The following is a 576,716-nucleotide window of genomic DNA, read 5'->3' as shown; positions in this document are numbered from 1 at the left end:
TAGACGTCATGTTGGGGAGATCTAAAATCGAAAATACTATGTAAATAATCCATTACCTTTGATTCTCTTCATCAGATGTCACTTCCAGGTATCACAGGTCCATAACGAATGTAGTTTTGTTCAAAAAAGCTCATCATTTATGTCCAAAAATCTCCGTCTCGTTAGCACATGATGTAAGCCAGCCGGACTTCTCGTCATGAACGAGGGGAAAAAATATATTTCCGTTCGTTCAAACATGTCAAACGTTGTATAGCATAAATCATTAGGGCCTTTTTTAACCAGAACATGAATAATATTCAAGGTGGACGAATGCATACTCTTTTATAACGTATTGGAACGAGGGTACCCAACATGAACTAGCGCGCCAGGTGTCTAATGGGACATCACCGTTCCATGGCTCTTGTTCGGTCAGATCTCCCTCCAGAAGACTCAAAACACTTTGTAAAGGCTGGTGACATCTAGTGGAAGCAATAGGAAGTGCCAAAATATTCCTAAACCCCTGTGTTTTTCAATGGGATAGGTTTAAAGTCAATACAACACATCAGGTATCCACTTCCTGTCAGAAAATGTCTCAGGGTTTTGCCTGCCAAATGAGTTCTGTTATACTCACAGACACCATTCAAACAGTTTTGGAAACTTTAGAGTGTTTTCTATCCATATATAATAAGTATATGCATATTCTAGTTACTGGGTAGGATTAGTAACCAGATTAAATCGGGTACATTTTTTTTATCCAGACGTGCAAATGCTGCCCCCTAGACCCAACAGGTTAACGAAGCGTTTGACCTTTTTCTTCGCAACTTTTGTATCAGAGTCTATAGACAAAGCCCGGGGGCTTGTTTCTTGATCAAGCGGGCCCTGGATAGGGTCTTGAATGAGAGCGGTTGAAATTTGAACTTTAACGTCCTTGCTATGGGTGTTAATTTCTGCGGACCTTGTGTCCGGTAATTCCCCGTCTAGTCCTTGTGACTTATCTTTTACCCTTTTCTCAAATTGTTCTCGCTTAAGTTCTTCCCGTAGGGGAACTTCTGGAGAACATTGGTCTACGTTTTGATCGTCCTTCAACCCTTTGTTACCCTTGTGCTCTGACACTTTTTGTGGGTTGGGTGCAGGAACGTAGTGAACAGGTCAATTGTAGCGGTAGTCGTTTTGAAGGTGACGTACTTTACAGTTATTTTGACCACGGCAGTTATTGGAATCATGGTTTCATGGTAGAAACTGTTGTTGTGCGTCATATCTTGACGCTCCAATACCTGATAATGCACCCTCTAACTGGAGTGAGTGCTCCTGGTCAAACTTCAAAACCGAGTGGTCAGGGCTCTTAGCGTTGTGAACTTTTGATGCCTCAAAAGCTGTGCTTGCAAGCTCTCTGAGTTGTAAGATAGGCAAGCCAACGTGGGCGGCAGGGCCCAAGTAGGTAATGAAGGTGGGATACATGTTCGACAGAAACATTTGTTTGAATGGTAACAGCTCTTCCATTCCTGTTTCAGTGAGTAGGCCAAAGTAAGCTGAACGAAGCCTATGATAGTAAGCTTGTGGGTGTTCGTTCCGAGCTTGTTTGACGGTGTTAGCCAGTGAGCTATCGTGTTTGCGAGTCGCAGAACCACTGAATTCTAATTTCAAAGCTGTGGCAAGTTCAGCGTAGTCATTTAGCACGTGTTGCTGTTGTAGCCAAATTAACCTTGTCACGTGTCTATTCGACGTTCGCTTCAACAGGTAAACCCTGTCAGAACCCGTAGCGTTCGGGTAGCCATCCAACGCGTCCTCTATGTCAGCTAGGAACGTCTCAGTATCGTTTGGCTGACCTGGAACGGGGTCAAAGGTGGGGAAATTCTTGACAAGTTTGTCAAGGTATTCCGCGCCAAGCGGGCGGAGAGGTTTGGCTTCATCCTGTGGAGAGATTGGGGCCGAAAGGCCAAGAGGAGAAGCCAAGCCTTGTTGTTGTTGGCCAAGAGGCGCCATATTACTCAGTGCCGAAGGGCCAAGAGGAGAAGACTGAGGGACACATGAGGGAGGCAAGGTCTGAAACCTATTGTCTCTACTACTGTGAGTACAGGGCTCCGGTTGCTTGGATGGGTAGTCGCGCTGTAGAGCGTGACCATTCTGGGTTTCCTCCAGATGGTACCTAAAGGTGGTATTCTGCTGCATTGCAGAGTCCACTTGAGCACTTGGAGTACTGATTTTGGACACGTGAGTGTCACACCTGCTCCTTTCGGTCTCAAACTTATCTGTCATGGTTTTGCATTGTGTTCTTAACTGATCGTCTTTGGTCTGCTGCGCTTTGAGGAGAACCGTGTTATTTTGAGTAACACTCAACAAAACAGCATGCATGTTGTCAAGTTGAGCGCTCCTGTTTGTAGATAACTCTTCAGATTTATCTAGTTTGGCATGGACATCATCGTATTTAGTTTTGGCTAAATCGAGTTGTTCCTGTAGAAAACGATTTTGTTGAAGAGCTTGTGCTTGTTCATCGTCATACGTTTTTGCAATTACATTTAATTGTTCAGTTTTCAAACGCAGTTCCATAGCTAGCAGAATTTTTACCTTTTCTGCATTTGTCATTGGTTTCCCGGTTCTCTCCACCTGTCCCTTTATGTCTACCGTTACCTGCTCGTGCTTCAGCTGTGCACTGTGGTATTGGACAGATGCCAATCTCAGATGGCAAGACATCAGAGCTAGACTGGAGAGAACCTTTATGAGGCCTGCGCCCGATGGTTGATTTTGGAAAGCATTGTTGTCTGCTTTTCCACTAATGGCATAATTAGGGTAGTTATCGCTGCTGAGGTCAGAGATCAATCCATTTACGGGTGGAGGTTCACTAATTAGCGAGCGATAGGGGACCACCCCCTCTGATAGCTTGCACATTATTAGAACATTTGAAAGGAAAAATGTTTTTCCTAATTTTCCAAAATTTGGTTTTGGAATGTTGGGAGCTGCAAAGATTATTTTTTATCTATTTATAGACGTTAATGAACCATCAGTACTGTACAGTACTGTGGAAGTTGGACGTGAATGAATTTGCAAAAACCAAATTGAATTAATCAATGCCAATGATTAGTCCTACCTGGGTAGGCTATCTGGGTATTACTTGAATTACCTGAGAGGTTGCTTCATCCAGGTTAATATTCAAAGTTTTAGTTGTCTCATTTAATTGGAAGAACCTAGAAAGGTATGTTCGACAATTTAAATAAATAAATTGAATGAGACAATGATACCCAATCAATTGAGATTGCTGGGTTATCAGAAGAGTAATGTAGTTTAAATGTTTAGGGTTCATTCACCACTATACTTTCCCCTACGGCCGAAGCCACATGGGATTCACTCCTGTCAGTAATGGGTTTTACTGAATGTGCATTGCTAAAGCAGATTTTACTGATTAATCTATTTATGATAAATCAAACCTGTATAGGCTATCTGGGAATTAACTTTCAATTAACCTGAAAGCTTTGCTTCATCTAAGTTAAGTTTGGAAAAAGTTAATGTCTCATTGTAGAAGCCCAATCTGTTTGGATATTATTTAAAAGATCCACTTGAAAAGGTAAATCTGGCAATTTCACTTGTTAGTTAAATTGATTGAGACGTCAGTATCCAGTCGATTGCGATTGTCTGGATATCTTACCGTGATCCACGTTTGGATTTCCCCAAGAGATGTACTGGCAATTCTTCACCACCAGGGTGCAGAATGCTGAAAGTATGAAGTACAAAGGTCGGGACTTCCATCGCGCTAGATAACCCTGAAGAAGCTGCAAAACTACAATCTCCGCTGTGGAGCATCTGTCAATAGAACCACTTTAATCCGTACACTCCACAGAGCTGGGCTTTACAGAATAGTGGCCAGAAAAAATCCAAAAGGCAAGGAGCTGGAGCAGTTTTGCCTTGAAGAATGGGCAAAAATCCCAGTGACTAGGTGTGCCAAACTTATAGATAGATTCAGGGAGGGAAAAAAGTATTTGATGCCCTGCTGATTTTGTACGTTTGCCCACTGACAAGGAAAGGATCAGTCTATAATTTTAATGGTAGGTTTATTTGAACAGTGAGAGACTGAATAACAACAAAAAAATCCAGAAACATGCATGTCAAAAATGTCATAAATTGATTTGCATTTTAATGAGGGAAATAAGTATTTGACCCCCTCTCAATCAGAAAGATTTCTGGCTCCCAGGTGTCTTTTATTCAGGTAACGAGCTGAGATTAGGAGCACACTCTTAAAGGGAGTGCTCCTAGTCTCAGTTTGTTACCTGTATAAAAGACACCTGTCCACAGAAGCAATCAATCAATCAGATTCCAAACTCTCCACCATGGCCAAGACCAAAGAGCTCTCCAAGGATGTCAGGGACAAGATTGTAGACCTACACAAGGCTGGAATGGGCTACAAGACCATCGCTAAGCAGCTTGGTGAGAAGGTGACAACAGTTGGTGCGATTATTCGCAAATGGAAGAAACACAAAAGAACTGTCAATCTCCCTCGGCCTGGGGCTCCATGCAAGATCACACCTCGTGGAGTTGCAATGATCATGAGAACGGTGAGGAATCAGCCCAGAACTACACAGGGGGATCTTGTCAATGATCTCAAGGCAGCTGGGACCATAGTCACCAAGAAAACAATTGGTAACACACTACGCTGTAAAGGACTGAAATCCTGCAGCGCCCGCAAGGTCCCCCTGCTCAGGAAAGCACATACACATGCCCGTCTGAAGTTTGCCAATAAACATCTGAATGATTCAGAGGACAACTGGTGAAAGTGTTGTGGTCAGATGAGACCAAAATGGAGCTCTTTGGCATCAGCATAACTCGCCGTGTTTGGAGGAGGAGGAATGCTGCCTATGACCCCAAGAACACCATCTCCACCGTCAAACATGGAGTTGGAAACATTATGCTTTGGGGGTGTTTTTCTCCTAAGGGGACAGGACAACTTCACCGCATCAAAGGGACGATGGACGGGGCCATGTACCGTCAAATCTTTGGTGAGAACCTCCTTCCCTCAGCCAGGGCATTGAAAATGGGTCGTGGATGGGTATTGACATGATGACTCCTTGCTGTCCCCAGTCCACCTGGCCATGCTGCTGCTCCATTTTCAACTCTTCTGCCTGCGGCCATGGAACCCTGACCTGTTCACCGGATGTGCTACCTGTCCCAGACCTGCTGTTTTCAACTCTCTAGAGACAGCAAGAGCGGTAGAGATACTCTCAATGATCGGCTATGAAAAGCCAACTGACATTTACTCTTCAGGTGCTGATTTGTTACACCCTCGACAACTGTGAATATTATTATTTGACCATGCTGGTCATTTATGAACATTTGAACATCTTGGCCATGTGCTGTTATAATCTCCACCCGGCACAGCCAGAAGAGGACTGGCCACCCCTCATAGCCTGGTTCCTCTCTAGGTTTCTTCCTAGGTTTTGGCCTTTCTAGGGAGTTTTTCCTAGCAACCGTGCTTCTACACCTGCATTGCTTGCTGTTTGGGGTTTTAGGCTGGGTTTCTGTACAGAACTTTGAAATATCAGCTGATGTAAGAAGGGCTATATAAATAAATTTGATTTTGATTTGATTTTTTCCAGCATGACAATGACCCAAAACACACAGCCAAGGCAACAAAGGAGTGGCTCAAGAAGAAGCACATTAAGGTCCTGGAGTGGCTTAGCCAGTCTCCAGACCTTAATCCCATAGAAAATCTGAGGAGGGAGCTGAAGGTTCAAGTTGCCAAACGTCAGCCTCGAAACCTTAATGACTTGGAGAAGATCTGCAAAGAGGAGTGGAACAAAATCCCTCCTGAGATGTGTGCAAACTTATTTACCTCATTAAAATGCAAATCAATTTATGACATTTTTGAGATGCGTTTTTCTGTATTTTTTGTTGTTATTCTGTCTCTCACTGTTCAAATAAACCTACCATTAAAATGATAGACTGATCATTTCTTTTTCAGTGGGCAAACGTACAAAATCAAAAGGGGATCAAATACTTTTTTCCCTCACTGTACCCCAAGAGACTTGCAGCTGTAATTGCTGTAAAAGGTGGCTCTACAAAATATTGACTTTGGGGGGGTGCATAGTTATGCAAGCTCAAGTTCAGTTTATTTCTTGTTTGTTACACAAAAAACAACTGTTTAGCATCTTCAAAGTGGTAGGCCTGTTGGGTAAATCAAATGATACAACCCCCCCAAAAAATATATTTTAATTCCAGGTTGTAAGGCAACAAAATAGGGAAAATGCCAAGGGGGTGAATACTTTCGCAAACCACTCTATACTCTCATCACTTATTCTGTGGCAGTCCCTCCCCCCTCAACTTGTGATGACACACACACACAGCACAGCTGACGCTAAACAGTCCCTCCACCCACAACTTGCGATGACACACACTTCACAGCCATTGTGAGACATGGCAAACACACTTGGAGTGTCAGTACAGAGGCTCTCTTTGATCCCATACAATGACAAAGAGTAACACACACATGTGATCAGACAGATGGGGAAAGACAGATGGAAAAAATATATTCCACTTACATATAAGTGTGTGTGTGTGTGTGTGTGTGTGTGTGTGTACAGTATATGCCACAGTGTAAGTGTGTGTGTGTCAATGAGTATGTGTTTATACGATAGTGTGCAAAATACGAACTTGACACTAAAAAAGCCCCACTCAGTCACAACCACACAAAAGCTGCACAAACACACACCTTCTACTCAGCCCCTGAGACAAAGGGCCATACAAAAACTCTTATTGGCATTTAATCCACTCCCTCACACTCTCACCCCTAGGGCTGTTACGGTGACTGTATTACCGGCACACCGGCAGTCATGAGTCATGATGACAGTCAAATTCCATGTTCCATTTTAAATTAATTTTCTACTTTTTTTATTTAATCTTTATTTAACCAGGTAGGCCAGTTGAGAACAAGTTCTCATTTACAACTGCGATCTGGCCAAGATAAAGCAAAGCAGTGCGACAAAAAACAACAGAGTTACACATGGGATAAACAAACGTACAGTCAATAACACAATAGAAAAATCTGTATACAGTGTGTACAAATTAAGTAAGGAGTTAAGGCAATAAATAGGCCAGTGGCAAAGTAATTACAATTTAGCAATTAACACTGTAGTGATGGATGTGCAGATGAGGATGTGCAAGTAGAAATACTGGTGTGCAAAAGAGTAGAAAAACAAAACCAAATATGGAATGAGGTAGGTAGTTGGTTGGATGGGCTATTTACAGATGGGCTGTGTACAGCTGCAGCGATCGGTAAGCTGCTCTGACAGCTGATGCTTAAAGTTAGTGAGGGAGATATAAGTCTCCAACTTCAGTGATTTTTTTCAATTCGTTCCAGTCATTGGCAGCAGAGAACTGCAAAGAAAGGCGGCCAAAGCAGGTGTTGGCTTTGGGCATGACCAGTGAAATATACCTGCTGGAGCGCGTGCTACGGGTGGGTGTTGCTATGGTGACCAGTGAGCTGCGATAAGGCAGAGCTTTCCCCAGCAAAGACTAAAAGATGACTTGGAGCCAGTGGGTTTGGCGACATGTATGTAGCGAGGACCAGCCAACAAGAGCATACAGGTTGCAGTGGTGGGTAGTATATGGGGCTTTCATGACAAAACGGATGGCACTGTGATAGACTGCATCCAATTTGCTGAGTGGTGTTGGAGGCTATTTTGTAAATGACTTTGCCAAAGTCAAGGATCGGCAGGATAGGCAGTTTTACGAGGGTATGTTTGGCAGCATGAGTGAAGGAGGCTTTGTTGTCTGGAAGGAGAGTTTACAGTCTAGCCAGACACCTAGGTATTTATAGTTGTCCACATATTCTAAGTCAGAACCGTACAGAGTAGTGATGCTAGTCCGGTGGGCGGGTGCGGGCAGCAATCAGTTGATGAGCATGCATTTCGTTTTACTAGCATTTAAGAGCAGTTGGAGGCCATGGAAGGAGTGTTGTATGGCATTGAAGCTCCTTTGGAGGTTTGTTAACACAGTGTCCAAAGAAGGGGCCAGATGTATACAGAATGGTGTCATCTGCGTGGAGGTGGATCAAAGAATCATCCGCAGCAAGAGCGGCATCATTGATATATACAGAGAAAAGAGTCAGCCCAAGAATTGAACCCTGTGGCACCCCCATAGAGACTGCCAGAGGTCCGGACAACAGGCCCTCCGATTTGACACAGTGAACTCTATCTGAGAAGTAGGTAGTGAACCAAGTGAGGTAGTCATTAGAGAAACCAAGGCTGTTGAGTCTGCCGATAAGAATACGGTGATTGACAGAGTCGAAAGCCTTGGCCAGGTCGATGAAGATGGCTGCACAGTACTGTCTCTTATCGATGGCGGTTATGATATCGTTTAGGACCTTGAGCGTGGCTGAGGTGCACCCGTGACCAGCTCGGAAACTGGATTGCATAGCGGAGAATGTACGGTGGGATTCAAAATGGTCGGTGATCTGTTTGTTTGTTTACTTGGCTTTCGAAGACTTTAGAAAGGCAGGGCAGGATGGATATAGGTCTGTAACAGTTTGGGTCTAGAGTGTCTCCCCCTTTGAGGAGGGGGATGACCGTGGCCGCTTTCCAATCTTTAGGAATCTCAGACGATACGAAAGAGAGGTTAAACAGACTAGTAATAGGGGTTGCAACAATGGCGGTGGAAAATTTTAGGAAGAGAGGGTCCAGATTGTCTAGCCCAACTGATTTGTAGGGATCCAGATTTTGCAGCTCTATCAGAACATCAGCTGTCTAGATTTGGGTGAAGGAGAAGGTGGGGGACTTTGGCCAGTTGCTGCGGGGGGTGAAGAGCTGTTGGCGGAGGTTGGGGTAGCCAGGTGGAAAGCATGGCCAGCCGTAAAGAAATGCTTGATTATCGTGGATTTATCGGTGGTGACAGTGTTTCCTAGCCTCAGTGCAGTGGGCAGCTGGGAGGAGGTGCTCTTATTCTATGGACTTTACAGTGTCCCAAAACGTTTTGTAATTAGTGCTGCAGGATGCAAATTTCTGTTTGAAAAAGCTAGCCTTTGCTTTCCTAACTGACTGTATATTGGTTCCTGACTTCCCTGAAAAGTTGCATATTGCAGGGACTATTCGATGCTAGTGCAGTACACCACAGGACGTTTTGGTGCTGGACAAGGGCAGTCAAGTCTGGAGTGAACCAAGGGCTATATCTGTTCTTAGTTCTACATTTTTTGAGTGGGGCATGCTTATTTAAGATGGTGAGGAAAGCAATTTAAAAAAACAACCAGGCATCTTCTACTGACGGGATGAGGTCAATATCCTTCCAGGAATCCCGGGCCAGGTCGATTAGAAAGGCCTGCTCGCAGAAGTGTTTCAGGGAGCATTTGAAAGTGATGAGGGGTGGTCGTTTGAACGCGGACCCAAAACTGACGCAGGCAATGAGGCAGTGATCGCTGAGATCCTGGTTGAAAACAGCAAAGGTGTATTTAGAGGGCAAGTTGGTCATGATAATATCTAAGAGGGTGCCCATGTTAACGGATTTGGGGTTGTACCTGGTAGGTTCCTTGATAATTTGTTTGAGATTGACGGCATCTAGCTTAGATTGTAGGACGGCCGGGGTGTTAAGCATATCCCAGTTTAGGTCACCTAACAGTACGAACTCTGAAGATAGATGGGGGGCAATCAATTTACATATGGTGTCCAGGGCACAGCTGGGAACTGAGGGGGGTCTATAACAAGCAGCAACAGTGAGGGACTTATTTCTGGCGAGATGATTTTTAAAAGTAGAAGCTCAAACTGTTTGGGCATAGATCTGGATATTATGACAGAACTCCACCCCCTTTAGCAGTTCTATCTTGACGGAAAATGTTGTAATTGGGGATAGAAATGTCAGAATCTTTGGTGGCGGTGTGTGCTAAAGCAGTGAATAAAGCAAACTTACGGAGGAGGCTTCTGATGTTAACATGCATGAACCCAAGGCTTTTACGGTTACAGAAGTAAACAAATGAGAGCGCCTAGGGACACACAGGGCCTGGGTTAACCTCTACATCACCAGAGGAATAGAGGAGGAGTAGGATGAGGGTACGGCTAAAGGCTATAAGAACTGGTCGTCTATTGCGTTGGGAACAGAGAATAAAAGGTGCAGATTTCTGCACGTGGTAGGAAAGATTCAGGGCATAATGTCCAGACAAGGGTATGGTAGGGTGTGTGTACAGTGGAGGTAAACCTAGGCATTGAGTGACGATGAGAGAGATTGCATCTCTGGAGGCGCTAGTTAAGCTAGGTGTGGTCTCCACATGTGTTGGGGGTGGGACAAAGGAGCTATCTGAGGCCTGTTGAGCGGGACTAGGGGCTCCGCAGTAAAATAAAACAATGAGAGCTACCCTATACAACAGTATACAAGGCATATTGACATTAGAGAGAGGCATAAAGCAGTCACAGGTGTTGATTGGGAGAGCTAAGACAACAACAGGTAAGACAACAACGGGTAAACAGCTAAAACAACAACAACAGGTAAATGGTGATAAATAGGCAGAGAGGGTCAGTTAGCTACACACAAGGCCTGAGGCTGGGGCCGATTGATAAACAAAATGAAGTACCGTGTTAACAGTCCAGCAGCCATCAGCTGTGTAGCCGAGTGATCATAGGGTCCAATGAGCAGCAATAGATGAAACAGGGAGCCGTTCGGTAGACATTACTACACTAGGCGAGCGTAAAAAAGCTAGCGGGCTGGGGCTAGCAGATGGGTCTTTACCGACATCCACAACACAGAGGCTGGTTGAGAGCACATCGCCGAATTACGTCAGCAGACCAGTTGTGATGGATCGGCGGGGCTCCGTGTCGACAAAGGGTCCAGGTCAATTGGCAAGAGAGGTATTGTAGTTGGTGTACTGGGGCTAGCTTGAGGCTAACTGGTGCTTGCTTCTGGACAAGGGCGTTAGCCACAATAGCTACTCGGTAGCAGCTAGCTAGTTGCGATGAGCCGGTGTAATGGTCCAGAGCTTGCGGCAGGAATCCGGTGATGTAGAGGGAAAAAAGCAGTCTGAAATGCTCAGGGCTGATATCGCGCTGTGTAGACTGGCAAGTATTATCCGGGCTAAAGCGGCTAGTGTCTGAGCTAAAGGTAAACACCGGTAGCAGTGACTAACAATAACTAAATGGCTAGTAGCTAATTAGCTGGCTAGCTTCTGATGGCTAGCTGCTGATGGAGGTTCCAGTTATAAAGTCAAAAAAAAAATAGCAGATCCGTACCACATTGGGTGAGGCGGGTTGCGGGAAGGTATATTTAATCCGTAAATGGAAAAAAAGAGCTTGAAATACATTGAAATGTATACAAAAAACGATTAAAAAAATAAAGAAAATGGAATATTAACACGGGACAAAAACGTCTTACTGCTACGCCATCTTGGATATCATATGTCACGCTAATTAGGCTTCTCCAAACTCTGATGCTGTTGATGATCATTAGTAGCCTACCAAACTTGCTAACTGCCTGGTACTCCGAACTCTATTGTCGCTCTAATCACTCTGACATCAATCAGAGTGATGACCTCTATTAAAAAGATGAGGATCCCATCAGTTTTTTACAGGCTAGGCCTACTATATTTATTTATCAACCTTCCTTATATTAAGCACATTGCTTCTCTTTAAAACAGGAGTATAACCTACCTGGCTGGCATGAAAATGAACCACGGGAAAAGCGTCCTCCAATGGCTATTTAAGTGCATAGATGACATGTTTTTTTCCCCGCTGCCCCTGTTTCGAGACCGGTGCATGATAACAGTCCATTCTAAATCCAAAATTGTTTACACATACAGTGCATTCGGAACGTATTCAGACCCCTTTACTTTTCCACATTTTGTTGCGTTACAGCCTTATTGTAAAGTCGATTAAAAATAATAATTTCAATCTACACACAATACCCCATAATGACAAAGCCAAAATTGTTGCAAATTTATTACAAATACAATTCTGAAATATCAGATTTACTTAAGTATTCAGACCGTTTGTGACCCGTTTCAGGAAACTAGGCATATGTCGCAAGTCACGACTTCACAGGAGAGCTGTTTGAAAGTAAACTTTTTTTGTTGATGAAAACGTGTTTTTTGGCAGAAATGCCTTCTCGAACATGTGAACTTTCATGTGCCTTAAAAACAAACATTTATGCCATCTGTATATACGAATATTTTTTGTTAAATTACGAGCCTAGTTGGTTTAGCCAAAGAAAAAGTAAGCAACCTTCCCGATAGTCATGATTGGCTGAGATAATGAGTGGCTAGACATGCGGAGAGATGAGTTTCAGATTGGTCTGCGATGTAGCATCTTATGTCTATAACTTAAGCTGCTCGTTATGTGTAGATAATCCTTCCTACTGCAGTTTTTTCAAAAGATGTAACGTTAGCCATGGAGAACTGCAAATATGTTGCTACTGCTCTCAATAACACTGCTGCTCTGAATTTGTCAGGCGCTATCGACAAAGGTCAGTGGGGAAAAGTTGTGATGGACTACTTCCTGGAGGATGATCGAACTAGCTAACATTGAACATATTTGGTTAACTTTAGCTAGCTATGACAATCGGTTTGTTTTGCTAGTAACTTTAGTCTATGGTTTGGGATTATAGTTCATTGTTTAGCTAGCTAGCTAACGTGACATGTCTAAACAAAAGACCCCAGGGTAAAGCTTGCTGTTAGCTAGCTAACGTTAGCTGAGGTTATATGGCTTGCTAGCTAACATTAACTTACGTGTATGAAGTGTGTGTAACGTTAGTGAAGTTCTCAGAATACCATTTCACATTGCTAGTTATAGCGTAAATGTTAGCTAGCTAACTAGCTAACGTTGAACCTATTTGGTTAACTTTAGCTAGCTATGACAATCGGTTTGTATTGCTAGTTAAAGCTTGCTATTAGCTAGCCAGCTAAAGTTCGATGGCTGGCTTGGCAGCTAACATTGAACCTATTTGGTTAACATTAGCTAGATATGACAATCGGTTTGTATTGGTAGTAACGTTACTCTATGGATTGGAATCATAGTTCATTTTTTAGCTAGCTAACGTTAAATGTCTAAACAAAATACCCCAAGTTAAAGCTTGCTGTTAGCTAGCTAACGTTAACTGAGGTTAGATGGCTGGCTTGCTGGCTAACATTATGTGTATGAACTGTGTGTAGTGATATCTCAGAATGCTAAAATATTTGTATCTGTAATTTGTCTTTCAGCATCAGTAGAACATGCCTGACTCTCCTCCACCAGTCATACAAGGAGAATGGTCTAATGCCTCCCATCAAAAAGAGAACTGGCCCAAGCAAGCACAGGTTACACCTGAAGCATGAGGACTTGCAGCGAGTGGTGAACTTCAACAACTACGCAAAGGATAATGCAATAGTATTATCAGGACTCCACCCAGGACACAAACACTTTGGTGGAAAGCTGCTGCCATCAAATGTGACAAAAGCAGCAGTGTGGCCATACTCCACAAGGAATCGATGACAACACTTGGTATGTAAAGCATAAACAACACGTTTTGATTATATAATTGACCTCCAACATGATTGGCACTACTTTTACTGATCTCACATTATTTCTGCCCCCGACTGGTGCTTCGGCCTCATCAAGCAGCGCTTCAGAATGACCAGAGTGAACAATTTGTCTGAGATTGCTGGTGTTGTGAAAAGCTATGGCTGGCAACAACACCTGACTCCATAATTCAGGCCGCTGCCACAGATCAAGCAGTACCAGCACTTCAAGTGAATATAATTTTCATTGCATTGTATAAGGTTATTCTTCTTATCTAAACTTGGGAGGTTAATTTGATGTTGTGCAAGGATGTAATGTCTTCTAAATTGTTTTTGTTATTTTCTGTTTTACAACGTCGATGCTCTGGAGCCTGGTGTTGTTGTTGCCAAGGAGCGTTCAGACTCAGTCAGGACCAGGTTTCAGCTGCCGCGCAACGCTGACATCCTTCCTCCCATAGATGGTCTGCCTTTACAATCACCACCTGGACTGGACACAGCTAGACAAACTTATATTTTTGAGAAGATCAGAGAGTTTTTCGATGAAGAGCCTATGGATATCACATGCCCTGCACCAAAGTCAAGGGCAGGACAGAAACAGGCTCTCCGAATATAGATTATGTGCATATGTAACAGTATATAAAGTATGCTAATGTACACAATTTCAAATATTGCTACTTAAGACCGATTTGAGCCGGCTCAGTCACATTTACTCAGTACTTTGTTGAAGCAAATTTGGCAATGATTACAGCCTCAAGTCTTCTTGGGTATGACGCTACAAGCTTGGCACACCTGTATTTGGGGAGTTTCTCCCATTCTTCTCTGCAGATCCTCTCAAGCTCTGTCAGATTGGCTGGGGAGCGTCGCTGCACAGCTATTTTCAGGTTTCTCAAGAGATGTTCGATCGGGTTCAAGTCCGGGCTCTGGCTGGGCCACTCAAGGACATTCAGAGACTTGTCCCGAAGCCACTCCTGCGTTGTCTTGGCTGTGTGCTTAGTGTCATTGTCCTGTCGGAAGGTGAACCTTCGCCCCAGTCCTATGTCCTGAGCGCTCTGGAGCAGGTTTTCATCAAGGATCTCTCTGTACTTTGCTCCGTTCATCTTTCCCTCTATCCTGACTAGTCTCCCAGTCCCTGCCACTGAAAAACATCCCCACAGCATGATGCTGCCACTACCATGCTTCACCGTAGGGATGGTGCCAAGTTTCCTCCAGGCTTGACGCTTGGCATTCAGCCCAAAGAGTTCAATCTTGGTTTCATCAGACCAGAGAATCTTGTTTTTCATGGTCTGAGAGTCGTTTAGGTGCCTTTTAGCAAACTCCAAGCGGGCTGTCATGTGCCTTTTACTGTGGAGTGGCTTCCATCTGGCCACTCTACCATAAAGGCCTGATTGGTAGAGTGCTGCAGAGATGAACAATTCCTTCAACATCATGTCTTGGTTTTTGCCTTTCCAAATCAATTTAATTTACCACAGGTGGACTCCTCTGAAGTTGTAGAAACCTCTCAAGGATGATCAATGGAAACAGGATGCACCTGAGCTCAATTTCGAGTCTCAAAGCAAAGGGTCTGAATACTTATGTAAATAAGGTATGTTTTTTCTGTTTTATAAATTTGCAAACATTTCTAAAAACCTGTTTTCACTTTGTCATTATGGGGTATTGTGTGCAGATTGATGTAAACATTTTTTTTAAACAATTTTAGAATAAGGCTGTAATGTAACAAAATCTGGGAAAAGTAAATTGGTCTGAATACTTTCTGAATGCACTGTATGTTATTTAGTATATGTGACCAACCGGCTCAAATCGGTCTTACGTTGTAAAATTTGAAAATGTGTTTCTTACATTGGATAAAAGTAGAGACACAGAGCTACAAAATGGTATATCATGCTATGCATTTGAGGAACAATGGGAAAGTAATTCTGCTTTAAAAGTTGATAAACTTGTAAACTCACTTTTGAGAAAATGGCCTTTGAATGTTTTAGTACCTACTGGAGAGCTCTTCTTTCTCTACATCCATTTAGCATTGTTCACACCCTCTTAAGCCAGCCCCACCCATCTCTTTTAGGGTTCACGTGTGAGGTCATGTGCTAAACAGTAAGTAGTGTAGTAAAGATTAAGACTAAAAGTGTTAAAAGTAGTAGCCTTCAATAAGGAAAAATTCCAGGTAAACAGAGATTGTCCAGGATTTTATAAATATTAGATGACGCTTACCCAGACACACTTGTATAAATTGATGGGTCATGTGAAAGAAATGCTATAACCCCCAGCCACATATTGCCAAGTGGATGGGTCTCTACAGAAGGTGTAAACAGTACAGCCAAATGGTTACTTGCATAGTAGCAAGATCAGAAATAGATAGTGTCAATATAAATAAAATAATATACAGTATGTACAAGAACAATATCAGTAACATGCATACAATGAGGGGTAAAGTGGCTGAGCAACAGGATTTAAAAAAAAGATTGTAGTAGGTGCACTATCCTTCTGACCATATGCAGCCAGGTCACATTTCAATAGAGGCACTGTAGATATTGCTGATGACTAGTCCGAACCACACATGAACAAGGGAATCTATATTTGGAGAGCCTGTTTCTGTCCTGCCCTTGACTTTGGTGCAGGGCATGTGATATCCATAGCCTCTTCGTTGCAAAACTCCCTGATCGTCTCAAAAAGAAAGGTTTGTCTAGCTGTGTCCAGTCCAGGTGGTGCTTTTACAGGCAGACCATCTTTGGGAGGAAGGGTGTCAGCATTGCACAGCAGCTGAAACCTGGTCCTGACTGAGTCTGAACGCTCCTTGGAGACAACACCAGGCTCCAGCGCATCGAAGTTGTAAAACAGGCAATTAACAAAAAATCAGAAGACATAACAACCCTGCACAACATCAATTCACCTCCCAAGTTTAGATAAGAAGAATAACCTCATACAATGCAATGAAAATGATATTCACCTGAAGTGCTGGTACTGCTTGATCTGTGGCAGCAGCCTGAAGTAAGGAGTCAGGTGTTGTTGCCAGCCATAGCTTTCCACCAGCACTATACCATCCTCCAGTCCAACCAGCTGTGGGATGTTGACCCCTGTCACAGTGATGTCCTTCACATCAACAGCAATCTCAGACAAAGTGTTCACTCTGGTCTTTCTGAAGCGCTGCTTGATGAGGCCTTAAGCACTAGTCGGGGGAAAACTTGGTATGGCCTGTGATCAGGAAGTGAAGGTCCAGACTGTGGTGGAGCTTGTGCATGGTCAGCCTGGCACAATACCAGAGCACAAACTTGTTCTTGTTTTGGCCACTGCAGTTTTCACAATTCAGGTCCACACATGTTTCCCCAACTCCATAGTGGATGAAGAAATGGTGTATGTAGTTGATGACTGCGCTGCTGCCTTTGCTGGATGACATGCCTTCATCAATCAAGTAGTTGACTTGTTGTGGTATTCCTTTACAACAGACACCAAACAAGCCACACTTGCGAGGAGTTAAAAAGTAGATGGGACCTGGCAGCATCGGGTCAGAAGGATAGTGCACCTGCAAACATCAAAAGAACATTAAGATAAGTTCATGTAAAGTAAAACGTAATATCATTTTTTAATGCATCATTGTCAGGTAAGTTTCACTTACCTACAAATGTTCAGAGCTGTAAGGGCTGTCGTCGTAAGAAAACCAAGATGCAGCGGAGGCTGTGTATTCATTTTAAAGATTTAATCAAATGAACCACTATAAACAAAATACTCGACAGAAACGACAGCAAACAGTCGTGTCTGGTCCTACATGAACAAAACAGAAAACACTAGACAGAAACAATCACCCACAAAAACCCAAAGGAAAAACAGGCTACTTATGTGTGACTCCCAATCAGCAACAACAAACTACAGCTGTGCCTGATTGGAAGCCACACGGTCAAAATCAACGAAACAAACCAACCTAGAAAAAAGAACATAGAACGCCCACCCAATGTAACACCCTGGCCTAACCAAAATAAAGAACAAAAACCCCTCTCTATGGCCGGGGCGTTACAAGAGCAGCAGCACTGCATACAGAAGCGTAATCTTGGAAACGGGAAGTTACAATGATAACACACAGCCAGACTACACGTAACTCTAAAATACAGAAATAATGTGATATTAATAAAAGTAGTGCCAATCATGTTGGAGATCAATTAAATAATCAAAATGTGTTGTTTATGCTTTATATACCAAGTGTTGTCATTGATTCCTTGTAGAGACACCACACTGCTGCTTTTGTCACATTTGATGGCAGCAGCTTTCCACCAAAGTGTTTGTGTCCTGGGTGGCGTCCTGGTAATACTATTGCATTATCCTTTGCGTAGTTGTTGATGAAGTTCACCACTCGCTGCAAGTCCTCATGCTTCAGGTGTAACCTGTGCTTGGGCCAGCTCTATTTCTATTTTTTGATGGAAGACATTAGACCATTCTCCTTATATGACTGGTGGAGGAAAGACAGGCATGTTCTACTGATGCTGAAAGATAAATATTTTGGCATTATACAATAGGTAGCCATAATCACACACACCTGGCTAACTTGATGGGTGATGTAAACATCTGGCGAAGTGGAGTCTTTTGTTTAGACATGCTTGCTAAACAATGAACCATAATCCTAATCCATAGAGTACTAGCAATACAAACTGATTGTCATAGCTAGCTAAAGTTAACCAAATAGTTTCAATGTTAGCTAGTTAGCTAGCTAATGTTAAGCTATAACTAGCAATGTGAAATGGCATTCTGAGATAACATTACTACACACACACAGATCATCAGCATAATGTTAGCTAGTGAGCCAGCCATCTATTGTCAGCTAGCTAGCTAACAGTAAGCTTTAACTTGCAATGAAAAAACTTTCTGACAAAATTAGAAACATATAATATCTGAAACTGTGGCTAGACTCTTATCCGTGTACATGGATAAATGCTTCACGGCAGAATGCAAACCCTTTCATTAAATATGACGTCCTGTTTCGTTTCCGTTTTGTTTATACAGCTTGCTTGGCCTGTTGTTGTGTCAAGTCACTCTGGTTCACACTGACCGTGTGCAATGCCATAAGAATCATCTTAAGCTTTAAACCCAACCCAAACTCTGACCAATTTACTTGCCCTAGCAGAGCTGGTTAGGCTGTTTTCATGTAGTCCAGAGCGTTGGTGAGTAACTGTGCTCCTGGCAACAATTTAATTTGTAAATTCATCAGTTCTTCTGCACTCTTGCACACTCAGACGAGAGTGCTCTGAAACAGTTGTTGCAGTGACGTTCTATTGAAATGGATACTAGCATAGTTGAGTCTTTTGTTAAGTTTTACTACACGATACATTTGAAAAAAAGCAGCGTTAGACAGGATTACCTACACAAAATGACCAGCTCAAATAGACAGAAGCGTGCTGTATGGCAGACCAATCCAATCTCATATCTCGGCATGTCCAGCCACTCATTATCTCAGCCAATTATGGGTAGCGGGAAGGTTGCTGACTTTTTCTGTAGCTTAACCAACTAGGCTCGTACTTCAACAATTTTATTCGTATTTACAGATGGCATACAAGTTTGTTATTAACGCACATGAAAGTTCACATGTTCGAGAAGGCATTTCTGCCCCAAAACACATTGTGATAAAAAAGTTAACGTTCAAACGGCTCTCCTCTGAAGTAGTGAATCACAACATACACCTAGTATCCTGAAACGGGTCACATATGTAAAGGTTAAATCAAGAATAGTGTGATGGGTGACAATATTAGCCTATCACTTGTGAATGATGCCCAGCTTCAGGCAAACAGTGCATGCTTTTTTGTTGACTTTTCCCAATCATAGTCGCACACCTCATGTAGCCTAGCCCATAGGCCTATATCTTTTGATAAGGTTTGTATCACAACTAAAGGGGACAAATAACTGAACCACATTAAAAAAACTTCTTAGGGATAGGGGGAATTATTTTCACGTCCGGATGAAAAGCGTGCCCAAAGTAAACTGCCTGTTACTCAGGCCCCGAAGCTAGGATATGCATATAGTAGATTTGGATAGAAAACACTCTGAAGTTTCTACAACTGTTAGAATAATGTCTGTGAGTATAACAGAACTGATTTGGCAGGCGAAACCCCAAGCACAATCCATCCAGGGAATTGTTTTGAGGTCATTGTGAATTCCAATGCTTTTCTATGGGAACCCTGATTTATTAGGGCCCAGATTGTAGTTCCTATGGCTTCCACTAGATTTCAAAAGTCTTTAGAAATTGGTCGATGTTTTTCTTTTGAGAAATTAAGAAGTAGTAGTTTATCAACATTTTAAGCTAAACGTTCTCATCTGTTGCGTCAGGCTCATTGTTTGAAACACGTTGTTTGATGCAAGTGGTTGTGTTAATTAGGTTTCTATTGCATCCCACAACTGTCCAGGACTATGTTTGGAATATTTATTTCTCGCACAGAATAGGTCAACTTTTGTACTATGGGGGAGAGTAGATTGACATAGGTTAGTGCTTTTACTGTTCGTTAGTCCTACTCATCTTGTTGGCTGACGAAAAGTAAATGTGGACAGTTCTTCCAATATCTTCAATAGGCACCACGGGAGACAGAGAGATGGTTTTAAGCGCAGGGCGCAGCAGGTGTTTATTTGTAAAGGACCACAGGAGGAGGCAGGTAGCTGGGTCCAGGGGCAGGCAGAAGGTCATACACAGGGGGTCCAAAAAGGCAACAGTACAGGCAGGGAAAAGGCTAGTAACGTCGTCTGGGAGATCAGGCAATAGGTTGATAACAGGAAATCTGATAGGCTAAAGTACAGGCATGGAATAGGCCAAAGGCGTTGTCAGTGAGGCAGGCAAAAACTATCATACACGGGAGTATTTAATTACGGGAAAAACAGAGCTCCGATTAGAAGTGTGCCACAAAACAAACAATACCTCACAATGATGGGGTGCAAAGGACTGAACTAAATAGTGTGGGATAATGACATACAGGTGTGTGAACAGGTGATCAGAATTCAGGTGATTGGGATCTGGAGAGGGAGCTGCGTTCAGGGGATCTATGTGTTTGAGAGTGTGAGCTGGAAAGTGAGCTGCATTCAGGGGATCTACATGTTTGAGAGTGTGAGTTGGAAGCAGATGTTACAACCCGATCATGTGACTGACAGCCATGTGAGGGAGAGGTGCTTCAGCACGCAGCGGGGAGAAGGGAATTATAATTATTATATTCAGCCCAAAGGCACAACGGCAAATGGCTGCAAAAGGCATGGTTTCCTTTAGGGGGATTATGGCCACACAAAGGGGATGCAGCTGGGAAATTTGAGACATTATCAAGTGCTTTCCAAATTCTGAATGAGAGACTGATGAAGTGTGTACAGCCTGGGCAAAAAAACTAAGCAGAGCTCATGCCTTTCATGCAATTTTTTTCAAATCATCATTAGAGTTGCATCATGCAGCCTTAGAATGTATTAAAAATCTGAACATATAGCCCAACATTTGTATCGCAATTAAAGTTACATACATACAACTCTAAATTGGGCATATACAGTAGGAGTACCTGTTTCTTTGTTAAACTTATACAGGATCAGTGTCCCGAAATCAGGACAGCTGCTACTCAATATGCGCTATGTGACTAGAATGGCGTTGTAAACAACAACCAACTTTCCGGGAAATAGACATGTCTTATATTGTCAGAAAGCTTAAATGATTGTTAATCTATCTGTAGTGTTCAATTTACAGTAGCTATTACAGCAAAAAAAAGACCATGCTATTATTTGAGGATAGTGCACAACAAAACTCTTTTATCAAGGCAACTGGTTTGATACGTTCACCTCTGACAGCAAATAATGTACTTACATTCAGTGATCTTGCTCTGATTTGTCATCCTGAGGGTCCCAGAGATAGTTTTATTTGATCAAATACATGTTTTATATCCTAACACGATCCATGTTGCGTACAGAGTTTTCCACGAATTCCAACTCTTTCAACAAAACAATGTATGAAATCTATTTGTCAAAATGTTCTTTAACCCGGTCAAGATCAGTTTCTGTGAAATCCTCAGACACTTTAGAAGGCAACCAAGCTTGTTGTGTCATTCTACATTACTTATTGGCAACACAACATGTCAATTAGCCAATGAAGGTCAGCCATCATTATGCACCAATGAGACGAGTGGTGTTCACTTGATTGACAGTGTCTTGGTCCAATTACCACCTATCGTTTTGAAATATAGCTAAATAGATAACCAATGAGCTGGGCTTTCCCGCAGTATGTGAACACCCACTGTACGACAAACTGCCATCATGCTAGAGCTGTGCGCAACAGTGTTCATTCTCAAGGGGAAAGCAAACAGGACGAACGGTAGTTTACATTACGTAGCGGTGCATTCTCTTCTACAAACTTTTCTCAAATCTGAAAAGTAAAACATGGCTACTAAGAGTGGAAAAGCTAAATCGAAGTCCAAGTATGCAAATTTTGATGAAATTCTTGCCGAAATTGACCGGGATAGTGACACAGAATGAAAAGATGAGGACTCAGTTTTTTTATTTTATTTATTTATTTTATTTCACCTTTATTTAACCTGTTATGGCTAGGGGGCAGTATTTTCACGGCTGGATAAAAAACGTACCCAATTTAATCTGGTTACTACTCCTGCCCAGTAACTAGAATATGCATATAATTATTGGCTTTGGATAGAAAACACTCCAAAGTTTCTAAAACTGTTTGAATGGTGTCTGAGTATAACAGAACTCATATGGCAGGCAAAAACCTAAGAGATTCCTTTACAGGAAGTGGCCTGTCTGACCATTTCTTGAACTTCTTTGCCATCTATATCTTTTACAAAGGATCTCTGCTCTAACGTGACACTTCCTACGTCTTCCATGGGCGCTCAGAGCCCGGGAAAAACCTGAATGTCGTCATCCCAGCCCCAGGCTGAAACACATTATCGCCTTTCTCAAGTGGCCGATCAAAAAGCATAACAATTATTTTAAGAATTATAGATACAGAACTCCTCTATGCACTCGATATGTCAGAATGGTCAGACAGGCCACTTCCTGTAAAGGAATCTCTCAGGTTTTGACCTGCCATTTGAGTTCTGTTATACTCACAGACACCATTCAAACAGTTTTAGAAACTTTAGGGTGTTTTCTATCCATATGTAATAAGTATATGCATATTCTAGTTACTGGGTAGGAGTGGTAACCAGATTAAATCGGGTATGTTTTTTATCCAGCCGTGTCAATACTGCCCCCTAGCCCTAACAGGATAAAGGAGAGTCTTGTCTTTAAAATGCTGTGAAATAGTCATATGTTTGAAAAATTGAAGTTTTTGTATTTTTGAGGAATTTGTAATTCGCGCCACGCCTATCATTGGATATTGGAGCAGGTGTTCCGCTAGCGGAACGTCTAGATGTTAGGTAGGCCAGTTGAGAACAAGTTCTCATTTACAACTGTGACCTGTCCAATATAAAGTAAAGCAGTGCGACAAAAACAACACAGAGTTACACATAAACAAACGTACAGTCAATAACACAATGGAAAAATCTATGTACAGTGTGTGCAAATGTAGAAGAGTAGGGAGGTAAGGCAATAAATAGGTCATACAGGCAAAATAAATACAATTTAGCATTAACACTGGAGTGATAGATGTGCAGATTATGATGATGTGCAAGTAGAGATACTGGGGTGCAAAAGAGCAAGAGGATAAATAACAATATGGGGCTGAGTTAGTTGGGTGTGCTATTTACAGATTGGCTGTGTACAGGTACAGTGATTGGAAGCTGCTCTGACAGCTGATGCTTAAAGTTAGACAGGGATATATTAGTCTCCAGCTTCAGTGATTTTTGCAAATTGTTCCAGTCATTGGCAGCAGAGAACTGGAAGGAAAGGCGGTCAAAGCAGAAGTTTTTAAAAGCAGTTAGAGGCCACGGAATGAGTGTTGTATGGCGTTGAAGCTCGTTTGGAGGTTTGTTAACACAGTGTCTAAAGAAGGGCCCGATGTATACAGAAGGGTGTCGTCTGCGTAGAGGTGGCTCAGAGAATCACCAGCAGCAAGAGCGACATCATTGATTTATACAGAGAAAAGATTTGGCCCGAGAATTTAACCCTGTGGCACCCCCATAGAGACTGCCAGAGGTCCGGACAACAGGCCCTCTGATTTGACACACTGAACTCTGAGAAGTAGTTGGTGAACCAGGCGAGGCAGTCATTTGAGAAACCAAGGCTATTGAGTCTACCGATAAGAATACGGTGATTGACAGAGTCGAATACCTTGGCCAGGTTGATGAAGATGGCTGCACAGTACTGTCTTTTATCGATGGTGGTTATGATATCGTTTGAGGACTCTGTGTGAGCAAAGTTTTGATTCGAGTGCAGAATACATTTTTTTGGAAGGAAAAGATCCACTTTTACATAAGTAAAACACATTTTTGCTTCTCATGCTAATGCGGTTGTTTAAATGGTTTCATATTAATTTGAGATTTTTCTTTGATTTCCATATCATCAGCGCTTCCATACAGCATACAGGCATCAGCGTAGCCTAGTGGTTAGAGTGTTGGACTAGTAACCGAAAGGTTGCAAGTTCAAATCCCCGAGCTGACAAGGTACAAATCTGTCGTTCTGCCCCTGAACAAGGTAGGTAACCCGCTGTTCCTATGCCGTCATTGAAAATATGAATTTGTTCTTAACTGACTTGCCTAGTCAAATAAATACAGTACCAGTCAAAAGTTTGGACAAACCTACTCATTCTAGGGTTTTTCTTTATTTTTACTATTTTCTACATTGTGGAATAGTAGTGAAGACATCAAAACAATGAAATAACACATATAGAATTATGTAGTAATCAAAAAAGTGCTAAAGAAATCAAAATGTATTTTATATTTGAAATTCTTCAAAATAGCCACCCTTTGCCTTGATGACAGCTTTGCACACCTTGGCATTCTCTCAACGAGATTCATGAGGAATGCTTTTCCAACAGTCTTGAAGGAGTTCCTATGTATGCTGAGCACTTGTTTGCTGCTTTTCCTTCACTCTGTGGGACAACTCATTCCAAACCATCTCAATTTGTTTGAAGTCGGGTGATTGTGGAGGCTAGGATATCTGATGCAGCACTCCATCACGCTCCTTCTTGGTCAGTTAGCCCTTACACAGCCTGGAGGTGTGTTTTGGGTCATTTTCCTGTGGAAAAGCAAATGATAGTCCCACTAAGCGCAAACCAGATGGGATGGAGAATCGCTGCAGAATGCTGTGTAGACATGCTGGTTAATTGTGCCTTGAATTCTAAGTAAATCACAGGCAGTGTCACAGCAAAGCACCCCCACACCATAACACCTCCTCCTCCATGCTTTACGGTGGGAACCACACATGTGGAGATCATCCGTTCACCTACTCTCTGTCTCACAAAGACACGGTGGTTGAAAACAAAAATCTTAAATTTGGCCTCCACCGGTCTAATAATATTGCTAACGTTTCTTGGCCCAAGCAAGTCTCTTCTTAATGGTGTCCTTTAGTAGTAATTTCTTTGCAGCAATTTGACCATGAAGGCCCGATTCACACAGTCTCCTCAGAACAGTTTATAATGAGATGTTTCTTATACTTGAACTGTGAAGCATTTATTTGGGCTGCAATCTGATGTGCAGTTAACGCTAATGAACTTATCCTCTGCAGCAGATGTAACTCTGGATCTTCCTTTCCTGTGGTGGCCCTCATGAGAGCCAGTTTAATGATAGCACTAGATGGTTTTTGCGACTTTAAGCAACCTTCAAAGTTCATGTCTTAAATTTTGGACTGTTGTTTCTCTTTGCTCATTTGAGCTGTTCTTGCCATAATATGAACTTGGCCTTTTACCAAATAGGGCTATCTTCTGTATACCACCCCTACCTTGTCATAACACAACTGATTGGCTGAAACGCATTAAGAAGGAAAGAAATTCCACAAATGAACTTTAAACAAGGCACAGATGTTAATTGAAAAGCATTCCAAGGGAGTACCTCATGAAGCTGGTTGACATAATGCCAAGAGTGTGCAAAGCTGTCATCAAGGCAAAGAGTGGCTACTTTGAGATATATTTTGATTGGTTTAACACAGATTCCATATAAACTCAGCAAAAAAAGAAAATGTCCCTTTTTCAGGACCCTGTCTTTCAAAGATAATTCGTAAAAAATCGAAATAACTTCACAGATCTTCATTGTAAAGGGTTTAAACACTGTTTCCCATGCTTGTTCAAGGAACCATAAACAATTAATGAACATGCACATGTGGAACGGTCGATAAGACACTACCAGCGTACAGACGGAGGCCTTTCTACTGACTCTGAAAAACACCAAAAGAAAGATGCTCAGGGTCACTTCTCATCTCCATGAACGTGCCTTAGGCTGAGAGATGCTGGACTGAGGGTTTGTAGGCCTGTTGTAAGGCAGGTCCTCACCAGACATCACCGGCAACAGCGTCGCCTACGGGCACAAACCCACCATCGCTGGACCAGACAGGACTGGCAAAAAGTGCTCTTCACTGATGAGTCGCGGTTTTGTCTCACCAGGGTTGATGGTCGGATTCGCGTTTGTCGTCGAAGGAAGGAGCGTTACACCGAGGCCTGTACTCTGAAGCTGGATCGATTTGGAGGTGGAGGGTCCGTCATGGTCTGGGGCAGTGTGCCACAGCATCATCGGACTGAGCTTGTTATCATTGCAGGCAATCTCAACGCTGTGCGTCCCAGGGAAGACATCCTCCTCCCTCGTGTGGTACCCTTCCTAGAGGCTCATCCTGACATGACCCTCCAGCATGACAATGCCACCAGCCATACTTCTCGTTCTGTGCGTGATTTTCTGCAAGACAGGAATGTCAGTGTTCTGCCATGGCCAGCGAAGAGCCCGGATCTCAATCCCATTGAGCACGTCTGGGACCGGTTGGATTGGAGGGTGAGGGCTAGTGCCATTCCCTCCAGAAATGTCTGGGAACTTGCACGTGTCTTGGTGGAAGAGTGGGGCAACATCTCACAGCAAGAACTGGCAAATCTGGTGCAGTCCATGAGGAGGAGATGCACTGCAGTACTTAATGCAGCTGGTGGCCACACCTGATACTGACTGTTACTTTTGATTTTGACCCCCCTTTGTTCAGGGACACGTTATTCCATTTCTGTTGTTTGTCACAGGTCTGTGGAACTTGTTCAGTTTATGTCTCAGTTGTTGAATATTGTTATGTTCATACAAATATTTACACATTTTAAGTTTGCTGAAAATAAACGCAGTTGACAGTGAGAGGACGTTTCTTTTTTTTGCTGAGTTTACAAGGATATACCATTTCAAATATTAATAAAAGTTTTACGGCAGTTTTTATGGCTGTGCCCCATAAAGGCAGTACAGGTAGCCTATAGAACAGTCAGAGGCCCCATGTGAAGCAAGTGAAGTGGGAGATTTCTAATCAATGCAAAATGGAATTATAATTAACCTGTTTAGGATAGGGGGCAGTATTTACACGGCCGGATAAAAAACGTACCCGATTTAATCTGGTTATTACTCCTGCCCAGAAACTAGAATATGCATATGATTGTTTGATTTGGATAGAAAACACCCTAAAGTTTCTAAAACTGTTTGAATGGTGTCTGTGAGTATAACAGAACTCATATGGCAGGCCAAAACCTGAGAAGATTCTATACAGGAAGCACCCTCTCTGACCAGGTCTTCTATAGCCTCTTTATGGAAAACAGAGGATCTCTGCTGTAACGTGACATTTTCTAAGGCTCCCATAGGCTCTCAGAAGGCACCAGAACGGGGAATGATGACTCTGCAGTCCCTGGGTGAAAAACAGCAGTGTATTTGGATAGTGGTCGATCTGAGAACAATGAAACAGGTGCGTGCGTGCACGTGAAGAGTCCATTTTACATTTTCAGTCTTTGAACGAAAACAACGTCTCCTGGTCGGAATATTATCGCTATTTTACGAGAAAAATCACATAAAAATTGATTTTAAACAGCGTTTGACATGCTTAGAAGTACGGTAATGGAATATTTTGAATTTTTTTAAATCTGAGTTTGGTGAGTGCCAAACTTGGTGGGTGTCAAAATAGCTAGCCATGATGGCCGGGCTATCTACTCAGAATATTGCAAAATGTGCTTTCACCGAATAGCTATTTTAAAATCTGACATAGCGATTGCATAAAGGAGTTCTGTATCTATAATTCTTAAAATAATTGTTATGTTTTTTGTGAACGTTTATCGTGAGTAATTTAGTAAATTCACCGGAAGTTTGCGGTGGGTATGCTAGTTCTGAACGTCACATGCTAATGTAAAAAGCTGGTTTTTGATATAAATATGAACTTGATTGAACAAAACATGCATGTATTGTATAACATAATGTCCTAGGAGTGTCATCTGATGAAGATCATTAAAGGTTAGTGCTGCATTTAGCTGTGGTTGTGGTTTTTGTGACATTATATGCTAGCTTGAAAAATGGGTGTGTGATTATTTCTGGCTGGGTACTCTCCTGACATAATCTAATGTTTTGCTTTCGTTGTAAAGCCTTTTTGAAATCGGCCAATGTGGTTAGATAAAGGAGAGTCTTGTCTTTAAAATGGTGTAAAATAGTCATATGTTTGAAAAATTGAAGTTTTTGGATTTTTGAGGAGTTTGTAATTCGCGCCACGCCCTATCATTGGATATTGGAGCGGTGTTCCGCTAGCGGAACATCTAGATGTAAGATTAACTTGGCTAAATGAGAAGTAGGCTACAATGATCAACCAACCGGTAGGCTGTTGTTGAATATGAATAGAGTGGTTGTTGTAGACAGGGATAGGGAGCGCAGCAAAATACCCTCAATTAGCTAGCTAACTTAGCTGGCTTGTGTAGCTAGCTGGCTTCTTTACATCAATTTGATGCAGTCAATACAGACACTACCACGAGATGATAGATAACCTATTGCAGCAACAAGTGTCTAACTTGCGAGAGTTTGTCTACTTTCTCTCTCTCACCCTCTATCACACCAGGACCTGCTCCTCTTCTGCCCCTCCTCCACCTTCTGTGCTTTAACTAACAGAGTGCATTCCCCCCCAATTAAAAAAAATATATATTAAAGTTATATACAGTATTTCAAACACATGTATTTAGACTATCCAGATATCAGAAAAACTAAATCCCTGGCTAGGGACTGGGTGAGTGTTTCTTTAGAAAACAAACAGGTTTACTGACAGTGGCCCACTGAGCTACATCTCTGTGAAGGGATGATGGATGGAGGCCAGCTCTCCCCCACAGTGGGGAAAAGAGGTGGGAAGAGAGGGAGAGAAGGGGGAAGAGAGGAGCAAAGCCGTCAGCAACTACTCAATTTTTAGCAGCCTCATTCCTGACACACATTTCTCTCTCGCTTAGAGGCTTTTCTCATTGACGAAAGTTTAAGGAGAAACAGCGTGACTAGATTTCAATTTACATAATTTGTACATTTAATTGTGCCGAGATAGGGTTTGGGGCTCGGCAACAGACATTTACCATAAACATCCCAGTGTCGCCAGTAAGCGGGCTTCTACTATGCAAGTGACTTTTCATCTTAACCATATTACACATTTTCAATAATTTAACCAAACCACTTTGCACTCTTAAATAATGCAACAATTCACAAGCATGTGCAGACAATTAAAGGGTGTAATGCAATTTGTTTTTAGGTGAGGGAGCTTTTTTTTTACGACATCATCATTTCTTAATCAAAGTTTGTACCAACTGATGTAGCCTATTGAATATCATTGTAGAACGGCCTCAGGACTACCTTGCATGATGACTCCTTGCTGTCCCCAGTCCACCTGGCCGTGCTGCTGCTCCAGTTTCAACTGTTCTGCCTGCAGCTATGTAACCCTGACCTGTTCACTGGACGTGCTACCTGTCTCAGACCTGCTATTTTCAACTCTCTAGAGACAGCAGAAGCGGTAGAGATACTCTCAATGATCGGCTATGAAAAGCCAACTGACATTTACTCCTGAGGTGCTGACCTGTTACACCCTCGACAACTACTGTGATTATTATTATTTGACCATGCTGGTCATTTATGAACATCTTGGCCATGTTCTGTTATAATATCCACCCGGCACAGCCAGAAGAGGACTGGCCACCCCTCATAGCCTGGTTCCTCTCTAGGTTTCTTCCTAGGTTTTGGCCTTTCTAGGGAGTTTTTCCTAGCCACCGTGCTTCTACACCTGCATTGCTTGCTGTTTGGGGTTGTAGGCTGGGTTTCTGTACAGCACTTTGAGATATCAGCTGATATAAGAAGGGCTATATAAATAAATTTGATTTGATTTAGAATAGCCCTATGCATAAAATGCATCCTCCAATTGCAACTTCTGCTTTTGCCAACAGATATTGTCTCAAACACCAAGTTAGGCATGCCTAATTTCAAAATAGTCCATCACGTTTTACTGTTTCGTGATTAAATTAAAGCAGATGGTGTTGACAAACTATTATCCTTTCTTGTAGTCCTATTTTGTTTCAATCAAAGCTTCAGGTAAGACATTACTGAGGAGATGTTTCTGGTGTAACATTACTACTACTACTATGCTAAAATACTAATGAATCATTATGTGATCTTACAAGACATCGATTCAGCTTTGATCTAACTTTCCTAAACGAGCACCATTGTGATAAGTTAAAATCTATTTGTAATAATGTGATGGGTAGGACTATTAGGCATAGGCAACAGATCTTGATGAGGGTTACTTTAAGCGATTTGAGCGTCCTTCGAATCGTGGTGCTGAAAGGACAGCACAGTAACCAAGTATATTTCTGAGTTCCACTGCACAAGAGGGGGTTCGTGGAATTTTATGAACATTAAGGCAAACACAGTAAATTTGGATCCCCTATCTCGTTGGTGTGATGATAAGGTTCATCTAGTGGATCAGTTTGTCTGCATACGCAATCGAGATGGTACATTTTTTGTAAGCAAAGCACTTGGATAGTTCAAGTGCGTTGCACATTAGCAAACTGTATTGAGGACAGATGTTTAGCAACCCCTGGTAGAGTTTTCTGTCTGTGTCTGTTCTTTTTATGACAGATTTGGCCCGATCAAGTAGTCAAGCCTCCGACCGACGGGCCTCTGCACATACACCTACAGTTATTCACTGAGAGAGAGAAGACAGAAGAAATCACATTTTTAGCAGACGCTCTTATCCAGAGCGACTTACAGTAATGAATGCAGTGAATACAGTAGTGAAGCTGCTTTTTGCTCTTTAAGACTACTGGCCCCCCGTGGGAATTGAACCCACAACCCTGGCGTTGCAAACACCATGCTCAACCAACTGAGCCACTTACCTACCTATCACAATTTACCTACCTATAGGCTGCTATAGCCTACATATTTATTTACTTTGTCATGCTATCATTTTCATGGAATTTCAGAGGTAATTAAATATAATTTATTTAGAATATCAGAATTCATTGTTACATTTTAGCTTCAAGACAAAAGCACAGGTGCTAACAGCATGTCTTAATCAAGTAACGTTAGCCTATCAAAAATCAATGATTAACCCTCTCATACAAATATAAAAGTACAGTAGGCCTACCTTAGCACATTACAACAAACCAGGCTTATTTTTTATCAATTTCATGCAAATAATTACATTTGGCAAAAGCAAAATTTGAGTTTCCTAGTTCCAACTAGCATGTGAAAGTGGCACAGTATAGTATATTGAGTTCCGTGTTCACACACACACCCACTATATTATTGTGGCCATCTTCACTTGTGCAGTGCTATATAGTGAAGCGTGCTCCATTCCCAAACAGTCGTCTGACTAAAAGCTGCTTTTTGCTCTTTAAGACTTGTTTACCGTCTAATGCTAAAGACCAGAGGCTCTTTGGGCAGATCAAAGGATCACAGCGGGAGCTGCTTCTCCCGCTTACTGTAAATGAGGATGCAGCCTGCTTTCACTCCACTCATCTCTTTCTTTTCGTGTGTCACGGCTGTCGTAAGAACGGGACCAAGGTGCAGTGTATGTAGAGTTCCACATCTTTATTCCAAAGTGAAACTTCAAGCAAAAACAAATAAATCAAATAAACAAACAACTAAATGTGACTACGTGGTGCACAAACACAAAACAATATCCCACAGACACAGGTGGGAAAAATAGCTACTTAAATATGATCCCAAATTAGAGACAATGATTACCAGCTGCCTCTAATTGGGAATCATACAAAAACACCAACATAGAAAATATAAACTAGAACACAACATAGAAATATAAACTAGACTACCCCCTAGTCACGCCATGACCTACTACACCATAGAGAAACAAGGGCTCTCTATGGTCAGGGCATGACATCGTGTCAGGGCCTCAACCACAAACTAAGCCCCTCACAGACACACATCCATGACAGCGCCACAATAAAGGCTGCAGATTCTAAAAGCTTCCAAGACCAGCGGCTGACAGACAGACAGACGCAGGCAGACAGAGAGATGAGCCACTCCCCTATACACCAATACTGCACTCAAGGCTGCTTCTGACACACACTCAGTCATACACACCGACTCATACAAACCTGCAACACCCATGTGCAATGACACACACACAAACTTAAACCACCAAGCCTAATTAGACACTCAACTTCATAGAAGTAGGTACACCCGCCCCCCTTCCCCATTTCATCACACAGTGACGGCTCGGTGAGGGGGGAGCAAAATTATTGACATCTGCTATATCTAAAAGATGGGGGGGGGGGTTCTACGTTAATGGGGATGGTCCTTGTAAACCACGTTCTGGCCCCGCCCCCCACCCACTTTTACTGATTAAGGCAATTAAAAGCAATAGGCCAGTACTGGCTGCCGATGGCCCCGGCACTGACCTAGATCCCTGGATTCTCTGCTTTCATCCTACACTACGAGGACAATGGATACCCAGTGGTAACTGAGCGACATTAATGACTTCCAGTTGGCTTGGCTTTGCCCTGGGCCTGGGTCAATGGCACTGAATGGGAGGAGATCACCCTGGTGACCTGCCAGACTCAGCTGGGGATGCAGTCCATGACCTTTGACAGTTTTGACAGATTTAAACTAAAGCGGATTATTCGATTGATTTACCACTTTTCTTGTTCCTCGCACTCGTCCGTAGAGGGAGCCTATTCTGTTACTTGTTTCCAATGAATAGGGAAATAAGGAGTGAAAATGTGACTACATTACTATTGATGACACTGATGCAATTCACCAAGTTCTTTGGAGCTACTTAAATTACAAACAACCTAGTTGGAAGAAAACATGAGTCCCAAAATGACCCAGTATGATGAGAAATGACACTATTCTTGAGAAAGGAACAACAAATCTACTTTAAAACAAATGTATACACCGCACACACAAGGTTATGATCTTAAAAAAAGAAGACACCTGCACCAAGTCAGATAGAGTTTAAATGTTTTGAGTTTGTATCCAACTATTACACCTTATATACATCACAGAAGACTGAAATATAACAAAACCTTTTGACACAGAAAAATACTCATTGTGAAAAATATTAATATAATTCTATCCATGAGGCCACTAGATCATTAGCTTGCAGGAAAGGGCTACAAAATAACAGCATGCATGGGCATGGTCAAGACTTGCTCCCTGTCTCCCCGAGAATGGAAAGCATATAATTTCTTTGCATTTGGCTTCCCTTCTTTGCATTTGGCTTCCCTGACACCAGGGTAGCGTCCATAAAGCTCGTCGGACCCAGAGTCTATGAACACCCGGAGAGTTCTGGACCGGTCACCCCACAACAGGGTAGCATGGAGAGGGGTGGAAGATTGGAAACTCCCCGTACGGCTGACCAGCATAATCGTAGTAGTACCTCCTTGATGAGCCTGGTTCTTTAATGGGCAGGTAGATTTTTAAAAAATCCTGTAACTCCACAATACAGGCAGCTCTAGGTGTGATGTCTGCGTAAGCACTCAGCAGGAGACAATCTAGCCCTGCCCAGTTGCATGTGCTCCGGAGGAGACGACTCGACAGCCCTCGGTGACCTCTGGAAATTGGGCTTCGGGGATTTTCTGGATTCCTCGGAGGCGAGGTGGAAATCAAGGACGAGCGACAGGGAACAGACTCCCTCTCCTTCCTTTGTTCCTGTAGCCGCCCATCGATCCAGATGGTCAAGGTTATGAGGGAGTTGAGGTCCAGGGGCAGCACCCGGGCTGGGAGCTCGTCTTTAATCACCTCCGACAACCCGTGAAGGAACACATTGAACAGGGCTTCCGGGTTCCAGGCACTCTCAGCCGCCAACGTGCGAAAATCCACTGCGTGGTCTGCCATGCTTCAGGATCCTGACGTAGTTGGAGCAGCTTATGAGCCACTCTCCCGGACAACGGAGAATCTAACACTTTCCGCAACTCCGCCAATCTGAGGCAAACGGTGAATTGTTGCTCCCACACCGCCGTAGCCCAGGCAAGTGCCCTCCCGGACATCAGCGTAATCATGTACGCTATCCTCGAGTGATCCGAGGGAAATGAAGAGGGCTGCAGCTTACACTGGGTGAGCGCACCAGCGTAGCGCTCCGGAGGAGGTATGCAGGGTTCTTAGGAAGCCGGGGTAGATTGGGGAGAAATGCTGCTGGTCACGGGTTAATTGACCGTCTGGGGGTTACTATACTGGTGGGCTGCTTCACCCTTACAGACAATCCGTGGAATTGCTCCAGCAATGTGTTGAAAGCACGGTTCTGGCATTCCGCCAAGATCTGGAATCCTTCCATAAGTCCTTGAAGTAAGTTATTGTCTTCCAATGGTGGCTCCCTAGGAGGAGACGGCGTTGCGGAACTGGTCTGCTGGGTCAGTCATGGCCAGTTCATACGACTCAGGATATGACCCAGATGCAGACACGGGAGGTGGATAGTACAGTTCTCAGATGATTTATTAGAAACACAGGGCAGGCAAAGGGCAGGTCGAGGGCAGGCAGAGGTTCGTGATCAGGTCAGAGTCAGGCAGGTACAGGACGGCAGGCAAGCTTGGGGTCAAGGCAGGCAGAGGTTCATAATCAGGTCAGAGTCAGGCAGGTACTGGACGGAAGGCAGGCTCGGGGTCAGGGCAGGCAGAATGGTCAGAACCGGGAAAAACTAGGAAACAGAACGCCGTGAGAGAACACTCGTAAGACAAGACGAACTGGCACCAGACAAACAGAGAACACAGGTATAAATACACAGGGGATGATGGGAAGATGGGCGACAGCTGTAAGTGGGTGTAGACAAGCATAAAGATAGGTGAAACAGATCAGGGTGTGACAATAATAATTGCCACCCCTAAAGATTATTTGAAATTAAATCAAACAAAATTAAATCTGCATTAACATTATACTTTAGGTTAATCTAATTTTAAGGAACTGTATTGTGACCTTCCATTGCTTCCTGTTTCACTCAGTATAAAAATGAGGTAACACACATGTAAAAACCCTTTGTCTTCCATCACCATGTGGAAAGGCAAAGAAATGGCAAATTAAAAGAAACAAATGGTTGTTGACTTTCATAAATCAGGCAATGGGTACTAGAAAACAACAAAAATATAATATACCACTTACCACTATTAGGGGAACAATTAAGCATTTTAAAACCACTGGAACGGTGGTAAACCTGCCTGGTATGGGACACATATCATTTCCCCATGCACAGTGAGGAAGATGTTTCGGAATTCAAAGAAAGGGCCACAGTTGGAGAATAACAGAATTTGTTTGCATTTTGGTGGTCACCAAATCTACAATTAGACTCCACCTACATGCCAATTGGTTATTTGGAAGGGTTGCCATAAAAAATCCTTTATTAGGAGCAACCAACACATTTAAACGTCTGGAGTTTCCTAAACGGCATTGGCACTTGGATTGGAACCGGGTGCTATGGTCAGATGAGACAAAAATAGTGCTTTTTAGGCATGCACATAAGTGGTGAGTTTGGCCTCGAAAGAAGGATGCATATATGTATAAAATTACCTCATTCCTACTGTAAAATATGGTGGTGGATCTTTGATGTTATGGAACATTTTGGCTTCCCAGTAGATTACAACAGCGATGGACAGAGAGTTGTGGATAAAACTTTAACAGCATGTCGCTACTGCTCAACAAGAATAGCCTACGCATCTGCCAGCAACTCAAACATGTTGATATCCTGTATTTACGCCAATAAGAACCCAGTATTCCTATCCTCAGAGCAAGAAAGAAACGCAAAGAAACACAACTTCGTATCCCCTTTGTATTCAGGCAGCCCTTCGCAGCTGATTCTGATAGAGAGAAAAGCATTTTATGTTGCTTCTAATGCCTTTCATGAGAGTGTAGCTTGTTGTTGTTGGCCAATCACAAATGATCAAATCGGAACTACAGTCATAGAGCCTCTGTGTGTGGTAAAGCAAGTTACGAGATTACCTAATCAATGGAAGATGGAATTAAAATGACAGAATTTAAAGTTAAATTATAAGGATATGCTATAACAACCAAGAGCCAACAAGTGGGCTGCAAATTAATAATCTGAATGACCGTTGTTTTTGGAACTGTAGGACAGGGAGAGAAAGTGTATCGAGACTCAATTAGCCGAGCTAGATATCTTAGCCAACTAGCTTCTCTCAGTTTAATGCAGTCAAGACAAGTACTACGTAATCATTTTGGATAATAAATAACCTAGCTATGACAAGCTAGAAGTTAGTCTATTAGCGCGAGTTGGCTTGGTTGGTTACTGCTGTCCCTCTGTCTCTCTCTCCCTCTCTCCTTGCTCCCCGCTTCATTTGCTCACAGTAGTAGGCATGTGCACAGTTATTTGAATATCCCAACAGACGTTAATATTAGAATAATTGTGTGACTATACATTTTTGCGTGATATACTGTAGGCCTATTTTAACACTAAAAATGCTTTCTAAATCAAATTAAAATATCCATGTGACATTGTTACATACCATGACATTTCAAATTATTAATTTAATCTTAATCTTTTCAACGTAGCTTTTATGATGTGCATGGTGCGCCCCATAAAAAAACCACCGGTAGCCAACTGGTAGCCTTCACGTGTGTAACATAGCTTGTTGTTTATGTTGGCCAATCAAAGCGGCAAAGAGGCTCAATGAGTAGTAAGTGGAGTGAGAGCAATGTCCCCTCAAAAAGGCTTTACAACGAAAGCAAAACATTAGATTATGTCAGCAGACTACCCAGCCAGAAATAATCAGACACCCATTTTTCAAGCTAGCATATAATGTCACAAAAACCCAGAAGACAGCTAAACTAACCTTTGATGATCTTCATCAGATGACAACCCTAGAACATTATGTTATACAATACATGCATGTTTTGTTCAATCAAGTTCATATTTATATCAAAAAACAGCTTTTTACATTAGCATGTGACGTTCAGAACTAGCATACACCCCGCAAACTTCCGGGGAATTCGCTAACAATTTACTAAATTACTCACGATAAACGTTCACAAAAAGCATAACAATTATTTTAAGAATTATAGATACAGAACTCCTCTATGCACTCGATATGTCCGATTTTAAAATAGCTTTTCGGATGAAGCACATTTTGCAATATTCTAAGTACATAGCCCGGCATCACAGGGCTAGCTATTTAGACACCCAGCAAGTTTAGCATTCACCATAATCAGATTTACTATAAGAAAAATGGTCTTACCTTTCCTGTTCTTCGTCAGAATGCACTCCCAGGACTTCTACTTCAATAACAAATGTTGGTTTGGTCCCAAATAATCCATCGTTATATCCGAATAGCGTCGTTTTGTCCGTGCGTTCCAGAAACTATCCGAAATGGTAAATAACGGTCATGCGCATGGCGCATTTCGTGACAAAAAAATTCTAAATATTCCTTTACCGTACTTCGAAGCATGTCAACCGCTGTTTAAAATCAATTTTTATGCCATTTTTCTCGTAGAAAAGCGATAATATTCCGACCGGGAATCTCCTTTTCGGCAAACAGAGGAAAAAAATCACAAAGACGGGGGCGGCCAGGTCACGCGCCTAAGCCCACAGTCCCTTGATCGGCCACTTGAGAAAGGCGATAATGTGTTTCAGCCTGGGGCTGGGATGACGACATTCTGTTTTTTCCCGGGCTCTGAGCGCCCATGGACGACGTAGGAAGTGTCACGTTAGAGCAGAGATCCTTTGTAAAAGATAGAGATGGCAAAGAAGTTCCAGAAATGGTCAGACAGGCCACTTCCTGTAAAGGAATCTCTCAGGTTTTGACCTGCCATTTGAGTTCTGTTATACTCACAGACACCATTCAAACAGTTTTAGAAACTTTAGGGTGTTTTCTATCCATATATAATAAGTATATGCATATTCTAGTTACTGGGTAGGATTAGTAACCAGATTAAATCGGGAACGTTTTTTATCCAGCCGTGAAAATACTGCCCCCTAGCCCCAACAGGTTAAATACAAAAATGTCCTCAGCAATCTACACACAGTAACCCATAATGACATAGCAAAAACAGATTTTTAGAAATGTTTGCAAATGTATAAAAAAAGATACCTTATTTAGATACATATTCAGACCCTTTCAAATATGGCCTGTTTTTTCGCGATTATTTCAAAACGACAGCCTTACCAGCTCTGCTAGGTGAGTAAAATGGTCAGAGTGGTCTCATTTGTGTCTGGAAGTAGCTTGCCAACGTTAGCTTGGGTGCTAGACTACCGTTTTAAGGCCAGAACGCTCAAATTAACCCTACATCCTCGGGACGAACGTCTAGTGTGCGCTCCGAGAGCGAAACGGTCTGAATTTACGAACTGACCATTTTTCTCTGAATGGAAACATCATAAAATGTGTCATATTAATCCCATGCACTATGTTATGACAAAAACGGTTTTAAATTCTCTGATAATGCCAATACGGAATACTATCAAATTCTTCTCAAAGATGCCCTCTGATGGTCAAACTAGTAATAACGTGCAGTAACAGACGAAATGGCTGAGATTTAAATGTCGTGCCACAGAATGCTGCAGCAGCACCCAGGTTGTGCCGCAGTGTGACGGAACTTTTAACTTCTTACGGATCATTGGGACGCTAGCGTCCCACCTCAACAACATCCGGTGAAATTGCAGAGCGCCAAATTCAAATGACAGAAATCGTAATATTAAACATTCATGAAAATACAAGTGTCATACATCATTTAACCTCTCTAGGGTAGGTGGCACCAAATCGTCCCACCTACGTAACAGCCAGTGTAATCCCGTGGCGCGTTATTGAAAAACCTCAAAAATGGAAAAATTCCAGTTTTCAAACATATGACTATTTTACACCATTTTAAAGACAAGACTCTCGTTAATCTAACCACACTGTCCGATTTCAAAAAGGCTTTACAACGAAAGCAAAACATTAGATTATGTCAGCAGAGTACCCAGCCAGAAATAATCAGACACCCATTTTTCAAGCTAGCATATAATGTCACATAAACCCAAACCACAGCTAAATGCAGCACTAACCTTTGATGATCTTCATCAGATGACAACCCTAGGACATTATGTTATACAATACATGCATGTTTTGTTCAATCAAGTTCATATTTATATCAAAAACCAGCTTTTTACATTAGCATGTGACTAGCATGTGACTAGCATTCCGACCGAACACTGCCGGTGAATTTACTAAATTACTCACGATAAACGTTCACAAAAAGCATAACAATTATTTTAAGAATTATAGATACAGAACTCCTCTATGCACTCGATATGTCCGATTTTAAAATAGCTTTTCGGTGAAAGCACATTTTGCAATATTCTCAGTAGATAACCCGGCATCACAGGGCTAGCTATTTAGACACCCAGCAAGTTTAGCACTCACCAAATCAGATTTACTATAAGAAAAATGTTATTACCTTTGCTGTCTTCGTCAGAATGCACTCCCAGGACTTCTACTTCAATAACAAATGTTGGTTTGGTTCAAAATAATCCATAGTTATATCCAAACAGCGGCGTTTTGTTCGTGCGTTCAAGACACTATCCGAAAGGATAAATAAGGGTGACGAGCATGGCGCAATTCGTGACAAAAAAATTCGAAATATTCCATTACCGTACTTCGAAGCATGTCAACCGCTGTTTAAAATCAATTTTTACGACATTTTTCTCGTAGAAAAGCGATAATATTCCGACCGGGAATCTGCGTTTAGGTAAACAGACGAAAGAAAATAAAGCATGGGGTCGACTCGGGCACGCGCCTAAGCCCATAGTACTCTGATCGGCCACTTGCCAAAAGCGATAATGTGTTTCAGCCAGAGGCTGCCTCGATATCGTTCAGCTTTTTCCCGGGCTCTGAGAGCCTATGGGAGCCGTAGGAAGTGTCACGTTAGAGCAAAGATCCTCAGTCTTCAATAAAAAGAGCCAAGATGAAACACAACTTGTCAGACAGGCCACTTCCTGCATGGAATCTTCTCAGGTTTTGGCCTGCCATTTGAGTTCTGTTATACTCTCAGACACCATTCAAACAGTTTTAGAAACTTTAGGGTATTTTCTATCCAAAGCCAATAATTATATGCATATTCTCGTTACTGGGCAGGAGTAGTAACCAGATTAAATCGGGTACGTTTTTTATCCGGCCGTGTCAATACTGCCCCCTAGCCCTAACAGGTTAACCTCTTGGGGCTAGGTGGGACGCTAGCGTGCCACCCGTGGTGCACTCCATCAACAGCAGGTGCATTTCAAGAGCGGCAAATTTGAATCCAAATAAATGTCAAAATTCAAATTTTTCAAAAATACAACTATGTTACACCATTTGAAAGATAAACATCTCCTTAATCTAACCACGTTTTACGATTTCAAAAAGGTTTTACGGCGAAAGCATAAATTTAGAGTATGTTAGGACAGTACATTTACAAGAGTTGTGTGTAATGTTTTGTCAAGTCAAAGACAGGGTCACCAAAACCATAAAACCAGCTAAAATGATGCACTAACCTTTTACAATCTCCATCAGATGACACTCCTAGGACATTATGTTAGACAATGCATGCATTTTTAGTTCTATCAAGTTCATTTTTATATCCAAAAACAGCGTTTTACTATGGCATTGATGTTGAGGAAATCGTTTCCCTCCAATAACCGGCAGTCAAGTCAGCGTCAGAAATTAAATAATTAAAATTAGAAAACATTGTTAAAATATTATATTGTCATTTAAAGAATTATAGATTTACATCTCTTGAACGCAATCAACTTGCCAGATTTAAAAATAACCTTACTGGGAAATCACACTTTGCAATAATCTGAGCACTGCGCCCAGAAAAATACGCGTTGCGATACAGACTAGACGTCATGTTGGGGAGATCTAAAATCGAAAATACTATGTAAATAATCCATTACCTTTGATTCTCTTCATCAGATGTCACTTCCAGGTATCACAGGTCCATAACGAATGTAGTTTTGTTCAAAAAAGCTCATCATTTATGTCCAAAAATCTCCGTCTCGTTAGCACATGATGTAAGCCAGCCGGACTTCTCGTCATGAACGAGGGGAAAAAATATATTTCCGTTCGTTCAAACATGTCAAACGTTGTATAGCATAAATCATTAGGGCCTTTTTTAACCAGAACATGAATAATATTCAAGGTGGACGAATGCATAGCCTTTTATAACGTATTGGAACGAGGGTACCCAACATGAAGTAGCGCGCCAGGTGTCTAATGGGACATCACCGTTCCATGGCTCTTGTTCGGTCAGATCTCCCTCCAGAAGACTCAAAACACTTTGTAAAGGCTGGTGACATCTAGTGGAAGCAATAGGAAGTGCCAAAATATTCCTAAACCCCTGTGTTTTTCAATGGGATAGGTTTAAAGTCAATACAACACATCAGGTATCCACTTCCTGTCAGAAAATGTCTCAGGGTTTTGCCTGCCAAATGAGTTCTGTTATACTCACAGACACCATTCAAACAGTTTTGGAAACTTTAGAGTGTTTTCTATCCATATATAATAAGTATATGCATATTCTAGTTACTGGGTAGGATTAGTAACCAGATTAAATCGGGTACATTTTTTTTATCCAGACGTGCAAATGCTGCCCCCTAGACCCAACAGGTTAAAAGCTTAACTTCTTGTTAATCCATCCGCGTTGCCAGATTTCAAAAAGGCTTTACGGCAAAAGCACACCATGCGATTATCTGAGGACAGCACACCACACACAAAAGCATTACATACATTTCCCAACCAAGCAGATGCGTCACGAAAGTCAGAAACAGCGATAAAATAAATCACTTACCTTTGAAGATCTTCATCTGGTTGCTATCACAAGGGTCCCAGCTACATAACAAATAGTCCCTTTGTTCGATAAAGTCCTTTTTTATATCCCCAAAAAGTATGTTTCAATGGCGCGCTTGACTCAGTAATCCACTGGTTTCCCTCATTCAAAACGTATACAAAATGAATCCCGTAAGTTACCAATAAACTTCTTCTCAACAAGTCAAACAACGTTCCTAATCAATCCTCAGGTACCCTATTATGTAAATAAACGATACAATTTAAGACGGAGAATACCGGAGACCATTACCAGAGATAAATAACGAAGTACGCGCACTCACCGGAGCCACTTACAAATTCTAGCTCATTTTTCAAAAAACAAGCCTTAAACTCTTTCTAAAGACTGTTGACATCTAGTGGAAGCCCTAGGAACTGCAATCTGGGAGGACTTCCTTTTATATTCCCATTTCCAGCCATTGTAATCAGAGGTGAGCTGAGAAAAAAATTCTGGATGGATTGTCCTTGGGTTTTTGCCTGCCATGTCAGTTCTGTTATACTCACAGACATTATTTTTAAAAGTTTTGGAAACTTTAGAGTGTTTTCTATCCAATACTGCCAATTATATGCGTACCCTGCTTCTGGGCCTGAGTAACAGGCAGTTTACTTTGGGCACCTCATTCATCCAAACTTCCGAATACTGCCCCCTAGCCCGAAGAAGTTAAAGGAGGAATCACTGTACCAACACACGGGTGTGATCATTCAACAGTTGTCCCTGTAGCGTAATATCAATCCGGTGTGATTAGAACGCTTGATTAGAATGCTTATTTAGAACGGCCGATTTCGAATAACGCAACAATCAGTATTTGAGCTGGCCACACTTTTTTTCAGAAACATTTTGCAGAAACACAGTCCTTACAAAATGATGTCCAGAATGTGAGCAGTTTATTTTTGGATGCAATGTTCACACATTCACAGAAGTATCTACAGCATAACAAAATCATCCAAACCGAAAAAATGAAAACTACATTTGTCCTAGCGCTACCTGAGGAAAGATTGACGTAACACAAGCGGTCATAATTTTATAACTCTTAGCTGACATAATCTACAATATGAATTAGCTAATAGCAATTACTATTATAATTAATCACGTCACGGTTGAGCTCGCTATTGATCAAAATAATTGAGTAAAACACTTTCTAGAAATTGAAAGTAATCCGATGATGGGTAGTTTGTGCGCCGCCATGCATTTTTCCTCTCACAGAAACCAAAGATAATAAGAGAAGCAAAGATGAGTTCTGTTTATGAGTATGCATGTTGAAGGGGTGTGTCGTCTACGATTGTTCACATCCCACCATTCACTTCCGGAAGTTCTCAAAAAATGAGTGAACCCATACTCACCTAATTTTGTTAGAACATCTTTGCTCCGACAGACGATTACGTGACACCCAGAATGTATTGTATGTTAACAAACATGACTCCACACATAGCTGGAATTAGCTTAGCTCATCATAATCACTACAACCTTCAAAAAAGAATTTTACAAACATAATAAAGTTGAAGTCCGAAGTTTACATACACCTTAGCCAAAAACATTTAAACTCAGTTTTTCACAATTCCTGACATTTAATCCAAGTAAAAATTCCCTGTCTTAAGTCAGTTAGGATCACCACTTTATTTTAAGAATGTGAAATGTCAGAATAATAGTAGAGAGAATTATTTATTTCAGCTTTTATTTCTTTCATCACATTCCTAGTGGGTCAGAAGTTTACATACACTCAATTAGTATTTGGTTGCATTGCCTTTAAATTGTTTAACCTGGGTCAAAAGTTTTGGGTAACCTTCCACAAGCTTCCCACAATAAGTTGGGTGAATTTTGGCCCATTCCACCTGACAGAGCTGGTGTAACGGAGTCAGATTTGTAGGCTGTGGTGGCTAATTTCTGCATTACCAAATGAGGAGAGTTAAACACACCAGTCCGAGTTAAACTACATCTTTGATAATTAAGATACTTTTGCAAAAGCACTTGACCTTCAATAATGCACTCTCTCGAATGAAGCATTGAATAAGGTGACTACACCTTCAATACAAAGAGCTTTTATACCCACGGTCCACCCCTCTCAACGTACGTTACAAACCACAGATACATAGAATGGGTCACAAGGTTAAGTTTTGTATGACAGATATCCATGAAACGCAGCAGGCAGTAACTGCTATATTAACAGTGTTCATTATATAGACCGGTGTCTGGTCTCCCTAGAACCGTCCCTCTCTGGTACGGTATTGAACAGAACTATTAGCTCATGTCCTCTGGAATGCTTTTCAGGCATTCTTATCAAAATACACCATAAATCTCCTTTGTCAGTGCTATCTCATAGTGGCCCATCCTCAGTAAAACACCTCTTGTTCCCACTCCTGGACAAGCACACTGAGGGGAGTGACCTGCACACAGACATTGTGGAGACAAGTCATTGGTTCCCCATTAATCACGCCATCGCTTCACATGGTTTAACCTCTTAGGGCTAGGGGGCAGTATTTACACGGCCGGATAAAAAACGTACCCGATTTAATCTGGTTACTACTCCTACCCAGTAACTAGAATATGCATATAATTATTAGTTATGGATAGAAAACACCCTAAAGTTTCTAAAACTGTTTGAATGGTGTCTGTGAGTATAACAGAACTCATATGGCAGGCAAAAACCTGAGAGATTCCTTTACAGGAAGTGGCCTGTCTGACCATTTATTGGCTTTCTTTGACATCTCTTTCCAAAACAAAGGATCTCTGCGGTAACGTGACACTTCCCACGGCTCCCATAGGCTCTCAGAGCCCGGGAAAAAGCTGAATGTCGTCATTCCAGCCCCAGGCTGAAACACATTATCGCCTTTGTCAAGTGGCCGATCAAGGGACAGTGGGCTTAGGCGCGTGCACTGGTCGCCCCCGTCTTTCTTTTTTTCCCTCTATTTACCGAAACGCAGATTCCCGGTCGGAATATTATCGCTTTTTTACGAGATAAATTGCATAAAAATTGATTTTAAACAGCGGTTGACATGCTTCGAAGTACGGTATTGGAATATTTACAATTTTTTGGTCACGAAATGTGCCATGCTCGTAACCCTTATTTACCATTTCGGATAGTTTCTTGAACGCACGAACAAAACGCCGCTGTTTGGATATAACGATGGATTATTTGGGACCAAACCAACATTTGTTATTGAAGTAGAAGTCCTGGGAGTGCATTCTGACGAAGAACATCAAAGGTAATCAAACTTTTGTAATAGTAAATCTGATTTTGGTGAAGGCTAAACTTGCTGGGTGTCTAAATAGCTAGCCCGTGATGGCTGGGCTATGTACTTAGAATATTGCAAAATGTGCTTTCACCAAAAAGCTATTTTAAAATCGGACATATCGAGTGCATAGAGGAGTTCTGTATCTATAATTATTAAAATAATAGTTATGCTTTTTGTGAACGTTTATCGTGAGTAATTTAGTAAATTGTTAGTAAATTCCCCGGAAGTTTGCGGGGGTATGCTAGTTCTGAACGTCACATGCTAATGTAAAAAGCTGGTTTTTGATATAAATATGAACTTGATTGAACAAAACATGCATGTATTGTATAACATAATGTCCTAGGGTTGTCATCTGATGAAGATCATCAAAGGTTAGTGCTACATTTAGCTGTGGTTTGGGTTTATGTGACATTATATGCTAGCTTGAAAAATGGGTGTCTGATTATTTCTGGCTGGGTACTCTGCTGACATAATCTAATGTTTTGCTTTCGTTGTAAAGCCTTTTTGAAATCGGACAGTGTGGTTAGATAAAGGAGAGTCTTGTCTTTAAAATGGTGTAAAATAGTCATATGTTTGAGAAATTGAAGTAATAGCATTTCTAAGGTATTTGAATATCGCGCCACGGGATTAGACTGGCTGTTGCGTAGGTGGGACGATTTGGTGCCACCTACCCTAGAGAGGTTAAGAATAGGTAAAGACACATTCACATATAAAAGACAAGTCTGACCTCTCCCCTCCCTGGGCCCCAAGTGACTGAGCCCCAGCTAAGGGAAACGTGCAACTGAAAAATACCAGAGTCCAAAGGACACTTTCTAATGACAAGTATCTCACATGAGCATATTATACTAATAAAACATCTTAATCATCTATGTTACCCAACTAATTCTGATTCATCCACCACAAGGCCTCCTTGCTCGCACACGCTTTTTCAGTTCTGCCAACAAATTTTCTATGGAATTGTGGTCAGGGCTTTGTGATGGCCACGCCAATACCTTGACTTTGTTGTCCTTAAGCCATTTTGCTACAACTTTGGAAGTATGCTTGGGTTCATTTTCCATTTGGATGTTGCTATAACCTAGCCTATGCGTTAAAGTTTACAACGTAGCTGCACAGGTTGAGTGAAAAAGTAAAGTAATTAAGGTGACGGACAGTGACACATTCAGTACCGCCTTGCAGACTCGTGCCTGCATCTAGCTGAGGGTGTAATCATTAATCCAACAGTTGAAAATGAATACACCCCTATCACACGCAAACACAGTTCACTTACATTTTTCTCGTTGTATAATTCCTTGTATAATTCCTTCTTGCATCTACACGCTCTCCTCCTCTCACCTGTTCCCTTCTCTTGTGGACTTCACAACACATCAGCTGTCTGTGACCAGGCGAAAAAACCTTTCCAAGCCAAACCTTCATCTCATAAGCGGTAACCACTACACACAGCCTACATCGTTGTCACCATATGAGACAACGACGTTAGCGACGCCATAGTCAACATAGCTACTAGAACTAACTAACTTGTTAGTAAACCCGCTACAGTCATGCAGGACTGTGTACAGTCAGAAAGCAGTTTACCAGTTATACTGGCGAGCCCTGGTGGCAATAAATTAATAAAAACTAAAGTTTACCTTGACTTGGAAGAGTTCCAGTGTTGGATAGTCATAGCCAGCTAGCTAACATAGCACCCCTCTCTGTTTGAGCCGGGTGTTTGAGTAGTCTAAACTAGCTAGCTAAGTGAAAAGAATACAACTAAATATAGCTATCTCTGTCTCTTGCTTCTCCTTCATTTTTAAAGAAATACATTTGTTCAAAACTGTTCAACTATTGTATTTTTCTTTCTTTGAGTCAACTACTCACCACATTTTATGCACTGCAGTGCTAGCTAGCTGTAACTTGTGCTTTCAGTACTCGATTCATTCTATGATCCTTTGATTGGGTGGACAACATGTCAGTTCATGCTGCAGAGCTCTGATAGGTTGGACGACAGCCTCCGGAAGTTGTCATAATTACTTTGTAAGTCTATGGAAGTGGGTGAGAACTGTGAGCCTCCTAGGTTTTGTATTAAAGTCAATGTACCCAGAAGAGGACAGAAACCAACTGTCCTCTGGTGCTACCCTACAGAGTGCTGTTGACTCTAATGTAGACCTTCATTGCAAAAGAGTGTGTTGTAATCAATTATTTGGTGACGTGAATATATTTTGTATAGTTTTATCTAATTATTTTTGTTGGTTGTTTTGTTGTAGTTTTGTCTAGGGGGGCATATTGGGAAGGGAGTGCTGTCACCTCCATGTACAGTGTAGGTGTTTGTCCCCCTGTGTGCTGAGAGTGTCAGGTTCTTGTCCAGTTCTGGAATTTGCGTCACCACTAGTATCTGGGCCTGGAAGTGTTTAATCTCTCCGTCTTTAAAATATCGAGATTATTTTGGGAGGATATACTGTAGGTAGCACACATGAGGAAATGTTTTCTCTTTTGAGATAATTTCCTTATTTATTTCCAGCTAGAGTGGGTTATGTCCGCTCTATACCAAATTAGCATACCCCCTGAGTCTCTTCCCTGTTTCACAGCTGGTAGTTTGGTGAATGGGACTACCAGCTCTCTGTAACCTAGAAGTCTGGGTTCCTGCCCTTTAGGCCAAAGGCAGATGATCTCAGACCTTGTATAATCCAGGGTGAGATAGTAAAAGCTTTGTGTTCCATAGTCTCTAGTGTTGTTTTTATGTGGTTTAGGCTCAGACCATTACAGTAGGTGCCATGTGGCTCAGTTGGTAGAGCATGGTGCTTGCAACACCAAGGTTGTGGATTTGATTCCTGGCTGGAGGGGATCTGGCTGGTGATGTTGTAGTCTGGGAGTAGGTCTTGGTGTGTGTGCTCTCAGTGCAGGTCCTTCAGGAGGGGGTCTTGATGTTACTCGCTAGAATCATTGAGGAAAAAAAAGGAAAACAAAACTTTTGTAAAAGATGACAGTATTTGTTAGATGCCCGGCTATGAACGTCAATTAAATTAGTAGCAATCTAGGGTATTATAATAGGCATTTATAACTTTGAATAATACATATTTTTTTAAGAGACACTTTGAATAACTTGGTCTCTGAAGGAGTGAGCTCCAAGGAAATTAATCAACAAAGTTAGACACATGCACACACACACACACACACAAGGCTGTTTGTGTGTCTCAGAATGGACAGACCTCGGTTTGACCCTGTCTGCGGCCTTTCTCTGAAACACCAGAAAAGCTTAAACAAAAAGAACACATTACCTCACCCTGCAGACAGCAAATCTCAGTTAAACCCATTCACAACCTTAAGAAACCTTAACAGCAGGATTAGCCAACCCCCAAAACTCAAAGACAACCCAAAAAACTCCCTGTCCGTTGAAAATGGCTACAATTCTTCTCAAAAGAGAACGAGTGACAGAGAGCAATAGAAGAGGACAGTCAGAGAAAAGCGAGGAGGAGTAGGAGATGGAGGAGGAGGAGTAGAAAAGCTTGCCCCTGTGAATTAAAAGCTTCTCGTCCTTTGTGTGAAGCCTTGTTGGGCAGCAGACTGAAGAGATGTCTCTTAATAGAGATGAACATCCTTGTCTATTCATTCTCTGACTGCCAGGGGTCTTTTACATTATCACAGACAGACAGGGCCAAAGGAGGGAGGGCAGGAGGGGGTTGTTGGGGGGGACAATGGCCAATACAATTTGACAGCCTTTCCTCCCGGTGTGGCCCATTTGAAGGAGTCTGGAGCATAGAGGGCTTGGTGGAGCTACTATAGGCCCTCTTTCAAAACACCCCTGCATCCCTTCACCTGAGTGAGTGACAGGACTAAGTTGGGCGGCAGCCCCCAAGCTTTGTTGCAAGAGGGGAGGCAGGCCAGAGCTTTGAGAGAGAGGGGAAAGATAGTGAGGAGGGAGAGAGAGAGGGCCAAGGAGGTCCCTTTGCAACTATGAAACCAGATACATCAAGAGCGTGTGTACGTCTCATAGACACATAAAAAGGGAAGGATTTTACAAACATACAGTAGTATATCTATTTGATCAACATGATGTGTCATTTTAGGCCTTGATTTTTGTGTAGTCTTGTAAGTGTGTAGCATGACACTGAAACATAAAGTCAGGAGTTTGACACAACTTGGATGGGATAAAAGACTTAGTGTACCTTTTAATTGCCATGTAGCCTGCTATGCTGTGCCAAGGAAATGCAATTTAACACACACTCTGAAGGCACATTCGCACAGTGCATACGTGAGCTTTTTCACAAATGAGAGAGAGAGAGAGAGAGAGAGAGAGAGAGAGAGAGACCTACAGTGCCTTTGGGAGAGTATTCAGACCACTTGATTTTTTCCCACATTTTGTTAGGTTACAGCCTTATTCTAAAATATATTAAATTGTTTTATTTCTTCATCACTCTACACACAATTCCCCATAATGACGAAGCAAAAACATGTTTTTAGAAATGTTTACTTATTTGTTAAAAAAAAAAACATATCAAACATACATAATTATTCAGACTCTTTACTCAGTACTTTGTTGAAGCACCCTTGGCAGCAATTACAGCCTCGAGTCTTCTTTGGTATGATGCTACAAGCTTGGCACACCTCTATCTGGGGAGTTTCTCCCATTCTTCTCTGCAGATCCTCTCAAGCTGTGTCAGGTTGGATAGGGAGCGTTGCTGCACAGCTATTTTCAGGTCTCTCCAGAGATGTTCGATCGGGTTCAAGTCCGGGCTCTGGCTGGGCCACACAAGGACATTCAGAGACTTGTCCCGAAGCCACTCCTGCGTTGTCTTGGCTGTGTGATTAGGGTCGTTGTCCTGTTGGAAGGTGAACCTTCACCCCAGTCTGAGGTCCTGAGCACTCTGGAGCAGGTTTTCATCAAGGATCTCTCTGTACTTTGCCCTGTTCATCTTTGCCTTGATCCTGACTAGCCTCCCAGTCCTTGCCACTGAAAAACACCCCCACAGCATGATGCTGCCACCACCATGCTTCACTGTATGGATGGTGTCAGGTTTCCTCCAGAAGTGATGCTTGGCATTCAGGCCAAGGAGTTGAATCTTGGTTTCCTCAGAACAGAGAATCTTGTTTTCATGGCTTGAGAGTCGTTTAGGTGCCTTTTGGCAAACTCCAAGCGAGCTGTAATATCCCTTTTACTGAGGAGTGTCTTCCGTCTGGCCACTCTACCATACAGGCCTGATTGGTGGAGTGCTGCAGAGATGGTTGTCCTTCTGGAAGGTTCTCCCATCTCCACAGAGGAACTCTAGAGCTCTGTCAGAGTGACCATTGGGTTCTTGGTCACCTCCCTGACCAAGGTCCTTCTCCCCCAATTGCTCAGTTTGGCCGGGTGGCCAGCTCTAATAAGAGTCTTGGTGGTTCAAAACTTCTTCCATTTAAGAATGATGGAGGCCACTGTGTTCTTGGGGACCTTGAATGCTGCAGGACATTTTTGGTACCCTTCCCCAGATCTGTGCCTCGACACAATCCTCTCTCGGAGCTCTACGGACAATTCCTTCAACCTTATGGCTTGGTTTTTGTTCTGACAAGCACTGTCAACTGTGGGACCTTATATAGACAGGTGTGTGCCTTTCCAAATCATGTCCAGTCAATTGAATCTATCACAGGTGGACTCCAATCAAGTTGTCAAAACATCTCAAGGATGATTAACCTCTTACATCTAGACGTTCCGCTAGCAGAACACCTGCTCCAATATCCTATGATGGGCGTGGCGCGAAATACAAACTCCTCTAAAATCCGAAAACGTCCATTTTTCAAACATGACTATTTTACAGCATTTTAAAGACAAGACTCTCGTTAATCTAACCACACTGTCCGATTTCAAAAAGGCTTTACAACGAAAGCAAAACATTAGATTATGTCAGCAGAGTACCCAGCCAGAAATAATCAGACACCCATTTTTCAAGCTAGCATATAATGTCACAAAAACCCAGAAGACAGCTAAATGCAGCACTAACCTTTGATGATCTTCATCAGATGACAACCCTAGGACATTATGTTATACAATGCATGCATGTTTTGTTCAATCAAGTTCATATTTATATCAAAAACCAGCTTTTTTACATTAGCATGTGATGTTGAGAACTAGCATACCCCCCGCAAACATCCGGTGAATTTACTAACTTACTCACGATAAACGTTCACAAAAAACATAACAATTATTTTAAGAATTATAGATACAGAACTCCTCTATGCACTCGATATGTCCGATTTTAAAATAGCTTTTCGGTGAAAGCACATTTTGCAATATTCTCAGTAGATAGCCCAGCCATCACGGCTAGCCATTTAGACACCGACCAAGTTTAGCCCTGACCAAACTCTGATTTACTATTACAAAAGTTTGATTACCTTTGTTGTCTTCGTCAGAATGCACTCCCAGGACTGCTACTTCAATAACAAATGTTGGTTTGGTCCAAAATAATCCATCATTATATCCAAATAGCGGCGTTTTGTTGAGACCTGAGACCTTTGTAAATAAGGGTCACGAGCATGGCGCAATTCGTGACAAAAGATTTCTAAATATTCCATTACCGTACTTCGAAGCATGTCAACCGCTGTTTAAAATCCATTTTTATGCAATTTTTCTCGTAAAAAAGCGATAATATTCCGACCGGGAATCTGCGTTTAGGTAAACAGACGAAAGAAAACAAAGCATTCTGTCGACGCGGGCACGCGCCTGAGTCTCACAGTACTGTAACCAGCCACTACCCAAACGCGCTTCTTTGTTTCAACCAGAGCCTGCAAAGCCACGATTCAGCTTTTTGCCGCCTTCTGAGAGCCCATGGGAGCCGTAGGAAGTGTCACGTAACAGCAGAGATCCTCTGTAATGGATAGAGATAATGAAGAAGGGCAATAAATTGTCAGACAGGCCACTTCCTGCATGGAATCTTCTCAGGTTTTGGCCTGCCAAATGAGTTCTGTTATACTCACAGACACCATTCAAACAGTTTTAGAAACTTTAGAGTGTTTTCTATCCAAAGCTAATAATTATATGCATATTCTAGTTTCTGGGCAGGAGTAATAATCAGATTAAATCGGGTACGTTTTTTATCCGGCTGTGAAAATACTGCCCCTTATCCATAACAGGTTAACCTGTTAGGGCTAGGGGGCAGCATTTGCACGTCTGGATAAAAAAAATGTACCCGATTTAATCTGGTTACTAATCCTACCCAGTAACTAGAATATGCATATACTTATTATATATGGATAGAAAACACTCTAAAGTTTCTAAAACTGTTTGAATGGTGTCTGTGAGTATAACAGAACTCATTTGGCAGGCAAAACCCTGAGACATTTTCTGACAGGAAGTGGATACCTGATGTGTTGTATTGACTTTAAACCTATCCCATTGAAAAACACAGGGGCTGAGGAATATTTTGGCACTTCCTATTGCTTCCACTAGATGTCACCAGCCTTTACAAAGTGTTTTGAGTCTTCTGGAGGGAGATCTGACCGAACAAGAGCCATGGAACGATGATGTCCCATTAGACACCTGGCGCGCGAGTTCATGTTGGGTACCCTCGTTCCAATACGTTATAAAATAGTATGCATTCGTCCACCTTGAATATTATTCATGTTCTGGTTAAAAAAGGCCCTAATGATTTATGCTATACAACGTTTGACATGTTTGAACGAACGGAAATATATTTTTTCCCCTCGTTCATGACGAGAAGTTCGGCTGGCTTAGATCATGTGCTAACAAGACGGAGATTTTTGGACATAAATGATGAGCTTTTTTGAACAAAACTACATTCGTTATGGACCTGTGATACCTGGAAGTGACATCTGATGAAGAGAATCAAAGGTAATGGATTATTTACATAGTATTTTCGATTTTAGATCTCCCCAACATGACGTCTAGTCTGTATCGCAACGCGTATTTTTCTGGGCGCAGTGCTCAGATTATTGCAAAGTGTGATTTCCCAGTAAGGTTATTTTTAAATCTGGCAAGTTGATTGCGTTCAAGAGATGTAAATCTATAATTCTTTAAATGACAATATAATATTTTACCAATGTTTTCTAATTTTAATTATTTAATTTGTGACGCTGACTTGACTGCCGGTTATTGGAGGGAAACGATTTCCTCAACATCAATGCCATAGTAAAACGCTGTTTTTGGATATAAATATGAACTTGATAGAACTAAAAATGCATGCATTGTCTAACATAATGTCCTAGGAGTGTCATCTGATGGAGATTGTAAAAGGTTAGTGCATCATTTTAGCTGGTTTTATGGTTTTGGTGACCCTGTCTTTGACTTGACAAAACATTACACACAACTCTTGTAAATGTACTGTCCTAACATACTCTAAATTTATGCTTTCGCCGTAAAACCTTTTTGAAATCGTAAAACGTGGTTAGATTAAGGAGATGTTAATCTTTCAAATGGTGTAAAATAGTTGTATTTTTGAAAAATTTGAATTTTGACATTTATTTGGATTCAAATTTGCCGCTCTTGAAATGCACCTGCTGTTGATGGAGTGCACCACGGGTGGCACGCTAGCGTCCCACCTAGCCCATAGAGGTTAATGGAAACAAGATGCACCTGAGCTCAATTTTGAGTCTCATAGCAAAGGGTCTGAATATTTATATAGATGTCATATTTCAGTTTTTTACATTTACATTTACATTTACATCATTTAGCAGACGCTCTTATCCAGAGCGACTTACAAATTGGTGCATTCACCTTATGATATCCAGTGGAACAACCACTTTACAATAGTACATCTATATCTTTTTTTTGGGGGGGGGGGTAGAAGGATTACTTAATCCTATCCCAGGTATCCCTTAAAGAGGTGGGGTTTCAGGTGTCTCCGGAAGGTGGTGATTGACTCCGCTGTCCTGGCATCGTGAGGGAGCTTGTTCCACCATTGGGGTGCCAGAGCAGCGAACAGTTTTGACTGGGCTGAGTGGGAACTGTGCTTCCGCAGAGGTAGGGAGGCGAGCAGGCCAGAGGTGGATGAACGCAGTGCCCTTCTTTGGGTGTAAGGACTGATCAGAGCCTGAAGGTACGGAGGTGCCGTTCCCCTCACAGCTCCGTAGGCAAGCACCATGGTCTTGTAGCAGATGCGAGCTTCAACTGGAAGCCAGTGAACTGTGCGGAGGAGCGGGGTGACGTGAGAGAACTTGGGAAGGTTGAACACCAGACGGGCTGCGGCGTTCTGGATGAGTTGTAGGGGTTTGATGGCACAGGCAGGGAGCCCCGCCAACAGCGAGTTGCAGTAATCCAGACGGGAGATGACAAGTGCCTGGATTAGGACCTGCGCCGCTTCCTGTGTGAGTCAGGGTCGTACTCTACGAATGTTGTAGAGCATGAACCTACAGGATCGGGTCCCCACCTTGATGTTAGCGGAGAATGACAGGGTGTTGTCCAGGGTCACGCCAAGGCTCTTAGCACTCTGGGATGAGGACACAATGGAGTTGTCAACCGTGATGGCGAGATCATGGAACGGGCAGTCCTTCCCCGGGAGGAAGAGCAGCTCCGTCTTGCCGAGGTTCAGCTTGAGGTGGTGATCCGTCATCCACACTGATATGTCTGCCAGACATGCAGAGATGCGATTCGCCACCTGGTTATCAGAAAGGGGAAAGGAGAAGATGAATTGTGTGTCGTCTGCGTAGCAATGATAGGAGAGACCATGCGAGGATATGACAGAGTCAAGTGACTTGGTGTATAACGAGAATAGGAGAGGGCCTAGATCTGAGCCCTGGGGGACACCAGTGGTGAGAGCACGTGGTGCGGAGACGGATTCTCGCCATGCCACCTGGTAGGAGCGACCTGTCAGGTAGGACGCAATCCAAGAGTGAGCCGCGCCGGAGATGCCCAACTCGGAGAGGGTGGAGAGGAGGATCTGCTGGTTCACAGTATCAAAGGCAGCAGATAGGTCTAGAAGGATGAGAGCAGAGGAGAGAGAGTTAGCTTTAGCAGTGCGGAGAGCCTCCGTGACACAGAGAAGAGCAGTCTCAGTTGAATGACCAGTCTTGAAACCTGACTGATTTGGATCAAGAAGGTCATTCTGAGAGAGATAGCAAGAGAGCTGGCCAAGGACGGCACGCTCAAGAGTTTTGGAGAGGAAAGAAAGAAGGGATACTGGTCTGTAGTTGTTGACATCGGAGGGATCGAGTGTAGGTTTTTTTGAGAAGGGGTGCAACTCTCGCTCTCTTGAAGATGGAAGGGACGTAGCCAGCGATCAAGGATGAGTTGATGAGCGAGGTGAGGTAAGGAAGAAGGTCTCCGGAAATGGTCTGGAGAAGAGAGGAGGGGATAGGGTCAAGCGGGCAGGTTGTTGGGCGGCCAGCCATCACAAGTCGCAAGATTTTATCTGGAGAGAGAGGGGAGAAAGAGGTCAAAGCATAGGGTAGGGCTATGTGAGCAGGACCAGCGGTGTCGTTTGACTTAACAAACGAGGATCGGATGTCGTCAACCTTCTTTTCAAAATGGTTGACGAAGTCATCTGCAGAGTGGAAGGAGGTGGGGGGGAGGATTCAGGAGGGAGGAGAAGGTGGCAAAGAGCTTCCTAGGGTTAGAGGCAGATGCTTGGAATTTAGAGTGGTAGAAAGTGGCTTTAGCAGCAGAAACAGAGGAAGAAAATGTGGAGAGGAGGGAGTGAAAAGATGCCAGGTCCGCAGGGAGGCTAGTTTTCCTCCGTTTCCACTCGGCTGCCCGTATTGTGTGCAGATTACTCTGGATTCGTTTTTTATTGAATTCATTTTAGAATAAGGCTGTCTCGTAACAAAATGTATAAAGAAATCAAGGGGGCTGAATACTTTCCAAAGACACTGTATACCTATGGCCTTTAAATCTTGCGCACTGTAAAGTTCATGTGTCGCCAACAAGCTCCTGATAAACTACCGGTGCCATCGGATCCTCTGAAGGAACTCTGAGGCTGAGGAGATGGCTTTATGTATCATAAAGGTATGGCCTCTGGTTCATTGCTAATAATGGGATAATGTCACATCTGATATTATTATGTTGATTAAAGTCAATTTATTTACATGTCTTTAGCTTGGTGGAAATTACTTGCATGTTTAGCTACTGATATTCAGCATTGGAATGCGTCAAAATATCATTTTAAAAAGGACAAGTTAATATGATTCTTGTGATGGCATTTCTTGTAGTTATCTATCGGACTGGCAACTGATTTGATGAATAGAAATGCTTTGTTCTCCTGTTTGGCATAGAAGAAATCTATAGAAACAATTGTCTATGGTGTATTCCACAGTGCATGAGCAATGCTAGGTAAACAGCTAACAGCTAATGCTAACCTGTAAATACTGTGAAACAACTAAATCTTGATCATTCTAAAAACCTTTGGGTGTATTCTCTAGTGTACACTATATCAAACCATAGAAAAAAATTGCAACGAAAATGAGAGTTTCTAATTGGACAAATTCAGGTAGGTTCCTCCATGTTCCACCCCGTTAGCTTCCGTTTGGTGACTAGAGAATTCATCCGAGCTTGGAACCCCTGACTCATTAGTATCTGAGCTTTGTGCCCGTATTCATAAAGTGTCTCAGACTAGGAGTGCTGATCTAGTATCATGTCCACCCTGTCCATATAATATCATTCATTATGATCTAAAGCGCAAAACTGATCCTAGGTCAGCACTCCTAATCTGAAACACTGAGTTTGGGCCCTGGCCTTGGTGATGTCATTCACCCAGTAAACCAGTAGAGGTCATCTCAATACAGCCCAAAGACAACACTACTGCCTGCAGCTACAGATGATACACCACCATGCAAGAGGAGGCTTTCCACGGCAGTGTTTCTCTACTTCACCACGATATTGCAAAAAAAAATTCTCCAGCACTAATACACCAGATGTCACTAACGACTGAAGGCAGGGAACAGTGGGAGAATAGAAGAGTATGGACAAGCATAAAAACTCTGTGCATAACTGGATAGACACAAACACCACGTACAGTGACGACACACTTCTCAAACCAATGCATATGGTATAAACGAATGTGTGTAGAAAGGATTGTAATCTGTAAGCCATACATGCAATGCCAATAATTATGGTATTGCATAGATGTTATTGTTAATGGACAAAAAAATCATAAGCAAGCAATGTCAAGATCGATGCAAAGCAAGAAAAAACTATAGCAGGCATTCTGATACCATGCAGAGAAATGTGCAAGAATCCACTTCTCCTGTGCAAAAGTGACCAGACCCACACCCTACTGGTTAGCTAGGTATCAGCGTAGACCAAAATAGGGTGCGTTCCCTTAATCCCTTACAGGAATGGCCCACTCACCTAATTAGGCATAATTGCCATTAACGAAACACTGCCTCCGCTCCTAGGGGTCAGTCCCACTCGGAGGGCCACCGCAAACACTTGTCCCGCCCAGAGACTGTCATCGATGTGACAGGAGAGTGAATCGTAAAACTGCTTGGCTGTGTGCCAAAAAACAATTTATCATTGTAATTTTGTAAAGGCTGTATGTATGCATCACATAACCTTACCGCATGTGTTTGTGTTTCTGGGTTGTAGGTTGGAACACGTCTGTGTGTGTGTGCCTACTTGGGGTCTCTAATTAACAAACCCAGGGGTCAGGGGAAACCTTGGGGGCTTGGAGGATAAGAGTCCTAATCGCCCCTAAATGGTCAGTTAATGGCCTCGGCCCCCTGATCTGCATACACCCTCATTTTTTCATTACGCATTACACTCCAGGACCCAGTCCACCCCCTCTCTCCCCTCCTCTATGAGCACAGTCAATTGGGCGGCCAGGGTTTTTAATTGCTGTGGCCATGCTCTCTTTCCCTCTCTCTTTTCCCCCATACTTCTATACACATGATTGGGGCCCAGTGGACAGTGAATGGGTGAAGGGATGGGGGGAAAGGGGGGGTAGACTCTTCAGCTACATCTGCGTGCTTGACTAACAATGCAGGTTTACCCCCCCCCCCCCCCCAGTGTGTGTCCTGTAGTGTGTGTGTGGCTGCGTGTGTGCGTGGGTGCTTCGGTGTGTGTGTGTGTCTATACTATGCCATGGCCCCCATCCGCTACACAAAGCTACACAATGTTAGTAGTGAGCTGAGACCTTAGGCTCAGTGCATTTCTAATGTCCAGTCTGTTCTCCTTTCTTGCCTCTGAACTAGAGAGTTTAACATGATAATAGGCTTAAGGAGATTTGCATTGATTTCATTCTGTCATCTCTTTTACCCCTGCTGTGTATTGGTTTTGAGATAGAACATAGAGAGGAATGGAAAAGCTAAGGATACCAGAAACCATCAAGCAAAACGTGCTAGGCTAGTTAGAATGCCGTTGAAATGTGCTTGATCATTTCATTATTGCATATAAAAAAAGATTGCCATACCCCGATGTTTGAATTTATGGTAATGTGCATATAAGATAAACATATTGTATGTAGCTTAATCTTAGTTAATCTCAGTTACTAGCTAGGTATCAGCATACTCCAAAATAGGTTGTGTATTGATGGTTTAAAGTGCCATCAATTTTTGCAATAGGCCCCTTGTTATTTGATTATATTCCAATACATTCTGTAGGCTACCGTTAGCCTACCCATTGTCACATAACTAACGGTGTGAAAACCAATAATATGCTACTGTTTGTGTTTCTGTTACGTGAATTAAGTTATCAATGTTCTTAAACCGAACTTCAATTAAACTACTCAGTCTGCCCCCCAGAGGGTGTAAGATACTGGTTGAATGAAGCAGACGGAGACCCAGCTTACAATGGTCAGAACGTTTATTTACGAGAGCTCTAAAATTCATACAATGCACACAGCCTTTTATATTACCACACACACAAATTAACTTACATCAGTAGAGAACTCCACCCCGCTTTAGGCGGCTGTATTTTTCCACAGTACACATACCACCTGTCTCCTTATCTTTTGCCAGCCTAGTCGTTTTCGGGCAGTTGTTCCCCTCCCTAACTTAGGGAGGCCCATTTTAATGTTACTTTCACAAGGTCGTCTTATCAACTATGCCCTGTTAATTTTGAAATAGTAACAGTGTCTTAGTCTTAAACAGTCTACTCACACACAGTATTGGATTATAGTTTTTAACACATAATTATAGTCTTATTTCTAATACCTTTCACAAAGTTATATGGTATCAGAGTGGAATACTTTAGTCAAAACCTTAAACAGATCAATTATCTTATCAGTTTCCCTGGCTGAGTTGATGAGCTGATTTGGGCCATCAGTTGATTGACAGATGTAGGCCTACTGTAGAACGATAAACTTCACTCCAGCGTGGATGCTCATCCACGTTTTATAGTTAGGCTATGTGTAATTTGTCAATATGGTTAAGGATCTTTGGTGTGCATGGCCCTTACAGTAGGTGTTATTTCTATTGCTAAGCTGTTCTGCACTGGCTACAGTAGCATAGGCCTATTGCACTTTCAGTTTGATGCCTGCATTTGAAGTCATCCTTGTTGTGGATTGAACGCCTGTATTGTGTGGCTTTAATATTTCATTTCGTAAAGCTGGTAAGATGTTTATGCATTTGAGCCATTCCAAAGATGATTTTGTTGAGCTGAGACACTTGTAAATGATCAGACTATTGGTTTTACTTCTTGAAAACATTTAGATAAATGCAATTAACTTGTGGGCCTAATGTAGGCTATAGTCTCTCTAAACGAATTTAAATAATTTTTTTGCTTTTTTGAAGAGATGGTGGTGGAAAGACAGGGGAGGTGAGTCAAAGGGCAGTGGACCAGATTCAAACCCATGCCAACTCTGGCATATGTGTAGTGGGGTCAGCGGCTGTAACCGCCGGACCACACAGGCACTGAGGCCACCCGTGGTTTGCCTTGAACATACTGTATATTAAAACAGTTGATAAAAAAAGGGTTAGGGTTAGGGTTAAGATCCGACATTTGTATATGATGATACTGAGCAGAAGACCAATTAATTCCTCATGAGAGGTTATATAGCTGTTTTTTTCACTGTTGTTTTCTGGATGTTTCCACAGAGTATGCTGATGGACCTATAGTCATATATTACAATAGGAGATATCAGCCTGGTATCGGTTTATATGCATCACATGTTGAAGCTTTTGAAATTGATATGCACAGATGTAGGCCTACAACACCTGACAAATTGCAGGTGTCTGTCTTCACCTTATACAGCTCTCTACACCTTCAACAAAGAGTGATCCACAGGAAGCTCATACAAAATGTTTTTCAGAATAGAATCCTATTTCTTCATAATCAGTTTACATTTCAGAGCTCACTAAATGGCACCGCTGCCCAAATCATTAACTCCCCCAGACTCCTACTCCAAAGTCCCCAAGCATTTTAAAACCCCATTTGTGACCAACCGGTTCGATCATATGTAGTTGAAATTGTGTTTTTTACATTGGATAAAAGTAGAAGCTCAGAGCTAGAAAATTGTATATCATACACTACAGTTGAGGAACAATGGGAAAGTAATTCTGCTTTGATTGTTGATAAACTTGTAACCTCACTTTTGAGAAAATGTCCCTTGAACGTTTTGGTACCTACTCAAGAGTCCTGTCTACACCCATTCAGCATCGTTCACACTCTTTTAAGCTTTAGCCCCACATGTGAGGCTATGCACTAAAAAACCAAAGATTTCAAGACTAAAGGCTGGCTTAAACTACGGGTGTGTTCATAAATTTAATCTGGAGTGCCGGAGTGTGCTCTGGGCATTCGTAAACTCAGAGCGTGGTCAGATTGGTCGTTCTTAAATTCAGAGTGTTTCACTCTCGGGGCGTTCAGAGAGCACACTGGATGCTCTGGACGAAAAGTAGGGTTGATCCGAGCGTTCTGACCTAAAAACATCAGTCAGGCACCCAAGCTAACTGGCTAACATTGGCTAGCTTGCTATGTACTTCCAGACACAAATGATTGAACAAATCAAATCAAATTCAAATCAAATTTACTTATAAAGCCCTTCTTACATCAGCTGATATCTCAAAGTGCTGTACAGAAACCCAGCCTAAAACCCCAAACAGCAAGCAATGCAGGTGTACAAGCACGGAACAGCTCACTAGAACAGCCCACTATGACCATTTTACTTGCCTTAGCAGAGCTGGTTAGGCTGTTTCTATTGTCATGAATTGACTTTCATTAATCTGATGACTGTTAATTATCTAATCAATTAACTTTGTTTAATTGTTACCCAATTAAATTAATCATTTAACAATTAACTCATTAGGAATTTGGGGCACCATAAGAGTGGTTGTTTAGAGTTACCATCTCCCGAATTAAACTCTAAAGGTGTTTACCTATCACATCTAAAAACAGTCAACTTATTAAACATAACCTTGTATCATATCATCATTCTGAACAGTTGTAACCTCCTGCATCTGAAAAAAACCCAGCCTTACTTATGATTCAAATCAAGTTTATTTCTCACATGCGCCGAATACCTTACAGTGAAATAGCCCGGTTAGCCAATGTGCGGGAGCACTGGTTGGTCGGGCCAATTGAGGTAGTATGTACATGAATGTGTAGTTAAAGTGACTATGCAAATATGATAAACAGAGAGTAGCAGCAGTGTAAAAGAGGGGTTGGGGGGGCACACAGTGCAAATAGTCCGGGTAGCCATTTGATTACCTGTTCAGGAGTCTTATGGCTTGGGGGTAAAAACTGTTGAGAAGAGGCCAAGCAATTGCCATACCAGGCAGTGATGCAACCAGTCAGGATGCTCTCGATGTTGAAGCTGTAGAACCTTTTGAGGATCTCAGGACCCATGCCAAATCTTTTTAGTTTCCTGAGGGGGAATAGGCTTTGTCGTGCCCTCTTCACGACTGTCTTGGTGTGTTTGGACCATGATAGTTTGTTGTTGAGGTGGACACCAAGTACTACACAAATTGGTTTAATTATTCATTTACTAAATAAATGGTAACACAGGATAAACATACACGCTTAATACATTAAATCAGGTCCCTAGGTCCCTAGCGGACTGACACAATATGGCGGCTTAAGAGATGGAGAGGGCAAGAGAGAGAGAGAGAGGGACACAAACCACTGACCGTTTGGAGTAAGAAATCATGAATGTATTTAGATGTAAATGTCTTAGTTCTCCATGTATCTCTGTTGGAACCAAGCCTTCTTGGAAAGGGCTTTTCCGTGGCACGCTTGTAATGCTTGTAATGCTCTAATTGTCCAAAAGGTGTCCCCACCTGTCTTCTACTGTTGTCCTCCTCTGCCGTCATCGGGTATCCGTTGACTTGTCCTGAACAGAACTATTGAGCTTATGCTACTTTCCATTTGCTCCTGAAGCTGATTCTTTGAAGATAGGCTACCCAGCCGTGTAAATGGATCCCAGTGGGGTGATGCGAGTAGTAGAATATGATGATTTGAAGAGAGGAGTAGAATGGTCCCACTTAACCTCTATGGGCTAGGTGGGACGCTAGCGTGCCACCCGTGGTGCACTCCATCAACAGCAGGTGCATTTCAAGAGCGGCAAATTTGAATCCAAATAAATGTCAAAATTCAAATTTTTCAAAAATACAACTATTTTACACCATTTGAAAGATAAACATCTCCTTAATCTAACCACGTTTTACGATTTCAAAAAGGTTTTACGGCGAAAGCATAAATTTAGAGTATGTTAGGACAGTACATTTACAAGAGTTGTGTGTAATGTTTTGTCAAGTCAAAGACAGGGTCACCAAAACCATAAAACCAGCTAAAATGATGCACTAACCTTTTACAATCTCCATCAGATGACACTCCTAGGACATTATGTTAGACAATGCATGCATTTTTAGTTCTATCAAGTTCATATTTATATCCAAAAACAGCGTTTTACTATGGCATTGATGTTGAGGAAATCGTTTCCCTCCAATAACCGGCAGTCAAGTCAGCGTCACAAATTAAATAATTAAAATTAGAAAACATTGGTAAAATATTATATTGTCATTTAAAGAATTATAGATTTACATCTCTTGAACGCAATCAACTTGCCAGATTTAAAAATAACCTTACTGGGAAATCACACTTTGCAATAATCTGAGCACTGCGCCCAGAAAAATACGCGTTGCGATACAGACTAGACGTCATGTTGGGGAGATCTGAAATCGAAAATACTATGTAAATAATCCATTACCTTTGATTCTCTTCATCAGATGTCACTTCCAGGTATCACAGGTCCATAACGAATGTAGTTTTGTTCAAAAAAGCTCATCATTTATGTCCAAAAATCTCCGTCTTGTTAGCACATGATCTAAGCCAGCCGGACTTCTCGTCATGAACGAGGGGAAAAAATATATTTACGTTCGTTCAAACATGTCAAACGTTGTATAGCATAAATCATTAGGGCCTTTTTTAACCAGAACATGAATAATATTCAAGGTGGATGAATGCATACTCTTTTATAACGTATTGGAACGAGGGTACCCAACATGAACTCGCGCGCCAGGTGTCTAATGGGACATCATCGTTCCATGGCTCTTGTTCGGTCAGATCTCCCTCCAGAAGACTCAAAACACTTTGTAAAGGCTGGTGACATCTAGTGGAAGCAATAGGAAGTGCCAAAATATTCCTCAACCCCTGTGTTTTTCAATGGGATAGGTTTAAAGTCAATACAACACATCAGGTATCCACTTCCTGTCAGAAAATGTCTCAGGGTTTTGCCTGCCAAATGAGTTCTGTTATACTCACAGACACCATTCAAACAGTTTTAGAAACTTTAGAGTGTTTTCTATCCATATATAATAAGTATATGCATATTCTAGTTACTGGGTAGGATTAGTAACCAGATTAAATCGGGTACATTTTTTTATCCAGACGTGCAAATGCTGCCCCCTAGACCCAACAGGTTAACCAACCATTTATTACAGTTCATTCAAAAGTGGCGGTTCGTGAGGCTGACATGCTCTTTGACCTCACTCAAGGGGCGGTGACTACTCACGTGTACAAAGTTATAGAAACAATTGTTTATAGTTTCCAAGATCACATCCCTCTCTTAACACTTTCATAATGTTTCATATTTCATTCACAACCTAGAGAATGGAGACTTCGTACATGTAGTGTATATACTTTTCAAGTTACACTATTTCCTTTATAACATTTTTAATGACATCACAAAATAAGAACCAAAATTACATTATTATGCTTTAAATTACCTCTGACCATTCCCCAAATTCTATTTTAGAAATATGTTCCAGTATTCACTTTAGAGTTTAGGTGGGCAAACGTCTGTGAAACAAAGGCACATTCCTGTGTGAATTTTGAGAGGGAGATAGCTGAAAGTTCTAATTCTTGATTTACAACATGGTGCGAACTGTCAAACCCCCACCAGTTACCCCCTCTGTGCGTGAGAGGGGGTCTGGCTGAAGTTATTTATTGCCCATCTAGATCCTCACAGGACAGTCATGACAGTCCCCATCTGGTGGGTTCAATCTTGGAAGGATTCTGCAAGTTGCAACCCACCACAAGAATGACACGGGGTGTTATAATGGCGCTAGAGGACATGGCTGCCGTTTTACGATACACTAACCAATTGTGCTACGGTGTGTGTTTTTTCGCATTATTTGTAACTTATTTTGTACATAATGTTTCTGCCACCGATATCAGGACAGCGATTACTCACCCCATACTGGAGGAATACTTTTTCTTTAACGAGTCAGACAGGAAGGATTTACTTCAGACGCGTGACAAGGCCCTCATCTCTGTCATTCACAGGATATAAATACAGAGATATTGGAGACAAAGGTCTGGGTGCCTTGTAAGGATCCGACGGCGAGTGGGTAATCTCCCTTTACCATCGGTCATATTAGCCAACGAACAATCAATGGATAATAAAATAGACGAACTATGATCACTTATATCCTACCAACAGGACATTAAAAACTGTATTCTTATGTTTCACCGAGTCATGGCTGAACGACGACATGAATACCATACAGCTGGCGGGTTATACACTGTATCTGCAGGATAGAACAGCGGCCTCTGGTAAGACAAGGGGTGGCGGTCTATGTATATTGGGTAACAACAGCTGGTGCACAAAATCTAAAGAAGTCTGAAGGTTTTGCTCGCCTGAGGTAGAGTATCTCATGATAAGCTGTAGACCACACTATTTACCAAGAGAGCTTATCTATATTCTTCATAGCTGTCTATTTACCACAGCAAACCAATGCTGGCACTAAGACCACACTCAATGAGCTGTATACGGCCATAAGCAAAAAGGAAAACACTCATCCAGAGGCGGTGCTCCTAGTGGCCAGGGACCTTACCTCAGGGAAACTTAAATCCGTTTTACTTCATTTCTACCAGCATGTTAAATGTGCAACCAGAGGGAAAAAACTCTAGACCACCTTTACTCCACACACAGAGATGTGTACAAAGCTCTCCTTCGCCCTTCATTTGCAAATCTGACTGTAATTCTATCCTTCTGATTCCTGCTTACAAGCAAAAACTAAAGCAGGACGCACCAGTGACTCGGTCAATAAAGATGTGGTCAAATGACGCGGATGCTAAGCTCCAGGACTGTTTTGCTAGCACAGAATGGAATATGTTCCGGGATTCTTCCGATGGCATTGAGGAGTACACCACATTAGTCACTGGGTTCATCAATAAGTGCATTGATGACGTCGTACCCCAAGAAGCCATGGTTTACAGGCAACATCCGCACTGAGTTAAAGGGTAGAGTTGCCGCTTTCAAGGAGCTGGACTCTAACCCAGAAGCTTAGAAGAAATCCAACTATGCCCTCCGACAAACCATCAAACAGGCAAAGCGTCAATACAGGACTAAGATTGATTCATACAAGACTGGCTCCGACGCGCGTCGGATGTGGCAGGAGTTGCAAACTATTACAGACTACAAAGGGAAGCACTGCTGCGAGCTGCCAAGTGACATGAGCCTACCAGACAAGCTAAATTACTTATGTGCTCGCTTAGAGGCAAGTAACACTGAAACATGCATGAGAGCATCAGCTGTTCGGGACGACTGTGTGATCATGCTCTCCGTAGCCGATGTGAGTAAGACCTTTAAACAGGACAACATTCACAAGGTCGCAGGGCCAGACGGATTACCAAGACATGTACTGCGAGCATGCGCTGACCAACTGGCATATGTCTTCACTGACATTTTCAACCTGTCCCTGACTGACTCTGTAATACCAACATGTTTCAAGCAGATACCACCATTGTCCCTGTGCCCATGAACACTAATGTAATCTGCCTAAATGACTACCGACCCGTTACAATCACGTCTGTAGCCATGAAGTGCTTTGAAAGGCTGGTCATGGCTCACATCCACACCATTATCCCAGAAACCCTAGACCCACTCCAATTTGCATACCGCCCCACAGATCCACAGATGATTCCACACTGCCCTTTCCCACCTGGACAAAAGGAACACCTACGTGAGAATGCTATTCATTGACTACAGCTCAGCGTTCAACACCATAGTGCCCTCAAAGCTCATCACTAAGCTAAAGACCCTGGAACTAAACACCTCCCTCTACAACTGGATCCTGGACTTCCTGACAGGCCGCCCCCAGGTGGTAAGGGTAGGTAACAACTCATCCACCACGCTGATCCTCAACACGGGGGCCCCTCACCTCAGGGGTGTGTGCTCAGTCCCTTCCTGTACTCCCTGTTCACTCATGACTGCATGGCCAGGCATGACTCCAACACCATCATTAAGTTTGCAGATGACACAACAGTGGTAGGTCTGATCACCGACACGATGAGACAGCCTATAGGGAGGAGGTGGTGCAAGGACAACAACCTCTCCCTCAACGTGATCAAGACAAAGGAGATGATTGTAGACTACAGGAAAAGGAGGACCGAGTTCGCCCCCATTCTCATCGACAGGGCTGTAGTGGAGCAGGTGACCACATCAACAAACTATCATGGTCCAAACACACCAAGACAGTCGTGAAGAGGGCACGACAAAGCCTATTCCCCCTCAGGAGACAAAAGATTTGGCATGGGTCCTCAGATCCTCAAAAAGTTCTACAGCTGCACCATCGAGAGCATCCTGACTAGATGCATCACTGCCTGGTACGGCAACTGCTCGGCCTCTGACCACAAGGCACTACAGAGGGTAGTGCGTACGGCCCAGTACATCACTGGGGCTAAGCTTCCTCCCATCCAGGACCTCTATACCAGGTGGTCCCAAAAAAAGGCCCTAAAAATTGTTAAAGACTCCAGCCACCCTAGTCGTGGAATGTTCTCTCTGCTACCGCACGGCAAGCGGTACCGGAGCGCCAAATCTAGGTCCAAAAGACTTCTTAACAGCTTCTACCCCCATGCCATAAGACTCCTGAACAGCTAATCAAATGTCTACCCAGACTATTTGCATTACCTCTCCCCCCCTTTCACACCGCTACTACTCTCTGTTTATTATCTATGCATAGTCACTTTAACTCTACCTATATGTACATATTACTTCAATTACCTTGACTAACCTGTGCCCCCGCACATTGATTCCGTACCGGTACCCACTGTATGTAGCCTCGCTATTGTTATTTTGCTGCTTCTCTTTCTACTTTTTAAATTTTTTTATTACTTATCTATTTTTTACTTAACACTTATTTTTCTTAAACTGCATTGTTGGTTAAGGGCTTGTAAGTAAGGTCTACACTTGCTGTATTCGGCATGTGACAAATAAAAATTGATTTGATTTGAATGTTACCAAGTTACAAGACCAAAGTATAACAAGAGGCTGCTGTTTACAGTGTGTAGTAGTACTGCATGGCTTGCTCTTTGGGGTTTTAGGCTGGGTTCTGTATAAGCAATTTATGACATCTGGTGATGTAAAAAAGGCTTTATAAATGCATATGATTGACTGATATGGTAGGATGGGTGTTGAAGAAGGCCCTTTCCAAGGATTTGGGTCCACTCATATTAGAAATCTACCTCATATTATGGATACCAAGGAAGTAGTCTATGGACCCCGATTGTTTATTAGACACCAAATGGAAGACACTACCTGGACCCTCAATTTTAGTTTTCAGTTGCGTTACCTAATAAACACAGCCCTGGTGAGTCAGCTATTTGTTTACAGAGTGCAAAACAATGGTAGTGGTACAAACACCTGTCTACATTTTTCAGGAGCAGGAAGCTGTTTTAACCCTGCTGAAACAACTAGATTATACAAATTAGACCTTGAGATATATCATTGCTGTTCAACTTTTTGATAGCTGCAGTATCAGCCATTTCATATTAAAAATGTGTTGTTTTGTTCAACATCTCGCTTGACATGGACCTTCATAATTACTACCATTGGTACACTAGCCAATTAAAATGTTGTAATCACGTTTGCTCAAATATATGCATTAAGGCCAGAACAATTGTTGAGATAATGCTGGATTCAGCACAGAATAAAAAAGAGGAAGATGACAATCTGACCAGGGATCAGAAGATAAAAGGGTAAAATCACAATTTACTGTACGTCCTATAGCTAGACATGAAGACCGCCATTGTGAGGTAAAACACAATTACATTTACATTTTAGTCATTTAGCAGACACTCTTATCCAGAGTGACTTACAGTAGTGAATGCATACATTTCATACAATTTTTTTTTTGTGTGTGTGTACTGGTCCCCCGTGGGAATTGAACCCACAACCCTGGTGTTGCAAGCACCATGCTCTACCAACTGAGCCACACGGGACCAATGGCATCTAATATCATTGTCATGAGCCAAATCCTGGTTAGCTAGAACTTTCTGCCTGTATGAAATGAGGCTGACTGAGTACAGTGGCTGACAATGAAACCAGTAGACCCTGTGGCCCTCAGGGCTCAAATAAAACAGCCTAGTGTGGTCCGCACATTCACCTATTTATGCTATTTATGTCACTTTAAAGTCAACTGCCACCACATACACACGCATGCACGCGACTGCACACAGACATACAGACGCATACACTCAGTCTATGGAAAGCTGAAAGATGAGAACCACAATAATAGCCCTCTAAACTGCATCAACCCATCCTCCCGGTGCACCACTCAGGGAGGCATCAAAATACCCTGAACTTGGTGTATCATTCCCCAACAGGAGTGAGTGTGTGTGTGTGTGTGTGTGTAGCAGGGATCACATCACATTTGCTCGACAGGCCCCATCGTGCCGATCATCCCCTTGGGGCCTTCAAGGTGGATCACTGTCTGGTGCCCTGGAGCGATGCTGTGATCTGAGCAGTTCTTATCACTATGCCCCCTCGCCTCCCCCCATCAACCACACTGCTACCCACACCGCCCAGGCCCGGCGTATTATGAAATTATCTGTCACACGGGAAATGAGGTGCTCCTCCTCCAACCCAACGCCCTTTCACTAGGAATCAGGGGCCAAGGCAAGTGACGTGAAACTTGGACGGGGCTCAAAGTCTCTCCAACCGCCAGTTACCCTGGGTAATTAGGGGGGGGGGGGGGGGGTTGGGTGATAGTGTGTGTGTGAAAGGGTAGGAGGATGGGTGGTGGGGTCCTTCCCTCTCTCCTGTTCTTCACCTGCCCGTCATCCTCCTGCCCAGTAAGATCCCAGCTAGCACATAACGTTCTGAGACCTATATGTTTCTAAGAGCTTGGTGAGAGAGTGGTTGTCCTATGGTTATTTATTTAGCATACAACCTTCCCAACTTTCTGGGAATGGTGCAGGACCATTGCTTGGTTTTGGAACGTTCTCAGGACATTTAAGGAACTTAACATAAAAATAATAATTCTTGGGACTTAAAGGTGCTATCTGCATTTTGTCATAGCCTTGTTCTGTTCAATGTTCTCTATCTACAGTTTATAGTACTCTAAAAGATAAGAAACAACGTTCCTCCGTGGGAATTTCCTACAGGTTTCCTCATGGCTATATTTAAAGTAATGTTCTCAAATTGCTCCAAGAATGTTAAGAAACAGCGTTCTTCTGTGGGAATTTAGGTCCTTTAGCATAACGTTTCCAAGAACGATACGAAATTACGTCAAAGACCACCCGAGCCACGGCCTGCTCACCCCGCTACCATCACAAACATTTTTGGCGCACAACACCATTTCAATATCTGAAACTTCTCGAGACCACAGCCATGTACATTTTGGCGGGGGGTAATTAATAGTCAATGTTTACTTTTTTTTATTTAGGGTTATGTGGGGCAGTCAATTGCAAATGAGTCTAACATAATGTCTCTTATCTCACCACCACTAATGAGATGGGTGTGCTTGATGCATGTTGTGTCAGGCCTTCTCAAAGTCAGGGGATTGGTCAACAGTGCGCACCTCATCTCTACTGTCACATCCAACCGGGATCGATATTTTGTTTTAATGCAGACGAGAGCACTGAATCCAGCTTCACACAGATATGAGCTACCATGAGTTTCATGGTGCTTTCAAGACAACTGGGAACTCTGAAAAATATGAGGTCAAATCATGACGTCAGTGATCTGTAGGTCGGAAAGTCAGAGCTCTAGAAAGAAGCCTGAGTTCCTGACTTGGAATTCTGAGTTGGATGACCGTTCAAAAATATTTTTCCCAGTCGGAGCTCGTTTCTTTCCGAGTTCCCAGTTGTCTTGAACTGAAGTTCGATGTCAGAGATTTCCAAGTTCCCAGTTTCCAGTTGTTTTGATCTCAGCAATAATGCTTAGAGGGAGATGGCAGGGTATTCCCTTTGAGTCAGGAACCAAAACTCCTCCGTTGTGACCCGTGAATGTGTTGTCCGAAGCATTCAGTCATATGAAAGCTCGATCAGCTGTTCATTTTCCCTAACCAGCATGTCAACTGAGCCAGGATCACAGTCAAATGGATTGGGAAGTAGGTCCATCCCAAACTGCTCTTCCAAGCATTGGAGGTGAGCAGTCATCACTCTACACTTACTGACGCTGTTTTCTGTTATTTTATTTTCATTACACGGAAAGTCAAGAAGTCCGTTTTTTATACATCCATTGTGAATGACAACAGTTTCTCTCTCAATGCGACAAATCTTTCCAACACTCCCCCTCGATAACCACCAAGCCTCGATGTGAAATAGAACATTGTCATGCTCTGATCCTATACCTCCACATAGTTTTGTGAACAGGTGTGCGCGCAGTGGATGTTGTGTGATGTAGTTTACAATCAACATTGCCTGCTGCAGTATATCAAAGTTCTGTGCTTTGCTCTATTGTCGCCAGTTGCTCTTGGTGTATCATACAATGGCAGAGGGAGACATATTCATAACTAAAGTTCAGAGGCCTGCCCGCTGTCCCGGGATAGATGGAACCCCATCTGTGCAAAAGCCCACCATGCAATCTCATATGGAATCTGTTTTTGGTCAATATAGCCACGCAGCACACTGAACATCCCCAATGCTGTTTCATGCTCAGGAATTGTGAGACAAAACAATATCTCTCGTAAATAGCATCCCCGACATGAATAGCGAACAAAAGTCAATGCATGGGTATCTCGGCCCTAACTAAGAAAGGTGCTGATGTGAGTTTCTGTGCCTTTGCCTCCCGACACATTGTTTTCACCATATCAATTGGGTCAGGTAATATTAAAGTCTCTGCAATAGTGTGTGATTTCATACAGTAACGGGCCAAGCAAGTCATTCACTGTGGAAAAGATGCAACGGTCAAGTGAGGCCTTTTGGTTGAATTTTGTCTATTAGATTTGAATCATTTTCATTTTTAAGGTTAACTACATTACAAGGATTTTGAGATACATAGACTATATAAGATACAGTTAAAGTCGGAAGTTTACATACACCTTAGCCAAATACATTTAACCTCAGTTTTTCACAATTCCTGACATTTAATCCAAGTAAAAATTCCCTGTCCTAGGTCAGTTAGGATCACCACTTTATTTTAAGAATGTGAAATGTCAGAATAATAGTAGAGAGAATTATTTATTTCAGCTTTTATTTCTTTCATCATATTCCCTGTGGGTCAGAAGATTACATACACTCAATTAGTATTTGGTGGCATTGCCTTTAAATTGTTTAACTTGGGTCAAATGTTTCAGGTAGCCTTCCACAAGCTTCCCACAATAAATTGAGTGAATTTTGGCCCATTCCTCCTGACAAAGCTTGTGTAACTGAGTCAGGTTTGTAGGCCTCCTTGTGCGCACACACTTTCAGTTCTGCCCACAAATTTTCTATAGGATTGAGGTCAGGGCTTTGTGATGGCCACTCCAATACCATGACTTTGTTGGCCTTAAGCCATTTTGCCACAACTTTGGAAGTATGCTTGGGGTCATTGTCCATTTGGAAGCCCCTTTTGCGACCAAGCTTTAACATTCTGACTGATGTCTTGAGCTGTTGCTTCAATATATCCACATCATTTTCCATCCTCATGATGCCATCTATTTTGTGAAGTGCACCAGTCCCTCCTGCATCAAAGCACCCCCACAACATGCTGCCACCCCTGTGATTCACTGTTGGAATGGTGTTCTTCAGCTTGCAAGCCTCCCCCTTTTTCCTCCAAACATAAAATGGTCATTATGGCCAAACAGTTCCATTTTGGTTTAATCAGACCGGAGGACTTTTCTCCAAAAAGTACGATCTTTGTCCCCATGTGCAGTTGCAAACCATAGTTTTGCTTTTTTATGGCAGTTTTGGAGCAGTGGCTTCTTCCTTGCTGAGCGGCCTTTCAGGTTATATAAATATAGGAATCACTTTACTGTGGATATATAATCTTTTGTACCTGTTTCCTCCAGCATCTTCACAAGGACCTTTGCTGTTGTTCTGCAATTGATTTGCACTTATCGCACCAAAGTACGTTCATCTCCAGGAGACAGAATGCGTCTCCTTCCTGAGCGGTATGACGGCTGGGTGGTCCCACGGTGTTTATACTTGCGTACTATTGTTTGTACAGATGAACGTGCGTTTGGAAATTGTTCCAAAGGATGAACCAGATTTGTGGAGGTCTACAATTTATTTTCTGAGGTCTTGGCTGATTTCTTTAGATTTTCCCATGATGTCAAGCAAAGAGGCATTGAGTTTGAAGGTAGGCCTTGAAATACATCCACAGGTACACCTAGAATTGACTCAAATGATGTCAATTAGCCTATCAGAAGCTTCTAAAGCCATGACATCATTTTCTAGAATCATTTTCCAAGCTGTTTATTGGCACAGTCAACTTTGTGTATGTTAACTTCTGACCCACTGGAGTTGTGATACAGTGAATGATAAGTGAAATAAGCTGTCTGTAAACAATTGTTTGAAAAATTACTTGTGTCATGCACAAAGTAGATGTCCTAACCGACTTGACAAAACTATAATTTGTTAACAAGACATTTGTGGAGTGGTTGAAAAACTAGTTTTAATGACTCCAACCTAAGTGTATGTAATCTTCCGACTTCAACTGTATATTTTTTTTTATATATTCATTTTTTCTTGACTTTGTAAATTCTCCCGCGACCCCTAGTTTGGGAACCGCTTATCTAGGCTTTTCACATGTGAGTTCCAAATATCTCTAATAGTCCCCCCAGAGTGAATTTTCTTATACACGTGATTTCAGAATTTGCTCAGTTCCAACATTTGATTGTTACTCTGCCCTTAAACCAAGGCATGCTGCCTGCTAATTACACACTGAACAAAAGTATAAATGCAACATGGTAAGTGTTGGTCCCATGTTTTCGGAGCTGAAATAAAAGATCCCAAAAATGTTTCATATGCAGGAAAGCTTATTTCTCTTAAATTTTGTGCACAACTGTCACGGCTGTCTTCTGAAATGAACCAAGGCGCAGCAGGTATGTGAATACTCATTTTTTAATTACCCAACAAAAGGAGTAAGGCATCCACAGGAAACAATAAACATGACAGCAGCAACAGTTTGCAGGCTAAAAAACGCAGTGCAAAACAACCACCCACAACCCCAAAGAAAAACACACACACCTATATAGGACTTCCAATCAAAGGCAACTCAACACACCTGCCTTCAATTGGAAGTCCCAATCACCAACAAACATTCCCAACACAAACATGCCACGTCCTGACCAAAACTAAAACACTAGCTCCATCTGCTGGTCAGGACGTGACAACAACTTTTTTTGCATCCCTATTAATGAGCATTTTTCTCCTTTACCAAGGTATTCCATCTACCTAACCAGTGGCAAGAAGCTGATTAAACCGAATGATCATTACACAGGTGTACTTTGTGCTGGGGATAATAAAAGGCCACTCTAAAATGTGCAGTTTTGTCACACAACAATGCTTTTGCCGATGGATTTTAAGATGTGTTCTGTGTTAGTCTTGGTTTCTGGTAATTTCTTGGGTTTATCCAATGTAAACAATTACATGGAAAAATGTGTGGCTGATGAGTCTCTATGAGATCTGGCAGTGAGTGACTTCTCTGAATTTACAAAACATCTCAGTAATCAGATCTTTTTATGATATGGTAGATTTAAAAAAATGCATTAATGGTTGAAAGGTGTGGTCTTTGGGGGAGAAATCCTCCATATAGATCTTGAAATGCAACACAAACATGTATCACCTTGTGGAATCATGTGAGATTAGTAAAACTGCACATATTCCCAATTGGAAGTAGGTCAGAAATATTATATTTGAATCATCTAAACCACCATTTGAACCACCTCTAGACATTGCCAGGTAATTCTGTCCTGTTCAGATGCCTTTGTTACTAACAGTGTCTAAAGTATATCACTTAAATTTGAGGCATACGGAGTCCATGAATTGAGGAGTTGATGTATAAAGTGTATTGACTGTAACCTGTATGAGATTTGAAAATAGGTTCATTAATAACATCCTACACCACCTCCTATATAACCCTTATCTTTCCACCAGCCTTTGGCAAAAGCAGACAGACCCTGAAGAAATTAAAACATCATGTCAAATAAAATAAAATTGTATTTGTCACATGCTTCATAAACGATAGTGAAATGCTTACTTAATTAAGGATCCACCACTTTAAAAAAAAGTTTAGCCTAAAATGACATACCCAAATCTAACTGCCTGTAGCTCAGGCCCTGAAGCAAGGATATGCATATTCTTGGTACCATTTGAAAGGAAACACTTTGAAGTTTGTGGAAATGTGAAAGGAAGGTAGGAGAGTATAACACAATAGATCTAGTAAAAATAATACAAAAACATTTTGTATTTTTTTGTTACATCACATTTGAAATGCAAGAGATAGGCCATAATGTATTATTCCAGCCCAGCTGCAATTTAGATTTTGGCCACTAGATGCCAGCAGTGTATGTGCAAAGTTTTAGACTGATCCAATGAACCATTGCATTTATGTTCAAAATGTTGTATCAAGACTGCCCAAATGGGCCTGATATGTTAATTCATAACTTTTCATGTTCAAAATTGTACACTCTCCTCCAAAACTAAAACACTAGCTCCATCTGCTGGTCAGGACGTGACAGTACCCCCCCTCAAGGTGCAGACCCCGGAATGCACCTACCAACAGAAAACACACAACAACAAAAAAATCCCCAACAAAAACCCATTAAACAATAACCCCTAAACAATAAGGGAGGGAAGGGAGGGTGGCTGCCGTCAACGACGGCGACTTACGACTGGCGGGCAGCTCTGGCGACTTACGACTGGCTTTGCTGGGCTGACGCACTAGACGCCTGATGAGTGGGGCTGGTACTAGATGTGCCAACCTGGAGACACGCACCTCATGGCTAGTGCGGGGAGCTGGCCTGGGGCTCCATCCTTGCCCCGTCAAACAGCCCTTGTGCCCCCCCCAAAAACAATTATTGGGGCTGCCTCTCGGGTTCCCTTAGCTCCCTTAACTTGTCCTTCCAGGTCCATCCTTCCTCCTCGTTCTTCCGCTGCTTGGTCCTTTGGTGGTGGGTAGTTCTGTCACAAAAAATTCCTTTACAGGAAGTGGCCTGTCTGACCATTTCTGGAACTTCTTTGCCATCTCTATCTTTTACTAAGGATCTCTGCTCTAACGTGACACTTCCTACGTCGTCCATAGGCGCTCAGAGCCCGGGAAAAACCTGAATGTCGTCATCCCAGCCCCAGGCTGAAACACATTATCGCCTTTCTCAAGTGGCCGATCAAGAGACTATGGGCTTAGGCGCGTGACCTGGCCGCCCCCGTCTTTGTGATTTTTTCCTCTGTTTGCCGAAAAGGAGATTCCCGGTCGGAATATTATCGCTTTTCTACGAGAAAAATGGCATAAAAATTGATTTTAAATAGCGGTTGACATGCTTCGAAGTACGGTAATGGAATATTTAGAATTTTTTTGTCACGAATTGCGCCATGCGCACGACCCTTCTTTACCATTTCGGATAGTGTCTGGAACGCACGAACAAAACGCCGCTATTCGGATATAACGATGGATTATTTTGGACCAAACCAACATTTGTTATTGAAGTAGCAGTCCTGGGAGTGCATTCTGACGAAGACAACAAAGGTAATGAAACTTTTGTAATAGTAAATCGGAGTTTGATCAGGGCTAAACTTGGTCGGTGTCTAAATGGCTAGCCGTGATGGTAAGTGATCTATTAAGGTAAGTGATTTATTTTATCGCTGTTTATGACTTTCGTGACGCATCTGCTTGGTTGGGAAATGTATGTAATGCTTTTGTGTGTGGTGTGCTGTCCTCAGATAATCGCATGGTGTGCTTTTGCCGTAAAGCCTTTTTGAAATCTGGCAACGCGGATGGATTAACAAGAAGTTAAGCTTTTAACCTGTTAGGGCTAGGGGGCAGTATTGACACGGCCGGATAAAAAACGTACCCGATTTAATCTGGTTACTACTCCTGCCCAGTAACTAGAATATGCATATAATTATTGGCTTTGGATAGAAAACACCCTAAAGTTTCTAAAACTGTTTGAATGATGTCTGTGAGTATAACAGAACTCAAATGGCAGGCCAAAACCTGAGAAGATTCCATGCAGGAAGTGGCCTGTCTGACAAGTTGTGTTTCATCTTGGCTCTTTTTATTGAAGACTGAGGATCTTTGCTCTAACGTGACACTTCCTACGGCTCCCATAGGCTCTCAGAGCCCGGGAAAAAGCTGAACGATATCGAGGCAGCCTCTGGCTGAAACACATTATCGCTTTTGGCAAGTGGCCGATCAGAGTACTATGGGCTTAGGCGCATGCCCGAGTCGACCCCATGCTTTATTTTCTTTCGTCTGTTTACCTAAACGCAGATTCCCGGTCGGAATATTATCGCTTTTTTATGAGAAAAATGGCATAAAAATGTATATTAAACAGCGGTTGACATGCTTCGAAGTACGGTAATGGAATATTTCGATTTTTTTTGTCACGAATTGCGCCATGCTCGTCACCCTTATTTATCCTTTCGGATAGTGTCTTGAACGCACGAACAAAATGCCGCTGTTTGGATATAACTATGGATTATTTTGAACCAAACCAACATTTGTTATTGAAGTAGAAGTCCTGGGAGTGCATTCTGACGAAGACAGCAAAGGTAATAACATTTTTCTTATAGTAAATCTGACTTTGGTGAGTGCTAAACTTGCTGGGTGTCTAAATAGCTAGCCCTGTGATGCCGGGCTATCTACTGAGAATATTGCAAAATGTGCTTTCACCGAAAAGCTATTTTAAAATCGGACATATCGAGTGCATAGAGGAGTTCTGAATCTATAATTCTTAAAATAATTGTTATGCTTTTTCTGAACGTTTATCGTGAGTAATTTAGTAATTTCACCGGCAGTGTTCGGTGGGAATGCTAGTCACATGCTAGTCACATGCTAATGTAAAAAGCTGGTTTTTTATATAAATATGAACTTGATTGAACCGAACATGCATGTATTGTATAACATAATGTCCTAGGGTTGTCATCTGATGAAGATCATCAAAGGTTAGTGCTACATTTAGCTGTGGTTTGGGTTTATGTGACATTATATGCTAGCTTGAAAAATGGGTGTCTGATTATTTCTGGCTGGGTATTCTGCTGACATAATCTAATGTTTTGCTTTCGTTGTAAAGCCTTTTTGAAATCGGACAGTGTGGTTAGATTAACGAGAGTCTTATCTTTAAAATGGTGTAAAATAGTCATATTTTTGAAAAATTGAAGTAATAGCATATCTAAGGATTTGAATAACGCGCCACAGGATTCAACTGGCTGTTGAGTAGGTGGAACGCAAGCGTCCCACCTAGCCCATAGAGGTGAATTAGTTCTCCGCATCCAGTGCAAGCGGGAGGGATTGTTAATTGTGCTACCGAACTGCCCCTAATCAAAACGAAACAAAACGACCTAAACCCAGCTGTCAGAAAACACAGAAAATGTTACTTTTTTCAATGTGTCAATCACTCTCGAGTCATCTGGGACCCACGAGCTAAGCCCAAGGGACTACTAGGGGGGCACTTGAACATTCATAGTGTCATTCCAAAAAGTGATCAAATTCAACATCTTCTCAGAGACTCCAACCTTGACTTCCTCTGCCTCTCAGAGACATGGCTCCATAAAAACTCTCCATATGCTGCTTTGATTGTGCCTGGCTACAATGTTTTCAGGAGAAACAGGATTAAAGGAAGAGGAGGGGGTCTGATGATTAAAGAACATGTCCGATGTAAACAAATTGAGTGGTCATGTGATAATGATCTAGAATGTATTGGCCTGAACGTTACACTGTCTCCCCAAATGTCTTTTACCCTTACTGGAATGTATAGACCACCTTCCACCAAAAGTGTGTTTTTTGATCAGTTTAATAACATGCTTAGGGAATGTGATTTTGGGAAAGAGGTCATCTTAATGGGAGATTTTATATTAATTATGAAGACAAGTCTTGTAGGAAAACCCTCAAACGGATCACTAATACTTTTGACCTTACACAGCTAGTTAAAGGGCCAACCAGAGTGACTTGTTGCTCTAAAACACAGATTGATTTGGTGTTCAGTAATAAACCAGAGAGAGTGACTAAGTCATTCAATATGGTTACTGGGCTGTCTGATCATAATCTGACACTTATAGCCAGAAAGCTTTCTAAGAGCAGGTTTAACCTCTCTACTGTTAGAAAGCCGGATCAACTAAGAATACCTAAGTGTGAATTCAACTATTTTGAAAACGCAATTAAGGGAATTAACTGGAATGATCTCTTGTCCTATACAGATGTGGAAACTGATAGTCAGGTTTTTCTATCCACAATCCAGACTACAATAAATGGTTTCCTAAAGAAAATCAAATTCAAACCTGGCCAAAAGAGCACTCTTCCTTGGCTAAATGGAGAAATCTGGAAATTGATGAAAGAACGAGATTATGCCCTTAAACAGCCCTAAAATCCAAATTAGAGCATGACAGACGTAGGTTTACCATGTTGAGAAATAAGGTGATGAAAGAAATCAGACAGGCCAAGGCAAACGTTTCTTTTAACATAATTGGTGAAGCAAACGGAAATTCTAAATTGATCTTGGAGAATCTAAAAAAGTTAACAGGGAAAGACCATAGTAACACTGCAAAAAGACTAGAAATCATGGTGAATAAAAATCTAACACAGGATGCAGTCGAAATAGCAATAACCTTCAATTCCTACTTTATTGACTGTTAGGGTACTGACACAGAACCCCTCCACTGGTTTCTTGGGCTCAGTGCTAGTGAATGACGCTCAACCTGTCTTCATCATAAGGGAGGTTTCTGTGTCAAAGGTGAACAAGGTGATTTGCTCACTAAAGAACTCTAAATGCAAAGATGTGTTTGGGCTGGACTCTACCTTTCTTAAAAACTACAAAGAGTCACTCATTGGCCCCATTACTAAGGTCACCAACACATCTATTGGTGTGGGGGTGTTTCCAAGGGTATGGAAGTCGGCCATAATAACGGCCATCTTTAAATCGGGCGACCCTGCTGACGTGAGTAACTACAGGCCCATTAGTATACTACCTGTGGTGTCGAAGGTTGTTGAAAAGTGTGTAGCAGAACAACTGATTGCCCACCTCAACAACAGCCCCTTCACATTACACTCCATGCAGTTTGGCTTCAGAGCGAAACACTCCACAGAAACGGCCAACTGCTTTCTTCTGGAAAATGTGAAGTCCAAGATGGACAAAGGGGGCGTTATTGGGGCTGTGTTTCTGGACCTAAGGAAGGCTTTTGATACGGTTAACCATGAGATTCTCATCACAAAATTGTTGAAGTTCCAACTTTTCCCCCGATGCCTTGAGATGGATGAAATCATACCTTGAAGGCAGAATTCAGTGTGTCAGAGTGAGCAATGAGCTGTCGCCCACTCTTAGCTATGATGTGGGCATGCCCCAAGGGTCAATACTGGGGCCCCTCCTGTTCAGCCTGTACATTAACCTCTCCAGGGTATGTGGGACGAAATCGTGCCACCTACTCAACAGCCAGTGGAATCCCGTGGCGCGATATTCAAATACCTTAGAAATGCTATTACTTCAATTTCTCAAACATATGACTATTTTACACCATTTTAAAGACAAGATTCTCGTTAATCTAACCACACTGTCCGATTTCAAAAAGGCTTTACAACGAAAGCAAAACATTAGATTATGTCAGCAGAGTACCCAGCCAGAAATAATCAGACACCCATTTTTCAAGCTAGCATATAATGTCACATAAACCCAAACCACAGCTAAATGCAGCACTAAACTTTGATGATCTTCATCAGATGACACTCCTAGGACATTATGTTATACAATACATGCATGTTTTGTTCAATCAAGTTCATATTTATATCAAAAACCAGCTTTTTACATTAGCATGTGACGTTCAGAACTAGCATACCCACCGCAAACTTCCGGTGAATTTACTAAATTACTCATGTTAAACGTTCACAAAAAACATAACAATTATTTTAAGAATTATAGATACAGAACTCCTTTATGCAATCGCTATGTCCGATTTTAAAATAGCTTTTCGGCAAAAGCACATTTTGCAATATTCTGAGTAGATAACTCGCCATCACGGGCTAGCTATTTTGACACCCATCAAGTTTGGCACTCACCAAACTCAGATTTACTATAAGAAAAATTGGATTACCTTTGCTGTTCTTCGTCAGAATGCACTCCCAGGACTTCTACTTCTACTTTTGTTCGTGCGTTCAAGACACTATCCGAAGGGTAACGAAGGGTGACGCGACGACGCGTATCGTGACAAAAGAATTCTAAATATTCCATTACCGTACTTCGAAGCATGTCAAATGCTGTTTAAAATCAATTTTTATGCGATTTTTCTCGTAAAAAAGCGATAATATTCCGACCGGGAAACCCTGTTTTCGTTCAAAGACTAAAAATCTAAAATGGACTCTTCATGTGCACGCGCGCCAGTATCATTGTTCTCAGATCGACCACTTACCAAATGCGCTACTGTTTTTTAGCCATGGCCTGCAAAGTCATCATTCAACATTCTGCCGCCTTCTGAGAGCCTATGGGAGCCGTAGGAAGTGTCACGTTACAGCAGAGATCCTCAGTTTTCAATAAAGAGAGTGTAGAAGGCCAAGAAATGGTCAGAGAGGGCACTTCCTGTTTGGAATCTTCTCAGGTTTTTGCCTGCCATATGAGTTCTGTTATACTCACAGACACCATTCAAACAGTTTTAGAAACTTTAGAGTGTCTTCTATCCAAATCAAACAATTATATGCATAATCTAGTTTCTGGGCAGTAGTAATAACCAGATTAAATCGGGTACGTTTTTTATCCGGCCGTGCAAATACTGCCCCCTACCCTAGAGAGGTTAATGATCTGCCTTCTGTCTGTACTGGGTCTGAAGTTCAAATGTATGCAGATGATACAGTGATATATGTGCATGCAAAGAGCAAACAACAAGCTGCACAAGAACTCACTACTGCAATGGTCCAGGTTACAAAGTGGCTCAGTGACTAGTGTTTGCATCTCAATGTTCTTCACAAAGAGGGCAACAGATGCTACTGAGCCAGATGTCTATGTGTCAGGGGAGAAGCTCCAGGTGGTATGATTTTAAGTACCTTGGAATCATACTTGATTCCAACCTCTGTTTTAAAAAGCATGTGAAAAAGATCCTTCAAATAACCAAATTCAACCTAGGTAACTTCCGATTTATACAAAATTGTTTGACTACAGAGGTAGCAAAACTGTACTTCAAATCTATGATACTCCCCCACTTAACATACTGCTTGACTAGTTGGGCCCAAGCTTGCTGTACAACATTAAAACCTATTCAGTCTGTCTACAAACAGGCTCTCAAAGTGCTTGATAGGAAGTCTAATAGCCATCATCACTTACATCCTCAGAAAGCATGAGCTCCTGAGTTGGGAAAATCTTGTGCAATACACCGGGGGGGAGCCAGGCCATTTAGGATCTTGAATACAAGACACGCATGTCTTGTATTCAAGATCCTAAATGGCCTGGCTCCCCCTCCACTCAGTATTTTTGTTGATACAGAAAACCCAAACATATGGCAGCTGATCCACAAGGTCTGCCATGAGAGGTGACTGTATAGTTCCCTTAAGGAAAAGCACCTTTAGTAAATCCACTTTCTCTATGAGAGCTTCCCATGGCTGGAATACACTGCCATCAGACACACATAACTGCACCACATATCACACTTTCACAAAATGCATGAAGACATGGCTAAAGGTCAATCAGATTTGTGAACATAATCCCTAGCTGTCTATAGCCGCATTCCATGTTGTCTGTTGTCTGTAGCTTGTGAGGTATTGAAACACTTTTGTTGCTTTTATGGATTTTGTCTTGTTGCTTTGTGTTCTATGTTGCTCTGTCAGTATGCTATGTCTTGCTTGTCCTATGTTGTTCTACGTGTGCTCACTGCTCAATGATTGTCTATATTGTAATTGTTTTTAATAACCTGCCCAGGGACTGCAGTTGAAAATTTGCTGGCTGGCTAAAACCGGCACTTTTACTGAAACGTTGATTAATGAGCACTGTCCCTGTAAAAATAAAATAAACTCAAACTGAAATTAGAAAATAAGCAGCTGTAAAAGTGGAAATGGAAAATGGAAAACAAAATGGAAATTAAATGAAAAGGCCTGATGGTGGTGCTAGAGAAAAGGTCAAGTGGTCACCAAATCAATAGGTTTTTTCCACTTGGGGTCTTGGTTGTGCACAACACATTTTATGGCAATCCAGCCATTACTTTGAGATATATCTTGTTCTCAGTCTGTTCTCAGTCTTATTCTCAGCCTGTGGGCATCATGTGTGTAGTGATCCAATATCCATAGCCATGCCATTTAACAGTTATCACTGGCCCTTGCTCAGCCTTACTCACCAAGAGCCCAGCGCCGAGCCTTCTTGCTAGCAAAGTCACTGATCAAGTCTTTGAAGTCCAGCTTTCTAGCTAACTGACTTTCAATGGACAGCATAGCAAGACTGCAAAGCCTGTCCTGGGACATAGTGAACCTCAAATAGTTTTTTATCAGTTTTAGCCTACTGAAAGCTCTCTCGCCACCAGCAACAGTCACAGGAAGTGTGCAAGATACACGTAAAGCAATGCACACTTCTCCAAAAATGCTTTGCAGCTGCATCTTACAAATTGCATTCAGGAGACCAAGAAGGGACAAGTTAGGGGGGAAAGTGGCAGCACATACTGTACAGTGTTCAGGTGTCTTACTTCATTTTGAAACTCAGATGTAAGATCTCTGGAATACTTCATGATCAGTGGTTGGCACACAGAAGGGACTTTATCCTCACTAATCTGCCCAACTTTCAGAACAGCAGAAAATTATTCTACGATTTTTTCAGTGATGTATAACCTAGTGTCCAAGTCACTTATGATGTTGTCAATAGCAGTAATAAACACTGTGTTCCGAAACACCGTTGCTGTACTGTCCTGAGCTGTCTCCTCTTGAGAGGTCTCATCAGAGGCTCTCTGGATGTTTACTTTTTGCCAAAAACAAAAAACAAAAAGAAACCATGTATTTATTAGTACACTGTAAATAAAACATTGGTGATTTACCCAATAAATTACTGTGAGTTCCTCCCCCTGTTCAGGCAGTGCTCGGCGGTCGTCGTCGCCGGCCTACTAGCTGCTACCGATCCATTTTTCCTTTTCATTTGTGTCTGTCTGTTTTGTTTACACCTGTGTCCTATTAGTTAATTTCAGTGGGTTTATTAACCTCTGCTGCCTGCTATTCTTTGTGCGGGATTATTTGCTGTTGTTGCTCTGCTAGGGGTGCGTGTTTGCGCCACAGGGTTTTTTTTTTCTCACAGTCGTATTAAAACCGTTTGTAGTGTTTTTAGGAGTAGAGGTTTCTCCTCCGTTTGTTCAATTTATTTCCCTGTGTGTGGCGACTTCGTTGGGTGTTTCCCACCTGTTGTTGTCGTGTTTTGGGACATTCAATAAACGACTGTGCTACTGGAAATTCCTTGCTCTCCTGCTCCTGACTCCTGCACTTACCTCTTCTTAATCTTAAGAGGCACCTAACAGAATCCCGCACCATATCATGGAGTCAGCAGGAGCTGACGCGCTCTCCACTTCCATGGAGGAGCGCGTGCAACACCACACCACAGTTCTCCACAGTCTGGGGACCACCATGGATCAAGTGATGGCGACGATAGAGAGATGGGAGAGGGGTGGCCTCCCTACCCCTCCACCTGTCACACTTCAACCAGCACCACCACCTTCTCCGACGTCATCTGGCCCCAGCGGTATTCGGGTCGCTATCCCGAGGGAGTACAATGGGACGGCTGCAGGGTGCAAGGGGTTCCTGCTCCAGCTGGATCTTTACCTGGCAACCGTTCACCCGGCTCCTTCGGGAGGTGAGAGCGTGAAATAGAAAACATAGAGAGAAAAAACCTGTCACGCCCTGACCTACTCTACCATAGAAAATAACATCTTTCTATGGTCAGGACGTGACAATGTCTCACTTTGTCTCTCCTGGATACCATCTATTACAAGATTATTTCTCCTTGATTGTCCATCCAGGTAATCAGCCTTCCCAGACATGTTCTGGAGGCCCTCCCTGACTGTGGTGATTTCATTCCACATAGAGGAACAGTTTCTGGAAAGTGTATCCTGTGTGGTCTTCAACACATCCACATCCTTCCATGTGAACTGATGGCTTGTTTTAATGTCTTGTACATCTTTAGTTAGGTCGTCCAGCTGTTTGTTGGTAGACTCAATGATCATTTCTATGAAACTTTTCATGTTATTTTCCTGCTGAAGTATAATTTCCTTAAAGAAAACTTTCTGCTTCTCCTAGAGTTCACGTACCTGCCCAGCAGAGATGTGATCCACGTCTTTTTCGGAGGCATGATAGTAATGATAGTAGGACGAGCCCTCTATTCACTCTGTGAAATGAGAGACACCAGCAGTACAAAACTCTGGAAATCGATGGTCCTAAAACCGAGACAAATTGAAGTGCGGCCCTAGCCACAAGGGCTAACCGCTTAGAGTGCTTGATATCCAGCAAAAGTAACCCAGGTTGCCTAGCTTGATAGCCTAGCTGCTAGCTATCTGCTTTGCCAATGTATTACCACCTTGTTTGAGCTAGGATCCCAGGACACATATCAGCAGTCCCAGCATTAACCTGTTATGGATAGGGGGCAGTATTTTCACAGCCGGATAAAAAACGTACCCGATTTAATCTGATTATTACTCCTGCCCAGAATCTAGAACATGCATATACTTATTATATATGGATAGAAAACACTCCAAAGTTTCTAAAACTGTTTGAATGGTGTCTGTGAGTATAACAGAACTCATTTGGCAGGCCAAAACCTGAGAAGATTCTGTACAGGAAGTACCGTCTGACCATTTCTTGGCCTTCTTGATCATCTCTATCCAAAACAGGGGATCTCTGCTGTAACGTGACACTTCCTACGGCTCCCATAGGCTCTCAGAAGGCGGCAAAAAGCTGAATGGTGGCTTTGCAGGCCCTGGCTGAAAAACACTAGCGCATTTAGATAGTGGTCGATCAGAGAAAAGAGACTGGAGGCGCGTGCACGAGGCGACTCCATGTTTTTATTCTTTCGTCTTTGAATGAAAACAACGACTCCCGGTCGCATTATTATCGCTTTTTACGAGAAAAATAGCATAAAAATTGATTTTAAACAGCGTTTGACATGCTTCGAAGTACGGTAATGGAATATTTAGAATTTTTTTGTCACGAAACGCTTCGGGTGTGTAACCTTTCGTCACCCTTGGATAGTGTCTTGAACGCACGAACAAAACGCCGCTATTTGGATATAACTATGGATTATTTGGAACCAAACCAACATTTGTTAATGAAGTAGAAGTCCTGGGAGTGCATTCTGACGAAGAACAGGAAAGGTAATCCAATTTTTCTTATAGTAAATCTGAGTTTGGTGAGGGTCAAACTTGGTGGGTGTCAAAATAGCTAGCCTGTGATGGCGAGCTATCTACTCAGAATATTGCAAAATGTGCTTTCACCGAAAAGCTATTTTAAAATAGGACACCTCGATTGCACAAAGGAGTTCTGTATCTATAATTCTTAAAATAATTGTTATGTTTTTTGTGAACGTTTAGTAAATTCACCGGAAGTGTTCGGTGGGAATGCTAGTTCTGAACGTCACATGCTAATGTAAAAAGCTGGTTTTTGATATAAATATGAACTTGATTGAACAAAACATGCATGTATTGAATAACATAATGTCCTAGGCGTGTCATCTGATGAAGATCATAAAAGGTTAGTGCTGCATTTAGCTGTGGTTTTGTTTTTTGTGACATTATATGCTAGCTTGAAAAATGGGTGTCTGATTATTTCTGGCTGGGTACTCTGCTGACATAATCTAATGTTTTGCTTTCGTTGTAAAGCCTTTTTGAAATCGGACAGTGTGGTTAGATTAACGAGAGTCTTGTCTTTAAAATGCTGTAAAATAGTCATATGTTTGAGAAATTGAAGTAATAGCATTTCTAAGGTATTTGAAAATCGCGCCACGAGATTCAACTGGCTGTTGCGTAGGTGGGACGAATTCGTCCCGCCTAGCCCAGAGAGGTTAATGGCACAGGCAGGGAGCCCCGCCAACAGCGAGTTGCAGTAATCCAGACGGGAGATGACAAGTGCCTGGATTAGGACCTGCGCCGCTTCCTGTGTGAGGCAGGTTCATACTCTGCAAATGTTGTAGAGCATGAACCTACAGGATCGGGTCAACGCCTTGATGTTAGCGGAGAACGACAGGGTGTTGTCCAGGGTCACGCCAAGGCTCTTAGCACTCTGGGAGGAGAACACAATGGAGTTGTCAACCGTGATGGCGAGATCATGGAACGGGCAGTCCTTCCCCGGGAGGAAGAGCAGCTCCGTCTTGCCGAGGTTCAGCTTGAGGTGGTGATCCGTCATCCACACTGATATGTCTGCCAGACATGCAGAGATGTGATTCGCCACCTGGTTATCAGAAGGGGGAAAGGAGAAGATTAATTGTGTGTCGTCTGCGTAGCAATGATAGGAGAGACCATGACAAAGCGAAGTGACTTGGTGTATAGCGAGAATAATAGAGGGCCTAGAACTGAGCCCTGGGGGACACCAGTGGTGAGAGCACGTGGTGCGGAGACGGATTTTCGCCATGCCACCTGGTAGGAGCAACCTGTCAGGTAGGACGCAATCCAAGAGTGAGCCGCACCGGAGATGCCCAACTCGGAGAGGGTGGAGAGGAGGATCTGATGGTTCACAGTATCAAAGGCTGCAGATAGGTCTAGAAGGATGAGAGCAGAGGAGAGAGAGTTAGCTTTAGCAGTGCGGAGAGCCTCCGTGACACAGAGAAGAGCAGTCTCAGTTGAATGACCAGTCTTGACACCTGACTGATTTGGATCAAGAAGGTCATTCTGAGAGAGATAGCAAGAGAGCTGGCCAAGGACGGCACGCTCAAGAGTTTTGGAGAGGAAAGAAAGAAGGGTCTGTAGTTGTTGACATCGGAGGGATTGAGTGTAGGTTTTTTGAGAAGGGGTGCAGCCCTCGCTCTCTTGAAGACGGAAGGGACGTAGCCAGCGGTCAAGGATGAGTTGATGAGCGAGGTGAGGTAAGGGAGAAGGTCTCCGGAAATGGTCTGGAGAAGAGAGGAGGGGATAGGGTCAAGCGGGCAGGTTGTTGGGCGGCCGGCCGTCACAAGTCGCAAGATTTCATCTGGAGAGAGAGGGGAGAAAGAGGTCATAGCATAGGGTAGGGCAATGTGAGCAGGACCAGCTGTGTCGTTTGACTTAACAAACGAGGATCGGATGTAGTCAACCTTCTTTTCAAAATGGTTGACAAAGTCATCCGCAGAGAGGGAGGGGGGGAGGAGGATTCAGGAGGGAGGAGAAGGTGTCAAAGAGCTTCCTAGGGTTAGAGGCAGATGCTTGGAATTTAGAGTGGTAGAAAGTGGCTTTAGCAGAAGAAACAGAGGAAGAGAATGTGGAGAGGAGGGAGTGAAAAGATGCCAGGTCCGCAGGGAGGCTAGTTTTCCTCCATTTCCGCTCGGCTGCCCGGAGCCCTGTTCTGTGAGCTCGCAATGAGTCGTCAAGCCACGGAGCAGGAGGGTAGGACCGAGCTGGCCGGGAGGATAGGGGACATAGAGAGTCAAAGGATGCAGAAATGGAGGAGAGGAGGGTTGAGGAGGCAGAATCAGGAGATTGGTTGGAGAAGGATTGAGCAGAGGGAAGAGATGATAGGATGGAAGAGGAGAGAGTAGCAGGAGAGAGAGAGCGAAGGATGCAACGGCGCAATAGCATCTGAGTAGGGGCAGAGTGAGTAGTGTTGGAGGAGAGCGAGAGGGAAAAGGATACAAGGTAGTGGTCGGCGACTTGGAGAGGAGTTGCAGTGAGATTAGTAGAAGAACAGCATCTAGTAAAGATGAGGTCAAGCGTATTGCCTGCCTTGTGAGTAGCGGGGGACTGTGAGAGGGCGAGGCCAAAAGAGGAGAGGAGTGGAAAGAAGGAGGCAGAGAGAAATGAGTCAAAGGTAGACGTAGGGAGGTTAAAGTCATCCAGAATTGTGAGGGGTGAGCCATCCTCAGGAAAGGAACTTATCAAGTCATCAAGCTCATTGATGAACTCTCCAAGGGAACCTGGAGGGCGATAAATGATAAGGATGTTAAGCTTGAATGGGCTAGTGACTGTGACAGCATGGAATTCAAAGGAGGAGATAGACAGATGGGTCAGGGGAGAAAGAGAGAATGTCCACTTGGGAGAGATGAGGATTCCAGTGCCGCCACCCCACTGACCAGATGCTCTCGGGGTATGCGAGAACACGTGGTCAGACAAGGAGAGAGCAGTAGGAGTAGCAGTGTTTTCTGTGGTAATCCATGTTTCCGTCAGTGCAAAGAAGTCGAGGGACTGGAGGGTAACATAGGCTGAGATGAACTGCCTTGCCTCAGTTCCAGAGGCTGCCGGAGACCTGGAATTCCACGTGGGTCGTGCGCGCTGGGACCACCAGGTTAGAGTGGCAGCGGCCATGCGGTGTGAAGCGTTTGTGTGGCCTGTGCAGAGAGGAGAGAACAGGGATAGACAGACACATAGTTGACAGGCTACAGGAGAGGCTTCGCTAATGCAAAGGAGATTGGAATGAAAATTAACTAAACAACTGGGGAAGCGAGAGAGCAGGGCCTCCCTCACTAACCATTCACTGAAACACTCAAATATAATTTTTCCAACTTCCACTTAGAAATTATAAATGATGTACACTACAGTGGTTCAATGTTTCCAGGAATAGGCTCAAACTTAGTTTATTCAGCTTGATAACTTGGTACAGTATTCTTCAGTTAAACCCACCCAGTGCACCGTATCCTATGACGCCGCAGCTAACTAGCATGCTAGCATCCAATAACACACGGTCAGCACCAATTCTTGGTTACAACAAACTACCAATAGATCATTCGTGTTCATTTAACTTTTTCCTCCAAACATAACGATGGTCATTATGGCCAAACAGTTCCATTTTTGTTTCATCAGACCAGAGGACATTTCTCCAAAAAGTACGATCTTTGTCCCCATGTGCAGTTGCAAACCGTAGTTTGTCTTTTTTATGGCTGTTTTGGAGCAGTGGCTTCTTCCTTGCTGAGCGGCCTTTCAGGTTATGTCGATATTGGACTCATTTTACTGTGGATATAGATACTTTTGTATCTGTTTCCTCTAGCATCTTCACAAGGGCATTTTCTGTTGTTCTGGGATTGATCAGCACTTTTCGCACCAAAGTACGTTCATCTCTAGGAGACAGAACCTCCGTCCTGAGCGATACGACAGCTGCGTGGCTGCGTGGTGTTTATACTTGCGTACTATTGTTTGTACAGATGAACGTGGCACCTTCAGGCATTTGGAAATTGCTCCCAAGGATGAACCAGACTTGTGGAGGTCTACAATTTGTTTTCTGAGGTCTTGGCTGATTTCTTTTGATTTTCCCATGATGTCAAGCAAAGAGGCACTGAGTTTAACCTGTTTGGGATAGGGGGCAGTATTTTCACGGCCGGATGAAAAAACATACCCGATTTAAACTGGTTACTACTCTTGCCCAGAAACGAGAATATGCATATTATTAGTAGATTTGGATAGAAAACACTCTGAAGTTTCTAAAACTGTTTGAATGGTGTCTGTGAGTATAACAGAACTCATATGGCAGGCAAAAACCTGAGAATATTCCAAGTAGGAAGTGGCCTGAATTACTATTACAAACATTGGATTACCTTTGCTGTTCTTCGTCAGAATGCACTCCCAGGACTTCTACTTCAACAGCAAATGTTGTTTTGGTTCCAAATAATCCATAGTTATATTCAAATAGCTCCGTTTTGTTCGTGCGTTCAGGTAACTAACCAAAGGGTGACGCGCGAGTGCATTTCGTGACCAAAAAATTCAAAATATTCCATTACCGTACTTAAAAGCATGTCAAACGCGGTTTAAAATCAAATTTTATGCGATTTTTCGCGTAAAATAGCGATAATATTCCAACCGGGCAACATTGTATTCGTTCAAAGGCTGAAATAAAAAAATGGCCACGTCTCATGAATGCGCATCTCCTGCCTCTGAGCCACTAGGCTGACCACTTACAAACAGAGCTCCTGTACCTAGCCCAGAGACAGCAGACACCCCATTCCACTTTCTGGCGTCTTCAGAGAGCCAATGGAAGCCTTAGAAAATGTCACGTTACAGCAGAGATGCTGTAACGTGACAGAGATGCAACAGAAGGCCAACAAATTGACAGACAGGCCACTTCCTGTATGGAATCTTCTCAGGTTTTGGCCTGCCATATGAGTTCTGTTATACTCACAGACACCATTCAAACAGTTCTAGAAACTTTAGAGTGTTCCCTATCCAAACCTACTAATTATATGCATATTCTAGTTTCTGGGCAGGAGTAGTAACCAGATTAAATCGGGTACGTTTTTTATCCGGCCGTGAAAATACTGCCCCCTATCCCAAAGAAGTTAACAGGCACAGTCAACTTAGTGTATGTAAACTTCTGACCCACTGGAATTGTGATACAGTGAATTATAAGTGAAATAATCTGTCTGTAAACAATTGTTGGAAAATGACTTGTGTCATGCACAAAGTTGATGTCCTAACTGACTTGCCAAAACTATAGTTTGTTAACAAGAAATGTGTGGAGTGGTTGAAAAACGAGTTTTAATGACTCCAACCTAAGTGTATGTAAACTTCCGACTTCAACTGTACATGTGTGCGTTTGTCATATGATCATATCCTATAGGTAGTAACTTCAAAAAAAAAACAGAGACCAGGTCATGTTTTGCTCACCATTTTACGTTTTGAAATGAATGAATGCTTAAGTACATCAAAAGGGGGCAACTACACAAGAATGGGAGGACAAACAAACCAAAGACTGTGGTTAAAGGGATGACAAATCCCAAACAGCAGTTCTCCATGTAGACAAGGGTAAAGATAAAGTAAGAGCACCCTCCTCATCCATGAGTGAAGGTAGTCACAGTCAAAAGGAAGGCAGCTTGATTCTCCATGTCAGAAACTCTCATAGTCCTACCAGCTTCCAGGGTAATGTTCAGTAGGCACCAAGTGGAAGAAAACAGTTTGAAACAAGGAGGTACTATCTGAATTTGTCCAATAAGAAACACTCGTTTACGTTTTCCATTACAAAACATGTTGCTACTGTACGGTCCTAATGAGCAGGACCCAGTTAAAGTTGGTTTATTTGCCAACAACACAAATCCCTGATTAGTTTCTCTGTACCAACACAAATATTCAGGCAGGTCCCCACAAGGAACAGTTTTGTAGGGACAATTCCAAATAAGTATTTAGAAGTGGTCTCTTGGATTTATTTTTGATTGCTGGTACCATTGTTGGATGCTCCCATACAGCATCTAAGTTTTAAATACATTTATTTTGTGTTAAATTTCTACGTTGTATGGACTTTTAGAATTTCAAAATGTGATACCACGCAAACAGAGCCATAACCTTGGTATCTACCCAAAATCAGAGTGATGGGTTTCAGAAGCAAGAACATAGAAAGACATTTAGACTGAGGTGTGTGTGTGTGTGTGTGTGTGTATGTGTGTGTGTGTGTGTGTGTGTGTGTGTGTGTGTGTGTGTGTGTGTGTGTGTGCGTGCGTGCGTGCGTGCGTGCGTGCGTGCGTGCGTGCGTGCGTGCGTGCGTGCGTGTGTGTGTGAGACTGCCGAGTAGAAGTACATCTGGCACACAAATGCTGAAACAAACTACAAATGTAGTGATGAATGTGACAATATTCAAATAGCCAGACATTATTCCACAATCTACATCCATATGTTACTTCTATCAATTCATAATCCAAACAGTGTGATGCTCAAAAAGCACTAGATATGTTGTAGCTATTTTTGCTTAAAATGTATGTGTTACTGAGCTATTAAATGGTGACTGCAAATAGAATCAATGTAATTCCATCAGCAACGAGTCAGATATAATATATATTATATCTCATTTCTGTGTATGACAGTTTATTGTTACAAAATATTAAAGCAAAGTCTGAGTCTAAAGGATATTTACCATGATATCTTTATATTAACTGTATCAGTTTAATTCTAATTCTCATCTATGCTATCTCTATCAATATACATTTTCTTGTTGACATCCGCCCCTTACTCTGTACAGACTGAATTGTAAAGTAGATCAGCTTTGATGGCCATGTTGTAAGCAAATGCAGTTGTCAGTGGGGCAACCGTCCTATAACAAAATCTTTTAAGAAATATGCCACCTAGATTAGACATTTATCAGATCAGGGATTCCTCAGTGTGATTAAAATGTATAAGGCACGCTAGAGTCTTCCGGATAACCTTGCTACAGTACTTTGCATCTGCATTTTACACTCCTCAATGCTTTTACCTTGGAGTGACAGGGTAGAAGCCTAAGGTCCAGGGTCCAGGGGGAATATCATTTATATAAGTGACTCCCTCTTGAGTGAGCTGGTGGATGGGTTTAGGGGCAGATCGGGTGGGGTGGGTGACATCAGAAAAGGCTGGTAAGGGTGGTCTGGGAAGGGCTCATACTCATGGAGTCATGGGGGTCCATGCCCCCCGGTACGGCGGTCAGTACAGGGTTAGCCGTGAGGGTGGTATGGGTACTGGAAGGGCTCATTGAGGAGTTGGAGAGCTCGGAGGGGGGGCCTGAAGGCGACCCCCCTGATAGAGTGGACCCATCCAACAGCTTGTCCAGCCCTGTGCTCTCCTGATGTAGAATGTTCCGTCGAAACTTGGCCCGGGCGTTTTGGAACCAAACCTTTAAAGAAAGAAAGAGAAAAGGAAAAGAAATGCTCAATAGATAGTGTTAGTGTGGTGAACCGAAGCCTGGGCTGTGGGGGGAAAGGTTTAGAAACAGAGAGATACAGAAGGAGAGGGGGGTTCAAATCAAAATGACAAACATGAAAATGGAATTCATCAAAGCAAAGCGTTGGCTTTGTTTTTCTTCAGTTTGTTCATTAACCTGTTATGGCTAGGGGGCAGTATTTTCACGGCCGGATAAAAAACGTACCCAATTTAATCTGATTATTACTCCTGCCCAGAAACTAGAATATGCATATAATTATTAGCTTTGGATAGAAAACACTCCAAAGTTTCTAAAACTGTTTGAATGGTGTCTGTGAGTATAACAGAACTCATTTGGCAGGCCAAAACCTGAGAAGATTCTGTACAGGAAGTACGCTGTCTGACCATTTCTTGGCCTTCTTGATTATCTCTATCCAATACAGGGGATCTCTGCTGTTACGTGACACTTCCTACGGCTCCCATGGGCTCTCAGAAGGCGGCAAAAAGCTGAATGATATCGAGGCCGCCCCTGGCTGAAAAACATTAGCGCGTTTGGATAGTGGCCAGTCACAGTACTATGAGACTCAGGCTCGTGCACGAGGGGATCCCATGCTTTTATTTTCTCTCTCTTTTGTACGTAAACACGCTTTCCCGGTCAGAATATTATCGTTTTTTTACGAGAAAAATGGCCTAAAAATTGATTTTAAACAGCGGTTGACATGCTTCGAAGTACGGTAATGGAATATTTAGAATTTTTTTGTCACGAAATACGTTGTGCGCATGACCATTATTTACACTTCGGATAGTGTCTTGAACGCACAAACAAAACGCCGCTATTTGGATATAACAATGGATTATTTGGAACCAAACCAACATTTGTTATTGAAGTTGCAGTCCTGGGAGTGCATTCTGATGAAGAACACCAAAGGTAATCAGACTATTTTACACCATTTGAAAGACAAGACTCTCCTTTATCTAACCACATTCTCCGATTTCAAAAAGGCTTTACAGCGAAAGCAAAACATTAGATTATGTCAGGAGAGTACCCAGCCAGAAATAATCACACACCCATTTTTCAAGCTAGCATATATGTCACAAAAACCAAAACCACAGCTAAATTCAGCACTAACCTTTGATGATCTTCATCAGATGACACTCCTAGGACATTATGTTATACAATACATGCATGTTTTGTTCAATCAAGTTCATATTTATATCAAAAACCAGCTTTTTACATTAGCATGTTTTGTTCAGAACTAGCATACCCACCAAAAACTTCCGGTGAATTTACTAAATTACTCACGATAAACGTTGACAAAAAACATAACAATTATTTTAAAAATTATAGATACAGAACTCCTTTATGCAATCGCGGTGTCCGATTTTAAAACAGCTTTTCGGTGAAAGCACATTTTGCAATATTCTGAGTACATAGCCCGGCCATCACGGCTAGCTATTTTGACACCCACCAAGTTTGGCACTCACCAAACTCAGATTTACTATAAGAAAAATTGGATTACCTTTGCTGATCTTCGTCAGAATGCACTCCCAGGACTTCTACTTAAACAACAAATGTTGTTTTGGTTCGAAATAATCCATAGTTATATCCAAATAGCTGCGTTTTGTTCGTGCGTTCAAGTCACTATCCGAAGGGTGACGCGCCGGCGCGTTTCGTGACAAAGAAATTCTAAATATTCCATTACTGTACTTCGAAGCATGTCAAATGCTGTTTAAAATCAATTTTTATGCGATTTTTCTCGTAAAATAGCGATAATATTCCAACCGGGCGACGACGTATTCGTTCAAACACTGAAAGAAAAAAATGGAGTCGTGTCATGCACGAGCGCCTCAGTGTCATTGTTCCCAGAAGGACCACTCACCAAAACCCCTGCTGTTTTTCACCCGGAGACTGCAGAGCTATCATTCCACTTTCTGATGCCTTCCTAGAGCCAAAGAAAGCCTTAGAAAATGTCACGTTACAGCACAGAGGCTGTATTTTCGATAGAGAGGCTATAGAAGGACAAGAAATGGTCAGACAGGGCACTTCCCGTATAGAATCTTCTCACGTTTTGGCCTGCCATATGAGTTCTGTTATACTCACAGACACCATTCAAACAGTTTTAGAAACTTTAGAGTGTTTTCTATCCAAATCTACTAATTATATGCATATTCTAGTTTCTGGGCAGGAGTAATAACCAGATTAAATCGGGTACGTTTTTTATCCGGCCGTGAAAATACTGCCCCCTATCCCAAACAGGTTAAGTTCATTATTACAACAGATACAAAGAATGCAATTTCAAATATTGTGATTATTTACTACTACTACATGTAAAACAACTATGAGGGAATTGTTGAAATACTGAGTACATAGCCACACAAATACATTTTTCTACAAGGGCTGCAGGTACCATTATCAATGTACAACACTTGACAATTACCTCACAAGCGTAAACCACTGTTTCCATTTGCCACACAGTCGAGTACTTTTGTACAGGGCCTGGTATCCCAAGAGCTTTCATAGTTTGTGTAACATTAAAGATGCACTATACAGATATCGCTTCACCATTTCCTGGTTGCTAAAATTCTAATAGTTCATCTAATTTCAGTTTATGTGAAAAAACAAAAGTATAGTGTAGAGAGTCATTGTACCATCTAAACCACTGTGAAATATATTTACTATAACCAAAAATATTGTATTTTCAGCTGTTCTAGGCAGGTGTACAAAACCGAAAGTCAAAGACGCAAAAACTAAATTTAAGAACGGGAAGCATAGAAATAGCCCACATAGAACAGATCTACTGCTTCTTAGACTTGCTTTCAATTTCAATGAGAATGACAGATCTATAACTATAAATTTATACATTTGGTCGGTCTCCCAAAAAGTTACATGTTGCAGCTTTAAGTTAATTATTACTGTAGATCCTACAGTCAGTTGCATCGTTAGCATCCAAGCTGTTTCCCAAAAGGAACATTGTTACACTAAACAAATTCCTTTATTGTTACACCGATTAATCACTTTCTCTCTGTGTGAATGCTGAGTGTTAGTAGTTAAAGGGATAGTTCACCCAAACTACAAAATCACTTTGTGTCCTTAACCTGTAAGCAGTCTATGGACAAGTTATGACAGCACTCCATGCTTTGGTTTTGTTTAACTGGACATTGTTTCCAAATACTAACTTTGCTGAGATACATAATCCATTTTAGATACTTAAGGATCAATTGGACATGAAGTGCAAAAAATGCTAATATAGAAACTTGCATTGGATTGTAGTAATGTAATAAAAAAGTAAAATGGTATATTTAATTAGGTGGAATTTTGCACTAAACCAAAACATACAGATACCCAGAGCAAAAAATTATGATTTACAGTGTTTGTAACTGGTGAAATGCAATGCAGATTTCACTTACCAAATGAGCATCAGTGCAAGTATTCGTCTCAGAGTAGGACTGCTGGTCTAGGATCAGGTCCCCCTATCCATATAATCTTATTCATTATTATCTAAAAGGACAAACTGATCGTACTCTGAGACACTTTTTCAATATGAGCCCAGAAGTGGACTATATACAATAACATACAGGTAACTGCCAAAATAAAGGAAACACCAACATAAAGTGTTTTAACAGGGCGTTGGGTCACCATGACCCAGAACAGCTTCAATGCACCTTGGCATAGATTCTACAAGTGTCTGGAACTCTATTGGAGGGATGCGACACCATTCTTCCACAAGAAATTCCATTATTTTGTGTTTTGTTGATGGTAGTGGAAAACGTTGTCTGAGGCACTGTTCCAGAATCTCACATAAGTGTTCAATTGGGTTTAGATCTGATGAATGAGTTGCCAATGGCATATGGGTTACATACTTTTCATGCTCATCAAACTGGGTTACATAGTTTTCATGCTCATCAAACCATTCAGTGACACTCGTGCCCTGTGGATGGGGACATTGTGATCTTCATGGTAGCCATTATTTTGGCAGTTACCTTTACCTGTGTGTAAATAATTATCCTTATGAAGGGAATCTTCTTTCTCACCTGTAGCACGCGTTTGGAGAGACCCGTCTTCTGGGCCAGCTGTTTCAGGTCTTTGGCGTCTGGATTATGGTTGATGGCAAAGTAGGACTTCATGGTCCTCAGTTGGTGGTGTTTGAAGGAAGTGCGCATGCGCTTGGACTTGGCGCTGGAGGAATAGTGGGAGTCACGGTCCAGGTGGTCCCCATCCTCATTGCAACTTAATGCTGGAAGGGAGGGACAACACACACAGGTTAGTTTCTGGTTAAGATATGATACAATACGTTACGGTATGATACAATACAATACAATATGACACAATACTTTGGTGACCATTTTCATGGAATTTAGTTCATGGTTACGATCATGTCATCATTAGGAATACGTATTCAGAGTATTCCAATGTGTTGTTTTGTTGTCGTTGTAAACGTTATGGCAGACAGACCGCATGTCTTATTTGTTGACAGGAAAGCCCATGACGGACTGGACTTTACAAGGTTGTGGTTAATGGAGGCTAAATGGATACATTCATCAAACTGAAATATTTTGGATTCCTGTGCGATTAAAATGTAAAATTAAAATGTAAATCAAAATGAGCAAATTATGTATTAAAGGGGTAATTTTAAATAGCAATCATTGCACTAGAATATTTTCTTTCTAGCTAATCAGATTATATTATTATTACTATTATTGGTAACGGTACAGTTATCTATATCTATAAACTATTGTGTGGATTTCAATGAATTCATAATGACAACTTTTATATCAAATTGAATCAAGCAAGAGCACGACCTATATGTTTACATTCTGTAGTTTACAGCATGGGCAAAACTGTCTGCAAAACACCTACAACACATCTGACAATCTACAAGTACTCTGGAAGCTCTAAATTAGCAAGCATGTTAGTTGCAAAACTGAATACAAAAAGAATCACAATGTGATTACTCCTAAATAGCCACAACACTGAGTGAAAATGCCTAAATAAATCAATAAAATGTGAGTTTGTCATGCAGAACCCACAAGATTGACTGGACACAACAAATACCTTACCTTTAGTGTTCTTATTAATTTGTAAGTAGTGCAGTGTTAAAAATATTGCATTTGCTCATTATTGGAACTCACTTTCTCCCTTTTTGCTTCTGTAAGTACAGTAAGTATTGTATTTTCTAGTATAATGACTCTAAAGTGTTACTAATAATTCCTTAAAAAACGGGGACAACAAATTCATATGTCAAAATATTCAAGTGGGTAAAAAAAAAATCAAATGTCAATTGCATGTCAAGAACTTTTGCCAACAGTTATGGATGCTGGAATTCACCACACTGTGAATGGAAAGGCACTGGAGAGACGAACACCCCTTGCTGTCTCTGCCTGGCTGGTTCCCCTCTCTCCACCGGGATTCTCTGCTTCTAACCCTATTACGGGGGCTGAGTCACTGGCTTACTGGTGCTCTTCCATGCCGTCCCCAGGAGGGGTGCGTCACTTGAGGGGGTTGAGTCACTGACGTGATCTTCCTGTCCAGGTTGGCGCCCCCCTCAGGTTCATGCAGTTCGGGAGATCTTCGTGGGCTATACTCAGCCATGTCTCAGGGTAGTAAGTTGGTGGTTTGAAGATATCCCTCTAGTGGTATGGGGCTGTGCTTTGGCAAAGTGGGAGGGGTTATGTCCTGCCTGGTTGGCTCTGTCCGGGCATATCATCGGGCGGGGCCACAGTATCTCCCGGCCCCTCCTGTCTCAGCCTCCAGTATTTATGCTGCAGTAGTTTGTGTCGGGGGCTAGGGTCAGTCTGTAATAACTGGAGTATTTCTCCTGTCTTATCCGGTGTCCTGTGTAAATTTAAGTATGCTCCCGCTAATTCTCTCTCTCTCCCTCTCCCTCCTCTCCCAGAGGACCTGAGCCCTGAGCCCAGGACTACCATGCCTGATGACTCCTCGCTGTCCCCAGTCCACCTGGTTGTGCTGCTGCTCCAGTTTCAACTGTTCTGCCTGTGGCTATGGAACCCTGACTTGTTCACTGGACGTGCTACCTTGTTCCAGACCTGCTGTTTTAGAATCTCTTTCTCTACCGCACTTGCTGTCTCTAACTCTGAATGCTCGGCTATGAAAGGCCAAATGACATTTACTCCTGAGGTGTTGACCTGTTGCACCCTCTACAACCACTGAGATTATTATTATTATTATTTGACCCTGCTGGTCATCTATGAATGTTTGAACATCTTGGCCATGTACTGTTATAATCTCAACCTGGCACAGCCAGAAGAGGACTGGTCACCCCTCAGAGCCTGGTTCCTCTCTAGGTTTCTTCCTAGGCTCTGGCCTTTCTAGGGAGATTTTCCTAGCCGCCATACTTCTACACCTGCATTGCTTGCTGTTTGGGGTTTTAGGCTGGGTTTCTGTATAGCACTTTGTGACATTGGCTGATGTTTATAGGGTTTTATAAATACATTTGACTGATTGATTGATTGATTGATTGATTGATTGATTGATTGATTGATTGATTGATTGATTGATTGATTGATTGATTGATTGATTGACTGCAGAATATAGTATATTGGATCAAATTGGCATGCATTTTCACAGTGTTATTCAGTGCAGTCAGGGTTTGATAGAAAATGTGGCATTCCAGATGATAGGGAAAGGAATGTCAACAAATGCCCTCAGGTGGCAGCAAAGCTCCAAAACAGAAAGAAAGAAAGAAAGAAAGAAAGAAAGAAAGAAAGAAAGAAGAGAAAGAAAGAAAGAAAGAAAGAAAGAAAGAAAGAAAGAAAGAAAGAAAGAAAGAAAGAAAGAAAGAAAGAAAGAAAGAAAGAAAGAAAGAGGGGCAATATGTTCCTCTCCATGATGCCTTATTCAATATTGTGTAACACTGCAGGCTATAATTTCATTAGAATTTCATTAGATATGAGATTTTGGAAAAGTGGGTAAAAGTTATCTTGGACAATGCTAAATATTATGCAAAGAAAGATAGGTCTAAGCCAATATACAGTATTAGTTGGTTTAAGATTGAAATCCTTATTTTATTTTATGTAATAAGGTTTTCTTCTTATATATGTCGTTGATTTATGTTGGCTATTTTAGATTTGGAGGGAAATTGTGCAATTAATCCTGACCATTTGTATAACCATTTACCAGACAACCCTGTCACAAAAAAAGGAAGTTGTTTATGAAATAGTCCTTGACAATAATGTATAAATATTGTCATTACATTTGCATGCTCATAGTTATTGAAGCACACTCAGAACGGTACATTTCAAAATGTTTATGAAACGAAAATCTAAATTCTCGTTCCCCAAAGCGGAATGCAGAGAACGGGCCTAATCTTTTAACTATTAGCCCTACCATTCATGTTTAGCTCACGTGCTTACTAAAGCTTTCTGCCATTCGCCTTTCTTATTCAAATCACCATATGCCATCACAATATGGAGCTATAGCGACCTGGAATTGTATCATTAAATCCTTTATTCTCGAAAAACATATAGGCCTATACAATCTAGCCCTATCCTTATTAGGCCTATCCTTGCCTACTCCTACTCATATTATTATAAGAATGATAATACGCCTATAACAAGTATAAACATTGCTTCATGCCTAATCATAATATCAAGATGTCAAAGTAATCTAACGTTTTTTTTCGGACAAAAGTAATACACACCAAGAGCTTCTCAAGTCGGTCCTTTATTTATGACGGAATAACATATTCCTGGCGGCGGGAGAATTTCTCTCGAAACCTCACAGGGGAGAGTTTTATTCAGGATTCTACACAGGTTCTCCCATGTTTTACAAGCAATCCGACATTGATTTCACTACACAAAAATGTTTTGTTTTTTTATCCAAAAACCAAACAAACTGCGAGACTCAACAATGAAGTGGGACTGGGGAAAATTCGATCATCTCTCTCGCTCATCTTCTTTGAAGTCCTAGCCCCCATCTGAGCTATTTTCCACTTGTCTGCTTCTGTCGTCTTCTAAAAAACCTTTCATTACTCTCTTTTTCTATGTAGCCAAGTTCTAAGTTTTGATTTTACAAGACCAAGTTCTAAGTTTTGAGATAGGTTTTACAAGACTAAATTGACTGTGTATGAGCTTGCAAATGAAATGTTCAGTGGGAAAAGTGAAGAAAAAAAATTTAAATAATGAAATGGAGTGTTTCAAGAGATGTTGTTATAACGCAAGCCGTCTCTCTGTAGCCTATAATGGGACATGCAGAAGGACATGCAGAATTGGGTAGACCTTCAGAAGCAGGTTCTCCTTGAATGCGTTAGTTAGTGGTCTGTGCATGTTCATCTTGCATATTTCTCCTAGGATATGTTATCTAAATATATTAGATTGGAAGTGGATCAAGCGCTCCCATTCCACAAATCAACAAAGGCCTCCATTGAACTTCTCACTTTTCCCTCACATATTTGAGCAAACATTAAATCTTGTTAAAATTACGCTGTCTCAGAAATGTGAATTATTCAATAAATCAACATATACATATCGATCCGTTTTAAAACATGTCAGGCCTAGTCTGCGCATAAACACGTCCAAAGCACAACATTGCGCAATACATTTGCTATGGCGTAAAATATTTTTGATTAGAAAAAATAAGAAGTAACCATTTAGTTTATCAAACTGATTCCCTTTGTTTAAAAATGACTAAAAAGCCATTCTATATTTCCCAAAATGGTGCAGACAAAATAGGCCTGTTATTTTTGATCGAAAGTAAGTAACCCAGTCCTATCGAAATAAGGGTAGATTTCCATCAAACCAAAATATTTCAAATTAGTCCAACAGTCCACTATTTTGCGCGTTGTTATCTTTCATTCCAATGGAGATATCACACACACTGTGACATAAAATAGGTCCTACAATTGTGAGATTTTCTTTTCGTGGCACTTTTTGTAGATTTAAATGACCATAACCATTAATGGCTAACCGGTACAAACTCGGCTTACCTGCGTTGTAAGCCACCATATCTGCTCTAGGCCCGGGACTTTTCCTTTTCCTCGGCCTTCTTTTCTGCACCGTCCGGACGCCGTTGTAGTAGGGCAGCCCCAGCGAGTTTCCCGCGCTGCCCGCGCAAAGTCCTTTGCCCGAGTCTACATCCCCCGCGTGATTGAAATGCGCTTGATATTCCCCTTGTATGAGTGTCTCAAAGTGGAGCCGGCAGTACACAAGACTGTGACGCATTCCGAAGTGGTCTCCGGTCGTGAGCATTTTGCTGCAGCTTGTACAGGTGAAACAGTTCAAGTGATAGACCAAGTCCCTCGCCCGCATGACCATCTCCGACGCCGAGATCCCGAGATGGCAACGGGCGCACCTCTGGACGGAAAACCTCCTGCTTGGGAGAAGAGAGCGGATGACACAAACACGTACAGAATATAGATTCAATCCAGGGTCAACAATCTTTAGTTTGTGCACATTCTGACGAAGAACGTTGATGTAAAGTTGTTATTAAGCAATACAAGCATATTCATTTTCACGCGTAAAAGGCTAAATGCCCTCAGGTCTTCATATTTTTGGTTGTTTCATTCTTGTCCTTTTGCCACTTCCAAATATGATGTTTTGGTTTAGACCAAGTAGAGCATCAAAAACAAGAATAGGCCTACCAGAGTTATGGAATAGTAGCATATTGGCTAATTTGTTGTAATTTATAAATAGTGTATGGCCTGCGTGGATAACAAGCTACCATGTTTTGGGAAGATTAGCCTACCAGCACTGACTATCTGAAATCGGTTTCAGGATTGTAAATGGAGTAGCAGCAGCTGGGGAGTTGAAGTGTTTGTAATAAGCAGCCTAGATAGAATACTAGCTGTAGTCCTAGACCTAATTGGATATCTCTCGTTTATATGCTTGCTTGGTCAGTTGTTGTTGTTATAGCTGTAGCCTTGTATCATGGTTACCTGTAGTAATCTTCTTTGCAATAGATGCTACCGTCTTTACTGAAACAGGTTAGCTCGGACTCGAGGTTGAGTTTGCACTCGCAGCACTTGAGACAGCGCATGTGCCACTGTTTGTCAACCGCAAGCAAGTAGTAGCGGTCAGATATCTTCCCCCCGCAGCCCGCGCATAAGGCCACACGGTCGCTGTTGATGGACCTCATACCCTGAAGAGGGAAAGGGAAATCAGTTTTATGTTTACAATAAGAACACGTTCGATAGTATGCCACCAAGAGATGTCAAGGCCAATACTGTATAACAGTGAATATTTTGCGCGCACATATTCCATACCTGTTCATACGTCTGTCTACTTGCAGTCATGAACGCGATAGATAAAATGGTAACACTGGATAGAACCTAAATGTGGCATGACGTAACACGTAACACCTTATTTTTTTGTTGAGGCAGGTGCAACATATATTATAAAAACGAAATAAAAGGAAAATGTCAAATTCAAATATTTTTCCTAAGGGCATTTATTCACGTGAAACACTCAATATTATCATCAATTAACGAATCTTGTTGACAACGAAAATATTGCAACACGTATTTGATTAGGCATAATAAACGCATAAAAAAATCATCACAGTTTAAGCATTATAATTCTAATGCTTCTGTGAAATAAACGTATTTTCCTTTGGATATGTTATATTTCAATTGGAGAGTTGAATGGACATGAGCATGTCCAACTTTAAGACATGTTTTAGTGGACAATCGACGTGAGCTAGGCCTATTGAAAAACGATTTGTTTGTTTTTTACAACAAACGAGAAGCCTGTTTATGTTTTAGAAGTTAGGCCTATATGTTTCGTGCCTTGCTGGGTTCCCCTTATAAATGACAGTGATTGCCTATATCCTGCTATAGCAATAGGCCTAGATAACAAACCTAAATAGGCTATCAAAGTGATCAAGATTATCTGTTAGAATTAATTATTGGGTTATGAATGAACATGCATGGCCTTAAAACGGGCAGACAGACATACCATGAGGTGTAAAATCAAATGTTTTGAGGTTTTACTGTATATATTTGTTTTGTTATCTCAGTAGTCTACATGCATCTGAAAGGAAACTTCGTGAATAAAACTCTAAAGTTATTGTAACATGTTGTTTCGTAGGAATACGAAATAGTAGCCAGTAGCCCATGAATAATTACACTTTACGCACACATGGTTAGCAAATGCGAACGCTAACATGCAAGCAATGTACTGCTTTCTAGCTTATAAATAAATATATTTTAATCGCAGTTCACTTTCTGACCGTAGTCCCTCGAAATTAACGCTTTATTTGTGCTTTCACAGGTCCTTCTTTAATAAAGCATTTACCCACCGTCTCCGTTTCTCCCATGTCTATAGCCGAACTTATGGCGGTAGAATCGCCCTTCGCCCTCCGGCCCATCTCGTAGATAACCCCCTGCATCTCGCCTCCGAGCAGCCCGTGGAAGAGCATCGTGGAGGCTGGAGAGCTACACTTGCAAGCGTCTCCCTCAGATCTGCAAGCCAAAACGTCCATAAGACGCAAATCTCGCCCATGTATTTAAAGTGAATGGCTCCCATCTATTGGTTTAGGAAGTCAAAAAAATCCAAGCCAAGAAAGATGGTAGGTTACGAAAAACATATTTTCCTTTCCAACACTGTGATTTTGATTCTTATTCAAATATAGGCCTTTAATTTCAGACATGATTATAGTAAATATTGCGTTTTCTATATGGCGTATAGGCTATAGTTTACACCATATTTGAACACGTTATCAAATACAAAATAGCCTACTATTTAAAACCAATAGATCAGAAGAATTAAATAAACATACCAGCAAACCACAATGTAAATTCTGAATCAAATAATCTCTCTCAATTTGCAGATTTCAGGATGCACAAAAATGCACCAATTTCACTCTGTCGTCAGACAAAAGTGGTCGAGAGCTATAGCAAACGTTAAACTTGCATTAGGACAAAATGAAGAAGTAAATAAGTATTCCAAGAGACAACAGAGAAGGGGTGGGGGGGGGGGGGTGGGGGGGTTTGGGGGACTAAAAACACCGCAGAACTGTAGATGACTTGTGGTGGGTATCCTGGCCTCCACTCTTGAGTTGCTCCAAGCCTCGAATCATAACAGCGACGTTCAATGCTACACGTGGATGCTGACGCAAAACACCCAAAACGAATATCAATCGAAAATAAAATAATAGCAAAGACGACGAACGAATACATAAAAACACACAATTGTTCAAGTCCAAGGGCTATTGCAAAACATACATTGTTTTCCTACGGGTATCCAGCTCTTCAGCAAGGCGAGCACTGAGCTCTATGTGTGTGTGCAATTTAGGGGGAGGAGTTGACTATTGATTCGATGTGTACAAATCCCTTGTCAAGACTGTCGGAAGCGGTCTTTGCTTCGCACCTCCGTACCTATAGCTACACTCCGCGCCTTTTCTACGGGGACTCGTAGGCTACGTCACGTAGCCCTTTCAGTCGTTCATTGGTTTTACAAATGTCACCAAAATGATCCTAATTACAATGTACTGTAGCTCGAGCGGCTGAATCAAAAGTGACTGAATCGATAAAGCAAATTCTTCTTTTGAAAACAGCCTATGTGGTGGCATCGATGAGTCAGAAACCTTAATTATGATTTCTATAATAGCATAAGGATTATTGTTATGTTTTGACAATTTTCAAAAACGTGTAATTTCATGAAATGTAATCTCGGGACGTTTAGACTAGTGTTTACATTACAATGAATACAAGTTAGCAAACATGAATAACCTATTCAAAACATGTATTTTGCGGGTAAAATATTATGGTGATGTCTCGTTCACTTATTGGAACTTGTGTGATGTCAGAACACATATTTGCAGCATGGTATCCACACTTACAGTAGAAACATTGTTTGTTTAATTAATAATTTGTTTAGATATGGACTGTACACTGCAATTCAGCTCGTGTAGCTGCCAATGTGTATACCACCACAACGATACACTAAACCAAAGGCTGTACATATTAATAATTTATAGATGCTATAATTCAATCACACTCCCATTTGTGTCTTTGTCTAACTACACTAGAGACATGTGAGGGGTCTACCTAGTCTATAAATAGACTTACTAACAATTGTATTTGACTGAAAATAATAGAATACTGTTTACAGTGAGTTCATATCAATCCTACTGATTGAATTTGAACCCAGAATACTCTGATTCAAATTGGTTTTATTACGCTTTCTGAGCTTATCATCTTGGACGGTGAGTGCACTATAGCATGGCTGGCACAGTGCCGTGGACCGTGTGTGTGCTTGACTTTCGCTTGTCTTGTTATGTCATTGTAATTAATATTACCGCTACATTATTAATAACACCATTGTTGTTTTAATTACTTTAAATAATTATACCTATTTGTACCTTTGTAGCCAACTGGTTGTGTGATGGAAGACTGATTCAAAAATCGAAATTAAACTATAGGGCAGACTACACCCCAGACAAACGGCCAGTGTCTGACTCCACGGTGGAGCGCCATTCATCTCAACAAAGGGAAAGTGACAGGTGAACAAATCACAGGTCTTCCATTACCTTACTGCACCTCTTAGCAACGTCATCCTCTCGCTGCTACCGCTGACTCCTGTACCATCTGTTAGCAACCCCGACCAGCACATTGGACAACACAATGCCTGGACCAGCGCCTTCGCTACAGCCGTGACTAAACTCCTACAAAGAACAACGCCCATCGGCCGCAGGGGACAGGGCTCTCTGTCACCCCAGACATTTTACCACCAGCGCGGGGGCTGCAGCAGAATACTTTGTTTATTCCATGTAATAATAGCCATTGAGCGTTGCCTTACACTGGTTTTACCTCCATATTTCTTAGTCTGTCAGAGTGGCTATATTGGTGATCTTTTTGGGACTCATGGCCAAATGGGGCATCGAAATTAAAAACGTTTTTTAGTTTTTTAAATTATAATTTACATTAGTAAGTCAGTATGCAAATTAACTTTCATTTGATTTGATGCACATAAACATTGCCTATAAGCCTACTGCATGTTAATGTCGCTGCAATAATCCTCAATAGAGACAACATGACAGAGGAAGGCCCGAAAAATGTCCAAAGACGTCAGCCACCCAAGCCATCACTCTGCTAACGTCCGGCAAACGGTACTGGAGCATCCGCTCTCGGACCAACAGGCTCCGAGACAACTTCTACCCCTAAGCCATAAGACTGCTAAATAGTTAACCCTCCTGCCGTGTTCCGGTCGAATTGGACCGATTTACAAGTTTTCTCTCTGAAAAATGTAGTTCATTTAATCTGATTGTCATAAGGTTCCATGACTTTATACATACAGAACATCTGAACACACAAAATACATTTGGATGATTTTCATTACATTTTGGGTGTTTTATTTAACTTTTGTACACCTATGGTGTTCACGGTCAAAAATGACCAGTCATTAGAAATGAATGGGTGAGACTACAATTAGTGTATAAAATTGAGGTCAGGCACATGCCCATTCATCAGATGGACACACTTCCTCTCCCAGACCCCCACATGCATGTTTGTTTGAGCACACACTCACACCTCACTCCCCTTCTTGGCTTCCATGGCAACCCCCACGGGAACCTTTCCCAAATATAATATTTCCTTCACGGGAACCACACCTGTTGGCATTCTCACAAACAATTGCAACATTGTTTCAATAATATATAGAACTTTTCTCGCAGCTCTGGTATATAAAGTTTTTTTGAGGCCTTGCTCACAATTCATTCTGTGGCAGCACAATGACCAAACGATATACTGTATGTGAGTGCTATTGATCATATCTTTGATCATGACACTGGTGAGGAGGAGAGAGTGCCTGTTAATTAACTTTGACACAAAGTAGTCTGTGATAAATAGCACAATATGTTTCATCTGAGTATTTGTTATACTCAAAATAATCCGTACATTATGCTTTTTTTACTCAAAAATGAGTTGTATGAGCTCAGGTCAAAAAATAAATAAAATAAAAGGTCAATGAGGCCTACAGGCCATAAATAGCAAATAGATGTTGAAAACTTTTAATGTTCACAAGAACTTAAGTTGATAAAAAGTTCTAACACAACATTAGGTGATAATATATGTATTATTATGGATTCATAAACAGCTATAATGGGGCGGTCATTTTGGACCGGAACACAGAATTAATTAACATGAAAGGAACACAACAGGAAGTAATGAAATGGTTACCTGAACTATCTGCATTGACCCTATCTTGCACTGACTGTGCATACTCACAATACTATATATACACACTATTCATACTCACTCACAAACACTTCACTGACACGCTCACACAAAACCAACACACATTCACATACACTATGTACACATGCATACCGAAGCACGCACGCACGCACGCACACACACACACACACACACACACACACACACACACACACACACACACACCACACACACACACACACACCACACACACACGCACGCACACACACACACACACACACACACACACACACACACACACACACACACACACACACACACACACACACACACACACACACACACACACACACACACACACACACACACACACACACACACACACACACACACACACACACACAATGCTGCTGCTACTCTGTTCTTTACTTTACTGTTATTATTGTCCATCCTGGTGCCTAGTCACTTTACCCTGCCTTTATGTACATATCTACCTCAAATACCTTGTACCCCTGCACATTAATCTGTTACTGGTATACTCTATATACTCCCTGGATATAGATAGCTGCATTCTTGTGTATTTTATTCCTCTTTTGTTACAATTTTTGAATTAGTTTAAAATCTGCATCATTGGTAAGGGCAGGTAGCAAGCATTTCATGACAAGTTTACACCCGTTGTTTTCGGTGCATGTGACAAATAACATTTGATTTGAAGAGTCCTATCACTCAACCAAAAAGTGTTACTTTACTTGATTTAAGTGAAGATTAGTTTTGTTTAGTCACGTGAGGCTGGAAGCCTACAGTTGACAGAAACTCGCACGTGTGCAAATTGAGAAAAGTGTATTGAACAAAAATATAAATGCAACATTGAAAGTGTTGGTCCCACTTTTAATGAGTTTAAGTTTAAAAAATCCCAGAAATTTCCCACACACAAAAAGCGCATTTCTAAAAATGTTGTGCACAAATTTCTTTACATCCCTGTTAGTGAGCATTTCTCCTTTACCAAGATAATCCAGCCACCTGACAGGTGTGGCATATCAAGAAGCAGATAATCATTGTGCTGGGGACAATAAAAGGCCACTCTAAAAGGTGCAGTTTTGTTACACAATACAATGCCACACATGTCTCAAGTTTTGAAGGTGTGCAATTGGCATGTTGACTGCAGGAATGTCCACCAGAGCTGTTGCCAGAGAATTTAATGTTCATTTTTATACCATAAGACGCCTTCAACGTTGTTTTAGAGAATTTGGCAGTACATCCAACCGGCTTCACAACTGCAGTCTAGGACCTCCACATACACTTTCTACACCTGCAAGCTCTGCCCCAAATATAATTGAAATTGTACCACATATATTAAAAACTGATTAAATGTTTTCTCTCTAATCTTTAGGCTCCCCTAGCGGTAAATATTAAAATGTATATCGATCTAACTTCCTTAGATTAAGCTATATATATATATATCACTTTTTCCAAATTACTAAATATAATATCAGTGTACCTCAAAATCGTTTTGTTGGAGTGACTTAAAATGTTGAGATGAGACAGATTCCATTTTTAGACTAGTGGCATCCAGGGAAAGTGTTGAAAAAAATGTTGATGACATAATGTGGTTTCTGTGAGAATTACAGGGGGAGGGGGGGGGGGGGGGGGGGGGCATTTAACCCTAAGCCATTCTAGCCTATAGCTATACATTTTTTTTTTTTTTTTTTTTTTATACAACTGTAATGTTATACCTCTGAAAGCGGGAAAATATGAGAAATGATTCACACTGACACCTAGCATCAGCTACAAACCAAAATGTACAACTTTTTTAGAATTTTACTGTTTGCATTTTGATTGTCTTGTAAGGTAGGCCTATAGGGAAGATATGCTTCAATATCAACATCTCCACATGGCCTATCTTCTTTTTAAGTTCCTGACTTGTTTGTTAAGATTAGTACAGATTTTCTCAGGGAACGCCACATTTGGCCCGACCCCGAGTTTGGGAACCACTGTACTAACCTCTCTCTGCTTGCTTCCTCTCTCTCTGTCTCCTCTGCACCCTCCTGCATGCATGCATTGTAGCTTGCCTCAGCTACATCACTGTTGTAGTCTACTCTCTGTTGTAGTCTACTCTCTGTAAAGCAAAGTTATGTGAACTTAGTACAGTAGCATATTTTTTGCTCTTGCTGAGATAGGAGGCTCCGTTTAATGTAAACTTAAGCTTCTTACTTTCTTCATCCTTCTAGCTGGCTAAGTAATGCTAGCCAGACCCCTCAACATTACTGCAATAGAAGTCTCTGCCGGAAGCTAGCCACCTGACTCACATACTGTATCTTTAAGCGACTATTTACCAGTTGTGCACTCATTCTCCGAGAGTCGGTTTTTGTTTGTTTGGGGGATGTCTGTAGCCATGGCAGGAGTCGCAGTATGGTTTTAAAATTGCTTTTTGTCCAGCATCTTGCCAACAAACTGTCACCAGCGTCTCAAGGTGCCTACTTGAGCCAACCGCAAACTGGGGTAGTTCGTTTTACATCTCAGGCTCTCGGTCTGTGCCACGAGAGGGCGGAGTAAACCGTTTGAGAGAGTGGTGAATGTGCTGCAAAAAAGGCAAATCATCTGGGGGACGCAGGCGAACATAACGAAAAACCACTGATCATGATATCCCTCGTTTGCAAAGGCAGGCGCGATTAGTACTCAGTCAGATTGAGAATATAAGCGTTCTGAGCTTTGATTAACGCTGGGAGCAATATTTTGATGTTGACCCGTCATTTATTTGCTTTGTGTACAAAATATATAGTTATATTATTATTTATATAATTTTTTAAATTATAAAGAATTACCAAGGTCCGGACTTCGGTGTCCGCACATGTAGTTATCATAATGGCACAATAGTATTCTGCCTATAGCATGCAAACAAAGTAAGATGCAGCGTACCATAAAACAAATAAATAAGATGTTACATTTCAGTAGATTAGATAGATTAGGTATTTCTTTAGTGTCTGATTTTCACAGTTATGCTATTTGATTAACGTACAAGAAAATGCACTGCGATAGGAAACGAATTCATGACATAAAACATTCACCTTCATGAACAAACAAAAATAAAAATTGACATCTCAAGGACTTTTACCCCTCCCCTCCCTACACCATAATTTATTTGTACAACCACCATTATTTCATATGCTCAATACTGCTGTCCCTGAACATTGCACATACTGCTACTTCACGACCCTGCTATCTCAATATCCATGATGTACCTAGCAAGACCCTTGCAATTAGTTACATTTCACAGTAGCGACCACAGTCAACACAATGACTCATAAAGATAATAGTTTTAGCATACTAATCGCTGATAATATCCATCATATTCTACTAATAGCTAAAAACCATGTTGTTATAACAAAATCTACTTAATGAAACATCGGCTTTCAATAGCCTATAGTGTTCCATTATCTTATAGCTACATTATCAAGTAGTAGATGATGTTTATGTATTTCCATGTTATAGCCTATTTATTTGCATGGTTATGCTATAACCAAACGTATCGACAATTTTCTTACAGTTTCGTGGTAAATAAATTAACAGCAAGGCATAGTTCGTATTTTGCTACTTCATAATTCTCAAATTATTCGGATATTTTGAGGATACCCCATCATCTGCCATATACAATACCCCATCATCTGCTATGTCAATTTAATGTCACATGAAATATCATGTCCTATCATACATCTAGCGAAAAAAACACACGAGACATTACATTTTCCCTATATCACCACTGCAATGACTTGCTCCAGTAGGCTATCAACATTCAAGTATTTAATGATGTATAGTATATCATGAGCGTATCAGGGAAGCTATAGCCTAGGCTACAAAATGAGTTTCTAACTGGGGTCATTTTCATATTTACATCGCCCATGTCATGACATTAAGTGATTCTTGAAGAATATAACTTATAAATAAATGCCTCATGAGTTTAGCTCAACTGTTGTAACCCATCAGAACCCAAAATATAAGCTTGTTTTATTCCAATGTTTCTAAACAAAGTAAATATAAACATGGTGAAAACTATCATTTTAATTTCATGGCTAGTCAGTCCTTGTATCCTCTATGAATTTGAGAGTGGTTACATTTCTCCAGCTCCATCGCTCAGCTTTCTACCAAAACAGTGGCAGTGGCAGTTATTGTTTAAAAATGCAGATTGCCACTTTAAATGTATAATAATGTCAGTTATGTCCACCACCTTGTTTACGTTTCTTCTACTCTCTTCAAACTCAGAAACGTCACCTCTCAGACAATATATGCTAGAGCTCGAGCCTCTTTAGTGGCCTGTGTGCCGCTCCGGTCCTTAATTATCAGGACTCACGCTTCAAACAAGATCTGTGATCTTGCGGGGAAGTGGCGTATTAACTTCCTGAATATTTACAGTCAACATCTATCTAGGGAAGATTTCCCGTCCGTGAAGAGAAAGAAAGGGAGGGGAAACGCAATATGACGTTTTGCTAAATCACTGAGTAAAATGTTGCTGAACTAGCCTATTTGTTTGGTTAGGCCTATTCAAGTAGGCGTGGTCGATGTCAAATGAGAGAATTGGTCCGTGATGTGAATGCATTGATAGGTTACATGTGTTTTCGATTCTGTGTTGCTCCGCAGGCATAACATTTAAGCATGTCCAACACATTCACTTTGGCAGGCTTGGAGTCTTTGCGCTTGCCAAAGACTGTAGTGCATGCTGCCAGTGCCAAGACTAGCGAAGCATATGCCACATTTTAGGTCGTATATTCAAAGGATATGTTATTCTGTATCACTTAACCTCCTCCGAAGAGTCTGAGAAAATAACGAGGTTGGAGAAGGATAAAACAAACAAAAATAATGACTCGTGAAGCTTTTATCCAACCATTCAACACAAGAGTTAGGCTTACCACATTTTACTTGGGTTTTGATGTAACATTGATGTAGTTTTGAAGTAGCAATATATTTTTGGAACTAATCCTTAAACAAACACAAAAGTAGCTTGATGCAAATTACACTTATTTTTGCCCTTAATATGCCCTTAATAGCCTTCCCTGTAGCTCAGTTGGTAGAGCATGGTGTTTGCAACACCAGGGTTGTGGGTTCGATTCCAGCACAGAAAAAAAAAAAATGTATCAGTTGTATGAAATGTATGCATTCACTACTGTAAGTCGCTCTGGATAAGAGCGTCTACTAAATGACTAAAATGTAAATGTAAAATGTCCTGTGTATTGAGCTTTCCAAATCGATGTGAACTGAGGTCTTTTTGTAGCTTATAATTTCCCTCTTCATTGAATACTTCAACCACTCGCTTCTGATTTGAATAATTACTGCTTGTGTGTGTGTGCGTGTGTGTGAAGCTACAGCGTCACCTGCTGAACACAGGGGTGAGCCCTGGCATAGGAGGCTGGCATCGGAGACCAGACCATGCGGTGGCCAGCGGCTGTATTTCTCGCTCATAAGGAATGATATTGCGGAAATAGCTGGCTGCCAAATGACACAGCATGGATTATTTAATTTATTGGATTTGTTTCAAAACATAATGCATGTTTGTTTGCATGATCGAATATTAATTTCATCCTACTTTGTATGTTAATTCCAAGACATGAAACTTGTGGGTCAATATCGTGTTTGTGGTTATTTCATTGATTGGCTAAACCTTTGAATGTGAGAGATGTTAAAATTCATTTGCGTCTTTTCAGCTATCAACTAGTCTACTCCGTAGTTTAAAAGAGGGGACAATAAACTAATATATGGAATAATGTCTAATTTTACTTATTAGGATAGAAGTTGGCCTTGGAAAGAAGTTGCAAAACAACAAACGAAAACCACTTGATGCACGACGGAAAAAATGTAAGCAAAACTCAGATTAAACTGAAATAGCATTTCGAGTCCTTTCCACTTGTTTGAGGTAAAAGGGACCCGGATATCACTTGCTAATGAATTAACTCTATGTTCAGTCAAAGAACAGTGAAATACAGTAACCTGTAACAATGAAACGACAACAGTTTAAAAGAAACCGTCATATCATTTCTAAATTACTTTACATTGAATAGCTAAACTCAAATACCTCGTGATTTCGACGTGTATGAAGGTGCACCATGGTAGGATGTAGTTAAACAGAGCCTATAATCTATTCAATTAAAACAACGTGGTGCAGAAAAGGCCCCATCGCAGCACAATCATGAAAGAGCCTTGGAAGGTCCTAAATCCGTATGCAAATAAAAACTAATGTAATACCCTTAATTGAATAAATGCATATTTATCATCTACATCGTCTGTCTGGAATAAGCTCATGCATTTAACAAGGCGTTGCCCAGCACATCTGTGGTCATGGATGAAATATGATATTGTGAGGTTCAGTCGAACAGAGTTTAGTGGTATTTTGTATCCTCGCTCTCCAATATTTGCTCTTGTCTTCTTTATCACCTGTGGATAAACGAGAGATTACCTCGGTCGACCTTTACACACGTCACCCCACCATCACAGTAATAGCTTCATCTCCTGTTTGTCAGTTCATGTGTTATTGGTAAAAGTATACAGTTCTTTCAAAACCGTCATTCATGTATTCTATGTATTCATGTTGCTGTTTATCTCTAGTGATATTGCTTTGTTTAATCTCTCAATGCGTGTGTTCAAAACGCTTGCTCTGATCTCCTTTGCGCTAGAAGTCAAAGTCAATTTTGATTCCCTTCGTGCGTAATTTGTGATGCACCTTGGCTTTATCATGTTTGGGAGTCTCTGGAATCATGATGACCGCGTGCGCGTTTCCACTCCAGATATGGCACAGTGACAAGCTCTGCATCGAGTGTATTCATATGTCAGTTGTACTATTCCGATGCTAATATATTATATTTCTTCATATGGAGATTCTAATTAATAATATACTCATAGCATATGGAATATTCAACGAATTCAAATGGAATAAAAAATGCATTATCATCGACGGGAGCTACCTTTGTTGCTATAAAGTGGCCTAATTTGCTTAGGTTACAATCAGGAATCAACACAACTGTTTTGGTTGTAGGCCTAAATGCCATTGACTAGGTTACATCCAGATATCGTTATTCGATATATATGTTTTCTTTAATTGATTAACTCGTTTGTGAGTGAATCTAAAACTGAAATGAAGGAACCGTTGGATTTGAGAGAGCGAGAGCAGAGCGAGAGCGAGAGCGAGAGAATAATGCTAATGCTTGGAGAGCACAGTCAGGCCGATACCCGCTAATGATCAAAATCCAGAAAAGAGCCTTTAAATTCTACAACCACCGAAAAGGAAGCGATTCCCAAACCCTCCATAACAAAGCCATCACCTACAGAGAAATTAACCTGGAGATAAAGCTCCTTAGCAAGCTGGTCATGGGGCTCTGTTCACAAACACAAACAGACCCCACAAAGCCCCAGGACAGCAACACTATTAGACCCAACCTAATCATGAGAAAACAAAAATATAATTACTTGACACATTGGAAAGAATTTACAAAAAAAACAGAGCAAACTAGAATGCTATTTGGTCCTGAACAGAGAGTACACAGTGACAGAATACCTGACCACTGTGACTGACCCAAAATTAAGGAACTCTTTGACTATGTACATATTCAGTGAGCATAGCCTTGCTATTGAGAAAGGCCGCCGTAGACAGACCTGGCTCTCAAGAGAAGACAGGCTATGTGCACACTGCCCACAAAATGAGGTGGAAACTGAGCTGCACTTCCTAACCTCCAGACAAATGTATAACCATATTAGAGACATACATTTCCCTCAGACTACACAGACCCACAAAGAATTAGAAAACACATTTTGATAAACTCCCATATCTACTGGGTGAAATACCAGTGTGCAATCACAGCAGCAAGATGTGTGACCTGTTGCCACAAGAAAAGGGTAATCAGTGAAGAACAAACACCTTTGTAAAATACAACCTATATTTGTATTTTTATTTTCCATTTTGTACTTTAACTATTTGCACATCATTACAACACTGTGCACGTGACTTTTCAAATGTCTTTATTATTTTGTAATGTTTAAAAAAAAGAGAGATGAGAGAGAGGGATGGATGGAGAGAGGAACTAATGGAGAGAGAGGGGGCATCTTGGGGGTGGTGGGTGGTTATAAGCGCACAAACAATGCATTTAAGGGTTAAATGTATATGCATATGTTTAATTGTTTAACGTGACGCTCCAGAACATTTGTATCATTTCAGCCAGTAGTTTTGAAAATGGAGCTCATTAGCAAAAACGGGTCATCTAATTCATATGATATGTTAGGAATTTGTTGTGCTTAAGATCCCGGACTGCATTTTTAATAAGATAAAAGCTAATTAAGTATGATAACATCACATTTGTACTTTTTTCCCTGATTTGCACTGTAAATTGATCTAATTTATGTGCAGCACTAAAAAGTATACATTTTCATCAATAAACTGGCATTAGAAATATGGTCCTATATCCCTTCATATGAAATATGCATCTTCAAAGCCTTTAACCAATTTATAGTTTAATTCATAGTCAGACGGAATAACAGACTGTACATCAATGTCGATTAAGGCAGCCCTCCGCACCTCTCTGATTCAGAGGGGTTGGGTTAAATGTGGAAGACACATTTCAGTTGAATGCATTCAGTTGTACAACTGACTAGGTATCCCCTTTCCCTTACCATTTGCATGCCACAAGAGTACACTACCAAGCCACAATTGCAGAATATGGACTAATTGTCACGGTCGTCGTATGAATGGGACCAAAGCGCAGCGGGTATGTGAATGCTCATTTTATTTAACACGAAACAAAACGATGAACGGACGACAAACAGTCTTGTAGGCTCACACAGCAATACAAAGAACAATCTCCCACAATCCACAAAACAAACAAACTCCTAATTATAGGACCTTCAATCAGAGGCAACGATAACCAGCTTCCTCCAATTGAAGGCCCCAATCCCAAAAACTAAACATAGAAAAAAACACCCTAGAAACAGACAGAACAGTACAACATAGAACTAAACCAAAAAACATAAATAAAACTCCCCTCTACATAAACACACACTCAAAACCATATAAAACAAATACCCCCTGCCACGTCCTGACCTATAATAACAAATAACCCCTTTACTGGTCAGGACGTGACAGTACCCCCCCCCCCCCCCCCCCCCCCAAAAGGTGCAGACCCTGGATGCACCTAACAACAAAAATAACTAGAAAATAAACCCCTAAACTAAATGGAGGGAAGGGAGGGTGGCTGCCGTCACCGACGGCTCCTGTGCTACACCCCCCCTCCCCAAAACTCCTATAGTGGAGGTGGCTCAGGCTCAGGCCTAGGTCCCCCACCTGACCAGTCCACCCCTACTAAATACCTTTGCCTGAAGCATGTCACTGTAGACCCTGGACTGTACTCTGGGAGCTCCGGACTGTAGGGCGATTCTGGGAGCTCCGGACTGTAGGGCGATTCTGGCTGCGCCGGTTCCGGACTGTAGGGTGACTCTGGCTGCGCCGGTCCCGGACTGTAGGGTGACTCTGGCTGCGCCGGTCCCGGACTGTAGGGTGACTCTGGCTGCGCCGGTCCCGGACGTACTGGACTGTGCTGACGCACTGGAAGCCTGGTGCGTGGTGCTGGTACTAGAGGAATCAGACTGGAGACGCGCACCTCAAGGCTAGTGTGAGGAGCGGGAACAGGACGTACTGGACTGACGCACTGGAAGCCTGGTGCTGGTACTGGAGGTATTAGACTGGAGACACGCACCTCAAGGCTAGTGCGAGGAGCGGGAACAGGACGTACTGGACTGGGCTAACGCACTGGAAGCCTGGTGCGTGGTGCTGGTACTGGAGGTATCAGACTGGAGACACGCACCTCAAGGCTAGTGCGAGGAGCGGGAACAGGATACACTGGGCCGTGAAGCATTACTGGCGGTCTGGAGCATACAATCCCTACGGCCTGTGTGCTCACTCGAGCAGGGCACTTGCGAGGGGCTGGAATCAATTTCATCGGACTGTTCGTGCGCATAGGCGAGATCGTGCACACTTCCGCATAGTACGGTGCTCCTCTGATCCTCTGTTCCCCATATTAATCACGGATAGTTGGCTCAGGTCTTCTGCCTGCCCTAGCCAAACTACTCGTATGCCTCCCCCAAAAACTTTTTGGGGGCTGCCTCTCCTGCTTCCTTATCGGTGCATATATAGCCTCATACTGGCGCCGCTCTGCCTTGGCTGCCTCTATCTCCTCTGGTGGGCGACGGTATTCCCCAGCCTGGTGCCATGGTCCAGCCCCGTCCAGGATCTCCTCCCATGTCCAAGTCTCCAAATAGTCCACATACTCCCGATAGTCCACCTGCTGCTCCTTTCTCCGCTGCTTGGTCCGTTGGTGGTGGGAGATTCTGTCACGGTCGTCGTATGAATGGGACCAAAGCGCAGCGGGTATGTGAATGCTCATTTTATTTAACACAAAAACTAAGAACACGATGAACGGACGACAAACAATCTTGTAGGCTCACACAGCAGTACAAAGAACAATATCCCACAATCCCGAAAACAAACAAACTCCTAATTATAGGACCTTCAATCAGAGGCAACGATAACCAGCTGCCTCCAATTGAAGGCCCCAATCCCAAATACTAAGCATAGAAATAAACACCCTAGAAACAGACATAGAACAGTACAACATAGAACTAAACCAAAAAAAACAAAAACATAAATAAAACTCCCCTCTACATAAACACACACTCAAAACCATATAAAACAAATACCCCCTGACACGTCCTGACCAAACTATAATAACAAATAACCCCTTTACTGGTCAGGACGTGACACTAAAGTGCATTTCAATTAGATGTTGGCAGGGTAAAAAATTCAGCCCTAGCATTTTAACCACACCAGCCCACATCACATCACCCCCGATATGGAGACTAGTGAAAGTAAACAACGACAGTGATAAAGACAGTATAATGGAATCAGTCAATGTCAAATGTTATTAGTGTTGACAGTATGTGAATGGTAATATTAGTGGCTTTCAGATAACACTCTAATAATCCAATGCTTTAGTAATTTGAAGAAGTAAATGTTTCAATACAAGGTCACATGACAAACAGAGGGATTGAGCCTTGGGACTGATATAATTTTAGAGGCTGCCACCTGGTGTTTTGGTTAAACCTCTTAAATGTAAAGTCCCCATTTTTGGGGACCCTATTATATAATTTTATTAAATTCAGTCTGGTATGAGAATGGTAGCCCCTATCTGCAAAAGCAGGGTGTTTGCGGATAGCTGAGTATCTTGGCTATTGTTTGGGGCCTTCAAAACTTTTGTGTGACGTACTATCATATATGGGCATATGAATGTATAAGGGCAGGCCGAGCCAATGACCTCATTTCAAGATAGCTGCTACCTACATTCTGGTTAGCGTTGTGAAGCATAAAAAAAATAAAGACGGAATACGTTGATACACACTGAAAGCTGGGTCTCCACAGATCATGAGGATATCTTATTCATCTGCCTGTGACCTACTGTTGTTGATCACCAGATCCAAGAGTCAAAATGTTTATTTTACACAGTGTTTTCACCAAAGAGCAAACATCTTACAAGGTAAGCTTCCATTTGGTCTGTGTTTGAGATATAGATACATGGGGTTATGAAATTAACCCTTAGGTTGGTGGAAACAAATTGAGCCTATTGCCAATGTTAACTGATTGGTTTGAGCTTGGATTGATTTAGTGAACCTCTCCAGCTGTGATAATAAAGATTGATTAATTTACATTGAGTTTGAGTCCTTAGTGGTGAATTTCCACGAAAAGAACATCTCAATATTTTATGTTCTTCCATTACTTCAGATGCTTGTCTCTTAGCAGGGGTGTTTCTATTCTTTTTTTAATGGGGAGCAGTGGGGGAACCAAGCACCAGTCAGGGGAAATCAACAAATTCTATCACAAATAGCGTTGAAAATTTAACTACGATGTATTGTATTGAAAACTGTTTCTTTCAATTGTTAATTTGTATTTGTCCCTAATCTATTAAAAATATATTTGAAAATGAACACAGGTAAAATATTCAAGTTAGTGTCACAGTATCCACAGAAGGAGGCGCCCCTCCTCGGTCGGGCGGCGCTCGGCGGTCGTCGCCGCCGGTCTACTAGCTGCCACCGATCTATGTTTCTGTGTTCTTTGGTTTTTGTCTGTCTAGGTCCACACCTGTTCCTTGTCTGTCATTAGTGGGGGGGGGTATTTAGTTTGTTCCTTTGTTTTCTGTATTCGTGCGGGATTAATTGTATGTCGACGGGCAGTTTGTAGTGTACGCTGTTTGTTTTTCAGCGTGGCACTTTGTATGATTATATTGCCGGGCTGCGCCCCGTGCGTATTCGTTCGTGGTTACCTGTTTTCCCTTTTGGGTGTTGTGCGCACCCTGTGCCTTTTTGACCACCGATTGTTTCGGTGTGAATAAAACTTTGGCACTACTGGACCTCAGTCTCCTGCTCTTGACTCTGCACCTTCCTCCTGCCTTTAAGGAAACGTGACAGTTAGATACATGTTAACTTAACTAGTAACTCCCTAGCATTGAATAATTATCAAGCTTTGAAAGCAGTAAGGCAATTCCATGGTAACAGAGTGACACTGAGACTGTACGTCAAACAAAAAAACATGTACGTCAAACAAAATCCAATGATTGCAAAGTTAAACAAACCATACAATGCATAAGGACTACTTTGAATAATTTCCACTGAACATTTTACAAAAACACATGTACTTTAAGAACAGTTCAGATGCAAAGTTCGGGAACAGAATGACCGTTTGTGCTTTTGTGACGTCATTCTGTTACCAATTTTACAAAAACGTCTGAAGAGTCAGAATGGTTTGAGCTACAAACTATTAAAAGCTATCTATGAAAATGCTCTCACGAACACGCACGTGTAACATGTTTTGCTTTAGGATGCTCACAAGCTACACAACAGTCGTTAGAAGATAAGCGGTTCTTCTTCATAGAAGATCATAGGAAATCTCAGGACATAGTGTTTATAGTATTGTAATAAGTTGACATAGCTGTTTTTACAAAGTCCAAATAGTTGTCACTGACTAGTTGGATATTCATTTCCCACTGAACAAACCATTTCTGTACTTACAGCATTCATATCAATTCATTTTGATCAGGTTTGTGCTTTGGCGGAAAAGTTTTTTAAATTCACATTTGTCAATAAAACTCATAAATGCAACTGTTTATGTGAAATTGGTCTACTTTTTATTTATCACAATTTTTTTTTAACCTATTTTGGTCTTTAATGCAGGGCCGACAGACCGTTCCTTACTTTCTCTCCCTTCCACTTGATTTTTCCATTTTTGCGGTAATGCTGCAACTAGTTGGTTGTTTTTTTTGGGTAGAGCAGACATTCCCATGCATTTTTGTTAGCTGCATGTGTGACAACTCTACCAGTCCTATTTATGATATCATTTACAAAGATTATACTGTTTTTTTAATCAATTAGTATATTTGAGTTGAACCATAATATATTTTTGTAATATTTGTTTTAATCTTTTCTGGTTGATTAAACTGAAATTGCAACCTACTTTCTATGGCTTGTTTTAAAAATAGCGATATTTTTTAGATGATTTAATTTTCAAACTCCAGTTTTGAATGATGCTGTGTCTGCACGTAGGCCTATGTATTACAATGATTCACTTCTACAGTGTTTACCAATCCTTGCCCTGGGACATCATTGATTATATATCGTAACTATGCAATAGACTAGAACACAGTAGACTAGAACTAGTTAAAGGCTGATTTGAGATGGGGAGAGTGTAAGAAAGAGTGTCACAGACAAAGGGAAGAGGTAAGAACAGACGATCAGGGAAGACAGCATATGTTTTATTTTTGTGCAGCATCACCCTTACCTGAACAGCACCCTCAACTGAGAAGTAAAAATCAAAGGGAGGGAAACTGGGAATTGAATAACTGCAGTTGACATAGCTAAGTAAATGGAAGAATGCTATTTTATTCCAATGTGGGTGGCTCTTAAAAGAGCCTTTGGTTGTGCATAGTGTAGTCTATGGCACAAGCTGTTGCCAGGGAACAGCACCCTCCTTGAGGAAGTAGGAGGTGAAGGTCTCCTGCACACAGATTGCCTCCCGTGCTGCGTTGTTGGCCCCCATCTGTGCAGCATCCTGCAAAGCAGCAGACCTCTCCTCTGGCACACGGTGGCGAGCTGCAGGATCCCTCCTGGTCCTCGTGTCCATCATGAAGTTATGCAGGACACAGGTAGCATTCACACATGCCACTGGGATGCAAGAATGGCAAAGGCGCACTCGACAGTCAGCCTGGCTCGGGAGAGACTCTGTTCCTCCTTCGGATGTTGGTTCCATGGAAGGGCCGCATGTGGTTTCTCCGGAGAGGAAATGCCTCATCTCCCAAAAAGACATGGGGCTGGGGTCCCCGGTGCTCTAATCCAGGAATCAGGCTGTCTGAGAGCCTGACCAAAAGCAGAGTTGGCCAGAGTGCCTCCGTCACTCGTCCTTCCGTAGCTGCCGACATTCACTTCCTAGAAGAGGTAATTGGAATTCATAACCGCCAAGAGGACAATGGAAAATGTCCCCTTGTAGTTGTGGAACAGGGAGCAGGAGTTTGGGGGCCTTGCAGGAACACATTCTTGCCATCCACTGATCCCAGACAATGAGGAAAGTTCCACCATTCTTCAAAGCCAGCACCGATAGCCCTCGAGTCGTCCTTGGTTGGTAAAGGCATGAATTCCCCCGTGGAGGTTCCTCAGAGGAGGAAGCGGAGGACTATCTTCATCTTCCTCAGTGAATTTCATACAAATACAAATGTTAGAACATTGAAAAAGTTATCCTTTTTATATAAAACTATACGAAATATATTCACATCACCAAATTATTGATTAAACACCCTGTTTTGCAATGAAATTATTCAGTAGTGTAACGCTCATCGTTTGTAGTTGAAGGAGTTGACCAAAGCGCAGCGTGGTAAGTGCCCATGATATTTATTTTCAAGAAACACTCAAACAAAATAACAAAAGGGAAAAACGAAAACACACAGTTCCGTCTGGCACATACACTAAACAGAAAATAACCTCCCACAAAACTCAGGTGGAAAACAGGCTGCCTAAGTATGATTCCCAATCAGAGACAACGATAGACAGCTGCCTCTGATTGGGAACCACACTCGGCTCAAAAACAAAGAAATAGAAAACATAGATATTCCCACCCGAGTCACACCCTGACCTAACCAAACATAGAGAATACATAAATAAGATCTCAAAGGTCAGGGCGTGACAGTACCCCCCCCAAAGGTGCGGACTCCGGCCGCAAACCTGAACCTCTGAACCTATAGGGGAGGGTCCGGGTGGGCATCTCCACTTGGTGGAGGCTCTGGTGCGGGACGCCGATCCCCCTCCTCTTGGGGCTCCCCTCACTTTCGTGGAACCAGACCGTGGATCGTTGCCGGAGGCTCCGGACCCTGGATTGTCGCCGGAGGAACCGGACCGTAGATCATCGTCGGAGGCTCTGGACTGGGAACCCCCGCTGGAGACTCTGAACTGCCGACCGTCGCTGGAGGCTCTGGACTGCCGACCGTCGCTGGAGGCTCTGGACTGCCGACCGTCACTGGAGGCTCTGGACTGCCGACCGTCGCGGGGGGATCTGGACTGCAGACCGTCGCTGGAGACTCTGGACTGCAGACCGTCGCTGGAGACTCTGGACTGCAGACCGTCGCTGGAGACTCCGGACCGGGGACCGTCGCTGAATGCTCCGGACCGGGGACCGTCGCTGAAGGTCTATCACTGGAGGCTCCGGGCCATGGATTATCACTGGAGGCTTCGTGCCATGGATCATCACTACATGCTCCGAGCCATGGAACATCACTGGAGGCTTTGTGCCATGGATTATCACTAGAGGCTCCGGGCCATGGATCATCACTGGAGGCTTTGTGCCATGGATCAGCACTACAGGCTCCGGGCCATGGATCAGCACTACAGGCTTTGTGCCATGGATCATTACTAGAGGCTCCGGGCCATGGATCATCACTGGAGGCTTCGTGCCATGGATCAGCACTACAGGCTCCGGGCCATGGATCAGCACTACAGGCTCCGGGCCATGGATCATCACTGGAGGCTTCGTGCCATGGATCATCACTGGAGGCTTTGTACGAGGAGCCAGAACAGGTCACACCAGACTGGGGAGATGCACTGGAGGCTGGGTGCGTGGAGCAGGCACAGGGCGTACCAGGCTGGAGAGACGCACTGGAGACCGGGTGCGCGGAGCTGGCACAGGATATACTGGCGCACTGGAGGTTTGGAGCATAGGGCTGGCACAACCCGTCCTGGCTGGATGCTCACTTTAGCCCGGCAAGTGCGGGGCGCTGGCACAGGACGAACTGGGCTGTGAAGGCGCACTGGCGACACAGTGCGTAGAGATGGCGCAGGATATCCTGGACCGAGGAGGCGTACTGGAGACTCTGAGCCGGCACAATCCGTCCTGGCTGAATGCCCACTCTAGCACGGCAAATGCGGGGCGCAGGCACAGAGCGCACCGGGCTATGAATGCGCACTGGAGATATAGTGCGCATCACAACATAACACGGTGCCTGACTGGTCAGATGCTCCCCACGGTAAGCACGGGGAGTTGGCTCAGGTCTCAACCCTGACTCTGCCAATCTCCCCGTGTGCCCCCCCCCAACATTTATTTTGGAGCTGCCTCTCGGGCTTCCGTTGTTGCCGTACTAGTTCCTCATATCGTCGCCGTTCATCTCTCGCTGCCTCCATCTGCTCCCTTGACCGGCAATACTCACCAATCCGCGTCCAGGGTCCTTTGCCTTCCAGGATTTCCTCCTATGCCCAACTATCCTGGCCACGCTGCTTGGTCCGTTTTTGGTGGGAGGTTCTGTAATGCTCGTCGTTTGTAGTTGAAGGAGTGGACAAAAGCGCAGTGTGGTAAGTGCCCATTATATTTATTTTCAAGAAACACTCAAACAAAATAACAAAAGGGAAAAATGAAAACGCACAGTTCCGTCAGGCACATGCGCTAAACAGAAAATAACCTTCCACCAAACTCAAGTGGAAAACAGGCTGCCTAAGTATGATTTCCAATCAGAGACAACGATTGACAGCTGCCTCTGATTGGGAACCACACTCGGCTCAAAAACAAAGAAATAGAAAACATAGATATACCCACCCGAGTCACACCCTGACCTAACCAAACATAGAGAATAAATAAGATCTCTAAGGTCAGGGCGTGACAAGTAGCCTCAACAGCACTCTGTAGGGTAGCACCATGGTGTAGCCGGAGGACAGTTAGCTTCCATCCTCCTCTTGATACATTGACTTTAATACAAAACCTAAGAGGCTCTTGGTTCCCACCCCCTTCCATGGACTTACACAGTAATTATGACAACTTCAGGAGGACGTCCTCCAACCTATCAGAGCTTTTGCAGCATGAACTGACATGTTGTCCACCCAATCAAAGGATCAGAAAATGAATCTAGTCTGAAAGCATAAGCTACAGCTAGCTAGAAATGCAGTGCATAAAATGTGGTGAGTAGTTGACTCAAAGAGAGAGAAAGACAATAGTTGAACAATTTTCAACAAATACATTTCTTCAAAAATTAAGGAGAAGCAAGAGAGATAGATTTCGTCATTTTTTTTCACTTTCTTTTTCACTTACTTAGCTAGAAAATGCAGCTGGCTAGATTAGTTACTAAAACACCTGGCTTAAACAGAGGGATGCTATGTTAGCTACTGGCTATGACCATCCAACACAACACTGGAACTCTTCCAAGTCAAGGTAAGTTTTTGGTTTTATTAATTTATTGCCACCGGGGACTGCCGGTGTAACTGCTAACTAACTATACACCCTAATGTTACTACATGATTGTAGCAGGTTTACTAACACATTAGTTCTATTAGCTATGCTGACTAGGGTGTTACTTTAGCTAATATGGTGACAAGGCTGTGTGTAGCGGTTTGGCTTGGAAAGTTTTTTTTAGCCTAGTCACATACAGCTGATGTGTAGTGGATTGAAGTCCACAAACAAAGGGAAGAGAAGGAATACAACGTTGCTGTTATGAGAGTTAACTGTGTTTATGCATGATCAGGGTTGTATTCATTCCACCGATTCTGTTGAAAAATGCTTCTTAAACGAAAGCAAACGAAACAGGGATAAAAACACCTGAATTTGTCCAATTGAAACTCTCGTTTGCAACTGTTGGACTAATGATTACACCCTAGATCAACTAGATGCAGGCAAGAGTGTGCAAGGTGGTATTGAATGTGTCACTGTCTGTCCATGTGTCACTGTCTGTCATCTCAAATTTTTCTCTCGGCCTGTGTGCACCTACCTACGTAAATTTTAATTCATAGGCTAGGTTGTAGCAACCTCATGATGGGTATAGGGAAAATTTGAGTATGATGTAGTAGCCTAAACCTATCACTGTTACATTTAACTGGGTAAATGGAATAGGAATGACAGTCATCCAATATGCTGTAATTGTCATAATCCGTGTATGTAAGTGGCAGGGAAGTCAGGCGCAGGAGAAACCAAAGTGGTTAAAAAATGGAGTATTTATTAAAAAAACTAAAACCAACATAGAAAATAATCCGGGTAAACAATAACCCGTCGCACACCGATACATAAACATAAACAACACGTACATAACATAACAATCACCGACAAGGATATGAGGGGAAACAGAGGGTTAAATACACAACATGTAATTACTGGGAAAAGAAACAGGTGTGTAAGGAGAACAGACAAAACCAATGGAAAATGAAAAACTGATCAATGGTGGCTAGAAGACCAGTGACGTCGATCGCCGAGCACCACCCGAACAAGGAGGGGCATCGACTTCGGCAGAAGTCGTGACAGTACCCCCCTCCGACGCGCGGCTCCATCGGTGCGTCAACACCGGCCTCGGGGACGACCCGGAGAACGAGGCGCAGGGCGATCCGGATGGAGACGATGGAACTCGCTCATCATGGAAGGATCTAACACGTCCTCCACCGGAACCCAGCATCTCTCCTCCAGACCGTTCCCCTCCCAGTCCACGAGGTACTGAAGACCCCTCGCCCGACGTCTCGAATCCAGGATGGATCGAACGGAGTACGCCGGGGCCCCCTCAATGTCCAGAGGGGGCGGAGGAACCTCCCGCACCTCGGCCTCCTGGAGCGGGCCAGCCACCACCGGCCTGAGGAGAGACACATGGAACAAGGGGTTAATGCGGTAATTGGGGGGAAGCTTTAACCTATAACATACCTCGTTCAATCTCCTCAGGACTTTAACCTGTGTAGGATAGGGGGCAGTATTTTCACGGCCGGACAAAAAACGTACCCAATTTAAACTGGTTACTACTCTTGCCCAGAAACGAGAATATGCATATTTTTAGTAGATTTGGATAGAAAACACTCTAAAGTTTCTAAAACTGTTTGCATCTCTATCGAAATCACAGTATCTTTGCTGTTACGTGACACTTTCTAAGGCTTCCATTGGCTCTCTGAAGGTGCCAGAAAGTGGATTGAGGCGTCTGCTGTCTCTGGGATAGGTACAGGAACTCTGTTTGTGAGTGGTCTGCCTGGTGGCTCAGAGCCTGGAAATGCGCAGTCACGAGAGATCACCATGTTTTTCTTTCTCTATTTGAATGAATACAACATTATCCGGTTGGAATATTATCGCTATTTTACGAGAAAAATCGAATTAAATTTTTTTTTTAAACAGCGTTTGACATGCTTCTAAGTACGTTAAAGGAACATTTTGACATTTTTTGTCACGAAATGCGCCCGCGCGTCGCCCTTTGGATAGTGACCGGAACGCACAAACAAAACTGAGCTATTTGGATATAACTATGGATTATTTGGAACCAAAACAACATTTGTAGTTGAAGTAGAAGTCCTGGGAGTGCATTCTGACGAAGAACAGCAAAGGTAATCCAATTTTTCTAATAGTAATTCTGAGTTTACTGAGCCTCGACGTTGGCGAGTGTCTGAATAGCTAGCCATGATGGCCGAGCTATGTACTCAGAATATTGCAAAACGTGCTTTTGCCGAAAAGCTATTTTAAAATCTGACACCGCGATTGCATAAAGGAGTTCTGTATCTATAATTCTTAAAATAATTGTTATGTATTTTGTGAACGTTTATGCTGAGTAATTTAGTAAATTCACTGGAAGTTTTTGGTGGGTATGCTAGCTCTGAACATCACATGCTAATGTAAAAAGCTGTTTTTGGATATAAATATGAACTTGATTGAACAAAACATGCATGTATTGTATAACATAATGTCCTAGGAGTGTCATCTGATGAAGATCATCAAAGGTTAGTGCTGCATTTAGCTGTGGTTCGGTTTTTTGTGACATATATGCTTGCTTTGAAAATGGCTGTGTCATTATTTCTGGCTGGGTACTCTCCTGACATGATCTAATCTTTTGCTTTCGCTGTAAAGCTTTTTTGAAATCGGACAATGTGGTTAGATTAAGCACCGCACTGTGTCACACCATCTTGGCTGTGTGTGTGTGTGTGTGTGTGAGTTTTTTCTTTGACATCTGTTGGGAGAAATGACTGATTTACAGTTTATGAGTGTTACCTAATCACACATATGAAGTTTTGGAAAGATCTGACCTTTTTAACCCTTAGAAACAGCCCCTATGACACCCTTTTAAGGCACTTCCGGTTGACACAGAGAGCTGAAAGTAAACACATATCCTCCTTAGGGCAGGCTCTTATAGAATATTGAGTTTTAAGTCTTTACGTTAAGAACTGACTTATTTACAGAGGGTTGAATGAGTGTGTGTTATTTCAGAATATCACAGAAAATCACAGAAATCTCGCAGAGCTCGTCTGAACACGCTGCAACTGGATCTGTAACTTTTTTAGGAAATTATTATTTTTTTTGAACATCACCAATTGTACATTGTACGATTTCTCTTAAATTTAGATAGATAAATTTCTGGTTCTTTTTTTCCTGACACCGTAGGTTCATGTACTTTGACGTGAAGTGGTCAAATTAGCGCTCTATTTTCGTTTTTGACCTTTAATCCCAGAAAAATGGCCTTAACTCAAAAAGCATTGAGGCCTCGACGCCATCTTGTTCGGGGCCAACTTCCCATTATGCCAAACCTATGCTCACCAAGTTTCGTCATCGAAGTCTTTTCCGTTTAGGAGAAATGGCCACATCGTGATTGGTGATGTTTTGTACATTTGCAATAAGATTACATTCGCCATCTGGAGGTATTTTCCGGGACTGCGGAAAAATGACCAAAATGTGAACATTTTATAAAATGGAAACCGAACGTCCGAGAGACTTCGTTCGATGACTTCCCGGAAGATCTGGCCCCGGTGCACGGCCTGCCGCCATCCGCAAATTTTACAAACATCGCAGATGTCTATTAAGGGACCGTACATTTGCAATATGCAGTTTCTCATCGTTCATACAGCAAATGCCAAAATGTTCCCTTCATGTATGTAATTGAAGTCTCGGGGCTAGAGTTGAATATCAGGACATCATCAGCATTCAAGCTTATTTTATGGTGAACATCACCAATGAGCAGCCCCTGTATAGCAGGCGTTAAGATCGATAGCCTCGGCCAGGGGTTCCATAGCAAGTGCAAATAAGAAAGGACAGCCCTGCCTGGTACCTCTGTGTATAGAGAGGCTATTTGACCTTAGCCCAGTAGTGAGGACAGCAGCCTTAGGATCATCATATAAAACTTTCACCCATTTTATAAAGTTGTCCCCTAGACCAGTTAGAGCAAAGAATAGGTAAGACCACTCCACATGATCAAATTCTTTCTCAGCATCTAGGGAGAGCACAAGGCCATCCATAGCACTTCGTTGGTAGGCTTGAATAACATTAAGAAGCCGCCTGACATTATTACAGCCTTCCCTGTGGCTCTGTTGGTAGAGCATGGTGTGTGCAACGCCAGGGTTGTGGGTTCAATTCCCACGGTGGGGCAGTACGATTTTTTTTTTAACTTGAAATGAAAATTAAATGTATATATTCACTACTGTAAGTCGCTCTGGATAAGAGCGTCTGCTAAATGACAAAAATGTAAAAAAAAAATGTACATGACTTACGACCCTTAATGAAGCCAGTTTGGTCTCCTTTCTCAATAAGTGGCAGTAAGTCCTCTAATCTTGAGGCTAGAATTTTAGAAAGCAATTTTCTATCCACATTCAGAAGGGAAATGGGTCTGTACGAGGAACAAGACTCATGGCATTTTCCCTTTTTGAGAATAAGTGATACGTTGGCTTCTCTCAGCGTTTGAGGGAGGTGGTCATTTGAAAATGATTGGTTAAACATATCACGCAATGGCTCAAGCTCCATTAATTTGGGTGCGTCATTTGTCAGTTCTGAGGCATAAAATTTGCATAGAAGTTCTTAAATGAGTCATTAATCAATTTATTTTCGTATAAATGATTGCCATCAGAATCAGTAATAGTAGCAATTGACCGTGAGTCTGTAACGGCCGTCGTCGTAATAAAACCAAGGTGCAGCGGAGGATGTGTATTCATTTTGAATATTTAATAAAATGAACCACTATAAACGAAACACTAAACAGCAATGACAGCAAACAGTCCTGTCTGGTCAAAAATGAACGAAACAGAAAACAATCTCCCACAAAAACCCAAAGGATAAACAGGCTACTTATGTGTGACTCCCAATCAGCAACAACGAACTACAGCTGTGCCTGATTGGGAGCCACACACGGCCCAAAACAAAGAAATACAAAAACATAGAAAAATGAACATAGAACGCCCACCCAATGTAACACTCTGGCCTAACCAAAATAAAGAACAAAAACCCCTCTCTATGGCCAGGGCGTTACAAAGTCAGCTCTCTTTTTAGCTAGGTACGCCAAATACTTTCCTGGTTTATCTCCATGTTCATAAAGCTTTTGCCTGACAGATCTCATTTTCTTTTCAGCGTCCTGTGTTAGGAGAGAGCCCAAGGACTCAGTCTAAGGACTGATATTTCCTTTAATAGGGCAGGAGTGGGAGTTTTATTGTAGTTTTTCTCTTTATTACCTAATTGACCCTCTAACGTTTTTTGCTTGTCTCGCTTTTTCCGCCTCTTAGTGGCTGTGTATGACATAATCAGACCCCTGGCGTACGCTTAACAGGTTTCCCAAAGGAGCGAGGGGTTATCTGTTAATTGAGAGTTGATAGAGAAAAATGCTTTAAACTGTAATAAAATATGATGTAAATGTATGGTCTTTAAGAATGGTTGTATTCAATCACCAATGTCTTGACAGATTGGATGCCCCGTTGAGTTTTATGTCCAGGATCACCTCCGCATGATCAGATATGACTATGCTTCCTATCCTAGGGTTTAAAACAGACTGCAAAGATGTCCTGGGCATAAAAAGTGATCTATTCTAGTCTGACATCCTTGAGGCGCAGAGAAAAAAGTAAACTCTCTGTTAGAGGGATGAAAGGTTCTCCAAACATCAGCATACCCCAGATCATCACAAATAGCTTTAAGTGACTTAGCTTGAGGAGAGAGTGAAGCTATACCGCTGGGAAACTTATCAATAAGGGGGTTCAACAAACAATTAAAATCTCCCTCAACCACTGCAGTGTCTGAGTTTAATTCTGAAAAGTCTAGAAATACCTTAGTGAGGAAATCAGGGGGGTGGGCAGGGGGAAGTAAATATTCATTATGGAAATGTTCTGCCCTTGTAAAGTACCATTAATTATAACAAAACAACCAAATTTATCTTTCACACAATTCAACACCTTAAGTGGTAGGTTATTTTTCACAGGAATTGCTACACCGCTACTTCTGGATGTAAATTATGAGAAAAACACTTGACCGAACCCCCCTTGTTGCAACTTCAGATGCTCCTTATCATCCAAATGAGTTTCTTGCAACAGAGCAATATCAATATTTTATTTTTTCAAAAAAGACAGTACCTTCTTCCTTTTAATGGGGTTATGGCTCCCTCTAATATTCCATGTACATACACGCAGTCTGTTACCTGCCATTGCACTTTGACCAACCAATATCCAGTCTGAATCTTACTGTAAAGATGGGGTGGTTCATTTTCCCATGTCTTGAACTCTCCTCAATCTCACCGAGCATAAACAAACAATATGAACCCTGAACCACGAACTACACTAAACCCCAAAATTAAACATGTAAAGATCCAAATGGGGGTTTTCCCACTAGCTAACATGCAGGGGATTTCAACTCTCCAATGTAGACTCTTAAGTCCACATAGCCACTCTATAGCCTCATCCTTTATATATATGGAAATGAAAATCAATAGAAGAAGATTGAGGCTCTTTCACCTAAAATCAATGTAACGGCTGTCATATAGAGGGGACCAAAGCGCAGCGTATTGAGTGCTCATGATGACATTTATTTTAACTCAAAATACTGAAGACAAAATAACAAACAGAAAACGATCAGCTCACAGTTCTGTCAGGTGCATGGACTAAACAGAATACAACTACCCACCAACACATGTGGAAAAAAAACCTACTTAAATATGATCTCCAATTAGAGACAACGAGGACCAGCTGCCTCTAATTGGAGATCATCCCAAAAAACAACATAGAAATAGAAAACTAGAACTAAACATAGATATAGAAAAACACAAAACACCCCCTGTCACGCCCTGACCAACTCTACCATAGAAAATAACATCTTACTATGGTCAGGACGTGACAATCAAGCCTGGGCACTAATATAGATTCACACATATCTCAGTCTGAGCTACAGTGGCAGTTTCTTGTGGAAGTAGCAGTCCTGGGAGTGCATTCTGACAAAGATCAGCAATGGTAATACCATTTATCTAATAGTAATTCATTTATCTAATAGTAATTCTGAGTTTAGTGTGCCCCGAAGTTGGCGGGTGTCAGAATAGCTAGCCGTGATGGCTAAGCTATGTACTCAGAATATTGCAAAATGTGCTTTCACCAAAAAGCTATTTTAAAATCTGACATAGCGATTGCATAAAGGAGTTCTGTATCTATAATTCTTAAAATAATTGTTATGTATTTTGTCAACGTTTATGATTAATAATTTAGTAAATTCACCGGAAGTTTTGTTTGGGAATGCATGTTCTGAACATCACATGCCAATGTAAAAAGCTGTTTTTGGATATAAATATGAACTTGATTAAACAAAACATGCATGTATTGTATAACATAATGTCCTAGGAGTGTCATCTGATGAAGATCATCAAAGGTTAGTGCTGCATTTAGCTGTGGTTTTGGTTTTTGTGACATTATATGCTAGCTTGAAAAATGGGTGTCTGATTATTTCTGGCTGGGTACTCTCCTGACATAATTTAATGTTTTGCTTTCGTTGTAAAGCCTTTTTGAAATTGGACAATGTTGTTAGATTAATGAGTCTTGTCTTTAAAATGGTGTAAAATAGTTGTATGTTTGAAAAATTTAAATTATAGCATTTTTGAGCTTTTTGTATTTCGCGCCACGTTCTTCCATGGATATTTGGCGAGGCGTTCCGCTAGCGGAACGTCTAGATGCAAGAGGTTTTAAAGTTATTTACCTGAGAGAGTCAATAAACGCAGCAGCTTCTTCAGGTGTGTACAGTTTTTTTAGGCAATCAGTTGACCATAATCTTCAATGTGGCCGGGTACAGCAGTGCGTAGTCAATCTTCATTCTCTTGAGTCTAGCCTTCACCTCATCAAACGCTTTGCGTCTTCGTACAACCCGCTGTGGAATATTCATTGAAAAATGAGACCCTTGGACCTTGACGTTGACTACCTTCAGAACTGATGCTTCTAGCCGCATCCATGACGTGCTGCTTGTCGGTGAAGTTGTGGAACTTTATAACCACTGGCCGTGGGCGCTGGTTGGGGCCGGGTATCAGTGCTTGAGAGCGATGGGCTCTGTCCCGCTTCACACAACCAGCCTTAGTGTCCATTTGTAGGTAGCCAGGGATCCATTAACCAAAAACTTTACTGAACGTGTCCCTTCAGAATTTTCCGGGAGTCCCACAACACGGATATTGCATCTGCGTCCTCGATTATCCAAGTCGTCACTGTGCTCTGCCATTTTGCGCACCTGTTTCTCAAGTTGCTTTATCTTATTGTCCATTGATGTAGTTGAAATTTCCACAGTAGCGATTCTTCCTTCCACTTCATCCACACGCTTGACAACCCTATGTAGTTCAGCTGAATGGCCTGCTACTTTTTCAAGCTAGAAGATTGATTGTAAAAAGAGAACTGTACGAATGCCACGGGAGCTCTCTGAAACACAGTGTTCTCCTTACGGCGCCATTTTGCCCCCCTACTGACCATAACTAATACCGCAACTACTTACCTCAACTCCTGATAGCAACTACTAACCACAACTACACAACGACTGAGCTCAACTAGTGACCACAACCAAACAACTACTGACCAGAACCACACAAATACTGACCTCACAACTACTGAACCACACAATTACTGACCACAACCATACAACGACTGACCACAACCACTGACCACAACTACTGACCACAACCACACAACTACTTATCTCACAACTACTGACCACACAACTACTGACCAAAAGCACACAACTACAGATCACAACTTCTTACCACAACTACTGACAACAACCACACACCTACTTACCACAGCCACACAACTACTGACCAAAACTAATACTGCACCTACTTACCTCAACTCCTGACAGCAACTACTAACCACAACTCCACAACGACTGGCCTCAACTGGTAACCACAACCAAACAACTATTGACCACAACTACACAAATACTGACCTCACAACAACTGAACCACACGATTACTGACCACAACCGCACAACTACTGACCACAACTACTGACCACAATCACACAACTACTGAACACAACCACTGACCACAGCCACAAAACTACTTACCACACCACTACTGACCACAACACAACTACTGACCACAACTACCGACCACAACTTCCGACCCCTATTACTGACTACAACCACACAACTGCTGACCACAACCATACAAATATTAAGCAAACAACTTCTGAACCATGCAAATACTGACTACAACCACAATACTTAACACAATTACTGAGCACAGCCAGACAACTGCTGACCACAGCCAGACAACAACTGACCAGACAACTACTTACCACACACAACTACTGACCAAATCTTCTGACCACCACCACACAGCTACTGATCACAACCACTGACCACAATTACTGACCAAAGCCACACAACTACTTACCACACAACTACTGACCACAAATACTTACCACAACACAACTACTGACCACAACAACCGACCACAACTACCGACCCATGTTCTTCACCACAACCACACAACTGCTGACCACAGCCATACAAATATTAAGCACACAACTACTGAACCACACAAATACTGACTACAACCACAGAACTACTGACCTCACAACTACTGAACCACACAACTGTTGACCACAACCATACAAATATTAAGCACACAACTACTGAACCACACAAATACTGACTACAACCACACAACTACAGACCTCACAACTACTGAACCACACAACTACTGACTACAACCATACAAATATTAAGCACACAACTACTGAACCACACAAATACTGACTACAAACACACTACTGACCACATTAACTGACCACAATTACTGAGCACACTCAAACAACTACTGACCACAGCAAGACAACAACTGACCAGACAACTACTTATCACACACAACTACAGACCAAAACTACTGGCCACAACCACTGACCACAACCACACAACTACTGACCACAACCACACAATTACTGACCACAGCCACATAGCTACTGACCACACAACTACTGACCACAAGCCCTGACCACAACCACACAACTACTGACCACACAACTACTGACCACAACTACCGACCACAACTCCTGACAGCATCTACAGACCACAACTCCTGACAGCATCTACAGACCACAACTGCTTACCACAACTACTGACAACAACCACACACCCACTGACCATAACTAATACCACAACTACTTACCTCAACTCCTGACAGCAACTACTAACCACAATGAAACAACTACTGATCTCAATTAGTGACCACAACCACACAACTACTGACAACAACTACACAAATACTGACCTCACACCTACTGAACCAAACAACCACAACCACAGACACTTACCACACAACTACTGACCACAAATACTGCCCACAACACAAGTACTGACCACAACTACCGACTACAACTACTGACCAAAATTACTTACCACACACAACTACAGACCACAACTACCGACCATAACTATTGACCACAACTACTGACCACAGCCACACAAATACTGACCTCATAATCACCGAACCACAAAACTACTGACCACAACCACACAACTACCAAAACTACTGACCACAACTACTTACCACATCACAAGTACTGACCACAACTACTGACCACAAGCACACAGATACTTACCACACAACTGCTGAACACAAATATTGCCCACAACACAACTACTGCCCACAACACAAGTACTGACCACAACTACCAACCACAACTACTGACCACAAGCACACAGATACTTACCTCACAACTACTGAACCACACAACCGTTGACCTAAAGCATACAACTACAGACCACAATTACTTATCTCAACTCCTGACAGCAACTACACAACTACTGACATCAATGACCACAATCACACCACTGTCAGTGACCACAATCACACCACTACTGACCACAACCATACAAATACTGACCACACAACTACTGAACCACACAACTACTGACCAAAACCACTGACCACTACTGACCACAACCACACAACTACTGAACACAACCACTGACCACAACTACCGACCACAACTACTGACCCCTATTCCTGACTACAACCACACAACTGCTGACCACAACCATACAAATATTAACTACTGACCACACAAATACTGACTACAACCACACTACTGACCACATTCACTGGCCACAATTACTGAGCACAGCCAGACAGCTACTAACCACAGCCAGACAAATACTGACCAGACAACTACTAACCACACACAACTACAGACCAAAATTACTGACCACCACCACACAACTACTGACCACAACCACACCACTACTGACCACAACCGCATAGCTACTGACCACACAACTACTGACCACAAGCCCTTACCACAACCACACAACTACTGACATCAACTACTGACCACAGTCACGCAACTACTGATGACACAACTACTGACCACAATTACTGACCACAAACCCTCATCTATTGACCACAACCACTGACCTCAATTACTGACCACAACCACACAACTACAGACGTCACAATTACTGACCACAATTACTGACCACAACCACGCATATATTGACCACAACCACACAGCTACCGACAATAACTACTGACCACACCTACTGACCACAGCCACACAAATACTTCCTTCAAATGGTGACCACAACCACACAACTACTGACCTGACAACTACTGAACCACACAACTACTGACCAAAACCACCCAACTACTGACATGTTAGATGTGTTTGAAACTCAAAACCAGGTGAAGAAATAAACTCACCTTCCTTTAGACCAGATAGACAAAGAGCTGCAGCTCATGTCCATCGTGGTCCAAATCCTGAAAACCAACACGAGGAGGAAGAGACGATAAGCTCACCTCAGACAATCACTGGTACAGCTGATTAGCTGTCTTAAGTCAAAAATCAAGAAAAGCGTATCTAAGTGAGAGTATCCTACTAAGCTCATCACCAATGGGAACCGTCGACATGGCTGGTTACATTTCAGAGTGAACAATAGTAGAAGACGGGAAAGGGGACACCCCTTTCGGACAATCACAGCCATACAAGAAGGACTGGTTTCTGACAGAGATAGAACTCACATGTAAATACACTAACATTCAAAAGTTTGGGATCACTTAGAAATGTCCTTGTTTTGAAAGAAAAGCTAATTTTTTGTCCATTAAAATAACATCAAATTGATCCGAAATACAGTGTAGACATTGTTAATGTTGTAAATGACTATTGTAGCTGGAAATGGCAGATTTTTTATGGAATATCTACATAGGCGTACAGAGGCCCATTATCAGCAACCATCACTCCTGTGTTCCAATGGCACGTTGTGTTAGCTAATTGACCTTTATCATTTTGAAAGGCTAATTGATCATTAGAAAACCTGTTTGCAATTATGTTAGCACAGCTGAAAACTGTTGTTCTGATTAAAGAAGCAATAAAACTGTCCTTCTTTAGAGTATTTGAGCATCTGGTGCATCAGCACTTGTGGGTTCGATTACAGGCTCAAAATGACCAGAAACAAAGAACTTTCTTCTGACACTCATCAGTCTATTCATGTTCTGAGAAATGAAGGCTATTCCATGCGAGAAACTGCCAAGAAACTGAAGATCTCGTACAACGCTGTGTACTACTCCCTTCACAGAACAGCGCAAACTGTCTCTAACCAGAATAGAAAGAGAAGTGGGAGGCCCCGGTGTACAACTGAGCAAGAGGACAAGTACATTAGAGTGTCTAGTTTGAGAAACAGACGCCTCACAAGTCCTCAACTGGCAGCCTCATTAAATAGTACCCCAAAACAACAGTTTCAACAGTGAAGAGGCGACTCTGGGATGCTGGCCTTCTAGGCAGAGTTCCTCTGTCCAGTGTCTCTGTTCTTTTGCCCATCTTGATCTTTTCTTTTTATAGTCCAGTCTGAGAAATGTTTTTTTCTTTGCAACTCTGCCTAGAAGGCCAACATCCCTGAGTTGCTTCTCCACTGTTGACGTTGAGACTGGTGTTTTGCGTGTACAATTTAATGAAGCTGACAGTTTTATTGCTTCTTTAATCAGAAACAACAGTTTTCAGCTGTGCTAACATAATTGGAAAAGCGTTTTCTAATGATCAATTAGCCTTTTAAAATGGCAAACTTGTATTAGCTAACACAACGTGCCATTGGAACACAGGAGTGATGGTTGCTGATAATGGGCCTCTGTACGCCTGTGTAGATATTCCATAAAAGATCTGCCATTTCCAGCTACAATATTCATTTACAACTTTAAGAATGTCGACACTGTATTTCTGATCAATTTGATGAGTGATGACACACAACAAAGGTATCTTCCACGAAACCACGATACTAATAACCACTGCAGTTAAAATAGCTATTAAAGTACGCCAGCAAAATGACTACCGCTACAATCGACCTGATCGCTACATTCCTGCACCCAACCCACACAAAGTGTCAAGGCACAAGGGTTACAAAAGGTTCAATGACGACCCAAGCATAGACCAATACTCTCTAGAAGCTCTGCTAAGAGAAGTACAAAAGCACTAACATTTTGAGAAAATGTAAAAATATAAGTCACCATGACTAGGCGTGGATTTGCCTGACAATAGGTCCGCCAAAATTAAATTGCGAGGACGTAAACAATAAAATTACTCCCGCTCTCACTCGAGACCCTATCCAGGGCCAAGAAACAAGCCCACAGGCTTGGACTATAGACTCAGATACAAATGTGGCGATGCACAAAGTAAAGATCATAATAGCCAATTCTACTCAAACTCTGATGAGTCGATCTGTTTTAACCATGAACACAAATGACACATCACGTCATTGCTAGCATCTACTCCACTTTGTGGGGAAGATGACCACAAAACGCAACTCAAAGAGGCCATACCTGGAAACAGTCCTGGAGGACTGCTTAACCTGTGATACGCTAATTGATTCAGGTTCAACAATATCGCTCATCTCTCAAACATTGTTCAATGATCTCAAAAGGGTTTGAACCCACCTAAACTTTGGTTAAAAATGAAACGATGCAACACTAAACTTCGAGGTTTCACTCAGACTGCCTCGCCTCTCACAATGCAACTCATGCTAAAACTACACTTCCAAGACGTTTCACTTGTTCACCATGTGTATGTTACCAGCCTCGAAACTGAGCACCTGCTACTCGGAGCAGACTTGATCAATCAATCAATCAATGAAATGTATTTATGAAGCCCTTTTTACATCAGCCAATGTCACAAAATGCTATACAGAAACCCAGCCTAAAACCCCAAACAGCAAGCAATGCAGATGTTGAAGCATGGTGGCTAGGAAAAACTCCCTAGAAAGGCAGGAACATAAGAAGAAACCTAGAAAGGAACCAGACTCTGAGGGGTGGCCAGTCCTCTTCTGGCTGTGCCGGGTAGAGATTATAATAGTACAGGGCCAAGATTTTCAAACGTTCATAGATGACTAGCAGAGTCAAATAATAATTATCACAGTGGTTGTAGAGGGTGCAACATAGGTCAGCACCTCAGGAGTAAATGTCAGTTGGCTTTTCATAGTCGAGCCTTCAGAGTTCAAAACAGCAGGTGAGGTAGAGAGAGAGAGTCGAAAACAGCAGGTCCGGAACAAGGTAGCACGTCCGGTGAACAGGTCAGGGTTCCATAGCCGCAGGCAGACAAGTTGAAACTGGAGCAGCAGCATGACCAGGTGGACCGGGGACAGCAAGGAGTCATCAGGCCAGGCAGTCCTGAGGCATGGTCAAAGGGCTCAGGTCCTCCAGGAGGGGAGGGAGAGGGAGGTAATTAGAGGGAACATACTTCAATTCACACAGGACATTTTATAAGACAGGAGAATTACACCAGATATAAAGTTTCAGATTTTTGCAATGTTACGAAGATGGAAAAAAATATGTCCTTGAAATATTCTTGATATGTTTGTCAAAAGAGAAATCAGGGTCCAGAGTAACGCAGAGGTCTTTCACAGTTTTATTTGAGAAGACTGTAGAACCATCAAGGTTAATTGTCAGATCCAACAGAAGATCTCTTTGTTTCTTGGGACCTAGAACTAGCATCTCTGTTTTGTCCGAGTTTAAAAGTAAAGCATTTGCTGCCATCCACTTCCTTATATCTGAAACACAGGCTTCCAGGGAGGGCAGTTTTGGGGCTTCACCATGTTTCATCGAAATGTACAGCTGTGTATCATCTGCATAGCAGTGAAAATTAACATTATGTTTCCGAATGACATATCCAAGAGGTAAAATATATATAGTGAAAACAATAGTGGTCCTACAACGGAACCTTGAGGAACACCGAAACGTACAATTGATTTGTCAGAGGACAAACCATCCACAGAGACAAACTGATATCTTTCCGACAGATAAGATCCAAACCAGGCCAGAACTTCTCCTTGTAGACCAATTAGGGTTTCCAATCTTTCCAGAAGCCATGAGAAAATTGTCCGGCTGCGGGGACTGTGCGATGGGATTTGAACTAATATCTGCACTTACTAGTGGCACAGGCGCTGTTTCATCCTTTCCTACACTTAAATTACCCTTGCTTAACGATTGTGTCTGAAGCTGGGCTTGCAGTACAGCTATCCTCACCATAAGGCGATAGTTTTCCTGTATATTATGAGTACAGCGACTGCAATTAGATGGCATAATGTTAATGTTACTACTTAGCTTCGACTGGTGGAGGTCCTGTAGTACCATGTCCAGATAAAGCATCCGGTGTGAAAACGTTGAGCGAAGGAAAAAGTTAAGAAGGTAAATACGTAAAATAAAGATTTTAATTAAACGGTCATAAAAATGTAAAAAAATTTAAGTTGGCAGGTAGCAAAGTAGCAACAAAGTACCAACAAACCGCACAGCAGCACAGAGATTATTTGGTCCCACTGATGGATTGGAAAAACAACCAATTGTGGTCACAGGTAACAGTGCCGTCTCCACTGACCACACTGTCATCCACAAGGAGTATCTGTTGACAGGACCCCTTGGGAAAAATACGTTTTCGATACCTCTTGGTGCAGAATCTGACTCAAGCAGATACTACAATATCTTGTCACATTCAATCAGCAAACCTGATTGACTTTTCTTTTCATGATTTCGAGCCAGCAGTCTCTGTGAGTGAGTAACTTCCCTCCTCCTTGGAGTCATGCGATACTGTAGCTAAGATTAACTTCTTATGTCCTTCAGACACTTCTGCAAGCACCGCGGCTGTCTCAGGAAACAAAGCATTACCGTGCAGAGTGGACTCTGCTTCCAATGATACATGGACTGAAACCCCTGTCTGTGAAACTAACGGTGTCAGTCCCACCACTGACCCGATGACTCCCACTGGTGAAACGCTGTGCGATTTCGCAGACAGATATCCTCGTTTCAGTTCACAGGTACTGGAACGTTTTCTACATGTGGACGCTGTGGTGACTGGCAGGCCATGACAGCCACTGAGCGTTTTGAAGCACAAACACCAGGAGATTTGGTTGAAAGATTACAGCCAATATACTAACAACGTGGCTGCTGACAACTTGTACAAAGTGTCTGACCTTTTTGTTGTGCCTGGGACACCAACCGCTGGTGGTGGGGTCACGAGACACAAAGTCGGGGATACTAGCCCAGACCCATGATGAGCCTCATCGAAGCCAGTGGGGGGGGGGGGGGGGGGGGGTTGGACTAGGTGCAACACTGAACGAGGCCACCCCATAAGGAAACAAATCAAGTAGTAAACTTCCCCACGAGAACAGAGATGAACTTGCAAGACACTCAACGGGGATCACCTTAGAATACATATTGAGACATCACTGAGGTGTACCACACTGGTTGTAAAAGAAGTCCAGTGGACTTTCCACCTTCAAAAACAAATGGTAACAATAATCATTCCTTGTCATGTGGAGTCTCACCTACAACGCAACTAGTAAAATGCTCTAATCATGTGTTCTGGTAGGATAAGATTTTGGAATGAATTGGTAGGGTAGCTGGTTCCCTTGGGTACCAGTACCAATGCCAGCAACAGTCAGTCCAGCCACAATCAGTAAGAAGGTTAGAGACCTAACAATTCAAATTGCCATTAATAACAGCGACAGAGAAGGTAGTGGTCACTCAGATTGCAACACGTGGAAGGGAATCTCCAAAACACTCTTCTGATGGTTAACACACATGCCACTAATAAATAAAACACTCCATTCAGGAGGAAAGTTATTAGAAGTCATGAACCATGATCACATCACATACGACTGGTTCAGTGCTTATAGAGTACTTCCGTTGTGAGGTTAACTCCTCCATGGATAACATAGCTATGAGATAGACTCCTTCATACCTATCGCCACTACAATGGTATAAGACACATTGACTTGTAGTAAAACCACTACAGGTACCCTTAGCATATAACTTGAGGTCGGCACCGATTCTTACTGACACACGGTCATTGACACGGAAATGATCTGATGAAATCAGACTCATTCTGAACAGGTTGCAGCCTACCAGGATACTTAGTTGTTTTCACTCCCTTGGCATGTGCGCTTGTGTGAGCATAAGCACACATGTACAACGGAACATTTAATGAGGATTTATATTAGGATCACTTAAGGGTCTGAGCAAAATACCAGCCTTGGTAAAGTTGAACATTTACTCAAATATTTTGGTTAATATATGAATGTGATTTTAGGAGTCATAAGAAATCACTTCTAATCATATCCTTATATTAAGTAGCCACGCCCCGAGTGAAGTCAGTGAGCTTGTCAGCATGACGGAACTCCCCTTTTGACCAAGAGTGCATAAAGGCTTGGAAGAGAAATCAACCTTTGGACCAAGAAACATGAGGCATTAGCTACATGTTAGAAATTGTTGAATCTTTGTACCTCAGCACGAGGTGAAGAAATAAACTCACATTCCTTTAGACCAGAGAGACGAAGAGCTGCAGCTCATGTCCATCATGGTCCAAAGCCTGAATACCAACACGAGCAGGAAGAGGCTAGAAACTCACCTCAGACAATCACTGGTACAGCTGATTAGCTGTCTTAAGTCAGATATTGAGAAAAGCGAATCTAAGTGAGATTATCCTACTACGCTCATCGCCAATGGGAACCGTCGACATGGCTGGCTATATTCCAGAGTGAACAAAAGTAGAAGACGGGAAAGGGGAGACCCCTTTCAGACAATCAGAGCCATACAGCTGGAAAACCAACAACCTTCCGAAGAAGGACTGGTTCCGACAGAGATAAAACTCACACCTAAATACATTAATGATTTCTTATTCCAAACGAGAGGCGGTTGGTGTGCAAACTATATGATTAACCATACTGTGAGAGTAATTCTGAAATGTCTCAACGATAAGTGTGACTTTTTCTCTCTCTCTCTCAAACCCCCTCTCCATCTATGTTGTAAAAAGCCATATTATTTTGTCAGTCCGCTAGGGACCTTTGTCTCATGTAGTAAGTGTGTGTGTGTATTCTGTGTTATTATTTAGTTAGCTAGTGAATAAATAATTAAACCAATTCATCTAGTACTGAATAATGAGCAAGGCTGGGGTTTTTGCAGATCCAAAAAGGTTATGATTGTTCAGAATGATATGATACGAGGTTGTGATTCATACGTTGACTGTTTTATGGGTGTGATAGGTAAAGACCTTTAGTTTAAAACTTCTTACGACAACAATCCCGTCACCGGGACTGAGTTTGACAATAGCCAGTGAAAAATCAGAGCGCCAGATTCAAAACCACAAATCTAATAACTTCAATTTCTCAAACATAGGACTATTTTACACCATTTTATAGATACACTTCTCCTGAATCGAACCACGTTGTCCGATTTCAAAAAGGCTTTACAGCGAAAGCAAAACATTAGATTATGTTAGGAGAGTACATAGACACAAATAACCACACAGCCATTTTCCCAAGCAACTAGATGCATCACAAATACCCAAAACACAGCTAAATGAAGCACTAACCTTTGACGATCTTCATCAGATGACACTCCTAGGACATCATGTTACACAATACATGCATTTTTTGTTCGATCAAGTTCATATTTATATCTAAAAACAGCATTTTACATTGGCGCGTGACGTTCAGAATATATTTTCCCTCAAATACTGCCGGTGAATCAGCACAACAATTTACAAAAATACTCATCATAAACGTTGATAAAATATTAAACTGTCATTCAAAGAATTATAGATGAACATCTCCTTTATGCTAACACTGTGAAAGATTTCAAAATAACTTTACTGGGAAAGCACACTTTGCAATAATCTGAGTACTGCGCTCAGAAAAATACACTACACAATACAGATAGCCGCCATTTTGGAATCATCTAAAATATTAAATAGCATTAGAAATATTCACTTACCTTTGATGATCTTCATCAGAAGGCACTTCCAGGAATCCCAGGTCCACAACAAATGTTGTTTTGTTCGATAAACTCCATAATTTATGTGCAAATAGCTCCTTGTTGTTGGCGCGTTCAGTTCAGCTACTCCAAATGTAGGAAACGCGCGGAAAATGTCACGACAAAAGTAATTTTTTTTACTATTTACGTTCGTTCAAACATGTCAAACGTTGCAAAGCATCAATCTTTAGGGCCTTTAGAACGTGAAAATTCAGTAATATTCCAACCAGACGAAACCAGTGTCTTGAAAAACGTTTTGGAACACAGCTACCTCTCGTGTGAATGAGCGCCAATGAACTGATGTCCTTCCCTGGGTCACCAACTTCCCAGCCTTCTCGTTCGGTCTCTGTTCATCATAGACGCCTCAAACAACTTTATAAAGACTGTTGACATCTAGTGGAAGCCATAGGAAGTGCACAATGATTACTGAGTCACTGTGTATTCGATAGGAAATGATTTTTCGTCAGGTTCTTGCCTGCCATATGAGTTCTGTTATACTCACAGACATCATTCAAACAGTTTTAGAAACCTCAGAGTGTTTTCTATCCAAATCTACTAATAATATGCATATCCTAGCTTCTGAGTTTGAGTAGGAGGTAGTTTAATATGGGCATGTATTTCATCCGAACGTGAAAATACTGCCCCCTACACATAAGAGGTTAATTCGGGAGATGGTAACTCTTTAAACAACTTCTTCCGTGGTGCCAGAAATCATAATGAGTTAATTGTTGCTTGATTAATTTAAATAACAGTCATCAAATGAATGAAAGTAAAGTCATGACACTACTGACCACACAACTACTGAACCATACAACTACTGACCACTACTACTGACCACTACTGACTATCAATGGGCATTTATGACCCTATTAGGTCCCGCTTTAACTGACATTTAGCTTATATAGGCTTCGTAAAGACTTTATAATGTCTTCATAAGTACTACATAAATGTGTTACAAAGCCTCTATAACTGTATGCCATGCTTTATAAAAGGTTCATAAATGTGGCCTAACTGTGTGACAATCGCCAATGTCAAATGTGACAAAACCCACTATGTTGAATATGATATAAACATGTGCTATATAAAGGGTGACATGTTGTGCTAAAGGATGGGAAATGCTCTAAAGTGATGTCATGTTAGTCACATTACACCTAATCCCGTACCCAGACACTTCCGCCCTAATGCGTGAAAGGTCTGGTGGACCAACACATCAAACTTGGTCTTCATTAGTTAGTGTTAGGTTTAAAATCACATTTTAAGAAGATAAATTGTGGAAATGGGCATGGACTAGCCATAATTATGACTTTTTGAGTAGTGTGTTAAGTAGTGACGATGACAAATCATTTACTCTGATATAATTCTTTGGTCACTCCCACTAAGGCCAACTTTGAATGGTTGATATCCCAGGCTTATATGTGCTGTGTGTGTAATAGCCTGGGGATGGCGTTACACCAAGAAACACTTACCTTGATGAAAGCCCCCAACCTAAAGAAATTGAAAGTGTCTTTCTTCTGGAACAAAGTTTCATGTTCCTCAGTACACAAACACGCACACAACAACGAGCCATACCGTGCTGGGAGCATACAGGTCTTTGACACATTCAACCACTCCCCCGCTGAAAGATCAGCCACAAAATGTTGGCACCATTGTAACAGGTTGTATTCAAGCCCTGGCCTCCAGCATGGGAACAGAAGAGGAATACCTGGTGAGGTAGTATCAGATTTGGCTATTCCAAATCATCTTGGTTCTGACACACACACACAAATGCACTCTTTGCAGGCCCATCAATCCATTTAAATACCTTTCACACCCTACAGTAACCTGTCGATCATGAGAGAACCTTCATAAATCAGCAGAATGTTAATAACCTATTTATTGACACTTTTATGCAGCAATACTTAGTTTGAAGTGAGACACCTTCAGTCATTCATAACTTATCCATAAAGACTATATCGCATGACGCTGTACTTAATTTAAAGTCAGACCCCTTTGGTCATTTATAACACATACATAAATGCCTTGTATCATATGCCGCTGTACTTACTATAATGTCAGACACCTTTGGTTATTCGTAACACATACAGTACCAGTCAAAAGTTTGGACACCTACTCATTCCTGGGTTTTTCTTAATTTTGACTATTTTCTACAATGTAGAATAATACTGAAGACATCAAAACAATGAAATAACACCTATGGAATCATGTAGCAACAAAAAAGTGTGAAAAAAATCTAAATACATTTTATATTTGAGATTCATCAAAGTAGCCACCCTTTGCACACTCTTGGTGTCACGCCCTGACCATAGAGAGACTTTGTATTCTCTATTTTGGTTAGGTCGGGGTGTGACTAGGAGGGGTGTTCCTATCTAGGTTGTTTATTTCTATGTTGGCCTGGTATGGTTCCCAATCAGAGGCAGCTGTTTATCGTTGTCTCTGATTGGGGATCATATTTAGGCAGCCATTTCCCCACTGTGTTTTGTGGGATCTTGTTTATGTGTAGTTGCCTGTGAGCACTCCATAGCTTCACGTGTTCGTTGTTCTTTATTGTTTTTGTGAGTTTCATTTATTAATAAAGATGTGGAACTCTATGTATGCTGCGCCTTGGTCCAGTTCCAATGACGATCATAACAGAAGATCCCACCACAACAGGACCAAGCAGTGCGCCTAGGAGGAGAGAGTATCCTGGACTTGGGATAAGATTTTGGATGGGAAGGGATCCTGGACTTGGGAGGAAATCCTGGCAGGACAGGATCGCCTTCCTTGGCGACAGACGAGTGCCTGCTCCCCGCACTCGTCCTGAAGAGCGTGTCACCAGTCCGGTGCAACCTGTGCCGGCTCCACGCATCAGGCCTCCAGTGCACCTCCCCAGTCCGGTATGTCCTATGCCTGCTCCCCGCCCTCGCCCTGAAGAGCGTGTCACCAGTCCGGTGCAACCTGTGCCGGCCCCATGCATCAGGCCTCCAGTGCGCCTCCCCAGTCCGTTATGTCCTGTGCCTGCTCCCCGCACTTGCCTTGAAGAGCGTGTCACCAGTCCGGTGCAACCTGGGCCGGCTCCACGCATCAGACCTCCAGTGTGCATTCACAGTCCAGAGCTTCTGGTGACGGTCCCCAGTCCAGAGCTTCCGCGACGGTCCCCAGTCCAGAGCTTCTGGTGACAGTCCCAGGTCCAGAGCTTCCGGCGACGTTCCCCAGTCCAGAGCTTCCGGCAACGGTCCCCAGTCCAGTGCTTCCGGCGACGGTTCACAGTCCAGAGCTTCCGGCAATGGTCCACAGTCCGGAACCTCCTTAGACGGTCCACAGTCCGGGGACCTCCTGCGACGGTCCACAGTCCGGAACCTCCTGCGACGGTCCACAGGCCGGAGCCCTCCTTTGCGCCGGTGCCCAGTCCAGGCACGGTGTCCAGTCCAGCTCCAAGGCCAGAGCCTTCCTCTGTGCCGATGCCCAGTCCAGGCACGGTGTCCAGTCCAGGCATGGCGGCCAACCCAGATCCAAGGCCGGAGTCTTCCTCTGCGCCGGTGCCCAGTCCAGGCACGGCGTCCAGTCCCGCTCCATGGCAGGAGCCTTCCTCTGCGCCGATGCCCAGTCCAGGCACAATGTCCAGTCCTGCTCCAGGGCAGGAGCCTTCCTCTGCGCCGATGCCCAGTCCAGGCACGGTGTCCAGTCCCACTCCAGGGCAGGAGACTTCCTCTGTGCCGGTGCCCAGTCCAGGCGCGGCGGTCAACCCAGCTCCATGGCCGGAACCCTCCTCTGCGCCAATGTCCAGTCCAGGCACGGTGCCCAGTCCAGGCATGGCGGCCAACCCAGATCCAAGGCCGGAGCCTTCCTCTGTGCCGGTGCCCAGGCCAGGCATGGCGGCCAGCTCAGCTCCATGGCCGGAGCCTTCCTCGGCGCCGGTGCCCAGTCCAGGTGCGGCGTTCAACCCAGCTCCATGGCCGGGATCCTCCTCTACACCGAGGCCCAGTCCGGGCACGGCGTTCTACCCGGCTCCATGGCCGGACCCGTGGTCTGGGCGGGGGCAAAGACCCGTAGTTGCCTGTGAGCACTCCATAGCTTCACGTGTTCATTGCTCTTTATTGTTTTTGTAAGTTTCATTTAATAAAGATGTGGAACTCAACGTACGCTGCGCCTTGGTCCAGTTCCTACGGCGATCGTGACACTTGTCATTCTCTTGGAATTCTCTTGGCAACCCTTGAAATGAGTAGGTGTGTCCAACCTTTGACTGGTACTCTATATACACTACCGGTCAAAGGTTTTAGAACACCTACTCATTCAAGTTTTTTTTATTTTTATATTTTCTACATTGTAGAATAATAGTGAAGACATCAAAACTATGAAATTACACATACGGAATAATGTAATAACCAACAAAAGTGTTCAACAAATCTACATATATTTTATATTCGAGGTCCTTCAAATAGCCACACTTTGTCTTGATGACAGCTTTGCACACTCTTGGCATCCTCTCAACCAGCTTCATGAGGTAGTCACCTGGAATGCATTTGTGGAATTTCTTTCCTTCTTAATGCGTTTGAGCCAATCAGTTTTTTTGTGACAAGATAATGGGGTATACAGAAGATAGTCTTTTATCAAATTATCAAATAGGGCTAAGTCCATAAAGGTTCTTCAACAAAGTACTGAGTAAACGGTCTGAATACTTATGTAAAATGTGATATTTCCGTTATTTTTTTTGTTTTTATGAATTAGCTAAAAGTTCTAAAATCCTGTTTTTGCTTTGTCATTATGGAGTATTGTGTGTAGATTGATGAGGAAACCAAACTATTTAATCCATTTTAGAATATAGCTGTAATGTATAAATGTGGAAAAAGTCAAGGGGTCTGAATACTTTCCAAAATGCACTGTATATAGTGTATATGTTTTATTATCCAAGCAAAAGATAAAACTATGGTTGATATTTGGTTGTGTTGACAATTGGGTCGGACTGCCGCATTTGGGGACCTGGGGCATTGACCTCCCCCGCCCCAAAAATCTGCTAACTTCCTGCATTTGAATACATTTTTGCAATGGTGCAGAGAGAAAAATGTGCAGTTTTATAATTCTTCTCTACACATTTTGTCATGAGACTAAGAGAACAATGTGCTGTTTTAAAGCTAATTTCCTGCAATCTTACACATTTTGCTATGATATACTATCTGTCGGCCCTCTTGGAGGTCGGGGCACGTGCCTTGCCTGCCCGTTCAGTAATCCAGCTCTGGTTGACAGCCAAACACAATTCAATATCATTTTTGCAATACAGTAAATAGCCTATTGACTTAATGACAAGTTAACAAATTATTAGTGATTGGAGACCTGAATCCAAGTTATAGAATAGGATTAAGCCAGTGGCTCAGATGAAACAATCCAAGCATTAGATACATCTCCTAAAATGTTTATATTTGGTTGAATTGTCAACCTAGCACAATTCAATATTACTTTTGTAAGACAGTAAATAGCCTAAAATTAAGATTATCTTCCAAACTAATGTAACAGTTTTTATTCAACCTTAAAATTAGTAACTTGTCCGTGGCCTCATTTTGAGGTTATTGTAACTGTAAAAGTCTTATTATGTAATCATATAAAGTGTGCATGCAAAGGTCGCAGGTCTGTGGAGATCTTCACAATATAAATATCAATCAATCAATCAAATGTATTAATACAGCCATTCTTACATCTGCTGATGTCACAAAGTGCTGTACAGAAACCCAGCCTAAAACCCCAAACAGCAAGCAATGCAGGTGTAGAACCATGGTAGCTAGGAAAAACTCCCTAGAAAGGCCAGAACCTAGGAAGTAACCTAGAGAGGAACCAGACTCTGAGGGGTGGCCAGTCCTCTTCTGGCTGTGCCGGGTGGAGATTATAACAGTACATGGCCAAGATGTTCAAATGTTCATGGATGACCAGCAGGGTCAAATAATAATAATTACAGTGTTTGTCGAGGGTGCAACAGGTCAGCACCTCAGGAGTAAATGTCAGTTGACTTTTCATAGCCGCTCATTCAGAGTACCTATTCCACTCCTGCTGTCTCTAGAGAGTTGAAAACAGCAGGTCTGGGACAGGTAGCAGGTCCGGTGAACAGGTCAGGGTGGACTAGGGACAGCAAGGAGTCATCACGCCACATGACTACAAAATATCTCATAAGTTACCTGTAATCTTTGTCCAAACATTTCAAACAACTTTCCTAAAACAACTTTAGGTATTTTTTTACGTAAATAATCGATCAAATTTAAGATGGGATAAACAGCGTTCAATACCGGAGGAAAACAATGTGAAGCGTGCTTTCTGGTCACACGCCTCTATCAAACAGTACACTTCCCTCGAGCCTCATTCTGGAAAGCCTTACTTCTTCATTACACAAAGGAAAAACATCAACCAATTTCTAAAGACTGTTGACATCCAGTGGAAGCGATATGAACTGCAAGCAACTGCCTTAGAAATCTAGGTTCCTAAAGAAACGCATTGAAAAGAGAGTGTCCTCAAAAATGAATATTCTTGGTTGGTTTGTCCTTGGGGTTTCGCCTGCCAAATAAGTTCTGTTACACTCACAGACATCATTCAAACAGTTTTAGAGACTTCAGAGTATTTTCTATCCAAATCTAACAATTATATGAATATCCTAGCTTCTGGGTCTGAGAAACAGGCCGTTTAATTTGGGCACACTTTTCATCTGGACTTGAAAATACTGCCCCCTATCCCAAAGAAGTTTTAACAGGTGCAGGCACTAAATTAACGCGTGCACGCATTAAATTAACGTCTTCAAGCACTAAATTAATGCCTACACGCGTCAAATAAGCGCGTGTAGACGTTAAACGGCTGCAAGTGGTCCTGCACACTCAAGTTAACCTGTTAGGGCTAGGGGGCAGCATTTGCACGTCTGGATAAAAAAAATGTACCCGATTTAATCTGGTTACTAATCCTACCCAGTAACTAGAATATGCATATACTTATTATATATGGATAGAAAACACTCTAAAGTTTCTAAAACTGTTTGAATGGTGTCTGTGAGTATAACAGAACTCATTTGGCAGGCAAAACCCTGAGACATTTTCTGACAGGAAGTGGATACCTGATGTGTTGTATTACCTTTAAACCTATCCCATTGAAAAACACAGGGGCTGAGGAATATTTTGGCACTTCCTATTGCTTCCACTAGATGTCACCAGCCTTTACAAAGTGTTTTGAGTCTTCTGGAGGGAGATCTGACCGAACAAGAGCCATGGAACGATGATGTCCCATTAGACACCTGGCGCGCGAGTTCATGTTGGGTACCCTCGTTCCAATACGTTATAAAAGAGTATGCATTCGTCCACCTTGAATATTATTCATGTTCTGGTTAAAAAAGGCCCTAATGATTTATGCTATACAACGTTTGACATGTTTGAACGAACGTAAATATATTTTTTCCCCTCGTTCATGACGAGAAGTCCGGCTGGCTTAGATCATGTGCTAACAAGACGGAGATTTTTGGACATAAATGATGAGCTTTTTTGAACAAAACTACATTCGTTATGGACCTGTGATACCTGGAAGTGACATCTGATGAAGAGAATCAAAGGTAATGGATTATTTACATAGTATTTTCGATTTTAGATCTCCCCAACATGACGTCTAGTCTGTATCGCAACGCGTATTTTTCTGGGCGCAGTGCTCAGATTATTGCAAAGTGTGATTTCCCAGTAAGGTTATTTTTAAATCTGGCAAGTTGATTGCGTTCAAGAGATGTAAATCTATAATTCTTTAAATGACAATATAATATTTTACCAATGTTTTCTAATTTTAATTATTTAATTTGTGACGCTGACTTGACTGCCGGTTATTGGAGGGAAACGATTTCCTCAACATCAATGCCATAGTAAAACGCTGTTTTTGGATATAAATATGAACTTGATAGAACTAAAAATGCATGCATTGTCTAACATAATGTCCTAGGAGTGTCATCTGATGGAGATTGTAAAAGGTTAGTGCATCATTTTAGCTGGTTTTATGGTTTTGGTGACCCTGTCTTTGACTTGACAAAACATTACACACAACTCTTGTAAATGTACTGTCCTAACATACTCTAAATTTATGCTTTCGCCGTAAAACCTTTTTGAAATCGTAAAACGTGGTTAGATTAAGGAGATGTTTATCTTTCAAAGGGTGTAAAATAGTTGTATGTTTGAAAAATTTGAATTTTGACATTTATTTGGATTCAAATTTGCCACTCTTGAAATGCACCTGCTGTTGATGGAGTGCACCACGGGTGGCACGCTAGCGTCCCACCTAGCCCATAGAGGTTAACGCCTACAGCTGCGAAATATACATCTACACCCGCTAATTTAATGCGTTCCTTAACCTGTTTGGGATAGGGGGCAGTATTTTCACGGCCGGATGAAAAAACGTACCCGATTTAAACTGGTTACTACTCTTGCCCAGAAACGAGAATATGCATATTATTAGTAGATTTGGATAGAAAACACTCTGAAGTTTCTAGAACTGTTTTAATGGTGTCTGTGAGTATAACAGAACTCATATGGCAGGCAAAAACCTGAGAAGATTCCAAGCAGGAAGTGGCCTGTCTGCGAATTAGTAGTTCTTCTTTCTTGTCCCTTTCGAAAGTACAGTAACTGTGCTGTGCACTTTTTAAGGCTTCCATTGGCTCTTTAAAGCCTTCAGAAAGCGGATTGAGGCGTCTCCTGTCTCTGGTGAGATAACAGGAGCTCAGTTTGTCAGTGGTCTGCCTGGTGACTAAAAGATTGGAGATACGCAGTCCCGCGACCATGCTGTTTTTTCTTTTCCTCTTTGAATGAATACACTATTGTCCGGTTGGAATATTATCGCTATTTCACGAGAAAAATACAATTAAAAAAAAGATTTTAAACAGCGTTTGACATGCTTCTAAGTACGGTAAAGGAACATTTAGATTTTTTTTGTCTCGATATGCGCTCGCTTTGGATAGTGACCTGAACGCATGAACAAAAAAGAGGTATTTGGACATAACTATGGATTATTTGGAACAAAAACAACATTTCTTGTGGAAGTAGCAGTCCTAGGAGTGCATTCTAACGAAGAACAGCAAAGGTAATACCATTTTTCTAATAGTAATTCTGAGTTTAGTGTGCCCCGAAGTTGGCGGGTGTCAAAATAGCTAGCCGTGATGGCTAAGCTATGTACTCAGAATATTGCAAAATGTGCTTTCGCCGAAAAGCTATTTTAACCTCTTACATCTAGATGTTCCGCTAGCGGAACACCTGCTCCAATATCCAATGATGGGCGTGGCGCGAAATACAAATTCCTCTAAAATCCGAAAACTTCCATTTTTCAAACATATGACTACTTTACAGCATTTTAAAGACAAGACTCTCGTTAATCTAACCACACTGTCCGATTTCAAAAAGGCTTTACAACGAAAGCAAAACATTAGATTATGTCAGCAGAGTACCAAGCCAGAAATAATCAGACACCCATTTTTCAAGCTAGCATATAATGTCACAAAAACCCAGAAGACAGCTAAATGCAGCACTAACCTTTGATGATCTTCATCAGATGACACACCTATGACATTATGTTATACAATACATGCATGTCTGTTCAATCAAGTTCATATTTATATCAAAAAACAGCTTTTTACATTAGCATGTGACGTTCAGAAAAAGCATACCCCCCGCAAACTTCCGGGGAATTTACTAACAGTTTGCTAAATTACTCACGATAAACGTTCACAAAAAGCATAACAATTATTTTAAGAATTATAGATACATTACTCCTCTATGCACTCGATATGTCCGATTTTAAAATAGCTTTTCGGATGAAGCACATTTTGCAATATTCTAAGTACATAGCCCAGCCATCACGGCTAGCTATTTAGACAGCCGGCAAGATTAGCCTTCACCAAAATCCTATTTCCTATAAGAAAAATGTTCTTACCTTTCCTGTTCTTCGTCAGAATGCACTCCCAGGACTTCTACTTCAATAACAAATGTAGGTTTGGTCCCAAATAATCCATCGTTATATCCAAATATCCTCTGTTTTGTTCGTGCGTTCTAGACACTATACGAATGGTAAATAACGGTCGTGCGCATGGCGCATGGCGTGACAAAAAATGTCTAAATATTCCATTACCGTACTTCGAAGCATGTCAACCGCTGTTTAAAACCAATTTTTATGCCATTTATCTCGTAGAAAAGCGATAATATTCCGACCGGGAATCTGCAATAAGCTAAACAGCCGAATTAAATTTCTCCACGGGGGCGAATCGTGCACGCGCCTCATTCAATGGTCCTCTGATCTGCCACTTGGATAAGGCGATAATCTGTTTCAGCCAGAGGCTGCCTCGTCATCGTTCAGGTTTTTCCCGGGTTCTGAGAGCCTATTGGAGCCCTGGGAATTGTCACGTTACAGCTAAGATCCTTACTCTTCAATAAACAGATGCAAGACGCACGACTCCTTGTCAGACAGGCCACTTCCTGCATGAAACCTTGTCAGGTTTTTGCCTGCCATAGGAGTTCTGTTATACTCACAGACACCATTCAAACAGTTTTAGAAACTTTAGGGTGTTTTCTATCCAAACCTGAACAATAATATGCATATTCTAGCTTCTGAGTTGGTGTAGGAGGCAGTTAAAAATGGGCACATATTTTTTCCAAAATTCTCAATACTGCCCCCTAGCCCAAACAGGTTAAAGTGCATGTGGGCGACCTCATCAGGGCAACCTCATGTTGTTTAAAGCATATACTGTACAGTACTGTATTTCTTTATGCTTTAGTTAATAAAATAATGATAAAAATACTGCTTCAAAATGCAGATGTTTATTTTGTTATGGATCCATAACAAATTACTATGGGAATAAATATCACTGAATGACATAAATATTGGAACAAAGTAGGCTAATGAAGGTAAACAAATTCTTTACTGAAAAACAGTCTTTCAAAATTAATGGAAGAGGCAAGTGGAAGGGGGAAAATACAGCATTCATAGGTCAAGACAGCGCTGCTCTGAGACAAGCATGGGACTGGTTTTGATAAATCAACAAGATTTTTATTTTCACTGAATCTCCGTTTGGGTATTGGTTAGACTACAATTAGGGTGTGGAAATTTTGGGATTATTTTGCTCTTACTGTAGCCTACTCCCGACCGGTCATGTTGTACAGTGCCATTATGGGCTATTAGCAGGACAATAGACTCTTGCCAAGAAGGAGGGTAGGGGGAGAATTGTATCGCAAAATGTATTTCTTAATTAGGTTGACTGTATCACAATCGGCCGTGATTGGGAGTCACTTAGGGTGGCACCCAATTGGCCCAGCACCGGTTTGGCCGGTGTAGCCCATCATTGTAAATAATTTGTTCTTAACTGATGTCACGTCCTGACCAGCAGAGGGAGTAATTGTATTAGTATTTGGTCAGGACATGGCAGAAGGGTATTTGTTTTGTATGGTTTAGGTTGAGTGTGAATATTGTAGGGGTGTTTGATTTATTATTTCCGGATTCTGGTTCATGTTCTATGTTTTGTATTTCTAGGTTCGTTCTAGTTCTTTGTATTTCAATGTCTAGGTAATTGGGTGTTGGACTCTCAATGGGAGGAAGGTGTTTTTAGTTGCCTCTGATTGAAAGTCCTATATATAGTTATGTGTTTTGTTTGTAATTTGTGGGTAGTGTATTTCGCACTGCTGTGAGTATTAGCCTGTGAAACTGTCGGTCTGTCGTTCTTTGTTTTCTTGTTTTTCTTTGTTCACATTTATTTAATGAAATATAATGATGAACATGCAACCCGCTGCGCCTTGGTCCTCTCTACCCAACGACACCCGTTACAGAACTACCCCCAAAAAATTGACCAAGGAGCGGAGAAAGGAGCAAAGGGAATTACGGGTGGACTATAGGGAGCAGCACCTGGAGTGGAGGAAGCAGCGCGCTCAGGAGGAGATGGCATCCTGGTCGCTGGAGGTTTTGGAGTCAAGGATTGACTGGACATGGGAACAATTACTGGACCACTGTGACAACCTGCCTGGGAAGCAGGTAGAGCACGAGAGGCACCCCCAAAACATTTTTTGGGGGGGCACACGAGTAGTTTGGCTGGGCCAAGGGTGAGCCCTAAGCCAGCTACCCGTGTTTATATGGAGGACCGTATGGAGTGGAGGACGCCGAGTTTTGAAGAAGTGCGCACGATCTCGCCCATACGCACGCACAGTCCTGTGTGAGTTATTCCAGCCCCTCGCAGATGCCGTGCTAGAGTGGGCATCCAGCCTGGTAGGAGGATGCCTGCGCAGCGTGTCTGGTCACTGGTGCGCCTCCTAGGACCAGGCTACCCTACGCCCGCTCTACGCACGGCAACCATCAGGCCCCTGCACAGCCCAGTTCGCCCTGTACCAACACCTCGCTCGTACAGGGCTACTAGTTCCATCCAGCCAGGACGGGTTGTGCAGGAGGTGCGATCAAGACCGCCTGTGCGCCTCCATGGCCCAGTATTTCCAGTTCCTGCCACTCGTGCTGACCTGGAAGTGCGAACCCCTAGTCTGGCACGTCCAGTACCAGCACCACGCATCCAGCTTCGAGAGAGTCAGCCTAGTCCTACTCAGCCTGTTCCTGCTCCTCGCACTAGCCATGAGGTGCGTGTTCCCAAACTGGCACTTCCAGTACCAGCACCACGCATCAGGCTTCCAGTGCGTAATACCAGTTCCACTCAGCCAGTTCCTGCTTCCCGCACTAGCCTTGAGATGCGTGTCCCCAGGCTGGTACCTCCACTACCAGTCCCATGCATCAGGCTTCCAGTGCGTCAGCTCAGTCCAGAGTATCCGGCAACAGTGTCCAGTCCAGAGTATCCGGCAACAGTGTCCAGTCCAGAGTATCCGGCAACAGTGTCCAGTCCAGAGTATCCGGCAACAGTGTCCAGTCCAGAGTATCCGGCAACAGTGTCCAGTCCAGAGTATCCGGCAACAGTGTCCAGTCCAGAGTATCCGGCAACAGTACCCCGTCATGAGTATCCGGTAAGAGTGTTAAGTCCGGAACCGAGTGAGACAGCCTACAGTTCGGAACCAAGGGAGACGGCCCACTGTGCAGAACCGAGTGAGACGGCCCACTGTGCAGAACCGAGTGAGACGGCCCACTGTGCAGAACCGAGTGAGACGGCCCACTGTGCAGAACCGAGTGAGACGGCCCACAGTTCGGAGAGAGGTGAATGGGTCTGCGATCCGGAACCGAGTGAGTCTGCCTGCGATCCGGAACCGAGTGAGTCTGCATGTAGTCCGGAACCGAGTGAGTCTGCATGTAGTCCGGAACTGAGTGAGTCTGCCTGCAATCCAGATCAGAATGAGGTTTACAATAACTTTGAATTGTGTGAGTCTGCTTACAGCTCAGAACTGAATGAGTCTGCTTATGACCCGGAACTGAGTGAGTCTGCCTACGTTCCGGAGACAAGAGACTCTGCCTACAGTCTGGAGGACAGTAGGCCAGAACCTAAGCCACCTCCAGTATAGGTGGGTTGGGGGGGGTGTAGCACAGGTGCCGTCGTTGACGGCAGCCACCCTCCCTTCCCTCCCTTTAGTTTAGGGGGAAATTGTTTTTTGTTGTTTTGGGGGATTTTGCTTTTTCTTTTGAGGTGCATCCGGGATCTGCACCTTTGGGGGGGTACTGTCACATCCTGACCAGCAGAGGGAGTAATTGTATTAGTATTTGGTCAGGACGTGGCAGAAGGGTATTTGTTTTGTATGGTTTAGGTTGAGTGTGAATATTGTAGGGGTGTTTGATTTATTATTTCCGGGTTTTGGTTCATGTTCTATGTTTTGTATTTCTAGGTTCGTTCTAGTTCTCTGTATTTCTATGTCTAGGTAATTGGGTGTTGGACTCTCAATTGGAGGCAGGTGTTTTTAGTTGCCTCTGATTGAGAGTCCAATATATAGGTATGTGTTTTGTTTGTAGTATGTGGGTAGTGTCTTTCGCACTGCTGTGAGTATTAGCCTGTGAAACTGTCGTTCTTTGTTTTCTTGTATTTCTTTGTTCACATTTATTTAATAAAATATAATGAACATGCAACCCGCTGCGCCTTGGTCCTCTCTACCCAACGATAACCGTTACAACTGACTTGCCTAGTTAAATAAAGGTCACGTTGTACAACACCAACCACCTGAGGGTTTAGTTTTTCATTTTTCTTGGAATAGAAACACCATAATATTAATAAATTAATTAAGCTACATTCCTTAACTTGTTATGGATAGGGGGCAGTATTTTCACGGCCGGATAAAAAACGTACCCGATTAAATCTGGTTATTACTCCTGCCCAGAAACTAGAATATGCATATAATTAGTATCTTTGGATATAAAACACTCCAAAGTTTCTAAAACTGTTTGAATGGTGTCTGTGAGTATAACAGAACTCAAATGGCAGGCCAAAACCTGAGAAGATTTTGTACAGGCAGTACCCTGTCTGACCATTTCTTGGCCTTCTTTGTCATCTCTATCCAAAACAGAGGATCTCTGCTGTAACATGACACTTTCTAAGGCTCCCATAGGCTCTCAGAAGGCGCCAGAACGTTGAATGATGACTCTGCAGTCTCTGGCTGAAAAACAGTAGCGCATTTGGATAGTGGTCGATCTGAGAACAATGAGACGGGCGCACGCATGCACGTGAAGAGGCCATTTTATATTTTCAGTCTTTGAACGAAAACAACGACTCCCGGTCGGAATATTATCGCTATTTTACGAGAAAAATCGCATAAAAATTGATTTTAAACAGCGTTTGACATGCTTCGAAGTACGGTAATGGAATATTTTGAATTTTTTTGTCACGAAACGCGCCGGGCGCGTAACCCTTCTTTACCCTTTGGATAGTGTCTTGAACGCACGAACAAAACACCGCTATTTGGATATAACTATGGATTATTTGGAACCAAACCAACATTTAATATTGAAGTAGAAGTCCTGGGAGTGCATTCTGACGAAGAACAGCAAAGGTAATCCATTTTTTCCTATAGTAAATCTGAGTTTGGTGAGTACCAAACTTGGTGGGTGTCAAAATAGCTAGCCATGATGGCCAGGCTATCTACTCAGAATATTGCAAAATGTGCTTTCACCGAAAAGCTATTTTAAAATCGGACACCGCGATTGCATAAAGGAGTTCTGTATCTATAATTCTTAAAATAATTGTTATGTTTTTTGTGAACGTTTATCGTGAGTAATTTAGTAAATTCACCGGAAGTGTTCGGTGGGAATGCTAGTTCTGAACGTCACATGGTAATGTAAAAAGCTGGTTTTTGATATAAATATGAACTTGATTGAACAAAACATGCATGTATTGTATAACATAATGTCCTAGGAGTGTCATCTAATGAAGATCATCAAAGGTTAGTGCTGCATTTAGCTGTGGTTTTGGTTTTTGTGACATTATATGCTAGCTTGAAAAATGGGTGTCTGATTATTTCTGGCTGGGTACTCTGCTGACATAATCTAATGTTTTGCTTTCGCTGTAAAGCCTTTTTGAAATCGGACAGTGTGATTAGATGAAGGAGAGTTTTGTCTTTAAAATGGTGTAAAATAGTCATATGTTTGAAAAATGGACGTTTTTGGATTTTTGAGGAATTTTGTAATTTGCGCCACGCCTATCATTGGATATTGGAGCAGGTGTTCCGCTAGCGGAACGTCTAGATGTAAGAGGTTTTAAGAACCGCTACCCGCTACCACTCATCGGCTCGGCCTTCGAGCCACTCCAGGGGGAAACAATTTTCTCTAAGTTGGACCTGTGGAATGCCTATCATCTGGTGCGGATACGGGAATGGGACGAATGGAAGACAGCCTTCAACACAGTCAGCGGACACTACAAATATCTGGTTATGCCCATTGGTCTGACCAACACTCCAGCTGTGTTCCAGGCCCTGGTTAATGATGTTTTCCACAACATGTGGAACGGGTTTGTGTTTGTATACCTCGATGACATCCTCATTTTCTCCTGCTCAGCCCAAGACCGCATGCTCCACGTCCGACAGGTCCTCCAGCACTCCCTGGAGAACCAGCTGTTTGTGAAACACTTCCTGGGATTTGTACATTTTTATCACCACTTTACCCGGGGCTACAGCACCCTGGTTTCCCCCCTTTCTGCACTCACTTCTCCTTAGGTTCCGTTAACGTGGTCCCCAGCTGCTGACAGGGCGTTCCTGGACCTCAAGCACCACTTCACCACTGCTCCCATATTAGTCCATCCTGACCCATCCCATCAGTTCGTGGTGGAGGCCATCTTGAAATGAGGTCATCAGCTCGGCCTGCCCCTATAAATTCGTATGCCTATATACAGTGCCTTCGGAAAGTATTCAACCCCTTGACTTTTTCCACATTTTGTTACATTACAGCCTTATTCTTGAATGGATTAACCTCTCTGGGCTAGGTGGGACGAATTCGTCCCACCTACGTAACAGCCAGTTGAATCCTGTGGCACGATTTTCAAAACGTTTGAAATGCTATTACTTCAATTTCTCAAAAATATGACTATTTTACAGCTATTTAAAGACAAGACTCTCGTTAATCTAACCACACTGTCCGATTTCAAAAAGGCTTTACAACGAAAGCAAAACATTAGATTATGTCAGCAGACTACCCAGCCAGAAATAATCAGACACCCATTTTTCAAGCTAGCATATAATGTCACAAAAACCCAGAAGACAGCTAAACTAACCTTTGATGATCTTCATCAGATGACAACCCTAGAACATTATGTTATACAATACATGCATGTTTTGTTCAATCAAGTTCATATTTATATCAAAAAACAGCTTTTTACATTAGCATGTGACGTTCAGAACTAGCATACACCCCGCAAACTTCCGGGGAATTCGCTAACAATTTACTAAATTACTCACGATAAACGTTCACAAAAAGCATAACAATTATTTTAAGAATTATAGATACAGAACTCCTCTATGCACTCGATATGTCCGATTTTAAAATAGCTTTTCGGATGAAGCACATTTTGCAATATTCTAAGTACATAGCCCGGCATCACAGGGCTAGCTATTTAGACACCCAGCAAGTTTAGCATTCACCATAATCAGATTTACTATAAGAAAAATGGTCTTACCTTTCCTGTTCTTCGTCAGAATGCACTCCCAGGACTTCTACTTCAATAACAAATGTTGGTTTGGTCCCAAATAATCCATCGTTATATCCGAATAGCGTCGTTTTGTCCGTGCGTTCCAGAAACTATCCGAAAAGGTAAATAACGGTCATGCATTTCGTGACAAAAAAATTCTAAATATTCCTTTACCGTACTTCGAAGCATGTCAACCGCTGTTTAAAATCAATTTTTATGCCATTTTTCTCGTAGAAAAGCGATAATATTCCGACCGGGAATCTCCTTTTCGGCAAACAGAGGAAAAAAATCACAAAGACGGGGGCGGCCAGGTCACGCGCCTAAGCCCACAGTCCCTTGATCGGCCACTTGAGAAAGGCGATAATGTGTTTCAGCCTGGGGCTGGGATGACGACATTCTGTTTTTTCCCGGGCTCTGAGCGCCCATGGACGACGTAGGAAGTGTCACGTTAGAGCAGAGATCCTTTGTAAAAGATAGAGATGGCAAAGAAGTTCCAGAAATGGTCAGACAGGCCACTTCCTGTAAAGGAATCTCTCAGGTTTTGACCTGCCATTTGAGTTCTGTTATACTCACAGACACCATTCAAACAGTTTTAGAAACTTTAGGGTGTTTTCTATCCATATATAATAAGTATATGCATATTCTAGTTACTGGGTAGGATTAGTAACCAGATTAAATCGGGAACGTTTTTTATCCAGCCGTGAAAATACTGCCCCCTAGCCCCAACAGGTTAAATACAAAAATGTCCTCAGCAATCTACACACAGTAACCCATAATGACATAGCAAAAACAGATTTTTAGAAATGTTTGCAAATGTATAAAAAAAAGATACCTTATTTAGATACATATTCAGACCCTTTGAAATATGGCCTGTTTTTTCGCGATTATTTCAAAACGACAGCCTTACCAGCTCTGCTAGGTGAGTAAAATGGTCAGAGTGGTCTCATTTGTGTCTGGAAGTAGCTTGCCAACGTTAGCTTGGGTGCTAGACTACCGTTTTAAGGCCAGAACGCTCAAATTAACCCTACATCCTCGGGACGAACGTCTAGTGTGCGCTCCGAGAGCGAAACGGTCTGAATTTACGAACTGACCATTTTTCTCTGAATGGAAACATCATAAAATGTGTCATATTAATCCCATGCACTATGTTATGACAAAAACGGTTTTAAATTCTCTGATAATGCCAATACGGAATACTATCAAATTCTTCTCAAAGATGCCCTCTGATGGTCAAACTAGTAATAACGTGCAGTAACAGACGAAATGGCTGAGATTTAAATGTCGTGCCACAGAATGCTGCAGCAGCACCCAGGTTGTGCCGCAGTGTGACGGAACTTTTAACTTCTTACGGATCATTGGGACGCTAGCGTCCCACCTCAACAACATCCGGTGAAATTGCAGAGCGCCAAATTCAAATGACAGAAATCGTAATATTAAACATTCATGAAAATACAAGTGTCATGTGACTAGCATGTGACTAGCATTCCGACCGAACACTGCCGGTGAATTTACAAATTTACTCACGATAAACGTTCACAAAAAGCATAACAATTATTTTAAGAATTATAGATACAGAACTCCTCTATGCACTCGATATGTCCGATTTTAAAATAGCTTTTCGGTGAAAGCACATTTTGCAATATTCTCAGTAGATAGCCCGGCATCACAGGGCTAGCTATTTAGACACCCAGCAAGTTTAGCACTCACCAAAGTCAGATTTACTATAAGAAAAATGTTATTACCTTTGCTGTCTTCGTCAGAATGCACTCCCAGGACTTCTACTTCAATAACAAATGTTGGTTTGGTTCAAAATAATCCATAGTTATATCCAAACAGCGGCGTTTTGTTCGTGCGTTCAAGACACTATCCGAAAGGATAAATAAGGGTGACGAGCATGGCGCAATTCGTGACAAAAAAAATTCGAAATATTCCATTACCGTACTTCGAAGCATGTCAACCGCTGTTTAAAATGAATTTTTATGCCATTTTTCTCATAAAAAAGCGATAATATTCCGACCGGGAATCTGCGTTTAGGTAAACAGACGAAAGAAAATAAAGCATGGGGTCGACTCGGGCACGCGCCTAAGCCCATAGTACTCTGATCGGCCACTTGCCAAAAGCGATAATGTGTTTCAGCCAGAGGCTGCCTCGATATCGTTCAGCTTTTTCCCGGGCTCTGAGAGCCTATGGGAGCCGTAGGAAGTGTCACGTTAGAGCAAAGATCCTCAGTCTTCAATAAAAAGAGCCAAGATGAAACACAACTTGTCAGACAGGCCACTTCCTGCATGGAATCTTCTCAGGTTTTGGCCTGCCATTTGAGTTCTGTTATACTCTCAGACACCATTCAAACAGTTTTAGAAACTTTAGGGTATTTTCTATCCAAAGCCAATAATTATATGCATATTCTCGTTACTGGGCAGGAGTAGTAACCAGATTAAATCGGGTACGTTTTTTATCCGGCCGTGTCAATACTGCCCCCTAGCCCTAACAGGTTAAAAGCTTAACTTCTTGTTAATCCATCCGCGTTGCCAGATTTCAAAAAGGATTTACGGCAAAAGCACACCATGCGATTATCTGAGGACAGCACACCACACACAAAAGCATTACATACATTTCCCAACCAAGGAGATGCGTCACGAAAGTCAGAAACAGCGATAAAATAAATCACTTACCTTTGAAGATCTTCATCTGGTTGCTATCACAAGGGTCCCAGCTACATAACAAATAGTCCCTTTGTTCGATAAAGTCCTTTTTTATATCCCCAAAAAGTATGTTTCAATGGCGCGCTTGACTCAGTAATCCACTGGTTTCCCTCATTCAAAACGTATACAAAATGAATCCCGTAAGTTACCAATAAACTTCTTCTCAACAAGTCAAACAACGTTCCTAATCAATCCTCAGGTACCCTATTATGTAAATAAACGATACAATTTAAGACGGAGAATACCGGAGACCATTACCAGAGATAAATAACGAAGTACGCGCACTCACCGGAGCCACTTACAAATTCTAGCTCATTTTTCAAAAAACAAGCCTGAAACTCTTTCTAAAGACTGTTGACATCTAGTGGAAGCCCTAGGAACTGCAATCTGGGAGGACTTCCTTTTATATTCCCATTCCCAGCCATTGTAATCAGAGGTGAGCTGAGAAAAAAATTCTGGATGGATTGTCCTTGGGTTTTTGCCTGCCATGTCAGTTCTGTTATACTCACAGACATTATTTTTAAAAGTTTTGGAAACTTTAGAGTGTTTTCTATCCAATACTGCCAATTATATGCGTACCCTGCTTCTGGGCCTGAGTAACAGGCAGTTTACTTTGGGCACCTCATTCATCCAAACTTCCGAATACTGCCCCCTAGCCCGAAGAAGTTAAAGGAGGAATCACTGTACCAACACACGGGTGTGATCATTCAACAGTTGTCCCTGTAGCGTAATATCAATCCGGTGTGATTAGAACGCTTGATTAGAATGCTTATTTAGAACGGCCGATTTCGAATAACGCAACAATCAGTATTTGAGCTGGCCACACTTTTTTTCAGAAACATTTTGCAGAAACACAGTCCTTACAAAATGATGTCCAGAATGTGAGCAGTTTATTTTTGGATGCAATGTTCACACATTCACAGAAGTATCTACAGCATAACAAAATCATCCAAACCGAAAAAATGAAAGCTACATTTGTCCTAGCGCTACCTGAGGAAAGATTGACGTAACACAAGCGGTCATAATTTTATAGCTCTTGGCTGACATAATCTACAATATGAATTAGCTAATAGCAATTACTATTATAATTAATCACGTCACGGTTGAGCTCGCTATTGATCAAAATAATTGAGTAAAACACTTTCTAGAAATTGAAAGTAATCCGATGATGGGTAGTTTGTGCGCCGCCATGCATTTTTCCTCTCACAGAAACCAAAGATAATAAGAGAAGCAAAGATGAGTTCTGTTTATGAGTATGCATGTTGAAGGGGTGTGTCGTCTACGATTGTTCACATCCCACCATTCACTTCCGGAAGTTCTCAAAAAATGAGTGAACCCATACTCACCTAATTTTGTTATAACATCTTTGCTCCGACAGACGATTACGTGACACCCAGAATGTATTGTATGTTAACAAACATGACTCCACACATAGCTGGAATTAGCTTAGCTCATCATAATCAATAATACCTTCAAAAAAGAATTTTACAAACATAATAAAGTTGAAGTCCGAAGTTTACATACACCTTAGCCAAAAACATTTAAACTCAGTTTTTCACAATTCCTGACATTTAATCCAAGTAAAAATTACCTGTCTTAAGTCAGTTAGGATCACCACTTTATTTTAAGAATGTGAAATGTCAGAATAATAGTAGAGAGAATTATTTATTTCAGCTTTTATTTCTTTCATCACATTCCTAGTGGGTCAGAAGTTTACATACACTCAATTAGTATTTGGTTGCATTGCCTCAAACTGGAGTTGTACATAGTGTAGCACAATCTATTGTTCCAGTTTTTTTAATCGATATCGACTGGGCTGCAGTGGAGACGGTAAGAAGCTTCGATATCATGGGGACCTAACTTCTAACATCCTTTCCTGGTACACCCACGGACAATGCAGTCAAATGCCAACCAGCGACTCTCCGTCCTACGGTGGCTGAAGACGTTTTGCCTGATGTCAAACATTAAGAGTGTTTGATTGAAGTGCCTGACGTCAAACATTAACAAGAGTGTCAGATTGAAGTGCCTGACGTCAAACATTAACAAGAGTGTCAGATTGAAGTGCCTGACGTCAAACATTAACAAGAGTGTAAGATTGAAGTGTCTGGAAAAAATGTAAACAGAACAATAAGAGCAGATTACTTTGTCATCTTTACTGGCACAGTTTTAAAATGTCTAATTGTAGTCACTTTCAACTGACTCCAAGAACCATAGATTGTTTGTAGTTCATAAAATTAATACAACTGACAAACGTTGCTTGACTGTAAATTGGGATACATGTTTTAATAACATTGGATATTTGATTGGGCTTAATGTTGCATACCATGTCGTGTTGTGCATGCCTGCCAACCAGGTGAGAATCACCAAAATTAATTGATATTTCATGAATCAGGTCTTCTCTGCTGCTTTATCAGCCTCCCCCTTGCCCACTCCAAGCGCCTCTTCATGGTTCCCTTCTGCAAGACACAATTGTGTGAAAATAAAGCGGAAGGAATGGGAACCCTATTCCTTTAAAGCAGTACTGGGTATATGCCTGAAGTTATTTTACCCTAATAAGCTTCAATGGAATATATTCAGAAAGTGAACGTGCACATTAAAGTCTACTCTGTTTGAAAGCTGACATATAACGTTAGATGTTAGCAAAGGTTTTACAAGGTTGTCACTAGCCAAATGAAAGCCAGTCAGGCTGAAGAAGTTGCCTACTTCAAGTTGTTTTGCTTAAATACAATGCTTTGGGCTAAAAACAGTAACTCAAAAACATGTCCTGCTTCGGTACTAGCCGATAAGTCACATTTAGGTAGCTTGTCTTCCTTAACCTCTTGCATCTAGACGTTCCGCTAGCGGAACACCATTCTGCCAGCGGAACGCCTAGCCAACAGCCAATGGCGTCGCATGGCGCAAAATACAAATACCTCAAAAAATCAATAATTTCCATTTTTCACCATTTGAAAGACAAGACTCTAGTTGATCTAACCACATTGTCCGATTTCAAAAAGGCTTTACAGCGAAAGCAAAACATTAGATTATGTCAGGAGAGTACCCAGCCAGAAATAATCACAGACATTTTCAAAGCAAGCATATGTCACAAAAAAACAAAAACACAGCTAAATGCAGCACTAACCTTTGATGATCTTCATCAGATGACACTCCTAGGACATTATGTTATACAATACATGCATGTTTTGTTCAATCAAGTTCATATTTATATCAAAAACCAGCTTTTTACATTAGCATGTGATGTTCAGAACTAGCATACCCACTAGCATACCCACCCAAAACTTCCGGTGAATTTACTAAATTACTCGTGATAAACGTTCACAAAATACATAACAATTATTTTAAGAATTATAGATACAGAACTCCTTTATGCAATCACGGTGTCAGATTTTAAAATTGCTTTTCGGCAAAAGCACATTTTGCAATATTCTGAGTACATAGCTCGGCCATCACGGCTAGCTAAACAGACACTCGCCAACGTCGAGGCTCAGTAAACTCAGAATTACTAGTAGAAAAATTGGATTACCTTTGCTGTTCTTCGTCAGAATGCACTCCCAGGACTTCTACTTCAACTACAAATGTTGTTTTGGTTCAAAATAATCCATAGTTATAATCAAATAGCTCCATTTTGTTTGTGTGTTCAGGTCCCTATCCGAAGGGTGACGCGCCGGCACATTTCGTGACAAAGAATTTCAAAATATTCCATTACCGTACTTAGAAGCATGTCAAGCGCTGTTTAACCTGTTAGGGCTAGGGGGCAGTATTGACACGGCCGGATAAAAAACGTAGAAAAAACGGTTAAGTCAATGATAAAGCAAAATAAAGACAATAGTCCAAAAATCGAGAACTACCAGGATTTTGAGCATCTCCGTTGTCTAATCTATGTATGCCTGGCCCTGCATGCAAGCAACAATCTTGCTAGTATGTAAGTTAATTTACCTTGATAGTATTAACACAGTCCAATGTGTTTCCGTGGCTGTTATAGTTTACATGTTTTTTCAGCAGGGCTTTTAATAAAACACAAGATGGTGCAGTTCAATGCAGCTAGCAGTATGACGTTTGAGGGTAACTATATGATTTAATATGGCCGGGGTTCGAGGCTACCGATGTTAGCTAAATTAGCTAGCAAAATATCTGACTTAGCTTATGCTAAGCACTGCTGATCCAGGTGCTAGATTAAATTTTATGGCCAGTGATGAGAAACAGATCCTTCCACTGTAAACTAGATGATAAACATTATGATTCAGTAACAACAAATTTCAAAGACAAAACCATTACCTTGTAAAGGTTCAAACTCTGCTTGCAGTGGAAAAGGAAGCAGTGTTGCCAACTAATTTTCAGGGTAAGTTGCTAGAGGCAGGTTGATTTGTTGCTAAATGTTTCTAAATGATATTGTGATGTCATTGCGTGATAACATAAAACTCCAATCTCCTTTGCATTAGGGTAGCCTCTTCTGTAGCTTGTCAACTATGTGTCTGTCTATCCCTGTTCTCTCCCCTCTGCACAGGCCATACAAACGCTTCACACCGCGTGGCCGCTGCCACTCTAACCTGGAGGTCCCAGCGCGCACGACCCACATGGAGTTCCAGGTCTCCGGCAGCCTCTGGAACTGCCGGTCTGCGGCCAACAAGGCTGAGTTCATCTCAGCCTATGCTGCCCTCCAGTCCCTCGACTTCCTGGCACTGACGGAAACATGGATTACCACAGATAACACTGCTACTCCTACTGCTCTCTCCTCGTCTGCCCACGTGTTCTCGCATACCCCGAGAGCATCTGGCCAGCGGGGTGGTGGCACTGGAATCCTCATCTCTCCCAAGTGGACATTCTCTCTTTCTCCCCTGACCCATCTGTTTATCTCCTCATTTGAATTCCATGCTGTCACAGTTACCAGCCCTTTCAAGCTTAACATCCTTATCATTTATCGCCCTGCAGGTTCCCTTGGAGAGTTCATCAATGAGCTTGACGCCTTGATAAGTTCCTTTCGTGAGGATGGCTCACCTCTCACAGTTCTGGGTGACTTTAACCTCCCCACGTCTACCTTTGACTCATTCCTCTCTGCCTCCTTCTTTCCACTCCTCTCCTCTTTTGACCTCACCCTCTCACCTTCCCCCCTACTCACAAGGCAGGCAATACGCTTGACCTCATCTTTACTAGATGCTGTTCTTCCACTAATCTCATTGCAACTCCCCTCCAAGTCTCCGACCACTACCTTGTATCCTTTTCCCTCTCGCTCTCATCCAACACTTCTCACTCCCCTACTCGGATGGTATTGCGCCGTCCCAACCTTCGCTCTCTCTCTCCCGCTACTCTCTCCTCTTCCATCCTATCATCTCTTCCCTCTGCTCAAACCTTCTCCAACCTATCTCCTGATTCTGCCTCCTCAACCCTCCTCTCCTCCCTTTCTGCATCCTTTGATTTTCTCTGTCCCCTATCCTCCAGGCCGGCTCGGTCCTCCCCTCCTGCTCCGTGGCTCGACGACTCACTGCGAGCTCACAGAACAGGGCTCCGGGCAGCCGAGCGGAAATGGAGGAAAACTCGCCTCCCTGCGGACCTGGCATCCTTTCACTCCCTCCTCTCTACATTTTCCTCTTCTGTCTCTGCTGCTAAAGCCACTTTCTACCACTCTAAATTCCAAGCATCTGCCTCTAACCCTAGGAAGCTCTTTGCCACCTTCTCCTCCCTCCTGAATCCTCCTCCCCCCCCCCCCCTCCTCCCTCTCTGCGGATGACTTCGTCAACCATTTTGAAAAGAAGGTTGACGACATCCGATCCTCGTTTGCTAAGTCAAACGACACTGCTGGTCCTGCTCACACTGCCCTACCCTGTGCTTTGACCTCTTTCTCCCCTCTCTCTCCAGATGAAATCTCGTGTCTTGTGACGGTCGGCCGCCCAACAACCTGCCCACTTGACCCTATCCCCTCCTCTCTTCTCCAGACCATTTCCGGAAACCTTCTCCCTTACCTCACCTCGCTCATCAACTCATCCTTGACCGCTGGCTACGTCCCTTCCGTCTTCAAGAGAGTGAGAGTTGCACCCCTTCTGAAAAAACCTACACTCGATCCCTCCGATGTCAACAACTACAGACCAGTATCCCTTCTTTCTTTTCTCTCCAAAACTCTTGAACGTGCCGTTCTAAGCTGGCTCTCATGCTATCTCTCTCAGAATGACCTTCTTGATCCAAAACAGTCAGGTTTTAAGACTGGTCATTCAACTGAGACTGCTCTTCTCTGTGTCACGGAGGCTCTCCGCACTGCTAAAGCTAACTCTCTCTCCTCTGCTCTCATCCTTCTCGACCTATCTGCTGCCTTTGATACTGTGAACCATCAGATCCTCCTCTCCAAGTTGGGCATCTCCGGCGCGGCCCACGCTTGGATTGCGTCCTACCTGACAGGTCGCTCCTACCAGGTGGCGTGGCGAGAATCTGTCTCCGCACCACGTACTCTCACCACTGGTGTCCCCCAGGGCTCTGTTCTAGGCCCTCTCCTATTCTCACTATACACCAAGTCACTTAGCTCTGTCATATCATCACATGTAAATGTAAATGTAAATACACCATAATGTCACTCAAATTGACTGGCCATCTCAGCAAAAAATATGATTTGACATTTGTTCAGGTACAGACTCCCACTCTTCAATTTTGATTGAGACATGTTGATTGATGTTGTAAGTTCTGTTCAAGATCAAACATTCGTGACCAATGATATTCATTGGGTTTGGCTCGTCGAACCCGTACTACTGCTGCTGCATTCATCCAACAATGAGATGCAATTAGCTGAAATTGCTGCTGGCTGTGCACGAGCTGAGCGCCTGCTGCTGATGTCACTCACAATGCACTTTTGCAGCCATGCACATGTGTTGTGACTGAGTGTGTGACAGAGAAAATTGTTTTTGTGTCATTTAGATGGAAAATGCGTGCATTTTAGTGTTTGAGTCACTTTTCAAAAGTTGCTAAAAGTTCAAAATACATTTTTAAAAGTAGCTCAATTTGTTGCTAGGTGCTGTTTGAAAAAGAAGTTGCCAGGGTAGTCTGAAAAGTTGCTAAATCTAGCAACAAAATTCCTAAGTTGGCATTACTGAAAGGAAGTTCCTTCAAACTGTGAAATCTGGTTGAAAGGAGGAGCTAGGGAAATTGGCTAGTAAAATTTGCATATTAAGGAACATATTAAGTTAGCGTGTGTAGGTGTATATTTCGCAGCTGTAGGCGTTAACTTGAGTTTGCAGGACCGCTTGTAGCCATTTATTTAGCACATGTTGAACTGCCTGCAAGCACATTTGCAGCGCTTATTTGAAACGTTTTGGCATTAATTTAGCGCGTGAAGACGTTAATTTAACGCGTGCATGCATTAATTTAGCGCCTGCAACCTGTATACTTTACACACATAGCATTAAGTAGGTTTCCATTGCATTTTCAACTCTACTGATCAACAACAACAAAAAGTTGCATTTTATGGTGATTGTGCCCACTCTGGTCTTGACAAGTGCTGGTCTTGGCATGTGCAGTCTAGCCAGCTTGGAGATACAGTGCGGGTAGGATGGCCTATATCAGTGGTCAACAACCTTTTCTGAATCAAGATCTCTTCGCAGTCGAAAAGCAAAAAAAGAATAATGACTTAAGAAAATGTAACATTAACCTAATAAAAATAGTTCTGCAGGAAAGTTTTTGTAATAGGCCTAATACATTATCACATAACGACTATATGCCTGTCCTGCCAATATTGTTATTCTCAGACAATATTATATTTTAGAATTTGAGCTTTGACAACAATATACATCAGTTGGTGCAGCATTTGCGAGGCACAGCTGAGCATGAATTTAAATAATTTACTAATAATTCGTTTTTTTATTTTACTCGACTTATTGTACCTGCATCTGATGGTCATGGTGATTAAGACAAATGGGAACTCGAAAAAAATGTGGTCAAATCATGACGTCAGTGACCTTCAGGTAGGAATGTCGGAGCTCTATAAAGATGCCTGAGTTTCCTAGTTGGATGACCGTTCAAAACCATTTTCCCCAGTCGGATCTCATTTTTCTCCCAAGTTCCCAGTTGTGTTGAACGCACGGAAGTCTGAGATTTCCGAGTTCCCAGTTGTTTTGAACACGGCATTAGTTTCAGCAGACGGAGGGAGAGAGCAGCAGAGGACCCTCACTCTCAAGGTCATCCATTTTCATAACATTTTCCGTAAAGATAGAACTGCCAAAGGGGGTGGAGTTGCAATCTACTGCAGAGTTCTGTCTTACTATCCAGGTCTGTGCCCAAACAATTTGAGCTTCTACTTTTAAAAATCCACCTTTCCAAAAACAAGTCTCTCACCGTTGCAGCTTGCTATAGACCACCTTCTGACTCCAGCTATGCCCTGGACACCATATGTGAATTGATTGCCCCCCCCATCTATCTTCAGAGCTCGTGCTGTTAGGTGACCTAAACTGGGAAATGCTTAAAACACCGGCCATCCTACAATCTAAGCTTGATGCCCTCAATCTCACACAAATTATCAATGAACCTACCTGGTACAACCCCACATCCGTAAACACGGGCACCCTCATAGATATCATCCTAACCAACCTGCCCTCCAAATACACCTCTGCTTTCTTCAACCGGGATCTCAGCGGTCACTGCCTCATTGCCTGCATCCTCAATAGGTCTGCGGTCAAGCGACCACCCCTCATCACTGACAAACGCTCCCTAAAACACTTCAACAAGCAGGCCTTTCTAATCGACCTGGCCCAGGTATCCTGGAAGGATATTGATCTCATTCCGTCAGTAGAGGATGCCTGGTTATTCTTTAAAAGTGCTTTCCTCACCATCTTAAATAAGCACGCCCCATTCAATTTTTTTTTACCAGGAACAGATATAGCCCATGGTTCACTCCAGACCTGACTGCCCTTGACCAGCAAAAAAAAAATCCTGTGGCATGCTGCATTAGCATCGAACAGCCCCCGCAATATGCAACTTTTCAGGGAAGTTAGGAACCAATATACACAGGCAGTTATGAAAGCAAAGGCTAGCTTTTTCAAGCAGAAATTTGCATCCTGTAGCACAAACTCCAAAACGTTCTGGGACACTGTAAAGTCCATGGAGAATAAGAGCACCTCCTTCCATCTGCCCACTGCACAGAGGCTAGGAAATGCTGTCACCACCGATAAATCCACGATAATTGAGAATTTCAATTAGCATTTTTCTACGGCTGGCCATGATTTCCACCTGGCTACACCTACCCTGGTCAACAGCACTGCACCCCCCACAAAAATTGGCACAAGCCTCCCCATTACTCCTTCACCCAAATCCAGATAGCTGATGTTCTGAAAGAGCTGCAAAATATGGACCCCTACAAATCAGCCAGGCTAGACAATCTAGACCCTCTCTATCTAAAATTATCCGCCAAAATTGTTGCAGCCCCGATTACTAGCCTGTTCAACCTCTCTCTCGTATCGTCTGAGATCCCCAAAGATTGGAAAGCTGCCGCGGTCAACCCCCTCTTCAAAGGGGGAGACACTCTAGACCCAAACTGCTACAGACCTATATTTATCCTACCCTGCCTTTCTAAGGTCTTCGAAACCCAAGTTAACAAACAGATCAACGACCATTTCGAATCCCACTGTACCTTCTCCGCTATGCAATCTTATTTCCGAGCTGGTCATGGGTGCACCTCAGCCACGCTCAAGGTCCTAAACAATATCATAACCGCCATAGTTAAGAGACAATACTGTTCAGCTGTATTCATCGACCTGGCCAAGGCTTTTGACTCTGTCAATCCCCACATTCTTATCGGCAGACTCAACAATCTTGGTTTCTCAAATGACTGCCTCACCTGGTTCACCAACTATTCTCAGACAGAGTTCAGTGTCAAATCGGAGGGCCTGTTGTCCAGACCTCTGGCAGTCTCTATGGGGGTGCCACAGGGTTCAATCCTCGAGCCGACTCTTTTCTCTGTATACGTCAATGATGTCGGTCTTGCTCCTGGTGATTCTCTGTTCCACTTATACGTAGACGACACCATTCTGTATACTTCTGGCCCTTCTTTGGACACCGTGTTAACTAACCTCCAGACAAGCTTCAATGCCATACAACTCTCCTTCCGTGGCCTCCAACTGCTCTTAAATGCAAGTAAAATGAATTACATGCTCTTCAACCGATCGCTGCCGCACCTGCCCGCCCATCCAGCATCACTACTCTGGACGGTTCTGACTTAGAATATGTGGACAACTAAAAATAGCGAGGTGTCTGGTTAGACTGTAAACACTCCTTCCAGACTCACATTAAGCATCTCCAATCCAAAATGAAATCTAGAATTGGCTTCCTATTTCGCAACAAAGCATCCTTCACTCATGCCGCCAAACATACCCTCTTAAAACTGACTATCCTACCGATCATTGACTTCGGCGATGTCATTTACAAGATAGCCTCCAACACTCTACTCAGCAAATAGGATGCAGTCTATCACAGTGCCATCCGTTTTGTCACTAAAGCCCCATATACTACCCACCACTGCGACCTGTATACTCTCGTTGGCTGGCCCTCGCTTCATATTCGTCACCAAACCCACTGGCTCCAGGTCATCTATAAGTCTTTGCTAGGTAAAGCCCCGCCTTATCTCAGCTCACTGGTCACCATAGCAGCACCCACCCGTAGCACACGCTCCAGCAGGTATATTTCACAGGTCACCCCCAAAGCCAATTCCTCATTTGGCTGCCTTTCCTTCCAGTTTTCTGCTGCCAATGACTGGAACAAACTGCAAAAATCACTGAAGCTGGAGACTCATACCTCCCTCACTAACTTTAAGCACCAGTTGTCAGAGCAGCTCACAGATCACTGCACCTGTACATAGCCCATCTGTAAATAGCCCATCAAACTACCTCATCCCCATACTGTTATTTATTTTCCTCCTTTGCACCCCAGTATCTCTATTTGCACACTCATCTTCTGCACATCTATCACCCCAGTGTTTAATTGCTATATTGTAATTATTTCGCCTCTATGGCCTATTTATTGCCTTACCTCCCTTATCCTACCTCATTTGCACACACTGTATATAGACTTTTCCTATTGTATTATTGACTGTATGTTTGTTTATTCCATGTGTAACACAATGTGGAAAAAGGGAAGGGGTCTGAATACTTTCCGAATGCACTAGGTCCATAAATGATATTAAAGAAAATGTGAAGCGAGGAAGAAAGATTGAGGCCAAAAGATTGATCAGTAGGAAAGTGGGTCAAAGAAGTGAAAGATTTTCAGTGCTGCTGAAGTTTGAAATTGTTTTACCTGGAAAAGTACAGATCGGATTTCTTAGTTTCAATGTCAGAATTTGTCCCATCCCCATTGCAGTGTTTTAAATGCCAAAGAATGGGACATGTAGCTGTTCAATGTAAAGCAAGGAAAATATGTGCGAGGTGTGGAGGGGAACATGATTACAGTGAATGTAGGAGCAATGTGAAGGTTAAGTGTTGTAACTGTGGAGAGTTGTGCATCATTTGGTGGATGCCAGGTGCAGAGAGAGGCTAGAGAGGCTCAGAGATATAGAATTAGTCATGATGTATCGTATGTAAAGGCTGCATGACAGATTCAAATCAAACTTTATTTGTCACATGCGCCGAATACGACAAGTGTAGACCTTACCGTGAAATGATTACAGTGTGAGGACCACACAACATATCATTGCCATTTTTTCACGTAATTAATTTTACAGACACAAAAAGATCCCACCTTGTCTAGCATATTTTGTTTGGTGGACATTTGGAAAGTTTACAGAATTTGCTGTTTCCAACAGGCCTGTCATGACATGTTTTATCTGACGTACTTTAGTCCCATAAAAAGGTTGAATGGAAACCTGGTTATTGATAATGCAATAATATGTTGTATAAATAAACAAAATATCTGACATTGAATTCCCATTTGAACTTTGCTGTGCTTTGATTGAAAGCGCAGTGCTGGAAATTTGGGTGACAACCAAAAATCAGACATTGTTTTCCATTGGAATTTGGTTGTGCTTTTAGATGGTTGAAAGCATAGTGATAACACATTAGAAATTCAATTAACTTTTGGCTGTCTTTTTGAGTAGGTGAATATAGGTGATCAACGTCTCAACCAAAAATTACCTAATTCTATACGTTGAAATGACATGGTGTGGCCAGTGGGCATGGACAAAAGACTGACCTTTGTGTCTTTGAATGTTGCTCCCGACTCCCGGGTCTGTCTCTGAGCTCTGTCAGCATCCACTCTGTGATTCAAAAAGTGTTTCTTCTTATGACAGAAGCGCAGACGTGGTACTGTTTTGGTGCAATCTTTTTAGTCTGCCAGGGGTCAGCGCCGCCGGCATTTAAACTTAAAATATTCCACCCAACGGGCAAAGCAGAACTAATTTTTCCTCTTGAATGTGAGCCAGATTGACAGCATTCTGACACAATGAATGGGGGGCACCAAGAGTCATCATATTTCAGGGGTTGCTAGTGCCCCCCCCATGCCCTCATACTGCCCCTGTGTCACGTTCATCGTAGTAAATGGACCAAGGCGCAGCGGGTCGAGTGCTCATCTTAACTTTTATTTGTGAACACTTAAATGAACAAAACAAGAACCGAACTAACAGTCTTGCAGGCTAAATACAGCAGTGCTAAGAACAACCTCCCACAAAACCCATGACAAACACATTCCTAATTATAGGAACTTTAATCAGAGGCAACGATAGACAGCTGCCTCCAATTGAAGGCCCCAATCCCAATTACCTAAACACAGACTTAAACACCCTAGAACAGACATAGAAATATACAAACATAGACGAAAACCACGGAAACATAAATCAAACACCCCTCTACATACACACACACCCCGAACCATATAAAACAAATACCCCCTGCCACGTCCTGACCAAACTATAATAACAAATAACCCCTTTACTGGTCAGGACGTGACACCCTGTCTCTTCGTAATATCATCATTCGTCTTATGCTAATGTTGACAAAACCAGGCCCATTTCCACTTTAGAAAAGAGAAAGAGAGAGCGAGAGAGAGAGAGAGAGAGAGAGAGAGAGAGATCTAATAAGCATAATTCAATGTGAACAATGAAATTGTTAAATCATCATCATGGTATCCTAAGTGTAACTAATGTGTTTTGACTTGGAACACTTCAACGCAAGTAATGACTGTCACTTTGATTAGGCTCATTAGTATCACATACCATTCATTAACGAAACGAGCAATTTTGAGATACAAATATTGTATGCAGTTCATAATATTAATTCAAGCGTTATCTAATACGTTATGTTTGTTCCTGTTTTACCAATTAACCTACTGTAACCTATATCTTATTCATTTGTACTTATTAGCCTATGTTATTCAAATCACATGTGGTGTTTAGCCTATGGTCTCTCTTATCCTTTTCAACCAATGGCAGCAAAATGTAATATCCTTGTAAACAGTATCCATATTTTAAGAACCAAAACTATAATTCAAGTAATTCTTCATAAAATAAAATACAAGTTTTAGCCTAATAACTTGAGAAGTCCGCATTAATTGAATCTGGGTGGACGAATCTGGGTTTGGCGGATATCAGAACGCTACCTGCCAGAATGCATAGTGCCAACTATAAAATTTGGTGGATGAATAATAATGGTCTAAGGCTGTTTTTCATGGTTCAAGCTAGACCCCTTAGTTCCAGTAAAGGGAAATATTAACACTACAGCATACAGTAGTAAGGACAGACACTGGGAGACAAGAAGCAAGTACAGGGAGTGAATATTTAATGAATAAACAGACAGGAAACAAAACACGAACAGCGTCTGGACAATGGACACATAACGTCATTATTGCTGACTCGGGAAAGAAACTGAGGAAGTGACAGATATAGGGGAGATAATTAATAACATGATGGGGTCCAGGTGAGTCCGATGAAGCGCTGATGCACGTAACGAGGGTGAAAGGTGTGCGTAATGATAAGCAGCCTGGCGGCCTCAAGGGCCAGAGAGGGGGAGCTGGAGCAGGCGTGACAACAATGACATTCTAGATGAGTCTGTGCTTCCAACTTTGTGGCAACAGTTTGGGGAAGGCCCTTTCCAGCATGACAGTGTCCCCGTGCACAAAGCGAGGTCCATCCAGAAATGGTTTGCCGGTATGGAAGAACTTGACTTGCCTGCACAGAGCCCTGACTTCAACCCCATCGAGCACCTTTGGGATGAATTGGAACGCCGACTGTGAGCCAGGCCTAATCGCCCAACATCAGTGCCCGACCTAACTAATGCTCTTGTGGCTAAATGGAAGCAAGTCCCCGCAACAATGTTCCAACATCTAGTGAAAAGTCTTCCCAGAAGAGTGGAGGCTGTTATTTCAGCAAAGGGGTGACCAACTCCATATTAATGCCCATGATTTTGGAATGAGATGTTCAGGTGTTCACATACATTTGGTCATGTAGTGTACCTCCTCTCAGTCAGCATGTCTTCTAATGGCTTCATGAAACATAGTCCCCTCAATTGACGCCACACTGAAATACTGAAATAAAAGAAACAATTAGCTAAAAAAATAAAACATGCTAATGCTAATTGCCAATGTCAGGCTGGGTCTGTAGCTCTCTTTGGCATATCCCATAATAAAACATGTTTATTTGAAAGGGTTAGCTGGCTAGCTTGTAATGTGGTGAATTAAAGTAGCCTAGCTAGCCTTTTCTGTCTAACTAAGGTAGCTAAGTTAGTCAGCTAACATTAGCTAGCTAGTTAAAATGTGCTAACATCTAATAGCATTTCAACTTAAATTATCTAGCCTATAGTTATCATATGACTTTGGTTTCATATATTTGAATTAAATAATCAACTTTGCTTACCTTAATACATACAAAAATAATGCGGTTGTTGTTAGGCTAGGCTACTTGCAAGTTGGTACAACCACTGTCTTGCATCCTCATGCTGGAATGGAAGTTGGTTTTTGAATTGGAATGGCAATAAAAAAATGTATTGTCCAAAAGGTTCTATATAATAAAACCCCCTTTTTTATATTTAAGAGTGTATGCTTTTATTAAACATTGTTTCCTCTTGCTTCTAGCAAGCATTTAGCTTGCAACAGCATAGGTTTGTATTACCCTTTCTGTTTGCTACTCAGACGTTGGCAAAAATGTTGAATATGATCTTCGCCCTGCCATAGAGAGCTTACGTTTCGGACCTCAGCCAGCCATTTTTCTGACCAGGCGAAATCATACAGCAGCATCATTAATATGGATATAGCCAACTATAAATGTCAATGCAAAACAGATTAAACAAATTAAAAGAGAATGTTTGCTGTCATTTCAGTGTTTGATGTGACTGGGTGAGCTTTTGTTAGCTGTTCTTTGCCTTCAATGGGTATATACAGTACCAGTCAAAAGTTTGGACACACCTACTCATTCAAGGGTTTTTCTTCATTTGTACTATTTTCTACATTGTAGAATAATAGTGAAGACATCACAACTATGAAATAAGACATAGGGAATCATGTAGTAACCAAAAAAGTGTTAAACAAATCATAATATATTTTATATTTGAAATTCCTCAAAGTAGCCACCCTTTAACTTGATGACAGCTTTGCACACTCTTTGCATTATCTTTTAATTTTTAATTTTTTTATTTCACCTTTATTTAACTTCTCTGGGCTAGGTGGGACGTGAGCGTCCCACTCTATTCAACAGCCAGTGGTAGAGCGTGGCGCGAAATTCAAAACCTCAGAAATGCTATAATTTCAATATTTCAAACATACGACTATTTTACACCATTTGAAAGATAAGACTCTCGTTAACCTGTTATGGCTAGGGGGCAGTATTTTCACGGCTGGATAAAAAACGTACCCAATTTAATCTGATTATTACTCCTGCCCAGAAACTAGAATATGCATATAATTATTAGCTTTGGATAGAAAACACTCCAAAGTTTCTAAAACTGTTTGAATGGTGTCTGTGAGTATAACAGAACTCATTTGGCAGGCGAAAACCTGAGAAGATTCTGTACAGGAAGTACCCTGTCTGACCATTTCTTTGCCTTCTTGATTATCTCTATCCAATACAGGGGATCTCTGCGGTTACGTGACACTTCCTACGGCTCCCACGGGCTCTCAGAAGGCGGCAAAAAGCTGAATCGTGGCTTTGCAGGCTCTGGCTGAAAAAAAGTAGCGTGTTTGGATAGTGGCTGGTCACAGTACTGTGAGACTCAGGCTCGTGCACGAGGGGATCCCATGCTTTAATTTTCTCTCTCTTTGTACGTATACACGCTTTCCTGGTCGGAATATTATCGCTTTTTTACGAGAAAAATGGCATAAAAATTGATTTTAAACAGCGGTTGACCTGCTTCGAAGTACGGTAATGGAATATTAACACATTTTTTGTCACGAAATGCGTCGTGCTCGTGACACTTATTTACACTTCGGATAGTGTCTTGAACGCACAAACAAAACACCGCTATTTGGATATAACAATGGATTATTTTGAACCAAACCAACATTTGTTATTGAAATAGCAGTCCTGGGAGTGCATTCCGTCTACGTCAATGATGTCGGTCTTGCTCCTGGTGATTCTCTGTTCCACTTATACGTAGACGACACCATTCTGTATACTTCTGGCCCTTCTTTGGACACCGTGTTAACTAACCTCCAGACAAGCTTCAATGCCATACAACTCTCCTTCCGTGGCCTCCAACTGCTCTTAAATGCAAGTAAAATGAATTACATGCTCTTCAACCGATCGCTGCCGCACCTGCCCGCCCATCCAGCATCACTACTCTGGACGGTTCTGACTTAGAATATGTGGACAACTAAAAATAGCGAGGTGTCTGGTTAGACTGTAAACACTCCTTCCAGACTCACATTAAGCATCTCCAATCCAAAATGAAATCTAGAATTGGCTTCCTATTTCGCAACAAAGCATCCTTCACTCATGCCGCCAAACATACCCTCTTAAAACTGACTATCCTACCGATCATTGACTTCGGCGATGTCATTTACAAGATAGCCTCCAACACTCTACTCAGCAAATAGGATGCAGTCTATCACAGTGCCATCCGTTTTGTCACTAAAGCCCCATATACTACCCACCACTGCGACCTGTATACTCTCGTTGGCTGGCCCTCGCTTCATATTCGTCACCAAACCCACTGGCTCCAGGTCATCTATAAGTCTTTGCTAGGTAAAGCCCCGCCTTATCTCAGCTCACTGGTCACCATAGCAGCACCCACCCGTAGCACACGCTCCAGCAGGTATATTTCACAGGTCACCCCCAAAGCCAATTCCTCATTTGGCTGCCTTTCCTTCCAGTTTTCTGCTGCCAATGACTGGAACAAACTGCAAAAATCACTGAAGCTGGAGACTCATACCTCCCTCACTAACTTTAAGCACCAGTTGTCAGAGCAGCTCACAGATCACTGCACCTGTACATAGCCCATCTGTAAATAGCCCATCAAACTACCTCATCCCCATACTGTTATTTATTTTCCTCCTTTGCACCCCAGTATCTCTATTTGCACACTCATCTTCTGCACATCTATCACCCCAGTGTTTAATTGCTATATTGTAATTATTTCGCCTCTATGGCCTATTTATTGCCTTACCTCCCTTATCCTACCTCATTTGCACACACTGTATATAGACTTTTCCTATTGTATTATTGACTGTATGTTTGTTTATTCCATGTGTAACACAATGTGGAAAAAGGGAAGGGGTCTGAATACTTTCCGAATGCACTAGGTCCATAAATGATATTAAAGAAAATGTGAAGCGAGGAAGAAAGATTGAGGCCAAAAGATTGATCAGTAGGAAAGTGGGTCAAAGAAGTGAAAGATTTTCAGTGCTGCTGAAGTTTGAAATTGTTTTACCTGGAAAAGTACAGATCAGATTTCTTAGTTTCAATGTCAGAATTTGTCCCATCCCCATTGCAGTGTTTTAAATGCCAAAGAATGGGACATGTAGCTGTTCAATGTAAAGCAAGGAAAATATGTGCGAGGTGTGGAGGGGAACATGATTACAGTGAATGTAGGAGCAATGTGAAGGTTAAGTGTTGTAACTGTGGAGAGTTGTGCATCATTTGGTGGATGCCAGGTGCAGAGAGAGGCTAGAGAGGCTCAGAGATATAGAATTAGTCATGATGTATCGTATGTAAAGGCTGCATGACAGATTCAAATCAAACTTTATTTGTCACATGCGCCGAATACGACAAGTGTAGACCTTACCGTGAAATGATTACAGTGTGAGGACCACACAACATATCATTGCCATTTTTTCACGTAATTAATTTTACAGACACAAAAAGATCCCACCTTGTCTAGCATATTTTGTTTGGTGGACATTTGGAAAGTTTACAGAATTTGCTGTTTCCAACAGGCCTGTCATGACATGTTTTATCTGACGTACTTTAGTCCCATAAAAAGGTTGAATGGAAACCTGGTTATTGATAATGCAATAATATGTTGTATAAATAAACAAAATATCTGACATTGAATTCCCATTTGAACTTTGCTGTGCTTTGATTGAAAGCGCAGTGCTGGAAATTTGGGTGACAACCAAAAATCAGACATTGTTTTCCATTGGAATTTGGTTGTGCTTTTAGATGGTTGAAAGCATAGTGATAACACATTAGAAATTCAATTAACTTTTGGCTGTCTTTTTGAGTAGGTGAATATAGGTGATCAACGTCTCAACCAAAAATTACCTAATTCTATACGTTGAAATGACATGGTGTGGCCAGTGGGCATGGACAAAAGACTGACCTTTGTGTCTTTGAATGTTGCTCCCGACTCCCGGGTCTGTCTCTGAGCTCTGTCAGCATCCACTCTGTGATTCAAAAAGTGTTTCTTCTTATGACAGAAGCGCAGACGTGGTACTGTTTTGGTGCAATCTTTTTAGTCTGCCAGGGGTCAGCGCCGCCGGCATTTAAACTTAAAATATTCCACCCAACGGGCAAAGCAGAACTAATTTTTCCTCTTGAATGTGAGCCAGATTGACAGCATTCTGACACAATGAATGGGGGGCACCAAGAGTCATCATATTTCAGGGGTTGCTAGTGCCCCCCCCATGCCCTCATACTGCCCCTGTGTCACGTTCATCGTAGTAAATGGACCAAGGCGCAGCGGGTCGAGTGCTCATCTTAACTTTTATTTGTGAACACTTAAATGAACAAAACAAGAACCGAACTAACAGTCTTGCAGGCTAAATACAGCAGTGCTAAGAACAACCTCCCACAAAACCCATGACAAACACATTCCTAATTATAGGAACTTTAATCAGAGGCAACGATAGACAGCTGCCTCCAATTGAAGGCCCCAATCCCAATTACCTAAACACAGACTTAAACACCCTAGAACAGACATAGAAATATACAAACATAGACGAAAACCACGGAAACATAAATCAAACACCCCTCTACATACACACACACCCCGAACCATATAAAACAAATACCCCCTGCCACGTCCTGACCAAACTATAATAACAAATAACCCCTTTACTGGTCAGGACGTGACACCCTGTCTCTTCGTAATATCATCATTCGTCTTATGCTAATGTTGACAAAACCAGGCCCATTTCCACTTTAGAAAAGAGAAAGAGAGAGCGAGAGAGAGAGAGAGAGAGAGAGAGAGAGAGATCTAATAAGCATAATTCAATGTGAACAATGAAATTGTTAAATCATCATCATGGTATCCTAAGTGTAACTAATGTGTTTTGACTTGGAACACTTCAACGCAAGTAATGACTGTCACTTTGATTAGGCTCATTAGTATCACATACCATTCATTAACGAAACGAGCAATTTTGAGATACAAATATTGTATGCAGTTCATAATATTAATTCAAGCGTTATCTAATACGTTATGTTTGTTCCTGTTTTACCAATTAACCTACTGTAACCTATATCTTATTCATTTGTACTTATTAGCCTATGTTATTCAAATCACATGTGGTGTTTAGCCTATGGTCTCTCTTATCCTTTTCAACCAATGGCAGCAAAATGTAATATCCTTGTAAACAGTATCCATATTTTAAGAACCAAAACTATAATTCAAGTAATTCTTCATAAAATAAAATACAAGTTTTAGCCTAATAACTTGAGAAGTCCGCATTAATTGAATCTGGGTGGACGAATCTGGGTTTGGCGGATATCAGAACGCTACCTGCCAGAATGCATAGTGCCAACTATAAAATTTGGTGGATGAATAATAATGGTCTAAGGCTGTTTTTCATGGTTCAAGCTAGACCCCTTAGTTCCAGTAAAGGGAAATATTAACACTACAGCATACAGTAGTAAGGACAGACACTGGGAGACAAGAAGCAAGTACAGGGAGTGAATATTTAATGAATAAACAGACAGGAAACAAAACACGAACAGCGTCTGGACAATGGACACATAACGTCATTATTGCTGACTCGGGAAAGAAACTGAGGAAGTGACAGATATAGGGGAGATAATTAATAACATGATGGGGTCCAGGTGAGTCCGATGAAGCGCTGATGCACGTAACGAGGGTGAAAGGTGTGCGTAATGATAAGCAGCCTGGCGGCCTCAAGGGCCAGAGAGGGGGAGCTGGAGCAGGCGTGACAACAATGACATTCTAGATGAGTCTGTGCTTCCAACTTTGTGGCAACAGTTTGGGGAAGGCCCTTTCCAGCATGACAGTGTCCCCGTGCACAAAGCGAGGTCCATCCAGAAATGGTTTGCCGGTATGGAAGAACTTGACTTGCCTGCACAGAGCCCTGACTTCAACCCCATCGAGCACCTTTGGGATGAATTGGAACGCCGACTGTGAGCCAGGCCTAATCGCCCAACATCAGTGCCCGACCTAACTAATGCTCTTGTGGCTAAATGGAAGCAAGTCCCCGCAACAATGTTCCAACATCTAGTGAAAAGTCTTCCCAGAAGAGTGGAGGCTGTTATTTCAGCAAAGGGGTGACCAACTCCATATTAATGCCCATGATTTTGGAATGAGATGTTCAGGTGTTCACATACATTTGGTCATGTAGTGTACCTCCTCTCAGTCAGCATGTCTTCTAATGGCTTCATGAAACATAGTCCCCTCAATTGACGCCACACTGAAATACTGAAATAAAAGAAACAATTAGCTAAAAAAATAAAACATGCTAATGCTAATTGCCAATGTCAGGCTGGGTCTGTAGCTCTCTTTGGCATATCCCATAATAAAACATGTTTATTTGAAAGGGTTAGCTGGCTAGCTTGTAATGTGGTGAATTAAAGTAGCCTAGCTAGCCTTTTCTGTCTAACTAAGGTAGCTAAGTTAGTCAGCTAACATTAGCTAGCTAGTTAAAATGTGCTAACATCTAATAGCATTTCAACTTAAATTATCTAGCCTATAGTTATCATATGACTTTGGTTTCATATATTTGAATTAAATAATCAACTTTGCTTACCTTAATACATACAAAAATAATGCGGTTGTTGTTAGGCTAGGCTACTTGCAAGTTGGTACAACCACTGTCTTGCATCCTCATGCTGGAATGGAAGTTGGTTTTTGAATTGGAATGGCAATAAAAAAATGTATTGTCCAAAAGGTTCTATATAATAAAACCCCCTTTTTTATATTTAAGAGTGTATGCTTTTATTAAACATTGTTTCCTCTTGCTTCTAGCAAGCATTTAGCTTGCAACAGCATAGGTTTGTATTACCCTTTCTGTTTGCTACTCAGACGTTGGCAAAAATGTTGAATATGATCTTCGCCCTGCCATAGAGAGCTTACGTTTCGGACCTCAGCCAGCCATTTTTCTGACCAGGCGAAATCATACAGCAGCATCATTAATATGGATATAGCCAACTATAAATGTCAATGCAAAACAGATTAAACAAATTAAAAGAGAATGTTTGCTGTCATTTCAGTGTTTGATGTGACTGGGTGAGCTTTTGTTAGCTGTTCTTTGCCTTCAATGGGTATATACAGTACCAGTCAAAAGTTTGGACACACCTACTCATTCAAGGGTTTTTCTTCATTTGTACTATTTTCTACATTGTAGAATAATAGTGAAGACATCACAACTATGAAATAAGACATAGGGAATCATGTAGTAACCAAAAAAGTGTTAAACAAATCATAATATATTTTATATTTGAAATTCCTCAAAGTAGCCACCCTTTAACTTGATGACAGCTTTGCACACTCTTTGCATTATCTTTTAATTTTTAATTTTTTTATTTCACCTTTATTTAACTTCTCTGGGCTAGGTGGGACGTGAGCGTCCCACTCTATTCAACAGCCAGTGGTAGAGCGTGGCGCGAAATTCAAAACCTCAGAAATGCTATAATTTCAATATTTCAAACATACGACTATTTTACACCATTTGAAAGATAAGACTCTCGTTAACCTGTTATGGCTAGGGGGCAGTATTTTCACGGCTGGATAAAAAACGTACCCAATTTAATCTGATTATTACTCCTGCCCAGAAACTAGAATATGCATATAATTATTAGCTTTGGATAGAAAACACTCCAAAGTTTCTAAAACTGTTTGAATGGTGTCTGTGAGTATAACAGAACTCATTTGGCAGGCGAAAACCTGAGAAGATTCTGTACAGGAAGTACCCTGTCTGACCATTTCTTTGCCTTCTTGATTATCTCTATCCAATACAGGGGATCTCTGCGGTTACGTGACACTTCCTACGGCTCCCACGGGCTCTCAGAAGGCGGCAAAAAGCTGAATCGTGGCTTTGCAGGCTCTGGCTGAAAAAAAGTAGCGTGTTTGGATAGTGGCTGGTCACAGTACTGTGAGACTCAGGCTCGTGCACGAGGGGATCCCATGCTTTAATTTTCTCTCTCTTTGTACGTATACACGCTTTCCTGGTCGGAATATTATCGCTTTTTTACGAGAAAAATGGCATAAAAATTGATTTTAAACAGCGGTTGACCTGCTTCGAAGTACGGTAATGGAATATTAACACATTTTTTGTCACGAAATGCGTCGTGCTCGTGACACTTATTTACACTTCGGATAGTGTCTTGAACGCACAAACAAAACACCGCTATTTGGATATAACAATGGATTATTTTGAACCAAACCAACATTTGTTATTGAAATAGCAGTCCTGGGAGTGCATTCTGACGAAGAACACCAAACGTAATCAAACTTTTCTAATAGTAAATCGGAGTTTGGTCAGGGCTAAACTTGGTGGGTGTCTAAATAGCTAGCCGTGATGGCTGGGCTATCGACTCAGAATATTGCAAAATGTGCTTTCACCGAAAAGCTATTTTAAAATCGGACACCTCGATTGCACAAAGGAGTTCTGTATCTATAATTCTTAAAATAATTTATGTTTTTTGTGAACGTTTATCGTGAGTAATTTAGTAAATTCACCGGAGGTTTGCGGGGGGTATGCTAGTTCTGAACGTCACATGCTAATGTAAAAAGCTGGGTTTTGATATAAATATGAACTTGATTGAACAAAACATGCATGTATTGAATAACATAATGTCCTAGGTGTGTCATCTGATGAAGATCATCAAAGGTTAGTGCTGCATTTAGCTGTGGTTTTGTTTTTTGTGACATTATATGCTAGCTTGAAAAATGGGTGTCTGATTATTTCTGTCTGGGTACTCTGCTGACATAATCTAATGTTTTGCTTTCATTGTAAAGCCTTTTTGAAATCGGACAGTGTGGTTAGATAAAGGAGAGTCTTGTCTTTAACCTGTTATGGCTAGGGGGCAGTATTTTCACGGCTGGATAAAAAACGTACCCGATTTAATCTGGTTACTACTCCTGCCCAGTAACTAGAATATGCATATAATTATTGGCTTTGGATAGAAAACACCCTAAAGTTTCTAAAACTGTTTGAATGGTGTCTGTGAGTATAACAGAACTCATATGGCAGGCAAAAACCTAAGATTTCATGCAGGAAGTGGCATGTCTGACAAGGTGTCGTTCTTCTTGTTTACATTTACATTTAAGTCATTTAGCAGACGCTCTTATCCAGAGCGACTTACAAATTGGTGCATTCACCTTATGATATCCAGTGGAACAACCACTTTACAATAATGCATCTAAATTTTTTAAGGGGGGGGGGAGGTAGAAGGATTACTTTATCCTATCCCAGGTATTCCTTAAAGAGGTGGGGTTTCAGGTGTCTCCGGAAGGTCGTGATTGACTCCGCTGTCCTGGCGTCGTGAGGGAGCTTGTTCCACCATTGGGGTGCCAGAGCAGCGCACAGTTTTGACTGGGCTGAGCGGGAACTGTGCTTCCTCAGAGGTAGGGGGGCCAGCAGGCCAGAGGTGGATGAACGCAGTGCCCTTGTTTGGGTGTAGGGCCTGATCAGAGCCTGAAGGTATGGAGGTGCCGTTCCCCTCACAGCTCCGTAGGCAAGCACCATGGTCTTATAGCGGATGCGAGCTTCAACTGGAAGCCAGTGGAGAGAGCGGAGGAGCGGGGTGACGTGAGAGAACTTGGGAAGGTTGAACACCAGATGGGCTGCGGCGTTCTGGATGAGTTGTAGGGGTTTAATGGCACAGGCAGGGAGCCCAGCCAACAGCGAGTTGCAGTAATCCAGACGGGAGATGACAAGTGCCTGGATTAGGACCTGCGCCGCTTCCTGTGTGAGGCAGGGTCATACTCTGCGAATGTTGTAGAGCATGAACCTACAGGATCGGGTCACCGCCTTGATGTTAGTGGAGAACGACAGGGTGTTGTCCAGGATCACGCCAAGGTTCTTAGCACTCTGGGAGGAGGACACAAGGGAGTTGTCAACCGTGATGGCGAGATCATGGAACGGGCAGTCCTTCCCCGGGAGGAAGAGCAGCTCCGTCTTGCCGAGGTTCAGCTTGAGGTGGTGATCCGTCATCCACACTGATATGTCTGACAGACATGCAGAGATGCGATTCGCCGCCTGGTTATCAGAAGGGGGAAAGGAGAAGATTAATTGTGTGTCGTCTGCATAGCAATGATAGGAGAAACCATGTGAGGATATGACAGAGCCATGTGACTTGGTGTATAGCGAGAATAAGAGAAGGCCTAGAACAGAGCCCTGGGGGACACCAGTGGTGAGAGCGCGTGGTGCGGAGACAGATTCTCGCCACGCCACCTGGTAGGAGCGACCTGTCAGGTAGGACGCAATCCAAGCGTGGGCCGCGCCAGAGATGCCCACCTCGGAGAGGGTGGAGAGGAGGATCTGCTGGTTCACAGTATCAAAGGCAGCAGATAGGTCTAGAAGGATGAGAGCAGAGGAGAGAGAGTTAGCTTTAGCAGTGCGGAGAGCCTCCGTGACACAGAGAAGAGCAGTCTCAGTTGAATGCCCAGTCTTGATACCTGACTGATTAGGATCAAGAAGGTCATTCTGAGAGAGATAGCAGGAGAGCTGGCCAAGGACGGCACGTTCAAGAGTTTTGGAGAGAAAAGAAAGAAGGGATACTGGTCTGTAGTTGTTGACATCGGAGGGATCGAGTGTAGGTTTTTTCAGAAGGGGTGCAACTCTCGCTCTCTTGAAGACGGAAGGGACGTAGCCAGCGGTCAAGGATGAGTTGATGAGCGAGGTGAGGTAAGGGAGAAGGTCTCCGGAAATGGTCTGGAGAAGAGAGGAGGGGATAGGGTCAAGCGGGCAGGTTGTTGGGCGGCCGGCCGTCACAAGACGCGAGATTTCATCTGGAGAGAGAGGGGAGAAAGAGGTCAAAGTACAGGGTAGGGCAGTGTGAGCAGGACCAGCGGTGTCGTTTGACTTAGCAAACGAGGATCGGATATCGTCAACCTTCTTTTCAAAATGGTTGACGAAGTCATCCGCAGAGAGGGAGGAGGGGGGGGGAGGGGGAGGAGGATTCAGGAGGGAGGAGAAGGTAGCAAAGAGCTTCCTAGGGTTAGAGGCAGATGCTTGGAATTTAGAGTGGTAGAAAGTGGCTTTAGCAGCAGAGACAGAAGAGGAGAATGTAGAGAGGAGGGAGTGAAAGGATGCCAGGTCCGCAGGGAGGCGAGTTTTCCTCCATTTCCGCTCGGCTGCCCGGAGTCCTGTTCTGTGAGCTCGCAGTGAGTCGTCGAGCCACGGAGCAGGAGGGGAGGACCGAGCCGGCCTGGAGGATAGGGGACAGAGAAAATCAAAGGATGCAGAAAGGGAGGAGAGAAGGGTTGAGGAGGCAGAATCAGGAGATAGGTTGGAGAAGGTTTGAGTAGAGGGAAGAGATGATAGGATGGAAGAGGAGAGAGTAGCGGGAGAGAGAGAGCGAAGGTTGGGATGGCGCAATACCATCCGAGTAGGGGCAGAGTGAGAAGTGTTGGATGAGAGCGAGAGGGAAAAGGATACAAGGTAGTGGTCGGAGATTTGGAGGGGAGTTGCAATGAGATTAGTGGAAGAACAGCATCTAGTAAAGATGAGGTCAAGCGCATTGCCTGCCTTGTGAGTAGGGGGGGAAGGTGAGAGGGTGAGGTCAAAAGAGGAGAGGATTTTATATTCCTGTCTCTGTTTATTGAAGAGTGAGGATCTTAGCTGTCCCGTGACACTTCCTACGGCTGCCATAGGCTCTCAGAAGGCAGCAAAATACTGAATCGTGGCTTTGCAGGCTCTGGCTGAAAAAAAGTAGCGTGTTTGGGTAGTGGCTGGTTACAGTACTGTGAGACTCAGGCTCGTGCCCGCGTCGACCGAAAGCTTTGTTTTCTTTCCTCTGTTTAGCTAAATGGACATTCCCGGTCGGAATATTATCGCTTTTTTTTACGAGAAAAATGGCATAAAAATGGATTTTAAACAGCGGTTGACATGCTTCGAAGTACGGTAATGGAATATTTAGATTTTTTTTGTCACGAATTGCGCCATGCGCACGACCCTTATTTACCATTCGGATAGTGTCTGGGACGCACGAACAAAACGCCGCTATTCGGATATAACGATGGATTATTTTGGACCAAACCAACATTTGTTATTGAAGTAGCAGTCCTGGGAGTGCATTCTGACGAAGACATCAAAAGGTAATCAAACTTTTATAATAGTAAATCTGATATTGGTGAGTGCTAAACTTGCCGGGTGTCTAAATAGCTAGCCCGTGATGCCTGGGCTATGTACTTAGAATATTGCAAAATGTGCTTTCACCAAAAAGCTATTTTAAAATTGGACATATCGAGTGCATAGAGGAGTTCTGTATCTATAATTCTTAAAATAATTGTTATGCTTTTTGTGAACGTTTATCGTGAGTAATTTAGTAAATTGTTAGCAAATTTCCCGGAAGTTTGCGGGGGGTATGCTAGTTCTGAATGTCACATGCTGCTGTTTTTTTATATAAATATGAACTTGATTGAACAAAACATGCATGTATTGTATAACATAATGTCCTAGGTGTGTCATCTGATGAAGATCATCAAAGGTTAGTGCTGCATTTAGCTGTCTTCTGGGTTTTTGTGACATTATATGCTAGCTTGATATGTTTATATGTTTTGCTTTCGCTGTAAAGCCTTTTTGAAATCGGACAGTGTGGTTAGATAAAGGAGAGTCTTGTCTTTAAAATGCTGTGAAATAGTCATATGTTTGAAAAATTGAAGTTTTTGTATTTTTGAGGAATTTGTAATTCGCGCCACGCCTATCATTGGATATCGGAGCAGGTGTTCCGCTTGCGGAACGTCTAGATGTAAGAGGTTACCACATTGTCCCATTTCAAAAAGGCTTTACAGCGAAAGCAAAACATTAGATTATGTTAGGAGAGTACATAGCCAGCAATAACCACACAGACATTTTTCAAGCAAGCATATGTCACAAAAACCCAAAACACAGCTAAATGCAGCACTAACCTTTGATGATCTTCATCAGATGACACTCCTAGGACATTATGTTATACAATACATGCATGTTTTGTTCAATCAAGTTCATATTTATATAAAAAAACAGCTTTTAACATTAGCATGTGATGTTCAGAACTAGCATACACACCAAAAACCTCCGGTGAATTTACTAAACTACTCATGATAAACGTTGACAAAATGCACAACAATTATTTTAAGAATTATAGATACAGAACTCCTTTATCAATCGCGGTGTCAGATTTTAAAATAGCTTTTCGGCGAAAGCACATTTTGTAATATTCTGAGTACATACCTCGGCCATCAAGGCTAGCTATTCAGACACCCGCCAACGTCGAGGCTCACTAAACTCAGAATTACTATTAGAAAAATTGGATTACCTTTGCTGTTCTTCGTTAGAATGCACTCCCAGGACTGCTACTTCCACATCAAATGTTGTTTTTGTTCCAAATAATCCATAGTTATGTGCAAATATCTCCGTTATGTTTGTGCGTTCAGGTCACTATCCAAAGGGTAACGCACGAGCGCATATCGACACAAAAAAATTCAAAATGTTCCATTCCCTCACTTTGCAGCATGTCAAACGCTGTTTAAAATCAATTTTTATGCTATTTTTCTCGTAAAATAGCGATAATATTCCAACCGGACAATGTTGTATTCATTCAAAGAGGGAAAGAAAAAATGGCGAGGTCTTGTGAATGCGCATCTCCAGTCTCTGTGTCACCAGGCAGTCCACTAACAAACTGTGCTCCTATACTTTGCCCAGAGACAGGTGACGCCCCAATCCACTTTCTGGCGGCTTTAGAGAGCCAATGGAAGCCTTAAAAAGTGCAACAAAACCCCAGAGATACTGTAATTTCGATAGACAAGCAAAAGCAGAACTACAAAATCGCAGACAATCGCTTGAAATCTTCTCAGGTTTTTGCCTGCCATATGAGTTCTGTTATACTCACAGACACCATTCAAACAGTTTTAGAAACTTTAGAGTGTTTTCTATCCAAATCTACTAATAATATGCATATTCCCGTTTCTGGGCAAGAGTAGTAACCAGTTTAAATCGGGTACGTTTTTTCTCCGGCCGTGAAAATACTGCCCCCTAGCCCAGAAAGGTTAACCAGGTAGGCAAGTTGAGAACAAGTTCTCATTTACAATTGCGACCTGGCCAAGATAAAGCAAAGCAGTTCGACACATACAACAACACAGAGTTACACATGGAGTAAAACAAACATACAGTCAATAATACAGTAGAAAAATAAGTCTATATACAATGTGAGCAAATGAGGTGAGATAAGGGAGGTAAAGGCAAAAAGGGCCATGGTGGCAAAGTAAATACAATATAGCAAGTAAAACACTGGAATGGTAGATTTGTAGTGGAAGAAAGTGCAAAGTAGAAATAGAAACAATGGGGTGCAAAGGAGCAAAATAAATAAATACAGTAGGGGAAGCGGTAGTTGTTTAGGCTAACTTATAGATGGGCTATGTACAGGTGCAGTGATCTGTGAGCTGCTCTGACAGCTGGTGCTTAAAGCTAGTGAGGGAGATAAGTGTTTTGCAGTTTCAGAGATTTTTGTAGTTCGTTCCAGTCATTGGCAGCAGAGAACTGTAAGGAGAGACGGCCAAAGGAGGAATGGGCTTTGGGGTGACCAGAGAGATATACCTGCTGGAGCGCGTGCTACAGGTGGGTGCTGCTATGGTGACCAGTGAGCTGAGATAAGGGGGGACTTTACCTAGCAGGGTCTTGTAGATGACCTGGAGCCAGTGGGTTTGGCGACGAATATGAAGCGAGGGCCAGCCAACAAGAGCATACAGGTCGCAGTGATGGGTAGTATAAGGGGCTTTGGTGACAAAACGGATGGCACTGTGATAGACTGCATCCAGTTTATTGAGTAGAGTATTGGAGGCTATTTTGTAAATGACATCGCCGAAGTCGAGGATCGGTAGGATGGTCAGTTTTACGAGGGTATGTTTGGCAGCATGAGTGAAGGATGCTTTGTTGCGATATAGGAAGCCAATTCTAGATTTAACTTTGGATTGGAGATGTTTGATGTGAGTCTGGAAGGAGAGTTTACAGTATAACCAGACACCTCGGTATTTGTAGTTGTCCACATATTCTAAGTGAGAACCGTCCAGAGTAGTGATGCTGGACGGGCGGGCAGGTGTGGGCAGCGATCGGTTGAAGTTTTACTTGTATTTAAGAGTAGTTGGAGGCCACGGAAGGAGAGTTGTATGGCATTGAAGCTCGTCTGGAGGGTTGTTAACACAGTGACCAAAGAAGGGCCAGAAGTATACAGAATGGTATCGTCTGCGTAAAGGTGGATCAGAGACTCACCAGCAGCAAGAGCGACATCATTGATGTATACAGAGAAAAGAGTTGGCCCAAGATTTGTACCCTGTGGCACCCCCATAGAGCCTGCCAGAGGCCCGGACAACAGGCCATCCGATTTGACACATGGAACTCTATCAGAGAAGCAGTTGGTGAACCAGGCGAGGCAATCATTTGAGAAACCTTGGCTATTGAGTCTGCCGATGAGGATGTGGTGATTGACATAGTTGAAAGCCTTGGCCAGGTCAAAGAATACGGCAGCACAGAATTGTTTCTTATCGATGGCGGTTACGATATCGTTTAGGACCTTGAGCGTGGCTGAGCTGCACCCATGACCAGCTCAGAAACAAGATTGCATAGCGGAGAAGGTGCGGTGGGATTCGAAATGGTCGGTAATCTGTTTGTTGACTTGGCTTTCTGTCACAGGCGTTGTAGTGATTAGACCAAGGCGCAGCGTGTATAGTGCTCATCTTCATTTATTTAGAGAGAACACTTAAACAAAAATAACCAAACAACAAACAGTTCCGTAAGGTACACAGACTATATGGAAAACAACCACCCACAAAACCTAAAGGAAAACAGGCTGCCTAAGTATGGCTTCCAATCAGAGACAACGAAAGACACCTGCCTCTGATTGGAAACCATACCTTCCAAACCTGGAAAACGAAACATAGAAAATGAAAACTAGAACACATTCCCCTAGAAACAAACAAACCCAAAACACACAAAACAACCCCCCTGCCACGCCCTGACCATTCTACTATGGCAAATGACCCTTTTCACTGGTCAGGACATGACACTTTCAAAGACCTTAGAAAGGCAGGGTAGGATAGATCTAGGTCTGTAGCAGTTTGGGTCTAGAGTATCCCCCCTTTGAAGAGGGGGATGACCGCAGCTGCTTTCCAATCTTTGGGAATCTCAGACGACATGAAAGAGAGGTTGAACAGGCTAGTAATAGGGGCTGCAACAATTTCGGCAGATAATTTTAGAAAGAAAGGGTCCAGATTGTCTAGCCCGGATGATTTGTAGGGGTCCAGATTTTGCAGCTCTTTCAGAACATCAGCTGACTGGATTTGGGAGAAGGAGAAATGGGGAAGGCTTGGGCGAGTAGCTGTGGGGGGTGCAGTGCTGTTGACCGTGGTAGGGGGAGCCAATTGGAAAGCATGGCCAGCCGTAGAAAAATGCTTATAGAAATTCTCAATTATAGTGGATTTATCGGTGGTGACAGAGTTTCCTATCCTCAGTGCAGTGGGCAGCTGGGAGGAGGTGTTCTTATTCTCCATGGACTTTACAGTGTCCCAGAACTTTTTTGAGTTTGTGTTGCAGGAAGCAAACTTCTGCTTGAAAAAGCTAGCCTTGGCTTTTCTAACTACCTGTGTATATTGGTTTCTCACTTCCCTGAAAAGTTGCATATCACGGGGGCTGTTCGATGCTAATGCAGAACGCCACAGGATGTTTTTGTGTTGGTTAAGGGCAGTCAGGTCTAAAGAGACCCAAGGGCTATATCTGTTCCTGGTTCTACATTTCTTGAATGGGGCATGCTTATTTAAGATGGTGAGGAAAGCATTTGACAAAAATAACCAGGCATCCTCTACTGACGGCATGAGGTCAATATCCTTCCAGGATACCCGGGCCAGGTCGTTTAGAAAGGCTTGCTCACTGAAGTGTTTCAGGGAGCGTTTGACAGTGATGAGTGGAGGTCGTTTGACCGCTGACCCATTACGGATGCAGGCAATGAGGCAGTGATCGCTGAGATCTTGGTTGAAAACAGCAGAGGTGTATTTAGAGGGCAAGTTGGTTAGGATGATATCTATGAGGGTGCCCGTGTTTACGGCTTTGGGGTGGTACCTGGTAGGTTCATTGATAATTTGTGTGAGATTGAGGGCATCAAGCTTAGATTGTAGGATGGCCGGGGTGTTAATCTCAACCAGCTTCACCTGGAATGCATTTCAATTAACAGGTGTGCCTTCTTAAAAGTTATTTTGTGGAATTTCTTTCCTTCTTGATGCGTTTAAGCCAATCAGTTGTGTTGTGACAAGGTAGGGGTGATATACAGAAGATATCCCTATTTGGTAAAAGACCAAGTACATATTATGGCAAGAACAGCTCAAATAAGCAAAGAGAAATGACAGTCCATCATGAATTTAAGACATGAAGATCAGTCAATCTGCAAAATTTCAAGAACTTTGGAAGTTCCTTCATGTGCAGTCACAAAAACCATCAAGCGATATAATGAAACTGGCTCTCATGAGGAACGCCACAGGAAAAGAAGACCCAGAGTTACATCTGCTGCAGAGGATAAGTTCATTATAGTTAACTGCACTTCAGATTGCAGTCCAAATAAATGCTTCACAGAATTCAATTAATGGACACAACTCAACATCAACTGTTCAGAGGAGCCTGCATGAATCAGACCTTCATGGTCCATTTGCTGCAAAGAAACCACTACTAAAGGACACCAATAGTAAGAAGAGACTTGTTTGGGCAAAAAAACATGAGCAAAGGACAATAGACGGGTGGAAATCTGTCCTTTGGTTTGATGAGCCCTAATTTGTGATTTTTGGTTCCAACTGCCTTGTCTTTGTGAGATGCAGAGTAGGCGAACGGATGATCTCTGCATGTGTGGCTCACACCGTGAAGCATGGAGGAGGAGGTGTGATGGTGTGGGGGTGCTTTGCTGGTGAAACTGTGATTTATTTAGAATTCAAGGCACACTCAACCTGCATGGCCACCACAGCATTCTGCAGCGATACACCATCCCATCTGGTTAGCGCTTAGTGGGACTATCATTTGTTTTTGCAACAGGACAATGACCCAAAACACATTAACCTCTATGGGCTAGGCAGGACGAATTCGTCCCACCTACGTAACAGCCACTTGAAGCCTGTGGCGCGATTTTCAAAACCTTAAAAATCCTATTACTTCAATTTCTCAAACATATGACTATTTTACAGCTATTTAAAGACAAGACTCTCGTTAATCTAACCACACTGTCCGATTTCAAAAATGGCTTTACAACGAAAGCAAAACATTAGATTATGTCAGCAGAGTACCAAGCCAGAAATAATCAGACACCCATTTTTCAAGCTAGCATATAATGTCACCAAAACCCAGAAGACAGCTAAATGCAGCACTCACCTTTGATGATCTTCATCAGATGACAACCCTAGGACATTATGTTATACAATACATGCATGTTTTGTTCAATCAAGTTCATATTTATATCAAAAAACAGCTTTTTACATTAGCATGTGACGTTCAGAACTAGCATACCCCCCGCAAACTTCCGGGGAATTCGCTAACATTTTACTAAATTACTCACGATAAACGTTCACAAAAAGCATAACAATTATTTTAAGAATTATAGATACAGACCTCCTCTATGCACTCGATATGTCCGATTTTAAAATAGCTTTTTGGTGAAAGCACATTTTGCAATATTCTAAGTACATAGCCCGGCATCACAGGGCTAGCTATTTAGACACCCGGCAAGTTTAGCACTCACCATAATCATATTTACTATTATAAAAGTTTGATTACCTTTTGTTGTCTTCGTCAGAATGCACTCCCAGGACTGCTACTTCAATAACAAATGTTGGTTTGGTCCAAAATAATCCATCGTGATATCCGAATAGCGGCGTTTTGTTCGTGCGTTCCAGACACTATCCGAAATGGTAAAGAAGGGTCGCGCGCATGGCGCAATTCGTGACAAAAAAATTCTAAATATTCCATTACCGTACTTCGAAGCATGTCAACCGCTGTTTAAAATCAATTTTTACGCCATTTTTCTCGTAGAAAAGCGATAATATTCCGACAGGGATTCTCCTTTTCGGCAAACAGAGGAAAAAATCACAAAGGCGGGGGCGGTCGGGTCATGCGCCTAAGCCCAGAGTCCCTTGATCGGCCACTTGAGAAAGGCGATAATGTGTTTCAGCCTGGGGCTGGGATGACGACATTCTGTTTTTTCCCGGGCTCTGAGCGCCTATGGACGACGTAGGAAGTGTCACGTTAGAGCAGAGATCCTTAGTAAAAGATAGAGATGGAAAAGAAGTTCAAGAAATGGTCAGACAGGCCACTTCCTGTAAAGGAATCTCTCAGGTTTTGACCTGCCATTTGAGTTCTGTTATACTCACAGACACCATTCAAACAGTTTTAGAAACTTTAGGGTGTTTTCTATCCATATGTAATAAGTATATGCATATTCTAGTTACTGGGTAGGAGTGGTAACCAGATTAAATCGGGTATGTTTTTTATCCAGCCGTGTCAATACTGCCCCCTAGCCCTAACAGGTTAAGGCTGTGTAAGGGATATTTGACCAAGGAGAGTGATGGAGTGCTGCATCAGATGACCTGGCCTCCACAGTCACCCGACCTCAACCCATTTGAGATGATTTGGGATGAGTTGGACCGCAGAGTGAAGGAAAAGCAGCCAACAAGTGCTGAGCATATGTGGGAACTCCTTCAAGACTGTTGGAAAAGCATTCCTCTTGAAGCTGGTTGAGAGAATGCCAAAAGTGTGCAAAGCTGTCATCAATGCAAAGGGTGGCTACTTTGAAGAATCTCAAATCTAAAATATATTTTGATTTGTTTAACACTTTTTGGGTTGCTACATAATTCATAGTTTTGATGTTTTCTACAATCTAGAAAATAGTAAAAATAAAGAAAAACTCATGCAATGAGTATGGTGTGTCCAAACCTTTGAATGGTACACTGAACAAAAATATAAACGCAACATGTAAAGTGTTGGTCCCATGTTTCTTGAGATGAAATAAAATGTCCCACTCATTTTTCATACACACAAACAGTTTATTTCTCTCAAATTTTGTGCACAAAATTAAACTGTTGTGAACAGAGTGCCCCATGGTGGAGAACACAATTTAATTTTATCCATGGCAATTTGAATGCACAGAGATACCGTGACGAGATCCTGAGGCCCATTGTCGTGCCATTCATCCGCCACCATCACCTCATGTTTCATAATGATAATGCACAGCCCCATGTTGCAAGAATCTGTAAACAATTCCTGGAAGCAGAAAATGTCCGAGTTCTTCCATGGCCTGCATACTGACCAGACATGTCGGCCGTTGAGCATGATTGGGATGCTCTGGATCGACGGGAACGACAGCATGTTCCAATTCCTACCAATATCCAGCAACGTTGCATAGCCATCAAAGAGGAGTGGTACAACATTCCACAGGCCACACTCAACAGCCTGATCAACTCTATGTAAAAGAGATGTGTTGTGCTGCATGAGGCATATCGTGGTCACACTAGATACTGACTGGTTTTCTGATCCACGCCCCTACTTTTTTTTAAGGTTATATGTGACCAACAGATGCATATCTGTATTCCCAGTCATGTGAAATCCATAGATTAGTGCATCATTTATTTATTTCAATTGACTGATTTCCTTATATGAACTGTAACTCAGTAAAAATTGTGAACATGTTGTGCTTATTTTTGTTCTGTGTAGTAATACATTTCTTGTTTTAGAAACATTAGAAAGCATGCACATCTGCTTTTTTTGTTGTTGGTGTAGTTATGGCTAAAATATATTTGTTTATCTAGCTGACACAGTGGCTGTTGGAACAAAAAATACATTTCCCACTCTGATAGCTAGGTGAGACAACATATCTCAATCGTAGCAAGTACATTTTCATCTCTTCCAAAGAACCAAAAGCTTCTATATGGAACTCCAAAGAACCCTTTTTTCTAAGTGTGCGGAATTAGACCCTCGATATTTATTGGAAAGGAGTATCAAACTCATTACTGTGCACGTTCATCATAACTCATTTAATCTGTACCCTAATAAACTGCATGGTTTCCCGAGTCATAGTGGGAGGACCACACACCAAGTTTACTTCGATTTGATGGTCATTATCGTATATCAATATGCAAAATTTGCACATAAAGATGTTTCCACCACAATTGTGTATGTTTCTATGTATGCTGACGACTCAACCGTACAGTATATGCGTAACTACAATATAAACATCAGCTACAACAGTAAAATAACTGACACCCTTAACATAGAACTCCAGTCAGTTTAGGAATGGTAACTAGGCTGTATCTAAATTTCTCAAAAACTAAAAGCATCATTTTTGGGACAAATCACTCACTTAACTCTAAACCTCATCTTGATATCTATTACTGAATAATGCGGCGATTGAGCAAGTTGAGGAGACTAAACAGCTGGGTGTAACCCTAGATAGCAAGCTGTCATGGTCAAAACATATAGACTCAATGGTTGCTAAAATGGGAAGAGGTCTGTCCATGATAAGGCATTGCTGCTTTCTTGACATGTAAATCAACCAGGTAGGTCCTACAGGCCCTAGTTATGTCCCACTTGGATTACTGCCCAGTTGTGTGTAGTCATATGCAGCAAAGAAGGACATAGGAAAATTGCAGTTGGTCCAGAACAGAGCAGCATGTATTGCACTTAGATCTACATGGAGAGCAAATGTCAGTGGTATGCATGTCAATCTCTCCTGGCTCAAAGTTGAGGAGAGGAGATTGACTGCATCATTATTGGTCATTGTGCTAGGTGTTGATAGGTTAAAGGTAATGAACTGTCTGTTAAAGCAGTTGGCACACAGTTCAGACACTCATTGGTACCACACAAGACATGCAGCCAGATGTCTCTTCACAGTCCCCAGGTCAAGAACAGAGGCTGGGAAAAATACAGTATTAAATAAATCCATGAATACATGAAACTCTCTGCCACCCCAGGTAACTCAAAATAGCAATAAAACCAGATTCAAAAACGAGATAAAAGAACACCTTAAGGCATGACAGGGACCGTGAAGAGACATTTTTATATATTTTGTATTGTACATTGCATTGCATTATGTATTGTATTATGTAGTGTTATGTATATTATGTATTTTATTTGTTGTTTTGTTTCCTGTTTGGACCCCAGGAGGAGCAGCAAATGGGGATCCCAATAAAATACTAAAATAGGCTAGTTCATTTCTCAAATAATACATTTTACGACGCAAAATGATCCCACCATATGAAACAAACAAATGATCTGTCAGCGTTTATAAAATGGCATGCCCAAAACGTCCTGTTTTCGTCACAGCTGTAGTGATTTTTTTATAAGGTATGACTACTCGCACAAAAAGGAAACCTGGTTTATAGTTTTTTAGTTAGCACCGTTTAATTCTACTCTGGCAATTAAAACGGTCAGTGCTGTTCGGGTTTATTGGTACGTTGCTACCCTAAACCCTAACCCTACTCTTATATGCTGACCAGACGGACACGTCAGCATGTAGGCTAACCCTAACTTTAACCTTAACCATTTTACATTTAAACTTCAATAGGGTAGGGACGTCTCGAGGATTCTAGATAGCACAGACTCAATTAAAACGTTCCTCTCCTCCGCATCATGCGACTCAAACGTAGCCGAAGATTGGCTTTGTGGTACATGCAGTTGATAGTGAGGCAGAGCGGAGTTGTATGGCGTACATGTTTTGCTCTTACAGAACTACAAGTCCTACAGTTCAATCTGCGGTATTAGCGTGATACGCGCGTGGAGACCATGGCGTACCCAGGACTATCTGACGAGCTGTCAGAAAAATAGCCCTCGAAAAACGGGTCAACGCCGCATATTAACGACACTAGACTTGGACACTGTGAGAATTAAAGATGGGGTCCCGTATCAAGTAAGAGTTATTTATGTTTTGCCTTTCCTTGCTTCCCAAATGCAAATAGGCTACATTGTTCGCACGACTAAAGAGGGAGGATCAGCAGTGCAAGGCCCTGACTTGTTGCGACAGGCAGAATGACTTGTGTACCTTACCACCGAGGATTTACTGCAAAATAGTAATATTTACTTATCAATTAGGGAATTTCACAAACTACTGTATGCAGAGAACACAGCTATGGATACACACATGTGACGTCTGTGTTTTTCCATAGCCTACGTCTTGCTGTCTAGCCCACGAATATCTATGTATGGAAGAGCATGTAAACATTGGAGACGGACAGGGTTGGTCTAGATTAGGTACCCGGTTTCACATCACATATACCTACAGGCCAAACATTCTGTGGATGGAATGAGTGTAATGTATCAGAATGTGTTATTAACATGCCCATTGCGTATTGATAGAGTGTTGCAAGTCTACCTACACGATTATAACAATGTTGCTAGCTACTATTGCCACATTGTATTGCTTGTTGTTAATTACTGAATTAAGGGATGGGTCTAATCCTGAATGCTGATTGGTTAAAACCGCATTCCAGCTGGTGTCTATTCCACATTATAAACTGGGTGGTTCGAGCCCTGAATGTTGATTGGCTGACAGCTGTGGTATATCAGACCATATACCAGGAGTATGACAAAACATTTATTTTTACTGCTCTAGTTACGTTGGTAACCAGTTCATAATAGCAATAAACCACCTCGGGATTGTGGTATGTGGTCAATATACCAGAATGTATATGGTCAATATACCACGGCTAAGGGCTGTGTCCAGGCATTCTGAGCCCTTAGCTGTGGCATATTGGCCCTATACCACACCCCCTCGTGCGTTATTGGCTAAATCTATGACTTTAAAATGCCTATTTACTCTGTTCCAACTGACTGTGCCTTCCACTGTCTCATCAGCGCAGCCAAGGAATTTATAAACTTGATCTCCACTATAAAAAGCAGCTAAAGATTATCTACCATTTCTTTTAGACTAACATTTCGTTTTTCAACAGTGGAGATTGTATAAACATTGCTGTCTGTCTCTCCAAAATTTGCAACATTCTTTCAATATTCAAATTCTATCTCCAGCTGTCCCATAGTAATGAATTTGTCTGGACCAGATGGACAGAGTTGAAATCATGAATCAGCTGGCATCATTTTTATGGATATATACAAAGAAATGTCAATTGAATGAGGGTATAACGAAACTAAGTGAAGCTAGTTTGCGGTCTTTCCAGCTTCAGTTTGAAGTGATTATGTTAGCTGTGTTGTTGGCTAGCTCCTCTGAACAACACTGTCCTGACGAGTGAGCACATTTTCTGTGTCAGGCAAAATCGTGCCTCATTAGCTCATTGTTATGGATGTATCCAAATAAATCTCACTAGAAAACAACTTTAAACATCTACTTTGCTGTTATTCTGGCTGCACTTTTTGACATGACTGTAAATTAGCCGTAGTTGTCTAGCTAGCAAGCAGGGGATTAGAATGTTGCCAGCCAGTATGGCAATGGGACATTTAGAACGAATGACTGGGTCGCGTCCATAGATACAGATCAAAAAGACTAAAGGACTGGGTCGCATCTCTAGCAACTGAACCATAGAATGAACGACCAGCTGGCTTGGGTAGCAACTGTAGTTTTGTGTCAGGACTATATCTTGTTGAAGGATGAAATAGTATGAATAAATTCATCAATATAAAGTTTGGTAACCCATTGTATAAAAGTGATAATGCCCTCAAAGCCGGTGTTTGGAGGATATATTGGCACGGTTTGCCTGCCCTAGACAAATATATCCTCCAAACAACGGCTTCTCGGCCATTATCACTTAAATGGATATGGGTAGTATTACATTGTGCTTCTGATACAGAATGTAGTCTATTTGTGGACCTCCGAGATGCCAGCAAGGATTAGCAAGAATAAGGCCATGACCTCTGCAATTTCCCTTCAAGAAATCTTGCAATGAAGATGGTAAAGAAATAATACAAATGGTCGAAATTCGTAAAATTTTATTAGGAAACGTTAGCAGACTTAGAATTCTGTTTAACAATATGAAAAAGAAAAATAGTTAATAGCCTTAATAGCATGAATAATATTATAGCATTGACAATATTGTTCACAGAGTTATGGTAAAAACAATAATAACAAAACATTATAATGCTACTGTTAGTGTTACTAATAATAGTGATTACAATATTAATAATATTAGTATAATAATCAACATTAGAAAACACATTTAAATCCCATTGTTATTTAACCCATTCGTATTGCATGATATTCATTACGTTTTTCCTGTTGGACATACTTATTGCATCGTACACAATTCCCTGTGTCTCAGTAAAAGGGTGGTCAAGTTCTACTCTGGAGCACATCTAATTTACAAATCCCCAGAGTTTACACCCATAGTAGCATTGCTGCTCATTTTCCGTCCCTTAAGTGTCCAATCCGCTTAAAATGCAGTATGTTTTTCATATTGGACATAGATATTGCACCGTACACAATTTCCTGTACATTGTGTTGCAGTAAAAGGGGGATCCATTCTACTTAGGAGCACTTTTACTTTTCAAATCCACAGAGTTTACACTGCTCATTTTGCAGCTGTTGGGGTTCGTTCCTTGTTCCTTGTCAATCATTTTCTTATTGGTGAAATTAGCATTCAGACAATATCTTTAACCTCTTACATCTAGACGTTCCGCTAGCGGAACACCTGCTCCAATATCCAATGATAGGCGTGCCGCGAATTACAAATTCCTCAAAAATACAAAAACTTCAATTTTTCAAACATATGACTATTTCACAGCATTTTAAAGACAAGACTCTCCTTTATCTAACCACACTGTCCGATTTCAAAAAGGCTTTACAGCGAAAGCAAAACATTAGATTATGTCAGCAGAGTACAAGCCAGAAATAATCAGACACCCATTTTTCAAGCTAGCATATAACGTCACAAAAACCCAGAAGACAGCTAAATGCAGCACTAACCTTTGATGATCTTCATCAGATGACACACCTAGGACATTATGTTATACAATACATGCATGTTTTGTTCAATCAAGTTCATATTTATATCAAAAAACAGCTTTTTACATTAGCATGTGACGTTCAGAACTAGCATACCCCCCGCAAACTTCCGGAGGAATTTGCTAACAATTTACTAAATTACTCACGATAAACGTTCACAAAAAGCATAACAATTATTTTAAGAATTATAGATACAGAACTCCTCTATGCACTCGATATGTCCGATTTTAAAATAGCTTTTTGGTGAAAGCACATTTTGCAATATTCTAAGTACATAGCCCGGCATCACAGGGCTAGCTATTTAGACACCCGGCAAGTTTAGCACTCACCAATATCAGATTTACTATTTTAAAAGTTTGATTACCTTTTGTTGTCTTCGTCAGAATGCACTCCCAGGACTGCTACTTCAATAACAAATGTTGGTTTGGTCCAAAATAATCCATCGTTATATCCAAATTGCGGCGTTTTGTTCGTGCGTTCCAGACACTATCTGAAAGGGTAAATAAGGGTCGTGCGCATGGCGCAATTCGTGACAAAAAAAATCTAAATATTCCATTACCGTACTTCGAAGCATGTCAACCGCTGTTTAAAATCCATTTTTATGCAATTTTTCTCGTAAAAAAGCGATAATATTCCGACCGGGAATGTCCATTTAGCTAAACAGAGGAAAGTAAACAAAGCTTTCGGTCGACGCGGGCACGAGCCTGAGTCTCACAGTACTGTAACCAGCCACTACCCAAACGCGCTACTTTTTTTCAGCCAGAGCCTGCAAAGCCACGATTCAGCTTTTTACCGCCTTCTGAGACCCTATGGCAGCCGTAGGAAGTGTCACGGGACAGCTAAGATCCTCACTCTTCAATAAACAGAGACAAGAAGAACGACACCTTGTCAGACAGGCCACTTCCTGCCTGAAACCTTGTCAGGTTTTTGCCTGCCAAATGAGTTCTGTTATACTCACAGACACCATTGAAACAGTTTTAGAAATTTTAGGGTGTTTTCTATCCATGTGTAATAAGTATATGCATATTCTAGTTACTGGGTAGGAGTGGTAACCAGATTAAATCGGGTACGTTTTTTATCCAGCCGTGTCAATACTGCCCCCTATCCTAAACAGGTTAATATATTAATATTAGTTTTTTGAAAACATGGTTGCAATAAAAAGACGAGGTTTAACTGTAATTCCATTACCAACTTTGTATCTGCACAGTTCTTCTACTAAATTATTTTTTGTAAAATTTTCAGCAGAAATTGTTAAAAGTAGTCCTTGTACATATAGTTGTGTGGTTTCTTAAACTTTTAAATGAATGTTTTTTGTTTGGCATACATTTAAAGTGAAAGAAAACTGAGTCAAAACATAATTCCGTAGCCGTAAAATTGCCCTAGGGTAAATTCAGAAAAAGTGGGACACTTTTTGCATTTCTGTCTTCTGTAACCATCTATCCAACATATTAAACCTACACATGATAGATTTCTGAAAACTTCAAGATGATAATATAATAACAGTGTGATTTGTATTGTCATTGGGGTACAATTAGGACTAGAATAATGGTGTACCATTTCATCTAACCTTCTGTCCCAGTTTACCAAACGCAAACTGAAAATATGGTTTTGGCTTCGTGTACACAAATGTGTATCGTGTGTCATGTGTCCTGTGAATATGATATTAACATTTGTCATTTTTGTGTAATTAGGAAACATCTTGAGGATTTCATTTACATTTTACATTTAAGTCATTTAGCAGACGCTTTTATCCAGAGCGGCTTAGAAATTGGTGGATTCACCTTATGATATCCAGTGGAACAACCACTTTACAATAGTGCATCTAAATCTTTTAAGGGGGGGGGGGGGTTAGAAGGATTACTTTATCCTATCCTAGGTATTCCTTAAAGAGGTGGGGTTTCAGGTGTCTCCGGAAGGTGGTGATTGACTCCGCTGTCCTGGCGTCGTGAGGGAGCTTGTTCCACCATTGGGGTGCCAGAGCAGCGAACAGTTTTGACTGGGCTGAGCGGGAACTGTGCTTCCTCAGAGGTAGGGAGGCGAGCAGGCCAGAGGTGGATGAACGCAGTGCCCTTGTTTGGGTGTAGGGCCTGATCAGAGCCTGAAGGTACGGAGGTGCCGTTCCCCTCACAGCTCCGTAGGCAAGCACCATGGTCTTGTAGCAGATGCGAGCTTCAACAGGAAGCCAGTGGAGAGAGCGGAGGAACGGGGTGACGTGAGAGAACTTGGGAAGGTTGAACACCAGACGGGCTGCGGCGTTCTGGATGAGTTGTAGGGGTTTAATGGCACAGGCAGGGAGCCCAGCCAACAGCGAGTTGCAGTAATCCAGACGGGAGATGACAAGTGCCTGGATTAGGACCTGTGCCGCTTCCTGTGTGAGGCAGGGTCGTACTCTGCGAATGTTGTAGAGCATGAACCTACAGGATTGGGTCACCGCCTTGATGTTAGTAGAGAATGACAGGGTGTTGTCCAGAGTCACGCCAAGGTTCTTAGCACTCTGGGAGGAGGACACAATGGAGTTGTCAACCGTGATGGTGAGATCATGGAACGGGCAGTCCTTCCCCGGGAGGAAGAGCAGCTCCGTCTTGCCGAGGTTCAGCTTGAGGTGGTGATCCGTCATCCACACTGATATGTCTGCCAGACATGCAGAGATGCGATTCGCCACCTGGTTATCAGAAGGGGGAAAGGAGAAGATTAATTGTGTGTCGTCTGCATAGCAATGATAGGAGAGACCATGTGAGGATATGACAGAGCCAAGTGACTTGGTGTATAGCGAGAATAGGAGACGGCCTAGAACAGAGCCCTGGGGGACACCAGTGGTGAGAGCACGTGGTGCGGAGACAGATTCTCGCCACGCCACCTGGTAGGAGCGACCTGTCAGGTAGGACGCAATCCAAGCGTGGGCCGCGCCGGAGATGCCCAACTCGGAGAGGGTGGAGAGGAGGATCTTATGGTTCACCGTATCAAAGGCAGCAGATAGGTCTAGGAGGATGAGAGCAGAGGAGAGAGAGTTTGCTTTAGCAGTGCGGAGAGCCTCCATGACACAGAGAAGAGCAGTCTCAGTTGAATGACCAGCCTTGAAACCTGACTGATTTGGATCGAGAAGGTCATTCTGAGAGAGATAGCAGGAGAGCTGGCCAAGGACGGCACGTTCAAGAGTTTTGGAGAGAAAAGAAAGAAGGGATACTGGTCTGTAGTTGTTGACTTCGGAGGGATCGAGTCTAGGTTTTTTCAGAAGGGGTGCAACTCTCGCTCTCTTGAAGACGGAAGGGACGTAGCCAGCGGTCAAGGATGAGTTGATGAGCGAGGTGAGGTAAGGGAGAAGGTCTCCGGAAATGGTCTGGAGAAGAGAGGAAGGGATAGGGTCAAGTGGGCAGGTTGTTGGGCGGCCGGCCGTCACAAGACGCGAGATTTCATCTGGAGAGAGAGGGGAGAAAGAGGTCAAAGCACAGGGTAGGGCAGTGTGAGCAGGACCAGCGGTGTCGTTTGACTTAGCAAACGAGGATCGGATGTCGTCAACCTTCTTTTCAAAATGGTTGACGAAGTCATCCGCAGAGAGGGAGGAGGATTCAGGAGGGAGGAGAAGGTGGCAAAGAGCTTCCTAGGGTTAGAGGCAGATGCTTGGAATTTAGAGTGGTAGAAAGTGGCTTTAGCAGCAGAGACAGAAGAGGAAAATGTAGAGAGGAGGGAGTGAAAGGACGCCGGGTCCGCAGGGAGGCGAGTTTTCCTCCATTTCCGCTCGGCTGCCCGGAGTCCTGTTCTGTGAGCTCGCAATGAGTCGTCGAGCCACGGAGCAGGAGGGGAGGACCGAGCCGGCCTGGAGGATAGGGGACATAGAGAATCAAAGGATGCAGAAAGGGAGGAGAGGAGGGTTGAGGAGGCAGAATCAGGGGATAGGTTGGAGAAGGTTTGAGCAGAGGGAAGAGATGACAGGATGGACGAGGAGAGAGTAGCGGGAGAGAGAGAGCGAAGGTTGGGACAGCGCAATACCATCCGAGTAGGGGCAGAGTGAGAAGTGTTGGATGAGAGCGAGAGGGAAAAGGATACAAGGTAGTGGTCGGAGACTTGGAGGGGAGTTGCAATGAGATTAGTGGACGAACAGCATCTAGTAAAGATGAGGTCAAGTGTATTGCCTGCCTTGTGAGTAGGGGGGGGAAGGTGAGAGGATGAGGTCAAAAGAGGAGAGGAGTGGAAAGAAGGAGGCAGAGAGGAATGAGTCAAAGGTAGATGTGGGGAGGTTAAAGTCACCCAGAACTGTGAGAGGTGAGCCATCCTCAGGAAAGGAACTTATCAAGACGTCAAGCTCATTGATGAACTCTCCAAGGGAACCTGGAGGGCGATAAATGATAAGGATGTTAAGCTTGAAAGGGCTGGTAACTGTGACAGCATGGAATTCAAATGAGGAGATAGACAGATGGGTCAGGGGAGAAAGAGAGAATGTCCACTTGGGAGAGATGAGGATTCCAGTGCCACCACCCCGCTGGCCAGATGCTCTCGGGGTATATGCGAGAACACGTGGGCAGACGAGGAGAGAACAGTAGGAGTAGCAGTGTTATCTGTGGTAATCCATGTTTCCGTCAGTGCCAAGAAGTCGAGGTGCTGGAGGGTAGCATAGTTTGAGATGAACTCTGCCTTGTTGGCCGCAGACTGGCAGTTCCAGTAGCTGCCGGAGACCTGGAACTCCACGTGGGTCGTGCGTGCTGGGACCACCAGGTTAGAGTGGCAGCGGCCACGCGGTGTGAAGTGTTTGTGTGGCCTGTGCAGAGGGGAGAGGACAGGGATAGACAGACACATAGTTGACAGGCTACAGAAGAGGCTACGCTAATGCAAAGGAGATTGGAATGACAAGTGGACTACACTTCTCGAATGTTCAGAAAGTTAAGCTTACGTTGCAAAAATTTTATTGACTACGAAGATGATACAGTACTGCTGGCTGGTGAAGTAGGCTAGCTAGCAGTGGCTGCGTTGTTGACTTTGTTTGAATGTGTAGCTGGCTAGGTAACCTATTTTCATCGCGGGGGACGAAAATAGCTGGCTAGCTAACCTCCATAATTACTCCAAACTACACAATTATCAAACTAAGACAAAGTCAACTAACACTGCACTAGTCAAATCGTTCCATTGTAATGTATTAGTTTCTACAGTGCTGCTAGTCAGTAAAGGTTGGCTAGCTAGGAGTGGGTTTGATGATGACTAGGTGTGTTGACTAAGTCTTGAGTCTGGACAACGGCGTCGCGTCGCGGCTGGCTAGCTAACCTCGATAATTACTCTAAACTACACAATTATCTTAGATACAAAGACAGCAAAGACAGCTATGTAGCTAGCTAGCACTACACTAATCAAGTCGTTCCGTTGTAATGTAATAGTTTCTACAGTGCTGCTAGTCGGTAGAAGTTGGCTAGTTGGCTAGCTAGCAGTGTTGACTAAGTTAGGAGGACGAAAACAGCTGGCTGGCTAGCTAACCTCGATAATTACTCTAAACTACACAATTATCTTTGATACAAAGACGGCTATGTAGCTAGCTAAGAAAAAATTGCTCAGATCAAACAAATCAAACCGTTGTAATGTAATATTACCTGTGGAGCGAAGCGAAGTGCGACTACCTTCTCCAAACCCATAAATGTATCAGGCTAATGTGTTGGGCTAACATGTTGGATAGATGTTGAAAGAGGTTACAGAAGACGGAAATGCAAAGTGTCCCCCTTTTTTTTTTTGCAAAGTGTCCCACTCGTTTTACAACAGATGCCCTTTTTTCTGTCAAAGATATCAGCGTCTTATGTAAAAAAAACAATGAGTTTGTGGTTTTTCAGATTTACTGTGCTTGTCAGAACACCATTTTATGGCCTCTTATGAAATATTATATCACTGAAAGTACACTTATTCCTAGGCTAGTTCCCCCTGTTATTTGTCCTGTAGGCCTACTGTACTATATGTTCAATTTGTGTCCAACAAACAACTTCCCTTAACTTTCACAGTGAAGGAAGAAGATTATGTCACAATTGTGCCACTTTTACAGGGTACTATGTCCACACCATGTGAATGAGAGGTATGCCAAACCTTTTTTGTATTTTGCTGGGTTATGGCTACTATTAAAATGTGGAGGGGAAGAAAATGAATACCCTGGAAGCTGACAGTAATTGGCCTATGATATAATTGCCTTACCATTGTAGTATTCAGAGAAAGATGTAAGAACACTGCTGAATGATCATATATGCAACCAGGCAGGCTGTGTTTTGTGGTTGTTAGATTATCGAGCAAACATTTGATAACATTTCTATTCATTACTTTTCACCCACACACACACACTGCCTGTAGCAGTTTGGAAATTGTATCAAATCTTATCAAAGGTAAGTTTGTTGTGGCGTCTGCAACAAGCAATTGTCACTGAAGAGCATTTAGGTTTGATTGCAGTGAAACACGTTTTATGTGCAGTTCTATGAGAGGCTGACCTTTGACCTCTGTTTCAGGGACAACCCAGAGGCCACCTTTGAGGTGTACCTGGAAGTGACCCACCCTGGAACCGCTGGCTCTGGTAAGTCCCCCCTGCTAGTAACATAATGTCAGTTATTTAGTCATCATTTACTCATGGACCCAACGTTCTATAATGTATTGATGTTGAACATCAATGCCAGAGTTTTGGTTAAATTTGATTTGAAGGCCATATACAGTAAATGCTATCCATTCATAAATCCAAATGCAAGCAGGATTTGTGGCATAATAGAAAATATGGCCCAAAGATGTCATTGAATTAACTATCAACCTCTTAGTGTGACATTGTGTTTGCGACAGTGGAAAAAAAAATCAGCTTTGTCCAAACAGACCATCACTTTAGTGTCTAAACAGATTTGACATTGCACCATGTGTGTTTCTGTACTGTTTGGTTCTGAAACTGTGTATTATTGCCTCCCCGGCCTTCTCATACTCTTCATAAAATGAGATGTTTGGCTGTAAATACCTTTCTAAGTATTGAGAGGATTATGGTATTTTGCACTGTTGTTGTGTAGGGTTTACTATTTTCCTGAGAATCTACCAATTTTCTTTCCTGAGAAAATTGCAAGAGATTAGCTGAAGGTGCTATTTAAAAGTATATAAAAAAATGGGGGAAAAGTCTGACATGATTATACCACTGTAAATTGAGAAATATACACATTAATCTGTTTTGTTTTTGTGTGGTATTTGTTGCAATTTAATCAACTCTCAAAGTTCTTTCAGGCACCACACTATTTTGTTGATGTAGCAGAGGCCTAAGAAGCACTGTTGGTCGACTGGTAAAATGTGAGCTCTATTGAAAATTACATAAATTTTAGCGTGCATTTGACTGAAAGATGTCAGGAAGTTTTTTGGCCCTTTTCTCTCCCCTTGCACCTGGTTATTGGGGAATTTGGGAAGGTTGTGGCTGTTTTTACTCCATGATAACCCGCTTATTGTGGTGAATGTCACAGGGATTATCAGATTCTCTGCTAAATAAAGAGGCCTCGGCTAGCAGAGATTCAGCACCATGGATAGCGTAGTTGAACAATTGCTTGTGAATCTAACCAGTAGCACACCGTGCGCCCGCTTTTGTTAGCGTACGCACACACGCTGCCCATCCTGGGTAGCACTCTGTCAGGGGAGCCCTTTCGCCCACTGACTCAAGTAATATGATAGATGGTCTTACAGTCGGGTCTCCCTTTGGAATATGGCAGCCTTATCTATTTCAGAGTCTTGTCTCGAATTCTGTCAACACAGCATTGAGTATGGTTACATGCACGCAATAATCAACAATAATATGATTATTGTGGACAGTCAGATTATATAATAGTTCAGGGGTATTCAACCGGGGCCTCATTTTTAAAAAACATTTTTAATTACATTTTACTTTTATAAATATCGCTAGCAACAACAAGAGAATAGAGGAGAACATCGCTCTAATGATTTAATTTCTCAACTCCTAATATTGAGAAAATTACACTCACTTGAGCCAATTACAGTCACTGGAGTATCTGACATAGGCTTTGAAAAAGCACCTGTGAATAGGCTACCAGTGTGGCAAGTGCCGCTGGCTGCTGGTGAGCTTTCTTGACATGGACATTGATTTTTGCTAAACTTTCTTTAAACAGCTGCTCTTAAAAATGTTTAAATAAAAATGCACCTTTATTTAACCAGGTAGGCTAGTTGAGAACAAGTTCTCATTTACAACTGCGACCTGGCCAAGAATAAAGCAAAGCAGTTTGACACATACAACAACACGGATTTACACATGGAATAAACTTTCATACAGTCAATAATACAGTAGAGAAAGTCTATATACAGTGTGTGCAAATGAGGTAAGATAATGGAGGTAAGGCAATAAATAGGCCATGGTGGCGAAATTATTACAATATACCAATTAAACACTGGAGTGATTCATGTGCATAAGATGAATGTGTAAGTAGAGATACTGTGGTGCAAAGGAGCAAGATCAATAAATAAATACAGTATGGGGATGAGGTAGTTGGATGGGCTATTTACAGATGGGCTATGTACAGGTGCAGTGATCTGTGAGCTGCTCTGACAGCTGGTGCTTAAAGCTAGTGAGGGAAATATGAGTCTCCAGCTTCAGTGATTTTTGCAGTTTGTTCCAGTCATTAGCAGCAGAGAACTGGAAGGAAAGGCGGCCAAATTAGGAATTGGCTTTGGGGGTGACTAGTGAGATATACCTGCTGGAGCGCGTGCTACGGGTGGGTGCTGCTATGGTGACCAGTGAGCTGAGATAAGGCGGGGCTTTACCTAGCAGAGACTTGTAGGTGACCTGGAGCCAGTGGGTCCGGCGACGAGTATGAAGCGAGGGCCAGCCAACAAGAGCATGCAGGTCGCAATGGTGGGTAGTATATGGGGCTTTGGTGACAAAACAGATGGCACTGTGATAGACTGCATCCAATTTGTTAGATAGGCTATGTTAGAGTTTGCTCTTCCTCTTCCAATTATAATGTAGGAGGTCAAAATAATGAAGAAACTATCGACCAAATCTATTCATTTTAAAATAATCACTTCTTGCCATTATCATTCACGAGATAAGACAAGACGTAAAAAAAAAAATATGATGGGGGTCCCTGGTTTGCCTGGGAGGGGCAGACCTGCCAACCTGTGTGCATTTTATGCAAAACAACCCTAAAATACGCAAAAATAGTCTTCTAGTTGGTTCATTGTGGTTTTTGCCTCAACCGTCTGAAGTTGGAGCCCGCACCCGTAGTCGTGATATTATTTTCCTCCCTCGAGCTAGATGGCGGCTCTCCACTTCGTCCATTGATACCACTGATGTGTGAGGAAAAAGGGTTGTGGAAAAGGAACTGTTTACCAAATACATTTTCCAAAATTGTATTTGTTAGTCATACATAGGGCTGTCACGAAATTTTGTCAGCCGGTGATTGTCAAGCAATTAACTGTCAGTCTCACGGTAATTGACTGTTAATTAACATAAACACATTTATCATCTCCTGGCTTCCACACATAGCATACAAGACATTTTAAAAAGTCTAATAAATCCAAGTAATATAGCCTACACCTACACAATAAATCCATTATTTATTTTAGACAGGTCTAAAGAAGCATGATATGAAGAAAATGTAGTCTATTTCAGAAGAACAGAATAGGATACTCTGAGTTGTCCTAATGATAGTGTCACGCCAAGACCCTCAGGGTTCTCTATGGTGTTTTAAGTCAGGGCGTGACTGGGGGATTTTCTAGGTATTGTGTTTCTATGTTGGTGTGTGTGTATGGTTCCTAATTGGAGGCAGCTGATAATCGTTACCTCTAATTGGGGATCATACTTAGTGTTTCCTTTTTCCCACCTGCGATGTGGGATATTGTTTTGTTTGAGTGCCTTTTCACGATCGTTATATCTTTGTTGTTTTGTAAGATTCACTATCATTAAAATGTGGAACTCTACTCACGTTGCGCCTTGGTCCAATTATTTATACGACGGTCGTGACAGAATATCCCACTAAAACAGGACCAAGTAGCGTGCCCAGGAGGTAAAGGAGAGTTGGTCAGGGGAAGAGATACTAGGTGGATGTGAGACCCTTCCTTGGCGGGAGTCGCCGAGGAGTAAAGGAAGACAGCGACGACGCCGGGGTCTGCGGCCACAAACAACCCAAGGGCAACCCCAAGATTTATTTTGGGGAGGGTCACAAGGAGCGGTCGGCCGAGACGAGGAGAGAGCCAGAGACCGTCTGGGAGTCGATGGAGTAGTTTGAGGAGGGATATCGAAGAGAGGTGTTGGCTAGGAGTATGCTGCAGCGCAGGCGTTTTGAGGAGCGTGTCATCAGTCCGGTGCAACCTGTGCTGGCTCCACACGCCAGGCCTCTAGTGCGCCTTCCCTGCCCGGTACGTCCTGTGTCGGCTCCCCGCAACCGCCCTGAGGAGCGTGTCATCAGTCCGGTGCAACCTGTGCCGGCTCCACGCACCAGGCCTCGAGTGCGCCTTCCCAGCCCGGTACGTCCTGTGCCGGCTCCCCGCACTCCTCCACCAGTGCGTGTGTACAGTCTGGAGTCTCCAACAACGGTCTATAGCCCGGAACCTCCAGCGACGGTTCACAGTCCAGAGATTCCAGTGACGTTTCACAGTTCAGAGCCTCCAGTGACGGTCCACGGTCCGGAGCCTTCCTCTGCGCCGGTGCTCAGTCCAGGCATGACGTCCAGTCCCACTCCATGGCCGGAGCCTTCCTCTGCGCCGGTGCCCAGTCCAGGCACGGCGTCCAGTCCCGCTCCATGGCCGGAGCCTTCCTCTGCGCCGATGCTCAGTCCTGGCACGGTGTCCAGTCCCGCTCCATGGCCGGATCCGCGGTCTGAGCGGCTGCTACGTCCCGCACCGGAGCCGCCACCGACGCTAGTTGCCCACCCTAACCCTCCCCATCTAGTTTCAGGTTTTACGGTCGGAGTCCGCACCTTTGGGGGGGTGGGGGGGTGGGGTACTGCCACGTCCTGACCATAGAGAGCCCTCAGGGTTCTCTCTTTTGTTTTAGGTCATAGCTTGACGGGGGGGGGGGGGGGGGGGGGTTTCTAGGTATTGTGTTTCTATGTATGGTTCCCAATTGGAGGCAGCTGATAATCGTTACCGCTAATTGGAGATCATAGTTAGTGTTTGCGATGTGGGATATTGTTTTGTTTGAGTGCCTATGTGCGCTACGTATTTTCACGATCATTATATCTTTGTTGTTTTGGAAGATTCACTATCATTAAAATATTCTACTCACACTGCGCCTTGGTCCAATTATTTATACGACATTCGTGACAGATGGGTCCTGATATTGCTGTGGGCTACACTAGTTAATTTAGTAGACAAGATTTGCTTATAATTCTGTGGCATTATATTATTTTATGGTATGAAGAATACAATTGAACAAAGCTGAATAAAATATAAATCTTTTCTCCAAACAATTTGAGGGAGTGCGCACATGCGGATATTTTGTGTTGAGCGGTTAACGAAGAAATAGGTACACCTATATGCTTAATTTAGTGTTAATAATGTAACTTTAGTTGTTCTACAAACGTTGGGATATATGTTTTGATTTTTCATAAATTTTAAAGCTACATGATACGACTAAAGATGATTTCTAAAAAGTTGCTTGAAAGGCATGAGCTTTGCTTTGTTTTTTGTGCAGGCTGTACACACTTCATTAGTCTCTCATTCAGAATTTTACAAGCTTAGAATTTCTCAGCAGCATCCCCTTTGTGGCTGTAATGCACCTAAAAAAATCCATGCCTTTTGCGTCCCGGAGTGCTGCGTTGTGCCCTTCTCCCTGTGTGCTGCGCAATCCGAAGCGTCTATCACTCACGTGGCTCTCCACGTGATCGGGTCTTTCTCACAGGCTACAAGTGAAGACAGACACATCGGGGACACAACTGCACGCGTATTTAGCCAATTCCAAGGTGCATATTGAAGATATATTTTTTGTCAGCCAATAAGATGAGTAGTCCTAACGAATAGCAAAAGCACTAGCCTATGTCAATCTACTATCCCCCACAGTACAAAAGTTAATCCATTCTATTCTGTGCGAGAAATAAATATTCCAAACATAGTCTGGGACAGTTGTGGGATGTGATAGATCCTAAATTAATACAAACCTTTTTTTATGCTATGTGGCTGACGCAACAGATCAGAATGTTTAGCTTAAAATGTTGATAAACTGCTAAGCAATTTCTTCACACAATAAAAACAGCAATGCGCACATGGCAGTAGGCTATAAGCGCAGATGTTCCATTAGCGGAAAACACCATTATCAAAAGTGACCGTAAATGCAATTATGAATATTTATGCTTTTATTATTAAGGTGCATTTTTATGGTGAAAATTAACGTCCCCAAACTTGAAACTCACGTGCTGCTTATATATGCCAATTAGGCTCTACACCCCTTGTAAAGCGGATTCATGTGCTTAATTTTAAGAAGTTATTTGGCCACTTTAGTTGTGATACAAACCTTGTTAAAACATATAGGCCTATGGGCTAGGCTAGGCTTGAGGTGTGCGACTATGATTCGAACAAGTTGCAAAAAAAATACATTGTTTCTTATGCTGGGCATCATTCACAAGTGATAGGCTATTATTGTCACCCATCAGACTATTATTGATTTTAATCTTGTCTTTACATGTACTAAATACTATATATGTGACATTTGTTTTGATTCATAATGGACCATTATCATGCACCTGTATCAAAACAGGGGCAGCGGGAAAAAAAACATGTAATCTATGCACTTAAAATAGCAAATGGAGGACGCTTTTCCCCGTGGTTTATTTTCATGCCAGCCAGGTAGGCTATACTCCTGTTGTAAATATAAGCAATGTGATTAATATTAGGAAAGTTGAGAAATAAATACAGTAGACCTAGCCTATAGAAAGCTGATGGATCCTCCTCTTATTAGTGGCCATCACTCTGTTTTCTCACACAATTGCATAGCCTATAGAAATGTTGTGCAACATGAGCTCATGCGCTCTCATGAAGTGTTTGATTAGATTTCCGAAACACATTTGCATTGATGTCAGAGTGATTAGAGGGACAATGGAGTGCTGAGTATCAGGCAGTTAGCAAGTTTGGTAGGCTACTAATGACCATCAGCAGCAGCAGAGCTTGGAGTAGCCTAATTACCATGACTCAATGGTCATGTGTAATTTGACTGCCTTCATGACTCGTGACCACCGGTGTGGCGGTAATGCGGTCACCACAACAGCTCTAGTCATACACATAAACACTTATTTTGTAGTTAGCTCCATAGCCAAGGTGTCATTACAATGACTATAGTTAGCTACATCGTTTAGTAAACACTTTGATCCTCGCAATGGTAGTAGGCGCAAGCGCATTGACGAGCAAGGAAACATGTGCAGTGTTGCGGAAGTTCAGTGTATGTCGCGGCATGGATTGAAACAGACATGGCAGAGAGAGCTGTTCTGCTAATACCATCCTTCACAGAAAGTTAAGTAAGGCCTGCTAATCTTTAGCCTAATAGTCAGACCTAACTTGATGGATTAGGTCAGGGATGGAGACCTGAAACAAGATCATATAGGCCTCGATCAGTTTTTTGATATTCCAAATAGCCTACAGTAAGATAGACTACTACATTGCATCCAGTAATTGAATTATTTTGAATTTTCTCCCCAAACAAAATTAAGAAGAAGCCTGTTTACATTTTCACTAGACTATCTACATAAAGACACCTATTAATTAGAATTATCATTACCCCCAAATTTAACCTTGAAAAATATGAAAGTGTCATTGAGACCACCTCAATTTCATTTACGATCAAACACAAAACTTCTATGTTGGCTACAATGTTTGATATCATTTAAGACTAGGCTTCAGGAAATGGCACAGGTTTTTCAAAAATGCTAAATGCTCCAACTTCCTGAGGGGGGAGTTGACTGACCCCCTCCGGAATTCCCCTCTACCCAAGCTTAGGGTCTACATCGGCACCACCTTGTCAGAAAATTCTAGGGGGAGCCCTGATTGTACATGTAAATGTATTTCTAGTTAGCTACTGAAGAGCAGCTAATTATCAAGAACCCATAACGGTCTATATCCTAGCATTTCTACTGAGGCAGTCTTCTGCCAACATCATTATTTGGCAAAAAAAAGGAGCATTTGCCTATCATTTGAGCAGTGTGGGTGTCGCAATCACGCTGCCATGGGGTCCACGGGGCCGTGGGTGCTGCTGCCACGCTGAAGTGATACTCATAAAAATTATTCCAGGTTGGCAGGTCTGGAGGGGGTTTCCTGGGATAACAAAAGGTTGAAGACTCCTGTAATAGTTAGATTAAAGTGTTTACATGCTTTGCAAGAATGATTTCCCTAATAATCCTGTTTACATGGACACATCTGAAATCAGGCTACCTGATGGGACTTTGATAAATGCAGAATCAAAAGAAACATTCTACCACAGCAACCATGCTATTTTTGGGAAGCCTATTTGATTCAGAGTTCAGCTTCATAAAGTTTGTATGTAAAAATGAATTCTAAGATGCATACTTTCAGTTGTTCCGAACACACTTCACTCGTGCTAAAGAGGGAGGCTCACTCGGCTGGTGCTGGCACATGCGCGGATCAAATACACCGCTGGAACTCTAAGGTGTTTACATTTCCTAATAATTAAAAAAAGATTACTCAGAAAACCAGGTGATTTAATCAGTGTATGCTTGCTTCGATTATGACCTGATGCCGATTAAGATAAGCAGAGTAAGGTGTTTACATGACTATTGCCATACTCAACCAACTGCCATAATCAGTTTAATATCGAATTATTAGTGTGCATGTAAACATACTCATTGTGAGTGTAGTCTGTCTTTGGCTACATGTCAGCTAAAGTTACACGTGATTCATAGAGCAAAATTATCATGCGTTTCTTAAAATGCTGCTGAAAGAGAAAGTTAGAGAAAGTGACATGAGGTCACAAGACTCTTGCATATCTTAAACTTGTAGCAATGGGAGGCTAGCAGTGCACGTGACCTGACTAGTCTACATATAGGGATGCATCAGCATGAAGTGACCTGTCCGCAGTGTGTGTATGCATGTTAGTGTTTCTGTGTGTTCAGTAATAGGCGTGGCCGTGAGAAAGATGTCCCTGCCACCAAGTCAGTGTGGTGGTGTGCAGCACGGCGACTTGTGTTTACTGTATCTGTTTACACACAGCTGTTCCATTGTACTCAGGGACCCAGAGGGAGTGGCAAACCGCTGACTGACAGCAACAGTGCTTTTAATGGACTGTGTGTGTGGGGGGGGAAGAGTGTGTGTGTTTTGGTGATTGTATTGGGTATGGGCTCCCGAGTGGCGCAGCGGTCTAAGGCACTGCAGGCACCCTGGTTCGAATCCAGGCTGTATCACAACCGGCCGTGATTGGGAGTCTCATAGGGCGGTGCACAATTGGCCCAGCGTCATCCGGGTTTGGCCGTCATTGTAAATAATAAATTGTTCTTAACTGACTTGCCTAGTTTAATAAAGGTTAAATATGTTAGAGTCTGTGTTTGTGGGTTGGTGGATGTATCAGGTGTTAAAGTGTGTGTCAGTGTTTTACAAAAGCACATGGAGTAGCCAGCAAAATACAAAAGTAGCAAGCCAGGCTGCCCTGGGCTGGGGGTTCCTGGGGGGCTTGCCCCTCCGGGTTAAGACAAGTTATATTTTGGTGGACTGTAGTACATCCTTATGCTAGATTGTATTTTCAACTAGCAACTATCAGGAAATAACACTGATCACATTTTTTCACACTTTTACAGTGTTAGTTTCGTCAGCTGTTGTACAAGAGGATAGGAAACACTTAAAAAATCCTGTAAGAGTCTGCTGGCTTCAAGCTTCCTTTTAAGAGGCATTTTCTCAGCTTTCTGCAATACAGGCAGGATTGAAGAATGAAGCATGTGTTAAACATGGGCTTTGCTACACAGAAAGCAGCAGTTGACTACTCAATTGTCAACACTTTGATTAAATCAGTAGACATATTGCAATGTCATTAGCTTTTAAAATAATTCAATCTGCTTTCTTTGATCATATTTTTGGACCAGAGTGAGGCTCTCTCTCCACTAGCCTACCTATTGTTCCTGCAGTGAAGAGGATTCACCATCTAGAAACGTTTTCATAAATTATCTGCAGATAATCGCTAGAAAGCCTACTAGTATGCAAATTAGGGAGCCAAATGAACAGCTCTCTTACCGATGCAATTCGGTAGGCTACTGATGAGTCACTCACTTTGTCACTGTCTGGCAAGTCCTGATGTACTTCATATTGAAAATACACACGAGATCTTTAGTTTACTTGTCCTGATGTACTTCATATCGAAAATACACACAAGAACTCAGGGCTCTACGCTATCTTTTTCCCATGGAGAACATGTGCTCCTAAATGAAAAAATGTAGGAGCACAGTGAACAATGTTCAAGTAACAGAGTTTATTAACAAACAGTTTATTACATACAAATTTATACTGCGTGTGTGAGCGTGTACTAAGAGACACACATCTGTGCAACAGCACATACCACCAAAATCACACATTGACCCGTGTCTACTAGACGCAAAGAATATCAGTTGTCCAGCTGCTTGTGTATGTTGGCCGTCTGGCACGCTTAGAGGTCAGCCAGCGGTCCACGGCAGGAGTGGGATTGAAGTCCTCGACAGAAGGCCCCTCCAGGCTGATCCTCATCAGGTCTTCGGTGGTGGAGACCCCAAGGCAGCTTCTTGTCGAATTCTTAATCCGGTGAATTCTTAATCCGGTTCTGTGCAGAGAAGCCTCGCTCACACTGGGCAGCACCAGCATAAGCTGCACCAACTCCAGTATGTTCTAGGGAAAAGATTATATCTTTCAATTTCATTTAAACACTTACCATTAACTTAGGATACCATACATAAGCACTCAGGACTGTTTGTCTACCTTGTAATCGTGCCTGTAGGGGTCCTTTGTCAACATGGTCTCCCACAGGCCACTGTAGGACTTGTCCTTGAAATTGTGGCTGACAAGGATTTTCATCTCCTGCCACTTATCCTGGATTGCAGCCATGTTGCACCCCGATCTGCAGGATTGAACAGAGTAAGTGAGTTTGCAAATATGCAAACATAACATTGTCTCATATGGCAATGCAGTGTCAAATAAATTATTAACTCTTTAGAGGCTCTTTGAAATGCCTCATCAGGTCTGCCACACCATCATCACCAAAGGTGAGAAGGCTGGCCTGGTCTTCTGGCCATGTGTCAGGGTTGAGCACTCTGAAAGACTCCACTGGGTTCTGGACACCCTCATCCTTCAGCAAACCACCAAACCTTGCTTTGAGATCATCCACACCGATGTTGCAGTTTCAAAAGGGGATTGGTGAGGTCCGTGAAGCCTTTCAGATTCCCCTTCAGTTCCCTTTAACAGAAATAACACACACACACACACACACACACACACACACCTGGAATCTCCTCTCATCATCACCCTGCTGCTGAGCAAGCATGGTTTGGATCTTCTCCAGCATGTATTCTGCCTTTGCCCTAAGCTTTAGTGCTTCCAGTCTGGTCACTGTCTTCCTCAACTCTGATGTGGCTTGGGGGAGGATCAGGTTATTCCTTTGCAGGGAGAGGCTAAGTGAGGATAGCTCCTCAAACATGTCTGAGAGAAAATGGCAGAATACTCGAGTGCATTCTCCATTTCCCGCTTTATCTGTTAAGTGGTGAGTAAATAAACTGTCACCTGTCAATTACTTGATTCTGAAAGTTCATTTGAGTCTTGAACCAATTTTTTAAAACTAGTGTGGTATTAAATTTACTGTGTAAAACTTCTTTGCCTGCCCTTGAACCTCCGCTGTTGTTGATGCTACGGCCAGGTGATACATGTGCTGCAGAACAACGGAGTACTGGCCTTCGCCAGTGGCAAGGTCCTTGTCTTGTCCATGCTGCAGGAACACTGAGGACTCTGTGGACATGGGGGATCCAACGAGTTCCCTTGACGGAGTGCAAATATCCACACCGAGCTCTTGCCTGAGAACATAGAGCTTTCGTTTGGATTTTTGCTGAAGTGATATGTCTTCCATATCAGATTCAGAAGATCGTACACGACCGACACCTTTGGCTCTTTTCTTCTGAATGGTCAGTATTGCCAGCTCTAGCCTGTTAAAGTCAGAACAGAATCTTCCAAACAATTCACCGTCTCCTGTCTCTTGTACCAACAGAAAACAATAATTCTGTGATATTTACCATTCCAGCACCATTCCACACACAGACACACACAGTATTGTTTAACATTCTCTGCTAGCAAATAAAACAAAATCATAGAGAATTTATCAGTTAGAAACCTATGTGGCATACAGTGGATTGTGATTATATGCCCCCCTGCCTCTCTCAGGTGAGCAATCAATCATGGTGGCCCATGTTCACGGAGGCACCATCTGCCCCGAAGGAGATGCACTTCTTCATCCATGACCAACCAATCCTCCTCTGGGCAAACAGCACGAAATGCAGCCTCGGTGGCATCCAAAACACCTCGAATGACAACATAAAATAACAATTATACAAAAGTATTTCTGACAAACTAAATTCTATCTTCATTACGAATAATGATTAAACTTTACACAATAATAAAGCCTATAAAGAGAAACAACTTACCAATGGCATGAGAGTGCTCAAGGGTCTGTTTTCCGACCAGGAGATTGACTGTCTTCCCATCCTCCAACAAGTGCACGTAGAGGAGTAGTAACCAGATTAAATCGGGTACGTTTTTTATCCGGCCGTGTCAATACTGCCCCCTACCCCCAACAGGTTAAACTGGTTACTACTCTTGCCCAGAAACGAGAATATGCATATTATTAGTAGATTTGGATAGAAAACACTCTAAAGTTTCTAAAACTGTTTGAATGGTGTCTGTGAGTATAACAGAACTCATATGGCAGGCAAAAACCTGAGAAAATTCCAAGCAGGAAGTGGCCTGTCTGCGAATTTGTAGTTCTTTCTAGCCCCTTTCGAAACTACAGTATCTCTGGGGTTACGTGGCACTTTCTAAGGCTTCCATTGGCTCTCTAAAGCCTTCAGAAAGCGGATTGAGGCATCTCCTGTCTCTGGGCAGAGTATAGTAGCACAGTTTGTCAGTGGTCTGCCTGGTGACTAAGAGATTGGAGATGCGCGGTCCCGCGACCATGCTGTTTTTTCTTTTCCTCTTTGAATGAATACACTATATTGTCCGGTTGGAATATTATCGCTATTTTACGAGAAAAATACCATAAAAATGATTTTAAACAGCGTTTGACATGCTTCTATGTAACGACGGTCGTCAGAAATGGACCAAGGCGCAGCGGGTTGAGTGCTCATAATTAACTTTAATGAAAACACTACTACAAACAAAACAAAACGATGGACGACAAAGACAGACTTGAAGGCACAAGACAGCAATTCAAGTGACAACCTCCCACAAATTACAAACACAAACACACCCTAATATATAGGACTCTCAATCAAAGGCAACACCTGCCTTCAATTGAGAGTCCACACCCCAATTAACTAAACATAGAAACAGACTAACTAGAAAGAACATAGACTAACAGAAACGTGACCAAAAAAAACCCAGAATACATAAATCAACTACCCTCTACATAATACACACACCCCGAACCACATAAACCAAATACCCTCTGCCACGTCCTGACCAGCCTACACTAACAAAATAACCCTCATACTGGTCAGAACGTGATATTCTAAGTATGGTAAAGGAACATTTTGAATTTTTTTGGCTCGATATGCGCACGCTCGTTACCCTTTGGATAGTGACCTGAACGCACAAACAAAACGGAGGTATTTGGACATAACTATGGATTATTTGGAACAAAAACATCATTTCTTGTGGAAGTAGCAGTCCTGGGAGTGCATTCTGACGAAGAACAGCAAAGGTAATACCATTTTTCTAATAGTAATTCTGAGTTTAGTATGCCCCGAACTTGGCGGGTGTCAAATTAGCTAGCCGTGATGGCTAAGCTATGTACTCAGAATATTACAAAATGTGCTTTCGCCGAAAAGCTATTTTAAAATCTGACATAGCAATTGCATAAAGGAGTTCTGTATCTATAATTCTTAAAGATCAGTGATACAATCAAGAGCAGTGTGTGGTTTACTTTTTCATTCATCGTGAGGTCAATGTAAAAAAGAAAATCTGAGCAGTAGATCTCAGCTTGCTTTTTGACTGCGAAAGTGATCTTGACTCAGAAAAGGTTGGTGACCACTGATGAGGAAATCAGTCAATTGAAATAAATTCATTAGGCCCTAATCTATGGATTTCACATGACTGGGAATACAGATACGCATCTGTTGGTCACAGATACCTTTAAAAAAAAGTAGGGGCGTGGATCAGAAAACCAGTCTGTATCTGGTGTGACTACCGTTTGCCTCATACAGCGTGACATATCTGGTGAGTATGCAGGCCATGGAAGCACTGGGACATTCAGCTTCCAGGAATAGTGTACATATCCTTGCAGCATTACCATGCTGAAACATGATGTGATGGCGGCGGATGAACGGCATGACAATGGGCCTCAGGATCGCATCACAGTATCTCTGTGCATTCAAATTGCCAACGTGTTCGTTGTCTGTAGCTTATGCCTGCCCATACCAAAACCCCACCGCCACCATGGGGCACTCTGTTCCCAACGTTGGCATCAGCAAACTGCTGGCCCACGACGACACCACCATACACGCTGTTTGCCATCTGCCCGGTACAGTTGAAACCGGGATTCATCTGTGAAGAGCACACTTCTCCAGTGTGCCAGTGGCCTTCAAAGGTGAGCATTTGCCCAATGAAGTGGGTTACGACGCCAAAGTGAAGTCAGGTCAAGACCCTGGTGAGGACGACGAGCATGCAGTGAACTTCCCTGGGAAGGTTTCTGACAGTTTGTGCAGAAGTTCTTCGGTTGTGCAAACCCAGAGTTTCATCAGCCGTCTAGGTCACTGGTCTCAGACCATCCCGCAGGTGAAAAAGCCGGTGAGGTGGTCCTGGGCTGACGAGGTTTCACGTGGTCTGCGGTTATGAGGCCGGTTGGATGTACTACCAAATTCACTAAAACAATGTTATGGTAGAGAAATGAAAACTACATTTTTTAGCAACAGCTCTGGTGGACATTCCTGCAGTCAGAATGCTAACTGCACACTCCCCTTAAAACATTTGTGGCATGTTTTACTTCAGCTCATGAGACATGGGACCAACACTTTACATGTTGTTTTTATATTTTTGTTCAGTGTAGTAAGAAGTAATGGGGTATATTACTTCATTTCATTTTTGTGACCTCAGTCTTTAAACCAATATTTGTTAAAAATAATCATTTAGATACAATAGTTAAAACAGATAAACAGTTCTACAACTGAACATCAAAAATCAATAAAGTGCCTGCACTTCCACAAAATGCTGAGTGATATGACTTATTTCTTATTATAGTTCAGGGCTCTACGCTGACATTTTTTACAAGTACATGATGTGCTCCTAAGTATAAATGTAGAAGCATCTAGGAGAACAATTCAAATATTTGAGTGTTTGACAAAAAATGTATGATTAAATGTTTTTGGGAGTGATCCATGCTCAATCAAGCACAATCATTAGGTGATTAAAAAAAAAAATCAGCTGCCCCTTTAACACTTTTTTGGTTACTACATGATTCCATACGAGTTATTTCATAGTTTTGATGTCTTCACTATTATTCTACACTGTAGAAAATAGTAAAAATTAAGAAAAACCCTTGAATGAGTAGGCGTGTCCAAACTTTTGACTGGTAATGTAGTTCTTTTAGATTTTCTACATACATTATTTTTGGTTTTAGTAATTTAAAATTACACTGAAAACATTTTATCATCATTGGTGTCAATGATTTAGCAGTGCTGCTGCTAAATGAATGTAGGGTAAACACTGGACATGCTTTTTTTAATGTCTCATCTACTGTGAACTGTCACAGAGATCAGGATGTACCTTGAGATACTGGCTCAGATTCAATCTCTAATGACTTTTGGACTGTATGTGCAATGTGCATTGTAGATTGTCACAGAATTGTGGTTAAGTGTGCATGATTAATGGAAGCAGTTGTATTCACATTAGTGCTTCAAACAACTAATTGACCGAGGTCGGTTCAATTATTTGAATTCCATTTTGTTCTGGTTTTTTCATTGAGCTCGATGTGCAGTTTCTGTAGAGATAAATTAGATGAAGCCTGAACTGTGTGATGTAGTAGGGAGTTGTAGTTTCCAATAGGCCAATATTCGACATAGTTGAGTGCAAAAAAACATGGTAGTTAACCACAATGACCATAATCCATTGCGCGCCCGCTTAAACTTGTCCTGTCTGTGCGGAGCAGACAGAGACTGAGAGAAGAGACTGAGAGAATGCAGGATCGAGAGGGATAGAAAGCAGTTTCTTCGCAAGCCTGAAAATACATAATCGAAGAAGTGATTGATAGTTGGTATTCAGCAGTCAAAAAAGTATGCCTTTGAAGAACTACTCAAATGTGGATTTTGCCAGACAGCATTGGCAGCAGCACTATAGAGATGAGATGACTTGGAATGAAATAATAAAGTCATCAAATAAAACAAATATTTTATTAAAGTAAAGGGAATAAATTATGTTTAATAAGTGATAAGCAGTAATGGGCAGTCACTACCATCACGGGACTTGTATTAATTGTTTTATTCAGTGTTGTTACAGCAGTCAACCAACATAATGCATAGTGCATTTAATGTCCCAAAATATAATCTAAACCGAAATCAAAAAACATTATTTTTTAATTGTCGAACCGAAACTGAACCGACCTCAAAAATATCTCAGCACTAATTCACATACAAGTCTTGCTCTGTATGTTTGTGTGTTAGTGTAGTTGGTGTTTTGCACTCGACACTAGATCCCTCCCTTTCATATACGGCTGTGCAAAAGGATTTCTGTCCACACTCTTATGCGCTTGTGTGTGTTTTTGTTTGTGCACTTGTGTGTGACACGCATCTGTATATGCACACACCAAGAATGGCCTCGTCGTTTGATTCCTCACCTTCATGTGGATGTTTTCTCCCGTTTCCACAATCCCCAGTGCCGGCTTTCTCTCCTTAATTACCGCATTCGCAGTCCTCTGAGACCTCTGTCTGCAATTGACGGAAATGCCCCCCGTTCCGTTCCCCACCACCTCTGCTCACCCAGCAGCAGGCCTATTAGAACACACAGACTATGGCTGCAAATGTGTTCCCCTTTACAAAGAGCACAATTAAATACAGGCAGATCAAAAATGACCGGGGAGGTCTCGCAGCGCCCGGGATACCTTTTAAAAAATGCAGATGGTCCTATCGACGGCTGTCGTGTGTTCTTCACCCTTTCCTTTTTCCTTTTTCTGTTATGATTGGTCTGTACAGGGCTGATGGCTGGAGCTGCCTCAGCAGTTAGCTTCCTTTCATCTTTTTTTAAATTATATTCTTCTCTTGGAGTTCAATCTCCTGGTCAGGTTTTGTGATGGAATGGGCTTTTTTATGTGTAGGACTGATGAGTGTCTGAATTGATGTATCTGAACTCACTAATCATCCTTAGTAAGATGGGTGTTAGTCTTTGCTCCCAAGACTTTTCCCAAGAAAAGTTCTCAATCAGCAATGAAAACCACTTTTCCTCTATCTCTGGAGTTTGTCAAATGGAGGCTTCTTCGTTTGCCCACAAATAGGAGCACTCCAATTTTGGTAGTTTTAATGATAATAGGTGCTTTTACATGACTACAAGGAAGACTGATGAAACAGGGTGAAAAAACCTGAAACACAATTGGGGGTGTAATGTTTTGTACTAGATTACACTACACTCACAAGCACATTAAACACAATACCCCATCAACATGAAAATGTATGCTGGGGCAGAGAGAGGATTGCCTTGTCTCCATGTGAAGTGTGTAGAAGCTGTTTTTCTGTTGCCCTGACTTATCCTTAGAAATCGTGTCGATCATGAGAAGAGAAACTATTGACGTGGGGTCAGAATGTGCATAGTCCTAGCCCGAAATCTAATTCCTCTCATCATTCTATCCTGTGCATGGACATGTACCGTACACAATAAACTACATCAAATTGAGATTGGAGTCATGAAAGTGACGTGTCATTTTCCACGTCCTATAATCGTCCCACTAGTTTTCAATGGCTCTATGTTGCTGGATATTGTCGGGAACTGGAATACGCTGGGGTACATGTCGATCCAGAACATTCCAAACATGCTCAATGGGTGACATGTCTGGTGAGTATGCAGGCCATGGAAGAACAGACATTTTCAGCTTCCAGAAATTGTGTACAGATCCTTGTGACATGGGGCCGTGCATTGTCATGCTGAAACATGAGGTGATGGCGGTGGATGAATGGCACGACAATGGGCCTCAGGATCTTGTCATGGTATCTCTGTGCATTCAAATTGCCATCGATGTGGTGCGGTTTCAACATGGCTATGTAAAGACGTGTTCCGAGGCCTCTCCACTAAGGGTTGATATTTTTATGTTTTCACCTTTTGGTTCTTAACCTTTTGGATCTACCGGATCTAGCAACATTTGGGTGGCATTCTTGGATATGTCTGGAACCGGGAAAACGAGACGAAACGGTAAACAAGAAGACACGACGAAGACTAGCAACAAGATGACGGATGCTAACGTTATGAAGATGCTAGTCACCACCCGCGCAGAAATGGCTACACTATGCTCTGATTTCATGACCGAACTTCGTTCCCTGTGTCAAGCCTATGAGCTGAAATTATGACAGAAGTCCAGTCAACTATAACGACACTACAAACAACTATAGAGACACAAACCCCCAAAATAAAGGATATGGAAACATCGTTGACCGACATCGATAAGCGGATTACCGAATTGGAGACCAAAAACAACAAGCTTACCTCCAAGAATGTGAAGCTAAAGGTTAGTCTAGATGAACAGCAAAACCGTTCCTGGAGACAGAACATAAGTGTGGTAGGAATCCCAGAAGGGACGGAAGGGCCTCTTTCCTGCAAGACGTCCTCGGCAGAGAGACGTTTGACAGGCCCCCAGTCAACGACAGGGCGCATCGCACTCTAGCGGCAAAACCCAAGCCTGGTCACCCTCCCAGAGCAATGCTGGTCCGCCAACATTACAAAAGACAATTCTTCAGTCCTCCCGCAAAAGAGGACAGCTGAACTACAATGGCAAGCGGATCCATATCTTCCCAGATTACTCGGCAGACCTTGCAAGATGCAGAGCTGCATACAAATATGTGAAAGCCCACCTTCACAAGGCAGGAGTTCGATTTGGCCTGATACACCCGGCTAAATTCAGGAATACTTTCCAGGGGGCTAGCCACACATTTAATGACCCCCAGTCTGTGCTCACCTTCCACCGGGACAACATCCACTCAACAGCAGCACAGAACCCAGATCTGTGAAGGCTGCTAATTATATTTTTAGGGTGCACACATGGTCAGTTTATGGACGTGAACAGGAGTAACTTTTATTTGCCCTATTTGGGCAGTCCACGCACCGCCTCAAGCTCTGTCAGGTTGGATGGGGAGCGACGCTGCATAGCTTTTTTCAGGTCTCTCCAGAGATGTTCGATTGAGTTCAAGTTCGGGCCACTTAAGGACATTTAGAGACTTGTCCAGGAAGCCACTCCTGAATTGTCTTGGCTTTGTGCTTAGTTTCATTGTCCTGTTGGAAGGTGAACCTTCCAAGATTTCTTTGTACTTTGCTCCATTCATATTTCCCTCGATCCTGACTAGTCTCCCAGTCCCTGCCGCTGAAAAACATTCCCACAGCCCAATGCTGCCACCACCATGCTCTGCCGTAGGGATGGTGCCAGGTTTCCTCCAGACGTGATGCTTGGCATTCAGGCCAAAGTGTTCAATCTTTGTTTCATCAAACCAGACAATCTTGTTTCTCATGGTCTGAGAGTGTAGAAAGGCACATGGAGTTGGTGAAATCATGGCCACTTTAATTAGGTGAAGTGGAAATGTCCAACAGATCTCAACTCATTAAAAGGAGGAAATCGCCACCACCCGACCTCGCTGCTTTCTCTTCCTCAACTGCATCCACTAATCAACATAAGTCCACCGAATCATTTCAGATGAAAGGTAACAATCTGTTGCGATCAGGAGAGCAGGCCACCAGTTATTGTTTATAAATATTACCACAGAGTGCAACTTGGAGCGCACGCTTCAAAGCTATTGTGTTATGTCAATGGACAATGACCACGGCCTACAGATCATCACAAGCCAATTATGCCATTGATATATGGTTAAAATGTAATGAAATGACATGTACACATGAAGACAAACATGGAAGGTTGAAATATGAAACGTAATTATTATTTGCTGAATTGATAAATTCTGATATCAAACTGATGGAGATTAAAGATTGAACAACTGATAACTGATCGATTTATTTGCAGTATCAATCTCATGATTATGATGAATGGTTATGATCCTAAATGACTCCATTCTGCTTCATATTGAATTCCTATGGAACCTTATTGCTGAATTACCTAATTCTGTTAATAATGAGAATGATTGCTATGATTTTGACTTTCTGATTTTAATTTGATTGGATACATGTTATTCTGTTTTCTTTGTTATGCAGCATAGATAAACTACCCAGCAAATATACCACTTTGTGGTTAAAGGAATTACGGCCTCAGTCTCATCCATTTCTGTCACCTGACCCATGACCACCTGTTCACCTTCAATATTGTCAGTTAGCCTACCTGTCCAGCTACCCAAACAGATTCCAATAATCTTTCAGGGAGTCTTTAGGTGCCTTTTGGTAAACTACAAGTGGGCTGTCATGTGCCATTTACTGAATAGTTGCTTCTGTCTGGCCACTCTACCATAAAGGCCTGATTGGTGGAGTGCTGCAGAAATGGTTGTCCTTCTGGAAGTTTCTCCCATCTCCACAGAGGAACTCTAGAGCTCGGTCAGAGTGACCATCGGGTTCTTGGTCACCTACCTGACCAATGCCATTCTCCCCCGATTGCTCACTTTGGCCTGGTGGCCAGCTCTAGGAAGAGTCTTGGTGGTTCTAAACTTCTTCAATTTAAGAATGATGGAGGCCACTGTGTTCTTGGGGACCTTCAATGCTGCAGAAATGTTTTGGTACCCTTCCCCAGATCTGTGCCTCGACACAATCCTGTCTCAGAGCTCTACTGACAATTATTTCGACCTCATGGCTTGGGTTTTGCTCTGACATGCACAGTCAACTGTGGGACCTTATATAGACAGGTATGTGCCTTATCAAATCATGGCCAATCAATAACATTTACCACAGGTGGACTCCAATTAAGTTGTAGAAACATCTCAAGGATGATCAATAGAAACAGGATGCACCGGTGCTCAACTTCGAGTCTCATAGCAAAGGGTCTGAATACTTATGTAAGTAAGGTATGTTTTTAATTTTTAATACATTTTCCAAAATGTCTAACAACCTGTTTTTGCTTTGTCATTATGGGGTATTGTGTGTAGATTGCTGAGGATTTTTTTTTATTTAATCCATTTTAGAATAAGCCTTGGCTCGTAACAAAATCTGGAAAAAGTCAAGGGGTCTAAATACTTTCCGAAGGCACAGTAGTTGGCTGACTACCTCGGGATAGAACCGTCTACCATGCCATGGTATACAAAGTAAGTGATATAGTGTAATGTAACTAAGCTTTCATTTATTGAACTGACGTTCTTTTAAATTTTTTCATTAATAAATAAGCCAAAGCCCAATGACTTTCCTGTTCATTTGCTCCTTTAGATGGGCCTCAAGGTAGGCAAAAGGCCGTAATTACTAGGCTATTTTACTTTATTTTACTTTAGGCCCACAATTTTTTATTTAATATAAAGGCTAGGCTACAGTTGAAGTCGGAATTTTACATACATCTTAGCCCAATACATTTAAAAACTCAGTTTTTCACTATACCTGACATTTAATCCTAGTAAAAATTCCCTGTCTTAGGGATCACCACTTTATTTTAAAACCTGTTGGGGCTAGAGGGCAGTATTTGCACGGCCGGATAAAAAACGTACCCGATTTAATCTGGTTACTACTCCTGCCCAGAAACTAGAATATGCATATAATTAGTAGATTTGGATAGAAAACACTCTGAAGTTTCTAAAACTGTTTGAATGGTGTCTGTGAGTATAACAGAACTCATATGGCAGGCCAAAACCTGAGAAGATTCCATGCAGGAAGTGCACTGTCTGACAATTTGTTGTCCTTCTAGGTTATCTCTATGAAAAATACAGCATCTCTGCTGTAACGTGACATTTTCTAAGGCTTCCATTGGCTCTCAGAAGGTGCCAGAAAGTGGAATGAGAGCTCTGCAGTCTCTGGGCTAAGTACAGCAGCTCTGTTTCTTGTTTCTTTCATGAGCTTAAATAATTGATCCCAGACATTTTCCATATTCTCAAAAAGCTTATTTCTCTCAAATTTTGTGAACAAATTTGTTTGCATCCCTATTATAGAGCATTTTTCCTTTGCCAATATAATCCATCCACCTGACAGGTGTGGCATATCAAGAAGCTGATTAAACTGCATGATCATTACACAGGTGCTGGGGATAATATATATTGCCACTCTAAAATGTGCAGTTTTGTCATACAATACAATGCCACAGATGTCTCATGTTTTGAGGGAGCTTGCAATTGGCATGCTGACTGCATGAATGTCCACCAGAGCTATTTCCAGAGAATTTAATGTTAATTTCTCTACCATAAGCTGCCTCCAACGTCGTTTTAGAGAATTTGGCAGTACGTCCAACCGGCCTCACAACCGCAGACGACATACGTGTATGTCGTCATGTGGGCGAGCAGTTTGCTGATGTCAATGTTGTGAACAGAGTGCCCCAAAGTGGGGTTATGGTATGGGCAGGCATAAGCTACGGACAAGAACACAATTGCATTTTATCGATGGCAATTTGTAATTCTCTTTTCAATAGAATGTTCTTTTATTTTAATAGAGGTTACGTAGACAACCAAACAGTTCACCACACAGATTTAGTACAATAAAAATAATAAGGATACAGCAAAACATTATACAAAAGGCAGTCATAAAATGGAGAGAAAAATGTATATGCAAACATCACAAAAAAAACATGGGGCATTTATGGGAGGTTTTCTACATAGGACCACAAGTGAGACCAGATTTACCTAAATGTAGCAGACTTCAGGTGTAAATCAAAGGTAAGTTTCCCTTGGGGTAGAATAGCAGAAGCTTGAGAAAGCCACATTCTCGCAGATGGTACTTCAGGTGTGGACCATAATAACAATATGCACATTTTTGGCTAAGTAAACAAGGGTATTGAATAGACGTTAAGAGTCAGGATCAAACAACGTCACAATCAAAGTAGAGCAGGCCGCTCAGCAAGGAAGAAGCCACTGCTCCAAAATGGGTCTTCCAAATGGACAACAACCCCAAGCATACTTCCAAAGTTGTGGCAAAATGGCTTAAGGACAACAAAGTCAAGGTATTGGAGTGGCCATCACAATGCCCTGACCTCAATCCCATAGAAAATTTGTGGGCAGAACTGAAAAAGTGTGTGCGAGCAAGGAGGCCTACAAACCTGACTCAGTTACACCAGCTCTGTCAGGAGGAATGGGCCAGAATTCACCCAACTTATTGTGGGAAGCTTGTAGAAGGCTACAAACGTTTGACCCAAGTTAAACAATTTAAAGCCATTGCTACCAAATACTAATTTAGTGTATGTAAACTTCTGACCCACAGGGAATGTGATGAAAGAAATTAAAGTTGAAATAAATTATTCTCTCTACTATTATTCTGACATTTCACATTCTTAAAATAAAGTGGTGATCCTAACTGACCTAAGACAGGGAATTTTATTAGGATTAAATGTCAGGAATTGTGAAACAATGAGTTTAAATGTATTTGGCTAAGGTGTATGTAAAATTCCGACTTCAACTGTATACTGAGATCATGTGACAGATCATGTGACACGTAAACAACGTCCACCTGTGTGCAATCTAACTAATTATGTGACATCTGAAGGTAATTGGTTGCACCAGATCTTATTTAGGGGCTTCCTAGAAAAGGGGGTGAATACATATGCACGCACCACTTTCAGTTTTCAATTTTTTTCAATTGTTTTAAACAAGTTATTTTTAAAATTTCACTTCACCAATTTGGACAATTTTGTGTATGTCCCTTACAATTATTTTAACCTGTTAGGGCTAGGGGGCAGTATTGACACGGCCGGATAAAAAACGTACCCGATTTAATCTGGTTACTACTCCTGCCCAGTAACTAGAATATGCATATAATTATTGGCTTTGGTTAGAAAACACCCTAAAGTTTCTAAAACTGTTTGAATGGTGTCTGTGAGTATAACAGAACTCATATGGCAGGCCAAAACCTGAGAAGATTCCATGCAGGAAGTTGCCTGTCTGACAAGTTGTGTATCATCTTGGCTCTTTTTATTGAAGACTGAGGATCTTTGCTATAACGTGACACTTCCTACGGCTCCCATAGGCTCTCAGAGCCCGGGAAAAAGCTGAACGATATCGAGGCAGCCTCTGGCTGAAACACTTTATCGCGTTTGGCAAGTGGCCGATCAGAGTACTATGGGCTATGCCCGAGTCGACCCCATGCTTTATTTTCTTTCATCTGTTTACCTAAACGCAGATTCCCGGTCGGAATATTATCGCTTTTTTATGAGAAAAATGGCATAAAAATTGATTTTAAACAGCGGTTGACATGCTTCGAAGTACGGTAATGGAATATTTAGAAATGTTTTGTCACGAATTGCGCCATGCTCGTCACCCTTATTTACCCTTTCGGATAGTGTCTTGAACGCACGAACAAAACGCCACTATTTGGATATAACTATGGATTATTTTGAACCAAACCAACATTTGTTATTGAAGTAGAAGTCCTGGGAGTGCATTCTGACGAAGACAGCAAAGGTAATAACATTTTTCTTAAAGTAAATCTGACTTTGGTGAGTGCTAAACTTGTTGGGTGTCTAAATAGCTAGCCCTGTGATGCCGGGCTATCTACTGAGAATATTGCAAAATGTGCTTTCACCGAAAAGCTATTTTAAAATCGGACATATCGAGTGCATAGAGGAGTTCTGTATCTATAATTCTTAAAATAATTGTTATGCTTTTTGTGAACGTTTATCATGAGTCATTTAGTAAATTCACCGGCAGTGTTCGGTGGGAATGCTAGTCACATGCTAGTCACATGCTAATGTAAAAAGCTGGTTTTTGATATAAATATGAACTTGATTGAACAAAACATGCATGTATTGTATAACATAATGTCCTAGGGTTGTCATCTGATGAAGATCATCAAAGGTTAGTGCTACATTTAGCTGTGGTTTGGGTTTATGTGACATTATATGCTAGCTTGAAAAATGGGTGTCTGATTATTTCTGGCTGTGTACTCTGCTGACATAATCTAATGTTTTGCTTTCGTTGTAAAGCCTTTTTGAAATCGGACAGTGTGGTTAGATTAACGAGAGTCTTGTCTTTAAAATGGTGTAAAATAGTCATATGTTTGAAAAATTGAAGTTTTTGCATTTCTGAGGAATTTGAATAACGCGCCACGGGATTACACTGGCTGTTGAGTAGGTGGGACGCAAGCGTCCCACCTAGCCCATAGAGGTTAATAAGCTTACGTATCGGCCTCACGGCCTTCGTCAGAGCTACAGACGTGTTTAATACGTCTTATTTACACACTTTATTCAAATATTTATGAAATGCATATTGCTACATTTTGTAGCACTTATTTGTTTTTCCTTCGCCTCCAACCCCTTTCGATGTGTGGAACGGATGTGGGTGGGGCTAGGTCTACATAAGGGTGCTAATTTAAAAAACTCATTAAAGCTCTGACGCAGGCCGTGAGGCCGATATGTAAGCTTATTAAAGATCAATGATACTATCAAGAGCAGTGTGCGGTTTCCTTTTTCATTCATCTTGTTCAACTGCTGCCATGCACCTGCAAAAAGTTTGCTCAGATGTGTGAGTGCCTTTTTGAATTTTACATTAACCTCACACAAACAGTTTTGTAGGAATGAGGTTTGGGCAGTAGCCTAATACATTATCACAGCATATTTGTTATATGATTGACCTACCAATATTGTTCATCAGACCATATTATATTTCAAAACTCGAGCTTTGATAACAAAATAGATCAGTTGTTTTAGCACTTGTGAGGCACTGTGGAGCATGAATTGAAATATTTTTTTATTTTTATTTTACTGGACTGATGATCAACGAGGTCAAATCACGATGTTATTCATAGATTTGCCGGTCCACCGGGTAGGCGGAGTTTGTCTCATGGGAACACTTTGCTACCCTGTGTGCAGGACTTTTGAATCAAGTGTACCTACTGGCAACAGCTCAACACGATTTAAAAAAAGGAGCGAAAGCCTTTATCATTCGTTGGCTTTTCTACAGAAATATTTGATGATCGACTAGGAATGCCTTGGAGATCGACCGGTTGGCGACCACTGCCTTACATGAACTGTAACTAAAATTGTGGAAATTGTTGCATGTTGCGTTAATATTTTTGTTCAGTGTAGTAATACTTTTCTTGTTTTAGAAACATTAGAAAGCATTGTCATCTTTACTTTGGTATGAAAAAATGCCACAGTTGCTGGTGGACCAAAAAGTAAATTTCACACCCTAATAATTAGGTGAGACAACATATCTCAATTGTAGCAAGTACATTTTCCCTTATCAAAGTAGTAATCAGTCTGTGCTACTAGGAAAAGACAAGTCCTGTAGATAGCAAAACTGGGTGATTTGAAAAGTCATAGTCAATCGATCAATAATATAATCATTATTTTCACACAAATGTTGATCTTCACTTTACAATCTGTAGAAACTATGAGAATAGAAAGGTTCAGTACTTTTGTTAAGGATCACAGCACAGTTGAAAAATATATGGCAAATAGAAGTCCAATATGGATGGTGTTAGGAGATAGATGGGAGAGGTTGAATGGAGCTGAAGGGTGGGACTAATAACAACAAGATAACAAATGTAAAACATACGGGTCTGTAAAATGTATATCGGTTCATAACTTTTGTGAAATAGCAGTTACAAATACATGGCAAATAGATATCAAACTGGATGAACGTTAGAAATAGAGGAAACACCTCTAATTGACTCAAATTATGTCAATTAGCCTATCAGAAGCTTCTAAAGCCATGACATCATTTTCTCGAATTTTCCAAGCTGTTTAACGTCATCAGGGTAGGGGGCAGTATTTTGACGTCCGGATGAAAAGCGTGCCCGTAGTAAACTACCTGCTACTCAGGCCCAGAAGATAGGATATGCATATTATTAGTAGATTTGGATAGAAAACACTCTGACGTTTCTAAAACTGTTTGAATGATGTCTGTGAGTATAACAGAACTCATATGGCCGGCAAAAACCTGAGAAGAAATCCAACCAGGAAGTGTGGAAATCTGAGGTTTGTAGTTTTGCCTATGTAATACACAGTGTCTGTGGGGTCATTTGCACTTCCCAAGGCTTCCACTAGATGTCAACAGTCTTTAGAACGTTGTTTCATGCTTCTACTGTGAATGGGGAGAGAATAAGAGCATATGGAGTCAGATGACTGAAAAAATGACATGAGCTCAATCTCGCGCGCACCTGTGAGAGTTAGGTGTGTTCCTTTTCATTTCTGAAGACAAAGGAATCGTCCGGTTGGAATATTATGGAAGATTTATGATAAAAACATCCTAAAGATTGATTCTATACATCGTTTGACATGTTTCTACGAACTGTAATATAACTTTTTGACTTTTCGTCTGAACTTACTGCGCGAGCACAGTGCATTTGGATTACTCCGCTGAATGCGCAAACAAAATGGAGGTATTTGGACATAAAGATGAACTTAATCGAACATAACAAACATTTATTCTGGAACTGGGATTCCTGGGAGTGCATTCCGATGAAGATCATCAAAGGTAAGTGAATATTTATAATGTTATTTGTGACTTCTGTTGACTCCAAAATGGCGGGTATCTGTATGGCTTCTTTTGGTGTCTGAGCGCTGTACTCAGATTATTGCAAAGTTTGCTTTCGCCGTAAAGCTTTTTTGAAATCTGACACAGCGGTTGCATTAAGGAGAAGTGTATCTATAATTCTGTGAATAACAGTTGTATATTTTGTCAACGTTTATGATGAGTATTTCTGTAAATTAATATGCTCATTCACAGGACGTTTTGGGAGGCAAAACATTTCTGAACATTACACACCAATGTAAAATGGGGGTTTTGGATATAAATATGAACTTTATCGAGCAAAAACATACATGTATTGTGTAACATGAAGTCCTATGAGTGCCATCTGATGAAGATCATCAAAGGTTAGTGATTCATTTTAGCTGTATTTCTGGTTTTTGTGACGCCTCTCCTTGCTTGGAAAATGGCTGTGTGGTTTTTCTTGTCTAGGCGCTGTCCTAACATAATCTAATGTTATGCTTTCGCCGTAAAGCCTTTTTGAAGTCGGACAGTGTGGTTGCATTAACGAGAAGTGTATCTTTAAAATGGGATATAATAGTTGTATGTTTGAGAAATTTGAATTATGAGATTTTTGTTGTTTTGAATTTGGCGCCCTGTTATTTCACTGGCTGTTGGCGAGTGTGTCCCGCAGGTGGGAAGATAGCGTCCCACATACCCCAGAGAGGTTAAAGGCACAGTGAACTTAGTGTATGTAAACTTCTGACCCACTGGAATTGTGATACAGTGAATTATAAGTGAAATAATCTGTCTGTAAACAATTGTTGGAAAAATTACTTGTGTCATGCACACAGTAGATGTCGTAACCGACTTGCCAAAACTATAGTTTGTTAACAAGAAATTTGTGTAGTGGTTGAAAAGCGAGTTTTAATGACTCCAACCTAAGTGTATGTAAACTTCCGACTTCAACTATAGATATACACTACCGGTCAAAAGTTTTAGAACACCTACTCATTCAAGGGTTTTGTTTATTTTGACAATTTTCTACATTGTAGAATAATAGTAAGACATCAAAACTATGAAATAACACACATCGAATCATGTAGTAACCATAAAAGTGTTCAACAAATACAAATATATTTTATGTTTGAGTTTCTTCAAATAGCCACTCTTTGCCTTGATGACCGCTTTGCACTCTCAACCAGCTTCACCTGGAATGCTTTTCCAACAGTCTTGAAGGAGTTCCCACATTTGTTGACCACTTGTTGGCTTCTTTTCCTTCACTCTACAGTCCAACTCATCCTAAACCATATCAATTGGGTTGAGGTCGGGTGATTGTGAAGGCCAGGTCATCTGATGCAGCACTGCTTCACTTTCCTTCTTGGTCAAATAGCCCTTACACAGCCTGGAGGTGTGTTGGGTCATTGTCCTGTTGGAAAGTAAATGATAGTCCCACTAAGCCCAAACCAGATGGGATGGCGTATCGCTGCAGAACGCTGTGGTAGCCATGCTGGTTAAATGTGCCTTGAATTCTTAATATTTCACAGTGTCACCAGAAAAGCACCCGCACACCATAACACCTCCTCCATGCTTTTCGGTGGGAAATGCATATGCAGAGATCATCCGTTTACCCACACAGTGTCTCATGAAGACAAGGCGGTTAGAAACAAAGAGCTCCAATTTGGACTCCAGACCAAAGGACAAATTTCCACCGGTCTAATGTCCATTGCTTGTGTTTCTTGGCCCAAGCAATTCTCTTCTTCTTATTGGTGTCCTATAGTAGTGGATTATTTGCAGCAATTCGACCATGAAGGCCTGATTCACGCAGTCTCCTCTGAACAGTTGATGTTGAGATGTCTGTTACTTGAAGTCTGAAGCATTTATTTGAGCTGCAATTTCTGAGGCTTGGAATTCTAATGAACTTATCCTCTGCAGCAGAGGTAACTCTGGGTCTTCCATTCCTGTGGCGGTCCTCATGAGAGCCAGTTTTGTCATAACGCTTGATGGTTTTTGCGACTGCACTTGAAGAAACTTTTTTGCTTACTGCATGATTCCATATGTGTTATTTCATAGTTTTGATGTCTTCATTATTATTCTACAATGTAGAAAATTTCAAAAATAAAGAAAAACTCTTGAATGAGTAGATGTTCTAGAACTTTTGACTGGTAGTGTATATATTTACCCCGAAAATATATGGGGTATTGGAAATGATACAGACAATTCCATTGATGGAAGCAACAATCTATCCGCAATATTAAAGCTGATCCACTCCCTAGCAGATGAAGAAAAATGAAAAAGAAAAGGAAAATACAAGTGCATTTATTTACCCATTTAGTTTTCATCTCATTGCTGAGAGCCAGCCTACTAGTGTTGGAGCGGAGGGGTGGCTCCCAGTTAAGCTGGATTGTGAGTTAAAGCTACCCCCAAGGCTTAGCCCCTCAGGGAGGCCTTGTGAAATATCCTGTTAGAGTGCTATGCAAATCTGCTCTGCTCTCCCCCCTGAGCAGGCGGCTGGCAGCAGTGGGCTCTCTCTCACACACACACACACACACACACACACACACACACACACACACACACACACACACACACACACACACACACCTACAAGCAAGCGCACGAGCACAGACACACACTGATGGACTAATCTGATGCCCCCTCACCTCTTCTTCCCCACCCTCATTCTGCACAATCCAAACTAAAGTCGCCATTCAGATTTTCCCTTGAAAACATGAAGAACTTTCCTTGATTGGCCTCAACTTTGTTCAGATAAATTTTCCTTTGATCATTTGCTTGAGCCTCTTTATAGTCTGGTTTCCCTGTTTGTGACCCATGCCCTGAGTTTTACAGGTCTTGGTGGCTCTCAGGCTAGAAGCTTGGAGCTTGTGTCTTTACTCTTGATATCAGAGTTATTTCCAAGTTTCAGGTTTTGTCAAGTGATCTTTGACAGTACACCTCTTCCTTTTCCCTGCATTCGTGACTGCTATTGCTCGTGTTTTCTGTCCAGGTATTAGATCATGGGTGTGACTCAGTTCTATAAGGTGGTATAGAATTGCTTTCACCTGTCCTGCTCACTTGCAAATGAAGGAAAGCAGATTAAATGCTCCAATGCGTCACAAACCTCAATCTACTTTGTGTGCTTTATCCCATGTCCGTCTCTTTCTCAATTGCTAAAGCTTCTGTCTGAAAACTGTCACTCAGTTGATCATAGAAGGTAGCAGCATCCTTCACAAGTATGTACTGCAATGATACTACATAATGTCTATATGCACAAACCAATATACTTTTCATCTACTAATGCTCAAGGCTTTCTCAGCCCTCCTTCACTCGAGTATTGAAAACCGCAAGTGTTTTTACTCAGGGATTTTTTTGCACCATTAAATCATTCTTGGCTGGGCATCATCTGTTCTGGGTTGAGGGATTTTTAAATGTAGTCCTCGTCTTTTCCAAATTATCTGAACAACCATTCCATCACCACTTGTGTTTTTCCAAAGTGCTTGGTGTTCCCAGCCATGCCAAAAAACCTAGTGCGTTATTAAGCAGTCTTTGGAAGCGAACACCCATGACATCAGTTTTAGGTGGAAGATCATGATCAACTTGAGCGTGTAGGCACTGCTCGCCTATATAAGCCTCCCAGCCGTTGCTTTGAGGAAACGTGTGGATTTTTAAAATGTCCCTTATCCGTCTTTTAAACCCATGTGGTCTCAAATGATGACAGCCTGTGCCATTGTTTTTAGAGACTGGCCAAGTGGGGGGAAACCACAGAGCCAGCCGTACATACACTCACACAGTCACACGCACTCTCCACTGTGATTTTTTTACACAGATGTATTTTGAGGAATAATGACGGGGTGAGATAAGGGGGTACTACCTCCTTCCCACCCAAAGCCTCCCTCCTTGCTTCCCAGAGCTCCCCCTCACCCCTCCCCTCGTCAGGGGGCCAGACCCCCCCACTCAGAAGGCCATGCCAGCTGCTGCCGCTCGCTGTTGCACCTTGTTGAGATCTGTCGCCTGGCAACTGTCGTCAGGGTTGGACCACGGCGGAGCTGAAGGAGCACTCCGGGGATCCATCACCATTCACTCCCTAACACCACCCCGCTGAATCCCCCTCCCCGAGAGAAACCCAAGAGGAAGCACTCAGCAAAGGGCAGGAAGTTTTATGCCGGTCTCGAAAAATAATGGGCCCATTATTATTAGAATATATATATTTTTTATGAGTGAGAAAGATCATTAATTTAGTAATTGAAATACTTGCTCAAGTTCTTTATAAATATAATAATATCCGTCTGTGTTGTTTTGACCCATAGATTGTCCTCCAGTTCAAATTGACTTGGCGCTCCGGTACCGCATGCCTTAGCAGAGAGAACAGTCGGTGACATGGGTGACTGGAGTCTTTCACAATTTCTTGGGCCTTCCTCTGACACCCCCTAGTATATATAACCTGGATGGCAGGAAGCTTGGCCCCAGTGATGTACTGGGCTATACGCACTACCCTCTGTAGCGCCTGACAGATGGATGCCAAGCAGTTGCCATAGCAGGCGGTGATGCAACCAGTCAGGATGCTCCCGGTGGTGCAGCTGTAGAACTTTTTGAGGATCTGCAGACCAATGCCAAATCTTTTCAGTCTCCTGAGGGGGAATGGGTTTTGTTGTGCCCTCTTCACGACTGTCTTGCTATGTTTGGACCATGATAGTTCGTTGGTGATGTGGACACCAAGGATCTTGAAACTCTCGACCCGCTCCACTACAGCCCCGTCGATGTCAATGGGGGCGTGCTTGGCCTGCCTTTTGCTGTAGTCCATGATCAGCTCCTTTGTCTTGTTCACATTGAGAGAGAGGTTGTTGTCCTGGCACCACATTGCCAGGTCTCTGACCTCCTCCCTTTAGACTGTCTCATCATTGTCAGTGATCAGGCCTACCACTGTTGTGTCGTCAGCAAACTTAATGATGGTGTTAGAGACGTGCTTGGCCATGCAGTTGTGGATGAACAGGGAGTACAGGAGGGGGCTAAGAAAGCACATCAGCGTGGCAGATGTGTTCTTACCTACCCTTACCAACTCGGGGCGGCCCGTTAGTAAGTACAGGATCCAGTTGCAGAGGGAGGTGTTAGATTATTGATTAGCTTTGTGGTCACTATGGTGTTGAACGCTGAGCTGTGGTCAATGAACAGCATTATCACATAGGTGTTCCTTTTGTCTAGGTGGGAAAGGGCAGTGTGGAGTGCGATTGAGATTGCCTCATCTGTGGGTCTGTTGGGGCGGTATGCAAATTGGAGTGGGTCTAGGTTTTCCAGGATGATGGTCTTGATGTGAGCCATGACCAGCTTTTCAAAGCACTTCATGGCTAAGCGACGTGAGTGCTACGGTGTGGTAGTCATTTAGGCAGGTTACCTTCGGTTATCTTGGGCTCAGGGACTATGGTGGTCTGCTTCAAACATGTCGGTATTAAATACTCGGTCAGGAAGAGGTTGAAAATGTCAGTGAAGACACTTGCCAGTTGGTCCGCACATGCTGGTAATCCCTCTGAACGGGTATCTTGGAGATTGTATATCTTGGTTAGTTTCTTTTAACGTCTACTAAGTGCAAGCAGTGTTATCCTAGCTATTTTGTCTCTGAATTTAAGGATTTCGCCCGCACCCATCTCATCCCTTTTGACATGGTCCGACCTACCCTAGAAAAGCTTATCTGTACTATACCTGCACTCTATCCACCTCCACACAGACCTAGTGATTTAAGTGGAGCTGCTGTGGAGGGTTTGGGGAATTGTTACCTGTTTGCGAGCAAGGTCAGCAGTCCTCTGTTGACTCAATTTGTGGAGGAGGGGTGGTAGTGCCTCGGTCCCAGAGCCCTGGGGGATTAGGCTCAGATCATTGGACAGATCGCACACACATCCCTCCCCATCTCTGGGGTCCCCTGCCTCCCACTCTCTTCCTAGCACAGGCTATAGCGCTAACCAACCCTAGACCTCTCTATTTACACAGGGTGGGAGGAGGGAGGAAGGAATGAGAGAGCACAGAATGAGCCATTAATCATATAGAAAGATTGAAGTGTGGAATATTTTGTGTTTTTTTTTGAAGGGAGGCTTTTGCTTATCACCAGATTACTTGAGCAAAAACAATGCTTTTTACATGATTATATTTTTATGTTAGATGCTTTTCAGGTCCATCTTCCTAGTAGCCATTAGGCCAGTGTTCCTCAGTCCTGGTCCAGTGGACGCAAAGCATGTACAGGTTTTTCTTACCTCAGTACAAGGAAGGAGGGAAGCAATGGAAAAGCGAAGGATGGATTTGAAAGTATTCCAATTGGCCTTTGTTATAAATAGAAATAAAGCGGTCATTCCTCAAATGGGAGTCCTGGAGGAACGGCATTCTTGCCTCTTCTAAGCCTAAAGAAAACTGAAAAGGGTCTGGGCGTTGGTGTCAGTTGCCATAGCCTAGCTCAAGACCAAAAATGTAAATTGGGCAACAACAAAAAAGTACCCTCAAATCATTCCAATCCCGATTAAAATGCCATGGCTTTTTAGCTGACAGGATGGCTGGGTTTAGGATAGAGGTCGATCGATTAATCGGAATGTCCGATTAATTAGGGCCAATTTCAAGTTTTCATAACAATCGGACATGGGTATTTTTGGACACCGATTTGGCCGATTTTATTATTATTTTCTTTACACCTTTATTTAACTAGGCAAGTCAGTTAAGAACACATTCTTATTTTCAATGACAGCCTAGGAACGGTGGGTTAACTGCCTTGTTCAGGGGCAAAATTACAGATTTTTACCTTGTCAGCTCGGGGATTCAATCTTGCAACCTTACGGTTAACTAGTCCAACGCTCTAACCACCTGCCTTACATTGCACTCCACGAGAAGCCTGCCTGTTACGCGAATGCAGTAAGAAGCCAAGGTAAGTTGCTAGCTAGCATTAAACTTATCTTATAAAAAACAACCAATCAATCATAATCACTAGTTAACTACACATGGTTGATGATATTACAAGTTTATCTAGCGTGTCCTACGTTGCATATAATCGATGCGGTGCACATTCGTGAAAAAGGACTGTCGTTGCTCCAACGTGTACCTAACCATAAACATCAATGCCTTTCTTAAAATCAATACACAAGTATATATTTTTAAACCTGCATATTTAGTTAATATTGCCTGCTAACATGAATTTCTTTTAACTAGGAAAATTGTGTCACTTCTCCTTGCAACAGCGTCAGGGTATATGCAGCAGTTTGTGCCGCCTGGCTCATTGCGAACTGTGTGAAGACTATTTCTTCCTAACAAAGACAGCCAACTTCGCCAAACGATGATGATGATACAAAAGCGCATTTGCGAAAAAAACCACAATCGTTGCAGGACTGTACCTAACCATAAACATCAATGCCTTTCTTAAAATCAATACACAGAAGTATATGTTTTTTAACCTGCATATTTAGCTAAAAGAAATCCAGGTTAGCAGGCAATATTAACCAGGTGAAATTGTGTCACTTCTCTTGCGTTCATTGCACGCAGAGTCAGGGTATACGCAACAGTTTGGGCCGCGTGGCTCGTTGCGAACTAATTTGCCAGAATTTTATGTAATTATGACATAACATTGAAGGTTGTGCAATGTAACAGGAATATTTAGACTTATGGATGCCACCCGTTAGATAAAATACGGAACAGTTCCGTATTTCACTGAAAGAATAAACGTTTTGTTTTCGAGATGATAGTTTCCGGATTTGACCATATTAATGACCTAAGGCTCATATTTCTGTGTGTTATTATGTTATAATTAAGTCTATGATTTGATAGAGCAGTCTGACTGAGCGGTGGTAGGCAGCAGCAGGCTCGTAAGCATTCATTCAAACAGCACTTTCGTGCGTTTGCCAGCAGCTCTTCGCTGTGCAGCAAGCATTGAGCTGATTATGACTTCAAACCTATCAACTCCCGAGATTAGGCTGGTGTAACCGATGTGAAATGGCTAGCTGGTTAGCGGGGTGCGCTCTAATAGCGTTTCAAACGTCACTCGCTCTGAGACTTGGAGAAGTTGTTCCCCTTGCTCTGCATGGGTAACGTTGCTTCGAGGGTGGCTGTTGTTGATGTGTTCCTGGTTCGAGCCCAGGTAGGAGCGAGGAGAGGGACGGAAGCTATACTGTTACACTGGCAATACTAAAGTGCCTATAAGAACATCCAATAGTCAAAGGTATATGAAATGCAAATCGTGTAGAGAGAAATAGTCCTATAATTCCTATAATAACTACAACCTAAAACTTCTTACCTGGGAATATTGAAGACTCATGTTAAAAGGAACCACCAGCTTTCATATGTTCTCATGTTCTGAGCAAGGAACATAAACGTTAGCTTTCTTACATAGCACATATTGCACTTTTACTTTCTTCTCCAACACTTTGTTTTTGCATTATTTAAACCAAATTGAACATGTTTAATTATTTATTTGAGGCTAACTTGATTTTATTGATGTATTATATTAAAATAAGTGTTCATTCAGTATTGTTGTAATTGTCATTATTACCCCAAAAAATTTACATTTGTACGATTAATCGGTATCGACTTTTTTGGTCCTCCAATAATCGGTATCGGCGGTGAAAAATCATAATCGGTCGACCTCTAGTTTAGGACCATGTGGAGCATCGCTTGGAGAGCAGCTGCCAGCCTGCGTGCCTTTTTGTCTCACTTTTATAAAGCAGAGATGGTGCCAGTTTGCGTTGCTGGTCAGCTGATTGCTTTGAATTTGATGTTGGCATTTCAACTCGGCCTTGTTGTTGTAATCTGATAGTCAGGGGTTGATTGAATTGGGAATTGGAAGGGTGGGGGAGCCCTTCTTTTTGGTGACCATTCGAAACCAAAAGCTATTTAATTGCTAGTAAAATAGAGGTTGTGATAGCTGTATGACAAAAAAAAATCTCATTAATTTGCCTAGTAGGCTAGTGCAATTTTGTTTTCAAGTATTGGTTGAATAACTTGCTATTTAGAACATTTCCCCAAAATACAAGTCCTGCTTTTGGCTAAATGACTAAAATGTAAATGTAATAGGCTACAACAAATGTGCATTGTCATGCAGTGACAGAATGATAGGCCTCATTGAGGTGATGCAAATCCTTAATGATTACTTAGTTGGGCTAACTTTTTTACTTCTTGCTGTATGTCTACTTCATCATCATCCTCGGCCTGCATCCCTGCTTGTCCATCTTCCTCTATTAAAATGTGATATTCTTACAGGTTAATTTCGCTGGCAAAATGTCATTAAATATTGCTAAGTTATTTAGCTATAGAGTGGATGTAGGGCTGTGTTTTCAAAAAATATATAATGTCCACCCAGATTATGCAACTACTGCGTAGGCAACACAATAATATCAGACAGAGCCAAGCTGTCCCAGGGAAAAATGTGTGTGAGCTGTCCTCTCGTTGGCTACTATGTTACAATCAATATTCTCGGAGCTGCCTTGTTGATACAATGCTTCCCTTCTTTGGAGAATAATGCAGACAATCAAATGCAAAAGTGAGCAGGAAGCACATGAGACAATATGGTGGGAAGCGCAGGAGACAATGACACTGTCACTTTATTTTAAGAATGTGAAATGTCAGAACTCGTTTTTCAACCACTCCACACATTTATTGTTAACAAACTATAGTTTTGGCAAGTTGGTTAGGACATCTACTTTGTGCATGACACAAGTAATTTTTCCAACAATTGTTTACAGACAGATTATTTCACTTATAATTCACAGTATCACAATTCCAGTGGGTCAGAAGTTTACATACACTAAGTTGACTTGGAAAGCAGCTTGGAAAATTCCAGAAAATTATGTCATGGCTTTAGAAGCTTCTGAAAGGCTAATTGACATAATTTGAGTCAATTGGAGGTGTACCTGTGGATGCATTTCAATGCCTACCTTCAAAATCAGTGCCTCTTTGCTTGACATCATGGGAAAATCAAAATAAATCAGCCAAGACCTCAGAAAAAAATTGTAGACCTCCACAAGTCTGGTTCATCCTTGGGAGCTATTTCCAAATGCCTGAATGTACCACGTTCATTTGTACAAACAATAGTACGCAAGTATAAACACCATGAGACCACGCAGCCGTCATACCGCTCAGGAAGGAGACGCGTTCTGTCTCCTAGAGATGAACGTACTTTGGTGCGAAAAGTGCAAATCATTCCCAGAACAACAGCAAAGGACCTTGTGAACTGTTGTGTTTTTGCAGTTTGCACCTGTTTCAGGTGGGATCAGACATAACAGAGATATATAACTTTATACTCAGATCTTTCTTTGTATTTCTCTTTAACTTTCATTTGACCTATTTTTCCCACCAACTGTTCTTGATTGATTTGAATTGTTGACCTCAAACCGAAACTGTGTTTTCATGTGGTGCTTTAATGAGTTCATACTGTAGTGTCACAGGTATACGAGACTTCACATACTTTTGTGGAGGAGGAACTAAAGTGAATCCTTAGACCAGTCAAATGTGTGTGTGAGTATGTGTACATTAGTGTGTGTGTTGACTCTAAAGCACTGCAAGAGGAAGTTCACTTGGAGCAGATTTTTGTGCAGAGCCCTTCAGACAAAAGGGGGTCCTCTCTCAACAACTTTGGCCTCCCTCTATCCGAAGAGGAGGATGCATTTTTCGAGAAACTCCCCAGATGTGAAGTGAGGCAATCTCCTGTGCTCTCGCTCTTACTCTCCTCTCTCTCTCCCCTCTCTCCTCTCTCTCTCGTGTGGGCCAAAGGGCGTCTCATCTATTATTTTTCTGCAGTCTTTTTAAAAACATTGCTTAGCTAACCATGCAATCCCTCCAGTGGATAACATCAATTTTTTCTCAGTGTGTGTGCACGTGCAAAAACCTAGTTTGGTAAGGAATTCCAAGATTACACCCAACTAAGCTGTTTTAGTTCATCACTTTTCACTGTGAATTTTATTCTACTGTATTCAGGGATCAAAATTAACATTTTTCATTGATGGCACTGGTGCTCCCAACTTAAAAAAGTTAGGAGCACAACATAAAACGTAGGAGCACCAGAATTTTTTGGGGGGTTTTAATCGATTGAGATATAGCCTATAAGAATTCTAGCAAATGTTGAGCCCTACAAACTAATATGTAACCCTGTAAATACATTTGTGTATCATAAAAAGCTAACATTTTGATACAAATACCTGTCATTGAAATGGATAAAGTAATTTGTGGAATATTAGATTTCTACATTACCGTAAAACTTAAATTAACTGTACCCAAATGGGTAGAAAATGGCAGATTTGGGCTAATAAGATTTGGGCTAACATAGTGGCTGTACATTAACATGCTGTACATGACGTCTGGCTCTGCGCTTCACAGCGCTGTAATGGGTTTTGACTGACAGCCGTTCTGAAGCGGGCGACAAGAAGTTGCCCCATCCCTCCAGGTAATTGGACAACTTTTGCAAATGTTTTGTTGTCTGAGTGAGGGAAATGCTGTAAATTAAGATGACTATGTATTTTGAAATATGAGACATTGAGGATTATAATACATTTATTTACTTTGATGTAATACCAGCAAGCCAAACACCTGTGTGTGTCATGTACAGTGTCAATGATGACTATGTTTGATGTACATTTACAAGATGACATGGCGTCGTACCCTAGGTTGTTCTGAACAGAATGAGCCAATGTTTGTTTATTGTGAAGAAAATTAGCTGCAGCACATGCAAACATTTCAATTCCCATAAGTGTAGAGAGATAATTACCCGGGCATTAATTTGCTTAAATCACTGAACATAACAGGCACTCTCTTATTAGAGACGGGTTTCTATTTGAGCCATGCATCTATTTCCTTAATGCATACAGCTTTTGTTCATTTGCATAGTTACTTATTTGATTCCAGCATTCACATCCAGCATTTTAATCAAGTTTTCTTAATTTCCTGCATTATGTTATCATTTACACACTGTATCACGTCCTTGACAGAGTAATTATTATCTACTTTGACTGCATTTTTTGTCAGTTCATACTTTCGCCACTAGAGGGTGATCAGCTGATATCAAGGGCTCTGTACTCCCGAAGTTGACTGTTTTTGTGCTTGATTAGACTAGCAGTTTTCAGCTGTTAGCAGCCAATGGCTAGCAGTTTCTTACCATTGTTTCCAGTAATTTAGCCTATAAAGTCTAGTGACTGTGGTTAGTATTTAGTCATATATGCGACGAGTGGCTGCACTAGAGCCCTGACTGTATTAGCTTGTTCTTAATTGTGTACAATCAAACAACAGTATCTCTGGAAACGCAAATCCTGTATGCTTTCTTTCAAATTAATTAAATTAATAGATTTGATAGATCATAAAAATCACGGCTCATTGTCTTTAACTTTTGGCTCGCTCAAGTTCATTGCCTCTGAGCTAACCTGGGGTCGATCTAAAAGAAAACAAAAAAAATATATTTTGGCACGGCATAAGGCTGTCATGGTCATTAGCCAAGCACGGAACGCCCACACTCCTGTTTGATGCTCTGTCTCTGTCTGAGCTGGTGACACGTGTTGAGTGAGCTGAGCTGAGAAGCACTACCTCAGTGCGGGGTCTTATTAAGCATTTTGTTTCAATGTAGATTCACTGACTTGTTTGTCAAAGACTACGTTTGTTTGACGAGTATTACACTATCTGGAGTAACTCAATTACAGGAAAGACAACTTAGTATACAGTGAGGGGAAAAAAGTATTTGATCCCCTGCTGATTTTGTACGTTTGCCACTGACGAAGAAATTATCAGTCTGTAATTTTAATGGTAGGTTTATTTGAACAGTGAGAGACAGAATAACAACAAAAAAATCCAGAAAAACGCATGTCAAAAATGTTATAAATTGATTTGCATTTTAATGAGGGAAATAAATATCTGACCCCCTCTCAATCAGAAAGATTTCTGGCTCCCAGGTGTCTTTTATACAGGTAACGAGCTGAGATTAGGAGCACACTCTTAAAGGGAGTGCTCCTAATCTCAGCTTGTTACCTGTATAAAAGACACCTGTCCACAGAAGCAATCAATCAATCAGATTCCAAACTCTCCACCATGGCCAAGACCAAAGAGCTCTCCAAGGATGTCAGGGACAAGATTGTAGACCTACACAAGGCTGGAATGGGCAAAAAAAAAGAAATCGCCAAGCAGCTTGGTGAGAAGGTGACAACGGTTGGTGCGATTATTCGCAAATGGAAGAAACACAAAAGAACTGTCAATCTCCCTCGGCCTGGGGCTCCATGCAAGATCTCACCTCGTGGAGTTGCAATGATCATGAGAACGGTGAGGAATCAGCCCAGAACTACACGGGAGGATCTTGTCAATGATCTCAAGGCAGCTGGGACCATAGTCACCGAGGAAACAATTGGTAACACACTACGCCGTGAAGGACTGAAATCCTGCAGCGCCCACAAGGTCCCCCTGCTCAAGAAAGCACATATACATGCCCGTCTGAAGTTTGCCAATGAACATCTGAATGATTCAGAGGACAACTGGGTGAAAGTGTTGTGGTCAGATGAAACCAAAATGGAGCTCTTTGGCATCAACTCAACTCGCTGTGTTTGGAGGAGGAGGAATGCTGCCTATGACCCCAAGAAAACCATCCCCACCGTCAAACATGGAGGTGGAAACATTATGCTTTGGGGGTGTTTTTCTGCTAAGGGGACAGGACAACTTCACCGCATCAAAGGGACGATGGACGGGGCCATGTACTGTCAAATCTTGGGTGAGAACCTCCTTCCCTCAGCCAGGGCATTGAAAATGGGTCGTGGATGGGTATTCCAGCATGACAATGACCCAAAACACACGGCCAAGGCAACAAAGGAGTGGCTCAAGAAGAAGCACATTAAGGTCCTGGAGTGGCCTAGCCAGTCTCCAGACCTTAATACCATAGAAAATCTGTGGAGGGAGCTGAAGGTTTGAGTTGCCAAACGTCAGCCTCGAAACCTTAACGACTTGGAGAAGATCTGCAAAGAGGAGTGGGACAAAATCCCTCCTGAGATGTGTGCAAACCTGGTGGCCAACTACAAGAAACGTCTGACCTCTGTGATTGCCAACAAGGGTTTTGCCACCAAGTACTAAGTCATGTTTTGCATAGGGGTCAAATACTTATTTCCCTCATTAAAATGCTAATCATTTTATAACATTTTTGACATGTTTTTCAGGATTTTTTTGTTGTTATTTATTCTGTCTCACTGTTCAAATAAACCTACCATTAAAATTATAGACTGATCATTTATTTGTCAGTGGGCAAACGTACAAAATCAGCAGGGGATCAAATACTTTTTTCCCTCACTTTACAGTCATCCTAACGTGTGAGGATGAAAGTAAAATTTTGCAATGATTCATCATTTTGCATATTGAACTTAAACATACACTCATTATTCCTTACGTTATCAGTGACATAATTAGTTTCTCTCGACCGAAGACCATCCATCATTTGGAATTATCCTTAGCAAACACATCAGCCCTGTTATTGGCAGCCATCCCCACTATATACCCTTCTCTTTCATTAGCAACACAGCTAGCCCATCGAGTTGCCGTTCAGTGCTACTTCTGCCTGCCTATACAGCTGCCAGCTGACTCATACCTGAGATTCAGTGGGCAGATTGACCCCCAAATGAGCAGACGGGCAGGAGTGTTCGACTGGTTTGACGTGCAGGTAACCAAGTGCTTAGACACACATGGCAGATACTGAAGACACAGTACCAGTCAAAAGTCAAAAGCAGCCAACGAGTGTTCAGCATATGTGGGAACTCCTACAAGACTGTTGGAAAAGCATTCCAGGTGAAGCTGGTTGAGAGAATGCCAAGAGTGTGCAAAGCTGTCATCAATTCAAAGGGTGGCTACTTTGAAGAATCTCAAATGTAATGTATATTTTGATTTGTTTAACAGTTTTTTTTGTAACTACATGATTCCATATGTGTTATTTCATAGTTTTGATGTCTTCACTATTATTCTACAATGTGGAAAACAGTAAAAATAAAGAAAAACCCTTGAATGAGTAGGCGTGTCCAAGCTTTTGACTGGTTCCGTATGTCTGAGTTACCTCAGAATTATCTCAGACATTCTCACTCTTCAGACATGTAGTGGCAGTCAAACAGGTGAATTTAGGACACAATGCTAATGTCCTTTAGACATTTGGACCTAGAGGCTTATTTTAGTTTGCCTACTGATGTTTTCTTTTGGGGATGTCCTGACTGATTCTAGAGAGAGAATTTATGATGACCTACTTGTCAAGTGTACCAGACAGTTAAACCCCCCCCCGTCTTTCAGAGTTTGGGAAGGCCGTTTCTCTGAATGAAGTGTCTCTGGTTTGGAAGCTTTTGTGGTGGTGTAGGGGCGCTGGAACCTCAATGTACTGAGCAGATCCCCAGGGTTTCAGTAATGTAGCCTATGAGTCTAGTGGCTGTGGTTAGTTTAGTAGACAGTGATGGAACCTATTCAGCACTCTCAAGGGTGAGGGTTTTGGGTTGTACACTTCTTCGGTTGTTCGAAACATTTGTCAAATGGCTTTGATTTAGTGGCAGCAGATTTTCCAGTGGACTCCCAAACGAAAAGACCCCATCATAAAATAATTAGCAGTCTTTTGACGGAAAGAAAAATACACCCCCCCCCCCCATTCTCGTCCCTTATGAGCTTGAGTGCCAGTAGGAGGCTAAGCAAGACAGCGAAGTCCCCCCCACATGGCCACCCCCCCACTGGAGAAATGGGGATTAAATCCTCTCCTTTTCCTCTTTTTTTCTCCTGAAAAGGAGGAGGATGGGGTTGATGGAGCCTTGGTGGGGGGGTGGAGGAGGAAGGGAAGGAAGGAAGGAGGGATGGGGGGTAGTAACACCTCCCTCTCTGGCCCCTAATCAGCCAGGCAGCCTCAGCTGCCCTCCTCGGATCCCCTGCCAGGGTCCCTATCATCCTCTGATCAAATATTAATGTACTCTACTCGGTCTGCTCACTAATCCAAAGCCAATTAATATTATCTGTCAATTATTTACAGATCCGGAGGTGCGGAGGCGATTCCCCGAAGACTACATCGACCAGGTTCGGAATGCATAATTAACTTCTTCTTTTCTCTCTCTTCCTCTTTCACCCTTACACCTTCCTTCCTTTTTTCACCACTATTTATTTCTTCCTTTCTTTTGCCTTATGTACCCCCCCCTTCTTTACATTTTTTTTCTCTCTCACTTTTCTTGGTATGGTCTATTTTGATTCTTGCTGTTTGATGTCGTCTTTCTTTGTGTGTGTGCTCATCGGCTCCTTTTATTTTTAAACGCCTGCCATTTTGGGGTCTTTTTTTTATGGGCGCACCGTGGAAAATGGGACCGATTGGCGGTTTGACCCCCTGTCTCTCTGTGTGTGTGTGTGTGTGTGTGTGTGTGTGTGTGTGTGTGTGTGTGTGTGTGTGTGTGTGTGTGTGTGTGTGTGTGTGTGTGTGTGTGTGCTGTCTTTGTTACCTGAAAAACTACACTTCTACTGTGTACTGGGACACGACGGACACATGCAGCCTCATAAATGAATTTTGGCTCACAAAATACAAATAATAAAGCTAAATAATTAAACTTGATACAAACTTGACAAAAAAAAAATCTTTGTTTTTGAGAAATTGCAATTTCTTTTTTGAAAGAGAAGAACTTTGTTGGTTTTTTGCTTTCATGGTTTGTTTGTTTGAGAGCTTTAACTTTCTTCAGACAACAATGCATCTTTGTTGTTTGCGGTGTCTCCTGTTTCTGTGGCTTCGTTTGTGACTTCGCCGAGGTACGAGAGAGTGGGTTTCGAGCTCCTCTCCGTTGAAAAATTGCGACGTCAGTCACCATAGCCATATGCTTCCTTGATATATTCATATTTAGCATATCTCTGAAATCTTGTCAGCCTACACAGTGTATATTTGCACAAAAACAACTATTCTGTAGATATTTTGTTGTTTGCTTATTACACAAAGGATTACATGCTGTTGCCTGTGAAAAGGTAATTTTGACTAGAAGGAGGGTGCATGTTTTCACTAATTTAAAATGAATTCCTTTCATTTCTCAAGCATCCCGGACTGTGTTAAATCAATGGCGTATTGACCTGGATCCTACGCATGTTACCATAGAGCTGTGCCCATAGAATCCTCAGAGGTAGCAACTGGAACTCATTGTCCTGTGTGCTCTTTAAAGAGACGAAATGCCAAACATGAATTCAGGTTGCCCTGTTAGTTGGGAAAAAAACATTATATTAACCAAGAGGGACACGCGTACACGTGCACGCACGTAGGTGCAAACACACACGCTCGTGTAGGTACACACACACACTCAAGAACACACACTCTAATCAACTAGCCTTGTTTATTCCAAGCATAGCAACCTCCCTCTATCCTCTCTTTCTCTAGTGCTCTTTCCCTCTTGTGAAATTATTTGAAGCAGAAGAAAAGCAACATTCTTTGTTGTTAGTGGATGTTTCATCCCGGGCCACCTTTGTTCCGTAGTCCGTACAGTAAAGAATCTGTCTCGAAAACCGGGCCTATGTTGCTCGTAGCTCTAGGAATGGATGGGGGAAAGAGAGAGAGGGTGATGAAGACAGCGAGAGAGTAAGAAAGAACAAGAAGTAGAGAGGGAGAATGTTAGAGAGGAGAGATGTTAGGTAGAGAAAGAGTACGAAAACAAGTAAAAAAGAGAGGAGGGCTAATGACGGCTAACCCTTTGGCTTCCCTTGAGCCGCGATGCCACACTCCTTCTCTCAACACCCTCTTTGTAGTTCACAGAACGACAGAGGAGCAAGGCACAGGAGAGTAGAAGAGAGAGAGAAAAAGAGAGGGAGAAGATGAAAGATGGCTGGAACAAAAGAGGGTTAAGCTAGTACCAATCACATTCTCATCTGTGGGTTCTTAATTATGTACCCCCCCCCCCCCACCGCACCCAGCCCAATGGGCAACACACTAGAGTCTTTACATCTCTGAGCATATCTTCTATAGGCATCAGTCAAGTTTCAGCTGGGCCCTCAAGGACATAGGGTAGATCTGAAATGGAACCCTTTTCTCTATGTAGGACTACTTTTAGGTATCAGTCACCAGTGGTGTAATCTACTTAAGTCGTTTTTTTGGGTATCTGTACTATACTATTTATATTTTTGACAACTTTTACTTCTCTACATTATTAAAGAAAATAATGTACTTTTTACTCCATACATTTTCCCATACACCCAAAAGTACTCGTTACATTTCAAATGCTTTAGCAGGAGAGGAAAATGGTACAATTCACATACTTATAAAGAGGACATCCCTGGTCGTCCCTCTGATCTGGACTCACTAAACACAAATGCTTTGTTTGTAAATTTTATTTATTTAACTAGGCAAGTCAGTTAAGAACAAATTCTTATTTTCAATGACGGCCTAGGAACAGTGGGTTCAGGGGCAGAACGACAGATTTTTACCTTGTCAGCTTGAGGATTTGAACTTGCAACCTTTCGGTTACTAGCCCAACACTCTAACCACTAGGCTACCCTTCCGCCCCAAATGATGTCTGCGAATGTGCCCCTGTCTATTAAAAAAACACCGTCTGGTTTGCTTAATATAAGGATTTTAAAAATATTTATACTTTTGTTTTAGAATTTACATTTACATTTGATACTTAAGTATATATAAAACCAAATTGCTGCAGGGACTTGCTTCCATTCAGCCACAAGAGCGTTAGTGAGGTCGGACACTGTTGTTTGGCGATTTAAGCCTGGCTCGCAGTCGGTGTTCTAATTCATCCCAAAAGGTGTTTGATGTTGAGGTCAGGGCTCTGTGCAGACCAGTCAAGTTCTTCCACACCGATCTCGACAAACCATTTCTGTATGGACCTCGCTTTGTGCACAGGGACATTGTCATGCTGAAACAGGAAAGAGTCTTCCCCAAACTGTTCCCACAAAGTTGGAAGAACAAAATCGTCTAGAACGTCATTGTATGCTGTTGCGTTAAGATTTCCCTTCACTGGAACTAAGAGGCCTAGCCCAAACCATGAAAAATAGCCCCAGGCCACTATTCCTCCTTACCAAACTTTACAGTTGGTACTATGCATTCGGGTAGGTAGCGTTCTCCTGGCATCCGCCAAATCCAGATTCATCCGTCGGAATGCCAGATATGGACGTTTGATTCATCACTCCCAGAGCACACGTTTCCACTGCTCCGGAGTCCAATGGCGGCGAGCTTTACACCACTCCAGCCGACTCTTGGCATTGCACATGGTGATCTTTGCCTTGGGTGCGGCTGCTCAGCCATGGAAACATGGCCGAGGTTCTGGACTGCGGACCGCCGCGGGAGGTTCTGGACTGCGGACCGCCGACAAACAGTTATTGTGCTGACGTTGCTTCCAGAGGCAGTTTGGAACTCTGTAGTGAGATTTTTATGCGCTTCAGCACTCGGTGGTCTCGTTCTGTGAGGTTGTGTGGCCTACCACTTCGCAGCTGAGCCATTGTTGCTCCTAGATGTTTCCACTTCACAATAACAAGACTTACAGTTGACTTGGGCAGCTCTAGCAGGGCAGAAATTTTACAAACAGAACTGTTGGAAAGGTGGTATCCTGTGACGGTACCATGTTGAAAGTCACTGGGCTCTTCAGTATGGCCATTCTACTGCCAATGTTTGTCGAGGGAGATAGCATAGCTGTGTGCTCGATTTTATGTACCTGTCAGCAACGGGTGTGGCTGAAATAGCCGAATCCACTAATTTGAAGGTTTGTCCACATACTTTTGTATATATAGTGTAGATCTTAAATGGCACTCCATTCCCTGTGTACTCTAGTGCACCACTTTTGGTAGCCATATGTGGAATTCCAGACGAAGCCATAGATGGTGAGTAGAAGGTTCTAATCAGCCATTGGTAGCCCTATGTGGAATTCCATATGCAGCCATAGATGTTGAGTAGAAGGTTCTAGTCAGTCATTTGTAGGCTAATCCATCATCTGAACGCTTGAGTTTAATGTTAACCAAACGGTCCCCTATCCACGTGCATGTTGGCCAAAATGAGTGGATTCTTTGTATACTCACAAGATATGCATTAGTCTTTACTCACAAGTAGTGCACTTGTGTTCTGTTTGCGCACATTGGTACGCCTGTACGAGGTGTACGAAAAACTAGCCTGGACTATTATTCAGACACGCAAGCGTATTTGTCTCTGAAGAGGAGGAATAGTTACTTCTCATTATCTCATTCGTCCTTTCTCTCTGCCGCTTGCTGCCGTCCGTAGGACTTGTCTTTTGTGCCAGGGAATGTAATCGGATCGTGACGATTAAAGTGACGGCATAACTAGTGGAATCTCCCTCGGTCGTTCCACCTCAAAAAGCACAAGCAAGAGTGTATTACTTTTTTGGTTGACCCAGGCACATAGTTTAGAACAAAATCATAGTGTTGCAACTTCATCATCATCCTTTGAAGACGAGGAGGTATTTCATTTAGATTTTTTAGAGAGATCGGAATAGGGGTTTATGGTCTGTTTCTAGAATTACCATAAATGTAACAGTGAAACTTCTCAACGACCAACCGTAGGCACTCCTTTTCTATTTGAGCATAACACTTCTCAGCATCAGTCAAAGAACGGGTTGCATAAGCCACAGGCTTCCACATACCTTGATGCTCCGGAAGCAGCACTGCTCCAATGCCATCTTTTGGAGGTGCCCGTGGACACCTTAGTAGGCCTGTCAGGTTCGAGTCCTTAAGTTCACTGTTTTAGCTGACACATTTGGTATGAACTTCCCCAAATAATTGACCATACCCAAAACACGGTGAATGCCTTTCCTGTGTGTGGGATTAGCCATCTCCCTCACTGCTTTGACCTTGGCATGATCAGGCTGCACACCCTACGAGGACAGCTTATCCACAAAAAAATTGATTTCTTTCACACAGAACTGGCATTTAGCCCGATTTAGCTTCAAACCATGCTTCTGAGCCCTCTGCAGAGTCTTTTCCAGCTGCTCATTGTGTTCCTGAATAGTGACCACAACATCTTCCACATACACTCAAACTCCCTCTAACCCCTCAGTGACACTTTCCATGGCCTTGTGAAAGATCTCAGGGGCAGAACTTATGCCAAATGGTAACCTCTTAAAGGAATATCTTCCAAAGGGGGTATTGGCACATTTTACACATTTTGGTGCTGGCTGCATCCAACCTCCCCTGCCAGAATCCATTTGGAGCATCCGATTTGGAGAAATAGTGTGCGCCAGCCATTTCACACAATATCTCCTCCCTCTTAGGAATCTGATAATGCTCCTTTTTGATATATTTATTAAGGTCCTTGGGGTCCATACAGACTCTCAGATCTCCATTCCTTTTCTGAACACACACCGTGGAATTGACCCAGTGTCACGGTTGTCGTAGGAAGGAGCGGACCAAAGTGCAGCGTGTGTGTCGTTCCACATTTTATTTTCACTGTGAAACTATGCAATACATACAAAATAAACTGACTGAACAAACACAACAAACCGTGACGAAGAGTTAACATACCCGTACTCCAAATCAATCTCCCACAAACCCAGGTGGGAAAAACACCTACTTAAGTATGATCTCCAATTAGAGACAACGATGACCAGCTGCCTCTAATTGGAGATCATCCCATACAAAGCCCAACATAGAAATACAAAACTAGAACATCACAACATAGAAAAACTAAACTAGAAAAAAAAAATGTCACGCCCTGACCTACTCTACCATAGAACATAACAGCTTTCTATGGTCAGGACGTGACACCCAGTCCGTTGGCTCCTCTGTTTTCACAAGCACATTGACCTTCACCATTCATATGTCTCATTCTTCTTAGATGAACAATATGCATCAAACTGATCCAGTACCTCCGTAAACTCGTCTTTATCCTCCTCATTTGCAGACATCCCTCAGAACCACATCAATCCAAGAGGATTTCAACACCCACCATCTCAGATTGTACTGAAATTGGTTCTGTAGTTAGAAACAGATTAGCAGATTATTTTGTTTAAATATAATTAGATTTTTGAGAAAATAAGCGAATTAATTGCACCCGAATTGGCGATTTTAAATTTATTGGATTCCTAAAATCGTAAATAAATATAGTACCTAACATCCGATTTGAACCATAATTCTTCCTAACAATGACTAAGACATCCAATCCACCTACGGTGCCATCATACAACGTCATACATGTGTGGTGAGAAAGAGTATGACGTTGTTGCCGCCGTTGCGCTGAATGTAAGGGAAGCCATCGAGCATTAGGCCTCCTTTGATAATACAAAATATATATAGCCATTCAGCGTTGAGCTAAATTGAGTGAGCTCAGCTGTGAATGATCCTGACTCACCAAAAAAAGTTTGGATTTGGCATCAGACCAAACACATCACAAGCCAAACGTCATTCTTGACAGAAAAAAACTTGAATTGTTGCATCTCGTTGTGCTAGCTAGCTAAAATCGGGCTTATAGCACATGGATGACTGGCTTGACTTGTGTATGAACACAATGTATTTTCATCATGAGCAAAATCTATTGGTTTTCTACTCAAAGTTGAAAATGTTGTGTTCCTTTTAAAAAACACAAGAGGTCAGGAAAATGGAGAAAAGGCTGTGGCAGTAGCAGGAACAGCGCCAAGTAGTGGGCAAATCCTGGTACTTTCACATTTGTGGTAAATAATGCATGCGACTTCAATGGCCATTTAAATGAACAGGGGAAAAAAACAGCACCAGATTTGCAGGGAGTACATTACAAAAAGGACGGCAGACTCCCAGCGGCGGACAGAGAAATTATACTATATGCTGGTTATTGTGGTGGGATTGGCATGGGGTGTGGGGGGTCCATGGGTGGCTTTTGCCCGGTTTATTGGATTCCTCTTACACAATGGTAGGAAGAAGTTTGGTTCAAATCGGATGTTGGGTACTATGAATATTATGTGAATCCTAAAAATTGAACGGGCCAATTTGGGTGCAATCAATTAGCTTAATTTATCAAAGATCAAATACAACATCAACAAAATAATGTTTCAGGAATGCTGATCTTATCTGTATCTAACTGCAGAAACGATTTCAGAACAATCTGAGATGGTGGGTGTGATGTCTTGCTGAAATGACATGGAATGACTCCTCTCATTTCTCTCCTTTCTCTCTCCAACCGCTTCCTCGCTCGTAATTATAACAAAGCTCTCGCCCGAGTCTCTTCTCTCCTCACACTCTCTCTCCCTCGTTTTCTCTCTCTCCATTCTCTTTGACACAGCCACACCGCAGTGACACATATGCTTTGAATCCTTCAAATTAGGCAGCTGCTGCCTGTTTTCCTCAACTTAATGCGACGAGATACATTTTTCCCATAATGGAGAGAGATCATTTTTTTGATGTCGGCTGGCTTTGATGTAGCACGCCGCGTGCACTAGACCATTTTAACTACCCGGCAAAGGGGGTAGAATCGTGGTGCTTTTAATGAGGGAATATTCAAATGGGGGTGACCTTCTAGCAAAAGGACAAGTAGAAAGGGAAATTGGAGGGAGAGTAAACAGGGGTGTTAAATATTCACATTTACACACACACAAACACACACACAAACAACGGGAAGTTTTCTCTTTGGTCTGCAGCTCATTGATGTGCTCTGCCCTTGATACCGTAGGATGAGCACAGTTTTTGTTGATGTGTACATTTTTTTACATGCTGGCTGACACTACAATGGTGTAGTGTGTGTGTGTGTGTTGCTGGTCATGTACAGTCCCGTAACCAACCACCAATCATGACCCCTGATCTCCATGACAACCTCACCTGGAGACCTTGGTGAAGCAGGCACATAATCTATCAACAACCTGCAATAGAGTGATTAAAAGCTCTTATCTAATGGCAAATCTGCATTTCCATTTTAGTCATTTAGCAGATGCTCTTATCCAGAGCGCTTTCAGGAGCAATTATGGTGAAGTGCCTTGCTCAAGGGCACTTCAACAGATTTTACACCTCGTCGGCTCGGGGATTCGAACCATCGACCTCTTGGCTACTGACCCATGCTCTTTTTTTTCAGGGTGGATCAGCTTAATATTGCGGAAAGATTGTTGCTTCCATCAATGTAATTGTCTGCATCATTTCCAATCCCCCATATTTTTTTATGGTAAATATATATATCCATATACATACAAGAACATACCCATATACAAATGCATACATAAACATTCATACCCATACATATACATAAACATTCATACCCATGCATATGCATATGCATCCATAAACATACATACATCCATCCATAAACATACATACATTCATACATACATACATACATACATACATACATACGAAGTCGGACGTTTACATACACGTTAGCCAAAGACATTTCAACTCAGTTTTTCACAATTCCTGACATTTAATCCTAGTTAATATTCCCTGTCTTAGGTCAGTTAGGATCACCACTTTATTTTAAGAATGTGAAATGTCAGAATAGTAGTGGAGAGAATGATTTATTTCAGCTTTTATTTCTTTCATCACATTCCCAGTGGGTCAGAAGTTTACATACACTCAATTAGTATTTGGTAGCGTTGCCTTTAAATTGTTTAACTTTGGTCAAACATTTCGGGAAGCCTTCTACAAGCTTCCCACAATAAGTTGGGTGAATTTTGGCCCATTTCTCCTGACAGAGCTGGTGTAACTGAGTCAGGTGTGTAGGCCTCCTTGCTCGCATTCGTTTTTTCAGTTCTGCCCACAAATGTTCTATAGGATTGAGGTCAGGGCTTTGTGATGGCCACTCCAATACCTTGACTTTGTTGTCCTTAAGCCATTTTGCTACAACTTTGGAAGTATGCTTGGGGTCATTGTCCATTTGGAAGACCCATTTGCGACCAAGCTTTAACTTCCTGACTGATGTCTTGAGATGTTGCTTCAATATATCCACATAATTTTCCATCCGCATGATGCCATCTATTTTGTGAAGTGCACTAGTCCCTCCTGCAGCAAAGCACCCCCACAACATGATGCTGCCACCCCCGTGCTTCACGGTTGGGATGGTGTTCTTCGGCTTGCAAGCCTCCCCTTTTTTCTACAAACATAACGATGGTCATTATGTCCAAACAGTTCTATTTTTATTTCATCAGACCAGAGGACAATTCTCCAAAAAGTACAATCTTTGTCCCTATGTGCAGTTGCAAACCGTAGTCTGGCTTTTTTATTGCGGTTTTGGAGCAGTGGCTTCTTCCTTTCTGAGCGGCCTTTCAGGTTATGTCGATATAGGACTCGTTTTACTATGGATATAGATACTTGTACTAGAGGTCGACTGATTAATCGGAATGGCCGATTTTTGGACACCGATTGTGGCCGATTACATTGCATTCCCTTCTGGTTACTAGTCCAACGCTCTAACCACCTGCCTTACATTACATTCCACGAGGAGCCTGCATGGCAGGCTGACTACCTGTTACGCGAGTGCAGCAAGAAGCCAAGGTAAGTTGCTATCTAGCATTAAACTTATCTTATAAAAAACAATCGATCTTAACATAATCACTAGTTAACTACACATGGTTGTTGATATTACTAGTTTATCTAGCTTGTCCTGCGTTGCATATAATCGATGCGGTGCCTGTTAATTTCACATCGAATCACAGCCTACTTCGCCAAACGGGTGATGATTTAACAAGCGCATTCGCGAGAAAAGCACTGTTGTTGCACCAATGTGTACCTAACCATAAACATCAAGGCCTTTCTGTCAGTCGTCTTTGTCTTCAGAAGAAATAGAAAAGTCCTCATCAGAAAAAGTAGACCAATACGCAGCCGAGGTCGTGTTCATCTTTGAGTTTAATTAATCGATCACTTGAACACTATACAAAAACAATAAACGACAGTGCAACAGTTTTGCAGGCTATACAAAAACAATCTCCCACAAAAGACAAACACAAACACACCCTCATATATGGGACTCTCAATCAAAGGCAAATAGACAACACCTGCCTTCAATTGAGAGTCCCAACCCCAATGAACCCAAACATAGAAACAGACACACTAGACTAAACATAGAATACATGAAAATCAAACAGTGCCCCAAAACCCCGGAATACCTAAATGAACTGCCCTACAAACAAACACACCACCCCTAACCACAAAACAAATACCCTCTGCCAGGTCCTGACCAAACTACAATACCAATTAACCCTTATACTGGCCAGGACGTGACACTTTCTTTAAAATCAATACACAAGTATATATTTTTAAACCTGCATATTTAGTTAATATTGCCTGCTAACATGAATTTCTTTAATCTAGGGAAATTGTGTCACTCTTGCATTCTGTGCAAGCAGTCAGGTTATATGCAGCAGTTTGGGCCGCATGGCTCGTTGCGAACTGTGTGAAGACCATTTATTCCTAACAAAGACCATAATTAATTTGCCAGAATTGTACATAATTATGACATAACATTGAAGGTTGTTCAATGTAACAGCTATATTTAGACTTGAGGATGCCACCCGTTAGATAAAATATGGAACAGTTCCGTATTTCACTGAAAGAATAAACGTTTTGTTTTCGAAATGATAGTTTCCGGATTTGACCATATTAATGACCTAAGGCTCGTATTTCTGTGTGTTATTATGTTATAGTTAAGTCTATGATTTGACATTCGATAAAGCAGTCTGACTGAGCGGTGGTAGGCAGCAGCAGGCTCGTAAGCATTCATTCAAACAGCACTTTCGTGCGTTTGCCAGCAGCTCTTCGCTGTGGTTCAAGCATTGAGCTGATTATGACTTCAAGCCTATCAACTCCCGAGATTAGGCTGGTGTAACCGATGTGAAATGGCTAGCTAGTTAGCGGGGTGCGCGCTAATAGAGTTTAAAATCGGTGACGTCACTCGCTCTGAGACTTGGAGTAGTTGTTCCCCTTGCTCTGCAAGGGCCGCGGCTTTTGTGGGGCGATGGGTAACGATGCTTCGAGGGTGGCTGTTGTCAATGTGGTCCTGGTTCGAGCCCAGGTAGGGGTGAGGAGAGGGACGGAAGCTATACTGTTACACTGGCAATACTAATGTGCCTATAAGAACATCCATTAATCAAAAGTATATGAAATACAATTTGTATAGTGAGAAATAGTCGTATAATTCCTATAATAACTACAACCTAAAACTTCTTACATTGGATATTGAAGACTCATGTTAAAAGGAACCACCAGCTTTCATATGTTCTCATGTTCTGAGCAAGAAACTTAAACATTAGCTTTTTTACATGGCACATTTTTCACTTTTACTTTCTTCTCCAAAACTTTGTCTTTGCATTATTTAAAGCAAATTGAACATGTTTCGTTATTTATTTGAGGATAAATTGATTTTATTGAAGTATTATATTAAGTTAAAATAAATGTTCATTCAGTATTGTTGTAATTGTCATTATTACAAATAGCTAAATAAATAAATACAAATCGGTCGATTAATCGGTATCGTCTATTTATGGTCCTCCAATAAATCGGTATCGGCGTTAAAATCATGATCGGTCGACCTCTAACTTGTACCTGTTTCCTCCAGCATCTTGACAAGGTCCTTTGCTGTTGTTCTGGGAATGATTTGCACTTTTCGCACCAAAGTACGTTCATCACTTGGAGACAGAACGCGTCTCCTTCCTGAGCGGTATGACGGCTATGTGGTTCCATGGTGTTTATACTTGCATACTATTGTTTGTACAGATGAACGTGGTACCTTCAGGCATTTGGAAATTGCTCCCAAGGATGAACCAGACTTGTGGCGGTCTGGCTGATTTCTTTTGATTTTCCCATGATGTCAAGCAAAGAGGCACTGAGTTTGAAGGTAGGCCTTGAAATACATCCACAGGTACACCTCCAATTGACTCAAATTATGTCAATTAGCCTATCAGAAGCTTCTAAAGCCATGACATCAATTTCTGGAATTTTCCAAGCTGTTTAAAGGCACAGTCAACTTAGTGTATGTAAACTTCTGATCCACTGGATTTGTGATACTGTGAAATAATTTGTCTGTAAACAGTTGTTGGAAAAATTACTTGTGTCATGCACAAAGTAGATGTCCTAACCGACTTGCCAAAACTATAGTTTGTTAACAAGAAATGTGTGGAGTGGTTGAAAAATGAGTTTTAATGACTCCAACCTAAGTGTATGTAAACTTCTGACTTCAACTGTACATACATATATATACACATACCTATATAGATATACATACTTTTTTTAGAATATACCTTTATTATTATTCCCCGCAAACCCAACCACCCCAATTGGAGTAAACTAATAAACAATAACACTTAGGCTTCTACCTTCAGTTCATGCATATTATACTCATTTTACAAAATCTATTTTACAAAAGTTACATTTTGTTTATTTTTAGTCCTTCCTCTATTTCTGATGTCCATCCAGTTTGATTTCTATTTGTAACTGTGCTATTTCACAAAGTTTCTGAATATGCATTTTACAGACCCCGTATGATTTACATTGGTTATCTTGTTATTAGTCCCACCCTTCAGCTCCATATCTTAACACCATCCATTTTGGAGTTCTATTTGCCATATATTTTTCAACTGTGCTGTGATGCTTCACTAAAGTACCGAACCTTTCTTTTCTCATAGCTTCTACAGTTTGTAAATTAAAGAAACATTTTTGCTAAAATAATTATTATATTATTGATTGATTGACTATGGCTTTTCAAATCACCCAGTAAAATCTGCAGAGCTGGGAAGATTGTCTCCCCCATATATATAACATTCTATTGGTTGCAAGAATTTTGAATAGAAATTTAATTAGAAAAATTCTGAATCCGCCGTTGTTTTGCGTGTCAATTCATTAACCATGTGCCATGGAATGGGTACAGCAACAGAAAACATTTAAAATCACTTTGTGGCCTCCCGAGTGGCGCAGTGGTCTAAGGTACTGCATCGCAGTGCTAGCTGTGCCACTAGAGATCCTGATTCGAGTCCAGGCTCTGTCGCTGCCGGCCGCGACCGAGAGACCCATGGGGCGGCGCACAGTTGTCCAGGTTAGGGGAGGGTTTAGCCAGCAGAGATGTCCTTGTCCCATCACGCTCTAGCGACTCCTGTGGCTGGGCAGGCGCTTGCACGCTCACACGGTCGCAAGGTGTTTCCTCCGACACATTGGTGTGTCTGGCTTCTGGGTAAGCGGGCATTGTGTCAAGAAGCAATGTGGCTTGGTTGGGTTGTGTTTCAGAGGACGCACGCCTCTCCCGAGTCCGTACGGTAGTTACAGCGATGAGACAAGACTGTAACTACCAATTAGATACCACGAAATTGGGGAGAAAAATTATTTAAAAAAAAAAAGTTATGAAAATGAGAGGTTCGTAATGGAGCGGTCCAGGTACTCCCTCCATTTGTCTGTCTGCTTTCTAACATTTTGTGCCTAATGAACACCATCCTGACTTCCAAGAGGCAGAAATATACATCAGGGCCCTACTACGAGGTCTGCAGATTTGCCCCCCAAAATTACTTTACCCCTCCTGACATGGAATAATAAAATATGACAACGAATAATAAAATATGACAGAATAATTAAATATGTCTGTGGCTCAACTATGGGTCTCCAGTACAGAGTGTATTATTGATACAAGCCTTATTTGTCTTTAACTTTAGGTTATTCAGACGCTAAATTACTTGCCATTACCTTAGATTGTATACTGTCCATGGTCCAAACATATAGATTCAATGGGTGTAAAAATGGTGCGAGGTCTGTCCATAATAAAGAGATGCTCTGCCTTTTTGACACCACACTCCAAAAAGCAAGTCCTGCAGGCTCTAGTTTTTCCTTATCTTGATTATTGTCCAGTCATTTGGTCAAGTGCTGCAAAGAAAGACCTAGTTAAGCTGCAGCTGGCACAGAACAGAGCGCCACGTCTTGCTCATCATTGTAATCAGAGGGCTGATATAAATACTATGCATGCCAGTCTCTTTTAGCTAAGAGTTGAGAAGACTGACTGCATCACTTGTTCTTTTTATAAGAAACATTCATGTGTTGGAAATTCCAAATTGTTGCATAGTCAACTTACACACAGCACTGACACACACACTTCCCCCACAAGACATCCCACCAGTGTTTTTTTCACAGTCCACAAATCCAGAACAAATTCAAGAATGCGTACAGTATTATATAGATCCATTGTTACATGGGAACTCCCTTCAATTTCATATAGCTCAAATATATACAGTGGGGGAAATACTTTTTTCCCCCACTGTATAGCTCAAATGAACAGCAAACCTGGTTTCAAAAAACACATAAAGCACATAAAGCAACACGTCACGGCGCACGTCACGGCACAACAACAAACAATATATACAATATATACAAACGTATGTGGACACCCCTTCAAATTAGTGGATTTGTCTATGTCAGCCACACCTGTTGCTGACAGGTGTATAAAATTGAGCACACAGCCATGCAATCTCCATAGACAAACATTGGCAGTAGAATGGCCTTACTGAAGAGCTCTGTGGCTTTCAACCTGGCACCGTCATAGGATGCTACCTTTCCAACAAGTCAGTTTGTCAAATTTCTGCCCTGCTAGAGCTACCCCATCAACCTTAAGTGCTGTTATTGTGAAGTGGAAACATCTAGAAGCAAGAACGGCTCAGCCGCAAAGTGGTAGGCCACACAAGGTCACATGGGATCGTCGAGTGTTGAAGTGCGTAGTTTGTAAAAATCATCTGTCCTCGGTTGCAACACTCACTACCGAGTTCCAAACTGCCTCTGGAAGCAACGTCAGCACAGGAACTGTTCATCGAGAGCTTCATGAAATGGATTTCAATGGCCGAGCAGCCACGCCTAAGATCACCATACGCAATGCCAAGCGTCGGCTGGAGTGGTGTAAAGCTCGCCACTATTGGACTCTGGAGCAGTGGAAACGCGTTCTCTGGAGTGATGAACCACGCGGATGCCAGGAGAACGCTACCTGCCCGAATACATAGTGGCAACTGTAAAGTTTGGTGGAGGAGGAATAATGGTCTGGGGCTGTCTGTTTTTCAAGGTTTGGGCTAGGCCCCTTAGTTCCAGTGAAGTGAAATCGTAATGCTGTAGCATACAATGACGTTCTAGGCGATTCTGTGCTTTCAACTTTGTGGCAAAAGTTTGGGGAAGATTCTTTCCTGTTTCAGCTTGACAATGCCCCTCGTGCACAAAGCGAGGTCCATACAGAAATGGGTTGTTAAGATCGGTGTGCAAGAACTTCACTGGCTTGTACAGAGCCCTGACCTCAACCCCATCGAACACCTTTGGGATGAATTGGAACGTCAACTGCGAGCCAGGCCAAATCGCCCAACATCAGTGCCCGACCTCACTAATGCTCTTGTGACTGAATGGAAGAAAGCCTTGCCAGAAGAGTGGAGGCTGTTAAAGCAACAAAAGGGGGATCATCTCCAAACTAATGCCCATGATTTTGGAATGAGATGTTCAACGATCAGGTGTCCACATACTTTTGGTCATGTAGTGTATTTTGTGTTTGTATGTTAGGGCTGTCCCTGACTCTTTAAAATCTTGGTCGACCGGAAGTCGTCTGTTCTTTCAACCATTCGATGGGTAGACATTTAAGTGTATTTTTCCATATCAACTCAGCAAAAAAAGAAACGTCCCTTTTTCAGGACCCTGTCTTTCAAGGATAATTCGTAAAAATCAAAATAACTTCACAGATCTTCATTGTAAGGGTTTAAACACTGTTTCCCATGCTTGTTCAATGAACCATAAACAATTAATGAACATGCACTTGTGGAACGGTTGTTAAGACACTTACAGCTAACTGACGGTAAGCAATTAAGGTCACAGTTATGAAAACTTAGGACACTAAAGAGGCCTTTCTACTGACTCTGAAAAACACCAAAAGAAAGATGCCCAGGGTCCCTGCTCATCTGCGTGAACGTGCCTTAGGCATGCTGCAAGGAGGCATGAGGACTGCAGATGTGACCCGGGCAATACATTGCAATGTCAGTACTGTGAGATGCCTAAGACAGCACTACAGGGAGACAGGACAGACAGCTTATCGTCCTCGTAGTGGCAGACCACGTGTAACAACACCTGCACAGGATCGGTATGTCCGAACATCACACCTGCCGGACAGGATGGCAACAACTGCAGAGCTACACCAGGAACGCACAATCCCTCCATCAGTGCTCAGACTGTCCGCAATAGGCTGAGAGGGGCTGGACTGAGGGCTTGTAGGCCTGTTGTAAGGCAGGTCCTCACCAGACATCACCGGCAACAACGTTGCCTATGTGCACAAACCCACAGTCGCTGGACCAGACAGGACTGGCAAAAGTGCTCTTCATTCACGAGTCACGGTTTTGTCTCACCAGGGGTGATTGTCGGATTCACATTTATCGTCGAAGGAATGAGCGTTTCACCGAGGCCTGTACTCTGAAGTGGGATCGATTTGGAGGTGGAGGGTCCGTATGGTCTGGGGCGGTGTGTCACAGCATCATCGGACTGAGCTTGTCATTGCAGGCAATCTCAATGCTGTGCGTTATAGGGAAGACATCCTCCTCCCTCATGTGGTACTCTTCCTGCATGCTCATCCTGACATGACCCTCCAGCATGACAATGCCACCAGCCATACTGCCCGTTCTGTGCGTGATTTCCTGCAAGACAGGAATGTCAGTGTTCTGCCATGGACAGCGAAGAGCCCGGATCTCAATCCCATTGAGCACATCTGGGACCTGTTGGATCGGAGGGTGAGGGCTAGGGCCATTCCCCCCAGAAATGTCCGGGAACTTGCGGGTGCCTTGGTGGAAGAGTTCGGTAACATCTCACAGCAAGAACTGGCAAATCTGGTGCAGTCCACGAGGAGGATGTGCACTGCAGTACTTAATACACCAGATACTGACTGTTACTTTTGATTTTGACCCCCCCTTTGTTCAGGGACACATTATTCATTTTCTGTTAGTCACATGTCTGTGGAACTTGTTCAGTTTCTGTATCAGTTGTTGAATCTTATGTTCATACAAATATTTACACATGTTAAGTTTGCTGAAAATCAACGCATTTGACAGTGAGAGGATGTTTCTTTTTTTGCTGAGTTTATAAACACATCCTATGTGTTTGAATAAAATCAACAATATGTATTGAGCTTGTCTGATGCTTTAAGCACACTGTTTGATGAAATAAGACATAAATGACTCGAGGGAGGCAGAGATCAAGATAACCTTATGAAAAAACCTGAACCAACCATCCTCTTCCCACTCCTGCTGGCTTTTGCAGATTCTGTCATTACTCTCCTGAAGTTGCCGGTAATAGGCTACACGAGGAGTCTGCAAACTTTTTTTATGTGTAATGCCAATTTATCTTAACATTTCTACCGATCTGAGTGCAAGTTATGGTTTTCAGAATATGCAAATTTTTGGTGGAACAGTTTAATTTCATTTATAATAATGTCTTCGAATCTCAAAATAATTTTCAGGTGCTTAATACAATTCTATCTAAATGAAAATGATACAAACCTAAAAAGTAACTTCTATTGCCATTGTCAACTATGTAAGCCTATGTAGCCTACATAAAGCCAACAAATAAAAACATTGCAGCCTGCTTGTAGAAAATATCCTCTTCCTGGGGTCCGGCAAAATGAAGGCAGCAATGAAATTTTAAAAACATTACAATACAATCATTTCAGAACTCACAACTCAATAAGTGTGTGCCCTCAGGCCCTTTCTCCACTACCACATATCTACAATGTAAAATCCATGTGTACGTGTGTATAGTGTCTGCATGCATGTGTCTGTGCCTATGTTTGTGTTACTCCACAGTCCCCGCTGTTCCATAAAGTGTATTTTTACCTGCTTTTTAAATCTGATTCTACTGCTTGCATCAGTTACCTGATTTGGAATAGAGTTCCATGCAGTTATGGCTCTATGTAATACTGTGTGGCTCCCATAGTCTGTTCTGGACTTGGGGACTGTGAAGACACCTCTGGTGACATGTCTTTCGGGGTATGCATGGGTGTCTGAGCTGTGTGCTAGTATTTTAAAAAGACAGCTCAGTACCTTCAGCATGTCAACACCTCTTAAAAAAACAACTAATGATGAAGTCAATCTCTCTTCCACTTTGAGCCATGAGAGAGCTCTCTGTGTACTTTTAAGGGCCAGCCGTGCTGTCCTGTTCTGAGCCAACTGCAATTTTCCAAAGTCCCTATTTGTGGCACCTTAGTATATATATTTGCTACAAAAAAAAATCTCCAACAGCCTATCGACCAAATAATCGACCAGTCAACTCATTGGGGACTGCTCTATAACTGTATGTATTGATATTCAGGCTATGTGTGCCGTTTTTAAATGTACAGTGCATTCGGAAAAGTATTCAGACCCCTTGACATATTACACCTTTTGTTACATTACAGCCTTATTCTACAATTGATTATTGTTTTTTTCCCCCATCAATCTACCCACAATACCCCATAATGACAAATCAAAAACAGGTTTTTAGAAATGTCTGCAAATTAAAAAAAAAAAATCAAATGCAAAATATGACATTTACATAAGTATTCAGACCCTTTACTCAGTACTTTGTTGAAGCACCTTTGGCAGCGATTACAGCCTAGAGTCTTCTTGGGTATGACGCTACAAGCAGTTTTTGGAGAGTTTCTCCCATTCCTCTCTGCAGATCCTCTCAAGCTCTGTCAGGTTGGATGGGGAGCGTTGCGGCACAGCTATTTTCAGGTCTCTCCAGAGATGTTCGATCAGGTTCAAGTCTGGGCTCTGGCTGGGCCACTCAAGGATATTCAGAGACTTGTCCTGAAGCCACTCCTGTGTTGTCTTGGCTGTGTGCTTAGGGTCGTTGTCCTGTTGGAAGGTGAACCTTCGCCCCAGTCTGAGGTCCTGCACGCTCTGGAGCAGGTTTTCAAAGATCTGTCTGTACTTTGCTCTGTTCATCTTTGCCTCGATCCTGACTAGTCTTCCAGTCATTCCACTGAAAATATCCCCACAGCTTGATGCTGCCACCACCATGCTTCACCACTGGCATGATGCCAGGTTTCCTCCAGACGTGACACTTGGCGTTTAGGCCAAAGAGTTCAATCTTAGTTTCTTCAGACCAGAGAATCTTGTTTCTCATGGTCTGAGAGTCTTTATGTGCCTTCAAGCAGGCTGTTGTGCCTTTTACTGAGGAGTGGCTTCTGTCTGGCCACTCTACCATAAAGGCCTGATTGGTGAAGTGCTGCAGAGATGTTGTCCTTCTGGAAGGTTCTCCCATCTTCACAGAGGAACTCTAGAGCTCTGTCAGAGTGACCATCAGACAATTCCTTCAACCTCAAGGCTTGGTTTTTATTCTGACATGCACTGTCAACTGTGGGACCTTGTATAGACAGGCGTGTGCCTTTCCAAATCATGTCCAATCAGTTGAATTTGCCACAGGTGAACTCCAATCAAGTTATAGAAACATCTCAAGGATGATCATTGGAAATAGGATAGACCTAAGCTCAATTTCAAGTCTCATAGCAAAGGGTCTGAATACTTATGTTAATAAGGTATTATTATTTTTTTTTTTTTTCTGTCTCCCACCCCATCCCCTTTTCATCCATTTCTCATCTTTTGCTTTTCCCCCGCCGGCCAGTAGGGCCCGAGTGACTGCTCTGGCAGTAATTTAAAATCCATAACTGTGTAAAAGGAGTCTCATTGAGACAAATGAGAGTGCTGCCTGTGTTATTACATCTAATGAGGGGCCTCGTCAAAGCACCACACTCCTTGTAATGAAGTAGCAATATGGCCACCTTTTATTAAAGCATTTCATCACTCGACGGCGGATGTTGGACACTCATTGAAATGCTTTAATGAGTTAGAAATGCTTTTAATGAGAGCGAGAGGGGTGTGGGGGTGGTGGGTACTATGTGGAGAGGTTTGGAAAGTGGGGGGCAGGCTATACTACTAATTACTGGTAGTGAAGACATTAATCCCCCTTTTACACATTTTTTACTTTTATTACTGTGATTGGCAATTATATACATTTGCTAAAATCACTTTTTTCCTAAGCAAATATTTAGCACAACATCCAGATCAACATTTCATATGGATGTGTTTTCTTTTTTTATGTGGTGATCACATTTTGTTGCTATTGAGGTTTTACACTGGGTCAGTTAGGGGTTAGGAGGTGTGCAGTGGAAAGGAGTCCTGTGAAGTGCTGAAGGAAATAGACACACATGGAGATGAAACACTCGTGTTGATTGGCATACTACACACTGACCCCCGTCCTCCCTTTATCCCTCCGGCATCTGGCCCCCATCTGATTTCTAAGTGTGTGGTTGAGTGCGTGGGTGTGAACATTGTGGGTGTGTGCGTGCATGCATTTGTTTGTGTGCCCCTATATGCCTGTGTGTGAGAATGTACCCATCTCGTCAAGGAACTGTTCCTGGGCCCAATTATCTGTGGCCAAACTAGACCAGTTTGGAGTCTAAGGGGAGGCCCCAGGGGTGGCGAGTCTCAGCCAGGTAGGAAGGAAGAGGCAGGTTACCACAGAGCTCAGCTCAGCTCCGCCAACCAAACACACTCACGCACACACACACACCACTACTCATCCATCTACTTTTGAGGTTGGGCAAGAGAAGCAGAGGGGTGAGGGAAGTTAAAGCAATTAAAACTAAGGCGTAGTCCACAGGGGTTTAGTGGGGGGGTAGGGAAGGGGGTGACTCAATAAGGCAAATTGCACAACACCTTGCACTCGGGGACCGAACATGCACGCACACACGAACACGCATCCTCCCATCTCAAAATCTGTTTCCTATTCCTGTGGCTTGAATGGTTAAGCTGTCCCTGTGCCTAAATAACGATGAACGATTATTGCTCCTCGGCCACTTTACGACGCATGCACTTGTTAAAACTAACAATCTGATCATTTCTGTAAAATAAGCCTCTCTGCATCCTTCTGAGTGGCATATTCTAATAGGTGCTTTCATATGCAAGTACCTGGCTACTGCTTCTATTAACCTGTTATGGCGAGGGGGCAGTATTTTCACGGCTGGATAAAAAACATACCCGATTTAATCTGGTTACTACTCCTGCCCAGTAACTAGAATATGCATATAGTTATTGGCTTTGGATAGAAAACACTCCAAAGTTTCTAAAACTGTTTGAATGGTGTCTGTGAGTATAACAGAACTCAAATGGCAGGTCAAAACCTGAGAGATTCCTTTACAGGAAGTGGCCTGTCTGACCATTTCTTGAACTTCTTTGCCATCTCTATCTTTTACAAAGGACACTTCCTACGTCTTCCATGGGCGCTCAGAGCCCGGGAAAAAACAGAATGTCGTCATCCCAGCCCCAGGCTGAAACACATTATAGCCTTTCTCAAGTGGCCGATCAAGGTACTGTGGGCTTAGGCGCGTGCCCTGGCCGCCCCCGTCTTTGTGATTTTTCCTCTGTTTGCCGAAAAGGAGATTCCCGGTCGGAATATTATCACTTTTCTACGAGATAAATTGCATAAAAATTGATTTTAAACAGCGGTTGACATGCTTCAAAGTACAGTAATGGAATATTTAGAATTTTTTTGTCACGAATTGCGCCATGCGCGCGACCCTTCTTTACCATTCGGATAGTGTCTGGGATGCACGAACAAAACGCCGCTATTCGGATATAACGATGGATTATTTTGGACCAAACCAACATTTGTTATTGAAGTAGCAGTCCTGGGAGTGCATTCTGACGAAGACAACAAAAGGTAATCAAACTTTTATAATAGTAAATCTGATATTGGTGAGTGCTAAACTTGCCGGGTGTCTAAATAGCTAGCCCGTGATGGCTGGGCTATGTACTTAGAATATTGCAAAATGTGCTTTCACCAAAAAGCTATTTTAAAATTGGACATAGAGTGCATTGAGGAGTTCTGTATCTATAATTCTTAAAATAATTGTTATGCTTTTTGTGAACGTTTATCGTGAGTAATTTAGTAAATTGTTAGCAAATTCCCCGGAAGTTTGCGGGGGGTATGCTAGCTCTGAACGTCACATGCTAATGTAAAAAGCTGTTTTTTGATGTAAATATGAACTTGATTGAACAAAACATGCATGTATTGTATAACATAATGTCCTAGGTGTGTCATCTGATGAAGATCATCAAAGGTTAGTGCTGCATTTAGCTGTCTTCTGGGTTTTTGTGACATTATATGCTAGCTTGAAAAATGGGTGTCTGATTATTTCTGGCTTGGTACTCTGCTGACATAATCTAATGTTTTGCTTTCGCTGTAAAGCCTTTTTGAAATCGGACAGTGTGGTTAGATAAAGGAGAGTCTTGTCTTTAAAATGCTGTGAAATAGTCATATGTTTGAAAAATTGAAGTTTTTGTATTTTTGAGGAATTTGTAATTCGCGCCACGCCTATCATTGGATATTGGAGCAGGTGTTCCGCTAGCGGAACGTCTAGATGTAAGAGGTTAATACTACTGCATATTGTAATTATTTTACTGACTATTATATTATGATTATATTATGCATTACACTACAGTTAAAGTCAGAAGTTTACATACACTTAGGTTGGGGTCATTAAAACCCGTTTTTCAACCACTCCACACATTTCTTGTTAAACTATAGTTTTGGCTAGTCGGTTAGGACATCATCTTTGTGCATGACACAAGTCATTTTTCCAGTAATTGTTTATAGACAGATTATTTCACATATAATTCACTGTATCACAATTCCAGTGGGTCAGAAGTTTACATACACTAAGTTGACTGTGCCTTTAACCTCTTACATCTAGACGTTCCGCTAGCGGAACACCTGCTCCAATATCCAATGATGGGCGTGGCGCGAAATACAAACTCCTCTAAAATCCGAGAACTTCCATTTTTCAAACATATGACTATTTTACAGCATTTTAAAGACAAGACTCTCGTTTATCTAACCACACTGTCCGATTTCAAAAAGGCTTTACAGCGAAAGCAAAACATTAGATTATGTCAGCAGAGTACCCAGCCAGAAATAATCAGACACCCATTTTTCAAGCTAGCATATAATGTCACAAAAAACAAAACCACAGCTAAATGCAGCACTAACCTTTGATGATTTTCATCAGATGACAACCCTAGGACATTATGTTATACAATGTGCGCATGTTTTGTTCAATTAAGTTCATATTTATATCAAAAACCAGCTTTTTTACATTAGCATGTGACGTTGAGAACTAGCATACCCCCCGCAAACATCCGGTGAATTTACTAAATTACTCACGATAAACGTTCACGAAAAAACATAATTATTTTAAGAATTATAGATACAGAACTCCTCTATGCACTTGATATGTCCGATTTTAAAATAGCTTTTCGGTGAAAGCACATTTTGCAATATTCTCAGTAGATAGCCCAGCCATCACGGCTAGCCATTTAGACACCGACCAAGTTAAGCCCTGACCAAACTCCGATTTACTGTTACAAAAGTTTGATTACCTTTGTTGTCTTCGTCAGAATGCACTCCCAGGACTGCTACTTCAATAACAAATGTTGGTTTGGTCCAAAATAATCCATCGTTATATCCAAATAGCGGCGTTTTGTTCGTGCGTTCAAGACACTATCCGAAGTGTAAATAAGGGTCACGAGCATGGCGCAATTCGTGACAAAAGATTTCTAAATATTCCATTACCGTACTTCGAAGCATGTCAACCGCTGTTTAAAATCCATTTTTATGCCATTTTTCTCGTAAAAAAGCGATAATATTCCGACCGGGAATCTGCGTCTAGGTAAACAGACGAACGAAAACAAAGCATTCTGTCGACGCGGGCACGCGCCTGAGTCTCACAGTACTGTAACCAGCCACTACCCAAACGCGCTACTTTGTTTCAACCAGAGCCTGCAAAGCCACGATTCAGCTTTTTGCCGCCTTCTGAGAGCCCATGGAAGCCGTAGGAAGTGTCACGTAACAGCAGAGATCCTCTGTAATGGATAGAGATAATGAAGAAGGGCAAGAAATTGTCAGACAGGCCACTTCCTGCATGGAATCTTCTCAGGATTTGGCCTGCCAAATGAGTTCTGTTATACTCACAGACACCATTCAAACAGTTTTAGAAACTTTGGAGTGTTTTCTATCCAAAGCTAATAATTATATGCATATTCTAGTTTCTGGGCAGGAGTAGTAACCAGATTAAATCGGGTACGTTTTTTTATCCGGCTGTGAAAATACTGCCCCCTATCCATAACAGGTTAAACAGCTTGGAAAATTCCAGAAAATTATGTCATGACTTTAGAAGCTTCTGATAGGCTAATTGACATCATTTGAGTCAATTGGAGTTGTACCAGTGGATGTATTTCAAGGCCTACCTTCAAACTCAGTGCTTCTTTGCTTGACATCATGGGAAAATCAAAAGAAATCAGCCAAGACCTCAGAAAAAAAATGTGTAGACCTCCACGAGTCTGGTTCATCCTTGGGAGCAATTTCCAAACGCCTGAAGGTACCACGTTCATCTGTACAAACAATAGTACGCAAGTATAAACACCATGGGACCACGCAGCCGTCATACCGTTCAGGAAGGAGACGCGTTCTGTCTCCTACAGATGAACATACTTTGGTGTGAAAAGTGCAAGTCAAGCCCAGAACAACAGCAAAGGACCTTTTGAAGATGCTGGAGGAAACCGGTACAAAAGTATCTATATCCACAGTAAAACGAGTCCTATATCGACATAACCTGAAAGGCCGCTCAGCAAGGAAGAAGCCACTGCTCCAAAACTGCCATAAAAAAGCCAGACTACGGTTTGCAACTGCACATGGGGACAAAGATCGTACTTTTTGGAGAAATGTCCTCTGGTCTGATGAAACAAAAATAGAACTGTTTGGCCATAATGACCATTGTTATGTTTGGAGGAAAAAGGGGGAGGCTTGCAAGCCGAAGAACACCATCCCAACTGTGATGCACAGGGGTGGCAGTATCATGTTGTGGGGGGTGCTTTGCTGCAGGAGGGACTGGTGCACTTCACAAAATAGATAGCATCATGAGGATGGAAAATTATGTGAATATATTGAAGCAACATCTCAAGACATCAGTCAGGAAGTTTGGTCGCAAATGGGTCTTCCAGATGGACAATGACCCCAAGCATACATCCAAAGTTGTAGCAAAATGGCTTAAGGACAACAAAGTCAAGGTATTGGAGTGGCCATCACAAAGCCCTGACCTCAACCCTATAGAACTTTTTTGGGCAGAACTGAAAAAGCATGTGCGAGCAAGAAGGCCTACAATCCTGACTCACTTGACCCAACTAACTGTGGGAAGCTTGTGGAAGGCTACCTGAAACGTTTGACCGAAGTTAAACAATTTAAAGGCAATGCTACCAAATACTAATTGAGTGTATGTAAACTTCTGACCCACTGGGAATGTGATGAAAGAAATAAAAGCTGAAATAAATCATTCTCTCTACTATTATTCTGACATTTCACATTCTTAAAATAAAGTGGTGATCCTAACTGACCTAAGACAGGGAATTTTTACTAGGATTAAATGTCAGGAATTGTGAAAGTGAGTTTAAATGTATTTGTCTAAGGTGTATGTAAACTTCTGACTTCAAAGGTATGTACATTAATACTACCACGTAGTCTTGTGACTATTATAATTGTTTAGGATTATTTTTGATTCATTATTATTGTTATTTTATTGAACTGAAATAATCTTTAAAAAAATTTACATTTCCATTATACACTTTATACACATTATACACACTTGTGTGTAACAGGATAAATATTAGCCCCCCTACATTTTATTATTATCATTATTATTTATCAGACACCACTTCTAAATGGACCCTAAAGCATCAGTAGTATTATCATTTTATAAGTTTACCTCCCGTTTGTGTGTGAAGTCATATTTAATATATATTCTGATACTTCAAGTTGTTTAACCCTTTACACCTGTGGGAATTGGTCTGTATGGTTAGGGCTAAATTGAAATGTTTGTTACAGTAAAATGCATGACTATGGTAGCAATTATGGTAGCAATTGAAAGTGAACAGTTTTGAGATCATGGGAAAATTATTAGACCAACGGTGAAGGCACAACTGTTCACCTTACATTTACATTTACGTCATTTAGCAGACGCTCTTATCCAGAGCGACTTACAACTTGGTGCATTCACCTTATGATATCCAGTGGAACAACCACTTTACAATAGTACATTTATATATTTTTTGGTGGGGGGGGGGGGTTTAGAAGGATTACTTTATCCTATCCCAGGTATTCCTTAAAGAGGTGGGGTTTCAGGTGTCTCCGGAAGGTGGTGATTGACTCCGCTGTCCTGGTGTCGTGAGGGAGCTTGTTCCACCATTGGGGTGCCAGAGCAGCCAACAGTTTTGACTCGGCTGAGCGGGAACTGTGCTTCCGCAGAGGTAGGGAAGCGAGCAGGCCAGAGGTGGATGAACGCAGTGCCCTTCTTTCGGTGTAGGGACTGATCAGAGCCTGAAGGTACGGAGGTGCCGTTCCCCTCACAGCTCTGTAGGCAAGCACCATGGTCTTGTAGCAGATGCGAGCTTCAACTGGAAGCCAGTGGAGTGTGCGGAGGAGCGGGGTGACGTGAGAGAACTTTGGAAGGTTGAACACCAGACGGGCTGTGGCGTTCTGGATGAGTTGTAGGGGTTTAATGGCACAGGCAGGGAGCCCCGCCAACAGCGAGTTGCAGTAATCCAGACGGGAGATGACAAGTGCCTGGATTAGGACCTGCGCCGCTTCCTGTGTAAGGCAGGGTCGTACTCTGCGAAAGTTGTAGAGCATGAACCTACAGGATTGGGTCACCGCCTTGATGTTAGCGGAGAACGACAGGGTGTGGTCGAGGGTCACGCCAAGGCTCTTAGCACTCTGGGAGGAGGACACAATGGAGTTGTCAACCGTGATGGCGAGATCATGGAACGGGCAGTCCTTCCTCGGGAGGAAGAGCAGCTCTGTCTTGCCGAGGTTCAGCTTGAGGTGGTGATCTGTCATCCACACTGATATGTCTGCCAGACATGCAGAGATGCGATTCGCCACCTGGTTATTAGAAGGGGGAAAGGAGAAGATTAATTGTGTGTCGTCTGCGTAGCAATGATTGGAAAGACCATGTGAGGATATGACAAAGCCAAGTGACTTGGTGTATAGCGAGAATAGGAGAGGGCCTAGAACTGAGCCCTGGGGGACACCAGTGTTGAGAGCACGTGGTGCGGAGATGGATTCTCGCCACGCCACCTGGTAGGAGCGACCTGTCGGGTAGCAATCCAAGAGTGAGCCGCGCCGGAGATGCCCAACTCGGAGAGGGTGGAGAGGAGGATCTGATGGTTCACAGTATCAAAGGCTGCAGATAGGTCTAGAAGGATGAGAGCAGAGGAGAGAGAGTTAGCTTTAGCAGTGCGGAGAGCCTCCGTGACACAGAGAAGAGCAGTCTCAGTTGAATGACCAGTCTTGAAACCTGACTGATTTGGATCAAGAAGGTCATTCTGAGAGAGATAGCAAGAGAGCTGGCCAAGGACGGCACGCTGAAGAGTTTTGGAGAGAAAAGAAAGAAGGGATACTGGTCTGTAGTTGTTGAGATCAGAGGGATCGAGTGTAGGTTTTTTGAGAAGGGGTGCAACTCTTGCTCTCTTGAAGACGGAAGGGACGTAGCCGGCGGTCAAGGATGAGTTGATGAGCGAGGTGAGGTAAGGGAGAAGGTCTCCGGAAATGGTCTGGAGAAGAGAGGAGGGGATAGGGTCAAGCGGGCAGGTTGTTGGCCGGCCAGCCGTCACAAGTCGCAAGATTTTATCTGAAGAGAGAGGGGAGAAAGAGGTCAAAGCATAGGGTAGGGCAATGTGAGCAGGACCAGCGGTGTCGTTTGACTTAACAAACGAGGATCGGATGTCGTCAACCTTCTTTTCAAAATGGTTGACGAAGTCATCTGCAGAGAGGAAGGAGGTGGGGGGGAGAATTCAGGAGGGAGGAGAAGGTGGCAAAGAGCTTCCTAGGGTTAGAGGCAGATGCTTGGAATTTAGAGTGGTAGAAAGTGGCTTTAGCAGCAGAAACAGAGGAAGAAAATGTGGAGAGGAGGGAGTGAAAAAATGCCAGGTCCGCAGAGAGGCTAGTTTTCCTCCATTTCCGCTCGGCTGCCCGGAGCCCTGTTCTGTGAGCTCGCAATGAGTCGTCAAGCCACGGAGCAGGAGGGGAGGACCGAGCCGGCCGGGAGGATAGGGGACATAGTCGAAGGATGCAGAAAGGGAGGAGAGGAGGGTTGAGGAGGCAGAATCAGGAGATTGGTTGGAGAAGGATTGAGCAGAGGGAAGAGATGATAGGATGGAAGAGGAGAGAGTAGCAGGAGAGAGAGAGCGAAGGTTGCGTCGGCGCAATACCAACTGAGTAGGGGCAGAGTGAGTAGTGTTGGAGGAGCGCGAGAGGGAAAAGGATACAAGGTAGTGGTCGGAGACTTGGAGGGGAGTTGCAATGAGATTAGTGGAAGAACAGCATCTAGTAAAGATGAGGTCAAGCGTATTGCCTGCCTTGTGAGTAGGGGGGGACGGTGAGAGGGTGAGGTCAAAAGAGGAGAGGAGTGGAAAGAAGGAGGCAGAGAGAAATTAGTCAAAGGTAGACGTAGGGAGGTTAAAGTCACCCAGAATTGTGAGGGGTGAGCCATCCTCAGGAAAGGAACTTATCAAGGCTGACACAAGACAGAATCGAAGCGTTACACGGTTGGTTTTATGTGAATTTTAGATTTACTGTATTTTGCCGCATTTGTTGATAACCACATCTGCAAATACTCTGGATACATTCAGTAACATGATAAGAATATTCCTGGAAAATGTGGAGTAGGTGCAACATATGACAAAAAGGGAGTGACTGAGAGGACTAACTGGTGTCTCCAAGTGGCCACACATCTCTCCAAAGTGTGTACAGTTCCTAAGTAATTGGAATGCACTTTCTTGACTCAAAGAAGATTCTTCAACTATAAGGTAATTTTTTGAGCTCCCCTAGCTGTGCTGTTGAGGAACTAGAGCCAGCACACTTGTTTTGTTTGGAACACAACCCTGCATCCCCACCCTTTCACAATTACTGTTGTTTACGCAATCCAAATACTCTCAATTTGTTTAGCTAAGTTAGAAAATACGATATTACAGATTTCACAATGCCAAAATTCTTTGGTTGTGCAAACCCACAGTTTATCAGCTGTCCAGGTGGTTGGTCTTTACATTTTGCGTTTATATTTTTTTATTTGTTAAGTGTACTGTACATATTGTCCTCTTAATGTACCGCATTTCCCTAACTCAGGCTAACATTTTTTTGCAAAAGTAGCCCAATTAGCGGGAGGGACAAGGGCAATTACTTGTCCCGCGAGGTGCCCACGTTCAAAACGGATGCCAGTCAAAATCCATACAGCGGTGGGAAGCGCAGAGCCAGAGCTCTGACGTCATGTATAGCATGTTGCTGTACAGCAACTGCGTTCCAATTTAGACGTTTATTTGTGCCAAAATTTGCCATTTTCAACTGTTCTACGAGTACGAGTGTAAAGGGTAAAAAAAGTTTGCATTTTATCAGCCTTTTGTTGTTGTAATTTGCCTGCTATTTCTTGTTGTATTATTAGGCTATGTAATGTAAGGATGTGTCTTCATTTAAAATACGTACTGTATTTGTATGTGCATCTAGTTTTTACTGACATTTATGTCTGTTTGTGTGTGAGTGTGTATGCCTATCTCTGTTTTGTGTGTGTGTGTGCCAGGTTTGTGTGTGTGTCTGTGTAACACAACCATAGAGTGAGTGGAGTACACGGCTCACTAACACGGCCCCACAGTGCCAACTCATCATTCCATATACCCATGCTGACTCCCCTCCCTGTCACATCACAAATAAACACAATTTATAACTTTTAACTGTCAACAACAACATCAAAAACAATGTTTCATGCCATAGGCAAGCTCTCCCCTAGCTCATGGGCTTTGTGGGAAATTCATTAACTATTTGTCGCTCAATCCCATTCTCTAGTGAGAACCAGTGATCATAGCCTCCCCATCGCAATGGATAGGAGGAGTGATTATTTGATGGATATATTGAAGTAGGGAGTTGGAGACTGCGTGAAGGTGCACACCCCAAATGAAGCACCCTCTCCCCTCCTGTTAGTTGGAAACAGTATTGACAGGGTAAAGCCCCTGGAGTTTTCTGTATTGGGTTTCTGTTGGGGGCCTTGTGTAAGCCAGGCTTTGGGGGAATGGAAGGGATAGGTCCAAGAGTCAGAAGAGCCTAAATCAATTGACAAAAAGATGAGAACAGAACATCATACACTCCTCATTTAGGCTAGAAATTCTTGAGGCTAATCATTTGTGGCGTATGTCAATGGGTTAAAAAAAGTACTCAGTCACACAATACAGATTACCTCGTGTTACGTTGTGCCACAGATTATATATATATATTTTTTATATCTTTCTGCATTGTTAACAAAGCAAAGAGTAATTAAATTATGCTAGCCTGAAAGGCCCTGAGTGAATGGGTCATCATTCTGTGATTGGATCCAATGGTCTCCAATTTACAGGGTGTAGGGTTGCGATCCCTCCCTCCTGAGTCTCCAGAATTTATCTGTTTTTGGAAGACAATATTTTTTTAAATATAATTTCCATGGAAAAGGAGGTGTGGGGGTGCTTTGCTGGTGACACTGTTAGTGATTTATTTAGAATTCAAGGCACACTTAACCAGCATGGCTACCACAGCATTCTGCAACGATACACCATTCCATCTGATTTCTGCTTAGTGGGAATATCATTTGTTTTTCAACAGGACAATAACCCAATACACCTCCAAGCTGTGTAAGGGCTATTTGACCAAGAAGGAGATTGATGGAGTGCTGCATCAGATGACCTGTCCTTCACAATCACCTGACCTCAATCCAGTTGAGATGGTTTGGGATGAGTTGGACCGCAGAGTGAAGGAAAAACAGCCAACAGGTGCTCAGAATATGTTGGAACTCCTTCAGGACTGTTGGAAAAGCATTCCAGCTGGTTGAGAGAATGCCAAGATTGTGCAAAGCTGTCATCAAGACAAAGGGTGGATACTTTGAATATAAAATACGTTTTGATTTGTTGAACACTTTTTTACTACTTGAATGCATGTGTGTTATTTCATAGTTTTGATGTCTTCACTATTATTTTACAATGTAACAATAGTACAAATAAAGAAAAACCCTTGAATGAGTATGTGTCCAAACCTTTGTCTGCTACTGTATAGACAAAAGTATGTGGACACCCCTTCAAATAAGTGGATTCGGTTATTTCAGCCACACCCGTTTCTCACAGATGTATAAAATTGAGCACACTGCCATGCAATCTCCATAAACAAACATTGTCAGTAAAATGGCCTCACTGAAGAGCCCAGTGAATTTCAATGTGTCACCGTTATAGGATGCCACCTTTCCAACAAATCAGTTTGTCAAATTTCTGCCCTGTTAGAGCTGCCCTGGTCAACTGTAAGGGCTGGTAATGTGAAGTGGAAATGTCTAGGAGCAACAACAGCCTAGCTACGAAGTGGCCTCACAAGCTAACAGAACTGTACCGGCGAGTGCTGAAGCGCTTAGCGTGTAAAAATAGTCTGTCCTCGGTTGGAACACTCACTACCAAGTTCCAAACTGCCTCTGGAAGCAACGTCAGCACAATAACTGTTCGGGAGCTTCATGAAGTGAGTTTTCATAGCCGAGCAGCCATACACAAGCCTAAGATCATCATGCGCAATACCAATAGTCAGCTGGAGTGGTGTACAGCTTGCCACCATTGGACTCTGGAGCAGTGGAAATGCGTTCTCTGGAGTGATGAATCACGCTTCACCATGTGGCAGTCCGACTGACGAATCTCCAGCTAGTAGAGGGTTGGCCTGAGCTGTTGTTTTTTTATTTATCTGGGCAAGTTAGTTAAGAACAAATTCTTATTTACAATGACGGCACAGGAACAGTGGGTTACACATAACTGCCTTGTTCAGTGACAGAACGACATTCTCTCTCTCATATAATATATATATATATATATATATATATATATATTATATATATATATATATATATATATATATATATATACACATTTCTCCCCTCTGCCTTCACCTGTCTCTTGTTTCTCCGGCCCATGCCCTGTTATATGGTGTGGCGCAGTTATTACTTAGAATTAAAGTATAGGCCCCTTTAGATCTATAAATGATCTCTCTCCCCCTCCCTCCCTTCCTCCACAGGAAACTCTTCAGACAGTCCCCAAGTTCTGCTTCCCCTTCAGTGTGGACAGGTATGTTTGTTCTAAAGCACACACACACTCCCCTCTTGTTGTTTGTAATGCCACACAACCGGTTTTTGGAGAGTTTAACCTCTCTGGGCTAGGTGGCGCCAAATCGTCCCACCTACGCAACAGCCAGTGTAATCCCGTGGCGCGATTTTCAAATACCTTAGAAATGCAATTACTTCAATTTCTCAAACATATGACTATTTTACAGCATTTTAAAGACAAGTCTCTCGTTAACCTTTTGGGGCTAGGGGGCAGTATTTTCACGGCTGGATAAAAAAACGTACCCGATTTAATCTGGTTACTAATCCTACCCAGTAACTAGAATATGCATATACTTATTATATATGGATAGAAAACGCCCTAAAGTTTCTAAAACTGTTTGAATGGTGTCTGTGAGTATAACAGAACTCATTTGGCAGGCAAAACCCTGAGACATTTTCTGACAGGAAGTGGATACCTGATGTGTTGAATTACCTTTAAGCCAATGCCATTGAAACACACAGGGGCTGATTAATGTTTTGGCACTTCCTATTGCTTCCACTAGATGTCACCAGCCTTTACAAAGTGTTTTGAATCTTCTACTATGAGATCTGACCGAACAAGAGCCTTGGAACGGTGATGGCCGATTAGACTCTGGCGCGCGAGGTCATGTTGGGTACCCTCGTTCCAAAACGTTTTAAAAGAGAATGCATTCGTCCACCTTGAATATTATTCATGTTCTGGTTAAAAAAGGCACTAATGATTTATGCTATACAACGTTTGACATGTTTGAACGAACGTAAATATATTTTTTCCCCTCGTTCATGAAGTGAAGTCCGGCGGGCTTAGATCATGTGCTAACAACACAGAGCTTTTTGGACATAAACGATTAGCTTTTTTGAACAAAACTACATTCGTTATGGATCTGGGATTCCTGGAAGTGACATCTGATGAAGAGAATCAAAGGTAATGGATTATTTACATAGTATTTTCGATTTTAGATCTCTCCAACATGGCCGTTTGTCTGTATCGCAAAGCGTATTTTTCTGGGCGCAGTGCTCAGATTATTGCAAAGTGTGATTTCCCAGTAAGGTTATTTTTAAATCTGGCAAGTCGATTGCGTTCAAGAGATGTAAATCTATAATTCTTTAAATGACAATATAATATTTTACCAATGTTTTCTAATTTTAATTATTTAATTTGTGGTGCTGACTTGACTGCCGGTTATTGAAGGGAAACGATTTCCTGAACATCAACGCCATAGTAAAACGCTGTTTTTGGATATAAATATGAACTTGATAGAACTAAAAATGCATGCATTGTCTAACATAATGTCCTAGGAGTGTCATCTGATGGAGATTGTAAAAGGTTAGTGCATCATTTTAGCTGGTTTTATGGTTTTGGTGACGCCTGTCTTTGAATTGACAAAACATTACACACAGCTATTGTCAATGTACTCTCCTAACATAATCTAACTTTATGCTTTCGCTGTAAAAACTTTTAGAAATCGGACAACGTGGTTAGATTAAGGAGATGTTTATCTTTCAAAGGGTGTAAGATAGTTGTATGTTTGAAAAATTTGAATTTTGACATTTATTTGGTTTCAAATTTGCCGCTCTTGAAATGCACCTGCTGTTGATAGGGTGCACCACGGGTGGCACGCTAGCGTCCCACATAGCCCCAAGACGTTAATCTAACCACACTGTCCGATTTCAAAAATTCTTTACAACGAAAGCAAAACATTAGATTATGTCAGCAGAGTACCCAGCCAGAAATAATCAGACACCCATTTTTCAAGCTAGCATATAATGTCACAAAAACCCAGAAGACAGCTAAATGCAGCACTAACCTTTGATGATCTTCATCAGATGACACACCTAGGACATTATGTTATACAATACATGCATGTTTTGTTCAATCAAGTTCATATTTATATAAAAAACCAGCTTTTTACATTAGCATGTGACGTTCAGAACTAGCATACCCCCCGCAAACCTCCGGTGAATTTACTAAATTACTCACGATAAACGTTCACAAAAAACATAAAATAATTGTTAAGAATTATAGATACAGAACTCCTTTGTGCAATCGAGGTGTCCGATTTTAAAATAGCTTTTCGGTGAAAGCACATTTTGCAATATTCTGAGTACATAGCCCAGCCATCACGGCTAGCTATTTAGACACCCACCAAGTTTAGCCCTGACCAAACTCCGATTTACTATTACAAAAGTTTGATTACCTTTGATGTTCTTCGTCAGAATGCACTCCCAGGACTGCTACTTCAATAACAAATGTTGGTTTGGTCCAAAATAATCCATCGTTATATCCAAATAGCTGCGTTTTGTTAGTGCGTTCAAGACACTATCCGAAGTGTAAATAAGGGTCACGAGCATGGCGCAATTCGTGACAAAAAAATTCAAAATATTCCATTACCGTACTTCGAAGCATGTCAACCGCTGTTTAAAATCAATTTTTATGCCATTTTTCTCGTAAAAAAGCGATAATATTCCGACCGGGAATCTGCATTTAGGTAAACCGAGGAAAGAAAATAAAGCATTCGGTCGACACGGGCACGCGCCTAAGCCCACAGTACTCTGATCGGCCACTTGCCAAACGCGATAAAGTGTTTCAGCCAGAGCCTGCCTCGATATCCTTCAGCTTTTTCCCGGGCTCTGAGAGCCTATGGGAGCCGTAGGAAGTGTCACGTTATTGCAAAGATCCTCAGTCTTGAATAAAAAGAGCCAAGATAAAACAACTTGTCAGACAGGCCACTTCCTGCATGGAATCTTCTCAGGTTTTGGCCTGCCATATGAGTTCTGTTATACTCACAGACACCATTCAAACAGTTTTAGAAACTTTAGGGTGTTTTCTATCCAAAGCCAATAATTATATGCATATTCTCTTTACTGGGCAGGAGTAGTAACCAGATTAAATCGGGTACGTTTTTTATCCAGCCGTGTCAATACTGCCCCCTAGCCCTAACAGGTTAAGGTCCAAGCCCCCCCCCCCCTCCCCTCATCACACACACACACACACAGACAACACCCTCTAGGGTAGTCTTGTCTCTTTACAGTGTGATTCACCAAACCCAGCTGGTGGCTAGGCTCTCTCCTGTTCCCCCACTTTAAAATTACGATTACACCCTTTTTGTGTAAGAGCTGTTTGAAAAAAATGCCTGGAATATCAGTGTGATCAGGTGGGTTGGTGTTTTTGGCCCGTCGCATAACATGACACGGCAGTCTGATTATTATATTTTGATGACAAAACAAAGTAGCCTATACACCTATGGAAGTTTGTATAAAATGACTATAGTTCAACAAGAGAATTTCTAAGTCTGATGGCTCACGTGACTTAACTCAACAGCTACACAGTAACTTGCCCTATTCTGCTAGCTTGACAGTTATCAACCTACAGCAAGAGAGGTGGTTAGGTTACTTTCAAACTCAAAGTTCTCACATGTACAGAGGCTCTATTTAGATTTTAGTCATTTAGCAGACGCGCTTATTCAGAGCGAATTACAGTTAGTACATTCATTTATAATAGCTAGGTGGGACAACCACATATCTCAGTCATATTAAGTACATTTGTCCTCAAAGTAGCTATCAGCAGTCAGTGCTAGTAAGGGGGAAAAAGGTTAAGTGCGAGTGTTAGTTCACAAAAGCTTTTTGTTTTATTTTATTATTATTTTCATGGGGGCGGGGTGAGGAGGGGGTGCAACAGGCTGGTGCTGTGGGATTTTTAAAATACTCTTTGAAGAGGTAGGGTTTCAGATGTTTTCGGAAGATGGGAAGACCTCTGCTGTTCTAGTTTCAGGGTAATGCTGGTTCCACTATTGTCGTGCCAGGACAGCGAAGCAGGAGCTGCCACCCTGTAGGGGTGGGAGGGCCACGAGACCAGAGGTCTTGGGGTGTAGGGTTTGAGCATACCCTGAAGGTAGGGAGGGGCAGTTCCTCTTGCTGCTCCATAGGCAAGTACCATGCTCTTGTAGTGGATCCAAGCTTCTACTGGAAGCCAGTGGAGTGTGGAGTCTCCACACACTATTCTATAACCAGCATCATTACAAAGTGAACACTTCTCTGTGCTAGTGTAGTCCCTGAGTGTTATCGCCATCTACAGGAGGTATAATAAAACACACACATTGACTGTGCTCACTCCAGATAACAGGGAGGCAGCGAGGGGGATGAAAGTGGTGTGTGTGAAGCAGTTTGACATTTCCTCCTGTGTTTGTCTCTCTCTCATGTTGAGAAACATTGTTTATACTGCCAATGACCGGGGGGGCTTGGCTATCATCTCCACACACACACACACTGACCCAGCCTTTGGTGACACGAGAGCATGCCCATTATTCTGACCTCTTGTCACACGGGAGAGAGAGGCTGCCCGCTAGGCTTCTACAGTCACTTCAGAAAGCATTCACATCCATTGAATGTTTCCACATGTACAGCCTTAATTTAAAATGTATTACATTTTGATGTTTTGTCACTGGCCTACACAAAATACCACACAATGTCAAAGGGAAATTATGTTTTTGGACATTTTTACAAATTAATTAAAAATTAATAGCTGAAATGTCTTGAGTCAATATTTATTCAGCCACTTTGTTATCCTCTCTGGGCTAGGTGGGACGTTTGCGTCCCACCCTAGTCAACAGCCAGTGGAATCCCGTGGCGCGATATTCAAATACGTTAGAAATGCTATTACTTCAATTTCTCAAACATATGACTATTTTACACCATTTTAAAGACAAGACTCGTTAATCTAACCACACTGTCCGATTTGAAAAAGGCTTTATAACGAAAGCAAAACATTAGATTATGTCAGCAGAGTACCCAGACAGAAATAATCAGACACCCATTTTTCAAGCTAGCATATAATGTCACAAAAACCAAAATCACAGCTAAATGCAGCACTAACCTTTGATGATCTTCATCAGATGACACTCCTAGGACATTATGTTATACAATACATGCATGTTTTGTTCAATCAAGTTCATATTTATATCAAAAACCAGCTTTTTACATTAGCATGTGACTAGCATTCCCACCGAACACTTCCGGTGAATTTACTAAATTACTCACGATAAACGTTCACAAAAAACATAACAATTATTTTAAGAATTATAGATACAGAACTCCTTTATGCAATCGCGGTGTCCGATTTTAAAATAGCTTTTCGGTGAAAGCACATTTTGCAATATTCTGAGTAGATAGCCCGGCCATCACAGGCTAGCTATTTTGACACCCACCAAGTTTGGTACTCACCAAACTCAGATTTACTATAAGAAAAATTGGATTACCTTAGCTGTTCTTCGTCAGAATTCACTCCCAGGGCTTCTACTTCAACAACAAATGTTGGTTTGGTTCCAAATAATCCATAGTTATATCCAAATAGCGGCGTTTTGTTCGTGCGTTCAAGACACTATCCGAAGGGTGACGCGCCGGCTCATAACGTGACAAAAAATTCCAAAATATTCCATTACCGTACTTTGAAGCATGTCAAACGCTGTTTAAAATCAATTTTTATGCGATTTTTTCTCGTAAAATAGCGATAATATTCCGACCGGGAGTCGTTGTTTTCGTTCAAAGACTGAAAAAGTAACATGGACTCTTCACGTGCACCGCGCACCCGTCTCATTGTTTTCAGATCGACCACTTACCAAATGCGCTACTGTTTTTCAGCCAGTAACTGCAGAGTCATCATTCAACGTTCTGGCGCCTTCTGAGAGCCTATGGGAGCCTTAGAAAGTGTCACGTTATAGCAGAGATCCTCTGTTTTGGAAAGAGATGACAAAGAAGGCCAAGAAATGGTCAGAGAGGGCGCTTCCTGTTTGGAATCTTCTCAGGTTTTGGCCTGCCATATGAGTTCTGTTATACTCACAGACACCATTCAAACAGTTTTAGAAACTTTGGGGTGTTTTCTATCCAAATCAAGAAATTATATTGCATATTGCATATTCTAGTTACTGGGCAGGAGTAGTAACCAGATTAAATCGGGTACGTTTTTTATCCGGCCGTGCAAATACTGCCCCCTATCCCCAACAGGTTAAGGGAAGCTAAATGCTTTCTTGGGTGAATAAATTAAACTATCTCCAGTAGGCAAATCATTGAGTGTGAAAGGTATTACTGTATTGCATTATATTGTATTATATGGACCAGAAATATGCACATCTTTCAAACCATGATAAAGCAGACGAGAACATGCAGTAAATAGAAATGCCGCCAACAGAGAGGGCTGCCTCGCTTCGAGTCCTTAGGATTTCGTTTTTTATGTATCATTTCTTACGTTGTTAGCCCAGAAAATCTTAAGTGTTATTACATACAGCCGGGAAGAACTATTGAGAAAGGGGGATGTGTCTTCTGCATTTAACCCAACCCCTCTGAGTCAGAGAGGTGTGAGGGGCTGCCATAATTGACATCCACCTCTTCGGCACCCGGGGAGCATGGTACTTGCCTACGGAGCAGCAAGAGGAACTGCCCCTCCCTACCTTCAGGGTATGCTCAAACCCTACACCCCAAGACCTCTGGTCTCATGGGCCTCCCACCCCTACAGGGTGGCAGCTCCTGCTCCTGCTCCGCTGTCCTGGCACGACAATAGTGTAACCAGCTTTACCCTGAAACCCTGCCTTGCTCAGGCAGAACGACAGATTTTTACCTTGTCTGCTCGGGGATTCGAATGAGCAACCTTTCGGTTACTGGCCCAAAGCTCTAACCACTAGGGTACCTGCCTACCTATTGGTAGGCGTCAACTTACCAGCACTACGACCAGGAATACGACTTTCCTGAAGCGGATCCTTTGTCCGCACCACGCAGGGCATTTGAACTGATTCCAGAGCAGACCTAAAACAACGTTGCCGAAGAGGGTGTCGGAGCAGTCTTCTAGTCAGACTTCGGAGGCACGCACACCACCCACCGCTTCCGAGTACATTACTCGCTAATGTGCAGTCTCTAGATAACAAAGTTGCCAAAATAAGGGCAAGGGTTGCTTTCCAGAGAGTCATCAGGGATTGTAACATACTCTGTTTCACGGAAACACGGCTCTCTCGGGATATGCTGTCGGAGTCGGTACAACCACCTGGATTCTCAGTGCATCGGGCCGACAGGAATAAACATCTCTTTGGGAAGAAGAAGGGCGGGGGTGTATGTTTCCTGATTAACGACTCATGGTGTAATTGTAACAACATACAGGAACTCAAGTCCTTTTGTTCACCTGACCTAGAATTCCTCACAATCAAATGCCAACCGTATCTCCCAAGAGAACTCTGTTCGGGTGTTGTCACAGCCATGTATATCCCCCTCAAGCCGATACCACGACGGCCCTCAAGGAACTTAACTGGATTTTATGCAAACTGGAAACCATATATCTTGAGGCTGCATTCATTGTAACTGGGAATTTTAACCTCTCTCGGGGAGGTGGGACGCTATCGTCCCACCCACGGTTCACACTATTCAACAGCCAGGGAAAAATCGGAGCACCAAATTCAAAACCACAAAATGTCATAATTCAAAGTTCTCAAAGATAGGACTATTTTACATATACATACACTTCTCCTGAATCGAACCACGTTGTCCGATTTCAAAAAGGCTTTACAGCGAAAACAAAACATTAGATTATGTTAGGACAGTACATAGACACAAATAACCACACAGCCATTTTCCAAGCCACTAGATGCATCACAAATACCCAAAACACAGCTAAATGAAGCACTAACCTTTGACGATATTCATCAGATGACACTCCTAGGACATCATATTACACAATACATGCATTTTTTTGTTCGATCAAGTTCATATTTATATCCATAAACCCCACTTTGCATTGGCGCGTGACGTTCAGAAAATATTTTTCCTCCAATACTGCCGGTGAATCAGCACAACAATTTACAAAAATACTTGTCATAAACGTTGATAAAATATTAAACTGTCATTCAAAGAATTATAGATGAACATCTCCTTTATGCTAACGCTGTGATAGATTTCAAAAAAGCTTCAAGAGGAAAGCACACTTTGCAATAATCTGAGTACTGCGCTCAGAAAAATACACTAGGCAATACAGATACCCACCATTTTGGAGTCATCTAAAATATTAAATAGCATTAGAAATATTCACTTACCTTTGATCTTCATCAGAAGGCACTTCCAGGAATCCCAGGTCCACAACAAATGTTGTTTTGTTCGATAAAGTCCATAATTTATGTCCAAATAGCTCCTTGTTGTTAGCGCGTTCAGTTAGCTACTCCAAGTGTAGGAAGTGCGCGGAAAATGTCACGACGAAAAGTAAAAAAAGTTATATTTATGTTCGTTCAAACATGTCAAACGTTGTATAGCATCAATCTTTAGGGCCTTTATAACGTGAAAATTCAGTAATATTCCACCCGGACGATTCCATTGTCTTGAAAAACGTTTTGGAACACAGCTACCTCTCACGTGAAAGCGCGGCAATGAAGTGATGTCCTTCCCTGGGTCACCAAATTCCCCACCTTCTTGTTCGCTCTCTGTTCATCATAGACCCCTCAAACAACTTTCTAAAGACTGTTGACATTTAGTGGAAGCCTTAGGAAGTGCAAAATTAACCCTAACTCACTGTGTGTTCGATTGGCAATGACTTGAAAGGACTACAAGCACCAGAATTCTCACTTCCTGGTTCGATTTTTCTCAGGTTTTTGCCTGCCATATGAGTTCTGTTATACTCACATACATCATTTAAACAGTTTTAGAAACTTCAGAGTGTTTTCTATCCAGATCTACTAATAATATGCATATTCTTGTTCCTGGGCCCCGAGTAGTAGGCTGTTGAATTTGGGTTCGTTTTTCATCCGGCCGTGAAAATACTGCCCCCTACCCTAGAAAAGTTAACAAAGCAAATTTGAGGAAAAGTTTTTCTAAATTCTATCAGCATATCGACTGCTGCACTCGTGCTGGAAAAACACTCAACCATTGTTACTCTAACTTCCGTGATGAATACAAGGCCCTCCCCCACCCTTCTTTTGGCAAATCTGACCATGACTCCATTTTGCTCCTCCCTTCCTATCGGCAGAACCACTGATTTGAGTGAGTTTATAAGGAAGTGTATAGGAGATGTTGTACCCACTGTGACTGTTAAAACCTACCCTAACCAGAAACCGTGGATAGGTGACAGCATTCGCACAAAACTGAAAGCGCCTACCACCACATTTAACCATGGCAAGGCGATAAGGAATATGGCAGAATACAAAAGAGTAGTCATTCCCTTACGCAAGGCAATCAAAAAAGGAAAATATCAGTATCGAGACAAAGTGTAGTCACAATTCAACAACTAAGACACCACATGTATGTGGCAGGGTCTACAGACAATCACAGACTACAAAAGAAAAACAAGCCACGTTGCGGACACCGACGTCTTGCTTCCAGACAAACTAAACATCTTCTTTGCCCGCTTTGAGGATAATACAGTGCCACCGACACGGCCAGCTACCAAGGACTGTGGGCTCTCCTTCTCCGTGGCCGACGTGAGTAAGACATTTAAACGTGTTAACCCTCGCAATGCTTCCGGCCTAAACGTCATCCCTAGCCGCTTCCTCAGAGCATGCGCAGACCAGCTGGCTGGTGTCTTTACGGACATATTCAATCTCTCCCTATTCCAGTCTGATGTCCCCACGTGCTTCAAGATGGCCACCATTGTTCCTGTCCCCAAGAATGCAAAGGTAACTGAACTAAATGACTATCTCCCTGTAGCACTCACTTCTGTCATCATGAAGTGCTTTGAGAGACTAGTCAAGGATCATATCACCTCCACGTTACCTGTCACCCTAGACCCACTTCAATTTGCTTACCACCCCAATAAGTCCACAGACGATGCCGTCGCACTGCACACTGCCCTATCTCATCTGGACAAGAGGAATACCTATCTAAGAATGCTGTTCATTGGCTGTCGCTCAGCATTCAACGCCATAGTACCCTCCAAGCTCATTATCAAGCTTGAGGCCCTGGGTCTCAACCCTGCCCTGAGCAATTGGGTCCTGGGCTTCCTGACGGGCTGCCCCCAGGTGTTGAAGGAAGGAAGCAACATCTCCACTTCGCTGATCCTCAACACTGGGGCTCCACGAGGGTGCGTGCTCAGCCCCCTCCTGCACTCCCTGTTCACCCATGACTGAGTGGCCATGCACACCTCCAACTCAATCATCAAGTTTGCAGACGACAAAACATTAGTTGGCTTGATTACCAACAAAGACGAGACAGTTGAGGGCTCTCGGAGTGTAGTGTCAGGAAAATAACCTCTCACTCAACGTCAACAAAACAAAAGAGATGATCGTGGACTTCAGGAAACAGCAGAGGGAGCACCCCCCTTTCTACATCGATGGGACAGCACTGGAAAAGGTGGAAAGTTTTAAGTTCCTATGCGTACATATCACTGACAAACTGAAATGGTCCACCCACACAGACAGTGTGGCGAAGAAGGCGCAACAGCAACTCTTCAACCGCAGGAGGCTGAAGAAATTTGGCTTGTCACCGAAAACCCTCAAACTTTTACAGATGCACAATCAAGTGCATCCTGTCGGGTTGTATCACTGCCTGGTACTGCAACTGCACCACCTACAACCGCAGGGCTCTCCAAAGGGTGGTGAGGTCTGCACAACGCATCACCGGGGTCAAACGACCTGCCCTACAGGACACCTACAGCACCCGATGTCACAGGAAGGCCAAAAAGATCAAGGACAACAACCACCCGAACCACTGAAAAACAGCTTCTATCTCAAGGTCATCAGATTGTTTAACAGCCATCACTAGCACAGAGAGGCTGTTGCCTACATACAGACTTGAAATCATTGGCCACTTTAATAAATGGAACACTAGTCACTTTAATAATGCCACTTTAATAATGTTTACATTTCTTGTATTACTCATCTCATATGTATATACTGTATTCTATACCATCTATTGTATCTTAGCCTGTGCTGCTCTGACATTGCTCATCCATATATTTGTATTTATATATTCTTATTCCATTCCTTTACTTAGATTTGTGTGTATTAGGTATTTGTTGTGTAATTGTTAGATATTACTTGTTAGATAGAATAGAAGCACAAGCATTTCGCTACAGTCACAATATTATCTGCTAACCATGTGCATATGACCAATAAAATGTAATTTGATTTGTATCTGGTGCAGCACATGCGGCCTACAAAGTTACAAATATAGGCTAGCGAATGTTATTTACATTTTTTTTGTGTAGAATTGTCTATTTGTATAATTAGTAGGCTGACGCATATATACCTTTCATAATATTTCCACTAATGTTATTAGCCTACCTCCTCTTTCTCTCTTTTGTTGCTTCATTTCTTCCTCGCTTTGAACAGTTGAATTAAATACATTTGGTTGTCTTTATCTTCATTCTAATGACATCCTTGAATAATATAGGAGTAGAATTAGATGCAGAAGGCTTTCACTTCTCTTCACGAAGATTGAATGGTTATGGGTCTGAATAAATAACTGCTATAGCCTAACGCCATCGTGCGTTCGCTCTTCTTTCAAACTACCCGTGAGTTCTATTGGCTTCTTTATTTAACATTCAGCGAAAAAGAATTTGCATCCCTCTTTGAATAGTCTATTGGTATAAGAAATGCAACAACAAAAAAACGTTGTTCTGCAAGCTATTCTAGTTTAGCTTTTCCTGCATGGGACTATAATTGCTAAGGAGTGTTTTTTAAGGAGAGGCCAGCGGAGCACAGGTGCTTGCTTATTGCGCTTAAGACAGACGCTATAATTTAGAAGCTTATTATGCATAACCATCATTAATTAGCTAAATATAAGGCTAATACTGCATGAGAGAGAGAGAGAGAGAGAGAGATGATATAAAGCAACGATATTTGAGTAAATAAAAATAATCTTTACAATTAACCTGTTGGGGATAGGGGGCAGTATTTGCACGCCCGGATAAAAAAACGTACCCGATTTAATCTGGTTACTACTCCTGCCCAGTAACTAGAATATGCATATAATTAGTAGATTTGGATAGAAAACTCTAAAGTTTCTAAAACTGTTTGAATGGTGTCTGTGAGTATAACAGAACTCATATGGCAGGCCAAAACCTGAGAAGATTCCATACAGGAAGTGGAAATCTGATTTGTGGAATCACCTTCAACACTTTGCCTATGAGAAACACCGTGAGTTAGGATTCATTTAGCACTTCCCAAGGCTTCCACTAGATGTCAACAGTCTTTACAAAGTGGTTTGAGTCTTCTATGGTAGAAACTGACCGAAAGAGAGGCTTGGAAAGTTGGTCACAGGGGGAGGGCCATTACTACTATGACGCGGGCGCCCATGGGTAGCCTTTCATTACGAAACGTTTAGTAAGACAATGCAATCGTCCGCCTTGAATATTATTGAAACTCTGGTTGAAAAAGGCCCTAAAGATTTATGTTATACAACGTTTGACATGTTTGAACGAACGTAAATATATATTTTTTTCGGGAACGCGCTAACAAGGAGCTATTGGGACATAAATTATTAACTTTTTCAAACAAAACTACATTTGTTGTGGACCTGGGATGCCTGGAAGTTCCTTCTGATGAAGATAATCAACGGTAAGGGAATATTTACAATAGTATATTTGATTTTAGATGTTTCCAAGATGGCACTAATCTGTATCGCCTAGCCTATTTTTCTGAGCATACCACCTCGTTTATTGCAAAGTGTGATTTCCCAGTAAAGTTATTTTTAAATCTGGCAATGCGGTTGCATTCACGAGATGTTAATCTATAATTCTTTGAATGACAATATTACATTTTAACAATGTTTTCGAATAGTAATTTTGTAAATTGTAGCGCTGATTCACCGGAAGCATGAGGGAAAATATTTTCTGAACGTCACGCGCCGATGTAAAATGCTGTTTTTATATATAAATATATTTATCGAACAAAAAATGCATGTATTGAGTAACATGATGTCCTAGGAGTGAATTTTTTTCTTCTATTTAACCTCTATGGGCTAGGTGGGACGCTAGCGTGCCACCCGTGGTGCACTCCATCAACAGCAGGTGCATTTCAAGAGCGGCAAATTTGAATCCAAATAAATGTCAAAATTCAAATTTTTCAAACATACAACTATTTTACACCCTTTGAAAGATAAACATCTCCTTAATCTAACCACGTTTTACGATTTCAAAAAGGTTTTACGGCGAAAGCATAAATTTAGAGTATGTTAGGACAGTACATTTACAAGAGTTGTGTGTAATGTTTTGTCAAGTCAAAGACAGGGTCACCAAAACCATAAAACCAGCTAAAATGATGCACTAACCTTTTACAATCTCCATCAGATGACACTCCTAGGACATTATGTTAGACAATGCATGCATTTTTAGTTCTATCAAGTTCATATTTATATCCAAAAACAGCGTTTTACTATGGCATTGATGTTGAGGAAATCGTTTCCCTCCAATAACCGGCAGTCAAGTCAGCGTCACAAATTAAATAATTAAAATTAGAAAACATTGGTAAAATATTATATTGTCATTTAAAGAATTATAGATTTACATCTCTTGAACGCAATCAACTTGCCAGATTTAAAAATAACCTTACTGGGAAATCACACTTTGCAATAATCTGAGCACTGCGCCCAGAAAAATACGCGTTGCGATACAGACTAGACGTCATGTTGGGGAGATCTAAAATCGAAAATACTATGTAAATAATCCATTACCTTTGATTCTCTTCATCAGATGTCACTTCCAGGTATCACAGGTCCATAACGAATGTAGTTTTGTTCAAAAAAGCTCATCATTTATGTCCAAAAATCTCCGTCTTGTTAGCACATGATGTAAGCCAGCCGGACTTCTCGTCATGAACGAGGGGAAAAAATTTACGTTCGTTCAAACATGTCAAACGTTGTATAGCATAAATCATTAGGGCCTTTTTTAACCAGAACATGAATAATATTCAAGGTGGACGAATGCATACTCTTTTATAACGTATTGGAACGAGGGTACCCAACATGAACTCGCGCGCCAGGTGTCTAATGGGACATCATCGTTCCATGGCTCTTGTTCGGTCAGATCTCCCTCCAGAAGACTCAAAACACTTTGTAAAGGCTGGTGACATCTAGTGGAAGCAATAGGAAGTGCCAAAATATTCCTCAGCCCCTGTGTTTTTCAATGGGATAGGTTTAAAGGTAATACAACACATCAGGTATCCACTTCCTGTCAGAAAATGTCTCAGGGTTTTGCCTGCCAAATGAGTTCTGTTATACTCACAGACACCATTCAAACAGTTTTGGAAACTTTAGAGTGTTTTCTATCCATATATAATAAGTATATGCATATTCTAGTTACTGGGTAGGATTAGTAACCAGATTAAATCGGGTACATTTTTTTTATCCAGACGTGCAAATGCTGCCCCCTAGCCCTAACAGGTTAATCCATTTTGAATGAAGGCTTTAACACAAGAAAATGTGGAATACGTCAAGGAGTATGAATACTTTCTGAAAGCACTGTATAGTTATCTGTGTGACACACTGATTAAGGGGGCAGGCTTGTCACCCCAGCCACTGCCAAGCCATCCAGACGGCCAATCACTTCTGTTGGGTTTAGCACAGACACTCAGCCACCAGCCCTCCGTAATGGACTGTGTACTCTACATGTGTAAAGATGAAGCTAATATTTATAATGATAGTAACACTAGCAATATTAATGAAAGCTTTATTTAGAAAGCACTTTAAAGGGCACCACTTTGGGTTAAACTAATAGCCATGTCTGAAAATGCTTCTTTGTTTCTGTCCTGTCTTGTCTGTCTGTTTATTTCCTTCTCCCTCTCTAACTCCACTTCTGTCTTATCAATGTGCTCCTGCTTCTGTTTGGTCTTAACTGCTGATGTAAAAAGTGCTCTATGGACAAATTCAATGGATTGATTCCCTTCTCTGTGTGGTGCAGTCTGTTGGTGAGCCAAGTGGGCCAGAATTTCACCTTTGTGCTGACAGATATCGAGAGCAAGCAGCGGTTCGGCTTCTGCCGCCTCTCGTCAGGGGCCCACAGCTGCTACTGCATCCTCAGGTGAGACCCGAGTGTGTGTGTGTGTGTGTGTGTGTGTGTGTGTGTGTGTGTGTGTGTGCGCGGAGAGAGCTAGAGCGTGCACAAGAGATTATTTTTTTACATCAGTTCACTCTGCCCTTGGGAAAGGTAGAGACAGAGCTGTATTTCCTATTACACTGACAAATACTTACACTTAAGAGAATCTTACTTTCCACAAATTATCATTCATTACAAATAATTTGAGAAGAATTTAAGAAAAATCTAATATTTTTGGGGTGAAAAGCCAAAATGTGTGGTCTCCTGCCACAACCTGAGGAACAGCCAGTGAAAAGCTGAAACGTAACAATAGTTTTAGCATTTTTTTGGTACCATGAGGCTTTTCAGTTGACTGGCCTAATAATATTGTTTTTATACATTTTTAATTCTCATTACCATTGTTGTTGTAGTTTCTTTTAGTTGCTTTTAATGTTAATTCCATATCCACAACTATTATTGTTTTATTATTGCTGTTGGTCCGACCACTTTTCTTATATGTGTACATTGACAATGTAAGTAATTTAACTTGCCATGTCAGTAAAGTCTATTGAATTGAATTGAGAGAGAGAGAGCGAGAGAGATCCATTCTATATGCCTGGCGCACCACAAGGTACACTGTCGGCACCATTGAACTTAGATGTTTTTTCAGACAACAGAGGATTGTTGTTCGGTGGGGGTCATTATAATGCAGTATACATGTTGTTTGGAAGTCAATTGTTACTACTTTATTCTATAGTTTTATATTCTGCATTATCACAGTAGGGAAAATGCTTAGGGAGAGTAGCATTGGAAAGCAGTGGAGGTACAGGACAGGAAAGCACAGTAAAGGAAAGGAAAGGATAGAGGGCATGCTGAACCCTTGACTCTGAGTAGTTTTGACTGTACCTTCGCCAGTGGCTTTTCCCATTGTTCTCTGTTCAGGTTACAAACATGTGATGCGCACGCACACACGTACGTACACACGCATACACACACACACTTTCACAAGGTCTCTCTCAAACACACACAATCAATGCATGATCACCCTACATCTTACCAAGTAATCCTCTGCTGACCACCAATAGCACCACTTGCCAATCTGGTCCATAGGCAGAGCGCACAATTTGTAGATGGTCATTTGACCTGGGCCTTGATGTCGGTGGTGAGCCTAGAGGGAACTGACAGCATTTCAGGTCCCAGGGCGGACAGCCACTTTAAGACCAGAGAATGTAGCCTGACTGTGTGTGTGTTCATGACCCACATGATAGAAAGAGTGAGGAAGTGTGTATTTATGGGCATCTCATTTTATCTGTGTGTGTGCGTACAAGCGTGTATGTTTGTGTGTGTGCACTCATGTCACACGTGGAGCAGCAGCTATAGTATCCAGTGGTTAGCCAAGTCACCAACGATTTGGGCAAAGCCCGGAAAACATTCCCGGATATCCCATCACTCGGGTGCTTTGAAATCCAATCACTCTAACCTCAATGTTTTGTCTCTGACTAGTAATTCCTATGTGCACCAGAGGCCACCCCATCTCCTCTCTACTAATTTGTATCTATGTGTATTAGGGCTGACCCCAATTAGTTCACTGGTCGATTGTTTGGTCGTTAGGCTGTTGGTCGACCAAGATTATTTTAGTCGAGCTGTAACAAATAAATAAATAAATAAATAAATAAATAAATATAGTTTGTCTGTCCCGAGCTCACTGGCACTGAAAACTAAGGGTCCAGAATATTTTATACAGTGTTGCAAGTTCGCTAGTGCAAGCTTTGGGCCGGATTCAAGTTAATAATTGACACCATGTTTGAAGTTCGTTGCAGACAGGCCATGTGTAGCCAATGTGATTTATAGGATATTTATTTTTAAATCAGGTTATTTCCTACCTGCAGGCTGCAATGTTTTTAATTGTTGGCTTTATATAGGCTATTTTTGCATAGTTGGCAATGACAATAGAAGTTACTTTTTTAGGTTTGTATCATTTTCATTTAGATTTGGATAGAATTTTGATTAACCACATGACAATGATTTTGAGATATGAAGACGTTATTATAAATTAAATTAAACTTTTTCCCAAAATGTGCATATGAAAACCATAACTGGCACGCAGATCAGTAGAAATGGTAAGATAAATTGCAGACTCCTCGTGTAGCCTGTTACCGGCAAATTCAGGAGAGTAATGGCAGAATCTGCGAAAGCAAGCAGGAGCGGGAGAAGAGTAATTTGCTCAGGTTAAGTTTTTTCCCCCTCTGGTTACCTAGATCTCTGGCACCCTCTTGAGGCATCAAACTGCAAGTCTATGTGTCTATATATGGAAAAACATACAAATGTAAAGGTTTTGAGCAATCGATTGGTCGAAAGAACCGACAACTTTCGGTCGACCAATATTTTTTTAGTTGGGGACACCCCTAATGTGAATGCTGGAAGAAGGACCTTTTTTTTTTGCTTGGTTATTCCTTTTTTTGAAGGTTCATAAAATATTAATGTTGACAAAAATCCTTACACTATTGTGTGAATCTGTCTCTCTCTTTCAGTCTTACTGCTTTTTATCTTTTTCTTTCTCACTTGTTTGATATCTGCCGTTCTATTTTTGTCATCTCGTTTCATCCCCCCTCTCCTAATCTCTTTATCTTTCTCTCTCCCCCTCTCTCCCTCTCGTCGATATCCACAGCTGTTAGATGTCTAACCAGTCTCAAATGCAGGATCTACACACAGTCAGCCCTATAAAAGGACAATACTTTGAAAATATGTATTTTTGGTTGAAAAATACATCTTTCAACCAATTTTGCTCACTGGGAAACTATCCGTTTATATCTTTTTCATGTTGATTCTTAGTGTGCTAGTCCCACAATGTACACTAGACATAACAATAATTCAAACCCATGCATATACAGTACCAGTCAAAAGTTTGGACACACCTACTCATTCCAGGGTTTTTCTTAATTTTTTTACTATTTTCTACATGTAGAATAATAGTGAAGACATGAAAACTATGAAATAACACATTTTACCGTTATTTTGCCAGGTAAGTTGACTGAGAACACATTCTCATTTACAGCAACGACCTGGGGAATAGTTTCAGGTGAGGGGAGGGGGATGAATGAGCCAATTCTAAGCTGGGGATGATTAGGTGTCCGTGATGGTATGAGGGCCAGATTGGGAATTTAGCCAGGACACCGGGGTTAACACCCCTACTCTTACAATAAGTGCAATGGGATCTTTAATTACCTCAGAGAGTCAGGACACCCGTTTAACGTCCCATCCGAACGACGGAATCATGTAGTAACAAAAAGTCTTAAACAAATCAAGATTTCATGACAGCTTTGCACACTCTTGGCATTCTCTCAACAAGCTTCATGAGATAGTTACCTGTAATGCATTTCAATTAACATGTGTGGTATTGTTTCAGTGTAATAGCTACTGTTAATTTGACACTGCAGTTAGATTAACAGGAATGTAAGCTTTCTGCCCATATAAGACATGTCTATGTCCTGGAAAGTTGGCTGTTGTATACAACGTCATTATAGTCATGTTAGTTCACATTTGCCACAACCGTCCCAGTTTAGGGACACCCATCCCGTAGAGGTTAATGCATTTGAGCCAATCAGTTGTGTTGTGCAAGGTAGGAGTGGTATACAGATGATAGCCCTATTTGGTATAATACCAAGTCCATATTATGGCAAGAACAGCTCAAATAAGCAAAGAGAAACGACAGTCCATCATGATGGCGCCGATAGAAATGGCAACTTCACTTCTAGTCCTTGTGCAGCATTTCGTTTTTTAATGCATTATTTATTACATTTTTAGCCCAGAAAACATTAAGTGTTATTACATACAACTGGGAAGAACTATTGGATATCAGACAGACATCAACTTACCAAAACAACCAGCACTACAACCAGGAATACGACTTTCCCAAAGGGGATCCTTTTTCTGTACCTCCCAGGGCATTTGAAGTGATTCCAGAGGCCGACCCAAAACAACACCGCTGGAGGAGAGAGTGCCGGAGCGGTCTTCTAGTGTGACTTCGGATGCGCCCACACTACCCACCGCTTACGAGTATATTACTCGCGAATGTCCAGTCCCTAGTTAACAAAGACGACAAATTCTGGGCAAGAGTTGCTTTCCAAAGAGATATCCGGGATTGTAACATACTCTGTTTCACGGAAAGTCCATACAGCCAACTGGATTTTCAGTGCATCGCACCTATAGGAATAAACATCTCTCCGGTAAGTAGAATGGTGGGGGTGTATGTTTCATGATTAACCTGTTAGGGCTAGGGGGCAGTATTTGCATGGCTGGATAAAAAAAATGTACCCGATTTAATCTGGTTACTAATCCTACCCAGTAACTAGAATATGCATATACTTATTATATATGGATAGAAAACACTCTAAAGTTTCTAAAACTGTTTGAATGGTGTCTGTGAGTATAACAGAACTCATTTGGCAGGCAAAACCCTGAGACATTTTCTGACAGGAAGTGGATACCTGATGTGTTGTATTACCTTTAAACCTATCCCATTGAAAAACACAGGGGCTGAGGAATATTTTGGCACTTCCTATTGCTTCCACTAGATGTCACCAGCCTTTACAAAGTGTTTTGAGTCTTCTGGAGGGAGATCTGACCGAACAAGAGCCATGGAACGATGATGGCCCATTAGACACCTGGCGCGCGAGTTCATGTTGGGTACCCTCGTTCCAATACGTTATAAAAGAGTATGCATTCGTCCACCTTGAATATTATTCATGTTCTGGTTAAAAAAGGCCCTAATGATTTATGCTATACAACGTTTGACATGTTTGAACGAACGTAAATATATTTTTTCCCCTCGTTCATGAAGTGAAGTCCGGCGGGCTTAGATCATGTGCTAACAAGACGGAGATTTTTGGACATAAATGATGAGCTTTTTTGAACAAAACTACATTCGTTATGGACCTGTGATACCTGGAAGTGACATCTGATGAAGAGAATCAAAGGTAATGGATTATTTACATAGTATTTTTCGATTTTAGATCTCCCCAACATGACGACTAGTCTGTATCGCAACGCGTATTTTTCTGGGCGCAGTGCTCAGATTATTGCAAAGTGTGATTTCCCAGTAAGGTTATTTTTAAATCTGAGTTGATTGCGTTCAAGAGATGTAAATCTATAATTCTTTAAATGACAATATAATATTTTACCAATGTTTTCTAATTTTAATTAGTGGTGCTGACTTGACTGCCGGTTATTGGAGGGAAACGATTTCCTCAACATCAATGCCATAGTAAAACGCTGTTTTTGGATATAAATATGAACTTGATAGAACTAAAAATGCATGCATTGTCTAACATAATGTCCTAGGAGTGTCATCTGATGGAGATTGTAAAAGGTTAGTACATCATTTTAGCTGGTTTTATGGTTTTGGTGACCCTGTCTTTGAATTGACAAAACATTACACACAACTTTTGTAAATGTACTGTCCTAACATACTCTAAATTTATGCTTTCGCCGTAAAACCTTTTTGAAATCGTAAAACGTGGTTAGATTAAGGAGATGTTTATCTTTCAAAGGGTGTAAAATAGTTGTATGTTTGAAAAATTTGAATTTTGACATTTATTTGGATTCAAATTTGCCGCTCTTGAAATGCACCTGCTGTTGATGGAGTGCACCACGGGTGGGACGCCTGCGTCCCACCTAGCCCATAGAGGTTAACGACAGTGTAAATGTAACAACATACAGGAACTCATGTCCTTTTGTTCACCTGACCTAGAATTCCTCACAATCAAATGCCGACCGTATTATCTCCCAAGAGAACTCTGCTCGGTTATCATCACAGCCTTGTATATCCCCCCGCAAGCGGATACCAAGATGGCCATCATGGAACTTAACTGGACTTTATGCAAATTGGAAACCATATATCCTGAGGCTGCATTCATTGTAGCTGGGGGATTCAACAAAGCTATTTTGATAACAAGGCTACCTACATTCTATCATCATATCGAATGCAGTACACGAGCGAGTAACACGCTCGACCATTGCTTCTCTAACTTCTACGATGCATACAAGGTCCTCCCCCGCCCTCCTTTGGCAAATCTGACAATGACTCCATCTTGTTGCTCCCCTCCTATAGGCAGAAACTAAAACAGAAAGTGTCTCTGCTTAGGTCTATTCAACTCTGGTCGGACTAATCGGATTCCACGCTTCAAGATTGCTTTGATCACGTGGACTGGGATATGTAGCCTCAGATAATAACATTGATGTATTCGGTGAGCGAGTTTATAAGTAAGTGTATGAGATGTTGTACCCACTGGGACTATTAAAACCTTCCCTAACCAGAAACTGTGGATTGATGACAGCATTCGCACACCTCTGAGAGCACGTACCACCGCATTTAATCATGGCAAGGCGACTGGAAATATGACCAAATACAAACAGTGTAGTTATTCCCTCTGTAAGGCAATCAAACAAGCAAAGTGTCAGTATAGAGACAAAGTGGAGTCACAATTCAACGGCTCAAACACAAGACGTATGTGGCAGGGTCTACAGACAATCATGGATTACAAAAAGATAACCAGCCCCGTCACAGACATCAATGTCTTGCTTCCAGACAAATGAAACAACTTCTTTGTGTGCCTTCTTTGTGGTCTGCTTCCAAAGACTGTTGGCTCTCCTTCTCCGTGGCCGACGTGAGTAAAACATTTACCGCCCCAGACGGCATCCCTAGCCGCTTCCTCAGAGCAAGCGCAGACCAGCTGGCTGGTGTGTTTACGGACATATTCAATCAATCCCTATCCCAGTCTGCTGTTCCCACATGCTTCAAGATGGCCACCATTGTTCCTGTTCCCAAGAAAGCTAAGGTAACTGAACTAAATGTCTATTTCCCCATAGCACTGACTTCTGTCATCATGAAGTGCTTTGAGAGACTACTCAAGGATCATATCACCTCCACCCTACCTGCCGCCCTAGACCCACTTCAATTTGCTTACCGCCCCAATAAGTCCACAGACGATGCAGTCGCCATCACACTGCACACTACCCTATCCCACCTGGACAAGAGGAATACCTATGTAAGAATGCTGTTCATTGACTACAGCTCAGCATTCAACACCATAATACCCTCCAATCTCATCATTATGCTTGAGACCCTGGGTCTCGACCCTGCCCTGTGCAACTTGGTCTGGGACTTCCTGACGGGCCGCCCCCAGGTGGTGAAGGAAGGAAACAACATCTCCACTCCGCTGATCCTCAACACTGGGGCCCCACAAGGGTGCGTTCACCCATGACTGCGTGGCCATGCACGCCTCCAACTCAATCATCAAGTTTGCAGATGACACAACAGTGGTAGTCTTGATTACCAACAACGACGAGACAGCCTACAGGAAGGAGGTGAGGGCCCTCGGAGTGCGGTGTCAGGAAAATAACCTCTCACTCAATGTCAGCAAAACAAAAGAGATGATCGTGGACTTCAGGAAACAGCAGAGGGATCACCCCCTTTTCCACATCGAAGGGACAGCAGTGGAGAAGGTGGAAAGTTTTAAGTTCCTCTGTTCATATCACTGACAATCTTAAATAGTCCACCCACACAGACAGTGTGGCGAAGAAGGCGCAACAGCACCTCTTCAACCACAGGAGGCGAAAAAATTTTGGCTTGTCACCGAAAACCCTCAAACTTTTACAGAGCATCCTGTCGGGCTGTATCACTGCCTGGTAGGGCAACTGCACCGCCCACAACCGCAAGGCTTGGGTAGTTTGCCCATTGGCCACTTTAATAAATGGATCACAAGTCACTTTAATAATGCCACTTTAAGAATGTTTACTTATCTCGCATTACTCATCTCATATGTATATTATGTATACTGTATCCTTCACTATCTATTGCATCTTAGCCGCTCTGTCACTGCTCATCCATATTTTTTATACTTATACATTCTTATCCCCTCCCTTTACTAGATTGTGTGTATTATGTTTTGTTGTGGAATTGTTAGATAATACCTGTTAGATACTGCTCTACTGTCGGTTCTAGAAGCACAAGCATTTTGCTACACTCGCAATAACATCTGCTAACCATGTGTATGTGACCAATAAAATTAGATTTGATTCTGGTGCAGCACATGTGGCCTAAGACATAAAGGTTAGTCAATCCTGAAAATTCCAAGAACTTTGAAAGGTTATTCAAGTGCAGTTGCAAAAACCCAAGTGCTATGATGAAACTGGCTCTCATGAGGACCGCCACAGGAAAGGAAGAGCCAGAGTTACCTCTGCTGCAGAGGATAAGTTCATTAGAGTTATCTGCACCTCAGATTTCAGCCCTATTAAATGCTTCAGAGTTCAAGTAACAGACACATCTCAACATCAACTGTTCAGAGGAGACTGCATGAATCAGGCCTTCATGGTCGATTTGCTGCAAAGAAAGCACTACTAAAGGAACCAATAATAAGAAGAGACTTTATTGGGCCAAGAAACACAAGTAATGGACATTAGACCTTTGGAAATCTGTCCTTTGGTCTGATGAGTCCAAATTTGAGATTTTTAGTTCCAACCGCCGTGTCTTTGTGAGACGCAGAGTAGGTGAACGGATGATCTCCGCATGTGTGGTTCCCACCGTGAAGCATGGAGGAGGTGGTGTGGGGGTGCTTTGCTGGTGACACTGTCAGTGTTTTATTTAGAATTCAAGGCACACTTAACCAGCATGGCCACCACAGCATTCTGAATTCATACGCCATCCCATCTGGTTTGCGCTTAGTGGGACTATCATTTGTTTTTCAACTGGACAATGACCCAACACACCTCCAGGCTGTGTAAGGGCTATTTGACCAAGAAGGAGAGTGATGAAGTGCTGCATCAGATGACCTGACATCCACAATCACCCGACCTCAACCCAATTGATATGGTTTGAGATGAGTTGGACTGCAGAGTGAAGGAAAAGCAGCCAACAAGTGCTCAGCGTATGTGGGTACTCCTTCAAGACTGTTGGAAAAGCATTCCTTATGAAGCTGGCTGAGAGAATGCCAATAGTGTGCAAAGCTGTCATCAAGGCAAAGGGTGGCTACTTTGAATAATCTCAAATATAAAATATATTTGTTTAACACTTTTTTGCTTACTACATGATTCCATATGAGTTATTTCATAGTTTTGATGTCTTCACAATTTTTTTTACAATGTAGAATATTGTAAAAATAAATAAAAGCCCTTGAATGAGTAGGTGTGTCCAAACTTTTGACTGGGACTGTATGTACAGTTGAAGTGGGAAGTTTACATACACCTTAGCCAAATACATTTAAACTCAGTTTTTCACAATTCCTGACATTTGATCCTAGTAAAAGTTCCCTGTCTTAGGTTAGTTAGGATCACCACTTTATTTTAAGAATGTGAAATGTCAGAATAATCGTAGTCATTAAAACTCGTTTTTCAACCACTCCACAAATGTATTGTTAACAAACTATAGTTTTGGCTAGTCGGTTAGGACATCTACTTTGTGCATGACACAAGTAATTTTTCCAACAATTGACAGATTATTTAACTTAATCACAATTCCAGTGGGTCAGAAGTTTACATTCACTAAGTTGACTGTGCCTTCAAACAGCTTGGAAAATTCCAGAAAAGGATGTCATGGCATTAGAAGCTTCTGGTAGGCTAATTGACATTATTTGAGTCAATTGGAGGTGTACCTGTGGATGTATTTCAATGCCTACCTTCAAACTCAGTGCCTCTTTGCTTGACATCATGGGGAAATCAAAAGAAAATCAGCCAAGACCTCAGAAAATAAATTGTAGATCTCCACAAGTCTGGTTCATCCTTGGGAGCAATTTCCAAACGCCTGAAGGTACCAAGTTCATCTGTACAAACGATAGTCCGCAAGTAAAAACACCATGGGACCCAATGGTTGATTATTCAGGGTACAGCTAGAAACATTTTACACGCCCATAGAAACCCGGCAATGTACTGGTCTCAATTTGAATGGAAACCATTTCAACATGTAGCTACAGTTCCCCGTTTTCTGGTCTGATTTGAATTTCGTCACGGGTCCTTTTATACACTCTGGCAGAAGGGTGGTTCCATTACATTTGGCATAATGTCTGTGCTCATGTGGGTGTGGCCACAGACTGGATAAACTTCACATAAAAAACAAGGATAAGATCACATTTAATCTTCTCACAAATAGTTTCATATTTAATCATTTAAGGTCCACAACATTTAGATGTAAATCTGATAACTGGGAAATATACACATTCAGAGATACAGTTAATTTGTTATACTGTCCTTAGTTACATCTCAAATTAGTAATGAATTCGACATGATTGTTCTTTAAGTCTCCCCACCATATTTGTGTCAGGAATATTGTGTCATTCTCCACTGTTGGATGTCATAGTGTTGGGAGGAATCTCCTTGTAACAAAAGGGTTCTTTCCCCTCAATCCAGCAAAGCCCAAAGGCAGAGTTTCTGCAAAGTATTTACGACCATCATAAAACTGTCCAACTTCATCCCTCTCCCCATCTGTGGGAGAGAGAGGGCGCTGTAGAGCTGACCCACTGTAACCTGATCCTTCGGATCCTCACAGGAGGGTCATGACAGTGGTGTCAACAGAGATGGGTGATTTAAATATTAACTCGCTTTCATCATGCTGCCCACCAAAGAGAAAGCTTCAAGCCGTAACTAGTGCCTGCAACCTGGCTCAGGTCATCAGTCAACCTAACAGGGTAGTTACTAACAGCACAGGAATTAAATCATCATCATGTATTGATCACATATTTACTAATGTTGCAGAAATTTGCTTTAAAGCAGTATCAAAAAATCCAATGGATGTAGTGAATACAATTTAGTAGCCATTTCTAGGAAAATCAAAGTTCCAACAGGCTGGGCTTAATATAGTGTATAAGAGGTAATACACTAGTTTAAGTGATTCCTATGTTGTTGATGTAAATAATATTTGTTGGCCAGTGGTGTGTAATGAAGATCAACCAGATGCTGCACTTGACCCATTTATGAAATTGCTTATCGCAGTCACTAATAACCATGCACACATTAAGAAAATTACTGTAAAAATTGTTAAATCCCTATGGATTGATGAGGAATTGCAAAATTGTATGGTTGGGAGGGATGAGGCAAAAGCGTCTGTCTGCACAACCGATTGGCAAACATACTGCAAATTGAGAAATCATGTGACTAAACTGAATTAAAAAAAAGAAGAAAGTACACTATGAAACAATGTTAAATTACATTATAGTAAAAAGCTTTGGAGCACCTTCAATGAAATTTTGGGCAAAAAGCCAAACTCGGCTCTATCATCCATTGAATCAGATCGGTCATTCATAACAAAATTGATATTGCCAACTATTTTACAGATTTCTTTGATTGGCAAGATTAGCAAATTTAGGCATGACATGCCAACAACAAACGCTGACACTAAACATAGTGTTATGAAAGACAAGCATTGTAATTTTTTATTCCATAAAGTGAGTGTGGAAGAGGTGAACAAATGATTGTTGTCTATCAACAATGACAAGCCACCAGGGTCTGACATCTTAGATGGAAAATTACTGAGGATTATAGCGGGCGATATAGCCACTCCTATCTGCCATATCTTCAATTTAAGCCTTCTAGAAAGTGTGTGCCCTCAGGCCTGGAGGGAAGCTAAAGTCATTCCGCTACCTAAGAATTGTAAAGCCCTCTTTACTGGCTCAAATAGCCGACCAATCAGCCTGTTACCAACACTTAGTAAACTTTTGGAAAAAATTGCATTTGGCCAGATACAATGAGCATGATGGCGCCGGAGGTGATTGCTGCCATTTTATGGGCTCTTAACCAACCGTGCCATTGGCCTTCATCCTGAAGCCCAGGAAGTTGTCCTCAGTGTTCCTGGCCAGTGGAACCTTCCGCCTCCATAGGTCCAGAAAGATGGAGGCTCTGACTAACTCCTTAACTGCCACATATTCACTGTTGAGCATGTTCAACAGGTGAGTAAGCACTGTAAATCCACTCAATATTCGGGACACCTAACCCCCCCTCTCTTTGCCTCAGGAAGGCGTTGTCACCTGTGGTGTGTGTTTAAGCATAGCCACTTTCTCACCACATTAACAGTTTTGTTATTCATTTCCCTTAGAGCCTTCTTTGGGATTTGCACATTTGCAAGCAGATGTTGAATCTTTGCTAGCGCCACCTCTCTCCACAGCTTCTAGCTTCATGACCGAGAGGGGAAATGTCAATCATATCAAGCCTTGTTGAATTCACATGGACGAGCTCCTCAACTTGTTCCCCAGAGATCCAGGGAAATGGAATAGAGTGGCGGCTATTCTGAATGGAGCTTTCTACAGGAACAGCATCTTTTCTGCAAAACATCGCGACGGGAGACCCTTTGGTGCTCCACTCCTGAAATATGTTGTTCGGATCCTGAGAAAGTTCCCTACATGCGAGGATTGCCCAGCGGAGGTGACAGTGACCTCCCTCACTGACTGGATCGAGGCGCAGCAGCGCATTATTCAGGATACATAGTACATACACCATAGACATACATAATTTACACACACACACACAGCTGTACAGACACAGCTCTGACAGATAAAAATGTAGAATGGAATGAATGTGTATGTATATGCAACAAATGTTAGAATCGATGTGATTCATTGCGATACACTCATCAATTATGTTCAGTATCAGTTTTTATCCTAGACTTTTTATCCACTGGGGCATTTTCAATGGAGTATTCAAGCTTTTTGGGGGTCGCCGCCATGAATCAGAAGTGTGACTAGCAAGAAAGGCGAAGCCCCGTTGACAGCCCGTTGGTTCCTGCATCTCGCCCCAGCCTAACAACCGGAAGGGGGCAACAAGCTGGCCTTTGAGTACTGAGGTCCCCAGCAGTCGGCCAACACTCAGGCTAGGCCCCTGAACCAGGCCAAATCTGTAGGGAAGCAGTTTTACGCTGCAGCAAGGATCCACACCTCTAATTCTCCTAAGGAAGGTAGGAAGGAGTGGGCAACCTAGGACGCAGCCTTTGCGGCTGAGGAGGAGAGTATGCAAAACTCTATTCTCTGTGCCTCAGCTCACTTTTGTGACATGAGAAAATGGAGGAGAGGCAATTTTTTGCCCCCCCAGTTCTGGTATGCACCGCTACTCTGTACAACAATACAGGGGAAGCCTAACCATGCCCGGTCGACCATTCTACAGGTGAACAGGTTTCCAGGGCTCATTGGGAAACTCCCTAAGCCCTTTTTAGGATTCTGAGGGGGATTATTTTCCTTTGCATGGCGAAGATGACTGCTTTGTTATGGAGAACACTCCATTGAGCTATACTTTCTGGATCTTAGGGAAAAAGGGGGAGCACTGCCTGCTCTGCTTCCCCAGCCTTCTTTGGGATATGCACATTTGCAAGCAGATGTTGAATCTTTGCTAGCGCCACCTCTCTCACAGCTTCTAGCTGGTGTATTGATGGAGAACCATATCAGTGATCCCCTTGTGACCACGCTCGTGCATTTTTGTCTGTTTGTGTGTCTGACAGCAGCAGACCTGGCGTAATCACTTCCCTTGCCTGGGCCTTTTTACAGGGTGGGAGGAGGAACGTTAAGACTGAGTAGAGCGGAAGGGCCATCCAGGGAAGGACACAGAAGTCATTCACTCCCAGCCAATTAAAATGCTTGTTGACGCATTTATGTCTTGCCTGTCGCCCCCCCCCCCCACCTACTTCCACAACTCCCAACCTCCTCACCCCCACGTCTTGACTCTGAAGCAAAACCTTATTTTGTCAGAGATTGGAGAAGGGGTTGTTAGATCGCCGGTCAATTAGCAGGGCAGTGTTGCTAATTTAACATGTCTGAAACTATCAAATAGTGTGTTACCCCTGGAGCTTAGGCTAACTGTAAATGCTACTTATCTTTTCTTGACAAATATGTCCTTACTTGAGCAATAGTTGATGCACTTTTGAGAGTGCCGTTTCGTTTATGTCCTTTGTACTGGGATTGAGATTGAACCACATGGATTGAACCACATTTACATCCTTCTGAAATGGTCCAACGTAAATCCCTACTGTGGTAGAATTGTATGATATAGGAATTTAATTTTGCTACTATACCAGGTCATGTACTATCACTTTGCAAGGAGATGTAATCACTACAGCTGACAAGCTACTTAACTCTGAGGACTGGGCTTTATGAAAGCACTTGTGAGATCGGAAACATGTCTTGTTCCAGTAGCCAGGCACTTGACAACAAAAAAACCTTCAACATTTAGCCAAGTCAGCTTGTATGTGATATATGTTGCTAAGTAAACGGAGCCTGGCCGACAGCCATACTAGCACTGAGATACATCCAAATGAAATTCAGTGGGATGTTTCACACTCCCCGTCCATTCATTTTACTACCTCTCTAATCGGCCCCAGGCTCCTCAGCTCCCAGACACCTTCTTTAAAAAGCCCCCCTGGCTTAAGACCCTGCTGCGGTCCCTGGGGGCCTGCTACTCCGTCCAGCTGTTTTACCTGAGCCTTGAGTCACTCCTCCGCCTTTGTTTAACCCCTGACCCCATGAAACAAGGCTTCGCCAAAAGTTCTGAGGGGCCGACGGCGAGGAAATAGAGGAAGTGTTTGGTTACAAACAAAACAGGCACTGGCGGTACGTGATAAATTGTCGTGGAGCAGGAGTGCTGCCACGGCCAGCCTATGGCACGAAGGCGTTAGGCTCGTAAAGTTTTAGTGGTGTCTGACGCGGATGCGGGACAGTGGAGGGCTGTCGTGTGTGAGTGTGCATAAGAAAATGCATCTTATACACCTGGCATACCACGTGTCGATGCCGTGTCGGTTAAAGAATGCCATGCAAGGGAATCAAAGGTAAAGTGTTATTGGACTTTAATTGACTGATTTGAACAAGAACATCTGTTCCTCGTTTGTTAGTCGGAGGCGGTTTTGTCTAGGGAATTGTGATGTGTGTGTGGCAAAGGACTAAAGGAAAAAGTGTATCACACATACCCAGAAAGCATATAGACATGGGAGTCCTTCATAAGATCCCAGAGTCATCTTGGGGGATTGTGGTGCTGGGGGGAAGATTTTTACGACAGCTCATAGTCAATGGAGTGACGGAAAAGGATGCTATGCATTAATTCAGTGATATTTTATGTCAGGGGATAATAAATAATTTTGAATGGGAACTCCAGAGATTTGAGAAGTCAAGGAAGACATGGAGGAAAAAATTAAGGAAAGAGTCAAGGCCAAAGAAAGGGAGCAGTTGCCTGCATCTCTGTCATGCTCTCGGAGCCCTCCCACATATCCCAAACCATCTCAATTGAGTTGAGTTCGGGTGATTGTGGAGGCCAGTGCTATTTGACCAAGAAGGATAGTGATGGAGTGCTGCATCAGATGACCTGGCCTCCACAATCACCCAACCTCAACCCAATTGAGATGGTTTGGGATGAGCTGGACCGCAGAGTGAAGGAAAAGCAGCCAACAAGTGCTCAGCATATGTGGGAACTCCTTCAAGACTGTTGGAAAAGCATTCCAGGTGAAGCTGGTTGAGAGAATGCCAAGAGTGTGCAAAGCTGTCCTCAAGGCAAAGGGTGGGTACTCTGAATAATCTCATATATTTGTTAAAAACTTTTTTGCTTCTTCATGATTCCATATGAGTCATTTCATAGTTTTGATGTCTTCACAAATACATTTATTTATTCTCGTTGTTTATAATCCCCTGCAGGTGATGTACAATATAATGTCAAATTAAAAGAAGTACTTAAATCTTTTAAATCCAAGTCCGAATGGCTGGTTTTGGTGACTTCAAACCAGGCAAAATAAGCTTAAAGCAGTCATGACAACTCATTTTTGACAAATGGTTCATGGGCACACCAGAATAACCAGAAACAGCCAGGCAAAGATAGATCTGGTATTCACAATCAGAGAGGATTGAATTACAAAAACATAATCTAGTGAGAGGACTCTGTTCACTATATTACCTTAATTGCATGTAAAATATCAAAGAAACATCTTCCTGGTTATTCTGCTCAAGTAAATAGAGTTACATGCCAAATAAAGATTTGCCACAGTTTGAGAGGGAATTTAAGACTGTCAATTGGGATAATGTGCTATCAAATTAACATATCAATTCATGTTGTAATGAAATGACAACCTCTATAGGACAAATTGTCAATAATTATCTGAAAATGGGGTAAAAGTATTCATTGAAAAGCACAACTGCCCTGGTTAGGTGACTCCATAAGGTAACTAATTAAACAAATCGTCATGTTTTAAAGATGTTTGTAGAAAGCCAGAATTGTGTTGATTTGCAAAGATATAAAGCACTGAGAAATAGTGTGGTTGAGGATCTTAAGGCTGCCAAAGAGAAATATTGCACAAGGGTGCGGTCTGTACACCGCATCACCGGGTGCAAACCACCTGCGCTGCAGGACACCTACAGCACCCGATGTCACAGGAAGGTCAAAATGATCATCAAGGACAACCACCACCCGAGCCACTGCATGTTCACCCCGCTACCATCCAGAAGGCGAGGTCAGTACAGGTGCATCAAAGCTGGGACCTAGAGCCTGAAAAACAGCTTCTATCTCAAGGCCATCAGACTGTTAAACAGCCATCACTAGCACAGAGGCTGCTGCCCACATACAGACTCAAAATCATTGGCCACTTTAATAAAGTTTAGGCATCTTACATACTCATCTAATATGTATATACACTGTATTTTATACCATCTATTGCATCTTGCCTATGCCGCTCGGTCATCACTCATCCATATTTTTATATGTACATATTCTTATTCCATCCCTTTAGATTTGTATATGTTAGGTAGTTGTTGTGGAATTGTTAGATTACTTGTTAGATATTACTGCACTGTCGTAACTAGAAGCACAAGCATTTCGTTACTCGCATTAACATCTGCTACCATGTGTATGTGACCAATAAGATTTGATTTTGATTTGAGATGCTAAAGTTAATAGTGCCATGAAATGGAAGCTTCACAAAACCGCAGAATAAAATTAAGAGTAGAGTGAATGAGTTAAAGGTGGGGGGCAATCTATCACTGATAACAGCCAAATTGCACATGAGTTCAATTTCTTTATTCAATCTGTTGAGGACCTGTCCAGGGATTTTAGTCACTCATAGATCAGTGTAAGTACTGTAGAAAATGATGGGGTCAATCAATCCAACGTATTTATAAAGCCGTTTTTACATCAGCATATGTCACAAAGTGCTATACAAAATCAAATGTATTTATATAGCCCTTCTTACATCAGCTGATATCACAAGGTGCTGGTCAGAAACCCAGCCTAAAACCCCAAACAGCAAGCAATGCAGGTGTAGAAGCACGGTGGCTAGGAAAAACCCCCTAGAAAGGCCAGAACCTAGGAAGAAACCTAGAGAGGAACCAGGCTCTGAGGGGTGGCCAGTCCTCTTCTGGCTGTGCCAGGTAGAGATTAAAAGAGTACATGGACATTTAAGAGTACATTGCCATTGTTCTTCAAGATGTTCAAACGTTCATAGATGACCAGCAGGGTCAAATAGTAATCACAGTGATTATTGTGGGTGCAACAGGTCAATACCTCAGGAGTAAATGTCAGTTGGCTTTTCATAGCCGAGCATTCAGAAGTCGAGACAGCAGGTGTGGTAGAGAGAGAGAGAGAGAGAGAGAGTCGAGAACAGCAGGTCCGGGACAAGGTATCACGTCTGGTGAACAGGTCAGGGTTCCCTAGCCACAGGCAGAACAGTTGAAACTGGAGCAGCAGCACAACTAGGTGGACTTGGGACAGCCAGGAGTCATCAGGCCAGGTAGTTCTGAGGCATGAGCCTAGGGCTCATGTCCTCCGGGAGGGGAGGGAGAATTAGAGGGAGTGTACTTAAATTCACATAGGACACCAGAAAAGACAGGAGAATTACACCAGATATAACAGACTGATCCTACTGACTATTGCAGCATAGATACTGGAGACTGAGACGGGTGGGTCGGGGGTCACTGTGGCTCCGTCCGACGATGCCCCCGGACAGGGCCAACCAGGCAGGATATAACCCCACCCACTTTGCCAAAGCACAGCCCCCACACCACTAGAGGAATATCAGCAGACCACCAATTTACTACCCTGAGAAGGCCAAGTATAACCCACAAAAATCTCCACTGCACGAGCCCACACGAGCCCGAGGAGGCGCAAAACCGGACAGGAAGATCAAGTCTGTGACTCAACCCACTCAAATGATGCACCCCTCCTAGAGATGGCATGGAAGAGCACCAGTAAGCCAGTGACTCAGCCACCATAATAGGGCTAGAGGCAGATAATCCAAGTGGAGAGAGGGGAACCGGCCAGGTAGAGACAGCAAGGGCAGTTTGTCGCTCCAGTGCCTAGCTGTTCACCTTCACACCCCTGGGCCAGACTACAGTCAATCATAGGACATACTGAAGAGATGAGTTTTCAGTAAGGACTTAAAGGTCGAGACCGAGTCTACATCTCTCACATGGATAAGCAGATCATTCTATAAATGAATGAGGGTGGCAGGTAGCCTAGTGGTTAGAGCGTTAGGCCTGTAACCGAAAGGTTACTGGATCGAATTCCTGAGCTGACAAGGTAAAAGTCTGTCGTTCTGCCCCTGAACAAGGCAGTTGGCCTACCGGGAAACAGTGGGTTGTCATTGTAAATAAGAATTTGTTCTTAACTGACTTGCCTAGTTAAATAAAGGTTAAGTAAAAATGGAGCTCCATTAGAGTGAAAGCCCTGCCTCCAGCTGTTTGCTTAGAAATTCTAGGGACAGTAAGGGGGCCCGTGTTTTGTGACCATAGCATACAGTAGGACCAAATCGAAGAGATAGGTAGGAGCAAGCCCATGTAATGCTTTGTAGGTTAGCAGTAAAACCTTGAAATCAGCCCTAACCTGAACAGGAAGCCAATGTAGAGAGCCTAGCACTGGAGTAATGTTAGTTTTTGGGGGATTATAGCAGCCATCTTTAGCACTAACTGAAGTTTATTTAGTGCTTTATCAGGGTAGCCGAAGAGGAGAGCATTGCCATAGTCTAATCTAGAAGTGACAAAGCATGGATTAGCTTTTCTGCATAATTTGACAAAAAGTTTCATATTTCTGCAATATTACAAAGATGGAAAAAACATGTCCTTTAAATATTCTTAATATGTTCATTGAAAGAGAGATCAGGGTCAGTATCTTCAATATTAGTGAAGTACACTGTAAAATCAGAGTTGCCAGCTTAATACTGCAATTTTGCATTACAGCAGAGATGCTGTAATATATTTTACAGTACTGTTTTCCTTGCTGTAGAAACACATTACACATACCTGCTGTAAGTTTCCAGGGATGCTGTAATGTTTTACAGTGAGGAAAATAGTATTGTGAAATACAGTATATCATAGCATCTCTACTGTAAAGCAAATTACAGTATTAAGTTGGCAAAGCTGTAAATGTATAGTGAAATTCTCCCTGAAATCTAAATGAAGAAAAACCATACATTTGTACATAAAATACATTAAAATTGGTAACAACATTAACAACATAATTGACAATAGAAGTAACAACCGTTAACACAACCTTGGTCTTCATGGTGCCGCTTGCTTGGCGGTGCCCCTTGCTTAGTGGTGTTGCAGACTCTGGGGCCTTTCAGAACAGGTGTATATATACTGAGATCATGTGACAGATCATGTGACACTTAGATTGCACACAAGTGGACTTTATTTAACTAATTATATAACTTCTGAAGGTAATTGGTTGCACCAGATCTTATTTAGGGGCTTCATAGCAAAGGGAATACAGTGGGGCAAAAAAGTATTTAGTCAGCCACCAATTGTGCAAGTTCTCCCACTTAAAAAGATGAGAGGCCTGTAATTTCATCATAGGTACACGTCAACTATGACAGACAAAATGAGAAAAAAAATCCAGAAAATCACATTGTAGGATTTTTAATGAATTTATTTGCAAATTATGGTGGAAAATAAGTATTTGGTCACCTACATCAAGCACGATTTCTGGCTCTCACAGACCTGTAACTTATTCTTTAAGAGGCTCCTCTGTCCTCCACTCGTTACCTGTATTAATGGCACCTGTTTGAACTTGTTATCAGTATAAAAGACACCTGTCCACAACCTCAAACAGTCACACTCCAAACTCCACTATGGCCAAGACTAGTTTTTGGGCTCATTCAGTAGGTTTTACCTGATAATGTAGAATTATGTAGAAAATGATGTTATAAGTTCCATTTTTATGTTCCTTAAACATACATTGAAATTATACTATTGGTGCTTATTGTTGTCATGGCTTTTTGATTTATGGCCGTGTCAAAACACAGATTTTAGATGTCCAAATTCATAATCAATATGCTGAAATAATTTGTGGTATTTTGAAGACCAATACATAAAAGTTACTCCCTACACACACATTTCACATCTTGTGTTCAGATTACTTGTATTTGCTAAATGAGTACCTTCTAAACTGCACACACACTAATATTTACCAAGCAGTCACTTAAGACTGGAATTGATTAGCTTGTTCTACTGTAATCAATAGCGTGTGCAAATTAATCACATATCGATATTGTATTGAAATCAATGGAACTGGGACAATAACCGCAGCGACATGTGCCGTTGACGCTCTCCTAACACTCACATTTCAATGAATTTGGGTATACTACATGTATCTGTCAATAGATAACCTGTCGGAGCCATTTATCAATTTATATCTCTGAGAAAATTATTTCAGTAGATGACCAATACAGAAAAGGAAACAACACTTTTTTTGACTGGATCATTTCAACGAATCACCACTTAACATCAGTTTCTAAATAGCGACAGGGGTTGGCTTTCTTTTGAATTACAGATTAACCCTCAAATCCATTAATTATCGGAGGTGCTTATCACAAAAACACTGGTACTAAACCAAGATATGGATCTGTCTTAAGCAAATGATTTTGTGATATTGTGATGACTATAAACTGTAATACTAACATCACCAATCTGAGGTAAAAAGGATGTAATTGTTGTGTGGTGAAAACGTTAGTCTGTGTAATGTAGTAACACGTCCTGTCCACCATAGGGAAATGTGTGTAATATAACATAATTAAATATGTTAAAGTAATTCAATATTTTAATATGTGATGATAGTCATGTAGCACACTCACACATTTTTACAACAATTACATCTATTTCTTTCTACATTAACCATGGAGAAAGTAAAACAAATGCTCCTAAGCACAATTTAACCAGGCACTCTAGACTAGAGCATCCTTTGGGTCTCTGCAGCAGGCTGAACGTTTGATGTCCCTACTGATGTGTTGACACAACATATGGTTTCAATTGTAGAATGGCTTGATAACTCATGCTGTACATTGAATATTGGTAACTGTTGAGTTATGATGTACAGGACAGCACTTGCCCAGTCAACCTTCTCTGTTTACAGTAAAAGCCTGGCTCAAATTGTGGCAAACGTGATCAGTTATAGACCTCTTAACAGGGTTTCTGAACACACATAATGACATGTTCTGGACTAGAGGGCAATAGCTGTTTTCCATCGGGCTTGGTCTTTTAGTCTTGGGCTGGGCTTGGTTTCAGTCTTTGTTTGTGAAACTGTATGTTTTGTCATTGTTTTTGTTTGTTTGTTTATGTATGTGTGCATGTATGGAAATAAATGTATGTATATGTGTATGTATACTGTCATGACGTTGCCCTCTTTGGGTTTTCTATGCACCATCCCCCTACCTCTGTCTCCCACACCCAGGCTCTGTGAGAGCGGTCGTAAATTCCTAAGAGAATATCCTGCCTCATGGCCACAGTATGGAGACAGAGTGAGTTTTCATAGACCAAACAAAGGAAGAATTCTTCTACCTCACAGAACTTGACAACCGAACAATATTCAGGTTCTGGAGAATGTATAAAAGATTGGTGAAGAATCCAGTTACGAACTGGTCCGTTTGGTACAATTTTGTGAAGCTCATGAGAGACAATACGGCCACATTACCATGGCGCTGTTTATATAATAGCCTCAGTTGTGAGACTTACATCTAATGGTTGTATAAAATGAATGAATAAGGATAAAGCTATTTGGGCTATGTTGGGATGCTTGTAATGATGTTAATGTGAGAGAATTGTATTTCTGTTTAAGGTTTCACTAAGTCATCGGCATGCCCCCATGAACAGACGGGACCTGGCGTCATGAGACAGCCTTTTTCTGTTATTCTGAATATAACCCCCACCCAGGTTTTCAATCACCAGACCAGCTTACCTCGATAATGAGAGGGGCAAGGTTTGACCATGCATTCCTCTTTCTGAACTTTAACCATACCACATGGTTAAACTCTTAGACTATCGATACCGACAGAATAAGAACAAGTCTTTGATATTAATTACTAGTCTGCAGCTAGGAATTCGGTATCATTGAACGCGAAGACCGATGAAACATCTGTCCTATAACGACATGAATGAATGTCACTCTGAACGATCCATTCTAACCACGACAGAGAGAGAGAGCGTGGACAAACTCTCCAACAGAAACAAACTTTTCAACAAAGATCCCGACGACACACAGAGCGTAAATATATATATATTGATTGCAATTATTCCCGAATGAGTGAGCGTTCATGTGCAAAGGTTTAGCATTTCAATTGTTATAATTATCAACTCTGTAGTGTCTTCTCAGCCTCCCCCACTCCCCTTTTGTCTAACAAGCCGCCATGCCGGTTTAGCCCACTAGGGCACATTCCTCTATCATTTCTTGTAACGATATCTACTGTTTGTTATGCATTTCTGTGACTTACTTAGTTAGTAAATAAATTATTTTAAGACAATTGATGTATGGATGACTCATAGTGAAGACTAGGTTCGTGCAGATAACCAACAATTTACGACGTTTGGAATGAGACTGATGTGAGGTAACTAATTTGTCATTAATCAGAAGACTAATAGATCAGATATTATAATATCTGAAAGTTATATTAGGAAAATTATAACTTTGTAATCTGAATATTTTTCTTGGTGCCTCGACTTCCTAGTTAATTACAGTTACATGATTAATCAGGTTAATTGCGTAATAATAATTACAGAGAGTTATTTGATAAATATGTCTTCATTCTTAATGATGCCAAAGACACGACAATACAGAACAAAAATATAAATGCAACATGTAAAGTCTTGGTTTCATGAGCTGAAATAAAAGATCCCAGAAATGTTCCATACGCACAAAAAATGTATTTCTCTTAATTTTTTGGCACAAATTTGTTTACATCCCTGTTAGTGCGAATTTCTCCTTTGCCAAGATAATCCATCCACCTGACAGGTGTGACATATTAAGAAGCTGATTAAACAGCATGATCATTACACAGGTGCACATTGTGCGGGGGACGTCGTTTTAGAGATTTTGGCAGTACGTCCAACCAGACTCACAACTGCAGACCACGTGTAACCACGCCATCCCAAGACCTCCACATCCGGCTTCTTCACCTGCAGGATCGTCTGAGATGAGCAACCCGAATAGCTGATGAAACTGTGGGTTTGCACAACCAAAGATTTTCTGTACCAACTGTCAAAACCCGTCTTAGGCAAGCTCATCTGCGTGCTTGTCAACCACACCCGGGCCTTGACCTGACTGCAGTTCGGCGTCATAACCGACTTCAGTGGGCAAATGCTCACTTTCGATGGCCACTGGCACGCTGGAGAAGTGTACTCTTCATGGATAAATCCCAGTTTCAACTGTACCGGGCAGATGGCAGACAGCAGCATGTATGGCGTCGTGCAGGCGAGTGGTTTGCTGATGTCAACGTTGTGAATAGAGTGCCCCATGGTGGCGGTGGGGTTATGGTATGGGCAGGTATAAGCTACGAACAATGACCACAATTGCATTTTATCAATGGCAATTTGAATGCACAGAAATACCGTGACGAGAACCTGAGGCCTATTGTTGTGCCATTCATCCCCCACCATCACCTCCTGTTTCAGCATGATAATGCACGGCCCCATGTCGCAAGGATCTGTTCCCAATTCCTGGAATCTGACAAAAAAAATCCCAGTTCTTCCATGGCCTGCATACTCACCAAACATGTCACCCATTGAGAATGTTTGGGAAGCTCTGGGTCGATGTTCACGCCAGCGTGTTCCAGTTCCCGCCAGTATCCAGCAACTTCGCACAGCCATTGAAGAGAAGTGAGACAACATTCCACAGCCTAATCAACTCTGTGTGAAGGAGATGTGTTGTGCAGCATGAAGGAAATGGTGGTCACACTAAATTCTGACTGGTTTTCTGATCCACGCCCCTACTTTTTTTTAAAGGAATCTGTGACCAACAGATTCATGTCTGTATTCCCAGTAATGTAAAATCCATAGATTAGGGCCAAATGTATTTATTTCAATTGACTGATTTCCTTATGTGAACTGTAACTCAGTAAAATCTTTGAAATTGTTGCATGATGTGTTTATATTTTTATTCCGTATATTTATTTATTAACTTTTTGTTGTATTTTTTTGCTTTCTTTTCTTGTCATTTTACAGTCTATCTAGGGACAGGCACTGTAAATTAGCGCAAGTTCTGTTGCAATGCATCTTACTGTTGTAAATTGCAATGTCAATGTTATTGATGAACAGAGCAAAGTACAGAGAGATCTTTGATGAAAACCTGCTCCAGAGCGCTCAGGACGAAGGTTCACCTTCCAACATGACAACGACCCTAAGCACACAGCCAAGACAACGCAGGAGTGACTTCGGGACAAGTCTCTGAATGTCCTTGAGTGGCCAAGCCAGAGCCCGAACTCGATCAAACTTCTCTGGAAAGATCTGAAAACAGCTGTGTAGCGACGCTCCCCATCCAACCCGACAGATCTTGAGAGAATCTGCAGAGAGGAATGGGAGAAACTCCCCAAATATAGGTGTGCCAGGCTTGTAGCGTCATACCCAAGAAGACACTAGGCTTTAATTGCTGCCAAAGGTGCCTTTAACAAAGTACTGAGTAAAGGTTCTGAATATTTATGTAAATTTGATATTTCATTTTCTTCGCGCAAGCTAATGTGTTCTGGTGCAATGCATCTTACTGTTGTAAATTGCAATGTCAATGTTACTGCATCTGTCCCTACTCAAATAAACTTTAATTATATATAAATACTCTTTGTATTCCAGTTATCATTGGCCATACCTATCATAGCCCTTTTCTATCATGGGCCATTGTTGATGTTCTCCACTACATTCATGTGAAATGAGGCCAGGCCTCATTAGGAGGCAGTAACTGTGGAGGGGAAGAAAGGGAGAGGACAAGTTGGTGGGATGCGCAGCTTGGAATAATCCTAGCTCCCAACACTGATCCCCCTTGCAGAGTCAAGGATGTTTAGCGTTCATCTAGGCTAATGAAATGCAGAATACTAAAGGACCCGCGAGCGGCTCCTGGTACATAGACTCTGCACCCAGAACAGAATCGGCTGCCGTTGCGCATGCAGGTCACATACTAACCTCGTACCCTCCATACTAAAATCCTCCTCTTTTTCTTGTGAAAAAAAAATGCATTGCATATTTTAGCGTATCATTTTTTTTTTACGTAGACCCAACCAGAGCACCTTGCAGCTTTGTACACCAAAAAAAGAACACTTCTCCCACACTGCTATAAACAGATTCAGAAGCTGGTCTATAACCAGAGTTAAAGTCCCTGGGGAGAAACTGATTCGTATTCTATGTGGCTTCAGCTTGCCATGAGAAGTTTGAGCCAGGTCTTTTGCCTAGACACAGACAAATGCGCATGGACAGAGATGTACACACACATCCTTACAACCACCATACACACACATCTCCCTGCCCACGCCGCTCCCTGTGGTGCATGGTGGCTTCTCTCTACCGCTGAGTGACACAGTCAAGGTGTGCTCAATCTGAAGCAGGTCGCCCAGCAGCAGCCTCATCTCTTAGTACCCCCTCCCCAGTCCTCTCTCACCCCCCTGGGACAGACAGCAGCAATGGAGAATGCTGTCAGTGGTGTAACAGGATCGCCTAGGCCCAGCTGGGTCTCCTTGGGATGGAGGGAGGGAGGGACAGCGGAAGGGAGGGAGGGAAAGAACACAACAGGAAAGTGTAGCTGGGGATACTTTGAGTTCCGACTTTTCGGCTTGAGATCTGATCCCCCCCAGAGCTAATGCCTAGGCTTTAGCTCGAAGGGCATCTAGTGTTGAGTCACACACACTTGATACCAGTTTGGTTATACCTACATAGGAATGCAATAGACACCTGCAGGGTAATTTAGTATTTTTTTTGCTGGTTCATTCCCAAGTGCATTTTCCAGTAAAGCCAGCCTGTTTTTATTTATGGTAATAGTGTAGCTGATAAGGTCTTATTGCTATCTCAGATTTGCTATTCGTTTTTTTTTTATGTGGGTGAACCGACAATCTGCTTGGTCTAATTAATTTAGAGGCTTTTCTGATTGGTTGCTTTCAAGCCATTAACCCCTGATACCGTCAGTGTGAGGTATGCACTTAATGTTCTCCAGGGTTTATCTAGATTTTAGTGGTCAAGTCAACACATTACTGGTAATCTGTACCAAGACAGGAATGAAAGTATACCAATACTGGCAGAGCATGGAAAGAGCAAGAGTATCTGGTTTTGAACCAACCTGAAACTTTAGATGTGAGAATTTGCATCGATAGATGGGCAAACAAATTTATTCACCATTGTTTTCGGTATCGATAAATGCTGAAGCCACACTTTTTTTGCATAGAATTTGAATAGAGGCATATGATCCTTGAAAAATGCCTGGATGAAGGCCGAAGGAGGATTAAGCACAAAGTGGTTAAGTGTGGAACGGTCGTAGGAAAGGCTCGTCAAGGAGACAGTTGGTGTCAGCCGTGGGATCTCAAGCGAGGGGAATGGGTGGTGATGGGGAAGGGTGGGTTGGTGAAGCTAGTGCCAATGTCCGCTACAGTAATGAGCAAGATAACACCTCTAGGCGGGCACATTCAAGGCCGACTGGCAGTCGCAATTAAATGCGACGAGGAGGTGTAGCCCTGCAATCAGCCACCTCGCCAGTCTCCGAATGTAAATAAAAATGGGCCCAGTCAAACTAGCCTTGGCAGCGGCTCGCCCATTAAACCTGTCTCCGTAATGAGGGAACTGTGGCATTTCAGCACGCCTCCAAACCCATCCTGGTCTCATTCAGCGAAGCAACACGCGTCAGCCGCTGGTGTGTGTCTTGTCAAGATATTATAAATAGAGCTGAGGACTTCAACGACTTTGCTCGCAGGACCAAGACGTGTGGCAGAGAGAGAGAGAAATAGAGGGAAAGAGATGGTTGCTGGGTCCTATCAAACATATTTCTCCTCCTCTTTGTCTCACTCAATACCCACTCTCCCATCTTTTTATGTTTGTCTCTTGTTTTTCCCCACATTTTTGTCATATGCCTTACTCATGCACTCCTCTGCTTTTTCGTTCACCTTTGGCTACCTCCCTCCCCTTTCACCCTCTTCTCTCTCACCCTTCTCCCCTCTCTTCCCTTTACCCCTTGCACTTACCCCTCTCTAGCCCCTGTACCTCTCTTATCTCTTTCCCCTCTCTCTCTTCTCTCCCTCTTTCACCTGGTCACCCTAAGGGCCAGAGGAGAAGAGAGAGAGAGTACGGCTCCTGTTCTGTATTCTTGACAAGCCCACCTCCTAAAGGATACCCCCTGAATGCTCATTGCTGGCCACACACACACACAAGCACAGCTGCTGTCAGATAAATTACTTGGTGAGTGAGTACCAAACCATGTAGAGGAACCACCTCGGAGATGACACACCACTGCTCACTGTGTCCAGTCCCCCCTTCTCTCTCGCTCTCAGATATAACTGTCTTGATGACAGCTACTTCCCCTAATATTTACATTCCTTTCCATGGGATGGGGTACAAAAACATTTACGTGTGCCCTGGACATATTGGTAACAGGGTAATGTACAAGATAACCAATATAAGGATGTGTGTGGATGGAATGGTGATGGAAGGCATTATACATTCATTCATAATGCATTAGACACAGCAGTGCATAGTGTTTACCTGAAATTATCAACTATGTGTTTCTTTTCTTACAGCTATCTGCCTTGGTTTGAGGTGTTCTACAAGTTGCTCAATATCCTCGCTGACTACACAATCAAAGGCCAGGTCAGTGTGGACAAGATGCCGCCGACATACATGGTTGCCAAGTTTGCAGTATTTTTTTTATTTCTTACATTATTTGCTCAGAATGTTTTTTGCTTTATTACCTACAGCCGCAAATAACTTTGGGATATTAGATCGGCAGTCACTAACCAGCATTTCGACCAGAAATTTAACTTTTCTGAATTGGATCCTTTGTCCGTACCCACAGAGGAATTTCCACTCATCCCAGTGGCTACTCCTAGATGCCGCCGATGGAGAAGAGGAATACGGAGTGGGCTTTTAGTCCGACTCAGGAGGCATGCATGCCACCCACCGCTTACGAGTATACAACTCGTTAATGTTCAGTCCCTGGACATATTCTGATTCATGGAATCATGGTTCTCTCCAGATGTACTGTCCCTGTCCATACAGCTAATGGTGTTCTCCGTACATCGTGCGGACAGGAAGAAAGTACTCTCCAGGAAAAAGAAAGGTAGAGGTGGATGTTTTATGATTAACCATTCATGGTGTGATTGTGGTAATGTATAGGAAGTCAAATCCTTTTGTTCTCCGAATCTGGAATACCTCACTATGAAATACCGCCCGCATTACCTCCTGAGAGAATTATCTTCGGTCATCATCACGGATGTGTATATTCCTCCTCAAGCCGACACTGTGACGGCTCTCAAGGAACTACACTGGACACTGGAAACCGCATATCCTGAGGCGGCATTTATTGTAGCTGGGGACTTTAATAAAGCAAATCTGAGGAAAACGCTACCAAAGTTTTGTCAACACATCACCTGCGCTAGTTGCTCATCATGAATGTGGACCATTGCTACTCCCTCTTCCGGGACAGCTACAAGGCCCTCCCCCGCCCTCCCTTCGGAAAATCAGATCACACCTCCATTCTGCTCCTTCTTTCCTATAGGTAGAAACTTAAACAGGAAGTACCCGTGATGAGGACTGTTCAACATTGGTCTGACCAATCAGAATCTATGCGTCAAGATTATTTTGACCACGCGCGCTGGGGTATATTCCAATTTTCCTCTAATAATGTTTACATACTGTTTTACCCACTTCATATTTATATACTGTATTCTAGTCAAGGCTCAGTTTATGGTGCATTTGGAAAGTATCCAGACCCCTTGATGTTTTCCACATTTTGATACGTTACAGCCTTATTTTGAAATTGATGAAATATTCTTTTTTTTCCCTCAGCAATCTACACACAACACCCCATAATGGCAAAGTGAAAAGAGATTTTTTTGACATTTTTGCAAATGTTTTTAAAATAAAAAAACAAACACCTTATTTACGTATGTATTCAGACCCTTTGCTATGAGACTCGAAATTGAGCTCAGGTGCATCCTGTTTCCATTGATCATTGTTAAGATGTTTCTACAAATTGAGCGGAGTTCACCTGTGGTACATTAAATTGATTGGACATGATTTGGAAAGGCACACCTGTCTATATAATGTGCCACAGTTGACAGTGCATGTCAAAGCAAAAACCAAGCCATGAGGTCGATGGAATTGTCCATAGAGCTCCGAGACAGGATTGTTTCTGCAGCATTAAAGGTCCCCAAGAACACAGTGGCCTCCATCATTCTTAAATGGAAGAACTTTGTAACCATCAAGACTCTTCCTAGAGCTGGCCGCCCGGCCAAACTGAGGAATTTGGGGAGAAGGGCTTTGGTCAGGGAGGTGACTAAGAACTCGATGGACACTCTGTCAGAGCTCCAGAGTTCCTCTGTGGAGATGGGATAACTTTTCAGGACAACCATCTCTGCAGCACTCCACCAATCAGGCCTTTATGGTAGAGTCGTCAGACTGAATCCACTCCTCAGTAAAAGGCACAAGACAGCCTGCTTGGAGTTTGCCTAAAGGCACCTAAAGGTCTCTCAGACCATGAGAAACAAGATTCTCTGGTCTGATGAAACCAAGTTTGAACTCTTTGGCCTGAATGCCAAGTGTCACATCTGGAGGAAACCTGGCACCATTCCTACGGTGAAGCATGGGGATGGTAGCATCATCCTGTGGGAATGTTTTTCAGTGGCAGGGACTGGGAGACTAGTCAGGATCAAGGCAAAGATGAACGGAGCATAGTACAGAGAGATCCTTGATGAAAACCTGCTCCAGAGCGCTCAGGACGAAGATGCACCTTCCAACTGGACAACGACCCTAAGCACACAGCCAAGACAATGCAGGAGTGACTTTGGAAGAAGTCTCCCAATTTCCTTGAGTGGCCCAGCCAAAGCCCGGACTTGATCCCGACTGAATATCTCTGTAAAGATCTGAAAACAGCTGTGCAGCGACGCTCCCCATCCAACCCGACATATCTTGAGGCAATCTGCAGAGAAGAATGGGAGAAACTCCCTATATACAGGTGTGCCAAGCTTGTAGTGTCATACCCAAGAAGACTCAAGGCTTTAATTTCTGCCAAAGGTGCTTCAACAAAGTACTGAGTAAAGGTTCTGAATACTTATGTAAATGTGATATTTCAGTTTTTTGCAAAAATTAGTAAAAACCTGTTTTTGCTTTGTCATTATGATGAAAAAACAACAATATTATCAATTTTAGAATAAGGCTGTAACCTAACATGTGTAAAAAGTCAAGGATTCTGAATACTTTCCGAAGCCACTGTATATAATTACTGCTGTAATCACCTTTTCTACTCCTATACTGTCCATAATGTCTATACACGCCATAATATACGTATATATTTATTTTCCCGACTCTGACATTGCTTGTTGTAATATTTCTTAATTTCTTAATTATTTTATTTATAATTTTTGCATTTGCGTGTATTGTGTTGTATTGTTAGGTATTCCTGCACTGTTGGAGCTAGGAACATAAGCATTTTCCTACACCCGCGAAATATGTGTACACGACCAATATAAATGTATTTGATTTGTTTTCAATTACAGTGATAATTGTGGCTAGGGTGAACCTTGTTGAGGGTAATAGATCACAACTGTTGATGTAAAAGGGGCTTTATAAAATACATTTGATTGAGTTAGGTAGAGAGGAGATTCAGCAAATCTTGAAAGACAGTGGAAGTACATTTTTTTAAAAAAGCTTGTTTATTTTTAAATGTATAATCAAAAGGTTTTGGCTCTTGGCCTTAATCAGAGTACAAAATTGATTAAATCTTTTTTTTAATCTCACCCATCTACACACAATACCCCATAATGACAAAGTGAAAATATTTTTTGAAATCTTTGCAAATTTATTGAGAATAAAATATTGAAATATCTAATTTACATAAGTATTCACACCCCTGATTCAATACTTTATAGAAGCACCTTTGGCAGTGATTACAGCTGTCAGTCTTTCTGGGTACGTTTCCAAGAGCATTCCACACCTGGATTGTGCAACATTTGCCCATTATTCTTTTCAAAAATCTTTATGTTCTGTCAAATTGGTTGTTGGTCATTGCTAGACAACCATTTTCAGGTGTTGCCATAGATTTTCAAGTAGATTTAAGTCAAAACTGTACTCGAACATTCACTGTCTTCTTGGTAAGGAACTTCAGTGTAAATTTGACCTTGTGTTTTAGGTTATTATCCTGATGAAAGGTGAATTAATCTCCCAGTGTCTGGTGTAAAACACTGAACCAGGTTTTCCTCTAGGATTTTGCCTGTGCTAAGCACCATTCCATAAATGTTTTGGTTCTGAAACACCCCTCAGTCCTTAACGATTACAAGCATACCCAAACATAATGCAGCCACCACTATGATTGAAAATATGGAGAGTGGTACTCTGTATTGTGTTCTATTGGATTTGCCCGAAACGTATTACTTTGTATTCAGGACAAAAATGTAATTGCTTTGCCACATTTTTTGCATTATTACTTTAGTGCCTTGTTGCAAACAGGAATCATGTTTTAGAATATTTGTATTCCGTACAGGCTTCCTTCTTTCTTTCCCTCTGTCAATTAGGTTAGTATTTTGGAATAAATACAATGTTGTTGATCCATCCTCAGTTTTCTTCTATCACAGCCATTAAACTCGGTAACGGTTTAAAGTCACCATTGACCTCATAGTGAAATCCCTGAGCAGTTTCCTTGCTCTCCAGCAACTGAGTTAGGAAGGACACCTGTAACGTTGTATTGATACACCATCCAAATTGTAATTAATAACTTCACCATGTTCAAAGGGATATTCAATATCAGATTTTTTATTTTTACCAATCTACCAATATGTGCCCTTCTTTGCGAGGCATTGGAAAACCTCCCTGGTCTTTGTTGTTCAATCTGTTTGAAATTTACTGCTTGACTGCGGGACCTTACAGATAATTGTATGTGTGGGGTACAGAGATTAAGTAGTTAGTCAAAAATCATGTTAAACACTATTATTGCACACAGAGTCCATGCAATTTATTACGTGACTTGTTAAGCAAATGTTTACTCCTGAACTTTTGGGGACTCCCGAGTGGCGCAGCGTTCTAAGGCACTGCACCTCAGTGCTAGAGTCGTCACTACAGACCCTGGTTAGATTCAGGCTGTATCACAACCAACCATGATTGAGAGTCCCATAGGGCGGCGCACAATTGGCCCAGGTTAGGGTTTGGCCGGGGTAAGCCGTCATTGTAAATAAGAATTTGTTCTTAACTGACTTGCCTAGTTAAATAAAGGTTAAATAAAATAAATGTAAAAGTGTTAAGGCTTGCCATAACAAAGGGTTTTAATACTTATTGACTAAAGACATTTCAGATTAAAATTTTTCATTAATATCTAAACATTTCAAAAAATGTAATTCCACTTTGACGTTATGGGGTATTGTGTGAAGGTCATTTTTAATTCAGGCTGTACAACCAAATGTGGAAAAAGTCAAGGGGTATGAATACTTGTTGAAGGTAGATAGAGGCAGACAGAGATTTTCACTGTAGGAGACTTTGTCACCTTTCTTTGTCTTTGCCTGTGTTTTTGGCGGCAGCCAGTCCCATCTAATATTAAGGTGGTGTCCCCTCTGTCAGAGCTGCCACCCTACTGACAAACATCTCTCACCCACTCTCTTCTGGCAACAGCTTTTTTCCTAATCTTTCCTTTCCTCTTTTGAAAAGAAAAGAGATTGATTGACATTTAACTCTCACTTCCCCTGCAACTCTTTCTGTTTACTGTAAAACTATAATAATAATAAAATATTATTACTACTCAACATATTAACAAACATATTACTCTCTGCACACGTAGTGATACTGATGTGAAAAGTGTATTGTCCAAAAAAAGACTTGAATAAGGCATTTCATATAGGATAACAATCAAGTGGAGCTTAATGGTAGGAACTCCGGTATTTTTAGTAATGCATTCAGAGCACTTTGGCGAACAGCTGTTCAGTCCTCAGCCTTGCAGTATTGTTGTTTATGTTTCTAATTCGCTGTGCTCTCAGCACATTTCAACAACATGAAATCAATATCTTAAACGTTGCTATGTTTCGGAAAATAGCAAAGAAAACGTGTAATCTACTTGACACATTAAAGTTAGCTATTTTCCACTCCATTCATATGCAAACCCATTTTGATTCATACACTGGCTTGTCTGGCTGTCATGTTTTTATTTTAACCTGCCCTTCCCTTGTTTTTTAAAGAATTAGTTCAGTAGTCCTCTATTATGATTCATTATTTTTCTATTTCACATAGCTCATTAGTACACCCCTGTGGTTGAATATATATGTACATATTATAGGTCCAAGGATACAACAATGAATCATGTTACATTAACAAATACCATCAAGTGATACGTTACAATTTACAACAATGAACACCTTGTGAAACAGCTGTGAAAACCAAGCTGGCAATATTTATAAACTTTTATCTTTTTGTGGTACAGGTGTGTCATTCATTTATTTTCACATATTCATTTGTCCACTAAGATGGCAATCAGTCTGCAATACTTAATTATAGTGTGTGTAATAGAAATGTGTTCTCAACAGGCAGCCATTCTCAGAAGGGGGACTTGAAGAGGGAGACTGCAAAGTCCATGCACTGCTGCTCTCTTTGTTCTGAGTATTTGCAGTGCTAGGGTTTTTAGTTAATCTGTGTAGCTCACATATGTGCCCAGTATGATATGGCTTGCAAACTTTATTAGCAGATAATGACAACATTACAATAACCGTGGCTTTAGATGATGTAATGAGATGGAGGAGGGGATGGGATGAGTGGGCAGATTGTTGGGCAATCAGATGTCACTATTTACATTTTAGTCATTTAGCAGACGCTCTTATCCAGAGCGACTTACAGTAGTGAATGCATACATTTCATGCATTAAAAAAAATATATATATATATGTATTATTATTTTAAGGATACTAGCTAGTTCTTCCTGTCACTTGTCCTCGACAGGCAGCCAGTCTCAGTCAGGGGTGTTGGGATGGAAACGCAAACATAAAGGATACTTAATTTTCAATAACATGGGCCTGGTTTAGTTGGAAGCCCTCTCACTACGTCAAGGTACAAGCCGAGATACACACATATACATACACACAGTGGGGGGGAAAGTATTTGATCCCCTGCTGATTTTGTACTTTTGCCCACTTACAAAAAAATTATCCGTCTATAATTGTAATGGTAGGTTTATTTGAACAGTAAGAGACAGAATAACATAAAAAACACGTCAAAAATGTTATAAATTGATTTGCATTTTAATGAGGGAAATAAGTATTTGACCCCCTCTCAATCAGAAAGATTTCTGGCTCCCAGGTGTCTTTTATACAGGTAACGAGCTGAGATTAGGAGCACACTATTAAAAGGAGTGCTCCTAATCTCAGCTTGTTACCTGTATAAAAGCCACCTGTCCACAGATACAATCAATCAGATTCCAAACTCTCCACCATGGACAAGACCAAAGAGCTCTCCAAGGATGTCAGGGACAAGATTGTAGACCTACACAAGGCTGGAATGGGCTACAAGACCATCGCCAAGCAGCTTGGTGAGAAGGTGACAACATTTGGTGCGATTATTCTCAAATAGAAGAAACACAAAAGAACTGTCAATATCCCTCGGCCTGGGGCTCCATGCAAGATCTCACCTCATGGAGTTGCAATGATCATGAGAACGGTGAGGAATCAGCCCAGAACTACACGGGAGGATCTTGTCAATGATCTCAAGGCAGCTGGGACCATAGTCACCAAGAAAACAATTGGTAACACACTACGCCGTGAAGGACTGAAATCATGCAGCGCTCGCAAGGTCCCCCTGCTCAAAAATACATATACATGCCCGTCTGAAGTTTGCCAATGAACATCTGAATGATTCAGAGGACAACTGGTGAAAGTGTTGTGGTCAGATGAGACCAAAATGGAGCTCTTTGGCATCAACTCAACTCGCCATGTTTGGAGGAGGAGGAATGCTGCCTATGACTCCAAGAACACCATCTCCACCCTCAAACATGGAGGTGGAAACATTATGTTTTGGGGGTGTTTTTCTGCTAAGGGGACAGGACAACTTCACCGCATCAAAGGGACGATGGACGGGGCCATCTACCGTCAAATCTTGGGTGAGAACCTCCTTCCCTCAGCCAGGGCATTGAAAATGGGTCGTGGAAGGGTATTCCAACATGACAATGACCCAAAACACACGGCCAAGGCAACAAAGGAGTGGCTCAAGAAGAAGCACATTAAGGTCCTGGAGTGGCCTAGCCAGTCTCCAGTCCTTAATCCCATAGAAAATCTGTGGAGGGAGCTGAAGGTTCGAGTTGCCAAACGTCAGCCTCAAAACCTTAATGACTTGGAGAAGATCTGCAAAGAGGAGTGGGACAAAATACCTCCTGAGATGTGTGCAAACCTGGTGGCCAACTACAAGAAACGTCTGACCTCTCTGATTGCCAACAAGGGTTTTGCCACCAAGTGCTAAGTCATGTTTTGCAGATGGGTCAAATACTTATTTCCCTCATTAAAATGCAAATCATTTTATAACATTTTTGACGTGTTTTTCTGGATTTTTTTGTTGTTATTCTGTTTCTCACTGTTCAAATAAATCTACCATTAAAATTATAGACTGATCATTTCTTTGTAAGTGGGCAAACGTACAAAATCAGCAGGGGATCAAATACTTTTCCCCCACACACACATACATATATATAAAAAAAAAGTTACATAATTTTTTTTACCCAGTTTAATTAAGGCCTCTAACCCCCTACTCTATATTTTTACTGTTTGAGGTGATGGGGCTTGGATAGGTATAGCAATATGGTGATGACTCAACCCTGCTGTGTAATGGGCTCCGGGACACTTCTGCCATGTTACGTACACAAATCTAGAACCTCCAGATATGCAAACACTAACTAGAAACCAATGTCCAATTCCATACTAACCCTGACCTAAAGTTTGATTTGGAATTGGGCACAAAAGATGAATGGCTAGGGAGAAGGGGTTAAGGACCAGTAAGGAACTGGGCAACTGAACAGTCAATTTCAGTCCATTGAAAATGTAATTTGTGATGAATACATTTAGTATGCAAATTAATACATTTACAGCCAATTCGAGCAAGTTTCAAATATTTACAAGCAAACAAATGGAAAAATGTACAAATATTTACATGCTTGTAAACGTTACTTGCAATACAAGACAGATACATGTGCTATATTCTTACCAACCAACTTACCAACTTCACAGCCAATGCATGCAAGAAAACACATCTTTATGCAAATAAAAAATAATATTACAACATGATTAAGGATATTTACAATAACATACAAATTACACCAAGATGTAATGTAGTAAAATACCTACCGTCTTGAGGTGGGAAGCCGGCCAAGCAGTGAAAACAAGGGTGGGGAAGACATCAGGCAAAACAGATGGACACAATGGACAGACAAATTCATGCACAGTGACGAAATTAGACAAATAAGACACATGGAAATGCTTGTCGCATCTCCTGCACCGGGACTGGGAAATGGTGCCAGGTGCCCAGCCTGAAAACAAGAGAAAATGTTTTTTTTCTGATGGTATCGCGCCATAGACGGTTCCTCATCTCTGCAGAGAGATGTAATGACGCCGGAGGCGTTGGCTGCTGTGTTATGGGCTCCTATCCAACTGTGCTATTTATTTGTTTTTCCCGTTGTTTGTAACTTATTTTGTACATAATATTGCCGCTACCGTCTCTTATGACCGAAAAGAGCTTATGGATATCAGAACAGCGATTACCTCGAACTGGACAAAGATTTTTTCTTTAAAGAGTCCGACGCAAAAGATATACTGCTTTCTTGAGACCAGGCCCAAATCCCTGTCATTTGCGTGAAGAAAAGACAGAGAAAATGAGGTGGTCAGGGTGCCTTGTGAGAATTCGTAGGTGAGTGAGTAAACCTCCACTACGATCAGTTCTATTGGCCAACGTGCAATCATTGGAAAACAAAACGGATGAGGTAATATTACCCACGGGACATTAAAAACTGTAATATCTTATGTTTTTCAGAGTCGTGGCTGAACGACGACACGGATAATATAGAGCTGGCTGGGTTTTCCGTGCATCGGCAGGACAGAGCAGCTACTTCAAGGGACGGGGGCGTGTCTATTTGTCAATAACAGCTAGTGCGCGATGTCTAATACTAAAGACGTCTCGATGTATTGCTTGTCTGAGGTAGAGTACCTCATGATTTGTAGACCACAACTATCTACCAAGAGAGTTCTCATCTATATTATTCGTAGCCAACTATTTACCACCACAGACCGATGCTGGCACTAAGACTGCACTCATCGAACTGTATAAGGCCATAAGCAAACAAGAAAATTTTCAACCAGAAGCGTTGCTCCTAGTGGCCGGGGACTGTAATGCAGACAATCTTAAATCCGTTTTACCTCATTTCTACCAGCTAGTCACGTGTGAAACCAGAGGAGAAAAAAAAATACTTTACTCCACACACAGAGGTGCATACAATGTTCTCCCTCGCCCTTCATTTGGCAAATCTGACCATAATTCTATGCTCCTGATTCCTGCTTACAAGCAAAAACGAAAGCAGGAAATTCCAGTGACTCGCTCAATACGGAAGTGGTCAGATGACGCAGATGCTAAGCTACAGGACTGTTTTTCTAGCACAGACTGGAATATGTTCCCGGTATTCATCCAATGGCATTGAGAAGTATACCACCTCAGTCACCGGCTTCATCAATAAGTGCATCAACGACATCGTCCCTACAGTGACCGTACGTACATATCCCAACCAGAAGCCATGGATTACAGGCAACATCCACAACCAGCTAAAGGCCAGAGCTGCCGCTTTCAAGGAACGGGACACTAATCTGGAGGCTTATAAGAAATCCCGCTACACCCTCAGACGAACCACCAAACAGGAAAAGCGTCAGTACAGGACTAAAATTGTGTCCTACTTCACCGGCTCTGATGATCATTGGATGTGGCAGGGCTTGAAGACTATTACGGACTACAAAGGGGAACCCAGATGCGAGCTACCCAGTGACATGAGCCTACCAGATGTGCTAAATGCCTTTAATGCTCACTTCGAGGCAACTAACACTGAAGCATAAATAAGAGCACCAGCTGTTCCGGACGACTGTGTGATCATGCTCTCCGTAGCCGATGTGAGCAAGACCTTTAAAAAGGTCAACATTCACTAAGCCTCAGGGCCCGACGGATTACCAGGACGTGTACTCAAAGCAAGCGCAGACCAACTGGCAAGTGTCTTCACTGACATTTTCAACCTCTCCCTGACCGAGTCTGTAATGCCTACATGTTTCAAGCAGACCACCAGAGTCCCTGTGCCCAAAGAAGTGAAGGTAAGCTGCCTAAATGATTACCACATGTTAGCACTCACGTCGGTAGCCATGAAGTGCTCTGAAAGGCTGGTCATTGCTCACATCAACACCATCATCCCGGAAACCCTAGACCCACTCCAATTTGCATACCGCCCCAACAGATCCACAGATGACGCAATCTCAATTGCACTCCACACTGCCCTTTCGAACCTGGACAAAAGGAACACTAATGTGAGAATGCTGTTCATTGACTACAGCTCAGCGTTTAACACCATAGTGCCCACAAAGCTCATAACTAAGCTAGGGACCCTGGGACTAAACACCTCCATCTGCAACTGGGTCCTGGACTTTCTGACGGGCCTCCCCCAGGTAGTAAGGGTAGGTAACAAATGCATCTGCCACGCTGATCCTCAACACTGGGGCCCCTCAGGGGTGTGTGGCATCTGCTCGGCATCTGACCGTAAGGCACTACAGAGGGCAGTGCTTACGTCCCAGTACATCACTGGGGCCAAGCTTCCTGCCATCCAGGACCTATATACTAGGCGGTGTCTGGGGAAGGCCCAGGAAATTGTCAAGGACTCCAGTCACCCAAGTCATAGACTGTTCTCTCTGCTACCACACGGCAAGCGGTACCGGAGTGCCAAGTCTTGGACCAAAAGGCTCCTTAACAGCTTCTAGCCTCAAGCCATAAGACTACTGAACAAATAATCAAATGGCCACCTGGACTATTTACGTTCCTGTATCCCCGCACATTGACTCGGTACCCCCTGTATATAGCCTCGTTATTCTTTTTTATTAACTCTATTTCTTGAACTGCATTGTTGGTTTGTAAGTAAGCATTGTATATGGCGCATGTGACAAATACGACTTGATTTGAGTAAGACTGTTTGCAATAGCTAAAGGCCCACAATCTGTGCCCCTTTTCTGCTGCTGGACTGCCGGCCACTCCAGTCACAGAGGCCCTTGAAAAGATGAGAGAGGTGAGTTGTGAGAGAAACTCTGGGGTGGTGTCATGACTCCTGGAGTCAAACACCTTAACAGTACCTACCTGGCAGTGATGGTTACTTACCATGACTCAGTGGTTAGCCTTGAGATTGACTATCTGAACAAACCCCTTGGCCATTGTTGGCTGACAGCAGGGTGATGCCGCCCACCGTGAGGAGGCCTCCTACTTCTGGATTCTGCTCCTGCAAAATAGCTTGAGCATGATCAATTGTAAATTGTCTAACCAGGAGTGTGACGGAAGAATGACCCCCCACGAAGGTCCTCCTTCCGGCCACAGAGAGCATCTGGCCTTACCTGCCCCTGTTGGACACTAACGATAACCTCACTAGTGTCTTCTAGTCCAGTGACTGGACTTACCTGCTTCTGTTCTTCCTGTCTGACACAAGCCACCTGTGTGAACATTTGATGGATTAGTGCAGTGTTATACTTTCAACAATTTTTGAAAGTATAGCTGACCTTAAGCTGGTCCCCTTCCGACTCAGAGCACAGAGAATCAGACTGATCCGAACTCACTGGCTTTTGTGGATGGGATACCTCCTGGGTGGCTCGGACAGTCAATGGTCCTAAAGTCATTTGGAGAGGTAAATTGAAGAGGTACATTTTCATGAGCTTAGCATAACTACCATGTATTGCTTTCTCAAATGTCAATCAAAGCTTAACATACTTTGTCTCACGGGCTTCACCAAAGTTTAGGGCTTTCAGTGGTTGACCGTCCAGCTCGAGAAGATTGTTGGCTTCCACCGAGGTAACCCTTATGAAGACAAAGAGAAAAAATGTCAGTGCTAGAAAAACTAAAATTAGTATCATGTTATTTTGTGTGCAAATTCAAATAGTTATTATCTGAGATTTTTTATATTCACCTTAACGGATGATGACCCCAGCTAGGAGCGAAAGAGCAGTGAGGTTTCTCAGGTCTCACCTTCCTTTCGTACTTCTTCCAAGTAATTCGCCCAGATGTCGAAGCAATTGGTCCCCTTCTTGATTCTCCTCCGGTATCTCTCCTTCTGCTTATCCTGTGCCTTGTTGATGTTCAGACTCACCTTTGTTTGATAACAACATACTTTCTTATTATTACAAATTCATCTCTTACATATCTCTTGGAGGGCCAGAAAATAAATTAATAGCAGTCATTTTTACATAGTCAAAAACCCCCACTTCCTTCTCAGCCCATGCCTAAATGTGGTCCTTGAAGGAATTCTGATCTGGTTTGACAACTTCCACCACATCAGGTGGAGTTTCAGTGATCTGAAAGTCTGTTATTTAAAATATAGCAAGAGACAAACAATAACACATTAAGTCACTCACAAATTTGAATGACTTAACTGCAGTATATGCAATAATTGTATATACAATTGCATTGTTTACCTCAGTCAACAGCTGCCGTCCGTACGTACAGCAGGTGATAGGGTGAGTACTTGGTGGAGGCCTGGACACTGCTGTTGTGTGCAACCTTCAGGTTGTCCGCCCACTGTTTCTTGTACCCATTGTCGTGTCTTTGGCTATGCCGGATTAAGTGATATGACATGCTAACCTATAAAATTCTTTCTCTGTAATTAATATTACCTGATTAAGCTAATCATGTAAATGTAATTAACTAGAAAGTCGGGGTACCACGGAAGAACGTTTATAGAGCTGTTATCTTCTGAATAAACTCTTAAAATACTTAGTAATATTTTAAATCGATAGCAGTCAATATTAACCCGTGTCTTATTTTCAGTCTCATAATGAAAGTTGTAAATTCTTGGCTATCTTCACGAACCCTGGCTAACAAGTTGAATCAGCAATACAAAATTGGGTTTAATTATTTATTTACTAAATACCTAACGAATCACACAGAATTACAAATACACAGAATACAATGATGTCATACAGAATTCACCCCTGGTGAACGGAACCTGTATGAAAGCTGGTTACACAAAGGAAAGGGGGTTGGGCTTGAATGAAAGAGCGGGAAGATTTAGGAACACAGAAACAGCAGCTATGCTATCGTAAATACATTATCTTATGCATTCTAAATTACCGCCCATTTGGAAAAGGAAAATGCAATAAATATTTACTCTGAGCTGCGCTTCGGTAGATTGGTCGTAGATGCTGGCCGGGTTGGCCAACAGATCTCCCTGTTTTCGGAAGAATGTCAATGGTGGTCAATTGGATACGTGGTGGTATCTTCGTCTGGTTGTTAGACTGGATCCGTCGTCCGTCCTTTCCTAGCCCACGTAAGCAGCGGCCGCTGCTAACTCAACGGCTAGGAAGTAGCACTTCTGTAGTGAATAAGCTCAAAGTTCATACCAGTTCATACCATAGCTCACGCCGAGGTTGGCTTAGTTCTGTCCTTGACATGTGTGTCCTTCTAACGTAGAGGCTGCAGACCTCCCGTACTGGAACCACTGGTTATCTTTTCGTCAAAGGCTTATATAGTGGAGAGGGGGAGGGAGGTGTTTCATCGTTTATAACCCCTGTCTCTTCACAGGGTTGGGCCACTGATCGAGCAGGGCACTTTCCTTATGAAAACCCAATTCTCTCGTTTGGAAGCTAAAATTACATTTCATCTCCTAACAAACCTTTTCAATATCAAACATTTCAATTGCATAACAATTCCATGTGACTCTGATAACTAGAGGGTGGATACTTTCCCAGGTACAGTTTATGTCGTCCTGTCATCAATCATAATGTCTCAGATGACAACTGAAATGAAATCCATACTCATTACGTTATCAAGCATATCTCCAACTGGTTTTATTAACAAAATATGGTTCCTTTTCCCCATTTGTTTGATGTTCCCAGACTCTCTATATTTAACACAGGCTATTCAAGTCCTTCAGTAGATTCAGAGAGGGGAAGGGAGAAAGGTATTCATGGGGGGGGGGGTCATAAACCTTACCCACAGGCCAACGTCATGACAGTCCCCCCATGTTGGGTTCAATCTTGCGATTAACCTGCATGTTATAAACCAACATAAAAATGAACGTGGGTTGTCCTGGTTGTGGATCATTGTTGTGGTCCCCATCTGGCGGTCGACCCGGGTAGGGTGTCTGCAAATGAAGAAATCCGCTCCAAGGCTGGGCAGTAGATGTCCAGTTGGTGGTTGCTATTGCAGTCCCCCCTCTGGTGGTCGACCCGGGTAGGGTCTCTGCAAATGAAGAAGTCCGTTCCATGGCTCGGCAGCGGATGTCCGGATTGGGATCGCCGTTCCGGACCCGTCGTCTGGTCGTCCAGACTGGAATATCTGGGCAGTAACTTAGGCAGATGTTAACAACGCACACACACTCATGAAATATATCATTACATTTCCTCCCAAATGAGAGGCATTGTGGCACTAACTGATGGTTGTATGGGGGAGTTGTTTATGGCTCTATCACTTTCTATGTGCCGAAGAAAATGAAACAAAATGAATGAAAGCATAAACAAAACAAAATATAGTTATGCCACCTTAATCATCTAATTGGACTGTATTCTATCTACGTCCATGGTCTTGGCAAAATGACCCTATCATGGCATTGTCTAATGTCATATCTAGGGCTTTCCTAATTTGCGGGGTGGCGCTTAGGGTACTATCCTAAGTTGACAACTATATGATAAGTCTACAGCTGTAAGGCAGTAGTTTTGGGCAGTCTACAGGATGACCTATGGACTTCTGGTTAGAAAACTGGTGAGTGCTGTAGAGTCAAAGGCCTAGAAGTAAATGTTCAACTTTACTAAGGCTGGTATTTTGCTTGGACCATTAAGTGATCCTAGCATAAATCCTAATTGGATGTTCCGTTGTGCATGTGCGTTTATGCTTACACAATCGCGCATGTCAAAGGAAGAAAAACAAGTATCCTGGCAGATTACAACTTGTTCAGAATGAGTCTGACGTAGTCAGGTAATTTTCAGGTCAATGCCTGGAGGTCAGTCAGAATTGGTGTCAGGGAGTCTGTAGTAGTTTTCTACAAGTCACTGTGTCTTCCACTATTGTAGTGGCAGTAGGTATGAAGTCACGGAGGAGCTAACCTCACGACGGAAGTACTCTAAGTATTAGACCAGTCGTACGTGGTGTGATCATGGTTCATGACTTCTAATAATTTTCTCCTGAACGGAGGGTTCTATTTATTAGTGGCATGTGTTAACCATTGGAAGAGTGCAATGGAGATTCCCTTCCCCGTGTTGCACTCTGAGTGACTCCTATGTCGCTATTATCAATAGCAATTTAACTTGTGAGGTTACTAATCCTCTTACTGAGTGTTGCTGGACTGACTGTGGTATTGGTACTGGTATTCAAGGGGTCCAGTTGTCCTACCGATTTATTCTGAAATATTATCTACCGGAACACATGATTGGAGACAATTACTAGTTGTATTGTAGTTGAACCTACACATGGCAAGGAATGATTATTGTTGCCATTTGTTTTGGAGGTGGACAAGTCCATTGGACTTCCTTTACGACCAGTGTGGTACACCTCAGTACTAACTTAGACGTGTTCTAAGATAATCTCCGTCTAGGGGCCTGTCTGCTCCTCACTGTTCTCATAGGGGAGTTTACAACTAGATTTGATTTATGCTCTGGCGGCCTCGTACGGTGTTGTCCGTAGTCTCGACCCCCCCCACCGGCCTCGATGAGGCTCATCATGGGTCTGGGCTACTATTCCCCCCCTTTGTGTCTCGGGACCCCCCCACCAGCGGGTGGTGTTGGTGTCCGATGCGCAAATGAAAAGGTCGGACCCTATGTACGAGTTGTCAGCGGCCCCGTTTTTATGAGAGTGGCTGTAACCTTTCAACCAAATCTCCTGGTGTTTGTGCTTCAACACCCTCAGTGGCTGTCGAGGTCTGTCAGTCACCACCGCGTCCGCGTGTGGCAACCTCTTCAGTACCTGCAAACTGAGACGAGGATATCGGTCTGTGATATCGCAAAGTGTTTCACCAGTGGGAGTCATCGGGTCAGTTGCTGGACTGACGCCATTAGTGTCATTGTAAGGGTGACAGTCCCCAACAAAGCAGAAGGTGTATCATCGGAAGCAGAGTGTACTCTGCGCATCAATGTTTTTCTTGCTGAGATGGCCGCAGTGCTTGCGGAAGTGTCCGAAGGGCAAGAGAAATTCATCTCAACTATCGTATTGCACGACTGCAAGGAGGAGGGAAGTTGCTCATTCACAGAGACAGCTGGCTCGAAATCATGAAAAGAATGGTCAATCAGATTGGCTGATGGAGTGTGTCGAGATATCGTAATATCTCCTTGGATCGGATTCTGCACCAAGAGGTTTCTAAACGTCTTTTTCCCAAGGGGTGCTTTCGACAGATACCCCTCGTGAATGACTGCATTGCAGCTAGCGTTAGGGGAAGACAGTGTGGTCTGTGGAGAAGGCCCTGTGGCCTGTGACCATACCTGGTTGGTTTTCCAATCCATCAATGGGAGTAACCGATCCATCAAGTCTGCTCCAAGTAGCAGGGTTACAGTTTCGAGGCTGGTAACATACACAGGGTGAACGAGCGATACGTCCTGGAAGTGTAGTGTCAGCATGACTCTCAATGTGAGAGGCGAGGTAGTCTGAGTGACCCCTCGAAGTGTAGTGTCGCATCGTTCCACTTTTAACCAACGTTTAGTTGGCTTCAAAGCCCTTTTGAGATCATCAAACAATGTTTGAGAGATGAGTGATATTGTCGCACCTGAATCAATTAGCGCATGACAAGTTAAGCAGTCCTCCAGGACTGTTTCCAGGTATGGCCGTTTAGATTCGTGGTTTGTGGACATATTCCCCACAAAGTGTAGTGGTCGTTCGCAACGACGTGATGTGCCATTTCTGTTCAAGGTGGAAGCAGATTGACTTTTCCGATTTTGAGTGGGCTTGGCTTTAACGAAGCGTTTGACCTTTTTCTTCCCAACTTTTGTATCAGAGTCTATAGACAAAGCCCTGGGGCTTGTTTCTTGATCAAGCGGGCCCTGGATAGGGTCTTGAATGAGAGCGGGAGAAATTTGAACTTTAACGTCCTTGCTATGGGTGTTAATTTCTGCGGACCTGGTGTCCGGTAATTCCCCGTCTAGTCCTTGTGACTTATCTTTTACCCTTTTCTCAAATTGTTCTCGCTTTAGTTCTTCCCGGAGTGGGACTTCTGGAGAACATTGGTCTACGTTTTGATCGTCCTTCAACCCTTTGTTACCCTTGTGCTCTGACAGTTTGTGTGGGTTGGGTGCAGGAACGTAGCGAACAGGTCGATTGTAGCGGTAGTCGTTTTGAAGGCGACGTACTTTACAGTTATTTCGACCGCGGCGGTTATTGGAATCATGGTTTCGTGGTAGAAACTGTTGTGGTGCGTCATCTCTCGACGCTCCAATACCTGATAATGCACCCTCTAACTGGAGTGAGTGCTCCTGGTCAAATTTCAAAACCGAGTGGTCAGGGCTCTTAGAGTTGCGAGCTTTTGATGCCTCAAAAGCTGTGCTTGCAAGCTCTCTGAGTTGTAAGATAGGCAAGCCAACGTGGGCTGCAGGGCCCAAGTAGGTACTGAAGGTGGGATACATGTTCGACAGAAACATAGGTTTGAATGGTAACAGCTCTTCCATTCCTGTTTCCGTGAGTAGGCCAAAGTAAGCTGAACGAAGCCTATGATAGAAAGCTTGTGGGTGTTCGTTCCGAGCTTGTTTGACTGTGTTAGCCAGTGAGCTATCGTGTTTGCGAGTCGCAGAACCACTGAATTCTAATTTCAAAGCTGTGGCAAGTTTAGCGTAGTCATTTAGCACGTGTTGCTGTTGTAGGCGAATGAACCTCGTCACGTGTCTATTCGACGTTCGCTTCAACAGGTAAACCCTGTCAGAACCCATAGCATTCGGGTAGCCACCCAACGCGTCCTCTATGTCAGCTAGGAACGTCTCAGTATCGTTTGGCTGACCCGGAACGGGGTCAAAGGTGGGGAAATTCTTGATGAGTTTGTCAAGGTAGTCCGCGCCAAGCGGGCGGAGAGGGTTGGCTTCATCCTGTGGAGAAATTGGGGCCGACAGGCCAAGAGGAGAAGCCAAGCTTTGGCTTTGTTGGCCAAGAGGCTCCATATTACTCAGTGCCGAATGGCCAAGAGGAGAAGACTGAGGGACACATGATGGAGGCAATGTCTGAAACCTATCGTCTTCACTCCTTTGAGTACCGGACTCCGATTGCTTGGATGGGTAGTCATGCTGTAGAGCGTGACCATTCTGGACTTCCTCCAGATGGTACCTAAGGGTGGTCTTCTGCTGCATTGCAGAGTCCACTTGAGCGCTTAGAGTACCAATTTTGGACACGTGAGTGTCACACCTGCTCCTTTCGGTCTCAAACTTATCTGTCATGGTTTGCAGATAGAGGTCTCGAGTACGGAGCGAGAGATTCAGTGATGAGATTTCCTTTGCTTGCTTAGAAATCAATATTTCCATCCTCATCACCTGAGTTCTCTCATCATTCATTTGGTCAGCAACTTCAATAAGTTCTGCTGATTTGTCATCCAACTTTGTCATTGTGTTCATCAACTGATCGTCTTTGGTCTGCAGAATTTGGAGTAGAACATTGTTACCTTGAGTAACGTTCAACAAAACTGCCTGCATGTTATCAAATTGCGCGTTCCTGTTTGTAGATAACTCGATTTATCTAGTTTGGCGTGGACTACATCGCATTTAGTTTTGGCTAAATCGAGTTGTTCCTGCAGATGACGATTTTGTTGGAGAGTTTGTGCTCGTTCATCGTCATAAGTATTTGCAATTACTTTTAATTGTTCCGATTTCAAACGCAGTTCCTCGACTAGCAGAATGTTTTCATTTCCTGCTTTTGTCAATAGTTGCTCAGTTCTCTCCACCTGTGCCCTCATGTTAGCCATGTCTTGCACGTGCTTCAGCTGTGCACTGTGGTATTGGACCGATGCCAACCTTTGATGGCGATACATAAGTGCTAAAGTGGAGAGAACAGTCACAAAGCCTGTATTTGATGGTTGATTTTGGAGAGCGTTCGCAATTTCGGCTGTTGTTTTTCTAATGGCATAATTAGGGTTGGTATCACTGCTGAGGTCAGAGATCAATCCTTTTATGGGTGGAGGTTCACTAATTAGCGGAGGAGTGGTGACCACCTCCTTTGGTAGCTTGCACATTATTAGAAAAATTTAGAGGAAAAATGTTCCTATTTTTTTTCAATGTTTGGGTTTGGAATTCATTGGAAGCTGCAAAGACAAGTTTAATCTATTTATAGATGTTGACGAACCATCAGTAATGTGGAAGTTGGACGTGAATGAATTTGCAAAAGCAAATTGAATTAATTAATCAATGCCAATGATTAATCCTACCTGGGTAGGCTATCTGGGTATTAAACTTGAATTAACCTGAGGTTGCTTCATCCAGGTTAATATGGGAAGTTTAAAAGTGTCTCATTTGATTGCAAGAACATTAAGGTATGTTCAACAATTTAACTTATTAAATTGAATGAGATGATAATCCATACAATCTCCATTGATTGGATATCATAAGTGTAAACAGTAGATCAAATGTTGGGAACACTCCCCACTATGGTACACTTCTTCCTTGGGCCGAAGCCACATGGGATTCCCGCTGGGCGGGACTTCTGTCAGTACTGGATTACTGAATGGGTTTTGCAAAAACCAAATTTTACTGATTGATCAATTTTAATGATAAATCAAACCTGTATAGGCTATATGGGATTTAAACTTTAATTAACCTGAGAGGTTTATTCATCTAGGTTAATGTGGAAAAAAGATTACAATGTCTCATTTAGAAAACTCATCAATTTGGATATTATTTAAACTTGAGAATGTAAATCTGGCAATTTCACTTATTAGTTTAATTGAATAAGACATCGATATCCATCTGGATATCACGAGTAACGACTTGAGTGTCACCTGACTAATTCTACTTGAAGCAAAGTACTGGTGACTCTTCAAAGGTCCCTGCTGGCACACGCTGAAATCCAACTCAAGTCGGATGAATTACCATGTGGCACAAACAAAATGGCTGTTTTCCCTTTTGTCAGCTTAACATCTCGAGCAAGCTAATGTTACTTGATGCCTGAAAAGTGCTCAACATAGGATTCCCTTGGCAAGGGAAAGGTTTTACTTATAACGTATTATGTTCAAACACTTTTCGGCGATATTTGACGATGTTTTAACCGGAACTCGCGGGAAACAACGAAATGCACCGTGGTCTACTCGCATCGAAACGCGAGAGACAGAGAGATACTTATCGCTGGTCAAGCTAATCTCTCCTAAATTTCAATCGGCTGGCTTCTTTGTCCTCGCTCGAGAAATTAATAATGACCTAGCCAACACGCGTCTGGAACGCGAGAGGCAGAAATACTTAGCGTTTGGCCAAACGCTCTATTTCTCAGATAGCTTTATCAGCCATCATACATACATGTATAGTTTATGCTCCCCACTGACTACGTCAGAGCACAACACGGAGGCGATTCTCCAGAGCGCACACGCACCCATAATTCCGGTCTACAATTCCCATAATGTAATCATAAACTTGGTGTATTATGTAATCTGCTTTTCAATTTTATATATGCTGAATCAAAATGAAAGCTTCATCCTATTTTAGATTCCTCGCACGGGGGCTCCAAATGTTATCAAATTGACCCAACGTGCGTCTTAGTTTTAGAGTCCTCACAGGGGGCGCCAAATGTCGTGTCTTTGGCTATGCCGGATTAAGTGATATGACATGCTAACCTATAACATTCTTTCTCTGTAATTAATATTACCTGATTAAGCTAATCATGTAAATGTAATTAACTAGAAAGTCGGGGCACCACGGAAGAACGTTTATAGAGCTGTTATCTTCTGAATAAACTCTTAAAATACTTAGTAATATTTTACATCGATAGCAGTCAATATTAACCCGTGTCTTATTTTCAGTCTCATAATGAAAGTTGTAAATTCTTGGCTATCTTCACGAACCCTGGCTAACAAGTTGAATCAGCAATACAAAATTGGGTTTAATTAATTATTTACTAAATACCTAACTAATCACACAGAATTAGAAATACACAGAATACAATGATGTCATACAGAATTCACCCCTGGTGAACGGAACCTGTATGAAAGCTGGTTACACAAAGGAAAGGGGGTTGGGCTTAAATGAAAGAGCGGGAAGATTTAGGAACACAGAAACAGCAGCTATGCTATCGTAAATACATTATCTTATGCATTCTAAATTACCGCCCTTTTGGAAAAGGAAAATGCAATAAATATTTACTCTGAGCTGCGCTTCGGTAGATCGGTAGATGCTGGCCGGGTTGGCCAACAGATCTCCCTGTTTTCGGAAGAATGTCAATGGTGGTCAATTGGATACGTGGTGGTATCTTCGTCTGGTTGTTAGACTGGATCCGTCGTCCGTCCTTTCCTAGCCCACGTAAGCAGCGGCCGCTGCTAACTCAACGGCTAGGAAGTAGCACTTCTGTAGTGAATAAGCTCAAAGTTCATACCAGTTCATACCATAGCTCACGCCGAGGTTGGCTTAGTTCTGTCCTTGACATGTGTGTCCTTCTAACGTAGAGGCTGCAGACCTCCCGTACTGGAACCACTGGTTATCTTTTCGTCAAAGGCTTATATAGTGGAGAGGGGGAGGGAGGTGTTTCATCGTTTATAACCCCTGTCTCTTCACAGGGTTGGGCCACTGATCGACCAGGGCACTTTCCTTATGAAAACCCAATTCTCTCGTTTGGAAGCTAAAATTACATTTCATCTCCTAACAAACCTTTTCAATATCAAACATTTCAATTGCATAACAATTCCATGTGACTCTGATAACTAGAGGGTGGATACTTTCCCAGGTACAGTTTATGTCGTCCTGTCATCAATCATAATGTCTCAGATGACAACTGAAATGAAATCCATACTCATTACGTTATCAAGCATATTTCCAACTGGTTTTATTAACAAAATATGGTTCCTTTTCCCCATTTGTTTGATGTTCCCAGACTCTCTATATTTAACACAGGCTATGCAAGTCCTTCAGTAGATTCAGAGAGGGGAAGGGAGAAAGGTATTTATCCTGTTGGGGCTACAGGTTAGCAATGAACCCCGAGTCAGGATTGCTAACAAGGCTGGAAATTCAAAACATCAAAAATCTAATAATTTCAATTTCTCAATCAATCAACTATTTTACACAATTTAAAAGATAAACATCTCCTTAATCTAACCACATTTTTCGATTTTCAAAGAGGCTTTACGGCAAAAGCATAAAGTTAGATTATGTTAGGACAGTACATAGCCACAAAAGTACAAACATCCATTTTCAATTCAAGGTCAGGCGTCACCAAAAGCAGAAACCAGCTAGAATTATGCACTAACCTTTGTCAATCTCCATCAGATGACACTCCTAGGACATTATGTTATACAATACATGCATTTTTTGTTCCATCAAGTTCATATTTATATCCAAAAACAGCATTTTACAGTAGCGTGAAATTCAGATTTTTTTCTTCTCTGAAATGCTTCCGGTGAACATAACAAAATTACTATTCGAAAACATTGGTAAATTATAATATTGTCATTCAAAGAATAATATATTATCATCTCGTAATTGCTACCGAATGGCCAGATCTCAAAATAACTTTACTGGGAAATCACATTTTGCAATAAACGGGGTGCTATGCTAAGAACAATAAGCTATGCTATACAGTTAGCATCATCTAATATCGATAATAACATTGTAAATATCCCCTTACCTTTGATTATCTCCATCAGAAGGCAGGCATCCCAGGTCCGGAAGGCATCCCAGGTCCGGAACAAATGTGGTTTCTTTTGACAAAGTTCATAATTTATGTCCAAGTAACACCAAGTACTTAGCGTTCATTATGCTCCCACAAAACGTGGTGGGGGGGGGTGTAAAATCACGCCGAAAAGCTAAAAAAACCTAGTAAATAATCTATTTACGTTCGTTCAAACATGTCAAATGTTGTTTAGCATTAATCTTTTGTTCCATTTTTAACGTTAAACATCAGTAATATTTTCACACAACCTATCCTATGTCTAGATAAACAATGATGACAAACTCACGCTTCTCAGATTTATGCGCAGGCGCAAAAAAATGAAGTGATGACATGTCAACTTCCTTGCATTCTAATTTGCTCTCTGTTTATCATAGACGCTTCAAACAACTTTATAAAGATCGTTGACATCTAGTGGAAGCCGTAGGTGTTGCGAAATGAATCCTTTCTCACTATGGTATCTATAAAACAATGACACTAAATAGTACAGTCACAAAATTCACATTTTTTTTAATCTATTTTTCACAGGTTTTTGCCTGCAATATGAGTTTTGTTATACTTACAGACACCATTCAAACTGTTTTAGAAAATTCAGAGTGTTTTCTATCCGAATGTGTTAATAATATGCATATCCTAGCTTCTGAGTTGGTGTAGGAGGCAGTTAAAAATGGGCACATATTTTTTTCAAAATGTCTCAATACTGCCCCCGAGCCCCAACAGGTTATGGGGGGGGGGGGGGTCATAAACCTTACCCACAGGCCAACGTCATGACACCATCAAGGGACTTGCCCATGGCAGTCTTGAGAGTCTGGTTGGTCCATTCATCCAAACCTGGGGTAGGAAAGGGATATCTATTGACAATGTAAGATATTGAAATATGTTTGATTATGTACCATGAAAAACAATAAAAACGAATTGTAAAAAAACAAAAACAAACCATTGGTCTGTGAATGATATGGAGCGGCGTCGCGGTGCTTCACCCCGTGGTCCTCAAACAAGGCTTTGTTGGTCTAAAGAAAATCACACATCAGTAAATAAACTTGGCTATTTATATAGTTGGTGAAAGAATATGGTCTATAATATTATTACCTTGTTCCAGATTTCACGACCTCGGTCACTCAAGATGACCTCAGGAGCATCGTGGGTGTTGAAAATGTTTATCATCACCTTGGAGGTAGCTTCGCCAGTCTTGTCCTTTTATCATACAACATGAAAATCGATTTTTGGTTCCAAGCACCCTTTTTAAAGGGTTACAGACGGGAATAAAAGTGAAGCATTCTTACATTCTCTTCCTTTACTGACCTTAATGGGTATTGCCTCGACCCACTTGGAAAAGTGATCGATCTCTGTCAGACACCAGCGGTTGCCATTCCTGGATTTCGTGAAGGGTCCGATAAGGTCCACCCCTAACATTTAAAGTGTTAGAGAGAAGATGACTTTATTCTTACCCATATCTGTGTCATACAGTGCAGTTTTCATATTTGTAAGGCGTCACGTACACTCCCTCTCTGGCCTCTAGGTCACCAGACTGCTGATTATTACGCACACCTGTCACCATAGCCACACGCACCAGCGCTTATTGACATTCACCTGGACTCCGTCACCTCCTTGATTACCTGCCCTATTTATGTCACTCCCTTTGGTTCCTTCCCCAGGCGTTATTGTTTCTGTATCTGTTTCATGTCAGTGCGCTGTTTGTTTTGTTCATGTTTGTTTTGTTTATTTATTAAATGTATCCACTCCCTGAACTTGCTTCTCGATTCTCAGCGTACATTGTTACGTAAGGATACTGACACAAACATTTGATAATGTTGAACTCTGCTGTGGTCAAATATAGCAACCATTACAAACAATTTATCAATGCAACATTTTTATTGTGACTCTTACCGATCATGTGCCATGGTGAAACAACTTTGATGGGCTTCAACCCTATCAAAGATCTGGCAGGCTAAACAGGTACTGACCTATAAGCACAAAGTGACAAATTATAACACTGTGTGCGCTCTATGACATTCATCGAAATCATAATAATATTAGAAATAATAGCATGCGATTGATAAACAAAAGGTTATTTCACTTGCCCAGCTGTCCACATCCTTGACAATCCCACACCAGAAGAAGCGTAGGTTGATTTTGACAATCATGCGCTTCACTCCGAAATGTCCAGAATGCATCTCGGTCAGCACGGCCTCCTTCTCCTCCTTAGTGAGAATCACCCTCCTGTGTGGCTGGCCATCCTTCCCCCGTAGGTGCATGTGATTGCCTAACAAGTTGGAAGACAAGTTTTGTTGAAATACTAAAGTCTAAGTAAATTTGCACTGCTGTCTTTCTCTTTCTGTTTCCCTCTCTCCACCTCTGTCTTTCATTCTCTTCCCACCTCTCTCTCCACCCCTCTCTCTCTTTCTCAATTTCTTCCTCTCTCTCCCTGTCTGTCTGTGTCTGTCTAGCGAAGATCCCTAGTTTAGGGCAGTTGGAGTAACCATAATTGCTTACACTTACCCATTTGATTGATCAGGGTTAACTTATAGCTAGATACCTCAATGTGACAGACATATAACTAACTAAATGTATATGACCAACTAGCTAGTTAGATTGAAAATGGTTGTTAAATGGTTGTACATAAATCCTTCCAGTTATCTAACAGTAATAGAAATGAACTGCTTAACGGTACCCTGGATTGTGAATTTGTCTGACCCTGTCACGCCCTGACCTGAGACGGTTTATTTCTCTATTTTGTTAGGTCAGGGTGTGGGGTGGGCAGTCTGTGTTATATTTCTATGTTGTCCTTTTCTTTGATTGGCCAAGTATGGTTCCTAATCAGAGGCAGCTGTCTATCATTGTCTCTGATTGGGAATCATACTTAGGCAGCCCTTTTTCCCTCCTTCAGTGTGGAATCTTGTTTTTGTATAGCTGTTTGAAGCCTGCAATACTTTTTGTTCGTTGTGTTGTTGATTGTTTTTTCCTGGTTCACCTTAAATAAAATTATGATGAACCCAACTCACGCTGCGCCTTGGTCTACCCATAACAATGAACGTCACAGACCCCCTACGAATGTTGTGCTTCTTGTCGAGATCAGTGGTGCCTTCATAGTACTTTGCCTGGTTAGAAAGATAAAATCAAATCTCCTTTAGGGATGCCATTAAAGTGCAAGCTACATACAAACAGAAAGCTACAATAACAGTTAGCTAGCTACAGTTGAAGTCGGAAGTTTACATACACTTAGGTTGGAGTCAATAAAACTTGTTTTTCAACCACTCCACAAATTTCTGTAAACAAACTATAGTTTTGGCAAGTCGGTTTGGACCTCTACTTTGTGCATGACACAAGTAATTTTTACAACCATTGTTTACAGACAGATTATTTCACTTATAATTCACTGTATCACAATTCCAGTGGGTCAGAAGTTTACATACACTAAGTTGACTGTTCCTTTAAACAGCTTGGAAAATTCTAGAAAATGATGTCATGGCTTTAGTAGCTTCTGGTAGGGTAATTGACATCATTTGAGTCAATTGGAGGTGTACCTGTGGATGTATCTCAAGGCCTACCTTCAAACTCAGTGCCTCTTTGCTTGACATCATGGGAAAATCAAAAGAAATCAACCAAGACCTCAGACAATAATTGTAGACCTCCACAAGTCTGGTTCATCCTTGGGAGCAATTTCCAAACTCCTGAAGGTACCACGTTCATCTGTACAAACAATAGTCCGCAAGTATAAACACCATGGGACCACGCAGCCGTCATACCGCTCAGGAAGGAGATGCGTTGTCTCCTAGAGATGAACGTACTTCAGTGCAAAAAGTGCAAATCAATCCCAGAACAACAGCAAAGGACCTTGTGAAGATGCTGGAGGAAACAGTTACAAAAGTATATATATCCACAGTAAAACAAGTCTTATATTGACATAACCTGAAAGGCCGCTCAGCAAGGAAGAAGCCACTGCTCCAAAACAGCCATAAAAATGCCAGACTACAGTTTACAACTGCACATGGGGATAAAGATCATACTTTTTGGAGAAATGTCCTCTGGTCTGGTGAAACAAAAATAGAAGTGTTTGGCCATAATGCCCATTGTTATGTTTGGAGGAAAAAGGGGGAGCCTTGAAAGCCGAAGAACACCATCCCAACCGTGAAGCACGGGGGTGGCAGCATCATGTTGTGGGGGTGCTTTGCTACAGAAGGGACTGGTGCACTTCACAAAATAAAGCTTGGTCGCAAATGGGTCTTCCAAATGGACAATGACCCCAAGCATACTTCCAAAGTTGTGGCAAAATGGCTCAAGGACAACAAAGTCAAGGTATTGGAGTGGCCGTCACAAAGCCCTGACCTCAATCCTATAGAACATTTGTGGGCAGAACTGAAAAAGCGTGTGCAGGCAAGGAGGCCTACAAACCTGACTCAGTTACACTGGCTCTGTCAGGAGGAATGGGCCAAAATTCACCCAACTTATTGTGGGAAGCTTGCGGAAGGCTACTCGAAACGTTTGACCCATGTTAAAGAATTTAAAGGCAATGCTACCAAATACTAATTGAGTGTATGTGAACTTCTGACCCACTGGGAATGTGATGAAAGAACTAAAAGCTGAAATAAATCATTCTCTCTACTATTATTCTGACATTTCACATTAAAATAAAGTGGTGATCCTAACTGACCTAAAACAGGACATTTTTACTTGGATTAATTGTCAGGAATTGTGAAAAACTGAGTGTATGTAAACTTCAGACTTCAACTGTTGATAACGTTAACTAAATAAAACTGTCTGGCTAGCTAGCTAGCTGACTAGGCAGGCTGAGGTAAATAAGTGTCTTTCAATGTTAATATAAAATCAATCTAAAAACAGCTTAAATTATTTCTTCCTATTTAACAATATTTTCTTATATAAAGATAACTATATGGTCAAGAAAGAGTGTTCTCTTTCCTGTCTTTTTGGTCCTCTGAAGCCGCAGCTAGTCACCATCAAAAACACCGTCCTTCGAGAGCAAGGTAATAATTTTGCGAATGACTGAACGAGCGCTTATGAGATGAAGTAGAACTGCCGGTATCCTCCTTCCTTCGTGATTGCTACCAGGTAAATAGAGCCAAGCAGCCAGCATTGCAACGGACGCTTTGGTTCAATACGTAATTTGGTAAGAATTTTGCAAGTTCTAGCAACAGCCCTAGCAACATGAGCTAGATCTCATCGAATCCCACTGTGACGCGGGGGGGGGGGCAAACATTTCTCTCCACCCTATGGCAAAGTGAGCAGAATTGCAGGAAATCTGCTGTAAAGCTGCACAATTTCTCTCTGCCAAGGCAAATTTTGTGGAATTGCATAAAATGTGTTATAAAATTACCAAATCTTCTCTCCGCCCCATGGCAAATGTGTAGAATTGCAGCAAACTTCCTTTAAAACTTCAACATTTTCTCCACACAAAATGTGTGGACTTACAGGAAATTATCTCAAACTTTTTTTCACTACACTGTGAAGGGGGCGGGGCAACAACAACAAAAAATCTTGCATGGTGGGGGGGGTCCCAACAAAATGTTACTTAGGGCCGGCTCTGACTGCATGTTTGGGATGGATGTGGGTACGCAGATCCGCGAGCCCCTCATAATGAGTTCAGATTTTTAGTTGCCCCCACGCCCATCAAAGTTGCCCATCCCTGCCATTGGTTCTTTCCTCAGATGAGCCATAATTTTGCTCACATAAACATTTTGTTCCTGTGACTGTTGCTATTGATACATGAGTTCTTGTGGTGCATTGTGTGAGATTGTACGTGTCTGTTTTTGTGTGTGTTTCAGGAGAGTCAGTGGCAAGAGCTCCTGGAGTCACTTCACACACTCCCCATCCCTGATCCTAGAGTGCCTGTCCATCTTAGCATGGTAAGTCTTTGACCACGTCGCTGTAGACCTCATGGCCATCTATCTAATCATTGTCAACTTACCAACTGGGGGCCCCCCATTAATTTTCTTAGCCACTCTCACTCAGATATCATATTCAAAACTGCAAACATTTCTCTCAACCCTATGGCAATGACATTTGCTGTAAAACTGCACTTTATCAGAGAAGCAACCAGGGGATGGAACTGAAATTATTTTCCAACCTCTCAGAACCATTCTTTTTTTCGCCATAGCAAGCTCAAATCAAATGACATTTTATTGGTCACATGCACATGGTTAGCAGATGTTATTGCGAGTGTAGCGAAATGCTTGTGCTTATACAGTGAGGGGGAAAAGTATTTGATCCCCTGCTGATGTTGTATGTTTGCCCACTGACAAAGAAATGATCCGTATATAATTTTAATGGTAGGTTTATTTGAACAGTGAGAGACAGGATAACAACAAAAAAATCCAGTAAAACGCATGTCAAAAATGTTATAAAATGATTTGCATTTTAATGAGGGAAATAAGTATTTGACCCATCTGCAAAACATCACTTAGCACTTGGTGGCAAAACCCTTGTTGGCAATCAGAGAGGTCAGACGTTTCTTGTAGTTGGCCACCAGGTTTGCACACATCTCAGGAGGTATTTTGTCCCACTCCTCTTTGCAGATCTTCTCCAAGTCATTAAGGTTTTGAGGCTGACGTTTGGCAACTCGAACCTTCAGCTACCTCCACAGATTTTCTATGTGATTAAGGTCTGGAGACTGGCTAGGCCACTCCAGGACCTTAATGTGCTTCTTCTTGAGCCACTACTTTGTTGCCTTGGCCGTGTGTTTTGGGTCATTGTCATGCTGGAATACCCATCCACGACCCATTTTCAATGCCCTGGCTGAGGGAAGGAGGTTCTCACCCAAGATTTGACGGTACGTGGCCCTGTCCATCGTCCATTTGATGCGGTGAAGTTGTCCTGTCCCCTTAGCAGAAAAACACCCCCAAAGCATAATGTTTCCACCTCCATGTTTGACAGTGGGGATGGTGTTCTTGGGGCCATAGGCAGCATTCCTCCTCCTCCAAACACGGTGAGTTGAGTTGATGCCAAAGAGCTCCATTTTGGTCTCATCTGACCACAACACTTTCACCCAATTGTCCTCTGAACCATTCAGATGTTCATTGGCAAACTTCAGATGGGCATGTATGTGTGCTTTCTTGAGCAGGGGGACCTTGCGGGTGCTGCAGGATTTCAGTGTATTACCAATTGTTTTCTTGGTGACTATGTCCCCAGCTGCCTTGAGATCATTGACAAGATCCTCCCGTGTAGTTCTGGGCTGATTCCTCACTGTTCTCATGATCATTGCAACTCCACGAGGTGAGATCTTGCATGGAGCCCCAGGCCGAGGGAGATTGACAGTTCTTTTGTGTTTCTTCCATTTGCGAATAATCGCACCAACTGTTGTCACCTTCTCACTAACCTGCTTGCCGATGGTCTTGTAGCCCATTCCAGCCTTGTGTAGGTCTACAATCTTGTTCCTGACATCCTTGGAGAGCTCTTTGGTCTTGGCCATGGTGGAGAGTTTGGAATCTGATTGATTGATTGCTTCTGTGGACAGGTGTCTTTTATACAGGTAACAAGCTGCAGTTAGGAGCACTCCCTTTAAGAGTGTGCTCCTAATCTCAGCTCGTTACCTGTATAAAAGACACCTGGGAGCCAGAAATCTTTCTGATTGAGAGGGGGTCAAATACTTATTTCCCTCATTAAAATGCAAATCAATTTATAACATTTTTGACATGCGTTTTTCTGGATTTTTTTGTTGTTATTCTGTCTCTCACTGTCCAAATAAACCTACCATTAAAATTATAGACTGATCATTTATTTGTCAGTGGGCAAACGTACAAAATCAGCAAGGGAACAAATACTTTTTTCCCTCACTTTAGTTCCAACAGTGCAGCAATATCTAACAGGTAGTATCTAATAATTCCACAACAAAAACCTAATACACACACATCTAAATAAAGAAATGGAATGAGAATTTATAAATATATGGATGAGCAATGTCAGAGTGTCATAGGCTAAGATAGATAGTATATACATATGAGATGAGTAATGCAACAAATGTAAACATTATTAAAGTGACTAGTGTTCCATTTATTAAAGTGGCCAATGATTTCAAGTCTGTATATAGGCAGGAGCCTCTAGTGCTAGTGATGGCTGTTTAACAGTCAAATGGCCTTGAGATAGAAGCTGTTTTTCAGTCTCTCAGCCCCAGCTTTGATGTACCTGTTCTGGATGATAGCGGCGTGAACAGGCAGTGGCTCAGGTGGTTGTCTTTGATGATCTTTTTGGCCTTCCTGTGACATCAGGTGCTGTATATGTCCTGGAGGGCAGGTTGTTTACCCCCGATGATGCGTTGTGCAGACCACACCGCCCTCTGGAGAGCCCTGCGGTTGTGGGCGATGCAGTTGCCGTACCAGGCGGTGTTACAGCCTGACAGGATGCTCTCAATTGTGCATCTGTAAAAGTTTGTGAGGGTTTTAGGTGAAAGGCCAAATTTCTTCAGCCTCATGAGGTTGAAGCGGCGCTGTTGCGCCTTCTTCACCACACTGTCTGTGTGGGTGGACCATTTCAGTTTGTCCGTGATATGTACGCAGAGGAACTTCAAATGTTCCACCTTCTCCACTGCTGTCCCATTTATGTGGATAGGGTGGTGCTCCCTCTGCTGTTTCCTGAAGTCCACGATCATCTCCTTTGTTTTGTTGACGTTGAGGGAGAGGTTATTTTCCTGACACCACACTCGGAGAACCCTCACCTCCTCCCTGTAGGCTGTCTCGTCGTTGTTGGTAATAAAGCCCACTATTGTTGTGTCATCTGCAAACTTGATAATTGAGTTGGAGGCGTGCATGGCCACGCAGTCATGGGTGAACAGGGCGGGGTTGAGACTCAGGGCCTCAAGCTTAATGATGAGCTTGGAGGGTACTATGGTGTTAAATGCTGAGCTGTAGTCGATGAACAGCATTCTTACATAGGTATTCCTCTTGTCTGGATGGGATAGGGCAGTGTGCAGTGTGATGGCCTTCCCTGTAGCTCAGTTGGTAGAGCATGGTGTTTGCAACGCCAGGGTTGTGGGTTCGATTCCCACGGGGGACCAGCACAAAAAAAGAAAGAAATGTATGCATTCACTACTGTAAGTTGCTCTGGATAAGAGTGTCTGCTAAATGACTAAAATGTAAATGTAAAAATGATGGCAATTGCATTGTCTGTGGACCTATTGGGGCGTTAAACTAATTGAAGTGGGCCTAGGGTGACAGGTAATGTGGAGGTGATATGATCCTTGACTAGTCTCTCAAACACTTCATGATGATGGATGTGAGTGCAACGGGGCAATAGTCAGTCATTTAGTTCTGTTACCTTTGCATTCTTGCATACAGGAACAATGGTGGCCATCTTGAAACATGTGGGGACAGCAGCCTGGGATAGGGAGAGATTGAATATGTCTGTAAACACACCAGCCAGCTGGTCTGTGCATGCTCTGAGGACGCGGCTAGGGATGCCGCCTGGGCCGGCAGCTTTGCGGGGGTAACACGTTTGTCTTACTCACGTTGGCCACGGAGAAGGAGAGCCCACTGTCCTTGGTAGCGAGCCGCGTCAGTGGCACTGTGTTATTCTCAAAGCGGGCAAAGAACGTGTTTAGCTTGTCTGGTAGCAAGATGTCTGTGTCCGCGATGTGGCTGGTTTTCCTTTTGTAGTCATGATTGTTTGTAAACCCTGCCACATGTCTCCTGTCTGAGCCGTTGAATTGTGACTCCACTTTGTCTTGATATTAACGTTTTGCCTTTTTGATTGCCTTGCGGCGGAAACAACTACTCTACTCGTTTCGTGCTTTCAGTTCTGCTGTATCCACACTGATTGGTGAAGTAATTTACTGTCGAGCTAATGAAAAAATAAGTTGATTTTAGAGGTTTAAACCTGTACTTCACAAATCAGTGCGGATAGAGTAGCTTGCTATGGAGCAGGCAAGCTATAGTTGTTTTAGCCTAGGCAGCCGGTAGTGCATGGATGCTATAGGCTGCCTAGGCTATAGTTCTTTACATGTGCAATGGACAGACAAGTGTAGGGCGCAAAATGCGACTGAAATTTTGTGGGTGGGGAGAGAATGCAAGAGGGTGGAGAAGAAGACTTGGCTTGACGTGCTGGGCCTTGTTATGAATTATACCTATGGAGGAGTGGCTTCTATTGAGGAACTTTGATTGTCTTTGAACTGCCGAGAGTTGGCTTAAAGTTGGACCAGAGCTAGCTGGCTAACAAGCTTGTGTGTGCAGAGCAGCTCCAGAATTAAAACCACGTATTACCTTTTTGTAGTTAAAACCTCTTTGGGATAGGGGGCGGTATTTTCACGTCCGGATGAAAAGCGTGCCCAAAGTAAACTGCCTTATACTCAGGCCCAGAAGCTAGGATATGCATATAATTGGTAGATTTGGATAGAAAACACTCTAAAGTTTCTAAAACTGTTAAAATAATGTCTGTGAGTATAACAGAACTTATTTGGCAGGCGAAACCCTGAGGACAAACCCCGAGGACAAAAAAATGTTTTCTATTGGATTTCTATGGGAAACGTTCTATGGGAAACTGAATTTATGAGGCACCTGGTTGCAGTTCCTATGGCTTCCACCACTAGATGTCAACAGACTTTCGAAATTGGTTGATGTTTTTCCTTTGAGAAATTAAGAATTACGGCTATTCAGAATGAGTGTCAAGCCAAGTGGACTCTTTTGTTTGGGGCCCGTGACCTGTAGCTCGCTCCACTTTGATTTTATCCTCTATTACATTTACATTTACATTTAAGTCATTTAGCAGACGCTCTTATCCAGAGCGACTTACAAATTGGTGCATTCACCTTATGATATCCAGTGGAACAACCACTTTACAATAGTGCATCTAAATCTTTTAAGGGGGGGGGGGGGGGGGGGGGGTTAGAAGGATTACTTTATCCTATCCTAGGTATTCCTTAAAGAGGTGGGGTTTCAGGTGTCTCCGGAAGGTGGTGATTGACTCCGCTGTCCTGGCGTCGTGAGGGAGCTTGTTCCACCATTGGGGTGCCAGAGCAGCGAACAGTTTTGACTGGGCTGAGCGGGAACTGTGCTTCCTCAGAGGTAGGGGGGCCAGCAGGCCAGAGGTGGATGAACGCAGTGCCCTTGTTTGGGTGTAGGGCCTGATCAGAGCCTGAAGGTATGGAGGTGCCGTTCCAACTTATTGAACACAGTATATTCTGTTTTAAATTGTATCGATTAATTACATTTTAGGATACCTGAAGTTGGATTAGGAAAGTTGTTTGAAATGTTTGGACCAAGTTTACAGGTAATTCATTAGATAATTTGTAGTCATGTTGGGCGAGTTGGAACCGGTGTTTTTCTGAATGAAACGCGCCAAATAAATGGACATTTTGGGGATATAAAGAAGCAATTTATCGAACAAAAGGACCATTTGTGATGTTTCTGGGACATATTGGAGTGCCTAAAGAAGAAGATCTTCAAAGGTAAGGCATGAATTATATCGTTATTTCTGACTTTCGTGTCACACCTCCCTGGTTTAAAAATGTTTGTCATGCATTTGTATGATGGGGCGCTGTCCAGATAATAGCATGGTTTGCTTTCGCCGTAAAGCCTTTTTGAAATCTGATATGGTGGCTGGATTAACAAGACGTTAAGCTTTATTTTTATGTATTACACTTGTGATTTCATGAAAGTTAAATATTTATAGTAATTTAATTTGAATTTGGCACTCTGCCATTTCACCAGATGTTGTCAAATCGATCCCGCTAAAGGGATTTGATCCCTAAGAAGTTTTAATAAATCCCATGTGAAACGTTGGATTACAACACAGAATGTCGCTGGAGGGAATAGCGGCCAGTTTACAGGTTCCTGACCAATTGTGCTGTTTTGTGTATTTTTTTCCCCTGCTGATCTTAATTTGTTTTTCATAATGTTTCACTTATTGTTTCCTATGACCAAAAAGAGTTTCTGGAAGTCAGAACAGCTATCACTACCCTCAATTTGGACGAGGACTTTGACTCACTGAAGTAGGAGGCGAAAGACATACTGATTATCCCAGACCATGCCCAAATCCCGACACTCGAAGAAGGAGGAGTCGCCGGTATAGTGGCAAGCGTGTGGGATACCTGACGAGACTACATCGGAGAGTGGATAAATTGCCTCTACCCTGTTATATTGGTGAACGTGCAATCACTGGAGAATAAACGACTATTTACCAATATTATTATTATTATCTATATTTTCCGTAACTGTCTATTTACCACCACAAACCAATGCTGGCACTAGGACCACACTCAATGTATAGGGTCATAAGCAAACAAGAAAATGTTCATCCAGAGACAGTGCTCCTGGTTGCAGGTGAAAATGTAAATCCAGTTTTACATCATTTCTACCAGCAAATATCTCCAGTTCACCTTTACTCCGCACACAGAGACACATACAAAGCTCGCCCTCAATTTGGAAAATCTGCCCATAACTATATCCTCCTGATTCCTGTTTACAAGCAAAAACTCAAACAGGAAGTACAAGTAATGCGCTCAATACACAAGTGATCCGATGAAGTGGATGCTAAGCTACAGGTCTGTTTTTCTAGCACAGACTGGAATATGTTCCGTGATTCATCCATGGCATTCAGGAGTTAACCACATCAGTCACCGGCTTCATTAATAAGTGCATTGACGACGCCGTCCCAACAGTGACTGTATGTACATATCCCAAATAGAAGCCATGGATTACAGGCAACATCCACACTGAGCTAAATGCTAGAGCTGCCATGTTCAAGTAGCGGAAAAGCGTCCTCCGTTCGCTATTTAAGTGCATTTAAGTGCATTTAAGTGCATGTATTTTTTTCCCCTGCCCTGTTTCGAGACAGGTGGAAGATAATGGTCCATTTTAAATCAAAACAAATTTCACATATATATTATTTAGTATACACTACCTTTCAAAAGTTTGGTGGTCACTTAGAAATGTCCTTGTTTTTGAAAGATATATATATATATTTTTTTTGTCCATTAAAATAGCTTCAAATTGATCAGAAATACAGTGTAGACATTGTTAATGTTGTAAATGACTATTGTAGCTGGAAACGGCTGATTTTTTTAATGCAATATCTAACCCTAACCCTAATCTATGTAGATATTCCATAAAAAATCTGTCGTTTTCCAGCTACAATAGTCATTTACAACATTAACAATATCTACACTGTATTTCTGATCAATTCAATGTTATTTTAATGGACAAAAAATGAGCTTTTCTTTCAAAAACAAGGACATTTCTAAGTGACCCCAAACTTTTGAATGGTAATGTATGTAAAAGCAATATTAAATCATGAATAGTCTGAGGGGTGACAATATAGGCCTATATTAGCCTATCACTGATATATTATCACAGTTTGTGTGCAGTAAGGTAAGAAAGGCATGTCTGTTTTTTTGCAACTCTTTCAAATCATTGTCGCACACCTCATGTAGCTTAGCCCATAGGCCTGTAGGTTTTGATAAGTTTTATATCATAACTAAAGTGGGCAAATAACTTCTTAAAATTAAGCACATTAATCCACTTTACAAAGGTGTAGAGCCTAACTGGCATTTCAAGTTTGTGGAAGATAATTTCCACCATAAAAATGTACCTGTGGGCACGCAGGAGACCGGGGTTCAATTCCCCTACAGGGAGGAAGGAGTAGGATGTCCTTGTAAGTAAGAATGAGTTCTTAACTCACTTGCCTAGTTAAATAAATCCAATTTCTTCTAACTTCAATATGCTCTTTAAATAAATAAGACCAACACCACTTTTAACAGCACATTACTCAATACTAGTGAGACTCATGTTGCCTATGGTAGAACTACAGTATATCGAAAGATATAATGTGACTCTCCACTAATAGTTACATATAGAGGATTGGGGAATATTTCTGTAATTTATTGATATTTATTCCCATAGTAATTCGTTATGGATCCATAACTAAATAAACATCGGCATTTTGAAAGAGTATTTTTATCATTATTTTATTAATGAAAGCATAAAAATGCCATTATTAGTTACATTGTTTTAGTTTGAACCTGCAGACTGGCACTAAGAACAGAACAGCGGGAACATTTCACGAGTCAGCACCATCATTAGTGCAATGCCCCTTAAAGTGTTGCCAGTGTGGCAGGGTGGGGGTCCACCCACCCCCTCCCTCTTCCTCCCTTCCCCATGGGCTAGGTCGGTCTTCTGTGCTCGGCTCTGCAGCCCATCCCATGCCCCCTGCCCTCGTGCCTTGAACCTTGCGCTCTTTCAGTGGATACAGCTGGAAAACTGTAAGGCAATCCCATTGTGCGCCACTCGGGAGCCATAACCAATATGCCCAATATATATTGTCCTGCTAATAACAGGGTTAATAATATATCTGTGAGAATATCCAAGGGACTTTTATATAATTCTACATTAATAATAATAATAATCACTTTGTTTAAAAAATAACAATATTTTGGAGATGATTTCGTTTTCAAATAACGTAAAATGAGTGAGAAAAAGGCTATTCTTGAACATACAGTGAGATAATGTTACTAATTTGTAAATAAAGCCAGTTTGTTCATTTAGAATTATTTCTGTTTTTAGAGAGAGAAAAACAAAAACCTACAGTCATCTCATGGGTCTCCCAATCAAGCCTGCCACGGGTACAGAACCAGCAACTGTAGCAACACAGCTTGCACTGCTATGCAGTGTCTTAGACTGTTGCGCCACTCAGGCGGTATATAACATGACCGGTCGGCGTGGCCTACAGTACAACAGTGAGAGCAAAATAATCCTGACAAAATAAAATAATAAAAACCTTAGTGTAACAACAGTTTTAGTAAGTAATACTGAAGTTGTGCACAATTATCAGTTTCTATTTAGGTTTATGTTGCCCATTCATTGTCAGTTCATTGTTCAGTTCAGTTCAGTTAGAGACACAGTAGGACCCAAAAGCATAATCAGTGCTCTAACTCCCCCTTGCGCTAGTCTGGAGCAATGAAGTGGTTACGCAGGGTACCGTACTAAACCACAAATTACCTCCAAGTCCCGCAGCGTAAACTCACAACTGTATCATGTTCCAAACACACCAACACAGTCGTGAAGAGGGCACGACAATGCCCATTCCCCCTCAGGAGGCTGAAAAGATTTGGCATGGACCTTCAGATCCTCAAAAAGTTATACAGCTGCACCATTGAGAGCATCTTGACTGGCTGCATCACCGCTTGGTATAGCAACTGCAAGGCGCTACAGAGGGTGATGAGTACAGCCCAGTACATCACTTGGGCCAAACTCCCTGTCATCCAGGACCTCTATACCAGACGGTGTCAGAGGAAGGCCCTAAAAATTGCTAAAGACTCCCGAATTCATAGACTGTCATCTCTGCTACCACACGGCAAGCAGTACCGGATCACCAAGTCTGACCAAAAGGCACCTGAAAAGCTTCTAGCCCTAAGACTCCTGAAGAGTTAATCAAATGGCTGTTATTATTTCTTTTCTTTTATTTATTTTGTCTTAATTGTTTTGCGCAGACTCCTTTGCACTGGATATATGCACACTCACTAGACTCTACCCACACACTCACACACACGCACTCATGCATATTGACGCGTCACAGATAGACACACTTTACATACACTGCTGTTACTCTATTTATTATATATCCTAATTGCCTTGTCACTTTTATCCCTACCCAAATGCAAATACTGTATTACCTCAATTACCTCAACTACCTCTCACCCCTGCTGTCACGCCCTGACCATAGAGAGCCCTTGGTTCTCTATGGTATAGTAGGTCAGGGCGTGACTAGGGGGTGTTCTAGGTTTATTATTTCTATGTTGCTGTGCTTGGTATGGTTCCCAATTAGAGGCAGCTGTTTTTTGTTGTCTCTGATTGGGGATCATATTTAGGCAGCCATTTCCCCACTGTGTTTTGTGGGATCTTGTTTTGAGTTAGTGCATGTGGCACCTCTGATGTCACGGTTCGTTGATTGTTTGTTTCTTTTTGTTTGGAAGATTCGCTTAAATAAATATGTGGAACTTTAATCACGCTGCGCTTTGGTCCGTCTCTCCACACGATCGTGACACCTGCTCATTGACTCGGCACTGGTACTCCTCATTATTGTTGTATTGTGTTACCATTTCCTTGTTTTATTTAGCAATTATTTATCTTTTTAACTCTGACTGTTGAGAATGGGCTCGTAAGCATTTCACTGTAAAGTCTACACCTGTTGTATTTGGTGCATTTGAGCAATAACATTTGATTTGATTATTTTCCCGTTTTTGGTTCTGTTACCTGAACTTGATACATCAAGATGCCAAAAGCCGTAGGGTCAGACTCGGTGGGCAGTGGGTGAAAGTTCAAGTTGTTTGAGTGCTGTGGTGATGTCCCAGAAGTGCTGCTTAAAAAACAATGGCTCCCTTGGTGCAATGCCCTTCTTGCACCTGTCATGTGAAACCCCCATTAGATATCTACTTTTAACACACAATACATATGCCTACAGTATGTTTGTTGGATTTAGAAGAATACATCAATGTAACCCATCTCATGGCCATAGCACTTGGGTCAGCGAGGTACAGCCTTATCCTTCATAGAGGATGCTTTGAGATAGCCTGCTGTTCTTGCCGACTGTTTTCGGGTCAGTTGCGGGTTCAATGGGGGGCACACCAAGGCTGCCACCCCTGCGGAGTGGGAGAGAGGTGCACCTTTCCCCCGACCCTCAAAGGCTTATCCCTCAGCTGTGCTGCACCATGAGGTACAACGCAGGCCGTTCCTTTTGAAAGATTTTGAGGAATGCCTCAGGGCTCCGTGTTAATACCCCTTCTCAAAGCGTTTCACTGGAGATGAAGCGAGTCAGAGTTACCCCCCAAAAAACAGACCGCCTCCAAGGAGAGGGATATAGAGGAAGTAATAAGTGCATCACCTTCACTCTCAACTCTTCCCCTACTTCCAGAAAAGGGAGCTGGGTTTATTATCATACGTTGAGTCTCAAGGCACCACCTCACCTTCCCTTCCCTGTCTGTCATCTTCCTTGAGCTGTTACCATTGTTGAGAACGGGGTATTGTTCATTAGGCATCAAACGGAAGAAAATATATTCAAACAGGAAAACGAAAAAGGCAGTATGCTAGTTTTTTCAGTGTATGGAATGCCTATACAGTATTAATAATAATAATAATAATAATAATACATGGGACTTGAATTGCCTTTAAAAAAAACAAAGAGTATAAAACAAGAATAAGACAATACAATTAATAAAAGCTACTTAACTTTGGATAGGGCTGAGTAAGGGTGAGCTAAACAGAGGGGAATGCCAGACTGAACAGATGTGTTAACCTCTTGGGGCTAGGTGGGACGCTAGCGTGCCACCCGTGGTGCACTCCATCAACAGCAGGTGCATTTCAAGAGCGGCAAATTTGAATCCAAATAAATGTCAAAATTCAAATTTTTCAAAAATACAACTATGTTACACCATTTGAAAGATAAACATCTCCTTAATCTAACCACGTTTTACGATTTCAAAAAGGTTTTACGGCGAAAGCATAAATTTAGAGTATGTTAGGACAGTACATTTACAAGAGTTGTGTGTAATGTTTTGTCAAGTCAAAGACAGGGTCACCAAAACCATAAAACCAGCTAAAATGATACACTAACCTTTTACAATCTCCATCAGATGACACTCCTAGGACATTATGTTAGACAATGCATGCATTTTTAGTTCTATCAAGTTCATATTTATATACAAAAACAGCGTTTTACTATGGCATTGATGTTGAGGAAATCGTTTCCCTCCAATAACCGGCAGTCAAGTCAGCGTCACAAATTAAATAATTAAAATTAGAAAACATTGGTAAAATATTATATTGTCATTTAAAGAATTATAGATTTACATCTTTTGAACGCAATCAACTTGCCAGATTTAAAAATAACCTTACTGGGAAATCACACTTTGCAATAATCTGAGCACTGTGCCCAGAAAAATACGCGTTGCGATACAGACTAGACGTCATGTTGGGGAGATCTAAAATCGAAAATACTATGTAAATAATCCATTACCTTTGATTCTCTTCATCAGATGTCACTTCCAGGTATCACAGGTCCATAACGAATGTAGTTTTGTTCAAAAAAGCTCATCATTTATGTCCAAAAATCTCCGTCTCGTTAGCACATGATGTAAGCCAGCCGGACTTCTCGTCATGAACGAGGGGAAAAAATATATTTCCGTTCGTTCAAACATGTCAAACGTTGTATAGCATAAATCATTAGGGCCTTTTTTAACCAGAACATGAATAATATTCAAGGTGGACGAATGCATAGCCTTTTATAACGTATTGGAACGAGGGTACCCAACATGAAGTAGCGCGCCAGGTGTCTAATGGGACATCACCGTTCCATGGCTCTTGTTCGGTCAGATCTCCCTCCAGAAGACTCAAAACACTTTGTAAAGGCTGGTGACATCTAGTGGAAGCAATAGGAAGTGCCAAAATATTCCTAAACCCCTGTGTTTTTCAATGGGATAGGTTTAAACTCAATACAACACATCAGGTATCCACTTCCTGTCAGAAAATGTCTCAGGGTTTTGCCTGCCAAATGAGTTCTGTTATACTCACAGACACCATTCAAACAGTTTTGGAAACGTTAGAGTGTTTTCTATCCATATATAATAAGTATATGCATATTCTAGTTACTGGGTAGGATTAGTAACCAGATTAAATCGGGTACATTTTTTTTATCCAGACGTGCAAATGCTGCCCCCTAGACCCAACAGGTTAATCCTATTAGCGTATGTCTTTTGTCATGAATTGTAATGGCTTAAAATACCTTAATCTCTTCAATTTGACCTTTGACCCGCCATATTTCCTTGTCCCTCTTAGCATTCTTACTTCACTGTGCCTGATACAAGGGAACTTCCCAGCATACCTGAAAGTGTGAGTATCTTCGGCCTTCACCCTACAGTTTCTGGTGTACATTCACAGCACAATCGGCACCACTGACAATATCCATTTGAGATCATTGACGATATACCAAAATACATGACTCAATCTCATCTGATTTGATATGAGAGAACTCACAGATTTACCCCCAAGGAGTTATCATTGTAGATCAAAACCAGAACAAACCACACCAATGTTACTCCACTATTCAATAACTCATTGGATTTCCCCGAATGCCCCTGGCATCCTTGGATAGTTAGTTTGCCGTTGGGGCAAATCAGCAAGCCCTCGCTAGACCTCTAAGGCTGTAAGCCCTCCCCAGCTACCCTTCTCCCCATCTCGGATGGGCCTTTTGAGAGACAGGCAGAACACGGTAAAGGGAGAGCTTATATGTTAGCTTGTCTCTCTACTTTTGTTACCCACAGCGTGATGGAGACGTGACAGAGACAAGAAGGGAGCCGTCAGTGCAGTGCCTTTGAACTTGCCTGGTTACCCATCCACATGACTCTGGCAAAACTCCACACCCACACTAATGTTTCTTCTCTACGATAAGTCTGCATATAATCACCTCCCCGATGACTTCTCAAATGCAAACACATTCAAACCGTTCTGATTGGTCCAATAAACCGATTGATTAGGCCAGAGCCTGAACACACGTGGGTGTTTCAGAAATTGTAATTGGCTTTGATACTCTGCTTGGTTAGAGACAATCCAATCACTGATGACTTGTCTTGTACAACGCCCCTCACTTTGATGACGGCAGTCTCAGGCTGAATGTATGTAGCGATAGATAGAGCAACACAATTAAATTGTGTGCCGTATGAGACGTCAGGCAACCTTTGAACCCCAGTAAGCAGGGGGAGGTGTCGGAGGAGGAGGCTGTAGTCTTCAGAAGTAATGGTTGTGGAGGATTGGAGAATGACAGATATATAGGCTCACACATACACACACCCCTGCCTTCTACCTCAGCTTATTTCACTTAAACCTCTGGTGGAATGCCTACATATTCGTTTCCAGCATCCCCAGATATAAAGAGCATAAATGTATGTTTTCTACACTATTGTATTTAATTGTATTACACTCTGATGATCGCAATGAAAGGTTTGTGTCTTCCTGTTACACTCTTCACCTGTTATACTTATGTTATACCAATAAAAGCTATTTAATTGATGTTGATGCCTTGTACTATTCATGCACAGTCATTGGTCCTCCCTTGCCTTCACGACTAACCTCTACCTTGTTTTGTTTTTGTTGTTTTTTTGCCTTTTTTTTGCAGAGAAACCTAACAGAATATTTTGTAGCTGTAGATGTCAATAACATGCTCCATCTGTACGCTAGTATGCTTTATGAGCGTCGAATCCTCATCTGCTGTAGCAAACTAAGCACTGTAAGTACTGTAGACTCTTCATTCCCCCCACCTCTTCCTCCTTTTTCACGCCTCATCTCTATCTCTCCATGCATATCCACTTATTAATGAAAGTGTCCTTTTTTTACAGGATTGGCTTGGTACTGTTGCATAAGTGGTTGCACACCCAACTGTAATTATTTTTATCCAGCAGAAATGTTTTAAGATATTGTTGATGTGTGTGTGGGGAACCTGGGTGTGTTCCCCTGCAACTGCAGAATCTTTTTACACCCTTTACATTTTCTGTTCCTTTTTTCTTTCTAACCTCCACCGGTAACCCTCTTCACACCTTTTTCTAGAGAGGACAGTGTAAAGAACTTGTTATCTGCTAAAAATATCTCCTTACACATACATTGAAGGAGCCCTCTTTTGTTGTACTGTACTGTACTATACGAAGCAAAGTCTTCCATTATGGTTCTAGTAACGGTCCTAACATGGAGTCCTGAGGCATTCCTAAGTCTTCCATTATGGTTCTAGTAACGGTCCTAACATGGAGTCCTGAGGCATTCCTAAGTCTTCCATTATGGTTCTAGTAACGGTCCTAACATGGAGTCCTGAGGCATTCCTAAGTCTTCCATTATGTGATATCCACGCTACACAATTAAGCCCCTCCCACCCTCTCGGCGCCTTTAAAGTTACTAATGTCTGATTACCGAGGCCCAGTCTAAGTGCTGTATTTTACACATACTGTAGTTTGGATACTCAATAGAGCTCACAATCCCAATGGAAAAATTATATTCTTTAGATACTACACCTGAACATGTAGTAGCAAAGATGACAACATGTTAGAATGTGTGGTATAAAACTAACTTTGCCTTCCATCAAAATGTGGCCATGTTCTTTGAAGAATATGGAGAGAACACACTTTTCCTTTTCCATATCAGTGGTTATTGAGGAATAGAAATAAGGGACATACCTATGTAGTGCACTACCTTTGACCAGAGCCATGGGAGAAAAGCAGAAGGTTCCTCTAATGTTTCACCAAAACAGAGAAACCACATGTCTTCCACCTCCTTTATAAAAAGATATATGATTAATCTAAGTGAAAAATCTTTACCTGACATGGCTGTGGAAGAGCATTCCTCAAGGTCCCTTTCTCCCTACCCCCCATTCCCTATGACGAGTTGTCATAACGTTTCCCTTCCCCCGTCTTACATCAGAGCAACATTTTCAGAATCTCAACCAAGCTGGCCAGTTTGATTGTTTATGGGGGGTGAGAGAAAGGAGCATGTTTTATGATCACTCTCATGCCTTTTTGACAGCTCTGAATATAGAAAACCACCCATGTCACATGTCTGAGACAAATGCTGTTATTCTGGGGAAAGGCTGTTCTGTTGTTTGTCGGGCAGCGCAACGTCACTATTATTGACACATCTGCCAGCGTTTGACGGCGCCATCTGAATATGATCAGTCCTGTAGGCTGGCTGGCTGGCGCTACATTCCTCCTACCTTACACACAAAAGGCAGTGGGATTTGTCACGCTCGTATTAAGCATCAGTGATAGGAACTGTCAAGGGGAAAAGGAGTAGGGAATTGATCTTTTTTTTCTCTTCTTACTGTAAATGAAGTTGCTGGTCTAATTTCCGGTGGTGTAATTTTTTTCATTTCTGGGGTAGCTTTGATGCCATGAGTAATGGCCAATTTCCTCTTGGACTTCAACCCGTGTGTGCATGCGTGCTCGTGACTGACTGTCGGCTTTGGTTTCCTGGATAGACGGTTACAGTCATTTTGGGTGGACAAGAAGTTAATTAATAGAGTTTAATTAAATAGTACCTGCAAAACACCCGTCTCAATGTCTACAGTGAAGAGGCGACTCTGGTATGCTGGCCTTCTAGGCAGAGTTGCAAAGAAAAAGCCATATCTCAGACTGGCCAATAAAAAGAAAAGATTAAGATGGGCAAAAGAACACAGACACTGGAGAGAGGAACTCTGCCTAAAAGGCCAGCATCCCGGAGTCGCCTCTTCACTGTTGACGTTGAGACTGGTGTTTTGCTGGTACTATTTAATGAAATTGACAGTTGAGGACTTGTGAGGTGTCTGTTTCTCAAACTAGACACGCTAATGTACTTGTCCTCTTGCTCAGTTGTGCACCGGGGCCTCCCACTCCTCTTTCTATTCTGGTTAGAGACAGTTTGCTCTCTCCTGTGAAGGGAGAAGTACGCAGCGTTGTACTAGATCTTCAGTTTCTTGGAAATTTCTCGCATGGAATAGCCTTCATTTCTCAGAACAAGAATAGACTGACGAGTTTCAGAAGAAAGGTCTTTGTTTCTGGCCATTTTGAGCCTGTAATCGAACCCACAAATGCTGACGCTCCAGATACTCAACTAGTCTAAAGAAGCCCAGTTTTATTGCTTCTTTAATCAGGACAACAGTTTGTCTGTGCTAACATAAATGCAAAAGGGTTTTCTAATGATCAATTAGCCTTTTAAAATGATAACCTTGGATTAGCTAACACAACGTGCCATTGGAACACAGGAGTGATGGTTGCTGATAATGGGCCTCTGTACGCCTATGTAGATATTCCATAAAAAATCTGCTGTTTCCAGCTACAATAGTAATTTACAACATTAACAATGTCTACACTATATTTCTGATCAATTTGATGTTATTTTAATGGACAAAATATGTGCTTTCTTTCAAAAACAAGGACATTTCTAAGTGACCTCAAACTTTTGAACGGAAGTGTACATTATATTGACAGTCACTATTTCTTGCATTTTCTTATCGGAGAAAAAATATATTATAACCCCGGGTGCAAGATGCTCTATACCTCTCAACTTGATACATATGAGAATATCGTTAACATTTCAGGAATATGGCTATAGCCATACTTTTGAACGGTAGTGTATGTTTCAAAATTAAACTGTAAAAAAATAGTTATATGCCTTATGTTCTGTGGTGTTGTGGGTGATTGTCCTGTTTTGTACTCTCTCCCTCACAGTTAACTGCGTGTGTTCATGGGTCGGCGGCCATGATGTACCCCATGTATTGGCAACACGTTTACATTCCCGTCCTGCCTCAGCACCTTATAGACTACTGCTGGTGAGTAACCACAATGGTCCTCTGTAGCTCAGTTGATAGAGCATGACACTTGCAACACCAGGATATTGGGTTTGAATCCTGGGACCACCCATTCATAATAAATGTATGGACGCATGACTGCTAAATGGGCATACACTACATGAGCAAAAGTATGTGGATACCTGCTCGTCGAACATCTCATTTCAAAATCATTGGCATTGATGTGGAGCTGGTTCCGCCTTTGTTGCTATAACAGCCTCCACTCTTCTGGGAAGGCTTTCCACTAGATGTTTAAACATTTCTGCAGGGACTTGCTTCCATTCAGCCACAAGAACATTAGTGAGGTCGGGCGATTAGGCATGGCTCGCAGTCTGCATTCATCCCAAATATGTTCAATTGGGTTGAGGTCAGGACTCTGTGCAGGCCAGTCAAGTTCTTCCACACCGATCTCGACAAACCATTTCTGTATGGACTTTGCTATGTGCACGGGGACATTATCATTCTGACACAGGAAAGGGCATTCCCAAAACTGTTGCCACAAAGTTGGAAGTGTCATAAGCTTCGTCTTCTGATGAGGAGAAATCAATATCGGACCAATACGCAGCATGGTAAGTGTCCATACTTATTTTTTTTTTAAACCGTGAACACTAAAGAAAATGAATGACAGTCTTGTAAGGTACTAACTATACAAAGAAACAACCACCCACAAACACAAGAGAAAATAAACCCATATAAATATGGCCTCCAATTAGAAGCAACGACAACCAGCTGCTTCTAATTGGAGGTCGTTCCCAAAACTAACATAGAAATAGAACAACTAGAAATACGAACATAGAACGATAACCAAAAACCCCGAAACATATAAAACAAACACCCCCTGCCACGCCCTGACCAAACTACAATAACAAATAACCCCCTTTACTGGTCAGCACGTGACAGGAAGCACAGAATCATCTTGAATGCTGTAGCGTTTTTACTTATCTATTTTTTACTCATCTATTTTTTTTTACTTAACACTTGTTTTTCTTAACTGCATTGTTGGTTAAGGGCTTGTAAGTAAGCATTTCACTGTAAGGTCTACACCTGTTGTATTCCTATACCTTCCGGAGACACCTGAAACCCCACCTCTTTAAGGAATACCTGGGATAGGATAAAGAAATCCTTCTAACCCCCCCTTAAAAGATTTAGATGCACTATTGTAAAGTGGTTGTTCCACTGGATATTATAAGGTGAATGCACCAATTTGTAAGTCGCTCTGGATAAGAGCGTCTGCTAAATGACTTAAATGTAAATGTAAATGTATTCAGCACGTGACAAATAACATTTGATTTGGTGAAGCGTGATTCATCACTCTAGAGAACGCTTTTCCACTGCTCCAGAGTCCAATAGCGGTGAGCTTTACAACAATCCAGCCGATGCTTGGTATTTTGCGCATGGTGATCTTAGGCTTGCGTGCTGCTGCAAATTCACCTTTCAGCAGGACAATAACCCTTAAACTCAAAGCCAAATCTATACTGTAGTTGCTTACCAAGATGACATTGAATGTTCCTGAGTTGCTTAATTACAGTTTTAACTTAAATCGGCTTGAACACAACTATGGCAAAACTTGAAATTGGCTGTATATCAATGATGTATATCAACTTGACAGAGCTTGAATTTTTTTTAAAGAATAATGGGCAAATATTGTACAATCCAGGTGTGCGCAAAACTCTTAGACTTACTCAAAAAGACTCACAGTTGTAATCACTACCAAAGGTGATTCTAACATTGACTCAAGGGGTTTAATACTTGTAATCAAGACATATTAGTGTTCTTTGTTTTGACAAATGTAAAAAAATATATATTCCTCTTTGACCTTACAGAATATTTTGTGTAGATCGTTGACAAGAAATTACATTTAAATCATTTTCCCCCCACTTTGTAACACAACAAAATGTGGAAAAAGTCTAGTGTTGAAAACTTTCAGTGGTAGCAAAAATCTGACATTGATTGATTTACCAAGACGAGTCCCCCCCATGCTTGTCTGAAAGCAGCGCGATTGCGCTGTCCCAATCAAAACGGTGCTGGAATTATCATCTAGTTGACCACACACGGCTATTGCTTTAAATGTAGTATAACGGTTGGATATGACATTGTGAGTTTCAGTATAAGCAACAATTTGATACATGCCTTCAATTGCATTAGCCTACTTTATTACAATATTTTCATCATTCAGTTGATCATAACTACGTTTTTCTTCTCGCCTCGCTTTTCTATGACAATGGCTGTTTCCTCGTCTCCTCACTCCTCCACCTTCTCATCACCAGTTTAAATCAATTTACTGTTTTTTAGAAGTCTGGGGGGGATTTCGGGTTTGGGCTCATTGCATTTCGGTAATGTCGGACTGGGCCTGGCCTTTGGCTAAGACCAGCCTCAAATTTTCACACCTGATGAGAACTCTACCTTGCATCCAATGCTCTTGCCTATAAATTTGATTTAGCTCTGTCCATTAATTTGAGAGTGTTTACATTTCTCCTGCCCCATACCATAACTGTTTATCAAGACAGTGGCGGGGTAATGCTTTGTTGTTGTTTGAACTGCAGATTGCTCCCTTTAAAGTTGTATTTGACACAGTAGAATAAAATACATATGTGGATTCATAAAGCATCTGAAATAGGGGTGGATAGTACAATATGACCCTGTTTCAATTATTTTGAGTATATCACAATAGTTTGACAGTGTCGCGTATTAAAAAAAATGTTGCAGTGTATCTGGTTCCTTATTCTGGTTCAAAGGCTAAAGGTTTGTGTGTGTGCATGCGCGAGGGAGTGTGTGCACATGTGTGCTTGTGCGTGTATTTGTCCATGCGTGTGTATGTATAATGTTGAACCCTAGTAGTTGGACCTATCTCAGTCAACAGGAATAATCTCACCCACCCCTCTACCCATGGTGTAGTTAACTGAAGGTGTGGAACACAGCTCTGTTTCAGATGGGTCACATAATGTAGAAGCTCCAGAAGTTTTCATTGTTTCAGTGTAGAAACATGCTGGCTTCATTTCCTTAGCAGCAGGCTTCTTTACTAGCACCAACACACCTTTTAACCTTTTCACACGTACCAACAAACAAGTCTGATCATTCTACAGTGTTCCCTGCAGCCAAACCGGTGTGATTAGAACGCTTATTTAGAACGTTCAGTTTCGATTGACGCAAAAGTCAGCATTTGAGCTAGCCACACTGTTTTTTTCACAAATGTTTAGCACTGTAGTGGCTTCCTTTCCTCTTTACCATAGCCACTGCCCAAGCCTGAAGCGGGGTTGTTTGGTACGCATACAGCCCACACTCAAGGTTTCCAAAAAGCCAAACATTCAATGTGATCCAGGGATATGGGGCAACAAAAATGTTTATTCTTCTTATATCTAACAGGAAAATGAATATCCAATCAACTTAAAACATAGGTTACTTGATATGGAAAATACACAATATGACCTGTCTGTATGTCTGTATGGTCAAAAAACTATACCGCTCCCGCGTCTAACAAGGACTCCTCCCCCCAAAGGCCCAACTTCCTGCTTTTATCCTAACACACTTACTGCAGTACAATGAATGGGCAAGAGGGGGGGGACAAAACTAAGTTACACTAACAACAAATGAATACATCTCAATCAGGTAAATATAAATCATAAAAGTACGTACCTAATATTTCATCATATACATTCATATTTACACAAATATACATGGAGCTCTGTATGTTCTGTCTTTTATACAAATATGTCCAAATAGGCTCTAACATACCGGCCCCTAATTGTTGACTGCACTGAATGGACAACAATTACTTAATATTCAAACGTAGAGCCAATACACAAAACATTCTATACCAGAGCACTATTACAGTTCATAGCTATATACAAATATACAAGGTGCCATATAGGAAAAGAGTCCGTAGATCTCAGTCTGAGTTGAAGTGTTCAGGTGTTCAACTTCCAAAAATGTCAAGAGTATGACGTCCAAAAAATTTATGACTACGACATCAAAGAATGTAAGAGTACAACATCAACGAATCAGAGGTGCACGTGATTCAAAGATGGAGCACTGTGTATGTGTGTGTGTCTCACTCCGCCGCCTCCAGGAGCAGACAGAGTTTATTGATAGGTCTCTGTAAGATATTGGTCTTAGTCTTAACCAAGATGCTCCAGACAAGACCTTTGGCCCCTGGCAAAGCCTCCACCACACGCCCCATTAGCCAAGAGTTCCTAGGGGCGGTGTCGTCGACGATGACCACAAGGTCACCAGGACTGAAGTTTCTCTTAGTTTTGTTCCACTTGTTCCGCTCCTGCATAAGTGGAAGATACTCCCTGATCCATGTCTTCCAGAAGAGGTCAGTAATATATTGTACTTGCTTCCATCTCCTTCGTGAGTATAGGTCGCTTCTCTGGAATAGTCCTGGTGGCAGGACTGGCTTTGCTTTCAGATGAAGCAGATGGTTCGGAGTCAGGGGTTCTAGATCATTAGGGTCATTTGTTACAGTTGTGATTGGTCTGTCGTTCATGATTGCCTCAACTTCACACAAGACTGTCTGCAAAGCCTCATCATCCAGTACTTGCTCTTTAAGGACTGAATAGAGGATTGTCATGACGTTGGCCTCGGAGTACAGGGAGGACAGTTGACCCCCTCCCCCCTTTGCACCATCCCCCAACCTACCTTCCCCCACCCAGGCCCTATGTGAAAGGGTTATAAAAACTCTAAGAGGAGAATCTCTTGCCACATGGCCCATAGAGAGACACAGGAAATTCTTCCAACTCACAGAATTGGGGAGCCAAGCGACATTTGTGTTCTGGAGAAGGTATGGAAGATTGGTGAAGAATCCAGCTACGAACTGGTCCGCTAGGCTAGGCGGGACGAATTCGTCCCACCTACGTAACAGCCACTGCTATCCTGTGGCGCGATTTTCAAAACCTTAAAAATCCTATTACTTCAATTTCTCAAACATATGACTATTTTACAGCCATTTAAAGACAAGACTCTCGTTAATCTAACCACACTGTCCGATTTCAAAAAGGCTTTACAACGAAAGCAAAACATTAGATTATGTCAGCAGAGTACCAAGCCAGAAATAATCAGACACCCATTTTTCAAGCCAGCATATAATGTCACCAAAACCCAGAAGACAGCTAAATGCAGCACTCACCTTTGATGATCTTCATCAGTTGACAACCCTAGGACATTATGTTATACAATACATGCATGTTTTGTTCAATCAAGTTCATATTTATATCAAAAAACAGCTTTTTACATTAGCATGTGACGTTCAGAACTAGCATACCCCCCGCAAACTTCCGGGGAATTCGCTAACATTTTACTAAATTACTCACGATAAACGTTCACAAAAAGCATAACAATTATTTTAAGAATTATAGATACAGACCTCCTCTATGCACTCGATATGTCCGATTTTAAAATAGCTTTTTGGTGAAAGCACATTTTGCAATATTCTAAGTACATAGCCCAGGCATCACGGGCTCGCTATTTAGACACCCGGCAAGTTTAGCACTCACCATAATCATATTTACTATTATAAAAGTTTCATTACCTTTTGTTGTCTTCGTCAGAATACACACCCAGGACTGCTACTTCAATAACAAATGTTGGTTTGGTCCAAAATAATCCATCGTTATATCCGAATAGCGGCGTTTTGTTCGTGCGTTCCAGACACTATCCGAAATAGTAAAGAAGTGTCACGCGCATGGCGCAATTCGTGACAATAAAATTCTAAGTATTCCATTACCGTACTTCGAAGCATGTCAACCGCTGTTTAAAATCAATTTTTACGACATTTTTCTCGTAGAAAAGCGATAATATTCCGACAGGGAATCTCCTTTTCGGCAAACAGAGAAAAAAATCCCAAAGGCGGGGGCGGTCGGGGTCATGCGCATAAGCCAGTGTCCCTTGATCGGCCACTTGAGAAAGGCGATAATGTGTTTCAGCCTGGGGCTGGAATGACGACATTCTGTTTTTTCCCGGGCTCTGAGCGCCTATGGACGACGTGGGAAGTGTCACGTTAGAGCAGAGATCCTTAGTAAATGATAGAGATGGAAAAGAAGTTCAACAAATGGTCAGACAGGCCACTTCCTGTAAAGGAATCTCTCAGGTTTTGACCTGCCATTTGAGTTCTGTTATACTCACAGACACCATTCAAACAGTTTTAGAAAATTTAGGGTGTTTTCTATCCATATGTAATAAGTATATGCATATTCTAGTTACTGGGTAGGAGTGGTAACCAGATTAAATCGGGTATGTTTTTTATCCAGCCGTGTCAATGCTGCCCCCTAGCCCTAACAGGTTAACTCAGTCATCGGCACGCCCCCAGGGACACAGACAGGACCAGGCGTCATGTGACAAGCTGTTCTATGTCACTATAAAACTATACCCTGATTTACATTTCTTCAGACCAGGCCTCCACTCAATTGATGAGTTGGCCAATAGGTTTGACCATCCAACCCATCTACTGAAAGTGAACCATACCACGTGGTTAACTTTTAGACTATTGATACCGACAGAATAAGAACAAGTCTTTGATATTAATTATTAGTCTGCAGCTAAGTAAATTATATCATTGAACGCGAAGACCAACGAAACATCCATTCTATGACGACATTAACCTCTATGGGCTAGGTGGGACGCTAGCGTGCCACCCGTGGTGCACTCCATCAACAGCAGGTGCATTTCAAGAGCGGCAAATTTGAATCCAAATAAATGTCAAAATTCAAATTTTTCAAAAATACAACTATTTTACACCATTTGAAAGATAAACATCTCCTTAATCTAACCACGTTTTACGATTTCAAAAAGGTTTTACGGCGAAAGCATAAATTTAGAGTATGTTAGGACAGTACATTTACAAGAGTTGTGTGTAATGTTTTGTCAAGTCAAAGACAGGGTCACCAAAACCATAAAACCAGCTAAAATGATGCACTAACCTTTTACAATCTCCATCAGATGACACTCCTAGGACATTATGTTAGACAATGCATGCATTTTTAGTTCTATCAAGTTCATATTTATATCCAAAAACAGCGTTTTACTATGGCATTGATGTTGAGGAAATCGTTTCCCTCCAATAACCGGCAGTCAAGTCAGCGTCACAAATTAAATAATTAAAATTAGAAAACATTGGTAAAATATTATATTGTCATTTAAAGAATTATAGATTTACATCTCTTGAACTCAATCAACTTGCCAGATTTAAAAATAACCTTACTGGGAAATCACACTTTGCAATAATCTGAGCACTGCGCCCAGAAAAATACGCGTTGCGATACAGACTAGACGTCATGTTGGGGAGATCTAAAATCGAAAATACTATGCAAATAATCCATTACCTTTGATTCTCTTCATCAGATGTCACTTCCAGGTATCACAGGTCCATAACGAATGTAGTTTTGTTCAAAAAAGCTCATCATTTATGTCCAAAAATCTCCGTCTTGTTAGCACATGATCTAAGCCAGCCGGACTTCTCGTCATGAACGAGGGGAAAAAATATATTTCCGTTCGTTCAAACATGTCAAACGTTGTATAGCATAAATCATTAGGGCCTTTTTTAACCAGAACATGAATAATATTCAAGGTGGACGAATGCATACTCTTTTATAACGTATTGGAACGAGGGTACCCAACATGAACTCGCGCGCCAGGTGTCTAATGGGACATCATCGTTCCATGGCTCTTGTTCGGTCAGATCTCCCTCCAGAAGACTCAAAACACTTTGTAAAGGCTGGTGACATCTAGTGGAAGCAATAGGAAGTGCCAAAATATTCCTCAGCCCCTGTGTTTTTCAATGGGATAGGTTTAAAGTCAATACAACACATCAGGTATCCACTTCCTGTCAGAAAATGTCTCAGGGTTTTGCCTGCCAAATGAGTTCTGTTATACTCACAGACACCATTCAAACAGTTTTAGAAACTTTAGAGTGTTTTCTATCCATATATAATAAGTATATGCATATTCTAGTTACTGGGTAGGATTAGTAACCAGATTAAATTTGGTACATTTTTTTATCCAGACGTGCAAATGCTGCCCCCTAGCCCTAACAGGTTAAGAGATGTACCTTTATAGGATGATGAACAGTCAAACACCATTCGTATTGTTCCTTTGCGCTTATTTACATTTAAGTCATTTAGCAGACGCTCTTATCCAGAGCGACTTACAAATTGGAAACCAAACAGACTTGTGAAAGGTAAGTTGAATCCTTTCAAGCGATGTTGAAAAATAGACCTGAAACTTGACCCTTTTCTTTCATAGGCATTTCTGTTTACTTCCGATAGCCTTTGTTCCAGAGAGACACAGCAATTCAATCTAAAGGGCACCAGTGGTAGAGCACCCCCATTTTCCAATATTCCTTCAACACATTGTACAGGTTTAAAAATGACAATTGATCACTTGGACTGTATATTTTGCAAAATGTACTTAACAGCAGACAAAAACCCCTAAAAAATACACATATCATTTTGCATATTATGAGACCTGTTCAAGTCCCTCAACCTATGGTAGATTTAATACATGTCCCAAATGGCACCCTATAGTACACTACTTTGTTTAGTGTAGTGCACTATAAGAGGAATAGGGTGCCATTTGGGACAAATCCTGAATGAGTAGAACCCTCCCCGTTGTTTCACACACGGGACAAACACACATTCTCCAAAACATGACTACAAGCAGTTTATAGTCCATCCAAAATACGAATATAAACAAGACATTTGTGAATTGGTGGCATGAAATCCAGCTTGCGATCATGAAAAGGATAAGACCATGGCTACGAGCAGATCGATCACAAAATAAAAAAAAATAAAAAAAAATAAAAAGCGGAACAATTATTTAATAATAAAAAATAAAAGTTGCTGCTCTTCAACTGTGTTTCTGTCCTCAGAGGGAGAGGAGACTCAGAGGGGTCCATACGCCTTTAAGAGAAGCCTCCGAGAGGAAGGAACCGTCGAGGGGTCCATACACCTTTAAGAGAAGCCTCCGAGGGGAAGGACCCTCCTCCGGTCTGTTGTTGAAATACATCAATGGTATCCTCGTCTTCCATCTCAAGCTGTGCAGGTGTGTCGGTCTCGTTGATCGGCTGTCCGTCAAATCTAAACCGTATCTGTCTAATTGACAAACCCTGTCTTTCGCAGTACGCCTTCATCAGCTTGCTGAGCGGAGTATGCCGTTTAATTTTGAACTGGACTACTGACCCATCTTGACCCGCAACCTTTAGGTTGATGTGGTCGTTTTCAGTCTTCACTCCTTCCTTTGGCTTTTCTTCAGACGTGTAGCTAGTTAATGCTCTGAGATTTACTAATTTATAGACAGATTGCTAAATGTTTGCGCTTTTTCCCCCCCCCCCAACTCTCTCGGTCTTCTGTTTGCCGACCAGGAGCGCGCAAAGGGTTTTAAACTCATCGCTTATGGTGAACGCCATGGTGTGGTATGTACCATACCGTGCCTTTCTTTCTGAGAAGCTGTTCTTGTGGTACCTTCTCGGCATAACCTTTTGTTATCATCTCTTCCATGAAGCCTTTGTACTCTGCAGCATAACCTTCATCCTTCTTAAACTTCCTGATGATATTTAGAGCCCGCTGCTTTGCCATGTCACGATTGTTCGGCAGGACTACCTGTTTGTTGTGAAAGGGCAATGGTAAGTAGTAGTGACGGTCTTTGAGGGTTATGGAGCTTGATACTATCTCCATAAACTTACGATCCTCAGCTGACATCTCACTTTTCTCTTCATACTCGCTCTCAGGGAAGTCATGGTTGTATTGATATACAAGAAGAACCCCCAGGTCGGCCATTGAGATACGATTGGCCATCATCGTAGGACGTCCAGATTCTTCTGCCATGGTACAATTGTTAAGAGGACCGTTCATCACCCATCCAAAGATGGTTTTCACTGCATACGGTCCGTTGCCTTGGCTATTTATGATTTGCCAGGGTTCCATTGCCTTTGGAGCATTTACGCCAATCAGGAGTTCGACGTCAGCATCAATTTCCTTCAACTGAACCTCTTTCAGGTATGGCCACCTTTTGAGATCTTTCTGAGTGGGAATGTTCTCTTGTCACTGGGATCTTATTTTGGGTGTAGACCTTTAGTAATGCAAGAAATGTGTTGCCTTCCACGTTGCCAATCTCTAATCCAGATATCTCAAATTCTTGGTAGGGCTCTCCTGCCCCATTGTGCGTAGCAGAATTTCAGTCTCACTGCATTTAGCATTCAGGTGCCTCATGAGTCTCTCCATACAAAATGTTGCCGAGCTACCAGAATCGAGAAACGCATAGGTTAACACAGACTTGCTTCCATTTGCCACCTTTACTTGAACTGGCACAATTGCAAGTGCACAATCTGTACCGGCCCCGGTATCGTCACCAGCTTCCAGTGAGACAAGAGCACTGCTGACAGTCTCCTCCCGCTTTACTGCTACACCACTCATATCTGCCTTTTGAGATCTAAATCTCTCTCTTCCTTCAATGTGCAGGATAGTGGGGTGCTTTCTTTGACAGCTCTGACAGGTCATCCTTCTTTTACATTCTTTGCTTAAGTGTCCTCTCATCAAACAGCCAAAACAATGGCCTTTTGATCTCAGAAACTCAACCTTGGATTCGTGTGGCTGTGCCTTCACCTGTTGGCAGTCGACCAATAAATGCTCTCCAGCACAAAATACGCATGAGGTACTGGGAGCGTCAGAAGGATAGGTGCCTGGTCTCTTTACGTTTAATGTTTGTGACTCTGGAAAAACCTCTAAAAGAACAATCTGCCACTACAGCTACTGCAGTGGCAAAGCTGCTTCCCCTACTCTTGGACTTGAACTGCTGTTTAAAGTCAGCTTCTGTTCTGGTTTTTAAAAACTTTTTGTTGGACAGGGGATCTTGAATATCTCCATACAACGGATCCTGCAGTATTTTGGCCTGTTTTTCCATGAACGTCACAAGGTCACTGAACTGGGCCCTCAGGTGTCTTCTCTCTAAAATATCACATGCCGTAGACCTCAATTTTTCGCTTAGGTTGTAGGGAAGTTTTGACATGATCAACTTTATGTTGGAGGGAAGATTAAGCTCTTCCATGTTCTGTAGGTCGTGCATAGTGTTACAGCAACCTCTAAGATAGAGTGCATAGCCACCCAGTCCCTTTCCATCATCCGGTTTGATGTTTGTCCAGTTCCAAGCCTTTTCCATGTAAGCAGTGGTGACTTTGATTTCATTGCCAAAGTGTTCCTTTAACAACCTCTTAGCCTCTGCATAGCCTCTTCTGGCTTCCATATGCAGACAACTACGTACCAGATCCTTGGGCTGACCAGTGGTGTACTGTTCCAGGTAATAGAGCCTATCCTGGTGACTGCTTGTCTTATCTTCTATACCATGTTCAAATGCACGCATGAATGGCCTAAAGTTTAGAGGATCACCGTCAAACATAGGTATCTCCCTAACAGGGAGTGTGGCCTGTTTGTGCTGTAGTACAAGGAGGTCATCAATTTCATTCTGCCTTTGCATGACAGTAGAGAGGTTATCATGGCTGGTATTATCGCTGATACCCGCAGTGTTGATTCTGTGTTGATTGCTAGACCTTGCTGTTGGCTGCTGAAGGGTGTGGTTCATGACTGTTTTCTGAATAGGTTTTGATGTCTTTGTTGTCGGTTGTTGTAAAACCCTTTGTAGTGGTGTCTTTGGAACTGCACCTAATGCAGCAAACTCAACAGGTGATGGTTCAGGTTCCACATAGACCTCAGGTACCTGGTTCTCAAAATAAGAGTTCATTCCATCTTCTTGGCTTAGTAAATGGGCTGCCACAGCATGGGATTGAGAAGTTGACTCACTCTCCAGGACCTTCAGTGTGGCATTATATGCTGCTATGTACGTTTCCAGTGCCATTTTCTCCATCCTAACATTCAGTTGCACTCTCTGTTGTTCCAGTTGAGCTTTGTTGTTCCCGTTGAGCTTTCTGTTGTTCCAGTTGAGCTTTCTCCAGTTCCAGTGCATGCTTGTCCTGTAATGATGCTTGGCGAGCTAGTAGAGCTGCTCGTTATGCCTCAGCTTTTAAGCGTGTAGAGGACACTGAGGAAGCCGTCTTAGAATACTTTGTTTTACTTGATGTTTTTGACACATTGGAAATGCTGTCGTGTGGTTCAATGAGCGTTTGTGGCTCAACTTCAGCTTTTTTCCATATTTCCACCTCTTTCAGGAAATGTTCATAAGTTCTCATTCTTGGTTGATAATAGTTAATGCTCTCCTGTTCCTGTTCCTCCTCTGTGACCCGCTCTAGCACAGATTCATGAGCATTCTTAAAGTCATTGAGAACAGCATCAAATGCTTCAAGACTCTCATTCACAGTTTCAATGTTTCCTCCATCAACAAGAAGGACTTTTATTTCATTCATTTTGCGTGTACACACTCCAAGTTTGCCTCTCCGGGCTGCATAGAGTGAATTTAAATGCTCCTCTTCCCTCTCCAGTGGAGTCTTATTTTGGATTTCGTCCTCCATCATTCACTTTTAGTTCACTCAATTTACAATGACACAGTTGTTGGTTTGATTGTTAAACGTAATGCCCCTTTAGACCTCCTTTAAATGCTTTAAAACACAGTCATCCATTTCAGCATATTGACCCATTTTGAATTGAACATGTGCAAGTTCGGCATTTTAGTTGCGTTTTAAACATTTCATCCCTTTATACATTTTGTCCCTTTAATGAAGTTTGAACACGCAGTATCATTCGTTGCGTGGATGCATTGCATTTCCACGTTAGGCCAAATATTAGACATATGATTAGGTTACATTGGGCATAGGATCTCAGTGTTTCCCAAACTTAAACTTCTTAATTGTTTTCACAGCGCTGTGTTTTGAATTCCATTCCCAAGTTTATCAAACATTCCAATTATAAGCACATTTGCGCTTCCATAATATGCATGATCAAATGAACGCATTGAACAGGGCAGCTCATTCATTCGCAGTGGTTACTCACGGCTGGCGAATTCTAGGAGTTCAAGTCCTTCCAAGCGAGCTGTCCTTATGGTATGAATGCAATTACAAATAGAACAATATCCAGCGTGTGTCCAAAACCGGAGATTTCCTTCCGATAGCAATCCTTCACGGAGTTTTTTGACTTGATTGTAGTGGCTTCCTTTCCTCTTTACCATAGCCACTGCCCAAGCCTGAAGCGGGGTTGTTTGGTACGCATACAGCCCACACTCAAGGTTTCCAAAAAGCCAAACATTCAATGTGATCCAGGGATATGGTGCAACAAAAATGTTTATTCTTCTTATATCTAACAGGAAAATGAATATCCAATCAACTTAAAACATAGGTTACTTGATATGGAAAATACACAATATGACCTGTCTGTATGGTCAAAAAACTATACCGCTCCCGCGTCTAGCAAGGACTCCTCCCCCCAAAGGCCCAACTTCCTGCTTTTATCCTAACACACTTACTGCAGTACAATGAATGGGCAAGAGGGGGGGGACAAAACTAAGTTACACTAACAACAAATGAATACATCTCAATCAGGTAAATATAAATCATAAAAGTACATACCTAATATTTCATCATATACATTCATATTTACATAAATATACATAAGCTCTGTATGTTCTGTCTTTTATACAAATATGTCCAAATAGGCTCTAACAAGCACAAACACAGTTCTTACAAAGTTATGTCCTCAATGTGACCAGTTTATTTTTGGATGCAATGTTCAGACATTCACAGAAGTAACTACAGCATACACAATCATCCAAACCGGAAAATGTAGGCTACATTAGTCCTAGCGCTAACTGAGGAAAGACATAACACAAGCGGTCATATTTAGAGAACTCCTGGCTGACATAAACCACAATATGAATTAGCTAATAGCAATTACTATTTATAATTCATCACGTCACGGTTGAGCTCAACATTGATCGAAATAATTTCGTAAAACACTTTCTAGAAATCAAAAGTTATCCGAAAATGGGTAGTTTGTGCGCGCCGCCATTTATTAAATTTTTTCATCAACCAAAGATAATAAGAGGAGACAAGATCAGTTTGGTCTGTTTGCAGTTTACTCCTGAAGTTTACTCAAAAGATAATTGAACCATTCCTTCACCTCATTATAACATTTCTGGTCTGACAGACATTTACGTGACATCAAGAATGCATTGTATAATGTCAACAAACATGGCGCCACACATAGCTGGCAAACAGCTTAGCATTAGCTCATTATAATCAGTACAACAAAATACCCCAAAATAATTTTACACACATCATAGGTGTCCATTATAATCTATGCAATAATCGGAATGCATTATTTGTCAGCAGAACTTGAAAACGTGAATAAAACTGTAAATACATTATGCTCCATAACGTGACATGACATTCATACGTACAGTACCAGTCAAAAGTTGGGACACACCTACTCATTCAAGGGTTTTTCTTAATTTTTACTATTTTCTACATTGTAGAATAATAGTGAAGACATCAAAACTATGACATAACACATTTGGAATCATGTAGTAACCAAAAAAGTGTTAAGCAAATAACAATATCAGCTTCACCTGGAATGCTTTTCCAGCAGTCTTGAAGGAGTTCCCACATATGCTGAACACTTGTTGGCTGCTTTTCCTTCACTCTGCAGTCCAACTCATCCCTAACCATCTCAATTGGGTTGAGGTCAGGTGATTGTGGAGGCCAGGTCATCTGATGCATCACTCTCGTTCTTTGTCAAATATCCCTTACACAGCCTGGAGGTGTGTTTTGGGTCATTGTCCTTGTGGAAAAACAAATGATAGTCTCACTAAGCGCCAACCAGATGGGATGGAGAATCGCTGCAGAATGCTGTGGTAGACATGCTGGTTAATTGTGCCTTGAATTCTAAATAAATCACTGACAGTGTCACCAGCAAAGCACCCCCACACCAAAACACCTCCTCCATGCTTTACGGTGGGAAATACTCATGCGGAGATCATCCATTAACCCACACCGCGTCTCACAAAGACACGGCGGCTGGAACCAAAAATTTGGACTCCAGACCAAAGGACAAATGTCCACCGGTCTAATGTCCATAGCTCGTGTTTCTTGGCCCAAGCAAGTCTCTTCTTCTTACTGGTGTCCTTTAGTAGTGGCTTCTTTGCAGCAATTCAACCATGAAGGCCTGATTCACACAGTCTCCTCTGAACAGTTGATGTTGAGATGTGTCCATTACTTGAATTCTGTGAAGCATTTATTTGGGCTGCAATCTGATGTGCAGTTAACGCTAATGAACTTATCCTCTGCAGCAGAGGTCATTTTCCATTCCTGTGCGGTCCTCACGAGAGCCAGTTTCATCATAGCGCTTGATGGTTTTTGTGACTGCACTTGAAGACACTTTTAAAGTTCTTGAAATGTTCCGTATTGACTGACCTTCATGTCTTAAAGTAATGATGGACTGTCCTTTCTCTTTGCTTATTTGAGTTGTTCTTTCCATAATATGCACTTGGTCTTTTACTAAATAGGGCTATCTTCTGTATACCCCCACTACCTTGTCACAATACAGCTGATTGGCTCAAACGCATTAAGAAGGAAAGAAATTCCACAAATGAACTTTCAACAAGGCACACCTGTTAATTGAAATGCATTCCAGGTGACTACCTCTTGAAGCTGGTTGAGAGAATGCCAAGAGTGTGCAATGTTGTCAACAAGTCAAAGGGTGGCTACTTTGAAGAATCTAAAATACATTTTGATTTGTTTAACATGTTTTTGGGTAGTACATGATTCCATATGTGTTATTTCATAGTTTTGATGTCTTCACTATTATTCTACAATGTAGAACATTGTACAAATAAAGAAAAACCCTTGAATGAGCAGGTGTTCTAAAACTTTTGACCGGTAGTGTACATACGGCGACTTTCGGAAAGTATTCAGACCCCTTAACCTTTATAACATTTTGTTACGTTACAGCCTTATTCTTAAATTGTTTAAATAGTTTTTTCCCCCTCGTCAATCTACACACAATATCCCATAATGACAAAGCAAAAACAGTTTTTTTTCTTTCTTCAAATGTATAAAAAAAAAAAAAATCACATTTACATAAGTATTCAAACTCTTTACTCAGTACTTTGTTGAAGCGCCTTTGGCAGCGATTACAGCCTCCAGGCTTTTGGGTATGACGCTATCAGCTTGGCACACCTGTATTTGGGGAGTTTCTCCCATTCATCTCTGCAGATCCTCTCAAGCTCTGTCAGGTTGGATGGGGAGTGTCACTTCACAGCTATTTTCAAGTCTCTCCAGAGATGTTCTATCGGGTTCAAGTCCGGGCTCTGGCTGGGCCACTCAAGGAAATACAGAGACTCGTCCGGAAACCACTCCTGCGTTGTCTTGGCTGTGTGCTTAGGGTCGTTGTCCTGTTGGAAGGTGAACCTTCATCCAAATCTGAGGTCCTGAGTGCTCTGAAAAGCAGGTTCTTTCAGTACTTTGCTCCGTTCATCTTTCCCTCGATCCTGACAAGTCCCCCAGTCCCTACCGTTGAAAAACATCCCCAGAGCATGATGCTGCCACCACCATGCTTCACCTTAGGGATGGTGCCAGGTTTCCTCCAGACGTGAAACTTGGCATTCAGGCCAAAGAGTTCAATCTTGGTTTCATCAGAACAGAGAGTCCTTTAGGTGCCTTTTGGCAAACTCCAAGCGGGCTGTCATTTACTGAGGAGTGGCTTCCGTTTGGCCACTCTACCATAAAGGCCTGATTGGTGGAGTGCTGCAGAGATGGTTGTCCTTCTGGAAGGTTCTACCATCTCCGCAGAGGACCTCTGGAGCTCTGTCAGAGTGACCATCGGGTTCTTGGTCACCTCCCTGACCAAGGCCCTTCTCCCCCAATTGCTCAGTTCGGGCAGTGTGGCCAGCTCTAGGAAGAGTCTTGGTGGTTCCAAACTTCAGGTGGACTCCAATCAAGTTGTAGAAACATCTCAAGGATGATCAATGGAAACAGGATGCACCTGTTCTCAATTTAGAGTCTCATAGTAAATGGTCTGAATACTTATGTAAATAAGGTATCTGTTTTTTATTTGTAATACATTTGCAACATTTCTGGTGGTTTACGCCACTGATCTGTTTGTGTTTTGCAGTGCGCCCATGCCCTACCTCATTGGAGTACATTCCAGCCTAATGGAGGTAAGTTCCTAACAACAGACAGGTTTATAAACTCAACTCATAAGTATGTTTGTGTATGCATGTCTGTGTGTGTGTGTGTGTGTGTGTGTGTGTGTGTGTGTGTGTGTGTGTGTGTGTGTGTGTGTGTGTGTGTGTGTGTGTGTGTGTGTGTGTGTGTGTGTGTGTGTGTTCGTGTCTGTTTGACTGTGTGTGTCTCTCCCTGCAGAAGGTGAGGGGGATGGCCCTGGATGATGTGGTAGTCCTCAACGTAGACAACAACACCATGGAAACACCCTTCGACGACCTCCAAAGCCTGCCTAACGACATGGTGAGACACACACACTACATAGACGTGCGCATGCACACGCAGGGCCGTCCACAGACTTTCATATCTCAAAGTTTTTTTTATGTTTGTTGCATAGGGCTATTTCTGACACAAAACACTCACTCAGTGTAGCTTTTAAGAAAGCTACACTGAACAAAAGTATAAATGCAACAAGTCAAGTGTTGTTTTATGAGCTGAAATATTAGATCCCAGAAATGTTCCATATTCATAAAAAGCTTATTTCTCTCAAATTCTGTGCACAAATTTGTTTACATCCCTTTTAGTTAGCATTTCTCCTTTGCCAAGATAATCCAACCACCTGACAGGTGTGGCATGTCAAGAAGTTGATTAAACAGTATGATCATTACACAGGTGCACCTTGTGCTGGGGACAATAAAAGGCCACTCTAAAATGTACAGTTTTGTCACACAACACAATGCCACAGATGTCTCAAGTTTTGAGGGAGCGTACAATTGACATGTTGACTGCAGGAATGTCCACCAGAGATGTTGCCAGAGAATTTAATGTTAATTTCTCTACCATAAGCCGCCTCTAATATCATTTTAGAGAATTTGGCAGTATGTCCAACCGGCCTCACAATCGCAGACCATGTATCACCATGCCAGCCCAGGACCTCCACATCCGGCTTCTTCACCCGCGGGATCGTCTGAGACCAGCCCACCCGGACAGCTGATGAAACTGTGGGTTTGCACAACTGAAGGATTTCTGCACTATCTGTCAGAAACCATCTCATGAAAGCTACCTGTGTGCTTGTCGTCCTCACCAGGATCTTGACATATCTGCAGTTTGGCGTCGTAACCAACTTCAGTGGGCAAAGGCTCAACTTTGATGGCCACTGGCACACTGGAGAAGTGTGCTCTTCACAGATGAATCCCGGGTTTCAAGCGTACCATGCAGATGGCAGACAGCATGGGTGAGCTGTTTTCTTATGTAAACGTTGTGAACATAGTGCTCCATTTGGGGTTATGGTATGGGCAGGCATAAGCTACGGACAACGAACACAATTGCATTTTATCGATTGCAATTTGAATGTGACGAGATCCTGAGGCCCATGGTTTTGCCATTCATCCGCCGCCATCACCACATGTTTAAGCATGATAATGTACAACCCCATGTCGACGTGTACGACAGCGTGTTCCAGTTCCCGACAATATCCAGCTACTTCGCACAGCCATTGAAGGGGAGTGGGACAACATTCCACAGGCCACAATCAATAGCCTGATCAACTATATGTGAAGGAGATGTGTCACACTGCATGAGGCAAATGGTGGTCACACCACATACTGACTGGTTTTCTGATCCATGCCCCTACCTTTTTTTAAGGTGTCTGTGACCAATAGATACATATCTGTATTCCTAGTCATGTGAAATCCATAGATTAGAGCCTTATGCATTGATGTCCTTCTATGAACTGTAACTCAGTATAATCTTTGAAATTGTTGCATATTGCATTTATATTTTTGTTCCGTGTAGTTATAGTGCCTCCTCCCCCATTTACATGATGATTGATGTAAATCTGCTAGTTAGCAAGCTCCGTTTATTTTACTGATTGAGATTTATCTTCAATCATCGTTTCAGAATAATAACTTCATAATATAATGTTCATAATCTTCTAACTCATGATGGCTGGCTGGCTAGTGGCTTGTGTGGATATTTTAGTATATGGTGGTTAGCTAGAGTGTAGCAGCTGTGTTGCTGCTGCCCTGACACATGTGCAACTCCCGACTGAAGAAGGGATGGAGTTGGGTTGGAGGGTCATTGAAGCAGTGACTCTTCTCTGTCTTTCTGCCTCTCTCTGCATGTATCAGCCAACCAGACTATTGATGAGAATGTAGGCTAAATCAAGTTTTATCAAGTGTTAATCAAATGTTATGCTGCTGTGGCATTACTGTTGATATTTAAACTAGGTAGCTCACTACACATACTCGACCGGTGACCACATCTCTCAAGCCATGCATACTTGGATACTGGGCGCGCGTGAGCTCTGTTTTGGGCAGATAACAGGCGCAACCAACGGAAGGGGTGGGTGTGTCGAACTTGATGATGTCAGACTTGCTGGAAGTGGGTTCAATTATGCCACTACCCAAAAGGGCACTGGAGACTGGAAGGGGTGTGTAATCTGCACAAGTAGAGACATATCTGTGCACATGCCTGCAGACACTCACATACACATACATACCCACTTATCCAGCTCTACAGTTCCAGAACAAGATGGTCTTGAAGAGTGTTTCTTTCCAAATTGAATTTGATTGCAGGAATTTTTTGGGCAGCCGCCTAAGCGTTTTGTTTCGGGTCACCGAAGTCCAAACTGTGTAAAAAAAAAAGAGAGAAAAAAGAATTAGAAATTCATTTCTGGGATTGAAAAACTCTTTCAGTGTAAAATGAAATGACCGAAACCAGATATAAAGTATATAGAAAAGATAATGGACCTTTATGTCTTTTAATAATATAGTCTTTAACAACTAACAATCACTCAAATAAAAGCTAGACAGTCAATTGACAATTCCAAAAACATTTAATTTAGCAGTATTGATTTTGTTATTATGTTTGAGAAAATGAACACACCATTATCCATGGCACAATGAATAGAATTGCAGGAAATTGGCTTTACAACAGCAAAAATGGCTCTCAGCTCCGTGGAAAAATGTGTGTAGAAATGCAGAAATTGATTTAAAAATGCAAAAATGTCTACACCGCCAAGATGGGGGCCTCTAAAATGTTTTGCCGGGCTGACCACACCCATTAACATGCCCCCCGCCATGCCCACCACCTAAGCCCCATTTTGATTCAGAAAAAAACCTGCATTGGTACAAAATCTAAGAGTAGAGATGTATATGTGATTCCCATTTCAAAGCCTTGCATATCTCAAATCACACAGACTACTATCCCCTGCAGGCCAAATACAGTATATTATAAGCAAAAATATATAATATACAGTGAGGGAAAAAAGTATTTGATCCCTTGCTGATTTTGTATGTTTGCCCACTGTCAAAGAAATGATCAGTCTATAATTTTAATGGTAGGTTTATTTGAACAGTGAGAGACAGAATAACAACAACAAAATTCAGAAAAACGCATGTCAAAAATGTTATAAAATGATTTGCATTTTAATGAGGGAAATAAGTATTTGACCCCTCTGCAAAACATGACTTAGTACTTGGTGGCAAAACCCTTGTTGGCAATCAGAGGTCAGATGTTTCTTGTAGTTGGCCACCAGGTTTGCACACATCTCAGGAGGGATTTTGTCGCACTCCTCTTTGCAGATCTTCTCCAAGTCATTAAGGTTTCGAGGCTGACGTTTGGCAACTCGAACCTTCAGCTCCCTCCACAGATTTTCTATGTGATTAAGGTCTGGAGACTGGCTAGGCCACTCCAGGACCTTAATGTGCTTCTTCTTGAGCCACTCCTTTGTTGCCTTGGCCATGTGTTTTGGGTCATTGTCATGCTGGAATACCCTTCCACGACCCATTTTCAATGCCCTGGCTGAGGGAAGGAGGTTCTCACCCAAGATTTGACGGTACATGGCCCCGTCCATCGTCCCTTTGATGCGGTGAAGTTGTCCTGTCCCCTTAGCAGAAAAACACCCCCAAAGCATAATGTTTCCACCTCCATGTTTGACAGTGGGGATGAAGTTCTTGGGGTCATAGGCAGCATTCCTCCTCCTCCAAACACGGCGAGTTGACTTGATGTCAAAGAGCTCCATTCTGGTCTCATCTGACCACAACACTTTCACCCAATTGTCCTCTGAACCATTCAGATGTTCATTGGCAAACTTCAGAAGGGCATGTATATGTGCTTTCTTGAGCAGGGGGACCTTGCGGGCACTGCAGGATTTCAGTCCTTCACAGCGTAGTGTGTTACCAATTGTTTTCTTGGTGATTATGGTCCCAGCTGCCTTGAGATCATTGACAAGATCCTCCCGTGTAGTTCTGGGCTGATTCCTCACCGTTCTCATGATCATTGCAACTCCACAAGGTGAGATCTTGCATGGAGCCCCAGACCGAGGGAGATTGACAGTTCTATTGTGTTTCTTCCATTTGTGAAATAATCGCACCAACTGTTGTCACCTTCTCACCAAGCTGCTTGGCGATGGTCTTGTAGCCCATTCCAGCCTTGTGTAGATCTACAATCTTGTCCCTGACATCCTTGGAGAGCTCTTTGGTCTTGGCCATGGTGGAGGGTTTGGAATCTGATTGATAGATTGCTTCTGTCGACAGGTGTCTTTTATACAGGTAACAAGCTGAGATTAGGAGCACTCCTTTTAAGAGTGTGCTCCTAATCTCAGCTCGTTACCTGTATAAAAGACACCTGGGAGCCAGAAATCTTTCTGATTGAGAGGGGGTCAAATACTTATTTCCCTCTATAAAATGCAAATCAATTTATAACATTTTTGACATGCGTTTTTCTGGATTTTTTTTTGTTATTCTGTCTCTCACTGTTCAAATAAACCTACTATTAAAATTATAGACTGATAATTTTTTTGTCAGTGGGCAACGTACAAAATCAGCAGGGGATCAAATACTTTTTTCCCTCACTGTATATACATTACCAGTCAAAGGTTTGGACACACCTACTCATTCAAGGGTTTTTCTTTATTTTTACTATTTTCTACATTGTAGAATAATAGTGAAGACATCAAAACTATGAAATAACACATATGGAATCATGTACTAACCTCAAAAGTGTTAAACAAATCAAAATGTATTTTATATTTTAGATTCTTCAAAGTAGCCACCCATTGCCTTGATGACAGCTTTGCACACTCTTGGCATTCTCTCAACCAGCTTCGTGAGGTAGTCATCTGGAATGCATTTCAATAAACAAGTGTGCCTTGTTGAAAGTTACATTTGTGGAATTTATTTTGTTAATGCGTTTGAGCCAATCAATTGTGTTGTGAAAAGGGTAGGGGTGGTAAACAGAAGATAGCCCTATTTGGTAAAAGAGTCCATATTATGGCAAGAACAGCTCAAATAAGCAAAGAGAAAGGACAGTCCATCGTTACTTTAAGACATGAAGGTCAGTCAATACGGAACATTTCAAGAACTTTGAAAGTTTCTTCAAGTGCAGTCGCAAAAGCCATCAAGTGCTATGATGAAACTGGCTCTCATTAGGACCGCCACAGGAAAGGAAGACCCAGAGTTACCTCTGCTAGAGAGGATAAGTTAAATGCACCTCACATTTCAGTCCAAATAAATGTGACCTGATTCAGAAAACTAGGCGTATGTCACAATTCACGACTTCACAGGAGAGTTGTTTGAACGTAAACAATTTTCTTTGATCAAAATGCGTTTTTTGGCAGAAATGCCTTCTTGAACATGTGAACTTTCATGTGCCTTAATAACAAATGTGTATGCCATCTGTAAATGCGAATAAAATTGTTAAATTACAAACCTTGTTGGTTAACCACAAAAGATTGCTACCTTCCCACTAGCCATAATTGGCTGAGATAATGAGTGGGCTGGACATGCCGAAAGAGGAGTTTGGATTGGTCTGCCATAGAAGCTTGTCTTTCTGTGTTGGTAATCCTGTTGAACACAGCTTTTTTATGTATTGTGTAGTGGAGCTGCATAAGTATCTCTACTTTCTGGAGGATCAAGTTTTGAAATCAATGAAATTATATTATGATAGCTAAAGAGATGGAGGAAATACCTGTCTCCCCGGATTACATCTTCAAACTAAGGGCAGCCGTGGCATGGCATTCCTGACAGGGAGACATGTCCATGTACAATGATGTATACAGGTATGATAGCTAGCTACATTTTCTGATATTACATGTTTTCTAATTTTGACATGTTTTCTAATTTTTCATTTCAAGTTAAAGTGTACTGTTAGCTAGCTAGCTAACGTTAGCTGGCTGGCTCCCTAGCTGATGTTATTATTCGTTTCCCAGAGTCATTTGATGTTCTAGTTAGTCTAATGTCTAATGTTAGCTAGCTAAAATTGAACATGGTTGCTTAGCTCGCAGCACTGTGGCATTGTTCATTTTTGTTTAACTAGCTAATGTTAGCTGGCTAGCTCGTTACCTAATGTTATGTGACATGTGTGAACTTACACAAGTTGTGATTATGGTCCATTGTTTAGCTAGCTAGCTAGCTAGATGTCTTAACAAAATCCACTATGCAAGTATCCATTTCAACAGAATGTCACTGCAACTGTTCATAGCCAAAGCGAATTTATCTGCTAGTTTGACTATCTACTCCGATTTCAGACCACGGGTAATATTGTCTAGCTAGCTACATTTTCAGATATTACGCATTTCTAATTTTGAAAGAAAGTATTTTCATTTCAAGTTAAAGTTTACTGTTATCTAGCTAGCTAACGTTAGCTGGCTGGCTTGCTAACTAACATTACGTCATGTGTTGGGATTCATTGTTTACCTAGCTAGCTATCTAGCTACATTTCTTAACAAAAGACTTGTCTTTGTGTGCCAGAGCGCAGAAAAGCTGATGCATTTTTGAATGCTCAACACCCGTTGAATATGTCCGGTGTCAGTGAACGTCGGCAAGGAAGCGTAGTTCCTTTGTTGCCAGCAGCACAGTTACAGTCACCAACGCTCTGAAAAAAAAACCTAACCAGCTCTGCTAGGGAGAGTAAAATGGTCAGAGTGGGATGTTCTCTCATTATGTGTCTGGCAGAAGCTAGCCGATGTTAGCCAGTTAGCTTGGGTGCTTGACTGTCGTTGTGAGGTCAGAACTTTCAGATCAACCCTACTTATTGGCCAAAGCGTCCAGTGTGCGCTCTGAACGCAAAACGCTCTGAATTTGCAGTCAGGATAACATAACAGCCTAACCAGCTCTGCTTGGGCAAGTCATTTTCAGTGAGATCTTCTCTCTCTCGGTGTCTGGAAGTTGTTGGCAAGTTAGTACAGAACACTCGGATCAACCATTAAAGAGATGGGTGGGGCTAAGGCTTAAGAATGTGTGACCAATGCTGAATGGGTGTAGACAAAGAAGGGCTCTCCAATAGTACCAAAACATTAAAAGACGGCTTTCTCAAAAGTGAGTTTACAAGTTTATCCACTTTCAAAGCAGAATGACTTTCTCAGTGTTTCCTCAAATGCAGTGTATGATATACCATTTTGTAGCTCTGAGTCTCTACTTTTATCCAATGTAAAAAACAGAAATTCAAATGCTGCTACATAAGACTGCATCCAGGTGGTGAGTTACAAATGTTCAAGTAACAGAGTTCAAGTAACAGACACATCTCAACATCAACTGTTCAGAGGAGACTGTGTGTATCAGGCCTTCATGGTCAAATTGCTGCAAAGAAACCACTTCTAAAAGACACCAATAAGAAAGAGAGACTTGCTTTGGCCAATAAACACGAACAATGGACATTAGACTTGGTCTGATGAGTCCAAATGTGAGATTTTGGTTCCAACCGCCATGTCTTTGTCAGACGCAGAGTAGGTGAACGGATGATGTCCGCATGTGTGATTCCCACCATGAAGCATGGAGGAGGAGGTGTGGGGGTGCTTTGCTGGTGACACTGTCAGTGATTTATTTAGAATTCAAGGCACACTTAACCACACCTCACAGCTTTCTGCAGTGATAAACCATCGTAATCTGGTTTGCGCTTAGTGGGACAATCATTTGTTTTTCAACAGAACAATTACCCAACACACCTCCAGGCTGTGTAAGGGATATTTGACCAAGAAGGAGAGTGATGGAGTGCTGCATCAGATGACCTGGCGTCCACAATCACCCAACATCAACCCAATTGAGATGGTTTGGGAATTAGTTGGACTGCAGAGTGAAGGAAAAGCAGCCAACAAGTTGCCAATATAGGTGGGAACTCCTTCAAGACTGTTGGAAAAGCATTCCAGGTGAAGCTGGTTGAGAGAATGCCAAGAGTGTGCAAAGCTGTCGTCAAGGCAAAGGATGGCTACTTTGAAGGATCTAAAATATATTTTGATTAACACTTTTTTGGTGTTAATGATTCCATCCATATGTGTTATTTCATCATTTTTATGTCTTCATTTTTATTCTATCATGTAGAAAATAGTAAAAATAAAGAAAAACCCTTGAATGAGTGGGTGTGTCCAAACTTTTGACAGGTTCTGTATGTATATTTATACACTACCGTTCAAAAGTGTAGGGTCACTTAGAAATGTCCTTGTTTTTAAAGAAAAGCACATTTTTTGTCTATTAAAATAATATGAAATTGATCAGAAATACAGTGTAGACATTGTTAATATTGTAAATGACTATTGTAGCTAGAAACGGCAGAATTCTTTTTAGGAAATATCTTCTTAGGTATACAGAGGCCCATTATCAGCAACCATCACTCCTGTGTTCCAATGGCACATTGTGTTAGCTAATCCAAGATTATCATTTTAAAAGGCTAATTTATCATTAGAAAACCCTTTTGCAATTATGTTAGCACAGCTGAAAACTGTTGGCCTGATTAAAGAAGCAATAAAACTGGCCTTAGACTAGTTGAGTATCTGGAGCATCAGCATTTGTGGGTTTGATTACAGGCTCAAAATGGCCAGAAACAAATAACTTTCTTCTTAAACTCGTCAGTCTATTCTTGTTCTCAGAAATGAAGACTATTCCATAAGAGAAATTGCCAAGAAACTGAAGATCTAGTACAACGCTGTGTACTACTCCCTTCACAGAGCAGCACAAACTGGCCTATCCAGAATAGAAAGCGGAGTGGGAGGCCCCGGTGCACAACTGAAGAAGAGGACAAGTACAGTGCCTTGCAAAAGTATTCATCCCCCTTGGCGTTTTTCCTTTTTTGTTGTATTACAACCTGTAATTTAAATGGATTTATATTTGGATTTCGTGTAATGGACATACACAGAATAGTCCAAATTGGTGAAGTGTAATGAAAAAAATAACTTGTTCCAAGAAATTCAAAAATAAATAAAACGGAAAAGTGGTGTGTTTATATGTTTTCACCCCCTTTGCTATGAAGCCCCTAAATAAGATCTGGTGCAACCAATTACTTTCAGAAGTCACATAATTTGTTAGATTGCACACAGGTGGACTTTATTTAAGTGTCACATGATCTGTCACATGATCTCAGTATATATACACCTGTTCTGAAAGGCCCCAGAGTCTGCAACACCACTAAGCAAGGGGCACCACCAAGCAAGTGGCACCATGAAGATCAAGGAGCTCTCCAAACAGGGACAAAGTTGTGGAGAAGTACAGATCAGGGTTGGGTTATAAAACAATATCAGAAACTTTGCCCATCCCACAGAGCACCATTAAATCCATTATAAAAAATTGAAAGAATATGGCACCACAACAAACCTGCCAAGCGAGGGCCACCCACCAAAACTCACGGACCAGGCAAGGAGGGCATTAATCAGAGAGGCAACAAAGATTGGAATATCTGTCCATTGGACCACTTTAAGTCGTACACTCCACAGAGCTGGGCTTTACGGAAGAGTGGACAGAAAAAAATCCATTGCTTAAAGAAAAAAATAAGCAAACACGTTTGGTGTTCGACAAAAGACATGTGTGAGACTCCCCAAACATGGAAGATGGTACTCTGGTCAGATGAAACAAAAATATTGCTTTTTGTCCATCAAGGAAAACGCTATGTCTGGTGCAAACCCAACACCTCTCATCACCCCGAGAATACCATCCCCACAGTGAAGCATGGTGGTGGCAGCATCATGCTGTGAGGATGTTTTTAAATTGGCAGGGACTGGGAAACTGGTCAGAATAGAAGTAATGAAGGAATGATGGATGGCGCTAAATACAGGTAAATTCTTGAGGGAAACCGGTTTCAGTCTTCCAGAAATTTGAGACTTGGATGGAGGTTCACCTTCCAGCAGTACAATGACCCTAAGCATACTGCTAAAGCAACACTCGAGTGGTTTAAGGGGAAACATTTAAATGTCTTGGAATGGCCTAGTCAAAGCCCAGACCTCAATCCAATTGAGAATCTGTGGTATGACTTAAAGATTACTGTACACCAGTGGAACCCATCCAACTTGAAGGAGCTTTTGCAGTTTTGCTTTGAAGAATGGGCAAAATGCCCAATGGCTAGATGTGCCAAGCTTCTAGAGACATATACCCCAAGAGACTTGCAGCTGTAATTGCTGCAAAAGGTGGCTCTACAAAGTATTGACTTTTTGGGGGGGGGGGGGGGGGGGGTGAATAGTTATGCGGGCTCAAGTTTTCTGTTTTTTTTGTTTGAGAAACAGACGCCTCACAAGTATTCAACTGGCATCTTCGCAAAACACCAATGATCAATTAGCCTTTTAAAATGATAAACTTGGATTAGCTAACACAACGTGCCATTGGACCACAGTATCGATAGTTGCTGATAATGGGCCTCTGTATGCCAATGTGGATATTCCATAAAACATCTGCCATTTCCAGCTAAAATAGTTATTTACAACATTAACAATGTCTACACTATTTCTGCTCTATTTAATGGTATTTTAATGGACAAGAAATTTGCTTTTCTTTCAAAAACAAGGAGATTTCGTGTATATATATGTATACACATTACATTATATCATTTTTGTGGTTGGACATAAAATACTGTAAAATAACCAGGAAATTATCTCAAAGTGATTTTAATTTAAGTTATCTGTTCCCAAGTATTCCAATGCATAGAGGCATACAGTGACTTCAGAAAGTATTCACACCCCTCGACATTTTCCACATTTTGTTGCGCTACAAAAAAGAATATACTGCTCAAAAAAATAAAGGGAACACTTAAACAATACAATGTAACTCCAAGTCAATCACACTTCTGTGAAATCAAACTGTCCACTTAGGAAGCAACACTGATTGACAATACATTTCACATGCTGTTGTGCAAATGGAATAGACAACAGGTGGAAATTATAGGCAATTAGCAAGACACCCCCAATAAAGGAGTGGTTCTGCAGGTGGTGACCACAGACCACTTCTCAGTTCCTATGCTTCCTGGCTGATGTTTTGGTCTCTTTTGAATGCTGGCGGTGCTTTCACTCTAGTGGTAGCATGAGAAGGAGTCTACAACCCACACAAGTGGCTCAGGTAGTGCAGCTCATCCAGGATGGCACATCAATGCGAGCTGTGGCAAGAAGGTTTGCTGTGTCTGTCAGCGTAGTGTCCAGAGCATGGAGGCGCTACCAGGAGACAGGCCAGTACGTCAGGAGACGAGGAGGAGGCCAACAACCCAGCAGCAGGACCGCTACCTCCGCCTTTGTGCAAGGAGGAGCAGGAGGAGCACTGCCAGAGCCCTGCAAAATGACCTCCAGCAGGCCACAAATGTGCATGTGTCTGCTCAAACGGTCAGAAACAGACTCCATGAGGGTAGTATGAGGGCCCGACATCCACAGGTGGGGGTTGTGCTTACAGCCCAACACCGTGCAGGACGTTTGGCATTTGCCAGAGAACACCAAGATTGGCATATTCGCCACTGGCGCCCTGTGCTCTTCACAGATGAAAGCAGGTTCACACTGAGCACATGTGACAGACGTGACAGAGTCTGGAGACGCCGTGGAGAACGTTCTGCTGCCTGCAACATCCTCCAGCATGACCGGTTTGGCGGTGGGTCAGTCATGGTGTGGGGTGGCATTTCTTTGGGGGGCCGCACAGCCCTCCATGTGCTTGCCAGAGGTAGCCTGACTGCCATTAGGTACCGAGATGAGATCCTCAGACCCCTTGTGAGACCATATGCTGGTGCGGTTGGCCCTGGGTTCCTCCTAATGCAAGACAATGCTAGACCTCATGTGGCTGGAGTGTGTCAGCAGTTCCTGCAAGAGGAAGGCATTGATGCTATGGACTGGCCCGCCCGTTCCCCAGACCTGAATCCAATTGAGCACATCTGGGACATCATGTCTCGCTCCATCCATCAACGCCACATTGCACCACAGACTGTCCAGGAGTTGGCGGATGCTTTAGTCCAGGTCTGGGAGGAGATCCCTCAGGAGACCATCCGCCACCTCATCAGCAGCATGCCCAGGCGTTGTAGGGAGGTCATACAGGCACATGGAGGCCACACACACTACTGAGCCTCATTTTGACTTGTTTTAAGGACATTACATCAAAGTTGGATCAGCCTGTAGTGTGGTTTTCCAATTTAATTTTGAGTGTGACTCCAAATCCAGACCTCCATGGGTTGATAAATTGGATTTACATTGATTATTTTTGTGTGATTTTGTTGTCAGCACATTCAACTATGTAAAGAAAAAAGTATTTAATAAGATTATTTCATTCATTCAGATCTAGGATGTGTTATGTTAGTGTTCCCTTTATTTTTTTGAGCAGTGTATAAAACAATAAAACACTAACATATCTTGATTACATACAGTAAGTATTCAACCCCGTGAGTCAATACATGTTTGAATCACCTTTGGCAGTGATTACATCTGTGAGTATTTCTGGGTAAGTGTCTAAAAGCTTTGCACACTTTAATTCTACAATATTTGCACATTATTCTTTTTTAAAAATATTACAATTCTGTCAAGTTCTTTTTTGATCATTGCTAGACAGGCATTTTCAAGTCTTGACATAGATTTTCAAGCAGATTTAAGTCAAAACTGTAACTAGGCCACTCAGGAACATTCAATGTTGTCTTGGTAAGCAACTCCAGTGTATATTTGGCCTTCTGTTTTAGGTTATTGTCCTGCTGAAAGGTGCATTTGTCTCATAGTGTTTGTTGGAAAGCAGCCTGGACATAAAGTTAATTTCTTTGCCACATTTTTACAGGCTTCCATCTTTTCAGTCTATCATTTCGGTTAGTATTGTAGAGTAAATACAATGTTGTTGATCCATCCTGAGTTTTCTCCTATCACAGCCATTAAACTGTTTAAAAGTCACTATTGGCCTCATGGTGAAATCCCTGAGAGGTTTCTTTCCTCTCCGACAACTGAGTTAGGAAGGATGCCTGTATCTTTATAGTGACTGGGTGTATTGATTCACCAAACAAAGTGTAATGAACAACTTCACCATGCTCAAAGAAAAATTCCTGTCAATTTTACCCATCTACCAATAGGTGCCCTTCTTTGCTAGGCTTTCGAAGACCTCCCTGGTCTTTGTGGTTGAATGTGTGTTTGAAATGTACTGCTTGAGTGTGGGACCTTACATATAATTATATGTGTGGGTTACAGAGATTAGGTAGCCATTAAAAAATAATTTTTTAACACTTTTATTTATTGTACACAGAGTGATTCCATGCAACTTATGTTAAGCAAATTTGTACTCCTGAACTTACTTAGGCTTGCCATAACAAAGGGGTTCAATACATTTGAGCTTTTCATTTGAAATTAATTTGTTAAAATGTCTAAAAACATGAGTCCATTTTGACATTTTGTGGTGTTGTGTATCGGCCAGTGACATATATCCATTTTAAATTCAGGCTGTAACACAACAAAAGTCAAGGTGTGTGAATACATTCTGAACGCACTGTATGTGATCGTATCCCAATGAAATCAAGCTTTGAAATTATTCTGTTTTTGTCATACTATATGTGTCAAATACTACAGTGCCTTCAGAAAGTATTCATACCCCTTGACTTGTTCCACATTTGTGACCTGTGTCAAGTAGCTAGGCGTATGTCGCATGTCAGCAAACTGGATGCAGTCTATCACAGTGCCATCCGTTTTGTCACCAAAGCCCCTTATACCACCCACCACTGCGACCTGTATGCTCTAGTCGGCTGGCCCTCGCTACATATTCGTTGCCGGACCCACTGGCTCCAGGTCATCTATAAGTCTATGCTAGGTAAAGCTCCGCCTTATCTCAGCTCACTGGTCACGATAACAACACCCACACGTAGCACGCGCTCCAGCAGGTATATCTCACTGGTCATCCCCAAAGCCAACACCTCTTTTGGCCGTCTTTCCTTCCAGTTCTCTGCTGCCAATGACTGGAACGAATTGCAAAAATTGCTGTAGCTGGAGACTTATATTTCCCTCACTAACTTGAAACATCAGCTATCTGAGCAGCTAACTGATCGCTGCAGCTGTACATAGCCCATCTGTAAATAGCCCATCCAATCTACCTACCTCATCCCCATATTGTTTTTATTTACTTTTCTGCTCTTTTGCACACCATTATTTCTACTTGCACATCATCATCTGCTCATCTATCACTCCAGTGTTCATTTGCTAAATTGTAATTACTCCGCTACTATGGCCTGTTTATTGCCTTACCTCCTCACGCCATTTGCACACACTGTGTATGGACTTTATTTTTTTTCCTATTGTGTTATTGACTGTACTCTTGTTTATTCCATGTGTAACTCTGTGTTGTTGTTTGTGTCTCACTGCTTTGCTTTATCTTGGCCATGTTGCAGTTGTAAATGACAACTTGTTCTCAACTAGCCTACCTGGTTAAATAAAGGTGAAATAAAATAAAAATAACTTCTTCACGAGAGGCAATTTTTTTACTCAAAATGCGATTTTGGCAGAAATGCCTTCTGGAACATGTAAACTTTTATGTGCCGTAGTAACAAACTTATATGCCATCTTTAAATACAAATACAATTGTTAAATTATGAGCCTGGATTGGTCTGCCATTTAGCATGCTTCTGTCTATAACATGACCTGCTCCGTATGTGTAGATAATCCTTTCTACAGCGGCTTTTTTGAAAGATATCATGAAGAACTGCAAAAGTATTACTACTGCTCTCAACATTGCTGCCCTGAATTTAACAGGTACTATTGCCAAAGATCAGTGAGAAAAAGTTGTGATGGAATACTTTCTAGAGTACGATCGTGCCTTGCTGACTCTCTGACTCTGAAAATTAAGCAGACGATAAGGAAATCACTGATTTAGATAAAAATGTTTTCATTGAACCAGACATTGTAGATTCTTCTGATGACAGTGATGGGGAAGAAATGGCAATCAACAGTGTTGTTGTCACGGAAGAAGTTGACCGAGTTTTGAAATCAGTGGAATGCCCAGTGGAAGCAGAGAGATGATTGCCAAATGCAGAGAGAGTCAAAAAGAGAACACAGAAGGCTGTTGTATAAAACACCTGTCTCCAGATTACATCTTCAAACTAAGGCCAACCATGGCATCCCTCTTAAACATTCATCCATGTATACAGGTAAGAGTCTAGCTACATTTTCAGATATTATACGTTTGAAATTTTGTCAGAAAGTTGTTTTCATTGCAAGTTAAAGCATACTGTTAGCTAGTTAGCTAACGTTAGCTGGCTGACTTGCTAGCTAATGTTACGAGTATGATCTGTGTAGTAATATTATTTGTATCTCAGAAATTCATTTGCATTTCTAGTTAAAGCCCAATGTTAGCTAGCTAGCTAACATTAAACCTGGTTGGTTAGCTTTAGCTACCTGCAGATTCATGCATGGTAGTATAAATTGGGATTATTGTTCATTGTTTAGCTAGCTAGCTACATGTCTAAACAAAAGACTCCACTGTACAAGTAACCATTTCACTGTATGCTGTGCAGTTGACAAGTGCAGTTTGATTTTATTTGATATAGTGTGTGTACAGAGACGGTAATGTGAAGATCAACATGACCTGCAACAAAGTCAGATTAGGATATAGGTCAAGGACTATATATATATTTTTAATACTACTTTATGCTACTACTTTCACCGCTTTTAGTCTTGAAATATTTGATTGTTTATTAGACTACCTTATTCAATCTGTTTTGTACATGGCCTCACGTTAATTCTTAAAGAGATGGGTGGGGCTGAGGTTTAAGAGGGTGTGAACGATGCTGAATGAGTGTAGACAAAGAAGAGCTTTCTAGTAGGTGTACCAAAACAAGGGCCATTATCTCAAAAGTGGGGTTACACGTTAATCAACATTCAAAGCAGAATCACTTTCCCATTGTTCCTCAACTGCAGTGTATGATGTAGCATTCTCTAGCTTTGAGTCTTTACTTTTATACAATGTAAAGAACACAATTTAAAATGTTGCTACATAGAACCGAATCCAGGTGGTGGGTCACATTTTGTGTTTTTAGAAATATTTGCAAATTTATTGAAAATATCTCATTTACATAAGCATATGCACTCCTTTCATATGACACTCCAAATTGAGCTTAGGTGCATCAAATTTCATTTGATCATCCTTGAGATGTCACAACACCTTGATTTGATTCCATCTGTGGCCGATTCCATTGTTTGGACACACATGTCTATATAAGGTCCCACAGTTGACAGTGCATGTCAGAGTGGAAACTATACCATGAAGTCCAAGGAACTATCCGTAGATCTCCTAGAATTGTGATGAAGCATATATCTTGGGAAGAGTCTAATACAAATTCTAGTGTTGAAAGTATCCAAGAGCACAGTGGTCTACATCATTGGGAAACAAAAAATATGGAACTTCCCAGACTAGAGCTGACTGTATGACCAAACTGAGCAACCGGGCAAGAAGGACTTTGGTCAGGGAGGTGACCAAGAACCCAATGACAACTCTGACCAAACTACGGAGTTCATTGGCTGAGATGAAAGAACCTGCCAGAAGGACAACAGTCTCTACAGCACTTCACCAATCTGGGCTTTATGGGAGAGTGGCTAGACGGAAGCCACTCCTGAGGAAAAGACACATGACAGCACGCCTCAAGTTTGCAAAAAGGCAAATGAAAGACTCTGAGAGCATAAGGCAAAAGAGTCTGAAGACTGATGAGCAAAAATGTTACTCTTTGGCCTAAATGCAAAGCGCTATGTCTGGAGAAAAACATGCACAGCTCATCACACGTTTAACACCATCCCTACCGTGAAGCATGTTGGTGGCAGCATCATGCTATGGGGATGCTTTTCAGAGGCAGGGATCTGGGTGACTGGTAAGGATAGAGGGAACAATGAATGGAGCCAAATACAGGAAAATCCTTGATGAGAACCTGCTTCAGAGTGCAAACAACCTTAGACTGGGGTGAAGATTTACATTCCAACAGGACAATAACCCCAAGCATACAGCCAATGCAATGCTGGAATGGTTTCAGAACATGAATAATGTGAAAGTAATTGAGTGGCCCAATCAAAATACCAGACTTGAATCACGTTGAAAATCTGTGGAAAGGCTTGAAGATTGCTGTTCCCCACCACTCCCTATCTAACTAAGCAGAGCTTGAGAAAATCTGCCAGGAAGAATGGGAGAAAATTCCCAAATCCAGATGTGCAAAGCTGATGCAGACATACTCAAGCTGGAATTGCCGCCAAAAGTGCTTCTACAAATATTATATCAGGGGTGTGAATAGATATAAATGAGATATTTCTGTATTTCATTTTCAGTATATTTGTGACATTTTCTAGAGACATGTTATCACTTTGTCATTATGTGAATGACAAAGTGTAAGACAACAAAATGTGGCATGAGTCAAGGGGTATTAATATTTTTGAAGGGACTGTATATCTTGCGGTCAATGTGCAGTGTACAAATTATTTATAACTATATTCCGGCCCCCTGATCATACACTAGGCTTTGGCGGTAAACCGTATATACCGGGGTATTTGGAAATAGCCACGTGATGGTTTGTCAATACCATCCTGTGGCGGCAGGTATCCTAGTGGTTAGAGCATTGGGCCAGAAACCGAAAGGTTGCTGGATCGAATCCCCGAGCTGACAAGGTAAAAATCTGTCTTTCTGCCCCTGAGCAACGCAGTTAACCCACACAAAGGTCCCGTGTGGCTCAGTTGGTAGAGCATGGTGTTTGCAACGCCAGGGTTGTGGGTTCGTTTCCCACGGGGGAGCAGTACGGAAAAAGAAAAAAACGGACAGTACCTATAGTGTTAGTGTTTAAAGGTTGATTAAGCGCATCTCTGGCAGTATCACTGGGGAACATCAGAGGCCACGTCTGCTCCTAGAAACGGCGTAAACTTTTAAGAGACTTCCGTCCTATCATTACACACTCACCTCATCCTCTTATTCCCGTCTCTGTTCTTTTTTTGGTTTTGTCTTTTTTTTCTTCATTTAACGTAAGGCTGTAATTCTGGATTTTTGGTGGGTTTTCATGTCTTTTCATTTGTCTTGTAGTGTGTTTTGATAAGGGGACATTACGAGGTGTATGTGTGAGTGAGTGTGTGTGTCAGGTTGTTCTACTGGTGTAGAAGTCAGGTGCAGGAGAGCAGAGAGTTGTGATCAGGCGCACACTTTATTTATCAGAAGAAAAAGTGTAATGCGCGACAAAGTCACAAATGAAGCAAAAATGTTAAACAATTAAACATACTGCGGGTGAACATGGTACCCGGAAAAACCAGCCTGGCGCGTCACACAAAACACGTTACAAAGAACAATTCCACACAAAGACATGGGGGGAACAGAGGGAATATATATGTAGTGTGATTAGGGAATGTAAACCAGGTGTGTGGGGAAACAAGACAAAACAAATGGAACAATGAACAGTGGAGCGGCGATGGCTAGAAGACAGGTGACACCGAACGCCGCCCGAACAAGGAGAGGAGCCGACTTCGGCGGAAGTCGTGACAGTGTGTGTGTATTCTGGACAGGTAGAGGAAGTATTAAGGAAGCATTAGGAGGATGTGGAGCTGCTGGTGGTAGTGAGATGGAGGAAGCATCAGATCAAAGAAATGTGCAATGACTCAAAATACAATAGAATCAAGTTCCTGATAAGCGGCTGATTAGTTGCAGCCTACCACACCAGCACAGGTGTGTTGGAACAAAAGCCTGCACACCCAGGCAGTTGGGCACCCCTGGTGTTGATGAAGTGACGAAGGAAGAGTACTTGTTGAAAAGGGGTCTTCATTGCGAGACTATTGAATTGTATTCCCCAGGACTCTGTCTTTGGCCCATTACTCTTTCCTTATGACAGTTTTATATTGTGCATGATGTTACGCCTGAATGCAGAAAATGAAAGTCGTTCTACCTTCTGGACACACTGATTAACTTGAGCATTCACATTCGGATAGGATATACTTTAATGTCCCAGAGGGGAATTTTGTTTTAGACACACAGTACTGCTGTATACAAAATAGACACTGTACATTGAACTTACATGTTGACATTTCAAATCCACTCTTTTCCATTTCCTCCAAATAAAAGTACTCATGCAAACAAATGAGGGAGGAAATGACAACAACAATTCATTTGCGTGTCTTATTGGTCTTGCCTCTGCTGTGGTAGAGAACAAACCCAGGTCATGCCGAATGCTACTAAAAAGCTGTATTCTTTCCTACTGTTCTTTTTCCAGTCGCAAGTTTTTTGGGTTTTTGATAGAGGAAAAACTTTTGCTAACAAGGTAACCAAGCGTCTTTAATAACTGGGGGAGCTCGCTGCAGGAGAGAAGCGACAGGGGAAGAGAGAGATGGAAAGAGAAAGGATTACTTCAGCCCCCCCGCACTTCCTCCCGGCTAGAGCATTAGCCTAAATGGCTGTCTCATGGAGTGTGTTCATGTAGAATAACGCTGTTGTTGACTTGCCGGGCCGTTTTTTCAGCGGCGCTGTGCGTATGGATGCAAGAGAGGGAGAAGGGAGAGAGGGGGGCCTGGGGAACAGAAGGGCTGATTTTAAAATAGTGGGGTCTAGATGCTACTAGAGGGGATGAGAGACCTAAGGGTGAGAGAGACTATCTCTGGGGGAAAGGGGGAATGAAGGGAGGAAAGAGGGTTGAGATGTTGGTAGGAAAGGAGAAAGGGTATTGGGAAAGGAATGGATGAGTGAATGGAGAGAGGGATAGATAAAGACACTGGTAAGGTGAAAGGGATGGATGGATGATGGGAGAAGGTATTAAGGTCGGGTGAAAGAGATTGATGGATGGAGCCAAAGAGAAGGGATTGGGGTATGGATGGATTGAAATATGACCTGTAAATGTACCTATGACTATGTAGGTGAAAATGTTACACGTTGCTTATCACATAGTCCTTAGGTAGACTTCATAAACAATAGTAAGGTGTAACTGTTTGTTAATGTTTGTTTTCTCCAGGTGTCCTCCTTAAAGAACCGCCTAAAGAAGGTTTCCACAACGACAGGAGACGGCGTGGCTCGAGCCTTTCTCAGAACACAGGCCGCTCTCTTCGGCAGCTACAGGAACGCACTGCAGATTGAACCGGTGAGCCATACTGAGGGAGAACAAGAGAGAGTGGGAAGAGGGGAAGGAGGGAGGGAAGGTTTACAGTTAGGAGTGAGAGTGAGAATGTGAGAGACAGAGAAATAGACAGTTTGTCTTTGTAGCTGTGCTATAGAATGGTTACAGTGAGGCTTGAGAAAGAAAGACAGAGGGAGGGAGAGAGAGACACACACTCACACAGAGAGAAGAGTGACGTGTGTGTGTACTGTATGTATGTGTGAGTGTGTCTGTGTGTGTGTGTGTGTGTGTGTGTGTGTGTGTGTGTGTGTGTGTGTGTGTGTGTGTGTGTGTGTGTGTGTGTGTGTGTGTGTGTGTGTGTGTGTGTGTGTGTGTGTGTGGTGTGTGTGTGTGTATCTGCCCACACGCTTGTGCACATGCACGCTTCTGTCACTGGATAATAGCATTAGTGATGCAGATCCCCGTGACCCCCAATGTAAAGGGAGGGAGAAGCCCCATAGGATAGTCCCCTTACGTGAGGTAGCAGTCCTCCCACCAGGGGAGACAGAGAGGGGACACACGTCCTAACAATGGCACAGCTTGTACCCCCGCACTACGTATGGGGAAGCCGGTGCCTTCCTTCCACCTCCAAGCTGTCACTGCCCTGTAGCTAACCCTCACCCCTAAACTCTAAACCCCTAACCTGCACTCTCTCTGAACCAAGGACCCGTCTGCCTAGGAGACATTAGGGATTCCAAAGACTTTCCTGTGTGTAATGATATGTCCCAGACCTTTCTGTATGTGCTGTGGTCCATTCTGTGCCTCTCTCTCTCTCTCTCTCTCTCTCTCTCTCTCTCTCTCTCTCTCTCTCTCTCTCTCTCTCTCTCTCTCTCTCTCTCTCTCTCTCTCTCTCTCTCTCTCTCTCTCTCTCTCTCTCTCTCTCTCTCTCTCTCTCTCTCTCTCTCTCTCTCTCTCTCTCTCTATATATATATATATATATATATATATATATATATATATATATATATATATATATATATATATATGTATATATATTGGCCAAACCCCCGCCCCCCCCAAAAAAAACAATGTTGTAAAAGAAAATGTAGCAGCTAAAAACCACCATATATAGCTATAGTGCAAATCACATGCAACAACTGGACGAAGTGCAGGCAAATATTTTCTAATATTCCTTCCAGGTGGAGCTTCAGTATGAAACAGGTTTGTTTGTGCGTCAATATCACTAAAAGTGTTCTTTTTTTGTCCTCAACATAAATCATTCAAAATTGTATATAAAATATACAAGGATCCTTATGTGTGTATTCCTTAGAAGCATACTGACATAGACTTCAAAGTATATTTTATACTTTTTAGACTATTTTATTTAAGTGGAAGGAGGCACTTTTCAATGTCCCAGGTGCTGCTCAATCAACTTCAACGAGAACAATTAGGAATGAAATTATACATTTAAAAAAATATTTACACATTTTCAAATTTTCTTCATTAAATGTTATCTTATTTATAGTCTTTTTATGTTAAATGCTGCACCTTTTATAAGAATATATACTATTTTCTGTATGTCCTTAAAGTCGTTGTCCACCCTGTTACATTGTGGTTACTGGCACTTTAAGAAAATATATATTGTCTACAATGACATCACAAACAGGAAATGATGTCACTTCCAAGGCGGGAAAATAACTGTGGTTAGCCTGGTGAGTATCTAGATTTCATACTATTTACATTTTCATCATGACATGTTGGTGATGTGGGAAAGCATAACATGTCTACCTGTTAAGCAAGAATACAAAAGACGTTAATCGAATTTCATAATTTCTAAATATATTTGTTAAACAATGCAAATTCCTTTTGGCAGACATTATCCTAGCTTCATCACGATCACTTGGAGCATAGTTGCTAATTTTACCTCAAAATGTCCACCCTATTATTGTCCACCCTGTTATCCATGTACACGTAACAGGGTGGACATGCACTCAACAGGGTGGACAAATGGATATTTTGCAGTAATGTGTTGCAAAATATGTGATTTTGTTCATAAATTGTATTACATAATTACAGGATATATACAGTGAGGGGAAAAAGTATTTGATCACCTGCTGATTTTGTACGTTTGCCCACTGACAAAGAAATGATCAGTCTATAATTTTATGGTAGGTTTATTTGAACAGTGAGAGAATAACAACAACAAAAAATTCAAAAATGTTATAAAATGATTTGCATTTTAATGAGGGAAGTATTTGCAAAACATGACTCTGCAAAACATGACTTAGTAGTTGGTGGCAAAACCCTTGTTGGCAATCACAGAGGTCAGACGTTTCTTGTAGTTGGCCACCAGGTTTGCACACATCTCAAGAGGGATTTTGTCCCACTCCTCTTTGCAGATCTTCTCCAAGTCATTAAGGTTTCGAGGCTGACGTTTGGCAACTCGAACCTTCAGCTCCCTCCACAGATTTTCTATGGGATTAAGGTCTGGAGACTGGCTAGGCCACTCCAGGACCTTAATGTGCTTCTTCTTGAGCCACTCCTTTGTTGCCTTGGCCGTGTGTTTTGGGTCATTGTAATGCTGGAATACCCATCCACGACCCATTTTCAATGCCCTGGCTGAGGGAAGGAGGTTCTCACCCAAGATTTGACGGTACATGGCCCCATCCATCGTCCCTTTGATGCGGTGAAGTTGTCCTGTCCCCTTAGCAGAAAAACACCCCCAAAGCATAATGTTTCAACCTCCATGTTTGACAGTGGGGATGATGTGCTTGGGGTCATAGGCAGCATTCCTCCTCCTCCAAACACGGCCAGTTGAGTTGATGCCAAAGAGCTCCATTTTGGTCTCATCTGACCACAACACTTTCACCCAGTTGTCCTCTGAATCATTCAGATGTTCATTGGCAAACTTCAGATGGGCATGTATATGTGCTTTCTTGAGCAGGGGGACCTTGCGGGCGCTGCAGGTTTAAAATGATAGACTGATCATTTCTTTGTCATTGGGCAAACGTACAAAATCAACAGGTGGATCAAATACTTTTTCCCTCACTGTAGCATGTATAGTATTTAAAGAATAAATACATATCAGTTGCATCAGGTCTTCCTGAAGGAATGGCACCTCCTCTTAGTGCAGCTGAAAGACAGCGGCAATACAGAGAATGAAGTAAAGTTGACCCAGAAAGAAGGAGAGAGTATCTAGAGAAAGAGAGGGAGAAATGGAGGAAAGATGGAGAGACAGGGAAGAAGGCAATAGCTCAACTCTGTGACAGAGTGCAGTGTGCAGAAAGGAAGAAATGGAGAGATTCAAAAAGCCAGGGCCAAGGCTAGTGCGTTGCTGCAGTCCCAAACACCCCCCTCAACTCCTGAAAATCAGCCTGGGCCTTCAAGGTTAGAATATGCTTAAGATAAGGCATTTAAGATTATTAGTTGCTAAACTTTCTACTAACTCTAACCGTAATTCCGAACCATAACCCATAATCCTAATCCCGATCTACTAACCCTTATCCTTAACTTTATCTCTGACTCTACCCCTAGAATCCTAACCATGCATTTAATGTGTTTTAGGCAATGCCAGCAAGGGGAACGCATTAGAAAAAAACCACACAGAAGACTCCAAAAAGAGATAGAGCATTTAAAATCTGAAGTGGCAAAGGAGAGGAAAAAAATGAAAAAATACAGGAAGAGGTATGCAACGATTAGGGGAGAACAGGCATCTGTATCGCCTCATTCAACAGTCAAAGCATTGCTGAGACGTCAGAATGTGACATAACCTATTAAGAGGGCTCTTGTCTTTCAAACATCTCTCATTAAAGATATCAAAACAAAATACAGAAATGCAAGGAATCAGAAGAACAAGCAAATCATTGCGAAAGTGACCCCTGTGAATATACTGAAGAAGTATAAACTTCAGAAGATGGTGTTGGGCTTTTCAAATAATGAGAGCGAAGTTGGAAGGGGACCTTTGCTCTTTTGTGACGAGGAAGGGAAGGAGAACAGAAACAGAAATAAAAAGGAAAGTGAAGGATTTCTTTCTCCGTGATGATGTAAGTAGTATAACGACCGGACACAAACAAACCATGACACGACTAAAGAACAAAATGCAGAAGAGGCTTCTGACTGACACAATGAAAAAATCTGCACAGGAAATTCCTGCCTGAGGAACTAGGTCAGTTGTCCTATACCTCCTTCTGCTACCTCAGACCATTTTGGGTTGTTACGCCCAATGACACTGATCGTGAAACTTGTCAGTGCAAAACCCATGAGAATTTACAGTTCATGGCAAATTCTCTTCACAGCCTTGGGCTTTTGTCCACCAAAAACCTTGAGGACATAGTCGACTCAAGTATGTGTAACCTGAAATCGAAGCTATGTGCTTATGGTGAATGTAAGGATTGCTTACTCACCACCCATCCAACTTTAAAACCTCCTGGGAATGTAGAAGTTCTTCTGACATAATGGACCTTGGAGAAGATCCAAAAAGATGTAGAGAAGTGCTCCATGATAACCGTGGAGAGGGAGGTCACAATAACAGGAACTGAACTGGTCAGTCAGTTTCAAGATAGGCACGTTAAGTTTTAGGCAACACATCTTTAATACCAAGTGGCAATACAGGGCCTATAGCGAGCTTAGGGAGAGTCTGAAGAACAATGGGTGCTTGCTGCACATTGACTTCAGCGAAAACTATTCATGCAAATACAGTCAAGAGATCCAGTCCGTGCATTTTGGAGGATCTCACCAGCAAGCCACTCTCCACACTGGAGTGCACTACACTGCTGCAGACCAACCACCAATTGCTTTTTGCTCCATTTCACCATCACAGAGTCATGATCCACCTGCCATTTGGGCCCACCTTGATCCGGTTCTTGCCATGTTGAAGCAGAAGTACCCTGAAGTCAGCCAGCTTAATTTCTTTAATGACGGGCCGGCTACACAATACAAGCAAAAAGGGAACTTCTACCTGCTTGCCACAGAACCACACAAACAAGGCTTTCAAGAGATCAACTGGAATTTCTTTGAGGCCAGCCACGGAAAGGGGCACCAGATGGTATTGGAGATGCTCTTAAGAGATCTGCTGATAGAGCAGTGCACCATGGAAAGGATATCCCAGGCCCTGTACAATGTCCTAAAGGGTCTTAAAACTCCTTTGTGGAGATGTTCTTCATTACTGAGAGTGATGTTGAGGCAAGAGCAGAAGTAACCCTCCTTCCTCCCCATACACACATACAGTACATACATTTATCTTGTACAGTAGTTGATTGAGTATTGAAATGTATATGGTGTTTGTTACTCTTTATATCTTATCATATGCTATCATATCATATGCTAACATAACATTCAGGTGAAGTACATGCACCGGAATGGCATCAACATATTCTTCTGGCCAAGTCCAAAGGAAGATATTTGTTGGTACTTTGATGGACAGATAATTTGTCTGATGCCAGAGCCACTGGCTGTCAATAAATGCTCTTTGCAGAGGGAAGAATCCACCTGGAAGTATGTGGAAGAGCATTTGGGGTGAAAGGGGGGAGCGAGGGAGGGGGAGAGGAAGATAGGGACAGGAATGTGTTTTAATGCTAATTCCAATGATTTTGTACATGCAATGTATTTTTGTATTGTTGTTTTCACAATGAATATGTAACTAAATAGCAGTTCCAATGTTGTTACTACATGTATTACTATGTAGATATCTATTCAGCGTTCAGTATTCAGGTTTCAGGGTTTAATTTATGTTCTGTCCCGTTATAGTTGTCCACCCTGTTATACCTTGGTCCACCCTGTTATCTTGGCATCTTTTTCAAATTAATTCAGTTACATTGTCAAATATCAAGAATTTGTGTAATGTATTTTAAAGAGTAAGACACGGCCAACACCACACAATTATAAACTTGGATAAAATATAATTGATACCTGTCTCAATTTAGAAAGATGTAAAATGTTGCATGTTCCAAATGTTTTGTGATATTGACCCTTGTGTCTGTCTGTGTGGCGCGCACATGCCATTAATATTGTCTGTTCAATGTCTCATAAAGCTGTGATTGAGAATATCGACTGACTTTTATTCTTATTCTTTTTGAAAGCAGCAACTTTTGGACACCTTAGGCTATTGCAATATTTGGGAAATAGGCTACATTTCAACATTTCTACATGGTTTCTTCACAGGGGGAATCCACATTTATGAACAGAACACAATAATGTTTCTTTAGTTCTGCCACAATAAATTATAACTTGAGTACTCAAATAATTTTTTGTAGCTATTTTTAGAACACAAGGCCAGAATATGTGTGCACATATAGTGGTGGAAAAAGTACCCAATTCTCAAACTTGAGTAAAAGTAAAGATACCTTAATATAAAATGACTCAAGCAAAAGTGAGTCACCCAGTAAAATACTACTTGAGTAAAAGTAAAAGTATATGGTTTTAAATATACTTAAGTATCAAAAATACATGTAACGCTAAAATATACTTAATTATCAAAAGTGAATGTATAAATCATTTAAAATTCCTTATATTTAGCAAACCAGACTCCACAATTAATAATTTTTATTAAAATGTATTGATAGCCAGGGGCACACTCCAACAAGACATATTTACAAAAGAAGCATTTGTGTTTAGTGAGTCCGCCAGATTAGAAACAGTTGGGATCTTCTCTTAATAAGTGTGTGAATTGGAATTCAGTGTGTGAATTTTCCTGTTCTGCTATTAGGCATTTGAAATTTAATGAGTACTTTTGGATGTCAGGAAAAATGGATGGAGTAAAAAGTACATAATTTTCTTTCGGAATGTAGTGGAGTAAAAGTTGTCAAAAACATAAATAGTACTGAAGTTGTACTTTTACAGTATTTTCACTTAAGTACTTTACACCACTGCACATTGTGACCTGATTCAGGAAACTAGGTGTATGTCGCAAGTCATGACTTCACAGGAGAGCTGTTTGAACATAACATTTTTTGGTCAGAAATGCCTTCTGGAACATGTGAACTTTCATGTGCCTTAATAACAAACTTGTATGCCATCTGTAAACACGAATAACATTTTTAAATTATGAGCCTAGTTGGTTTAGTCACAGAAAAAGTCAGCAACCTTCCCGCTAGCCATGATCGGCTGAGATAATGAGTGGGCTGGACATGCCAAGAGATTCGTTCGGATTGGTCTGCCATGTAGCACGCTTCTGTGGCTTTTTTCAAAGATATCACGTAGTAGAACTGCATATGTGTTGCTCTCCACTTTCTGGAGGACCGAGTTTTGAAATCAGTGGAATTAAAGTATGATAGCTAAGGAGATGGAGAAATTCTGGCGTTTGATTGCAAATATGCAGATGGGGTCGAAAAGAGAAAACACAGAAAGAAGGCTGTTGTATAAAACACCTGTCTCCGGAGTTCATCTTCAAACTAAGGGCAACCATGACAAAGAGGGAGAAGCGTCCATCCATGTATACGGGTAAGAGAGTCTAGCTAGCTACATTTTCAGATATTACACATTTCTAATTTTGTCAGTCGTTTTCATTTCAAGTTAAAGTGTACTGTTAGCTAGCTAGCTAATGTTAGCTGGCTTGCTAGTTAGCTAACATTACATGTATGATCTGTGTAGTAATATTATTCGTATCTCAGAACCATTTGCATTGCTAGTTATAGCCTGATGTTAGCTAGCTAACATTGAACCTAGTTGGTTAGATACCTGCAGATTCTTGCAGGGTAGTAACGTTATGAATTGGGATTATGGTTAATTGTTTAGCTAGCGAGCTGTCTAAAGAAAAGACTCCACTAGGCAAGTCACTATTTCAATAGAATATTTATGATGTTTAGCACCGCGACAACTGTCGATAGACGTAGCTTATAAATTCGCTCTGGCTATCTACTCCGATTTCAGAGCATGCTCGCCTGAATGTGCGAGAGTGTAGAATAACTGATGAATTGACGAACGCTCAACACCCGTTGAATATGGCGGGTGCCAGTAAACGTTTGCAAAAAAGCGTATTTAAATTGTTGCCAGCAGCACAGTTGCAGTCACCAATGCTCTGGATAACATAAAAACTGCCTAGCCAGCTCTGCTAGGGCGAGTAAAATGGTCAGAGTGAGCTGTTCTCTCATTTTTGTCTGGAAGTAGCTAGCAATCTAGCCAACGTTAGCCAGTTAGCTTGTGTGCTTGCCTGCTGTTGGGTCAGAACGCTCGGATCAACCCTACTTTTCGGCCAGAGTGTCCAGTGTGCACTCTGAACGCCCCTGAGAGCAAAACACTCTGAATTTACGAATGTCCAATCTGACAACACTCTGAGTTTACGAACGCCCAGATTAAATTTACGGACACACTCGTAGTATAAGCCAGCCTTTAGTCTGGAAATCTTCGTTTTTTTAGTACATAGCCTCACATGTGAATCCTTAAAGAGATGGGTGGGGCTAAAGCTTAAAAAGGTGTGAATTATGCTGAATGGGTGTAAACAAAGAGGGGCCCGCCAGTAGGTACCAAAAGATTCAAGGGCCATTTCTCAAAAGTGAGGTTACAAGTTTATCAACTTTCAAAGCAGAATTACTTTCCCATTTGTCCTCAGCTGTAGCGTGATATACAATTTTCTAGCTCTGAGTCTCTACTTTTATCCAATGTAAAAAACACAATGTCAAATTTTGCTACATCAGACCGAAACGAGCCGGTCGGTCACATTATTGGTCATTCAAAGTTTATTTTTACTTGGGAAATAGGATTACTGTGCGGGACTTAAAAAAACCCCACATGTATCTTAAACATACCTTTAGAAAATGTGTGCTGTTTCCTCATTGAGGAGGATGTCATTCTCCTGAGGAGAATGAGCTGGCCATTAAAGTACTTAATTAAAAAATTTTGGGAAGGAAAACAATTTTATGCATATTGTGATTTAATTATTTGTAATATTTTATAGAAATCTGAAAACATTGGACAGTTACCTTTTTAAATTGAAGGTCTTCTCTCTGCCTCAAGGCAACATGTTTAGAATTGCAGGATATTAGCTTTAAAGATGCAACAACAAAACATTTCTCTGACCCATGGCAAAATGTGTAGAATTGCAGGAAATTTACTTGAAAAATTCAACATTTTGAGAGGAGGGCCTTTGAAATCTTCCTTCCCAGGGCCCGAGAATACGTTTGTCCAGCCATGCGCTGTCGAAGTCATGGTAAAACTCATGGTACTCATGGTATGCTATTTTTATGTGTTCTGATTAAGAGGGGGTCCCTGGTGAATTTGCTATCACAAAACAGCTGTTTTGTTTGAGAAAATGTTTGAGAACTACTGGTCTAGTTCCTCTCCTGCTGTCTGTTGACTTACACAGCACTGCCATCTAGAGGTGAAAATAGGTTTTCAGGCTCTACCACTAAATAAAGGACTATCATTATTGCATTTACTGTAGTTTTGTTTCCAATTCATCTTAATTTATCAAAAGTTGGGGTTGATGGCAGGATGGATATGGGAGGTGACATCTGTCCTCTTTCTGTTTACCTGTCCTTGTTCTGTACAGTGGGGGAAAAAAGTATTTGATCCCCTGCTGATTTTGTACGTTTGCCCACTGACAAAGAAATGATCAGTCTATAATTTTATGGTAGGTTTATTTGAACAGTGAGAGAATAACAACAACAAAAAATTCAAAAATGTTATAAAATGATTTGCATTTTAATGAGGGAAGTAAGTATTTGACCCCTCTGCCAAACATGACTTAGTAGTTGGTGGCAAAACCCTTGTTGGTAATCACAGAGGTCAGACGTTTCTTGTAGTTGGCCACCAGGTTTGCACACATCTCAGGAGGGATTTTGTCCCACTCCTCTTTGCAGATCTTCTCCAAGTCATTAAGGTTTCGAGGCTGACGTTTGGCAACTCGAACCTTCAGCTCCCTCCACAGATATTCTATGGGATTGTAACGGCTGTCTGTAAGAGGGACCCAAGGTGCAGCAGAGGATGTGTTCATCATTAGAGTTTTAATTCAAATAAACAAGAGAACAGTACAAAATGAACAAAAAACGACAGCAAACAGTCCTGTGAGGAAAATACTCAAACAGAAACAATTACCCACAAACCCCAGTGACAAACAACTCCTACATATGTGACTCCCAATCAGGAACAGCGATTCCCAGCTGTTCCTGATCAGGAGTCACAAGACACACACCAGACTGCCACGTCCTGACCCCCAACCTACTACACCAGCTCCATCTGCTGGTCAGGACGTGACAGTACCCCCCCCCCCTCAAGGTGCAGACCCCGGAATGCACCTAACCACAACAACAAAAAACCACCAACAAACAAAATCCCCAACAAAACCCTTAAACAGTAACCCTAAACAATAAGGGAGGGAAGGGAGGGTGGCTGCCGTCAACGACGGCACTGTGCTACACCCTCCCTCCCCAACCCACCTATCCTGGAGGCGGCTCAGGCTCTGGCCGTTCCAGGCAGTCGGGGCAGTCTGGCAGCTCGGGGCAGTCTGGGCAGTCTGGCAGCTCGGGACAGTCTGGGCAGTCCGGGGCAGTCTGGCCACTCCGGCAGCTCGGGGCAGTCTGGCCACTCCGGCAGCTCGGGGCAGTCTGGCCACTCCGGCAGCTCGGGGCAGTCTGGCCACTCCGGCAGTTCGGCGCAGTCTGGCCACTCCGGCAGTTCGGCGCAGTCTGGCCACTCCGGCAGTTCGGCGCAGTCTGGCCACTCCGGCAGTTCGGCGCAGTCTGACCTCTCTGGCGACTGTTGACTGGCGGGCAGCTCTGGCGACTGTTGACTGGCGGGCAGCTCTGACGACTGTTGACTGGCGGGCAGCTCTGACGACTGTTGACTGGCGGGCAGCTCTGACGACTGTTGACTGGCGGGCAGCTCTGACGACTGTTGACTGGCGGGCAGCTCTGACGACTGTTGACTGGCGGGCAGCTCTGATGACGACTGTTGACTGGCGGGCAGCTCTGATGACGACTGTTGACTGGCGGGCAGCTCTGATGACGACTGTTGACTGGCGGGCAGCTCTGATGACGACTGTTGACTGGCGGGCAGCTCTGATGACGACTGTTGACTGGCGGGCAGCTCTGATGACGACTGTTGACTGGCGGGCAGCTCTGATGACGACTGTTGACAGGCGGGCAGCTCTGATGACGACTGTTGACTGGCGGGCAGCTCTGATGACGACTGTTGACTGGCGGGCAGCTCTGATGACGACTGTTGACTGGCGGGCAGCTCTGATGACGACTGTTGACTGGCGGGCAGCTCTGATGACGACTGTTGACTGGCGGGCAGCTCTGATGACGACTGTTGACTGGCGGGCAGCTCTGATGACGACTGTTGACTGGCGGGCAGCTCTGATGACGACTGTTGACTGGCGGGCAGCTCTGATGACGACTGTTGACTGGCGAGGCTGGGTTGACACACTAGACTCCTGGTGCGTGGTGCTGGTACTGGGCGTACCAGATTGCGAACACGCACCTCCATGCTAGTGCGGGGAGCTGGCCTGGGGCTCCATTCTTGCCCCGCAAAACTCCCCTTGTGCCCCCCCCTAAAAAATTATTGGGGGTGCCTCCCGGTCTCCCTTACCTTGCCAGCCTTCTTCCGCTGCTTGGTCCTTTGTTGGTGGGTAATTCTGTAACGGCTGTCTGTAAGAGGGACCCAAGGTGCAGCAGAGGATGTGTTCATCATTAGAGTTTTAATTCAAATAAACAAGAGAACACTACAAAATGAACAAAAAACGACAGCAAACAGTCCTGTGAGGAAAATACTCAAACAGAAACAATTACCCACAAACCCCAGTGACAAACAACTCCTACATATGTGACTCCCAATCAGGAACAGCGATTCCCAGCTGTTCCTGATCAGGAGTCACAAGACACACACCAGACTGCAACGTCCTGACCCCCAACCTACTACACCAGCTCCATCTGCTGGTCAGGACGTGACAGTACCCCCCCCCCCCCCCCTCAAGGTGCAGACCCCGGAATGCACCTAACCACAACAACAACAAACCACCAATGAACAAAATCCCCAACAAAACCCTTAAACAGTAACCCTAAACAATAAGGGAGGGAAGGGAGGGTGGCTGCCGTCAACGACGGCACTGTGCTACACCCTCCCTCCCCAACCCACCTATCCTGGAGGCGGCTCAGGCTCTGGCCGTTCCAGGCAGTCGGGGCAGTCTGGCAGCTCGGGGCAGTCTGGGCAGTCTGGCAGCTCGGGACAGTCTGGGCAGTCCAGGGCAGTCTGGCCACTCCGGCAGCTCGGGGCAGTCTGGCCACTCCGGCAGCTCGGGGCAGTCTGGCCACTCCGGCAGCTCGGGGCAGTCTGGCCACTCCGGCAGTTCGGCGCAGTCTGGCCACTCCGGCAGTTCGGCGCAGTCTGGCCACTCCGGCAGTTCGGCGCAGTCTGGCCACTCCGGCAGTTCGGCGCAGTCTGACCTCTCTGGCGACTGTTGACTGGCGGGCAGCTCTGGCGACTGTTGACTGGCGGGCAGCTCTGACGACTGTTGACTGGCGGGCAGCTCTGACGACTGTTGACTGGCGGGCAGCTCTGACGACTGTTGACTGGCGGGCAGCTCTGACGACTGTTGACTGGCGGGCAGCTCTGACGACTGTTGACTGGCGGGCAGCTCTGATGACGACTGTTGACTGGCGGGCAGCTCTGATGACGACTGTTGACTGGCGGGCAGCTCTGATGACGACTGTTGACTGGCGGGCAGCTCTGATGACGACTGTTGACTGGCGGGCAGCTCTGATGACGACTGTTGACTGGCGGGCAGCTCTGATGACGACTGTTGACTGGCGGGCAGCTCTGATGACGACTGTTGACAGGCGGGCAGCTCTGATGACGACTGTTGACTGGCGGGCAGCTCTGATGACGACTGTTGACTGGCGGGCAGCTCTGATGACGACTGTTGACTGGCGGGCAGCTCTGATGACGACTGTTGACTGGCGGGCAGCTCTGATGACGACTGTTGACTGGCGGGCAGCTCTGATGACGACTGTTGACTGGCGGGCAGCTCTGATGACGACTGTTGACTGGCGGGCAGCTCTGATGACGACTGTTGACTGGCGGGCAGCTCTGATGACGACTGTTGACTGGCGAGGCTGGGTTGACACACTAGACTCCTGGTGCGTGGTGCTGGTACTGGGCGTACCAGATTGCGAACACGCACCTCCATGCTAGTGCGGGGAGCTGGCCTGGGGCTCCATTCTTGCCCCGCAAAACTCCCCTTGTGCCCCCCCCTAAAAAATTATTGGGGGTGCCTCCCGGTCTCCCTTACCTTGCCAGCCTTCTTCCGCTGCTTGGTCCTTTGTTGGTGGGTAATTCTGTAACGGCTGTCTGTAAGAGGGACCCAAGGTGCAGCAGAGGATGTGTTCATCATTAGAGTTTTAATTCAAATAAACAAGAGAACACTACAAAATGAACAAAAAACGACAGCAAACAGTCCTGTGAGGAAAATACTCAAACAGAAACAATTACCCACAAACCCCAGTGACAAACAACTCCTACATATGTGACTCCCAATCAGGAACAGCGATTCCCAGCTGTTCCTGATCAGGAGTCACAAGACACACACCAGACTGCCACGTCCTGACCCCCAACCTACTACACCAGCTCCATCTGCTGGTCAGGACGTGACAGTACCCCCCCCCCCCTCAAGGTGCAGACCCCGGAATGCACCTAACCACAACAACAAAAAACCACCAACAAACAAAATCCCCAACAAAACCCTTAAACAGTAACCCTAAACAATAAGGGAGGGAAGGGAGGGTGGCTGCCGTCAACGACGGCACTGTGCTACACCCTCCCTCCCCAACCCACCTATCCTGGAGGCGGCTCAGGCTCTGGCCGTTCCAGGCAGTCGGGGCAGTCTGGCAGCTCGGGGCAGTCTGGGCAGTCTGGCAGCTCGGGACAGTCTGGGCAGTCCGGGGCAGTCTGGCCACTCCGGCAGCTCGGGGCAGTCTGGCCACTCCGGCAGCTCGGGGCAGTCTGGCCACTCCGGCAGCTCGGGGCAGTCTGGCCACTCCGGCAGCTCGGGGCAGTCTGGCCACTCCGGCAGTTCGGCGCAGTCTGGCCACTCCGGCAGTTCGGCGCAGTCTGGCCACTCCGGCAGTTCGGCGCAGTCTGGCCACTCCGGCAGTTCGGCACAGTCTGACCTCTCTGGCGACTGTTGACTGGCGGGCAGCTCTGGCGACTGTTGACTGGCGGGCAGCTCTGACGACTGTTGACTGGCGGGCAGCTCTGACGACTGTTGACTGGCGGGCAGCTCTGACGACTGTTGACTGGCGGGCAGCTCTGACGACTGTTGACTGGCGGGCAGCTCTGATGACGACTGTTGACTGGCGGGCAGCTCTGATGACGACTGTTGACTGGCGGGCAGCTCTGATGACGACTGTTGACTGGCGGGCAGCTCTGATGACGACTGTTGACTGGCGGGCAGCTCTGATGACGACTGTTGACTGGCGGGCAGCTCTGATGACGACTGTTGACTGGCGGGCAGCTCTGATGACGACTGTTGACTGGCGGGCAGCTCTGATGACGACTGTTGACTGGCGGGCAGCTCTGATGACGACTGTTGACTGGCGGGCAGCTCTGATGACGACTGTTGACTGGCGGGCAGCTCTGATGACGACTGTTGACTGGCGGGCAGCTCTGATGACGACTGTTGACTGGCGAGGCTGGGTTGACACACTAGACTCCTGGTGCGTGGTGCTGGTACTGGGCGTACCAGATTGCGAACACGCACCTCCATGCTAGTGCGGGGAGCTGGCCTGGGGCTCCATTCTTGCCCCGCAAAACTCCCCTTGTGCCCCCCCCTAAAAAAATTATTGGGGGTGCCTCCCGGTCTCCCTTACCTTGCCAGCCTTCTTCCGCTGCTTGGTCCTTTGTTGGTGGGTAATTCTGTAACGGCTGTCTGTAAGAGGGACCCAAGGTGCAGCAGAGGATGTGTTCATCATTAGAGTTTTAATTCAAATAAACAAGAGAACACTACAAAATGAACAAAAAACGACAGCAAACTGTCCTGTGAGGAAAATACTCAAACAGAAACAATTACCCACAAACCCCAGTGACAAACAACTCCTACATATGTGACTCCCAATCAGGAACAACGATTCCCAGCTGTTCCTGATCAGGAGTCACAAGACACACACCAGACTGCCACGTCCTGACCCCCAAACTACTACACCAGCTCCATCTGCTGGTCAGGACGTGACAGGGATTAAGGTCTGGAGACTGGCTAGGCCACTCCAGGACCTTAATGTGCTTCTTCTTGAGCCACTCCTTTGTTGCCTTGGCCGTGTGTTTTGGGTCATTGTCATGCTGGAATACCCATCCACGACCCATTTTCAATGCCCTGGCTGAGGGAAGGAGGTTCTCACCCAAGATTTGACAGTACATGGCCCCGTCCATCGTCCCTTTGATGCGGTGAAGTTGTCCTGTCCCCTTAGCAGAAAAACACCCCCAAAGCATAATGTTTCCACCTCCATGTTTGATGGTGGAGATGGTGTTCTTGGGGTCATAGGCAGCATTCCTCCTCCTCCAAACATGTTGAGTTGATGTCAAAGAGCTCCATTTTAGTCTCATCTGACCACAACACTTTCACCAGTTGTCCTCTGAGTCATTCAGATGTTCATTGGCAGACTTCAGATGGGCCTGTATATGTATTCTTGAGCAGGGGGACCTTGGGGGCGCTGCAGGATTTCAGTCCTTCACGGCGTAGTGTGTCACCAATTGTTTTCTTGGTGACTATGGTCCCAGCTGCCATGAGATCATTGACAAGATCCTCCCGTGTAGTTCTGGGCTGATTCCTCACCGTTCTCATGATCATTGCAACTCCACGAGGTGAGATCTTGCATAGAGCCACAGGCCGAGGGATCACAGTTATTTTGTGTTTCTTCCATTTGCGAATAATCGCACCAAATGTTGTCACCTTCTCACCAAGCTGCTTGGCGATGGTCTTGTAGCCCATTCCAGCTTTGTGTAGGTCTACAATCTTGTCCCTGACATCCTTGGAGAGCTCTTTGGGCTTGGCCATGGTGGATAGTTTGGAATTGGATTGATTGATTGCTTCTGTGGACAGGTGTCTTTTATACAGGTAACAAGCTGCAGTTAGGAGCACTCCCTTTAAGAGTGTGCTCCTAATCTCAGCTCGTTACCTGTATAAAAGAAACCTGGGAGCCAGAAATCTTTCTGATTGAGAGGGGGTCAAATACTTATTTCCCTCATTAAAATGCAAATCAATTTATAACATTTTTGACATGCTTTTTTCTGGATATTTTTGTTGTTATTCTGTCTCTCACTGTTCAAATGAACCAACCATTAAAATTATAGACTGATCCTTTCTTTGTCAGTGGGCAAACGTACAAAATCAGCAGGGGATCAAATACTTTTTTCCCCCACTGTATATCTTATTTTGTATTGTTTATTTTTTTACCTATAACTCTGGGTCTTTTTGTATCTGTCAGCTATTTTATGTTTATATAGTAATTGTATACTTTTCTACAAAGTACCTATACACTTTCTGGTGTGTGTTCAATAATTTGGGCTCCCGAGTGGCGCAGCGGTCTAAGGCACTGCATCTCAGTGCTAGAGGCATCACTACAGACCCTGGTTCAATTCCAGGCTGTATCACAACCGGCCATGATTGGGAGTCCCATAATAGGGTGGCAAACAGTTGGCCCAGCATTGTCTGGATTAAGGTTTGGCTGGGGTAGGCCGTCATTGTAAATAAGAATTTGTTCTTAACTGCCTTGCCTAGTTTAATTTTAATAAAGGTAAAACAATTATAATATTTCAGCAAGATATCTCTAGATATGTCAAACACAGACTTTCGTAATGGTCATTGTAAAAATACATAGATTGGCAAACCATATCCAGGATGCCACCAGATCTACTTCCTTCTGATTGTTCCATGTTTTGTGTACCTTCAGGGAGAGCCAATCACGTTCAGTGAGGAGGTCTTCGTGACCCACCGATCCAGTGCCATGAGACAGTTCCTGCAGAACGCCATCCAGCTGCAGCTCTTCAAACAGGTACACACACACATACACGATAACAGGTACACAGAATAAGTGTGATGCAATAGAATAAGTACATCACATTTGCCTACATTAATCAATGAAAGAAACATTCCATGTATAACTGGGATAAACCTTTCTCCCTCTCTGTAGTTCATCGATGGCCGCTTGGACCTTCTGAATGCCGGTGAGGGCTTCAGGGATATTTTCGAGGATGAGATCAACATGGGAGAGTATGCAGGTGTGTTCAACACACATTGAATACAACCATATAAAACATTTCTACTAGTTAATTTCACTTGGTCTCAAAGCACGCTTACCACAAACCACGGTCGTGTTCAATACGCAAGAAACTGTAGTCAGTGTCTTGAAACTGAGGTAGGCTACGTCTTGAAACAGCGTCTTGAAACTGGTCCAACAAGAATGCTCATTGACGTTCTCCGTTTTGAAATTACACATTTTTCAAGCCTACTGACCACAAACCAGTTACTGCAGTGGGGGTGTCAATGGCCCTAATGCTAACCCATGTCCCATGGCTAACCTATATAGAATGCCCACTGTGTTAAGGCATTGACCTTTCACCACAGGAGGCTGGTGGCACGTTAATTGGGGAGGCTCGTGGCAATGGCTGGAGCGGAATAAGTGTAATGTATCAAATACATCAAACACATGGTTTCCATGTGTTTGATGCGATTCCATTTGCTCCGTTACGGACATTATTGTGAGCCGTTCTCCCCTCATGAGCCTCCTGTGCCTTTCACTGTGACCTCACCTCTGTGTTAACTCCACAGGCAGCGACAAGAACTACCACCAGTGGCTATTCACTGTCAAGGTAGGTCTTCAAAGACAAGTGCTGCATTTTAACTGACTAACTTTCATGCTGTTCAAATTATACATGTTTTTTTTTTTTTTTTTGCACATTCATGCTAATAGTTCAAACTTGTTGGATTTTCATTAAACAACCCATCTCCCTATGAGCACAAGAAGTTGAAACGTATTTTTGGTTGTGCTCTCTGGGCTACCACTGTTGTTGGGGTACAACCGTGCCGCTAACAATGGTTTTGTCTCTAACAGAAAGGGGGCGGAGCTATCTTCAACACAGTGAGGACCAAGGCTAACCCTGCCATGAAAACGGTCTATAAGTTTGTAAGTGTCCTCCTATCATGACTATTACACCATGACAATCCCAGAATATTTCACTACTGTTCACTTAGTCTCATATTGATGCCACTTTAAAGGTAGACTCTACAAGGTGACTCCCTACATCAACAACAACAGAAACAAAATCTGTTTAGTAAACCCTTCTGTGTTTTTCCTCTAAAGGCTAAAGATCATGCCAGGATGGGGATAAAGGAAGTCAAGAGCCGGCTAAAACAAAAGGTACGTAGTGTTCAGTGTTTGGGTTTTGTTAAATTTGATCGAAATAAAATTGAAATTTGTCTTTGACCCAAATCACAGGCTGAATAATAACTTTACAGAACACAACTGTCGCACACACACATGCACAAGCAGACACGCATGCAAACACACAGACACACGCTGCCACTCAATGGGCGAAATTATTCACTCACTGGTGGTTTTTCCTCTCCCACACCAGGCTGTCACTCACTCTTCCCTCCACTGTGTGTTCACCTTTCAAACTAACCCTCTGTTGACCTCTCAACCTGACCCTCTTTACTCCTGCCGCAATTCTGCTCCTTCAAATCTCTCTTTTTTTCCTCCTTTTAATGCTCACTCCAGTGCACTCACTCACTCTCTTTTCAGGCTCGCTCACTCACTCAAACTCTTTTTCCATATCTGGCCCTATTCTGTTCCTTAAATCATTTTTATTTGTCCTATTTTTACCCTCCTTTGGCCGTCCACTTCCCCCATACCCCTCACCTATGCCCCCCTGGCACTGATCCCCCCTCCACTATAGCCCTGTAGGGCCTCCTCCCTCCACCTCCCCCTTTCCCTCCACAGAGACCATTACCACCACTACCCCCTCTGGCCATGCCAACCTCCTCCGTCTTATTCTTCCCCTCTCCAGGAGCTGGCAGAGAATGGCTACTCCTCGACAGCAGACACAGGTGGCACAGGAGCGGGTACCGGGGAGGAAGACACTACGGCCGGGTCGCCCCCCTCCGCTGGCAGGAAGGACAGTGCCCGCACCTGGGATGAACGGCAGCCCATCACGGCGCACTTTGGACGGGTAGCCCGAGAGGGACGGGAGGGAGGGAAGGAAGGAAGGGGGGGGATGAGTTTCTGAGGTCTCTGAGGATGTGATGGGGTGTCCTCCTTATGCTACTGTGCTGTCTGTTCTATCATTCCCTCTATCATTCCCTCACTGTCACTATCACTCTGTCATTGTCATTCCGTCTCTGTCATTCCATCTCTTCTGTTCCACTCATTCCTTGTCATTTGTCATGTTGTTTCACACGCTTTGTCTCCACTCCAGTCTTATCTGTCATTGTTCCTTTCCTTTCTTTGTTCCTGCTTTTCATCTCTGCCTTGCACATGTCTTTGTTCAGTTTATCTAGTATGAAATCACATGGACATTTCTAAAAGTAATAATAATAACATTGGTTCTCAGTTACACCACTCCACTAATTATTGTCTAGCAACCCTAAGCTGAAGTGAAATAAAGCATAACATTATACAGTCGACCTCCAAAACATAGAGTACTATTAAAGCTATAGAAAAGGAGAGAGAAAAAATACTTGTTTAAGACACGCCAAGAGAGAAGAGAGAAGTGAAACAATGTCTTTCAGGTGTTGCTCCCAGCACCATCCATCCATCCATCTCTCATTCCTCTCATTAAAACGCTGCGTAATTAGGACACACACACGTCCTCTCTCTCTCCCTTACACACACACACACACACACACACACACACACACACACACACACACACACACACACACACACACACATGCATACACATCAGGACAACGTTCTGGAAAGACGTTGTGATTGGCAATGGGGATGCAGTGTCAATTACCTGATACTTTGTAAGAGGAAGGCCTAGCTACAACTGTTGTCATGAAGGAAGATATTGTGGTGGCTCATTTGTGTGCATATGGTGTGCAGTTGATGTTGTGGTGTCTATGTGTGTGCATCTTTGTGTGTGTGTATACATCATCATGTCCTTCCATTGCTATGTGTGTGTGACCCTTGGGTGTCTCTGGTGCAGCCCCTCCGAGCCCCTCCCCCTCGACCCCATCCTCCCAGGCTCCAGAGCGGCAACTCGCAGCCCGTGAGTACCTCCCCCCTCTACCTCATCTCTGGCCTTGGCACCTGAAGTTTGTGGTTAGGAGTGTGTGTATGTGTGTGTGCGTGCGTGTGTGTGTGTGCAAGGTCAATGACTGGCATACTGTCTAACTATGTGCTGTGGATATGTCCCATCTTTCAGACTGTTCTCTCAGACATACAGGATGACCTTTGTCTTAACATTACATTGACTGGCGAGACTAATCCACACGCATTCATTATCCTGAAACTTTCTTCTGTTTGAGTGTGTGTGTATTACCCCCTTTGAGTGTGTGCATGCGTGTCCACGTATGTTTATACCTATGTGTGCACGTACGCATGCGCGCACCTGCGTTACTGCGTGTTGTGGGTTTGCCATGTCCACCAACCACTGGCACACAGCTTTTTTAACAGTTACTAAACCTCATAGCTGCTGGACGGGGATATTGGACATTTAACCAGGGTTTAATGTCCAATGACTGACACTACTTTATTAACAAAAACGATGGAATTCGTAAGACTTTTTCATGCACAATACATGTTCAGCGGACCCACTTATCATATGGGATGCCTTTTAATGTGCGTTTAGAGGCCATTCAATTACATTTTCATCCCAAACACAAAAAAAGTTATTGGTCTACAGAGAATAGACTTGAAATAGAAAATCTAATATTACACGCCAATGGAGTTGATGAATGTACTACAAAAGCACTGAATAATCTACACGCAAAACAAAAGAAGTTTGAGGAACTTATTTATGAAAGAATGGGTTTTCATACTCAAAAAATTGGATGGATAAGAGCAATGTTTTTCCTAAACCTTCAATATAGAAACGCAACCAAATATATAGTTTTACAAACTATGGAGAAATCCTTTTCTCACCAAAGGAGATTTTGAAAGAGGAAGTAAAATATTTTAACAAAGGTTCCTCCAACCTCACTTGACGATGAGTTTTGTGATATCCATCTCCCCCAAAATCATGTTAAACTATACTGAACAAAAATATAAACGCAACATGTAACAGTTTCAAGGATTTTACTGAATTACAGTTCATATGAGAAATTAGTCAATTGAAATACATTCACCTGTGTAATGATCTATTTCACATGACTGGAAATACAGATATGCATCTGCTGGTCACAGATACCGTAAAAAAGACCAGTCAGTATCTGGTGTGACCCCCATTTGCCTCATGCGGTGTGACACATCTCCTTTGCATAGAGTTGATCAGGCTGTTGATTGTGGCCTGTGGAATGTGGTCCTACTCCTCTTCAATGGCTGTGCAAAGTTGCTGGATTTTGACGGGAACTGGGACACGCTGTCGTACACATCGATCCAGAGCATCCCAAACATGCTCAATGGGTGACATGTCTGGTGAGGATGCAATCCATGGAAGAACTGAGACATTTTCAGCTTCTAAGAATTGTGTACAGATCCTTGTGACATGCATTTGTCGTGTCTTTGGCTATGCCGGATTAAGTGATATGACATGCTATTCTATAAAATAATTTCTCTGTAATAATATTACCTGATTAAGCTTATCAGGTAAATAATTAACTAGAAAGTCGGGGCACCATGAAAGAATGTTTATAGAGCTTCCGAATAAACTCTTAAAGACCTAGTAATCTTTTACCTCAATAGCCGTCAATATTTAATTGTCACTTTATTTAGTCTCATCTAAAAGTTGTAAATTCTTGGTTATCTTCACGAACCCTGGCTAAAAAGTTGAATCAGCAGTACAAAATTTGGTTGAATTATTTATTTACTAAATACCTAACTAATCACACAGAATTACATATACACAGAATGAATCATACATTGATGGACCTGGTGAACGGAGCCAATATAGCGGCTGGTTACACAAAGAAAAGGGGTAGGGTTTGAGTGAAAAAGCGGGAAGACTGAGGAACAAAGGGAGACGCTATGTTATCGTAAATACAGTATCTTATGCATTCTAAATTACCACCCATTTGGAAAAGGAAAATGCAATAAACATTTATTCTGAGCTGCGCTTCAATCGGTTGGTCTTAGTTGGGAGGCCGGGTTGTCCGATGGTAGAATGGATACTTGGTAGTACCGTCGTCTTGTGGTAGACAGATACTCTGTCCGTCCTCTCCTAGCCCACATCTACAGTTGCTGCGCTAACGCGACGGCTAGGAAGTATCACTTCTTTAGTGAATAAGAGTTCAAAGTTCATACCAAGTTGCCATGCTATATGCTCATGCTATATTCTGGCTGGTATTGTCGAAATTCATCCTTCCGGGGTGTAGGTCGTCACCTTAACATTGAAATTCGATGCAAATTTTGTTAGGTTCTTACTGATGTTGGCTTAGTTCTGTAGGTGGTCTTTGTCCTTTCAACGTGGGGACTGCCAGTCCGCACGTCCTTGGAACAGGTTATTATCTGAGCCCTTTTAACGTAGGACCGTCGCCCTAACGTCCTCGGAACAGAAGGTTACATTTTCGTCAAGGGTCTTATATAGGATTGGGAGAGAGGGCCGTGTTTCATAGTTTACAACCACTGTCTGTTCACATGGGCGGGGCAACTGAGTTGGCAGAGTTTACTCTATGACAAACCGTACTCTCATTAAGAAGCTAAATTACATTTAATCTTTTCACAAATAGTTTCATATTTAAACATTTCAATTGCACAACAATTCCATGTGAATCTGATAACTAGAATGTGTAGACTTTCCAAGATACAGTTTATGTCATCCTATCATCAGTAATCATGTCTCAGACGCCAACTGAACTGACATCATATTCATTAAGTCCCAATGCATATTTTCAACTGGTTGGATTACCGAAATATGGTTCCGTTTCCCATCTTTTGATGTCACCAGACTCTCTCTCAATGTTAACGAAGGGATTTTCAATAGTCACATCAGTAGAGAGAGGAAAAAGGGGAAAGGTATTTATGGGGGTCATAAACCTCCCCCCTCAGGCCAACGTCATGACACATTATCATGCTGAAACATGAGGTGATCTCGTCACGTTATCTCTGTGCATTCAAATTGCCATTGATAAATTGCAATTGTGTTCGTTGTCCATAGCTTATGCCTGCCCATACCATAATGCCACCGCCACCATGGGGCATGCTGTTCACAATATTGACATCCGAAAACAGCTCGCCCACACAACGCCGGGGCGGCAGATAGCCTAGTGGTTAGAGCGTTGGACTAGTAACCGGAAGGTTGCAAGATTGAATCCCCGAGCTGACAAGGTCAAAATCTGTCATTCTGCCCCTGAACAAGGCAGTTAACCCACTGTTCCTAGGCTGTCATTGAAAATAAGAATTTGTTCTTAACTGACTTGCCTACTTAAATAAAGGAAAAATAAGTTGTGAGGCTGGTTAGATGTACTGCCAAATTCTTTAAAACGACGTTGGAGGCGACTTATGGTAAGAGCTCTGGTGGACATTACTGCAGTCAGCTCCCTCAAAACTTGAGACATCTGTGGCGTTGTGTGACAAAACTGCACATTTTAGAGTGGCCTTTTATTGTTCCCAGCACAAGATGCACCTGTGTAATGATCATGCTGTTTAATCAGCTTTTTGATATGCCACACCTGTCAGGGGGATGGATTATCTTGGCAGAGGAGAAATGCTCACTAACAGGGATATAAACAAATGTGTGCACATTTGAGAGAAATAAGCTTTTTTGGCATATGGAAAATTTCTGGAATATTTTATTTAATGCTCATGAAACATGGGACCAACACTTTACATTTTGCTTTTATATTGTTGTTCATTATATCTGTGACACAAAATAAAATCTTGTGAAGGCCTAATTACACAAGACAAACTATGGTTGGCAATCGATTCCTTTCAGACGAAGAAAACCCCTGGCCTCAATGGCATTCCAATAGAGATGTATCAAACGTTTATGAACTACTGAAAAATTCATTACTATCCTGGTTTAATGACTTGTATATAAATGGTAGGCACGTCAAACATTCAGCATGCTGCAAATACTCTATGGATGCCTGGTTAAATTGTGCTTATGATGCTTTTTTTATCTCTAAATGGTAAACTATTGAGAGATATACACTAAACGTGGCAGTTCTTGACACAAACTGGTATGCCTGGCACCTACTACCATACCCCGTTCAAAGGCACTTAAATATTTTGTCTTGCCCATTCACTCTCTGAATGGCACACATACGGAATCCATGTCTCAATGGTCTCAAGGCTTAACAATCCATCTCCTCCTCCTCCCCGGCAAGTAGCCTAGTGGTTAGAGCATTGGGCCAGTAACAAAAGGTTGCTAGATTGAATCCCTGAGCTGACAAGGTAAAAATCTGTCGTTCTGCCCCTGAACAAGGCAGTTAACCCAGTTAGCACGTATACGCAAGGCCGTCATTGTAAATAAGAATTTGTTCTTAACTGAAATTGCCTAGTTAAATAAAGGTTATTTTTTACTGATTTGAAGTGGATTTAACAAGTTGACATCAATAACGGATCATAGCTTTCACCTGGATTCAACTGGTCAGTCTATGTCATGGAAAGAGCAGGTGTTCATTATGTTTTGTACACTCAGTGTATGTGATTATTGAAAAAATGTGTGAGTTTGCTTCATTTACTATCACCTTAAATTAAGATAATGAATCATTTTTCCATATCTAATGAATGTATATAACACTACTTTCCATGATGTGGACAGTATATGTCACTACATTACACAAGCTCTACGTTTTGACCACACCAATTTAAAAAAATGTTTTTACTTCAGATTTGTGGTGGTAGTATAAAAGTCTATAGTGAACACGATGACACAAGATCAATTGCTTAAAACATATCAATATCTTTGGTTTTGTTCTGTTGATTTTGTCATACATGCTGGGGGTCGTAGGACTTAGAACGCAGGTATCATTGGCACCGATAATTCAGGGTGGTCTCTTTTATAAAAGTAACTGTCCACACAATAATACACTGATTAGACAGTCTAACTGTCGCTTAAATAGAAGCCAACCGTTTTCACTGTTGATATCATATGACAGGTTGAAGTTAAGTTGAAGTTGAAGTTAACAGAAACAGTGTTTGGTTCCTTTGTTTCGTGATGGTAGCCTCCCAATATCAACATCTGCCATTTCAAAATATAGATATAAGCCTTCTACAAGTTCTCATCTAACCAACCATTTATAGGTTATTCCAAGTTTTTGTGTGGCCTTTGAATAGTGTTAGTTTAAACAGCGCAACACCCCAAACATTTGCTCCCTGTTCTATTGATTTAGTGTGATATCCATGGAAGGGATTAACAAAAAAACTGTTACACTTACCGTGTTGGTGACCCACTTGAATCAAAATGCAACACTTCAAAATGTAGCTAGCTGTCTTCTACAAATTGGCCTCTAACAAGTGATGTACACATTATTCCCAGATTCTTTGTGGTTTTTTAGCTGTGTTAGATTATAAGGTGCTAGTTTATTTATTTTTTATGTGTATAGATTTTAGTATATCACAAACTGTTTCTGCATATTGATTATTGATTTGGACACTTTAAAACTGTGTTTTGACATTGGGCTATTTATCAATATGTCTTGTCAACAGGAAGCAGTGACAGCATTCTTTTCAATTTAAGTTTTAGGAATAATGATGGGACTTTCACCATACATTTTCAATGGTATTGTACTTAATCAGTTAAAACTGCTGAATGAGTCCAAAAATGGGCTGTGATTTATTATTTTGATGATTTACCAAAAAATGAGTATGCCCTGCCTATTATTGGCAAACTGTCAGACACACAAAAACAAGGATTAATCTCTCTCTTACTGAACCAGGAGCCAAGGGGGCAATACAAAGACCTAGTCTCTTAAAAAAATTGGAGACCCCATCACCCCTCAATGTTGCGACACAGAAATATTGGAAAAATATATTCCTCATTTGAATTAAAAAAAACGTCCTACCGGACATTTTTCATCACAGTCAGATGGGATTCTTAAAAGGAAGATATAGTGGAGACATTAGATAACTGCTAGGAATCATTGAGAACTATGACAATTATAGGGAAACCAGGTTTATAGCAGATTTTGAGCAAGCCTTCGATACAGTCTAAAATCTGTTTATAAGCGCCATAATTTCTTTTACTTTGGAGAATCTCGCATAAGATAGTTAAAAGTGATGTACAACAATCCTTTATGTAAAATAATAAATAACGGTTACTTCTCTGAGGACTTTGTATTGTCAAGAGGCATTAAATTATCTTGCCCTCTGTCACCATACTTATTTATTATGGCCATTGAACTATTAGCTATAAAAATCTGATCTAATGATAGTGTTGAGGGACAAAACATTTATGGATAACAGACAAAAGTATCAATGTACAATTGAAGTTATTTATATAAAACTCAGTTTTTCACAATTCCTGAAATTTAATCCTAGTAGAAATTCCCTGTCTTAGGTCAGTTAGGATCACCACTTTATTTTAAGAATGTGAAATGTCAGAATAATAGTAGAGAGTGATTTATTTCAGCTTTTATTTCTTTCATCACATTCCCAGTGGATCTGAAGTTTACATACACTCCATTGCCTTTAAACTGTTTAACCTGGGTCAAACGTTTCGGGTAGCCTTCTACAAGCTTCCCACAATAAGTTGGGTGAATTCTGGCCCATTCCTCCTGACAGAGCTGGTGTAACTGAGTCAGGTTTGTAGGCCTCCTTGCTCGCACACGCTTTTTCAGTTCTGCCCACAAATTTTCTATGGGATTGAGGTCAGGGCTTTGTGATGACCACTCCAATACCTTGACTTTGTTGTCCTTAAGCCATTTTGCCACAACTTTGGATGTATGCTTGGGGTCATTATCCATTTGGAAGACCCATTTGCGACCAAGCTTTAAGTTTCTGACTGATGTCTTGACATGTTGCTTCAATATATCCACATCATTTTTCCACCTCATGATGCCATCTATTTTGTGAAGTGCACCAGTCCCTCCTGCAGCAAAGCACCCCCACAACATGATGCTGCCACCCCCTTGCTTCACGGTTGAGATGGTATTCTTTGGCTTGCAAGCCTCCCCCTTTTTTCCCCAAACATAACGATGGTCATTATGGCCAAACAGTTCTATTTTTGTTTCATGAGACCAGAGGACATTTCTCCAAAAAGTATGATCTGTGTCCCCATGTGCAGTTGCAAACCGTAGTCTGGCTTTTTTTTATGGCGGTTTTGGAGCAATGGCTTCTTTGTGGATATAGATACTTTTGTACCTGTTTCCTCCAGCATCTTCACAAGGTCCTTTGCTGTTTTTCTGGGATTGATTTCCACTTTTCCCACCAAAGTACGTTCGTCTCTAGGAGTTAGAACGCATCTCCTTCCTTAGCGGTATGACGGCTGCGTGGTCCCATGATGTTTATACTTGCATGCTATTGTTTATACAGCTGAACGTGGTACCTTCAGGCATTTGGACATTGCTCCCAAGGATGAACCAGACTTGTGGAGGTCTACAATTTTTTTCTGAGGTCTTGGCTGATTCCTTTTAATTTTCCCATGATGTCAAGCAAAGAGGCACTGAGTTTGAATGTAGGCCTTGAAATACATCCACAGGTACACCTCCAATTGACTCAAATAATGTCAATTGGCCTATCAGAAGCTTCTAAAGCCATGACATCATTTTCTAGAATTTTCCAAGCTGTTTAAAGGCACAGTCAACTTAATGTATTTTTAACTTCTGACCCATTGGAATTGTGATACAGTGAATTATAAGTGAAATAATCTGTCTGTAAACGATTGTTGGAAAAATTACTTGTGTCATGCATAAAGTAGATGTCCTAACCGACTAAAACTATAGTTTGTTAACAAGAAATTTGTGGAGAGGTTGAAAAATTAGTTTTAATGACTCCAACCTAAGTGTATGTAAACTTCTGACTTCAACTGTATGCCAATGATTCAAAATTATCTTGAGTCCTCAGTCTTCAACCTTGAAGGGCCTCATTGTGGACCTGCATAATCTTCCCAGTTTCTCTAGACAACCAAATATGAGAAGTCTACTATGTTACGGTTTGGGTCTCTAAAAGATAAAAACTTTGAATTTATATGTGGCAGAGCTTGCAAACTATCACGGACTACAAAGGGAATCCTAGCCGCGAGCTGCCCAGTGACGCGAGCCTACCAGGTGAGCTAAATGCCTTCTATGCTCGCTTCGAGGCAAGCAACACTGAACCTTGCCTGAGAGGAACAGCTGTTCCAGACGACTGTGTAATCATGCTCTCCATTGCCGATGTGAGTAAGACCTTAGCTTGCGTCCCACCTACTCAACAGCCGGTGTAATCCCGTGGCGCGATATTCAAATACCTCAAAAATGCAAAAACTTCAATTTTTCAAACATATGACTATTTTACACCATTTTAAAGACAAGACTCTCGTTAATCTAACCACACTGTCCGATTTCAAAAAGGCTTTACAACGAAAGCAAAACATTAGATTATGTCAGCAGAGTACCCAGCCAGAAATAGACACCCATTTTTCAAGCTAGCATATAATGTCACATAAACCCAAACCACAGCTAAATGCAGCACTAACCTTTGATGATCTTCATCAGATGACAACCCTAGGACATTATGTTATCCTCTCTGGGCTAGGCGGGACGAATTCGTCCCACCTACGTAACAGCCACTTGCAGCCTGTGGCGCGATTTTCAAAACCTTAAAAATCCTATTACTTCAATTTCTCAAACATATGACTATTTTACAGCTATTTAAAGACAAGACTCTCGTTAATCTAACCACACTGTCCGATTTCAAAAAGGCTTTACAACGAAAGCAAAACATTAGATTATGTCAGCAGAGTACCAAGCCAGAAATAATCAGACACCCATTTTTCAAGCCAGCATATAATGTCACCAAAACCCAGAAGACAGCTAAATGCAGCACTCACCTTTGATGATCTTCATCAGATGACAACCCTAGGACATTATGTTATACAATACATGCATGTTTTGTTCAATCAAGTTCATATTTATATCAAAAACCAGCTTTTTACATTAGCATGTGACGTTCAGAACTAGCATACCCCCCGCAAACTTCCGGGGAATTCGCTAACATTTTACTAAATTACTCACGATAAACGTTCACAAAAAGCATAACAATTATTTTAAGAATTATAGATACAGACCTCCTCTATGCACTCGATATGTCCGATTTTAAAATAGCTTTTTGGTGAAAGCACATTTTGCAATATTCAAAGTACATAGCCCAGGCATCACGGGCTCGCTATTTAGACACCCAGCAAGTTTAGCACTCACCAATATCAGCTTTACTATTATAAAAGTTTCATTACCTTTTGTTGTCTTCGTCAGAATGCACTCCCAGGACTGCTACTTCAATAACAAATGTTGGTTTGGTCCAAAATAATCCATCGTTATATCCGAATAGCGGCGTTTTGTTCGTGCGTTCCAGACACTATCCGAAATGGTAAAGAAGGGTCGCGCGCATGGCGCAATTCGTGACAAAAAAAATCTAAATATTCCATTACCGTACTTCGAAGCATGTCAACTGCTGTTTAAAATCAATTTTTACGCCATTTTTCTCGTAGAAAAGCGATAATATTCCGACAGGGAATCTCCTTTTCGGCAAACAGAGGAAAAAATCACAAAGGCGGGGGCGGTCGGGTCACGCGCCTAAGCCCAGAGTCCCTTGATCGGCCACTTGAGAAAGGCGATAATGTGTTTCAGCCTGGGGCTGGGATGAAGACATTCTGTTTTTTCCCGGGCTCTGAGCGCCTATGGACGACGTAGGAAGTGTCACGTTAGAGCAGAGATCCTTAGTAAAAGATAGAGATGGAAAAGAAGTTCAAGAAATGGTCAGACAGGCCACTTCCTGTAAAGGAATCTCTCAGGTTTTGACCTGCCATTTGAGTTCTGTTATACTCACAGACACCATTCAAACAGTTTTAGAAACTTTAGGGTGTTTTCTATCCATATGTAATAAGTATATGCATATTCTAGTTACTGGGTAGGAGTGGTAACCAGATTAAATCGGGTATGTTTTTTATCCAGCCGTGAAAATACTGCCCCCTAGCCATAACAGGTTAACATTAATCTGAAGACTGTTATTTATCTAATCAACTAACTATGCTTAATTGTTACCAAATGTAAATTAATCATGTAACAATTAAAACCTCTTCAGCGTCTGATCCCGTTAGCGGGATCAAAATCCAGCGAAAAATCATATCGCCAATTAGCATTAAAAAAATATCATAATTAAAATTAAAAAAAAATACTATATATTTTTTTTTTTTATAGATACACCTCTCCTGAATCGACCCACGTCGTCCGATTTCAAAAAGGTTTTACAGGAAAAGCAAATCATTAGATTATATTAGATGAGTCCATCGTAAAAAGCAGCTTCATAGCCATTTTCCGACCAACCACTTGCATCACATATAATCAAAAAACAGCTAAATGCAGCACTAACCTTTTACAAACTTCATCAGATGGCACCCCTAGGACATCATGTTATACAATGCATGCATTCTTTTGTTCAATAAAGGTCATATTTATATATAAAAACAGCATTTTACATCTCTGTCTGACGTTGACTTCATTATTTCCCCTCAAAAGCGTCCCGGTAAACAATGCTGCATTTCAATAAATTACTACACTATAACGATTTTTTAAATGTATATTGTCAATCTAACATTTATAGATGAATATCTCTTGAGAACACCCGTCATACCAGATTTTAAATTAACTTTACTGGGTAATCACACTTTGCGATAAAAGGAGATGCGATACTCAGAAAATGAGCTAATATACAGAGCTCGGCGCCATCTTGGACGCAATAGCATGAACCATCTTATCTTCTATAATATTGTCAATAATCGCCTACCTTTAGTTGTCTTCATCAGAAAGCATCCCAGGTCCACAACAGATGTATTTTCGGTCAAAAAGTCCATACTTCACGTTCCATTAGCCTGATGTTGGTAGCGCGTCCTATGGCTCTCTCCAAGCGCAGCTCTGAAGTTCATAATAAATGCAATGCTCGCGCATGTAGGTTCGTTCAAACATGTCAAACGTTGTATAAAATAAATCTTCAGGGCCTCTAACACCAAGAGAGCCAATAAGATTCGAGGGGGATGATGTCATGGCCTTTAAAACCGTATCCAAAGGTGGGGGCAGACATGGCCGCCGGCATCATAATGGTGATGGCCCATCCCCTGTGACCAATTTCAAACTCGTGTCATTCACTGAGTTTTGACTCTATAAGGCTCAAACCACTGTGAAAGGACTGGCGACATCTAGTGGAAGCAATAGGAAGTGCTCACTGAACCATGGTTAACGGTGTGATTAATAAGGAAAGATGAGAAGTCAAGTCCACAATTCAGAATTCCACTTCCTGTTTCAATCGGTCTCGGGGTTTTGACTGCCATTTGAGTTCTGTTATACTCACAGACACCATTCAAACAGTTTTAGAAACTTTAGAGTGTTTTCTATCCATATATAATAAGTATATGCATGCCCTATCTTCTGAGTTTGATTAGTAGGCCGTTGAAAATGGGAACGATTTTTTTTCAAAATGCGCTGTGGCGCCCCCTATCCTACGGTATCCTCAAGAGGTTAACTAATTAGGATCTGGGGCACCACGAGAGTGGTTCTTTAAAGATTTACCATCTCCCGAATTAAACTCTAAAGGTCTTTACCTATCACATCTATAAACAGTGAACTTATTAATCATAACCTTGTATCATATGCTCATTCTGAACAGTCGTAACCTCCTTGCATCTGCAAAAACCTGAGCCTTACTTATGATTCAGTACTACACAAATTGGTTTAATTATTTATTTACTAGCTAACTAAATGGTAACACAGGATAAATATACACACATAATACATTAAAAACAGGTCCCTAGCAGACTGACAACAATATGGCTGCTTGTTACAAAAACATGGAATGTGCGAGAAAGAGAGTGGGACAGAAACACTTAACGTTGGTACGTTTAGAAACTACTCTCACTTATTAATATTCCTATACTTTGCACACTAAGCACCGCCCGCTTTTAGTAAGAAATCATGTATGTATTTACATGAAAATGCCTTGATTTGCTGTGTATTTCTCTGAACCGGGCTGCCTTGGAAAGGGGGTTGGGCATTTTCGCTGAACGCTTGTAAGTCTCTGATTGTCCAAAAGGGGTTCCCACCCATCTTTGACTGTTGTTCTCCTCTGCACTGACTTGTCGTGTAGTCCTGAACAGAACTACAGAGTTTATTCTACTTCCATTCACTCTGGAAGATGCTTCTTTGAAGATAGGCTAGCCAGCCGTGTCGATGGCTCCCAGTGTGGTGATGAGAGTAGCGTTATACGATAGTTTGAAAAGAGTAGTAGAATGGTCCCACTTAAATTCACTTTTCTAGATACTTTCCTTAAGACAGCTAATCAGCCGTACCAGTGATTGTCCCGGAGTGGACTTTGTCGTCTCTACCTTGTGTTGAGATTCAGAGTTCGAACCACTTTAAACTAGCTGCAGCTCTACGTCTCTCTGGTCTGGTATGTTAACTTCGTTACCCATCATTTATGCAGTTTGTTCGAGAGGGGCGGTTCCGTCAGACTAACGCTCTCTGACCTCACTGACCTGACTTGTCACTTGTACAAAGTTATGTAAAACTATTATTGCTTATGGCTCCTAAAATCATGTCCCTCTCTTAACAAAAACACTTTTATAACTTTTCATATTTCATGCACAACGCATCGGAGGGAAACTTCGTACGTGTAGTGGGTATACTTCCCAAGTTACAGTATTTCCTTTACAAAAATGTTTATGACATCACAATATGACATTAGTGTTCTATAGATCGCCTCTGACCATTCCCCATGTTCTATGTTAGAAATATTAGTATTAGCTTTAGAACGTGTTAGAGTTTCTGCGGGAACAATCTGTGAAACTAAGGCACATTCCTCTGGTGAACATTGGAGAGGGAGATGCTGAATGTTCTCTCCTTGATTTATAACAGGGTGTGAAGTGTTACTCCCCACCAATTCCTTCCTCCCTCCCTTTGCGGGTGAGAGGGGGTCTGGTTGAAGTTATTTATTGCAAAGCTGATCTGACCTATTTGGATCCTCACAGGACACAACCTATAGGTAGGAGGTCAGATACATGTCAGTGCCATGACAACAACCTCTCCCTTATCAAGAGCAAGACAAAGGAACTGATTGTGGACTACAGGAAAAGGAGGGCCGAGCACACCCCCATTCACATCGACAAGGCTGTAGTGGAGTGAGTCGAGAACTTCAAGTTCCTTGGTGTCCACATCACTAAGGACCAATCAGGGCACAACAATGCCTATTCCCCCTCAGGAGGCTGAAAAGATTTGGTATCCTCAAATAGTTCTACAGCTGCACCATCGAGAGCATCCTGACCGGTTGCATCACCACTTGGTACGGTAACTGCTCGGCATCCAATCGCAAGGCGCTACAGCGGGTAGTGCATACGGCCCAGTACATCACTGGAGCCAAGCTACCCGCCATCCAGGACCTCTATAACAGGCGGTGTCAGATGAAGTTCCTTAAAATGTTCAAACTCCAGCCACCCAACTCATAGACTGTTCTCTCTGCTACCGCACAGCAAGTAGTACCGGAGAGCCAAGTCTGGGACCAAATGGCTCCTTAGCAGCTTCTACCCCCAAGCCATAAGACTGCTGAAAAGTTAATCAAATGGCTACCTGGAAGGCTATTTGCATTGATCCCCTTATTTTATTATGTATTATTATTTTTGCCACTGACTCTCTTGCACAGGATCGATGTACATTCACTGGATTCTAACCACACACTCACACATATTACACTCCAACACACACACATGCATATTGACTCCAGACACACACATTCCTTCACACTCTTCACGTATGCTGCTGCTACTCTCTGTTTTATTATCTATGCATAGTCACTTAACCCCTACCTACATGAACATATTACCTCGACTAACCCGTACCCCTGCACATTGACTCTTGTATATAGCTTCGTTATTGTTATTTTATTGTGTTACTATTTTTCCTTTAGTTAATTTTTTTTCTTCTTTTTTATATTTTAAACTGCATTGTTGGTTAAGGCCTCAGAAGTAAGCATTTCACAGTAAGGTCTACACCGGTTGTATTTGGTGCATGTGATAAATACATTATTTTATTTGGTCTCCCGATAAAATGGGAATGGTGAAGATGTGCATGGTGTATATTTCCTGGAAAAGTTGAGCGATCTTGCAACTATGAACTTTGATCGAAACATTTGCAAAATAGATAGGATCTTGATACTTTGGAGAGGTGTCCAATTTATGGTAAAATTACCCTGATTTTAAAATGTTCTTTGATATTGCATACTCATTCATGGCTTTCTGATTCAGGGGTTATGTTAAAAGCGGAAAACACAGTTGAATGCATTCAGTTGTACAACTGACTAGGTTTTCCCCTTTACCGACTCCAGGAGAATCCTTTTTCAAATCATGCGAGAAATTTAATGTAAACATTTTTGGGAATGGCAAATCAGATAAAGTTAAACGGGTAATGAACATGAGTGGAGGGTTAAACCTATTAAATATTAAGGCATTAAGCTCTCTCTTAAAGCCTCAATTATATCTAAATCCAAACTGGTTTTCCAGCAGGCTACTAAGAAAGGCCCATCCTATGTTTCAGAGTGTAACGGCCATCGTAGTGAATGGACCAAGGCGCAGGGGGTTGAGTGCTCATCTTTAACTTTTATTGAACACTAAACAAAAACAAGAACAAGAAACCGAACGACAGCTAGACAGTTTTGCAGGCTACACACACAGCAATGCAAAATCAACTTCCCACAAAAGACAGGTGGAAAAAGGGCTACCTAAGTATGGCTCCCAATCAGCGACAACGATGTACAGCTGTCCCTGATTGAGAGCCATACCAGGCCAACACAAAGAAATACACAACATAGAATGTAACATAGAAATAGAAAATATAGAACATACAACAAAACCCCGAAACACACAAAACAAACACACCCCTGCCACGTCCTGACCAAACTACAATACCAAAATGACCCCTTTACTGATTAGGACGTGACAGTACCCCCCCCCCCCCCCCCCCCCCCAAAGGTGCAGACACCGAATGCACCTTAACCAAAAGACACCAACAATAACCCACAAAAAAATTACAAAAATAAAGGGAGGGAAGGGACGGTTCTTGTGCTACACTCGCCCCTTCCCAATCCTCCCCCCTACGGAGGTGGCTCAGGAGCGGGACGCAGACCCCGCTCCACCACTGGCTCACCCCACTTTGGTGGTGCCACTAGAGTGAGGTCCCTCGCCGCCGACCCCGGACGGGGGACCCCGGACAGGCGGGCGACTCTGGCGGCGACGGACAGGCGGATCCCTGTTTAAAGAATATTCCTTTTAAATGAAGCCATACAGGATTGGCTTTAATTTCAGTTTAATCCTCTAGAAAAGGTAGATCAAATATTACAGCATATAATATAGTGAAACAATGATGTACTTATAGAGAAAAAATTATATTGGAAAAAATGTACAAGAAGGGTATAATATTTATGAAGGACCTGTAAATAGTAAAATTGTCACACAAGCAATTAACAACAGTGTGTTGGAGGTATGAGCTCAGTACAACATTATTGTCACATCCTGAGGTCCTGGGGTAGGTGCTATGATAAGGCCTGGTATTTTCAGGCCAGTATGCTCAGTACCAGCACCCCGCATGTGCCAGGGGAAAGTAGGCATCGAGCCAGCAGGGGTGATGCCACCCCTGCGATTTAGACCGCCAGTGCGCCTCTATGGTCCGGTGTTTCCCGTTACACGCACTAGCCTTGAGGTGCGTGTCTCCGGGCTGGCACGTCCAGTACCAGCTCCACGCACAAGGCTTCTAGTGTGTCAGTCCAGCCCCGCCAGTCAAGAGTCGCCAGGGCTCCCCGCCAGTCAAGAGTCGCCAGGGCTCCCCACCAGTCAAGAGTCGCCAGGGCTCCCCACCAGTCAAGAGTCGCCAGGGCTCCCAGACTGCCCGGAGCTGCCAGAGTGGCCCGCCAGCTGGCCACAGTCAGAGACACCTGCCAGCCGGTCACGGCAAGAGTCGCCCGCCAGTCGGGCGAAGTCAGGTGTGCCTACTAGTCTTCCGGAGCAGCCAGGGGCGCTACCGAAGTGGGCAACGACGAGGATGGAGCGGGGTCCACGTCCACGGGGTCCACGTCCACGTCCACGTCCCTCCAACATAGGTGGGTTGGGGAGGGGGGGTGTAGCACAGTGCCGTCGTTGACGGCAGCCACCCTCCCTCCCTCCCTGTAGTTAGGGGGATTTTTTTTCTGGTTGTTTTGGGTGTTCTGTGTTTTTTCTTTTGAAGGTGCATTCGGGGTCTGCACCTTTAGGGGGGGGGGGGCGGGTAATGTCACGTCCTGACCAGCAGGTGGAGTAGGTGTATAAGTTTTGGTCAGGGCATGGCAGAAGAAGTTGTGTTTTCTATGTTCTGTCTAGGTTGGGTGTTTCTATGTAGAGTTAATTGGGGTGGACTTCCAATTGAAGGCAGCTGTGTGGTGTTGCCTTTGATTGGAAGTCCTATATTAGTTGGGTGGGTTTGTCTGTGTGTTTGTGGGGAATTGTTTGTGAGCACTGCGTTATTGAGCCTGCTACACTGTTGTGAGTCGTGAGTACTGTTTCTTGTTTAGCGTGTGTGAGCCTAACAGGACTGTCTAGTAAATCGTGAGTACGTTGTTTATTATTTTTGTGTTCACTTCTGAGTTAATAAACTTCAAGATGAGCATTGTCAATCCTGCTGCATATTGGTCCTCCTTTTCCGACGATGATTTCGCCATATCGTCTGACGACGACGAATTCCGTGACAATTATAACCAACTTCTTGGCTCTGCCACATAATTGGAAGAGGCAATTATTTAAAGAAGAAATGGAAGATTAAGTCAGTCTGCCACCCATTAAAACCATAAATGGCTTAAAATGATTAGTATAAATCGGAAAATGTATCAGTTTCACTTAAATGCAACATTGACAGCAATGCTGCATAAAGTTCGAGTCAGTTGGGAACAGGTCTTTGAGGTCTATGAACTATTATGCACTGAGTGTACAAAACATGACATAAACTGACCAGGTGAATCCAGATGAAAGCTATGATCCCTTATTGATGTCACTTGTTAAATACACTCCAATCAATGTAGATGAAGAGCAGATGGGTTAAAGAAGGAATTTTAAGCCTTGAGACATTAATTGTGTATGTGTGCCATTCAGACGGTGAATGGGAAAGACAAAAGATTTAAGTGCCTTTGAACATGGTATGGTCCACCGCCGAAAGGACATCCAGCCAACTTGACACAACTGTGGGAAGCATTGGAGTCAATATGGGCCCGCGTCCCTGTGGAATACTTTTGACACCTTGTAGAGGCTGTTCTCAGGGCAAAATGGGGGTGTTACTAATATTGACACTTCAATCCGTTCGTTTCAATTTAAGATATTATATAAAATACTTGCTACAAAAAGAATGCAAGATATATGGGGTAATGAACAGTCAGCCCAGTGCAGACTCTGCCACGAGGAAACAGAATCAATAGAGAAACTTTTCTGTCCATCGGTGGCTCGCTTTTGGAGTCAGGTCCAGGAATGGTTGTCATGTCATAATATCAGGGTTCAGGGGGACCGGCAAACTTTATTTTTACGGGATCTGAAAAAACATGAGTCAAAGTGAAATATCAATATACTCTAGGGTAAAATGTTTATTTTTAGGGCATATCAGTAGAGATTTTACAAATGGGGAGGTTCAAGACCCTCGTAAACATCACATAAAATGGAGGGATGTATATCAAAGGGAAGTAGCATAATTGTATTACACTGGGAAAGAGCTGTGAACATCGAAGGATTGGTGGATGTGCCGCTGTGGGTAAAAATCCAGCATTTCCAGAAAGAGGAAATTAGGAATATATGAATAACTACTTAACTAAACTCAGCAAAAAAAGAAAAAAAAGAAACGTCCTCTCACTGTCAATTGTGTTTATTTTCAGCAAACTTAACATGTGTAAATAAATATGTATGAACACAAGATTCAACAACTGAGACATAAACGGAACAAGTTCCACAGACATGTGACTAACAGAAATTGAATAATGTGTCCCTGAACAAAGTAACAGTCAGTATCTGGTGTGGCCACCAGCTGCATTAAGTACTGCAGTGCACATCCTCCTCATGGACTGCACCAGATTTGCCAGTTCTTGCTGTGAGATGTTACCCCACTCTTCCACCAAGGCACCTGCAAGTTCCCGGACATTTCTGGGGGGAATGGCACTAGCCCTCACCCTCCGATCCAACAGGTCCCAGACGTGCTCAATGGGATTGAGATCCGGGCTCTTCGCTGGCCATGGCAGAACACTGACATTCCTGTCTTGCAGGAAATCACGCACAGAACGAGCAGTATGGTTGGTGGCATTGTCATGCTGGAAGGTCATGTCAGGATGAGCCTGCAGGAAGGGTATCACATGAGGGAGGAGGATGTCTTCCCTGTAATGCACACCGTTGAGATTGCCTGCAATTACAACAAGCTCAGTCCGATGATGCTGTGACACACCACCCCAGACCATGACGCACTCTCCACCTCCAAATCGATCCACTCCAGAGTACAGGCCTCGGTGAAACGCTCATTCCTTCGACAATAAACGCGAATCCGACCATCACCCCAGGTGAGACAAAACTGTGACTCGTCAGTGAAGAGCACTTTTTTCCAGTCCTGTCTGGTCCAGCGACGGTGGGTTTGTGCCCATAGGCGATGTTGTTTCCGGTGATGTCTAGTGAGGACCTGCCTTACAACTGGCCTACACGCCCTCAGTCTAGCCTCTCTCAACCTATTGCGGACAGTCTGAGCACTGATGGAGGGATTGTGCGTTCCTGGTGTAACTCGGGCAGTTGTTGTTGCCATCCTGTACCTGTCCCGCAGGTTTGATGTTCGGATGTACCGATCCTGTGCAGGTGTTACATGTGGTCTGCCACTGCGAGGACAATCAGCTGTCCATCCTGTCTCCCTGTAGCGCTGTCTTTGGAGTCTCACAGTATGGACATTGCAATTTATTGCCCTGGCCACATCTGCAGTCCTCATGCCTACTTGCAGCATGCCTAAGTCACGTTCAGGCAGATGAGCAGGGCATCTTTCTTTTGGCTTTTTTCAGAGTCAGTTGAAAGGCCTCTTTAGTGTCCTAAGTTTTGATAACTGTGACCTTAATTGCCTTCCGTCTGTAAGCTGTTAGTGTCTTAACAACTGTACCAAAGGTGCATGTTCATTAATTGTTCATGGTTCATTGAACAAGCATGGGAAACTGTGTTTAAACCCTTTACAATGAAGATCTGTGAAGTTATTTGGATATTTACGAATTATCTTTGAAAGACAGGGTCCTGAAAAAGGGATGTTTCTTTTTTGCTGAGTTTACATGTACTGTACATGTGAGTGTAAATAGCAGTAGAAGTATTGTTCGTTAGTTTACTCCAATCAGGGATAGGGTGGTAGGGTTGGGAAAATAAATAAAAATAAGGGGCATTAGAAATTTTGCAAACAATTAAATTGATAGAATCCAAAAACCTAGCTGCAATAATTAAAGCTAATCACATGGCTGCTAAGCCACTGTCATACTTTACACTGGCCTCGACTTCTTCTCTGGAGCTGTAATGTTCCACTTCACATTGTCCTTCAGTCCTAGACCTGGCCCTGAGGGACCCACAGGCTTTGGTTCCATCCCAACACTAACCCATTTAATATAAGTACTAAATGACTATTTGAGGAGTTGGTGTGTTAGTTCCAGTCTGGATCAAAAGCCTGCACACCCTGTAGATATCCTGGGGTTGAAGAACACAGCTCTATAGGGCAATGACGGGTTCATCTCACATCTACTACAGAATTGTTTTATCTTTTTATTTTATTTAACCTTTATTTAACTAGGCAAGTCAGTTAAGAACAAATTCTTATTGATAATGACGGCCTACCAAAAGGCAAAAGTGCCTCCTCTGTGGATGGGGGTTGGAATAATAAGATAAAAAATAAAATACATTTATATACACTACCGTTCAAAAGTTTGGGGTCACTTCGAAATTTCCTTCTTTTTGAAAGAAAATCTAAACATTTTGTCCATTAAAATAACATAAAATTGATCAGAAATACAGTGTAGACATTGTTAATGTTGTAAATGATTATTGTAGCTGGAAATGGCATCTTTTTTTTATGGAATATCTACATAGGCGTACAGAGGCCCATTACCAGCAACCATCACTCCTCTTCTAATGGCACGGTGTTAGCTAATCCAAGTTTATCATTTTAAAAGGCTAATTGATAATTAGAAAACCCGTTTGCAATTATGTTAGCACAGCTGAAAACTGTTGTCCTGATTAAAGAAGCAATAAAACTGGGCTTCTTTAGACTAGTTAAGTATCTGGCGTATCAACATGTGTGGGTTCAATTACAGGCTCAAAATGGAGGTGTACCTGTGGATGTATTTCAAGGCCTACCTTCAAACTCAGCGCCTCTTTGCTTGACATCATGGGAAAATCAAAAGAAATCATCCAAGATCTCAGAAAAAAATGGTTCATCCTTTAGAGCAATTTACAAACGCCTGAAGGTACCACGTTCATCTTTACAAACAATAGTACACAAGTATAAACACCATGGGACCACTCAGCCATCATACCGCTCAGGAAGGAAACCCATTCTGTATCCTAGAGATGAATGTACTTTGGTGCAAAAAGTGCAAATCAATCCCAGAACAACAGCAAAAGACCTTGTGAAGAGGAAACGGGTACAAAAGTATCTAGTAAAATGAGTCCTATATCGACATAACCTGAAAGGCCGCTCAGCAAGGAAGAAGCCACTGCTCCAAAACCTCCATAAAAAAGCCAGACTACGTTTTGCAACTGCACATGGGGACAAATATCGAACTTTTTGGAGAAATGTCCTCTGGTCTGATGAAACAAAATGGCCATAATGACCATCGTTATGTTTGGAGGAAAAAGGGGGAGGCTGGTAAGCTGAAAAACACCATCCCAACTGTGAAGCACGGGGGTGGCAGCATCATGTTGTGGGGGTGCTTTGCTGCAGTAGGGACTGGTGCACTTCACAAAATAGATGGCATCATGAGGTGGGAAAATGATATGGATATATTGAAGCAACATCTCAAGACTTCAATCAGGAAGTTAAAGCTTGGTCACAAATGGGTCTTCCAAATGGACAATGACCCCAAGCATACTTCCAAAGTTGTGTCAAAATGGCTTAAGGACAACAAAGTCAAGGTATTGGAGTGGCCATCACAAAGCCCTGACCTCAATCCTATAGAGAATTTGTGGGCAGAACTGAAAAAGCGTGTGCGAGCAAGGAGGCCTACAAACCTGACTCAGTTACACCAGCTCTGTCAGGAGGAATGGGCCAGAATTCACCCAACTTATTGTGGGAAGCTTGTAGAAGTCTACAAACGTTTGACCCAAGTTAAACAGTTTAAAGGCATTGCTACCAAGTACTAATTGAGTGTGTGTGAACTTCAGACCCACTGGGAATGTGATGAAAGAAATAAAAGCTGAAATAAATCATTCTCTCTACTATTATTCTGACATTTCATATTCTTAAAATAAAGTGGTGATCCTAACTGACCTAAGACAGGGAATTTTTACTAGGATTAAATTTCAGGAATTGTGAAAAAACTGAGTTTAAATGTATTTGGCTAAGGTGTATGTAAACTTCCGACTTCAACTGTACATTGATACTTTTGTCTGTTATCCATAAATGTTTTGCCCCTCAACATTATCATTAGATCAGATTGTTTTAGCTAATAGTTCAATGGCCATAATAAATAAGTATGGTGACAGAGGGCAAGCTAATTTAATGCCTCTTGACAATACAAAGTCCTCAAAGAAGTAACCGTTATTTATTATTTTACATAAAGGATTGTTGTTCATCACTTTTAACCAGGTTATGCGAGATTCTCCAAAGTAAAAGAAATGATGGTGCTTATAAACAGATTCTAGACTGTATCGAAGGCTTGCTCAAAATCTGCTATAAACCTGGTTTCCCTATAATTGTCATAGTTCTCAATGATTTCTAGTAGTTGTCTAATGTCTCCACTATATCTTCCCTTTAAGAATCCCGTCTGACTGTGATGAAAAATGTCCGGTAGGACGTTTTTTTAATTCAAATGAGGAATATATTTTTCCAATATTCTTGTTTGTAATCTTCTGACTTCAACTGTATGTGTCCTATAAGGAGCTTTGGTGGCAAATCTGATGGCAGAATGGTAAGGCACATCTAGCCGCTCAAGAGCACCTTTACCTGCCGATCTATAAATTATGTCTCCATAATCTAGCATGGGTAGGATGGTCATCTGAATCAGGGTTAGTTTGGCAGCTGGAGTAAAAGAGGAGCGATTCCGATAAATCTAGACTTGGTTTGCTCTAACTTTAGCCTGCAGCTTTGATATGTGCTGAGAGAAGGACAGTGTACCGTCTAACCATACTCCCAAGTACTTGTATGAGGTGACCTCAAGCTCTAAACCCCCAGAGGTAGTAATCACACCAGTGGGGAGACCAGATTACCTTTGTTTTGGAGGTGTTCAGAGCAAGGTTAAGGGCAGAGAAAGCTTGCTTGACATTAAGAAAACTTTGTTGTAGAGTGTTTAACACACAATCCGGGGAGGGGCCAGCTGAGTATAAGCACGTATCATCTGCATATAAATGAATGAGAGAGCTTCCTACTGCCTGAGCTATGTTTTTGATGTACATTTAGAAGAGTGTGGGGTCTAGGATCGAGCCTTGGGGATAGGCAGTGGCTGAGACAGCAGATTTTCTGACTTTATACACTGCACTCTTTGAGAGAGGTAGTTAGCAAACCAGGCCAAAGACCCCTCAGAGACACCAATACTCCTTAGATGACCCACTAGAATGTAATGATCTACCGTATCAAAAGCTTTGGCCAAGACAATAAAAATAGCAGCATAACATTGCTTAGAATCAAGGGCAATGGTGACATCATTGAGGACATTTAAGGTGGCAGTGACACATCCACAACCTGAGCGGAAATCAGAGAATGCTATAGACATCAAGAGAGCCAATCAGTTGATTATTTACAAGTTTTTCCAACACTTTTGATAAACAGGGCAAAATAGAAATAGGCCTATAACAGAGGATGAGCTTCATCTCCCATTCAATAAAGGACGCACCGTTGCTGCCTTCCAAGCAATGGGAACCTCCCCAGAGAGGAGAGACAGGTTAAAAAGGTCAGAGATCGGCTTGGCGTTGATAGGGGCAGCAACCTTAAAGAAGAAAGCGTCTAAACCATCTGACCCAGATTTGGGGTCAAGTTTAAGGAGCTACATTAGCACCTCGGACTTAGTTACCGCCTGTAGGGAGAAACCTTGTAGTGGGACATGGGGAAAAAGAGGGATGAGCATCGAGGATAGTCGCGTTAGAAGGGATGGGAGATGAGGAAATGTTGGACGGGCAAGGAGGCATGGCTGAGTCAAATAGGAATCCTGACTTAATGAAGTGGTGATTAAAGAGCTCAGCCATGTGCTTCTTGTCAGTAACAACCACATCATCAACATTAAGGGACATGGGCAGTTGTGAGGAGGAGGGTTTATTCTCCAGGTCTTTAACCGTTTTGCAGAACTTCTTGGGGTTAGACCCACAGTGAGGAACTGCTCCTTAAAGTAACTAACTTTGGCCTTCCGGATAGCCTGAGTGCACTTATTTCTCATTTGCCTGAATGAGAGCCAGTCGGCCTGATTATGCGTGTGCCGAGCCTTTCGCCAAATGCAATTCTTTAGGTGGAGTAACTCTGCAAGATCACGGTCAAACCAGGGGTTGACAAATCAGGACAGATCGTTTCACTGAGCAGCCATTACGAACACAGGTTTTAAAACAGTGATCACTAAGGTCATTAAAAAAAACACCAGACTAATACCTATCAGGATTATTTGTGAGGATAACATCTAGGAGAGTAGTCTTTTCTGCATGTTTGGAGTCATACCTTGTGGGATTGGTAATAATCTGAGAAATATTTGGGGAGTCGCATTGCTTTAGAACTTGGTCAGGTGGTTTAAGCATGTCCCAGTTTAGGTCACCTTACACGACAAATTCAGGCTTAGTGTAAGGGGCCAGGAGAGAGCTGAGGGCAGGTAGGGTACAGGCCGGTGCTGATGGAGGATGATAACACCCAGCAACATTCAACAAAGAGATATTTTGAATGTGTAATGCTTAAAACCAGCAAGTCAAATTGTTTGGGGACAGACTTGGTGGAGACAACCGAGCACTGAAGGTGATCCTTGGTAAAGATTGCCACTCGCCCACATTTGGAAGATCTGTCTTGACGAAAAAGGTTATAACCATAAAGGTTAACATCAGTATTCAAAACACTCTTCCTTAACCACGTCTCAGTAATGACCAGCACATCTGGATTGGAGCTGTGAACCCACACTTTCAATTGATCTATTTTAGGTAATAAGGTTCTAGTGTTAACCTCTATGGGCTAGGTGGGACGCAAGCGTCCCACCCGTGGTGCACTCCATCAACAGCAGGTGCATTTCAAGAGCGGCAAATTTGAATCCAAATAAATGTCAAAATTCAAATTTTTCAAATATACAACTATGTTACACCATTTGAAAGATAAACATCTCCTTAATCTAACCACGTTTTACGATTTCAAAAAGGTTTTACGGCGAAAGCATAAATTTAGAGTATGTTAGGACAGTACATTTACAAGAGTTGTGTGTAATGTTGTGCCAATTCAAAGACAGGCGTCACCAAAACCATAAATCAGCTAAAATGATGCACTAACCTTTTACAATCTCCAACAGATGACACTCCTAGGACATTGTGTTAGACAATGCATGCATTTTTAGTTCTATCAAGTTCATATTTATATCCAAAAACAGCGTTTTACTGTGGCGTTGATGTTCAGGAAATCGTTTCCCTCCAATAACCGGCATTCAAGTCAGCACCACAAATTAAATAATTAAAATTAGAAAACATTGGTAAAATATTATATTGTCATTTAAAGAATTATAGATTTACATCTCTTGAACGCAATCAACTTGCCAGATTTAAAAATAACCTTACTGGGAAATCACACTTTGCAATAATCTGAGCACTGCGCCCAGAAAAATACGCGTTGCGATACAGACTAGCTGTCATGTTGGGGAGATCTAAAATCGAAAATACTATGTAAATAATCCATTACCTTTGATTCTCTTCATCAGATGTCACTTCCAGGTATCACAGGTCCATAACGAATGTAGTTTTGTTCAAAAAAGCTCATCATTTATGTCCAAAAATCTCCGTCTTGTTAGCACATGATCTAAGCCCGCCGGACTTCACTTCATGAACGAGGGGAAAAAATATATTTACGTTCATTCAAACATGTCAAACGTTGTATAGCATAAATCATTAGGGCCTTTTTTAACCAGAACATGAATAATATTCAAGGTGGACGAATGCATTCTCTTTTATAACGTATTGGAACGAGGGTACCCAACATGAACTCGCGCGCCAGGTGTCTAATGGGCCATCATCGTTCCATGGCTCTTGTTCAGTCAGATCTCCCTCCAGAAGACTCAAAACACTTTGTAAAGGCTGGTGACATCTAGTGGAAGCAATAGGAAGTGCCAAAATATTCCTCAGCCCCTGTGTTTTTCAATGGCATAGGTTTAAAGGTAATACAACACATCAGGTATCCACTTCCTGTCAGAAAATGTCTCAGGGTTTTGCCTGCCAAATGAGTTCTGTTATACTCACAGACACCATTCAAACAGTTTTAGAAACTTTAGGTTGTTTTCTATCCATATATAATAAGTATATGCATATTCTAGTTACTGGGTAGGATTAGTAACCAGATTAAATCGGGTACATTTTTTTATCCAGCCGTGCAAATACTGCCCCCTAGCCCCAACAGGTTAACGTGCAGAAAACCCAGGCTTTACGAGAGCAGAAATCAGTGAAGCAGATATAAGAGCACATGTCAGAATTGGGGCTAGCAACAGTACATGGGCTAGATATCATCAGCAGTAATACATATTTGAATGTGCATTAGATGGCAACAAGATCATATTGTACAGCAATTTCATCAGGTAACATGAATACAAAGCCTGGAATGAGTCGGTGTGTCCAATCTGCCCTATATTACGGCAAGAACCTCTAATATCTGTCCCAGTGAGCTAATATACACTGCTCAAAAAAATAAAGGGAACACTTAAACAACACAATGTAACTCCAAGTCAATCACACTTCTGTGAAATCAAACTGTCCACTTAGGAAGCAACACTGATTGACAATAAATTTCACATGCTGTTGTGCAAATGGAATAGACAACAGGTGGAAATTATAGGCAATTAGCAAGACACCCCCAATAAAGGAGTGGTTCGGCAGGTGGTGACCACAGACCACTTCTCAGTTCTTATGCTTCCTGGCTGATGTTTTGGTCACTTTTGAATGCTGGCGGTGCTTTCACTTTAGTGGTAGCATGAGGCGGAGTCTACAACCCACACAAGTGGCTCAGGTAGTGCAGCTCATCCAGGATGGCACATCAATGCGAGCTGTGGCAAGAAGGTTTGCTGTGTCTGTCAGCGTAGTGTCCAGAGGATGGAGGCGCTACCAGGAGACAGGCCAGTACATCAGGAGACGTGGAGGAGGCCGTAGGAGGGCAACAACCCAGCAGCAGGACCACTACCTCCGCCTTTGTGCAAGGAGGAGCAGGAGGAGCACTGCCAGAGCCCTGCAAAATGACCTCCAGCAGGCCACAAATGTGCATGTGTCTGCTCAAACGGTCAGAAACAGACTCCATGAGGGTGGTATGAGGGCCCGACGTCCACAGGTGGGGGTTGTGCTTACAGCCCAACACCGTGCAGGACGTTTGGCATTTGCCAGAGAACACCAAGATTGGCAAATTCGCCACTGGCGCCCTGTGCTCTTCACAGATGAAGCAGGTTCACACTGAGCACATGTGACAGACGTGACAGAGTCTGGAGACGCCGTGGAGAAGGTTCTGGTGCCTGCATCATCCTCCAGCATGACCGGTTTGGCGGTGGGTCAGTCATGGTGTGGGGTGGCATTTCTTTGGGGGGCCATGTGCTCGCCAGAGGTAGCCTGACTGCCATTAGGTACCGAGATGAGATCCTCAGACCCCTTGTGAGACCATATGCTGGTGCGGTTGGCCCTGGGTTCCTCCTAATGCAAGACAATGCTGGACCTCATGTGGCTAGAGTGTGTCAGCAGTTCCTGCAAGAGGAAGGCATTGATGCTATGGCCCGCCCGTTCCCCAGACCTGAATCCAATTGAGCACATCTGGGACATCATGTCTCGCTCCATCCACTAACGCCACGTTGCACCACAGACTGTCCAGGAGTTGGCGGATGCTTTAGTCCAGGTCTGGGAGGAGATCCCTCAGGAGACCATCCGCCACCTCATCAGGAGCATGCCCAGGCATTGTAGGGAGCTCATACAGGCACGTGGAGGCCACACACACTACTGAGCCTCATTTTGACTTGTTTTAAGGACATTACATCAAAGTTGGATCAACCTGTAGTGTGGTTTTCCACTTTAATTTTGAGTGTGACTCCAAATCCAGACCTCCATGGGTTGATAAATTGGATTTCCATTGATTATTTTTGTGTGATTTTGTTGTCAGCACATTGAACTATGTAAAGAAAAAAGTATTTAATAAGATTATTTCATTCATTCAGATCTAGGATGTGTTATTTTAGTGTTCCCTTTATTTTTTTGAGCAGTATATATCTTTTTGTCTGAGGCACTAGAATGTTGTCTATCAATACATATTTTATTTTTTTAAACATTTATTTAACTAGTCAAGTCAGTTTAGAAAAAATTGTTATTGTCTCTTATTTACATTGACGGCCTACCCCGGCCGATGCTGGGCCAATTATGCGCCGCCCTATAGGACTCCCAATCACGGCCGGTTGTGATACAGGGTCTGTAGTGACGCCTCTAGCACTGAGATGCAGTGCCTTAGACCGCTGCGCCACTCAGGAGCCCCTACATGCTTCTATATAGGAGGGATGTGAAGTATTGATTAGAAAGACACATTCAGAATGTTGTTTAATACGCCAAAATGTAAGTCTTAGAGCTTCCACAGTGAAGCACATCATATTAACCAATCAGTTGTGGTGGTGTGTATTCACTCCACAATAGTGTTCACTCCTAGTTCTAAGGACCTTTAAGAAAAGAGACATCATTTGTGGTGCAATGACAAACAAGCTAGCTCCCCCTAATACACACACACACACACACCAACTCCCCTCCATGACTCTCCATGCTCAGGATTAATTAAGCAAGCCTTTCACTTTTCACACCCCACCCTTCCTGTCCTGCCGTTTTCCTCTCCTCACTCCCTTCCTCGCTATTCTTCCCCAGACTCTTAATAGGGCCAGCTGATGGCCACACACCCACCCACCCACCCACCTACCTCCCTTTAATTACCCCTGTACTTCTCCCCCTACCTACCTCCTCCCACTGAGTTTGACCCCCCTGGGTATGGGCAGCTAGAAATATCAGATGACCTTTTACCTCTGACCCTTCACTCAAGCCCATGAACTCCGCTGACCCCAACTGGTCTCAGGTGGTAGCTCTAGGGTCGTGCTGTCATGACACGTCCTCCCCCACCAAAGTTTCAGTGTTTACGGTTCACTACGTTTTTGTGGAATGTCTTTGGTGTTAGATCACTATATTCTGAGTGTGAATTACTTTTTATCTGTCTCTCAACTGATATTGACATACGGGCCAATTTTATGCATGTGAATTGGCATATGAACGTGCATATGGACCAACATATGTGCACAAGGTTTTTGTGCCTGTTTGTGTAACTTGCCTCAGGCTGGATGAGAATAGGTTGTTTGATTTTTTTTGTTGTGTTTGTGACATTTATTTTGGATATTCCCACAGGCCCATCCATCCAGGCTACTGGTGGCGAAGAGACCTCGCAGCAACGTGGGCCTGGAGAGCAGCCCTGAACAGTAAGACCACCTAGCTACATAATACACACACTGAAAACAGTAATCATCATCATCACTGAGTTCAACATAAGCTACAGTCTCACCAACTCCTATACTAGAGCTCTCCAACTATAACACACTGTTTTAGTTTGCATTAGGACAGGGTTCCCCGACTCCATTACTGGATATATACTGGGTGTGCAGGCTTTTCCTCAAACCCCTGCAGTAATCTAAAATATATACATTACCAGTCAAAAGTTTGGACACACCTACTCATTCCTGGGTTTTTCTTCGTTTTTACTATTTTCTACATTGTCGAATAATAGTAAAGACATCAAAACTATGAAATAACACATAGAATCACGTAGTAACCAAAAAATCTAAATATATTTTATATTTGAGATTCTTCAAAGTAGCCACATTTTGCGTTGATGACAGCTTTGCACACTCTTGGCATTCTCTCAACAAGCTTCATGAGTTAGACACCTGGAATGCATTTCAATTAAAAGGTGTGCCTTGTTAAAAGTTAATTTGTGGAATTTCTTTCCTTCTTAATGTGTTTGATACAATCTGTTGTGTTGTGACAAGGTAGGGGTGGTATTCAGAAGATAGCCCTATTTGGTAAAAGACCAAGTCCATATTATGGGAAGAACAGCTCGAACAAGCAAGGAGAAACGACAGTCTATCATTACTTCAAGACATGATGCTCAGTCAATCCCGAAAATGTCAAGAACTTTGAAAGTTTCTTCAAGTGCAGTCGCAAAAACCATCAAGCGCTATGATGAAACTGGCTCTCATGAGGACCGCCACAGGAAAGGAAGACCCAGAGTTACTTCTGCTGCAGAGGATAAGTTCATTAAAGTTACCAGATTGAGAAATTGTAGCACACTGCATAAATCAGGCCTTCATGGTCGAATTGCTGCAAAGAAACCCCCAATAATAAGAGACTTGCTTGGGCCAAGAAACACGAACTACCGACATTAGACCGGTGGAAATCGGTCCTTTGGTCTGATGAGTCCTAATTTACAATTTTTGATTCCTACCGCCGGGTCTTTGTGAGACGCAGAGTAGGTGAACAGACGATATCCGCATGTGTAGTTCCCACCGTGAAGCATGCAGGAGGAGGTGTGATGGTGTGGGGGTGCTTTGCTGGTGACACTGTGATTTATTTAGAATTCAAGGCACACTTAACCAGCATGTCTACCACGGCATTCTGCATTCGTACGCCATCCCATCTGGTTTGCGCTTAGTGGGACTATCATTTGTTTTTCCACAAGGACAATGACCCAACACACCTCCAGGCTGTGTAAGGGCTATTTGACCAAGGAGAGTGGTGGAGTGCTGCATCAGATGACCTGGCCTCCACAATCACGCAACGTCAACCCGATTTGAGATGGTTTGGGATGGCAGAGTTAAGGAAAAGCACCCAACAGGTGCTCAGCATATGTGGGAACTCCATCAAGAATGTTGGAAAAGCATTCTTAGGTGATGCTGGTTGAGAGAATGCCAAGAGTGTGCAAAGCTGTCATTAAGGCAAAATGTGGCTACTTCTCAAATATAAAATATATATTTTGATTTGTTCCACAGCGTCTCATTCATTCAGTTTTAACAGTAGGAGACTCAAACCACTTTGTAAAGACTGGGGACATCTAGTGGAAGCAATAGGAAGTGCTCAATGAACCATAGCTCACGGTGTGATTAATAGGCAACGTGATGAAGTTGAGTTCGCAATTCAGAATTCCACTTCCTGTTTCCATCTGTCTCGGGGTTTTGACTGCCATATGAGTTCTGTTATACTCAGACACCATTCAAACAGTTTTAGAAACTTTAGGGTGTTTTCTATCCACAAGTATTAATTATATGCATATCCTAGCTTCTGAGTTTGAGTAGTAGGCCGTTTAAAATGGGCACGAATTTTTTTCAAAATGCGCTGTGGCGCCCCCTATCCTAGGCGACCGTCAAGAGGTTAATCTAGTATATGTAATGGCTTCGGTAGTCGGGTAGGAGGAATGAGGCGCAGGAAGCAGCGAACACAGGGAGTGGTGTTTTTAATAACACTGGATAAACAAAAGTTCCCAACCACAGGGAATAAATACAAAATAGACGACCAGGTAAAGCCGATGAACAACACGTCGTCAATGAACAAAATTTATCCCGCACAAACAACGGACGGGCCAGCTAAACTAAATACCCCCTCTAATTGGCCACAGGTGCCCAAAACCAAAAAAAAGGGAAAACCAAAAAGGGGATCGGTAGTAGCTAATAGGCCGGTGACGACGACCGCCGAGCGCCACCCGAGCAGGAGGGGGCGCCACCGTCGGTGGGAATCGTGACAGTATACCGATATGTTTGTGATGTAACAGGGAGAAAGGGTCAATCAAATATTCATTGAGATTTAAGGCTGTGCTTGGCCACTAGATTAGTGGTGCTGCAACAATGTTTGTGTGTTATTGAAAAGATGTGGGAATTGTATCATATGTACAGTATATGATGAGAAAGGTTTTGTTGCTGTGGTCCGTGCTTGATCGAAGACCGCTAGACTCTACATAGTCAGGCAGACTCTGGGATTTATTTTTGACTGGTGCTAAGGCGGCACAAGTGTGAAACGTTGGTTGGCAATTTCGTCATGTAAAAACTAGGGCTCTGTCATTTTCCACCCCTTGCACCGGGTTTGCCAATTTACCGTCCTAACATCAGCTCGCTTGCATTGAGGTGAGAGAGGTGGCAATATTTGAGGTGTGTCCATAGCCCTTTACACACGTACCCGTATGCGAGATGAAAATAGCAGATTTGGGCATTAATAAATTACCTCAGAGCTCAGGCTCTGCTTTTTACAGCACTGTATGGGTTTTGACTGACAGACGTACTGAACTTGAGCACTGCACTGAACAAGAAATTGCCCCATCCCTCCCGCTAATTAGGCAACTTTTTCAAATGTTGTGTTGTCTGAGTGAGGGAAATGCTGTAAATTAAGAGGACTCAATGTATTTTGAAAGATGACGTTGAGGATTATAATAAATACCACTTTGATGTCATGCAAGCAAGCCAAACACCTGTCCAAATGTGAACTTCACATTTCCATATCATAAAACAAATTCATATACAGTGTCAATGTTTATGATCACTGGTTGATGTACAGTTACAAGATTACATGGTGTCATACCCTGGTTTGTTCTGAACAGAATGAGCCTATGTTTGTCTATTGTGAAGAACATTTGCAGTGGAACACGCACCTGAATGTACTCCTTTTCACGCAGACTAAAATTACGATCTGTTTCTTTGAATTGCCTTGTGAATACCTAACACTGTATGATCATATTTTATAACTTAGTTAGTCATGTTGGCAATAGAACAAGCGTTCAAATGATGCCCACCTGACCTGTTTTGGATTGCGTTAACAACAACAGTAATTGTGTGATGGCGGGAATGCAGGGTTTTATCCAGAGCGACTCTTCTGAGTCATAAAAGTCCATTAAAATGACTTAGGAACTGTATACACTTTGGAGAGGTGAACTTTTGGGTCCTAAAATTTGGTCTAATAATTTTCTGTTCCCTTTCAATTGCTACCATGCTTATGCATATGCTTTTCATGTTTCATCTATAAGAAACATTCAAATTTAGCCCTATCCATATTGGCCAATTCCCATGAGTGTAAAGGGTTAAAAACTAGCGCAAAAGTGAACATTTCATTCAGCGCAAATAGGGTGATTTAAGACTCACCAAAGCAGGTCGTAGCGGTAACGCTGTTGGTTATGGCATGAATTTTGACAGTGAAAGGGCAGTCTATCCAACCATGATGCACAGTGCCCATATGCACATGGAACAAGGGAAACTAATGTTTTTTCCGATTTAGTTTCATTTGATTAAAAACCAAGCATAGCCTCCCCTCTCCATAATGAAGGCTGTTTTTTTGACCTGCCCTATGCATTTGCCAAGTAGCCAAGACACATTTTTACTTATCTATTTTTCTTCTTAACTTCTTAAAGCATTGTTGGCTAAGGGCTTGTAAGTAAGCATTTCACTGTAAAGTCTACACCTGTTGATCTGATTTAAAGGGTTTAGCTCGTGGGATCGCTTTTACATAAATCTTTATTAAAAGATCAAATTTGGAAGCAGCAAAACAGTGAGCAGAGCCCCTTTGTATCTATGTATTGAACATTATTTTAGCCAGCTCCTGTTACTTAGGGCTAGGGGGCAGTATTTTCACGGCCGGATGAAAAACGTACCCAATTTAAACAGGTTACTACTCTGTCCCAGAAACTAGAATATGCATATTATTAGTAGATTTAGATAGAAAACACTCGGAAGTTTCTAAAACTGTTTGAATGGTGTCTGTGAGTATAACAGAACTCATATGGCAGGCAAAAACCTGAGAAAAATCCAAGCAGGAAGTGGGAAGTCTGGTGCTTGTAGTCCTTTCAAGTGATTGCCTTGACTGTATACAGTGACTAAGGGTTCATTTTGCACTTCCTAAAGCTTCCACTAGATGTCAACAGTCTTTAGAACGGTGTTTGAAGATTCTATGGTGAATTTGAAGGGAATACCAGCTGTGGTAAACTGGTGTCCCATTATAAGGCATGGGCTCAAGTCACGGGCAATGACTTGGGTTCATATTCACTCCTAAAGAGAACAGATAGGTCCGGTTGGAATTTTATTCAAGGTATATGATAAAAACAACCTAAAGATTGATTCTATACATCGTTTGACATGTTTCTACAAACTGTAGTATAACTTTTTTTACTTTTCGTCTGGACTAAGTAAGCACCCGCGTAGTGGATTTGGATAGTGAACCTAACGCACGAACAAAATGGATTATTTGGAAATAAATATGAACTTTATCGAACATTTATTGTGGAGCTGGGAATCCTGGAAGTGCCTTCTGATGAAGATAATCAAAGGTAAGTGAATATTTATAATGTAATTTCTTAGTGTTATTGACTCCAAGATGGCAGGTTTCTGTTTGCTAGTTGTTAGTGTCATCTGGGCTGTACTCAGATTATTGCAAATTGTGCTTTCGCCGTGAACCTTTTTTGAAATCGGACAAAGTGATTACATTTAGAAGTGTATCTATAATTCTGTGCATAACACTTCTATATTGATCAATGTTTACGATGAGAATTTACGTACTATGTGTGCTCATTGTGCTGATTCACCGGGAGGTTTGGAGGGAAAACATTTCTCAACATCACGCGCCAATGTAAAATGCTGTTTTTGGATATAAATATTAACATTATCGAGCAAAACATACATGTATTGTGTAACATAATGTCCTAGGAGTGTCATCTGATGAAGATCGTCAAAGGTTAGTGCTTCATTTAGCTGTGTTTTGGGTTTTTGTGATGCATCTAGTTGCTTGGAAAATGGCTGTGTGATGTTTCTTGTGAAGTTTATGTCCTAACATAATCTAATTTTATGCTTTCGCCATAAAGCCTTTTTGAAATCGGACAATGTGGTTAGATTAACGGGAAGTTTATCTTTAAAATGATGTAAAATAGTTGATTGTTTGAGAAAATGGAATTATGAGATTTTAGCTGTTTTAAATTTGGTGCTCTGATTTTCCACTGGCTGTTGTCAAAATCAATCCCGTTGATTGGGTCTCTCTGTTCACAACATTGATATCAACAAACCGCTTGCCCACACGACGCCATACATGTGGTCTGCAGTTATGAGGCTGGTTGTACGTACTGCCAAATTCTCTAAAACAACATTGGAGGCGGCTTAAGGTAGAGAAATTAACATAAAATTATCTGTCAACAGCTCTGGTGGACATTCCTGCAGTCCGCATGCCAATTGCACACTCCCTCAGCTTGAGACATCTGTGGCATTGTTTTGTGTGACAAAACTGCACATTTTAGTGGCCTTTTATTGTCCCCTGCACAAGTTTCACTTGTGTAATGATCATGCTGTTTAATCAGATTCTTGATATGCTACACCTATCTGCCAAGATAATCCATCCACTTAAGGTGAAATTTTCACTAACAGGGATGTATGTAAACAAATTTGCACACAATTTGAGAGAAATAAGCTTTTTGTGCATATGGAATATTTCTCTGATCTTTTATTTCAGAGCATGAAACATTGGACCTACACTTTACATGTTGTGTTTATATTTTTGTTCAGCGTACATTTTCCCAGGAGTGTAGGCAGTCGTAATGTAAGTAACCTAATTTATGTTCCTCTAACTCCCCTGAATGTCTCTTTCAATCCTACACTGAGGCGGTTTGTCCTAGTATGAAGCCCACTGTGTGCAATTCACCCTCCACTATCAGCTCAAACATAAACATCACTGTCATGTCTACATATAATATAAATAATAATATATGCTGTTTAGCAGATGCTTTTATCCAAGCGACTTAGTCATGCGTACATACATGTTACGTGTGTACCTCTCATAAGCCTCCCAGTAAGGCAATAAAAACAATCAAGCAGCCCAGAAAAGCGCTAAAAATAGCCCACATTAACATACAGAGTATACCAAACATTAGAAACACCTTCCTAATATTGACTTGCATACAAGAGGTTGATTTGCATATAAGAGATCATACAAGAGATGTTGTAGTGATTCCTAGTTGAAGACGTAACAAATATTTGCTGGTCAGCGGTGTGTACACAACATGGTGCCGACAGAGAGGACTGCCGTGCTTCTAGCTCTTAGGAAACTTTGCAATATTTTATTTTTTAATGTGTTATTTCTTACATTCTTAGCACAGACATTTTTTGGTGTTATTACATACAGCCGGGAAGAACTATTGGATATCAGAGTGGCGGTAACTCACCAGCATTACAACCAGGAAAATGACTTTCCCGAATCAGATCCTTTGTTCGTACCCCCCAGGGCAATTGAACTGATTCCAGAGGCTGAACCAAAACAACGCTGGTGAAGGAGAGGTACTCAGAGTATTCTTCTAGTCCGACTAGGAGGCGCGCACACCATCCACCGCTTCGAAGTATATTACTCGCTAATATTAATGTTTAGTCTCTGGATAATAAAGTTGACGAGCTCAGGGCAAGGATTTCTGTCCAGAAAGACATCAGGGATTGTAAAATAAATCGTTTGAGGACAAGAATACAAAATGTTATCCACACATTGACTGTAGAATTCGCGCTGCTAAAACACTCGACCACTGCTACTCCAACTTCAGGGATGCCTACAAGGCCCTCCCCCACCCTCCTTTCGGTAAATCTGATTACGACTCCATTTTTCTCCTCCCATCCTAGGGGCAGAAACTCAAACAGGAAGTACCTGTGCTAAGGACTATTCAACGCTGGTCTGACAAATCAGAATCCATTCTTCAAGATTGTTTTGATCACACGGACTGGGATATGTTCCGGGTAGCCTCTGAGAATAATATCAATGCATATACTGATACGGTGACTGAGTTTATCGGGAAGTGTATAGGATATGTTGTACCCACTGTGACTATTAAAACCTACCCAAACCAGAAACCAAGGATAGATGGAAGCATTCGCACAAAACTGAAAGCGCGAACCATCGCATTTAACTATTGCAAGGTGACTGGGAAAATGGCCAAATACAAACAGTGTAAGTATTCCCTCCGTAAGTCCTCAAACAAAATGGTGCCGAAGAGGATGGCTGACGTTTTACATGCACGTAATCAATTGTGCTATTTTGTTAGTTTTTTTGCAGTGTTTGTAACTTATTTTTTTACTTATTTTGTACATAATGTTGCTGCTACCGTCTATTATGACCCGAAAATAAATTCTGGACATCAGAACTGGCATTACTCACCACGGACTGGAAGAAGCTTTTTCCTTTAACGAGTCTGACGAGAAAGATATACTGCTCTCTCGGGAACACACCCAGATCCATGTCATTTGCATGAAGAAAAGAGGACGCATATCAGGCTGCTTTTTGAGAATCCGTAGGCGAGTGAGTAAAATCCCAATGCCTTCCATTCTCCTTGCTAACATGCAATCATTGGAAAATAAAATGGATGAGCTAAGATTACGATTATCCTACCAACGGGACATTAAGACCTGTAATATCCTATGTTTCACCAAGTCGTGGCTGAACGACGACACAGACAATATAGAGCTGGAGGGATTTTCAATGCACCGGCAGAACAGAGAAACTACGTCTGGTAAGATGAGGGGTGGGGTTGTGTGTCTTTTTGTCAATAACAGCTGTTGTGCAATGTCTAAGATTAAAGAAGTCTCAAGGTATTGCTCGCCTGAGGTAGAGTACCTCATGATAAACTGTAGACCACACTATCTACCAAGAGAGTTCTCATCTATATTATTCGTAGCTGTCTATTTACCACCACAGACCGATGCTGGCACAAAGAGTGCTCTCAACCAACTCTATAAGGCCATAAGCAAACAAGAAAATGCTCATCCAGAAGCGGTGCTCCTAGTGGCCGGGGACTTTAATGCAGGCAAACTTAAATCAGTTTTACCCAATTTTTACCAGTATGTCACATGTGCAACCAGGGGGAAAAAACTCGAGACCACCTTTACTCCACACACAGAGATGCATACAAAACTCTCCCCCGCCCTCCATTTGGCAAATCCGACTATAATTCTATCCTCCAGATTCCTGCTTACGAGCAAAATCTAAAGCAGGAAGTACCAGTGACTCGTTCAATACGGATGTGGTCAGATGGTGCAGATGGTATTTTATACCATCTACTGCACCTTGCCTATGCCGCTCGGCCATCGCTCATCCATATACTTATATGTACATATTCTCATTCACCCCTTTAGATTTGTGTGTATTAGGTAGTTGCTGGGGAATTGTTAGATTACTTGTTAGATTTGTGTGTATTAGGTAGTTGTTGGGGATTGTTAGATTACTTATTAGATATTACTGCACTGGCACTAGACGCACAAGCATTTCGCTACACTCGCATTAACATCTGCTAACCATGTGAATGTGACCAATAAAATTTGATTTGATGCTACGCTACAGGACTGTTTTGCTAGCACAGACTGGAATATGTTCCGGGATTCATCCAATGGCATTGAGGAGTATACCACCTCAGTCATCAGCTTCATCAATAAGTGCATCGACAACGACGTCCCCACAGTGTGACCGTACGTACATCTCCCAAACAGAAGCCATGGATTACAGGCAACATCCGCATCGAGCTAAAGGCTAGAGCTGCTGCTTTCAAGGAGTGGGACACTAATCCGGAAGCCTATAAGAAATCCAGCTATGACCTTAGACGGACCATGAAACAAGAAAAGCGTCAATACAGGATTAAGATTGAATCCTACTACACCGGCTCTGACACTCGTCGGATGTGGCTGGGCATGAAAACTATTATGGACTACAAAGGGTAACCCAGATGTGAGCTGCCCACTGAAGCGTGCATGAGAGCACCAGCTGTTCTGGATGACTGTGTGATAACGCTCTCGGTTGCCAATGTGAGCAAGACCTTTAAACAGGTCAACATTCACAAAGCCGTGGGGCCAGATAGATTACCAGGACGTGTACTCTAAGCATGCGCAGACCAACTGGCAAGTGTCTTCACTGACATTTTCAATGTCTCCCTGACTGAGTCTGTAATACCTACATGTTTCAAGCATGCCACCATAGTCCCTGTGCCCAAGGAAGCGAAGTTAACCTGCCTAAATGATTACCGCCCCATAGCACTCACGTCGGTAGCCATGAAGTGCTTTGAAAGAATGGTCATGGCTCACATCAACAGCATCCTCCAGGATACCCTAGACCCACTCCAATTCGCATACTGCCCCAACAGATCAACCGTGGACGCAATCTCAATCGCACTCCACACTGCCCTTTCCTACCTGGACAAAAGGAACACCTATGTGAGAATGCAGTTCATTGACTACAGCTCAGTGTTCAACACCATAGTGCCCACAAAGCTCATGACTAAGCTAAGGACCCTGGGACTAAACACCTCCCTCTGCAACTGGATCCTGGACTTCCTGACAGACTGCTCCCAGGTGGTAAGGGTAGGCAACAACACGTCTGCCACGCTGATCCTCAACACTGGGGCCCCTAAGGAGTGTGTACTTAGTCCCCTCCTGTACTCCCTGTTCACCCACGACTGTGTGGCCGAACACGACTCCAACACCATCATTATGTTTGCTGACGACACAACAGTGACCGACAACGATGAGACAGCCTAAAGGGAGGAGGTCAGAGAACTGGCAGTGTGGTGCCAGGACAACAACCTCTCCCTCAATGTGAGCAAAACAAAGGAGCTGATCATGGAGTTCAGGAAAAGGCGGGCCAGACAGGCCCCCATTAACATCGACAGGGCTGTAGTGGAGCTGGTCGAGAGTTTCAAGTTCCTTGTTGTCCACATCACCAATGATCTATCATGGTCCAAGCACACCAAGACAGTCGTTAAGAGTGCACGACAAAACCTATTCCCCATCAGGAGACTGAAAAGATTTGGCATGTGTCCCTAGATCCTCAAAATGTACTACAGCTGCACCATTGAGAGCATCCTGTCCGGTTGCATCACCGCCTGGTATGGCAACTGCTCGGCATCGGACCGTAAGGCGCTACAGAGGGTAGTGTGTACGACCCAGTACATCATGGGTGCCAAGCTTCCTGCAATCCAGAGGAAGGCCCCAAAAATTGTCAAAGACTCCAGCCACCCAAGTCATAGACTGTTTTCTCTGCTACCGCATGGCAAGCGGTACTGGAGAGCCAAGTCTAGGGCCAAAAGGCTCCTTAACAGCTTCTACCCCCAAGCCATTAGACTGCTGAACAATTAATCAAATGGCCACCGGACTATTACATTGACCCCCGTTTGTTTTGTACACTGCTGCTACTCGCTGTTTGTTATCTATGCATCGTCACTTTACCCCTACCTTCATGTACAAATTACCTCAACTAACATGTACCCCCACACACTTTCTCAGTACCGGTACCCCCTGTATATAGTCTCTTTATTGTTATGTTATTGTGTTACTTTTTCAAATTTTTTACCTCAGTTTATTTGTTAAATATTTTCTTAACTCTTCTTGAACTGCACAGTTGGTTAAGGGTTTGTAAGTGAGCATTTCACTAAGGTCTACACGTTGTATTTGGCACATGTGACAAATAAAGTTTGATTTAATAAATACAGAAGTACACGTTGATTGGCCAGTGAATGGTCAAGCCCTCGACACACGTACAGTTTATTTAGTCATCAAATCCCAGCCCTTTCACCGCCACCGCCAGCTATGAAAACAGCACAAATATTTCTGACACACCCCCGAATCTATAGCGCTAATGCCATCGCTAAGATGTACCATTGCGTTAGGTTTGTTAAAATGGAGCCCTCAGGTTGCTAAATCTACAGATGTTTGATGCCCTCTTGTGGCCTAATAAGTAGAGCTCCAGACTGAAAGTAAGTTGTTGTATTGTTCAGTATTTATCAATGAAGAAAAATATGTCACCAGCTAAGACTGAGCTTGGCCTTTCTGTAACCATCTCTCCTTTCCTCTTATTCAATCATCTCTCCCTTTCTCTCACCTCATTGAAAAACAAAGTAATTGTAGGATCAGTATACTGTTCTATTCCATATTTATCAGTCGTACATACATAAATGAACAATGATGATTTTTTAAAGATCAAATATCAGACAAAATCATCTGAAAATGATCCAGCTACAACTTTCTTTCGGTGTGTCTGTCTTTCCTTCTCCCCCTCCTCTCTCCCTCGGATCTGTGTGTGATATGGGATCTCTCCTCCTCTCCTTCCTTTTCTATCTCTGTCATTCTCTCTCTCTCTCTCTCTCTACTTATCTACCTCCCCCAGTTGTGTCCGTCCCACACGTCACTACACAGTCTTTCTGTCCGAGGACTCCTCAGGCGACGAGCTGCAGCACGAAGACGACTCCATCACTGGCTTCCCCGAAAGCTTTCTCTTCTCCGCCCCGTTTGAATGGTCACCCCTGTACGCTGCACTCCTACCAATGATAATGCATTTGCTTCATTATAGTACTTGATTAATTGACTTATCTCGGCCCAGCTGGAAGCATGATTGGGTGGCTGATCTGCCACTCTTCCTTTGTTTTCTCTTTGATTGATTTATAATTGTCTAAAGACATCTCTTTCTGCTGTCGGCATAATGATTGGTGGTCCATCTCTCAAATGTTTTTTTCACCCCTTTGCAAGCAAATGTTTTTTTCTGCTGCAATAGTAGCTTATAATGTAGCTAAAAAAGCAGGCATCATGCAAGTGTAGATATAGAATATAAGTTGATTGTATCTCTGTGCTGGGACTATAATAATATAATTGCTAGAGCGTCTTGTCAACAGTTTATTGTACTGTATGTGACAATATTAATTATGTTGTGCATGTAACTAACAGAACAATATTTCCAACAGGCCGCAGCCTTACCGCTCCCTGAAGGAGGCAGAGTTTGCAGAGGAACCCAGCAGCGGCCCCTCCTACACGGCCCCACCCAGCCCGGTGATGGAGAAGTTTGCGGACATCAACCTGCTAGGGGACATGTTCAGCTGCTTGGATGAGACCGAGGGCCAGCAGCTCAGCCTTGCCAGGAGCCTGGAGGACCTCCGCATTCCCAAAGACCCCCAGGAGCAGCAGAAATTCACCTACCAGGTAGCAGAGGGCATGTGGAGGCTACAGACCTGGATCAAATATCTATTTCAGGGTCTGAAACTCCCGGTCCACGGGCTATTTTTTTTAAAGACTTCTGTGGTCCAATATCTATACTTGTGATGTTACACAGCTCTTGATAGTACTGGTTATCAGCTGTTTTGTTTTCTTGTGTCTTCCCTCTGTAGCGCATGGACCTGAGCGGCAGTGAGCACACGTGCACCCTCCCAGGCCTCAAACACCCCAACCCTTACAACAAGATGTGGAGTATGCATGGGCAAGATGACATGGCCTTGGCCAGCCGGTTGTCTCCGAACTGGGACGGACCCCTGTCCGTGCCCCCCCCCTGAACTTGAGGAGCCACGGTCCCCCAGCCGAGAAAGCTTCGGTCCCGGGGTCCCTGAGCTGCCGGATCCCTCCGCCACCCCTAGCCAAGGGGGGTGCATCACCATCCCCCGCCCCCAGGGGAGGAAAACCCCAGAGCCAGGGAAGGTCTTGGGTGCGCCACCGGTGCACGAGCCACAAAACAAGCCAGGAGTGGCGGGGGAGGGTGGGACCACTACGGCAGGGGGTCAGGAGTTCCGGCAGGCCCTTGGGATGGGGGGTAACCTGATGCTGCAGCCCACCAAGATAGACTTCAGCGAAGGTGAGGACATGGATCTGCTCAGCCTCCTTGACCCCCTGAACAACCCAGCCCAAACCACCACCACCCCAGCCTCGGCAGGGGAAGGAGCAGACTCCCTTTCCGGTGCTGCCCCTCCATCCTCCAGGACCGTTTTCCCGTCATGGCCCTATCCCCAGAGCCTGCCCCCCTTCCACCAGCACATGCCTTTCAACCCCTTCACCACGCCCCTCGGTTACCCTACCCACAGACCCTACTTGCCCACCGTGGCGGGGAATCCCTTCAGTGGAGGCGCATGCAGGACTCCTGCCTCTGCCTATTTCCATGCCACCCCCCATGGTCATCCTCCTCACCCTCTCTCCACAATTCTGGGGCTCTACAGACTGTCCTCCCCTGTCGGGTCCACCCTCCCCCCTGGCATGGGCTCTATGCGGCCTGCCTTCCCCAATCATGGCGGTCCTCCCCTCACCTCTTCAGACAGCCTGTTGAACTCCCCCACAGCCCCCATCCCTAAGCCTCCCAACACAACAGAGGACTCTGAGACTCAGGATCCCTTTGGGGACCTACTGGCCATGGCCATGCCGACCGTCACACTACCTAAAAAGAAGGACCTTCGGGGGAAGTGGGAGACTTTTGACTAACCCCCCAATGACACTAAGTGACGTTCCACTTAGTGGCATTGTCTTATGTACCCCTTCCCTGCACCAGCTTATGCTGCTGATCAATGAGGAATAGAGTCTGTGTGTCAGGTGACAAATCGAGAAGCTGGTTTCCACACGGTCCCCTCCCCCAGTCACTTGGACAAGTCCGTTCCCCCTCTGCTGAGCGTCGGAGTTCGAGCCTTTCCTTCTTACTTTTTCTCTTTCTCTGTCTCTCACCCTCTATCGCTCTCTTTCGTCCTTTAGCCAGGAATGGGACTCTAAACCTGGCTTTACTTCTTTCAGTATGCTGATATGTCAACCGTGCACAGCCCATGCTAGCGCACTCTTGCACAGTGTCTCTTAGCTTAGCCTATAGCTTTGCTTAGCTCAAACAGTAAATTGTGTGGCCTCTAAAATGCATCTTGATTCTATCCTGAGACCAAGCACCAAAAGGCCAGCACATCTCAGAAACTGTCAGAGCCATGTCTGTCACTACAATGATAATGCTAATCATTAGAGTAGCCAGTAGTCCGCATTTGTGGATTGCCCAGGTTAACAGCGCATTACAAACATGCAGTCAGTCCAGCCTCGATGTCTTCAGCTGTGTCATGCTAAACAATTTCTTTTAGAGGAAACACTCAAACGATACATGATTTTGTTTGTCTGGACTCACCTCTGTACAAACTAATGGAACGTACTCATTCACTGAAGCAAATCTGCCGGAAAATATCACACATTTAAAAAAATACTACAGTTTACTACAGTTGAAGTCGGAAGTTTACATACACCTTAGCCAAATACATTTAAACTCAGTTTTTCACAATTCCTGACATTTAATCCTAGTAAAATATCCCTGTCTTAGGTCAGTTAGGATCACCACTTTATTTTAAGAATGTGAAATGTCAGAATAATAGTAGAGAGAATGATTTATTTCAGCTTTTATTTCTTTCATCACATTCCCAGTGGGTCAGAAGTTTACATACATTCAATTATTATTTGGTAGCATTGCCTTTAAATTGTTTAACCTGGGTCAAACGTTTCAGGTAGCCTTCCACAAGCTTCCCACAATAAGTTGGGTGAACTTTGGCCCGGTTTGTATGCCTCCTTGCTCGCACACGCTTTTTCAGTTCTGCCAACAAATTTTCTATAGGGTTGAGGTCAGGGCTTGGTGATGGCCACTCCAATACCTTGACTTTGTTGTCCTTAAGCCATTTTGTCACAACTTTGGAAGTATGCTTGGGGTCATTGTCCATTCGGAAGACCCATTTGCGACCAAGCCTTAACTTCCTGACTGATGTCTTGAGATGTTGCTTCAATATATCTACGTAATTTTCCCTCCTCATGATGCCATCTATTTTGTGAAGTGCACCAGTCCCTCCTGCAGCAAAGCACCCCCACAACATGATGTTGCCACCCCCGTGCTTCACGGTTGGGATGGTATTCTTTGTCTTGCAAGCCTCCCCCTTTTTCCTCCAAACAGAACGATGGTCATTATGGCCAAAGAGTTATATTTTTCTTTCATCAGACCAGAGGACATTTCTCCAAAAAGTATGATCTTTGTCTCCATGTGCAGTTGCAAACCGTAGTCTGGCTTTTTTATGGCTGTTTTGGAGCAGTGGCTTCTTCCTTGCTGAGCGGCCTTTCAGGTTATGTCGATATAGGACTCGTTTTACTGTGGATATAGATAATTTGTACCTGTTTCCTCCAGCATCTTCACAACTTCTTTTGTTGTTGGTCTCGGATTGATTTGCACTTTTTGCACGTGTCTCCTTCCTGAGCGGTATTACGGCTGTGTGGTCCCATGGCGTTTATACTTGCGTACTATTGTTTGTACAGATGAACGCGGTACCTTCAGGCGTTTGGAAATTGCTCCCAAGGATGAATCAGACTTGTGGAGGTCTACAATTTTTTTTCTGAGGTCTTGGCTGATTTCTTTTGATTTTCCCATGATGTCAAGCAAAGAGGCACTGAGTTTGAAGGTAGGCCTTGAAATACATCCACAGGTACACCTCTGATTGACTCAAATGATGTCAATTAGTCTATCAGAAGCTTCTAAATGACAAGGTGTTTTCCAAGCTGTTTAAAGGCACTGTCAACTTAGTGTATGTAAATTTCTGACCCACTGGAATTGTGATACAGTGAATTAAATATAAAATAATCTGTAAACAATTGTTTGAAAAATGACTTGTGTCATGCACAAAGTAGATGTCCTAACCAACTTGCCAAAACTATAGTTTGTTAACAAGAAATTTGTGGTTGAAAAACGAGTTTTAATGACTGCAACCTAAGTGTATGTAAACTTCCAACTTCAACTGTATATAATTATGTAGTATACTGTAGAATACTATACTACACACTATTGCATCCCTCGAAAATGTGTAGTACTTAGTATATAATTTTGTTGTATACTATAGTAAATGCCACAGAAATGTCTGCAAAAACACTGCAGTCTGCATAAACACTATATTTTTTAAACTATAGTAAATAATACAGTATTTAATTTGTATATACCCTGTCCATTCCCCTCCCCCATATTCCAATTTGTGCCACGTGTAAGTGAGAAACCTATACTGAACAAAAATATAAATGCAACATGCAACAATTTCAACGGTTTTAGTGAGTTACAGTTCATATAAGGAAATCAGGCAATTGAAATAAATTTATTAGGCCCTAATCTATGGATTTCACATGACTGGGCAGGGGCACAGCCATTGGTGGGCCTGGGAGGGCATATCAGAATGAGTTTATCCCCACAAAAGGGCTTTATTACAGACAGAAATACTCCTCAGTTTCATCAGCTGTCCGGGTGGCTGGTCTCAGACGATCCCGCAGGTGAAGAAGCCGGATGTGGAGGTCCTGGGATGGTGTGGTTACATGTGGTCTGCGATTGTGAGGCCGGTTGGACATACTGCCAAATTCTCTAAAATGACGTTGGAGGCGGCTTATGGTAGAGAAAATAACATGAAATTCTCTTGCAACAGCTTTGGTGGACATTCCTGCAGTCAGCATGCCAATTGTACGCTCCCTCGAACCTTGTGACATCTGTGGCATTGTGTTGTGTGACAAAACTGCACATTTTAGAGTGGCCTCTTATTGTCCCCAGCACAAGGTGCACCGGTGTAATGACCATGCTGTTTAATCAGCTTCTTGATATGCCACACCTGTCAGGTGGATGGATTATCTTGGCAAAGTAGAAATTCTCACTAATAGGGATGTAAACAAATTTGTGCACACAATTTGACAGAAATACACTTTTTGTGAGTATGGAAATCTTCTGATATCTTTTATTTCAGCTTATGAAACATGGGACCAACACTTTACATGTTGCGTTTATAATTTTGTTCAGTATACATGCCAAGTATGGTTATAGAAAAGAGCAGAAGCTCTGAACTCTTCTTTTAGAAGCTAGTCCTAACTATTTACCGGTTATGGAACATTTGCTTTTGTTAGTGTTTCTCCAGTAGGTTTCCTCAAGGAGAAAGCCCTCCCACTTCTACATCAAAGATAATATAACAAAAATACTTCAGTAAATACTACAGCAATGTTCCCAAAAACACTACAGTAAATACCAAAGTATACCACACTACAGTCTGCAAAAAGACTACAGTAAATACTACAGTATACTACAGTCCGCAATAAACTACATTAATTACTAGTATATTATTAGTATATTTTACTCTTTTTTTTTACTACTGTATTTATAATATAGTAAACTGTAAAGACTATAGTATACTGCAATAAATACTACAGTATTTACTGTAGTGTTTTTGCAGACTATTTTTTATGCAGACAATTTTATTTTTGTATTTTTTTTTTATGTGGTATACCGTTTAGGCTAAAGAAGATGGTTGTGGACCTTCAAATGGCCATCTTTAATTTATGTCATGTCTGTTACTGCAATCTTTCAGGTGAAACATTTGATAATTAATTTGTCAAAATTCATTCCTATGTAGTAGGGGAGAAATATAGAACCACCGTGTTTGCTATTTAAACTCATCCCATGTATTCCCTTTTTCCCTTTGTTGATTTTGGATTATTTGGAGTATTATCATGTTTTCTGTGTCTGAGGACAGTGATCACCTACTACTGAGTCACTGGCTGCTTGCTGAGTGTTTTGCTACTATGTGTGCAAGATTGTAAAGTACATACTGAAAAAATGGGTACCTTTCTCGGTTACGATTGCAATTGCTTGCCAGTGCACTTCCGGTTTGACCGAGATGACTGAAATCAGGACCTACACCAAGAACTAAGACAACACTAGTCTGTGACACTACCGAACATTTGTCCAGAGAGCTGCTACAAATGTCTCCCCCCACTGCCTTGTGGGTATTCACACAAATGGAGTCATAGTGGCTTCATGCTAATGCTAAAAGCTAACTGTCTGCAGGAAGATTACAGTAAGGCTTAATCATGTCAAATGGTGTCTGGAAGATTATATTGGAACACATGTCATGGTTCTTGCTTTATGTGGGGAACAAACATAATGTACAGTGTGCGAATGATTAAAGAGATAAGTACTGTCAGCTAATACTAGAAACATTAAGGATCATCTTTTGGAACTCCTCATGTTAATCTAACAGAGTAAAACGACTTCACGTTTTTCTCCTCTCTATTCCCAACAGCTTATTGAGCAAAATTATTTGTTAGATTGAATCTGTTGGGTACTTCACAAAACAGGATCAATGAGTTAGCGAGAACTTCAGTAACATTTTAAGTTTCTCTTTTAGGCACTGATTCACATACGTATGCTGCAATATGCATTTATAATATATAACATTTCATTTTTTTCCCAAAAAGGTTTGCGACAAAAACAAAAATACAGAATAATTTTTTCTTAAGCATGGTGTTAGTGGCATATTGATAAACTAGTCATAAATTACCCAAAGTGCCGATAATTAGCTGTCTATTTACCTAGCTATATCTAGACATACTTAAGTATTAATTGTATTTATACTAAAAGAAACCTTGGTTTGACCAGAACCTAGAATCATTAGTACTGCGTTCACCCCTAGTATTCATTCAATAACTTCAAATGTTTCCACTCTCCATGGTTTGTACGTACCTTTTTCAGGGCTGTGGTTACTTTTGATCGACAATACATTGTAAGTGTGCTTTAAGAATCAGAGCAATGCATTAAATGAAATCTCACTCACACTTGATCAAGACAGTAGCAGAATTGTATTGAATCACAGAGCTTTCAAATAACAGTTGTTGCCTTACCGTAAAGGATAATCCATGATGTTTTGATCCATATCTATGTTGGAAAAATACCTTTGTGTGTCTATTTGTTGCTGATGTAGAGTGTGGCCATACCTCCACCTCCCCTCCCATCTCAAAGAATGTTTCCTATAGAAATGTGATGCTATTTTTATATACAATTGAGCACTTTTTTGAGTTTGGATTGATTTTGTTGTGTTTTCTGTTTCTTTTCCTCATTTGCGTGTCTTTCACGATTAAAAAGAGCACAGTCACACGATCACTGCCTGGCTTATTTTGATTCACTTCTTGGTAGCCCTGGTAGTTGTACTGACTTTGATTTGCTGCTTAAAGTTCTGTTTAAGCTAAAATATTTTCCCATGTTTCCACTCATCTGTCTGTTATTTGACAAAACTCTGTCTCTCAATTCAATGTAATTAAAATGGGCTTTCTCTCTCTCCCTTATCTCTAGCCATGTTTCTGTCTCTCACTCTTTTAGGATTTGCAGTGTGGTCTGGTCATTAATCACTCTTGTCCCTGAAGTCCAGGACAAGTGTAACTATTCTGGGGGTAATGGCTCTTTTAAAGACCCTTTGTAAAACAGTCTAGCATAGTCTCTTGTACCATTCTCACCCCACGCAGATCCTGTTGGCATGGATCCATATCAGAAGAGCGGCAAGGCCCAGATATTCAGGTTTGCTATCTACAGTATATTCTTGAGTTTATACTGTACGGGTGGCATTTCCTTTGCAAATCTGAACCAACAAAATGACAGGTTTTACTAAGTTCAGCAAAGCTAGGCTGATGCTAAAAGCTAAGCTAGGCTAATACTAACGAACTTCAAAAGTCCTCGTTAAGTTGAAGTGACACTTGAGCAACTTGAGTGACCCATCGACCTACTCACTAAAATGTGCTGACTCAGATTGCCCTTCAGTGTTTTATTACAAGAATCTACAGATTTGACACATTTTTACAGTTCAATAAAAACAAGGTTATGTTTGTGTAGAATACTCTACAGTGCTGTCTATTGGATATTTTGAATGCTTCTTATGCGAAACCTATGAACAGTATCAATATTTGAAACGGCCAGCGTCAATGAGGCTAGAATGTCAAAACAGTGTAACCTAACGCAGATATCGAACAACCCAGCAAATAACTACAGTCATATCAATTAACATTCACGTGTGAACAATGAAAGACAAACGTTTAGCTTTTCCTCAGTAGTTAAAAGAACAAAGAAATATGTACAGTAGTATTTTCTGTTTACAGTTCATATTTGTATCACATTGCTTTTCTCTAGAGATTTGATGGAACTCATGCCTGTTATTCTTCAATTGGTCTTGCTGAGATTTGATGTTTGCATTAAGAAACAGTGAAGGAAACATGTTTCGTACGAGACAGTCAAAGTATGACAAAATGTTTGAGAATGGGACAAGAAGATAAAGGCATAGTCGAATTTGGCTTACTTTTGCCGTTTCCAGTCACATACAGTACCCTATATTTTGGTGAAAGGAACAATTTTAAGCCAAACTCCAAGTATGGACAGATGAATTTACTGTACCATCTCAGGCTTTATCACAGATATCTACAGCACCAGTTTGAGTGACATAAAAAATATTCTAAATCAGAAACTTCTATCCAATCTTTCATCAACTTATCTAGCTGCTCAGATACACGATTGTCTTATCCTCTGTTTGTAAACAAAAGTGGGCATGCCGAGTTAAAAAGTCTAACCAAAATTGGGTGGAAGAGCTCTCTTTGTGACGTGCTTAAAATTTCAACTTATAATCAAACACAAAATAATAATCAAACAACCAAAAATATACAAACTATATGTTCTCTTCACACATAAAAGAAAAGTAGCCATTCAATCTTGGGGAGGGACTGTAGAGTGCGACAGAACGAGTTCTCGTAAGGCTACTCTGCCGTTTTTGCACCAGTTGTAGAACTGTGTAACCTTGAGTGCATAGTGATACCACAATCTCACATATTGAGGATAAATGAGTCTTAGGGGCAGAGGTTTAGGGGGAAGAGAACAACATTATGTCCTTACCAGGCAGTGCATCGTGGGGTATATTTTTTGCTAGCAGAGACTAAAGTTAGCTGAAGTTTGTAGTGGCTGTTTAAAGAAAAACAATTACAGTTTCTCTTGGACCATAGACTGGAAAATACTGAACCTCCCCTTTAAGATTGTTGCCCTACCTAGAGTAAAAATGTTTATCAAAACATGAACCAAAAATTGCAAGGCTGTAGTAAGGGTGGAAGTAGTGGGTGCCCACTGTTCATGTATTTCTTAAAAAAGAAAAGTCCATCCAGTCCATCTTCAACGCTCGATCGAATGGCATATGCCAGTGTTACACTGGAGCCTCCTCTCAGTCTATCGGAGACCAAAGGTTGTCCTTGGACCTTTGACTTCCCGCCCAGTCGTTCAATGACTTTGGAACGCCTCCACCACCAACCGGGATGCTCCTTCAGACATCCAACTCAGTTCTTTACCAACCACCCTGCACTGCCCACCCCCACTACTCCAACCTCTACTCCCTCCCCAAGATCCTCCAAACTACTCACACATAAGATCAGGGCAAACAAAACACAAAAACACGGCACCACTGGGCCAGTAACATATCTATCCATCAGGGGGCAGCAGCTCATGTCGTCTCCCCCTGTATCTCCCTCCAGCGAGATAGACCGACTATAGAGTCTATTGTCTCAGTGATTCTTGCGCACCTGCCAGCAGTGCTGTGCTCTCAGATGAGTATTTGCAGCTTTTTGTATGACGCAGCCTAGCCACATGTCCCGAGCACAGTTCTTGGATCAGATCTTGACTGATCAGATGAGCCGCTCCTCGGTGGGCACCTTAAGCATGCTGTCCATTTCCAGGCGTGCCCCTGCCACCTCCTGAGTGCTGAGGCTGTAGGGTCCCTCCAACTGGCGCTTCTTGCGGGCTGTGAACACCATCAAGGTGAGGTGATGACTGCCAGCAGAGCACCAAGGCACACCGGGGGATGGCTATGACCAGCCACGGCACCCGCTCTTTCTGGGGCTGTTTCTGCAAGGAGGAAACAAGCAAGGAACCAAGGGAGAAATGTCAGTGATGAGTGACTAATTCTAAAATTACCATAATGATTAGAATATATATTACATGTCATACTAGTCTTTATGAATAAACCATTATAAATCCATAGATTTGTATGAATAACTATAAATGCATTGGAAAGACGATAATACTAAGAAATTATTAGAAATGTTTACCAATAATTAAATAATTATTTATTGTGTATACATAGACAATGAATGCAAAATTACTTGGAGGAGAAGAATGAAGAAGTCAATAGTTCTTACTTTTGTATGGCAGAATGGGCCGCTGTAGCCAGGAAAGCACACACACCAGAACCTATTGAGTCGTTCGATACAGGATCCACCATTCCGACAGGGGTTAGACTCACACTCATTTATCTCCATTTCACGCCTGAGGAGGAAAACACAATGAGGACCTTTTAAAGTCTAGACAGAACAAGCATGATATACAGTGGGGTCTGAAATGATTGACACTCTCTAGCGAAAATTACTGTATAAAATAAATCATTCAAATACCTTTTGTAAATTGTTGGGAAATTATTTTATTCTAATACAATTGCTCAGAGAACAAGATATTTTTTAACAAGTAATACTTTTCTTCTCTCAAAAAAGGTACTGTAGGGGTCAAAATGCCTTTCAATACCTCACCTTGCAAGGATAATGGCACTGAGCCATGGATCTGGGAAGGATCTGTATGGAGGAATGGTCTAAGATCCCTCCCAATGTGTTCTCCAATCTCATAAAACATTTTAGAAAAAGTTTCAGTGGTATCCTCACAAGGAAAGGGTGCCAATAATTTTGACCCCTATCTTTTTTTGATTTTTTTAGTGCTTGCTGTGCCACTAGAGATTCTGGGTTCGAGTCCAGGCTCTGTCGCAGCCGGACGCAACTGGGAAACCCATGGGGCGGCACACAATTGGCCCAGCGTCGTCAGGATTAGGGGAGGGTTTGGCCGCAGGGATGTCCTTGTCCCATCACACACTAGCGACTCCTGTGGCGGGCCAGGCGCAGTGCACACTGACAAGGTCGCCAGGTGTACGGTGTTTCCTCTGACACATTGGTGCGCATGGCTTTCGATGCACGGCTCTCGACCTTCACCTCTCCCGAGTCCATACGGGAGCTGCAGCGATGAGACAAGACTGTAACTACCAATTGGATCCCACTGAATTTGGTTAGAAACGGGTAAAAAAAATTATGAAAAAAATCATCTTTCTCTAAGCAATTGTATTAGTATAAAATAATATGATTTCCCCATTATTTTGAACATACAATATAGCTCAGTATTTGTATTATTTATTTATAGTCTTTTTTGCTAATCTTTATCAAAGGTGCCAATAATTATATATATATATATATATATATATATTTATATATATATATATATATATATATATATATATATATTCTGGTATCCATCCCTAGAGTACCATACCAAGCAGTGTTTCCCAAACTGTGGTACACTGTAATTGTCACGTCCTGGCCAGTATAAGGTTAATTGGTATTGTAGTTTGGTCAGGACGTGGCAGAGGGTATTCGTTTTATGTGGTTCGGGGTGGTGTGTTTGTTGAAGGGGCATTTGATTTAAGTATTCCGGGGTTTTTGGGCACTGTTTGGTTTTCATGTATTCTATGTTTAGTCTAGTGTGTCTGTTTCTATGTTTTGGTTAATTGGGGTTGGGACTCTCAGTTGAAGGCAGGTGTTGTCTATTTGCCTTTGATTGAGAGTCCCATATATTAGGGTGTGTTTGTGTTTGTCATTTGTGGGAGATTGGTCCGTGTTTAGTGTGTGTCAACATTACAGGACTGTCAGTTTATCGTTCGTTCTCTTTTGTTATTTTTGTGTTCATTTTGGAGTTAATAAACGTTCAAAATGAACAACCTGCTGCGTTTTGGTCCTCCACCGACGACGAGCGTGACAGTAATGGCTGATTTGTAAACAGCTGTGTTATTTTGTGAATTTAAAAAAATGTGTCCCACTCCATTGAGAGGAGCTTCGAGAACTTACCTCTCCCCTGCAAAACCGGGCACACAGAAACAGTTGGCCCCTCACAGCCCGTCATGGCAGATTTCATTTTCACACTGAACATCCTCTTCGCACATCAATGGCGGGTAGGTCCACCTGTGGGTAATGTACAGAATTACACCCTCTTCATAATGGTGACTCAAAGCCTTGAAAACTACCCAATGTCCACAATAGGTGTTCGAGTGAAGGGTTCCTGTTCATCAAAAAATATATAATCATGCAACTTATATTTATAATATCTGTTTGTCACTTACATTAGGTATGCTGTATTTGATATGATAGGTTAAGCAATTCAATATAAAACTTGGTATAAAACCTAAATATGTGCTAGCTAGATACAAATGATCTGAGAATCTATTATTCCACATGACAATGGACCCTGACCACTTACTGTGACACTAATTGGTTGGCAGAGTGTACCGGCAAAGTCATCTGTGCACTCGCTAATATAGTTGTTCACCCCATCCACACAGGTTCCCCCGTTTTCACAGTTATGTTCCTCGCACTCCTTCAGGTCCTCCTCGCAGCTATCACCCCCGAAAATGTGCACTTGAAACCTGCGCAATTGAAACCTGCCAACACATCAGTGCAGATGCCGTAGACGCAGGGCCCGGTCGCGCACTCATCTGTGTCCACCTCGCACTGCTCTCCCTCCCAACCCGGCTTTCATACGCAGTCAAACTTGTTAAAGAGATCCTTGCACGAAGCTCCTTTCCAGCAGGGATCCGAATGGCATACATCAGCACTCGTACAACCCGTGTGGATGTCCTTGTCGCCTGTTCTGTGGAAACGGGCAGGCTGCAGTGGGTGTTGGGCATCCACGAATGGTAGATAGACCCTACCGACTCGCATGGCGCCCGAGAAGCTCTCGGCGATAGCAGCCTCTGCCCCACCGCGCTGAGGAAGTGCAGGGCAACCGCCTCCTCAGGGGTGCTGCTGGCGTCGGTGATGCCATCCACGGTGATGACCCAGTGGGAAGCCTTGCTGTCCGGGTCGAACCATGGATATGTGCAAGCGGTGCCAACGGCCATAGGCCACATGGCGCACGTCGGAGAAGGTCAGCACCTCCACACTGAGCCTCCCATGGATCTCATTGCAGATCGAGGAGTCCAGCAGTCCCACCAGCAGGAGCTTGGCCCCATGGGAGGCTCAGAACAGCACAGCCTTCTCCGAGCGGGTGCGGAGCTCCAGGTACACTTGGGTCAGCGGCAAGCCCAGGGAACCCTCTGCACTGAGTTGCACTGGGTTGATCTCGAAGGCAGCGTTGGTCACACCTGAGGGTTAACAGACGGGTTAGATATTAGACAACAAAAAACTCACTATATATATATAATGTACTATTAAACCTACCTAGTATGCATTTTGTGTGTGTGGGAATTGTCTCATTCATGCAAAGACAGATATACACTAAAATAAATAAAAATGTAAGGCTTTTGCAAGAAAGCAAAGGTGAAGAAACCCTAAAGCGCTTTTCCGACAGCCAGAAGAATATCACAGAGTACTCCGCCGAGTACACTACTTGTCCCCCTAGTCACACACAAGGCGACAGCCCACAGTCTATGCGAAAGCCGGCGGTGATCATAGCAACAAAATAAACAACAAAAACATCACTATAAAACCCTAAGCATGCATAAAAACGTATTTACATGCAACAGCTATTGTTAATCCAAAAATGGATTAACAATGATTTTTATTGTTAAACGTAACTCTGTAAACTGGTAGTATTAGCCAGCTAGCTAGCTAGAGTGGGCAAGTTAGCTGGTCCTGCTGTTGGATGTAAATACTGGCGTATCAGCACTTACAATGATGACACCGCTTGAAAAAATAGAGCAGAATCCGCCTCGGCTGAGCAGCATCCACGGGCAAGCACAGCTGACCGCTCCGCCTGAATAGAATTTGAGCGACTTTCACGGGCACGAGCACAGCTGACCACTCCGCATGGATAGCATTTCGCCCCCCACCCCGTCCACCGTTTTGCCAGTCTTGAGTGATTTTCTTTCAACCTAAGAATTAGCTTAATATTTACTCACACTCATATCCGTCAGCCAGGTCCACACAATGGCCACCATTGGTCTTTGACACACCACACACATGTCTCGCAGGTCTTCCCGGTGAAAGCAACAGGACACCAACACACAAAGTAATTCCATGTAGTAGTACACTCTCCTCTGTTCTGGCAATGCTCCGCCTTTAGACCAAAACAACATTTAGTCCATTATAGCCCAGTCACAAGCCACTGATTTGTCTTCGTTTGCTACTGACAATGTCTTTCCATTTTTTTGATTAATCCGAATTTTGATACAGTTGACATGATTTACATTTACTGCCTACCCCTAATGTCTGTAATATTTCACACTAATGTTGATAATCATAGGTCAGTATGCAATATTAATAATATTATTACACTTTATTACAATAGAGGTATTGATATTAGTGTATTAAGTCCTATCTGGCAGGTGCCGTCGCTAATACAGCCAGGCTCTACATTCTCAGTGTTGGTGGGGAAGTACACCTCTCCCTCTGAGTTATTTAGTGTGCAGCCCTTGAAGTGTCCTTCCCATGTCTGCATCTCCTTCTCCTTCCCGGGGAGACCCTCTACATAGGCCAGGTCTCCATTGTGCACCTCCACCTCAGGCACCTCGCCTATTCCGTAGCGCAGGCCGGTGTGCTCAAAGAATACTTGTCCATACTGGACCTTGAATTGGAGCAGTTGCTTCTTGCCTGTGGTCACAACGGTGGGCACCGTCAGTGCATGGCTTTCGCTCAGGGAACTGACCAAAACTCTCCCCATGCCAACTTCTCTGTCCTCCCTGGGTCACCTCAGCTGGAAGAGCAGGCCTTTGGGCTTCAGTGAGAGCAGGAAGAAGGAGACACTGAAGTTGGTGCCGTGAAAGCACCCAATGTCGTAGGCACTGTAGCTCACAATTTTCTCATGACTGTACGTCCAGGAGGGGAACTCTGTCAGAGTGGAGATGGAGTTGTTATAGAAGGAAAGCAATACTATGGATGACAATCAAGCAGTCATGTGTACCTATTTCACCTAGGGTAAATAAGTAATCTAGCAGTGAAGACAAAAATCTTTGACAAAGAAAAATACTTTGACAAACCCACCACAGCCCTCAAACAAAATTGCAAGTGTGGTTCCACACTGCCCTTTCCCACCTGGACAAAAGGAACACCTATGTGAGAATGATGTGCATTGACTACAGCTCAGCGTTCAACACCATAGTGCCCACGAAGCTCATGACTAAGCTAAGGACCCTGGGACTAAACACCTCCCTCTGCAACTGGATCCTGGACTTCCTGATGGGCCGGCCCAAGGTAGCAAGGGTAGGCGACAACACATCTGCCACTGCAAGGACCTGACACCAGGGATGAGAAGCAGGTACGGGGAATCAAACATTTATTCAGGAACAGACATAGAACACGACAGCGCCAGCACACGGATAAACAAGGACATATGACAAACAATCCCGAAGCATTGAACAGAGCTAGGAAACAGACAGATATAGGGAAGGAAATTACACAAGCAATTGAGTCCACGTGAGTCCAATGAGCGCTGATGCGCGTGACTGGGAAAGGCAGGTGTGCTTACTGAAGGTGGCTTGAGTGCGTAATGTTGGGGACTCTGGCGCCCTCGAGCACCAGAGGGAGGAAGAGCGGGAGCAGGCGTGACAGCCACGCTGATCCTCAACACTGGGGCCCAGTGAGTGTGTAGGTTATTAAGTTCGCAGACGACACAATAGTGGTAGGCCTGATCACCGACAACGATGAGAGAGCCTAAAGGGAGGAGGTCAGAGAACTGGCAGTGTGGTGCCAGGACAACAACCTCTCCCTCAATGTGAGCAAGACAAAGGAGCTGATAGTGTACTACAGGAAAAGTCGGGCCAAACAGGCCACCATTAACATCGACACGGCTGTAGTGGAGCGGGTCGAGAGTTTCAAGTTCCTTGGTGTCCACATCACCAATGATCTACCATGGTCCAAGCACACTAAGACAGACATGAAGACTGAAAAGATTTGGCATGGGTCCCCAGATCCTCAAAAAGTTCTACAGCTGCACCATCGAGAACATCCTGACCGGTTGCATTACCACCTGGTATGGCAACTGCTCGGCATCTGACCATAAGACTTTACAGAGGGTAGTGTGTACGGCCCAGTACATCACTGGGGCCAAGCTTCCTGCCATCCAGGACCTATAGACTAGGCGGTCTCAGAGGAAAGCCCATAAAATTGTCAGAGACCCCAGTCACCCAAGTTATAGACTCTTTTCTCTGCTACCGCACGGCAAGCGGTACCGGAGCGTCAAGTCTTGGACCAAAAGGCTCCTTAATTAACAGCTTCTACCCCCATGGCATAAGACTGCTGAACAATTAATCATATGGTAACTGGAAAATTTACATTGACACACACCCCCCCTCCATTTGTTTTGTACACTGCTGCTACTTGCTGTTTATTATCTATGCATAGTCACTTCACCCCTACCTACATGTACAAATTACCTAAACTAACCTGTACCCACACACACTGACTCGGTACCGGTACCCCTTGTATATAGCCTCATTATTGTTATTTTATTGTGTTACATTTTGTAATGTTTTACTTTAGATTATTTGGTAAATATTTTCTTTACTCTTCTTGAACTGCTCTGTTGGTTAAGGGCTTGTAAGTAAGGTCTACACTTGTCGTTTTTGGCGCATGTGACAAAAAAAGTTTGATATGATTTGATTTGAAAACGTCTGGATGGACGTTTCTAAATGAATGAAGTCTTCCTCAGAATACATTTACTTTTGGTGGAAGGTAAATGTTGCTTACCATTGGAGAAGCTGTGACTGTGGTAGGGCCAGTAGCAGTCGCAGCGGTGGCTAATCCATAAGGTCCACACAGTGGCCTTGACTTGTGCAGGGGTCAGGTTCTCAGCACTCTGTCTTGCTACAGCCCAGCTCCTTCTCGTGAGCCTGCTCCTCTGGCCTTGAAGTCGATCAGCAGGTCCTCCATAAACCTGGCAAACCCGTGGCCGCTCGCTGTGTGCTCCAGCAACTCTTCAGGGGCACCCCCCATGTAGATGTGACCAAACGCCTCTGAGGGAGTGAAGTGTGGCCCATCGGAACCACCATCTTCCACCGTGCACCCTTCACTGTCACATCCCGGACTTTTCAGGTTCAGAACCAGACCTTCCTTTTTGTTTACATACACTTCAGCGTCACGCCAGTCCCCGTTGCTGACCAGCCCAGAGAAGGCCACCTCCAGCTTAGCATCCTCTAAGAAGGCAGGTGGCCCTGTTCTGGCACTCATATTCCACACAGCCCAGGAGCTGGATGTTGCAGTGGTGGCCACCCCAGGGCTGCTCAGCCTCGGGGCAGTGACAGATATAGCTCGCACCAGGCATCGTTCAAACACGGCTGGCTCTAGCACTCATCAATGTTGATTTCGCAAATTTCCCCTGCAAATGCAATGCACTATTTTAGACTTTTGAAGATTGATCTACCTAGAATGGAATCTACAAATCAGACTGTGGGTCTGATTTAACTTGTTATGGATAGGGGGCAGTATTTTCACGGCCGGATAAAAAACGTACCCGATTTAATCTGGTTATTACTCCTGCCCAGAAACTAGAATATGCATGTAATTAGTAGCTCTGGATAGAAAACACTCCAACGTTTCTAAAACTGTTTGAATGGTGTCTGTGAGTATAACAGAACTCAAATGGCAGGCCAAAACCTGAGAAGATTCTGTACAGGAAGTACCCTGTCTGACCATTTCTTGGCCTTCTTTGTCATCTCTATCCAAAACAGAGGATCTCTGCTGTAACGTGACACTTTCTAAGGCTCCCATAGGCTCTCAGAAGGCGCCAGAACGTTGAATGATGACTCTGCAGTCTCTGGCTGAAAAACAGTAGCGCATTTGGATAGTGGTCGATCTGAGAACAATGAGCCGGGTGCGCGCCATTTTACATTTTCAGTCTTTGAACGAAAACAACGACTCCCGGTCGGAATATTATCGCTATTTTACGAGAAAAATCGCATAAAAATTGATTTTAAACAGCATTTGTCATGCTTCGAAGTACGGTAATGGAATATTTTGAAATTTTTTGTCACGAAATGCGTCGGCGCGTCACCCTTCGTTACCCTTCGGATAGTGTCTTGAGCGCACGAACAAAACGGCGCTATTTGGATATAACTATGGATTATTTGAAACCAAACCAACATTTGTTATTGAAGTAGAAGTCCTGGGAGTGCATTCTGACGAAGAACAGCAAAGGTAATCCAATTTTTCTTATAGTAAATCTGAGTTTGGTGAGTACCAAACTTGGTGGGTGTCAAAATAGCTAGCCTGTGATGGCCGGGCTATCTACTCAGAATATTGCAAAATGTGCTTTCACCGAAAAGCTATTTTAAAATCGGACACCGCGATTGCGTAAAGGAGTTCTGTATCTATAATTCTTAAAATAATTGTTATGTTTTTTGTGAACGTTTATCGTGAGTAATTTAGTAAATTCACCGGAAGTGTTCGGTGGGAATGCTAGTCACATGCTAATGTAAAAAGCTGGTTTTTGATATAAATATGAACTTGATTGAACAAAACATACATGTATTGTATAACATAATGTCCTAGGAGTGTCATCTGATGAAGATCATCAAAGGTTAGTGCTGCATTTAGCTGTGGTTTTGGTTTTTGTGACATTATATGCTAGCTTGAAAAATGGGTATCTGATTATTTCTGGCTGGGTACTCTCCTGACATAATCTAATGTTTTGCTTTCGTTGTAAAGCCTTTTTTAAATCGGACAGTGTGGTTAGATAAAGGAGAGTCTTGTCTTTAAAATGGTGTAAAATTGTCATATGTTTGAAAAATGGAAGTTTTCGGATTTTCGAGGAGTTTGTATTTCGCGCCACGCCCTATCATTGGATATTGGAGCGGTGTTCCGCTAGCGGAACGTCTAGATGTAAGAGGTTTTAAGATGCCAGACATAAAAACAGTAAAAAGCGATGATACTGTAATGACATACAGAAGAATACAGAGTTTAGAGAGTTTGTTGAAGACCTTACCCATAAATCCTTCTGGACACAAACAGGTGTAGTCATTCACTTGGTCCTCACAAGAGCCTCCATTCTGGCAGGGCTCAGACACACACTCAATGTACACAGAACAGTTCTCTCCTGACAAGGGACAAAGAAACAACACAAACAACCTTATTCTTGGTCGATGAGAAATGGCAAAAACAATTCAAAAGGTAACAAACAGTGTAATAGATCATGAAGTTAAATTTTCTACTGCGCAAAGTTGTATGTTGGTAAAATGCGCTCCTTTCATTGGACAGCATCTCACCTGTGAATCTCACCTGTGAAACAGGTATTCGGTAGCATCAGCGAAGCTGAACGCCCAGTCCATCTCCCAGTGGGATATGTCGGAACTCTCGAAACACTCACTGTCATTCTCGCATTGCTGCAGAGCACACTCATCAATGTCAATCTCACAGTTCTCCCCTTTGTGTCACGTCCTGACCATAGTAAGATCTTATTTTCTATGTTTTTTTTTTGGGATGATCTCCAATTAGAGGCAGCTGGTCCTCGTTGTCTCTTATTGGAGATCATTCTTAAGTAGGGTTTTTTTCCACTTGTGTGTGTGGGTAGTTATTTTCTGTTTAGTTATCTGTTACCTGACAGAACTGTTGGCCGTTGGTTTGTTATTTTGTCTTTATTGTTCTGAGTTAAAATAAATATTCATTATGAGCAATCAACACGCTGCACTTTGGTCCCCGCTCTACGACAGCCGTTACACTTTGTAACCTAGGAGTCCCAATAAAATGTAAATACAATGTAATACTGTTCACTCAAAGCCTAAACAAACTGCACAGTCGTTGTTGCTGTAAACCCATTATAATACCACCCTCCTTTACTCTCCAATCATCTGACAACATTTACAGCTGTACATATTATACTCAAATGAACTCTTTTTTTCTTTCTATTTTTTTAACCATTTTTGACCCCAATATTTTTTCAAATGTGGTAAGTTGCACAAACCAGGCCAGCAGAGGTAGGTGTACTCTTTGACTCCCTCCTGGCAGGTGGCGCCGTGCTGACACGGGTCAGACGCACACTCAGGGATGTCCTCCTCACAGTGGTCTCCCATGAAGCCTGTGTCCTCGCAGTCACACTCATAGCTGCAGGAAAGGAAGTCTGGGTCACTCTGGGGCAGTTGCAATCACTACATTGACATTCAACAAAGCATATACGCTAAATACAAATTAATGCAATAGGGAAAGGGGGATACATAGTCAGTTGTGCAACTGAATGCCTTCAACTGAAATGTGTCTTCCGCATTTAACCCAACCTCTGAATCAGAGAGGTATTGGGGGCTGCCTTAATTGACATCCACGTCTTCGGCACCTGGGGAACAGTGGGTTAACTGCCTTGCTCAATACAGCCCAGGGTAGTGATTTGTTTAAACCTGTCTGGGCTAGGGGGCAGTTTTTTCACTTTTGGATGAAAAGTGTGCCCAGAGTAAATGGCCTGATACTCAGGCCCAGAGTCAAATATTTGCAAATTATTAGTAGATTTGGATAGAAAACACTCTGAAGTTTCCAAAACTGTTTGAATGATGTCTGTGAGTATAACAGAACTCATATGGCAGGCAAAAACCTGAGAAAAATACAACCAGGAAATGAAAATCTGGTTCCTGTAGTTTTTTCAAGTCCTTGCCTTTCTGACACACAGTGAGTTAGGGTTCATTTTGCACTTCCTAAGGCTTACACTAGATGTCAACAGTCTAAACCAGATGATATAGAGGGTCAGTGTGCAGGGATACAGGCTAGTTGTTCATGTAGGTGGGGGCAAAGTGATTATGCATAGGTAACAAACAAACAGCGAGTAGCAGCAGTGTACAAGAGGGGGGGTGTCAATGTAAATTATCTGGTGGCGATTTTTATGAATTGTTCAGCAGTCTTATGGCTTGGGGGTAGAAGCTGTTGAGGAGCATTTTGGTCCTAGACTTGGCGCTCCGATACCGCTTGCCATACGGTAGCAGAGAAAACAGCCTAAAACTTGGGTGACTGGAGTCTCTGAAAATTTTATGGGCTTTCCTTTGACACCGCCTATTATATAGGTCCTGGATGGCAGGATGCTTGACCCCAGTGATGTACTGGGCCATTCGCACTACCCTCTGTCGCACCTTACGGACAGATGCCGAGCAGTTGCCATACCAGGCAGTGATGCAACTGGTCAGGATGCTCTCGATGGTGCAGGATCTGGGGGCCCATGCCAAATCTTTTCAGTCTCCTGAGGGGTAAAAGGTTTTGTTGTGCCCTCTTCACAACTGTCTTGGTATGTTTGGACCATGATAGTTCGGTGGTGATGTGGACAACAAGTAACTTGAAACTCTCGACCCGCTCCACTACAGCCCTGTCGCTGTTAACGGGGGCCTGTTCGGCCCGCCGTTTCCTGAACTCCACGATCAGCTCCTTTGTTTTGCTCACATTGAGGGAGAGGTTGTTGTCCTGGCACCACACTGCCAGTTCTCTGACCTTCTCCCTATAGGCCGTCTCATCGTTGTTGGTGACCAGACCTACCACTGTTGTTTCGTCAGCAAACTTAATGGTGTTGGAGTCGTGTTTGGCCACACAGTCGTGGGTGAACAAGGAATACAGTAGGGGACTAAGTACACACCCCTATGGGACCCCAGTGTCGAGGATCAGCGTGGCAGACGTGTTGTTGCCTACTCTTACCACCTGGGGGCGGCCCGTCAGGAAGTCCAGGATCCAGTTGCAGAGGGAGGTGTTTAGTCCCAGTGTCCTTAGCTTAGTGATGAGCTTCGTGGGAACTATGGTGTTGAACGCTGAGCTGTAGTCGATGAATTGCATTCTCACATAGGTGTTCCTTTTGTTCAGGTGATAAAGGGCGGTGTGAAGTGCAATTGAGATTGCGTCATCTGTGGATCTGTTGGGGCAGTATGCGAGTCGGAGTGGGTCTAGTGTGTCCAGGAGGATGCTGTTGATGTGAGCCATGCACATCAAAGCACTTCATCCTACCAACGTGAGTGCCACGGTGCGGTAATCGTTTAGGCAGGTTTCCTTCGCTTCCTTGGGCACAGGGACTATGGTGGTCTGCTTGAAACATGTAGGTATTACAGACTCAGTCAGGGAGAGGTTGAAAATGTCAGTGAAGACACTTGACAGTTGGTTTGAGTACACGGCCTGGTAATCCGTCTGGCCCAGCGGCTTTGTGAATGTTGACCTGTTTAAAGGTTTTGTTCACATCGGCTACCGAGAGCGTTATCACACAGTTATCCAGAACAGCTGGTGCTCTCAAGCATGTTTCAGTTTTGCTTGCCTCGAAGCCATCATAAAAGGCATTTAGCTCATCTGGTAGGCTCGCGTCACTGGGCGGCTCGCGTCTGGGTTTCACTTTGTAGTCTGTAATAGTTTTCAAGCCCTGCCACATCTGACGAGCGTCAGAGCCGGTGTAGTAGGTTTCAATCTTAATCCTGTATTGACGGTTTGCTTGTTTGATTGTTCGTCTGAGGGCATAACGGGATTTCTTATAAGTGTCCGGATTAGTCTCCCGCTCCTTGAAAGCAGCAGCTCTAGCCTTTAGCTCGATGTGGATGTTGCCTGTAATTGGTCCAGTCACAACGACGCCCGTGACAGAACTACCCACCAACAACGGACCAAGCAGCGGAGGAAGAAGCAGCACCAGGAGAGGAGCTATCTGGAATCGTGGACATGGGAGGAAATTCTGGACGGGGCTGGACCATGGCACCAGGCTGGGGAATACGTTCGCCCTAAGGAGGAGCGGCGCCGTTATGAGGCCTTATACGCGCCGATTGGACAGTGTGAGAGGCAGCCCCCAAAAAATGTTTTGGGGGGGCACACGGGGAGTGTGGCTAGGTCAGGCAAGAGCCCTAAGCCAACTCCCCGTGCTTTTTATGGGGAGCGTTAGGCAGTGAGTGCGCTGGTCTATGCGGTAGTGCGCACGATTTCGCCCATGCGCACGCACAGTCTGGTGCGAGAGATCCCAGCCTCCCGTAAGTGCTGTGCTAGAGTGGGCATCCAGCTTGGAAGAAGTGCGCCGGCACAACACATCTGGCCACCAGTGCGTCTCCTGGGCCCAGGCTACCCTGCGCCTGCTCTACGCACGGCAGCCATCAGGCCTCTGCACAGTCCAGTTCGCCCTGTGCCAGTACTCCACCCGTGCAGGGCTACTGTGTCTACCCAGCCAGGACGGGTGGTGCAGGCTGTGCGCTCCAGACCTCCAGTGCTGGTTCATGGCCCGGTGTATCCAGTTCCTGCTCCTCATACTAGCCTCAAGGTGTGTGTCCCTAGTCTGGTGTCTCCAAAGTCAGCAATACGCACCAGGCCTCCAGTGCGTCAGCCCAGTCCAGTACGTCCTGTTCCCGCTCCTCGCACTAGCCTTGGGGTGAGTGTCCCCAGTCTGGTACCTCCAGTACCAGCCCCATGCACCAGGCCTCCAGTGCGTCAGCCCAGTCTAGTACGTCCTGCTCCTGCTCCTCGCACTAGCCCTGTGGTGTGTGTAATAAGTCTGGCGTCTCCAAAGCCAGTCCCACGCATCAGGCTTTCAGTTTTCAGTGCGCAGTCCCTGTCCAGAGCTTCCGACGACAGTACCCCGTCCAGAGCTTCAGACGACAGTACCCCGTCCAGAGCTTCCGGCGACAGTACCCCGTCCAGAGCTTCCGGCGACAGTACCCCGTCCAGAGCTTCCGGCGACAGTTCCCCGTCCAGAGCTTCCAGTGACAGTTCCCCGTCCAGTGCTTCTGGTTACGTCCTACAGTCCGGAACAGATAGAGACGGCCTACAGTCCGGAACCGACAGAGACGGCCTACAGTCCGGAACCGACAGAGACGGCCTACAGTCCGGAACCGACAGAGACGGCCTACAGTCCGGAACCGACAGAGACGCCCTCCAGTCCGGAGCTCCCAGAGTCGCCCTCCAGCCCGGAGCTCCCAGAGTCGCCCTCCTGTCCGGAGCTCCCAGAGTCGCCCTCAGCCCGAGGTCTTCAGCGATGCGCATTAGTCCAGAGACTTCGGGAGGGGTAAAATATAATAAGCAGTTAGCGGGGGTGGACAGGTTAGGTTGGGAAATAAGGCTAGAGCCTGAGCCACCTCCATAGTAGGAGGAGCAGGAGAAGCACTGCCAGAGCCCTGCAAAATGACCTCCAGCAGGCCACAAATGTGCATGTGTCTGCTCAAACGGTCAGAAACAGACTCCATGAGGGTGGTATGAGGGCCCGACGTCCACAGGTGGGGGTTGTGCTTACAGCCCAACACCGTGCAGGACGTTTGGCATTTTCCAGAGAACACCAAGATTGGCAAATTCGCCACTGGCGCCCTGTGCTCTTCACAGATGAAAGCAGGTTCACACTGAGCACGTGACAGACGTGACAGAGTCTGGAGATGCCGTGGAGAATGTTCTGCTGCCTGCAACATCCTCCAGCATGACCGGTTTGGCGGTGGGTCAGTCATGGTGTGGGGTGGCATTTCTTTGGGGGGCCGCACAGCCCTCCATGTGCTCGCCAGAGGTAGCCTGACTGCCATTAGGTACCGAGATGAGATCCTCAGACCCCTTGTGAGACCATATGCTGGTGCGGTTGGCCCAAGGGTTCCTCCTAATGCAAGACAATTCTAGACCTCATGTGGCTGGAGTGTGTCAGCAGTTCCTGCAAGAGGAAGGCATTGATGCTATGGACTGGCCCGCCCGTTCCCCAGACCTGAATCCAATTGAGCACATCTGGGACATCATGTCTTGCTCCATCCACCAACGCCACGTTGCACCACAGACTGTCCAGGAGTTGGCGGATGCTTTAGTCCAGGTCTGGGAGGAGATCCCTCAGGAGACCATCCTCCACCTCATCAGCAGCATGCCCAGGCGTTGTAGGGAGGTCATACAGGCACATGGAGGCCACACACACTACTGAGCCTCATTTTGACTTGTTTTAAGGACATTACATCAAAGTTGGATCAGCCTGTAGTGTGGTTTTCCACTTTAATTTTGAGTGTGACTCCAAATCCAGACCTCCATGGGTTGATAAATTGGATTTCCATTGATTATTTTTGTGTGATTTTGTTGTCAGCACATTCAACTATGTAAAGAAAAAAGTATTTAATAAGATTATTTCTTTCATTCAGATCTAGGATGTGTTGTTTAAGTGTTCCCTTGATTTTTTTGAGCAGTATATTTAAATCCCAGCACTTCACCACTGTATCTGTTTGTCAATAACTAATCTCTGCTCTTAGGATATCACTGAAAGAAAGTATAGTGGGCAGTAAATTCAAGAGTAGCCAATTTTTACTCTTTCTGGTGTTTGTTTCTCTAACTAGAAATAGGCAGTAGCATGGAGTCTGCTTGTGGATGCCTCTAGATAGCACAGTTGATAATATAAAAATGCCTCAGTTCATCAATTTAACCCTTTCCTTGAAAATCTCCATTGGCACTGCCATGCTGACAAAGGAATGCATTACTGCTGACCTTTCCCAACCTATTAGAGATAAGGATGAAGCCCCTAGACCGACCAGACCTGCTGAGAAAATAAAAGAGTGTAAGAAAATAAGTATACAAGAGGTGGAGTGTTTTCTCTCACACAGCGGGATACCTATCCACAGGAGCCAAACTGAAGATAAGGCTTACACTTAAACCAAACGTACACTTAGTAAGATGGTACAGTTAGTAAGGTACAGTTAGTAAGATGACATCATCAACAACGGGACAATATCAACATAATCATTCAACTCTGCCAAAACTCATTGGCCCTGCTCAATTTGCACCATACTTTGTGGCACGCCCACATTGATTAATATGAAATCGTCCCGTTGTGTATGATGATGACATCTTGCTTAGTCCACCTTTAATGTGAACAAATTATGGCATAGTGAATGAAGTACAGTGATTCTTCCTTTAAAGGTTACGAGTTTATGTCATGACCCTTTCGAGGCTGACGTTTGGCAACTCGAACATTCAGCTCCCTCCACAGATTTTCTATGGGATTAAGGTCTGGAGACTGGCTAGGCCACTCCAGGACCTTAATGTGCTTCTTCTTGTGCCACTCCTTTGTGGCCTTGGCCGTGTGTTTTGGGTCAATGTCATGCTGGAATACCCATTCACGACCCATTTTCAATGCCTTGGCTGAGGGAAGGAGGTTCTCACCCAAGATTTGACGGTACATGGCCCCGTCCATCGTCCCTTTGATGCAGTGAAGTTGTCCTGTCCCCTTAGCAGAAAAACACCCCCAAAGCATAATGTTTCCACCTCCATGTTTGAAGGTGGGGATGGTGTTCTTGTGGTCATAGGCAGCATTCCTCCTCCTCCAAACACGGCGAGTTGAGTTGATGCCAAAGAGCTCCATTTTGGTCTCATCTGACCACAACACTTTCACCCAGTTGTCCTCTGAATCATTCAGATGTTCATTGGCAAACTTCAGACGGGCATGTATATGTGCTTTCTTGAGCAGGGGGACCTTGCGGGTGCTGCAGGATTTCAGTCCTTCACGGCGTAGTGTGTTACCAATTGTTTTCTTGGTGACTATGGTCCCAGCTGCCTTGAGATCATTGACAAGATCCTCCCGTGTAGTTCTGGGACGATTCCTCACCGTTCTCATGATCATTACAACTCAACATGCGTTTTTCTGGAGTTTTATTTTTTTTCTGTCTCTCACTGTTCAAATAAACCTACCATTAAAATTATAGACTGATCATTTCTTTGTCAGTGGGCAAACGTACAAAATCAGCAGGGGATCAAATACTTTTTTCCCTCACTGTACAAATTAGTAAGAATGTCTCACCCCATGTACAAGAATGGCATTTTTCCCTTTATTCAGATTACGATCGCTCACTTTCGGTTATTTGTAACAAAATAATCTCCAAAATATCATTATTTTTTAAACAAAACGATTATTATTTTTATTAACCCTGTATTATAATTATATAAAAGCCTTTAGATATTCTCACAGATCAGATTTGCTCTAACGAAAAATGCCCCTTAATTTAGAATCCTCCATTCCTCTAAATGTAATTATTGGCGGAGAATCACGTCATTGGCAGAGAGTCAGGTGGCATTGGCGGAGTTGAAGAGGGCGAAGAGCGAGATGGAGTCACAATCCATGCCAGGCAAACATGCAGATGATTATTTCAACTACATTTTAGTTGCAACAAGTTTGATTGGGTTTAAATCAGGAGACCTACATGTAGAGATTTTGAAAATATTTTTAGATATACTGTAGGTCTACCGTAGGCGACACGAGTCTCATTAGTGTTGAGTATAGTGCTGTTAAAAGTGTTGTAGGTCTTATTTATTTCTTTTTATTTAATGTTTATTTTACTACATAAAGGTCTACTTACTCTGCTGGCATCTTGACCCAGTTTATGCCCTCATTTCCAATGCAAACCATAATGAATTACTATGGTAATAAATGGAAGAGGCAAGTGGAACAGGGAAAAAGTAATGAACTTCTCTGTCGGCCCTGGAGGCCTTTTGAAAACACGTTTTCACAAGGGCTATTTGCAGGACAATAGACATGATGTGGTCCCAAATACACCTCTCTGACATAGGGTCCAGCATATCTGTTGATGATGAACGGGCTCGGGCTGATTCTGGTGTGAGTTATCTGGCCCAAATGTATTACTTGGGGCTTGGGCTGATTCCGGTGTGAGTTATCTGGCCCAAATGTATTACTCAGGTCGATTGTGGCTACTCTCTGGCAGATGATTACAAGGGCTGTTTTATATAATTAACATTTTATTATTTATTTATGTTTCATATTTTCTCATTGTTCTGTGATCAAAAATACAATTAACATTTAAATGAATTTCTTTAAGAGTCCTGTTTAAGTAGTATTTTAGTATTTTGATACTTTGTGCAAGGCAATTGATCAGCATTTAATCTGGTTACTACTCCTGCCCAGTAACAAGAATATGCATATAATTATTGGCTTTGGATAGAAAACACCCTAAAGTTTCTAAAACTGTTTTAATGGTGTCTGTGAGTATAACAGAACTCATATGGCAGGCAAAAACCTGAGAAGATTCCAAACAGGAAGGGCCCTCTCTGACAAGTTGTTGTTCATCTTGGCTCTTTTTATTGAAGACTGAGGATCTTTGCCATAACGTGACACTTCCTACGGCTCCCATAGGCTCTCAGAACCCGGGAAAAAGCTGAATGATATCGAGGCAGCCTCTGGCTGAAACACATTATCGTGTTTGGATAGTGGCTGGTCAGAGTACTCTGAGACTCACGCTCGTGCACGAGGGCACGAGATGTATTTATTTTCGCTCTCTTTGTACGTATACAGGCTTTCCCAGTCGGAATATTATCGCTTTTTTACAAGAAAAATGGCATAAAAATTGATTTTAAACAGCGGTTGACATGCTTCGAAGTACAGTAATGGAATATTTAGAATTTTTTTGTCACGAAATACGCCATGCTCGTCACCCTTATTTACCCTTTCGGATAGTGTCTTGAACGCACGAACAAAACGCCGCTATTTGGATATAACAATGGATTATTTGGGGCCAAACCAACATTTGTTACTGAAGAAGAAGTCCTGGGAGTGCATTCTGACGAAGAACAGCAAAGGTAATAACATTTTTCTTATAGTAAATCTGACTTTGGTGAGTGTTAAACTTGCTGGGTGTCTAACCTGTTAGGGCTAGGGGGCAGTATTGACACGGCTGGATAAAAAACGTACCCGATTTAATCTGGTTACTACTCCTGCCCAGTAACTAGAATATGCATATAATTATTGGCTTTGGATAGATGGCAACTCCAATACCTTGACTTTGTTGTCCTTACTTAATTGACGCACGCCAAGGATAGGGGGCGCTACAGCGATTTTTGAAAAAAATACGTGCCCATTTTAAACAACCTCCTACTCAAACTCAGAAGCTAAGATATGCATATAATTAGTAGATGTGGATAGAAAACACCCTAAAGTTTCTAAAACTGTTTGAATGGTGTCTGTGAGTATAACAGAACTCATATGGCAGGCAAAAACCTGAGAAGATTTCATGCAGGAAGTGGCCTGTCTGACAAGGTGTCGTTCTTCTTGTCTCTGTTTATTGAAGAGTGAGGATCTTAGCTATAACGTGACACTTCCTACGGCTGCCATAGGCTCTCAGAAGGCGGCAAAATGCTGAATCGTGGCTTTGCAGGCTCTGGCTGAAAAAAAGTAGCGCGTTTGGGTAGTGGCTGGTAACAGTACTGTGAGACTCAGGCTCGTGCCCGCGTCGACCGAAAGCTTTGTTTTCTTTCCTCTGTTTAGCTAAATGGACATTCCCGGTCGGAATATTATCGATTTTTTACGAGAAAAATGGCATAAAAATGGATTTGAAACAGCGGTTGACATGCTTCGAAGTACGGTAATGGAATATTTAGATTTTTTTTGTCACGAATTGCGCCATGCGCGCGACCCTGATTTACCATTTCGGATAGTGTCTGGGACGCACGAACAAAACGCCGCTATTCGGATATAACGATGGATTATTTTGGACCAAACCAACATTTGTTATTGAAGTAGCAGTCCTGGGAGTGCATTCTGACGAAGACAACAAAAGGTAATCAAACTTTTGTAATAGTAAATCTGATATTGGTGAGTGCTAAACTTGCCGGGTGTCTAAATAGCTAGCCCGTGATGGCTGGGCTATGTACTTAGAATATTGCAAAATGTGCTTTCACCAAAAAGCTATTTAAAAATCGGACATATCGAGTGCATAGAGGAGTTCTGTATCTATAATTCTTAAAATAATTGTTATGTTTTTTGTGAACGTTTATCGTGAGTAATTTATTAAATTCACCGGCATTGTTCGGTGGGAATGCTAGTCACATGCTAGTCACATGCTAATGTAAAAAGCTGGTTTTTGATATAAATATCAACTTGATTGAACAAAACATGCATGTATTGTATAACATAATGTCCTAGGATTGTCATCTGATGAAGATCATCAAATGTTAGTGCTGCATTTAGCTGTGGTTTGTGTTTATGTGACATTATATGCTAGCTTGAAATATGGGTGTCTGATTATTTCTGGCTGGGTACTCTGCTGACATAATCTAATGTTTTGCTTTCGTTGTAAAGCCTTTTTGAAATCGGACAGTGTGGTTAGATTACCGAGAGTCTTGTCTTTAAAATGGTGTAAAATAGTCATATGTTTGAGAAATTGAAGTAATAGCATTTCTAAGTTATTTGAATAACGCGCCACGGGATTACACTGGCTGTTGAGTAGGTGGGACGCAAGCGTCCCACCTAGCCCATAGAAGTTAAGTACTCTAAAACCAGATTTGCCGCAACAATAAAAAATGCATCAACCCCTACAAACATTTACATTTATTATTAACCCTGCATTATAATTGTAATGCAGATGTTTATTTTGTTATGGATCCATCACGAATTACTAGGGGAATAAATATCACTGAATGAAGTGGTCAACTATTTCAGCACCGTTTCTCACTGCTCTGAGACGGCAGGGGCGGCAGGTAGCCTAGTGGTTAGAGCGTTGGACTACCTGATGAGGTAAAAATCTGTCGTTCTGCCACTGAACAAGGCAGTTAACCCACTGTTCCTAGGCCGTCATTGAAAATAAGAATTTGTTCTTAACTGACTTGCCTAGTTAAATAAAGGTAATATATATATATGTGTATGTATGTGTTTTTTAAAGCATGGGGACTGGTATTGATAAATAAATGAGATTTTTATTTTCACTGAATCTCCGTTTGGGTATTGATTAGACTATAATTAGGGTGTGGAAATGTTAGGATTATTTTGCTCTTAGTACAGTAGCCTACTCCCGACCGGTCATGTTGTACACCATATTTTCTTAATGGAAACCCTGAGGGTTTCATTTTTGTTGGAATAATTAATGAATTAAGATACATTTCTTAAAAACAATCCCATATGCTATGTTTTTACAAAAAATTTAAATTCTCTCGTACAGCCAATATTAAAAAAGTCAAATGGTTCTCAAAGATGCCCTCTGGTGGTCAAACTAGCACTAACTAGCATTAATGGCAATAATGGCTGACACTTAAATAACGTGCAGCCCGCAAGGTGTGCTGCATTACGACGCAACTTTTAAAGGAAGAACTACTGTACTATGAGACCTGAATCTTGCTGATACATTTTGTCAAGAAACATTAACAAGCAAAGCATCAGATCTCCCTCCACACTGGAAGAAGTGTTAGTTGAGAGAGAAGAAGTGTTAGTTGAGAGAGAGAGAGTAAGTTGTGGCTGATATAGTAAGTTGTGGCTGATATAGGGTTGCAAATATGGTGAAAAAATTACACTTAATTCCCGACTAACTGAGTACAAACATCATTGTGTTGGCAGAGGTGTGAATGATGAAAAGGCGGAACAGCGTACCTGTGAAACCTGCGAGGCACTCGCATTCGTATTGGTCCTTCTTATTGATGCAGGTTCCGTTATTCTCGCAGGGCCATGAGGCACACTCATTGATATCAATCTCGCAGTTGTAGCGCTGGAAACTGAGCCAAGCCATCCATGCAGATAGCCCCATTCTGGCAAGGGTGCGATGCACACTCGTCCACGTCCTCTTCACAAGGATCGCCTTCAAACCCCAGCGCACAGTGGCACTCGAATCCAAGTCCCATTGTTCAGACACGGCTCGTCAATGCAGTCAGTCACTTGCTCTTGGCAGTCCTCTCCTCCGTAGCTGGGCGGATATCGACAGAAGTAGCCGTTGACTTGGTCGATGCACTTTGTATGGGGCTCAAAGCAAGGGTTGCTATGGCACTCGTCCACTTCCTCAGTGCTAGCATAGTGTGGCTATATGGGAGACATTTAGAAGTGTACTGGCGTCACCCCATATCATGATGTCATAGCAATATCATAACAGACCATCACACCAACTTATCCCTCCAAACATGTAAACGGCTCTCAAATGTGACATATGACAAATAAAAGTTGTAATGACTTGTTATGGCATCTCAACTGTATTCGGGTATTATTATACTGTATAATGTTTCAATCAAGCATTGCTGCCATCCAGAACTGTCCATAATCTTGCACAACAATAACCATCTCCTATTCTTCTCCTCAGGGATATTCTGCACGGCAACAAGCAGCAAGTGCTTGTCTGGGCCCTGCCAGAATGGTTTCACCTGTGTGGACACCATGGATAACTAGGCGTACCTCTGCTCTCCTCGCGACGAGGTCCGCTACATGGGCAAAGACTGCCACAAACTGTATGATTTTTTGCTGCCTGCTCAGACTGCACTAGCTCCCTGGCATGTCCAAATACCACTGCGTCTGCCCCAAAGGATTCACCGGGGACAACTGCACTGTGCTGGCACAATGTTGTTTATTGAGTGACACTCTTAATGCGAATCAGAACCAGCTTTGGTCCTGAATGTAGGCCATTTGGTTCTGATACAAAAACATTGGCAATAACAATAAATATTATTGTTATATATACAGTACCAGTCAAAAGTTTGGACACACCAACTCATTGAAGGTTTTTCTTTCTTTTTACTATTTTCTATATTGTAGAATAATAGTGAAGACATCAAAACTATGAAATAACACCTTTTGGAATCATGTACAGTAGTAACCAAAGAAGTGTTAAACAAATCAAAATATATTTTACACTTTAGATTCTTCAAAATAGCCACCCTTTGCCTTGATGATGACGCTCTTAACCCTGTGGGTACGTTCAATATGTCCGGCAGCCCACACATCACAGACCCATCAACTTGAATTGGACACCTGTTCTAGTGATTCTATTTCTATGGCGATCCGTGCCCTTTATCCCAGCACAGGAAGTGCATCACTATGCTCAGTACTACACACATTGGGCTCGATTGAATCCGCATTGCGGAAGTTCAGCACCACAGTGTGAAATCCAAAGGCAATGTTCCCGCGGAGACTGCATTCACAGTAAACAGTGCATATGTCAGCTCACTCAGAAATTACGTTTAAAAGTAATTTGCACTACAGCCCCGAACCTCTGTGACACGGACCAAATCCAGCACTGTGTTGGCCAAGTGGAATGATACCCTCCAATATATATCTAATATTAAACAAGGAAGAGAGAGAGAGAGAGAGAGAGAGAGCAAGAGAAGCTAGACAGGCAGACAGTCATTAAAAACAGAACTACAGTACCTTCAGAAAGTATTCAAAACCCTTGACGTTACGTTACAGCCTTGTTCTACAATGGATTTGATGTTTTACCTCTACACACAATACCCCATAACGACAAAGCAAAGACAGGTTTTTACACATTTTTACAAATGTATAAAAACTAAAAACTGAAATATCACATCCACAACTAGCGTATTTTCCATTGGTTTTGTTTTACACAGCTAGTTTAGATCTTATTGACAGTTAACAACGGGCATCTGGGGTGACTCAAGCGCTAATCTCTTCTGTCAGTCCCAAAGGGAACGAGGACCACCCCCAGATTGCAACAAATCAATTAAACAAAAAACACGATCACAAAAGATATTCCTTTGTAGCTCATAGAGTCAGGACTCTCAACTGAGAAAGGAAAAAGAGAGTGTTCCATCTAGCTAAACTTTGCCTTGTTTGTTAAGTAATTGTTATGCTAAAGGTCCAGAGAGGGGAGAGGTGTCTGGACTGAATTCCAGCCATGAACCCTTGATGGGTAGAGCAGATAATTTACATATCAGATGCATGGTCTGCAGGCTATCAAGTGTCCAGTCCACAGGTGAGATTTATGGGGGTGGATAACTACGGGTTAGCGTGCTTCTCCAGGTCGTTAGCTTGGCTAAACTTGATCCATTACCACCTCTTCCTCTCATTTAACACTCCAACACTAACATTTCTTCTCAGGAAGTGTGTCAGAGTGCTCTGACAAAAAAAAATCTAATCCCACATATTCTAATCCATGTTTTTTACAGTACATTACGTTCATTTACACAATGCAGTTTTTATGATGCACATTGTCATTGACTGGCAAGGCTTTTTCACAGATCATGTAATTATCACATAGGGATACATCCAGTACAATGATACTTGTATGATCACAATCACTATCAAAACTCAACTATGGCAGTTAATAACTTGACTGTCATCAAGTTTGAATTGGTTATGTTTTCCACAGACAACGGGGAAAGAAAATCTGCAACACTGAATGTATTGTGCTCGACCCCTCTCCAGCCAGACCCCTCTCCTGGCTGGGGCTTTTGGGGCCCTCTGTATGTACATGGAACCGAATGGAACAGGATGCTTTGGGAGGGGGTATTTTCTGTCCATCTATCTCCCTGCACCAGCCAATCGTGTGAGCCCAGTGTGAAATCAGTCCACATTCCACAAATTGAACAGATCCCAATCCAAACAAATTCCCCCCATCCCCCACCTCCACCGGCCAACCAACCATCCCAACTCCGGCCTCACATCCATGCCCCACATTTTGATCAGTGTTCTGTTCCGAAATGAGAGAGGGAGGAATGTTGCAGACACTGGTGGTGTGGATCATGAGCTAAGATATTTACCTCGTCTCGCACACAACGTTAGTGATGTTGGCTAGAAGTTGGACAGGTTTCCCTTTGGGACAGAGTTATACAGTAGGTAGACCAACCCAACAACGTTTGGCTGGGAGCACGGTTGGAAATGGTTTCGAGCATCGTTCTTTTTATAGCTGCGTCTGACAAATGGCCTTGGACATAAGCTCTTAACACCCCTGGACCTGCCACTGTCACCTGACGAGGGTTAAGTGAGGGAGGGCGACAGACAAAGAGAGCATTGGGCATCTCAGAGCAGGAGTGCTGATCTAGGATCAGTTTTGCCTTTCTTTTAGATCATAATGAATAAGAGACAAGGACCTAACCCTAGATCAGCACTCCTACTCTGAGACACTTTATGAATACAGGTCCTGTTCTCTGCAGTGACCAAAGTTCCACTCATTTGGAGAGTGTGTGATCACGGCGGCCTTCTGTGATGAAGGCTATCGCCGGCTCACACCTCTGACCCCTTCATCACCCCCCTCTGACACAAACAAAGGCGTTCAGGGAACATCCACAGTGCAAGGGTGACACTCGTGATTAAGCAAAGAAAAGGGAAGGGGGGAGAAGTTCTTGCAGTTTTTCAGGTTAAAAATAAAGGCAGTTAGGTAGTGCCTGTCAGTTTTTTTAATTACATTTTTTATTGAATATTCGAAACATACAATATACTTGCAGTGAAGCTGCTCAACAACTACACCATACCAGTCATCCAACAGACACCCATTCAGAGCGACATACAGAAGCATCCAGGGTCAATGCCCTGCTCAAGGGCACGTTGACAGCCAAAAAACGTGAACCCGAACCCTCCAAGATCCCCCCACAGTTCCCCAATAGCTGTCACTCAACCATTCGAGACCCCTCCCGCAGTCCCCCCCAAGAATAAAAAAATAAAATAAAAATCAATTCCATTCCTCACCCCCAAGAACCCCTCAATGCACCAACAACCAAGAACACGAACTAAAGAGGAGGGGAAAAAAGACATCATGGCGGCAGAGAAGTCAGGCGCAGGACAGCAAAACCTGTGTTCCAACGGAGCAGTTTAACCTCTATGGGCTAGGTGGGACGCTTGCGTCCCACCTACGTAACAGCCACTGGCTGCCTGTGGCGCGATTTTCAAAACGTTAAAAATCCTATTACTTCAATTTCTCAAACATATGACTATTTTACAGCTATTTAAAGACAAGACTCTCGTTAACCTGTTAGGGCTAGGGGGCAGCATTGACACGGCTGGATAAAAAACATACCCGATTTAATCTGGTTACCACTCCTACTCAGTAACTAGAATATGCATATACTTATTACATATGGATAGAAAACACCCTAAATTTTCTAAAACTGTTTGAATGGTGTCTGTGAGTATAACAGAACTCAAATGGCAGGTCAAAAACTGAGAGATTCCTTTACAGGAAGTGGCCTGTCTGACCATTTCTGGAACTTCTTTGCCATCTCTATCATTTACTAAGGATCTCTGCTCTAACGTGACACTTCCCACGTCTTCCATAGGCTCTCATAGCCCGGGAAAAAAGAGAATGTCGTCATTCCAGCCCCAGGCTGAAACACATTATCGCCTTTCTCAAGTGGCCCATCAAGAGACACTAGCTTATGCGCGTGACCCCGACCGCCCCCGCCTTTGGGATTTTTTCCTCTGTTTGCCGAAAAGGAGATTCCCTGTCGGAATATTATCGCTTTTCTACGAGAAAAATGACGTAAAAATTGATTTTAAACAGCGGTTGACATGCTTCGACGTACGGCAATGGAATACTTTGAATTTTATTGTCAGGAATTGCGCCAAGCGCGCGACACTTCTTTACTATTTCGGATAGTGTCTGGAACGCACGAACAAAACGCCGCTATTCGGATATAACGATGGATTATTTTGGACCAAACCAACATTTGTTATTGAAGTAGACGTCCTGGGTGTGCATTCTGACGAAGACAACAAAAGGTAATGACATTTTTATAATAGTAAATATGATTATGGTGAGTGCTAAACTTGCCGGGTGTCTAAATAGCGAGCCCGTGATGCCTGGGCTATGTACTTAGAATATTGCAAAATGTGCTTTCACCAAAAAGCTATTTTAAAATCGGACATATCGAGTGCATAGAGGAGGTCTGTATCTATAATTCTTAAAATAATTGTTATGCTTTTTGTGAACGTTTATCGTGAGTAATTTAGTAAAATGTTAGCGAATTCCCCGTAAGTTTGCGGGGGGTATGCTAGTTCTGAACGTCACATGCTAATGTAAAAAGCTGGTTTTTGATATAAATATGAACTTGATTGAACAAAACATGCATGTATTGTATAACATAATGTCCTAGGGTTGTCATCTGATGAAGATCATCAAAGGTGAGTGCTGCATTTAGCTGTCTTCTGGGTTTTGGTGACATTATATGCTGGCTTGAAAAATGGGTGTCTGATTATTTCTGGCTTGGTACTCTGCTGACATAATCTAATGTTTTGCTTTCGTTGTAAAGCCTTTTTGAAATCGGACAGTGTGGTTAGATTAACGAGAGTCTTATCTTTAAATGGCTGTAAAATAGTCATATGTTTGAGAAATTGAAGTAATAGGATTTTGAAGATTTTGAAAATCGCGCCACAGGCTGGCAGTGGATGTTACGTAGGTGGGACGAATTCGTCCCGCCGGTCCCATAGAGGTTAATCTAACCACACTGTCCGATTTCAAAAAGGCTTTACAACGAAAGCAAAACATTAGATTATGTCAGCAGAGTACCAAGCCAGAAATAATCAGACACCCATTTTTCAAGCCAGCATATAATGTCACCAAAACCCAGAAGACAGCTAAATGCAGCACTCACCTTTGATGATCTTCATCAGATGACAACCCTAGGACATTATGTTATACAATACATGCATGTTTTGTTCAATCAAGTTCATATTTATATCAAAAACCAGCTTTTTACATTAGCATGTGACGTTCAGAACTAGCATACCCCCCGCAAACTTTCGCTAACATTTTACTAAATTACTCACGATAAACGTTCACAAAAAGCATAACAATTATTTTAAGAATTATAGATACAGACCTCCTCTATGCACTCGATATGTCCGATTTTAAAATAGCTTTTTGGTGAAAGCACATTTTGCAATATTCTAAGTACATAGCCCAGGTATCACGGGCTCGCTATTTAGACACCCGGCAAGTTTAGCACTCACCATAATCATATTTACTATTATAAAAGTTTGATTACCTTTTGTTGGCTTCGTCAGAATGCACACCCAGGACTGCTACTTCAATAACAAATGTTGGTTTGGTCCAAAATAATCCATCGTTATATCCGAATAGCGGCGTTTTGTTCGTGCGTTCCAGACACTATCCGAAATAGTAAAGAAGTGTCGCGCGCATGGCGCAATTCGTGACAATAAAATTCTAAATATTCCATTACCGTACTTCGAAGCATGTCAACCGCTGTTTAAAATCAATTTTTACGACATTTTTCTCGTAGAAAAGCGATAATATTCCGACAGGGAATCTCCTTTTCGGCAAACAGAGGAAAAAATCCCAAAGGCGGGGGTGGTCGGGTCATGCGCATAAGCCCAGTGTCCCTTGATCGGCCACTTGAGAAAGGCGATAATGTGTTTCAGCCTGGGGCTGGAATGACGACATTCTGTTTTTTCTCGGGCTCTGACCGCCTATGGACGACGTGGGAAGTGTCACGTTAGAGCAGAGATCCTTAGTAAATGATAGAGATGGAAAAGAAGTTCAAGAAATGGTCAGACAGGCCACTTCCTGTAAAGGAATCTCTCAGGTTTTGACCTGCCATTTGAGTTCTGTTATACTCACAGACACCATTCAAACAGTTTTAGAAAATTTAGGGTGTTTTCTATCCATATTTAATAAGTATATGCATATTCTAGTTACTGGGTAGGAGTGGTAACCAGATTAAATCGGGTATGTTTTTTATCCAGCCGTGTCAATACTGCCCCCTAGCCCTAACAGGTTAAATAATAAAAACCACCGTAAAATAGAACAAACAATCAAATGGGTAACAAAACCCGTCACACACCAGCATTCGTGCACAAGCACTTACAATAAACAATTCCGGACAAGGACATGTGGGGAACAGAGTGTTAATCTTGAAGCGCTCATCCCGCATGCGGGATCAACATCCAACGAAAAATCATATCGCCATATTCATAACCGAACCATAACAAAATGTAATAATTCTTTTTTCTCAAATATAGGACTATTTTATATCGTTTTATAGATACACCTCTCCTGAATCGAACCACGTTGTCCGATTTAAAAAAGGCTTTACAGCAAAAGCAAAACATTAGATTATGTTAGAGAAGTGTATCGTCAAAGTAGCCACATCGCCATTTTCCGACCAAGCACATGCATCACAAATAACCAAAAAACAGCTAAATGCAGCACTAACCTTTGACAATCTTCATCAGATGACACTCCTAGGACATCATGTTACACAATACATGCATTCTTTTGTTCGATAAAGTTCATATTTATATATAAAAACAGCATTTTACATCAGCGCGTGACGTTGAGAAAATATTTTCCCTCAAATGCATCCGTTGAATCAGCACTACAATTTACTAAATTACTATTCGAAAACATTTTTAAAATGTAATATTGTCATTCAAAGAATTATAGATTAACATCTCGTGAAAGCACCCGCATTGCCAGATTTAAAAATAACTTTACTGGGAAATCACACTTTGCAATAAAAGGGGATGCTATACTCAGAAAAATAGGCTAGCGATACAGGTCAGCGCCATCTTGGAACAATCGAATATCAAATCTACTCTTGTATACTATTGTAAATATTCCCTTACCTTTGATTATCTTCATCAGAAGGCACTTCCAGGAATCCCAGGTCCACAACAAATGTAGTTTTGTTCGAAAAAGTTAATAATTTATGTCCCAATAGCTTCTTCTTGTTAGCATGTTCCGAAGGCTACTCAAAATGTACCGTAGTGCGCGGGACTTCTCGTCACGAATGTGCAAAAAAGAAATATTTAAGTTGGTTCAAACATGTCAAACGTTGTATAACATAAATCTTTAGGGCCTTTTTCAACCAGAGCTTCAATAATATTCAAGGGGGACGGTTGCATTGTCTTTCTAAACGTTTCGAAAGGGGAGGGTAGCCAGGGGCGCCCGCATCATAATGGTAATGGCCCTCCCCCTATGACCAAGTTCCACAGCCTCTCATTCAGTCAGTTTGTACCGTAGAAGACTCAAACCACTTTGTAAAGACTGGTGACATCTAGTGGAAGCCATAGGAAGTGGTCAATGAATCCTAACTCACAGTGTGTTTTATAGGCAAAGTGCTGAAGTTGAGTCCACAAATCAGATTTGCACTTCCTGTTAGGATCTGTCTTGGGGTTTTGACTGCCATATGAGTTCTGTTATACTCACAGACACCATTCAAACCGTTTTAGAAACTTTAGGGTGTTTTCTATCCACATCTACTAATTATATGCATATCCTAGCTTCTGAGTTTGAGTTGGAGGCCGTTTAAAATGGGCACGTATTTTTTTCTAAAATCGCTGTAGCGCCCCCTATCCTTGGCATGCGTCAAGAGGTTAAATACACAACATGTAATGATGGAATTGAAACCAGGTGTGTGGGAAGACAAGACAAAACAAATGGAAAATGAAAAGTAGATCAATGATGGCTAGAAGACCGGCAATGCTGACTGCCAAACGCCGCCCGAACAAGGAGAAGCATCGACTTCAGCGGAAGTCGTGACACATCAAGGACAACTAAAATCATAACAGCAATGCCAACTGTATATGTTTGTGTGCATGTCACGCACTATTACGTGTGTGTGTTCTTGTATGCTTTTATTTGAATGGGAGTGTGTGTATATGCATGTGTACAAACACCTACACAGCATCAGCCTCAGGCAAACCGGCATTAGCTGTAAAAACACTGTCCCCCAGTGTCATTCAAACATACTTTTAATTATGTTTTATTTTGACTTTATTTTTGACCATCGTTCTATCTCCCGCACTACAACTCCACTCCCACTGCTGGCCACCCTCTTCGGATTTCTACGCAACATATATCTTTCAACCATGCTGTGATCTTTGACGTATAATTTCAATCTATCTAATCAAATAGAATCCATAAATTGCGAGTTGAGTAAGAGTATTAGAGTATTAGTATATGATAACTAGTATAGTATATATATATATATAATAATTAGTATATACACTGCTCAAAAAAATCAAGGGAACACTAAAATAACACATCCTAGATCTGAATGAATGAAATGGTCTTATTAAATACTTTTTTTCTTTACATAGTTGAATGTGCTGACAACAAAATCACACAAAAATAATCAATGGAAATCCAATTTATCAACCCATGGAGGTCTGGATTTGGAGTCACACTCAAAATTAAAGTGGAAAACCACACTACAGGCTGATCCAACTTTGATGTAATGTCCTTAAAACAAGTCAAAATGAGGCTCAGTAGTGTGTGTGGCCTCCACGTGCCTGTATGATCTCCCTACAATGCCTGGGCATGCTCCTGATGAGGTGGCGGATGGTCTCCTGAGGGATCTCCTCCCAGACCTGGACTAAAGCATCTGCCAACTCCTGGACAGTCTGTGGTGCAACATGGCATTAGTGGATGGAGCGAGACATGATGTCCCAGATGTGCTCAATTGGATTCAGGTCTGGGGAATGGGTGGGCCAGTCCATAGCATCAATGCCTTCCTCTTGCAGGAACTGCTGACACACTCCAGCCACATGAGGTCTAGCATTGTCTTGCATTAGGAGGAACCCAGGGCCAACCGCACCAGCATATGGTCTCACAAGGGGTCTGAGGATCTCATCTCGGTACCTAATGGCAGTCAGGCTACCTCTGGCGAGCACATGGAGGACTGTGTGGCCCCCCAAAGAAATGCCACCCCACACCATGACTGACCCACCGCCAAACCGGTCATGCTGGAGGATGTTGCAGGCAGCAGAACGTTCTCCACGGCGTCTCCAGACTCTGTCACGTCTGTCACATGTGCTCAGTGTGAACCTGCATTCATCTGTGAAGAGCACAGGGCGCCAGTGGCGAATATGCCAGTCTTGGTATTCTCTGGCAAATGCCAAACGTCCTGCACGGTGTTGGGCTGTAAGCACAACCCCCACCTGTGGACGTCAGGCCCTCATACCACCCTCATGGAGTCTGTTTCTGACCGTTTGAGCAGACACATGCACATTTGTGGCCTGCTGGAGGTCATTTTGCAGGGCGCTGGCAGTGCTCCTCCTGCTCCTCCTTGCACAAAGGCGGAGGTAGCGGTCCTGCTGCTGGGTTGTTGCCCTCCTACGGCCTCCTCCACGTCTTCTCATGTACTGGCTTGTCTCCTGGTAGCGCCTCCATGCTCTGGACACTATGCTGACAGACACAGCAAACCTTCTTGCCACAGCTCGCATTGATGTGCCATCCTGGATGAGCTGCACTACCTGAGCCACTTGTGTGGGTTGTAGACTCCGTCTCATGCTACCACTAGAGTGAAAGCACCGCCAGCATTCAAAAGTGACCAAAACATAATCCAGGAAGCATAGGAACTGAGAAGTGGTCTGTGGTCCCCACCTGCAGAACCACTCCTTTATTGGGGGTGTCTTGCTAATTGCCTATAATTTCCACCTGTTGTCTATTCCATTTGCACAACAGCATGTGAAATTTATTGTCAATCAGTGTTGCTTCCTAAGTGGACAGTTTGATTTCACAGAAGTGTGATTGACTTGGAGTTACATTGTGTTGTGTACGTGTTCCCTTTATTTTTTTGAGCAGTGTATATATACTAAGAGTATTAGTATATTAGTAATTGACTGACCGGGTCTCTCCAGATCTCCTAACAGTTCTATTTCTAGGGTCAATTTTAGATCAATGCTATGCATTTTCAGCCATTTGATACCAGAAACGGGCTATCTGAGGGCAATACCAAAATAAATGGTGTATTGATTCTGTATCCTCACAATAAAATCTGCAGAGCTTTGATGATTTTAAGCCCCAAATATTCAAAATTTTGTTGGTGGCAAAAATTCTATATAATAATTTTAGCTGAAAAGCACGAAGTCTTGAATCTTGCATTGTTTTATATATGAACTCATATACCCTGTACCATGGAATTGGTACATCAAAAATCTCTTTCCAAATATTTTGCAATCTGTATGGCACAGTTGTCAACATCCTGGTTCTCAAATGAAACTGGTATACTTTCCCATGTATGCTATTTTTATTCCTCCGCCAGTTTTGATGTTTTATATTAGGCAGACAGACCAGTTCTCTACCTCCTCCCGCTGCCACCTGCCTCCTCTTTTTTTGGGGTAATGATGTAATCAATTGGTTGTACTTTTGGATTGAGCAGACCTTCCCGTACAATTCTGATAACTCCATGAAGGACATAACTCGACCATTCCAATTTACAATATAATTTAAGAATAAAATACCCTTTTCAAACATCTTTCCTATAAATACAGGTATTTTATCAACCAGCACATTTGAGTTCAGCCATAATATTTGTTGTAATATTAGTTATATCTTTTCAGGGGTGTGAAATTGAAATTGGAGCCAGCTCTGCAATGCTAGTTTGAAAAAGAGAGATACTTTGAAAAAAAGTACAATTTTCAATTAATAGAAAATGAGACATGGCAATCTGAAAAAAGGCAAAAAGGCCATTTTTAAACAATGGATGAGCTTTTCTTAGTAATCTACTTGAGAACCATTTAGGGTTCAAGTAAAACTTTTGAATAAGTGAGGCTTTTTGAAAGAGAGGTTGTGTGCTTTTATATTTGATCATCTCAACCGACCTAATTCAAATTCATTATATAGATAGGCACACTTTATTTTGTCTGGTTTAGCTTCCCAGATAATGCGAAATATTTTTTGCTCATATGATTTGTTAAATGAATCATCAGGACTAGGCAGCTCCATAAGTAAGTGAATAAACTGAGACATGACTAAGGAGTTAATCAGGGCAATTTTTCCATAAAAAGACAGGTATTTACCTCTCTTAAATTAAAAACTTGAGTCATCGGCATACATGGTCCTTTGTTTTTAAGCCTTGGATTTCTAATTCTCTTATGTTAATGGATCTGATTTTAATAGCTAGCATTTCGATGGCCATAACGAATAGACATAGTGACAGTGGACACCCATGTTTAACTCATCTTGACAATTCAAAACTCTCTGAGAAGTAACCAATATTTACTACTTTACACCTGGGGTTGCTATACATTGCTTTTAACCATTTTATAAGAGAATCACCGAAATTGAAAAAATACAGGCATTTATAAATAAAATCCAGTCTTACTTTATCAAATGCATTTTCAAAATCTGCTATAAATACCAGGCCTGGCATCTTAGATGTTTCATGATGTTCTGTTATTTCTAATAGTTGTCGTATATTATCTCCAATATATCGTCCATGTAAAAAACCTGTTTGATCAGGACGAACAATATCTGGTAAAATCCTTTTAATTCTGAGTGCTATGTATTTCGCTAGTATTTTTGCATCACAACATTGAAGTGTCAGTGGCCTCCAGTTTTTTTTTAGATAGACTGGATCTTTATGAGTTTTTGATCTATTGGTCCCACACGTCACCCTCCTCTGGTCATCCTGGCATCGGTTAGACGGTGCGTTGTCTTAGTGGGAAGTACTGGTGGTCCACCTTGTTTCCTCCTGCTCGGTGTGCGCCCAGTGCAAGGCCCCTAGGCACTTGCCCAGAGGGAAGTTACAGCCCTTACCCATTCCACAACGGTAGTGGTCGCACCTATCAGTGGATTTCCTCCCTCACAGGGTAATACCACAATCCTTGTCGTTGTGGATCGGTTCTCTAAGTCCTGCCGTCTCCTTCCTTTGCCCGGTCTCCCTACGGCCCTACAGACTGCGGAGGCCCTGTTTACACACGTCTTCTGGCACTACGGGGTGCCTGAGGATATAGTGGCTGATCGAGGTCCCCAGTTCACATCAAGGGTCTGGAGGGCGTTCATGGAACGTCTGGGGGTCTCGGTCAGCCTTACCTCGGGCTTTCACCCCGAGAGTAACGGGCAGGTGGAGAGAGTAAACCAGGATGTGGGTAGGTTTCTGTGGTCTTATTGCCAGGACCGACCGGGGGAGTGAGCGGCGTTCATCCCCTGGGCAGAGATGGCCCAAATCTCGCTCCGCCACTCCTCCACTAACCTCTCTCCCTTCCAGTGCATACAGGGGTATCAGCCGGATCTGGCACCTTAGCATCAGAGCCAGATTGAGGCCCCTGCGGTGGACGAATGGTTTACGTTTTAGGAGGAGACCTGGGACGCCGCTCATGTACACCTGCAATGGGCCGTGAGGCGTCAGAAGGCGAGCGCCGATCGCCACCGCAGTGAGGCCCCGGTGTTCGCACCGGGGGACCGGGTCTGGCTCTCGACCCGAAACCTGCCCCTCTGCCTGCCCTGCCGGAAGCTGGGCCCACGGTTTGTGGGGCCATTCAAAGTCCTGAGGAGACTGAACGAGGTTTGCTACAGGTTACAACTTCCCCCCAGATTACCGTATTATCCCCTCGTTCCATGTGTCTCTCCTCAGGCTGGTGGTGGCTGGTCCACTCCAGGAGGTTCCTCCGCCCCCTCTGGACATCGAGGGGGCTCCAGCGTGTATGCTGTTTGAGCCATACTAGACTCGAGGCGTCGGGCGAGGGCCCTTCAGTACCTTGTGGAGTGGGAAGGGTATGGTCCGGAGGAGAGATGCTGGGTGCCGGTGGAGGACGTTTTGGACCCTTCGTTGCTGCAAGAGTTCCACCGTCTCCATCCGGATCGCCCTGCGCCTCGTCCTCCGGGTCGTCTCCGAGGTCGGTGTCGATGCACAGCTTGAGCCGCGCGTTGGGGTGGGGGTACTGTCACGACTTCCGCCGAAGTCGGTCCCTCTCCTTGTTCGGGCGGCGTTCGGCGGTCGACGTCACCGGCCTTCTAGCCATCACCGATGGGCTTGGTATTACTGCATGTACTTGGTAATTTTGAGTAAAGTTACTTTTATTACTCATCTCTGCTGTCCTGCGCCTGACTCCTGTTATAGTCTCCTACAATAATGTGCCCGTCAGTTTTAATTCAATGGAACTTCCTCCACTGTATTGAAAACAAGGTATTAGAGAGGTAGCCATTCAGATCTACATGGAGCAGGTGAACACGTGCTACGGAGAGAGTCACTTTGGAATGTGAACGGCATAGACTCACCCTACTGAAACTAAGTCACCATTATGGCTTTGCCAAAATGTCCATCAGTCTAGATGTATAGTGCCTTCGGAAAATATTCAGACCGCTTGATTTTTCCACATTTTGTTACATTACAGCCTTATTCTAAAATTGATTAAATAGTTTTTTTCCTCATCAATCTACACACAATAACCCATAATGACAAAGTAAAAACAGGTTTTAATTTTGCTATTTTATAATAATAAAAAAACGTAAATATATCATTTACATAAGTATTCAGACCCTTTACTCAGTACTTTGTTGAAGCACCATTGGCAGTGATTACAGCATCAAGTATTCTTAGGGATAACGCAACAAACTTGGCACACCTGTATTTGGGGAGTTTTTCCCATTCTTCTCTGAAGATCCTCTCAAGCTCTGTCAATTTGGATAGGGAGCGTTGCTGCACAGCTATTTTCAGGTCTCTCCAGACATATTCATTTGGGTTCAAGTCCGGGCTCTGGCTGGAATAGCTGTGCAGCAAAGCTCATCTTTGCCTCAATCCTGACTAGACTCCCAGTCCTTGTCGCTGAAAAACATCACCACAGCATGATGCTGCCACCACCATCCTTCACTGTAGGGATGGTGCCAGATTTTCTCCAGATGGTACAGTTGACTTTCAGGCCAAAGAGTTCAATCTTGGTTTTATCAGACCAGAGAATTTTGTTTCTCATGGTCTGAGAGTCCTTTAGGTGCCTTTTGGCAAACTCCAAGCATGCTGTCATGTGCCTTTTACTGAGGAGTGGCTCCGGCTTGGCCACTCTACCATAATGGCCTGATTGGTGGAGAGCTGCAGAGATGGTTGTCCTTCTGAAAGGTTCTCCCATCTCCACAGAGGAACTTTAGAGCTCTGTCAGAATGACCATTAGGTTCTTGGTCACCACCCTGACCAAGGCCCTTCTCTCCCGATTGCTTAGTTTGGCCGGGCGGTCAGCTCTAAGAAGAGTCTTGGTCGTTCCAAACTTCTTCCATTTAAGGATGATGGAGGCCACTGTGTTCTTGGGGACCTTCAATGCTTTAGACATTTTTTGTACCCTTTCCCAGATCTGTGCCTCGACACAATCATGTCTCGGAGCTCTACGGACAATTCCTTCGACCTCATGGCGTGGTTTTTGCTCTGACATGCACTGTCAAATGTGGGACCTTATATAGACAGGTGTGTGCCTTTCCAAATCATGTCCAATCACTTGAGTTTACCACAGGTGGCCTCCAATCAAGTTGTAGAAAGGTCTCAAGTATGATCAATAGAAACAGGATGCACCTGAACTTGTCTGGGATGAACTGACGTGACAACTACAGGCTGTTTGGAAAAGATTCAGGGTGGTGATATATTCACTTTGGAAAGAGGATGTCTTTGTTACAAATCCTTGTTAAGGCCTACGATTATTGCAAGTTATCAGCATGGTTCTGTCCCCCAACCTAGCGGTATGGGAATCCAGAATTTAGACACGATTACATGGGGGCTAGGCTTGGGACTTGGTTATCCGTAGTATATTGTATGAAATACAAACCTAATTTGACAATGGAACCTCATGATAAAGTCCATGATAAAGTCTCCTATTGTGAGAGCATCTAATCAATCAGTGTTATTTTCAGGCAAAGAGAAACCCCTTGATCACCAAGCTGAATGCTCTGTCACAACAGGCAGAGCTTCCGGCTAGATCTGTAACGTAAAGACATCTGCAAAAGTAAATAGCTCAGCAATAAGCAATCAGCGTCCAAAAGGTTCTAACGAGACTCAAAGAGAAGCCACAGGGTCCTTCCTGGGGTCTCTACAGGCTATTGTGTTTTTCATTCATTCTACTGTCTAGAGCAGCCACACACACTCTTTAATACATATTTACACACCTGCCACTGGCAAACCTTGGATACCGGAAAGCATTTAGGAATTTCTTTCTTGCGTGTGCATGTGTGTGTGCACTCTACCCCCGAGTCTGGGAAAGTGACTGGTAAACACATGACTTCCCCCAAAAAGTGTCCAGCAGATTGGGGTTGCCATGGCAGCACCAAAAGTTATGCAGGGGCCTTCGGGAGGGCCAGCGATCTCTCCTGACAACCTCCTCCTCCTCCAACTCTCCTGTCAGCGTAATGGATGCTGGGATGGGGTGGTAGCAGCAGTGGTGGGGGTTGGGGCAGTAGTGGGTTAAGAAAGATGGAGGACCACTCATGGAGGAACACTTTGCTGGCTCGCCAGAAGGCAGGTTGTTGCATCGAATTTTGGTTTTAATGGGTCCTTGTCTCCCTTGAGCTTTTCCTGCATGGGGCTTTCTGTGTGTTTGTAGGAACCCAGAGGATTACAGTTCAGCTTCTGGCAGGTTTTAACCTCCTGCATGGCAAAACCTATTCGAGACCAGGCAGAGTAGTATTAACTAAGCCCGTAGACTTAGTCATAGGCTCCTGTTGAGGTGAAAAGTACCGTGGTAAAGAAAAAAATAATACATTTATGTCATTTATTTTTATTTCAAATGTTTAGAACCAAAACAATTTAGATTCTGTGGTACATTTTTCCTGCATTATGCTCAAAGCACTAATTATGATAGTCACACTAAATATGGAGTAATTACAGCTGTATAATGGAAGATTGTGATAAGATATAACAGTGTTCTTCTCTCCTAGTCCTGGAGAGGCTCAGTGTGTGCAGGCTTTCCTTCCAGCCTAGTACTATAACAGTGGTTCAGATATGTCACGGTTGTCGAAAGGAGAAGCGGACCAAAGTGCAGCATGTATGTCGTTCCACATTTTATTTACACTGTGAAACTATGCAATACATAAACATAAACTAAAGTCCAAAAAAAAAAACGTGACGCAGAGTAGAAACATACACTAACTCAGAAACAATCTCCCACATACTCAGGTAGAAAAACCCCTACTTAAGTATGATCTCCAATTAGAGACAACGAGGACCAGCTGCCTCTAATTGGAGATCATCCCAAACAAAACCCAACATAGAAATACAAAACTAGAACATGACAACATAGAAATAGAATACATAGAAAAAGAACCTGTCACGCCCTGACCTACTCTACCATAGAAAATAACATCTTTCTATGGTCAGGACGTGACAAGATAATTCAAATCTCGATGATTAGTTGATCGGTTCAATCAGGGCTCTATAGAACCAGAAGTGAAGACCCTGAGTTGGAACGTGAATGTTACACAAATTCCTGTGCATCCATGCCCCATGCACCTATATCTCTATGCTCATCATATTAACATCTTGTCATGTACCTGTTATTTAAGGCTAACTCTTATTTTTGACAGTAAGTATGTGGCCCACTACATGGTTAGGAACATAACATTTGTTTGGAGTATAGACTGTAAATCAATATTAATATTGTATGTAAGTGCAGCCCCCTCAGTTTGGCCTGTATTGAACCAGAAATAGTCCCAGAGAGCAGTAGAGCTATACCGTGACATATGCTATTCTGAATGAAAGGGGCACCATCTGGTCAGATGAAACTAAAATGTAGCTTTTTGGCCATCAAGGAAAATGCTATGTCTGGTGTAAACCCAACACCTCTCATCACCCCGAGAACACCATGCCCACAGTGAAGCATGGTGGTGGCAGCGTCATGCTGTGGGGTGTTTTTCATCAGCAGAGACTGGGAAACTGGTCAGAATAGAAGGAATGATGGATGGTGCAAAATACAGGTAAATTATTGAGGGAAACCTGTTTCAGTCTTTCAGAGATTTGAGACAGGGATGGAGGTTCAGCTTCCAGAAAGGCAATGACCCTAAGCATACTGCTAAAGAAATACTTGAGTGGTTTAAGGGAAACCATTTAAATGTCTTGGAATGGCCTTGTCAAAGCCCAGACCTCAATCCAATTGAGAATTTGTGGTATGACTTAAAGATTGCTGTACATCAACGGAACCCATCCAACTTGAAGGAGCTGGAGCAGTTTTGCCTTGAAGAATGGGCAAAAATCCCAGGGGCTAGATGTACCAAGCTTATAGAGACATACCCCAAGATACTTGCAGCTGTAATTGCTGCAAAAGGTGGTTCTACAAAGTATTGACTTTGGGGGGGGGGGGGGGGGGGGTGAATAGTTATGCACGCTCAAGTTTTCTGTTTTGTTATCTTGTTTGTTTCACGAGAAAAAATATTTTTCATCTTCAAAGTGGTAGGCATGTTGTGTAAATGAAATGATACAAACCCCCAAAAAATCTATTTTAATTCCAGGTTGTAAGGCAACAAAATAGGAAAAATGCCAAGGGGGAAGAATACTTTCGCAAGCTCTGTATTTTAGCTAACTACATCATATGTTCAGTGGATATTTTTCCATGTAAATCTTGATGGGGCTTACACATTTATTTTTATGCATGCCAGCAAAGTCATTACACTACACAACATTAAACAAATGTGGTTTCTACTGACAACTGAGATGTACGAACTATGGCATAAGGGGACGAAGAGTGGATAAGAGGTAATCAGTAATTTTGATTAAGAGCTAGGACAGACGTAGTCATTATTACTATTTGTTCAGCACTTTTTAAATGTACGACAACAGAATTCAGAACATGGGCCGTTCTTACAGACACCAAGTCAGAACTGTAGAATAAATAAAGGGGGCATAAGCAGACAATGAAAGCTCTTACAATAGTCGATGATGACATTTCTCTAAAACAGACTATAGGCCACATGTGCACCACCAAGTCAAATCAAATCAAATTTTATTGGTCACATACACATCGTTAACAGGAGTGTAGCGAAATGCTTGTGCTTCTAGTTCCGACAGTGCAGCAATATCTAACAATTCCACAACAAATACCTAATACACACACATCTAAGTAAAGGAATGGAATAAGAATATATAAATATATGGATGAGCAACGTCAGAGCGGCATAGGCTAAGATGCAATAGATAGTATAAAATACAGTATATACATATGAGATGAGCAATGGGGCAGCAGGTAGCCTAGTGGTTAGAGCGTTGGACCAGTAACCGAAAGGTTGCAAGATCGAATCCCTGAGCTGACAAGGTAAAAATATGTCGTTCTGCCCCTGAACAAGGCAGTTAACCCACTGTTCCTAGGCCATCATTGGAAATAAGAATTTGTTCTTAACTGACTTGCCTAGTTAAATAAAAAATAAAAAATGCAAGATATGTAAACATTATTAAAGTGCCATTATTAAAGTGTTCCATTAACTAACCCCACCATCTCCTGGTCAAGGATAACAATCACTGCCTGGAGACCAGGATGCCAGTGTACCTGCTTTCCCGCACCCTGTGGTTCCATGTTGGTGGAGGGTCCTGTGAGTGTCCTCCAGCCCATCAATCTGTCCTCCCATATCGTTGGCCCTGTGTTTTGGAACGTCGATGTGAACATCCACTAGTCTCTGGAGAAGGAACCGCTCCTGCTACCTGCCCTCCAGAGCGTATCTATGTTCCCAAGGGGGTGAGAGATTGGCACACACATCCCAGGTATCAACCGCACCATCCAATCCCTCTCCGATAAGTACTGGTGGCCCACTATGGTGCAGGATGTCACCCACTATGTCAAGTCATGCTCCCTATGTACCCAATCCAAATCTCCCCAGCACGCTCCAGCAGGGAAATAATTCCCCTTCCCGTTCCTCAGCGGCCTTGGTCACATCTGTCAATAGACTTTGTAACTGATCTCCCCCTTTCTGATGGTTTTACCACTATTATGGTTGTTGTTGACATTCTCTACATCTTGCGATTTTATCTCTCTCTCTGGTCTACCTACCGCTCTCCAGGTGGCTGAGGCACTATTCCAGTCTTCCAGCACTATGGCCTTCCGGAGGACATTGTTTCTGACCGTTGGCCCCAAATCATGTCGCGGGTCTGGAAAGCCTTTATGCAGAAGCTGGGGGCCACGGTCAGCCTCACATCCAGGTACCGGCCTCAGTCCAACAGGCAGGTGGATAGGACCAACCAGGAGCTGGGGAAGTTCCTAAGGAGTCACTGCCAAGACTGACAGGGGGAGTGGGCCCAGTTCCTTCGCTGGACAGAATACGCCCAGAACTCCCTTCGTCAGTCCTCCACCGGGCTGACTACCTTCCGGTGCGTCCTGGGATATCAGCTGGCCCTTGCTCTGTGAACTCTGAGCCAGAGGCTGCTGCAGTTTCGGCATGCAGAGGAGGTGTGGAACGCGTCCCACGTGAGTCTCCAGCGCACCGTTGTTCGTTAAAAGGATCAGGTGGACCGTCACCACAGTGAGGCTCCCGTGTTCTATCTTGGTGATTGCGTCTGACTCTCCGCCAGGAACCTCCCACTCCGCTTGCCCTGCCGGAAACTTTGCCCCCAGTTTGTGTGGCCCTTCAAGGTTCTCCAGAGTGTCAATGATGTAACCTATCTGTTAAAAACTACAGGATCTCACCCTTCTTTCATGTTTCCCTCCCCAGGCCAGTGGTTCCTGGTCCTCTGGCTGATGCCGTTCCCCGCGACACCCCTCCGCCTCCTCTGGACATAGAGGGGACCACCGCCTATGCTGTTAGGTCCCTCCTGGACTACCGACATCGTGGGGGTCGGCTCCAGTACCTGGTGGACTGGGAGGGGTAGTTCCCGAGGAGCGTGTTTTAATCAGTTATATGATGACGTAAATATATGCAGTATAGTTTTATCTAAAAAGGATAACTTCAATGTTTCACTATTTTTATAGGATGGTCCTCCGCTTAGGAACCTCCTCTGCCCCACTTACCCAATCTCACTTCATAGACTTCAAGGCTGTTGGTAGTATACATGGTGACACTATGGAAGATGTTGAGATCCAATTCAATGTATACTATTCAAGATTGGGCAAGTCTGAGTCATTCACTGTGAAGTCTGGAGTGAGACATGGTTCCTTCATCTCTCAGATCCTCTTCCTTATTACCATTAACTGGATTATGACCAAAACCACATCAGTGGACCCTGTTCTCCCAGCTGGAAGATCTCAAAACTTTGCCAAAAAACTCACATTGTGTATTTGCCCAACTCATCCCATCTGGAGGTCTGAGCAGCCTCAAAACAAATATCCACCTATACAACAGCGATTTCAAATTGGTTTATTGTATGCTTTGGATTGTTGGCATGTTGTCAAGAATGACATGAGACGGATGGAAACTTTCAGCAGTGGAGGTCTCAGGAAAATCTGCTGCATCCTCTGGCTGAACAAAATACACAACAGTCAGTAGTTTGGCCACTTTCTCAGAATGCCCAGATATAAACTCATTGTGGACTGAAGTCCCAATGGGGATGACGTGGATTGAGTAAGTATATAGAATATTAGATATTTGTGATTCACCACCTGGATTCGGTCTTATGTAGCAAACTTTGAAATTGTGTTTTTTTATATTGGATAAAAGTAGAGCTACAAAATGGTATATCATACACTACATTTTTGAGGAACAATGGGAAAGTAATTCTGCTTTGAAAGTTGATAAACTTGCAAACTCAGTTTTGAGAAAATGGCCTTTGAATGTTTTGGTATCTAGTGATGAGCTCTTCTTTGTCTACACCCATTCACCATCGTTCACACCCTCTTAAGCTTTAGCCCCACCCATGTCGTTTCGCTCTCGGAGCGTTCAGAGCGCACACTTGACACTCTGGTTAATGATTTGTTTACTTATGGATAACATGAAAACAGCCTAACCAGCTCTGATGGCAACAATTGAATTGTGCTTTTTTGCAGACGTTTACTGACACTGGCAATATTCAACGGGTGTTGTACACTTTAGCTTAAGACATGTAGCTAGCTAGCTAGGTAAACAATGTGTAAGAGCACACACGTCATGGAACGTTAGCTAATGAGCCAGCCAGCTAACGTTAGCTAGTTAAACAACAATGAACACATTGCAAAATCATGTCATTACTACCCTGCATGAAAATGCTGGGAGCTAACCAACCAGATTCAATATTAGCTAGGTAGCATTAGGCTCTAACTAGTAAAGCAAACGGCTCTGGGAAACAAATAATAACATCAGCTAGGGAGCCAGCCAGCTAACGTTAGCCAGCTAGCTAACAGTACACTTTAGCTTGAAATGAAACCCCTTTCTGACAAAATTAGAAACACGTAATATCTGAAAATGTAGCTAGCTAACGCTAGACTATCTTACCTGCAAGCATCATCATGCATGATGGACGTGTCTCCCTGTCATGAATGCCATGCCACAGTTGCCCTTAGTTTGAAGATGTAATCTGGTGACAGGTGTTTTCTCCATCTCATCTCATACTCTAATTCCACTTATTTCAAAACGTGATCGCCCAGAAAGTGGAGAGCAACACTTATGCAGCTCCACTACACAATAGATATTAAAAAAAACATGTTCGACAGGATTACCAACACAGACTGACCAACTCAAATAGACCGAAGCCTTCTATATGATAGTCCAAACCGAACTCCTCTCTCGGCATGTCCAGCCCACTCATTATCTCAGCCAATCATGGCTAGTTGGAGGGTTGCTATCTTTTTCTGTGGCTTAACCAAAAAGGCTCGTAATTTAAGAATTGTATTCGTATTTACAGATGGCATACACATTTGTTATTAAGGAAAATGAAAAAAACGCATTTGATTTAAAAAAATAAAAACATTCAAACGGCTCTCCTGTGAAGTCGTGGCTTGCGACAAACACCTACTTTCCTGAATCATGAATCATGTTTTAGACATTTTTGCAAATCTCACACCTCTGAGTCAATACATGTTAGAATAATCCTTGGCAGCAATTACAGCTGTGAGCCTTTCTGGGTAAGTCTCTAAGAGTTTTGTACACCTGGATTGTACAATATTTGCATTTTTTTTTTTTAGTTCTTCAACTTCTGTCAAGTTGATCGTTGCTAGACAGCCATTTTCTAGTCTTGCCATACATTTTCAAGCCAATTGAAGTGTCACGTCCTGACCAGTAAAGGGGTTATTTGTTCTTATAGTTTGGTCAGGACGTGGCAGGGGGTATTTGTTTTATATGGTGGTTGTGTTGTAGAGGGGTGTTAGATTTATGTATTCCGGGGTTTTTGGTTATTGTTCTAGGTTAGTTTATTTCTATGTTCTGTCTAGTTGTTTGTATTTCTATCTTTTTCTAATTGGTGTTGGGGCCTTCAGTTGGAGGCAGCTGTCTATCGTTGCCTCTGATTGAAGGTCCTATAATTAGGAGTATGTTTGTTTTGGGGTTTGTGGGAGATTGGTTCTTGTTTTGCTGTGTGCATGACAAGACTGTCTAGTTTGTGGTCATAAAAATGAAAGTTAAATATGAGCATTCATGTACCCACTGCGTTTTGGTCTACACCCGTGACATGAAGTGAAAACTGTAACAAGGCCACTCAGGAATACAATGTTGTCTTGGTAAGCAACTCCAGTTTATATTTGGCCTTGTATTTTACTATAGGTTATTGTCCTGCTTAAAGGTGACTGTGTCTCCCAGTATCTGTTGGAAAGCAGAATGAAAAAGGTTTTCCTTTAGGATTTTGCCTGTGCTTAGTTCTATTCTGTTTCTTTTTATCTTTAAAAGCTCTGTTGTCCTTGCTGATGACAAGCACAACGATAACATGATACAGCCACCACCATGCTTGAAAATATGGAGTGGTACTCAGTGTTGTATTGGATTTGCCCAAAACCTTAAGTTTTGTATTCGGGACATAAAGTTTGTCATTTTTTTTGCAGTTTTACTTTAGTGCCTTATTGCAAACAGAATGCATGTTTTGTAAAAGTTTTATTCTGTACCTGTTTCCTCATTTTCACTCTGTCATGTAGGTTAATATTGTAACTACAATGTTGATCCATCCTCAGTTTTCTCCTATCACAGCTGTTAAACTCTGTAAAGATTGTTTTAAAGTCAGCATTGGCCTCAGGGTCGTCATTCATCAGAGATGAGGTAGTCATTCAAAAATCATGTTAAACACTATTGCACACAGTGAGTCCATGGAACTTATTATGACTTGTTTTGTAAATGTTTACTCCTGAACTTATTTAGGCTTGCCATTACAAAGGGGCTGAATACTTATTGACTCAAGACATTTCAGCTTTCATATTTTTTATTCATTTGTAAACATTTCTAAAAACATAATATGTATATAATAATCCTAGCAGTTTATGATGCTGTACATGGCTCCATTGTAATTATTGCCAATCAAAACATGTCTATTAGAGATCTCTTATTCTGTGGAGTCGTGTTTGGTTCAGCAGATATGAAGGAAAAGACATTCATTGTATGTCTGCAGCGAAATAGTGCATTTGGAAAGTATTCAGAACCCTTGACCTTTTTCACATTTTTTTATGTTACAGCCTTACTCTAAAATGGATAAAAAAATGTTTTCCCCTCAATCTACACAAAATATCCCATAATGACAAAGTTAAAAGTTTTTTAATTTTTGCAAATATACAAAAAAATAAACTATCATATGTAAATAAGTATTCAGACCCATTTGCTATGAGACTCAAAATTGAGCTCAGGTGCATCCTGTTTACATTGATCCTCCTTGAGCTGTTTCTACTGTCACAACTTCCACTGAAGTCGGTTCCTCTCCTTGTTCGGGTGGTGGTCGGCGTCACCGGTCTTCTAGCCATCGTCGATCCACTTCTCATTTTCCATTTGTCTTGTCTCGTTTTCCTACACATCTGGTTCTCATTTCCCTCATTAAGTGTTGTGTATTTAACCCTCTGTTCCCCCCCATGTCTTTGTGTGGAATTGTAAGTGCTTGTGCACGTTTACTGGTGTGCGTCGGGTTTTGTACCCATGTTGATGATTTCTTTATGCCGTTGGTTTTGAAATTAAACTGCTCGGCTATTACCTAGTTCTGCTCTCCTGTGTCTGACTTCACTGCCACCAGTTACACACCCCTTTACATCTACAAATTGCTTGGACATGATTTGGAAAGGCACACACCTGTCTATATAAGGTTCCACAGTTGACATCGCATATCAGAGCAAAAACCAAGCCATGAAGTCGAAGGGATTGTCTGTAGAGCTCCGAGACAGGATTGTGTCGGCACAGATCTGGGGAAGAGTACCAAAATACACTGCTCAAAAAAATAAAGGGAACACTAAAATAAAACATCCTAGATCTGAATGAAAGGGTCTTATTAAATACTTTTTTCTTTACATAGTTGAATGTGCTGACAATGAAATCACACTAAAATAATCAATGGAAATCCAATTTATCAACCCATGGAGGTCTGGACTTGGAGTCACACTCAAAATTAAAGTGGAAAACCATACTACAGGCTGATCCAACTTTGATGTAATGTCCTTAAAACAAGTCAAAATGAGGCTCAGTAGTGTGTGGCCTCCACGTGCCTGTATGACCTCCCTACAACGCCTGGGCATGCTCCTGATGCGGTGGCGGATGGTCTCCTGAGGGATCTCCTCCCAGACCTGGACTAAAGCATCCGCCAACTCCTGGACAGTCTGTGGTGCAACTTGGCGTTGGTGGATGGAGCGAGACATGATGTCCGAGATGTGCTCAATTGGATTCAGGTCTGGGGAACGGGCAGGCCAGTCCATAGCATCAATGCCTTCCTCTTGCAGGAACTGCTGACACACTCCAGCCACATGAGGTCTAGCATTGTCTTGGATTAGGAGGAACCCAGGGTCAACCGCACCAGCATATGGTCTCACAAGGGGTCTGAGGATCTCATCTCGGTACCTAATGGCAGTCAGGCTACCTCTGGCGAGCACATGGAGGGCTGTGCGGCCCCCCCAAAGAAATGCCACACCATGACTGACCCACCGCTAAACCGGTCATGCTGGAGGATGTTGCAGGCAGCAGAACGTTCTCCACGGCGTCTCCAGACTTTGTCACGTGCTCAGTGTGAACCTGCTTTCATCTGTGAAGAGCACAGGGCGCCAGTGGCGAATTTGCCAATCTTGGTGTTCTCTGGCAAATGCCAAACGTCCTGCACGGTGTTGGGCTGTAAGCACAACCCCCACCTATGGACGTCGGGCCCTCATACCACCCTCATGGAGTCTGTTTCTGACCGTTTGAGCATGCACATTTGTGGCCTGCTGGAGGTCATTTTGCAGGGCTCTGGCAGTGCTGCTCCTCCTTGCACAAAGGCGGAGGTAGCGGTCCTGCTGCTGGGTTGTTGCCCTCCTACGGCCTCCTCCACGTCTCCTAATGTACTGGCCTGTCTCCTGGTAGCGCCTCCATGCTCTGGACACTACGCTGACAGACACAGCAAACCTTCTTGCCACAGCTCGCATTGATGTGCCATCCTGGATGAGCTGCACTACCTGAGCCACTTGGGTGTCTGATTATTTCTGGCTTGGTACTCTGCTGACATAATCTAATGTTTTGCTTTCGTTGTATAGCCTTTTTGAAATCGGACAGTGTGGTTAGATTAACGAGAGTCTTGTCTTTAAATAGCTGTAAAATAGTCATATGTTTGAGAAATTGAAGTAATAGGATTTTTAAGGTATTTGAAAATCGCGCCACAGGCTTCAACTGGCTGTTACGTAGGTGGGACGAATTCGTCCCGCCTAGCCCATAGAGGTTAACCTCTCTAGGGTCGGCGGGACGAAATCGTCCCACCTACGTAACAGTCAGTGGAATCCTGTGGCGCGTTATTCAAATACCTTAGAAATGCTATTACTTCAATTTCTCAAACTTCCGGTGAATTTACAAACAATTTACTAAATTACACACGATAAATGTTCACAAAAAGCATAAATTATTTTAAGAATTATAGATACAGAACTCCTCTATGCACTCGATATGTACGATTTTAAAATAGTTTTTCGGTGAAAGCACATTTTGCAATATTCTCAGTAGATAGCCCGGCATCACAGGGCTAGCTATTTAGACACCCAGCAAGTTTAGCACTCACCAAAGTCAGATTTATTATAAGAAACATGTTATTACCTTTGGTGTTCTTCGTCAGAATGCACTCCCAGGACTTCTACTTCAATAACAAATGTTGGTTTGGTTCCAAATAATCCATAGTTATATCCAAACAGCGGCATTTTGTTCGTGCGTTCAAGACACTATCCGAATGGTAAAGAAGGGTGACGAGCACGACGCATTTCGTGACAAAAAAATTCTAAATATTCCATTACCGTACTTCGAAGCATGTCAACCGCTGTTTAAAATCAATTTATGCCATTTTTCTCGTAAAAAAGCGATAATATTCCGACCGGGAATCTGCAATTAGATAAACAGCCAAAGGAAAATATATCACTGGGTCGAATCGGGCACGCGCTTAATTCCATTGTCCTCTGATGGGCCACTTGGAAAAGGCGATTATGTGTTTCAGCCTGAGGCTGCCTCGTCATCGTTCAGGTTTTTCCCGGGCTCTGAGAGCCTATTAGAGCCGTGGGAAATGTCACGTTACAGCTAAGATCCTGACTCTTCAATAAACAGAAGCAAGAACAACAACACCTTGTCAGACAGGCCACTTCCTGAATGAAACCTTCTCAGATTTTTGCCTGCCAAATGAGTTCTGTTATACTCACAGACACCATTCAAACAGTTTTAGAAACTTTAGGGTGTTTTCTATCCATATGTAATAAGTATATGCATATTCTAGTAACTGGGTAGGAGTGGTAACCAGATTAAATCGGGTACGTTTTTTATCCGGACGTGAAAATACTGCCCCCTATCCCAAACAGGTTAAACTCAGTTTTTCACAATTCCTGACATTTAATCCTAGTATAAATTCCCTGTTATAGGTCAGTTAGGATCACCACTTTATTTTAATAATGTGAAATGTCATAGTACAGTGATTTATTTCAGCTTTTATTTCTTTCATCACATTTCCAGTGGGTCAGAAGTTTACATACACTCAATTAGTATTTGGTAAAATAGCCTTTAAATTATTTAACTTGGGTCAAACGTTTCGGGTAGCCTTCCACAAGCTTCCCACAATAAGTTGGGTGAATTTTGGCCCATTCCTCCTGACAGAGCTGGTGTAACTGAGGCAGGTTTGTAGGCTTCCTTGCTCGCACACACTTTTTCAGTTCTGCCAACAAATTTTCAATAAGATTGAGGTCAGGGATTTGTGATGGCAACTCCAATACCTTGACTTTGTTGTCCTTACTTAATTGACGCACGCCAAGGATAGGGGGCGTTACAGCGATTTTTGAAAAAAATACGCGCCCATTTTAAACAACCTCCTACTCAAACTCAGAAGCTAGGATATGCATATAATTAGTAGATGTGGATAGAAAACACCCTAAAGTTTCTAAAACTGTTTGAATGGTGTCTGTGAGTATAACAGAACTCATATGGCAGGCCAAAACCCCGAGACAGATCGTAACAGGATGTGGAATTCTGAATTGCGGACTCAACTTCAGCACTTTGCCTATAAAACACACTGAGTTAGGATTCATTGACCACTTCCTATGGCTTCCACTAGATGTCCCCAGTCTTTACTAAGTGGTTTGAGTCTCATACTGTGAAAACTGAATGAATGAGACGCTGTTGAAATTGGTCACATGAGGAGGGCCATCACCATTATGACGCCGTCGGCCCTGGCTTCCCTCCCCTTTCGAAACGTTTTGAAAGACAATGCAATCATCCTCCTTGAATCTTATTGGCTCTCTTGTTGAAAAACGCCCTGAAGATTTATGTTATACAACGTTTGACATGTTTGAATGAACCTAAATGGGAAAAAAATGCATTTTCTCTAAATGGCTGTCCCGCGGCCGATGGAGCATTTGGATCAGCCTTCAGACGCGCTAACAAGAACAAGCTCTTGGAACATAAAGGAGTAATTTTTTCGAACGAAAATACATTTGTTGTGGACCTGGGATCCCTGGAAGTGCTTTCTGATGAAGACAACCAAAGGTAAGGGATTATTGACAATAGTATACAAGACTAGATGTGATATGCGATTGTTCCAAGATGGCGCTGACCTGTAACGTTAGCCTATTTTTCAGAGTATCGCATCCCCTTTCATCGCAAAGTATGATTACCCAGTAAAGTTAATTTTAAATCTGGCATTACAGGTGCTTTCAAGAGATTCATCTATAAATCTTAGAATGACAATATTACATTTTTAAAAATGTTTTCGAATAGTAATTTAGTAAATTGTAGCTCTGTTTCATCGGATGCATTTGAGGGAAAATAGTCAACGTTACGCACCGATGTAAAATGCTGTTTTTATATATAAATATGAACTTTATCGAACAAAAGAATGCATGTATTGTGTAACATGATGTCCTAGGTGTGTCATCTGATGAAGATTGTCAAAGGTTAGTGCTGCATTTAGCTGTTTTTTGGTTATTTGTGATGCATGTGGTTGGTCGAAAAATGGCTATGTGGCTACTTTTACGATATACTCCTCTAACATAATCTAATGTTTTGCTTTTGCTGTAAAGCCTTTTTGAAATCGGACAACGTGGTTCGATTCAGGACCGGTGTATCTATAAAACGATATAATTTGAAAAAAAATGGAAGAAAAAAAAATATTATTTTGTTATGCTAATGGGGATATGATTTTTCGCTGGAGGCCGCTCAGGGGTTAAAGGCACAGTCAACTTAGTGTATGTAAACTTCTGACCCACTGGAATTGTGATACAGTGAAATAATCTATCTGTAAACAATTGTTGGAAAAATTACTTGTGTCGTGCACAAAGATGTCCTAACCGACTTGCCAAAACTATAGTTTGTTAACAAGAAATTTGATAAGTTGTTGAAAAATGAGTTTTAAAGTGTGAACTTCCAACTTCAACTGTATTTAAGTGTATATATGTATTTGCTTTGTCATTACAGGATATTGTGTGTAGATTGATGAAAAAAAAAATATTTTATACATTTTAGAATAAGGCTGTAACATAACAAATTGTGGAAAAAGTGAAGGGCTCTGAATACTTTCCGAATGCACTGTAGCTAAATGCCCACCAGAGCCATTAGGTGGACATTGTGATAAGCCATTTTGTATTGGATTTACAAAGGATTTAATTAATGGACATGTAAAATCTGTTTTCCTGATTTATCAATAACTCTTACACCTGTTAATTGAAATGCATTCCAGGTGACTACCTCATGAAGCTTGTTGAGAGAATGCCAAGAGTGTGCAAAGCTGTCATCAAGGGAAAGGGTGGCTATTTGAATAATCTCAAATATAAAATAGTTTTATTTGTTGAACACTTTATTGGTTACTACATGATTCCATATGTGTTAGTTCATAGTGTTGATGTCTTCACCATTATTCTACAATGTAGAAAATAGTCAAAATAAAGAAAAACCCTTGAATGAGTAGGCTCAGTTGGTAGAGCATGGTGTTTGCAACGCCAGCATGGTGTTTGCAATGCCAGGGTTGTGGGTTCGATTCCCACGGGGGGCCAGTACGAAAATAAATAAAAAAGATATGTATGCATTCACTACTGTAAGTTGCTCTGGATAAGAGTGTCTGCTAAATGACTAAAATGTAATGTAAAAATGTGTTCTAAAACTTTTGACCGGTCATGTGTTTTTCTTAACAGAATAGCATAGCTAGTGTTTTTTTTTTTCTTTTCTTTTTTTTTCTAATGAATTTAATTGGCTATTTTGGTGTATGGTCTTGGTGCCCTGGAAGATTGGGCACCTGTTGAAGGCCAAATGGCCTTACCCCTAAAATCACGAAATTCCAGGCCTGGTACAGTCTACGGTTGGAATGGAGGTAGGTTGGAGAATATTTTGCTATCTGGTGCCCTCAACTGGTCATTGTAAAATAATGCAGGCATGACACAGCTCTTTGCAGTCATTGAAATTAGCACTCAAATGTAATTGGCATGGTGTGTATACTCACCTGTGGTAGGCCAGCTGTAGTCCCATCTGGATGAAGGCATCGGGGCTCATCTTGTGAGTCTTAGGGACGTTCTTGCCAAAGTGGGAGTAGACAATGACTTTGACATCCAGGTCATGCACCATTCTGGAGGGTAGATGACAAAATGTAGAATATTAGAGGGTAGGCCTATACAAATATATAAACTCATAATTGATTACATCAACTATTTTTCATAAATTTGTACATAGGCCTGTATAATATTTAATCAAGGTCTTGAAAATAAGACTAGTTGATTCAGGTGTATTAGCACTGGCTGGAACAAAAGCCTAGAACACCCTGTAGCTCTCCATGACCAATGCAGATGACCACCACTGCTTCAGATGTAGACTTTCAATTTATCAACCTGTTGCAGGATAACTTTCCTGCAATGCAGGAAATGTAAACCTTGTACTGTATTTGAGGTTTAAAACGGCTTCTGAAGTTTGTAATTTCCACTTTGAAGTTTCAAATTAGATTTTACCTTACGAAAAATGTATCAACTGTCATGACTGTCCTGATCAGGTCAAGTTACAGGAGACCACAAACCTACTGATTATCTCTCAACCCCCAACAGAGGGAGAGATCTAGGGGTATGAGGATGTGGGGGTTTTATGACCCCTCACGCCCAGGATAAATCTTAGGACACAGAGAAATTCCGTTGTCCTCACTATGGAGAACTGGCCTCCGAACATTAAACATGCAATAAAGGGACTTTGGAACAATGGTTTCTGTCAGCCACAATGGTGGTCATGACGATAGATGGAATATGAAAATGTATGTAATTTTTGTTTCATTATTAAAAGTTAACAAATGACGTTATTATGAAAACATTGTACCTTTAAGAGTTTTCCCAGTATATGCGTGATGTTTATACATTGTACGTTGTGTGGAAAATATCCTAATCAAAGAGCTGAAAACTGTTGTTCTGATTAAAGATCCAATACAACTGGCCTTCTTTAGACTAGTTGAGTATCTGGCGCATCAGCATTTGTGAGTTCGATTACAATCTCAAAATGGCCAGAAACAAAGAACTTTCTTCTGAAACTCATCAGTCTATTCTTGTTCTGAGAAATGAAGGTTATTCCATGCGATAAATTGTCAAGAAACTGAAGACCTCATACAACGCTGTGTACTACTCCCTTCACAGAACAGTGCAAACTGGCTCTAACCAGAATAGAAAAAGGAGTGGGAGGCCCCGGTGCACACGCCTTACAAGTCCTCAACTGGCAGCCTCATTAAATAGTACCCGCAAAACACCAGTCTCAACATCAACAGTGAAGAGGCGACTCCGGGATGCTGGCCTTCTAGGCAGAGTTCCTCTGTCCAGTGTCTGTGTTCTTTTGCCCATCTTAATCTTCTATTTTTATTGGCCAGTCTGAGATATGGCTTTTTCTTTGCAACTCTGCCTAGAAGGCCAGCATCCTGGAGTTGCCTCTTCACTGTTGACGTTGAGACCGGTGTTTATGATTTTGTTTAATAATTAATGATCTGCTTAACGTGGACAGATTTTGGGTGGAGTAAACCCTTCGCCTCATCCTTTTGGATATTATAGTAGATAGACTTTTATATAATTCTCACTCTGACCAGTGAAAGGCAGCAATAAGCAAGATGGCGTCCAGTCTGCCAAAGAAAGGTGATGTTATCAAAACCTCACCACAGAGTTTCTAAACCCAGAGACGCAACATCGTGAAACCTCCGGGAATGCTTGCGAAGCAGTCCAAGCAGATCAGGCTGGGGGTTTGAGAAATCAAATCTAATTTTATTTGTCACATGTGCTGAATACAACAGGTGTAGACCTTACAGTGAAATGCTTACTTACAAGCCCTAACCAACAATGCAGTTTTAAGAAAAATAAGTGTTAAGCAAAAAATAAGAAATAGAAAAATAACAAATGATTAAAGAGCAGCAGTAAAATATCAATAGCAAGGCTATATACATTGGGTACCATTACAGAGTCAATGTTTGTGGCACAGGTAAGTCGAGGTAATTGAGGTTATATGTACATGTAGGTAGAGGTAAAGTAACTATGCATAGATAATAAACAGAGTAGTAGCAGCGTAAAAGAGGGGGGAGGGGAATGAAAACAGTCTGGGTAGCCATTTGATTAACTTGGCGCTCCAGTACCGCTTGCCGTGCGGTAGCAGAGAGAACAGTCTATGACTAGGGTGGCTGGAGTCTTTGACAATTTTTAGGGCCCCAGTGGCAGGAGTTCTTGGATGGCAGGAAGCTTGGCCCCAGGGATGTCCTGGGCTGTATGCACTACCCTCTGTAGTGCCTTGCGATCGGAGGCCGAGCAGTTAACGTACCAGGCAGTGATGCAACCAGTCAGGATGCTCTCGATGTTGCAGCTGTAGAGCTTTGGATCTGAGAAACCATGCCAAATTTGTTCATTCTCCTGAGGGGGAGTAGGCTTTGTCATGCCCTCTTCACGACTGTTTTGCTGTTTGGACCATTATAGCTTGTTGGGGATGTGGACACTAAGGAACTTGAAGCTCTCAATCTGCTCCACTACAAGCCCCATCGATGAGAATGGGGGCGTGCTTGGTCCTCCTTTTCCTGTAGTAACAATCATCTCCATTATCTTGATCACGTTGAGGGAGAGTTTGTTGTCCTGGCACCACCCGGCCAGGTCTCTGACCTCCTCCCTATAGGCTGTCTCATCGTTGTCGGTGATCAGGCCTACCACTGTTGTGTTGTCAGTGAACTTAATGATGGTGTTGGAGTCTTTCCTGGCCAAGCAGTCATGGGTGAACAGGGAGTACAGGAGGGGACTGAGCATGCACCACTGAGGGGCCCCCGTGTTGAGGATCAGTGTGGCAGATGTGTTGTTACCTACCCTTACCACCTAGGGGCGGCCCATCAGGAAGTCCAGTTGCAGAGGGAGGTGTATAGTCCCAGGGTCTTTAAATTTAGTGATGAGCTTTGAGGGCACTATGGTGTTGAACGCTGAGCTATAGTCAATGAATAGCATTCTCACGTAGGTGTTCCTTTTGTCCAGGTGGGAAAGGGCAGTGTGGAGTGCAACAGAGATTGCATCATCTGTGGATCTGTTGGGGTGGTATGCAAATTGGAGTGGGTCTAAGGTTACTGGGATAGTGGTGTTGATGTGAGCTGTGACCAGCCTTTTAAAGCACTTCATGGCTACAGACGTGAGTGCTATGTGTCAGTAGTAATTTTGGCAGGATACCTTAGTGTTCTTGGGCACAGGAACTATGGTGGTGTGCTTGAAACATGTTGGTGTTACAGACTCAGTCAGGGACAGGTTGAAAATGTCAGTGAAGACACTTGCCAGTTGGTCAGCGCATCCTCAGAGTACACGTCCTGGTAATCCGTCTGGCCCTGCGGCCTTGTGAGTAAGACCTTTAAACAGGTCAACATTCACATCGGCTATGGAGAGCGTGATCACACAGTCGTCTGGAACAAATTATGCTCTCATGCATTTTTCAGTGCTGCTTGCCTCGAAGCGAGCATATAAATAATTTAGCTTGTCGGGTAGGCTTGTGTCACTGGGCAGCTCGCGGCTGTGCTTCCCTTTGTACTCTGTACTAGTTTGCAAGCCCTACCACATCCGACAAGAGTCGGAGCCGGTGTAGTACGATTCAATCTTAGTCCTGTATTGAAGCTTTGCCTGTTTGTGCATTTGTCGGGGGGCATAGCGGGATTTCTTATAAGTGTCCGGGTTAGAGTCCATCTCCTTGAAAACTACAGCTCTACCTTTTAGCTCAGTGCGGATTTTGCCTGTAATCCATGGCTTCTGGTTGGGGTATGTACGTACGGTCACTGTGAGGATGACATCCTCGATGCACTTAATGAAGCCAGTGGCTGATGTGGTGTACTCCTCAATGTCATTGGAAGAATCCCGGAACATATTCCAGTCCCTGCTAGCAAAACATTCCTGTAGCTTAGCATCTGCATCATCTGACCACTTCTGTATTGAGCGAGTCACTTGTGCTTCCTGCTTTAGTTTTTGCTTGTAAGCAGGAATCAGGAGGATAGAATTATGGTCAGATTTGCCAAATGGAGGGCGAGGGAGAGCTTTGAACGCGTCTCTATGTGTGGAGTAAAGGTGGTCTCGAGTTTTTTTTCATCTGGTTGCGCATTTAACCTGTTGGGGATAGGGGGCAGTATTTACACGGCCGGATAAAAAACGTACTCGATTTAATCTGGTTACTACTCCTGCCCAGTAACTAGAATATGCATATAATTATTGGCTTTGGATAGAAAACACCCTAAAGTTTCTAAAACTGTTTGAATGGTGTCTGTGAGTATAAGAACTCATATGGCAGGCAAAAACCTGAGAAGATTCTGAACAGGAAGTGGCCTGTCTGACAAGTTGTTGTTCATCTTGGCTCTTTTTATTGAAGACTGAGGATCTTTGCTGTAACGTGACACTTCCTATGGCTCCCATAGGCTCTCAGAACCCAGGAAAAAGCTGAATGATATCGAGGCAGCCCCAGGCTGAAACACATTAGAGCGTTTGGGATAGTGGCCTGTCAGAGGACCAGTAGACTGGGGCTCGTGCACGAGGGCACGAGATGTTTTTATTTTCCCTCTCTTTGAACGAAAACCACCACTCCCGGTCGGAATATTATCGCTTTTTTACGAGAAAAATTGCAGAAAAATTGATTTTAAACAGCGGTTGACATGCTTCGAAGTACGGTAATGTAATATTTAGACATTTTTTGTCACGAAATGCGCCGTGCTCATCACCCTTCTTTACCATTCGAATAGTGTCTTGAACGCACGAACAAAATGCCGCTATTTGGATATAACAATGTATTATTTGGGACCAAACCAACATTTGTTATTGAAGTAGAAGTCCTGGGAGTGCATTCTGACGAAGAACAGCAAAGGTAATAACCTTTTTCTTATAGTAAATCTGACTTTGGTGAGTGCTAAACTTGCTGGGTGTCTAAATAGCTAGCCCTGTGATGCCGGGCTATCTACTGAGAATATTGCAAAATGTGCTTTCACCGAAAAGCTATTTTAAAATCGGACATAGCGAGTGCATAGAGGAGTTCTGTATATATAATTCTTTAAATAATTGTTATGTTTTTTTTGTGAACGTTTATCGTGAGTAATTTAGTAAATTCACCGGCAGTGTTCGGTGGGAATGCTAGTCACATGCTAGTCACATGCTAATGTAAAAAGCTGGTATTTGATATAAATATCAACTTGATTGAACAAAACATGCATGTATTGTATAACATAATGTCCTAGGGTTGTCATCTGATGAAGATCATCAAAGGTTAGTGCTGCATTTAGCTGTGGTTTGGGTTTATGTGACATTATATGCTAGCTTGAAAAATGGGTGTCTGATTATTTCTGGCTGGGTACTCTGCTGACATAATCTAATGTTTTGCTTTCGTTGTAAAGCCTTTTTGAAATCGGACAGTGTGGTTAGATTAACGAGAGTCTTGTCTTTCAAAATGGTGTAAAATGTTTGAAAAATTGAAGTTTTTGCATTTTTGAGGTATTTGAATAACGCGCCACGGGATTACACTGGCTGTTGAGTAGGTGGGCGTCCCACCTAGCCCAGAGAGGTTAACATGCTGGTAGTAATAAGGTGAAACGGATTTAAGTTTCCTTGCATTAAAGTCCCCGGCCACCAGGAGCGCTGCCTCTGGATGAGTGTTTTCCTGTTTGCTTATGGCCTTATACAGCTTGTTGAGTGCGGTCTTAGTGCCAGCATCAGTTTGTGATGGTAAATAGACAGCTACGAATAATATAGATGAGAACTCTCTTGGTAAATAGTGTGGTCTACAGCTTAGCATGCGATACTCTACCTCAGGCAAACAAATACCGCCTACCAAATAGCCATATCTTCTGTATACCACCCCTACGTTGTCACAACAAAATTGATTGGCTCAAATGCACTAAGAAGGAAAGAAATTCCACAAGTTAAATTTTAACAAGCCACACCTGTTAACTGAAATGCATTCCAGGTAGTCACCTGATCATCGGATCAGGTGGTCATCAGGTAGTCATGAAGCTGGTTGAGAGAATGCGTAGAGTGTGCAAAGCTCTCATCAAGGCAAAGGGTGGCTACTTTGAAGAATCTCAAATATAAAATATATTTTGATTTGTTTAACACTTTTTGGGTTACTACATGATTGTTACATGTGTACATTTCATAGTTTTGATGTCTTCACTATTATTCTACAATGTAGAAACAGTGAAAATGAAGAAAAACCTTGTAATGAGTATGTGTGTCCAAACTTTGGACTGTTACTGTATTTTAGAGGGATCATACAGAAACAATTAATATTTCTGTCACGTCCTGACCAGTAAAGGGGTTATTTGTTATTATAGTTTGGTCAGGACGTGGCAGGGGGTATTTGTTTTATATGGTTTTGAGTGTGTGTTTATGTAGACGGGCATTTGATTTATGTATTCCGGGGTTTTGGTTTAGTTCTAGGTTGTATAGTTCTATGTCCGTTCTAGGGTGTTTATTATATGTTTAGGTATTTGGGATTGGGGCCTTCAATTGGAGGCAGCTGTGTATCGTTGCCTCTGATTGAAGGTCCTATAATTAGGAGTATGTTTGTTTTGGGAATTGTGGGAGGTTGTCCTTAGCACTGCTGTACTTAGCCTGCAAGACTGTTAGTTCGGTCGTTTCTTGTTTTGTTTATTTAAGTGTTCACAAAAAGAAGTTAAGATGAGCACTCGACCTGCTGCGCCTTGGTCCATTTACTACGACGATCGTGACAATTTCCTTTCTTTTTATTCTAGGCTGACACGGACAGCATTTAATTATCTTTCTCGGAATCACGAGTCTAACATATTGCAGCATTAGAAGTAGGAGCAGAAGTTGGCTCAGCTGATACAGGATCAGATCATTTTAAAACCCCGTAACGGTTAAAGTTAGGCGTGGGGATATGGTAATCTGACCCTGTGGTTAAGAGAAAGGAAACTCTAGCTATTGGGACACAGATGACATGCCTTGACTAGTCTCAACTTCTACTCTTCAGGCTCCTCCCCGAAGATGATACACCACATATCCCTGTCGATCAGAACTGCATGGTGCCCAAAACGGATATCAGCATGGTTTCTGATAACGGGAGGTGGAAATGTTTCCAGGTACTCCACACATGTCTGTAGGCTCAATTCTTAACCCCTATAGCCCCTAGGGTTTAGACCTATTGCTAGGGTCTTGGAGACACCCACTACAGGGACTCCCAAGCCTTGTCCAGTAAGACACACTTTTTAGTTTTCCATTGCAAAATGTTTTACATGTCTTCCGTTGCATACCCTAAAGAATGCAACCCAGATAATCAGCACGCCTCAGTTCATGTTCATGTAGATAAGTCTTTATTATCCCAACCGAGTAAACAAAGGGTACGGGAAACCTGTGGCAACATGGCAATCTCTCAGGTCCTCCAGAGTACTGACTTGCCACTGTCTCGCTTGACCCTATCCCCTCCTCTCTTCTCCAGACCATTTCCGGAGACCTTCTCCCTCACCTCGCTCATCAACTCATCCTTGACCGCTGGCGACGTCCCTTCCGTCTTCAAGAGAGCGAGAGTTGCACTCCTTCTCAAAAAACCTACACTCGATCCCTCCGATGTCAACAACTACAGACCAGTATCCCTTCTTTCTTTCCTCTCCAAAACTCTTGAGCGTGCCGTCCTTGGCCAGCTTTCTTGCTATCTCTCTGAATGACCTTCTTGATCCAAATCAGTCAGGTTTCAAGACTGGTCATTCAACTGAGACTGCTCTTCTCTGTGTCACGGATGCTCTCCGCACTGCTAAAGCTAACGCTCTCTCCTCTGCTCTCATCCTTCTAGACCTATCTGCTGCCTTTGATACTGTGAACCATCAGATCCTCCTCTCCACCCTCTCCGAGTTGGGCATCTCCGACTCGGCTCACTCTTGGATTGCGTCCTACCTGACAGGTCGCTCCTACCAGGTGGCGTGGCGAGAATCCGTCTCCGCACCACGTGCTCTCACCACTGGTGTCCCCCAGGGCTCAGTTCTAGGCCCTCTCCTATTCTCGCTATACACCAAGTCACTTGGCTCTGTCATATCCTCACATGGTCTCTCCTATCATTGCTACGCAGACGACACACAATTAATCTTCTCCTTTCCACCATCTGATAACCAGGTGGCGAATCACATGTCTGCATGTCTGGCAGACATATCAGTGTGGATGACGGATCACCACCTCAAGCTGAACCTCGGCAAGACGGAGCTGCTCTTCCTCCCGGGGAAGGACTAGCCATTCCATGATCTCGCCATCACGGTGGACAACTCCATTGTGTCCTCCTCCCAGAGTGCTAAGAGCCTTGGCGTGACCCTGGACAACACCCTGTCGTTCTCCGCTAACAGCAAGGCGGTGACCCGATCCTGTAGGTTCATGCTCTACAACATTCGCAGAGTACGACCCTGCCTCACACAGGAAGCGGAGCAGGTCATAATCCAGGCACTTGTCATCTCCCGTCTGGATTACTGCAACTCGCTTTTGGCGGGGCTCCCTGCCTGTGCCATTAAACCCCTACAACTCATCCAGTACGCCGCAGCCCATCTGGTGTTCAACCTTCCCAAGTTCTCTCACGTCACCCCGCTCCTCCGCACACTTCACTGGCTTCCAGTTGAAGCTCGCATCTGCTACAAGACCATGGTGCTTGCCTACGGAGCTGTGAGGGGAACGGCACCTCCGTACCTTCAGGCTCTGATCAGTCCCTACACCCAAAGAAGGGCACTGCGTTCATCCACCTCTGGCCTGCTCGCCTCCCTACCTCTGCGGAAGCACAGTTCCCGCTCAGCCCAGTCAAAACTGTTCACTGCTCTGGCACCCCAATGGTGGAACCTCCTATCCCAGGTATTCCTCTTTAAGGAATACCTGGGATAGGATAAAGTAATCCTTCTAACACTCCCCCCCCCCCCCCCCTCAAAAAAGATATAGATGTACTATTGTAAAGTGGTTGTTCCACTGGATATCATAAGGTGAATGCACCAATTTGTAAGTCGCTCTGGGTAAGAGCGTCTGCTAAATGACGTAAATGTAATGTAAAATGTCTCTCTCTTTTTCTGTCTGTGTGTGAAGATGTACACTGATTACATGGGATTTATTCTGATGCTGAAGAAATGAGAAGGGGAAGAACACACACTACTATTGTGCCACCTTCTCGTGAGTTATTGAATTGTTTGGGAGGTGAAGGGCATCTGCAGCCATAGCAACACTGTCTATCAGCCAGTGTGAAGATGGGCAATGCCCCCCTCTATAAACGGTCCCATAATTTTGTTCTTTCCATCGTCAGGTTGACAGAGGGAGAAATGGGGAGAATGGGGTCATATTATGCCATTAATGCCTTTGGCTGTTGTTGGTGAGCAAACAACCATTCGCTACAGAGTTTTGGAAATGTATTCACACCCTTTGTGTTCTTTTCAGATTTCTTGACCAAGACTGGTGTCAATACATGGTGAAAGCACCTTAGGCAGCAATTACAGCTTTAAGTCTTTTTGGATAGGTCTCCACTAACTTTGCATGTCACCTCAATAATAATTGCCCATCCTTCTAAATTGCACAAGTGCTAATAATAATCAAACATACCCAAAGAAAAACAGTTAAATGTTAGGAGGGTTTGTTTTGGGGTTTTATGTGTTTATGTTCTCATTTCAGACCATAGAGAAGCTTCTGGCTTTGTTGGAGACTCTGGCCGCTGGATAGATGAGACCCCTCCTAAAGACCAGCTCTCTCGCTTGGGCGACAAGGCCTACAGTGCCTGGTACGCCAAGCTCGACCAGGTAAGTGCACACACAGAGAAAGAAAATAAAGACTACCTTCGTCTTCAGTGTTTTTTTGCATAAGTGGGAAGCACACAGGTTCCTTGGATAATGTACATTGAGACAGGGAGTTTCCCTTATATCTAGCTCTTCAGCACAGAAAGAATACACACACACACAGGGTTTATCTTATCCAGTGTTTTAATAAAATATGAAGAATTTACATTTGTTTGTGTGTTGAAGATTTTGTTTTGGTTGTTTTACCTTCTTTAGTTAAATACGGTGATTGTAAGTCCCTCTGAGTTTCTGCTATATGTATTGTGTGTGTGAAGGAAGCAGAGGCCCTGGTTGCAGCAGTCTTCCAAGAAAACAAGGCTGCTGCAACTCCAGAGATAGCTGTGTATTTGAAGGAGGCGGTGGGCAACTCCACCAGGATAGACTATGGAACAGTTAATAGTGATACACATACACTAGGGTTTAATATTTTCTAGAGAATCTACCAATTTCCCTTCCAGAGACAATTGCAGTAAGTTACTGGGTATCCTTGTATTTCCGTTCAAACCGGGAGTGCTTGTTTAAAAGCATATAATACCAGCGAAAATGATGCCACTGTAAATGGAGAAATATACACATCAATATAATGTTTCCTTTTTTTGCAATTTAATCAACTGAAAGTTCTCTGTCACCATACTATTTTGTTGATATAGTGTTTTAAGGTAGCCTAGGCCTAAGAAGCACTGTTGGCCGACTGGTAAAATATTCTGATATCTAGTGAAAGTTACATTAGTTTTAGAGTACCTTTGACTGAAAGATGTCAGGCAGCTTGTTGGCCCTTTTCTCTCCCCTTGCACCTGGCTATCGGGGAATGTTGGGAGGTTGTGGCTGTTTTTACTTCATCCTAAGCCGCTTATTGTGGTGACTGTCACATAGAACATCAGATTCTCCGCTGAACACACAGGCCTAGGCTAGCGCAGAATCAGCACAATGGACAGCGCACTTGAGCAATTGCCCATAAATCTGCCCACTAGCCCACCATGCCAGTGTTTTCCACAAGCCCATGGAGTAGCCAGCCAAATAGAAAAAGTAGCTAGACCGGCTCCCCTGGGCTACGGAGGTCCCACTGGCTTAAAACATTTTTGCTGAACAAGCTCTATTTTGGTGGCCTCTGGTAGATTCTAATACTGGAATGTATTTTCAACTAGAAACGATCAGGACATGAACCTGATCACGTGTTCACACTTTTACAGTGTTAGTTTCATCAGCTGTTGTACAATATGATATAAAACACAGAAAAACGTAATTTTGACTGCACTGGGCCTTTAAAGAATCCTGTAAGAGTCTTATACAGGCTTCAAGCTTCCTTTTAAGAGGCATTTTCTCAGCTTTTGCAATACAGGTAGGATTGAAGAATGAAGCAGGTGTTAAACATGGGCTTTACTACACAGAAAGCAGCAGTTGATTACTACATTGTCAACACTTTGATTAAATCAGTAGACATATCAATATCTTTGATGCAATATAAATATGATTAGCTTTTAAAACAATTCAATCTGTTTTCTTTTATCATATTTTGAACCAAAGTGAGGCTGTCTGTCCACTTGCTTACCTATTGTTCCTGCAGTGAGGTGGATTTACCATCTTTACCATCTTAGAATGTTTTCATAATTTTATCTGCACATAATCGCTAAAAAGCCTACCAGTATGCATATTAGGGAGCCAAATGAACAGCTCTTAACGATGCAATTTGGTAGGCTACTGACGAGTCACTCACTTTAATATGTCACTGTCTGGGAAGTCCTGATGTATTTCATATTGAAAATAAAAACGAGATCTTTAGTTTACTTGTCCGGATGCGATGCCATGGATATATAATTACGTTGTATGATTTATGAATCGCAAGGATATATGATATCAACTTTATTCAGTCAGTTCAACACCTAAATAAATCTAGTCAAGCTTGCTGTTCATCAGCCCGGACATTGTGTAGTTCTTAAATGCATTGGGGTCATATGTTGGCATGCTTTCTCTACATATTTAGCTATTAATAGGCTACATTTGGTTATTATAATGTATTAAAAATCTGTGTAATATAATTTAGCAAAGCAAGACATTACTCTATTCTTTCGAATTGCATTGTTTCTAAAGTATGTCATTGTCAGAAGATTTGAAAATGGGATGCTGACCCTTTTAAGACAGGCATTCCAAAATAGATATCAACATGGCTACAGTAGGCTAGCCAAGATGAACTCTAGGTGTCTTTTTGTAGACAATCAACAGTAGCCAACATATTGCTAGTCTGTTCACTATTGAAAGTTTACTTTTGCAAATCACTTTCCCTAAAATAAATAAGCTCAGCGAGTAGATTGATGGGCACTTCTTTTTGCTCTGGACAACTTGCGTGTGCTGTGCGAAGGCATCAACTCATGTACTGCTTGAGTGCTCGAGAAGTTATGACTTGCGGGAGGGAGCGTGTGGTACTTAAATGAACGGCCAATCATATTGCTCAAAAACAAATAGCATGACATACGAGTGTAGTCTTTAGTGGTAGACTGCGACAAAGCAGGTAAATGTTGAACTGGAATGAAAAATAGCTACCGAGTCAGTGACTGTCACGACTACTGTCGAGGGCGGTTCCTCTCCCTGTTTGGGTGGCGCTCGGCGGTCGTCGTCACCGGCCTACTAGCTGCCATCGATCCCTTTTTCGTTTTTTCTGTTAGTTATGTCTTTATGAGTTACACCTGTTTTCTATTAGTAATTAGTATTAATATTTAAGCCCGCCTCTCCACCTGTTCTGTGTGCGGGCTTGTTACGTGTTGTCACTTTGTATGTTTGTGGTACGTGTATTTTGGACTTCGGGTTTATTGTTTCGCCCTGCTGTGTTTGGACATATTTCCTCGGTTTTCAGTACTTATTAAATGACATATTGTACCAAACATTTTCCTGCTTCCTGCGCCTGACTCCACACCCACGAAGCCCAAGTGTTACAGACTGGCCCAACTGACACACATTTTTACTGACCCAGAGCCATCGTTAATGTCGGACCCTGCACCCAATAGAAAATAAATTGTGCCAGAAAACAATAGTCTAAGTGGATTTTGACTCACCGTTACCACATGTGTATGGGATGTGCAAATTCATTCTCCCTCCCTCAGTGTAACTGAAATTTGATCGCAGGTACCGAGAGGCGGGACAGACAGTAGACTGTCAAACCAGCAGTGTTTCCCTGTCATCGCTCACTTTGTGACTGACAGGCCCCTATCCTATCAATAGATTGCTAGAAGATGCATATTGTTCATTCTAGCGGGAGAGGGCTCTGAAGACTTTTTTTCTGACTAGCGAATTGAAAAGTAGCCTAGTTAACTTAAGTGGAAAAAGTACCCAGCTGAAAATGTGTCTGTAATCGGCCGTATAGCCGGCGCTAGTGAAAAACACTGCCATGCCCCCACTTTTGTTAGCATAGTATCGTGAAACAATGTTGTGGACACTGTGTATTAGCCGTTTTGTGATTAGCAACAGTTTATATTTGAGCCTCTGTCAGAGATTTTAATGTGAGCTGGAGGTTGAGATTGGACATTGTCTAACGTAACTGCGTCAAGCGGTCGCGTGTAGCCTGCAATTACAGTAGCCTAAGAAAATCAATGTATAGAAGCCATGCAAAAAGCCTAAGGCAGGAATCATCAACTAGATTTCTTTCTTGAGTGGGTGGTCAGGTGGATGGAACATAATTACAAATAATTTGTATACTGCAAAAGCCCAAACAGATAGATAAATGATTGTTTTAGTCAAATATTTTAAAACCTTGCTTACATTTTGTATACGATCATGTTATGCATGGAAATACAGTGCATTCGGAAAGTATTCAGACCCCTTGACTTTTTCCAAATTTTTTACATTATAACATTCTAAAATGGATTAAATATGTTTACCTCAAATCTACACAAAACACCCTATGATGACGAAGCAAAAACAGGTTTTTAGAATTTTTTTGCGCCCCCCCCCCCCTCTAAAATAACACATTTACATAAGTATTCAGACCCTTTTACTCAGTACTTGGTTTAAGCCCCTTTAGCAGCGATTACAGCCTCGAGTATTCTTGGGTATGACGCTACAAGCTTGGCACACCTGTATTTGGAGAGTTTCTCTCATTATTCTCTGCAGATCCTCTCAAGCTCTGTCAGGTTTGATGGGGAGTGTCGCTGCACAGCTATATTCAGGTTTCTTCAGAGATGTTCGATCGGGTTCAAGTCCGGGCTCTGGCTGGGCCACTCAAGGACATTCAAAGACTTGTCCCGAAGCTACTCCTGCAATGTCTTGGCTGTGTGCTTAGTGTCGTTGTCCTGTTGGAAGGTGAACCTTCGCCCCAGTTTGAGGTCCTGAGCACTTTGGTGCAGGTTTTCATCAAGGATCTCTCTATACTTTGCTCTGTTCATCTTTCCCTTGATCCTGACTAGTCTCCCAGTGCCTGCCGCTGAAAAACATCCCCACAGCATGATGATGCCACCACCATGCTTCACCGTAGTGATTAGGGTCCTTTAGGTGCTTTTTGTCAAACTCTAAGTGGGCTGTCATGTGCCTTTTACTGAGGAGTGGCTTCCATCTGGCCACTCTACCATAAAGGCCTGATTGGTGGAGTGCTGCAGAGATGGTTGTTCTTCTGGAAGGTTCTCCCATCTCCACAGAGGAACTCTGGAGCTCTGTCAGAGTGACCATCGGGTTCTTGGTCACCTCCCCTGACCAAGGCCCTTTTCCCCGATTGCTCAGTTTGGCCAGGCGGCCAACTCTAGGAAGAATCTTGGTGGTTCCAAACTTCCTCCATTTAAGAATGATGGAGGCCACTGTGTTCCTGGGGACCTTCAATGCTGCAGATATTTTTTGGCAACCTTTCCCCAGATATGTGCCTCAAAACAATCCTGTCTCGGAGCTCTACGGACAATTTCTTCGACCTCGTGGCTTGGTTTCTGCTCTGATATGCACTGTCAACTGTGGGCCCTTATATATGTGCCTTTTTTATAAATCATGTCCAATCAAGTTGTAGAAACATCTCAAGGATGATCAATGGAAACAGGATGCACCTGAACTCAATTTCGAGTCTCATAGCATAAGGTATTTCTGTTTCTTATTTTGTATAAATTTACAAATATTTCTAAAAATCAGTTTTTGCTTGGTCGTTATGGGGTATTGTGTGTAGATTGAGGGAATCATTTTTATTCAATCAATTTAAGAATAAGCCTGTAACGTAACAAAATGTGGAAAAAGTCAAGGGGTCTGAATACTTTCTGATTGCACTGTACTTTGGAACAGATTTTCAAAATTAAAATCAGTTGGAGCTGATTGGCTGGTGTTTCGACAGTAAATAAAGAAATATAAAAGCATATACATTTTGCTCAGAAAATTTGGGGTGTCAAATGGCCCTGCTTTCTATTGGGGATTTTATGTTGAGTAAATATGGCAGGTTGCTAGCGTTGTGATGACTGGTCTAATGTATGAATGAAGCCAGAGTGTTGATATGTCACACATGCATATTTTATATTTTTGCATCTCAGCTAATTTACCCTCATCTTTCTTGGCATATCCTCTCACCAGTTGTGATATGTTTTAGGGATTCTTGGGGAGGGTAGGCTATAGCCATCTTTTTTTGCTCTGATCTAGGCATACTTGCTGTTTGCAATGGAACGGGAACCCATCGAATGTAGCGCTTTGAATTCATGCCGACTTTGTGTAAGTAAATAGGTCTACGATAAGCAACAACACACACTCACTGAACGTTAATGATTGATTATGCAGAAAGCAGAGAAGGCCGCAGCGAAGCCTGATTTTTTTTTTTTTGAGTTTGTATATCATTTAACATTTCACGTCTCGCTGTTCATATAAATTAGGGCTAGACAGTCAAAAAAAGATATATTTAATTTAGCAGTATTGATTTTATGTTTAAGCAAAATGGCACAGCATTAGCCATAGCAAAATGCATAGAATTGCAGGAAATTAGCTTTAAAACTCCAAAAATGTCTCTCTACTCCATGGAGAAATGTGTAGAATTGCAGGAAACTGGCTTAAAAATGTCTCTATACCGCCAAGATGGAAGACTAAAATTCAGCCGCACCAACAGGCCGAACCAAACCCATTACCATGCCCCCTGCCATACCCACCACCTAAGCCCCTTTTTGATCCAGAAAGAAACCTGTGTTTTCACATCACAAAGCTGCATTTGTTGTCTTCTGCTATCTCTGCAAGATCACAGCACTCAAGGTAGATGACCAGTTGGCCATCATTTTCAAGGTGTTTGACAGGTGGGGTAGGCACTGTTTCGTGTATGTGTGTGTGTGTGTGTGTGTGTGTGTGTGTGTGTGTGTGTGTGTGTGTGTGTGTGTGTGTGTGTGTGTGTGTGTGTGTGTTAATCCTGCATGGCTAAGTTTTCTGGAGCTGCACCCACCCCATGCCAGCCACATCAATACTGGGCCCCACCCGATCAGGACAGGTTATTCTCTGGAACCTGACCCACCTGCATACAGTTGTTCCGAGAGCCGATCCACTATCCGCCATTTAACATACATTTATTTAATTGTTTTTATGACTCCAGAGTAGTAGACTTCATTGTTATTATTATGATTAGTATTATTAGGCTATTATTCTTTTATTTATATTAAAGTATTATTTTTTTATTTAACCTTTATTTAACAAGACAAGTCAGTTAATTAAGAACAAATTCTTATTTACAATGATGGCCTACCCTGGCCAAACCCTAACAATGCTGGGCCAAAGGTACACCGTCCTGTGGGACTCCCAATCATGGCCGGTTGTGATACAGCCTGGAATCAAACCAGGGTGTCTGTAGTGATGCCTCTAGCACTGAGATGCAGTGCCTTAGATCGCTGTGCCACTCAGGAGCCCCTAAATAAACCAAACTGAGCCAAACTTTGGTTCACATAACTCATTTTGGAGCTAGAGGAATTGGACTTGCTATGTACACTGAGTGCACAAAACATTAGGAACACCTTCGGGCATGGACTCTACAAGATGTTGAAAGCATTCCACAGGGATGCTGACCCATGTTGGCTGGATGTCCTTTGGGTGCTGGACCATTCTTGATACACACGGGAAACTGTTGAGCACGAAAAACCCAGCAGCATTGCAGTTATTGACACAAACCGGTGCGCTTGAACCCTACTACCATACCCCGTTCAAAAACACTTCAATATTTTGTCTTGCCCATACACCCTTTTTATCCCAGAGGCTGCTCCAAGATGCCGCCGGCAGAGAATAGGTATTCGGAGTGGACTTCTAGTATGACTCAGAAGGCATGCACACCATCCACCACTTCCGAGTGTATTACTCGCTAATGTTCAGTCTCTGGACAATAAAGTGGACGAGCTCAGGGCGAGAATCTCCTTCCAGAGAGATCAGGGACTGTAACATACTCTGTTTCATGGAATTATGGCTCTCTCCGGATATAATGTCCCATCCATACAGCCAGCTGGGTTCACAGTACATCGCTTAGATAGGAGTAAAGAACTCTCCGGAAAGAAGGGCGGTGGTGTATGTTTCATGATTAACTACTCATGGTGTGATTGTTATAACATATAGAAACTCAAGACCTTTTCTTCACCTGACCTAGAATACCTCAAAATGCCATACGTATTATCTCCCAAGATAATTATCTTTGGTTATAGTCACAGCTGTGTATATTCCCCCTCAAGCCGATACCATGACGGCTCTCAAGGAACTACACTGGACTTTGCACAAACTGGAAACCACAGACATGTGGCCGCATTCATTGTAGTTGTGGATTTTAACAAAGCAAATTTGAGGAAAACGCTACTGAAGTTCTATCAACACATTGACTGTAGTACTCTCGCTGCTAAAACACTGGACCACTGCTGCCTCCAACTTCCGGGATGCCTACAAAGCCCTCCCTCGCCCTCCATTCGGCAAATCAGATCATGACTCCATTTTGCTCCTCCCTTCCTATAGGCAGAAACTCAAACAGGAAGTACCCACGATAAGGTCTATTCAACGCTGGTCTGACCAATCGAAATCCATGCTTCAAGATTGTTTTGATCACGTGGATTGGGATATATTCCATGTAGCCTTTGAGAATAACATCGTTTACACTGACACGTTGACTGAGTTCATCAGGAAGTGTATAGCGGATGTAGTTCCTACTTTGACTATTAAAACCTACCCTAATAAGAAACTATGGATGGCAGAATTCGCGCAAAACTGAAAGCGCAAATCACCGCATTTAACCATGGCAAGGTGACTGGGAATATGGTTGAATACAAACAGTGCAGTTATTACCTCCGTAAGGCAATCAAACAGGCAAAACATCAGAACAGAGACAAAGTGGAGTCGCAATTCAACGGCTCAGACATGAGACGTATGTGGCAGGGTCTACAGACAATCATGGATTATAAAAGGAAAACCAGATGTCGCAGACACCGACATCTTGCTCCCGGACAAGCTAAACACCACACCCTAGACCCACTCCAATTTGCATACCGCCCCAATAGAACCACAGACAATAACATTGCCATCGCACTGTACACTGCCCTATCCCATCTGGACAAGAGGAATACCTATGTAAGAATGCTGTTCATTGAATATAGCTCAGCCTTTCAGGACCATAGTACCCTCCAAGTTCATCATTAAGCTTGGGGCCCTGGGTCTGAACCCCGCCCTGAGCAACTGGGTCCTGAACTTCCTGACGGGCCACCCTCAGGTGGTGAAGGTAGGAAATAACACCTCCACTTCGCTGATCCTCAACACGGGGGCCCCACAAGGGTGTGTGCTCAGCCCCCTCCTGTACTCCCTGTTCACCCATGACTGCGTGGCCACCCATGCCTCCAACTCAATTATCAAGTTTACAGAAAACACAACAGTTGTAGGCCTGATTACCAACAATGACGAGACAGCTTACAGGCAGGAGGTGAGGGCCCTGGCGGAGTGGTTCCAGGAAAATACCCTCTCCCTCAACTTCAACAAAACGAAGGAGCTGATCTTGGACTTCAGGAAAGAGCAGAGAGAGCACCACCTTATCTACATTGACGGGACCGCAGTGGACAAGGTGAAAAGCTTCAAGTTCCTCGGTGTACACATCACCGACAATCTGAAATGATCCACCCACACAGACAGTGTGGTGAAGAAGGTGCAACAGCGTCTCTTCAACCTCAGGAGGCTGTCAAAATTCGGTTTGGCCCTTAACACCCTCACAAACTTTTACAGATGCACAATTGAGAGCATCCTGTTGGGCTGTATCACTGCCTGGTACGGCAACTGCACTGCTTGCAACCACAGGGCTCTCCAGAGGTTGGTTCTGTCTGCCAAACGCATCACCGGGGGTACACTGCCAGCCCTCCAGGACACCTACATCACCCGATGTCACAGGAAGGCCAAAAATATCATCAAGGACATCAACCACCCGAGCCACGGCCTGTTCACCCCGCTACCATCCAGAAGGCGAGGTCAGTACAGGTGCATCAAAGCTGGGACCGAGAGACAAAAAAAAACTGCTTCTATCTCAAGGCCATCAGACTGTTAAATAGCCATCACTAGCCGGCTACCACCCGGTTTCTCAACCCTGCACCTTAGAGCTTGCTGCCCTATATACATAGACATGGAACACTAGTCACTTTAATTATGTTTACATAATGCTTTACTCATTTCATTTGTATATCCTGTATATCCTGTATTCTACTGTATTTTAGTCAATCCCACTCCGACATTGCTCATCCTAATATTTATATATTTTTTTAACTCCATTCTTTTACTTTAGTTTTGTGTGTATTGTTGTGAATTCTTAGATATTCCTGCACTGTTGGAGCTAGGAACACGGGCATTTCACTACACCTGCAATAACATCCGCTAAATATGTGTTTGTGACCAATACAATTTGATTTCATTTGAATGGCACAGAATCACAATCTGTCTCAAAGCTTAAAAATCCTTCTTTAACCTGTCTCCTCCCCTTCAACTACACTGATTTGAAGTGGATTTAACAGGTGACATCAATAATGGATCATTGGATTCACCTGGTCAGTTTGTCATGTTTCTAATGTTTTGTACACTCAGTGTATATTTACATTTAGATCTGTTTTAACATTTTAGTCCTTTAGCAGACACACGACTGACAGTTTATTCATCTTAAAGGGGCAGTGCAGTTAATGTGATTTTCTTGTTTTCTTTATGATATTTACACACTGAGGTTGAAATAACATTCTGAAATTGTGAAAAGGATAATGCCCTTTTTGTGTTTGAAAAAAATGCATCGAATTCAGCCTGTTCAGGTGGGATGGAACTTTTAGCCCACTTCATGTGTTCTGATTATAGTAGACCAACGACTGTTCATCTAGGCTCTAGACCAGGGATGGGTAACTGGCGGCCTGCGCCCAACTTTTGTAAGCCACACACACACACACACAATACCTTATATCCAGCTTTTACATTTAATTTTTCTTTTTACTAGGCAAGTCAGTTAAGAACAAATTCTTATTTACAATGACAGCCAAACCCTAAGCCGGATGACGCTGGGCCAATTGTGTGCCGCCCTATGGGACTCCCAATCACGGCCGGCTGTGATACAGCCTGGAATCGATCCAGGGTCTGTAGTGATGCCTCTAGCACTGAGATCCAGTGCCTTAGACCACTGCACCACTCGGGAGCCAGGAAACCTGACCAAAAGAGTCAAGGGTGTGTGGGGTGGAGTGGAGGAGAGAGGGGAGTTTGATTTTGAGACTGTGGAAGAAAAGGAGGGGAGGGAAGGAGGTGTAGCTATGTCCTGTTTCTCCCCCTGAATAACAGGCTGAGCCAAGAAAGGATGCTGCAGCTGTGCTGAGGGGGCCTCCCTCTCTCGCTCTCTTTCTGTCGGTACACTCTCTGTTTCTTTCTCTCCTTCCCGCTCTCTCTTTCTCTCCATCTCTCTGTCAGTACTCTGTCTCGCTGTCAGTCTTTGTGTGTTGGTCCCTATTTCTCTTTTTTCTCTGTCGGTTGTTCTGACTCAGTTTCCCAGAGCCAAGGGGAGGAGAAAGGAAAGGGAGGGGGAAGAGGGCTGCAGGGAGAGGGGGAGAAGAAGTGGAAGGCCCTGCCTCAGACTGAATCCTTTACTAAATCCAATCTTTCTCTCTATCATTCCCTATGTCTCTCTTTGTCTCTTACTTTCCTTATGTGAAGAGGCCGAAGATATTCGTTTATCAGTGTGTGTGTATGCAAGTCTCTTAATGTCTTTTTAGTTCTACAGCTCTACCATCTTTTTAATGAATTTGTACAATTAGCACATTCCACTCCTTTCTTTCTCTCCCTCTTTTGCATTTGTATGCCTGTGCATTTTATCTTTCTGTAAACCACTGTTTCACACATACATAGTTTGTATGCTTGTGTATTTTGTCTCTTACTACTCAAATGCTCTTGCACACACTGCACTCTCTCTTCCATGCTCACACACTGGTCACTTTAATCATGTTTACATACTGTTTTTCCTATATATTGTATTCTAGTCCAGGCTCATCCTATACCGCTGTACACACCTTTTCTATTCATTTTGGTATTTTATTAGGATCCCCATTAGCTGTTGCAAAAGCAGCGGCTACTCTTCTTGGGGTCCACATGAAACGTGACACAGAACATTAATAGACAAGGACAGCACTACATATGTTTTTCTTTTTAAAGGCACACTTAGCCTACATTTCAATGCATACACACAAACTATCTAGGTCAAATAAGGGATAGGCGTTGTTCCGTGAGGTGTTGCTTTATCTGTTTTTTGAAAACCAGGTTTGCTGTTTATTTGAACAATATGAGTTGGGAGTTCCATGCAATAAGGGCTCTATATAATACTGTACGCTTTCTTGAATTTTTTCTGGATTGTGGGACTGTGAATAGACCACAGGTGGCATGTCTGATGGGGTAAGTATGTGTGTGTCATAGCTGTGTGTAAGTTGACTATGCAAACACTTTGGGATTTTCAACACATTCATGTTTCTTATAAATAGGAAGAAGTGACGCAGTCAGTCTATCCTCAACTGTTACCCAAGAGAGACTGGCATGCACAGGATTTATATACATATACTGTCTATTCACACCATTATATACTGTGCCTTCAGAAACTATTCAAACCCCTTGATTTATTCCACATTCTGTTGTTACAGCCTGAATTCAAAATTGATGAAAAAATTAAATTCTCACAAAATAGCCCATGACGGCAGTGAAATCATGTTTTTAGAAATGATTGCACATTTATTGAAAATGAAATATAAAAATATCTCATTGACATAAGTATTCACACCCCTGAGTCAATACTTTGTAGAATCACATTTGGCAGTGATTACAGCTGTGTCTTTCTGGGTAAATCTCTAAGAGCTTTCCACACCTGGATTGTGCAACATTTGCCCATGAATCTTTTCAAAATTTTTCAAGCTCTATCAAATTGATTGTTGAGGATTGCTGAACAACCATTCTCAAATACACTGAACAAAAATATAAACGCAACGTAAAGTGTTGGTCCCATGTTTCATTAGCTGAAATAAAAGATCCCAGAAATGTTCATACGCACAAAAAGCTTATTTCTTTGAAATGTTGTGCACACATTTGCTTACATCCCTGTTAGTGAGCATTTCAGGTGTGGCGTATCAAGCAGTTTATTAAACAGCATGATCATTACACAGGTGCACCTTGTACTGGGGACAATAAAAGGCCACTTTAAAATGTGCAGTTTTGTCACACAACACAATGCCACAGATATCTCAAGTTTTGAGGGAGGGTGCAATTGGCATGCTGACTGCAGGAATGTCCATTTGAATGTTAATTTCCCTACCATAAGCCGCCTTGGTCATTTTAGAGAATTTGGCGTCCAACCAGCCTCAAACACAGACCATGTGTATGGCGTTGTTGTGAACAGAGTGCCCCATTGTGGCGTTATGGCATTTTATCGATGCCTATTTGAGTACACAGATACAGTGATGAGATCCTGAGACCCATTGTTGTGCCATTCATCCGCTACCATCACCTTAAGTCTCAACATAATAATGCATGGCCCCATGACACAAGGATCTGTACACAATTCCTGGAAGCTGAAAATGTCCCAGTTCTTCCATGGCTTGCATACTCACCAGACATGTCACCCATTAAACATGTTTGGGATGATCTGGATCGACGTGTACGACAGCGTGTTCCAGTTCCCGCCAATATCCAGCAACTTCGCACTGCCATTGAAGAGGAGTGGGGCAACAGTCAACAGCCTGATCAACTCTATACAAAAGAGATGTCACGCTGCATGAGGCTAATGATGGTTACACCAGATACTGACTGGTTTTCTGATCCACACCCATACCTTTTTTTAAAGGTATCTGTGACCAACAGATATGCAGATATTTCACAGACATGTGCAATCCATAGATTAGGGCCTAATGAATTTATTTAAATTGACTGATTTCTTTATATGAACTGTAACTCAGTAAAATCTTTAAAATTGTTGCATGTTGTGTTTTTTGTTCAGTATAGACTAAACTGTAACTCGGCCACTCAGGAACATTCACTGTTTTCTTGGTAAGTAATTCCAGCGTAGATTTTGCCTTGTGTTTTAGGTTATTTTCCTGCTGAAAGTTGGATTCATCTCCCAGAGTCTGGTGGAAAGCAGACTGAACCAGGATTTTCTTTAGGATTTTGCCTGTGCTTAGCTCCATTCCGTTTCTTTTCATCCTGAAAAACTCTCTATTCCTTAACGATTACAAGCATACCCATAACATGATGCAGCCACCACCATGCTTGAAAATATGGAGAGTGGTACTCAATAATGGCTTATATTGTATTTTCCCCAAACATAACAGTTTGTATTCAGGACAAAAAGTGAATTGCTTAGCCACATTTTTGCAGAATTACTTTGGTGCCGTTTTGCAAACAGGATGCATGTTTTGGAATTTTATTCTGTACAAGCTTCCTTCTTTTCACTCTGTAAATTAGGTTAGTATTGTGTTGTAACTACTATGTTGCTGATGCATCCTTAGTTTTCTCCTATCACAGCCGTTAAACTCTGTAAAGAAAATGGTGTGTTTTATTCTGCAATTTCTTTTTTACAATCTTGGTCTCATCGCTGCAACTCCCCAATGAGCTCGGGAGAGTCAACGGTTGAGACGTGTTCTCCGAAACATGACCCGCCAAGCTACGCTGCTTCTTAACACACTGCTCACTTAACTCAGAAGCCAGCCTCCCCAATGTGTCAGAGGAAACACATTCAACTGACACCAGAGGTCAGCTTGCAGGCACCCAGCCTGCCACAAGGAGTCACTAGAGCGCAATGAGCCAAGGAAAGCCCCTTGGCCAAACTCTCCCCTAACCTGGAGGGAGCTGGGCCAAATGTCCGTCGTCCTATGGGGCTTCCGGTAACAGGATCGAAACCCCAGGCCGTAGTGGCGCCACTCAGGAGGCTCAACTCTGTAACTGTTTTAAAATCGCCATTTACCTCACGGTGAAATCTGAGCAGTTTCCTTCCTCTCCGGCAACTGGGTTAGGAAGGACGTCTTTGTTGTGACTGGGTGTATTGATACAACATCCAAAGTGTAATAACTTCACCATGATCTAAGAGATATTCAATGTCTTCTTTTTTGTTGTTGTTGTTGACCCATCTAGCAATAGGTGCCCTTCTTTGCAAGGCATTGGAAAACCTCGCTGGTCCTTGTGGTTTAATCTGTGTGGGGTACAGAGATGAGGTAGTCATTCAAAAATCATGTTAAAGACTATTGCAAACAGAGTGAGTCCATATAACTTATGTGACTTGTTAAGCACATCTTATTTAGGGTTGCCATAACAAAGGGTTTGAATACTTATTATTCAGCTTTTCACTTTTTACTAATTTGTAAAAATTTTAAAACATAATTCCACTTTGACATTACAAAATGTGAATAGTTTCTGAAGGCACTGTACATGTATGTTTATATTCTGGACTCTGACATTGCTCGTTCTGATATTTCTGAATTTCATTCCTTAAATTGTTTGGATTTGTGTTTCTTTAGTGTATTTTCTTGTTTTTTAGTATATACATTTTTTCTTTACTTATTTTATTTTCAGGAGGTAGATCAGCTTTAATAGGGCACCTGAGTGGCGCAGCGGTCTAAGGCACTGCATCACAGTGCTAGAGGCGTCACTATAGTCCCTGGTTTGATTCCAGGCTGTATCACATCTAGCCGTGATTGGGAGTCCCATAGGGCGGCGCCCTATATATATATATATATATATATATATATATATATATATATATATATATATATTTTTTTTTTTTCCAAATATATTTTCCTTTATTACCCTCCAACCCTATCACCCCTCCCCGTTTATGTTCCGGACTCTGACATTTCTCATGCAGATATTTCTTATTTTCATTAATTCAATCTTGGGGATTTGTGTTTATTGTGTTGTACTGTTAGGTATTACTGCACTGTTGAAGCTAGCAACATAAGCCTTTCGCTGCACCTGTGATGACATCTGCAAAATATGTGTATACAACCAATAAAATTTGATTTGACACGCACATATAGACACACACACGCTCTTACACACAGGCTCAGCCTCTCTCTGGGAGGTTGTGTGTAGTGTACTAAGCTCACATGAGTCATTTCCTTCCCCACATGCTGTTGTGAATCACTCTTTCCCCCAAGGGACCCTTACTCGACCCCATCCCTTTCTCCCTCCCCCCTCTCCTTCTCCCTTCCCTCCTCATGCGAGGCTGGAAAGTCTGGTGTAGTGTCTCTCTCTCTCTCTTGTGTGCATGTGTGTGTGAGTTTGTGTGTGGGGGGGGGGGGGGTGCAACAAGGTGCTGGAAAATGAATGGGGAGCTACATCCATTAATTCATGTATTTCTTCATTCATTCAAGGGCCTCTCTCTCTCTCCCCCATCTCTCTTTCTTCTCTTAGGGCAAATATAAGAACATGCACACAAGGTAATTCACTCTCCACACTGGCACCCCGAAAAGTATGAGATAGACAGTGGGACAACTGTTGACCTGCCTACCTTAAGGTCATAATATCTAATGCCTATATCTTATATTAAACTGTAATTCTTTTATTTATCTCTCTCTCTCTTTCCAGAAGAAAATGGGTCCATAAGCTGAACACTCCAATCAGCTGTGGAATATCAGTGCTGTCCCCAACTGTTCCAAAGTCAACCAGAGCCTGACCCGAATGTACAAGGCAGAGGTAAGAGGACACACCCACAAAGTGAAAACACTCTAAATCTACACTTTAAGGTGCACTTTGTAAGATGATGATGATGACATTTTTACATGGAAGCTAAATAACTTCTATGCTTGCTTCAAGGCAAGCAACACTGAAGCATGCATGAGAGCGTCAGCTGCTCCGGACGACTGTGTGATCATGCTCTCCGACCGATCTCTCGCTGACCAACTGGCAAGTGTATTCACTGACATTTTCAACCTGTCTCTGACTGAGTCTGTAATATCAAAATGTTTCAAGCAGACCACCATAGTCCCTGTAACCAAGAACACTAAGGTAACCTGCCTAAATGACTACCGACCCGTAGCACTCGCGTCTGTAGCCATGAAGTGCTTTGAAAGTGTGGTCATGGCTCACATCAACACCATTATCCCAGAAACCCTAGACCCACTACAATTTGCATACCGCCCCAACAAATCAACACCTCCCTCTGCAACTGGATCCTGGACTTCCTGAAGGGCCGCCCCCAGGTGGTAAGGGTAGGTAACAACACATCTGCCTCGTTGATCCTCAACATGGAGGCCCTCGGGTTCGTGCTCAGTCCCCTCCTGTACTCCCTGTTCACCCATGACTGCATGACTCCAACACCTTCATTACGTTTGCCGATGACACAACAGTGGTAGGCCTGATCACCGACAACAATGAGACAGCCTATCGGGAGGAGGTCAGAGACCTGGCTGTATGGTGCCAGGATAACAACCTCTCCCTCAATGTGATCAAGATAAAGGAGATGATTGTTACTACAGGAAAAGGAGGACCGAGCACATCCCATTCTCTTCGACGTGGCTGTAGTGGAGCAGGTTGAGAGCTTCAATTTCCTTGGTGTCCACATCACCAACAAACTATCACGTTCCAAACACACCAAGACAGTCGTGAAGAGGGCACAACAAAACCTATTCCCTCTCAGGAGACTGAAAAGATTTGGTGTGGGACCTCAGTGTCACGATTGTCATAGAGAGAAGCGGACCAAAGTGCAGCATGTGTGTCGTTCCACATAATTCTTTATGAAACTGTGAAACTCTGCAATACATACAAAATAAACCTGAATAAACAAAACAACAAACCGTGACGCAGAGGTGAAACATACACTACTCAAAATTAATCTCCCACAAACCCAGGTGGGACAAACACCAACTTAAATATGACCTCCAATTAGAGACAACGATGACCAACTGCCTCTAATTGGAGATCATCCCAAACAAAGCCCAACATAGAAATACAAAACTAGAACAACCCAACATAGAAATACAAAAACTAGAACATAACATAGAAAAACTCAACTAGAAACCCCCCCTGTCACGCCCTGACCTACTCTACCATAGAAAATAACAGTTTACTATGGTCAGGACGTGACACTCAGATCCTCAAAAAGTTCTACAGCTGCACCATCGAGAGCATCCTGGTTGCATCACTGCTTGGGATGGCAACTGCTCGGCCTCCGACCGAAGGCAATACAGGGGGTAGTGCGTACTGTCCAGTACATCACTGGGGCCAAGCTTCCTGCCATCCAGGACCTCTATACCAGGCAGTGTCAGAGGAAAAACCTAAAAATGTTCAAAGACTCCAGCCACCCTAGTCATAGACTATTCTCTCTGCTACCACACGGCAAGCGGGACCGGAGAGCCAAGTCTAGGTCGAAAAGGCTTCTTTACAGCTTCTACCCTCAAGCCATAAGACTCCTGAACAGCTAGTCAAATGGCTACCCAGACTACTTACATTGCCCCCCCTCTTTTACGCTGCAGCTACCCTCTGGTTTTTATCTATGCATAGTCACATTAACGCTACCTACATGTACATATTACCTCAATTACCTTGACTAACCTGTGCCCCTGCACATTGACTCTGTACTGGTACCCCCTGTATATAGCCTCCACATTGGCTCTGTACCGGTACCCCCTGTATATAGCCTCGCTATTGTTATGTTACTGCTGCTCTTTAACTATTTGTTATTATTTTTTTTAACTTATTTATTTTTTACTTAATAACATATTTTTCATAACGGCACTGGTGGTTAAGGGCTTGAAAGTAAGCATTTCACTGTAAGGTCCAAACCTGTTGTATTCGGCACATGTGACAAATAAGAGTTGATTTGATTTGAACACCAATTGATTTCTATGATACATTCATCAAATAGTAACATTCCATGAGAGATACATTACTTTCCCAAAAATTTATTTTTATTAGATTTAACATTTTATTAGGATCTATTTTAGCCCAAGGGCTAGTCTTCCATGACCCCTTGAGAAATGTAAAAAACATACAGAAATTACAAGAACAACAAAAGCTAAGTAAAAGCACAAAGATCCACATTCCTACAGTATTACCTATGCATATGAGTTACCCACATACATCATGTGCACAAATTAATTTAAATACAACATAACATATTACAATTACATATTACAAGACCCACTCTAGTAATTCAAGACATTTTGTGTATTAATCTCTTAAAACAACTATTTGGCAAGTTACTGTAACTTTCTGGCAAAGAGTTCCAGGACTTCACTGCCCTGAAACTAAAAGCTCTTTGCCCAGGTCTAATTTGGGCTTTGGTGGTCTATAGGTGGCCTTGGTTCTGTGTGTTACGAGAGTGTCTTTAACCATATCCAGTTTATCATATATAGCGGTTGGTCTTTCAGAGTGGTAAATTTTATTAAATAGGATTAGCATATTCTTTTCTATATAATTTCCTTGACTGTCGGCCATTTGAGTTTATTATGTAATTCTATGGAGGACCTCTCATAACCACATTGTAGCACTATTCTGGCTGCCTTATTTTGTGCTATCTGCAGTCTCTTTAGGTCACCAACACTTGCATTATTCCAGACGACAGAGCAGTAGTTAATTTGACTATGGATGAGAGCTTGTTAAATTTGTTTTAGAATTTGTTCTGGCATATCCTTCTGAGCATAAAGGAGGTGCCGATGATTTTGTTGCAAAGCTGTGAAATGTGTGATGACCAAGAGAGACTGTTGTCTAGCAGCACAGCCTAGTCTCTAAACCTGTTCTATGGGTGTCCTGCCAACTGTCAGCTGTAAGGCAGGTAGTTTCTCTCCCTCTACTCTTTGTACATATTAGCATTGCCATGGTTTTCTTTTAGTATTTAGGACTAATTTGTTTGGGTTATCCAATTTGAAATACTTCATGTCAGATTCAAGAGTCTCTTTTAGCTGCCCTACAGAATTGCCTGTTACATAGACAGTGGTATCATCAGCAAACATTGTTGCCATAACATTGGAGAGCACCAGAGGGAGATCATTTGTATACAGCAAGTACATAAGACGTCTTAGGCAGCTGCCTTGTGGCACACCACAGTAAACAGAATAAGGTTCAGAATGGGCACCATTGTAAATGTATATTGTTTTCTATTGACAAGATAGGACCGTAACCATCATATGAGGTGTTATCAAATCCATAGTGACACAACTTCATCAACAGTATATCATGATCAACAAGGTCAAAAGAAGCACTAAAATCAAGAAGCAGGACACTCACAAGTTTACCTTGGTCAAGTGAGCTGAGCCATTGATCTGTTAAATCAACCAGAGCTGTTGCAAGCGAGTGATCCACCTCAAGTCATACTTTTCCAAATCAGGGTTTATTTCATTAGTTAAAATCACACTGTGCCATTAACAGTGCATTCTGTCACTTGGATTTCCCCACTGACAATTTGAGGTACTACAGATTAACCCCCCACCCCACCCTCTTCCTCCTTGCAACTTAACTTTTATTTCAGGGGTAATTCAATTGTTTTGTTGAGTGTGTGGGTATAGTAGTTTAATCGTTAAAGTTTACACTAGGGCTGGGACGATACCAGAATAGCGATACTCGTTAGTATTGTGGCAAGGAAACAAAACACAAAGGGGTTTAACTTATTTAGGAAAACACTTATTTAGGAAAAAAACCTTTATGTTGGAAATAAACATTATGTTGTCATCCAGAGTCACACTGATTTATTTTCCCAAAAATGGCACATATTATAACAATGTAAAATACACTGCATTCAGAGATTATTCGTACCCCTTGACTTTCTCCACATATTCTAAAATGGATTCAATTGTTTGTTTTTCCCAACCAACCTACACACAATACCACATAATGACAAAGCATAAACATGTTTTTAGAAATGTTTGCTATTTTATTTTAAAAAATGTATCTGAAATATCAAATTTCCATAACTATTCAGACCCTTTACTGACTCAGTACTTTGTTGAAGCACCTTTTGCAGCGATTACAGCCTCATGACTTCTTGGGTATGATGCTACAATTTTTTTATTTTTTATTTTACCTTTATTTAACAAATTCTTCTTTTCAATGATGGCCTAGGAACAGGACAAGCTTGGCACACCTGTATTTGGGGAGTTTCTCCAATTCTTCTCTGCAGATCCTCTCAAGTTCTGTCAGGTTTGATGGGGAGCGTCGCTGCACAGCTATTTTCAGGTCTCTCCAGAGATGTTCGATCGGGTTCAAGTCCGGGCTCTGGCTGGGCCACTCAAGGACATTTAGAGACTTGTCCTGAAGCCACTACTACGTTGTCTTGGCTGTGTGCTTTGGGTCATTGTCCTGTTGGAAGGTGAACCTTCACCCCAGTCTGAGGTCCTGAGTGCTCTGGAGCAGGTTTTAATCAAGGATCTCTCTGTCCTTTACTCCATTCATCTTTCCCTCGATCCTGACTAGACTCCCAGTCCCTGCCTCTATAAAACATCCCCACTGCATGATGCTGCCACCACCATGCTTCACCGTAGGGATGATGCCAGGTTTCCTCCAGACGTAACGCTTAAAATTCAGGCCAAAGAATTCAATCTTGGTTTCATCAGACCAGAGAATCTTGTTTCTCATGGTCTGAGAGTCTTTTATAGGTGCCTTTAGGCAAACTCCAAGTGGGCTGTCATGTGCCTGTTACTAAGAAGTGGCTTCCGTCTGGCCACTCTACCATAAAGGCCTGATTGGTGGAGTGCTGCAGACACGGTCGTCCTTCTGGAAGGTTCTCCTATCTCCACAGAGGAACTCTGGAGCTCTGTCAGAGTGACCATCAGGTGTTTGATCGCCTCCCTGACCAACGCCCTTCTTCCCTGATTGCTCAGTTTGGCCGGGCGGCAAGCTCTAGGAAGAGTCTTGGTGGTTCCAAAATTCTTCCATTTAAGAATGATGGAGGTCACTGTGTTCTTGAGGACCCTGTAGAACCTTTTTGGTACCCTTTCCCAGATCTGTGCCTCGAAACAATCCTGTCTTGGAGCTCTACGGACAATTCCTTCAGCCCCATGGCTTGGTTTTTGCTCTGACATGCGCTGTCAACTGTGGGACCTTATATGGACAGGTGAGTGCCTTTCCAAATCATGTCCAATCAATTGAATTTACCACAGGTGGACTCCAATTAAGTTGTAGAAACATCTCAAGGATGATCAATGGAAACAGGATACACCTGAGCTCAATTTTGAGTTTCATTAGCAAAGGGTCTTAAAACTTGTCTAAATAAGGGATTTCTAAAAAAATGTTTTGCTTTGTCATTATGGGGTATTGCGTGGAGATTGACGAGTAAAATACTTATTTTTAATTCCATTTTAGAATAAGGCTGTAACGTAACAAAATGTGGAAAAGGGAAAGGGGTCTGAATACATTCTGATTGCACCATAGGTTTTTAAAGGACCAAAAAGTTTGGTCTGCATCGTGTTATTAGTTTTGCCATGGTAAAGATATTGCGATACTGGTATCATCTCAGCCCTAGTTTAGACAAGGTCATTCAAACAGAAGTGTAGTCCTCCCAAGTGGAATGAAAGAAATGAGAAAATATCAATAAAATGTTGTTTATTAATACTCTCTCAAATACGACTTTGTGTATACAGTACCAGTCAACAGTTTGGACACATCTACGCATTCAAGGGTTTTTCTTTATTTTTACATTTTCCTATATTGTAGAATAATAGTGATGACATCAAAACTATGAAATAACCCATATGGAATCATGTAGTAACCAAAAAAGTGTTAAACAAATCAAAATATCAATTTCATATGAGATTCTTCAAAGTAGCCACCCTTTGCCTTGATGACAGCGTTGCATACTCTTGGACTTCTCTCAACCAGCTTCACCTGGAATGCTTTTCCAACAGTCTGCAGAGTTACCACATATGCTTTTCCTTCACTCTGCAGTCTAACTCATCCTAAATCATCTCAAATGAGTTGAGGTCGGGTGATTGTGAAGACCAGGTCATCTGATGCAGCACTCCATCACTTGGTCAAATAGCCCTTACACAGCCTGGAGGTGTGTTTGGGGTCATTGTCCTGTTGGATTCTAATTAATTCACTGACAGTGTCACCAGCAAAGCACCCCCACACCATCACACCTCCTTCTCACATATGGAGATCATACGTTCACCTACTCTGCGTCTCACAAAACACAGCCTTTGGAACCAAAAATCTCACATTTGGACTCATCAGACCAAAGGACAGATTTCCACCGATCTAATGTCCATTGATCGTGTTTCTTGGCCCAAGCAAGTCTCTTCTTCTTATTGGTGTCCTTTAGTAGTGGTTTCTTTGCAGTAATTAGACCATGAAGGCCTGATTCCGTATTGATTGAGATTCATGTCTTAAAGTAATGATGGACTGTCATTTCTCTTTGCTTATTTTAGCTGTTCTTGCCATAATATGGACTTGGTCTTTTACCAAATAGGCCTATCTTCTGTATACCACCCCTACCTTGTCAAAACACAACTGATTGGCTCAAATGCACTAAGAAGGAAAAAAAATCCACAAGATAACTTTTAACAAGGCACACCTGTTAATTGAAATGCATTCCAGGTGACTACCTCATGAAGCTGGTTGAGAGAATGCCAAGAGTGTGCAAAGCTGTCATCAAGGAAAAGGGTCGCTACTTTGAAGATTCTCAAATATAACATATATTTTGATTTGTTTAACACTTTTGGTTAATACATGATTCCATATTTGTTATTTCACATGTGGTGTCTTCACTATTATTCTACAATGTAGAAAATTGTAAAAATAAAGAAAAACCCTGGAATGAGTAGGTGTGTCCAAACGTTTGACTGGTGCTGTAGATTTGACTCATGTCCTATCTTGTGGTGCTATTATAAGTACAAATTTGTTATGAAGAGAGATGGCTAATGATTCTATTGACAAGTCAGAGAGAGTCAGTCAAGGGTTAAACGAGAGAGGAACTGAGAGTGCAGAACTGTGTGTGTGTGTGTGTGTGTGTGTGTGTGTGTGTGTGTGTGTGTGTGTGTAGCGCTGGGCCCACCCCCTTCTCCTGCCTGATCCCACATCCTGTGTTTTTGAGAGTGGGCCTGCAAGTCCTCTCAGAGCTGAGGGGCCAAGCTGTCTGCTAACTCTCTCCCCCCTCCTCCATCCTCCTCCTCTCTCTCTATCTGTCCCAGGCTGGAGCAGCCATCAGCGGCTCGCATTCCACTCTCCCTCCCCCGGCCCCACATTGGGAATCTGCTCCATGTTCTCAGTCTCTCGCCCTCATTTTTATCAGTTTCTTTCTACCCCTACCCTGCCTTTAGCCTCCTGCTAGCGTCCCTCGTCGGGCCTTTTGCGATCTCTTCACCTCTGCCAGGGCTCAACAATAAAACATGCAACTCCCAGAAAATATGTTCTGTTCAAAAGTTTATCCTGACACTGGCGTGGGTGTTTTTTTGTTGTGTTAATTTACAGACTTTATAAAGTCAATTGACAAAGACTGAACAAATGCTGATTGAACAAATACTTACTTTAGATACCTCTGATACTGGGTACCAGTGTACTATCTCACTGTGCCTGTTGTATGAACCACAAAGAAACAGAAATAGTTTTTATTGTGTATTGTTATGTCATTACCATGTAATACCTTGTAATATTGATATAAGTAGCAGGTAAATACTTTAAAATAAAGTGTTACCCAAGGTTGTGCACCAATAATTTTGACTACACACATCTAAATCTTTTGTGATTTTTTTTGGGGGAAAAGTCCCACCTAGCCAATTGCTGTGGATTCACATTGTTTATTACTTTGAGCCACCTAACTTCCAGAAATAAGTCATTTCCAATGGAAGGAGGCACAAGGAGACATTGAATGATTTGACTCGTGGCGACTACAGATGTTGTGTATACAAATAAAGTCACACACTATATATGCTCCCAACAATCTAATGGGTAAACCAATGTTTCAGCACACAGTGTGCCTTCTGAAGTGTTAACTAGAAATTTTGTGACCAGTGTCGAGACAGTTTAAACTTCATGCTAATTATCAGTGACGTGACTTTGCATTACGACTTTGTGCTAGCAATTAGCTGATGAAAACTCTCGCTAGCGAGCTTTGACACCTTGCTAGATAGACAACCAACCAACTTGCTATTTCACAGGCTGTTCTGAAGTAACGCCAATGAGGGGAGATGTTGGCAATGTCTTACTACAAAGTAGTAAGCAGAAGCAATGTTAATCATCCGTTAGAGGGCAGGGTGTAGTTACCATATTGCTGATACCCACCCAACTGTTTCAAATCAACAATAACTAGGGGCTAGTGGTCAATTTGGAACTGGGCACTGCAATTACTCAAAGTCCTCTAAGAGTGTGAACGACTGGCCAGGTGAAATCCATATCCATATAATTGTTTTCAATGGCAATCACACGATTGTAGAAACGGATTGCATTTGAGCACAAAAAGGACTGTACTCGAAAAACTCACATTTTATTTGTCAAAGTTTCATATGCCAATGATCTGAGTATGAAGTTGGCTGGTTTATAAATCTGCACAAGACTTCAAATGAAAGAGCACAATTTCACACCAACATTTAAAGAGTAGAGCGTTGACAGGAGAAATATTCATGTTTTTTGCCTACCACATGGTTAGCCTACCGATCAAGTACACTATACTAACTTGGTTATTATTTACTGCTAAAGAGAGCACCTTAGCTAGTGCAAATAAAACGGAGAGTAATTTGCAGATTATTTGAATGTCTTTTGGTCATGCATCGCTCACCTTTGTGGGAATAGACATGAAAGTAAAAATAGCGCTTTGCGTAACGTAGAATTGCTAATCTAATGAGATCGATATGTGCGCTTGCACATCTATCGACTGAAGTATCGCAGAAGCAACGCTCAATCTGCAAGTAAAAAGAGAAACTCAAGTCTTGCAAACAATCGAAACTAAAACAACAATTGATCCAACGCACTACAAATGTAGTCTGAAAAACGTCCCACTTCAATGCCTTTAAGACATCCAATCCATTGAGAGTATAAATATAAATGTTTCATTGGGTGTAAAAGTGTCTAGCTAGCTACACGAAAGGCAGATACAATACTCAATGTTTAGACAAATATAAATACGGCCAAATTGTAACAGTCAGAGGTAATTGAGCTGTGGACGGCAGCTGTGGAGGAGATGAAAGGTGAGCTGATAACGGCTAATGCTAGCAACCCTGTGGTATCTCCAGTCACTAAAGCCATACTTGTTCATGCTAACACTACTCTCCCCTTGTGTTATCTTAGCTAGACCAAACCATCAAATGGTTAATGGTTCTGAATGGCCAACAGTCCATAGCTATTGCTATGGCTGGTATGGAAAACCAAAATCGGGCTAGAGTAAAGAGCAGACTGTACCACTTGCTCTCTGTTCTCATTATGTATTTCTCATGTATTTCTCCCTCTCCTCATCTCTCTTGATGCCCCATCTCCCTTTTTATTTTTAATTCCCCCATGTTTATTTTTCTTGTTTATTTTATCTTCTTTTTATCTCTATTAATTATTGTAACCCCCCCTCCTTTCTTTCTCCTCATCTCATTCTAGTGCTTGGAGAAGTTCTCTGTCATTCAGCACTTTAAGTTTGGCAGTCTCAAATTCCCAACAATCCTTGTGGAGAAATGTTTCACATTTGAGACACTAATTTCTTCAGCAATTCTAAGATTGTTTTGTTTTTGGTTTGAGAGTCCACTGATGTTTTGGACAATTGTTTTCAGTTTTGTCGCATAATGTGTCTGTCATTATTGCTTGTACGATTATCCAAGTTGTAAGTCATATTATCATAATAAGTTAATAATTTTGGTGTTCGGTTATTATTTCATGGAACTAGAAGCTGGTGGTTAGTTTTGAAAATGTCAACATGGTTCTCAACGAACTTATTCAACCGAAATAGGGTTACAAATTAAAAAGGTAATGAATATTCCCTTTGCACACTACAGTGCTTTAGAAAAGTATTCCGACCCCTTGACTTTTTACACATTTTGATACGTTGCATCCTTATTCTAAATGGATAAAAAAAATCCACATCAATCTACACATTGACAAATGACAAAGAAAAACAGGTTTTTGTACATTGCATTTACATTTTACACTTTAGGCATTTAGCAGACGCTCTTATCCAGAGTAGTGAATGCATACATTTCCTACATTTTTTTTCTTCCGTACAATTGTATTAATAATAAAAAAAAACAATAATACCTTATTTACATAAGTATTCAGACTCTGCCATGAGACACTAAATTTAGCTCAGGTGCATCCTGTTTCAATTGATCATGCCCAAAATATTTCTACAACTTGATTGGAGTCCACCTGTGGTAAATTCAATTGATTGGACATGATTTGGAAAGACACACACGTCTTTATTAGGTCCCACAGTTGACAGTGCATGTCAGAGCAAAAACCAAGTCTTGAGGTCAAAGGAATTGTCCGTAGAGCTCCGAAACAGGATTGTGTCAAGGCACAGATCTGGGTAAGGGTACCAAAAAAAAATTTCAACATTGAAGGAATCCGAGAACACAGTGGCCTCCATCACTCATGAATGGAAGAGGTTTGGAACCACCAAGACTCTTCCTAGAGCTGGCCCCCCGGACAAACTGAGCAATCAGGGGGAGAAAGGTCTTGGTCAAAGAGGTGACCAAGAACCTGATGTTCACTCTGACAGATCCAGAGTCCCTCTGTGGAGATGGGCGAACCTTCCAGGAGGACAACAATCTCTTCAGCACTCCATCAATCAGGCCTTTATGGTAGAGTGGCCAGACGGAAGCCACTCCTCAGTAAAAGGCAGATGACAGCACACTTGGAGTATGCCAAAAGGCACCTAAAGGTTTCAGACCACGAGAAACAAGATTCTCTGGTCTGATGAAACCAAGATTGAACTCTTTGGCATGAATGCCAAGCGTCACGTTTGGAGGAAATCTGGGACCATCCCTATGGTGAAGCACGGTTGTGGCAGAATCATGCTGTGGGGATGTTTTCAACAGCAGGGACTGGGAGACTAGTCAGGATCGAGAGAAAGATGAATGGAGCAAGGTACAGAGAGATCCTTGATGAAAACCAAATCCAGAGTGCTCAAGACCTCAGACTGGGGGGTAAAGGTTCACCTTACAAAAATCAATCAATCAAATGTATTTATAAAGCCCTTCTTATATCAGCTGATGTCACAGTGCTGTACAGAAACCCAGCCGAAACCCAAAACAGAAAGCAATGCAGGGGTAGAAGCACAATGGCTAGGAAAAACTCCCTAGAAAGGCCAGACCCTAGGAAGAAATTTAGAGAGGAACCAGGTTATGAGAGGTGGCCAGTCCTCTTCTGGATGTGCCGGTGGACATTTAGTTGCATGGTTGTGGATCCCTTATACAAAAGGCGCACTCCTGTCCCTATAGCATGTGAGCTTGGTTTGTAAACCAAACATTTTGACCCTCCTATGTTCCGGGATTCATCCAATGGCATTTAGGAGTATACAACCTCAGTCACCGGCATCATCAATAAGTGCATCAATGATGTTGTTCCGATAGTGACCATACGTATACAGTTGAAGTAGGAAGTTTACATACACCTTAGCCAAATACATTTAAACTCAGTTTTTCACAATTCCTGACATTTAATACGAGCAAAAATCCCTTATGTCAGTTAGGATCACCACTTTATTTTAAAAATGTGAAATGTCAGAATAATAATAGAGAGAATGATTGATTTATTTCAGCTTTTATTTATTTCATCACATTACCAGTGGGTCAGAAGTTTACATACACTCAATTAGTATTTGGTAGCATTGCCTTCAAATTGTTTAACTTGGGTCAAACATTTCAGGTAGCCTTCCACAAGCTTCCCACAGTAAGTTGGGTGAATTTTGACCCATTCCTCCTGACAGAGCTGGTGTAACGGAGTCAGGTTTGTAGGCCTCCTTGTTCGCACACGCTTTTTCAGTTCTGTCCACACATTTTCTATAGGATTGAGGTCAGGGTTTTGTGATGGCCACTCCAATACCTTGACTTTGTTGTCCTTAATCCATTTTGCCATAACTTTGGAGGTATGCTTGGGGTCATTGTCCATTTGGAAGACCCATTTGCGACAAGGCTTTAACTTCCTGACTGATGTCTTGAGATGTCGCTTCAATAAATCCACATTTTCCATCCTTATGATGCCATCTATTTTGTGAAGTGCGCCAGTCCCTCCTGCAGCAAAGCACCCCCACAACATGATGCTGCCACCCCCGTGCTTCTTCAGCTTGAAAGCTTCCCCCTTTTTCCTCCAAACATAACGATGGTCA

At 42.4% G+C, this 576,716-nt stretch overlaps 4 protein-coding genes and 1 pseudogene across 4 annotated transcripts; 2 read left to right on the top strand and 3 right to left on the bottom strand.

Annotated features, from left to right (window-relative positions):
- Positions 1-91,167: 91,167 nt before the first annotated feature.
- LOC106562866 (LIM/homeobox protein Lhx2) lies at positions 91,168-105,070 on the bottom strand. Its single transcript, XM_045689823.2, has 5 exons — positions 104,426-105,070; positions 103,065-103,267; positions 102,117-102,502; positions 97,207-97,409; positions 91,168-93,148 (listed from the first exon to the last, which is right to left on the bottom strand). Exons 1-5 carry the CDS (start codon positions 104,606-104,608, stop codon positions 92,879-92,881), a joined length of 1,245 nt encoding a protein of 414 aa, XP_045545779.1. The 5' UTR covers positions 104,609-105,070; the 3' UTR covers positions 91,168-92,878.
- A 97,551-nt stretch (positions 105,071-202,621) lies between these two features.
- LOC106562885 (DENN domain-containing protein 1A) lies at positions 202,622-476,217 on the top strand. The gene is made up of 21 exons (XM_082958057.1): positions 202,622-202,760; positions 212,267-212,331; positions 255,624-255,667; positions 287,642-287,691; positions 302,566-302,685; positions 330,644-330,713; positions 359,890-359,970; positions 372,877-372,930; positions 374,213-374,323; positions 377,283-377,383; positions 394,441-394,486; positions 394,692-394,793; positions 414,633-414,758; positions 431,588-431,689; positions 431,828-431,915; positions 432,466-432,506; positions 432,749-432,820; positions 432,998-433,054; positions 433,704-434,909; positions 463,764-463,834; positions 476,125-476,217. Exons 1-19 carry the CDS (start codon positions 202,744-202,746, stop codon positions 433,920-433,922), a joined length of 1,566 nt encoding a protein of 521 aa, XP_082814183.1. The 5' UTR covers positions 202,622-202,743; the 3' UTR covers positions 433,923-434,909; positions 463,764-463,834; positions 476,125-476,217.
- Positions 385,487-387,216, bottom strand: LOC145858950 (uncharacterized). Its single transcript, XM_082957612.1, has 2 exons — positions 386,868-387,216; positions 385,487-386,674 (listed from the first exon to the last, which is right to left on the bottom strand). The coding sequence occupies exons 1-2, from the start codon at positions 387,214-387,216 to the stop codon at positions 386,295-386,297; spliced, it is 729 nt and encodes a 242-aa protein (XP_082813738.1). The 3' UTR covers positions 385,487-386,294.
- Positions 476,218-476,223: 6 nt separating the features above from the next.
- LOC145859168 (uncharacterized) lies at positions 476,224-483,286 on the top strand. The gene is made up of 2 exons (XM_082958058.1): positions 476,224-476,359; positions 476,545-483,286. The coding sequence occupies exon 2, from the start codon at positions 476,630-476,632 to the stop codon at positions 477,617-477,619; it is 990 nt and encodes a 329-aa protein (XP_082814184.1). The 5' UTR covers positions 476,224-476,359; positions 476,545-476,629; the 3' UTR covers positions 477,620-483,286.
- Positions 483,287-485,644: 2,358 nt separating this feature from the next.
- Positions 485,645-538,383, bottom strand: LOC106562998 (protein crumbs homolog 2-like; annotated as a pseudogene).
- Between the last annotated feature and the right edge of the window lie 38,333 nt (positions 538,384-576,716).

Source organism: Salmo salar, chromosome 11, assembly GCF_965601325.2.
Source record: "Salmo salar chromosome 11, fSalSal1, whole genome shotgun sequence".
Taxonomy (NCBI): Eukaryota; Metazoa; Chordata; class Actinopteri; order Salmoniformes; family Salmonidae; genus Salmo; species Salmo salar.
This window is presented reverse-complemented; position numbering and strand designations above follow the sequence as displayed.

Excerpts from the sequence above, each read along its gene's own strand:
- LOC145859168 (XM_082958058.1), top strand. The coding sequence starts at position 476,630 with ATGGGCAAGATGACATGGCCTTGGCCAGCCGGTTGTCTCCGAACTGGG.
- LOC145858950 (XM_082957612.1), bottom strand. The coding sequence starts at position 387,216 with ATGGCAGAAGAATCTGGACGTCCTACGATGATGGCCAATCGTATCTCA. Across the intron at positions 386,675-386,867 it reads GGAAGAGATGATAACAAAAG|TAAATCTCAGAGCATTAACT; the intron begins GTTATGCCGAGA and ends TCTATAAATTAG.
- LOC106562885 (XM_082958057.1), top strand. Across the intron at positions 255,668-287,641 it reads CCGAAGACTACATCGACCAG|GAAACTCTTCAGACAGTCCC; the intron begins GTTCGGAATGCA and ends CTTCCTCCACAG. Across the intron at positions 431,690-431,827 it reads AGCTGCAGCTCTTCAAACAG|TTCATCGATGGCCGCTTGGA; the intron begins GTACACACACAC and ends CCCTCTCTGTAG.
- LOC106562866 (XM_045689823.2), bottom strand. The coding sequence starts at position 104,608 with ATGGACGTTTTGGCTTGCAGATCTGAGGGAGACGCTTGCAAGTGTAGC. Across the intron at positions 103,268-104,425 it reads ACATGGGAGAAACGGAGACG|GGTATGAGGTCCATCAACAG; the intron begins GTGGGTAAATGC and ends TTCCCTCTTCAG. Across the intron at positions 102,503-103,064 it reads TGCAAAGAAGATTACTACAG|CAGGAGGTTTTCCGTCCAGA; the intron begins GTAACCATGATA and ends TCTTCTCCCAAG.